General features: G+C 42.8%; 12 protein-coding genes, 2 long non-coding RNA genes and 1 other non-coding gene across 42 annotated transcripts in view; 5 read left to right on the top strand and 10 right to left on the bottom strand.

Annotated features, from left to right (window-relative positions):
• CTNNA1 (catenin alpha 1) overlaps positions 1 to 113727 on the top strand; it is a 182397-nt gene extending 68670 nt beyond the window's left edge. For both annotated transcript variants that reach the window (XM_046665466.1, XM_046665467.1), the window contains exons 6-18: positions 1473 to 1739; positions 4792 to 4995; positions 63336 to 63416; positions 65291 to 65443; positions 80614 to 80706; positions 91750 to 91906; positions 99667 to 99867; positions 100435 to 100586; positions 107946 to 108056; positions 109265 to 109446; positions 109611 to 109716; positions 111333 to 111467; positions 112538 to 113727. In XM_046665466.1, coding sequence (XP_046521422.1) covers positions 1473 to 1739; positions 4792 to 4995; positions 63336 to 63416; positions 65291 to 65443; positions 80614 to 80706; positions 91750 to 91906; positions 99667 to 99867; positions 100435 to 100586; positions 107946 to 108056; positions 109265 to 109446; positions 109611 to 109716; positions 111333 to 111467; positions 112538 to 112825 — 2130 coding nt within the window. In that variant the 3' untranslated portion in view covers positions 112826 to 113727. The remainder of the gene's footprint in view (positions 1 to 1472; positions 1740 to 4791; positions 4996 to 63335; positions 63417 to 65290; positions 65444 to 80613; positions 80707 to 91749; positions 91907 to 99666; positions 99868 to 100434; positions 100587 to 107945; positions 108057 to 109264; positions 109447 to 109610; positions 109717 to 111332; positions 111468 to 112537) is intronic.
• Positions 113728 to 126581: 12854 nt separating this feature from the next.
• On the bottom strand, positions 126582 to 379726 carry SIL1 (SIL1 nucleotide exchange factor). Of its 4 annotated transcripts, none has more exons than XM_046668572.1 (11): positions 379657 to 379726; positions 378364 to 378420; positions 281185 to 281299; positions 274582 to 274717; positions 209330 to 209450; positions 203699 to 203798; positions 195275 to 195466; positions 190563 to 190684; positions 131518 to 131614; positions 130881 to 131045; positions 126582 to 127109 (listed from the first exon to the last, which is right to left on the bottom strand). In XM_046668572.1, exons 2-11 carry the CDS (start codon positions 378366 to 378368, stop codon positions 126753 to 126755), a joined length of 1410 nt encoding a protein of 469 aa, XP_046524528.1. In that variant the 5' UTR covers positions 378369 to 378420; positions 379657 to 379726; the 3' UTR covers positions 126582 to 126752. The 4 variants fall into 4 exon arrangements, with proteins under 4 accessions (XP_046524528.1, XP_046524530.1, XP_046524529.1 ...); XM_046668574.1 differs by lacking the exons at positions 378364 to 378420; positions 379657 to 379726 and adding exons at positions 314895 to 314996; positions 328716 to 328899; XM_046668573.1 differs by lacking the exons at positions 378364 to 378420; positions 379657 to 379726 and adding an exon at positions 328716 to 328898.
• Positions 379727 to 379810: 84 nt separating this feature from the next.
• On the top strand, positions 379811 to 427002 carry MATR3 (matrin 3). 12 transcript variants are annotated; one of them, XM_046668149.1, is made up of 18 exons: positions 379811 to 379882; positions 381317 to 381354; positions 382649 to 382728; positions 383507 to 383587; positions 407801 to 408889; positions 413849 to 413910; positions 415079 to 415120; positions 415431 to 415543; positions 415791 to 415843; positions 416310 to 416435; positions 417286 to 417411; positions 417573 to 417740; positions 418967 to 419098; positions 420759 to 420802; positions 420894 to 421269; positions 423128 to 423350; positions 423844 to 423965; positions 425950 to 427002. In XM_046668149.1, exons 5-18 carry the CDS (start codon positions 407978 to 407980, stop codon positions 425998 to 426000), a joined length of 2550 nt encoding a protein of 849 aa, XP_046524105.1. In that variant the 5' UTR covers positions 379811 to 379882; positions 381317 to 381354; positions 382649 to 382728; positions 383507 to 383587; positions 407801 to 407977; the 3' UTR covers positions 426001 to 427002. The 12 variants fall into 12 exon arrangements, with proteins under 12 accessions (XP_046524105.1, XP_046524100.1, XP_046524109.1 ...); XM_046668144.1 differs by having other exon boundaries at positions 422984 to 423350; XM_046668153.1 differs by lacking the exon at positions 407801 to 408889 and having other exon boundaries at positions 422984 to 423350.
• Positions 383238 to 383439, top strand: LOC124243134 (small nucleolar RNA SNORA74). Its single transcript, XR_006889629.1, has one exon. It is a non-coding gene; the product is annotated as a small nucleolar RNA SNORA74 (small nucleolar RNA).
• A 6295-nt stretch (positions 427003 to 433297) lies between the features above and the next one.
• On the bottom strand, positions 433298 to 436614 carry LOC124242148 (uncharacterized). The gene is made up of 3 exons (XR_006889386.1): positions 434905 to 436614; positions 434356 to 434495; positions 433298 to 433384 (listed from the first exon to the last, which is right to left on the bottom strand). It is a non-coding gene; the product is annotated as an uncharacterized LOC124242148 (long non-coding RNA).
• On the top strand, positions 434612 to 454866 carry PAIP2 (poly(A) binding protein interacting protein 2). Of its 3 annotated transcripts, XM_046666800.1 has the most exons (5): positions 434648 to 434760; positions 445992 to 446058; positions 449498 to 449661; positions 451102 to 451281; positions 453849 to 454866. In XM_046666800.1, the coding sequence occupies exons 3-5, from the start codon at positions 449524 to 449526 to the stop codon at positions 453903 to 453905; spliced, it is 375 nt and encodes a 124-aa protein (XP_046522756.1). In that variant the 5' UTR covers positions 434648 to 434760; positions 445992 to 446058; positions 449498 to 449523; the 3' UTR covers positions 453906 to 454866. The 3 variants fall into 3 exon arrangements, with proteins under 3 accessions (XP_046522755.1, XP_046522756.1, XP_046522757.1); XM_046666799.1 differs by lacking the exon at positions 445992 to 446058 and having other exon boundaries at positions 434612 to 434760; XM_046666801.1 differs by lacking the exons at positions 434648 to 434760; positions 445992 to 446058 and adding an exon at positions 434777 to 434913.
• Positions 451288 to 468463, bottom strand: SLC23A1 (solute carrier family 23 member 1). Of its 5 annotated transcripts, none has more exons than XM_046666796.1 (16): positions 468396 to 468463; positions 465871 to 465932; positions 465102 to 465236; positions 464479 to 464636; positions 463650 to 463738; positions 463427 to 463494; positions 463075 to 463256; positions 462822 to 462942; positions 462391 to 462547; positions 461929 to 462076; positions 461272 to 461377; positions 460908 to 461037; positions 460667 to 460810; positions 460090 to 460185; positions 456970 to 457236; positions 451288 to 453352 (listed from the first exon to the last, which is right to left on the bottom strand). In XM_046666796.1, exons 1-15 carry the CDS (start codon positions 468415 to 468417, stop codon positions 456989 to 456991), a joined length of 1866 nt encoding a protein of 621 aa, XP_046522752.1. In that variant the 5' UTR covers positions 468418 to 468463; the 3' UTR covers positions 451288 to 453352; positions 456970 to 456988. The 5 variants fall into 5 exon arrangements, with proteins under 5 accessions (XP_046522752.1, XP_046522749.1, XP_046522753.1 ...); XM_046666793.1 differs by lacking the exon at positions 468396 to 468463 and adding an exon at positions 467047 to 467178; XM_046666794.1 differs by lacking the exons at positions 451288 to 453352; positions 468396 to 468463 and adding exons at positions 454980 to 456773; positions 467047 to 467178.
• Positions 468464 to 468504: 41 nt separating this feature from the next.
• On the bottom strand, positions 468505 to 471009 carry MZB1 (marginal zone B and B1 cell specific protein). Its single transcript, XM_046666792.1, has 4 exons — positions 470358 to 471009; positions 469421 to 469545; positions 468940 to 469050; positions 468505 to 468841 (listed from the first exon to the last, which is right to left on the bottom strand). Exons 1-4 carry the CDS (start codon positions 470697 to 470699, stop codon positions 468685 to 468687), a joined length of 735 nt encoding a protein of 244 aa, XP_046522748.1. The 5' UTR covers positions 470700 to 471009; the 3' UTR covers positions 468505 to 468684.
• Positions 471010 to 471249: 240 nt separating this feature from the next.
• PROB1 (proline rich basic protein 1) lies at positions 471250 to 477620 on the bottom strand. Its single transcript, XM_046668236.1, has one exon. It carries the CDS (start codon positions 475829 to 475831, stop codon positions 472772 to 472774), a length of 3060 nt encoding a protein of 1019 aa, XP_046524192.1. The 5' UTR covers positions 475832 to 477620; the 3' UTR covers positions 471250 to 472771.
• A 133-nt stretch (positions 477621 to 477753) lies between these two features.
• SPATA24 (spermatogenesis associated 24) lies at positions 477754 to 483110 on the bottom strand. Its single transcript, XM_046668237.1, has 6 exons — positions 482966 to 483110; positions 481724 to 481789; positions 481367 to 481497; positions 481209 to 481279; positions 478019 to 478121; positions 477754 to 477911 (listed from the first exon to the last, which is right to left on the bottom strand). Exons 1-6 carry the CDS (start codon positions 483080 to 483082, stop codon positions 477782 to 477784), a joined length of 618 nt encoding a protein of 205 aa, XP_046524193.1. The 5' UTR covers positions 483083 to 483110; the 3' UTR covers positions 477754 to 477781.
• Positions 483111 to 488286: 5176 nt separating this feature from the next.
• LOC124242193 (uncharacterized) lies at positions 488287 to 490677 on the bottom strand. The gene is made up of 2 exons (XR_006889390.1): positions 490195 to 490677; positions 488287 to 489252 (listed from the first exon to the last, which is right to left on the bottom strand). It is a non-coding gene; the product is annotated as an uncharacterized LOC124242193 (long non-coding RNA).
• Positions 490678 to 490796: 119 nt separating this feature from the next.
• Positions 490797 to 507691, bottom strand: DNAJC18 (DnaJ heat shock protein family (Hsp40) member C18). Its single transcript, XM_046668382.1, has 8 exons — positions 507555 to 507691; positions 505671 to 505857; positions 504491 to 504636; positions 501154 to 501339; positions 500308 to 500417; positions 499192 to 499301; positions 496862 to 497034; positions 490797 to 492037 (listed from the first exon to the last, which is right to left on the bottom strand). The coding sequence occupies exons 1-8, from the start codon at positions 507592 to 507594 to the stop codon at positions 491913 to 491915; spliced, it is 1077 nt and encodes a 358-aa protein (XP_046524338.1). The 5' UTR covers positions 507595 to 507691; the 3' UTR covers positions 490797 to 491912.
• Positions 507692 to 521465: 13774 nt separating this feature from the next.
• ECSCR (endothelial cell surface expressed chemotaxis and apoptosis regulator) lies at positions 521466 to 529590 on the bottom strand. Of its 2 annotated transcripts, XM_046667976.1 has the most exons (11): positions 529441 to 529589; positions 525924 to 525968; positions 525560 to 525601; positions 525349 to 525408; positions 524725 to 524862; positions 524259 to 524306; positions 523496 to 523609; positions 522998 to 523096; positions 522775 to 522811; positions 521998 to 522094; positions 521466 to 521828 (listed from the first exon to the last, which is right to left on the bottom strand). In XM_046667976.1, exons 1-11 carry the CDS (start codon positions 529499 to 529501, stop codon positions 521820 to 521822), a joined length of 750 nt encoding a protein of 249 aa, XP_046523932.1. In that variant the 5' UTR covers positions 529502 to 529589; the 3' UTR covers positions 521466 to 521819. The 2 variants fall into 2 exon arrangements, with proteins under 2 accessions (XP_046523932.1, XP_046523933.1); XM_046667977.1 differs by lacking the exon at positions 525560 to 525601 and having other exon boundaries at positions 529441 to 529590.
• Positions 529591 to 535572: 5982 nt separating this feature from the next.
• On the top strand, positions 535573 to 538360 carry SMIM33 (small integral membrane protein 33). The gene is made up of 2 exons (XM_046667978.1): positions 535573 to 535880; positions 537334 to 538360. The coding sequence occupies exons 1-2, from the start codon at positions 535872 to 535874 to the stop codon at positions 537721 to 537723; spliced, it is 399 nt and encodes a 132-aa protein (XP_046523934.1). The 5' UTR covers positions 535573 to 535871; the 3' UTR covers positions 537724 to 538360.
• Positions 538361 to 540088: 1728 nt separating this feature from the next.
• On the bottom strand, positions 540089 to 545571 carry STING1 (stimulator of interferon response cGAMP interactor 1). Of its 6 annotated transcripts, XM_046667975.1 has the most exons (8): positions 545480 to 545571; positions 545045 to 545145; positions 544353 to 544579; positions 544040 to 544223; positions 543674 to 543782; positions 542537 to 542775; positions 541599 to 541785; positions 540089 to 540999 (listed from the first exon to the last, which is right to left on the bottom strand). In XM_046667975.1, the coding sequence occupies exons 3-8, from the start codon at positions 544577 to 544579 to the stop codon at positions 540809 to 540811; spliced, it is 1137 nt and encodes a 378-aa protein (XP_046523931.1). In that variant the 5' UTR covers positions 545045 to 545145; positions 545480 to 545571; the 3' UTR covers positions 540089 to 540808. The 6 variants fall into 6 exon arrangements, with proteins under 6 accessions (XP_046523931.1, XP_046523926.1, XP_046523927.1 ...); XM_046667970.1 differs by having other exon boundaries at positions 544353 to 545145; positions 545465 to 545534; XM_046667971.1 differs by lacking the exon at positions 545480 to 545571 and having other exon boundaries at positions 544353 to 544732; positions 544988 to 545432.
• Positions 545572 to 576716: the final 31145 nt, after the last annotated feature.

Raw genomic sequence — 576716 nt, 5'->3', positions numbered from 1 at the left:
GGATTCAGTTGGTGACATTAACATTGAAATTCTGTGATTACATGTAAAATAGACTTGTAACAGTTAGGTCAGTTAGGGTTATCACATATTTTTCTTGTGTGGTGATGATCCATTTGTTTTACCTGAGGAAGATTCGCCCTGAGCTAACATCCGCTGCCAGTCTTCCTCTTTTTATATGTGAGCAGTTGCAGAACCAAACCCAGCCCGCAGGAAATGGAGTGTGCTGAACTTAAACCACTAGGCCACCGGGGCTGACCTTGTGGTGATCCATATTTACTAAAGGCTTAGTTTTTTTTCCTCTGAGTAATTTCAGTAACAAGGGGATAACGCAAGTTCTCCCTTTCCATCTTGCTCGTTGTTCGTATCACTTACTTGTCACTTAGCATATCTAGTCAGTCTACCAAATAGATGCCAGTAGTGGAAATCATGCCAAGAACCTCAAAAGATTTTAACTGTGGATTAGAATTATGGGGTAGAGGAAATTGTAAAAGGACAGTTTCACTTAAGACCACATGTATATAGAGTATTACAATGAAATACAAACCTTTTGGATTAAAGTCACGGAGCACATGAGTCTCAGCTTTATGCCTTAATGACCTCTGTCTTTTATTTATTTTTTTTTAAGATTTTACTTTTCCTCCCAAAGCCCCCTGGTACATAGTAGTGTAGTTTTAGTTGTGGGTCCTTCTAGTTGTGGCATGTGGGACGCCACCTCAGCATGGCCTGATGAGCGGCGCCATATCCACGCCCAGGATTTGAACCGATGAAACACTGGGCTGCCGAAGCAGTGCGCTCGAACTTAACCACTTGGCCACGGGGCCGGCCCCTGACCTCTGTCTTAAGGTGGTCTTTGGGAGAGTAGCCTGCCACATCCTCACCTGGTTGGTTTGCATAGTTCACGTGCACCTGTGGTATCCCATCTCAAATTTCACGGAACTCTTGTAATGAACTTTTATAACTTACTGAGAAAGAAATCCTTGTGATAAATCTTACTCTATTTAAATGTGTCTGTGAATGATTTTTCTGTTTTGGTTGGAATAGATATATACATCTTTATGTAGTTGTAATCAAGATGCTGGTCAGTTTTATGTTTTGCTTTTTATTTAATGCTGTGCTAGGTGCTTTACATGTATTATCCCATTAAATCCACAAGACAATTATAAGAGAGATGCTGTTACCTGCTCCTATTTTACAGGAGGTGAAACTGAACAGGCAGAGTTTAAATAAGATCACAATAGCCAAGAAAAAGTAGAGCTGGAAATTTAAATCCAGGACTGTGTGGTTGGGAAAAGTGTGAACTCCTACTTTCTCAGCCATACTGCCTCCTTTGTGATAAACTGTTAAGCCAGGCTGTTAATGAAAATATTGTGTCTAATTAGTAGAAATTCTAACTTTTCAGCATTTACTGGAAAATTTTAATATAAATAGAACCTATAGAAAGACTATTTCAATTTCTTGTTTTACTCTTGTAGGAACTGAAGGATGTGGGCCATCGTGATCAGATGGCTGCAGCCAGAGGAATCCTGCAGAAAAATGTTCCGATCCTCTATACTGCATCCCAGGCGTGCCTACAGCACCCTGATGTTGCAGCCTATAAAGCCAACAGAGACCTGATATACAAGCAGCTGCAGCAGGCAGTCACAGGCATTTCCAATGCAGCCCAGGCCACTGCGTCAGACGATGCCTCCCAGCACCAGGGTGGAGGAGGAGAATTGGCATATGCACTCAATAACTTTGATGTAAGTTATACTTGGGAGGTTAAGCTTTCAGACTCTTGACCATCCCCCGAAGTTAACAGATCCCTGGGGAGATGTGATCAAGGTTTCTCATGAAAGCTCAATTCTGCTTAGATTTGCACTCTCAGTTGAAATAAGTTTGGTGAATCATCTGTCTACTTGATCTTGACTTGGCCTAAAGCATTTATTTTTTTTCTTTCTTTCTTTTCTCTTTTCGTTTGAGTTAAACTTCTGAATTCTTTTATGCAACTTGTGTTTCCTATGAGGTCATTCTTTATTAAGGATATGAGTTTGGTTCATTTCAACCAAGATTTTAACCTTCTGGCAGATGTGAAGCCATGGGAGAACAGAGGCAAAGTGCACATAGTTCTGCCCTCCAGGGGCTCAATCTGGTGGGAGATACATACAAATCATAAGTGACTACAGCGGAAGTGCCATCATCTTAATCTTACTTGTCTGCCTAGATATACTTCTCAATGACTACATTGTAATAATAGACAAAATTTAATCAAGTGGAAGCAAATTTGGGATAAAAATATTTTCTTAGCACAATGCAATATAGTTACTTTTTATAGATGATGCCCCCGATCTGTTCTGTGTATACATTCTGTGTATACATTGCTATGTATATAAACTCTAATCATTAAGTTTTCCGGTGGATTTTGTTTTTCAGTTCCTATGCACAGTGCTTCAGGGTTTCCAGTAGATGGCAGCAGTTTAAGATTCTTTTTTATATATTTTTTTTTTAAAAAAACAATTGTTGGGTCAAAAAAAATTTTTTTTTTACTTAACATAAGGGAAAATTGCTTTCCAGGTGGCCAGCATCCTTTCATAAGTAGGAATGCTTTGAAGTACAGAATCAATATAATAGAGTGCATTTTGTTTTTAACAGGTTTTCATTGCCTTTACCTTTTCTTTTCTTTGTCTTACCCCTTTACTTTGGCTGGGGTAACTGATCCTTGCTGATATGCATGGCTGATTTACCACTTTTCATAAATGATAGAGAGAGTGTTAAGCCTCAAGACCATGGTGTTAGAACTGAATTTTTACCCTGGAGCCTTAAATATTAGATGACTTTATAGCAAACTCTTATGATGCATCTTACTGTTTACTGTCACTGTTGTTTTTTCCCCCCTCAAATTTGGCAGTATTAGATATTGGCCTGTTTCAAGGCAGTAAGGATTACATTTTGCCCCAAGTTAAGTAATTGTATATCAGAGACCTCTTAACCTCTTAGGGCTACAGTGAAACTTCATTCATAAGATGAGGGAGTTGGAGTAAGTGATGGCAGGCCCATTGCAGCTCTATGACTCTATTAAAATTCTATGACCATTTATTGCTTATTCCTGGTCAGAAGACCTTGTATATTCAGTTTTGACCAGAGAAATCCTGCAATAACTTAATCTGGTAAAAATAAATAAATAAATGATCCCGCTGAAGTGTAGGTTAATGATGAACTCAAGGTATTTTATGTTCAGTTTTGAAACAGGGTTCTTTGGAAGGCAAGAAAGAAGAAATACATATTTTTTGGAAAGGGCAAGCTTTTTTTTAAGAAAAAAACTTGGCATTCAAGTTGAAATCAATAAGAACATAGTCCCTATAAAGAAAAATTAAAGCAAATGTTTACACAGTCATTTCCCAATGTGAGGATAAATTGTAAAGTGAAGTTGGAGAGAGGCCAATAGCTGCTTTCTTGATATTTGATGGTGTTGATGTTTGACCTTGTATCTACAGCTTACTTGTGACCTGATCTCACTCGTCACTGGGAAAGCTGGATTAAAGTGGAGTCAGGGGAGTGAAGGAGAGACAGAGGAAGGGTTTATTGTTTTTTGGGCAGTTACGCTTCATGGAGTGACTTTGTTGGGGCAGATTGCTCTCATCTCTTACAGAATACCTGGAGGTCTCTGGGCAGAGAAGATCTCCAATTTAGACATAACAAGATAAATTTAAGAATGAATTGTTTATAAAATTTGGTGAGATGTGTAAGGTGAGGAAAATAGGTTGAAATTGCTTATAAATGCATTCCTTTCTGAAACTTTGAGAACAGAAGCCAGTGTTTTGTTTTTATTTTTATTAACTTTTTTTTTTTTTGAGGAAGGTTAGCCCTGAGCTAACTGCTGCCAATCCTCGTCTTTTTGCTGAGGAAGGCTGGCCCTGAGCTAACATCCGTGCCCATCTTCCTCTACTTTATATGTGGCACGCCTACCACAGCAGGGCTTGACAAGCGGTGCCATGTCCACACCTGTGATCTGAACCGGCGAACCTCGGGCCACCAAAGCGGAACGTGTGTGCTTAACCACTACACGACCAGGGTGGCCCCTGTTTTTATTAACTTTTTTGTGGTGAAACAGTTCTGCTAATGTTACATAGCAGTTTTATACTCTATATACAAAAGAAAAAGAGAGCTAACTTCTATTTTCCTGTAGTTCTCATCTGGTAACTTAGCTATATAGGCTTATATAGTTATATAACTTAACTCTATAGGCTGCCTTTTAGATGTTCAGGTTAGGTAGTGTGAACATGATTTTTATGCCAACATATTTGTGATTGCATTTGTGGTATCATACCTTACCCAGGCCACATTCAGCTGGATAGTATTTCTCCCAGTGCCTTCTTTGAGAAGTGATCTACCGTAGACCAACTTGTATGGGATGGTGTGTCATCTGCCAAGAAGTGTAACTCTTCAGGCATTGGAATTTTTGTGTGTGTGTGAGGAAGATTGGCTTTGAGCTAACGTCTGTTGCCAGTCTTCCTCTTTTTGCTTGAGGAAGATTGTTGCTGAGCTAAGATGTGTGCCCATCTTCCTCCATTTTATGTGGGATGCCGCCACAGCGTAGCCTGACAAGCAGTGCTAGGTCCACGCTCGGGACTAAACCTGTGAACCCCGGGCTGCCACAGCGGAACGTGAACTTACCCACTATGCCACCGGGCTGGCCCCCAGGTGTTGGAATTTTTGTGTTACATCTTGTTGTTCCTAATCAACGCTTTCCTCACTTTCTTGAATAATAGAGGGAACAGACATTAACACTAAGATTCAATAATACTTCGTCTGCAGAAACAAATCATTGTGGACCCCTTGAGCTTCAGTGAGGAGCGCTTTAGGCCTTCCCTGGAGGAGCGCCTGGAAAGCATTATCAGTGGTGCTGCCCTGATGGCTGACTCGTCCTGCACCCGTGATGACCGGCGTGAGAGAATTGTGGCAGAGTGTAATGCTGTCCGCCAGGCCCTGCAGGACCTGCTCTCAGAGTACATGGGCAATGTGAGTATCAGAACTTTCTTTGAAGTAAGAGGAATTTTCCATGATAGATTGAATCTGAGATGCTTTAACCATAAATATTAAATATGTTCTTGGCTCCTTGACTCTTTTGAGTGGGGCAAATTTTCAAGGAATGGATCCATAAATGGCTTTCTGTGTGCCACTTTTCTCCCCGAGTTTTTATTTTGAACAATTTTAAACTTATAAAAATCATACAGTGAGCACCCATCTACCCTTTATCTAGATGACCAGTTAACATGTAGATACATCTGCATGTTTGTGTGTATAATTTATGTGTGTATATCTACACATATACAACCTTTTTTTCTATGAAATATTTGAAAGTAAGTTGCCTACTTTATGTTGCTTCACTTCTAAATCTTTCAATTTATTTTTAAATATTTATTTATTTTTCCTTTTTCTCCCAAAGCCTGGTACATAGTTGTGTATTTTTAGTTGTGTGCCCTTCTAGTTGTGCATGTGGGACGCCGCCTCAGCATGGCTTGGCAAGTGGTGCCATGTCTGCACCCAGGATCCGAACCGGCGAAACCCTGGGCCGCCAAAGAGGAGCACACAAACTTAACCACTTGGCCATGGGGCCGGCACCTATTTTTAAATGTTTATATTTAATAAATATAAAATAAATTTAGAAATAAATTTAAATTTATTTCTAAATATTTCAAGTATTTTAAAATATTTCAGCATGCATATCCTAAGGATAATGACGTTCAATACCCCTAAAATTCCATTATCACATCTAGGTGGCCATCTAATTTTGGGCAAAAGGGAATGCTGAAAATATTTATAGTTGATGAGGTTCTTTTCATGAACCATAAAGAGTGTCCTAAGAGTAGGTAATTGCCAAGTAGAGCTGTATTAGGCAAACTGAGTAGTGTTTTTGAATTTTTAAGGTTTGTGTTTAAAAAGCAGTGCTGTGAAATTTGACACTTAACACTTTTTGCCATAGAAAATACTGTACTTGTTGATTCCCCCCTTCTATTGTCAGTGTCTTTGTCTTCCTTTTTCCTTCCCGAATACTTCGTCTTCATTGCAGTTGTTTAATGCTAACTTAAGCTTACTGAAGTTTAGACCTTGAACCCATTATTTTACTGTGGCAAAGAAGGAATAAATTGAATAAAATCGTTTTAAAGGGAAGAGGGACAATACAAATTAGTTCTCACTAGTGATTTTTGCCTATTTAATACTTTTCAGGAAAATATCTTGACACTTTCTCATTTGTTCATTTGCCATACATCTTGTTTGTTCACTTATGTGCTTATGTAAGTGAACATGTAACAGTGAGTCATGCTGGAATTCCTAGGGTGAAGATGAATGCCTTCTTGTGCCTATCTTGCTTCTACCATATTGTGAAATTAGTGAAGCATGTTGCATTTTTTTAAGCCATTGCCATGTTTTGATCGTATGCAGTCTCCCTCAGAAAAATGAGATTAGAGGCTTAGTTAAATCAAATGGAAAAGCAGTTGATAAGTCACAGTGAAAATGTGGGACACATTTAAAAATCCACATCTAAGCTTGAAAATCAGAAAATATGAAAAATGGATAATTTGAAGACTGGCTCACAATGTTGGAGTCTTAAACAGGGAGACAAAGGACTCATGATGTGTATGTGGACCAGTTATCTGCTATCATGTGTAGCGCTGAAGTCGTAGAACAGTGTTCAATGCATTTATGATTAGGAAACCACTTTGAAAATAGCCTTTGGTGGGAAAGAGTATGTGATAAAGCTGTTCTCAGTGCTCTATATTAGCGCTTCCTACCCAGTCTACAAGATACCCCTTGAATCTTTGGACTGGTCAGATCTTGGGTTAGTCATCCCTGGTCATGAGTTACCTTCTGGTTTTTCCCCAGACTGTCAGACAAATAGTATTTTCTGTTTGTGTCATGGATGTAAGTAAAGATGGTAAACATTTGTACTCAAGACATAGAGACCATAGCAGCACTCTTAGATAAAATTTTATTATCTAAGTGAAAACTAGAACAATGATTGCTGTTTGGTTGAAATTTATGGATTATGATGGGGGTTTTGAAAGAAATTATTCTTGAGATTCAGAAATATATTTTTAGAAGATGGTCTCTGAACATGTTTCTCCTAAAGAGGAAATATTTAGTTTCCTTGTATTGACTTGTGTAGTTGTGAGCAGGCTAGGTCCTGTCAAAAAGCAATGGAGTGAGAATAAAGGTAGAGGGCAATGAAGCATGCTTGAAGAAAGCTTAGAGCAGTAAAAGAGTGCAAGAAGCAGAAGCAACTGGGGGTGAATTTTTGCTAACTATGATGCGTTCAAAAACATTTAGAACCTCTAGTGACAGTCAGAACTTAACTGGCAGTGTCTGCCTGTCACTTAGTTCATATAGAGTGTGTGTCACACGCAAAGTAGTGTGCTGGGCACTATGTAAGAGGAGGAATTAGACACTGATCCCTCCCTTCTGAATCAGACAGGGTCTCTACAAGGCATTTATTGGGAGTGCCGTCATAGGTACCACTGAAATGCCATGGGGATTGCAAGGAGGATGAGATTATTTCTAGCTGGAAAACTCGAGAGGACTTTATGGAGAATTTATTCTTTAGGTTGAGCTCTACCTTGATATTTAAAAAATAGTTCCCTTTAAGTTTTGATTATTTCTGTTGAAAAATATTAAACAACCAATTATGGTATATGGAGAATTGAGACAATCTGGATTAATTAAAACTGGTTCACTATGTGGAACATTGTAGACAGAGTGGTAAAGTCCAGAAAGGCACATATTTTTACTTTTTTAATTTCCTGGCTTCTCTCACAATGTCATTATTTTTATAGATACATACTCTTAAAATCTTGCCAAAATCTCTTGAGTCTTTTCCTTCTTCATCTTGTGTTGCCACTTACCAAGTTACATTGGTTTTTCATCTAAGGCGATGATTCTTCACTTTGGATGCGTGTTAGAATCCTTAGGGAACTTTTAAAAGTCCTGATGTCTGGGTTGTACCCCAAGTAAGTCAGAATCACTGGATTGAGGTCCAGGCATCAGTATTTTTAAAAGTTCCCCAAGTGATTCCACTGTGCAGTGAAGGTGGAGAAACTGCTCGGATGGTTTATTGCATTTGTCCCTTTCTGTCTCCACTGCTGTTCCCTTATTCCAGACTCTACTCAGTTTCTCCAGTTTCCAATCTGTTCTGTCCACTCAGGCCAGTGTGAGCTCATGCGTTCAGGAGGATGTTGTTTATTATGTTTTTGAAATTTCCTTTCCACCTGTTTAAACCTAACCTGCTCTTCCTTCAAGGCCCACATTTTCCCCCCATCTCTTTGCTGAAGGCCATTTCAAACTGCACCATTCTACATTATTTCTTTGCTGCTTGAAGTTTTGCACCTAACTCTTTACTTCCTTGAATTGTTGCTTACTTATATTTCCTTTGTCCATGTAATTTTGGCAACTAGGTTTTAAGCTTTTGAAAGAAGGAGAGTATTTTATTTTATTTGCCTTTTCCCCCCTAGTTATTTTATTGAGATCATAATGGTTTATAACACTGTGGAATTTCAGGTGTACATTATTGTTTGCCAATTTCTGTATATACTGCATTGTGCCCACCACCAGTGGTCTAATTTTTATCTGTTGCTGTACATATGTGCCCTTTTACCCCTTTTGCCTGTCCCTCATCCCTCTTGCCCTCTGGTAACCACTAATCTGTTCTGTTTATTCATATGTTTGTTTATCTTGCATTTATGTGTGAAGTCATTCAGTGTTTGTCTTTCTCTGTCTGGCTTATTTCACTTAGCATCATACCCTCAAGGTCCATCCATGTTGCAAATGGGATGATTTTTCCTTTTTTTTTTTTTTTAATGTGAGGAAGATTGGCCCTGAGTGAACATCTGTTGCCAATCTTCCTCTTTTTGCTTGAGGAAGATTGTTGGTGAGCTAACATCTATGCCAGTCTTCCTCTACTTTATATGAGATGCCACCACAACGTGGCTTGATGGGCAGTGCTAGGTCTGTGCCTGGGATGTGAACCTGTGAACCCCAGGCTCCCAAAGTGGAGTGCGTGAACTTAACCACTATGCCACCAGGCCGGCCCCCAATTTTGTCTTTTTATGGCTAAGTAGTATTCCATTGTGTGTGTATATATATATATATATATATATATATACACACACACACACACACACACATACACACCCCACATCTTTTTTATCCATTCATCTGTAGAAGGGCACTTGGGTTGCTTCCACATCTTGGCTATTGTGAATAATGCTACAGTGAACATAGGGGTGCCTAAATCTCTTTGGGTAGTTGATTTCAAGTTCTTTGGATAAATACCCACTAGTGGGACAGCTTGATTGTATGGTATTTCTATTTTTAATTTTTTGAGAAATCTCCATAGTGTTTTCCATAGTGGCTGTACCAGTTTGCATTCCCACCAGCAGTGTATGAGAGTTCCCTTTTCTCCACATCCGCTCTAACATTTGTTATTTTTTGTTAGTAATTATAGCCATTCTGACCAGTGTAAGGTGATGTCTCATTGTAGTTTTGATTTGCATTTCCATAATAATTAGTGCGGTTGAACATCTTTTCATTTGTCTGTGGGCCATCTGTATATCTTCTTTGGAAAAATGTCTGTTCATTTCCTCTGCCTATTTTTTGCTCAGTTTTGTTTTTGTTGTTTAGTTCTGAGTTCTGTATACATTTTAGAAATTACCGCTTGTCGGACATATGATTTGCAAATATTTTCTCCCAGTTGGTGGGTTGTTTTTCATTTTGTTCATGGTTTCCTTTGCTGTGCAGAAGCTTTTTAGTCTGATGTAGTCCCATTTGTTAATTTTTTCTTTGGTTTCCCTTGCCTGCCTGAGTAGACATGGTATTTGAAAAGATGCTGCTAAGACCAATGTCAGAGAGTGTTCTGCCTATATTTTCTTGTAGGAGTTTTACATTTCAGGTCTTACATTCACGTTTTTAATCCCTTTTGAGTTAATTTTTGTGTATGGTGTAAGATAATGGTCTACTTCATTCTTTTGCATGTGGCTGTCCAGTTTTCCCAACACTGTGTATTCAAGAGACTTTCCTTTCTCCATTATATATTCTTGGCTACTTTGTCAAAGATTAGCTTTCCATAGATGCATGGTTTTATTTCTGGGGTCTCAATTCTGTTCCCTTGGTCTGTATGTCTGTTTTTGTGCCAGTACCGTGCTGTTTTGATTACTATAGCTTTATAGTATATTTTGAAATCAGGGAGTGTGATACATCCAGCTTTGTTCTTTTTTCTCAGGATTGCTTTAACTATTCAAGGTATTTTGTTGTTGAATATAAATTTTAGGATTCTTTGTTCTCTTTCCATGAAGAAGGTCCTTGGGATTCTGATTGAGATTGCATTGAATCTGTAGATTGCTTTAGGTAATATGGACATTTTAACTATGTTTATTCTTCCAATTGATGAGCATGGATATCTTTCCATTTCTTTATATCTTCTTCATTTTCTTTCAGTAATGTCTTATAGTTTTCAGTGTGTATAGGTCTTTCACCTCTTTGGTTAAATTTATTCCTAGATATTTTATTCTTTTCGTTGGGATTGTATTCTTGACCTCTCTTTCTGCTAGTTCCTTATTAGTGTATAGAAATGCAACTGGTTTTTGTAAGTTGATTTCATATCCTGCAACTTTGCTGTAGTTGTTGATTATTTCTAATAGTTTTTCAATGGATTCTTTAGGATTTTCTATGCATAGGATCATGTCATCTACAAGCAGCCAGAATTTCATTTCTTCCTTTCCAATTTGGATTCCTTCTCTTTCTTTTTCTTGCCTAATTGCTCTGGCCAAAACTTCCAGTAGTATGTTGAGTAAGAGTGGTGAGAGTGGGCACCCTTGTCTTGTTCCTGTTCTTAGAGGGATGACTTTTAGTTTTTCTCAGTTGAGTATGATGTCGGCTTTGGGTTTGTCATATATGGCACTAATTCTGTTGAGGTACTCTCCTTCTATACCCATTTTATTGAGAGTTTTTATCATAAATGCATGTTGGATCTTGTCAAATGCTTTCTCCACATCTATTGAGATGATCATGTGATTTATATTCCTCATTCTGTTAATGTGGTGTAGCACATTGATTTGCGGATGTTGAACCATTGCTGTGTCCCTAGTATAAATCCCACTTGATCATGGTGTGTGATCCTTGTAATATATTGCTGTATTTGGTTTGCAAATATTTTGTTGGGGACTTTTGTGTCTGTGTTCACCAGTGATATTGGCTGTAATTGTCCTTCTTTGTGTTGTCCTTGTCTGGTTTTGGTATCAGGGTAATGTTGGCCTCATAGAATGAATTAGGAAGTATTTCATCTTCTTCACTTTTTTGGAGTAGTTTGAAAAGGATATGTATTAAATCTTCCTTGAATTTTGGTAGAATTCTCCAGAGAAGCCACCTGGTCCTGGACTTTTGTTTTTTGGGAGTTTTTTTTTTCTTTTTGTGAGGAAGATTGACTCTGAGCTAACATCTCTTGCCAATCTTCGTCTTTTTGCTGGAGGAAAATTCTTTCTGAGCTAACATTTGTGCCAGTCTTCCTTCATTTTACGTGGGATGCTGCCGCAGTGTGGCTTGATGAGTGGTGCTGGGTCCACGCCTGGGATCTGAACCTGCGAACCCCAGGCTGTGAAGTGGAGCATACGAACTTAACCACCATGCCACCAGACTGGTCACTGGGAGGTTTTTGATTTTTTGTGATTGGTCTATTCCAATCCTCTAATTCTTCTTGATTCAGTTTTGGGAGGTTATATGAGTCTAAGAATTTATCCTTTTTTTCTAGGTTATCTCATTTGTAGGCATATAGTTTTTCATAGTATTCCCTTATAGTCCTTTGTATTTCTGCAGTATCCATTGTAATTTCTCCTCCTTCTAATTTTATTTATTTGAGTCTTTTCTTTTTTTCTTGGTGAGTCTGGCTAAGGGTTTGTCAATTGTATCTTCTCAAAGAACCAGCCCTTAGTTTCATTGATCCTTTCTACTTTTTTTTTTTTACTCTCTACTTTGTTTATTTATGCTCTGATTTTTATTATCTTCCTCCTTCTGCTGACTTTGGGCTTTGTTCGTTCCTCTTTTTCTAGCTCTTTTACTTGTAGTTTAAGATTACTTATTTGAGATTTTTCTTGTTTGTTGAAGTGGGCCTGTATTGCCATGAATTTCCCTCTTAGGACAGCTTTTGCTGCGTCCCATGAGAGCTGGTATGTGTATTTTCATTTTTATTTGTCTCCAGGTATTTTTTGATTTCTCCTTTGATTTCCTTATTGATCTAATGGTTGTTCAGTCTCCACATATTTGTTACTGTCCCAGCTTTTTTCTTGTAGTTGATTTCTAGTTTTATAGGATTGTGGTTGGAAAAGATACTTGATATGATTTCAGTCTTCTTAAATTTATTGAGGCTTGCCTTATTTCCCAACATATGATCTGTCTTTGAGAATGTTCCATGTGTATTTGAGAAGAATATGTATTCTCCTGTTTTTGGATGGAATGCTCTCTCTATATCTGTTAAGCCCATCTGAACAAGTGTTTCATTTAAATCCGCTACTTGTTGACTTTCTGTCTGGATGAATCTGTCCATTGATGTAAGTGGGGTGTTGAGGTTGCCTACTATTATTATATTGCTGTGAATTTCTTCCTTTAGGTCTGTTAATAGTTGTTTTATATACTTTGTTGCTCCTGTGTTAGGTGCCTATATATTCAGAAGTGTTATGTCCGCTTGGTGGAAAGTCCCTTTTATCACTATATACAGCCCCTGTTTGTCTCTCATTGTCTCTTTTATCTTGAAATCTGCTTGTATGATATAAGTGTAGCAACTACTGCTTTCTTTTGTTTGCCATTTGCTTGGAGTATCGTCTTCCATCCCTTCACTCTGAGTTTGTGTTTGTCTTTAGAGCTGAGATGTGTTTTCTAGAGGCTGCATATTGTTGGATCTTGTTTTTTAATCGATCCAGCTACTCTCTGTCTTTTGCAGTCTATTTACATTTAGAGTGATTATTGATATATGAGGATTGAATACTACCATTTTATCTCTTATTTCCTGGTTGTTCTATATTTCCATTGTTCTTCTTCCTTTATATTTCTGATTGCCATTTCATTTTGGTGGTTTTCTGTGTTGATTTTCTCTTTTTTTATGACTTGTGGCTTGACCTTGTTTTTTTTTGTTTAGTGGTTACTGTGAGGTTTGTATAAAAGACATCGTAGATGAGATAGTCCAGTTTCTGGTAGCCTCTTATCTCCATTAGCCTAAGCAGATCCCATCTCTTTCCTCTTCCCTTTCTGAGTTATTTGTTGTCACAAATTGTTTTGTATTGTGAGTTGTGACTCAGTTGAAGTGTTTATAATTACTTTTGATGCTTTCCTTTTCTTCATCGTTTAAGTTATAGTTAAGTATTTGCTACCTTGTTCTGAAAGAGAGCTGCAGTTTTCTGATTTTGCCTGCTTATCTTCTTGGTCAAAGCTTTGTAAAGCTTTGCCTTTTGTTTCAGGTATTAGGGCATCCTTGATCATTTCTTGTAGGGAAGGTTTAGTGGTGATGAGCTCCCTCAGCTTTTGTTTATCTGGGAAAACTTGTTTCGCCATTGTATCTGAAGGATAGTTTCACTGGATAGAGTATTCTTGGCTTAAAGTTTTTGTGTTTCAGTATTATGCATATATCATTCCATTCTCCCTAGCCTGTAAGATTTATGCTGAGAAATCTGCTTAAACCTTGATAGGCTTCCTTTGCAGGTTATTTTCTTCTGCCGTGTTCTCGTTAATAGTTTTTCTTTGTTGTTCCCTTTTGCCAGTTTTACTTTTTAAACAGTTTTAAACAGTTGTTACTATTAGATGTCTTGGAGAAGGTCTTTTAGCGTTGATGTAATTAGGAGTTTTATGGGCTTCATGTATTTTTCGGTCTACTTGCTTCCCCAGGTTTGGGAAGTTCTCAGGTATTATTTCTTTGAATAAGCTCTCTGCTCCTTACTCCCACTCTTCTACCTCTGGAATACCTGTAATCCTCATGTTGCTTTTCGTAATTGAGTTGGATATTTCTCGAAGAATTCTTTTATTTTTTAAAGATTTTAGTTTTCTTTTCTCCTCCATTTGAAGCATTTCTGTATTTCTATCCTTTTAATCACCAATTCTTTCCTCCATAACATCAGCTCTATTTTTTGAAGATTCTAGGTTATTTTTTGTCTCATTGATTGTGTTCTTCATATCCAGAATTTCTGCTTTTTTTTTTTTTTTTAATAGTTTCAGTCTCTTTGGTGAAATATTCCTTCTTATTAATTTTATTCCTGAGCTCATTGAACTGTCTTTCTGAGTTTTCTTGTAGCTCGTTGATTTTCTGTATGACAGCTATTTTGGATTCTCTGTCATTTAGATTTGTAAATTTCTGTGACTTCAGGATTGATCTCTCAATACTTGTCATTTTCCTTCTGCTCTGAATTGTTGATGTAGTTTCTCATGGTGTTTGATGGACTAACCCTTTGCTGACGCATTTGTGGTAGCATCAAATTGCAGATTCCACCTCCTACTGCTGGCGAAGAAGCAAGAGCTGTGTTTCTGATCCTACCCTATCTACTGGAGGTTGTGGGGGGCGTATGGTGGGTGGTCCCGCTGGCCGGGAAAGCAATCGTGCACGGGCTCAGGGCTGCTGCCACCTCTTCTTACACTTGGGCTGAGGTGTGTTGCCGTTTGTGGGGCTGTGGCAGTACTTTAGGTGCTCTTGCTGGCTGGGAAGGTGTTTGTGCATGCATATAGGTCTGCTACCGCCTGTTCTTAAGGTTGCACTGGCCACTGGGCTTGGTGGGTGGGGCTTCTTCGTGGAGTCCCAGCCTGGGCCACTCGTTGGGACCACAGCAGCTTGGTGGGCTCCCCTGCCAGCCAAGAAAGTGTTTGTGTGCGGGCTTGGGGCTGCTTCTGCCTCTTCTTACAGTCCTGTGGGGGTGCGTTCCCACTTGCAGGACCACAGCAGCACTTTGGGTGCTCCCGCCAGCCGAGAAAGTTTTCGTGCATGCATGTAGGGCTGCTAGGGAAGGGTAGGGGAATGCTCATCCATCTCTACTTACCTGGAGGCCCTGCCCATCACCTTCAGATGTACAGCTGCATGGGTCTCTCATGCATCCTGTTGTGCTGTGTGGGTATCCTCCATTGGTCAATGAATGTCCCTTTAGTTCTAGTTCAAAGGGGGAAAGATAAAGGGAACAGCCCTCTCAACCATGTTGCTGATGTCACCCATTGAGAGCTATTTTTAAAAATATTTTGTCTGAGTCTAGGATAATGCTAGAAGAGGTCCTCAGTAAGTGCTTGCTTAATGAACGCATGCTGGCTTGGGAGAAGGAATAAAATGATCAATTTTGAATATTCATGGTGCTAGGGATACATTAATGAAAAAACCGACAATTCTTGCCCTTATTGGCCTTATATTCTAGGCAGTTCTGGAGGCGGAAGCTGTGGGTGGTTTGCCTCTGCTTCCTGTGGGTCTTTCAGTGTACAGATGATGTTTATTGAAAAAATAAATCAAGTACTCTGAAATAAGCAGTGAGTGAAAGTGGTATCTTAGATCAGAGTGGAGTTAAATTTTAATTCATCAGCTGAGGGCTGAACTCCCTTTTAAAGGCTCCATGGGCCAGGAGGCCAGCAGCCTTAATGCTCCTGCTTGCATTGTGGTTTGAAGAGTTGGAGGGCATTCTTGGCTCTATTGCTAACTTACTGTATGATGGTCTAAGAGATATTGATGTTAAAGGTAATGCATTTGACCCCTACTTACTTAACATTATGAAAATGCCTCTGATGAATGACAGTAGAGGTTTTTTGATCATTCATTGGATCTCTCTAGTTCCACAAATGACTTCCAGGTTTCCTTGAAATGAAATGCGGTTGTTGTGGTTAAGTTTAATTTGTTCCTCCTCTATCAGCCTAAGGTTACTCTGCCTGTGAGGGTTCTAGAGAAAGAAAAACAGCTTGGATGGGTGTCATAATCTTAAAAGGTTTAAAAGTGAATGGATTGAAATTAAAATGAAGTGTAATTGAATTTGAAAAAAGTTATTGCCACTTTGTTTATTTTTTTGTAATTGAAAGTCATACATGTGCATTAAATTACTGAACCACCATTGCTGTTAACATTCAGGGATATGTATTTCCAATTTTTTTCCCTTTCTTATATGCAGAGCGTTTTTTTAATTTTAAAATAATTTTAACTCTCTTAATGTTCTCTGCTTATAAACAAAATATTCATATAACTAGGTTCAAACTGTTAGGTTAATGGGTTAAAACAAACTGCTAGGTTAATGGGTTAAAATTTCTGCTCCTTCAATATGTGGCTGACTTACGAGGCCAGTTGTGTGTTATAACGTTTTTTGAAGTTACTTCAGTGCCAGTGGAAAACTTCCTTCTGAAGAACCCTGTACTTTATACAGCTGAATTCTTTTTTTCATACTCTTCATTCTGCTGAGAGATGGGCTGATCCTTAATGTGTTCCTTTTCCCCTTTGTTAGGGCATGTGCTTCTAGTTATTTTTCCAACAGTAGAATTTATTCGAATTAAGCTTTTATTTGTCTCCATTACCACACCCATCTTCAACCCACTGATCCATCAAAAAACAAACAAAACTCCCCCCACCCCCCGAAAAACACTTGAACACGATATCTGAAACATAGAAGACCCCAATCCTTGAAATGAATTCCATTTGGTTTTGGCCTGAACAGTCTTGCCCAGCAGTTCATCCTTAATCATGTATGTTGACTGACTGAAGTTATTGCTTAGAATTGGTGAGAAGCACACGCCTTAGGCTTGAGTAGCTCTCGCTCACAGAGCGTCCAGCATGGTAGCCAGTAGCCATATGCGGCTGTTAAGTACTTGAGATGTGACTAGTCCAAGTTGAGATGTGCTGTAAGTATAAACTACACACCAGATTTCAAAGACTTAGTATACAGAAGAGGATGTAAAATATGTCATTGATAATATTTTGGATATATTGGGTTAAATAAAATCTGTTCTTAAACTTAATTTTTACATGTTTCTTTTTACTTATAACCCCTAGAAAATTTAAAATTATTTATGTAGTTTATGTTTCTTGCTTGCATTTTATTTCTCTTGGCTAGTTCTGACCGCTGTTACCAACCAGCTAAGGCTGAGTAGCTAAGAGTTTAGCAATAACTTCTTCACTGAATGTCCAGAATGGTACAGTAATCCATATATAGTACCTATTATACCTTGTATTTTTTATACCTAAAACTAGTTTTAGGCAGAAGAAAATTGGTACAGCTTAGAACCTGGTGAGGATGATGTTGCTCACGGATAAATTTTATCTGTGTTCTTGCCCCAAAACACTAGTTGCAGTGATTGTAGGATCCTGAAGGAGGGATGCAATAACTAGACATTTTTTTTGTATTGGACTAGTCATATATTTGAGGGGTTTGATTATGTTAATATATGAGGTGTAAAATTTTTATTTGATTTGGATAATAGTTTGATATGGAATGTATGAATAGGATGCAGTTACTGTTCACTTTCAGAGCTATATTGTTATTGTAGTGAAGGAAAGCACTTAATTTAGATGATAATCTCTTCTCAGTTTTGCAAATGCCTTCCTGGAATCACTTCAGCATAGCCAGAGCTTCCCAGCCTTTGAAGGCCTCTTAGGAGAGTTTGTTACTGCAGTATTTTGTGGCTGCATTTTCTTATTTTTAAAATTAGAATAGCTTTTTTTTCTGATTATAAGAGTTCTGTGTTCATTGTATATCACCTGTAATCCTACCACTTACTTTTTGTGTATAGCGTTCCAGACTTCATTCTGGATATGTCTTTATGTACACACATATCTGTTCTGTTCTTATTGTTTTTTCTTTTTTTAACAATGAAAATGATTATCTGTACTATTATACTGCTTACCATATGCTAGCCATTGTTTTAAGAGACATACCTTATTACCTATTTTGCCCCCATAATAACCTTTATTGAGTTATTTGCTCAAAAGCACATATACATACAGCTGACATTTGAACTCATCTCTTTGACCTGCAAATCTGCACTCTTAATACTTTTATGATTGTGCATCTTTGTAAGTCAGCAAATGCAATTTTGCCTCAGCCTCTTTAATGGCGATGGAGTGTTCCACTGTATAGCTTTATAAGTGACTGTTCTGAAACTAAATACTCCACTCTAAGTAAGATAGACCCATGTCTGGTATAGCATCTTGAAATGAGCAGAACAGAAAGCTTCTTAGAAAATCCTTCCATACTAGACTCTCTGGTGTTACTTGAGTGTTATAGATGTTTCACTTGGCTTTGTGATGTGCAGCTGCAGGGGCTGAGTTTTGTTGTAGAGTATGCTATGATTTCCGTCTTGCTTGAACACTTGGGCTTTGCACATTAGACTCTTCGCCTGTATTGCTCGTCCATAGTTCTGTAGCTGTACTTCCATATGTTTTACTGATTTGATAGTGTAAACTTTTCTGTGAGCTGCCTAGCATATTTGGGGAAATTTAGATATAAATAGATGTTGCATTGAATGCAAAATTTGAGCCTATGTGGAACTTGCTTCTCTTGACAGAGCAGCATTTATTTAATTTGGAAACCTGATTTGTCAAAAATTAATGTGTGATTTTCTTATGGTGTGAGATGAGAGATGTAAAAGACCTTCTTAACTCTGAGGAAGACCTCTCACCCCAGTTATATTTTGTATTGCTTTCTAAGAGGTTCGAGGTACTTCCTATATATGCTACTCTGGCATTATGAATTGAAATATTTAACAGGCAAGTTCTTAACCTTTTATATGCAGAAAGATGCATGTTTACGTGTTCGGTGACATGGTGCTGGCCTAATGGAGCAATAGTGGAGCGGTCTTTGAAATCGGGATGATGGAGCAGACATGGAAGCCTGCCCAGTATCAGGCTGCAGATGGATAGAGTTTGAGCCTCCATGAGATTGCTGTTAGACTGTCCTTCGTATTACTTTATGCTCTTTAGATGTCAGTCAGGCTTGAAAAGATGTCATATCTAAAAAATGTTTCTGGATTAAATGTAATAACTTCTAAATGTCAGAATATTAGTAATTGTTGCTGGGTGGTGGGATGATAGGCAGTATAAATTTTCTTCTGTCTTTTCGCCCATATTTTGGACAATATTTGTCATGGTCATAATGACGCAAAGTTTATTAAACTTAGACCTTAGTTTTATGTGTTGTGAGTTTTTAGGTTTGTTTATAATCGCATACAGTGTTTATTTCCAAACACTATTGATACGGGAAAATTGAGAATTTTTCACCTTAATAAGGTCTTGATTCATCTTTTTTGAGGTGATGATTCATTCAAGACTAGTTTGACTGAAGTGATGAGTTGTGTGGGTTTTTTTGTTTACTATATACATTTCTAGCAATTCTTAGTCAAAATGGAGTCAGTTATCTCTGTGTGATAGCATTTGCATCATCATTTTCTTGAACTATATATCAAAGTGATTTTTGACCAAAGAAGTATAGAATTGTAAAGTTTAGAATTTGGAAGTGACGTTAGTTGTCATCTAGCATAGGCATTGGCAAATTGTAGTTCTCAGGTTAAGTCTGGCCTGGCACCTGTTTTTGTAAATAAAGTTTTATTGAAACATAGCCATGCCCATTTGTTTACTTATCGTCTATGGTTGCTTTTCCTCTACAGCAGCATAGTTGATTAGTTGTGACAGAGACCAAATGTCCCCCAAAGCGTGAAATATTTGCTCTCTGGCCCTTTATAGAAATTTGCTGAGTCTTAATTTAGTTCAGTCAACTAATGTTTTTGAAGGTCTTCAGTTAGAAATGCAGTTTCTTCAATGGATATAAGACAATTTCGGTTATCTTCTTTCTTCTTGGATAAATTTTAGAAGTTTGTGGCTTTTAAGGAATTGGTCCATTTTATTCAATTAGTCAAATTTTATATGCAAATAGTTGTTTATAGCAGTCTTTTATTATCCTTTTAATGTTTATGGGGAATTTGTAGCTGTATTCTCTAATTCATTCCTAATGTTGTTTGTATTTGTATCTGCTCATTTTTCTTTGTTACCCTGGCTATAGGTTTATCAATTCTGTTATCTTTTGAAAGAATCAGCTTTTGGTTTTATTGATTTTTCTCTATTATTTTCAATTTCACTGATTTCTGCTCTTTATTATCTCCTTTTTTGTTTACTTTGGGTTTATTTTATTGTTCCTTTTATAGTTTCTTGAGTTGGGCACTTAGGTTATCGATTTGAGACCTTTCCTCTTTTTAAATGTAAAGATTTAGGACAGATTTCCGTATAAGCCCCACTTTGTCTGCATCCCATAAATTTTGATATATTATTTTTTCATTTTTGTTTAGTTGAAAATACTTTAAAATTTTCTTGAGTCTTCCTCTTTGACTAATCAATGATTTGGAGTTGTTGTTTAATTTCCAAGTATTTGAAGATTTTCTCCTTATGTTTCTGTTGTTGCTTTCTAGTTTAATTCAAATTCAATATGGTCAGAGCACATACTTTGCATGATTTCCGTTTTTTTTTTTTCTCTTATTAGGGAAGATTATCCCTGAGCTAATATCTGCTGCCGATCCTCTTCTTTTGCTGAGGAACATTGGCCCCGTGCTAACATCTATGCCCATCTTCCTCTACTTTATATGTGGGACATCAAGCCTGTCACAGCGTGGCTTGATGAGCAGTGCTAGGTCTGCACCTGGGATCCAAACCACCGAACCCCAGGCTGCCGAAGCAGAGCATGTGAACTTAACTGCTGCGCCACTGGGCCAGCTCCATGATTTCAATTCTTTAAATTATTTATTGAGATTTATTTTATGACCTGGTGCTTTCTTTGTGAATATTCTATCTGCACTTGAAAAGAATATGTATTCTGCTGTTGTTGGATGGAGTGTTCTATAAATGTCAATTAGATTCACTTGGTTGATGGCATTGGTTGATCCAATTGGTTCAGTCTTTCTATACCTTTCTTATTAATTAATTAATTAATTTAGAGTCTGCTTGTTCTAATGATTACTGAGAGAGGAATGTTGCAGTCTCCAACTATAATTGTGGATTTCGCTCTTTCTTGTTGCAGTTCTCAGATTGCTACTCTATGAATTCTTTCCAGAGTTTTAGTTGCAATCAGTGGGATAGGGTGGAATGTGTTTACTCCATATTAATCAGAACTAAAACCCAACCCCCTGTTTTCAAAACAGCCTGAAATTAGAGATAGAGATTAATTTGGCCATGATCATATCCAGTTAAGAACAGTTAAGACTAGAACTGAGGCTTCTGATTTTTAGTCCAGAGCTACTCCTGGTGGTACTCTTCACATATGATGCCATAGATGGTGGACAGTAAGCTGTTGCTTCCATAGAATAGGGCTCACTAAAGCTTGATCAAGTAACCTCCCCAGAGCTGCTTTCTCAACTGTAAAACGGGGTCATTAATAGCTGCCCCTCTACCTAACCTCGTTAAAAGGCACAGAGAAAGGCTTAAACAAGACCAAGTTAAATGGTGAAGATAGGATAATGGGTGGTGGTATTGCAAAAATATCAAAATGCCTTGAAACAAAAGAGCAATAAATGAAGCATAGTCAAGAACAAAGTGAACAGGGTTCTGGGTAGGTAGAAACAGGCTGCTCTCCCATTTCTTGTGGCAGGTCCATTCCATGCTTTCTGCCTATAGCAAAGAGCCAAAATGACAGTCCCCACCACCAGTCTGCATGATCTTATAGTAAAGTGTCTAATCATAGGTGACAAGAAGGGTCTTTTTCCCTCCTTATTTGGAGGTGGGGGGATACCATTTTTGTTGTGAACATAAAACTATAAAGTGCTTTACCTGTGCAAATTGGTATTGTTTTAGGAAATTATAATACAGTTCCTTCTTCCTTGTTTATTCTTTTTGGCCCAAGGAATAGGCTTTACTTTTGGCAAAATTGTCATGTGTTGATAATAAATCGATTCATTTAAAAATATTGTAATTGTTTAAATGTAGCAAACTAAGCTTTTGAAGAGGCTACCGGTTTATTTTATCTAAAATGCCCATATGTGACAAACATGTAAAACTAAAAGCTTATCGATCATAACTTTCTACCCCAATATTTTCTATTGATCTTAAATTTTTTTTTTAAATTAAGTTTTAGAGGACTTAAGGTAGTTAATAAAAACTCATTGAGTTTCCAAGCTATCCTTGCCAGAGACAGGTATAGCTCTGTCTGCCAGGAAATTTCCTCTTCTCTGATTTCAGGCCGGCTGTCTTTAAAATTACTTTGGTTTTCATATTTCTAAGTCATACTATAAAATTAGAAGGGTGAAAGTCTGGAATGCAGTGTTTTTCTTCTCTGAGTGAATGTCCTTATTTCTGTTTATTTTGGATTGAATCTTTGTTCACATCTGATGACTGCTAAGTACTTGACAGTCACTAAATAGCTTATTTTAAAGTGGAATATTGGCTATTTAGAACCAAAGACTGAGTTACTGATTTAGTTTGGTCTTTCCCTGAAAATGGCATTAGGACTTTTTCATAATGGCATGATTTGGAGACATACTATATGGAAGATACGTCCTTTGAGTTGCTTTATACTAAACATATCTGGGCAGTAAACTTTCTTACAAGTATTATTGTCAAATGTGCTGAAATGGTTGGCCTCCTATTTTAGTCTAGTTGCAGATATTCTTACATTTGGTTTTGTAATTTGCAGTTTTTAATAGTCTACCAAATAGAATGCAGTGTGACATCTTATTTCAAGGCTTCTTTGCTAATTTTCCTTTAAATTTAACTCCAGAGCATATTTGTCGTGAATTACTTCTCTGCTTTAAGGGAGAATTATTGGTTCTGTAGATTCAAATATGAAACTCATCTTCTCGAAATGAAAAGATTTATGTTTTAGATTGCTCTTGTTCTTGTGTCTATGTGAATATTGCTTATTATTCCCTGGTATAAAATTATCTGAAATATTTTATAAGAGAAATTGTAAGTGTTTGACCAGTGATACCCAACTATAATCTTTAAAGCTCATAATAATAAATATACTGGTTGCTGGGAAGCAGAACATATTCATTTATGTTGCTTTTAAGATTCTGTGTTATTGGTGAAAAAAAGATAAAGCCATTACATACAGGAAAATTGTTTTGTTTTTAAAAGTTATTCATTTATACCTTATTTAGTGATTTCTGTTGTGATAAAGGATCATCCCCCAACCTTTTCAAAGCTGATTTTTTCATAGACTGTTAAAATTTCTTAATTGAGGAAATAGACTCAAAGCATTAGGAAGACATTTGTTTGATTGTTCTTTTTTTTCCCCCAAAGATTTTATTTTTCCTTTTTCTCCCCAAAGCCCCCGGGTACATAGCTGTATATTTTAGTTGTGGGTCCTTTCAGCTGCGGCATGCGGGACACCGCCCCAGCGTGGCCCGACAAGTGGTGCTATGTCCACGCCCACGATCCGAACCAGAGAAACCCGGGACCGGGGAAACCCTGAGCCGCTGCAGCAGAGTACACGAACTCAACCACTCGACCACAGGGCGGGCCCCTGATTGTTCTTTTTCAAAGCAATACTAAATTTTATAGCATTCAGAAAAAAAATCCAATTTTAAAATTGGAAATTTCTAATCAGTGTTTTTTAAAACTGACACCATTGGCTAGCTCTTATTTGTTGTCTACAGCTCTTTCATTTTTGCAAATTCTAGAAGCTAGAATCGGTAACTGCATGTTTTTGATTTGAGTGGACTCAAAGCATTAGGAAGACATTTGTTTGATTGTTCTTTTTTTTCCCCCAAAGATTTTATTTTTCCTTTTTCTCCCCAAAGCCCCCGGGTACATAGCTGTATATTTTAGTTGTGGGTCCTTTCAGCTGCGGCATGCGGGACACCACCTCAGCGGTCAAGTGGCAATTCTTTTAACCCTCAAATTTACCAGATTTGACAATCCAGATATGAGTATAGGTTTATGGGGAATGGTACATAGAATCCCTTAGGAAATAATCCGACATTGTGGATTTGTTTCATAATATTCTGGCAAAAACTAAGAGAAAGGTGATAAATGAAACAAGAAAGCAGGAAGCTCATGGTTGTTAAAGCTTGGTGATGTTGCATAAGGAAGTTCGTTTACTGTTCTCAATCCTTTTGGATATGTTTGGAAAATCCCATTATAAAAAGTAAAAAAAAGCCCCATATCTCTTACGATCATTATGGTTATTTGAATAGGTGTCAGCTTATTAGATATTTAAGGGCACAGTCCTTGCCACGTTTGTAGCTCTTCTGAGGGCTTTTGTCTGTCTTGCAATCTCTGGAAGGCCTTGTTTTATCCCACCCAGCCCCCTTCTCAATCTCCAGTTCTTAGGCTGGCCTATGATATCTCTTAGACCAATTAGAGTCTCTTGGGAATTTGTATGGGAAAATAATGGGGAAATGATGCAGTTAGATAATGGGAACTGAAGCTGGAAATTATGCCATTAAGTAGAGTTGGGGTCACGAGGTTGTCATGGCAAAGTGAATTTGTGGGTGAACAGCAGCTAGGAATTAGATAGTCAGCATAGAGGGTAAGAATGGGTCAGGTATTTGAGATTGGAGAATGGTGCAACCAGCCAAGAGGAGGATCCTAGGCGTCCTGTATGGCTGCTCGTAAGGCCAGTTGCCCAGCTGTGCTCGAGTGGTTGTGCACTTGTGTCCTTGAAGTAAACCCTTTGTCCCTAGATTCGGTTTGAGTTCCTTGATTTTCCAAAAAGGAGTGTAACTAGTGTAGTCATTGAATGATACAGAGCTTTCTTGGCTAAATTCTTAGTAAGCACTTTTTTAGAAGGTCAGAAATGGTCATTGCGTAATCATCTGGGCGTTCCATAGTCCAATTCCTCAAGCATTACCAGAGCCATCACCCTCCCCCAAGTCGTATTTTTAAAGCTCTATCATGTATAGTAAGAAACTTTTTGTTTCTTATCTACTTGACTGTTATGTAATTTAGTAGTGATGTTTACATTATTGTTCACTAGACTTTGAATAATGGAATTTAATAAATTGTAGTAATCAGGGCTTTTTGGGGAGAGACACGACTTGTCTTTTGTAGGTTTCCTATTAATTGAGAAGTTGCCTCAACACAGTTTTAGGTGGCTTAAACACTATTTTCTTGGCCAGCATGATTTCAGATTCCTTGTTTTTGCTGTTGATTATGAAAAGACACGGCCTCTAGCTAGAGAAAGCCTTGTTTGAACATAAACATCCTGTCTACTATTTTTTTCTTTTTTTCCTTTTTTGGTGTTCTTTTTGTGGGCAAAAATAAGAATGAGGAGGTCTGGCTTAGAAAAGAAATGCTAGTATAATGAAAGTAAAAAGGCGCAAATGAAATTGCTTTGTTATTATCAAGTACTGGAGCAAGTATAAAACAGTTTATATTAAATAGGATATCCAAAGACAGAAAGACAGGGTTGGCATTGATTGGCATTGAGGTGTGGGTAAAAGGAGAAACTATAATAGATTTAGAATCAAGAATTAATTAGTGTGCAGGGGATGGGAAATCTCTTGCCTTGGTGGGAATGAAGAACCATTAAGGAACCATTTTATAAGCAAGACTGGCTAGAAGCAGTCCTCTTTTCCCCTGTTAGTGGGTGGCTCACTAACATTGTCAGAGGGCTTGGGAAATGTTTGCTTTTTCCCCTTTAATTTGCTCCTGTGTAGAGAGTTACTGCTTAGGCTCTAGTGATAAGGGGCTTGTGGAGAGAGGTGTTTGATCATATTATTTTTTACTTTATAACATCTTTGATTGACAGCTTTCTTGTAGGGTGGATTTAGCCTTTGATACGTTTCCTCAGGCCCCAGAAAACGATGTGCTAAAGTAGAAACAAATGAAACTATTCCATTTAGCCTCTAGACGGTGACACATTAAGGACTAATGACTGCCAAAAGGAAATGTCAAACACTAAGCTAGTCTACTTTCTTTGGCAGCTGAGAATCCGGTGAATCAACAGTTTTAGGGGGTGTATATTTAATGTGGGTGGAGGAAGAGAGAGTCTAACATTTTCTAAGGCCCTCTTAAGTTCGGCACAGTTGGACTTGGAGCCAGTTTCTACTTTTCTCAACCCAAAAAAGGCGCATACCATAGAATAAGGGTAGTTACTTGTCATGGAAGTAATAATTGGATAGAAACATTCAAAAATGTATTTATGGGCTTTGTTTTTATCTGTTTTCATTTAATTGTTGTTAGGTGCTAAAAAATGATGCGTTCGTCTGTGTGAGGGGGCGTACTTTAGAGTTTTGATTGCCTTGGTACTCTTTTTCACTAATAGGAATTATCTAAAGAGTCTTTGAAATTATCAAAGAGTCCTTTGAATAAATTTGTGATTCTTGAGGTTTAAGGAGCAAATGTTGATTGAATACTAAAAGTTATTTTTAAGAAAAGGGCAACAAATTTAGCTTTTAAGCTTATAACCAAGTGTTGGCACCATGTCCTGGATATTTAAAATACTTAATTATTCATATGCAAGGATGGGGAGAGTGATAGCTAAATGGTACAGGGTTTCTTTTTGAGGTGATGAAAGTGTTTTAATGGTAATGGTTGCACTATCTGTGAATATACTAAAAAAATTGAATTGTACATATTAGCTGGGTGAATTGTATATGAATTATATCTTAATATATGTATCTTACTAAAGCCATTTAAAAATATTCACATGCTTTTTCACAGGTATGTATGCTAATGATGTGATGAATATTTTAAATTATATTTTCTATAGGAATCAAGGCAATTTGTTTATTCTATGTGAAGTAAAGAATGTTTTCCCCATTTTAAAATGAGGCCTGTGTCTGTTATTGCTGTGGATGACATTGGCTACATTGAAAGCCTACATTGTGCACAAAGTTGGCCTCTTTAATCTCCTGGCTTTGTATTGAACAAGCTAATGACCTGCAATTTTCTGTCGCTATTTCATTTAAATTATGGGTATGTCAAGTTAAGGGTTGTTGAATCAAAAATACTTCAAAAACTCAGAAATCAGATTGAGCATGTATCATTTCAAGCCAACTGTTCTTCATTTTTATTTTGTCTGTGTGGAAAAGTGGTGGCTCTCTACAACATGACTTTTGTTGGCTCTTAAATTATCACATTTTGAATACTTTGGTTTTTTTTATTTGAAGATTCTGCACATAATCACCTAGAATTTGACTGCACAATTCTAAGAATTATGAAAAGGAATCAGCTTTTATATTAATTTTGTGATCTTTTTAGATTTTTTTTTGTGGTCGGAGGAATATAATGGATTTGGGGAGGGATTTTGGTTGAGATAATGGTGCTCATAAGTATATAGTACTATCTTATAGTTATATTCTAGGTCTACTTGAACTTGAAGGAATTGCAGAAATGATGTAGCAGAGGTTATAAGTAAAGTGGCTTGTTTTAAGCAACGTTAATTATTTTGTTTACCTACAATAGATTTCTGCTTTTTTTGCTTCTGTCGGGTAGTACTTGTAGCTCAACAGTATGGATTTCCAGTTCGCATCATGCAGCCCTTTCGAAGTCTTTGTGGTGCACCTACTATACCAGCATGGCTGATCCTGTAGGGTTTGCTGCTACCCAGTGGAACTAAGCTGCAAATCTAGCAACTTTGGTGAACCCAGGGTAGCTGGCCTTTTCTTTGGTGAAGTGTAGCACAATATTGGCAGCCTCCTTACAGCTTTCAGTGATCCTGAGGCTTTATCACAGAAGTTTGTTAAGTTCTGTCATAGAAGCCAGCAACAACTTTACAAGCAGAAAATGTCTCACTCTACTCTGTGTTACATTGTAATATAAAATTATAGCTGCTAACAAGGGGTCAAAGTAATGGTGGTAACTTCTCTCCAGGGTTTTTCCATTGTTAACTTGCTACGTAGTTAGTTCCTTTTATCCACTGGTGCTTGCTACCAGACCAAACTCTAACAGGCATCAAAAACAAATTCGTATGAGAGAAGAAATTTTTGAAAAATTTTCTTAAGCTTTTTCTTCAAGTAGGGGGAAAACTGAAAACATTCCTTTTTAATTGTCATAACCAGTTCAAAAAGTCAAATGTGATCCCTTTTCCCCACTTTTCACTGTTACTTTATTTGGGGATTTTTTTTTTTTTTAAAAGAAAATTCTCAAAGAGTATCCTCATGGTAGAATTTCAGGGACTATGATAGGAAGAAAGAAAGATGTGTTTTGGTAGAGACAGTCACCCTCAGATCAGTGTGGGCAGGTGCTTGTGAAGCCTGTTTTGGGGAGGGAATCTCTCTCTAAATCGGGATCCTGGGAGATGGAGCATAGCTTTGCTGCCCCAGGTAAATTTTCAATGAATTACAGAAAGGAAATATTTGAGTAGCTCTCAGTGCTGTTGCTGCTGCTTGGAGCTTGGTACTGATGAAGTTGGTGTTTCTTTATCTGGGACTGAGGAGTTGAAGGTGGAAGCTGAAAACAACAAAGATGGTATAGGCTAGTATATTTCTTGTTAGTTGTGCAGTCGTCAGGGATGCTTACTGTTACCTGTGTTTCTGGAGATAAATCAGGTGGCTCCTCTGTATCTTTGAAATTCTCTTCGCTTAGGTGGGATTTAGTGGTCCTGCTTCTGGGGTAGTAAAATCTACCCAATTTGAAGCTTTGTTTTCCCTCCAGAGACGTTTGAACTACATATTTACTAAAATATATGGGTTGCTGGCATTAAGATAAATTTCTTATTGAAGGGATTTTCTGTGGAGCGATGTCATTCTAGTTCTTGACAGCTGCACTGAGCATGAAGAGTTACCTAAACTCCTCCAAGTCTCAGTCGTCTCAGCACTGAGTTGGGGATGATGATAGTGCCTACACACACAGCATGGTTGGGAGGGTGTAAAACGGCCCCTGCTGTTAATACTACTGCTATATCACCACTACTGTTACTAATAAATTTTAGTATTTTGAATGGTTTAAAACTTCAGGTCCTCTATTTTTAATTTCTACCTGTTCTGCTTTCCCAGTGATTTCTTAGAGCAATTGCATTTCTCCTTCTGCTGAGTGAAAGATCTTATTTCTTCCCTCCGTCACCTTTCCTTCTGTCCCTTCGCCTTCAGCAGTGGTCACATACATTTGGAAAATTTTCTCTTTTATATGTGCATTCTGGTAATGTCTAAAGACTTATTAATTTTTAGCAAGTATGTCCCTATTGACTGTGTTGTAGAGATTATTTTATTGCTCTCCGTTTGTCTTAACTGTCTTGCCTGAAGTTGGTGGCCTTATTCCCAGGTTCATATGTTCTCTTTACTGTTAAAATGTACATTTCACTTGGGTCTGGCATATTTCTTTATGATTAATTCTGAGTTATCTGGCATGGGGAGGCGAGGCTCTGGTCATCAATGTTCATTCTCTGAATTGAGTTTCCTATAGGCATCTCTGCATAAAATCTTTCCCACCTATTTTGGATTTGTTTGGTGACTGCATTTGAAATAGTTACTGTATTCAAATAAAACATCTATCCGTATAGTTTCTTTTCTTGTTCATTTTCTACAAGTCGTATTTATATGTTTCCTCTCTAGTTTATTATGACATCTTTCTAGTACTAGAGGAAAATAGTGTTACAAATAAGACTTCTGGTCTTATTAATAAATCCATTAGTTCATCGTTTAAGAGAATTTACATATCCTAGAGCTGGTTAAATAATTAACCAAAAACAGTCAGTTTAGGCATTGCCTATATAGTATAAAAAGACACTGGAACAGGTAGTGTGAGGGCTAGAATGTTTCTTTCCGATTCATGTTATAATCTTTCTGTCTCTTTAGAGCTCTAAAATGGCTGAAGAGAAAAATTTCAGGAGGAAATAGTTAGTTAAGCTGGGCTGACTAGAAGTGAGGCATGTGGGTTGGCTGGCATCATCACTCTTCACTTAGAGAAGATATGAACAGTTGCCTTCAGATGTTATCTGTGAACTTGCTCTTTGGATTAATTGTTAGTTGCTTCAGAAATCATACTAAAAAAATGCTAAGAGTAATAGGAAAGCTTTTCATTTGCTGGCTGTCATAGGTTTGTTTTGGAAAAGGTAGGTCTCTTTGTTGAGCTGAGATCCTTAACGGCTGCATTATTTCTTTATACCTAGTAAAAAGTTAAAAAAAAAATCTTAAAATAGGTAATATATTTACATGATGCAGAATTAAAAGGGTATAAGAGAATATAGTAGGTATATGTAAAGTTCCCTTTCATTCCTGTTCTGTAGACATCCAGTTTCTCTCCTTACAGTTTCTTACATCTCCTTCCAGAAGTAGTTTATGTAGATACAGTAAAGCACACACACAAACATACAAACACACACACACTAGTTAAAGGGTACATGTGTTTCTGTATTGAGAGTTGCATTACTTGATTGTAAAATAGGCTTTGCTATGATAATTTGCTGACTTCTGCTTATTTTGTTTTTTCCCTTTTAAAATTGTTGTTTTTGCTCTTCCATCCACTGAATCTCATTCCACACCCGCCTCTTTTGGCCAAAACCTGCATTCTCTTTTTTTACTCCTGAGAAAGCTGCTTCCTATCTGTCTTTGCTTTCCTGCTTCTTTCTTAGATATTTAATCTCAGAGGCCTCTGTTCCTGTTCTCTCTACTGTGGCATCATCTTATAGTCCCTTATTGCAATGAAGTCTATAAACTCACATGTCTGGAATGTAATCATTGTGTCTTGTTTCACGTCTGAGTTGTTTTTCAGCCAAGTCAAACTGAATGGCCTTAGGCTTGGTGCTCTATTATTGATTGTTCTGTATAATATTGAGGTTAACAAAAATAATTACTATTAATGATAACACATCTTAGTGTATTATCTATATAGCCAATAGGCATTTACTCTCTTCTTTGAAATGTTTATTCCAGAGTGTCAGGTCTCTTTACAGCTTGTAATTTATTACCTTTTCTCATCACACGTGGTTTAAAGTATCTTCATTCACTATAATAACTTTGAAGGTTTTATCATTTCATTGTAGTCTCTTTCAATTTTGCATCTGACAATTCTTATGGTCTTTAACTCCTGACTCTGGCTCTTGTCCAGAAAACCTTCGTTTGTTCTATTTTAACTTTGAGTGATGCTTTCTGGTATTAGAACCCAAAAGGTGATACCTCTACAGATTTAAAATTTGCATATTACCACTAGAAAAATTAAATTAAAAAAAAAACCTATCTAATAAGGCTTTTTTGGTGACTGATATTACTTTCTGCTTTCTAATACTGGACCTTTAACTTTAGCCATGCACAAAGGGTTTTTACATTCAATTTAGGGGATATTGAGCATTAACTAAAGCCATGGTAAAATCTGGCATGCTATGCTCTAGGAGGAAAGACTGACTGACTGTTCAATAAATAAACAAACAAACAGAAAGTACTCTTTGCCTTGTACCAGTAGAAAATATGCAATCTAATGTTACCACTGATATATGCCTTGGAAGTTTAGGATAATTCCACAAGAGGTTCTGTCTGGAGCATATCATGGATAATTGGGAGAGGAGAACCCACATTGCCTTCTTTGTTTTCTTTATTGGGCTCCTATCTCACTGTGCCTTTCTTCCCATCCTGGTGGGCATTATTGTGCCTGATCTCTGACCCCAGGGCTTCTGGGGCCTTTGGCCTCACATCTTCTGGAGGTAGTCAGTTGATCATGGCAGCTGATCATCATGGGAAATGATGCTACATTGCCTGTGGGTAAAGGTGGACTATGATGGCATCATTGTGGGGATGGATGATTTCTCCCTCTAAGCAGGGGAGATATTCAGTATGTGTCCATCTGGTTCATATGAGTGCTATCCGGTCAGTAGTGCTATCATGCTAGAGTAGGATTCTGGAGACTTCTGCTGGGCTGGACATTGACCTTTTAAGCAATGGAGGGGGTATGTGTGTGTGTGATATCTCAATATTTTTAACAGTCTCTCAGTGCATTCCCACAACTGTGAGCCTTGCCTGTGAGGCTGTGGGCCAATAGCCAAATCCCCTCCACCCATATCAACATTTGCTTCTTCCAGGCTCAGCTCAGGGAGATACTTCCTTTTACCTCTTTCTTGGGCAGTATCCTAGGACAGTGATTCCAGCCTCTTCTCCACTGTATATCCTCTTTTCCACTGTCTTCATTCTTCTTCTGTTGTCTGCTTTTTTTCCCCTCTTTTTACGTGGTTTTCACTTCCTTTCCAAGATCCAGTGAATCTGATGACTACTGTAGTTCAATTGTAGTTCCTTCCTAGAGCCTGTTTGTCTTTTTAAATGCTATAATCCTAAGAAATTAGGCTTCACTTTTAACAAGTGCAACTATACAGTATAAAAATGTATAAAGCAAAGATAATCCTCTTTTTAAATTTATACACATACACAGATCTTCCATAAATGGGATCTGTATACCCATTCTGGGTTCTCTTATTTCCCCCTTTTCCCCTCTCCTCCCTCCTTCCACTCAGATCTCTCCCCATCTCACATCTTCCTCTTCCAAAGAACCAGTGTGAGCAGTCTAGCATGAATATCTCCATATTTTTCTCTGCTTATATAATAGATCTCCAATCTCCACTTCCCCACCGCCGATGTAGATTTTTTTTTTGCATAGGTGTTTGCTTGATCAAAATGGGATCATTGTTTATAAACCTGTGTCTTATTGTTCAGGAATACCTCATGGAAATCCTTTCAAGTCTTCTTGTTTACCTCTAATTCATTCCTTTAATTGCTGAATAATATTTCATGGTATGGATATACCATAAATTATTTAACGGCTCCCCTCTTCTTGCAAGCATTTACTATAAAGATTTTTTTAAGCACCGTCAACAGTGTTGCAGAACCTTGTGTTTGATGCTTTATTTCTGTGAGATGGATTCTTGATTTTATTTCTCTGAAATTACTGTGTTGAATGGTACATACATATTTTTATTTGAATGGATGTTGGTAGATTATTTTCCAAAAAAGGCTAAACTAGTTGCAGTTGTACCACCAATGTAAGAAAATAGCCTTTTCTTCACATCTTCTCTAACAGTACGTGTTACTTGCTTTATTTTTTCTAAACTGTTAAATATGAAGTAATAGCTCATTATTACTTTAATAATTTGCATTTCCCTGACCACTTTTGAATTTAAATAATCTTTTTATATACTTCTATGTCATTGGATTTGCTCTTCTGTGAACTGCCTATTTATATCCTGTACCCATTTTTCTAATGGCTTGTGTGTTTTTTTCTTTGCTGGAGCTCTTTGTATGTTATAGCCATTAATCTAATGTCTGCCGTCTGCATTATTTTTTCTAAATCTGTCATTTGTCTTTCGACATTGCATCTAGCTTTCTTTTTCTTTTTACCATATCAAAGTTTTATTTTTATTTTTGTGTATCTGTGCTTATCCTTTGTTTCATGGCTAGGGGATTTCCTATTTTGGATAAAAATGCCTTCCCCACCTTAGATTATTTACACACACATACGTCTTTGTGTCAATCAAGGTTCAATTACATAGGCAGAGCAACTATGAAAGATCTATAAGGGATTTATTATAGGGACTTGACATTAACCATGGGAGCAGACTAAGCAGTTTATATGAGGCTGTTGCTTTTGTGTCTGGTGCTGGAGCCAGAAGTTAGTAGGGCATGCAGTCAGTAAGAGAAGATGGCACATGTGAAGCAGGGTCACCCTGGAACATGAGCTGGACTCCATGAAGACAGTCTGCAACTCGTATGGGCCTCTCGCTATATCCAAGCCTCCAACTCCAATGAGAGAGGTTTCCTGAAGAAGATGCCACCCTTATCACAGATTTAAATATGTACCTGATTCAGAAGTCAGAAAAGCTGAAGGAGAAAATCCTGTAGGAGCTGTGGTCTTGGTTGCTGCCCCATGCTAACAAAGTGAACCAGCAGAAAAGTGACAACATGTGTGACCTGTAATAGCACCTTGTACCTGCACCGACCTTCCCAGTATAAGAAAGATGGTTGCTGCTTCATTTCCGCCTTCCAAATCTCGTATGAGGATGTCTCATGTGGTCCAGGCTAACCCTGGAACTATGCAGGGAAGGGAATTCTGGGAGATGTAGTTCCAGCTTAGCTAAACTGACACAAAATAAACTCATCACAGTCTTGCATCTGCCTGGTGTAAGATAAGTGCTGCATCTTCATATTTCTTCCAACTGGATAATGATGTGTATACTATTTTATTTTATTTTATTCATTTATTTTATTTCCTTCATTTATTTGTTTATTTTCGGATATACATCATAATATATTTCGAATTCTGTGTAGATATACTATTTATTAAATTATCTTTTTTCCCCTACTGAATTGAAATACCACTTTGTCACATATTAAGTTAAACTAGCAAATATTTATTTATTTATTTATTTATTTATTTATTTTAGATTTTATTTTACTTTTTTCCTTTTTCTCCCCAAAGCCCCCTGGTGCATAGTTGTATATTCTTTGTTGTGGGTCCTTCTAGTTGTGGCATGTGGGACGCTGCCTCAGTGTGGTTTGATGAGCAGTGCCATGTCCGTGCCCAGGATTTGAACCAATGAAACACTGGGCTGCCTGCAGCAGAGCACGCAAACTTAACCACTTGGCCACGGGGCCAGCCCCAAAAACTAGCAAATATTTAAATTGAGAAGTTGGTCTGAACTTAAGTTGTGTTTCAACACTAACAGATTTTATTTTTCTTTTTGGCCTTAGAAATGCTTATAGGTGAATGATAAAACATTTCCTGCATTTACTAACTGTGTGCTCAATTTGTTTTATTAAGTCAGGAATTACTAACAGTAATAGCTACTGCTTGAGTCTTAGAAGCTTTCGTTAGTGGTTACCCTTCAGAAGGGAAATCTTAATTCCTCCATGCCTGTTTAACACACTTCAACAACCAAAGCGTATTTTCTAGTTCTTATTTGAGAATTGAACAGAAGTATCCAAAAGGAATATGTTGTGGCTGTGTGTGTTTATGAAACAGGCAAAAGTAGTACAAAAAGAGAGAAAAATCTGTAAACCTAATGGTTCTAGGAAGGATTTTTCACATTTCAAATGAGAGTTTCATACAAATGGACATATTTCAAATACAGATCCCTTTGTAAAAATGTCATGGTTGAATACAGGGTAGTAATTAATTGCCTCACCTTGAGCTTTTAGGTTTTATAAGAATTCTTTTCACACGGCCATTTTAATAGTTTTGGATCAAAGTTCATTTGACCTGGATGCACGGATGAAGAAGCCCCATCGTGGAGCTGGCTTAGTGAAGGTTTTCAGAGCCTTTCCTTTGCAGCTTTCTGTGGTAGACCTCCCTTTCACAGCTCTCATTGACATCACATCTGGAGGATTTCTATACTCTTTTAAATAGTTTTAAGAATATTTATTTTGTTTTCATTTTTACCCACATCTGCAAAATTTGTGTGGATATCTGCAATTTATTTCTGGATATACAAGTTCCTGAATATAAGCATTGAATGTGACTCTACGTGTAATCAAGTGAGAGGTTCTTTTTTTAATCAAGTAAAAATGGGCAGTACAAGACTTGAAATGAGAGGGAAGAGCCAAAGTTAAAAAAAAAAAAATCTTCGACAAGAAATAAGCTAAATAATGGCTTTCTCTTTGAGATAGAGCCTATTTTGTCTTGATCAATGTCTTTTTGCTTCCATTTTCCCCCAACTGAACACATGAACTTGTGCCTATACACACACTCTCTTACATAGATTTAAGTGAAAAGTGTAAATGCTTGAGAGCTCCCAGGTAAGGAAAGACAGAACGAAAGGCTCAATGAGTGGGCCACCGGTTATCACTGAAGAGAGACTTAAGTGGGAAAAGAAGAGGAGGGAAGAACAGTTTGACAAACTCCTCTGACTGCAATAGTGTAAAATGTAGACATTTTGTGATACAGTGAAAATAAAATAAAGGATTTTAAGGGCAGAATTGATTTGATCCACTAGGTCTCTCTATTAGAAAAAAAATTCCCCCTAAACCTTTCTGTAGACTTTTTTTTTTTCAGTTTCTTTGTTCTTTTTTGGAGGGGCTAATTTATTGTGATGTCATCTTATTCTTCCTTATCCTATGTAGACACAATTTCTTAGAAGGGGTAATGATGGCTTATATAATAATGTCATCCTAAATGTAAAACTATTTCTTACTCCATCGGACGTAGACTCTGAGTGATTTCTCCCCAGAACTGGCAGTGCATTTTCACTGACCCCCTCACGATTTTGAGTACCAGCTGTAACCTTTGATAGATCTTTTTAGTTTCACAGAGAAAAAACATTGGGGTTTAGAATGTGAAGAGCAAAACAAAATTCAAACCCATGCCTGGACTTTTAGTTTTCATATTTTAACCAAGCAAGCTAGTTTGGTTATATAATATGTAGCCAGCTCTCTCTATAAGGATTGTTGTATACTGTGAGTGTGGGAAAGTAGATTCATCACTGGAAGCCCTTTAATAGCAATGACAGAAAATCCAATACGTACTGGGTAAGACGTTTTTTTCCTGCCTGTTTCCTAAAAATTTGTACCTTGTTGAGTTTTTCTTTCTTTCTTTTTTTTTTTTTAAGCTTAGAGTATTCTTTTCCCAGTGGTTCTTAGTTGCAGACACTTGCTTGGAGGTGTGCAGGGAACCCACACTTCCATAGGATAGTTTGATGAGTGAGACAAGGTCTCTACTCTATCTTAGCAGAGGGGAAAGCATGTCCCTTTTCTTCTTGTAAAAAGAGCTGGACAAAGCAGTAGGAGTTGGTTTCTGATAGGTTCTCCCATTTCACTTTTTCCTACTTTGGTTAAATCAGACTTAATGTAGACGTCTTAAGTCTGTGGAAAAGGTCTGGACATCTGAGAATTTTAGTAGTTTGCCTAAGTGGAGAAATTTTTTTTTTAAACTATCATTTTTTTTTTCTGCTTTATCTCCTCAAAGCCCCCCTGTACACAGTTGTATATCTTAGTTGCAGGTCCTTCTAGTTGTGGCATGTGGCATGCTGCCTCAACGTGGCCTGATGAGTGGTGCCATGTCTGCGCCCAGGATCTGAACCCTGGGCCACCGCAGTGGAGCGTGTGAACTTAACCACTCGGCCACGAAGCCGGCCCCAAAGTAGAGAAATTTATCAGCTAGTCTTGATTATGATGAAACTGTGGAAAGAAAAGAAATGTGTTCTTATTTGAGACATTTGATCATGGAGAGGGAACTAAAGACATGATAGAGTTAAATTTGGGTAGGGAATGAAATGATTCTGAAATTCTGAAACTTGTTGCTATTGTGAAGTGTAACCCTTAAGATGTCATTTTTCATTTTCACTTTCTGTTATTAAGATGGGAGGTAGAAAATGGTTTGGGGCTTTTATTAAAATTGTATTGGCAGCCATGCCACATACTTTTTAACAAAAATAGCAGTTCCAGTGAGGTTTCTAACAGTGAAGCCATTAATGAACGTCTTATATACGAAAGTAACAAATTAAACTTTATAAGAAGATTCTTTTGTAATATGTGAGGGAGTAAAATCAACAGATTGTCCCTACACTGTGGTCTTGCATTTCTGTTTAATATTTGCACTACATTAGGGAGTCAGAAATTTTTAAAAAGTTTAAAACTTTATCTTAAAAAATTTTAAGAGTACATGATTAAGACGGGAAAAGGGGGTAGATTATTTACTAGAGTGAATGGGACTCAAACAAATACTTGTTAAATTATTTAAAAATATTTATTATTAATAATAATAAAACAGCTCACACTTAAGTGGTTACAGTGTGCCAGGAATTGTTCTAAGTGCTTTACACACATTCTCATTTAATCTTCAGAGCATGAGTTTGGTACTGTTAAAACACACAGGTTAAATGATTTGTTCAAGGTCTCACAGGTAGTAAGTGCCTGGAGGTGCTACACTTCGCACCCAGGCTGGCTCCAGAGTCCAGGCTCTTAACCACCATGCAACACTGCGGGTCTAGTTGAGAGGAATAGTGTGTTAGATTGCCAGTACCACAAATTACAATTGTAATTATATTTTTTCCTCTTCTCTCAACATTTTATTATAAAAATTTTCATGCATACAGAGAAACTGAAAGTATTGTACAATGAACACCAATATGTATACACCTATTTCCTAGATTCTATGATTAACATTTTGTTGTGTTTGCTTTATCACGTATTTATCCATCCCTGTATCTATCTTATTGTTTTGGTGTATTTCAGTCAATTGCAGACACTTGTATACTTCACCTCTAAACAGTGTGCCATGCGTGTAATTAACTAGGGTTCAGTCTTTTTATGATTAATTTAAAACAATGAAATGTACAAACTTTACCTGTACTATTTGATGAGTTTTGATAAATCCACACACTTTGTAATCTAGACTTCTGTCAAGATAGAGAAAATTATATAGTTATCTTTTTATTGAATATGTGGCCATCTTGTCGTTCCAAGTATATGAACTATACATTTTCCCCCAAATTAAAACATGCTTTACTGACTTTTCATATTTCTCATTGGTTCATTAGTTTAATATACTGACCTCATTGAGGGCAGGGCTATCTTCAGCACCTACTGAGAACATACTCAGAAGTATGATGAATGACGGACTTCTTATGGTAGCCATCATTCTCACTTCCTAAAGTGGTGTGTGTACAGATCCTTAATTGATAACAATTTTTGATATGTAATGTTTCACTTTATTTTCATGAATTAAACTGACCTTATTCCCGTTAGGTTTCCAATAGAACATGCTTTGCTTAAGTGGCTTTGATGTTGAGGGGATGCTGCTCTTGAAACCCATCCTTTTTTTGTTGACTGCCATTTGATAGATATTGTTTAAAGATTCCTCAAACTGGTGTCGGAGAAAACTGTGGTTCTGTGAGTCTCTTCTCCATCTGCGCTCAGTCCCTTGGTGATCTCATTGTCTCGTGACTGTAAATACCTCTATTCATTGATGATGACTTCAAAGTTTATATTTTCAGCCTAAATCTTTAACCTGGACTTGTCATCTCTACGTTAATGCCTAATAAACATTTCAATTCTAACGTATCAAAAACTGAATCTTAATCTTTCCCATCCTTCCCCTTCCCAATCAGTGCCATCTCTTGTGTTCTTAATCTCAGTTGATATCAGGTCTTAGAATTCACTTTGTTAAAATGCTAGTTAATAACACCATGATAAAGCATCTAGCTTTTCATAGGTTTTATCTAATCCCTAGTGCGTGGCGCCCCAACCTCGACCCCCAGTTTGAACTGAGGAGTACGTATTTATTTATTTATGGGAGATTAGCCCTGAGCTAACATCTGCTGCCAGTCCTCCTCTTTTTGCTGAGGAAGACTGGCCCTGAGTTAACATCCGTGCCCATCTTCCTCTATTTTATAGGTGGGACGCCTGTCATAGCATGGCTTGCCAAGCGGTGCCATGTCCTCACCTGGGATCCAAACCGGCAAACTCTGGGCCGCCGAAGCGAAATGTGCGCACTTAACTGCTGCACCACTGGGCTGGCCTGGAGGAGTGCATATTTAAAATAGACCTAAAATATTTAGAAGGTTAGATCTTCAAAATATATTGATTATCTTTTTGGAAGGCCAGTAGATTTGTGTTGTAAACATAAATATATTTGTTTAATAATTTTTGTAATAATTTATGGCGATGTATTTCTTGGGAATGTCAACTAAACTTTAGATAAACTCTTTTACAGTTTGTCCAGTTCTTCACATTCTATTTGTAATTCATCTCACATCTAATTCTAAGCTAGCACAAATTGAGTGTCTGGATGATGATATTGCTTACGCACTGTAATGTCTTGACACTTCAGGAATGCTGCATCAAAAGGAAGAAAATTCCTGACCATCTGCTATTAGGTTTTCATATAGAGTCTTAGACGGGCAGTTTTAACACAATAATAAAATGGGCTCTAGTTGTTGGAAGTTGATAGTGAGTGTCAGAGAGGAGTTTTGCACACACTGGCCTGAAGGGATTGTCAGGAGAAAAGAGGAAAATGTGGTGACGTAGCATTGTCCCAGATGCCTACAGGAGTGTGCTGAGGGCAGTAGATTCTTTTTCCTTTCTTTCTCACTGCCATTTTTCCCCTGGTGAATTTCAAGGGGAACTTAGGGAGGTTGATCAGAGAAAAGTAGCACTGTCAGGGTCACTTCTGAACACAGTTCTTTGTGTATGCCACATGTGGCAGTGCTAGCTTGGAATAATTACCAGTGCCCGATGCTCATGTCTTTTTCTCTGTTTGGAGAAAACACTGTGGCAGAATATACTTTCACATGAAAAGTCAGTGTTTTTGTGACCAGTTCTATGGAATCCTGACAAAATTGGTATGAAATTTCAGGGCATAGCTGAGGAAAGGATTACTGCCTGTCATTACCCCAAGAATTCTACATTTCTGAAATTTTCACAACCATGTCCTCTACAACATTGTCCTCTACGCCCCAAGACACATTCCCTACCCCCAAATAAAACCAGCAAAATCGCTATTCATGTTAAAGATGTGAAGGGTGTTGATTATTTTATTTGGTCAGAGAGCTGTAGTGAGTGCTAATTATTAAAAGCAAAAAGGGTACTGTTCTTAAATGGCTGGTATTCCTGACCTTTGAAAGTAAAAGCAAAGTGAGTAAACATTATTTGATACTTGAATCTATACATAAAGGCGAGGGTAGACTGAGAAGACAATCAGATGAGTGATTGTGTTTTTAGTAATATTTCCCCAATTGTGTGGATCAGTTTGTAGCTGAGAGGCACTTAGTTTTGTGATGTTGAGGAGTATTTTTTAAATCATAGATATTCTTTAGAAGGTGGGTGCTCAGCAATGGAGATACTGCAACTGAATGGTTTCCCCTCAATAAGGTGGTTATCCTTGGAATTTTGGGAGCCATGAAGAGAAGGAGGTATGTGAAAAGCTTGTTTATGTGCTGGTAAATGAAGAAAGAGAGCAAGCCCAGGGTTAAGAGATAAGGGAAAGTGAAGAAAAGGTGAGGATAAAGGAGGAGATAAGGTGATTTCCTTGTTAGATAAATTGCATCATGATCTTAGAAAGATAATGTCAAGAAAGAAATTCTTGGCTTGAGAAATCCGGGTCGTAAGAACTGCAAGTTCTGGTGAGACCCAATGTGTGTATTCATTCAGACAGGTTAATTCTGATCAAGCTTTATATTTAATAGAGATTTTTGGTAATATGGAGGATCACTATCCAACAGTCACGAAACATTCCCTCCTGTGTGCACTGGACTGATGGGTTATCTTTGTGCTTTTAAATTCTTGTACCTTCCCTGCTCATTACCTCAGTAATTCTGGCAGATCTGCCTAGGAATCAAATCTGCCACAATTTGATGGGTTGCTTCCTAAATTAGATGTGGTAGACTTGAAGTACATTTTTTTCTAAGCAAAAAAATGAACATAATAGTGATCTGTAGTTTTCAGCCATATATTTTGTCCTAAAATAAAATTACCAGAAGCTGAGATGTCAATGAAATTATTTCTTATTTCTTTTGAAGAGTAGTATCCGTTTATGATAATGGATAGTATATGTTGTCCTATATGATTTTATTGAACAAGGAAAAGAGATATTACTTGATTTCAAGTGACCACCTTACCCGAAAGGAATTTTGGAATTAGGGATTCTAAATCTTGTGAAATTTAGCCTTGAGTCATAAAGCCAAACCAGAGTAATGTCATGTCTAATATTATAATACATTTTATAAAGCAGATTACTTGATTATGAGATAATATGGTCAGTTTTATATCAATATTAGAAATAAAAAGTGTATCCAAATTATTGGCTTATTAAAAGCTCTCACTAATTATCAATCTTCGTTTTGGGTACTATATATTAACTTACCGAGGAAAGTAAGATTAGAAAGTAGTTAGTTTCAGGGAGCAAAACAGAAGTCTGACATGTCTTTAATGTGGTTATGTTCTCTACTTGATGGATCTGTCACATCTAGTTCTCCACATATTGCTATTAAAAATAGCAAATATTTATTGACATTTGCTGTGTGCTATCCTGTTCTCAGTGGTTTACATGTATTAAATTCCCATATGATTGTTACTGCTATTAATTCCATGCTAGGGGTGAGTGGCCCAAGGCACAGTGAGATTGAAGGACTTGTCCGGTGTCACAGGCCCAAGTGTGGAGCAGGTCCCTAAATCACTGTGCTATTTGCTCTTGTTGCAGTCTAGGTGGTTTTTCTAATGGCATATAGAATGAGTTTTAAATTTTAAAGAGACGTTTAAATTTCTGACAGTTATTCAGACCAGTGAATGCTTTATCTTTTTAGAGTGTGTTCTTACTTAGGAAATGAGTTATCATCTTACAGACTCTTAGCCAAGGCGAAAGTTTATGGTTATCATCAGCACAACTCGAGATGATGCATGAAATGTGCTTCTCATCGTTTGTGACGTAATGGAAGATTTTTTAATATTAAATTGTACTCCTAGTCTAGAAGATTTGTAACGTAATGGAGTAGGTATTTACTGGGTCCCTTATGTGACGGGACACTATAGTTTGGGTCTCAGTGATGTGATAAAGAGGAAACATGAACTGCTCTTCCATGTAGGTGCACATCCATTCTTGGTGACTTTATAAGCTTCAGTCTTGGGTTACTAAAGTTTAAATCGCCAGAAAGCATGTATCATGCTTGTGTAGACTCCTTACTCTTAGCTTTTTCAAGGGTTGACATGAAGAACAAGTCTACTTGTTCTCTAAAACTTCCTTGGAGATACTGTCTGATGTGTTTCCTTATTGTTCCTACAGCTGCCTCTATTTTATAAATAATTCACACTTTTGCACTTAAGTGTCTCTTCCCTCAAATAAACTAGTATGCTTCCTTTATCAGATGAAAGAATTATCTTTCCCCCCAAACAAACCAATGTGCTTCCTTTATCAGATTAAAGTTGTTGATTTTGTTCTTTGCTTTGGCCACCAGGAAGATTAAGGTCAAATTGGTGTATGCTAGAAATAACTGTTTCATTGCTCTACTGAAGCCTTTTTGTGAGTTATCAAAACCGTTTAGGATCTGGTGAAATCAGAAGATTCACACACAATTTGCATTTTAATTTAAAGATGCCCTTGCATCCTATGAAGCATATCCTGGATCCTTAAAGTTAAGAATCCCTGCTTTCTACCTTTTTATATCCTTGTTTCAGCCATACTGTGCATATGAATACATATGCTGAGTTTCCTTGACTTTATAGAAGTAGATTATGTGAAAATGATAAATACATTGTTTTCAGAGGTTTTAGGTGCTGAGCAGTTGCCTTCTGTGTATTTGGCAGCTAGACCATGGGAAATGTTTTTGTTTATTACAAGAGGACGTTTTTTGTTCTCATGATGATGAAACAGGTAGACTAATATAAAAGGCTATAGAGTTTTTGTGTAATGATTTTTTTAGAAAAAGCAACCTGGAGATTGTGTGTGTGTGTGTGTGTGTGTTTATGAAATAAGGATATATACACACATATATAGTACATATAATATATATGTGAATGGATTTTCAGTAAAGTTATAACATTTGTACATCTCTTCACTATGGTTCTTGACCAAAGTCAATTGATGAAAGTTGTAAAAAGGCTTTGGGAATTGTCTCTGGGGCTCCAATTTTAAAATCTGGTTCCCAGGTGAAAGAAGAATCTTCCTTCTTTGGGTGGTAGTGGAGCCATTGGCTCCTGCCTTTGGAGTTGTCATTTACAGACACTCCTTCATGTTGGGTTTCTAGCGAGAGGTCCTGAGTTGGAGGCCATGGAGCCTTGTGTATAAAGGGATGGTATATTCAGTTTGTGGGCTTTGCAGGATAGGATGCCTCATTGCACTTGCCTTTGGAGATTTCTTACTCCTTAATGTCCCCTTCGGATAGGGGAAGGGGATGCTCAACATCTGTCTCTTAAGAGTGTTCCCAAAACATTGGTTAATGAGGAGGAACTCATGCTAAGGAGACATGTTTGGAATAGCTGTGATTTTCACCTCTTTTTGCCTTCTCTCTTTGTAAAAGACAATTTGTAGTACATTTTGTCTTTCTGAGGGAGACTTGAGTACCCAGCTGGTTAGATATATTTAAAGAAAGAAAAAAATCTCTTTAAACAAACCTTGAAGAAATCTATTATAAATTTGAGTGGGAACCTGAGAATGCTGTGGCATACAGGCGGCAAAACTAATTAAAATAACTGATAAAGAAATCAGATGTAGCTTTACATGGGATTTTCAAGATTAAAATATATGAGAATTATGTTAATAAGCTCTGCTTTTAACTCCATAAAGTATGGGAATTCGTTCCTTTATGCAATTTGAAACCAACCATCACCTATGCCCTCTAGTGCACACTGGGTGAGTTTGACAGTAAAATTTTGCGTTGTGCTCCTGCCTCTGCCCTAGTTACTACTGAGATTCCTGGTGTGAGAGCTCTCTAAGCCTCTCTGATTCCCCCGTTCTTGGGTGTTGGGGAAAGAGGTAGCCTTGTTTCTTCCTACCTTTCTGGTCCTGCTGCACTGCTCTGGGCAAGCAGTAAGTGCATCCTGGCGAGTATGGCAGACTCCTGGCAGTCAGTTCCTCGAGGCCAGGGCAGTTTCTGCCCCCAGTGCTGCCCAGGCTTAGCATCCTGTCCTGGGGATGTTTATGCCAAGTGAGGGACACTATTTAAAAATTTTCCCTTCCTTTCCCCCTATCTGTACTTACTGGCATCTGGAGTAGAGTAGGTCATGTAGGGATCCTAGAGATTTCAGCATGGTCAGCACCTGTGGACCCTCCCTCCCAGGAGTAAAGATTTACCCCAGTGGACCTTTGAGGTAGAGGCCAAGTTGCTGTTTGCTGGGTATAGGAAATCGAGTGCCTTTTTGAAGCTCCCCAGGCTGTGGTGGCAGTCTGCTGTCAGGGAGGGTGAAGGGACAGCAGCCAACCCCAGGCCCTGTGAGCCCCATGGACAGCTGCTTATCCGCTTGCTAAGGCTTGTGACAGAGCAGCTTCTTATTGCATGGTTGCTGTTAATTGGCATGGTGCCTTTTTAGCCAGCCCCTGCACTTTACCTCTACTTTCTTTTTAGCCTAGTTTTGCCTGTCTCTGAATGAAGACAGGTGATGATTAGCTGCCCTTGTTTCAACTGGCACATTTGGCATTGTAGAGAACATGGTACAAAACAACTGTTCATTTAAGGTTTCTATATCTGTCACAAATGGTTTTTCAAGTTTCACATGTCAAAATTGATAGGTTACCAGGGAAAAGCTAAAAAAAAAAGACATTCACTTTTTACAGTATACACAATTTTAATAACAAAACTTTCCTGTACACTGCACTTTGTTACCACCCCCCCAGACCCCCAGTATAATAGTATTTTCTTCCCACCCCCAACCCACTTGCCCACCTCCCACCCCCCCAAAAAAATGGCTCTTAAGGTGATTGACACAATGTGTTGGGACTGTACTTTTAGTTTCCAGTCTCAGTGTTGATAGGAAGGTTCACCAAACGTTCCATAGATCAGACTTTTTTTTAAATGACCAAGGAAGAATAGGTTAGTTGAAGGAGTAGCAGATGTTTCCAAATGTTTACAATAGCAGTATGAAAGCTTAAACAGTCATTTTCTATTTGTTTTTTGGCCTTAAATTATTCAAGTACTATGGGTTTGCCCTAGGTTAGGAATAGAAATATTTCATTATCTATGGATAGCCTTATCACCCTTATCTTTATCTTTTTCTGGTTGAAGCACTTTAACCATAAGATAGGAAAAGCATGTCCCTGAACAGACTTTTAAGATAGGTTTGTCACTGTATTGCTCTATTAGGAAAATGATCATGTAACTCAGCTTCTAAAAATATTCTTTAAAAATTTCATATTGATATCGACACTTTAGAGAGAGAACAGGACATTTATAGCTTTTTTCACTGATGGCTGTGTGGGAAGTATGCCTTAAGAAAACAACATGCCTGTTTTGAATGTTAGGATTCAGACCTAGTGCTACATAGGGCTCATTTTTATTAGAAAGATGGGGTCTAGCTCTTGGTGACTAGCATTAGAATAAGCAGATGGATTTTAATAATTAGTGGAGTTGGGAAGTTCAATCAATTCCATTCATTGAATTGGTACAGAAATTAACTTAGGCACATTAAGAAATTACATGTGTTAGTGCAGATTTTTGGCTTAAAAAACTAGTATCTTTGCTATTTGATGTTGGCAGTGGGTATTTTCTGAGTTGTGTTGGATTTGCAAATTTATCAGCCGGCTTTCATTTCAGAAAGGTGACTGAAATGCCTGGCAAGCTACGGAAATGAATATAAACAATTCCAAACTAGCTCTTGGTTTCTAGGTGGGTACAGTATTGTAGCGTTCTTTAGCTTTCCTTTTTTCAGAGAAATTTAATGTATTTTTTTGTTCTTGATTAAATGGTCATTTTCCTCTCACCTTGAAAATGGAAGAAAAAGGGTGGGGGGCAGTTTGAAGAGGATAAAACTACTCTGAAAAACAAAAGCCCTACCATTGTGCTACCAGGATCTGCAGTGTAGCTGTGATGCTCTTCCACCCTAGCCAGTTGGTAAAGAGAGCACATATGACTAATGGCCTCATCTTCAAACCTGTGCTGCTACTGAAACACAAATAGGCTAAAATTCAGTAGAAGCCTGCCTTCCCTTTCCATTTGAAAAGGGAAGTTTACACTTTAAATTAAAAAGGAAAATGCTATTTGGCACTGTTACTCGTTTTTCTCGGAGAGCATTACCAAAAAAATGGAGGCCAAAAACATCAGTTATTTTTCAACCGAAAAGTATGCCTTGGTGGCCTTGGCTATGCTGTTCCCCCAAATTACTAAATGACTTGTTTTTCCAATTTACTTTTCTACGTATATTAAGGATTTTACCAATTGATGGTCCATTTTACTAACTGTAATCTTTAGGGTTAATGTGGGGATTCCCGGCCAATATTTCTCGACCTTCTACTCACAGTTTCAGTTAATTTTCGTTGTGGTTGAAATGTTGGAAAATGCTCCTCTTTTATCCTTCAGGGCTAGAGGAATCTTGTGTATTTAGGACACAGTTGTGTTGTGACAAAGCTGTCCCCTGACAAATGGCCATGGTTACCCTGATAAATGGGTAAAGATTAGCTTGTGGAGCTCTGATTTGTGTTGGGGGCTTCTGATCATCCCTTCTGTAGGGAAGCAGTGAGCTGCACTCCATGCTGTAAAATCAGTTTCTGTACCAGGCAGGCCCAGGGTCTGTTTTAACACGAGATGAAAAGCTCACCACTCAAGATCAGCTGAACTCGACTGGGCTGAGACTTTGCCAAACTAACCCACCCACCTTAAAAAATGTAGAGAGGACATTTTTACCATAATTTCTGATCCTGTCTGCTTTCTGCTGAGACACATTTTCTTTGAAATGTAGGTGGACACCCCTCTCTTAGTATTAAAGAAGAAAAAATTACGATTGAATCTCATGGGTTAAACTGTAGTCTTAACATGTTTTCAGTTCAATCCTGGGAAGAAAATATGCCTTGAATGAAGGATATCATGTTAATGGTCATATTAAGGAAAGATAACTTTTTTTTATGGTAGTGGTTTTCTCTAAGGATTTATGCCTTTTTTCACATACAGTAAATGTCAGTTGTAAAAATGCTCCTTTTAAAATCAAGTCAGTAATCTAAATTCCTGGTTTTTGCTCCTACGTACATGGAACCTTGTTAATGGAAAAATTTTGTGTGAATAGGTAACTTGCATCTAAATCCCAAATATGTCATAGTTTCTCCGTAGAAATCATAATTGAAGAAACAAAATACTTGTGGCTCTTTTCTGCATGAAAAATGTGGCATGATTATCATTTTTTAATTATGGAATGTTTATATTAACACCAGGGAACTCCCACAGTCCCCTTTTCAGCTGCGGGTCCCAGGGCCTTGCCCTGTTTGATGCAGATTGTGTACAGTTACCAGTTTGCCTCACTCTTGGCTGCCTTTTAACTTCAGCTAACCTGTTTCTTTGAGAGTCAGATTTCAAAATGCTGCATTTCCCTTGCATCCCCTCACCTCCACACCACCTTCAAGTTACCACTGCGTGGCTGCATAGACATGTAGAGTGTTCTACCACGAGAAGGTTTGCCTCAGTAATATGTTGTTCCCTTTACTTATAAGGAACTGCTCTTATAGTGTGAATATGTATCTTTATTAAAAGGTAAAAATTGAACACATAATACTTAGAAAGTGATTTATTTTTGTGGTTCCTTTATAGTATATCCTAGCAACAGGCTAGCCAATTATTTTTAATTTGGCTTTTTGAGCTTTGAAGATCAGGAAAAGGCAGAAGAAAGAGGTTTAAACCTCTTGTCAAGGCATCTTTGATCATGACGGTAAAGAGAGAGGAAGAGTGAGGGTGGGGGGGGGAGAGAGAGTGTGTGTGTGGTGTGTGTGTGTGCTTGTGTGTGTGCTTTCAAACTAGAGAGAGCAGGTCATAGGATTGTTAAGTTGACTGAATCTCTCTTGTTCTCCAAAATAATTTCTAAATTTTTTTCACATATAAATGTAAATGTAGGATTTAGTAAACTAATTAGTAAAGTGGTAATTTAATACTAGTTTAAAATAATTGTCTAAATGCCACAAAAATCATGTCCATTATAAATCAAACTAGAGATAACATGATGTAAAGTCAGTGTAATTATTAGTATTGATTTCATTGTAGTGAGACCTTTTCACAATCATTTGGATTCATTGTTTGAATATATTAGAGTCACTCAGCTTATTAGAATTACATAAATGGTTCTGATTTCATGATGTGGACTTTGATGATATTTACTAATCCAGGCAAAAACTGTGGAAGAAGAGCGTTTAATATTTACCAGTCTTCAGCATACATGAAATTCTACTTCCCACACTGGCAGTAAATTGTAGATTTGGGTAAATACCAAATTATCATACAAGAGAACTTTGCTAAGTCTCCTTTTAAGCAGCAAGCCAGTTGTGGTACTTGGGATGGAGAGCAATGATCAAACAAGTATTGATCCGTATCTTTTTCTGCTCAGTAGCTTCTTTTCAAACTGTTTTCAGTAGGAAAAAATAGCATATGGAGACCTTAGTGTAAATGTTTACACACGATTAGTATATAATTACATACATGAAATGTCTTATTTTGAAGTAAGCATTTTTAGACTTTCCAACAAGAGTGCAAATTAACATGAGCATTGCTTCATTTAACACTTAAAATATGGTTTCATTAAAAAAATGAAAAATACTTCAACACTTCAAAAACTTAAGTCTCGACTTGGTTTGGAAAATTAGGCTTAATGTCACCATTGGTAAAAATTAGATATGTATTTAGCCCCTACTATGTAAAATAGGTTACTTATCTGATGTAATTTTTGATGACGAGTAGATATTATACTTCACATTCTTTGTATGGCAGCTGCTGACACTTGCACTGTCCATAACCATTAATGATGATGAAGGGTCCTTCATGGGTGGGTTCATATTCATTATATGGTCCTTGGTCTGACATGTTTGACATATGGAGTCGTGTTTGGGATCGGAGCTGCCTGTGGTTCTGAATCATTGAACACTGCCTAATTCTTCTTAAAGTGGGAGGGCAGCATTTCCTGGAGATGAACACTATAAAAATAATAAAAAAGAAAGAAAACAATAAAGCCATTGTTCCTGTAATTACCCGCTGAGTGAAGATGGCATTGTCTGGTTCGGGAAAGTGTTCCTCAGTAGTAACTGCCATGCCTGCAGTTGTTGGGATTTCTTTGTCTCCCACATGGTAACTTGATGAGCTTATTCTTTTTGTGTATTCAGTGGTTGGATCTTTATAAGTTGTAGTCATGGCAGTGACAGTGGTTGATAAATTCCAGCAGAGCTGAAATCCATGGACTGCATCTAGTATATCCTCTCCTTGGGTGTGGTCAGGGCTGTGGCATAGGATGGAATGCTCCCACCGACCTTGGAAACTGCCCAGCCAGGAGGCCAAAGCACATATTCGAGGGCTGCATTCCCACAGATTGCCGGAGAGGCCAACGGTTGTGAGGGATCTCAGGGAGTTCAAGATCTTGGAATCAAGGCTGTTTAACTTGTTGTTATCCATGAGGAGTATTTTAAGATTAGGCATTGTTTCAAACACTGTCAGGTCGATGGCTTTGATTTCATTTCCAGTCAGGTCTAGCTTTTCTAAAGTGCCCCAGGTCCACTCCATCCCACATGTCAAGTTGCTAATTTTGTTCCATTGTAAGAAGAGCGTGTGCAGACTGCTTAGCCGTAGGAAATGAGCAAAATTAATCTTCGTCAGCTGGTTGTGCTCTAGGTGAAGCTCTCTCAGTTTGATTAATCCCGCAAATCCATTGCGAGCCAAACTTCGCAAACGGTTTGTGCTCAAATCCAGAAACTCCAGACTACGACAGTCCCAGAACAGGCGTACTGGGATAGTCCGCAGGGAGTTGGACCGTAAATGCAAGGTCTGCAGCTTCCGAAGGCCATAGAAGAGTTCTGGGTGCAGAGAGGACAGCTGATTAAAAGACAGGTCCAAATTTTGCAGGTTAATCAGTTGGGTAAAGGTTGTGTTTGGCAAGTAAAATATTTTGTTGGAACTTAAGATTAATTCTTTAAGTTTATATAGTCCTTGAAAAGCATCTTCTTTTACTGTTGAAATTTGATTGTGGTCTAAGTGGAGCCAGGTAAGTTGACTGAAGCTGGCAAATTGGTCCCTTTCGAGCTCTGTGATGCGATTGTGCCTCAGGGACAGGCCCAGAGAGCCCTGGTCTGTGGCGTTCGGCACTGAGTGGAAGCCCTGAGAGTCGCAGTAGAAGAGCAGCTTCTCACAGCGGCATTTGGGTGGACACGCCATACCCAGGGCAGGCAGCATTTTTAAAACCATACTCATTGCATATATTGCTGCCAGCATAGGGGCCCCTAATGGCCACTTGAAATGTAAGCCTGCAGAATATAATTTTAAAAAAACAAGAAGATAGGATATTTTTCAGCAGAATGTATGGGCTATTAAAAGAAACAACGTAACATTATGGCACAAGATTTCACTGCATATAACTTATTTTTCATTTACTGCAGAAATACTAACCTTGTTAGTATGACTAGAACAAAACTTAAACCATTAAGAAAGAAGATAAAACATGTCCTGTCATCAGCAATATATGCTTTTACCTAAACCTCAAAATCCAAAAATGTAACAATGATTTCCCTCATAAAATATGAATTCAGTGGCTTATTTTAAAAGCATGATTCCCTGCTGACTGTACAAGACACATAAATGCGTGGACTTACCCATTCTTCTGAGCACATTGGAGGCTGCATTCAGTCGCGGTTGTTAGACTCAACGCAGTGAGTCTGTGAAAGGCTCTAACATGCAGGAGCCTTTGACCAGTTTCCTGTTTTCTGTGTCCCAGGCTTTCTGAGTAAAATTGAATCCACCAGGGTGAGTTGTTTTCTTCCTTAGGATATTCCTTTCGAGAGCATTGGTTTCATTTTCTGTGACCACTCTGATCCCTCAAATCAGTTTTGAATATAAGTTATTAATTTCATCCTCCTCTAACTGCTGAGCTGGTTAATCAAAGCTTCAGTCTCTCCTTTCCGCAGCCGTTAGTTCTCTCTGTCTTAACTTGTTGATGGCAGATGGGCGGCTTGTTGCAGAGAAGAGCTCCTGGAGCAGCATGAGTGCATTTACTGAAAAGCTTTTCCGAGAAACGGCACAAGAATGGATTTGCTTATGTGCTGCGACCACACAGAACTGTATATAGGCTGACGTCACCAGATGACGTGTCTTTTGTTTGGGTTTTCCAGAAGCTTTACTGTTATAAAGCACCGTGCTTTGTAACAGTATCATGGTTGTTGTAAGACCCCCTGATTACAATAAAACGAGAAAGAAGAACTCCTGACTTAAAAACGTGGTATTCCTTCAGTGTAGCAAGCAGCAGTGGGGTTGTAATAAAGGCTGCATTCAAGAAGACCCATCTGAACAGTGAGTTGGGTTAGCAGAGTGATGATTTTTAATGCTTGGGAGAGCCTGCATTAGAGTGCCGATTCTGCATAGAGAGATCATCTAAATGGGCAGGAGCCTGCATGATTTATGAAGTGCTGATCTAACGCCAGCCTATGCAAGGTAGTGCCTGCTGCTCTGGTAGTTTAGAAAGCTACTCAATCACCTCGTTGTCATGCTTCGTTAAAATAGAAGTATGACTATGATTTGCTTTAGATGTGTTGATAAACTAGCTAAGTGGGTTTGGCTTCTTTGTCATTAAGAGCTTGACATGTAAACCAAGAACAAAGGGCCAAAAAAAAAGCTTGCAAAACAAAGCATTTGGTTATTTTGCTCTTTGAGAATTTCAGGGGAACTCTAATTAAAAAGATTTCTCCTTCTCTGTCCTATTTTATAACAATATTTTATCACAATGCTGATTGAAAAATAATGCTGATTTGATCCAGGAGAAAAGGGTAGTTTGATACAGTCATTTACTACTGCATGCCCTAAGCAGTAACAGTGGATCAGAAATGATTTAGGAGAAGTGATACAGCATGTCTGGATTCTGACATGATCCCTTGTGTTTACCACAGAATCTCACCTGCTCCTTCAACTGAAAGCCTCACCTGATGCTGGGATTGGGGCATTGTGGCTCTCAAATGAAGCATTTGCACTCTTAATAGCTCCAACTGGCCACTTAACAAGTGACTTTGAGTCTCATACTAACTGTTGGAATCTCTCTAGTGAACACAAAAGGTCACTCATACTTTGAAATACGATTTTTGCTTTGGTTGTTTTTACTTGACCTGACTCTATCTTCTCCCTGTTGAATAGTGTCATCACTTTTCAGAACTTGGTTATGAATTTACAGCTTCACGTTTACTGTTCTATAAAGGTGAAAGATATTTCTAGCACGAGTCAGGGTCATTTTGAGGCCTAACAAAGGTAGGACCCTTTATACATCTTACCTTATTGGTTTGGCTTTCCTGCCATTTTCTCCCATACCAGTGGCTCTTATCCTTAGTGGGTCTTGCCTCAGACCTAAAGGCAGAAATCTCAGAACTACCCAAGATGTCTGTGAAACCAGAACATCATTGACCTTTGGCTTCCAGGGGCTTCAATCCATTGGGCAAGTCTAAGAAGTCACTGTCCTAAAGGGTATAGCTTCTGGGTTGGAGTGTGGTACTGGAGTGAGGACTGGAAGACTCCAAGGCCCCTTCCTCAGAGCTCTGTGTAAAGGTGCTGTGGAAATGGCAGCAGCTGCAGGTATATAGTTTGATTCCTAGAAGCAGACCCCAAGATGGGATTAGAAGTATAAGAGTTTTATTGGAGAAAATGCCTGGGAAGTATAAAGGAAGAGAGAGGACAACAACAGGAATACTCTGAGGGCCAGTAGAGTCTTCAGACCACAGGGGAGGTCTGATACCTCTGAAAGGAGAGAAGAAGGAAAGATTCGACAGGCAGAGTCTTGGACTGCAGTGCAGTTCTAAGACAGCTTCACCAGGCCAAAGAGAAGTCCCCAAGCCGAAGTTGCCCATGAGTGGAAGCCCGCATTCTCAGGAAAGAGCCTGCACTAGTACTGCTGCCTTTTTCCTGCTTGCTGGTTAAGGAAGGGAGGAAAAGTTCATTTTAGACCTCAAGGATGTCACCCTCCCACTCACCTTGATCTTTTCCATTGTTTCTATATAGGCTAGAAGTTCTTAACATGGATCCATTGACTAGCTTGTAGAATTTTGTTGCTTGTGCATTTTTCTGTGGATAAGGTTTAATCAGATTCTTACAGGGTCTGTGACCTTAGTTTCAGAGTTACTGTTCTACAGGAACTTACTCCCAGAATTTCCAAGGAGAAGAGTCTGATAAGGGTGGTCTCTTGTAATTTTTTTAAAGGAAAAGAAGCCCTTGGGGTACTGTAAATACCCTTATTTAAGTCAGCCACTCTCTGATGAAGAAACCTTTGCCAGGCAGGAGCAGCTGGATTAAATTCTTCCCTGAAGAAACCACTTTAGTTCCACGTGGAGACAAGCATTAAAGTCAATTGGATTAGAGCAACCACGATTAGGAATGAGTTGTATGTGAAAATTTAGGAGAATCGTCTCCTTTCCCTAGACTCTTGGTTCCTTTCTGCTCTCTAGTCTGCTTGGCTACTGGTTTCTGTACTAGCAAGTGCAAAAGGCTTAAATTACATTATCCCGGTACTATTATAACAGATTTGTGGGCAAGGAAGATTGCCCAGAGAAGCACCAATGCAATCAAGAGTAATTATTTTTTTGACATATCAGGAGAAGTGGGCAGTAATGCTTGCTGTATCACAGTATCCAGAGAACACAGCTCCTTCTAGGTCACCAACCATCTTGCTCACTTGCTCTCCTTTAGTTTCAAAAGGTTCAGGCTGTGGAGGGCCTGACCCGGTGGTGCAGTGCCAAGTTCACATGTTTTGCTTCGGCGGGCCAGGTTTCACAGGTCTGGATCCCAGGGGCGGTCCTACGCACTGCTTGTCAGGCCATGTTGTGGCAGGTGTCCCACATATAAAGTGGAGGAAGATGGGCACGGATGTTAGCTCAGGGCTAGTCTTCCTCAGCACAAGGAGGTATTGGCGGCAAATGTTAGCTCAGAGCTAATCTTCCTAAAAAAGGAGAAAAGGTTCAGGCTGTGGAACCAAAGAAGACATGGTATTTGTCTTAAAATTGGTGGAGTACACAGTTCCCATTGATGGAATTTTGTATCATTTGTTGATCTTTATCTTTCTTTAGGCAAAAAGGCTAAAAAGAAACCCATGTTCTTTCTGAATTAAACTTTTTCTTGGTTTCATTTTAGAGTAGCTTTATTCTGCATACATATGCCTTTGATTTAATTAAAGTAGCAGTACAACCTCTGGAAGGTACTATCTGTATCATCTGTTTCAATTTTCACTGCTTTAGTTGTTCGTGACAAGCCAAAGGAGAAGTAAAATCTAGCCCGTCTCTCCTCTCTGTAAATGGTTTTAAGCAAATTAAGTGAGTCAAGTGGCAGGGTTTAGGTGCTGTAGTTATCTGCGTTCCTCTACCTGAAAGTTTGCTTGTAATATATATTGCTGATTAGGGAGAATACTTTCCCCACTTAGAGAAGCAGATGTATTTAGATCAGTCTTGTTGCTGCCAGTCTTGATGGCTACTTGGAGGATCTTCTTGTGTTTATCACAAAGTGATAGCAGTTTTTAGGGCAGAGCCCCTAGATTTTGTGGGTCTGAGTGTATCCCCTGGTAAGAACCTTTTAGGGTTCTTAGTTGGCAACCACATATTTGGGCCTACTGGCTTTCTTTTGGAGGGAGGAGTGAAAGAGGGTGGGAGAAGATTATGGTAAATCCTAGAGTTGTTCATGCTTTCAAACATGCATGTATTTGGAGGCAAAGATGTGACTGTTCTTTTAAGTTTTTGATATGCTATTAAAAAAAAAAAAGAAAAACCACTGGGGTTTGGCATTAAATATTAGCTTGTTGTCCTCCCAAGAAAGAGAACATATCTGAGCGAGGCAGATAGAATATTTAAAGATTGATGGCTTTACCAATCTGTCATGTTGGAGATGGGCTAAAGAGTGGTTGACAGTCCCAGGTAGAGCCAGAAGATCTGAGAGCATTCAGAATTCTAGGCTCTTAGGGCCGGCCCTGTGGCTGAGTAGTTAAGTTTGTGCACTCCGCTTCTGGGGCCCAGGGTTTCACTGTTTCAGATCCTGGGCGCAGACATGGCGCTGCTCATCAAGCCATGCTGAGCGGTGTCCCACATGCCACAACTAGAAGGACCCACAACTAAAAACATACAACTATGTACTGGGGGGGCTTTGGGGAGAAAAAGGAAAAATAAAATCTTAAAAAAAAATTCTAGGCTCTTAGTCTTGGTGCAATCACAGGGAACCACTGTTGAGTGTAAATAAGTATCTGTGTTGCTGAGAATCTTTCCTTTCAAAGGCCTTTTAAAAAGTAGACTGTCTCCATTAGGCGTCTAGTATCCCCATTTTTGACTGAATCCTTGTCCCCATTCCTGCCCTTCATTGATTTTGGTTTTTAAAAGTCCTTTTGTTCTCTTGTTAGTAAACATGACTGAGAAAGCAGTAGGAAGGAGTGATGGTGACGCTAGTGTTGGTGAGCTGTGTTTCTTTTGATGCAACTTATAAAGGTTGGGATTTCTCCTAGTTTTGGAGGCATGTGCTTTTTGGCAGTTGTTGCTGTTGGGGGCTGGCCGGGCTAGGATCATGTGACAGCCTAATTCTGTTGTGCTAGCATTGTGTTCTGTGCCCAGGGCTAGGTAATTTAGCAATAAATCTGGGGGTGTTGCACCTGAGTCAGACATTAGGCGAGGGAAAATCTTGCATAGAAGTTTGGGCAGAGGTTCATTTAAACCATGAAGATCTTTTATTTCTCCTACTAGCGACATCACACTAAACAGAACTATCCTGGAGTCTTGCTTAATGCATAGACCGATTGAAATTTATATTGCCGAACCCTTTTCTTACTCTTGTTCTGCCAGTAGCTTCCTGGTGTTCATGTTTCCCCCTTCCTCTGCGTGGCAGGCTTTGTTTTTTATTCTGAAATATAGCCAAGTTTGGATTTGTCCTTCCTGCTTCTCCCTCTCTACATTTTGAATAACTTTCTATTTAGATGTGTTTCCTCCTGCCTACATAGATCGCCACAGGCTATTCAAAGCTATTTGCACAGGATAGAATTAAGAGCTAAAATACCCATTCATATTTATTTGAAGAATCCCTTTCAATTTTAGTGGGCTTTTTGACCCAATTGGCTAAATTTAAAGTGATGAATTTGCATGTATATTGGCTAGATGCTAGCAGTGTTGGTTGCTGAAGCTTGGAAATGTCATTCCCTCAGAACCCTCTAAATGTGCTTTAGTGTGGAGGGACAGCGACATGTGCTGAGGCAAGCGAAAAAAATTGAACGTGTGATGTCATCAATGCAAAGAAAATCAGTAACAGATATTTGGCCCAAAGAGAGCAAAGATCATTTCTTGTTAGGAATGGCTTATTGCAGCATGTCAACATTATACCTGCTGTTGAGTATTGACGTTGGTATTACTGAAACAGGGCCTGCTAAGGTTTGAGCTCCCGCAGGAGCTGATTCTATTCTGCTGCTTGTTGTGTGTGTGTGTGTGTGTGTGTGTATGTGTTTGGCTGTGGGAGGGCTGGTCTCTCTGTCTAATGGCTTCATAGTATTTCCCTATGTGTGTTTGCGGGTTTAAGTGTGTGTCTAATGGCTTCACAGCTTTTTCCCTTATATGGCTATGCTATAATTTATGGACATATAGTTTGTTTTGAGGCTTTTAGCTTTTGCAGACAGTATAAAATGAATATCCTTTTAATATCTCTTTGCATCCTTAGGTAAGTTTATATACAAGGTAAGTTCCTAGCAGTAAAATTGCTGGGTTACAGGGTGTGCATATTTAAAATTGATAGACATTGCTACATTTGCCTTCCAAAAGTTTTAAACCATTTTATACTTGCCCCAGTAGTCTGAAAGTGTGCTCTAACCCTCACTTACCACCATAGTGGAAGCTTACCAAACTTTAAAAATATATGTGAATCTGATAGGTGAAAAATGCTCTCTTTGATTTGTTCTTCTTTAATTATGAGTGAGATTGAGCATCATTTTGTATGTAGGTGTATTGTCCTTTTTAATGAATGGCAGAACTGGCGGGAATAAACACACACTTGCCATGCTATGCTAAAGATGGAGCACCAGTTGGTGAACAGGAGATGTTATAGAATCCTCAGTAAACAAAGATTTCCTGTTAACCCATTATTTTTAGTGGAGCAAAGAGAATCAGAGCCCTTTAGAAAGTTTTTTTTTTCTTTTGAATCAACATAGAAACCAAAAGGGTTCCTTGGTTTATCACAGATCTTAGCCTGACTTTACCAGTTAACTGAGTATTGAAAAATTCTTCTGAAATATCCCCACAGCTGAATCTTTCTATTCTTTTTTCTTCCTGGATTATTAGTAGCTTCAAAGTTAAGGTCTTATTCTATGACCTTTATATACTTGGTTTATATACTTATTTGCTTTATATACCTGTTTGTACTTCTGAGAACTTTCCAAATTATTATGCATAGCAGCTATTTAACGAGTAGATGATTACTTTCTGTTTTAAGAAGAAGAAATCTGGTGTCTCAAAAAGGGGTTAGAATATCTCAGCTACATGCTTCAACTTGTGCCAGAACCCTCTTAATATTGGCTTTCTAATTCTTCTTTATCATGGATTTTGTCATTGGTCACATGCTCATTGTGATCTACCAGAATTTGGTGGAAAGGTGCCACATATTCATTGTCCTTCACTTAATGCTAAGTTTTGTGCTGAGCAGCCATCTATGTGGACATAGTGTAGTTATGCCATGGTGGAATACCTCAAAAGCCATATTCTAGCATGTTGCTCTGGCCAGAGCTGAAAATACCTAAGCTTAATAGAACTGATAGGACATCTAGACAGATGCCTGGGCATATTTTCAGGTGTAAGGCAACATTGAGCCAAGAATAATGTAAAAGTGGTGAGCAAGCGTGGCTATCATCTGAGAAAATACCGAGACAAACCAGTAAAGGTCATTTCTAACTTTTGCTTTCTGTGACGGGAAAGAGAAGGAAAGTAGGGTAATAAGTATGTAACATTAGAGTTCCCAACCTAGTTTTTTAATTTTTAGGCTGTAATACGTAACATTAGGCAAACTAGAAATTTCTGTTCCTTGCAACTTTAAGGAGAGGGTACTCTTTCAGAGAATTTGGAAATGCAGGTCTATATAACCATTGTATTCTAATATTAAGCTACTTAGTCTTTGTCTAAGGCCACTGACCCTTGTCACATATTCAGCTCATGCAGAACCCATCAGCCATCTGTGGGCCAGGTAGAACAACCAGGTCAAATTGCTTCTCGTGTTATTCACTAAATGCATATTGCATGATGATATGTTGCCCAGCCCACAGCAAACCTTTTAGTCCTACTCCTGAAGACATGGGTTGACTCTTTAATAGATGCTAGTCTCACTTGGTTTTCAAACATTTTTTTGAGAATCTCTAATATTAGCTCCCGTATTCTTCTCTGAAGCCTTCCAGCTGCACTTAGATATCACTTTCTTTCTGAAGTTCCTCACCCCCTGCTTTACTTGAAGGCCTCTACTCTGTGGGTGACAGCCTCAGTTTTCCCCTTTTGTACCTGGAGGTGAAGGTGCTGCTCAGTGTCTTGGGTGTGGGAGTTGGGGGGCGGCCTTCAGATGCCCATTCTGACTTGGGTTTTGTGGAACGCCATGATTCTTAGTTTTTAAATTTTGTTTAATTTTCTGATGGCTGATAGAGGCATTGTGTCAAATTAGACCTTCCTGTTAAATTAATCAAACCTTCTTGTTTCCTTTTAAATAGTCCTTAAATGTTTCAAGGCCGAAACATTGGGTTTTACCTTTCTCTGTTACTTTCTCCATCGTTACTTTAGTTTAAAATGAAGATAGAAAGCAGTATTTGGGGTTCTTTGAAAAGCCTTATCTTTTCACTGTTAAAAAGAAAGCAGGAGACTGATAATTTGCCGCTTAGAGCACACATTAAGTCCTATGACTTTTAAACATGTCTGTAATTGGTCACTGGCTTTTCACTTTGTTCATGTCCAACGGGAGAAGACAGGTCAACAGGTATATTTATCCCAGGGTATGATTTGAGAATGGCTGTGAGGGGAAGCATGAGGTGTTGTGGGAGCACTTTAGAGGGACACCTAGCTGCAACTTAGGGTTGAGGGTGTCTAGAGTAAGCTGCTACAAGGAAGCATGATATCTCATCTAAAGAATGAATAAGAGTTAGAAGAGGGGAAGAGTATTCCAGGTAGGCACGAGAGACCATGGCGTGTCTGAAGAATTAAAATGTGTATAGATGGATCATAGCATGGACGATGGCAGAGTGACCATAGTCACTGAAGTAATAGGAATGGCTGGGCTCCAGCAGGGAGAGTGCAGAATAAAAAGAGAAGGAAGCCTCTGGCAGAAGAGCCCTGAAGACATCATGTAGATGCTTCAAATTAGAGCACGTTTTTCCCTGGAAGCATTGTGTTTATTTTGTGCTGTTACCTTTTAGGTTGAGTAGTCTTTTGTAGGCTCACCTGGGAACCTTTGTTACATTAATTCTAGGGACGAAACACGCCATGCTATGCCCCTAGCAATGCCAGGGACATATTTCATCCTTTCCGGGCTGTTGGATATTTCATCCCTTCCCAACTGAGAACGGGAGTTGAGAGCTGGTAGGGTATGGGTGAGAAATTGATGGATGTATATGCAGCAGGTGGAGCACTGAGACCTGCTGTCATTTGTGGCAAAGGTTGGAGTGGTTGGAGTAGTTGTGAACTGGTTATAGGAGAATGCTTACTCTTTGTGAAGCAGGAAGTGGTTCTTTGGAAGAAAAAAAATGCTTCTTTCAGAAGTCACCACCAAGTGAGTAAACTGCTCCAGGAAATTCTAGTTCTTAATACTTTTTAAAAAACCAGTGCCTAACTTAAATATAACCTTCTGTATAGTTTTTACTTACTACTCTGACCCACTGTAACATCATTCAGAACTCCTACCAGACCCAGCACGATACAGGGTATTGCTGAATTAGGTGTTGCTCTGAATCATTTTATCTCAGATTATAAACCCTTTCAGAGAAAGATAATGGCTAGTCCTGCCCATTCCAATGGATTCAGAGTAGGTGCTCAGTAAAGAGTGTGTCTAAATAAATAGAAGTCTGTCCACACAGGAGGAAGGTGGAGTGGCTTCTTCATGCTTCTGCTAAAGATGAGTTTTGAAAGCCCTTTCACTATCTTGGCTAGAACTGTGTTGCTAGAGGCCATCCCACCTGATAACCTTTGCTTCTCCTCAGCTCAGCTGATATTTACTTGCTGAGGAGAAGCTTTATGTTAAAATCCAAACATACCTTATCTTTTTTTAGAAAGCCCTTTGTCATTGCTTACCAGGAACATACATATCAAAATTGAGTGAACCTAGGTGGTCTCTCTCTGCTCTGGGGAATAGAGTCTTAGCTAGGTGGGAGCTGAGAGTCACTTATTTTAAAGATTCATTGAGCAGCTTTACTTTGGCCTAGATAAAACTAGACATAAAAAATCATAACAGCGTTAATTTCAAAGAGAAGTAAAATCACGTTTTATAGATCAGCAAGCTTTCTGCTTTCATCATGCTCATTGTTAAGGTTGTAAGTGTGTGTATTGTGTGTGTACTCATCCCTATTATATATATATATTTTTTATTAATGTTATGATAGATTACAACCTTGAGATTTCAGTTGTACATTTTTGTTAGTCATGTTGTGGGTACACCACTTCCCCCGCTGTACCCTCCCCCCATCCCCCCTTTTCCCTGGTAACCACCGATCAGATCTCCTTATCAATATACTAACTTCCACCTATGAGTGGAGTCATATAGAGTTCATCTTTCTCTGACTGGCTTATTTCGCTTAACATAATACCCTCGAGGTCCATCCACGTTGTTGTGAATGCATCCCTATTATATTTTAAATGATTGGAACCCTAAACTTGTTATTTGGATCTTTTTTTTTTTTTAAAGGAATGCTTTGATTTAAAAGATGGTCAGTCTAGTATAACCTACAAGCTTCAGTAAATAAACTTCTGAACTGTCCCCTTCTGATTAATGAGGCATAAACCTCTATTTCCCAAGTAACAAGAAAGACAAATTGATTTTTAGAGTAGTTTGACAAAGACAGAATTAACAGATTCATGGTGTGGGTTGGGTCTTAAAGTGAATTTTGCTGCACGACTCTAATTCCCTCAAAAGTCAAGTTTAAGAATTTGCTTTTATATAACTTTCAAAGTAAATTGAGGAAATTTCTGGGCATTTGAGGTTACAGGGGATTGGGCTCTCATGAGGTCATTGAGCCCAACCTTTGGGTTTCAGATAACAGATACTTTCTGGAATAAATAATCTGTTAGAAACATCCAAAATATGTGGCTAGGTACATTGACAAACTTTACTGGGTTTAGTTAGAGAAATTTTCTTGAAGTGAGTGTCCAAGGAATGTGCTGAGACCTTCCTGATTAAAGCATTAATTATGAGGTCAGTTTGATGTTTTAAAAAATCTCTTCAATTTTATCCGCCTTTGCCTTAGATCCTGGTATTTTGATCTCTGAGATAGATTGTCTTTTCTTTTGTTACTGATGGCCGTGAGTAAATCAGTTTATTCTTGCAGGTAGAAATTCTCATACCTGAATCAGTTTTTGTTGAGACTCTTTTTTACCCATTAACATTAGTCGACTGCTTAATTTTATTGGCAGTACCAAGAGTATTGTGGAGAAAGGTAAGGGATGCGACCTTGACCAGATTTGATAGTGACCATATCAATTTATCACTTATTTTCCACTCTTAATATTCATAATTCCCCTCTTGTCTCCTTTCTGTCCTCTGCTAAATAACCTGTATCCCCAATATTCCTTCTCTTTTCTCCTCTAATAGTCCATAGAGATGAGGGCAGAGGGACAAGTGTCATTGTTCCCTTTTAACAGATTGGGAGTAAGAAAGAAAGTGTGTAACAAATGTACATAAAAGGCCCTCAGAAAATGTATAACCACATTTCCCTCATCCCCAACCATTCATTTGCTGTGCTGGCTTATGTATTGATGGCATGTCCATAGCAGAATGTCATGAGAGCAGCCAAAGGTAGAACACTGGGTTAAATTTCTTTGTCCATTTGTATCTTTCCTGTGATTACTATGTTTTACAAAAAGAGCCACATTTATTGGCTGGGCATTTTATAAGGAAAAACTTTTAATATACTTCCTAGTTTAACCTAGCTGATGTCTTACTAGGTATTTCCAAGCACATGGCTAGCTCTACCTGGGATAACTACTTTTGTCCCTTTTCTTTCAACTATGATCTATTTTGAGTCTGCTTAGAATGTTCTCTGGGGCAAATTTCAACTTGACCCCTTGACCTCTGAAGAAATGCTGATTTATATACCTTTCTCAGGGTGGCTAATATGTTCTTTTCTGTGCAGTACAATTGCATTAAGCTCAGCTTAGAATTTAAAAAAATAGGGCTGAAGTAATCTTACAAAACATTCTTGTTCGAGCTGCATAATATACATCATTAACTCTGACCTATGATGGTTTATCTTAGTCTTAAAATTTGTTGTTTCACATTGTTTTAGTGCCAGATGCCATCTTTCCCATTTTGATGTCCTTCAAATCTCAGAGTTCATCAAAATCAGGTGTAACCTGTTCTTGCTTGCAGTTCAAGGAGGGCTGGTTCCTTAATGAAATTGGTGTATGCTGAACCTTGAATTAAAATATAAATTTAATTTTTTAAGGGAAACGTTAAACGAAAGTCTTATCTGTTGCCTTCTTTTATTTTGGAAAAACTCCCTCAATTCCCATCATGGGATAATGTGGAGGCTAAGAGTTGTAAGGTTAGTTTTTTATGAACAAAGCCACATGGTTCTTCACCCTCCCTCTCCCCTCCTTATTTTCCAGCTTTGGGCCAAAACAATTGATTGTTTTCTCAGTGTGGATTTGAGCACAGATAGCTGTCAGCTATCATTAAATTTCCCTGTGAATTGCTAAAATGTGCATCTCTTTCCTTTTTTTCCAGGCTGGACGTAAAGAAAGAAGTGATGCACTCAATTCTGCAATAGATAAAATGACCAAGAAGACGAGGGACTTGCGTAGACAGGTAAGCTGAAAGAAAGTGCTGATTGTTTCCCCAAGTTCTCAATTTTGTAGTTTTGGTTATAAAATCTCAATAAATATTGGACCTCTATCTTTTATTGGAGTAAAGGATGGATTTTCACAGGAAACAGACTATCTGTCTCTGTTTTGTTGCTAATAAACTTTTAAATGGCTACTAAAATCTCTTGGGGATCTAGAATAATACAGTCCCACTGGGATAGACTGAATAAATTAGCTCTCATGTGAAAAGGATGTACAGGTAAGAAAATCAATTTACCATGACTTGGGGACATGTGAAAGTACCCTGAAGGATCTTGTGATATTAGTTTACAAATAGTAGAGACAGAAATTGGAGTAATTTATTTGACTTGCCCTGTTCTGATAGCACACTCACAGTTCCCTTAGATCCTTGGTGGAGATGTGTTTCTAGTACAAATACGGTGGGTCTGGAGATATTTGGGGTACTCAATTTTCTGAGGTAGTAAATACAGAGGAGAGAATCTCTTCATTTAATGTTAAATAATCTCATTAATAGTTTGGAATCGAATTTAGTTTTAGTCTTTAAAAAATGTAGTTGAGGGGCCGGCCCCGTGGCCAAGTGGTTAAGTTCGTGTACTCTGCTTCGGCGGCCCAGGGTTTCACTGGTTCGAATCCTGAGTGTGGACATGGCACCGCTTGTCAAGCCATGCTGAGGTGGCGTCCCACATGCCACAACTGGAAGGACCCACAACTAGGATATGCAGCTAGTACTGGTGGGATTTGGGGAAAAGAAAAAAAATGTAGTTGAGGGGGCTGGCCCCATGGCCTAGTGGTTAAGATCAGCATGCTCTGCTTTGGTGGCCCAGGTTCACAGGTTCAGACCCTGGGTGTGGACCTACACCACTTGTCAGCCATGCTGTGGCAGCGACCCAAGTATAAAGTAGAGGAAGATTGGCACAGATGTTAGCTCGGGGCTAATCTTCCTCAGAGGAAAAGAAAAACCCAGTAGCATTGGATTTATAAAACAATGTATTAAGATTTTTAAAAAAATTGTAGGGGCTGGCCTGGTGGTGCAGTGGTTAAATGCGCACGTTCTGCTTCAGAGGCCCGGGATTCGCCGGTTCAGATCTTGGGTGCGGACATGGCACCGCTTGGCAAGCCATGCTGTGGTAGGCGTCCCACATATAAAGTAGAGGAAGATGGGCACGGATGTTAGCTCAGGGCCAGTCTTCCTCAGCAAAGAGAGGAGGATTGGCGGCAGGTGTTAGCTCAGGGCCAATTTTCCTCAAAAAAAAAAAAAAAGAAAAAGAAAAAGAAATTGTAGAAATAATTTCTACACTTAGTGAAGATATATTTTGTTATTCATGTCTTAATATAAAGCAAAATTAAAGGTGGAGTGTATCTTTATTCATTTTCCTTTTGGTGAATTAGTTATAAAGATAACCTTTCAGTTTTAAGGTTCATGGTGTGCTAACCCTGAACAGATAAACCAGAAAGTGCTGTTTTCCTCTCTTCTCATTTTTATTTAGCCAGTTAGGCTGATTACGTATATTCCAAGGCTATGTGCCAGTTCAACCCAGAGCTGCTGTCTATTCAGTTTTGAGTTATTCCTTTAAGATACAAGCTTTGGTTTTGTAATTCTCAAGAAAAAAGGATATTATCTTGAAAACTGAGATTCTGTTGCTGATATGCTGTAACTGTAGTGTAAATCGTTATCTCCATGATTGTGTTGCCTATGTTGCAGATTATATAACAGCATGGCTTCCATGAAGGGTCCTCATACAAGTACAGCCATGCTATTGTGAAGCCAAGCTTTCACTAGATTTAAAACTACAAGAGAAAAAAGCAATTTAGCTTCTTGGTAGAAATAAAATAAAATTTTTACAATTCAATTATTAGCTCCGCAAAGCTGTCATGGACCATGTTTCGGATTCATTCCTGGAAACCAACGTCCCACTTTTAGTATTGATTGAAGCTGCAAAGAATGGAAATGAGAAAGAAGTTAAGGAATATGCTCAAGTCTTCCGTGAACATGCCAACAAATTGATTGAGGTAAGCTTTATTAACTGTAGGTAATTTGGTGGAGAATGGTGATTTTTAATCACATTATTTAATCAGCTGAAAATTTTGGGGGCTCACCTGGTATACAATATGTATAAAATGAAAGTCTTTCATTATTGGTCAGTTTACATTAATTATGTACATGATTAAATATAGATAGTCCCTATCTTGGAAACTTAACATCTCCACTTAATGTTAATGCAGATAAAGATAGATCATGACATGCCTAAACTCAGAAGACACTGTAGGATGAAGTAGTGGCTAGAAGCTAGAGCTCAAGAATTGCACTGCCTGGGCTTGCATCCTGGCAAATTATTACTTAACCTTTCTGAATTCCCATTTCTAGTCTGTAAAATGAGGATACTAATGATACCTATCTCAGAATTATTTTGAGGTCTAAAAGAGATGGTGTGTGTCAAGTGCTTAACCTTGCCTGAGACATAGACTCAGCCTAATCATCTTGTTCTAAAATTGAAGAAACCGAGCTCTAACATGCTGCTAATTTGATATGTTTGAAGAGTAGAAATCTATAAGTGGTTGGTTTGTTAAGTGACAAGAAGGAGGAGGAGTGAATTGCTATTTAATTTCCAGGTAGGTTAGGCTTGCTCCTGCCTTTTGATAACTGAAATTATATAATCGTTTAATTTATTCATTATTACTTTATTTCAAAAATTTGACACATGGTAAGCATATACTCAAATTGTTTGATTTTGTAACCTTAAATGTAAAACATCCAGTATTTGGAAAAGATATTCCATAGACCATTTGGTAACTTGGTCATTATGTAAGAACAGAAAATGAACCGTTTATGTAAAATGTGTGTCTTGTGCATTTGGATTTATAGTGACATTAGGCCAGGTGAATAACATAAAAATATTCCAAGGAAAACGTAGTAATCATGTTAAATGAATTACTAATTTTACATCTAGTTTGCTTTGAACGTTAAGTGTTATTCTGACCTGAATTAATTATGTACAGAATACATAGGTCAGTCTGCTATTCAAGTTAATGATTTTGGCATTTGGAATTAAAATCAGATGACTTTCATTTTGTGTCTCCGTTAAGCGTAATCTTGTTCACAGTAGTCACATGACAGCATGAGGTGTAACCTCCACATGTACAAAGATTGTCTTCAGGAAGCCAACCTCCTGTAAGTAGCCTACATATTAAAAAGTGTGCCTGTGAGGCAGGAAGCAGGAACTCTACCAGCCCCCAGCCTTGGATAACAGGTTCCAGTAATGGCATGAGAAAGGGCTCAGTGTGGCAGCTGAACCTCAGAGGGCAACCCTTGTCTGTACTGCAGCTGGAGGGTCCTTTCTTAGGGGCTGCTGTGTCATCCTCAGCCTCTCTAGCTAACACAGCTGACACTTACTGAGCACCTACTGTGTACCAGGTGTATGCAAATACAATGACTTTCCATGGTAACATTGCTGAGGTAAGGGAACTTGACACTTAGAGAGGTTAGAAGACTTGCCTCAGATCACCTGGCTTGCGTCCCTCCAACAAAAAGGGCTGTACCACTCAAGTTCAGTGACTTAGTTGACAGCCTTATGCCCAGTGAGAAGCATTATATGGACCTGGTGGCTTTGGAGACCTTGCTCCTGGAGCTTTGTCCATGCTTATACTTTTTATTTAATTCTGAACATTACTCACCAAGGGCCCTTTAGAGCTTAGAATTTCGTGTTCCCTTTTACAACTCAGTTCTGACCCTTTTCTCACCTCTTTCCCCTCTCTGTGCCCTCCACACCCTTCACCCCCCATACATATTATACATGTATTAAATGACACATGGCTTTTCATTGCTTTTGAAGTATAACCAAAGGCTTTGTAGTGCCATTTTGCAAACAGTTAAATTACATTTATGGTAATGGAGATACTAGGATATATAATTGCATATGTGTGTGAAAAGGAAATGAGTTTTTAAAGTGTTATAAAAGCCTCAAATGCCTCACTCAAGGCAGAACTTTATTCTTCATTGACAAGGTTTCTCCTCCCCACACAATTTTGTGTTATAATGGAACACTGAACTAGTGAGAGAAGCGTTTTAAGCAAAGGTAAAATACTTCTTGTGGTTGTTTTGTTAATTTCCTAACTTCTTCCTTTCATTTCGTTAGTTCCTTCTTAAATGGAGTAAATGTCTGCAGGCCAACTTTGATTTTAGGGCCCGTTTGCCATTTTTCCTAGAGGTTTAGGGGGAAGTAAGAGTGCTAAGAGAAAGTTGAGTAGGGCTGGTGGTTGATAGTTCTCTGGCAGGAAAGGAAGGGCTCAGATTCTGTAGCCACTTAGAATTCTGCCAGATATGTTTGTCCTCCTAAAGTACTACAATACGGTTCTGCCGCTAACCACTTGGAGTTAGCACAGACCCCACAGGTAAAGTGCCTGGTCCCCAACAAGAGTGTCCTCACTGTAGATGCAAGCTGCAAGTTAGGGGGTCCCCAGCTCACCTGCACTTCTGACCCAACTGGCTATAAATTTAGGAGTTCCCATGAACGCCCTCACTATACTGCCCTCACATTAAATGCCAGCTGCAAGTTTGGGGGTCCCCAGGCCTCTTGTACTTCTGACCAACTGGCTACAAATTTGGGGGTTTCCCATGGCCCACTTCAGGTTATTTTGCTAGAACAACTCATAGTATTCAGCAGAGTGCTATACTTATTATATTTTATTGTAAAGGATACAAATCAGGACCTGCCAAATGAAGAGATACATAGGATGAAGCATGAGAAGGCCCCAAGTTAGTGTTTCCTGCCCTCTCCCTGTGGAATCAGGACATGTCACCCTCCTGGCACATAGATGGTTCACCAACCAGGAAGCTCCCTTGAGTTTCAGTGTCCAGAGTTATTATTGGAGTTTCATTATGTAGGCATGATTGATAGAATCATGATTTAATTGAACTCAGTCCAGTCCTTCTTCCTTTCCCCTGGAGTTTGGGCTCTCCTGAAAGTCCCAATCCTCTAATCACATGGTTGGCATGGTGCCCTACTCCATCCTCAGCAATCTCATTAGCATAACATCTAGTGGCTCAGCAGGAGTTACCTCATTAGCATAAACTATCAGGGCCAACGATGAATAACAAAGACACTACGAAATCTCAAGGATTTAGAAGTTCTCTCCCAGGGAATCCAGGACAAAGACTAGACATTCTTCATTATGTAACACCTCCCCATGTTGAACGTGTATGGGATGCATGGTTTTCAGGTAGCCTGCTACACAGCCATAAACGCCACATGGAAGAGGCAAGACAGGGCAGGTTTGTTTCCTGCAGATTTGTGTAGATCCTGTTTGTGGCCACTTACCCAGTGACTTACCACTTCTCTTATCTGGTGCTCCTTGCATTGTTTGAATTCTTCTTTTCCCTTAAGTTCTCCCCTTAGGAGCCAGGTTTTCTGTTTTCTCCAGGGAATTGGGTCCATCTCTTCACACCACAGTGAGTGGTTCTTTCTCATAGAATCCTTTTCACTCTGGTGTGTAAATCCCCTCTGTGTAACATCCCTGTATTGTCACTTTCCTTTCTTGGACTCTTTCTGTAGTGGGAAACTCCCCCTCTCCCGAGGCAGCCTGTTCCACTGGTGGATTCTCTGGTTGTTAGGAAAGAGGAGGCACAGTCTCCTTCTCTGGAACTACCCCTGTCCACCTTCTCACTGCTATGTACATGTGATTGAGAGGAGCTATAAGTGTAAAATACACACCTGATTTCGAAGATGTGGAATGGAAACAAAGAATGTAAAATATCTCGTTAATTTTTTATATTGATTATATGTTGAAGTGTAATACCTTGTGATTAAATTAACTATTTTTGCTGATTTCACCTTTTTTAATATGGCTATTGAGAAATTTAAAAATTTTTACGTGGCTCACATTATATTTCTCTTGAACAGCACTGGTCTAGATGATTTTCTCACGCCTTTCAGAGTCTCTCTTCATTGCGTCTGTTTACTGAATGCTCGCCGCTCAAGTGCCAGGCCTTACTGAACACCTGCTCCAGGGGCAGGGCGACCAAGATAGAGCAGCTGAGGCCTCCATCATTCTGGAAGGCGACTCTGACCAGTGTATCCCAGGATGGCTTTAGCCTTTTGGGCTGTGACCTTGCTCTGTGATTCCCACTGAGCTCACAGTCACTCCCCACCCAGGGTTTTCCCTCCTGAGGTGCTGCTGCTCTGTCCCGTCTTCTCCATTCTTGTCTGTGTGGGTGCAGTTGGTTATTTGGCTCTCTCTTTGGTTTTGTCACTCATCCATATGGGTAAATGATATCCATATGATGTAAACTTCGTAGATTCAGTCTACTGTTCTATCATGTCAGGATTGTTGTTGGCATTGCTCTTAAAGTTGTTGACTGCCCCTTCCAAACATACGTTCTTTCTTTCTTTTTTTTAAAATAAGCATATCTTTTATCCAATCTGATGTTTAAAAAATGTTGTCTAGGGTCCAGCCCCTGTGGCCTAGTGGTTAAGTTCAGTGCGCTCCACTTCAGCGGCCTGGGTTCAGTTCCTGGGTGCAGACCTACACCGCTGATCTGTCAGTGGCCATGCTGTGGTGACAGTTCACATATAAAAAAAATAGAGGAAGATTGGCAATGGATGTTAGCTCAGAGTGAATCTTCCTCAGTGGGGGGCGGGGCAGGAAATCTTATCCAAGAAGGCATAGGATAGAACCTTTCAGTTTGCTACTAGAAATCATTTCTCTTCATTGAACAATTTTTTGTATGTAGTTGGCCTTTCAGCAGTTAAGAATTTTTAAATTTTTATCTTGCTCTCTAAATTATCTAGATAAAACATGTCTACACTACTCCCCTCACGTCCTTTTCAATATCTTCCATGATCCCTCCATTAAAATTGGGGTAACTATAGGAAGCATAGTTTATATTCTGGCAGCTTTGTGGATTCCAGCTGCCTGTCTGCTTCCCAGAGAAGGTTCTGTTAATGTGCTACAGAGTAATCCCCGTCTCCCCAATTTTCCCCATAAACACTTGTCCCGCTATACATCGGATAGCACTCCTTGAGGTTAAATGGACTCATCTCACATCTGATCTCTAAAGTATGTAGTCTAAGTTATTGGGTATTAGAAGTGTGCTCTTCAACACTGAAGTAAAGCCAAGCGTCTTCCCAGAACCATTTGGGGATGCTCTGTAATTCCTGCAGTGGGGATCTAGACTCACGTGAAACTCTCACCAGCCAGAGTTTACCCAGGGCTCTGTGGCAGTACCACTTAGGCTCATTTGCCCAACTTCTTTATTAGAGAAATTACAAGAGCCTCTGAAAGCATCCCTTTGCAACAAGGTGCTTGGAGAGAAAAGATAAAGTGCCAGTTTAGATTAGGTGCAGTTTGGGGACACTGCCATTTTAAAATATAGCTTTACAAAAACACTATAAAAGAAATAAAAGTTCATTTTAGAAATTGGAAAATAAAGAAAAGCACAAAGAAAACCAAGTAACATTTGGGAGCAAATTAACTGTTATTTTATCTATATGTTTTTTAAATGTTGGTTTTTTAAAAAATACACAAAATTGATGGTATCATACTGGTTTGGTTTTTGATGCAAAATGATACCGTAATATATTATTACATAATTTGTTTTCTCCCTCCTTATCATGTCATGGCCATTTTTCTATGTTGTACTCATTTACAGCATTTATATTGATTGCTTACTAGTTCATTTAATTAACCAGTCCCCTACCATTAGGTATTTAGGTTATTTAGGTTGCTACATGTATGGTCTGATAAACATCCTTGTACTTTTTTTGTGTTTTTTTCCCTTTGGCCAGTGTCCCACTTAATTTCTCAAGCCAAAAATCTAGGAGTCGTCCTTAATTATTCTTTTCCCTCATGTTTTATATTTAATCTACAAGCCCCCAAATCATTCTACTCTTCTTTATTTCCATAATCACCTCCCTAGTCCAAGCCATCATCTCTTGCTAGACTTCTGCAGCAGTCTCCTAACTGATTCTTTTGCTTGCCCTTTTGTCCTGCTCTAGTCTCTTTTTTGCAAAGTGGCCAACATAATCCCTTTAAATCAGATCATGTCATTCCTTTGCTTCAGGGCCGATTGACTCCCCCTTGGCTTCCAGGCACACATAGGATAAAATCCAGATTCTTGATCATGGTCCGTAAGGTACTCTGCTGGCCTTTTGAACGGCCTCTAATCCTGTGTCTCCCTTGCCTTCCAGCCCCCCATACTTGACTACTTCTTCCTCTTTGACCACCCCCAAACGTGTTACTACCTTATGTCCTCTGTGCTCCTTGGGCCCTCTGCCTGGAATGCTCTGCCCACTTCTCATCCTACAGGTCTCTGCTCAAGTGTTACTTCTGTAGAGAGCCTTTCTCAGATCCCTCATTCCCTCCATCCATCCCTCCACCAGTAATTTTTCATCCTGTTACTTGTTTTATATCCTGCATGATACTTCTCACTATCTGAATATTGAGTTTGTTTCATTTTCTTACTTGTCTGCTCCCCACCCCATACTCCAGTAGACTGTCATTTCTTTGAGAACGTGGGCCTAGAACAGTGCCTGGAACATAGTAGGTGCTCAGTAACTATTAGATGAATGGATCTCCTGGTTCTCCAGGTGCTCAATATTCAGATTCCTGGGCCACTGTTCCCAGAGATTCTGACTGAGTGGTCTGAGGATTATACTTTGAGAAATGCAGAGCTCTACATTATGACTGAACCTCATTGTTAGTGAGATTTATCTTATTCTGAAGTATTATAATGTTTGTACCAAAGAGCATCGTAATGCATCATTCTGTGTAATGTGTACACCATAGGATGAATTGTGAAATCTTTTGGGATGAGGAGATAATGGGAAAAATTGGGAGACTTTCTTTAAGGTTAAGTAATGTTGATTTGAGCATTATTTTCTTGTGCTAGAACAAAGCTTTCAAAAACCTATAGCAAACTTGCAGTAGTTGAGGGAGAAAAAAAATTGTAATAGTTTCTTATAGCAAATATTTATAGAGTTCCTAATATGTCTCATTCACTGTTCTGGGCATTAGGGACGTAGTAGTGAATAAAATAAAAATCTCTACCCTCATGAAGATTACCTTCTACTAGAAAGAGAAACAATCAAAATAAATTTATATAGTGTGTATATTTTGCATAATGTGGTATAAATGGTGCTGAGATGATATGTGAAAAAATGTATCCATTTTATCAGTGTTTGAAATGGAAGCTGAGCAAAAGCTGTTATTTAAGCAGTATTTTAATACATGACCAAAATAAAATTGGAGCAGATGTGTTGGCTCTTGCTAAGTTGATTTTTGGAAGTCTTATTTACTGCTTTAATGGAAATACTTTCCCCCTCAAACAAACAAACAAAAAAGTATAAAAAGGTTATGCTTTAATTTGGGGTGTCGTGTAAAGTTGCTTCAAATGTGTTAATAGTTTCTGAGTAGTATTAGGGATACCACCCACTTAGAAATGGAAACCTTTTATGGTGCCTTCTTTGTGTATCACATTATGGAAATGCAAGATTAGTTTCAAGAATAAAAACCACATACTGACTCTTGAGTTTTATGAGCGGAAGTAAATTTCTCCAGTCCCTCTGTGTGCACACAGTTAGTGTCTGGAAGGCTGTGTGGTGCTGGCTGCCTCTTGGATCCTTAAAGTTATTAAATGACTTTTGTGATTTTCCTTGAAAGGCAAATTAAGTGTTTGCCATGAGGTTTCTCAGGGTCTGGCTAGGACCTCTGATGCCTCACACCACAATTGTCAGTGGAATCCAGTACCTCCCCACATGGTATTGAAGCCCCTTTTCTTATGTGAAGGATGTGTAGAGGCTGTGTGCCCCCAAGGCCCATGGGAAGAGCAGGAGCTGAGGGTCAGTATGGGTGAGCTGGGTGACCCTTCTCTTCACCGTTTTCTTCTGTTCTGGAGTATAGCACTAGAGCTTTTCTTTCATCTGTTTATAAAAGGGCATGGTTGTGCTTCAAGGTAACAATACTACCTTTTATGCCTGACTTTCTCTCATATCAAGTTAATGATTTCTTTATGTTGCTCTTTGATTTAGTGTATTGAAGTGAAAAATTTATTTTCTGTCAGAAATATTAACCTTTTTGTCAATAATGCAACACCCATGTGTCCTTTTTAATTGCTTCATTCTTTGCCCAACTCCTTTGACTGTGGGAGCTTAATAGCTAAAGAGCAATCAGTTTTCCCTTTTTAATTTTGTCCTCTTCTGAGTTCTTTTCAAATTTGTCAATCGAGAATGAAATAGGAAAAATGCCGTTCATGAAACCATGCCTATAAAAACCATATATCATTTAGTATCCCTTTTCCCTCAACCCCAGACATTGTATTAAAACGGGCCTCTTGTTATAATGAACTTGCTACAATAAGATAGTATCTTGTTCATTGCCTTATGAGTGAAGAACCAAAAAGTAAATGTAACTGGTATGCTTTTGAGCTGGATTATTATTGCTTGTCTCCTCCCCCTCCCCCTGCCAAGTATTTCCCATTATCCAGGACTTCATAGGGTATGGCTTTATTGGCTTGAAATGTGTATTTTAACTGCAAATTGAATGATCTGCATTATAACTTTTAGTCTGTGGTGTGCTGATAATGCGCAGTAAAGTGGCCTTGAAGAAGGTTCTGTAAGGAGCATTTGAATTAAACACTGACCTTATATGATCTACCTGTGACATCTCAGGTATTTTCTCAGTGCCTTTGCATAATATTGTAGGCTGAATTCTTGCAAATAGCAAATTAAATGAAGCTTCAATTTTTTAGGATGTTTGCATGAAAGCACTCAGGTGTTCTTGGGAAGAATGCTGACCTTGGATTCCAGAAGATTTTTCCAAGCATATTGAGATTGGTTATCTCACAGTTTCAAGGGTCTGTAAGTTTAGTTGGATTGAGTAGTGTGAGACAAAAGTGTCTTACATATGCTATTCTAACACCTTACCCTTAAACAAGCTTTTTTTTGGCTGAACTTAACCACCTAGTCAAATTTTGGGATGGTCAAGTGAAAGCAGTGGATGAACCTTGTTCTCAAGGACCATCTGGATTCTTTTCTCTTGGAGCGTCAGTAGGAATGAGTAAGGAAGCACTTTGCCCAACTCTGACTCTGCTCCAGAAAAGACTGTAGGCCCTCCTGTTTTCTCATGAGTAGAGCTGATGGACTAATGTTTAGACAGGCCTCCTTTCTAGCTTTACTGGTAGATTATCCATGCACTTAGATAGAAATAGGGAACTTTGTAAGTAGTCCATGTGATCCCACGTAAATGGAAATGATTACAATATCATCCAAGTGGTGATCTGCAAATGAAACCCTTTAAAAAATATCAAATAGCCAAGCTGTTTAAAATAGTTTATGATGTTTTAGTAAATTCACTATTTCTAATCCTGTTACTAGAGTAGAGATGCTTGTGTTTATATCCCGCCTCTTCCTAAAATTAGATTTGGCATGGCTTATTTTGAACAAAAACGTGTATGGTAAAATAAAGTAGATGTAGAAAATCAGGACTTAGAAAAAGAATAACACAATTATGAATTATAATTGCCGTGCTTGAGTTTGAGTTTGGCACTGTACTTTGGTAGCAAGGAGGAAAGGATGAAACACAATAGTTGTGTAGTTCTGGTCTTTAGAATGGAGGAAGTATGCCATTTTTTCATGGAAGATAAGCCTATCCTAAAAATAAGATGTAGAAAAAAAATCCTCACATGGGGCTTTAATATAAGGGACAGTGAATAATTAAATAGATAGCGTCCTCAACATTTTAATATTATGTTTAAATACAGTGACAGATTCCTCGTGATTTTTTTTTCCTTGTAAGTTCCCTCTAAAAAGGCATGGTCTTAACATTCAGTTACCACTGAGTTGAGATCCACACAGCTATGATCTGGTGAGAGGTCAAACCAGCATGTGGCCTTCAGCCTCCCAGTGACAATATTGGGAGGACGGAGGGCTGTGAGTCCAGTGCTTCCTCCTGGTCCTCGCAGTGTAGCTTTCATTTGTTTTAAAAATAATGTTCCACCTTTCTCTTTCTTTATGTTTTAAAAGTATCTATAAAGAGCATATTTTTAGTTATTGTTATTCAGTTTAGCAGAGTTTTTTCCCCCTGTTAGAGAGTTTAGTACATACACATTCATTATCGTTATGAGTTTTGGGTTCATTTTTACTATTGCATTTTCTTCTCTGTCTTTCTCTTTCTTAACCCTGTGCTGCTTCCATCTCTCCTTCTCTAGCTCTCCTTCTCTCTTTGGGATTGAGTCCTCCCACCTCCTCATATTGTTACCCCTCTTCTTGTTTGGAAATCGTACACTGTCTGTTTTATTAGTAGTAACTGGATATTTTTGCATACATATTTTACTCAGAGGTTAAGGTTAATCAGTATCTATTCCTCCTTCTGAAACAATGTAAGAATCTTAGAATGTTTTAACTTCAATCATTCTCTAATTTAAGTATTATTGCTCTTCAGTATTTTGGTTCTCTTAATTTTTAGTCCCGTGAGTTAGACACTGTTGGTATTGCTTTATTCACTTGTTCATCATATGCCGAAATTTTACCTGATACCATGTTTTCATTGCTTTCCATTTCTTCTTGCATATTAAAGCTTCCTTCTGGGATTACTTCCCTTCTTCCTGAAGCATCTTCGTTAGAAATTCCTCTAGTGGGGGCTGAGATCTGTCTGGAGTAGATGATCTCAGGTTGTTTTTGCTTTTGTTTTGTCTTAGTGTCTTTATTTGCCCTAATTCTTGAAAAAGTAATTTCTGTAGATATATTATCCTAGGATGATTTCCCCCCGTTTGAGTGATTTGAAGATATTTCCCTATCTCTGGCTTCTGTTGTTGCTGTTGAGAAATCAGAAATCTTAACTGAGCTTTCTTTGTAGACAATTTGTATTTACTTTCTGGCTTTTTAAAAAATCTTCTTGTCTTTGTTGTTGTAAAGCTTCTCTACAGTGTCTCAGGGTGTGGATTTCTTTTTATTTACCCTGCTTAGAATTTGTCTTCCTAAATCTGAGAATTATATTTTGTTCACTCTGAAAAATTTTGAGCCTTTATCTCTTTCAGTACTGCCTCTTCCCCATTCTCTCTCTTTCCTTCTGAAATTCCTTGTAGTTGAATAGAAGACCTTCTCAATCTATCTTAAAGTTTCTGTTAACATGAGAAATGCATGTTCCATTTTTAGTATTTCATATTCCATTTTTGATCATTTGAGTATCTGCAATCATTATGGATCTGATTATGCAGTTAGTTCTTTTGCTTACTTTTGCCCAAGATGGGCAAAAATACTTCCTGCACTTTTTATTGAGTTCACATTCCTGGCATTTTGCATTTGGGAATTCTTTGAGGCCTGGGCTTAAATTGCTTTCCATCAGAGAAAATTTCCATTTATATTTACTTCTGCTAATTGCTTAAGGATACTACTAACACATGACCTCCTAAACCTAAAAGTTTTTTGGGCCATATGAGTAACACAATTTGTATACTGAAATCCTTGTGGAGGGCTAGCTTTGGGTTAGAATTTGGGGAAGGCAGGCCTTTTATTTTTCTGCTTGAGTGAATGCTTAGAGCTTACTCTGGCAAGTATTCTGCTATTTTCCTCTTCATGGTGACTTTTTTCTGAATTCACTCTTTCACTAAGGATGTTGCCTTTTTGGCTGTCCCAGCTCTGTGCAGTCTCTGATCTAAGGCATCTACGTTATGAGACCCACGGCATTGACCCATTAAAAACCCAAGATCTGATCACAGAACACTACACCTTCCATCTCGCATAAACATTGTTTTCAGTGCTTGCTTACCTCTCTGAATTTCTGCTTTTCTCATTCTAGCCTTGGCTAATTTCCCTTACTCAGCTGCTTAGCCCTGCATTTCTTTTTAAAAACAGCATTATTGAGGTATAATTTATATACCATAAAATTCACCCATTTTAAGTATACAATTCAATGATTTTTACTAAATTTACAGAGCTATGCAACCGTCACCACAATCCATTCTGGAACTTTTCTATCACCCATGCAAGCTTCTTATTTTGGTAAGATATCTTGTTCCTGCTAATAAGATAGCCAACACCTTTCCCTGGAAATTCGAGAGATAGAAGCTTAACCTCTATTCCATCATCATTTCCTGTGTGGGTTTGGGAGTAATTGTTAGAAATTTCTTGAGTGGTTCTGAATTTATATGATGTGCAGTTGTGACTTCTCACTTTATATATGACAGATTTGGAAAAGTTGACTTACTGTTATTTTGGACTTTTTGAGAGTTCAGACTCAACCATTTTAAAGAAGAAAACTCGGGTAGTAGTTTGACCCAAAGCCGCATAGCAAGTGATGTCGGTTTTGGGTTTCATCCTTACAGCCTGCTACTTCAGTCGTGGTTTCACTATTTACACTTAAAAGCTCCCTATGCTACAGTTCTTCTCATTTGTTTCACTCCCATAGCGGGTATAAGCTGTTATGAGAGTAGGTCATTAATTTATTACCAAGAACAAAAAGAAATCTTTTCTTGTCTTCCTGCCAAGGTTCCAGGGTAAGGGACAAAGATAAAACCAGGAGCAGTTACCGCGGGCAATGGGAAACAGCTTGTGTTTCCTTCACAGCACAGATTGTTACTGGGCTACTCCTGAAACCAGCAAAAACCCAGGGCTGTTTTTTACCAGGGAGTTGCAAGTTTTCTGAAATGTTCTGCTCTTCTACAAGGTCCGAGGAAACATGACAGAAGTAGTGCAAAAGAGGCCCTCCTGATTTCAAAGCTAGTAGTCATAGTGTCAGTCTTAGCCTACTCCTTGGATTAGCAGGACTCAAAGATGTTTAAATTGTTCATACACAGGTTTCTGTGGTAACAAAGATTATAATAATTTATTCCCAGAGCAAATCTAGGGATATTGTTCATTGCCCTACAAAGTCTCAGCTCTGCCAGGTTCTCTTTGGAAGTTAGCTGCTCCGAGTGTTTTTAATTCAAACTTTAGAATCTTCTTCAGTCTTAGTATTAACTGCTATCCCAGATTTCTAGAGTCCCAGAAGGAGGCCTTTAGGAAGCCCCTTCCCTCATCCCCGCTTTCACTGTAGTTGAGCCTGGCACCAGTCCATGAGGTTAGCCTCTTAGAGGGCTGTGGTTGAGATGTTGCATTTGCACATTTGTCATTGTTAGAAGTGAGTAGCTCTGTCCCTGGAGGGTGAATTGAAGCTCATTCATCTGGAGAAGACTGTCAGTGACAGGCGCCCGCTTCCTCCTCCCAGCCCAGGCAGGGCGGCCTCCTGAAACGGGTAGTGTACTCTTGTAGGACATTACTGCTTCAACGGTACATCAGAAACATTCTTAACTAATGTTTTAAAATAAAGAACAAGTCTTCCATAACCTTAGTTTTGTTAGAATTTGTATCAGGAAACAGGAAAGATGGTTTACAAAAGTCAGCCTTTCAGCCTTAGCCACATACCGCTCTCGTGTGTCTGATCTGTAGTAGATAATATTTAGTATAGTTTTTTGCTTCTTAATTTAAGCATTTTTTCTGGGTTCTACAGAGTCACAAAATTGGAAGAATATAAATTGAAATAAAATTGTACTAGTAGTGACTCGAGAGTGGAAAGCAGAAACACAGTGACAGACTGGCCTCCTAAATGGTGGGCAGGGGTGCTGGGTATTAGTACACTCACTCACCTTACCAGGGATCTTTGTCACTTCCAAATTGCTAATTCAGCGATCAACCTCAAATTTTATATTTGTTTTTCAAAATGCCTTCTTTAGGCAGTGATGCAGTAGAAGGTGCAGATTCATGAACACATCTAATTTAAGCTTTCTCCTTCCGTGTAACATCGTAAAATGTACATTTGAGGGATAATATTTTTTAAAGTTTTATGTTCTACAAAATTCAGCTTAGGTCATATTTTACAGTAATTTTTAAACAAAGAGAAATCTAAAATCAGCTCTGTAGATTGTCATCATGAAGAAAAGAAGTGCCTCTTTGCTCAGGTCCAGTTGACACCGGAAAGTGGAATTGTAATCTTCAGGGAGTATAATTTTCAGTTTCCCTGCATTTTTATGTTTAGGCATTGCAGGATTCTGATAGTTAGCAGTCTTACAGAAAGCTGATAATCCCTAACTGTAACACTGCAAACAACAGCCTTAATAGTATATAATTTTTCTTATGCCTTTATGTACTTAAGTTGGGTGGAGGAGTGAAAATCAAAGGTTATTTCCATTGCCCTTGTTTACTCTGGCATTTAAATTCCCGGAAAGTGCCTCTGATATTCAACTACCTACGCCTCTATCATTCATAACTCAATTTGCAGCTGGGGAAGGATGTGTCTCCGCACCGTGTATTCAGTTGGTCCGTGGTATTGCTAATGGAATTGGCAAGCCTATTCATTTAGAAACATGGATAAGTGATCACAGCCCTAGTAGTCGCTACAGAGCAGCATTCTCAGCACAGTCAGAGCTGCAGCACAGGAAGTATGACACAACTTGAAAGATTGTTTCTGGCTACATGAGTAGTGTCAATGAGACAGTTGGATGGGAAGGTAAAGACTGTAGTTCAAATGAAGTAGCATCATTCAGGAAAGAGTCCAGCTGTCAGTGCTTTTGAGAACCCAGTTGAAGCACAGTTTTGCTCTTAACATATGGGACATCATCCTTGTTTCTTTTTCCGTGTCTGATGAGGATGGCCTTGGGTCCATCTTGATGTTTTAATGCTATTTTTTTTTATTTGAAAAATAGCCTTGTGTTCAAATAAACCTCATCTTTGCTTAAAGTAAGCATCCATTCACCTGTCAAATGAAAGTAGCACTTAGAATTTTTATTTCCTTCCTTGGAAAACAGCTGCAAAGTACATTTTTATTTGAAGATACCAGCAATTCTTTCCTGATGCCCTTGGTTCCTTAGCTTTTCTTGCATTATTGCCCACACCAGGAGACCCTCTTTGTGAAGTTACTGTTAAGGCAGGTTAGAGCGCTTGTAAAGCTTGTTAGTTACAGGCTCTGGGATTTTCAAGTTTCTGCCACCAACTTTCAGTGTGACCTGCATTATGACTCTGTATAATTTCCTTAGCATAGAGCTAAAAAGTTGGTCCTCATAAGCAGGTAATCAGTCTGTGAGAAATAAAACACCATTGGTGCTTTTGTCATTTGTTCTGTAAAGGTCAGGGATGGGGGTAGGTATACATTTGTTTTCCTTTGCAGTCAAGAGAGAAAAATTCTCAAAGATCTTTCTATGGTGTTCCTTCTTCTAGGTTGCCAACTTGGCCTGTTCCATCTCAAACAATGAGGAAGGCGTAAAGCTTGTTCGGATGTCTGCAAGCCAGCTAGAAGCCCTCTGTCCTCAGGTAAAGTACAAACAGCGATGTTTAAGGTACCACCAAATTGGATTTTGGTTAGAATGGAGATGAAGTTTATTTTGTTGGTTTTGTTTTTAAGATTTTAGATTGAAGCTTTGAGGACAAAACACTGATCCAGAGTCCATGTAGCTTGGAGAAATTTATGTTTAACTTCAAGTGACATTTCCTTGGGGCATCACATGTTACTACCCCTTGCCCTTCATTAAAAATGCATAATGTCCTCCACTCGCAAATGGAGGTGGGCAGTGGCCACACTGCTCAGCCTGCACCATCCTTGAGGGAGGGCTGTCTGCAACATCTGGCAGTCCTGGAAGCCTAAAAGTATAATAGCTGCCCACCTACACTCCATCTTAATGCCCGGTATTTGGATCTCTGTGTGGGAGGGAACAAGATTCAAGAGCTAGAACCCTGACTCTGTAATGTCTTAAAGAGGCTTTCTAATATAGATATTAATCACATGATTCAGCCAGTTACCGAAGGAACAGCTTGAGAACTTTTCTCCGTTGAATGGCATTTTGGAGCCTGGTGATGAGGCTGTGTTAAGTATCTGGGCCTCGAGAAAGACTGAAGCACACAGAATAAGGGTTGCTTTGTTAAGTGCCCGCTATGTTGCCTGCCTCCCGTGAGGGGTACTGATCCTGTTTGTATGGCCCGGTAGCCTCTGCCCCTCACAGGTGTTTCTAAGCAGTGTAGGTACTGTTTTAGTGGAAGGGGTTGCCTCTCTCATTTCCCAAATAAGGAATGCTCCTGGGCATACTCCGAGGATTTGCGTTAACTTCTCTCTGAATGTCCTGCCAGATAGCAGTAACCACGAATAAAGGGGAATAAAGCAAAGGAAGTGGAGTCATAGACTAGAGGTCACAGGAATGCAGTTTCTATGTTATGTCTGCCACCAACTTTAAAATATACTGTGACCAATACTTTGGCTCTTTCATATAAATAATTCCCAGCATTCAAGGTAGGCAACCGAAATAAGTAAAGCCTGGTTAGTAATCTGGGATGCTAACTGGAACACAGATTAGTTAGGGCATTTGTTCTCATTCTCAACTATATGTATAAGTTTGCCAGTGAGAGTTGCTTTGTCTAAATATTTGTGTGATGGGCCAGTTGTGAATCCACATTATCTGATGGACATTTCCTCAGCTTTAATCCAGTCATGAAATCTCCTGGTGATTGATGGCGGTACTGATAATAAACAACAGTGGATTCAGTCACCTGCAGAAAGTTCATGGATGACCAAGTTGTATAAGATAAATTTAGAGCAGATTTCTAAAGATTTGGCATTCTTTCCTCAAGTTTGCCTTTTTACCCTGTCAGCACTTTGTTTTTAATGTCTGGTTCTCCATTTGGTTTTGAAATGCTTGAAAAGCGACAATGCTTTCACATATAGCCTGAAACAGATGGTAACATACGCTGATCACACCTACCAAGAGTGTTTATATAAATGATCTTAGAGCCTTGAAAAGAATCAAAGAGGGAGTCTAGTAGACCCTGATGAAAATGATGGTGTGCAGAGAACATGTGGCTGGGCCATGTTGCATGGGTTTGAGCTTGCCAGCAGAAGGCATCGTTTCTCCCTCTTCATTGTAGTTTCATTTCTCCTTCTAGAAGAGACCTCAAGGAGAGTGGGCTTAGACAGAGTGCCCAGACCACACTTGATGTTGCATATCTGTCCTGGATAAAAAGGTGTTTCTCTGGGTGTGATTATTCTCCCAGATTCTCACCTAGGCTCACTCCTACTCTTGCTCGAAAACGGGGCTGGGCAGGTTCAGTAATGGCAAATACAGTAGGCATTGGCATGGTAATGACAAACTGGGTAGCATGTGCCATTTCTAAATGAGGCAGCTGTGACCCCACTCCAACCCATTATTGCTAGATCCTTTCATTATTTTTAAAGAGAAGTCAGCAATTCAGATTTTTCTGTCAAGTCTCAATTTTAGACAATCAGTAACTAATTTAAATTTCTTTAATTCTTTGAGGAGAGTAAACCAAACTTTTCTGGAAGCTGCATCTGGCCTACTCTGGCCTATGTGTTTTATGCTCAAAGGGCCTCTTCTTCATGGTAGCTGATGGATTAGAGTGGAGCCCTCTCCTTACTCTTCAGCCTGTTGGTGGGCAGTGATCTTAGGTGCCAGAGGGTCCTAACCCTGAGTTCTTCCCCTCCAGAGTCACTGGCTTGTTTGGTAAATAGACTCCAGGCAAGTTAATTAACTTAACTAGGCTAGTTAATTCACCAGGAGTTTAAGATAATGTTTAATATGCTGTAGCATGTAGACAGTTTTTTTTTGAACAAGATTCACTCTGAGCTAACATCCATTGCCAGTCTTCTGCTTTTTTTGCTTGAGGAAGAGCAGCCCTGAGCTAACATCTGTGCCAGTCTTCCTCTATTTTGTATGTGGTTCGCTGCAATAGTATGGCTGATGAGTTGTGTAGGTCTGCGCCTCAGATCCAAACCTGCAAACCCAGGCCACCAAAGCGGAGTGCACCAGACCTAACCACTATGCCACAGGCTGGCCCCAAACATTTTTTTTTTTTTCATTTTTTTTTTTATTGAGTTATTGATAGGTTACAATCTTGTGAAATTTCAGTTGTACATTAATGTTTGTCAGTCATGTTGTAGGTGCACCACTTCACCCTTTGTGCCCACCCCCCACCCCACCTTTCCCCTGGTATCCACTAAACTGTTCTTGGTCCATAGTTTTAAATTCCTCATATGAGTGGAGTCATACACAGATTATCTTTCTCTTGCTGGCTTATTTCACTTAACATCATTCTCTCAAGGTCCATCCATGTTATTGCAAATGGAATGATTTTGTTCTGTTTTGCAGCTGAGTAGTATTCCATTGTATATATGTACCACATCTTCTTTATCCATTCGTCTGCCAAACAGTTATTTTTTAAAGTGTATTTTTTGTTTTATTTTTAGGCTAGTGTCGACCTCCGTCCATAGTATGGAATACATGTTGCTTTTTTCCAGCTGCTTTTTGTGCCTCACGTCAGTGGCTACATGTAGGCAGACCTGGCCTCTCTGCTGGGGACACCCTCCTTGTGCAGCTTGCCTAGGGGCTGCTTTTCCCTGGTCCCACCTACACTTTGTTCTAAAGTGCTAACTTTTTTGGCAGTTAGGCAACTTTAACTCCAAATATTTAAGATATTAAAGTTGAGTTGAGGAGGATCCCAACTAGGGGGAAAAAAAGCACCTACAGTTTTTGGTGATTTTCCTCTTACCATGAGCAAGAAAGGAAGTAGGTCAGCTTTCTTCCCTGCATTGCCTTCTGCTTTGTGGCTGCGCTGTCTCACTCTGTCAGAAAGTGGACCCACCTCCAGCTGAGCAGAGAGCCCCTGCCCCACATGCTTTTACATGGAAACAGTCAAACTGTTTTGGGGAAGGACCTGAATCTGTACCCCACATATCTCTGACATCATCTTGCTTGTGGATGTGCCCAAGTCTTAGTCCACGGTAGCTGCTTAAAATATTTCAGTTCTTCAGTTCATTTGGTGCTGGCCAGTGGGGAGGGGAGAAAAACAAAACCCTGCCAACAGCAGGTTTCTGACAACTGAGTCTTTAAAATTGGAGGAGAGCATTTTGAACATGATCTCACTTATTATTTTATTTTTCTTAGTTCATTATGCAAGAATGAGCATTGTATGTTAATTTAATGCAAATTAAGTTAACACAAATTTAAATAACTGCAACTCTGGCACTTTAATTCATAAAACCAGGGCTGACAGGTGACACAGCTGTTAAGTTTGCAGGTTCCGCTTCAGCGGCCCAAGGTCCACCAGTTCGGATCCCGGGTGTGGACCTACGTACTGCCTGTCAAGCCATGCTGTGGTAGGCGTCCCACATATAAAGTAGAGGAAGATAGGTACGGATGTTAGCTCAGGACCAGTCTTCCTCAGCAAAAAGAGGAGGATTGGCAGCAGATGTTAGCTCAGGGCTAATCTTCCTCAAAAATAAAAATCATATAATCTGGTTTAATGCATGGCTTTTCTTGGAAATCTACACAAGGGTGAGTTAAGTATTTGAAGCTGCTGCTTATCTACATTTCTTTCTTTCTTTCTTTTTACTTCTCACTAGCTAAATTGAGAAATAACTTAGGAAATTGTCCATTCTTTCTTCTGCCTCCTTAGATTTATCTTCCGTATTGCTTCTTCTCCTATTGTGCTTGGGGGGACACTGATCATTTTCATGGCTGACAGGCTTGACAAGCATCAAATAAGCACAAACCCAGACAGACCTGGCCTATAGGTGGTAAGAGAATATGCCAGGGTAGCCTGCAGCCTTGGCTCTCACTCATCTATTATTTCACAATTATAGGACCATCTACCTTTGAATCACCTCACTTTTCCACTTCTGATAGTCTGTAATCTTTTCTTACAAAGTAATTTCACGGAAGAACTCAAAGGAGATGCTTCTGACCAAAAGTTTCTCTCAGCATTTTCTGTACCGCCCCCCCGCAAGGGAGGTCTGCAGCGAATAGGCCCCCAGAGACGTTGCTGCTCCTTGTAAGGCTTGCATTTTGATAATTCATCTGTTGTTTTCTTGTCTTGTAAAGTCTGATTTCCATATCATAAAAGTTGGAAAGTGTTTCCTTCTCTTCTGTTTTCTTGAAAAGTCTGTATAATTGGTATTAGTCATGCTTTATCTGTTTGGGAGAATTTACCAGTGAAGATGCCTTGCCTGGAGTTTTCTTCCTGGGAAAGTTTTTAACAATGAATTCAGTTGCTTTAATAGATACAACGATATTCAGATTAGCTGTTTCTTCTTGGATGACCTTTGGTAATTTGTATTTCATCTATTGCTACTCTGTTATTTTCTTCTGCTTGCTTTGGGTTTAATTTGCCCTTTTAGTAGTTTCTAAAGTTGGAAGCTTTTAGATCATTGATTTGAGACCTTTTCTAATGTAACACTTAAACATTTACTGCTGTAAATTTCTCTGAAAGCACTGCTTTAGCTGCATCCCACAAATGTTTTTGTGTTCGTTAAATTGTATGGTTGGGATAGTCAACAAAGACCTCACCGAGAAAGTGACGTAGAAGCCAAGACCTGAAGGAGATGACAGAGCAAGACTTGGAGGGTGTCAGGGGAGAGCGCTCCAGGTAGAGGGAACAGCAAATGCAGAGACTTTGAAGAAGGGAGTCACATATCTAACAGGAGTTTGGGTGCTGTAAGACCTTTTAGAGCCATGATCCAGGCCTTTTGCTTTTTACTCTGAAAGACATGGGAAGCCATTGAAGTGTTTTTCAGTAGAGGATTGACGTGATCTAACCCAGGTTTTAACAAGGTCTCTCTGACTTCTTTGAGGAAGGATGGGAGCAGAGAGACCCCTCAGGAAGCTGTGGTAAGCAGAATAATGCCCCCCAAAGATATCCGTTTCCTAATTTCTGAAGCCTGTGAATATGTTACCTTATATGGCAAAAGGGAGTTTGCAGAGGTAAATAAACTAAGGATCTTTAGATGATGAGATTATCCTAGATTATCCAGGTGGGTCCTCAGTGTACTCACAAGGGTCCTTATATGAGGGAGGCAAGGGTGTCAGAGTCAGAGAAGGAGATGTGATCATGAAAGGAAGAGTTGGAGTGATGTGGCCACAAGCCAAGAAATGTGGGCAGCCTCTAGAAGTTGGAAAAGGCAAGGACTAGATTCTCCCTTAGAGCCTCCAGAATGAACAGTGCTACTGGCACTTTGATTTTAGCTCTGTAAGACCCGTTTTAGACTTCTGACCTCCAGAACTATAAGGTAATACATTTGCGTTGTTTTAGACTCAGCTGTTTTTGTGGTAATACGTTATAGTGGCAATAGGAAACCAAAACAGAAGCTATGGTAATAAACCAGGCAAGAGGAGAGTGGAAGTGGGCACTGGTTAGAGTCTGGATATATAAAGGTAGAATTTATTGAAGGATTAGATGTGAGGTGGAGGGGAAAGAGAAGAGTCAGGGAAAACTCCAGGGTTTTGAGCCTAAGCAGCTGGAAGGATGGAGTTGTCATTTGTTTTGATAGGGAAAAGTGGTTTGGGAGAAGAGCTAAGGAGCTCGCTTTTGGATATGTTAATTTTCTGGTGCTTGTTAGATATGCCGGATGCAAAGTCAAGTTTAGGGGAGAGGTCTGGGCAGGATGTATATATATGTGATTCGTTAGCACATAAATGGTGCTTAAAGCCATGAGCCTGGATGAGATCACCAATGAAGTGAGTTACCTAGAATAAAAAGGTCTAGGAACTAAAATTGGGGTTCTCTCTGGAGCTAGAGGGGATGAGCAGTTTCCAGCAAAGCAGACTGAGGAAGAGTTATTAAAACCAGAACACCAGAAGCTGGTTCTGTCTCGGAAGACAAGTGAAAAAGGTGTTATTAGGAAGGGTGATTATTCATGTCAAATGGTTATAGACTGTGAACTGAGACTTGATCCTTGGATTCAGCAACATATATAGAGGTCACAAGTGACCTTGTACAAAAGAAGTTAGGGTAGAGTTTAGGGGAGATAAGCTTGACTGGAGTGGGTTCAAGAGAGAAGAGAAGAACTGAGTATAGCAAGTTGACAGCTCTTTCAAGTTTTATGTAAGGTTTATGGAGACATGGGGTGGTAGCATCAGGTGGATATGGAATTGAAAGTGTTTTTATGTTTAGCTGATGGAAATAATCCAGTAGAGGGGAAATATTGATAATATAGACTAGAGCAGGGAGAATTGCTAGAGCAATGTCCTGGAGCAGAGGAGAGGAAGAGATCCAGTGGCCAAGTGGAGAGGTTGGTCTGAGATAGGAGCATAGATAAGATCATCCATAATTAAAAATAGGTAAGACAGAGTATGTGGAACAGATGCCAGTAGGTGGGTAGATGTGGTGATAGGAATCTGTAGACATTCTCTTTTGATGGCATTCATCTTCTCATTTAAATAAGAAGCAGAATTATAATCTGAGAGTGATGATGCTGGCCAAGGGTTTATAGGTTTGAGGAGAAGGTATGAAACAATTACTCATTAGAGTCCAGACTTGAGAGGAAGAGATTGATTGCACTAAGGAAATGTAGTTCTTTTGCTCTCCCCAACATTGAGTCTACTTGAAGTTGAGTGGTCAAGAGTTTTAAAGCAAGATCCATTCAGCATGGTTGGGAGCAGGAAATCATGTTTTATTTTGGACATGTTTATTTTGAAATATCTGAGACATCTGAGTAGAGCTATTGGGTATGTATCCTGTGATATGAGTTGGGGGCTAGAATGACTGGTCTAGGTTGGAGATGTGGGAGTATTTGGCAGATAGATGGTATGTAAAATCATGAAACTAGATGAAATTGCTCTTGGGTGGGAAGAGCGTAGAAAGAGGAGAGAAGGCAGCATAGGTTGAGCCTTGAGGAACTCCAACATTAGTGGAAGACAAGACAGCAAAGGAGACTAAGAAGAAATAGCCAGAATGGTAGAAATAAAACAGAAAAAGTATTTGACAAAATCTAACTTCCAGGCCTGATAAGAATGTTTTGTAGACTAGGAATAGAAGAGAATTTCCTCAGCCTGATAACATCATACTTAGTGGTGAAAGGCTGAGTACTTTCCCCCTACAATCAGAAACAAAAATGTCCTATTCAACATTGTACTGGAGGTTTTAGCCGACAGCAGTATTTTAAAAGTTGCCATTCAATATGGTGGTAGAGCCCAAAGAGTTTTGGGCTTTTTGCAAATTTAATAGGCAAAAATAGTAGTCACATTAATTAGCATTTTTTTTTAAAGATTTTATTTTTTCCTTTTTCTCCCCAAAGCCCCCCAGTACATAGTTGTATATTCTTCGTTGTGGGTCCTTCTAGTTGTGGTACGTGGGACGCTGCCTCAGCGTGGCTTGATGAGCGGTGCCATGTCTGCGCCCAGGATTCGAACCAACGAAACACTGGGCCGCCGGCAGCGGAGCGCGCGAACTTAACCACTCGGCCTCGTGGCCAGCCCCTAATTAGCATTTCTTTGATTGTAAGTGAGAGTAAACTTTTCCCCTCAGCTGTTTCCTAGTCATTTACAGTTCACCTTAGGCAGGCTGTCCATGTCTTTCTCACATTTTTCTACTGGTATTTTGGTGTTATCTGTAATGACTTAGCTAATACTATGTACTTCACCTGTCATATATAGTTAAATACAGAAATAATATAGTCAGATTTATAAATTGACTTCTCCCATTGTTATTTGGAAATAGAGGAGAATTTTCTAAGACATAAGAATTTAAGTATTCAGTAAATGGATAAATAAATACATTCATCTAGCCGTGTTATTTTTAATTTAACTCTTATCTGTCTGGAAATAATCTTAACACATAAATATAAGTATGAAATGAGGCTATAAATTTATTTTTATCCAAATAGATTATCAATATAAAAATAATGTACCATACCCCACTGATTTGTGATGTCACTTTTATCATACATTGAATTCCACTCTATCATAGGATCTGTTTTTAGACTATTCTAAGTACTTTAGCTTTAACTTATATTTAAACTATCTTTCTTCATTACTCTTGCTCTCTATCCCCCAGATTTTTGGCTCTTCTCATCTATTTGTTGCTCTGGATTAATTTGTCAATAAGTAGGTCAGTCTTCCTACCCCTAAACATGGATGTGTTTCTGTTTATTCAACTTTTTAAAATGTACCTCAAACAAGTTTAGTCACTTCTTGTTACTTCAGTCCTGGTAGTTTCTTTACAGATTTAATCCCACATATTTCCTATTAATTACTTTTCATGAAGATTTGACACAACTCTCATTTTCTGTTCTAACTTTTTTCTGGTATATAGAAATATTGTCTTTAGCTACGTTAATGAACTCTTATTAATTGTTAAGAGTTTTTCTTTTCAGTTGGCTCACTTCAATTTCCTAGATAAACAAAGAGCATTTGCATTGAAAAGTAATTTTGTTGTCACCTTTGTAAACAGCTTTTTCTATTACTTCCATTTCCCATGTCATTTCATAGGCCAGAAAGACCATTATATTATTATGTAGCTAACGGTGATGGTAGGTATGTATACTGATCAAAAGCATCTTGATTTTTAAGGTAAATAATTGTAGAGTTTCACCACTAAGTATGATGTTGGATGATTATTTAAAGTAGTATTTTAAGTATCTTTCTATTCCTCATTTACTAAAAATCATCAGAAATGAGTATTTAATTTATGAAATGTCCTTTGTAAATAATTTTATAATCAAAATGAGAAAGTTAACCTGAGACAAGGTGCAAGTTAACTTAGGGTGCTTTTCCTCCATTATATTCTATGGGATTCGATATATTATAGAACAAAGAGAGCAATTTTCTCTTTGTCGTGAAAATATTAGTATTTAAAAACGTACAATTAATTCTTTGCCAGTGTTTACTTGGCTGTCTTAGGAAACATTTTCTTCAGCCATATATTCTTACAAGGTCTGGCTCCACTCTGATTCATTGATACATTAGTGAATTAATGAGTTAATTAGTGAAGAGAGTAGTCCACAGTTGTTAGCCACCTGGTGGGAAATGAATGACAAGGAGGAAAAGAACCAAAGAACAAGCCTTGAAATGATGAAAATGTAGGAGATCACAGCAGTAACATATAAGAAAGATAGGATACCTCTTCCTCCAAATAATTTATTGTCCAAACCTATACGCTTTTGAAAGTAGTGGGCTATTATAATTAATAACTGGCATGGCCCGGTCCCCTATGCCTGTGAATCTATAATTGATAGTCTGTCATTTCCAATTGTTTAGGAAGGACGAGGAACAGTTGCACCAGTCTGGGGGGTCTGATTCCTCTTCAGTTGGTTAACTCCAGTCCTGGGGGGCTAAGTTGATAACATCACTCTGGAACACCCCTCCAATATACTAAGCTAGTTATGGAAATCCACGTAGTAATATCATTCCATTTATATGAAATGTCTGGAATAGGCAAATCCATAGAGACAGAAAGTTAAGTTAGTGGTTGTTAGGAGATAGGGTTAAGGAATGTTGAGGGAAATGGGGAATGATACACTTAATGGAAATGGGTTTTTTGGAGTGATAAAAATGTTTTAAAAATGATTGTGGTGAGCCGGCATGGTGGCGTAGTGGTTGGGTTTGCGCACTCTGCTTCCGCAGCCCAGGGTTCGTGGGTTTGGATCCCAGGCGTGGACCTGCACACTGCTCATTGGGCCATGCTGTGGCAGTGTCCCATGTACAAGGTGGAGGAAGATTACCACGGATGTTGGCTCAGGGACAGTCTTCCGCAAGCAAAAAGAGGAAGATTCACAATGGATATTAGCTGAGGGCCAATCATCCTCACCAAAAAGCCCAAAATGATTGTGTTGATGGTTGCACAACTGTGAATATAATGAGAATCAGTGATTTGTACAGGTTAAATGGGTAAATTATTTGGTATGTGAAGTATATCTCGATAAAGCTTTTTTTAAGAAATAACTTTTTATGTCTCAGAAAAATGCCTGCACTTGGAATACAGTATATTTTTCATAAATCTACTTTGATAATGTATCAAGAACCTGAAATGCCAGATGTTCAACACATGATTATTAAGAATGGGGGGCAACTGGAACAAACCTAGCTATCCTACAATAGGAAAATAGCTACGTATTATCCATAAGAGTGGAATAATAAACAGTTAATGTTTTTACCATATATTTAATGATAAGGAGAAGTATTTAAAAGAAGAAACAGGATAGTCAATTTTATGTAGTATGTAATTCCAATTGTGTATTTTTTGTTGTGCATACATATATGTGTATATGAGGAGAAAAAAGCCTGGAACATAATGTCAAAATTATAAATAGTTGCTATCACAGAGTGGAGAGATTAGAGATATTTTTATATGTTTATAATTGTCCATAGTTTCAGTGTATGTATTACTTCTACTTTCACATATAAAACATTAATACTTCTCTACTTCATCTTTGTGAATGTTATGGTGAAACGTGGTATCATGTGTCCTCATGAAATGCATGTGAGACAAAGCCGTAGCCACTCTACTGGCCAAATTGTCCCACTTGTTTTATTTTCATGACTCTGAGAAAGTAAACCCTGAACTTTAATATCTTTGCAGGTTATCAATGCTGCATTGGCTTTAGCAGCAAAACCACAGAGTAAACTGGCCCAAGAGAACATGGATCTTTTTAAAGAACAGTGGGAAAAACAAGTCCGTGTTCTCACAGATGCTGTCGATGACATTACTTCCATTGATGACTTCTTGGCTGTCTCAGGTAATGAGCTGGTTCCCCAGAGAAGAATGTGATGATGTACATAATTACTTTTGCCTAAGTTACAGTAATGGACAATAAAACGCCCCCAAGTCTGGGCAGGTAAATTATTCTAGCAATAATATTGTGCTGGTTATTATTTTAATTAAAAAAAAAAGTACCACTGATTCCTGAGCAGTGAGAAGTGGGGTTGGAGTTATTTCCGTTGTGGTGGGCTTGGTCTTGATATAAGAAGCACTAAATGGAAAGTGGGCTGGCAGAGGTTTTTCTCTGTTTGTACAGAGTAAGATCTTGCAACTGTGACCTGTATAGCACCATAACCATCTACCCGTCTTGCTGCTGTTGTATTTAGAAAAACCTTGACCTATGTCCTGGTAGAGGCTGTGGTTATTTGTTATGAAGCTGTGAAACTTAGGAGAAAGGATTGCCAACATTATCACCTTTAGTTTCTTTTGTAAAATAATTTTGTCCACTTCCTGGAAACCTTCTCCTTCCCTCTTCCTCAGAAATGATCATAGTTTAACTGCCTACTTTTTGAAAGACTCTCTGTCTGCGTGATGCACAGATAGAAAACAGAGAGGAAATATTTAAGTGCCATTTAATTATGAACTTGCAAAAAATAAATCTGGGTAATTCACCTCACAAAAACAGTTGATTTCATTATATAAACATAAACTGGTAATGACATAGTAAATTGCATTCATATAGAAAATGTCTGTCAACTGCAATTCACTGTTTATCACACAGAGATAAATTTCAATCCATCTCCTTAGAGTTGAGCAAGTATAAATGCATTCTCTATTTGACAGAGCCTTCGCTGCCCTTGGCTGCACTGCTTGCTCTCTGGAGGTGCCAGGCTTCTTGAGGCCAGTGGCTGTGGGCAGTCAGTGGCTGGGTACTTGTAGGGCTGAAACTACCTGTCACCCCAGGGAACCACAGGCTGGAACGTGGGAGATGTGAGCGGCAATGGGGATTGAAACAGAAGTGGGGCTCAAGTACAGGCACAGCACAGTCCTCCAGCAGTGACCTATATAAGGTGACAGTGTGTTCCGCATACCAATCTTCCCTGTCTCTGCCCGCTCTCCTTGGGATTGGTAGCTTTGGCTCTTCTTGAGTGAGTGGGGAGCAGGTAATCTGTAAACTGCAAAAAAAAGAGAGGGTAAACCATGCTGCTGCAACACCGCCAAATTGCAGGTGTTGGTACTTTAAACCACAAAACCCATTTGCAAGCATATCTTTGCAGGTGCCAAAAATGCAGCAATGGCTTTTTTGGGAAATCTTGGCCTTCTGTTGTTTTTCCCAATGAAGTACTGAATTATTCTTTTTCAGAGGTTTAGAGAAAAACATTCCACCTTCACAGCACACTTTTAAGCAAACAACAAATTCTGAAATCTAAATGCAAAGCCCCCCTCGGAGATAGATATTCCATTCCTAAACTTACTTTCTTGTGATTAGGGTGAGTATATCTCAAGCTAGGTCTCAAGGGATTTTCAGTCCTTCTTACAGCAAAATAAAATGTAATAGAATCAAATGTCCCTTGTGCAACATTCTTCAAATCAGAGAACAAAAGGGATTCTGCAGTAGCATTTAGTGGGATCTGGGCAGTATCTTTAGGGTATAGGACATAAAACAGAAGAATGGTAGAGAGAAATCAAATTCTTTAACAGATACACTTTTGTCTAGTGAGGATGTTCAATTTTTATGCAAATAGGGAACGTATAAGAGTTGGTTTGATGGAAAGGAGGTTAGACAGTTTCTGTTTAGCAAATAAAAACACGGAACAATTCTTTTGGTCAGAAAGTGGTGGTGGTTTCAGAGTAGCTAAATTTTAAAGGTCTACCCTAGTGTGTTTCTCTAATGTTTTGTTGCAGGCTTGCTTAGCAATGTCAAGTAAATAAATAATTAACGGGGCAAGGTTGTTATTCACAATTCCCCTGATTTATGATGTGCTTTTTGGGGTCTTGGGATGAAGTGAAGGGATAGGCAGATCCCTGTGCAGAGTTCTACTGGATTGACCAGTTAATTTTTAGCATTCAGACTCCTGACGGCTTTATCACTTTTTATGTGGGGTGACTTGAGATGTCTCCTCATCTCACCTGATACACAGCCTTGGTGGGGAAGTGGCTGGCTAGCATTGAGAGGAACCCCACTTTTAAATGGGCAAGCCCCCATTTATCCCCAGTCCTTGGCCCTTGTGCATCTCTAGATGTGCACTGTGGATTGTAGAGCAGGTGTCATCTGGAGCAGTCATGGGCAATCTTTAGACAAGAAGCCATGTCTTGGCTTCACCCTGATCTGCCCCTATGCCCATTTCCCCTTGCCCTGAGGTACACTGGTGCTTCAGTGGTCCCATCAGTGAGGTGGGCATGTTTCTGGCCAGAGGGGCTGCCAGGAAAGTGCCCCAGCACAGCGTCTGGCTTAAGGTTGGTGGGTTTCATAAAATTTTGTGGAACAAAGGGTCAGGATGCCGCTTCTCCTTGGAGTGCTTATTCTCTACAGTATTCTGGGGCCTTGTGGCCCTTTGGCAGTGTGAGAGGTTTTGTGGAATATTTCCGCTAATGATTTTCCACCATCAGATGCCCTCTTGGAATCCATGGGCCTGTATGTTTGCTGTAGCCCTGCCCACTCACTGAGAACCCATCAAAGAGGAAATTATTTAGGGAATAGGGCTGAGAGACCCTTTGCTGCTTTATCTCTATTGTTCCTGGATATTCTGTCCCATTGGTTCTAGAAGTTCCCTCATACTTATCACATGGGATATTCTGAATTTGTGGCTCAAAAAGTAGTGTTCAATGGGGCTGGCCTGGTGGTGTAGTGGTTATGTTTGTGCACTCTGCTTTGGCGGCCTGGGGTTCGCTGGTTTGGATCCCAGGTGCAGACCTACGCACTGCTTATCAAGCTGTGCTGTGGCAGGCGTCTGACATATAAAATAGAGGAGGATGGGCACAGATGTTAGCTCAGGGCTAATCTTCCTCAAAAAAAAAAAAAAAGTAGTGGTCAATCTTGTGTATAACCTGGTGAAGCCACCAAGAGCCTGATACCATGAGGCTGCAGAGCAGGGGGAACTTGGGTCACTGTATATCAAATATGAGACAGTGGCACTTGAAAATAGAGAGGGACATGCATCCCACCCCCAGGGAAGAGCGTGTAGGGACTCCTTTTTCCCAAGCTGTTCTATTCAGAACGTTGCCTTGTAAATACTGGAGATGATTTAGGATGCTAGAGAGCATTCGGCAACCCATGAATATATTTATATTGACTGATCCCTTAAGGACAGTGGTTTGAAATATTTCATTTGAATTATATTTGATAAACATATGGAAATGCAGTTTACTTTCTGATTTGTTTACTCTGCTTACATGTGGAAGTTTTGGTTCTTTTTTTTTTTTAATGCAAGTGGTTGGTTAGAATGGTTCTAATTGGGTTCATTACATTTCTTTACCAGATGCTCTTGGAAACAAATAATATTGTATTACATACTTTGGGGCAACATCTAAGAGTGGTAATTTGTACTTTTTCTTCATTAAGTCTTGGTAGGCCCAAATAATTCGGTCTGATTGGGCGGTCATTAAATAAAAGGATTATTGTACCTAATTTTTGTTTTTGTGTTTCGTAGCAAAAATGCAAAACTGAAGATAGAGTTCTCTCTTTTGAGGAAATGGTATAGGTAGTGGTGACGGTAGGTTTGATTTCTGACTCGCATGCCCAGTAGCTGTGTGACTTTGGGCAAGTTACTCAATACTTCTGTGCCCCATTTTCCTTGTTAATTAATGGTGACTTTTAAAAAAATCGCTACCATATAGATGAGTTAAATGCCAAGCACTCAGAATATTTCTTGTTATAGATTAAAGTCCTCTATATAACTATTAATATTATCATCTCCCATGTGTGCATAAGGTTGCACCGATAAAGAGGTCCAGAACAAATGGTATACAGGACAGGCCCTGTTACACATTGTGGGCTGAAGTGTAAGTTCATGCAGCCTTTCTGGAGAATGCCACTTGGCTTGGTTCCTGGAGGGCAATTAGGTACCGTACATCTAGTTTAAACATATATGCCTTTTGACTTAGTAATCCCATTGCTAGAAATTTTCCCCAGGGATATATACACAACTGTTTGCCAAAATACCTATACAAGGATGTTCACATCAACCAAAATGTCTAAGAGAAGATGGGATAAGTGAATTATGATGCCTCCATCTATTTAACCAGGGTCCTGTGCAGCCATTAAAATTGATGAGGTAGCTCTGTAGAGGCAGACCCAGAAAGGTTTTCAAATGAAAAACAGATATAATAGTGTCCATAATATGATCCCTTGTAGATATGCTGTTTTGTGTGTGTGCATGATTTTTTTCCTGTTAGAAGCACCTACAAATAAAGACTATATTGAACAATCAGAGTCTTTAATGGGGTGAAGATTGGTGTGTCTATTCAGAATGGAACCATCCTGAGTTTCCTTGGAAATTCAATTAAAGTTAGAGTGGGTACCTCCTAACCTCCCATGCTTGCACATGTCCAGTGGAAACTTACCTCCTCCCTAGGGCTTAAGTGTAGAGAGCAGGATTGGTGTTGTGTCCTGGGTGTGTGGCGGCCCCAGCTGGCTGGGCCTTCCCTAGAGACAGCTGTTGAGTGAAGGTAGAGAACAGTACTTGAGTCAGCTTCCTGGAATAGATGGCTTCCTTTGTCACTAATGAATGGCAAACCCTTCTCTGGTTTGGGTTCTTCTGGAAGAAAGGCAGTATGAATTCAAGAAAGTCTAAATTGATTTTTTAAAACATAGGTGTCTAGACGAAGGTTAACAAATCCTTGGTGGAAGTTGGGCCACTTTCTTTAATGAACAAAAAAGAATGCTATGCTTCATTGATTCCAAGATATGCTTCCCCCCTAGGTATTAACAATCCTGAAACAGGGATGAGTCTTAAAATCAATGATATGAGAAAACATTGGTTCATAGTTTATTTAGCAACATCTTTTCTTTCCTTTTTATTCCTTTCCTTTTACTTTGCTTTCCTTAGTGATACAAGATACAAGTGTAAATGTTGTGTTAGAGTCAGTAGAAGTGGCCGTTTTTAACCCAAGGCCTAGGATGGTGGGCAGGCTCTGTAGCTGTCTGTTTAGTTCAAATTAACATGTAGAGAGTTTGTATGTGAAAGATGCCTCTGCAGGGCTCCAAATCCATTTATTCTTATAATTGGTTCAAATATCCCCCCTAAAATTTATGTAAAAAGTTTAACGTATTTTCTCTTTTAATAGTACAGTGGTGTAAATAAACCCTAGAAAGTCTCTTAATTTTTGAACTAGTAGATGCTAAATTATGATCATCTTAGCTATACCGTGGTAATTCATTTTCCCCTTCTACAACAGGAGTTCTTACTATATTCTGGTTTTCCCTGGAAAGATGTTTATTTTACGTATGTATGTATGTATGAATGAATGAATTTTAGAGCAATTTTATGTTCACAGCAAAATCAAGAGGAAGGGAAGGTACAGAGATTTCCCATCTCTCTGCTGACCCTACACTTGCGTAGCCTCCCTCATTATCAGCATCCCCCACCATAGTGGCATGTTTGTTAAAATTGATGAACCTACATTGACACATCATTATCACCCAGAGTCCATGATGTACATTACTCTTCACTCTTGGTGGTGTACATTCTATAAGTTTGGACAAATGTATCCATCATTATAGTATCATATAGTGTATTCACTGCCCTAAAGATACTCTGTGCTCCACCTGTTCATCCCTGCCCCCTTTAACCCCGGGCATCATCTCTATAGTTTTGCCTTTTCCGGAATGTCATATAGTTGGAATCATATAGTATGTAGGCTTTTGAGACTGGCTTCTTTCACTTAATATGCATTTAAATATGCATTTAAGGTTGCTCCATGTCTTTTCATGGCTTGAAGCATATTTAGCACTGCATAATATTCCATTGTCTGGATGTACCATAGTTTATCTGTTCAACGAAAGACATCTTGGTGGCTTCCAAGTTTTGGCAGTTCTGAATAAAGCTATTACAAACATCTCTGTGGCTATGAGTTTTCAACTCCTTTGGATAAATACGAAGGAGTGCAATTGTTGGATCATATGGTAAAAGTATGTATAGTTTTGTAGGAAAGCAGTTTTTACCGAGTCCCTTTTTAATTCTTTCACGTTATTATTTCTTTCTCATTGTGATTTTTTCATCTTATTCCATTATACCTGTGGTCTCAGAACAAAGAGACTCTTAGGGATCTACAAAGAGGAAGGCCTTGGTTCTCGAGGCCTAAGGGGATCCTGAAGCCCAAAGGCAGGGCATTGTGATGGCTTTATTCTTTGCTAGATCTGCTAAGTACCACTTTGCCTCTGGCTTCCCTTTGGACAAGAGGAACCAGCACCATGACCACTTTCTTGTTCTAGGTACCTTAAGAGGTCAAAGTTATTGTTATCTCCCTTCCAGACACTGTCATGTAAAACGCCTATGTTAGCGGACTATGAGAGAAGGGTAACGACTTTTGGAAATGGATTAAATCAGGAACCAGTCCTGGATAATGACATGTCAAAAGCATGACGTAGGGCTGGCAGAGAATTGGCCAGATGTGTTTCTTAAACACATTACATTTGCCCTGATTCTTCTGGCTCTTCCGGAAGAACTAGGACTACTATTCTGTCACCTGTTATTCCAGGTACTTTCTTGGTTTAAGGGAGTAAGCATGTCTTTACCAGACATTGCTTCTAAGAGTTCTTACATGTCTTGAAGAAAGCTCCTTGCCAAGCAGGAAGGAAACGGCCAGGTGATGGCCTGGGGACTTCCCTGTGTGCCCTCACCCACCCACCTTATGAAGTCTGGGCAGCCCTGTCATTTGGGCTGTTTGCTGGTGTCTGCAGTTCTGGATGAGTGAGAACATTCTCTTTCCCATTCTGGGTCTGCCCCTACAGACTGGCCTCATCCACGTTAAAGGCTTTGTAGTGCCCATAATTTATTACCGATTCTGATTTCTAACATTTTGGTTGCTTCCACTTTGCTATTATAGTTGAGGTTGAAGCAAACTCCTTACTCTGGGGTTCCTGAAATCCAGTGTCAAGCTTTTTGCTTTGAGGAAAAATAGGTTTGGTGGGTTCTCCAAATTCGGCTCTGTGACTGGTAGGAGCCACTTGTCAGTTTAATCGGATACACGGGTTTCTGCAAATGTCACAACAGGCCCACCTGCATCCTAACGGGGTCACTAAATGTTTTGCCTCAGGTGGGCCCCCTCGGCACCCTCCAGAAGATGCTTCAGCCTGCTTTCTGGCAACTCCTATCCCAAGGCTATGCTGGCTTCTTGGTAGACTGTCTGAATACCTTTGGCATCTACTGGAGGGAGGGCTCAGGGACTAGGAGGATAAAGCCTTACAGGGAACCTTTTCTTCTACTTCAGATTCTGGGACATAAGGTCAGTGAAATTATTTAAGGGAAAGAGAAGTTATTACGGTTTCCGTGATGTGAGTTTTCTGCCTGGCTTACAGAACAACTGTGCCTTAAAGATGGGCATCTCTCTCTCTCTCTCTTTTAAGCCTGGAATGAAGATTGTTATTCTTGGAGGTGATGACAGGTTGGTTGAGTTTCTGTGTGGACAGTTAATCCACCTGCTAATCTGGTTTCTTCAGTGAAATAATACATGTAAAACTTTTGGCAGTGTAGCTGGCACAAAGTAAGCCCTCAGTAAATGATAGATGCCAACTTAAAATTGTCCTCTTGTAGTGGAAGGCCTCTTTCCTCATTCAGCTTTTTGCTTGTTCCTCAGAGAATCACATTTTGGAAGATGTGAACAAATGTGTCATTGCTCTCCAAGAGAAAGATGTGGATGGACTGGACCGCACAGCTGGTGCAATCCGAGGCCGGGCAGCCCGAGTCATTCACGTAGTCACCTCAGAGATGGACAACTATGAGCCAGGGGTCTACACAGAGAAGGTGCTGGAAGCCACCAAGCTGCTCTCCAACACAGGTGTGGGAACTCCCTTCCTTATTGGTGCTACCCACACACAGATGGCCATCCTGTTAGTCCAGGCCCTGTGGTTAGGAAGTAGGAGATCAGAACTCCGCTCAGGTCTTAAGAGTTCTGGGTGGTATATCAAGACTTGTGAGAAGTTGGTCAGCCAAATTAAGGCCTCGCAAACCCATTTCCTTCATGTGTGCCCCACGATTAATGATGGGAATAATTCTGAACACTCTGTTTAAGATGAAATTCTTAGGTAAGGTTCATGTTGATGAATAAATACTAAATTAAGGAGAGTCCCATTCTTAAGCAAGGCCTCAAGTTAATCTCACTTCAAGTTCTTAACCATCCAAATCCTATATTGCAGAATCTGGTCAGAGACGAAGATTATTTGAGTTTTTATAAAATACGCCATTTAATTTATTTCAGCCATAAATACTTCTCACTTGGGTAGAAGCAGAGGCTCTTCATCATACACTTCGCCTCCTTCTGTCTGAGTGAGGGATTTAGGGAGGGCTGGTAGAATGATGGTGTCTGCTGGGCCAGCAGGATCTGCCATGCTTCTTTTCTCCACAGTCATGCCACGTTTTACTGAGCAAGTAGAAGCGGCGGTGGAAGCCCTCAGCTCAGACCCCGCCCAGCCCATGGATGAGAACGAGTTTATCGATGCCTCCCGCCTGGTGTACGATGGCATCCGGGACATCAGGAAAGCAGTGTTGATGATAAGGGTGAGTAACGGCATTTCAGATGTTTTAACACCTTCTTTCTTATCATTTGCTAAACTTGAGCAATGCATCATTCTGGAACTCAGCAGATGCAGTGGCAGTATATTAAAACCATGAATCTAAAAGCTGTTAGAATGAGATATATTTAATTATGTTGTCTAAAATGACTTTTAGTCGCAAGTTAGAGCCCAAACTTGGGCCGAGAACAGGAGCTAGTATGAGCTGGCCTTGACGATTTAATTAGGGCAAACAGTCACCACAAATAAGAAGCTTCCATTTGAGTTAAAGGGAAACTACAGAAAATAAAGGCTTTTCAGTTAATTTCAGAGAAGGGAGTATTTCCTTAATGCAAATGGAAGTTATTCTTCACATGGAACACCCTTCTCCTCGAAGGGGTGGCAGGCAGCCAGGATGCTAGAACCCATGTGCTCAAAGTGAGGGTGAGGGACTCGAAGGCCCTGGTGATGCTCCCTGGCTCAGGGCCAAGCATTGAGCCCCTTCACCATGGCTGAATGGAAGTGCCACCTGGTCTGGGCCCATTTGACCTACCTTCTCTGAGAGAGCAACAGTTCTCACTGGCTGAGAGAAAGTCCAGGGCCCACTCTGGGTTGGCATAAACAAAGGGGTTTTGAGAAACTACCAACCTCTCTGTAATGCATCCCCAGGGTGCCGGGCCTGGGTCTCACAGCTGCCTTTCCCATGGCAGTTGATTCCTCACATGCTGTTCTGAGTATAAGCATGTTGCTCTGGAAGCTGAGAGCAGGGCGTGTGCGTAACTCTCCCCACAGCCACCTGGCCACCCTCCACACCTGGGCCAGGCCCTGCCTTAGCCACAGAGCAGGAGTTGGAGTGCAGTGCCTGCTTGCTGCATTGATGGCTGCTTTGCTATGCTGTCGATCTAGTCGGGTCAGGGGAGTTCATTTATACCTTCATGGTTTGCTAGTCAAACCTCCCAAGGTAGGCAGGGATTCTGTCCCACTTCGTACCCTCTCAGCCTGACAGCCTGCAGAACCTAGCCAGCTTGTCAGGTGCAAACAGAGGCCGTTTCTAAGGCAGTTGCATCAGGTTGGACCAGTTTTGTATGCAGGGTAGAAACACTTGGGCAAGACTGCACTCCTCTTTGAAGTGGGGAGGAAAGAACTGTTCAAGGATCGCCTGCCTGGCTGCTGGCTGTTACTGCAGTCCCCAGGTCACCTGGACATCTTGGGAACTGGAGGCAGGGAGCTGGTTGAGCCTTTTGCTTTCTTCATCCCTGCTGCTGTACTAAAGAAGAACCCATGTTTGGTGGAGGCCTGGCTTCGTTGAATGCAAGGTTATACCCAGCGGCTACATCTCGGTGGTGTGAAGGGATCCCTGGGTCACATGTACTGGTGGTAATGAACACAGCCCTATTTCTCCAGAGTTCTTTCCATGCTGACAAACACCTAGAAGTAGAATAACAGAAACCTTAATGATAAAGAGGAGTTGTTGGGTGTCTGAGGTTAATGTCTTTGGGGATTTAAGTGGGCTGAAACTGCATTCCCTCCAGGGGATACCTGCAAATTCCAGAGCCGCATTGTGGTGAAGCAGGTAGGGTTGTGGGAACCCCTATCCTGGGAGCAGCCTGGAGGTCTATAAGACAGCCATGGTTTAGCTCCTCCCTTATCTTATGCTCTCTGACACTACTCCTGTTTTAATTCACGAATCATCCTTCCAACCCCTGGGCCTCTGTCTGATGTCTTGTCCTCCCTCCACCCAACCTCCCTTCTGTGGTCATAACCCTAGTCCTTGTCATTACCATCATCTACATCATCCCAGTGTCCAGTGTCCTTGTGTGTTGGCTTGCTCTCTCTAGTACTGTGACTCTCAACAATCCTTTGAGTCCACCAGGGTCTTCAGTCAGTTGGTCCTCCCCACTTGTCACCCTCACTCAGCCCCTTAGGTCCTTGCCTCACTTCTTTTCTAGCTTTGAGTCTGTGCTTCATCAATATAATCTCTCTTGCTCCCATTTACTTCCTTATATTTGCCTTGCAGAATACAATCCTAGTGAAATCCTGCCTTCTCCTGCTGAGCATGCTGTAGAAAAGCACAGCCACCCTGTCTGGGGTCACTGACCCCAGGTCTGTCACTGGGCCCTTAGTGCCGTGCAGTGTGGCCCTGGAGTCTAGGAACGTTTCAGACCTTCCTGCTCACCTCAACCTCCCACACCAGTGCCCCATCTTCCGTCTCTGGCCCTGGCGCCTATTTCACTGAGAATATTGAGTCAGTTGGGGCATCTGCCCCCTGCTGCCTCTGTGCCCATGTACCCTGCCTTCCTCCTCTCACTGTGGACCTCCCAGTGTCCCTGACTAAGGCCGTCCCCTGCACTGGATCCCATTCCCTCTTCCTCTAGCCCCTTTCTTCAAGCATACAAACATGCAGTTATTTCTCCCATCCTAAGAAAAAGAAAATCTCTGGGCCCCCCTCCTTCTCAGTCTCGTTTGCTGGTTTTTCCTTATCTTTTCAGCCTCTTACTGTGGGTTTACCCTGTAGAAGAATTCTTGACCTCTCCTCATTCCCTTGGCATGTAAAGACTTGAGAAAATCATCAAAAGGTTGACTCTCCTGAGTTCCACACTCACCTTGCCTACTCCCTCTTGCTACTTGATTGTCTAATGGGCACCTCAAGCTTATTATGCCCCAAAGTTTGAGCTCCTTATGTTTCTGCCCCCAGCGTACTCCACCCAGTCTTCATGTGTCATTTGATGGCAACTCTGTCTTTTACTTGCTCAGGTCTAAACCATGGATTCACCCTTGATTCCTCTTTTTGTCTCATAACCCACATCTGTCTATCAGCAAACCCTGTTGGATCTACCTTCACAATAAATAGAGAATCTAAACACTGTTCCCACCCTAGTCTGGGCCACCAGCATCTCTCACCTGGATTCATGCAGTTGCTTCTCAGCTCGTCTCCCTATTCCCATCCCTAGATGCCTGCAGTCTCTTTATCCACTGAGCAGCCAGAGTGATCCTTTTAAGCTTCAATTAGTACATGCATCCACTGCTCAACACTCTCTAAAGACTGCCCATGGCACTCAGTCCTTACTGGCCCACAAGGCCTTCTAGAACCTGAGCCTGTCACCTCTCTGACCTCATCTTTTACTACTCTCCCCTTTGCTCCCAAGGCTCCAGCTGACCCCGTGACATGAGGGTAGTGAGCTGAGTCCCTCTACCATGGCCTCCTTGGTATTCATCCAATTTCCCAGGCAACCTCCTGCCTTGAGGCCTTTGTTCTGGTGACTCCCTCCTGCTGGAGCACTCCTCCCTCAGGTACCTCTCCTGTTCCCACCTTCACTGCCTTGAGGTCTCTGCTCAAATGTCACCTTCTCATGAGACCTTTCCTGACCACCCATATAAAATTACAGTCCCCCTTCACTGCTTTATTTATTTATAGCACTCATCAGTTTCTAATATTTCATATAATTCATTTTTTGTTTGTTGTCATTTCTTCCATTAGAATACAGGCCTATTTCATTTTATTGCCCTTTGCTTTATTGCGCTTTGCAGGTATACTGTGCTTTTTACAAACTGAAGGTTTGTGGGAACTCTGCGCCAAGCAGGTCTGTTGGCGCCATTTTTACAACAGCATTTGCTCACTTCGTGTCTCTGTGTCACATTTTAGTAATTCTCACAATATTTCAAACTTTTTCGTTATTATTGTATTTTTTGTGGTGATCTGTGATCAGTGATCTTTGATGTTGCTATTTCATTGTTGTGGGGCGCCGTGAAGACAGTGAACTTAATTGATGAATGTTGTCTGTGTTCTAACTGCTCCACCAACTGGCCGTTCCCCTTCTCCCGTCTCTCCCCCTCTCCTCAAGACTCCCTGTTTCCTGATAACCATACTGAAATTAGGCCAATTAACAATCCACAATGACCTCAAGTATTCAAGGGGAAGGAAAAGTTGCATGTCTCTCACTTGAAATCAAAAGCTAGACATGATGTAGTGAGGAAGGCATTCAAAAGCTGAGATGGGCCAGTTAGCCAAATTGTGAACGCAAAGGAAAAGTTCTTGAAGAAAATTAAAAGTGCTACTCCAGTGAACATGTGAATGATAAGACAGCAAAACAGCCTTATTGCTGATATGGAGAAAAGTTTTAATGGTCTAGATAGAAGATCGAACCAACCACAGTGTTTCCTTAAAGCAAAGCCTAATCTAGAGCAAGGCCCCGTAACTCTCTTCAATTCTACGAGGTCTGTGAGGAAGCTGCAGAAGAAAAGTTTGACGCTAGCAGAGGTTGGTTCATGAGTTTAAGGAAAGAAGCCGTCTTTATAACATAAAAGTACAAGATGAATCAGCAAGTTATCCAGAAGATCTAGCTAAGATAACTAAAGAAGCCGGCTACACTAAAGAGCAGATTTTCAGTGCAGATGAAACAGCCTTATATTGGAAGAAGATGCCATCTAGGACTTTCACAGCTAGAGAGGAGAAGTCAATGCCTGGCTTCAGAGCTTCAAAAGGCAGGCTGACTCTCTTGTTAGGGGCTGATGCAGCTGGTGACTTTAAGTTGAAGCCAATGCTCATTTACCATTCTGAAAAATCCTAGGGCCCTTAAGAATTACGCTAAATCTACTCTGCCAGTGCTCTATAAATGGAACAACAGAGGCTGGAGGACAGCACATCCGTTTACAACATGGTTTACTGAATATTTCAAGCCTACTGTTGAGACCTACTACTCAGGAAAAAAGATTCCTTTTAAATGTTACTGCTCATTTACAAGGCACCTGGTCACCCAAGAGCTCTGATGGAGATGTACAACGAGATTAATGTTTTCATGCCTGTTAACACAACATCCATTCTGCAGCCCATGAATGAAGGAGTAATTTTGACTTTCAAGCCTTACTGTTTAAGAAATACATTTTTTAAAGTTATAGGTGCCAAATAAAGATAATGATTACTCTGATGGATCTGGGCAAAGTAAATTGAAAACCTTCTGGAAAGGATTCAGCATTCTAGATGTCATTAAGAACATTCGTGATTCATGGGAAGAGGTCAAAATATCAACATTAGCAGGAGTTGGGAAGAAGTTTATCCGAACCCTCATGGATGACTTCGAGGGGGTTCAAGAAGACTTTAGTGGAGGAAGTAACTGCAGGTGTGGTGGAAGTGGCGAGAGACCTGGAATTAGAAGTGGAGCCTGAAGACGTGACTGAATTGCTGCAGTTTCCTGATAAAACTTTAACAGATGAGGAATTGCTAGTTATGGATGAGCAAAGAAAGTGGTTTCTTGAGATGGAATTTGCGCCTGGTGAAGATGCTGTGAAGATGGTTGAAATGAAAACAAAGGATTTAGAATTTACATCAACCTAGTGGATAAAGCAGCGGCAGGGTTTGAGGGGATTCACTCTGATTTTGAAAGAAGTTCTACTGTGGGTAAAATGCTATCAAACAGCATCACATGCTACAGAGAAATCGTTCATGAAAGGAAGAATCAATCAATGCAGCAAACTTCATCGTTGTCTTATTTTAAGACATTGCCACAGCCGATCCAATTGTTAGCAGCCACCACCTCGATCAGTCAGCAGCCATCAACATCGAAGCACGACGCTCCAGAAGCCAAAAGATTATGACTCACTGAAGGTTCAGATGATGGTTAGCATTTTTTAGCAGTAAAGTATTTTTTAAGGTATGTACATATTTGTTAGACATAATGCTGTTGCACACTTAATAGACTATAGTGTAAACATAACTTTTACATGCACTGGGAAAGCAAAATATCCCTGTGACTTTATCGCGATATTCACTGTATTGTGGTCTGGGACTGAACCTGCAATATCTCCGAGGTGTGCCTATGTATATAGGAGCAGGGATTTTTGTCTGTGTTAGTGATTTTGTACCTCCAGGGCCCAGAACACTGCTTGGCACACACAAACTCAGCGAACAAAAGAATGAGTAACAGGTATTTGGTTTTTTTGACAAGAACAATTCTTGGGTCTGTGATGGGCTCTTGGGGGCAGTGCAGAAGTGGAGATCATGTTAGGAGGCCCACCTTTGAGAATGCACTTCCAGAGACTCAGCTCTCACCAAAACTCTAAAGGGATCTGTGACCCCAGGATTAAAATGGCCAATGGTGGTGTGGTATTTTGTGCTGCCAAGTCTGTGAGACTCTAGGATCTGGCATTGACAGGCTCTCTGTGGCTCACAAATGCCTCATGTGACCTCTGCTGTCCTCGCCTCATCTGATTGAGGGACAGGCCTGGACTGCACGTGTACAAACCCAAGATATTCTTGGCAGTTTCAGATGCTTTCTCACGCGTCCTCTCATTTGAGGTTCACAGCAGCCCTCGGGCCAGGCTCGGACTAGGTCCTGGTGCAGAGGAGGGACTCACCTCACTGCCCTCCTGTCATAGGCTGGTTGGCTGGGACAAGAGCCAACCCCAGCTGTTCTGCCTGCTGCCTTGGTACTGATAACTTCCAGAAGATGACATTATGTTTCTAGTCAGCAGCTAATCATGAGAGGCTGGAGGTTGTGCAAAATAAGAATTTTGTTTCATAATTAAAGCAAAGAGTTAGGACCAGTAATCAGTCCCTTTGGTATTTTCTCAGACCTTACCTGCCATTTTCTCTCTTTTTTCCTTTGATAAAAGTAAAAAAAAAAAAAGTAGCACATAAAAATACATTGCTTGGGGCCAGCCTGAGGGTGCAGCAGTTAAGTTTGCACCTTCCGCTTCGGCGGCCTGGGGTTCGCCAGTTTGGATCCCAGGTGCGGACATGGCACTGCTTGGCAAACCATGCTGTGGCAGGCGTCCCACATAGAAAGTAGAGGAAGATGGGCACGGATGTTAGCTCAGGGTCAGTCTTTCTCAGCAAAAAAAGGAGGATTGGCAGCAGTTAGCTCAGGGCTAATCTTCCTCAAAAAAAAAAAAACAACAAAAACCAAATAAACAAAAAATACATTGCCTATTTTTACGCCTCAGGGCAACCTTTGGTACAAAAAAAAGACCCAGGACAGTTCTCACCTTTGTCCTAAGATGCAGGTGTTGGAGAAGTACATTAAGAAGTGAAAACCTCATGTCAAACAGAGAGTCTTGACTCATTGGTAGAAGTTGAAGCCCTAACCCCCATTAAGGAACCCCTAGGCCCTTTGGGAAATGCTGGTGTGGTGCCCTCGCCTGCTCTTTGTTGGATGGGCCACCCGACATGTGCATCACCGAGGCAGGGTCTCAGACAAATAATGAGCGATTTTAAGTTTATCACCCATCACTGTTTGCAACACTGCACGTGAAAATCCAGAATTCTGAGTGTCATACATGGGCCCAGGGGCTGTGCGTCCAGAGGTTAGGGACAGCTGGAGGCCGGAGGTCCAGGGCTGTGTCTGACTCATGATCTCTATCTTGGTGGTAGACCCCTGAGGAGTTGGATGACTCCGACTTTGAGACAGAAGACTTCGATGTCAGAAGTAGGACAAGCGTCCAGACAGAAGATGATCAGCTGATAGCTGGCCAAAGCGCCCGGGTAAGGAACAAGTTTAACTTGTTCTGCAGATCTTCCCTTTTCCTCTCAGGTCTTGGCTTTTTCTTTTCTAGGAAAACACTCTCAGTATTAAGAGCATCATTTTTCCTCTTTTCTCTGGCAGTAGGACTGAAGTTAGCCTAAGCTGTGGCACCTGCTAGTCAATTGTAGTTTCCTCCAAAATGTCTCCTTTGCTGGGAGCAAGGCAGGAACTTGGGCCTCCTCAGCTGTGCTCTGGGGCTGTGGTTGACAGGGCCCTGCATCAGGAAAGCCCTAGGATCTAGTCAATGCAATGTTTGTTAAAAGGATTGTGAAATCCGAAAAAGATTGCTGTTTTCGCCCGTCTCAGTGATACCATGGGTATGAACTATTTAATTGTTGATGGGTTAAAAAAAAAATAACAGTGGTACATTCAAGAAAATCAGTCAGAGCCACTGCATTCATTTGAGTCATTAAATCTTCAGTCAATAGCATTTATGTTTTGGGGAGGATGCCAAGAAATATTTCTAAGGAGTCTTTTTCACTCCTTAGAAATCATTTTGAACAGCGAGTGCATCCCTGCTTTAGGCCTCACTTGGTCATGAGCATTTTGGGAATTTTAGTGGGAAGAACCCGAGGCCTGGAGTCTGTGGGGCTTGAGGTGGGCATCAGGCCTCCAGGTGTTGCTTTGATAAGGTTTAAATGCCATCTGAAGTAGCTAAAATGTATATTCCTTAGCACATTCTCTTCTCCTTTCCCTCTTCAAAATTTACACTCTAAAACCACGTCCAGTTCACCTTGAAAAGTTGGAGGTGTAGTGTAGCCACAGGAAGTGTCCATTTGGGGCCCTCCAGGGAAAGGGCTCCACACATCGGCCCCTTCTGTTATCTCCTCTCCTCACGGCAGGAGGCAGAGGATGAAACTTTTAAAGAATTAAGTTAAGCAGATTCTGTCCCTGTACAGGTGTGATCACGAAGCTTCCACATTAGCCTTCTGTCCCTTACCCTCTGTTTTCTCGACACTAAAACTTATTCTTGAAAGTGGGTCGGGAATTCAGGCTGCCGTAAACTTCTGCACAAAATGAGAAGAAATGGCCCTTCAGGCAAAATGAAACCTATTAAAGCATTATCCTACCTATGTCATAGATTGCTTGGTAGAAATGTTCTTGGCTAATGCACTGTGAGAACTTCGTATTCTCTTTATGTAAGAGCTTTCTGTGCTTCTGATTTTAGGCGATCATGGCTCAGCTTCCCCAGGAGCAAAAAGCAAAGATTGCGGAACAGGTGGCCAGCTTCCAGGAAGAAAAGAGCAAGCTGGATGCCGAAGTGTCCAAGTGGGACGACAGTGGTAACGACATCATTGTGCTGGCCAAGCAGATGTGCATGATTATGATGGAGATGACGGACTTTACCAGGTGAGCAGTGCCCAGCCCCCACCAGCCACACAGAGGGCAGCTTTCCTCCCGACAGGTCAATTCAGACAGGCAGGACCGTGCCGCTTTGTGGACATCTTCTCTGTTCCACTCCTCTCTAACTATGAAAGGCGTCATATACAATGATCCTTGTTCTCTTTTTTCAGAGGTAAAGGACCGCTCAAAAATACATCAGATGTGATCAGCGCTGCCAAGAAAATTGCTGAGGCAGGATCCAGGATGGATAAGCTTGGTCGTACCATCGCAGACCACGTAAGTGACAGAATTGCTTCATCCTGGCTCAGGCAGCCCAGCCTGGTGCATTCCAAGGTGGCAATAATGATTTTTCATGGGACACAGCACTCTTCTCATCTCAAAAATAGTTCTTAACTCACCAACTTGCTTTATTAATACCAGCATAGATTTTTAAGGATTTCGGAATTCTTGTTTCTTCTTTGACAAGTCTTAGGAGGTAGGCCCGGTTTGCATTAGAGCACATCTCTGGAGCAGGTGTGTATGTTCTGTAAACTTCCCGTGGTTGACAGCTAAAACCAGCCTCTGCTGTTGACTGTTGTGTATTTGTTACCTCTCACTTCTCTTCAGAACTTCAGCTCTGGGCAGGAGCTGCTTGTGCAAACCCTAACACACTGAAACCAGGTGTGTAAGATTTGTCTTCCTATAGATTTATTTCATATAAGAATCAGGAGCCTGTTTGGCTAGTGCTTTCAAAGGCTAATGTGCCCAGTTGGGAACAGACGTCTTTGTCCTCAGCACTGCGTGTTCTCGACCGCCCAGCCTTCATCCTTTTATTCCTGATACTGATATATCAAAAAATATGGTTCTTACTTCCTGGCAAGTTTGCATTTCCCTTGATGCTCCAAGACTTATTATCAAAGACAGTGTTTTTCAGTTACAGTTTTTCTCTGCAGTTACTAACTCTTCCTACCCCTTTCCCTGAAGTATCCCAGCTGCAGGCTGAGTGACAGTGATTCTCCATCACTCAAGCCACAGACTCAGAAGTCATCCTTGACTCCCCCTCTCTCATATAATCCAGTACTAAGCCCTACTGCTTCTCCTGGCCTCACAGATCTTGACACCAGCCAGTCTTTTCCTCTCTGCAACCACCAGCTCGGTCCAGACCTCGGCCGCATACCTGGACTCCCATGGCCTCTCCTCACTGACTTCCCACTCTTCCCTCCATCCTCCACACAGTTGCTAACACGGTCTTCTTATATGATCATCTTAAAATGCAAGTCAGATATGGCTCTGCCCTGCTTCAGTAGCTTCTTAAAACTCAAAGTCTCCAGCATGGTCTCAGACTTCATTTCATGCCACGCTCTCACTGCGCCCCGGCCTCACAGGTTCGAAGTGTTTGCTGTAGACACTTGAGAGGTACTCCATGTTTCCTTCTTCGGGAAAAGCCTCTTAAGCCGGCCCTGAGCTTCCCTGTGCCTGGTCAAGACCTCATGGTCCCCACGTGCTCTCTTCTTGCTTTGGTTTAACTCAGTTGTCCTCCATCTTTGCCTGAAGTGAACATCTCCTTTCATCAGGCCTTTACAGTGTGCATTGTAACTGAGCAGATAAAGTGCTTCTGAGCAGAAGAGCTATTTGGATGGTTATTAGCTAGCTCAAAGCACTCTGACTTTCCTCCAGAGCCAGGCTCTTACTTGCTGAGGCTTTTTCTCACCTTGAGGGGCATGGGCCCAAGCAGAGAGTAGCCTAGGTCTGTGACTGTCCCAGATAATTGGATAACTCATCTTTCTTGCCCTTTGCCCAGTAAGGAGAGAAGCCTGTTGGTGGCACACTGAGCCTTTCAGAAATAGCCCTGGGGGTGGGGTGTGTTTGGACCGGGCCCAGAGTGCTTGATGCTCAGCCTACTCTCCCCTCAGTGCCCAGACTCGGCCTGCAAGCAGGACCTGCTGGCCTACCTGCAGCGCATCGCCCTCTACTGTCACCAGCTCAACATCTGCAGCAAAGTCAAGGCCGAGGTGCAGAACCTTGGTGGGGAGCTCGTTGTCTCCGGGGTAAGTCTTATTCGTGAAAAGAAGTGGTTGGTAGGAATGTGCTTTTGAAACGAAAGTAGCCTCTTGTCCACATACACTCCTCACCTGCCCTGAACTGGGAAAGTGTGCTGTGAAAAACCTGAAGTTTCTCTTCAGTCCTTGGAGGCCAAGGACTGCATATCGCCGCTTCCTGCTGAACTGCAGTTCTGTTTAGCAGGGCGCAGTTCGTGACAGCTTGGAGCCATCACAGGGCTGGCCTCTTCCCTTTTGCTGGCCGCTCATTGGGAAAAATATTTTTATCTTCCTTGCTTTTCTTTCCCCAGAGAGGAATTGAGCCTGTTCAAAAATTGCGAAGATGATGTAGATAGGCTTTCTCAAACCTCCTCCACCCCTCACAGTGCCCGAGTAGTCTCTCTTCCATTGTCTGTTCACCATGTCACAGCCTGGTCCCCCTGTCACCTTGAACAGGGGAAAGAGGACGCCTCGCTCTGTGTGCTGGGCTCCACGGATTGCCTGTGGCTTCTGCTAACCCCATGGAATTTCCTTTCAGAGAACTATTTTGTATGTTGGACTCACTGACAGCATTTGCTCACCTGCTACAGCATAAATGCCTGTCTCTGGGGAGCAATTATCCCTCTTCTCTAAATGAGCGAGGAGACCCCCTGGGTCATGACTGAAAATGGTGCGTTTCTGTCTCAGAGGGCTGGCTCCGTGCCTGCTCCTCCGTGGCTGTTCACAGTGCTTGTGGTTATAACTCTGCGATCACTCAGGAAGGTGCAGAGCCTCCTCCAGCTTGTGTGAGTGAATAAAAACTTGCTGAGGGGTGGAGGCAGGCAAGGGGATGGTGCCTTATGTTTTTGTTACTACTCCCTTTTCTTCTTCAAAAGATCTGAAAAACACAGGTGTTTTCAGGGTATTTGGACAAGAGTAGGCAGCCGCGAGGAGAGCTAACCAGGAGCGGGGCTGCTGCTCAGCCCTGTCCTGGATGGGGAGAAGCGGGGACTCCCCCCTCAGGCACTGACAGTCCCCCAGTGCACATGGGGCTGGAGGTCAGGCCCGTGGTCCTCACTGCCCCCATCTGTGCCTCTTAGGTGGACAGCGCCATGTCCCTGATCCAGGCCGCCAAGAACTTGATGAACGCCGTGGTGCAGACAGTGAAGGCGTCCTACGTGGCCTCCACCAAATACCAGAAGTCTCAGGGCATGGCTTCCCTCAACCTCCCAGCTGTGTCGTGGAAGATGAAGGCACCTGAGAAGAAGCCCTTGGTGAAGAGAGAGAAACAGGATGAGACACAGACCAAGATTAAACGGGCATCTCAGAAGAAGCACGTGAACCCGGTTCAGGCCCTCAGTGAGTTCAAAGCCATGGACAGTATCTAAGGCTGCCCTAGCCAGCTGCCCCCACCCCTTGGGGCCCCTAAAGATCAGTCACTGTTCTTCACTCAAGTGTATTTGCTACATAGAACACTGCTGTTAGATTCCACAGGGAAATAGGCAGAGTTTAAACTTGGCCAGGTGGTGAATTTTTGAAGGCCATATTTGTCTTTAAGTTGGTCAAAAATACCTTTAGAATTCAGGAGCATATTTCCAGCTATATTTTTTTTATAAGATTAAAGAAAAATAAAAATTCCATAACCAAAGAGAATCTCACATTAACTTGTTATTAACACTCTTGACCGAGTTGTGAGGCCCATTCTGTTTGAGAGAAGGAGATCTACCAGCCCCGGGTTCCAGCGGTTTGGCTGGTTATTATGTGACCAAAGACGACCCAGAGTGAGCAACCTGGGTGTCTTAGGAAGCTATCCCTGGAGGAGGAACGTTCCCAGAAAGGTCTTGAAAGGGACGTAGCACACAAAACTCAGTAAGACATAATGTATCATGAAGAAAACGGATTACTCTCTTTATGACATGCAATGAGAATTTTAATGCATGGTTACAATTACTAATGTACTCTGCTGCAGGACATTAATAAAGTTGCTTTTTTCAGGCTAGAATGTTGTGATGCTGTAATCAGAACATGCTTTTTTCCCTTTCTTTGGCTTCAAATGCAAATTCATCATTGGGCTCACTTCTAATAATTGCAATGTTTCCTGCCTTGGGCTTGCAACAGAAGCCTGACAAAAATAGTGTTTACTTAGGCAATAATTTTGACTTTACCTTATTTGTGATTACTATAGCGATTACTATAGCTACAAGGTATAATTTTACTGTCTTATTTAAATTTTATGAATTTGAATGTTTTTTACACTAACTTTTCCCAATAAAGTCCACTATGAAACCAAGCCTGAGCGGCCAAAGTCATTTCCTTTGCCTTCCAGTAGCGCGGAGTCTTACATTAAATGTCACCTGCAGTGCTCGGGCCCTCCCGGTGTCCCTCCTCCCCTGGGACAGTGTTGCTCAGTGAGGAGACTATGCCCGTGGCTCCAGGCCAAGGGCTGCACGGCCTTGTAGCTTCCGTGCCAGTGTACCAGGGAGGGCTATGCCAACCTCAGGAATTCACGTGTTGTGCTTCAAGGTGCAGGTCAAAACCCTGGAGGCATTCTTGACATCTCCATGGATATCACTCCCTCTCTCTTCTGAATCATTCCCATCAGCTTAAACCATACGTTGATAATAGCTGCCTAAAAATAAAATCCCTCCTTAATTTAACCCCATGTCCCTTCCCAGCAAACATCCCCACCTTAAGCAGAACTGCCTAAAGGATGTGTGTGGTCCTTGTCTCCTCTTCCTCACGTCTGTTCTCTCTGCCATTCCACTCAGCTCTGGTCCCCACCACTCTACTATGGTCCTCCCTGTTAAGGGGGCCGTCCTCCACCCCATCACACAGACCAGCTCTGTCTCCTTACCAACCTCACAACTAGTGGCCCAGGTGAATGCTCCCTCCAGAAAGCTGCTCACTTGACTTCTGGAACACTGCGCTCTGGTTTTGTCTTCCTTACTGAGCGCTCCTGCTTTTCCTAGTTGTTCAAAGTTGCACTGTCCCAGGGCTCAGTCCCTGGGCCTCTTCTCTTCTCTGGCTCTACTCACTCTTCTGGTCTTAGCCAGACTTCTGGCTTTAAATACTGTCCAAATACCGACTTCTCCTGGGATTCAACTTTTATAATTGCCTGCCTCCTAAACTCTGCACTTGGATTTTTTTTTAGAGAACTTTTCTTTTTTTGAGGAAGACAGACTAGCCCTGAGCTAACATCCATGCCCATCAGCCTCTACTTTTTTTTTTCTGTGTGGGACGCCTGCCACAGCATGGCTTGACAAGCACTGTGTAGGTCCACCCACACCTGGGAGCCAAACTGGCAAACCCTGGGCTGTGCCACCAGGCTGGCCCCTGGATGTCTCACTAAATCTCTCAAACTGGACCTGCCCAAATTCTTATCTTTGAAATGTATGCCAGGTCCAACTACTTACCACTTCTGTTTACTGTCACCTGGTCTCAGCCCTCATCACTGTGTTAGTTATCTATTACCATGTGACAAATCGCCCCCAAACTTAACAGCTAAAACAGCAAACCTGTTTATTACCTCACAGTTCCTGAAGGTCAAGAATCCAGAGCCGCTTAGTGGGAGGTTCTGACTCGGGGTCTCTCATGAGGCCACAGTCTCTGAAGGCTTGATGGGCTGGAGGGTCTGCTTCCAAGCTCCTTCACATGACTGCTGGCAGAAGGCATGGCTCCATGCCATGCAGGCCTTCCCATAGGGCAGCTCACAGTGCAGTAGCGGACTTCCCCAGAGTGGGTGATCCAAGAGAACGGCAACCAGATGGAAGCCACAATGTTGTTAAAAACCTGATCTTGAAAGTGATAGACCATCACTTCCACTGTATTCTACTGGACACAGACCCCCCCCCCCCCACACTGTGGGAGGGGACAGTACAAGGGGGTAAAGGCTGGAAGGTGGACTCCCACAGCCATATGTACCCAGACCATTGCAGTAAACCCCCCTTCCACACACACACGCTTCCCTGAACATCCTCTTCCTTCACACGAGTCCCCACAGCAGTCACAACGATCCCCATAAAACAAGTCAGTGTCATTCTCTTAGCCCACACCTTCCAGTAGCTTCCATCTCAGTAAAAGCCAAAATCCTAGATGACCTTCTTTGTCATTCGCCCTTTGCACTTGTGGTTCCACTTCTCGAATGCACTTTTCCCAGATAACCCTATGCTTTCTTAAGGTTTCCTTTAGGTGTTTCATCAAGTCCATTTATCAGAAAGACCTTCTCTGATAAATCCTTAACTTGCCCTCTCTTTCTTATGGCTTTACATATCCGTTTGGGTGGGAATCTTTATTTTGTTCATTACTGACTCTCCAAGGCCCCTGGGGGATCTCTGGTGGGACTGGAAGGCGCTGGCCACCACCCTCCAACCCTTGTGAACTCAGGATTCAGGCTGACTCTTGGGACATTCTCATGGCTTTTTTTTTTTTTTAAGATTTTATTTTTTTCCTTTTTCTCCCCAAAGCTCCCCAGTACATAGTTAGTTATATATTCTTCGTTGTGGGTCCTTCTAGTTGTGGCATGTGGGACGCTGCCTCAGTGTGGTTTGATGAGCAGTGCCATGTCCGCGTCCAGGATTCGAACCAATGAAACACTGGGCCTCTTGCAGCGGAGCGCGCGAACTTAACCACTCGACCACGGGGCCAGCCCCACTCTCATGGCTTTTTTTGCCATCAGTTTGTCACAGTCCAAACTCTTCCAGACCTGAGCTCCAGCACATCTGTCCCCAGCTGCTTCACCTCATCTGCTGGATGTCCTCCAGCCCTGCACCCCAGCAGTCCCCATCCAGTCTTCCTCCTAACTCATCTACTTCTCGCCAGCAGAGGCCAAGACCCCACCCCACATCTGGATTGCTGCAAAGCCTCCTAAATGAGCCTCCTATCCAGCCCACAGGATCCATTCTCCATTCTCCATCTAGTAGCGAAGGAATCTTCTGAAAATACCTCCTAAAGAGTCAAGCCTCTGCATAAAGCCCTCTGCCTGGGGCTGCCCACTGCCCACCTGACATGCTGGCAGCCCTGTTCATGATCTCTGCAGTGTCTGGTACTGTGACCCTGCCCTCTGCACCCACGCTGACCCCTGGAGGCGGTTCCCGGGACACCCCTGTGGTCTCCCTGTGAGTCCATCACTTGCATGTCTGGGTTATCACCTTTGCCATATCGTCGTCCCAAGCAAAATACCATTATTTACTTGAAAAGACTAACTTTTGTTTAACTTTGCCTCCTTCTAAGCAGTATCTATGAAATCACGTGTGATGTGCTAGTTACAGTTTTTCTAACATACTTTAAAATAACATTTTAATAAGTGTTTCATTAATGTATCACCTAAAATCATCCCTTGTACAATGGGAAACACTGGCCCACAGCTGCCTCTTGCTCCCCCAGGCTGAGCCCTCTCAGCCATGGCACATGGTGTTAGAGTGCCAGCCCCCATGGGACTGACCCGCATTCCTTCAGGGAATAGACAGCGTTGGTCTTGTTGACCCCATTGTCCAGCAAAGGGCCTGGCACTTGCTTGAGAAATATTCTTGAACCATTTGAACCATTCATTGATTAAACCAATCAAAAGATAACAGAAGGCAAAAAGCGGACAACTGAGGAGGCACCAGAGGCCCTGCCCAGAAATACCGAAATCCTCCTCTGTCCTCCTCAGAGAGCACACTCTAAAGATGCTCAAGCCTGGGCTGAGCATGAGGGAGCTTTGCCTCACCCTGTCCTTAGGGGTATTCCCTCCTGCCCTTCTGCCACCCACTAAGAGAACTGTCTCTCCTTGGTATCTTGAGGCTTCTTACTTCTCAGCCAGGGTAGACACGACCCTCAGTGTCACCTCCCTCAGCGACACCTCCCTTTGGTGAGGCCTGGCCGGCTCCCTCCCCAGTGGCACCTCACCAGCCTGGCACTCTGAGCTTAGGGGCCCTCACACCTGCTCTGGCCACTACCTGCACCCAGGGCCTGCAGAGCCCAGCTCTCCTCTCCTGCTGGCAGCAGCTGCCCTCCCTGCCCTGCCAACCACTCTGCAGCGCCTCCCATGGTCCCTGGGCACATACTTCAAAGGCTCCACCTCACCTCTGCGGCCTTAATCCTCACAGCTTCCACCGTCTCCATCCAGGCCAGGGTCACCTCTCCATGAAGGCAGAAGGGAGCTGCCAAGTCCTGGGCACACCCAGAGCCCATGTCAGGCCTTTAGCCACATCCCCCCATCTCATCTTTACAACTTGTGAGGTGTTGGTGCTATTACTGCCCCTCAAACTTTAAAGCTGAGGGAACTGAGTCAGAGAGGTGAAGCCCCTCACCCAAGTCACACAGCTGGCAAGTGGCCAGCCCTGCATTGCAGCTTCAAGATCCAGTCCCTCTAAAGACCCCAGGTTCTGACCATCCCTTCCTGCAGCCACAGAGGGCAGGGCAGGGCAGGGTAGCCACCTGTGCCCCCTCAGCCTTACTCTCAGGAGGCTGACTGGAGGAGAGGTGGTCAGCTGGAAACTCCCTCATGCGCCCACCCAACACATCTGCCCCATCCCTGCACCTGGGCCTCTGGCCTCTGCCTGTCAGGATGCAGGAACTCTCCTTTGGCTTAGGCCATCCCTTGGCCAGTCACTGGATCCCGGCCTACTCAAGGATTCTGCCCCCACAATTCTATTTCCCACCTCGCCAAGTTTTCCTTCCTCCTGGATCTTTCTCATCAGCGTAGAAAATGTATTCTGATCCCACGGTTGAAAAAAAAAAGACAATACAAACATTTCCCTTGAGTCCATGTCTCCCCTCCCCTTACAGAGAACTCCTCAGGTGAGCCTTCAGACCATGTCTCCACTTCCCTCACTTCTCCCCAGCTCACACCATTCTGTCCAGTTCTCCTCTTAGTAGCATGTGATGCCAGCGGCCACTCCTTCCCTCTTTGTCACACCTTCTGCAGATTTTCACATTCCACACCCTTCACTGATCTCTGCTCCTCATCTCCTTTACCAGCTCGTGCTCCTCTTGACCTCTAATGTTGAGGTGGTCCAGGCTCAGCCTTGGTCCTCTTCTCTTGCCTGTCTCCGATGATTCCTAAGTGGTGGTATGCTGGTAAATGCTTGACAACCAGCTTTCCAGGGCAGGGCTGGGAGGCGATGCATATATATACATACATTTGTTTATTATACATTTTACTTCTATAAAAGAATTGTAGCACATAATTCACAAATAACAAAATATGCAATACTCTTTATTGTAAGTTCCATATAGCCAACTGATTCTCACAGAAGGCTTTCATTGATTTTTGCTGAAATCTTGCATCTATAGCCAACCTAAGGTTGTAACTAACTAACGAGTCTAGTTCTGACATGAATGGTGGTCGGTATTTTGTTTACCTTAAGTAAGATGAAAATGAAACAAAAACATATGTTGGAATTTCACTTGTTTTTCAGTGAGTGACTTCTTTGATGAATCAGATAATAGTTGTCAAATACTGTATGACAGTTTCCTCAATTTTCTGCACTACCTATGATGACGCACTTTTAAGTTTAATTAGCATATTCACATTTTTTCCATCACTTTAAGTCTAGACAATCACAAAATAATAAATTAAGCCTTGACTGTAACATTCCCAATTTCCATGGTATAAATATTCCCACCACATCAGATTTCCAGCCACCAACATGATGTCCTGAAGGTGGAGCTGGGAAGAGACACGCAGGCGCGCAACCGTTAGTGTTTCTGCCACCCAGATACTGCAGACGTAAGCAATCGCAAGAGCACAGAGGATGGCCAAATATGAACTAATTAGGAAAGGATGAGTTTTGAGTATTCACTACGTTAAAAATTTTTAGTTTAAAGTTTATATACATAAAAATTCCCTCTTTTTGGTGTACAGTTCTATGAGTTTTGACAAATGCTTAGAGTTGTGCAACCACCACCACAATCAAGAGACAGAACAGTTCCCTTGTGCCATCCCAATGTGGTGCAAACATCCCTCTATCCTAAGTCCTGATAAAACTCTTTCCCTATGGTTTTGCCTTTTCCAGAATGTCATATAAATGGAATCATACAGTGTGTAGTCTTTTGAGTCTGCCGTCTTTCGATGAGGATAATGCATTTGAGATGCATGCCTGTGGCTGTGTATCAACAGCGCATCCCTTTCCGCTGCAGAGCAGTACCGCATTGCACGGGTACACCACAGTTGGTCTATCCATTCCCCAGATGAGGGGCATTTGATGTTTCTAGTTGTTTCTTTTTTAATAAGAAACGTTGATATAAGCATTCGTGTACAAGTTTGTGTGAACATAGATTTTCGTTTATCTCAGGTAAATACTTAGGAGTGAGATTGGTATGTTGTGTGGTAAATGTATGTTGAACTTTATAAGAAACTTACCAACCTGTGTTCCACAGTGGCTGCATCACTTTGCATTCCCACCACAACGTATGACAGTTCCAGTTGCCCTGCATCCTCCTCAGCACATAGTATTGTCAAGGTTTTTTTTTTTTAGCCATTTTAGTAAGTATATAAAAGTGTCTTGTTCTACTTTGAATTTCCCTAACAACTAATGATGCTGAGCATCTTTTCACATGTTTATCTGTCATCTGTATATCTTCTTTGGTGAAATGTCTTTTCAAATCTTTTGCCTATTTTTTTTTATTGGGTTGACTATTGTCTTGTTGATGACTTTTAATAATTCTTCATATATTCTGGATGCAAGTCTTTTGACAGATAAGTGATTTGCAAATATTTTCTCCCTGTTTTTGGCTTGTCTTTTTTTATTAATTTCTTTCACAGAACAAGTTTTTATTTTTGATGTAGTCCTGTTTATCAATTTTTTACTTTATGAATTGCACATTTTGTGTTGAATCTAAGAACTCTTTGCCTAAGTCAAGGTCACAAAGATTTCTTTCCTGTTTTCTTCTAAAGGTTTGATCATTTTTCATTTAGGTCTGTGATTTATATTGAGTTAAATCGGGTGTAAGATGACAGGTGTAGGCCAAGGTTCATTTTTAAAATGCGGCTGTCCAGTTGTTGCAGCACCATTCATTGAAAAGACAATCCTTTCTCTACTGAAGCACCTTTGCACATTTTGTCAAAAATCAATTAACCATATTTGCATGGGTCTACTTCTGAACTCTGTTGTGATTCACTGATCTGTGTGTCTATTCTTTGACCAATGCCACACTCTCTTGAGTGCTATCGCTTTGTAGCAAGTCTTAAACTCAGCTGATGGGAGTCCTCCAACTTCGTCCCTCTCTTTCAAGATCATTTTAGCTATTTCAGTTCCTTTGCATTTCCATATACATTTCCAGATCAGACTCTTGATATCTAACAAATTCCTGGTAGGACTGCATTGAATCTATAGGCCAATTTTTGGGAGACTGATATCTTAACACTAGTTAGTCTTCCAACCCATAAACTCAGTCGGTCTCTCCATTTATTTAGATTTTTTCTTTTAACAGTGTTTTGTAGTTTTCACCATAAAAATCCTGTACAAATTTTGCCAGATTTATACATATTTCATTTGTTTCAATGCTATTGTATATGGTATTTTTAAAATTTCCTTTCCAGTTGTTCACTGCTAGCATATAGAAATACAATTGATTTTTGAACATTGACTTTCTATCTTGTGACCTTGCTGATAAACTCATTGCTAGTTCTAGGAGATTTTTATACATTCCATGGGATTTTCTACATCAACAATTGTGTCATCTGCAAAGAGAGAGAATTCTTTCTTTTTTTTCAATGTGTATGCCTTTTATTTCATTTTCATGCCTTACTGAGCTGCCCAGGACTTCTGGCACAATATTGAAAAGGAGAGGTGAGAGTGGCATTCTTGACTTGTTCCCAATCTTAGGAAAAAGTCCATCTTTGACCTGTTAAGTTTGATGTTTGTTGTAGGTTTTTATGTAGTTTCCCTTTATCAGGTTAAGGAAGCTCCCTTCTATTCCTAATTCGCTGAGAGTTTTTATTACAAATGGATATTGAAGTTTGTCAAATGTGTTTTCCACATCTATTGAGGTGATCATGTGGCTTTTTCTTTAGTCTGTTAATATGGTGAATTCAGTTGAACTAGCCTTGCATTCCCAGGATAGACCCCATTTGGTGGTGATGTAGTATCCTTTTATATGTATCCTTTTCTATATTGCTACATTTGATTTGCTAATATTCTGTTGAGGAGTTCTGCATTGAGGATTTTGGTAGGGACCTTAGAAAAATCTGAAGTCCTTACCACAGCCCCCAGGATCTCCCCTCCTCAATCTCCCAACCTCATCACTTATGAGGGATATTGGTCTGTAGAGTTTTTTCTTTTAATATATTTGTCTGGTGTTGGTATCAGAGTAATCTACCTATGAAATGAATTTGGAAGTGCTTTCTTCTATTTTCAGGAAGAGATTGTGTAGATTTGGTATTATTTGGTGCAATTTGGCAGTGAAACCATCTGGGCCTGGAGTTTTCTTTGTGGGAAGATTTTAAGCTAAGAATTCAATTTCTTTAATAGATATAGGACTACACAGGCTATCTATTTATTCTTGAGTGAGTTTTGGTAGTTTGTGTTTGTGGGAGCAGAATAATGGCTCCCCAAGGACATTACATACTCCTCCCTGGAACCTGTGACCATTTACCATAACCATAACCACATAACCATTGTTATGTTGTGTGGCAAAAAGAAATTAAGGTTGCAGATGGAATTAAGGTTGCTAATTGGCTGATTTTAAAATAGGGAGAATATCCTGGATTATCCAGGTGGGCCCAATGTAATCACAAGGGGCCTTACAGTGGAAAAGGGAGGTAGAAGAGTAAGTCAGAGTGAGGTCATTTGAGAACTTGACTTGGTTTTGTTAGCTTTGAAGATGGAGAAAGGGTCCACAAATCAAGGAATGCAGGCAACCTCTAGGAGCTGGAAAAGGCAAGGAAGTGGATCCTGCTCAGAGCCTATAGGAAGGAATGCAGCCCTGTGGATGACTTTGATTTTTGCCCTGTGAGAACTGCATCAGACTTCTGACCTACTGAACTGTAAGATCATAAATCCAGGTTGAAATAAGGCACTAAGTTCATGGTAATTTTTTATAGCAAGCAATAGAAAACTAATGCAGTGAAAGACAACTGTTTTCCAAAGAATTGATCTGTCATTTCTTCTAAGTTGTCAAATTTATGGACCTAGAGTCGTTCTTAGTATTCACTTATGATCCTGTTAGTGCTTGTAGACTCTATAGTGATATCCCCTCTTTAATTCCTGATATTGGTAATTCGTGTCTTCTTTTTTCAATGAATCATCTTTTCATTAATTTTCTCTAATTTTTCTGTCTTAAATTTTATTGATTTCTGCTCTTATCTTTATTATTTCCTTTTCTTTTGCTTTACTTGGGTGTAATTTGCTCTTGCTAGTTTTTAAAAATTACCTTTGCTTTTTTTTTTTTTAAAGATTAGCACCTGAGCTAAAATCTGTTGCCAATCTTTTTTTTTTCTTCCTCTTCTTCTCCCCAAAGCCCCCCAGTACATGGTTGTATATTCTAGTTATAAGCGCCTCTGGTTGTGCTATGTGTGACGCCACCTCAACATGACCTGATGAGCTGTGCCCTGTGCCCAGGATCCAAACCAGCGAAACCCTGGGCCGCCGAAGCAGAGTGTGCAAACTTTACCACTTTGCCACGGGGCTGGCCCCACCTTTGCTTTACTAACATATTATTTAACTGTAAGTTTATATAATTCGGTTTTTAATAATGGCTGTGTTTAACGGCTAGCTCGCAATGTTCCTGATACCCACACGGCTTACACACTATGAGCTGGCTCCCGCACACACTGCTTCCATGTTTCTCTCTTCACACGTGGCCTCTTCCTTAGGCTCCAGACTCTATCTCCATTGTCTACTCAACAACCCTACTTGATGGTCACTTGATATCTCAACATAAACATGTCCAAAAACAATGTCCACACAAAGTCTCAATCTTTTTTCCCTACTCTTCTCTCTGCCCACTTTTGTATACAGCACCTCCACACACCCATGTGCTCAAGCGGCCAAGTGAGACTTCATCCTTGACTCTTCTTTCCTTCTATGCCACATGCTGTTGGTCCACACGTCCTCTTAGCTCTATCTTTAAAACATATCTGGACTCTGAGGACTTCACACCACCTTCTCTATCATCACCCTGGTTCAAACTGCATCAGCTCTCACCTGGATTCTGCAATAGATCCACACTGGGCTCCTGCTTCCGCCCTTGCCCCTGTTGCCTGTTCTCACCACAGCAACAAGGCTCTGGGAAGCCTTCCCTGACCTCCTCAACTTGGTCAGGGGCCTCCTCGGCTCCAACTGACCAAGGCCTCCCCCCATCACAGTACATGTCACACTGCAACTGCTTCCCCTACCAGACTGTGAGCTCCCTGACAGCAGGGCCTATGACTCACCAATCTCAGAACCCTGGGGCCTAACAGAGTAAGTGCTCAATAAATACAATTTAAATAAAAGAATGAACAAATGAATTAATAAAAACCAGGCCTGCTGAGGAATGGGGTGAGAACCCAGGATCACCATCCCACACCCTGTCACTGTCATCCTCCCACATAGAGGACCTAATTCAGCCCAGTCAAGGAGCAGGGAACCAACAGTCATCCAGGGCTGACGGGGTGTCTGCCAGTCACAGCTCTCAGTCCAGTCCTTGCCAGAAGGCCAAGAGCCCTGTGGTCCCACCATGTGACGGGGTGGGAGAAAAGGAAAGCAGCCTCCAGGCCCTGGCTGGAAGCAGTCACATCACCCCGAATTCTGAGGGCTATGGCCCCCCATTACCATTTTCTGCCTAACTTTGAGCCCAGGTCACACTCCTTGGCCACAGTTCCCAGGATAGCACCCAAAGTGAAGGCAGAGAAGGCTCCTTCTAGACCTTCAGACAACAGTCATGATGAATTGGGTGATGGAATCAGAGCCCACATCCAAGCAGCCCAAGCCTGAGCCCTGGGTCACACTGCTGCCTGTCTCCTAGGAGGGTCTGCTTCAGGGCCCAGGACCAAGAAATCAGAGGCCCAGGACAAACCCGAATGGGATCAGCAAGAAGACAGACTGCAGACCAAAATTGAGCCTCCCTGACGCCTTGTCTAGGCGTATGTGGAGAGGAGAAGAGGGTAGCAGCAGTCCCACCACCTGGCCTGTGGTCTCAGCAGCCTGGCACTGGTCTGGCTCCCCTCATTTCAGCCCTAGGGACCACCCAAGAGCTTGTGGCCCACAGTCTCCTTTCTGCTTTACAGATATGCTGTTTTGTGCAGCATACCTGAGGGTAAAAGAGATCCCAGGGTCCTAAATCAGGCCTCCACTGGTGCACTCCTTCCATGGGGATCCCTTCCCATATCCCAGATCAGACCCTGGTGGTTACAGAGGCCTCAAGGGCTCTGGAGATCCCCAGCCCAGCCTGATACTGCCCAGGGCCTCCCTCACATTCTTGAAGCCCTTGCTCAAAGAGCACACCTGCGCCACAGCCTCAGTGCTCACCTCTGCCAGGAGGCGGCCCAGACCAGACTTGCCCCCAACCCCAAGCCCTCCTCTCTCCCACATGTGCCAGGGCAGCCCCATTCTCCCACGTCTCACCGTCCTTCTTTCTCAAATCCACCTGCAGAGTCTGCTGACACTATCTTTAAAGTGACTCTTGACCTGGGCCTTAGCCAGGCGCCAACACCTCCTTTCTGAACCCTGCCCTGCTCTGCCACAGAACAGTTGCTCTGCCATCTCTCCTGGTCCTCCCACCACTGCCTGTCAAATTAAACATTATGCCCTTCTGAGCTGCACATTGAAGGCTTCCACCACAGCATGATCAGCCCAGCAAATCCCAGCTCTGCCACTCAGAAGCTGTGTGACCTCAGGCTGATCATGTAGCCTCTCTGAGCCATGATTTCCTCATCTGTAAAGTGTACTTCGAAGGCTACTGAGAAGTTTTAAAGGCAGTGAGGCAGTAAGTACCCAACACTTGGTAGACTTCAGGTCTGATCCCAGCTATGCCCGAGCCCTGAGGCTTCCTACCCTGGCAAAACGGTTTCCTGCTTCCCTCCTGCTCTCCTGGGAGGGCTCTGTGTAGGCAACAGCTCTCTCTCTCAAGCTTCCTCGGTATTGTGGCGTGAGGTGGGCAGGAGAGGACCTGAGGCTGAGCAAAGGGACTGCAGGGAAAAATGCCACCTACTACTCCATGTTTCTTTGGGCCTCAGTTTCCCCTCAGCCCAGTGAGGCTTAAATTTCTATGTGCAAGGCCAGGAGGGGGAGATTTCTACATGGCGGCTGGGAGGGGTTGTCTGAGCAGCACTCTGGTGCATTGGGAAAGGCTGAAAAACAAACGCACCAGAATCCAAATCAGGAAAGCCCAGAGCTGAGGTTGCCGTGGCAACCCACAGCAGGCTCCCAGCCTGGCGCTCAGCCTCTCTGGGGTGGGGGCCAGGGCTTGCCAGGCTCGGCTGCCCCCGCCTCTGAGGCCTCCTCCTTAGGCTCGGCCCAGCTCAGCACAGACACAGGAGAGAGGCAAGGGCAGAGAGAGGCACTTCTGCCCCATCCAGTGGGCCTGGCAGGCCTGGGTTCCCACTACCAGCTTTAGCAAGATCACTCCTCTCCCAGAGCGAGGCCTGTACCCAAGGGCCTCCAGAGTGCGGCAAGCCAGCCCCGTGTCCTTCCATCACCCAGGCCCCAACCGCTCCAGCCCAGCATCAGCTGCCTGGGCTGACACAACATCCCTGCGAGTGGAGATGTCCTCAGGCTTCTGCCAGGGCCAGTGGCCTTGAAACTCTTACTTGGGCACAGGGTGGAAGGGGCAGTGAGAGGATCCCCTAGACCTCCCTTCATGGCCAGGTGGGGGAAGGAACAAGCACGGGTGCCAGGTACTGGTGTAGTGCTTTCTGCATGTTTTCTCTCATTTAATGGCATTCTCCTTTGACAGATGAGGAAAAAGGCTCAGGGAAGTTAAGTGACTTCCCAAAGTCACAGAGCTACTGGGTGGTAAAGAGCTGGGTTCCAGCCAGGGTTTTCCAACTCCTGAGCCCAGATCTTTCCCATGGAGTCTGTTACTGGATGCCCTCGGCTGACCATCCAGCATGTCACTAGGGGCCCTCAGGAGCCTATCACCCAATGATCCACCTATCTACCCTGGGGGGCTCTCACACACAGCCCCCCAACCACAGGGCTGTGCCCAGTGTGCACAGACATACAGTAGACGGACAGACAATGGCCTTCATGTCTCTATTTAATGGCCAAGCTAGCACCGCCCAGATGATACCCAGGCCTCAGCAGGGAAGTCCTCCCTCTTGTCTGGTGTCCCCTGAAGAGCCCACCAAAGCTGGTGCCCTTCAGCCTTGCTAGCAGCATCCCAGTCTAGTCTCAGTGTTGGGTGGGCGCCTCATCTCAGTTCCTTCAGCAAGCTGTTGATAGAGCCCAGCAGTTCCCGGAAGTAGCCCTCATCCTCGCCATCTTGGAGCTCCAGGGTAGCCAGTGCCTGGTACTCCGCCTGCAGGCTGGCCAGCATCCTGCTGAGCTGGGGGTCCTGACGGAAGCGGTCCCGGCAGGTGGCCAGGAGGGCGCCCAGTGTCTGCAGCACCTTTTCACGGGCATCATGCTCAGGCAGTGCCAGGAGGTGGGCAGTGATCTCACACCAGCCCTGTTCCCGCAGGCCTGGCAGGAGGTGCACCTGGCGATACTGCTGCAGCTTCTCTGGGGACATCTCTCGGGTCAGCTTGGCTTCCTCCTCAGCAAACATCTGCCATCCGCACAGCCAGGCACCAGGGACGGGGTGGGAGGGGGAGAGAACACACAGAGAGCAGTCAGCGCTGCCCTTCAGATACAAAGGCATGTGGCTGACCCGTGAGTTCACACCCTCTTCCTTCATCCCCTTGGGCCTCAAAGCCCTTCATGGGAGAAGGCCAGCTGGATTCATGGCTTCACACGTGCTTCCCCATCCACCCATCTGTCCTTCCAGACACTCATCAAAAACAACTGCACAATGTGCCAGGTGCTGGAGAAACCAAGATGGAGACACATCCCTGCCCTCAAGGAGCTCAGGGTCTAACAGGAGAATAAAAATTCACCAAAAAATTCCTAAAGAGCATGATAAATTTAGTTCAGCAGTGTAATGTGGAGGCAGACAGTCTGGGTTCAAATTCCTCCTCCCCCACTGATAGCTGAATAATCTTGGGCTGGCACTTAGCCTCCCTAAAACCCAATGTCATCATCTCTAGGTGGAGATGATATGACCCCTTCAGGATTGTTAGGAGGACTCAATGGGATAGTGAACATGCAGCCAGTGTCCAGAACAAAGAGCATACCCAACAATGTGAGATTTGATATCAAGTGTTATTACACCATCTACAACTCAACAAATGTTAGCTATATCAACAACATCGCCATCATTACCACTACAGATCCACTCCCTCAGAGGAGTCAGGGCATGGGGGATAGAAGAGGATGGCATTTCTCTGAGTCTTGAGGTGTGAGAGTTGTCCAAGTGGACAAGGGTGAAGGCTCCACACACAGGAGAGTTAAACAACAGGGCTGAGCCAATCTCATGGTTGAAGAATGGCAGGTTGTGCTGGTCTATGGGGTACAAGGGCCCGAGGGTTCGGCTGGGGCTCAGAACACACAGAACCCTGGGTGTCCCTCTAACGAGGGTGGCCTTTATTCCCAGGGCCTGGGGAGTTGAGGCAAGTCTGGGTAGGAAGTCATATGCTCGGCCCATGTCTATAAAGTGCAGAAACACAGCCCTATCAGCAGAATATGGTGGGAACTAATCCTGTCAGGCTGCCACAGGCAGGAAAGGAAACACCAGAAGCCTGACAAGTTATCAGCTTATTTCAAATGTCAGAGGAAGGCTACGTAGAGATGGAGGGTTGGCAGGGGGCAAAGATATCCCAAACTGGCTCTTCTAAATGTACCTGCAAGAAGAAAGAAGGAATCTCTGCCCTAACTCCAGGTGAGAATGAGGCATGCAGATGATAGGGAAGGCAAAAGGGAAGTCCAGGAAAAGATCAAGGGCCACAGCGGACCACCTGATGGCCTTGGGGCCCATCGGGGCTAGCAGAGGAAGTAGGGGAGAGGTGGGGGTCAGCATCCTGGGACAGAAAAGGCTGAGAAGCATCTGAAGTGCTCTCCTAATTACCCCCAAGTCCTGCCGGCTCAACCTCCAAAACACACCCCAATCCTCCCAGCTCTCTGTCTTTGCTCTGTGCACCCCGCTCCTCACTGCACTTTTGCAGTCCACTGCCTCCAGCTCACAACCTGCCTCCTCCAGTCCTCTGATGGCAGACAGTGCTGCCCAGCCCCAAACCCTTCACAACCTTCCATTTCTGATGATCAAGACTAAACCCCTTCCCTGGGACTTCTGCAGGATCTGCCCCTGCCAGCACTTGGCCTCGTCCCCACACATGCCCTCACTCTGGCACCTGTCACAGTAACTCTTCCCCAGGGCCTTTGGAAGTGCAGCTCCCACTTCAAGGCGCATTCTTACCCAACTCTGACTCCATAGTTAACTCGGCTCACCTCTCAGATCTCAGTGCCTCCCCAGACTCCCCAAAAGAGGTCAGGGCCCTGATCAGAGGTAGGCCTCCATGACCTATATGCTCTGGGTGATTCTCTGATAAACATCTGCCTGAAAGCACCAGGAGGGCAGAGACCATGGACTTGGCACAACATTGGAAGGACAGACACCCAGTCAACATTTGTGGAAGGAACTGGCAGGTGGGTCACCCCTGCAGCTCTTCAGCTCCACGGAGGTGTGAGAGGACACGGGCTCACAACCACAGGCTGGCCTCCCTTTGTGCAGAAGCAGCAATCTGAGAGGGAGGTCCACACTTCCATGGGAATTCTGTGGTTCAGCTGCCTCCTCCCCATCCCAACAGTGCCCTTGAGGTGCATGGTGCCCCAAACGGCAATAGCCACACCTCCGCCTTCAGGCAGCTATGGACCCATCCCCAGTTTAGCTAGTTCTTCACTCTTTCTGAGGAGCCACAAGAACAGAGAAGCGCTGACTGCCTCAAGCATAGAGTATGGCTGATGTCTGTTCTAAAGCTCTCTGGCTGGAACTCCTCCACTGTCCTCCTCCCTGCAGAAGGATGACTGTCTCTATACTGTTTGCAAGGAGATGACAGTCCCTTCCTGATCTTTGCAGCACCCTAAAGGCTCAAAGGCAGGCTCCCAGGGTCAGACTCAGGGCAGTCTTGGTGAGACTGCCCAGTGGCTGCTCTCTGGGGATGAGACAGTGTCACAGTGCCCACCAGACCAGGGTTGGGGCAGCAAAGAGACACTCAAGACACCAGAGGAAAGAGATCAGTTTCTCCTGGGAAATGCCAAGCCAATGTACATGTCCTTCTGCAGGCTCGCTGGCCCACACCCAGGATGTCAACTGTGCCCAGGCCTTATTAATTGGATGTGAACACCACATGGCTGCCCGCTGGTCTGAGAAACTGGGTTTCTGCAGCTTGGAGAGGCGGGAGGACAGAGAGAGAGAGAAACAGACTGAGAAACAAGACAGGCTAAGAGGGACAGAGGCAGAAAGACTGAGAGAGCAAGAGCAGGAGAGCAGGAGAGTGGGAGCACATACACAAAAGCAAACAGCTGACAGAGAGAAGCAGCGATAGACAACACTGACCCTCAGCCTGAGGCCTCGAGGAGGGGTTCACAGAGCAGGAAAGGGGGCAGGGAGAAAGGGTGGGCCCCTAGGCCGCCAACACTCAGCACCAGTTCCAGCAGCTGCCCAGCCCTGCTCCACCAATCGCAATTGGCTGTGTGGCCCGAGAGAGACAGCCGAGAAAGCCCTACCACTGCTCTCTGCAGCAGCTGAATTAAGAACCCAGGCCTGGCTGGTTTTACTCTCTCCTTAATTAAGACCTTTTCAGGCTCACAAAGAGCAAAGTGGGCCAGGCATCAAGTCTTCTCCCAGGCAGCAAGCACCTGGGGTCCCCAGGGCCCTTGAGGACAGCCACTCTGAGCCCCAGCCCAGAGCCAAAGCTCCCAGAGGAGGCACTCCAGTTTTCTAGAATCTTAAGATTCAGCATCATTCCAGCCCCTGACTCCTTGGTCTCCTGGCTGCTGTGATGGCTCTCAGGTGCAGCCGCTCCATCCACCTGCTCCTCATGACCCCACACTATTCTTCAGCCAAATGACCTTTCATTCTGTGAAGGGCTGATCCTGGCTACGTCTGGCCTTTGATCATGCTGACCCCTCTGCTTGCACACATAGCCCTGACCACTGCCAGCGCCCCCTCCTCCCTTCCCCCTCCTCACCAGGCCTCAGGTTTCAGCTTAGCAGTCATTTCCCACAGGATCCTTCCTGACGTCTCAGATCCTGAGTGTGGGGCTCTGAGGAAGCCCCACAGCATCCCCATCTGTCTAGCTCAGGCTGGCATGTCTGCTCAGGAGCTTTCCATCACGAGAATGGAGGGATGGATGGAAGAGATGTGGGACGGCGCAAGGGTCAAATGGTCAGAAGGAAACACAAAGTAAAGTGAAGGGGAGGCAGGACGGGCCTGGGCACTCACCTTCTCAGTGACCAGGTCATAGAGCAGGGTGACCACACGCACAGCCAGCACCTCTGTGCCCTTCTCCTGCACCAGGCTCCTCAGGACCTGCAGACCCCCTAGCTTCAGAAACTGCTGTTGGGCATAGGGGAAGTGTCGCAGTAAGGAGCACAGTGCAAACAGGACCTGGGGAGGCACAGATCCAGATGGGTGAGGGGTGAGGGGCCACACAGATCTGGCCTTGCCCCAAGGCACAGAAAAGGCAGTCAGAGGTGCCTCAACTACCCCAGCCCAGCCTCCATTCTTCCTGGCGCCACCCAAGACGCTCAGGTATAGCTACACCCAAGAATCCAGGTCTGAGAGAGCCAGGAGAGACGTCAGACATCTTCGATATCACCCCGTAGATAAACTGAAGCCCAGGGCAGGAAGGCAGGGGGTGGGACCCAAGACTACACTGTGTGAGCCAAACCCAGGCCTCCAGACCCCTTGGCATGCTGCCATGCTGCTTTAGATGACTGGGACCTCTCCCCCTACACCACGCAGCACATGACCACTCAGGCCCCAAGGGGTGACATGTACTGCCTGTAAAGGGACCCTTGCCGTCCAGGCTCCACAGGTGTGCTGGGAGCTGGGCAGGAGAAAGGGAAGAGAAACACACCTTCTTCTTTGCAGTGAGAGGTTGCTCCGTAGCCAGGATGACCAGCAGTTTCTGCAGGGCTCCCCCCTCGATGGCCTCCACCTGGACCTTTGGGTTGCTGTCGGGGCGAGAAGAACATGAAGGTGTGACTTTGCACTTACTCACCAACTCGGGGGCACACCACTGTGCCCAGCCCAGGGATCCTGGTGGTTAGGGAGCTGACGCCACAACAGCCATCCCTAGGGAGAAACAAGGTGCACAAGGTGGGGAGGGTTCCCACTCTGGACAAGCTAGAAGTTAGCTGGGGAAACAGAGACTAATTGGTGTGGATCCACCTGGGTAAAATGGCCTACGGCACAGAAGATGGGCCAAGAGCTCCCATACCAGTCTCCCATTACCCAGCAGCCAACCGGCTGGGGTGATTTGGGAAGGGAAATCACCTGTACCCATTTTAACATCCTTCTGATGCTAAAGGTGCTACTTCAGTGTCCCTCCTATGGAAATCCTCCCTGTACACCCCCCAAGCCAGTGTTGGGTGCTCCTCCTTCCATGACCACAGGCACATCACACACTCGAGGCTATTACTAATACATCTGTTCCCCTCTGGGTGTGGAGCTCCTCCAGGCCAGGGGCAGGGACCCTTTCCACTTCCCTCCTCTCCTGGGCAGAGAGCACACACAGCCTGTAGTAAACGCTTATGAGAGGAAGGCAAGAAGAACAAGATCCAGGAGGCCTCTGAATCCCTGAGTAAATCCTAAACATGACCAACTCAGCTGCCTCCCCACCAGACCCTGAATTCTATGAGAGCAGGTACTGTGATTTTCTCTCTCTCTTTATTCTCAGCGCTCAGCACAGTGCCTGCCATGTCATGGGGCCTTGGGGCCCTGGACAATAGGCAATGAATGAATAAATACATGTATACAACCACGATTGTACCAACCAACAAATGGCAACACTGAGACACTCAAAACCCATTCTGGGCTGGAGAAAGAGCGAGGTGATTCAAACAAACTCTTCAGGCACAGCCCTCCTGGATGAAAGGATGCAGGGCCTGCAGGGTGAGACCTCCATCAGGGCAAGGTGCCAGGCAGGGAACACGGCTGGGAACCCCAGCAGGATATCCTTTTGCAGGCTGCTTGCTTTCTAACATCAAATTAGTGATCAATTAAGGAGCAAGCGGCAAGAACAGGGACCTGTGTAGTTAGGCCCTTGAATAAGGTTAAGGCTCCCTCACTAGCCTTATGAGGCCTCAGAGAAGAAAGGCTACAGGCACATAAAAAGCCTGAGGACAGCTGCAAGGGGTGGAGCCAGGTCAGAGAGTCCACAAAGAGCATCAAGTCTCTACCTAGCTCTAGCTGCCTTACCTTAGCATGGCCACCAGCTCCCTGGAGACCCCAAAAGCACCTGTTCCTCCTAACCCCCAACCTTAGCAGGGGGCCCTCATGGCCTCCTGGAGAGTAAGGCAGGGTGTAGACAAATCAGAGGGAGCTGGCTCCTGGTCCAAACCCAAAGAAAAGGGGAGGCAGGTAACAAGAGAGTGTGCACACTGTTGCTTATAGGAGAGAGCCTGGCACACAGCAGGTGCTCCATAAAAGCTGGCTAGATGGCATGGTGATAAAGCCCAAGTGAGTCCTAGATGGCCCACCTCTCTATTCTTACCAGGCACCAGCTTTGAGGTTCAAAGTAGTCCTTGCATGGTGAGCTAGTTTTCCTGCTGCAAAAGGGGAAGCACCTTCTTCCCTCTGCATCCCTCTGCATCCTCTCAGCCAGAAAGGACGTGCAGGGTCGGTGCTGCTGGCCTGTCCCACTGCAACCCCACTCGTGTCTGAGGAGCAGCCTGGAGATGGCCTGGGTTCTCTGGGGAGGGGAGGCTGACAGCTCTTCACCAGATAGGCAGCTGGGTGCTGATGCAGGGGGGCCCAGGAGATGAGCCTCTCCCCTGCCCCTTGCTCCCCCAACTTGAGAAAGGCAGCTGCTTCATCAAAGCATGAGCTAATTAGGGCTGTCTCTGCCATCATGTGCCTGAGGAATGCTCACCCACGACAAGCAGGGTCTAGGAAAAGATGAAGACCACACTGAGAAATTCACACAAACATCAAATGCTGCCTCCCAAGGAAGGAGGGCTGTGAGGCCCGACATCACATCAGCCTCACGGAACACTACCAAGGAGCCCCATCCCTCATGGGCCCACAGATCGGCAGATACAAGGCTCTCCAAAGACAGCACACAAGGCTTCGTCCTTGTCTACAGATCTACTGAGAACAAGACCCGGAAACAAGATAATCACCAGGCCAGCCCCAAAGACAAGATCAGAGCTCAGGAACAGAGGGGACATCCAAGGAGATCCGGCCTGAGCACACTAGATCCAGGGACCTACCTGAGCACCTCCCAGAGTAGCAACCCTGTCACCAGCACAAGGTAGTGCTGGGGAAGGGGAGAGACAACATGCAGAAGACTTGGACTCTGTCCACCCAGGTCTCAGCTGGTAGAAGAGGAGAAAAGGCTCAAACTCCTACGGGAACCAAAGCATAAACAACAAGAAACAAACTATCAGGGGTAAAAGGGGAGGGCACGTCCTGTGTAGGCAAATCCCTGGGATCCTCCAGAGAAAGAATAAGCCGACTGAGAGTAAAGAAAAGATGCCAGAAGCCAATAAGAGGTATGGCTTCCCTGGTACTTCTTGTCACAGGAGCCCTGATGTGGGTTAGAGAGGGCCTGACAACACTCCGTCCCAGGAAAGATCTAGAGGCAAGCTACTGCCAGGAAGTTGCTCAGAGAAGGCCCGCATGCAGGACAGATCCTCGGGGAAGCTCAGCCTGCTCTCTGCCACTCAGCACTGATCAAGCCAGGATCCACACATGCAAGAGACCACACCACCAGCTTCTACTCACAGGTTTCAGAGTGAATGAATGAATGCCTACATAACTTTTGGCCAGACCAGGTAACCCTGGGGACAGGAGAAGAGCTAGGGGGACACTCTGAGCCAGGCACAGCCCACCATGCCCAGGTCAGGTTGGCTCTAGCTATGTGGTATGTGCCTGTTTCAGCCCAGCATCCCTTCTTCTCCACCTCCTGGTACTGACATCTTTTCCTCCCTTCCTCCCACTCCTGTGGTCCTGATGGGGCAGACCCCAACTCCACAGGCCACAGGGGATGGCTTGTGGCCCAGTGCTGGACCATCACAGTCACTCATCACCATGGCCTCAGTGGGTTTCCCAGGATGGAGCAATCAGAGCCCCTCAGTCTTCTACACTGGAGTCAGGACAGAAAGAAGTTCTCTTCTCCACCAGGCAGGTTGCTGTAAGCCAGGAGCACCTACAGCCATGCCAACAACAGCCAGGTCTTACCCTATCTTCATGGAGGGAAGCCCCGTCAGAGTAGGAGAGAAGAGAGCTCATACACAGGAGAAATGAAACCACAGAGAAAAAGAGAAAGCCTGATGCGTTTTGTCACTTGCTGAAATCACTTTCATAAGGCAATAAATCTACTTTTTCACCTGTAGCAGAGTCCTGAAGGACTTGGGTGAATAGAGCGGGACCAGGGGCCAAACACGGGCCTATGGCTGAGTGCCGCCTTGGCAGCCCTGGGCCCCTACCCTGCCTGGCCTTTTCTCCTGATCAGCTTAAAACAAGGGCTGCCCAGTCAAGGGGCTGAGGAAACACAGCAGAGGGAGGGTGGGAAAGACAAAGCCTGCATTTCAAGATGGCACTCGGTCCATCCAGGCAGGGACAGCAGAGCCGGGCATTTCTCGAGCAATCTGCCCCGGAGAGACAGACACCAACATGCTCTCAGAACCTCTCTCTCCCCAAGTAGCTCAGCTTTGGGTTCTGAATGCTTACTGCTTTGTGCTTTTGGGGAGGACATGCCCAAAATACCTCAGAGTAAGGTGTAGGGGATGTGCAAGGGTCAGGGCCCGGAGAACCTTTGGTAAGAATCCTGTGAACAACAGCTGATAACCTTGGGTAAGTCCCTTCACCTCAATTTCCTCACCTGGGAGGCAGAGCCAAAACTACCTTGTATTACAGATAGAATAGCTGGCCCAACCCAGTGATGTAGTGGTTAAGTTCATGCACTCCACTTTGGTGGTCCAGGGTTCATGGGTTCAGATCCTGGGTGTGGACCTACATACCACTCATCAAGTCATGCTGTGGCAGCGTCCCACATACAAAACAGAGAAAGATTGGCACAGATGTTAGCTCAGGAACAATCTTCCTCACCAAAAAAACAAACAAAAAACCCCCCAAATTTCATTGGGTTAAAAAAAAAGATACAGTAGCTAATGAACACCAAAATGCTAGCCAATATATCGTGACTTGAAAGATTATAATTATAGTGGGTTTGCTACACAGAGAGGCCAGACTATATATCCTTGAGAACACAGCTTTATTCAGCCCAGATGCCTCAGGAACATATATGCTGGCCTCATCCCCCTCCCAGCCTACAGATTCAAGACCAGAGCTGCAGCCCTTGCCTGGGGTCGGGCCAGGGAGGGGGGGGTGCTTGCTGGCTGGAAGGTGGGTGCCCTGACAGTTGGGGATATGAGTGAGTTAAAAGGGCAGGGGCCTGGCATGCCTCTCAGTGACATCAGTGGCGCTGGTGTGCTCAAAGTCAACAAAAGGATATTTAAGGACGTAGCTCGTCTCCGACGGGATAAATGAGAATAAACCTTGTTCAGAGCTAAGCCGGCTGGACTGAATAAATACCATTATCACTTGGATTACTGGGATGTTCACAATCAGCAAGCGAGTCAGCTGTCTGTGTGCAGAGGGACGGCAGCAGCTGCTACTCTGTAAATCTTGGATCGGGGGTGGGGGAGGAATTGCAGAAATGGAAGTGATTGCATTTGCAGAAACCAAACAGTTTGGGTCAGGATGACGAATGTGAGCAATCTGCCAAGGGTCAGAGGTCATGTTTTAGCTAACCAAAGCTGAGCAAGTGTCAGCGGGGGTGGGGAGTTATTGGGGGGCAAGTAGTAGAGCTGATCTCAGGGTATGCAGCCAAGCCCAGCCAGGGGGCCCATGAGAATGCTGGTCACTTCAGATCCAGAAGCTGCCTTTCTCCATCCCTGGCACTCAGGACTGGCTACATAATTTTCAGGTCCAATGCAAAATGGAAACGTGGGGGCCTTGTTCAAAAACTATTAGGAATTTCATGACGGTGAGGGCAGAGTATTAAACCAAGCATGGGCCCTTTTCAGTATGGAGTCCTGTGCAGCTATACAGGTCACACGGCCACAAAGTGGGCACTGCTGGCACAAGGGTTGTGTGCACAGAAACAGAAATCCTGCTCAGGGTGATTGGAACAACAAGGGCTGAAAAGAGAGTTTGAATCAGTGGAAAAAGAGAAAAACTGAAAAAGGCAGAGCTATTGGGAAATAAGAATTAGCTTGACTGGTTAGAGAGTGGCTGAGGAAGCACTAAGGTCAAACCCCTGAAGTAGAGCCTGAGTCATCTAGGTTCCCAGTCCAAACCTACACTTTAGGGTTCTCCACAGGACACTGGAGACACATCAGAGTATGTGCTCTCTCATGAGCTCTCACAATATTTCTAAGTAGGACAATTATTATTTCTTTTCACTCTCTTCATAACAGAGGAAAAAACTGCCATTGTTCTGAAATGCTCCTTGAGAAGATGCTGTACAGTGGGGAAAAGGGGCATATCTCAGGGGGATATGTGGTCAGGCTTAATCATTTGTGATCCTGCCTGATGAAGTTGTGTATGCTCACTTTCTTGCTCAGAGAAACACTCCTTCTCTGGTGGCCTCACCTTGTCTGTGACCTAGCACTTGATCATCTATGTAACACAAGGATTTGCAGGAGGTGTAATCCTGAAATAGGTAGGTTTGTTAGGGATCTTTACTTGCCTGCCATCTAGGGATCAATGGGGTTAAGCAATCAATTAATCAATCAAGATATGGACAATTACCAACCTGAATAAAAACAGAATAGGTTCACACCCCCCCCCCCCCAAAAAATGAATGTCACATACAACTCTTCCACATGAAAGTGAAGCATGAGGGGAAACCAAACATCTGGACTGTAGCAAGCCTCACAGCACCTAAGTGCGGTGGGAACTATATTGGGCTCCTCAGAAGTTCCATCCGAACGCTGTGGAAGGGAAGGAGCATCACCAGAGCCATTCATATATGGTCCCCAACCAGCAGCCTGTCATGTAAGCAAATGTGAGATGCCCACAATTCACCACAATGATAGCACTCATAAGAGTATCTCTAGGACCTCCTTCCAGCCACACACACACACACACACACACACACACACACAGATAATCTGCCCACCTCTGGAGAGATAAGGGGGCCTCAGAGGGAGGGGCACCAAAGAATCTTCCTGACAGACATCTGGTAGCTCTCAAACATAGCTCTGCATCACAATCACCTGGGGCACTTTTTCCCTCAAATCATTTCAGACTGGGCACTTAAAAAATTATAGAAAATTACACAGGAAAGCAACTTATGCAAAAGTTACAAAATAGTAAAAGAACTCCCATTGAGATTCACCAACTGTTATTTTATCACATTTGCCTTTTCATTTCTCTCTCTCTATATGTTTACACATATTTTTTTCTTTCTCTTTCATGACACTGACAGTTTTGAAGAGCACAGGCCAGCTGTAGAATGTCCCTCACTCTGGATCTGTCTGACTTTTTTTCATCATTAGATTGAGGTTATGCATGCTGGCAAAAATACCACAGAGGCAATGTTGCATCTTTCTCGGTGCATCCTATCAGGAGGCACGTGGTCAGTCAAGCCCACAGCTGGTCATGTCCACTTTGATTACTTGGTCATGGTAGTATCTGCCAGATTTCTCCACTGTAAAGATACTATCAGTCTCTTTGAAATTAACAAACATTTTTTGTGGGGAGACACTTTGAGAAACAAAGACAGCCTATTCCTCATCAAACGTTCACCCACTAGTTCTGACATTCATTGATAATTCTTGCTTAAAATAATTACTACTGTGATGCTTGTCTAACGGTGATATTCAAATTCCATTATTTCTTCAATCTGTATTTGTTGGTACTCTACCTGAAAGAAGAAGTTTTCCTTCTTCCTCATTTATTCATTCAGTTCATTCATTCATTTATGTCAGTATGGATTCATGGATTTAATCTATGGGTTATAATCCATTTCCATCATTATTTATTTCAATGCTCAAATTACCCCTAATTTAATCACCAGAGCCTTTTCATACTGGCTTTTGTGTCTTTTTGACATGTTTCCATAATTTTTTGAGCACTTTCTTACTTTCTGGCACAAGATGTTCTTGTACAAGATATTGTACTTTTCCTGCACCAGCCGTGGAATCAGCCATTTCTCCAAGGAGCACTTGGGGAACTTTTCGAAAATTCCAACAGATTCTAACCCTTACCCTGCACGTACTGAAACAGAAGCTCAGAAGATGGGGCTCAAAAACCTAATTTTTCATAAATGCCCCACATGCTTCTTATCAGCAGGCCTACCACTTGATCTGAGGACCAGCATTTGGGATAACTGGACCCAATGCCCAACCTTTTATCCACTACAGCATCTCTTATAACTAGCTGCTAGTACTTGAAGACTAGAGCAACAGGGAGCTGACCACTGAACAAGGCAGCCTTATGACAGTTTTAAACTCTTCCAATTGCTAGAAAAATATCTTCTAATACTGAGCTGAAATCTGCTTTCATGAAACTGGTCCCAAATCTACCCTCTCAAAATAGAAAGAGTTGTCTGATCCTGCCCTGACAGGTCAGCCCTTCTGAAACTGAGAAGCAGCCAATGGCCTAGAAAAACCTCCCATCACAATCTGGCATCATGGGATCTACAGGCATTCTCTGTGTGACTCTTGAAATCTTTTGCCTCCTTGACAACTCTCTATGGGATCCTGTTCCATGTACTGAGGAATCCCTTCAGAGGTCGTACCCAAACCTACCTGCAGGGCTCCAGCCTGGCCAAACCCTTGAGAGTCCAGTGGGCCCAGCTACCTCTGCCCTGAGGCTACTCTGTTCCTAATGCCTCAGACCACATCTAGTTTTTTGGTAGTAGTGTCACAGAACTGACTCACACAGGTCCTGCCTGGGTCAAACCCCTGGAAGCTATACTCCTCTGATGAGCCAAGAGTTCCCCAACATGGTCTTGAACACATGTCCAGCAGGCAAAAAGCAAGTTACAAACGGTGTGGGTGGTATGACACCATATGTTTGTTTCTGGGTGGTGAGATTTATTTTCTGAAACAACAAATATGGGTTATTTATAAAATTAAAAATTGGGGGCCAGCCCCGTGCATGGTGGTGAAGTTCGCACACTCTGCGTTGGCAGCACTGGTTTACAGGTTTGGATCCTGGGTGTGGATCTACACCACTTGTCCACCATGCTGTGGCGGCAAACCACATACAAAATAGGGGAATACTGGTACTGACGTTAGCTCAGGGTGAATCTTCCTCAAGCAAGAAAAAAAAATTTAGTAACAACAAAATTTAGAATATCACTTTGCTACCTGGGCCTCTCACCCTAGCCTGTCACTATTCTTTGGGATCCTCATTCTGTCATGTATTCATTCAACATGTTGGTTACCCCTTTGTGATCTGTGTCATCTGCTCCTATGTCCTCACATAAGAATCTGAATTCAGGTTGGACAGGAAAGAGTCTGACATGAGCTCTCTGGCACATCACTACAGTGAAGGCTCTGTTGACACTGAACCATTTTTTTTTTTCTTTCTTTCTTTTGTTTTTTTGAGGAAGATTAGTCCTGAGCTAACATCTACTGCCAATCCTCCTCTTTTTGCTGAGGAAGACTGGCTCTGAGCTAACATCGGTGCCCATCTTCTTCTACTTTCTATGTGGGATGCCTACTTCAGCATGGCTTGCCACGCAGTGCAATGTCCGCACCCGGGATCCAAACCGGCAACCCTGGGCCACTGAGAAGTGGAACGTGCACACTTAACCAGTGCGCCACTGGGCTGGCCCGAAACCATTTACAAATAAATGTTATAAGGTCTGATCACTCAAGGAGCTACAAATCCACATGTCTTTATCAACATTTCTCTACCTGACCCCATTCGATTATCATGAGATTCTGCCAAATGCTTTCATGAATTACAAACTCCCTCTGTGTCTATAACATTGGTTTAATCTCATAGGCTGGCAAATCTTTCTGAAAAAGGAAATTAGAATTGGGAGGGAGGATGAGACAGTCTTCGGAGGTGCCGATAAAGTTCTATTTCTTGATCGGGGTGGTGGTTATACGGGTTTGTTCAGTTTTAATAAGTCATCAAGTTGTATGTGTAAGATTGATGTACTTTTCTGTGGAAGGGAGGGAGGGAGGGAACAATCAAGCATTAAAGTAGTCTGGCAAGACCTGTTTTTACAGAACCCACACTAGCTCCAAGAGATCATCTCTTCTTTTTAGAAATCCTCATAAACCACGTCTCAAAAACTTGCCCTATTACTTTGAAAACCAAAACAGTTACCCATCCTGTCTCCCTGCCCCTCTCTCAACCCCCATGACGCCATAAAGATTCACATACACAGGTGTCAAGACAATGTCCATAAGTTTTCATTTGATTTTTCAGATCCAAACTAATTTAGAGAAGCCAGTAGCTCTTTTCCTCTTTACTCACACTCTTGGGCTCAAGTTCCTCTTAACCATGTTTGTTTTACCTTTCTGGCAGGAAGGTCATTGTCCTTAAAAGAGAAGTCAAAGGCAAAATAGAAGAGAGGATGGCGATGCCCTCTCTGTCATCTGCTGCGTTGAATCATCTGACTGAAGCAGGTGGCCAAACGCTTTCCTTGCCATTCCTCTCACTCTGAACACTAACTGCTCAGGCAGGTCCTTTTGTTCTCAGCATCCCAAGTCTCACCCACCTAGTGTCCCTGACAGTGTTCTCATAGGGTTACACCTTTCTTCTCTATTCATTCTTGGTTATAGGTCCCTTTTTCATCTCAGACAAAAGCAAGTCTAACTGCTCCCCATGTGGCCATGCTGGTCTCTTTAGGTGTCTCCTCTCTTGTTCCTTGAAGTAATCACTTGTGATTGTATTAAGCACATTTCATTTCTCAGAGGATAAGTCATCCTTCCTTTCAAAGCTCTTGCCCAGACATATCTACTTTTTCCTGGACATTCTAAAATCTGCTCTTCCCCAAACTCAGAGAGTTCTGCATTTCCCCTGACTTCTCCAAACATGGCCACTTTCTGCTAAGGTTCCCAACACTTTCACTTCACCAACCAGATCCTTCTCGTTGCTACAAATATAATTTCAGTGAAGTCCTTTTCTTTATGGCTTCCTTAGATTTCTGAGAGATAAAACTGTCAGAAAAGTGAGTTAAGAATTAAAGTAAGTCAAGAATTTATCAGTCTTGTTTTTTTGCCAAGGAGATTTCCAGCAGCTCAGATACATAAAGACCCACAGTATCACACCGACTTGCTTCTGCACCGGTTTTATAATCTCAATTCAGAAAGCCTCTTCTACACTGAGGGTAAATAGCTGACACCTTACCCCAAGGTTAGTTTGATTTTGGTGAGCTAAGAGCCAATGACCTGGACTTTTCTTTCACCAAAAAGCCCAAACTCAGTAAGCAAACTAGTGAATAAGAGCTGCTCCGAAATCACAACTGGCTTCAAGTCCTAGTTCCACTGTTTTTGAGCTATGTGACTGGGAGAAGTTACTAAACCTCTTTGGATCTCTGTTTCTTCAGATTTAAAATGGAGATTAATAACATTTATATCATGAGATTCTTACAGGGATGAAATGTGGTAACATATAAAGAGATTAGACAATTCCTGGCAAATACCAAGTATTCAAACAATAATTATTTTATCACAATATATAATACTCTTTAATGAAAATTATTATTTTTACTTTTCTGCCAAGAAAGACAAGAGTCCCTGAATTTCCAGGCTTCTCAGAAGTGGGAGGGGCTACCTGTGGTAGGGGACAAAAAGAACGTACCACCTCCCACTGAGTGGCCCTAGCTTCTCATTCTCAGCTCCTCTGGCTAGATAGACAAAGCCAGTACAGAAAGAATCCATGAGGGAGAAATGTAATTAACAATCTAGTGGGAGAGACTGGGAGGAAGGATCAAAAAAGCTAATTAGAACTGGCTAAAGGGAGACCACAGGGTGGGGAACATGGAAGAGAGAGGACTAAAGAGAAATTATCTGTGGCCTATAATTATTCAAAGAATGTCTCCCACTAATTGTCTCAGGCAGTCTGAGAGAGGCAAAGTAGGAGGACAGGGTTAAGCAAAAGAAAATTTAGGCTAAAACATGTGGGAGATTTTTCACACAGTGAGATTTATCAAGTTTATCAGAGAACACAGAGAGGATGTTACTTTAGGTCACCTATTTTAGCTGGTGGTATAACTATCCCCCCTAGGTGCTGGGGGCTGAGGGAGAGCAGGGAAGGCTGGATCTCACAGGGTAAGAGGGCTCCAGGGAAATCACCTGGCAAATCCTTGTTCCAAGCTGTAGGCAATACACCTTCTTAATAGGCCCTTTGTGGCTGGGAAAGAATTTCCTTACTCGCCCAGATCTTGCTCTCAAGAGTTCAAAGATGTGCGCTGGGAAATCCATCACCTTTCCCTCAACCTCCTCATCTCCTCAATCAGAGGCAGTGGAATCAAGCAGGGTCTTATGTTGTTGCTTTTGCCACATACCTGCAGAAATGTCTACGAATGAGCCATCTCTTAATAGTAAAAGAAAAGGCAATGATCGGGGGATAGTCTATAGCTGAAAATGACAACACTGAAATGCTTCGTTTACAGGATTTGGAAGTCGTATAGACTACAAATCTCTCTGCTGTGCAACATATATAACAAATCCCCAAAATATCCTTTGTTTGCTGAGGTTTTCCTCAGATATTTAAGGTTTTTGACAGATTAAATATGGTGAACAATTTGGTGAATCATCCAAATATTTTGCATCATTGGTATTTGGAAAGATCTTTATGAAGAATTAATTCTAGTTCTAAGAGGCAAGTGTGGCACCCAAGCTACTGGTTTTCCATGGGGGCAGATCAACATGGCCTCCTTGGCCAGCTCCATGTCATGTGGCCAGTCTCATGGCTCAAGCGAGCATGGGTTTCCTGCCCCTAGCCATTTCTCTCACATTACAAAAGAGGTGAAAACTGGGTGGAGTGAGTCTGCTGATTCCCTGGCTGGGCTCAGGGCTCACCAGGTTTCCTCCAGGTTAAGAAGGACACAGAGCTTCCCTTGATGCAGGAACACAACTGGGAGGGCCGAACTTGCCCAAAGCCCTTAGGCCTGACTCACCAGACTCTAGAATTGGGGGCCTAAAAGGAGAGTGAAGATTTCCCACTCTTTGGAGATCTTTAAGAACTGGAGAAAAGCCCAATTACTCACAGCTTTCAGAGACAGAATGAGGGATGGTTTCGTTTGTAAGCATGCTATTCGTCTGAGGCTCTTTGTCTAGTCAGCTGGTCAACAAATCCTGACTGGGCCCAGAGCACACAGGGTCCTCAGTTAAGCATCTTGGGGCCAGAGCAAAGAATGAAAATAGTTCCTGCCCCTATTAAACAAAATTAACAGCCAACAGAGACATGCAAGGGACTCTATTAGATAAGTCACTGTGCAAGAGGGGTGACTTCAATATTAGGCATGATCTGAAAAATGGGGGGCTTGACCAAGAAGATGTCCTGGAAGAATGACCTTGGCAAGATCAAAAGTCATTAAGATATGAGGATAAAGGCTAAATATCTGTATATATTACCCAACCGAAGTCAGTAAAAATCTATTTTTTTCCCGAAGAAAATATTAAGAATAACCTCCACAGACCCTTTTAACTCTTTTTCCTAATAAATCACTAAAAGGCCTTCTGCTGGAATCATTCTAATGTCAACAAAAAAGTTACACTCATAAAATAGTTAATGTCAAAATGTAAATGGTTTGTTTAAGATTCAGCAATTGTTGCTGAATCAAATACAAAATCTCTATGGCTTGAATAGCAAGGGAAACAAAAGGCTTGACGATTTAGTGCTCGTTAAAGCCTGTCTGGCTGAATTTTAGATTGCAACTTAAAAGAAAAACATTAAACCAGTTCAAGTGTGAACTGACATATGCACAGCAGTTTTCAGCTGCCTGCAAATGGGACAAGGACATAGCCTGGAATGTGACTTGCACACACCAAGGCTGAGAGTGAATATGGTCCTATGTCCAAGGTATAGGGGTAGAGTCTGAAGTGAGCAGAAACCTAGACAAGAAAGCACTTGGAAGGCGAACCAAGGGTCCCAACAGGGCTTGAGTTCAGTACTGTGGAGAGGGCCAACCCCAGTTAGCTCTTTCCTGCAGGAAGGTTAGGGGCTTGAGGACAGTCAAATGCTAGGCAGGGGCTCGCTTCTGCCTGGGAAAGGTGGGAAAGCAAAAGCTTTTTGCATTCCCTCCCCTTTTCTGGCCTTGCTTGTCAGACACTTCCGTGAAGTCAGAGTGGGACTCTTGTCCCACTGAATCTGAGACAGGCCTACAGACCCTCAAAGGCCTCAAGTCTGGTCTTGGAAACAGTCCTTCATGATAGGTTTGTGGGGTGCTGAGCAGAAGCTTTGTCTAAATCTTCTTGCTCACTGGGCTATAAAACTGCTTAAAATTTCACTATCTGGGATTTATTTCTTTGAGTCTTAAAGGTAATTCTGTCTTTCAGGGTCCCCAATGAAAATGTCACTGCCCCTGGGTTGAGAGAACCAGTCATGTCTAAGTATGGTGACCACATAATTTATTGTCCAAACTGGGACACTTTTAAGAGTGAAAGGAGGCACTGGGACAAGAGACATTAATTACTGCACTGGGACAAGAGGCATAAATGAAACATATGGTCACCCTCTGCAGAAGGCTTTGCTTTGTGTTAGGTTCTATGGAAAACACAAAGGTGAAAAAACACTTTCACAGTCCTGGACCCTGGACACTGAGCTGAGGGGCAAAGGATCCTGGGAACAGGCCAAGGCTAGGTACCCATGGGAGGGGGAAAACGGCAACCCAGAGGGAAACATTATGGTAGAGTCCAAGGAGGCAGCTTCCCAGTGGTAAAGACCATGGGCTCTGGAGCCAGACAGACCGGAGTTTGAATCTTGGACCTCCTTTCTGTACAGCTTAACCTGTCTTTGCCCAAACTTCCTCATCTGTAAAATGAGGGTTATTTCATAACGTTGTCGAGAGGATTAAATGAGATATTGAATGTAACAGTGCCTGGCACATAATGTTCAACAGGTTCAATGTTAATAGCATTATCAGGACCAGCCTTCTACTTAAAACCTCAGCTATTTCTATCAATGCCTGAGTCAGAAGGTAGAGGAGAGGCAAGAAGAGAAAACAACAAAAGGGCAGACTTAGCTTCTCTCTCCAAACTAACCACCGAAGGGCCACTCCAGGGCTGGAGGGACTAGACTGCACCAGCTCCCAAGGAGTGCATCAGATGACCTGGGCTCCCTACTCTCTTGGTGCTCTCCTCCTGGTCTTAGACTTCATACACTGACCCAGCCCACCAGCTACAGCCCCATCTTCAACTCCTGGAGACAAATGCCATCCACCTGGCTTCCTCTGTGCCAGTTCCTTCAGGGCAGACACAGATAGAAGCGCTTTCCAAAGTGACTGAGCCCTGTCCTGATGGCCCCAGATAATGCTGTCTGGTGAGTAGTGGTACATTCTCCTGGGCCTCTTGTGATAAAATAAATGCAAAAATAAGGGCAGCCTCTCATAGTCATTAGGAGAACGGATTCTGGAGTGCCCCCATTTAATAGCTCTTAAGTCCTTTTCAAATGTTAAGTCATGTAATTCTCATGACAAAACTCTATAAGAAGATACTATTATTATCCCCATTTTACTAATCAATAAACTGAGTCACAGAAAGTTAAGTAATTTTTCCCAAGGTCAAATAGCTAATAAGTGGCAGAGTTCTGAAAGCTCTAGAATAGGAGCCCAAGAGACCTGAATTCCACTGGCAATTACACCACAAACTACTAGCTGAATGGCCAGGAAAGAGTCCTTAACTTATCTAAACTTTACTTCTATTACCTGTCAAGAAGCTGTGCTACTTAACCAAAGGATTACTCACATTAGTGTGAGTATGAAATGATAGAGGGCAAGTGAAATCATTGTAAAAGTACTTAAATATTATGATGCCATTGCCAACATCTGCCATCATTTAGTTTTGGAGAGCTGGACCCAGTATGAAGAAGAGGGAACCTAGCAGTCCTCTGCTATTCTGCCCTGCCTAGGGCCCTGGACACTCTGGCTCAAGGTAAAGGAGGAACCACACTAAAACAGTGGTTTTTAAAGTGTGGTCCCTGGACCAGTAGTACCAGCACCACCTGGAAACTAGTGTAAAAGAAAAATTCTCGGGCCCCAACTCAGACTCACGAAATCAGAAACTTCATGGGAGGGGCCTGGCAATCTGCCCTTTAACAAGCCTTCCAGGTGCTTCTGATGCGTGCTTAAGTTTTAGAACTACCAGGCTACAGCGTCCCTGGACAGAGGACAGGCTAGGCTCTCTCTAGCCCTGGCCAGGAAAGGTCTGCTTCAGGGGCCAGAGGCAGAGCCCAGCTTCTGCGAGAAGACCAGACCCTGAGGGCCACTGCCAAGAAGATGAAAAGCTCCCAATAAAACCCAGACCTACATGGCCACACTGATCAAAATACAATAAAGAAGAAAGTGAGAAATTTGACAAAAGGAAAACGCAGCTTTGGTGGGGGACAAAATACAACAATCTTCTGTGGGAGATGAGAAGCATAAAAGGGATGATAGATGTTCAAAGAACCAAATGTCAAAATGACAAAAAAAACACAAGAATAAAGACAAAGTGTGGACATCAATGCCACACAGGCCCCAGTCTAATGATGGCAGTAGCAGGAAACATCAGCCCCCCAAGACTAAAGCCTGCTCTCCCCCACCCCCAACATGACAGTCTATATAAATAGAGTCTTGAGGAAAAAAATACCAGCAATTAGTCACTGAATCCTGTTTGTTAGAATGAGGAAAAGCTTGTGAAAAGTCACCAGAGGCTCCGGTGAAAAAAGCTCAGCTAAGGAGGCCATGCAGACTGAGGGCGGGAGTGAGATCATTAAGGGAGAAGGCCTGTGGTGTGTTCCTGGCAGTCTTTGATGCCTACCAAGTCTTAACCTGGAAGGGAAAATGGAGGGCCTGGCCACAGGGCTATAATGAGCTCCAGCCTGGGCCCACATCCAAGTCAGAAAGGCCTTTAATGTGGGTTTGGGCCAGAGGCAGAGCGGAGAAGGGGAGAGGGAAGAGGAGTCTCAGCTCAGTGTAGCAGACCCTGCCCTGGGCTGTGGGCACCTTGAAGGCTGAGGCGGCAGAACACAGAGCCTCTGACCAAAGTGCCTCCACCACAGAAAGCCTATCGGCTACATACAAGTCCTCCGCTGGCCCCCAGGGGTACATGCTTTGGAAGCAGTAACAGTAGCAGCCACAGTGCTTTCATTCAGGAATTTGCTGAAAATGTCCCTTTGTCAGAACCCAAAGTAGACCTCCCCTTCTCCAATGAATTTCTCAACTCAAAAGTGCTGTGCTCTCTCCTGCCTCTACCTGGAGTGCCCTTCCTCACCCCTCCCCATCCCTGTCCCATCTGCATCTGGTTGGTTCCTATTCCTCCAAGTCTCACTTCAAACATTACCTGAGAGAAAACTTCACTGACCACCTGACCCTCACAGGGCCCCTGCTATGCACTCCTGGGATCCCCTTTCTCCTTCATTACGCTCAACAGACTTGGTCAATGTCTGTTTCCCCTGCTAAACCGTCAAGACCTCCAGGACAGGGACTATACCTTGTTGCCTGATCACCTGTAACCTCACTCTCTAGACGATCTAGCCCAATGCCTGATACTCACAGAGCAGGAGCTGTCTCAAGGGACAAGGCTGGCTTTGTGCTGTTCCCCTGCTGGGACAGTGAGGTCTGGATTGTCCAGCCCCATAACCTGATGTGCGGATGGGTTGGACACATGACCTCCCTCCCTTTCTGAGTACCTTACCCACTCAAAGAGCTCACATAGGGTAGACCCCAGCCAATGCTCTAAATTTTGCCTTCTCTTCCCCTCCCCCTCTAGTTTGATTCCCTTAACCAACGCCCTCATGTGTCCCCATCGCTATACATTCCCCACCTGCAGGAAAACAGGGATACTGCAGAGGTGTTCAATGACCCCTGGGGTATTCCTCTTGGGAGTATCTTCATTTGCCCACATTAAAAACAGAAGTTTAAATAAACAAGAAATTAATTCCCAATGGTATTAATAGAATTTTTGGCAAAAGCAGGAGAAAAAAAAATATTTGAGGGCCAGGATCCTCCACATGGCTCCTGAAGTCAACCTCCAGCAGGCAACTTCTACCTCTGCTGTGTCTAAGATCAGCCCTGACTCAATCCTAATGTTAGGCATCACTTGCTAGCTATGGCGGGGCAGGCATAGATATGTCCACAGGTGGCCATCATCATCTCTTTTCAGTCTCACCTCACCTGGCTGCCCTCCTTGACAACAGCCCTCTGGCTAAAGACCAGAAACCCTAGGCTAGAATTTCTGTACTGGCACTCTAATACCAATCCAATTTTCCATACCTACATCAGGTCAGCATGGCATCAGAGATGGCTCCTTGGCCACTCTCCTCCTTCTGCGATACTCCAAGCTTCACCAACCTCTGCTCCATCTAAGAGCCACTCACAGTCAGCGCTGCCTAGGGGCCCTAATAGACTGACATGCTTGGGATCCACTGAGGAGGTGGCACAGAGCCATGCAGGGGAGCATGAACACTGAAAGAGGGCAAGGTCAAGTTGACAAATATCATACAACGAGAAAAACTGCATGAACTGCAGTGGCATAATGTAGCATAACAGATGGATAATTAGATTTATTCTAAGAGCTGTAAAAGTAAGTAATTAAATAAAAATATGGAACAATGAATCTGCCACAGAGAGACACCTAACAACCTCAAGAGGGCCCTGCAGCTGGCACAAGCAGCCTGGGAAAGAAGCAGTGGGCAAGGAACCTCTAACACTGACCTGATGTTTTAAGCACAATAAATTCAGTACCAGCTCAAGCTGGGAACCAGCGGACAGCCCTGTTTCAGCAGGAGATAATTAGACCTGTGGCTGCAAACAGTGTTATGCCATGGGAATATGGTCCCCTGTCTACATCTGGATGACAGCAGCCTGAGGTAGACCAATAAACTCCCCACAACTGGCATGTTTGGCAAGACCCCTGCAAAGCGAGACTGACAGATTGTATTTATCTCTGCAGAAGCAGAGAAAGGAGATGAAAAATGCATGCACAGATAACAAGATTCACCAATATCAAGAGGCAGGCTGGGAGACCCAGGCTCAGGCCTCCACTCTCCTCTCAAAGGTTGGTGGCAGATGGTGAGGGTGCAGTTACCCACATACGAAACATGAAGTGAGCACCCAATGTGTGTGAAGCACAGTGTTGGGCACAGAATTCCATCAAAAAAGCACCTTCCCTGGACATGACATTAGCTATAAAAGCAAATAGTTAGATCAGCTGGAAGCTGTCTTGTATTAGGACTCTTTTTAAGAGACAAAAACTGAGGCCAGCCTGGTGGCGCAGCGGTTAAGCTTGCATGCTCTGCTTCTCAGCAGCCCGGGGTTCGCCGGTTCAGATCCCAGGTGCGGACATGGCACTGCTTGGCAAGCCATGCTGTGGTAGGCATCCCACATATAAAGTAGAGGAAGATGGGCACAGATATTAGCCTAGGGCCAGGCTTCCTCAGCAAAAAAGAGGAGGACTGGCAGTAGTTAGCTCAGGGCTAATCTTCCTCAAAAAAAAAAAAACAAGAGAGAGAGACAAAAACTGAATTCAGACTCACTTAGGGAAAAAGAAAGTTTATTGGGCCCCATCATGGAGAAGGATGACAAAAGTAAAAGCTGAGCTGGGTCCAGAGGCTCAAGCAATGTTCTAGGGTCTATCAGGCTGCATCTCTTGGCTTTGCTTCCCTCTCTAGATGAGGCTGCTTTCTCCAGGAAGGGATGTCTGACGGCCACCAGCAGCTCCTAAACATATCAATCCCAGGATAAAGAGTTCTCCCTCTCAAATGGTATACATTTCCAGGGCAGACTTCGATTGGCCCTGCTTGTGTCACATGCCCACCCCTGGACCAATCACTGTACAGATGGAAGAGGCACTATGAATGGTTAGTCTAGGTCATATGACCAGCCCTAACTCAGAAGGGAAGAAGTGGGGCACAAAGATTAACAGCCTTACAAACCACGTGGTACTGGTGAAGAGATTCTCTAAGGAAAAGAAGTGTTTTCCAAGAGGAGGATAGAAGAATGAGTTGAGAGACCAAAAACAAAATAAATCAAGAGCCTTCACAGCTCACCACACTGTTTTACACCACCTCAAGGCATGACACTGGATAATAATTGGCTAGATTGAGAGTCAGACCAGGTATGTGACAGTCTGTCTGGGGCTCTGCTTGCAAAGATCCAGTTTGACCCTACCAACTTTGAATGATCAAAAGGCCCTGCTGCTTGTCCCTTTAGCAGTAGTCCCTCCTTGTAGATCTGTCCCCAAGGCCCAAGCACAGGACAATGTGGACACCAAACAGCTCCATACTTAGGAAACCCACACAATACTAAAGCATAATGCCCCCAGGCAGCCAACTCCTTGGAGGCTTTCCATACCCACTAACTTGAATCTTCTTCCCATAGCACCAACCATGGAGAATGAACACCCCCCAACCTGGAAACCTCAGCTTAGCACCTTTGATAAGGAGCCAAAGATGGAGATGAAGCTCAGCCCAGAATCACTCCCATTCACACCACTGGTTCCACAGGGTGGCTCTCTCTTCCGAGATACTCATACCTCCTGGAGAGGGGAAGCAGGATTTTAGGTACAGAAATAGAAAATCTACCACATCCTCACTGCCACAAAAGCCACCATGTTCTCAACACCTGGCACAAAGGGCTCACAGTGGGGCCTCCCCATAATCTGGCTCGAAGGAAGAGAGGTCCTTGGCCTTCCTCACTTCCAGGACCTACTGCACACTCCTCTAACTCCCTCATCAGGATCCAGCCAACAGCCTCAGTCATCTCTCTGGCTACTTATCAAAGCAGCTTCCCTTTTAAAGGACTGTGAGAACTCCAACCTCCTTCAGGCCACACAAATCACACCCTCCCTCCAAAAGCCCAGAATGAGTTCTGTCAGAGTCCCTGGGAGGAGCTGTGACATATTCAGGACATATCCAAGTCTAGCTGGGGACAGGAGATCACGAGGACTCTTGGGGGTGAGACCCAGCAGAGGCTCTAGGTTTCAGCTCCTAAGCTCTGCACGTTCTTAAGTTAGTCAGTCAACTTTACCATTGACCTGGGGCCTGCCCTAAGCAATGACGCTGGCCAACACATGGCTACCAAATTCTTTCTGCCACTGAGGCCTTCTTTAGCAATGCAGGAAATTAAAGCTCAGTTCCCATGCGGAGCAGCTAAATGCTCTGGCTATGCCTGGTACTCCAGAGTCACATTTAAAGGTCTGGTTCAGCACAGCCATGCTGGGTGCAGATGTAAGAACCTCCAGCCAGGCTGAAAAGCAGCTTACCCATGGATGGGCCCTCTGGCCCAGATCTCTTTGAGCTGGCTTTGCTCCTGCTCCACACACACCACAATTTATTGCTGCTGTTAAGAGCCCTAGAGACAAGAAAGCTGCTGCCTCCCACTTTGCCCCTGCCCTTCCTAAGCGCACGCTGGCAGCAATCACCAGCCAAAACCTGGAGTGAACCTCAGTTAACTATGAATCCCAAAATGAGCTCAAACAACCTTTTTTGAACCACAAACTAAATGAAAGTATTTTTTTAAACCCAGAGAAACAGTTCAAACAGCAACTAACCTTTTCCCCCTTCAAAACTACTGAACTTACGGGGTCAACCCTATGGCCAAGTGGTTAAGTTCACATGCTCTGTTTCAGTGGCCCAGGGTTTCGCCGGTTTGGTTCCTGGGCGCGGACATGGCACCGCTCATCAGGCCATGCTGAGGTGGTGTCCCACATAGCACAACCAGAGGCACTCACAAATAGAATATACAACTATGTACTGGGGGCCTTTGGGGAGAAGAAGAAGAAGAAAAGAAGACTGGCAACAGATGTTAGCTCAGGTGCCAATTGTTAAAAAAAAACACTGAACTGGGACAAACCACATACATCAAAATAGTACCTGAATCAAAGTTTAATTCTCCTTCCCAGAGGCAAAGAGGGGACTATGCTGATAACTTCAGGGTAACCCCAGGTCCAAGAGATCCAGGGCAAATGGTTCCTGGGTCCTCAGGAAGGAGAAGAGAGAGAGAGAATACGAGCAGGAAGGAGGACAGCAATGTTGGGGCCAAGGCACTGGTGACCGGGGCCGGGCTGGGGGGAGGGGGTAACAAGTGCTCGTTAGTAGCCTGGGCCATGGTACTCATGAATATTCATTAGCAATGCCTCACTGGCCACCTGGCTGAAGGATCTGAACAAAATGTTGTGTCTACCCCAAAACTCAAGCTAATTAAAGGTTATGTACCTTGAGGATTCAAAGGGCTGATGCTGGAAAATCCAATAGCAACTTCTCTTATATGTCTTAATTTTATTATATCTTTTAATTAGAAAATAATATAAGCTTATGGTAAAAAAAAAAAATTCAAATAGTACAGAAGGTGCAAAGCAGAAAGGAAAAGTCCCTCTTTCTCATAACCTCATTCCTCATACACTCAGAGATAAGAGCTGATTTTTATATTATATAATTAAAATATATATGCACTATAATTTATACATAAATCTTCACTCATTTACTTCTTATATGAATGGATCATTACCACACATGCTATTTTCAGTGCAGAGACCCCACTTTACAGAAAGGAGAGGCTCCTTGGGTCTCCTAGTTCAGTCCCCTGATGCCACATAGAGCAGCAAATAGAAGGAAAGATGGCTAGGGCCGGCCTGGTGGCTCAGCGGCTAAGTGCGCACATTCTGCTTCGGCAGCCTGGGGTTCGCCGGTTTGGATCCCGGGTGTGGACAAGGCACTCTTTGGCACGCCATGCTGTGGAAGGCGTCCCACACATAAAAGTAGAGGAAGATAGGCACAGATGTTAGCTCACGGCCAGCCTTCCTCAGCAAAAAGAGGAGGACTGGCAGATGTTAGCTCAGGGCTAATCTTCCTCAAAAAAAAGGAAGGAAAGATGGAGGTCAATCAAATTTTAAGATTCCAGGAAGATCTAACACTCCAGAGTCAAATTTAAGTCCCAAGAGTTCCTCAGGGAAGCATGACCCTTAGCTCCAATAGAGCCTCTCCCTCTGGCCCCGGGGACAGAGAGGGTAGCCTTCGTACACTGTTCCTCCCTGGCTCTCCTGCTCTGCAGTTGGCAGGCTTACCTCCCCCAGGGTATCATTCCAGGGCTCTCATCCTTCACCCTCATGCCTGTCACCACCTCTGTCCTCTCCCCTTGGGCTCTGCTCTACAGCCTCCAGCCTCCTCTGAAACATCACTGCTGGCAGGGCTGAGCAACTGAGAACAGGAGATGGCCTCATGGCCTTCACATTCTAAAGCCAGCTTCCAATTACTTGTACTGTGAATAACTGAAAGAGGAGAATAATCTGCTCGGCTGATTTGGGAAGCTAGCCAGGCACAGATTATCTCAGAGTGAATTATTCACACTAAGGATAACTGGGAGTTGCCCAAACTTCTATTTGTGGTTCAGGCACCACATGGAAGAACATCCAAGATGAAAAGTATGATTGCTAGGAGAGGAAAGGAGCCTGGCTCTCAGGTGCAGATTCCCTTTGTGTTGCTTGCTAAATTACTGCCCCTCTCTCAGTCTCATTTAGGGTCAATGAGCATATTAATGACAATGAGGAGGAGGAACAGTATGAAACTGACATTAATAATATTATTAGTGACAGCTCGTACTGTATTTCTTTACCATGTGCCATGCTCTGTGCTAGGAGCTTTATTTATACTATAAATACATTATCTCATTTAATCCTCACAGTGAGTCTGTGAAGCACCACTGTCTTCTCCATCTCTCAGTAAGGAAGCTAAGGCTTAGACAGGTTAAGTAACTTAACCAGAACACATAGTGTCAAGCTATCTGTCTATCCAGAGCCCAGGCTCTTACCCAAGAAGATCTTTTGCCACCCTGCTCTTACCTCTCCCACTTTGTAAGGGAGAGTCTTCCTTACAGAACACATGAAACCATAGGAATGAAAATAGCCCCTTTTTAATATGATACCATTCATTCTCATCTTGAAATGACTGAATTTCAAAGTACCAAAAATGCCCCCTTCCTCTGAAAGCAAGGAGCCTGGAGGAAGAGGCTAGTCAGTAGGTCAGTCCACTTTAAGAAATTCAGAGTCCAGGGGCTGGCCTGGTGGCGCAGCGGTTAGGTGAGCACGTTCTGCTTCAGTGGCCTGGGGTTCGCGGGTTTGGATCTCGGGCGTAGACATGGCACCTCTTGGCATGCCATGCTGTGGTAGGTGTCCCACATAGAAAGTAGAGGAAGATGGGCACAGATGTTAGCTCAGGGCCAGTCTTCCTCAGCAAAAAGAGGGGGATTGGCAGCAGATATTAACTCAGGGCTAATCTTCCTCAAAAAAAAAGAAGAAAGCCAGAGTCTGAATGCACAAGCCACTGGCAGACTTTCAAGACAGCACAGTCTTCTATCACTCAGTTGATCTATCATCATGATCAAAAACTCAAAAATGAAACCACTGTCCTCCCTATGACATGCCAACACTTCAGCCAAGAGGCAGTTACTGAATTGGGCAGCTCAGCACCACGAGGTGAGAGAATGGGGGAGGGACATAGGCGCTGCAAGCCGCAATGAGCACTGCCCACCTCACAGACGAGTATCTACAAGGTGACTGGTTAGGCCATGGATACCTGGGGTCCCCTCCCACAGTGCCTAGGACAGGGTCCTTGGATACGAGGTGTGGTAGTCAGCCTCGCAAATGGCCACCAATGATCCTTTCCTTCTGGTATTTATATCTTTGCATAGTTCCTTTCCACACAGAATCATGGCTGATTTGTGTGACCAAAAGAATACAGAGGAGGTGAAGGTGTTCACTTCTCAGGCTAAGTTGTAAGAGGCGTTGATGCTTCTGCCTTGTTCTCTTACATTGCCATGGGGATATCCGAATGGCCCTATGGAAAGGTTCACATGGAGAGGAACTGAGGCCACTCATCAACAGCCAGCACCAACTTGTCAGGCATATGAGCTGGAGGCAGATCCTGCAGGCCCAGTCCCAGCCCACCATCTTGACTACACTTTAAAATTCCTGACCCACAGAAACCGTGAGAAATAATAAATGATTACTATTGTTTCAACCCACTAAGTTTGGAAGTAATTTGGTATGCAGTAATAAAAAGCTAACAAACAACGAGAAGGAAAGAGATATTTCGTGGTGTTCTGTTTCCTGCAAGTGATATATCAATGGAAGAACTGGGTCTGGTGTTAGGGCCACAGGCCATCAAAATTCATGACTAAGCCCATAAGTTCCAGAACACTATATAAGAGAGGACAATGACCTTCATGGCCCAGACATCCCAGCTCTCCAGTCAAGAAAAAGCTTGCAGAAAATACTCACAATGCCCACACCTCTGCCTCCAGCCAGGATGAACTATAACAACAATAGAAGCTACCATTACTGAGTGCCTACTGGGTGCCTGGCATGTGCTAGGTACTCTTCTTATATTACTTCCCTTACTCTTCACAATAATCCTCAGAGGACGCACATAATAGGCACTCAATAAATATTTGTCACATGAGTGAATAAACTACCATTAGGTGGTTCTTCTCTGCAACTGATCTACATCCTTTTGATATAATTTCAATTTTCCACATCACATATTACTTTGATGTTTGAAAAGCTTACACTGAGTATTACTTTTAGAGTCAGAGGAAACAATATATATGAAATTTTAAAAAAAAATTTGCAGAGCAAGTAAAGCTCTAATGACTATGTGCCATCCACCTCCGTCCCCAGAGAAGTACACCTCCATCCTGAGCTGACTCTCTGGGTGAACAAAGAGAAGATAATAACAGCTGTTAACACTCTCTGAGCACTGCTTGCCAGGCACTCTTCTAAATGCTTTACACGTATTAACACATTTAGTCCTCTATAACAACCATGCCTAGGTAGGTGCTATTATTATCCTCATTTTACAGATGAGGAAACTGCTTGAGAGATTAAGTAACTTGCCCAAGGTTAGAGAGCTAATGAGTAGGGGAGTTCAGATTCAAATCCAGGCCATATAGCTCCTGTCTTATGTTCTAATTCACCATATCACACAGCCTCCCAAGAGGTAACTGAAGCTGTAATAAAGTTCATTCCAATTCTGCTGCTGCATTTTGGGACTTCAACACAGCACCCCGCATTGCTCACCCTTCTCCAGATTGCCCTCAACCTAAGGGGAAGGAAATGGCTATGCTGCTGTCTGGGGGAGGTGGTAGGATTGCCCTACTCAACTTGGGGCTGGGGTACCAGGGTCAGAACCAGCCCCAGCACTGGGAAACTAAGTAGACATCACAGTCCTGAGACTGGAAAGCCACAATCTCCTGATGAAAGTAGCCATATGGATGGAAAGACATAGGGGCTTTCTGACTCCATATCCTAATCTGGAGAACAACAATCTTTCCAGTTATGAAGGGCGATCATGGTCATCAGATCTACCACCTGGAATCCTGATCAGAAGGGATGACTGGAACAAGACACCAGGAAGAACTTCCTACCATAAGGGTTGTAAGATAATAAGGTAGGACTACATTCTGAAAACATGAAGAGTTCCTTCCCACAAAGCAACCAGAGGGACCATTCAAAAAATGTAAATCAGATCTTGTTACTCCCCTGATTAAAAGCCATCAATGGCTTCCCATTACCCTTAGAATAAAATCCAAATATATTTTACCTTGGTCTCTAGGTATGCTGCCAACTTCCCTAAACTCATTTCTCAGTCTCCCTCTGGCTCACCTCACTCCAGTGACACTGGCCTTCTGACTGCTTCACTGACTAGTCAAGCTTATCCCTGCCTCAGGGCCCTTGCACTAGCTATACCCTCTGCCTGGAATATGCAGCCTAATGTGTGCATGGATGACTCCATCTTGACATTTAATTTGAGGCCAGAATGACATCTCCTCATGAATGGCCTTCCTAACTAACCCATGCAAAAAATCCCTACATAATGCTATCTTATTTTCTTTATAACACATGACTTTTTAAAACAGCTTTATTGAGATACAATTCACATACCATAAAATTTACCCATCTAAAGTACATAATCCAATAGCTTTTAGTATATTCACAGTTGTACAACTATCACGAAAATCAATTTTAAAACATTTTCATCATTCACCCTCTCCTTAAAACTCATACCTATTAGCAGTCACTTCCCATTTTTCAACCTCCTCCCTCCCAGGATTAGCCAACCATGAATCTACCTTCTGGCTCTATAAATTTGCCTACTCTGAACATTTCACGTAAATGGAATCACACTATATGTGGTCCTCTGTGACTGACTTCTTTTGCTTATCATGTTTTACAGTTTCATCTGTGTAGCACGTATCAGTACTTCATTTATTTTTTATTGTTGAATAATATTCCATTGTATGAAAAACCACATTGTATTTATCCATTTATCAGTTGATGGATATTTGGGTTGTTTCCACTTATTGACTGTTATGAACAATGCTGCTATGCACATTCATGTCTAAGTTTTTGTGTGGACATATGTTTTCATTTGTCTTGGGTATACACCTAGGAGTGGAATTGCTGGGTCACGTGGTAACTCTATGTTTAACCATTTGAGGAACTGAGACTGCTTTCCAAAGTGGATGGATCATTTTACATTCCCACAAGCAGTGTATAAGGGTTCCAACTTCTCCACATTCTCACTAACACTTGATATTATCTGTCTTTTTGATAATAGCCATTCTAGTGAGTGTAAAGTGTTATCTCATTGTAGTTTTGATTTGCATTTCCCTGACGGAAAATGATGTTGAACATCTTTTTATGTGTTAACTGGCCATTGTATATCTTCTCTGGACAGCTATTTATTCAGATCCTTTGCCTATTTTTTAATTGGGTTATTTTTCTTTTTTTTATCATTGAATTGTAAGAGTTCTTTACATATTCTAGATACAGGCATACCTCAGATATATTGAGGGTTCCGTTCCAGATTACCACAACAAAGCAAATAACACAATAAAGTGAGTTATACGAATTTTTTGGTTTCCCAGTGCACACTAAAGTTACGTTTATACTACGTTGGAGTCTATGAAGTGTACAATAGCATTATGTCTAAAAAAACAATGTACATACCTTAATTAAAAATACCTTGTTGCTAAAAAATGCTACCCATCATCTAAGCCTTTAGCAAGCTTTAAGCTTTTTGCTGGTGGAGGGTCTTGTAAAAAACACTATATCTGCGAAGTGCAATAAAATGAGGTATGCTTGTACAAGTCCCTTAACAGATACATGATTTGTTAAATTTTTCTCCCATTCTGTGGTTTGCCTTTTCACTTTCTTGATGGTATTGAGGCACAAAGGTTATTAATTTTGATGATAAATTAACTGACTTTTAAAAATTAATTTCTGACTAAAAGGTAAACTATTTAAGAAGTGAGACCTATCTATCTTGTTCACCACTATATCCCCAATACAGCAGAGTGCATAGCACATAGTAGGTACTCATGTATTTTTTAAAATGTATGAATGAATTTTTAAGACCAGAAAAGCTAAGTGTTGAGATGGGCTATGAGAGGAGCTTCCTTGATAGAAGACAGAGGTGAGGGGGCCAGCCTGGGGGCGCAGCAGTTAAGTTCACACGTTCAGCTTCTCGGGGGCCCAGGGTTCGCCGGTTCAGATCCCGGGTGCGGACATGGCACCACTTGGCAAATGTCATGCTGTGGTTGGCGTCCCACGTATAAAGTAGAGGAAGATGGGCATGGATGTTAGCTCGGGGCCAGTCTTCCTCAGCAAAAAGAGGAGGATTGGCAGCAGTTAGCTCAGGGCTAATCTTCCTCAAAAAAAAAAAAGAAGAAGAAGAAGACAGGGGTGAATAAATGACATCTGGAATCATTTCTCATCTTGAGAAGACATTAAGAGGGAAAGAATTAGGCTTCCACAGGAGCGTGGGGAAAGAGCTAGATGCAACAGACCTGAGAAGTATACATCACCAATAATAAACTCCCTCATTTAAATGCCCAGGCAGTCATCTTGTCTTTTCTGCCACTCTAGGGAGCCAAGAGGGGCCCAGCCACAAGGGGGAGATTCTCTCCAGAGACCTCAGCTCAGTGCAACATCCCTGAGGCAGGCTCCAGGCTCCTCAGTTGTTCATAAGTATTAGGGTTCTGTGTCAGTGTGGCTGATAAGCAAAGGTTTTCCTGGGAAAAAAGCAGGTGAAAGCTGGCTCCCTACTCCTCTCACCCAACCTTTCCAAGAACAACAATAACAAAAATCTGAAGAGCTGAATGACCAAGCCAGGGTACCTCAGGGATCTTGAACTTGACTGCCAAGGGGAGGCATTTCACCAGCCAGGCAAAGAGGGTGGAAGTATGATATGGGAGGCTCAAAGTTGGCTGAGTTCTGAAAAAGGTAGACGTCGGACAACCAAGGCAGGGAGAAAGGGAACCTCACAGACAAGCAGGAATGTGGGACAAAGGTATGGGAACTCGTTACTTGCAGCATCAAAGAAAGGAGTTCAAAGACAAGGGCCTCTGCTTTCCATTCCCTGCCTTCCACTATGTCACCTTTTATGATAGGAAAGAAAGGAGGGGTAGAATGAGTGAGAGACACGCACACGAGCACACACACAAGTATATGGAGTTGCCTCTGGGAGGGTGAATAAATATTCATGAACAATCCAGTGTGTGAAAAGCAAGGATAGAGGATGACAAGTGGTGACAATTAGAGAGAAAGGGTGGTATCTATTTTTAAAATGGCTGAATAAACAATAAAGGATTGCTTAGTAAAAATACTGTGCTTGACCCTCTCCCCAATGGCAGGGTCCCTCTCCTGTGCTTGATGACTACAGACAAACTCTCTTCCCAGGGTGGTAGGTCCAATGCTGCCATGGCAGCCTCACATTTGCATCAGAGGTTCACCCTGGATGCCTGTCTGCAGCAATAAGGAGATGAGTTCTTCTGGGAAGCATTCTAGGCCCAGGACCACAAGCTGAAATGGGCATTCATGCGCTCAATGATTGCAAAAGGAAGCTTTGGTGAGGAGGGGCAAGTGAGTGAAGGATCCCACTGAAGAATTCAACTAGAGGCACCAGAACTCAATTTATAAAAAAAGTAGGGAAGATACCCCAAACTACCTTCCCCTGGGAACAATCAGAGTCCATCTCATGACAGGCGTGTTTGATGAGGCTCATTTTATGGGACTGGTGAGCCACCAAAATCAAGTTTCTTATCTACTACCCACTCTTGATACACATTCTGATTTTCCTCCTGGGGTTGGATCTGACCTGTGGTACATGAAAACAAAGGCAAAGAATAAGGCTTATTACCACTCATAGGCAGAAAAAACAATAGGAACCTGGATATCTAGCTAGCTGTCTTTCTCAACCTTTCTCTCTCTCCTCCCGCTTCATCTTTTTTCCTATCTCTTTTCTCCCCTCCTCCTTCTCGCTCTCTCACTCTGTCTGTCTCTGTCCCTCTCTCAGTGTCTCTATCTGTCTCTCAGCATTTATCATCACTCGGCAGGGCACAGTGTTAAGAACTTGGCCTTTGTGTGAACTCCCTAGGTTCATGTCTTAGCTCTAAAAGTCTAGTCAAGTGACCCTAAGGAGTACTTGACTGCCCCTAGGCCTCAGTTTCCTCATATGTAAAGTGGAAATGATAATTGTTATTCATAATTGTTATTCATAACAGTACTTACTTGGACAGATTCAATGAGAAAACGTAGCTTAGTTCAGTGTCTGGAATATTGTAAGTACTCTAGTTATTTCTAAGCATTCTTCATGCCTTGGTCTAGACTCTAAACATTTTGAGGGCAGTAAATATGCCAAATGTATCTTTCCATCCCCTTAGAACATAACAGAGTTGAAATTCAGTAAACATTTGTCAAATGAGCTGGCCTCTCTGGGCCTGTTTGCCATAGGCAACAAGCACAGCTGCCAAACGCCTTCGCCCAGTTCACGTTCAGCCTGTGCTCATTACCTCCAGGTTACTCCTCCCACTCATCAGTGAGATATGGAGGGCAGGCAGCATCCAGCCCTCCCTTCATTAGGAAAAGTTGAGAATAAATTGGAAAACAAACAGGCGTGGGTATTATTTGCAGCTCCTCAGAGTGATGCCCTATCGATTTTCAAGTGTCACTATTTATAACAACAACTGGCAGAGATACAGCATGTTTCTTCCAAGACAATCAGAGCCTTTTATAGGGATAATCTTCTCTCTCTCAATGGCCCCAGGAGGTGTAGGAGAATATTCTCTACTTCAAGGTAAGAGCACAGAGAGGCCAATGGTTTTGGCCAGAGACACTGTTCAAGTCAGTGGGATGCTGGTGCTCCTGGCCTTGGCTCCCTCTGCATCTCTAGAAGGCATCTCTGCTTCCTGTAGGGCTTCCCCAGCATGGTTCTTTTTGGATGTTTAGCAAAGTTACCCCTTAACAACACACCCATGTGGGGAGGTGGCATTGAGCACTGTTCCAAAAAACATCCCTCCTGGTGGGAAGAACTTCAGCCATAACTGCTATCTAGCTTAGTTCTCCCTTCCAGCTTTTCATCAAGAATCATTTGCCTAGCTGTCCTGAGGTTGGGGTACCACACAGAGAGGTGAGTGGGGCAAGTGGGGGGTCCCATCATACTGCATGAGACATACAGGAGACATGTGTGCAAGTGGATGTCTATCCTACCACCACTCATCCCACCCTAATGAGTCTTCCATGTTCCAGCCCTCCCCAGTAGAGCTCGTCCATCCACCCAGTCACAATAGAGACACTGCACCCAAGAGAAGAAGAGGGACAGGAAGGCCTGGCAGAAACTGTGAATGTGAATGACGTTGATGCACAACCAGAAAGAGACAAGTCTGTGAGACACAAGCCTAGTTGGCATCCCTTCTCCCAGAGATGGATCCTAACCACGCTGGGACAAGAGCTTCCTCTGCTGGGAACAGCTCATTCAGTCATCTCTCTGATACATATCCTGCTCATGCACTGGGCATTCGACAGATAGGTGGGACATAATAGCCACAAGTAGTGTTTATCATCTTAGAAGCTAAAATAAGAGCTTCCTGTCACATTGGGCTTCACTGGGGGATTATAAAGGTGGCTAGAATTTTCCCCTGCCCCAGAGGACAGGTTCCAATCAAAGACTAGAGAATTGAAGTCTAAGGAAGATACTGTTAAGTTCCTTTTCCACCTTATATAACCAGCAAGGTTAAGTATCTAGCCTGTCCTCTTGTCACTGAATAGAGCAACTGCATTTCCAGGACTCCAGGAGAAGTATTGCTCTAGGCAGATGGGAAGTAAGATCCAGGCTAAAGCGCAAAAAAAGGAATGAGTTCCTTAGACCCTGAATGGCAAAGATTACTTAGTCCCAGGCAAGACTGACACTGTAGCGCCAATTCCTCCTTTTTCCATATATGCTTGAGGCCTCTGAGGTCCAGGGAATCAGGCATGGTCCCCTAAGCAGGACTGCCAATCACCCTCCCATCCCCACACAAAAGCAAGAAGGAAAACGTGCTGAGCACTGCTTGCTCTTGGGGTCCAGGCAAAGGATCAAGCTGAGGCTGAGCTGGAAAGTGAGGAGATGCCTCTCACAAAAACAAAGGCTGTATCAGACACAGGGGGATTAGAGACTTCTCAGGCCCTATTCTTCACAAAAGGGACTTCAACAAAATAGGCAAATTGAAACTCCTTTGTGCCTGACACAATGGCAACAGCAAAAGCTACAGCTGGAGCATCTAGTGGGGCCAAGGTAACGGCAGTGGGAAAATGGGGAGAAGAGAAGCAGGGCTCAGTTCTTAGCTCAACAGTGACCCGAGGGTGTGGCATGAGCCTTGGTTTCACCTTCTTTGTTGTGGGACCAAGAAACCTTACCTAATTCCCTTGGGGGTAGTGCCTTTTAGGTATGTTCAATTTGGAGAAAACCAGAGTTGAGAAATGTCATCAAGGAAAATTTTTTTTCACTCCCTTCTGAGGTGCTTTGCTGTACTCATTTCCATCTAGGGATGAGTGAGATCCCTTATGATTCCCTCTGACCTGCCTGGTTAGCAATTCAACAGGAAAACACCTCCCACGGCAAAATTAAAGTAGACTTCAAGCCGCTTTCGTTCTGGCTGACTCCCATGTAAATGAGCTGCCTGCAGCCTGACTCACAGGAGCTCAAAATGGAAAAATGAAAAAGAAAAAAAAGCACAGTTTGAAGGTAAGGGTGAGCCGTGCCTATCAGATGGGGCTTCTACAGGCCTAAACCCAGCATGCGGCCAGGGATTTGGCACAGGCACCAGCACCTGAAAGAGATTTCAAGAAGGTATAGTGGCACATTTCTCCAGCCAGAAAGAACCTCGGATATCTAGTCCTCTTGTTTCTATAAGTAAAACGACTACTCAAATGTCAGTTAGCTGGCTGTAGACCTGAGACTGTGACCCATGTGTACAGATTCCTGTGTTCAGGACTAGATCAGAGCCACCCTCAGGATCAGGAGTCCCTGCCCCACATCCCACCCCATGCTCATGGCTAGAGCAGTAGTAGCAGAGGGTTGGAAGGGAACTTGGGTTTCCTCCCTTCAGCTTCTGGCCCGGGAAGTACAGCCCATCCATGAAGGCAAACTCAAGCTCTCTAGCTCCACGGATAATGTTCTGCACAAAGAGGTTCCCTGCAAGGCACCAGGGCACCCATCATCCTAATGGATGTGGTGGTTAACACAGCTGCAGTTCTGCACAGCACCAGGCCTTCTGCCTTCCCATTCCCTGGATTACAAGGTCCCCACAGGCAGCAGCTGCCCTAGGTGACCGTTTGATGCAAACATTAAAAAAGAACACATCCATCTATTCACCGTAGAGAAGAGGCAGTTATTTCAAATCTATGCATTATGTATCCCTGGTGGAAAGAAAAAAGAGCAAAATTAAATTAAAATCCTCTCTGGAAGACTTTTGCCCAAAAAGACAGAAAAGCACTCTATAGTTGTACCTAGTTTCCAACCCCAAGCAGCAATCTGCTCCCCTTCCTCCTCCTTCCCCTTCTGGCTGGACAGCTCCAGATGTGTTGCTGAGTTTCAGTGATTCACTCTAATGATAACGTACCCTCAGAACAAATCATGGTCTCTGATTGATTTAGAAGGCGACTTGCACAAATACCTGTAATCTAGTTCTAATCTTGTTTGTTTCCATTCCAATTATCCTGCATCAATCGTTTAAAAATGGGAACCGTCTGGTGCATACATCCAATCCATTTTAATAGAGGATAAATCTGGGCTATTGTGACCCTTTCCTCTCTCAGGCTTGAGACAGCACTAGCCGTCTCAAGGTGCTGATTGGGCCGAATCAGCTCTAACTCTATTCAACTCTTCAAGGATTCAATTAATCATAAAGCCAATTCCATTCTGAGCTCCATCTGTCTTGCCTCCTTCAGGGACTAATAATCACTCACTGTGTGTTTTTACACACTAGTTGAACTGAAATTAAGACTGATTTCATCATGGAGCACTCAAGAATAAAATGCATTTCTTGGAGGAAAATTTCAGAGCTATTTTAATTTTCAGTTTGGGTAAAGATATTATTAAATAAACAAAATAACATTTTTTTAAAAACTTCAAAATTCTTGACATTGTTAAATAATTCCTGCTACCCAAATCCTAGGAAGAGGGCAGCTCCTCAGGAGAACTAGAAAGTTTCAGTGTTGGATCATATAACAGAGACACTCAATTTGTCCTTGAGCATCTGCAAAGCATGGGTATCCAAAAAATGTGAGAGAAAAAAATTGAGTCAATTTGATATTTGATATATTAATTTTTTTTTTTTTGAGGAACATTAGCCCTGAGCTAACATATGCCACCAAGCCTCCTTTTTTGTTGAAGATTGGCCCTGAGCTGACATCTGTGCCCATCTTCTTCTACTTCATATGTGGGATGCCTACCACAGCATGGCTTGATGAGTGGTGCTAGGTCTGTGCCTAGGATCTGAACTGGCGAACTCCCTGCTGCCAAAGCAGAGCACGTGAACTTAACCACTATGACACCGGGCCGGCCCCTTGATACATTATTTTAAAAAATCTAACTAGACATCCATCCTGGGGCTAATGGACTTAATTGAAAATTTGAAATTTTTTAATTTTGAATTACCTATTTCTGGGGAGAAAGTGATGGGCAACATATTCTTTTTAGTGTTCAGGACCTCTGGACCTCTTAAGCTAGCCCTGAGGATTCTAAGTCCCTCTAAAGGGCAAGAAATGTGGCTTTTGTCTTCTGTAAATAGCCTGGCTCTTCCAGAAGCATTAAAGTGGCTGCCCTGGAAAACACTCAAGATGGAGCCGTCTTATGCACCCCAATTCACCCCCCCATCCCTCTGAGGATCATCTCTTTACCAAGAACGTGACCATGAAAGGGCCACAGCCCAACCAGTTGGCCACCTGGGTCTGGAAGCGTTCTCAACTTGTCAGCAGGTTTCACTTGGAAAAAATGCAAATAGCTAAGCTTCTTATTTTCACTTTTCACAGTTGCAAAGACAAAGTATCTGAGCATCCCTAGAGTCCAGAGTGCCTAGTGCCCATGGTGCACCCAGCACAGCCCTCTATCTGTTACAACACAGTCCCAACACAGTGATGGGGGGACACTGCAGCCAAAGACACCCAGCACGTGGCTGCTTTATTGCTTTAACGGTTTTGAACTAAAATTCTGAAGTGCATAAACTCCCAATCAGAACTAATGACACAGTCATTCCAAACTTATCATCAAAAATGCTTTGTGAGTCATACTGGCTCTAAAAAAACCATCAGTAATCACTTCTTAGACACAACAATCAAATACATCCTTCATTTAAACAATAAATTTTGCCTCATAATAAGTCTAATTAATTGGAGCACTGTCATTTTTAAACATGGGTCAGTTCACACATTTTCCCAAAAGCTTGCACTAAGTCATTCTATATTTGTTAAAAGCAAAAGCTACCTCCTAAAAAGCTCTTTATGTATTGATAAAGACTGGTATCTAAGCTATACTGTTAAATGGAAAAAGCAAATTGTAGAATTACATATATATATAGTAACCTACCTTTTGTGTAAAAACAGGGCAAAAAACACTATATGGGTGCATTTGCTTGAAAATGCACATATATCTCTAGAAGAAACTGGCGACACTGGTTTCCTTGAGGAAGGGAAGCTGGACGGCACGTGGGCAGGGTGGGAGGAAGTGTTTTCACCACAGCCTTTTGTGCCCTTTGAATTCTGAACTATGTGAACATATTATCAAACCAGAGTTGAAAACACAAAATTTAAATTTAAGTAAGTCAACTCATAGACAGTAATCTGGACATTTACCAAAATACTACAGAGAAGTCTGATCACATTCCAGGGGGAAAACAAGGGTCTTACACATCTCTTAGCCATGCAGTTTTAGTGAACCTTCAGGTACAGACTTGAAGAACACAGGGCCAAGATTAGCCATAGCAAGAGAGATGTGGGGACCCAAGTGGTCACTATGAATATCTGAAGACAGGCTATAGCAATAAAGGAGGGAGGGAGAGGGAAAAGTAGACGGAGGGAAGGCAAGCAGGCTGGACAACGTTGTATGACACCATTGCCCCATCAGGCACCATCTAGCTTGATAAGCCCCCAGTAGTTTCTCACCTTTGCAAAAAGGGAAACAGCAGCTCATTTAAGGCAAAGTTCATTGTGAGTTACAGGGCTAAAGAGGAAGGCTTTATCTGAATCTTGCAGAAATACATTGTTCCAGATCCCAAGAGTTCTTTGGGCAGGAAATGCTACCTGAAGGCCATATCTTAGGCTGAAAAATCAGAGCTTATGACTCATCTTCTCATTTTGGCATGCCAGCTGGCTCTGTGGTCTTCAACAAATCACTTCAAGACAGGCACTGAGGGGGATTTGAGGCTCCTCCATTTAGCCAGTAATCGTTGTCCATAGCTCTTTGGCAAGAGCATCTGTGCAACAAGGCTTTCCTGTTAAATGCCACAGGTATGCGCACCAGGGCTTACCTATTCCTGTCCTCTCTTCCTGGCTGAAAATGTCAAGCAAGTTTACTCCTGGGCCCACTTTCTGCTCGGTCTTTGCTTCTTTTTGAACCTTAGTCCCCGATCCCAATGTGGGCATACACTTACCCAAAAGAGTTTTCCATCAAGACAATGAGGATTGTGAAAAGACACTTACTCAGAGTGAAAGTAACAGAGTGACCACTATAAGGGAAAGTCCTCAAGATGCCCCCAGAACTTTCAGTCTAATGCTAAACAGAAATCCTACTGGGGCAGCCTGTACCCTCAACTCTGCCATAAGAATCTAAATGACCTAACCACAAAAAGTAACTTGGAAAGGACTCCTGGGAATTGAGCAGGTGGCTTGCATTTTATTTTTCATACCCTTCCCAGCTGGCTTTTAAAAAGAGCCTTCACTCTCTTTTATCTTTCCCTTTTTCTGGGTGCTCTGCAAGGGAAGGCTCCCTGATAGCCTAAACTACCCTGCACTTCCCAGTCAAAGAGCCGGAAGCCTCTAAGACATTCTGTGTTCTGACACGTTGGCCAGATGCTCTGGATGAGGCTGGGGCACCAGGGCCCAGCTATAATCCTTTCCCGGCAAGCCTGGCTGAAGTGGCAGTGGGACCAAAGAAACTGATTAAATGCAGTATAAAAGCTGAGAGAAAAATGAGACAGAAATACATTAGCTTTAAACCTCAAGGTTGCGTATGCAAATGAAATGCAGTGGGGGCTGGGAGGCAGCCTAGGAAGTCAGTCTCAGAGATTTCTCTGAAACAAAGGGATTATGGATTGTCCAATATGAGGAAATCTTTCTGTTCCATAGCCACATGACAGCCTTTTACCCAGTGCTGTTCATTAAACACTTTGCACACGTTCCGAGATAATGGGATGCAGCCAACTTCCTGAAAAAGCCCTGAGACTCCCCCACTACTCTTCTACTCAGGCAGCACAGGCTGCAAAAAGCATGGCTGTCATCAGCAGAGGACAGAGTCGATATTTCCTGCCATCTTTCAATTATTTGCCTCCCCCTACTCTTATGGATTCTCCTTTTTACGTAATGGACTACTGTTACCAGTAGAAGAAAGGCCAGCAGAAAAAACTTCTAACTGAGCAGAATTCAATAAACAAAACACTCAGAAGCACTTGACAAGAGGGAGAGAAGAAAGTATAACAGGAAAAGATTTCCCATCTATAACTTTGCAACTTAAATCTCATAGAGAAACCACTTAGAACGGGCTTGAGTATTCTGAGAAGTCAGCAAGAGCAGCAGAGTTTGAAACATGCTTGCCCAGTCTGACCAGGACTATTTCTGGAAAGGCTGGTCAGAGCTGTTTTCAGGATTCATTGCCAATGGGCTGAAAGTTGTGGGCATGAAATTCTTAATGAGGCTCAATCCTGTGAGTGCCCATTGGACGCCTCCTAATGCATAAGCAGACCATGCCAGAAAAGGAAGGTACAGAACAGACTCTTATTAGATTACATCCTCACCATCACTCAGACTGTTGGCTATGGGAGCTAGCCTGAATAGGAGATCTTTCCTTAAATCCCAACCGTTCCCTCCCCAATTCATTCTCTGCAACCTCAAAATATCAAAGTCAAGAGCTTGTATGATTGATGAAGAAAAAAACTAGGGTCCCCATTCAAGGCGCTTAGAGGGATGGCCCTTTCTGTGGGAGTCTGTCAACTCTTCAAACTATAGAAAGAACAGGAGCTTTGGCATCAAAGTTCTAGATTTAAAGTATAGCCCTCCTATAAATTACCTGAGTGGCCTTGGGCAATACCCTCTTCTGTCAAGCCAGAATACTATTCCCCAAGAGTTGTTGCAAGGATTAAATGAAACAATATACGTAAAGGCCCAGACCCTAGCTGGCTTCTGCTCCACAACCAGCCTGTCTCCCCACACTATACTTGGTCTAGATTAGTCCAGTCTTCTCTGGTATACTGTGTTCTTCAAGTCCTGTCCATTCTAAAGAAAAGAAACTGAGGTATTGGTATTTTCTCAGATAATCTTTTCAAATCTCAAAAAATTAGATAATTTTATGCTAAACTATTCCAGAGCAAAGAGAAAAGAGAACTTATTTATTTATTTTAGCCTAAAGCTAGCTATGGCAGAAACCACTAGTTTCTCATGATCTATTCTCCCATTCTTCCACAGTAGCAAAATTTTTGCTAAGCAAATAAAGTATAAGTACAAAGATTACATTTTGGCCAATGGGGTATAAACAGAAGCATCATTTGACATCTTTTAAGATGTTCCTTGAAAGACTTTTAAGTGTCATTGGCCTCTTATTCTACGTTCCTTCTACTCTGCTCTCTGGAATGTAGATCTGGCCATCTAGGATGATTATGAAAGGGTTACTCCTTAGGGATGGCATCACAGCGTGACTGGAGGGAACTCAAGACCCCTGTGTCTACCTGGAGTACAGATGCCACATCAGCCCTAGGCTGCTGACCTGAAGATGATGTTTAGACTAGAGAGAAATAACATCTATCTTACGTATACCATTTTCTGTCACTTGTAGCCAATTCAGAAAGTCTACCAGACACATCCTTGTGTAATCCCCTCCCCTTAATATGAAAGTATGACTTCCTTCTAACCAATACAGCAAAGGCAGCAGGATGTGTGTGATTATGTGTATGTCATCACACTACCTAACACTGTAACATCTGTTTTATGGAGAACTGTCTCCCTTGCTGGCTTTGAAAAAGGAAGCTGCCATGTTGTGAGTTGTTTATGAAGATGGCCACGTGGCAAGGAACTGAGAGCAGGCTCCAGCCAGCAAGAAACTGAGGCCTCAAATCTGACAACTGCAAAAAACTGAATTCTGCCACATGAGTTTAGAAAGAGATCCCTCCCCAGTCAAGCTTCAGATTAGACCCCAGCTACTACAGTGATGCAGAACACCCCATTAAGTCATGCCTGGACTCCTGACCCATTAGAAACTGATATATTAAATGTGCATTGCTTTAAGCAGCTAAGTTTGCAGTAATTTGTTATGCAGCAATAGATAACTAATACAATAGCCAAAAAATTCATTACAGATATGAAAGGATGATTCACTATTAGGTAATATATAAATATAATTCACAAAAAGAGAGATCAAAGAAGTATATCATATGGTCATTTTGGTAGATGGTAAAAGGCATGCAGTTCACCATAAATTCCTCTTAGACTCCCCTCGGTGAAAATGAAATTTTGTATACATACTTAACATTAATGTAACATACTTACTTAACATAAACATATATAACAAACAAATACACAAATCAATAGACAAAACACAAACACACACACATCAAATGCCAGCATCATGCATAACCGTGAAATACCAAAAGGATTCCTGTCAAAAACAGACACAAATAATAGCACTTATTATCACTACTATTACTAAAAAAATACATGTATCATTTTTTGCTGGTATTATGTCTGTATAAATAAAAGAATAAACTGAAAAGCTGTTAGAAACAATAAGATGGTTTAGTAAGGTAACTTGCAATATTTTTTAAAAAAATCAACAGCCAACTCTCATTTCCAATAATGGGGTAGTTATATTATTCAGAACAACTCACTCTTTGAAAACAAACAAAAAAACTGAATATAAAAAGTGTCTTCGAAAAAGCCTCAAAAAAACAACACAATAATCAGGAACTACCAGAACAAAAGCTAAGAGAGGGAACCCAAAAAAGTAACCAGAGTACTGAAGCCACTCAGGTCTAGAGAATTCACTGATTCAGTCAAACTTGGGTTTTGATTTGGCAGCCTTGTGAGGAGAGTGGGACATGTCAAGGTCTAGAGCCACCCAAAGTGGAAGCCCTCCCCACGTTTATCCTGAGAGTGTAGTCTTTTGGAGTCCTAGCTTAAAGGTGAATCAGAAGGATTGCTGGCAATAAAAGCAGAACAATGGGAAAAAAGAGGAAAACATGAAAAAGAAAAAACTAACCCCAAAAAGTTGAAGCCACAATTCAGGCTTCATATGGTTTACAATCTAGGTTCACATCCCTTAGGCAAACTGGAACTTGATGTGAGATGGTCCCAGATTCTTAACTACCTCCAGACACCTAGCAGAAGAAAATTCAAATCCTCTCTGAAAGAAGATACCTTCTTTGTAGGCTCCAAATAATTTTTAAAAATCAATGAGTAGTACAGTGAAAAATAACCAAGTATGTAAGGAAACAAGGCATCATTGATGCAAATTAGCAGAACCAGACCTGGAATTATAAAATATGGATTATAAAATAACTATGTTTACAATGTTTGAATAAATAAAAGACATCCCCAAGATTCTTTTCAAAGGAGTGACCAACTGACAGACAATTTCTCAATAGTAACAACAGAACGCAGAATGGAGGGGCCGGCCCAGTGGTGCAGCGGTTAAGTTCGCACGTTCCGCTTCGGCGGCCCAGGATTCGCCAGTTCGGATCCTGGGTGCGGACATGGCAGCGCTTGGCATGCCACGCTGTGGTAGGCATCCCACATATAAAAAAAAAAGTAGAGGAAGATGGGCACGGATTTTAGCTCAGGGCCAGGCTTCCTCAGCAAAAAAGAGGAGGACTGGCAGTAGTTAGCTCAGAGCTAATCTTCCTCAAAAAAATAAAGAAAGAAAGAAAAGAAAACAAATATCATAGAATTCTATATCCAGATGAGAGAGAGAGAGAGGAGAGGAGTAGGGAGAAAGAGAAAGGCAGGCAGACTATCTCATGCTTATAGTGCAGAATACACATTCTTTTCAGGCACATGTGGAACATTTATAAAAACTAATCATATACTAACCAAAGTATCAACTATTTTCAAATGACTGAAATAATAAAAGTATTTTTCTGACCACAAGCTAGATGGCAATAACAAAAACATAACTAGAAACTTTCTATTATATTTGGAAATTAAGAAATATACTTAAATATAAACCATAAATCAAAGAAGTAATAATTGAAATTTTAAAATATTTTCTGTTTTTTCTCCCCAAATCCCCCCAGCACATAGTTGTGTATTTTTCGTTGTAGATCCTTCTAGATCTGGCACATGGGATGCCACCTCAATGTGGCCTGACAAGTGGTGCCATGTCTGCGCCCAGGATCCGAACCAGTGAAACCCTGGGCCACGGGAAGCGGAGCACGTGAACTTAACCACTCGGCCACGGGGCCGGCCCCTTAAAATATTTTGAATAAACAATACTTAAAATATCATATATCAAACTTTTGGATGCTGTTGAAGCAATAATTAGAAGGAAACTCCTGGGGCCGGCCTGGTGGCGCAGTGGTTAAGTTCACACGTTTTGCTTCAGCAGCCCGGGGTTTGCAGGTTTGGACCCCGGGTGTGGACATGGCACTGCTTGGCAAGCCATGCTGTGGTAGGCGTCCCACATATAAAGTAGAGGAAAATGGGCACAGATGTTAGCTCAGGGCCAGTCTTCCTCAGCAAAAAGAGGAGGATTGGCAGCAGATGTTAGCTCAGGGCTAATCTTCCTCAAAAAAAAAAAAAAGAAAAGGTGATAATTTGACTTTATAAAAATACTTTAAAATATCTATAACAAAAGGCAACATATGTGATGTTAAATGACCAGCCACATACTAGAGGATATATGTTATGCATATAACTGACAAAAGATTATATCCAGACTATATTTAACATACATTAAAAAAATATACACTATATGTAAGTATCCAGATTATATATATTAAAAAATGCCAACTAAGCAATAAACAAAAGATTCAACAGAAAAGTGAGCAAAACACATGAAAAAAGTAATTCAAAAAAGTGGCAGCCCTGATGGCACAAAAACATACAAAAAATGTACTCAACCAAAAAAAAGAAAGGAAGGAAGGGAAGAAATTTCTGAGCAGTATGTACAGTATAATTCCAATTATTGGGGGTGGGAATACTCAACCTCTCTAGTAGTCAAGGAAGACAGAATTAAAAAGGATGAGATACCATTTCACACCCATCAGATTGCCAAAAACTAAAATAAATAAATACACATATACTTACTATTGAAACCAGCAAAGAGTTAGCCATTTAAGTAACTAGGAATGAAAGGTTTTTTTCCCTTTTGTAATTACTGATTATAGATCTAGCTGTTTAATCCACCCATTGTTAACTGTGCTGTTTAGGCAATATGCCATCTGACTCCCACTAGGTTCCTATAGATAACATCTCCTTGGAGCCTGGGTCACCATGGCAATGGGTGTTTGAGCTGTTTCTCAGGAATTAGAACCCCTTCGTCCACTCCAGGCCAGTTGAGACCACCAACTCATCAACTAGACCCATGCAGATGTCCTTTTGATATCAAGAGGCTAAAAATTCCCCATTAGATCATGCTCACACGACCATTTTGTGAGCATGTTATCCTATGAAGAGGCATGGAGTCTGACTACACTTGAGCAGATCATCAACTACCTCACTTCTCCTCACCTCCAATTTCCTATCTCCACATTTCAGACCACTTTGCCCCCGATCCCATAAATATCCCTGAGTCCCTATATTCAGGGAAGTTGATGTGAGACTCATGCTCTCGCTTCCTCACATGGTTGCCTTGTGATTAAGCTCCCTCTCTGCTGCAATCTCGTCATCTTAGTGTTTGGCTTTCCAGGCAGTGGGCAAAAACGAACACTATGAAGACAAATATATAAGATCTATATATTTTATATATATATAAATTTATAAATAAATATATAAATATAAATAAAAATATAGAAATAAATATATAAATATATATTATATATATAAATATGATACACATAAAATTCAGAACAGTAGTTATCTCTGGGGAAGAAGAAAGGGAAGTAGAATAAGAAAGATTATGAAAGAGTCTTCAGCTGTATCTAATATTTTATTTCTGAAAAAAATCTGAAGCAAATATAACAAGTTTTAGTTTATTAAATTTAGGTAGTGAGTACAAGATTTTCTAAACTCCTCTTTATCTTTGAAATATTTCATATTCTTGAAATAATATGAAGAAAATATTTATATACTCTTAGGATAGAAAAGGCTCTACTAAGTATGTCATAAAAAACAGAAACCATGAAATAATAGATTAACAGCTTTGTCTAAATGAAGATTTTTAACTTACATATAGAAAAGTACCATAAGTAAGGTTGAAAGAGAAACAACATTTTTGAAAAAATATTTGCAACACAAAAGGTTAATCCTTAAAATATAAAGAGCTGTACTGTTTCAACAATGCCTTGGGCCATAAATTGTTCTATAAACTAATCCAATCAATTTATGGCTCCTTTGAAGAAACAGTTTCTGAGGTCCCTGTTTGATGTTTGTTCTGACCCATAAGGACTCCTCCTTGGTTCCCTCCTGCAAACTATCTGGCCTACAGTCTAGGCTGTATATTTGTTAAATCCATCAATCTCCTCCCAGTTGCCTTTCACCACAACCTCCAATGCTCTTGAGAGTGTCCTCAGGTTTGAATTTCTGCATATTCTATTGCAAATCAAGTCAGTTCCATTGGGAAGAGATTAGGAGCTATCTGTTTCACAGTCTTGCTTCTCCCCCAAGCAAAATCTCTGAGCACAGGGCTCTGGAGTTGGGAGAGGGGACAATGCCAAGCTTCTAAGTAACCTCTCATCCTAGGAGTTGAGTGCTCAGTACGTTAGGGGACAGCAGCCTGAGGTCCTCTCAGCTTGCCTCTCCCAGCTTGGAATCACTGCCTCATGAGCCAGGGCAAGGGTGATTAGGGCCCCAGTATTCTCAGTGCTCCACACCCAAGGTGGAGCCTCCATTCCACAAGTGGGAGATAGGCGGAAGAAGGGAGTTCCCACTCTGGAATGCACTCACCCACAATTTAGCTTCCACAACTGGTAGCACAGGGCAGGATGAGAAATGCTAAATTTCTGCTCCTCCTAGAAAGAAAGCCCTCCAACTAGGAGCAGGGAGCAGAGGAAGTCTTGTGTTCTAGGCTGCAGCAGTTTGGAGTGGAGTCTCTACCTAACTGAGCTGGAATTGGGGAGGGAGGGAGCTGTCGTGGCTCAAATAACACACTCTTGCCTTGTTCAAAATTCTTTTTTTTTTTTTTTTTTTTGGAGGAAGATCAGCCCTGAGCTAACTACTGCCAGTCCTCCTCTTTTTGCTGAGGAAGCCTGGCCCTGAGCTAACATCCGTGCCCATCTTCCTCTACTTTTTTTTTTTTTATATGTGGGACGCCTACCACAGCATGGCTTGCCAAGCAGTGCCATGTCCACATCCGGGGTCCGAACTGGCGAACCCTGGGCCCCCGAAGCACAATGTGTGAACTTAACCGCTGCGCCACCAGGCTGGCCCCAACGCAATTATTTTTTTCTACTTCTATAAGTCCTATTTGGATCTTTTTCAAATCTTATTGGACGCTGTCATTTTTGATAGTCTATATTCTTTGCTCATACTTTTGATAAAATCTTTTATTTCTTGAAAGACAATAAAAGAATTATTTTATATTCTGCACCCTCAGAATTTTACTATCTGTAGTTTTGCAAGTCTGATTGTTTCTGCTGTCTTTCACTCGTGATACCTTATTTTCGTATGTGTACTTTGTGTTATTTTGATTGTGAGCTCATTATCACTGGAATTTCTTTCTTTGTGGAGATGGTTTCAAGCCTGGATTTAAGATGTGTTTCTCTAAAGAGGATTCATATATGTTTCTACCAGTAACCTGGAAATTCTGCCAATTTGGAACTACATTAAAATAAAAACCAACTTTTTCTTACAGAAATTTTCATCTATAGTCTAAAGTAGAGAGAACGTATAATAATCCTCCACAGATCCATCATTCACTTTTAAAAATTATAAAGTCGTGGTCAGTCCTCTTTCATCTTATACCTGCTCCCCACTCACTTACCCATTTCCTCCAGATAAGTACAAAGCAAAACTCAGACATCCCGTCACTTTACCCATAACTTATTCAGTATGTTTCTCTAAAAGGACTCTCTTTTTAAAAAAATAAGCACGATACCATTTCATACTAAAAACTTTTTACGATAATTCCTTAATATTATCAAACACCAAGTAATTGTTTAAATGGCCTAAATTATCTCATAATTTTATTTTTAACAGATTGCTGATTTGGTCAGGATCTAAATATAGTATAATCAGTTGATAGTTATCTTAAGTATCTTTGAATTTATATGTTTCATTCCCTCTATTTTTTTCTTGCAATTTATTTGGTGAAAAATCCAGTAGTTCTACAGTTTCCAACAGTCTAGACTTTGCTGATTACATGTCCATTATATAGTTTAACACATCCCCTGTCCCCAGTATTTCCTTTAAATTGGAAGTTGGATCTTGATCAGACTCAGATTTCATTTTCTATCAAGACAACTTCATGAGTGGTGGTGTGTACTTCATTAGGAGGCAGACAGGAAACAGACTCTAAATTTGTGGGCAGGAGGTTTACTGAGGAGTACTCTTGGGAAAACTACCTGTGAGGAATGAGGCAAGCAGGATTAGGCAATAGGAGAAGTTAAACTGTAATACAGTTGCAACAGAGGTTTCAACTGATCCCACAAGGAGCTCTGGAGCTAGGATGGTCTTTCAGAGTTGTCTCCTTTAAGATAAGAGTGGAAGCCCTTTGAACCTCTGCACTGTGTCATTGGAAGCAGGCTGTCCCCCAGGTAAGGACCATAACCTTGGGCAAGGCAGCTTCTTTCTGGATTAATTCTTGCAGGAACTGAATCATGAGCCTTGAGTAGCTAATACTCCTAGACCTGGAGAAATAAATGCCTTAGCCCTGAAGAGATGCCTGGATGTGCACCACATCATCCACTACAAGGCACATAAAGTTTGACTGCCTTTCTTTCTGTGATGTCAGCAGCCACTGATGATCATTGCCAAGATCTATTAATTCACTAAAGTTTACAAAATGGTGATATTCTAATTGCATCGCTCTTCCTTTTTCAGCTGGAATTTCTCTATAAACTTTCCCTCAACAACTATTTGAGTACACTAAGGTTCAGTTCATATTGGAAAGGCAGGATAAATGCTGTATTGCTTCTATTTATTTGCTACTTTTGATTATGAATTGGTTCCATACCTAGTACCCATCAAAGACGACCAATGAAGTAAGTTTAATTTGTTCTTTTAAGTATCATGACGAACTTGGGGATTTCAACATATTTGATTTGTTTCAATTCACTGCAGTCATTATCCTTCTTGAAGCTCAGTGTCCCATCTATGGCCAATGGAAATCTTTTCAGGTTGAATCCTAAGTCCTTTACAAAAGATCCTAACAGTCTTTGACAGCTTCCTTGCTTTCTATTATGACAAGATATCTGGATCATTTTACACATATCTTACTCCAGACTTGAAATCAGCCATTTTGCCAAGAAATTACAGTTCCTTTTAGTGGAAAATGCTATTTTAGAGGGAAATGGTAGTTAGAAAATAAAACGTGGGAGTCAGAGTTGATCACTGTCATCGGGGTTATCTTTTTTTCTAGATCCTTTCAGTGTATAGAGCTAAAAAATACATTTTTTAAAAGAAAAAATTCACCATTAGTATATACTTTGAATTCAAAATCACGACTAAAGGGGATTTTATCCAATCTCCAACTTTACATCTGTATGTCCCTTCTGCCATGCTGAAAATCCAGGTTCTCAGAGAAATCAGCATAATTGTTCACCTGCTTACAGCAGTCTCAGAAAAACACCAAGACTTCCAACAACAATAAGATTTCTGAAAAGTTTTGCGGGGTTTTTTCTTTAAGAGATATCTAAATAGGGATGTATAGTCAAATTACTGGGTTGTAAAGTCACATGAAACAGTTCCTCCCTGTGTGATTATGTCACTAATTCTATAGACAGATTTAACTGTTTCATTTTGCTCTCGATTTTACATTTTAATTGAGTTTTTGAATTATATAAAATATTGGCATGACTGTGAAGTCCCTCTCCCTATGGTAATCTTTATCTTTCATTTTTAAAAATATAAGCACATATACACGCTTAATAGCAGTTATTCATACTTTTCTCTACCTTTTTTTTCATTTAACAATATATCCTGGGATATATTACAATAGAAATATTTTATATTATACAGAAATATTCTTCAATCTTTTCTACAACTGTATAGTATTCAATGGAATAAATCATACAACTCATTCAATCTGTTCCCTATTTTTCCCTACAGAAAAGGATTCCTGTCTTATGCTATTACAAACAGTGCTATAATGAATAACCTTGAGTATACATACGTCTTTTCATATTTCTATCCATGTATTTTAAAAGATTTTTTTTCCCCCAAAGGCTCCCAGTACACAGTTGTATATTCTTCATTGTGGGTCCTTCTAGTTGTGGCATGTGGGATGCCGCCTCAGCGTGGTTTGATGAGCAGTGCCATGTCTGCACCCAGGATTCGAACCAACAAAACACTGGGCCGCCTGCAGCGGAGCATGTGAACTTAACCACTCGGCCACGGGGCCGGCCCCTTATCAATGTATTTTAGAGGTAGAATTCTGGAAGTAGAAATAATATTTCAAAGGGTAAATACATGTGCAATTTTGCTAGATATTGCCAAATTTCATTCTGTAAGTGTTGTACCATTTCATAGTTCCACTAGCAATATATGAGAGCCTATTTCCCCACAGCTTCACAAATAGAATATGCTATCAAGTTTTGGATGTCTGTCAATCTGATAGGAGAAAAACTCAGTACAGTTTTTTTTTTAATAGACTTGATTTTCTAGAGCAGTTTTAGGTTCATAGAAAATTTGAGCAGAAAAGACAGTTTCCACATGCTTCCTGCACATAGGCATAGCCACCTCCACTATCAACATGGCACCAAAGCAATACATTTGTTATAACTGATGAACCTACATTGGCATGTCATCATCGCCCAAAGTCCACCTTAGGGTTCACTCTTGGTATGGTACTTTCAATGGGTTTGGACAAATGTATAATGATATAGAGCTATCATCACAGTATCATACAGTAGTTTCACTCCCCTATCTCAGTATAGTCTTAATCGATCTTTATCTTCTTATGAGTGAGACTGAGCATTTTTCATATGATTAAGCCATTTATATTTTCTTTATCCTGCGAACTGTGTGTGTCTAGCCCATTTTTCTACAAGGTTATTATTGTATTTATTCTCTATTTTTAGGTACTTATTATATACATTAGGAATAGTAATGCTACATCTGTGATATAAGTTGCAAACATTTTTTCCAGTTTATTACTTAAGACCATTTTAGACTAAATTCTCAGGTTGCAGATTTTTAAGCCACAAAAAGAATATGACTTCCAGGCCAAATATACTCTAGGGCTGGCTTGAGTGAAGAATTTTCTGGAGAATTTTTCTCCCTTCCAATCAAAACAAAATTGCCTTAACATCTTCTTTTGAGTGGAAGATCATTTTTCTAGTTCTCCCTTTCATGGCTGTAGGCTTTGTCTCCTGTCCCCCAACTTACAAAGTCTTTTGAAACCTACAGCTCTTGGCCACCAGGGAACGGCAAATGTCCCCAAAACAGCTATAAGTTTCAGTGTTCCACATCTCTTAGGATTTGTACTTTCCACTGTATTTCTCTTTAGGACTTCTCGCACTTTCTTGCACGGCCACCACATAAGAAAAATGATATTATTAATTTCTCCTTTAGTCATGCAAAGCAGTGGCCCTACAGTTTGTCAGCTGAATTGAGCATTTAAGGAAATGTTTAAATATTTAATCCAGTATCTTCATGTATACTGAACCAAGAATGCTTCTTGGGAAATGTAAACCACCATTTGCTAAATACAGAAGTCTCCCAGTTCTGTTTTGTTACTTATTGTTTAAATTTTACTTACAAATGTAACACATATTCATTGGAATAAAAATCAAATAAAATAGAAGAGAAAATAAAACGATCCTCTGCTCTTATTGGTTTCATTCTTCCCACTAGTTTTTGGTGATTTCAGCTTTTGTGTTAGACCATTTAGTTTGCACCATGAAATGCTCTAAGCAGCTACATGAAACTTATCCTCTATAAGGTGCTGTGGGTACTACAGACTTGGGTACCAGAGTTTACTCTCAAGAAACTTTCAATTTTATTGGGGAAACAGAGGAAAGAACTGGCATACGCAGAGAATAAGATGTATCAAAAAGTCAACTTAAGAGTCCAGACAATAAATGCTAATAGAGTTAAAAGGAAAGTACTTTGTGGGCTGGAGTTATGCAGGGAAGAAATTAAGAAGGAGGTAGTCAACAATGAAAAAAATCTGAAGGCAGCCACACAGAGATGTGGAGGAGGCAGGGGTATATCACAGAGACAGATTAATTAAGCAAAGTAGTATGCTCCTCCCCAGAATGCAGTCTTGGTTTCTGCAGTACTTAGGGTGACTGGTCAGGCTTAGAGCTTATTTTCCATTTATCATTAATTGCCATTTGAAAAAAGAAATTAGACTTTGAATGCAGCTTTAAGACCTATGGCTATTCAATTGCCTGGGCCAATCTTGGTTAATATGCTAATCAATTTATCAAATACAAAATGGTTTGAGCACTCCCCTGTAACTGGAGGAGTGTGAAAAATTAGCTCCTGGAGTCAAGAACTCGGAACCAGTCCTAGGCGTCACATTTAAACTTTTATTCAAATGCTGGCATCTCTAATATCTGACCTCATTCCAATCTCTAACCTTCTTATTTTCTGGGCCTTCAGCCAGGGGGCTACATACTCATTTCCATGGCCTCAGATTTTAAAGGGTCAAGGAGTGGTATCTGAATCATCCACTATTACGTCAATAATAATAAAGACAGCACTCTCCACTCAGCCTCCATATGCTATCTGGAAAATATTTCATTTCCTAGGTATCTGTTTACTCTTTTGTTTCCTCATTTATTCATTTAATAATTATTTTCTAGCACTCAATGCTGGGTCCAGCGCTATATACTAGGGAGACAGCAAGATTAAGATAGAAAACAAGAGGCTGCCCCAAACTCAGCAGAAGGAGGGAAAAATTAAAATTAGAGTAGAAATAAATGAAATTGAAACAAAAAAGACTGTAAAAAGGATCAATGAAACAAGGAGCTGGTTCTTTGAGAAGATACAGAAAATTGACAAACTCTTAGCTAGACTCACCAAGAAAAAAAGAGAGAAGGCTCAAACAAATAAAATTAGAAATGAAAGAGGAGAAATTACAATGGATACCACAGAAATACAAAAGATTATAAGAGAATATTATGAAAAACTATATGCCAACAAACTGGACAATCTAGAAGAAATGGATAAATTCTTCAACTCTTACAACCTCCCAAGACTGAATCAAGAAGAAATAGAGAATCTGAATAAACCAATCACAAGTAAAGAGGTTGAAACTGTTATCAAAAACCTCACCAAAAATAAAAGTCCAGGACCAGATGGCTTCTCAGGAGAATTCTAGCAAACATTCAAAGATTTATTACTCTTCTTCTCAAACTGTTCCAAAAAATTGAGGAAGACGGAAATATTCCTAACACATTCTATGAGGCCACCATCACTCTGATGCCAAAGCCAGATAAGGACAACACAAACAAGGAAAATTACAAGGCAATATCACTGATGAACATAGATGCAAAAATTCTGAACAAAATATTGGCAAATCAAATATAGCAATACATTAAAAAGATCATACACCACAATCAAGTGGGATTCATACCAAGGTCACAGGGATGATTCAACATCTGCAAATGAATCAATGTGATACACTACATTAACAAAATGAGGAATAAAAACCACATGATAATCTCCATAGATGTAGAGAAAGTATTTGACAAGATCCAACATCCATTCATGATAAAAAACACTCAATAAAATGGGTATAGAAGGAAAGTACCTCAACATGATAAAGGCCTTATATGACAAACCCAGCCAACATCATACTCACTGGGCAAAAACTGAAAGCCATCCCTCCGAGAAGAGGAACAAGACAAGGGTGTCCACTCTCACCACTCTTATTCAACATAGTACTAGAGGTTTGGCCAGAGCAATTAGGCAAGAAAAAGAAATAAAAGGAATCCAAACAGGCACAGAAGAAGTGAAACTCTTGCTGTTTGCAGACAACATGGTTTTATATATAGAAAACCCTAAAGAATCCATTGGAAAACTATTAGAAATAATCAACAACCATGGCAAAGTTGCAGGGTACAAAGTCAATTTACAAGAATCAGTAGCATTTCTATACTCACATAACGAACTAACAGACAAGAACTCAAGAACACAATCCCATTTACAGTCACAACAAAAAGAATAAAATATCTAGGAATAAATTTAACCGAGGAGGTGAAAGACCTATACAAAGAAAATTATAAAACATTACTGAAAGAAATCAGTAATGACAACAAAATGAGAAGATATTCCATGCACATGGATTGGAAGAATAAACAGTTAAAACATCCATACTACCTAAGGCAATCTACAGATTCAATGCAATCCCAATTAGAATCCCAATGACCTTCTTCATAGAAATAGAACAAAGAATCTTAAAATTCAAATGGGGCAACAAAGGACCCTGAATAGCCAAAGCAATCCTGAAAAACAAGAACAAAGTTAGAGGTATCGCAATCCCTGACTTCAAAATATATTACAAAGCTATAGTAATCAAAACAGCATGGTACTGGTGCAAGAACAGACACATAGATCAATGGAACAGAACTGAAAGCCAAGAAAGAAAACCACACACCAACGGACAGCTAATCTTTGACAAAGGAGCCAAGAACATGCAATAAAGGAAAGCCTCTTCAATAAATGGTGCTGGGAAAACTGGACAGCCACATGCAAAAGAATGAAAGTAGACCATCATCTTTCCCCATGCACAAAAATAGACTCAAAATGGACCAAACACTTGAAGGTAAGACCTTAAACCATGAAACTTCTGGAAGAAAATATAGGCAGTACACTCTTTAACATCATACTTAAAAGGATCTTTTCAAATACTATGTCTACTCAGACAAGGGAAACAAAAGAAAAAATAAACAAATGGGACTTCCTCAGACTAAAGAGTTTCTGGAAGGCAAAAGAAATCAAGATCAAAATGAAAAAACAACCCACCAATTGGGAGAAAATATTTGCAAATCATATATCCAATAAGGGGTTAATCTCCATAACATATAAAGAACTCACACAAGTGAACTACAAAAAAAACAAACAATCCAATCAAAAAGTGGGCAGAAGATATGAACAGACATTTTTCCAAAGAAGATATACAGATGGCCAATAGGCACATGAAAAGATGCTCAACATCACTAATCATCAGGGAAATGCAAATCAAAACTAGACTTAGATATCATCTTATACCCGTTAGAACGGCTATAATCACCAAGACAAAAAAATAACAAATGTTGGAGATGTTGTGGAGAAAAGGGAACCCTCATCCACTGCTGGTGAGAATGCAAACTGGTGCAGTCACTAGGGAAACCAGTATGGAGATTTCTCAAAAAATTAAAAAAATACCATATGACCCAGCTATCTCACTACTGGGTATTCACCCAAAGAACTTGAAATCAATAATTCAAAAAGACTTATGCACCCCTATGTTCACTGCAACATTATTCACAATAGCCAAGATGTGTAAGCAATCCAAGTGGCCATCGACGGATGATTGCATAAAGATGTGGTATATATATACAATGGAATACTACTCAGCCATAAAAGAAGACAAAATTGTCCCATTCACAACCACATGGATAAACCTTGAGGGCATCATGTTAAGCAAAATAAGCCAGAGAGGGAAAGACAAACACCATATGATTTCACTCTTATATGGAATATAAACAAACTTATGGACAAAGAGAACAAATTAGTGGTTACTGGGGGCAGGGGAGGTGGAAGGTGGCCATAAGGGGTGAAGGGGCATACTTAAATGCTATATGACAAATAATAATGTACAACTGAAATCTCACTATGTTAAAAGCTATTATGACCACAATAAAAAACAAAACAAAACAAAACAAGGGCCTCCCCCATGGACTAGTGGTTAAGTTCAGAGTGTTATGCTTTGGCAGCCCAGGTTCAGTTCCCGGGCAGGGCCCTACACCACTCATCCGCGGCCATGCTGTAGTGGCAACCCACATACCAAATAGAGGAAGACTGGTATAGATGTTAGCTCATGGCAAATCTTCCTCAAGCAAAAAGAGGAAAAGTAGCACAGACGTTAGCTCGGGGCTAATCTTCCTCAGGAAAAAAAGAAAAGAAAAGAAAATGAATCCAATCCTCCTCATAGTGTCTAATAGGGGTTATCAAAAGTAAACAAGTAATCAAACAAATATATAATTGCAAATTGAGATGAATGCTATGAAGTAGCCAAGGGAATTTAAAAGACCCCAGAGATATTTTAGAAATTTTATTAATATGAGTATGTTTAGTTGCAAGTAAAAGAATAACGACTAACATTGGTTTTTAAAAAACAAAGACATTTAATCATCTCTCACAACAAAAGTCTGGAAGTAGATGATTTCAAAATCAGTACAGTAGCTAAACTATATCATAAAGGACCTAGCCTCCTTCTGCCTTTCTCCTGTTTTATGCTCCTCAGCATGTTGGCTTTTGTCCTTGTGCTTCTCACCTCACTGGTCTAAGCCAGCTGCTGTAGCTCCAAGACAACGGCAATCAAGGCAGGAAGAGGTAGGCAGGGTCTCCTTGCTATCTTTCTTTTTATAAGAGAGCAAAATCCTCCCAGAAGCCTTCCCAGCAAACATCTCTTTATGTCTCATTGGTCAGAACTGGGTCATATGCCCATCTCTAAATCAATCTACATCCAAGAATGGGATTACTAAGCTTGGTTTAGACTACTCATGTTTTATTTCCTAGCAGTTCTCACAATATCAATATTCCTTAAAATAGATTTAAAAAAGGGAAATAGTTGTTTAGTAGACAGTAACAGTGGAAATAAAAATCCATAGGATTCAGTCACCAACTAACTAACTAAATAGGGAGAAAGAAGACTCAAATATCACTCAAAAGTTTCAAGCTTGGGTAACTATGACAATCATACTGCCAAGAATAGATAAAAAGACAATGTGGGAAGAAAAATTTAGTTTGTGAGAGAGACAAAAATGAATTCCACTTTCTTCTTGAGACTGAGGTGCAATTAGACAGTCTGGTGGAAATGGAGGATGGGACCTGAGGAGAAAGGTTGGACTTCACAGACATTGGAGTCGTCCACAATGAGGCAGAATTTGAAACCATGGGAACAGACAGGATCACTGGCAGAGAAAATGAAGAGAGAAAAGGGAAAAGGTCAGAAAAATCTTGGTGAATAACTATAATTAGGAGATAGTAAGAAGATGATGTTGCCATTAAAGGAAAAAGAGAGGGAGTAATTAATTACAGGCATACAAGAAACAAGGGATAATCACAGGGCAGCAGAGAAGTAAAGTTTCCAAAGGAAAGTAGTGGTCAACATTGTTAACTGCTAAAGAAATGTCAATGATTCCAAAATACTCTTGAAAAATTTCAGTGATAGTAGGAACATAATGCTCACATGCACTTATCTGGATCCCTTTGTGTATACTCTTTAAGAAGTGTGGAAGAGAAGGAAAATATAGGTTGGCAGGTTGGAGGTGATGGATAAGTTAGTGCTGGGACAGGAGTCAGTGGATAGGTAGTTGAGAACATTTGTGAACTAAGAGGAAGGAACCTAGAGAGAGAGAAGAGAATGAGGAGCACTGATGGTGAAGGGGAAAACAGGAAGAAGTGCAGAGGCTGGAGGTCACAATAAGGATAAAAACCGTGTTCAACAGGAGAGATGAAAATGGGAAGAGATAATGAAGATGGTCAGAGAACATGAGATGTTGGAAGAAATGAGGTTCAAGACATCTAGTGGACAACAGAAGTAAAGATAAAGATACATGGAGTTGAGAACATTGATCCCCAGCAAGCTCACAAAAGCCATTAGGAAAGACAGAGGAGAGAAGATGCAGATGATCACTGAAATTCACTGAGGATGGCAGCAAAGAAGTCTGGAAATCAGAGACCAACAGATGGAGATGGGACACAGTGATACGGCACTGGCCAAATGGTTAAAAATGAACTGGTAAAACTTTAGCAGGAAGAGTACAACTGAGGAAACTAGAGAGCCAATAAAGCATGGGATGAGGGGATGTAGGGTTGGGATTAAGGGAGATATTCATTTTATAAAGAGATATATGTAAGCTAAAATCTGCTAAGGAAGTACCAAGGAAGAGGCAAGGAGAGAGAGGATAGGACAGAATCCTGTTCCAGGGATCCACCACAACAGAACACAATCACACTGCGACAGATGACACATGTACATCCCTTTTTCATACTGGGCACATGTCCATGATACCCCGCAAACTGTGGACAGTTCAAACAAAAGTGCAGCATACAAGGAGCACTTACAAGCCCATGTAACTGCACAGTAATTCATACATTTGCAGATCAGAATGTGAGTTATTAAAGATGGATATAGGACACCAAAAGTGACTGAGGTGGGGGCATGAGAACAGGAAAAGCCAGTGTTCCCTAAGGTAAGCACACCAGTTTCTTGATAATTTAGTTCCTGACAGTTAAAAGTTAAAGGAAACATATAGGGAGATAAGAGGAAAACAAAAGGAAACAGCCAGTTTGCTGCTAAGTAAAACCAAACCAGATTATAGAAGGCCACATGGCCTCTGAAATTCACAAGGCCTTTCTGAGACTTCCTTTACACAGAAACACAAATGGCTTGTCTGAGATTCCAGAGACTCCTGGTCGGTCAGACTAAAGACAGGTTATAGAAAGCCCATTGAAAACAACTGACTTGAAGAAGAAGAAAGGAGGTTTAAAAAAAAAAAAAAAAAAAAAAGAGGGGCTGGCCCTGTGGCTGAGTGGTTAAGTTCGTGCGCTCCGCTGCAGGCGGCCCAGTGTTTCGTTGGTTCGAATCCTGGGCGCGGACATGGCACTGCTCATCAAACCACGCTGAGGCAGCGTCCCACATGCCACAACTAGAAGGACCCACAGCGAAGAATATACAACTATGTACTGGGGGGCTTTGGGGAGAAAAAGGAAAAATAAAATCTTTAAAAAAAAATAAAAAAAAAAAAAGAAAGAAAGAAACCATGAAAAGATGAAGTTATCAAAAGCATCAGTCTCCTATCTCCGCATATCTTATCCAAGAGCTTAACCTGCCTTACCCATGGGCAACAAACAGCAGAAAATAAGTGTGTGTGACCCATCAATAAGTGTGAATAATATTTAAATAAGGGAACAAACTATTTCAGTGGTCATGTAACATTCAGTGGCCACATCAATTACATTTATGTCAACTCTTTCTTCTTGATCTTGGAATAATTGCTTTACATTTAACACCAGGCAAGAGATCTCTTCATCCACAGAAATGGGTGTGGATGCCTTACTCAGCAATTAACCCAGGGAAATAAACACCTTCATGAAGCAGCAAGATTAGCACCAAGAAATATAGGTGGTAAAATATAAGCATCTTAGAAGAGAAAATGAGGACAATAAAGGGTTGTACTGTAAAAAAAAAAAAAAAAAAAAAAAAAAGAGTAAGAGTGAAAACTCAGTAAAAAGGACACATGATGAATATGATGATGTTATATCCCTATCATGGATAGGTGCTTTATAAGCACTTTCACAGGACCTATTGTATATTATGTTATTTCACATTCACTTAATCTTATGAAATTCAGAGGACATCTATTATTGTTTCTAGTTAACAAATGAAAAAGGTGAGGCTTAGAAAGGTGAAACCACTTGTCCATGGGCAAACAGCCAGTAAATGATAGAGATTGGACTTGAACCTAGATTTTCTGATTCCAGGTACAGTGGCCTGCCTAGTCCTCTAAAATACCCAAATATCTGGACTGACTGAGCAATTTCTTGCCTATCAGCAGAAAACTAGAAGGAATGACTTCTAAATAATACCCCCAAATCCTGGGACTCCATGATTCCATTGTGTTCACTATCCCACAAATGCCCTCTTGACAAAGAGCAAGCTCATCCAATCACTCTGTGTGTGTGTGTGTGTGTGTGTGTGTGTGTGGGCGCACGCACGCACGTGTGTTTGTATACCTGTATGCCAGGGGCAGGTAGGGAGCTTCAGAACCAATACTTAGGGCATCAAGAGTAAAGAATGAATATCAGACTAGAGCACTGAAACCTGCCTCTCTGCATAGAACTATTCTTACCTTCTATCAAATTCCTCTTTGAATAAAATATTGACAATTTCATGATGTTCAGGAGCCTGCTGCTGACTTCCAAAAGCTCTGGCGCCATACCACGCTGTGACTGTAACTGCCCTCCAGTGAGCCATCAAAAGCCCGGCTAGAACATTTTGAATACAGCAGTTTGCTTCCCATCAAAACACTAAATTGCAATATTTTATATTTATCTCTATTTAAATTTTAGTGATGCTGCATAAATGTTAACATGGCCTAATGCTAATACAATCATAGAAAAGTCTTAATAACATCACATATTGGCACAGCCCCTGGGTGAGTTATGGCCTCCTAAGCAGGCCGAATGCATGCTTCTTGTCACTTAGTTAGTCCCCTTTAACTAACATGTGACATCAAGAATGCTACACAGTTTCCCGCAAGAAATGCCTTTCCATAAGCAAGGGACATCTAGGATCATTTGTTCATATTGAAAGTGGAAAGAAAGTGCTTGGGATTGCAGAAAAGATTTCCAAAAACGGTTTGGGGAGAGAGGTTAATAATGTTTGATTTAGTTCTTTTATGGCTTGAAAAACAAAAAGTGAGCCTCAGTAAGTTTTCAAGCCCCTAAAGCCTTATTAGGATAAGACCTTGAACTTCTTCAGGGCTGAAATCATAGCTACCAATGACAAACTCACAGATTCTCCACCTTTCCAGTGGATGCATAGGCAGAGATTTCCCTGGGCTTCCAGGGAGAGGCTCTGGTAGGTGAGACCAGCGGAGGTAGAGTGCCTTGGAGGCCACAGCCTTGACTGTCAACAACACAACCACATGACAACCAGGGCTTAAAGATCAAGGCAGGTTAATGATAAAGGAAACAAAGGCCTGCAGTGCTCTCAGCCTCTCCTCATGGAACAATTATGGCCTTCCCAGCTTAGCCCCTCAATTTGCTAAGAAAAGATACTGAAGCCTTTCAGAAAGAGAGGGCATTAGACTGAAATTCTAATTAAATAAAGATAAGCACAGATGAAAGGCAAAGGGAATCTTTTCAAAACAAAACCTCCAACGGTAAAAATGTTCAGAATAGACTTTCTCCTACAACATCACAATCCCTGCATCCAAGCAAGACAACCCCTAATAGCCACCACCCATGCCCTTGCAGCAAGAATCAGAACATCGGTTCCTGTTTTAGAGGCATAAATGGTCCTAGGAGCAGATTTTCAAAAGCAGAAGGAACTACAGCTCCATTGAACCAACTGCAGTTTGAAGACATCTGGACTTTCTTAGGATGAGTATAATGATGTAGTGCCTACATATCTTTCTGCATCAACTCTTTGGAGACGCTGTCTCCCCATTCCTCTTGCCTGATCAGTCTTCTAGCACAAGTCAGACTAACTGAAATTTAAATAACTCCCAATCCAGAAAGCATGATAACATGACTGCATGTTGATTGGTTCCAGGCAACTAATGGAAGACACATTCCCCTCAAAAGGCCCTCCTTGGTCAGTTTCATCATTTATTCATCAATAGATGTATCTTTACTGCCCAACGGATCAACTCTTGGAATTCATTCACCTCCTTCTCAATTATCTATGGTTAGTCTAACTTTTTATTTGCTTTGAATAAAACAGAGAATATGACCTAAAATATGCTGTCAAATGTCCATACATATAAGATGGGAGGAACAAAGAATCACAGATAATGACAACACAAGTCAAAATTCTTATCTACCTGGAGTAAGGGCAGAATCAAATTCTTACTCTAGTTTCATTGGGATTACATTGAAATGTGGATAGGGATGTGCATGAACTCAAGTGTAACCTTCTACCAAGTCAATCAGGTCAAGAGCAAAGCTAGACTTTACCTGAAGGGCCCAAACGATTCTGGCCAATGGGTTGTCCATCCACGCTGCTTACCTGGAAAAGGCAGCCCCCAGCACAAATGCTGCATACTCCTTTACCAGGGGCTCTGTGCTGTTCAGCCCATTGATCACGACTTGAAGGCCACCGAAGGAAAACAGGTCCTGTGCATTATCCATCTGCAACAAAGGTACCGCTTAGTAAATATAGTACAGCCATCAAGGAAAGAAGAGTTCTTCTTATGGCTTTTCTTTTGGTGACTATTCAAAACCAAACTAAAACGTCAAGTAAAAAGCAACAGTGGCTTTTCTGACTAGCTAGGAAAGGATTTGTAAAAACTAAGTTTTTAAGTAATCTTAAATTGGAGAATTCCTAATTCATCTAACATGATTTATGAGTACCTGCATGGGAACCGGCAGAAATGGCACCTAGCTATTGCTTATGCCAAACATGTCCTGGAAAATTCTAATACCATAATGAGTCACAAAGCTTACTCCTAATGTACAAGCTGTTAACATAAAGATGTGGCGTCATCAGCATTACTAAATACTGCCATGCTTCCTGTTGATGTCCTGCCCCACTGGGGGCAGTGGAGGCAGCAGACATTTAAAGAAAAACCTTATTTTTAATTAGAAGTCAGGAATACAAAAGGAACCTGTTACGGGTTGGGGGGCTAGAAGAGTGCTAGGAGAGGAATAACAATAGTACCCTTCTCTTCCCTCTTCCTCGCTACATACAGAATAAGGTTGACTGAATCTTAGAACATTCATGATAAAATCTGCAGAGAAGTCTCTCTCAAACGGTTTAGTCTAGGCTTGTGCTATTGGCTAGTGGCTATTATTGGACAGTGCAGAACATTTCCATCATCACATAAAGTTCTATCAGACGGCACTGGTGTAGCCTATCATTTAAAGTCCATAGCTCCAAGTCCGGACTCTCTCTTTTATTCTATAGGGGATCTCATCCCCCAAGTTTCATTAGTATCCTGGAACAAGAAAACTCAACTTCCTCAGAAAGGTCACTGGATCCTGTTATCCCTATGCAGTAGCTACAGTCTCCCTTGAAAATATCTTTGTTGCAACAAAGGCTGCCTCTTGCCTACCTGCTGATCCCCCTCTACAAATCATCAGGAAGCTAGAGCCCAACAACAAGGTGACTGCTACCCATCCTTTTTTCTCCAGACACCACCGAGCCCTTTCCTACCTGACTGTGTCCTTCCAAACTGGAAGAGGGCTCTAACAGAAAAACTGAGTTTGAAGAACTATATTTGACTCTACCTATGTTTTTGGGTTGGCCTAGCCTGTTTATGTCACTTAGAAGGTCATTCTTATACATTCTGATATAATCTCCTCAAGAGGAGAGGTTTTTGTCCATCTGTCTGTCTGTCTGTTGTCTGTCTGTCCACTGTTGTAGGTCCAGTGACTAGAATAGTGCTAAGCATATAATCAGACGCTCAATAAATAATCATCAAATCAGTGAATGAATTTGATCACATAAAAATGTTACTGAAATAAACTCCACTGTAAGTAAAAAAGGCAATCTGGGGTATCTGTGCCAACAAAATGGATGGGTCCCTGATACCACAGACCTGAAGGGATGGCCAATCCAGGGTCGTGAAATAAGAATGGAGTCTGTTCTGCCATCAGGGCCCCAAACCAGGGCTGGGGTTTTTCTGCCCTAATCTGTCCTTATGAAAAGGGATGATTATTAGGCTATAGCCCAGCTAACTAGGGAGACTCAGGGAGGGGTGCTTTGCTGACACAAGCACAAATAGTACTTCCTCACATACTCTGATTTTAAAATCTAAGAATTCACTACCTCTCCTTTGTCCCTCCTTCCTCTAGGTTTTCTGGATACAAAACCATGGCTCAGAGTCCTGTCATTCCATGCTTGGGACAGTTATTTACCAAAGCTGGTATGAGTTCCTAGCAGAGCAGCTGCCACTCTGACAGGCCCAGAGCAAAGCAGCCCAGAGTCACAGAGGTTCTGTTCTAGATTCACTTTATCTTTATTACTATAAAGATAATTCATGGTGCTATAAATGCTGACATTTACATAAGCACTTCAGTCTTTTCAAGATGTTTTCTCATTTATTATTTCACTGGAGATGAGGAAGAAAAGAGTCATTCTTCCCACTGCATACACAGAAGATCAAGCTCCAAAATCTGGGCCCTGCCCAGTGTCACACATGAGAAAGCATGAGCAGGGCCCTGGTCAGCAGCTTCCTATCTGGGTCTGTAGCCAGAACTTTTCTCAGGCTGCCTCTAGGATAGGGTGGGACATGTGGAGAAGAGCTCAAGGTAGAAGGCGGGAGTGCACAAGGAAGGGGGCAGCAGGGAACTGTGCCAACACTCAAGAAAAAAGAGAACCAGAGCACTGACAAGACAATGAGAGAACAAGAAACAGAGAAAGGGAGACATGATGGTAAATAATTGAGGAGTCATATGAGAGAAGGCAAACACACTGCCCTAGGGTGGATGGGGCGGACAGAGGCCACTCCTCATAAATAACTCTCAAACTGTTTTCCACAAACACGGTTTTGCTTTTCACAAATCCTGTTTAATAATTCAAATATGGCTGTGAGAAATCCTTGGGCAGATCCAGTTTGGGTCCTTGAAGCCCATGGATCCTCAAAACTTCTAATCAGTGAGTCTAGAACACAAGTGGACTGGTGAAGTTTCTGGCAAAAAAAGTGCTATCTTCCTCAAAGGTAACACCACATCACCCCAATTCCCCATCACAACTGGGACTCGAGGTCAAACTGCATCTTCTTTAATCTCCCTGTGAAATCACAACCGTGTGGAAGCCTGAGATACCAACCTAAACCAAGGACTTTATATTTCCAATCAAAGGGTAAAAAACCCACAAAATTTATGACTCTTCTGCCAACAGAGCAAGTTTGGCCTCCACCAGGGGACTGTTTCTTGGGCTAACCTCAGGCTGAGTTTGGTCATGTCCAAGAAACTCTTTACCAGGCCCAGCAAAAAGTCATGAAAGCAGAATGGGATGTCACCCTAAAGATGACACTGCCAGGCGACTAGCACGCTTGACGAGAAAAAAAAATTTGTTGAGGCCCTGCTAGCCTCCTGTGTATTCACTCTCTCTAGTCATTTTGGCCTTTTATGCTGCAACTAAAGGAAGAGCCTATAGAAATCTGATACCTAAAGATCCATCCAAGCATGTTAAGATGAGAAAAAATAAAAGCTGTCAACATCAGAGGAACTGGCCAATAACCCCTAAGATCCTTAATCCTTTAAATATCTATAACGGAAAAGCTGTTGGAATTTTTGTTTTTCGCCTTGGAGAGAAAGACTGGAAAGAGGAAAGACAACCCAGGTCTGTTTTTTCTCTAAGAGGATCACAGACCTGCTATTTGAGGCCTGAGAAAGAGTTATGAGCAGAGAGAGAAGATGAAGAGGCCGCCCCATAATTCCTGCAGATACAGTACACATTCTCTCTCACCACCACAAAGGCTGGCAAAATCCTAAAGAAAGAATGTCTTTTAGCCTCGTTTACAGAGAACAAGGACGCTGTTGTACATGGGAGGACGCTGAAGATCTATGTCTTGATGAGGATCTCAAACAAGCCTTTGATTTTGATTACACAGCCTTCCTGGACCACCATCGTCCTAGTCTGGATTATTGCAATAACCTCCTATCTGGTTTCCCTGCTTCTACCCATGCCTCCCACCTCCAGTCGAATTCTCAACGCAGCAGCCAGAGGGATCCTTTAAAAGTAAGTCAGATCATGCTGTTGTTCTGCTCAGCATCCTCCGATAATGTCCAATTTCATTTTTTTCCATGGCCTACAAGATGCTCCATGATCTTCCTTCAGTTATCTCTCTGAGCTTCATCTACTCTCTCTTCTCTGACCTCCAGCTACACTCACGTCCCTGTGGTTCCTCAAACACACTAGACATGCTCCCACCTTAGGGCTTTGGTACTTACTGTTTCTCCTGCCTGAGATGTTCATTCACAACACTGCCAATCCTTACCCTGCTCTACTTTTTATTTTCTACAGTATTTATCACCTTCAAATATATTGTTTATAATTTACTCAGTAGTTATGTTTATTGTCTATCTGCCTCTGCTATTTTGTTCACAGATGTATCTTAAGTACCCAGAACAGTACCTGGGACTTAACAGGCATGCAATAAATTAATTTATTAATAAACAAATGGCTTCTCTTGGCTCTTTATCTTTAGATCCCCCTATTCCTTTTTGAGCTTCATTCAAATAGCACCAGTATCCTGTGAGAGGCAGAGTGGCCAAAAGGTTAAGAGCAAAGAGTTTAGTACAGGAGGCAACACTCCAAATGAAAAAGAGGTTGGCTCTGGCCTCTAAGAATGTATTTTACAGGGGCTGGCCACATGGCACAGTGGTTAAGTTTGGGCACTCTGCTCTAGTGGCCTGGATTTGCGGGTTTGGATCCCAGGCACAGACCTACACCACTCATCAGTCATGCTGTGGCAGCGACCCACATATAAAGTGGAGGAAGACTGGCACAGATGTTAGCTTAGGGCTAGTCTTCCTCAAGCAAAAAAAGAGGAAGATTGGCAACAGATGTTAGCTCAGGGCTAATCTTCCTCAGCAAAAAAAAAAAAAAAATGCATTTTTACTACAATAGATCTGGGCCTAGATTAAAAATACTGAATGCCCTGGGAGAGAAGTAAAGATGTTGATGCTATTTTCTTAGAGCTTGGGGCAGTGGGGTTTACTTTTGGAGCTGTTAGTTAAAAAGTCAGAGTTATGGACCAGGAAATACAATACCTGATGAACATAATATTCAAGATCAAAGAGTGCAGCAATCTTCTCTTCCAGACTGGAGCTGGAACTATTGAACTTGTTGATCAGCCGTACCATGATCTGCATGTCACTCTCAATGACAACATTCAGCTCCTCAAAGTCCTTCTTCAGCTCCTCAATAGGGCGAAAGAGCCGTTTAACCTCGGCCTGCCTTGCCTAAGGAGAGCAGCAAAGAGGTGATTAATCAAATTGATTGGCAACATCTCCCCAAGACTCCTGTTGTCTACCATGGATGCCCATCCTCAGAGAACTGCTGCTCTAGGACTCAAAATCTTCTTTAATCTATATTAAAAATTCTGAATCTTTCTAGGATGCCTAGAGAAGCAAGCCCTCAGAGTCTACCCCGATAGCCCTCTGGCCCAAAAAGACACTCAAGATTTACCAAGGTTTGTTTACCCCAGTCCAACTTTCAATGTTCAGGAAGAAGCGAAAGTCTTCTTGTTGCAACCACTGAGGTCAGGAGACACAATGTAAGCTCATCTTCAATCCCTACCCTCACATGAAAAGGCTGAGATCTAAGGAGAGGTAATCTACAGCCTGGTTCTCTATCTCCTACAGTCATAGAATATCTTGGCATTGCCCTGTCCAATCCAATAGCATTGTAGGGAAACCCAGATGTAGGAAACTGTGGGTAAAGAGCTGTCAGAGTGGGAGCAATTTGCTGATGAAAATTAAATCACTGTCATTACTGTCAATCTAACTACAGGTGCACAATTTGTTCAACTGTTTGAAGTGGCTAAATTACTGTATGTACTATACTCAAGGCTCAAATAATTTTCTCTCAATCCCTCCCCACCCCACACACATATAAAGATTTTTAAAATGAAGATATGTTGGAGGTGAATAAAAGACTTTAATTAGCTATTTTATACATGACACTCCCTGTTTTCTTCCCAATTTTAGAGGATAGTGCTTATAAAGAGAGTCTGAAAGGTCACAGTGGTTCGTGTCTCTACCTTCCAAGAAAAATTAAAAGGCAGGAATATTTATAAAAAGCAGGATGATGAACAGCTGTCAGCTCCAAATTGCTCATCTATTACCTATGGGTTTTCGCCCCAGTTACAAGCACTCCCTAGAAACACCAACCAAAGAAATGAATCAGACTCTTTCAAAAAAGACCAAGCTCCTAGCAGAGCAATCACATTTATGGGATGCCATATCCTGCTTCTTTGGGCTAAAACAACAGCGAAATGCTCTCCGTCCACCCAGCTAAAGGACTCTGCATGGCTGCCAAAGGCCAGGCAAAGAGGTCTGAGAAAGGTGAGTCATGGCCTAGAGCTGTGGGATGAGAGGTAAGTGAACAGGATAAGAAAATAGTCATCCTTGCCTCACAAAAATGCTATGTGCCTGGCCCTCAGGAAGGGCTTTTTTTTAAAAAAAGAAAAAAAAATTAAAAAAACAAAAAACCACACACTTTATTTTGCAATAATTATAAACTCACAGGAAATTACAAAAGTAGTACGGAGAGTATCATGTACCCTTCATTCAGTTTCCCCCAATGGTAACACCTTGCATAAGGATAGTACAATATCAAAACCAAGAAAATGACCTAGATACAATACTGCTAACTAGACCACAGACCTTATTCAGATTTCACCACCTTTTACATGTACACATTTGCATGTTTGTGTGTATCATTCTATACAATTTTATCTCATGTATTGATTCATGCAATCACCAGAACACTCAAGCTACAGAACTGTTCCATCACCACCAAACAATTCCACTGTGCTCCTTTATAGCTGTACCTCATGCTCCCACTCTCTCCCTCCCATCTCCATGCCTGGCAAACACTAATTTGTTCTCTATCTCTGTAGTTCTGGCATTTGGAGAATGTTATATAGATGGAATCACACAGTCTGTAACCTTTTGAGATAGGCTTTTTTTGCTAAACATAATGCACTTGAGATCTACCCAAGTTACTGCACATATCAATGGTTCATTTGTTTTTGTTTTTTTTTAAAGATTGGCACCTGAGCTAACATCTGTTGCCAATCTTGTTTTTTTTTTTTCTTCTTCTCCCCAAAACCCACAGTACATAGTTGTATATTCTAGTTGTAGGTCCTTCTGGTTGTGCTATGTGGGATGCTGTCTCAGCATGGCTTGAGGAGCGGTGCCATGTCCATGCCCAGGATCAGAACCAGTGAAACCCTGGACTGCCGAAGCAGAGCGTGCGAACTTAATCACTTGGCCACAGGGCCAGCCCCTGGTTCATTTGTTTTTAATGCTGAATAGTATTCCATTGTATAGATGCACAGTTGGTTTAACCATTCACCTGTTGAAGAACATTTGAATTGCTTCCACGTTTTGACTATTACGAATAAAACTGCATGAACATTTGTATAAACATTTTGTATAAACTTAGGTTCTTATTTCTCTAGGAGAAATGCTCTAGAGTGCAATTGCTGGGTCGTACGATAAGCATATGTTTGGTTTTATAAGACACTGCCAAATTATTTTTCAGCATGGCTGTACCACTTTACATTCCCACCAACAACGTATGAAGGATTCAGTTTCTCCACATCCTCAGTAGTATTTAATACTATCACCATTTTTATTTTAGGTACTCTACAGATGTATAGTGATATCTCATTGTGGATTTAATTTGCATTTCTCTAACAGCTAATGACATTAAACATCTTTTCATATGCTTATTTGCCATCTACCTATCCTCTTTGGTGAAATGTCTGTTAGTATCCTTTGCCCATTTTATAAATAGGTTGTTGGTCTTTACTGTTGAGTTTTGAGAGATTTTTATATGTTGTAGATACAAGTCTTTTATCAGATATAGACAGTTCTTGCTTTGCACAGATCTGATATGCACCAATTTCAATCCCACAGTTTAAGCAACACCAGTCTCCCAACACGATTCAAACTCTAGTTGTCACAGTATGTTAACTGTAATTACAAAAAGTACCAACTTTGCTTCTAGCTCTTCAGTGCACAAATCACTACATAAATAACACAAAAGCCCATCATGCTCAGTGGCTGATCACATCACTTCTTTCAAAGTCTGTCAGTGACTGGTCATTATGCATCCATTATTCAGTTCATACACAGATGTCAAGTGTGTGGTTGTATGGCTTACCTCATCCCCCAATGACAAACCCTTGTAACATTTCATAAAAATGGATCATCAAAAGAGAGAATTGGCCAACAAGGATGAAAGTGCAACAAAGAAATAAAAAGTGGTAACTCTGGCAGTGAAATTCATATTGAACATATATGGAGTTACAAATGATGTCATAATTTTTGCTTCAACTATCAAACACAATTTTAAAAATTCAAGAGAAGGATACTCAATATATTATGTTTTCCCCTACTTTTATTCATTTCTTGTTCTTTTTTCCTGATGTCCCAGGTTTCCTTCTGTTATTATTTCCTTTCTATCTGGAGAATATTCTTTAATCATTCATTTAGGTAGGTCTGCTGGTGACAAATCTTAATTTCCCTTTGTGTGAGAATGTCTTGATTTCCCTTTCACTCCAGAAGGATACTTTCATTGGCTATAGAATTCTGAATGAATGGTTTGGTTTTTTTCAGCATTTGAAAAATGTTATGCCACAGCCTTCTGGACTCTGTGGTTGCAGATGAAAAATCCACTGTTATTCATTGTTCCCTATAGATATTGTGTTGTGTCTTTCTAGCTGCTTTCAAGATTTTTTTCCGTCTTTAGTTTTCAGAAGGCTGACTGTTATGTGTCATGGTGTTGATGTCTTTGGGTTTATTCTATTTAAAAGTCATTCAGCTTTATGGATCTATGGGTTTATGCCTTTCAGCATATTTGGGAATTTTCCCATCTTTATTTCTTTGATTATTTTTTTCAGCCCCATATTCTTTCTCCTCTCCTTCTGAGACTCCGATGACATAAACGTTAGATCTTTTGTTATAGTCCCACAGGTCCCTAAGTCTCTGTTCAATTGTTTTCAATCTATTTTCTGTTACTCAGGTTAAGGAATTTTTATCTGTCTCCAAGTTCACTGGTTCTTTTCTCTCTCATCTTTATTCTGCTTTGAGCCTATCCATTGACTTTTTAAAAATTTTAGCTGTAGGGGCTGGCCCCGTGGCCGAGTGGTTAAGTTCGCGTGCTCCGCTGCAGGCGGCCCAGTGTTTCATTGGTTCGAATCCTGGGCGCGGACATGGCACTGCTCATCAGACCACGCTGAGGCAGCATCCCACATGCCACAACTAGAAGAACCCACAACGAAGAATACACAACTATGTACCGGGGGGCATTGGGGAGAAAAAGGAAAAAATAAAATCTTTAAAAAAAAAAAAAAAAAAATTTTAGCTGTATTTTTCAGTTCTGAAATTCCATTTGGTTCTTTTTTATATTTTCTTTTTCTTTGCTGAGGTTGTCACTTGTTTCAAGAGTGTTCACAATTGCTTGTTGAAGCATTTTTATGATAGCTGCTTTAAAATCCTTGTGAGATAATTCCAACTTCTGAGTTATCTCACTGCTGGCATCTGTTGTCTTTCCCAATCCAAGTTTTGATTTTCCTGGTTCTTGGTATGATGAGTGATTTTTTTTTATTATATCCTGGACATTTTGGGTATAAGTCATAAGATTGAATTCTATCAAATCTTCCTTTTCAGTAGGTAGTCGCACTATTTAGGTTTAATGTCCTGGTTCTGGCCTTCTTGAGTGGTTGTGACTTCAAGACAATTTAGTTTTCACAGCCTTTGCAGTGTTATTTTGGTCTGCTTCCTTTGTGTGCTACCAGAGGCTAATCCAAATCTTGAGCAGTATTCCACACTGTAGTTCAGTTCTCAGATCTTCTGCTGTGTTACTAGTCACTTTCTCATGTGGGTCACTAGGAGTATGCCCAGGACTTCATTTACAAAAACCCTTTTTCCAGCTCCCTTCTCTCCAAATTCCTACCACCACTCTCCAGTTAGGAGGAGGAAGAGCAACACCTGCCACTGCTGGATGCTGGACACTGGGAGTGGAAGTCCTTCTTTGGCCTCTACTAAGATCACCCTTGTGGGGGAATTGAAGCACTGCCTCATTGCTGCTAGTCTGGGAGTGGAAGTTCAGGCTTCTCACTTACTCCCACAGACACGGCCCCAGAGTGGGGAGCAGAATGCTGCCTCATACCGCCTCGCTGCCACCAGGTAGAGAGAGGGTGGAAGTACAGTCTCTCCATTCACCCTCCACCCCCCACCTCACCTAGAAGAAGTGAAAAACCACCTTGATGCTGCCAGGCAAGGAACAGACATTCAGGTTCTCTTCTCGGCCTCTGCTGACACCACCCCAACAAGAGAAGCAGCCTGCTACTCCCATGTGGAGGGTGGAAAACCAGTCTCCACATCTGTTCTCTGCTGATGTCACACCAGTGGATGAAGTAGAGAAGTCTCCTACCACTGCACAGAGTATAGAAATTCAGGCTCTGCTCAGCTCTCACTGACATCACCTTGGTCAAAGTAGTAGAGCACTGCCTCATACCACTTCATTGCCATGGGGGAGGCGGGGGTGGTGTAAGTTTAGGCTCCCAACTAGGCTTAGGCTGATAACCACTCTGGTAGATAAGTGAGAGTGCAACTTAGTACCACCAAGTGGGAGGTGGAAATCCAAGTTTCCCATGCAACTCCTACTGGCACTAAGGGTGAGGGTGGGGAGATTTCCCTAGTCTTCCCCTAAAGCAGGACAGGTATTGTCAAAGAGCTTTTTGTCCTCTTAGGCTGCCCTTTTCCCAGTCCTTTCTCTAAAAAGAGCAGGCCTTTTTTAGGGCTTTTTTCTATCTGTACCTATTGGCATTTTCAAGATGTAGGCTTCTCCAGTGCCCACTCTGGGACATATAGAGGACAAAAAGAAAGCCCAGGGAACTCCCTGCCATGTCACTCCTCAAGTTCCAAGTCCCTAGCCAGTCTATCTTCTTCTTCCCACCTTTTACAGTCTTCTTATATTTGCTTTCAGTATTATGTCCAGGGCTTTTAGCTGTCCTTAGCAGAAAGAATAGGGAGAAATCAGTCTACTTTATTTTGTCCAGAATCAAAAGTTTAAGGTAGTATTTTAAAATGGAACAATTTATAGGATACAGGTGAACAACAGCAGACATGATAAAACATAAAACCTCAAGCAATTAGTATGGTAATAGAGAGATAAAGGGTCAATTCAACAATAACAGCCCAAATCGGTTCGGCAAGACAGAGCTTTTCCACAAAGCCAGGAACTCTGGGAAGGGTTGATTCTCTAAAATCCAAGATACCAACGAATGCAATGGCGTTGACACCCTTCTCCAGAAAAAAATCAGGTCCCAAAAAACATTCACTTAATTGACAGAATATGACACAATATCTGACAGTATTGTCCTTATAAATAGAAAAGAACCATCCTGTACTTGCAAGCCACCACACGACCTGGGTTTAAAGATTGATAAACAAAAAGTATGAGGGCATCTGCAGCCAGGAGCTTGAGACATGTAAGCAACTCCCCAACCCTCTGCAAGTCCATTTATTTGCCAGTCCAAGTGCATGGGTGGTGAGCCAAATCAGTCCAGACAGGCTCCAATAAAAGTGGGAGAAAGACCTCAGGACTCAGCACCTCAGTGAAGGAGCTGACAACCTAAGCTCCACAGAAGTAAAGAAATAGTGTGGTAGCCATATCACAGAAGTGGTAGCTGACTCAAATCAGCTGGTAAAGGAATCTTGTATTTGGGTACTGGTAATGGGACCTCCCCTTAAAAGGGGAGACTTGTTTTTTTCGTGAGGAAGATTCACCCCGAGCTAACATCTGTGCCAATCTTCCTCTATTTTGTATGTGGGATGCCTCCACAGCATGGCTGACAAGTGGAGCAGGTCTGCACCTGGGATCCAAACCTGCCAACCCAGGCCACTGAAGCAGAGTGGGCAGAACTTTAACCACTTGGCCATCGGGCTGGCCAAGAGGATTATTTTTAATTACAAAAGAAAGCAGCAACTGAAAACTTAATCTCTTGCTTTTATACTTAAAAAATATTTTCATAATATTCATACTTTTCTACACTAACTGAATTATGGGAGAAGAATACCATTAAAGAGAACAAAGAGAAGAGTCGTGGGTGCAGTGGGTCTTCTATCCACAGAGAAGAACACGGAACAGGGACTGAATTTTATGTTTCTTCAGCCCCACATGGTGGTGGGTGATGAGCCCATGCTGAGGGGATGATGTGTAGGAAGGAGCCCACCAATCTCTGCTCCAGACACCTAGGCATGCACTGCTCTCCTCTGCCAGCACCACTTTCCCTAGGTTAGTGCTTTTGCTTTTCCTCATCCCCCTCAGTTAACACACCTGTGGTGAGATGGAATTTTATTCATCACCTTCCTTCACCCTCTGCTGCTGCCACGGCCATCCTGCTATTCACCTACTCATACCACACATACTCTCCATGCCAGGAGATGTGACTTTGCTAAGATGAGCAAAGACATAGAGACTTGGCCTCATATTAACACATCCTAATTAGGTTCTCCCCACACACACAAAAAAAGGTTCATTTGTCTCAGAAATACTTAACTCTGAAGGATCTAAGGGACCTAAGGCTTCGTCCACTAGCATACAAGCTGTCAAGAACCTGATGCTGCCCCTCCAAGATACTACTAGAATTCCGGGGCAAGGTCAGAGTGGTAGACAAAGCAAAGGGGACTGTGAGGAGGAGAGGAGGGAGGGAGAACTTAGAAAGGTTTCAAAGGTGGCCATCAGAGGAGGATCTTGATTTCAAGGATAGGATTCACTAGAAATGTAAAAAGTGATTTGTGACATTCTCTGGCTATCACAAGAGTTCATGATCCATCTAAGAGTAAGATTGCTTTTTGGTATAGGTCTGTATCTACGAGCCCTCCCAAACATTAGGGTTATAGCTAAGGGGTTGCCATTCTGCCTCTTTTTCCTTCTCATTCCCTTATCTTGTAGACAAATTTAGAGCTGGAGGAAACTTCAGTCATCCTCTTGTCCCACCCTAAGTTATACATTTAAGGAACCTGAGCCTGGGAAAAGAGAATATATTTGCTACATATTCAAAGGACAAGGACAAGGATCCAGGCTTCTTCCTTCCCAGCCCAGTCCCTCTGTCCTTTAAGCTTGTGTCTAATCCAAGTGTAAGTGAGGAGACCTGGGTTTTAATCTCTATTATCCTCACTCATGGCTGTCTCTACTTTGTGTCTTAATTTCTGTAAACATGTAATGGGAAATTGGATCTTAACCTAAATGATGAGAGAAATGCTCCCAGAATTGGTTTTTTTTTAAATAATCTATAAAGGGTTACTTATTTGGCATTAACAGCTCTTTAAATTATTTTACAACGTTATTGTTATTATTATCCCACATGAATTGCAAAAGCTTCAGGAAAAAGTGATTCCCTTCAAGGCTGTCCTGCAGTTTTATACTAACTCCTTGGAAAGAACATCACACACCTTGTCTTCCTTTGAAGTCTCCGTCTCTACCCCTTCCTTGAATTTTGCCAGTGCACTCTTGAGGTCCTGAGACGTGTAGGTGTTGGTATTGATATTCAGCCTGTCCAAAGAGAAGTTGAGAGTTAGGAGGGAGGCACCATCTTTCCCAAGAAAGAATACTCTCTGGGTGGCTGGCACTCCAAGGCAAACTAAACCAGGCCAGCTCTAACTCAGAGCACACTATCCTACCTTTGTCTTCGGTCAGCCAGAAGTCCAACAGGGTGATCCCTTGAAACTAGAGGAGGAAAGACACAGCTGAAGATGAAGTCATTTCATGAAACAGGAGGAAATGGCATGGGGCAGACAGAGGCCCACCACAAACAGAGAGCTCTCAGCTAGAAACAAGTAAGGAATGTCTGTGCAATGCTGCTCTCTCAACATGTGCCAGGGCAAGACCTCCTGGAAGGCAGTGGGCATGGATAGAGAGACCTGAGCCCCTAAGCATGTGCCTGATTTGATTTGACAAGGCAGCTTGTCTTCACAAAAACAGATTGCTCCAGGTGAGATGAAAGTATCAGTCTTATAGTTCAAGATCCTAGCAGGCCTCAACTCTCATGAAAGTGACGTGCTCTCAGGGCTTTGCTCATTCAGTCTTTTATTCATCCTAGAGACCCCTTAGGACCCTAAGAAAAAACACCTGTCTTCTCTAAACCTCACTCCTCCTAAACTAATTAATAATAGCTAATCACTCCCATTTATTGAGTACTTAACCATGTATCAAGCACTGTGTTAATCCTTTAGAAGTAATATTTCATTCAAATAATTACCACAATCCTACAACATAAGGGAGAGAATCCCTCTCCCAGCAGAGCATCATCCGCTGCCAGGTGCACCAGGATGCCACTGCCCTGCCCCTTACCCCTAAGAGGGAGCTAAGTATTTAGAGTCATAGCTTGAACAGATTATTTCCTTCCTCTAAGACTTGGTCAGGACTAATCCTATCATGTCTCATATATCCCTGTTGACTGCCTTAAGTCCCACTCTCCCAGGCCATCCATCATCACCCACTCTCAGCTCCAACTACACATACACAAGTATGTACATGTGTGCCTGAAAGCACGCACATGCACACACACACATAACAATCTTCAGCTGGTATTCTCACTTCATTCTTCACTGAGAAAAACATATGTTATCCTCAAGAACTCCCTCATCTTCCTATCATCAGCTCTATACACCAACCTGCACCTAAATCTATACTCTCCGCTTTCCCTTCTATTATAATGGATGACAGTGTCCCTGCTCCTATCAAACTTATGCTCCAGATTCCACTTGCCTTTTCAAAAGCTTTAACTCCCATAATTATACCACTCCCTCCTGCCTGCATTATCAGTTTCTCCCCTTGATTGGATTCCATCAGCATATCAACACTCCTTTGACCCCATGGTCTCTAATTATCATGTCATTTCCCTATTTCCATTCAGAGTAAAACTTTATGAACACATTGTCTTCACTCTCTATCCACCTTCTTAACTGCTATTTACATTGCCATTTGCTCTAATCTTGATTCTGTTCCCACAACTCTACCAAAACTGCTCATTGAAATTACCAATAATTGATGGCCAAATCCAATGGACTCTTTACTAATGTCATGTTGCTCAACCACTCAGCAGCATTTACACAGTTCACCCACCCCTCCTTGAAACACTCTCCTTTCCTGGCTTCTTGTTAGCACACTCTTTTAGTTCTTCCCCTTCCTCACTCCTCTAATTCTTTTGTTGGTTCTTCATCTGCTATCTGAACTCTATATGTTGGAATGCCTCAGAGTTCAATCCTGGACAATCTTCTCTATCTCTACACTCTCCCCTAGTTCTTTTTAAATATCTATAAAGCAATGATGCCCAAATTTACATCTTTGGCCCAAACCTCTCCCATGTACCAGCAAGACTCTTACACAACTACCTAACTGATATATCTTAGATCTTGAATGTTTACCAGTCACCTGAAACTTATTACATAGGGTTGATGGTTCTTCCCATAAATGTGTCCCTCTCCCAATCTTTTCTATGGTACAAAAAATGGTACCTCCAAGCACCTAGATGCACAAATCCCAAAATGAAGCTTTGTCCTGAATCCCTCCCCCTAACCACCTTCCTTCAACCTCTACATCTAAATCATAAGCAAGGCCTGTTGGCACAACCTCCAGATTCAATCTCCAAATTCATCCACTCCCCATTATGTCTTGTCTAACTACTGAAATGACATCCTAACTGTCTCTGTGCTGCTTCTTTTGTCCACCTTCAATCTATTCTCCATACACACAGCAACTAGAGTGATCTTGCTAAACTACATTACATTAAATCACTCTCCCACCCAGAATCCTCCAATGGCTTTCCATCATAATTCTAGTTAAATGAATAACACTCAACATGCTTCTCAAAACTCCACATGATCTGGCCCCTCATACCTCTCCAATCTCATTTCTATTAGTCTTCTTCCTTCTCTTACTCTCTAGTCATCCTGATCATTTTTCTGTTTCTTGAACTTGACAAAGCCTTTCCTTGACAAAGGGACTCTTCTTGTTCCCTCTCCGTGGAATGCTCTAACTCTAAACCTATAAAACTAACCCTTTGCTTGACTAAATCCCTCTCATTCTTCAGGTCTCAGTTCAAATATCATCTCGATGAGGCCTTCCCAAACCATCCTGTCTAAAGTGGCCTCCCCCAGAGACTTATCACATTGTTTATTTCCTCCTTAGTATTTATTACAGTCTCTAATTACCTTACTTCTATGTTTATTTACCTGTTTTCCTGCCTGCCAGGTTCCATAAGGCCGTCAACTTGTCTGTTTTGTTTACTACTGTAACCCCAATGCCTGGAATATAGCCACTCAATAGGTCTTTTGTGAAATGAATGAATGGAGCAAGTAAAAAGTCCTATCCTTGGCCTACTCCCTTAACTACTATAGCATATTGTACCATGGTCAGTGCTCAACCCAAGATGGGACAACTTGGATGTAGACTGTCCTTCATCCCTCCAAAAAAAAAAGGATGATTCAAAGATGCTTGGTTGTTCCAAGGCAAAAAGAGAGATGTACTGTAGAGATGCAGACAAGGATATGGACTAAAATCAGTGGAGATGGCAGGGCCTAATCCATAAATAAGCAAGAGGAAAACCTGCTGCTGGAAGCCAAGTGTATACTAAAGTCAGGCAGTGCCAGGAGAACCCTCTGGGACAAGACAGAGTCAGGGGCCTTGTCCCAGGCTTTAGAGATCACAGGCGTCGTGGCTCTAGGTAGCAGTGTGGCCAGTCACACATCCAGCAGGACTAGTGGAATGGTTGCCATGGATTAGGCTGAATGGACTATCCTCATCTCTCTAGCTAGCCAGTGACTCTTAACTCTGTGAGATCACCAAGTTCTGTGACAATCTGATGGAAAGCTATGGGTCTTTTCCCCCAAAATAAATAGTAGATAAGCAACACACTGTAACAATTCTGGAAATTAGCCTGCCCTTTGGCCTCTGTTCACATTCTAATGCTAAAGAGCCAGGAAGACACTGTGAAGTAGAATTAGAGAAGCACAGGATAAGGTCCACTCCAGGAAGAGGAAGTCACCAGCAAAGGCAGCCAGAAACTCACCGAGCTCCAGGCAGTGAACACCTGCAACAACTTGTCAATGTCTTTGGGCTTCTGTTCAGACAGGTTTGCCACTGGCTATAAATGCTGAGAAGGAAGAGGACATGTCCAGCATATCCTGGAGGCCACTCCAGGGCAGAGTCCTCTAAACATTCCAAAGGAGAAAAGTAAAGAGGCAAGAGTGGGGACGTATATTTCTCTGTTATGATGTGTCTGCTACAGACCACATGGATGACTCTGCTTTCTATTCTAAAAAGATATGAGCAACAGACAAAGCAATAAGTGTTCCTCCTGATGATTTATGGTCAGGTATTGGAGAAATAACTTCCCACAGTATTAAAACTAACAAATAAAAACTCAAAATTAATCAAGTTCTTAACTCAATATTCTTAAACCAAGAAAAAAACAGACTTTTTATTTAGAAAATAAGGCAGGGCTTAGATGTGAGAAAAGACTTCCTGAAGTACTTTGAGATACTGAAATATGTGTGTATATGTGTGCTGCAGATGGAGAGAGGTTGGCAGGAGCTACAACAATAAGACTTGATTTTTTCTTAGATGCTTGTGAGGAAGGAATCATCATACGACCTGGGTCACTCCAGATAAAGGCCTATCTGGAGAGATGGGGGAAGATAAAGATCCTTCTCAGCTTTGGGTGACTGTAAGGAGGACAAATATCTCCTTATCTTATCTATCACAATATAAAGTCAAATTTTCCAACAGTGAAAACTGCCCAAATATGAAAAGGCTGCTTTGTGGGGTTGTGAGTGCCACATGACTGAAGGTGCACATGGACAGGCTGAATGACCTCTTGCCTAGTGTTTTAAGAAAAAGACTTAGGCAAGAAATGGGTCTCTAAAGTCACTTTCTGCTTCATATCTAACTGCAAAATATTGTTAAAATAATAAAAATCCAAGGACTGAGTAACACTAACTGCACTCAATCCATGATTGATTCCCAATACTTATACGTATTAGAACAGGGGCAAGAAACTATCTGTAATGACCAGATAATACTTTAGGCTTTGTGAGCCTATAGTTATTATCCCAACTACTCAACTCTGCCAATGTAGCAAGAAAGCAGCCATAGAAAATACATAAATGAATCAGCATAGCTGTGTTCCAATAAAATTTTATTTATGGATACTGAAATCTGAATTTCACGTAATTCTCATAAGTCACGAAATATTATTCCTTTTTTGTTTTTTTCCAACCATTAAAAAATGTTAAAAGCAACTCAGCTTGTGTGCCATACAAAAACAGACAGTAGTCCCAGTATGGCCACAGGCCATAATTTGCTGGTCCCTGCATATGAAACTTCATGGCTGGTATTTATATTGACCTTCCAGACTGCACAGTTCCAGCAGCCCCTGCAATCCTGTTCCTCAACCTCCCTCTCCCTCATGCAGGAAACAGCAAGCAAAAGAAACTTGGAAATTCAAGACAAAGAACAGCAAACAGAGACTAGGAATTGTCCAAAATCAAATAATCTAAACTGGTTATTAAAAAATAAGGCAATCTCTTACCACTGGAAAACTTTTATACTACAAGAAACCCTGTTTTAATAAGGACTAACAAGAGGAAAAGTTAGTCTGAATTAAAGACTTTAAAATGCAATTTTATTGTTCACCAAGGAAGTATTACTGCAAAGCAGAAGGCCTAACAGGGCTGTTTTAATGAATAGATGACTCATCTGTAATCAGCACATTAATTGTTGGGATTCAAAGGGGTGCTCTTAAAGTACCAGGAAAAATAGCTTCATTTTTAAAGCAGGTTAAGCATTCCCCCCACAGCCTTTTTTAAAGTATCAATTTGCTCTGCAAACTATTTCTTTCCAAATACTGTAGAAGTAAACTTCCATAAAACCCTGACAGATTTATCACAAATTCTAGGCTATTAAATTTCAAACTTTTTTAAAAAGCCACATGAGTTTGAGTAAGAAACATTATATTGTCATTACATTCAGTACTACAAAAATCAATGTTGTCAGCTTCCCAGTCCCTAGGGTTAACACTGTACCTTTTGCCCTTTTTTGACCCTTTCAAATTATTTCGGAACTTGTCTTCATCTTGGAGTTTCACTTCTCTTGCCCCAGTCTGGAGATTCAGCCGCACATGGGATCCTGCAGGGACAGCCTGACCTAAAGCCAAGAAGAGACAAGGTTCATGAGGTATACAGTCCTTGGAGAGACACAGTGATGGAATGGTTGGCTAATAAGCCAACAAGACTTAATTAGTTCATGAAGACCAGACTCTGCTGTGTTCAGTTACCTGCATCCATCCATCTCTCTCTCTCTAACACCCACACACCATTCACATATTCTCCTTTTGATAATCCATATTGAATAAGGGAATGAGGCAAGGTGAGAAAGGGTATCTGCAATCCAGAGACCAGTGTCTCCCAGTTAGAACCTACATATTTAAGCTATTCTGTTTTCTTTAAATTGAACTATAATAAGCCTTTTTATTATGTGCAGTAGGTGAATGGCAAATACCTACTCACCCTTCAGGACATGGCCATGTTACTGCCTCCTCCATGACACCCTTCCTGCCTCTCCTCTGACACTCCCATAGAACTCCAAACAGCTTGCCATTCCAGCAAGCTTACACTTCACCACTCTTATCTATTTAATCAGGCTCCTTCTATGATGCTCTCTCCTCCCTGAGCAAAGGGACTTTATCTCCTCTTTTTTTATTTCCCCAGCTCCTAGGCCAGAGCTTGACACACAAAATTCGTGGCATTTAAAAATGTTTTGAGACAGGAGAAGGAAGGACAAGATTGGAAGGCAGGAGGATATAGCAAGCCAAGGAGGCAGAGACTGGAACCAAGAGAAACTAAAAACCTACACCCACCTATCTCAGAAAGCTAATCCACTAGCTGGGAAAATAAGTGTTGCAAATGGATGGGCTATCCATGCACATTGTATAAAATTACCCACAGGTAGTTAAAAAGCAACTGTGCAAGATCACATATTACAAATGGAATGTTGTACTTATTTGTTCGTGCAACTGATATTTACCAAGCAACTTCTATACACCAGGCCACTGTGGTAGGTTCTAGGAATACAGAGGAATGTTAATGGCCACAGGGATAGAGAATTTCAGGGAAAGGGCTCCTCAGGAGACTGGAAGTCTAGAAGCAGAGATGCTGCTTTGACACTTGACTTTGACTCCACTTTCTCCTGTCAGGCGATAGCACCGCCTTGCTGATGCTTCCTGGCTGAATGCTAAGCAGGTCACCCTTGATTTTCCCTCTATTTTACCACCCCTCATATCCAATCTATTCTAAAACATGGAGATTCTTTCTGCTATATATCTCCTGAATTCATATCATTCTCTCTGTTCTCCCCACTGCTGCTCTTGTTCAAACCATCATCATTTCTTTTCTGGACACTGCCATAGCCTTCCAACTGGCCTCCCCTATCTACTCCTACCTCCCAATCCAATTGTTCTTTACAATGAATGATTTATTTTTCCCCCAAAATACAAACCTGACTATGTCATTCCCCTGGTTTGCTTTTAATGGCTTCCTACTGTTCTTAGAATAAAGATGAAAGTCCTCACACTGGTCAATGAGGCCTGTTAGTATCTAGTCCCTGTCTACCTCTTCAAACTTGTCTACTCCTCGTTCCCCATGCTCTAGGCCACACTGGTCTTTTCCCATTCCATGAAAGAACCATGCTCCCTCCTACCATGGAGTCATTCCACCTGCAGTTCCCTTTGCCCAGAATCCTCTTTCTAACCCCAGCCTCCGTCTCCTCATCCTTCCAATCCCAGCTAAGAGTCACTTCCTCTAAGAAGCATCCTCTCTTTCCCAGACCAGATCCAGCTGTCCCCTAAAGGCTTTCACAGTACCATGAACCTTTTCTTTATAGCACTCACCACAATCTGCAGTTATATTTTAGTTTTTTTATTTATCTGGTTAATATAAATTCTCACCATTTTATCTTCAGGGCCTATCACATGGCCTCAATAATCATTTGTTGAGTGAAAAATCAGAAACGAAAGAGAGAAAATCCTAGCTGATCTAGAGGTGTATGGAAAGGCCAACAAGGATTTCCACTAGGGCAAGTAGATTCATAATAAATAGTAATCATGTTAGTAGTTATTTTTAGTAGTAACAGCACTAATACTAGTAATAATAAAAATAGCATTTTGAATTTTCAGACTTTTGATCAAAATTAGGAACAGAAAAGAAAAAAGTACATGATTTTATAAGTTTCAAAACATCACAGGTTATATCGTGCTAAGCTGGCCAAGGAAGAGACCAGGATGTTAATGTGAATCAATTTATTTTATTTGGGGAAAATTCCAAAATTACTCCCTTCACACAAGCCACCACAGGGGGCAAGAGCAACTACAATAGCATTAACTTAAAATGCAGGTTACACTCATTTAAAATACACAAAACCAGCCATGGCAGCAGCAGTGGCAGAGGCAGCAGAAACTATAGTATTTCAAATGTTTCCACCCCACTGGGAAAAAGGCCAAGTTAGAGAGAGTGATCTGACCTGCATCCTTCTAGGGCCTCTGTGAAGGGATCAGAACACTTGAGAGGAGCAGAGCAGAGGCAAAGAGTCACAAGATACATGCAGGTAAAGAGTTCTGGATTAGGGGGTGGAGGGCAAAGGGACAGGCAGAAAATAAGACAGGGATCCAGAAAGGCAAAGAGGCCTGCAGCCTACAGTGTCTGTTTGCCTACCACTGGCTTAGACTCAAGACTGGGGTCAGACCCATGCATGAGGAATCTCTGTCTATATTAAGTACAAGTTCTGTCCAAATTACACAAGGCCACATCGTATGAATTTTGACTCCTCTTGGGACTCTCTGTCACTGACTTCAATCACAGGCCAAGATACAGGTAACAACTCCTATATTTCCAAGGTGGGTGCGGGGAATCTGTGGTAGACTGCATTGTTGTCACCAATTTTCTTCCCCTTGCCTGTATCCACACCCTTTGCCATCTGATCTTGCAGTCCCTCTTACTAGTGATGGAGCATACTTTCCCACCCCTTGACTTTGGACCTGTCTTGTGACATACTTTGGCCAGTGGGATGTTAGCAAATTTGCCACAGAGGTTTGAAATGTACTTGTGTGTTGGCCTGTCTTTTGGAATTCTGCCATCACTCTGAGAAGACCATGCTCTGCTGGCATTCTGGTCCAAGGAGGATGAGAGACCCATGGAGCAGACCTGAACCCAAACTGTAGATTGGAACCAAGCCCAGGTGAGTCCAGCCATGGTCAGCCAGGTCTAGCTGATCTGCAGACACGTGAGTAAGAATAAAAGACTGGATTTCTTTTTTAACTTTTTACTTTGAACTACCTTTAAACTTACACAACAGTTGCAAAAATAGTGCAGAGAATTTCCATGTATCACATACACAGGCTTTCCCAATGTTAATATCTTACAGAGCCACAGACAATTATCAGAACCGGGAAATTAACAATACTATTAACCCAACTAAAAATCCTTTTCGGACCCTACCAGTGCTTCCACTAATGTCCTTTTCTCGTTCCAGGATACCACATGGCCTTTGGTTGTTATTTCTCCCTAGTCTCTGTAGTCTGCAGTAATTTCTCAGTCTTCCCTTGTGTTTCACGACTCTAACAGCTTTGAGGAATACTGAGCAGTTTTTCAGGACCGTCTGGCATCTTCTCATGGTTAAACTGAGGTCATACATCCTTGACAGAAGCACCACAGAAATGATATAGTGTTCTTCTCAGCACATCATATTACAAAGTTCATGATGTCAATATGTTACTGGTGGTACTGGCCTTGATCAACTAATAAAAGTAGTCTCTACTGAGCTGTTCTACTGTAGTAAACAAAAATCACAGCAACTACCAAGCTAAGGAAAATGGTTTGGCAGTTTCTCAAAAAACTAAACATGGAGTTGCCACATGAACCTAGTGATTCCACACCTAGGTATATACCCAAGAAAATCAAAAACATATATTTACACAAAAACTTGTACTTGAATGCTCATTGCAGCATTGTTTATAATAGCCAAAATGTGAAAACAACCCAGATGTCCATCAACTGATGCATGAACAAACAAAATGTGGTATATCCATACTGTGGAATACTACACGGATGAACTTTGAATATATTACGCTAAGTGAAAGAAGATGGCTACAAAAAGCTACATATCATGATTCCTCTACTATGAAATGTCCAGAATAGGCAAATCAACAGACATAGATTAGTGGTTGCCAGAGGCTAGGGGAAGGGAGGAATGGGGAGTGATTGCTAGTGGGTATTGGATTTCTTCTTGGGGTGATGAAAATGTTCTGGAATTAAATAGGGTGATGGTTGTACAATATTCTGCATATACTAAAAAACACTGAATTGTTAAAAGAAAATGGGAGAAATACTTTGAGATTATACATATCATCCCTCTTCTCCTCAAACGAAACCATTAGAGGAATCCGTCTACAACAATAACCACTGTGGTGAGGGTCGAATGGCAATTTTCTGCTTCCTTCCTTCCTTACACATTAACTGAAATTTCACTGCAAGCAAAACTGTCACTCCTCCACCTATTTAATTATTCATACCAGTATGGACTTGTGGATATTTTATTCTATGACTTATAATCCAATACTATCATTATTTACTTTGTTACTCAAATTGTTTCAGCTTTGGCAATTAAGAATTCCTTCAGGTTGGCTCTTGTGTTCCTTTAACAAGTCCCTTCCCCCCATCATTTTCTTTTTTCAAGTATTTCCTTACTTTCTGGTTCCATAAGATGTTCCAAGTTCATCTTGTATTTTCCTTCCCCAGTTCTGGAATCAACTACTTCTCAAGAAGCCCTAGTTTCTCTTATTAAAGAATCGTATTTAGAAACCAAGATCTGGGTGCTAGGTGTGCTCATTACTACTAGGGTATCCTTGCTTCTAGACCCTGTCAATGGATAGAGCTCAGAAATTTATTTATGTGTTTACATATATGCATATATACACATCTATATTTCTGTATCTATTTGTCTGTATGTCTATTAAAAACTAGCAGTTTAGGGGCCAGCCAGGTGGCACAGTGGTTAAGTTCACACGTTCCACTTCTTGGTGGTCTGGGGTTCGCCGGTTTGGATCCCGGGTGCAGACATGGCACCACTTGGCAAAAGCCATACTGTGGTAGGCGTCCCGCATATAAAGTAGAGGAAGATGGGCACAGATGTTAGCTCAGAGCTAGTCTTCCTCAGCAAAAAGAGGAGGATTGGCAGTAGTTACCTCAGGGCTAATCTTCCTCAAAAAAAAAAAAAAAAGCTAGAAGTTTATACTGATATTTCCAATTCCAATCTAATGTCACAGAGTTATTTGTAACTTTCCCACTTTATTTGTAACTTCTTTCTCCAACAGTGAGTAACCTGGCTCTTGTTATCTGCCATATACATACATATTTACTGTTCAATTCTACTATACATATAAAGTAGTTTCAAAATTGCTAGCCCATACCCCTATGAGAAATACATTTACCAAACTAGATTACAGTATTTATACACAGTACTTTTGTCTTTAGTTTTACAGTACTATCTGTCTTTAGTTTATAGTATCTACTCAAGATATCATTGCACAAAGTCACTTAGGTTAGTTCTTTTCTTTCCAGCCCCTGATAATATGATTATGTTATTAATTTGTAATACTTGGTTAATTTGTTAGTGTCTGTATTTCATTTTGTGGTTCCCACTCCTGTACATCCTGGTTGATTTAATTGTTTATTTGGCGGGCATCTGAAGGGTATGTGAACTATTACTATAGCTCTAAAACAGAGCTATACAAAAAGAAATTACTGCTGTTTTAAACTGAGTTTTAAGGTAGTTTGTTTATTGTGGCAATTCACTCCAATGGTCCTGAAACAAGGAAGTTAAGTGTTCAGTATAAAGAATAGCTCTTTTTTCTGAAATTACATAGTTTCCATCTTTTTAGTGTTAAAATGTCCTTTTATAAAATGATATAACAATGATGATGGATGATGGTGGGCTGTTTCCATGTTAAGGCTCTTAACTCAACAAAGTAAAAAAGTTGGCCTTTGGTCCCCCAAATTTTCTTTTAAAGTTTTTCTGCTCCATGAAACACCATAGTCTGGAAACCACCCATCTACTCTACCAACATTTTAAAATTATTCCCATTGTAGCTTTAAATGAGAGAATTTTAGGGAATATAAATTTTATCTCAATAAAGTTGTTTAAAAAATTCATTTCTTTGGATAAAGCAGTACCCTCTCCCTTTGAATCCCAGAACAGCAGTTAGTTTATCAGATACAGTCCAAGATGACAGCAAGTATTTCTAGGGGCCAGGAAAGAGAGCTAAGCTCAGAGCTCAAACACAGCCCCAGAAGGACAGTTCTGGGCCGGGTGGAAAGAAGAAAATGGCCAAGAAAGCCTGAGGCCATGAAGCACCTGGGCAAGAAGAACCTCTGTGAAGGGCAGGTAAGAAATAATACCAAGAGGTAGAAGTCAACTCCAGCACCCATGGGAGGCAGGCAAATATGAGAGATGAGTAAGGAGGGCCATCTATAAGACAACAGGGAGTGGTGAGGGCTGAGAAAAATGCCCCTTCTAAAAGCACTCAAACTTTAAAATATAAAAGCCAAACAAAACACATCTATAAATGGAATTCAGCCCACAGCCAATTTGTGACTATTGGAAAAGATGTTTCACCTATCGACAAATTTTGCCTGACTCATGTCTTTGTCCCAATTCATCCCAATGCTCAGTGATTAGAAACTTGCCCCTCCTAGACTCACAGTGACAGGGTGCTCCTCGGGTAGTGCCCATAGTGCGGCTTCTGTGCAGCCTGACTGCCCTGCTTCAGAGGAGACAGGGCCAGCTGAGATGGATGCTGCAGTGCTCTCGTTTTTGCCTTGGGATCAGATGCCTTGGTAGTTACACAGCTTTGGGAGGGGTAAGAGGTATTGGGTGTCGTCTGTAGGCCCCTGCCAGAAACCTCACCCTCCAGGGACTTCTAGGCTCTTTCAAGTCATACCTGGATGCAATGGCAGAAAATCAAGTGCTGCCCTGGCATGGCCTGTTCACACGAGAGCTGGCCATGCGACCATGATCCCTGGAACTCTGCTACCGACTCAGCTCTGTCTTTGAGGGCTGGGTGAATTTAGCCAAATTCCTTTTTGTTTCTGAATCTTCATGCCCTTATGTGTCAAATGAAAACTATCATGTCTGCTTTTCCTAATGTGTTAGATTGTTATGAAGAACAAATGAGAAAACACTGTGTCAGTGCTCAGAAGAAAAAAGTGCTTCAGGAAACACAGCCCCAAAAAGGTAAATGTCAACCAGGATGAAACAAAGACATTTTATTTATCAAGTCCTGTAGGCATGTTTAACGAGTAAAAATCCCTGATTATGCTGCATTTCTGAAGGGCAGGGACCAATCACTTGAGCCCACAGCTCAGGCTCAGCTCCAGGCACACAGTAGGCCTCCAGAAAGGTCAGCTTGAATGCCAGCCCCTGGCCCCCATTCCCCAGACCAGAGGGAATAGGAGAAATGTGGAACAGGAAGCAAAGCCACTCACCTCACTGGGGCCCCCAAGCTCCTAACCAGGGCTGGTCAGAGCTGAGACTTTACAGGCCCGGTTGCCATGACTACCACAGCCCTCTCCTCCAGCTTTTTTATTCAAAACCCCCAGACAAGTTCTGGCAAGATCCCTGACTCACACAGATGAGCATCTATCCTGTCTCCAAAGCAGGACTTGAACTGAACCAGTAACAAAAAAAATGTGCACAAACCTCCCTAGGGTGCTGACCCAATGCTTAATGTTATTATTTTTGGCAGGGAAACACAAATGGAGACTGTTTTATAAACAGCAAAGCATATAGTGAACCAGTCTGGACTGCAGTTATATTTATGCATTTTCTAAAAGGACAAAACAATGAGGAAATGAGAAAAAATAAAAATATTCTCCAAACTGATTTTTCACTTTGAGTCACAGAATCTAGAATCTGGGAAGGGCCTGAGAAGTGTTCTCTGGCATGGCTTCCAAGCATGGGCCGATGTCCCTCACCTGCATTAAAGCCCCTCAGAACAAGAGACTCCACAGTTTCCCTAATGAAACAGCTACCCTGACAGCTCCCACCACCCTCCAGAGCCACCCTTCAAAATCTCATCTGCTGTGATCTAACCAAAGTCTCCTTCCCAGCCCTCAAGGAGGACAGATGACAGCTGGTCACCAACCTCTAGATAAAAAATTCACAAGAGCAGTCCTCTTCAAGGACAAGGACTAGCAATGCTACTTAGAAGATTTCCTGTATTACAGAGAGGTACTCTGAATAGCCATCAGGACAAAGGCTCAAAGGAACTATATCTAGGACACAGTAATCCTCTTTCCATAACTGGCTGGACAGCATGCATTCATTGAGGATTGGGCAAGAGTCTGCTCTCTTCTAGGCATTCTTTCTACCACGCTTACTGCACACCTACTGAGGGCCACTTGCTGTATTTGGTACTGGGAAGGGTACCACGTGAACAAGATCAATCACTGCCACTGAGGAGTATGAAGTAAATGAGGAAGAAAAGTAACAACATTTAGAGTTCCAAGTCCAGAGAACAGCCTTCAGAGAACAAGCAAAGAAGTGGGCTTATTTAGGGGGCAATGAGTAACCCCCTTTGAAATATTTGGAGCTCAGTATATAAAACAGGGAGAAAAGAAGCAAGGAGGCCAGTTGGAAAGCTATTATACTTGACCTAATCAGTGATAATAAAGCATGAACCAGGGGAATGGGTAGGGAATAGGAGGAATGAGACAGTAGAATGGGATGATAGTATTTTAACCAGAAAAACTAGGAATCTTATCATGGCCCTATCAGTCCTCCTTCCCTCAAAAGGGCAACTTTTAAGCACATGCAGTGATTCCTCCCACCAGCCCAGGGTTGCTGGCAGACCCCAAAATTTAATAAAGCCAGGGACAGAATAAAGAAGAACAGAACAGAAGGGGCAGAGGGGCTACTTTCACCCAGGACCCACAAGGGGCATCCTGGACCTGTCTTAGCCTTTGTGCCCCTTCTATCTCTACTCAAAATGTGTCCCATGTTCCTCTCTAGTTTAGAAGAAGACCCAGTAAGTGAGACTAATAGGTATAAGACAGCCCATTAATCAGAACATTCAGGTTTTTACACCCATGCTGGGAATCCAGTTTTTAATAACCCTTTTGACTACTATGGTCTACTAGTTCCTGCCATTTCTCTTTTTTTAAGATATACTCCCCACCCCACCCCTACTCTCTCAACCCTACAAAATCTTGCATATATTCAGACTTCAATCTATTTGCAGTTGTGCACATGTGTATGCCTATGTGTTGGGGGTGAGGAGACTGAGAAAAGGCTCTGGAAAATTAGGAGAGGAAAGGAATCACCAAGAGACCAAAGTCCAGGCAGCTGAAATAAACTGCAGCACAGCTACACTCCTTCCAGCTTTCTAAACCCACTTGGGAATTACTGAGTCAAATAAAATCACATTTTTAAAAGTCTCACTATAATTGAAGTTAACCATGAAATACTGGTGATGAGCTTCACTTAATAATGAGGAGGGGAAAGGATCTAATTTCCTTCAGCTCAGCTTCCTGAGTCTTTCTTGCTGCTCCTGACTTCTGGGATACACTGCTGGTCTTGATTCTTCAGTGAGGACAAGATCTGTCAGTAGAAACAGGTTGGAACTTTAAAACAATGAGAAGGGAAAAAATGGCAAATTGGACTTGAAGGAGTTAAATGTGCCGGTTTCCGAGGGGACAGGGGCTTAGCTTCACTACTGCTCATTTTCTGGAGAAGACTCTTGGGGATTCCAGAGAGCCTGCATTTCCCACCCAGGCACAATTTCATTAGCAGCTTATTAGCAAGAGTGGCAACCATTTCTGACTCTTGTTTTTCATAATATTTATTGGTTAATTGACACTTTGAAGACAGGTTGACTGAGAACCAAATCAAAGTGCTAAAACCACTCATTAGTCAAATTTAAAACACAAAGATTATATTCTAAACATACCCTTTGTTCTCATTTATTTTCCTCAAACAGAAGTCATAATTTAATAAGGAGGTTAAAACGGCAAAGTGCCAGGATATTGCACTTTAATTTTTAATCTTTATTTCGCCCCACCCCATTAGTCCCCAAGGATCCTGACATCATAATTGGCTCTATTTGTTCTCTTTTACAGCACTTGTTACCTCCACGGCCAAACAGGGTTCTACGAATTATTTCAAAACAGTATCAGCTACTCCTGACCTCTATAATTTCCCCAGTGCCTGCTGCAAAAGTCCCTTGGTGTGGAGGCTCCCTGCAGTAGAAAGAGAGGAAATCCATAAGTGTGAATGGAGTAAAATTCCTAGGGCAGAATTTCTCTGCAGATTAGCTCTAAAAGATAGGACTCCTAAATCTCTATTTTTTTGAGGGAGGAGGGGACAGAATGCAAATCAGAACAGGAAAAGAGGCAGATGGAGCCAGAGATACAGTGTAGAGAAGCCAGTCAAGGAAACAACTAGTCCCAAGTCCTTGCCCTCCCATTTCAGGAAGGCCTCCCTTAAACACAGGTGACTTGAACAACAAAGTGAGGTCACCTGAGCCTTCTTTCACCTATCAAAGTGTAATGACGACCTCAATTCATTGCCTCTTAGCTGAAAGTTTTGGATCATCATTATTAAGAGACCTACTAACTAGTGCTGTGCTTTGCTTTCTTCACCTGCATTGCTAGTTTCGGCAGAAGGAGCTACAGCCTCTAGCATTTGGGTGACCTGGGCAGCTGTCCAGGCCAGTGGTAGAGGGCACATACTAAGGAAGACCCAGATTCCAGGTCCAGTTCCACTACTTAATAGCTCTGAGACATTGGGAAAATAACCTCTGTGGCCCACATACAGAATGGGGCTCAGAGTACCAACTTCATAGAGTTCATTGTAAGGAGTAGGAGATAATACATGCAGGATGCATAGGGTTGACTCCAGAGAGCTTTTAATAATGGTGTTTGCCTGGCTCTTGCCTCCCTGTGACTTGTTCAGTTTTCTCAGCTATGAGACAGGGACCAGTGCCATGGTAGATGGTCAGACTTACTGTTAATAGTTCTCAGCATATACCTGATCAAGTTCTGTAGAGGAGAGTACACGATTTTTGTAGAATTTTCATGTCAGACTGCCTTATTAAGGCTGCAAACAGTTCAATAACAATGAAGCCTTCAGGGCATCCAAATTGAGAGGATAGCAAATGAGCCACATTGAAAAAACCCAGCACAGCCTTCCCTGGCTGAGGCCACCAGCAGACAAACCAAATCTTTTTAAGATTGGGCAGTCTCTGTTCCATTCCCCAAGACATCAGAACAGAAATCAAAGAGGCTATATCCAGCAGCATAACTTAGGCAAACGTGGGGAGGACTTAAATGAGAACAATGCCAGCCAGCAAAAAGGGAGAAGGGTTTCAGGCTTCCTGACAAACTTAACTCAATCACAGGCTTAAGCCAGTTTTGCAACAATGCACCATAAAGCTTATACAGGCAGCCACCCTGCTCTGGCTTCCTGCTCCTCAGGGGACTATGCTGGCAGGTGCCCACCTAAGCATGGGCAAGGAAGCCTAAATGTTCCAGGCCACTGAGCACAAAGTGGGCACTCCAGCAAACCTGCTGATGTGTATACTTCCGACAAGTAGCCTGTTCCATAACTCCACCCCGTTGTCACAACAGCTGATGCTGCCCCTAGCTGTGCCACCCCCTAATGCTCCCAATCCTGAGCACCTAATGTGAACTTTGCAACTGTCACTTGATTATATACACTCTACTCGCTACACACTTTCAACTGCCCTACAGGGACCCAGGTAGTGCTTGAAGTTCTGGCCTTGATGTTCCCTCCCACTCACGAGTGGATTCACTCCCAACTGAGTACTTCTTGTCTGGATCCCCTTTGATAGAAATCAGCTCCCAAAAAGCCATCTCCAAGACATCCTTCTTTACACCTCCCATTTCAAATTTATAAAAGAGAAGGCAAATCCCTCACAACTCCAGAGACACCAGCATCCTGAGCTAGAAGGAACATTAGGAGATCGTGAGATCTAATCTCCAAGAAAAAGGTACATGATCCCTCCTTGTGCCATGCCTCCTGCCCTTGCAGCCAGGCAAAGCACCCCTAAAGGACAACTCTGTCGGCACTTCCTTTCTTAAAACCCTTCAGTGGTTCTTTGCTATTGCTTTATTGTGATTTATAAGAAATATATCTTTGGTCATTCAGATGACCAAAGATATATTTCTCAATATACTTGGTCTTAGTCTACAGTTCCTGGCTCACAGCTCCCAAAAACCTCGGAATTTCCTAAGTGATGAGAGTGATAAAGATGTGTTCTGTTACATGAATGAAGTGATTTTTGGACCCCACCCAAAAGTGAGGGCTAGTTGTCAGGAGAACCAGCCCTGTGATAGGAGGATTGGAACCTTCAGTCCCACCTCATGATTTCCAGGGAGGGGAGGGTGGGGGTTGAGGTTTAATCAATTGCCAATGGCCAAGAACTTAGTCAATCACGACTACGTAACAAAGCCTCCAAAAAACCCAAAAAGGACAGCTCCTCAGACTCTTTACAGAGAGCTTCCACACTGGGGAACCAGAATGCTTCTACCATGTGCCATCTTGCTGGACCCCAAGTTCCACGAGATCAGAAGCTCCTTTGTTCGGAAACTCACCCTATGTATCTCTTCATCTGGCTGTTGATTCATATCCTTTAGGATTCTTTATAATAAATCAGTAATCTAGTGAATAAACAGGGTTTCTTGAGTTCTGTGAGCATTCTAGCAAATTAATGGAACCTGAGGAGGGGTCGTGGGAATCTTTGATTGATAGCCAGTCGGTCAGAAGTACGGGTAACAACCTGTACTTGCAGCTGGTGTCTGAAGTGGAGGGCAGTCTTGTGGGACTGAGCCTTGTGGAATCTGATTCTATCTCCAGAGCGATAGTATCAGAATTCAGCTGCATTATTGGGTCCCTGCTGGCATCTGAGAACTGCTTGTGGATGTGGGGAAGCCTACACACACACACGCATACAGATTGGAATTGGGTCCAGGAACCCTCTGCAGCTATCCTCCAAAGTACCAATACCCCTGCTAGTGTTCCAGGCCCACCTAATCCAATAAGGTCCCTGCCTGATATTCTCTGCTTTATCTCCCCTCATCCACAGGTACCCCATGCTCTGACCAAACTTTCACCCCATGCTTTCCTTGGTCCTTGATACTGCCTCTTTCCTTGCTTTTAGCCTGTCAAATTCAAATCCATTTTTTAATGGCCTACCTCAAACAACTCCATCCAGTTTTATATATTGTCCTCCTTCCTTTCAATCTCCAGAGTGTCCTGCTTCTTCTTCTCTAATGGTACTTCCTCTATTCATTTTCTCTTACTTGTTTGGGTTCTTATTACTCATTAAACAGGCATTTACTGACCACCTATGATATGCCAGGTTTTAGGGAAATCAAGAATGAGACATGGAGGAAATCACTGGTCTAGTGAGGGAAGCAAGCCTATAAAAATATATTTGTCAAATTTTCCCTATTAGGTTATATTCCCCTTGAAGTCAGGACATCTTTATATTCCTTACATTGCTCAACAGAATGCCTGATATATAGTAAATGTCCATTGTGTATATGTTACAAAACAAAGACAAGTGAGATTTATGGGAAGAAATGCAAACACTTTCCTCTTTCTGAAATGTGGGGCAGAGGGAAGCACTGGTGCAAAGACAGTCTTTAACTTGGGGCCAGGGTAAAATAAAACTTAATTTACTAATTACAACACGTATTTTTAAAAGTGCTTTAATTCCACAGTATCACTCCTCAACCTATAAGGAAAATGAGAGAGAGGTAGATAAAGACTAAGAACTGCACAAACAGAAACAGAGCAAGAGATCAAAATAGAATGAGAGAGAAGCATGGTTTAACTCTTAACTGTTAGTAAACCACACACATCAAACTTCATTGTGAACTTCAGAGTATTAACACCTCTGACACATGCTTTGGTGGATGAACTATTGGTCATAGCTCTACAACTGCTCTTTATCCTTAAACTTTCAAGTGCTTCCAAGTCCACAAAGCAGAAGCAAGAGAGAGCTGGTAGTTAGGAAGGCAACAATAAGAACTATGTCACCTGAGATCAGTTGGTGAAGACTTTGAAATTGTATGTGAAATATTTAAGTATACAATTACATTTTTCTGAGAAGGTCCATAGCTTTCACCAGTTTGTTACAGTGGTTTATAAATCACTCTCCAAAAACACGTATAAATATGCATACCTCGGAGAGCCTGCAGGCCAATATTGGTAAGGCCACACAGCAACAGGCATTCTAATACACTGTAGGTAAGGATATAAATTAGTGCAATGCTTTTGGGCATTTGGCAAGATTTATTAAAATTGTAACTGTTCATTACATTTGACCCAGCAGATTCCATTTCTAGGAATTTATCCAATAGGGTCATTCATAGAAGTGCATAATGATGTATGGACAGAATGCTCATTACAGCATTTCAATAATTATTAAAAATGAGAAACAACACAAATATCCATCAGTAGGGCATCTGTTACATAATATAGGATATCCCTTCAATGGAATACAATAGTTCAACAAGGAGGTTAAACTTGTACTGACATAAAAAGATGATTAAAACTAAGCAAAAAGAACATGTTGCAAATGATTGCTTTTTAAAGAACATTTATGTTAATGCGGCAGCAGCATAGCTTTTAGTCTATCCAAATCCCTACATAAAAACAGACTCAGCACTGGTGACATCAGCATCATGGCGGAGTGAGTTCTTCTCTTTGTCTCTCCCCTCTAAGTTATGACTTATCAGACATCCATTAACCAACAGAAGATTCCCTCACAGCACAACAGGACGTCTGAGAGATCTATGCAGCTATACATCTGAAAGTGGGTGGACTGGACCCCTGGGAAGCAGCGGAACTTGGAGAGCAGCCCCCTTGGTGTCCTGGGCAGCAGTGAACCAGGATGTGGATCCTCATGCAGTGACCAGCACAACTTTGAGTGGAGGCGGGGGCAGCCAGGCCACACCCAAACACTTGCAAAGCGGTGTTAGGCCAGCCCACAAGAGAGCCCACCAAGCTACAGTGGCCCTGCCCATACAAGCACTCTCTGCTAAGTGGCAGCCCTGCCCATGTGAGCATGACCCACTGAGTGGCTGCAGCCTGACCTGCAGAAATGCAGAGTGGCCTGACCAGCATGACTATGAGCAGATGGGGCAGGAAAAGAAAATCAGTCCCTGCCCCCCACCAGCAGTGGCAGGTGGAATCTGCAACCAGAAGCATCAGGAATCACATCATAATCAGTGATCCAGCCCCCAGTGGTGGCAACCCTGACACCAGCTCCACCAGCAGTGGGGGCTGCATACAAGCCCCCGAGACCTCAGGCCCCCACCAGCAACAGTGACATCTATGAACCCAGCACTCCAGGCAGCAGCACAACCAGGACCCAAGACAACCAGGGAACAGCAGCACAGGTGGTACACAGGACAGCAGCATCCAACCCTGTGGAGAGCCAGTGGAGGAACATGAGACCCAGGTGACTAGAACCAAAGTAACCAAAGCTGTACCCAAATAAGAAAAAGTGATTACCACAAATGCTCTGGTAGAGGATCAATTCATCAAACACCATGAAGAACTACAGTAACAGTGCACAACAGAAGGAGAATGACAACTCTCCAAAAGCAAACCTGAAGTCACAGAAGATTACAATCTAACAGAGAATTCAAAATAGCTATAATAAAGAAACTCAATGAGTTACAAGAAAACTCAAAAACAGTTCAATGAGCTCAGGAATAAAATGAATGAACAGAAGGAATACTTCAACAAAGAGACTGAAGCTCTAAAAAATACCAAACAAATTCTGATATGAAGAACAGAATGAGATAAGAAATAATGTAGAAACCATAAAAAATAGAGTAGACCTTATAGAGCAGAGAATTAGTAACCTCGAAGATAGAAACCTAGAAATGCTTCAGGAGGAGGAGGAGAGAGAACTAAGATTCAAAAAAAATTAAGAAATTCTTCAAGAAATATCAGACTCAATTAGGAAAAGTAACATGAGGATTAGAGGTATCCCTGAGGGAGACGTAAGGGAGAAAGGAGCAGAGAGCTTGTTCAAAACAAATAGCTGAGAACTTCCCAAATGTGGGGAAAGAACTGGACATACAAGTACATGAAGCCAATAGGACTCCTAATTACATCAGTGCAAAAAGACCTTCTCCAAGGCATATAAAACTAAAACTGGTAAAAGTTGATGACAAAGAAAATATGTTAAGGGCAGAAAGACAGAAGAAAATAACCTACAAAGGAACCCCCATCAGGGTTTCAGCGAATTTCTCAGCAGAAACCTTACGGGCTAGGAAAGAATGGAATGATATATTCAAAATACTGAAAGACAACAACAACTATCAGCCAAGAATAATCTACTCAATGAAATTATCCTTCAATATGACAGAGAAACAAAGGCTTTCCCAGATAAACAAAACCTGAGGGAATTCACTGCCACTAGACGTGCCTTACAAGAAATGATGAAGTTTCCTACCTGAGACAAAAAGGCAAAGGTTTACAAAGCTTTGAGCAAGGAGAAAAATACACAAAATCAGAAAATTGCAGCTCTCTATCAAAATAGGTTAGCAAATACCTAATTATAACACAAAAGATAAAGGGAAAGATAGAATCAAAAACAATTATAAACACTGCAATTTAGTCACAAACTCACAACACAAAAAAGAGTAATTTGTGACACCAAAAACATAGAAGGGAAGGAAAGGAAAGGGATGGAACCTGCGTAGGCTATTTGAGATATGAAGCTATCAGAAAATGGACTATCTCATTTATGAGATCGTTTATACAAACCTCATGGTAAACACAAAATAAAAAATCAGACTAGAGCCACAAACCATAAATAAAGAGAAAACCATCACAGAAAACCACCAAACTGAATGGCAGTCAGAAATACAAGGGAAAAGAAACAATGGAAACATAGGACAACAGGAAAACAAGAGATAAAAATGGCAGTATTAAGCCCTCATATATCAATAATCACTCTAAATGTAAAGGACTGAATTCACCAATTAAAAGACACAGAGTGGCTGGCTGGATTAAAAAACAAGACCCAATAATATGCTACCTCCAGGAACCACATCTCAGGTCTAAAGACAAACATAGGCTCAAAGTGAAGAGATGGAAGATGATACTCCAAGCAAAAGGCAAGCAAAAGAAAGTGGGAGTAGCCATACTTTTATTGGACAAAGCAGACTTCAACATAAAAAGATAATAAGAGACAAAGATGGGAATTACATAATGATAAAAGAGACATTCCACCAAAAAGATATAATACTTATTAATATATGCACCTAACACAGGAACACCAAAGTACATAAAGCAACTCTTAACAGACCTAAAGGGAGAAACTGACAGCAACACAATAATAGTAGGGGACCTCAACACCCCACTTACATCAATGGATAGATCATTCAGACAGAAAGTCAACAAGGAAAGAGAGGCCTTAAATGAAACACTAGACCAGATGGACTTAATAGATATAATAGAACATTCCATGCCAAAACAGCAGAATACACATTCTTCTCAAGTGCACATGGAATATTCTCAAAGATAGACCCTATGTTGGGAAATAAGGCAGCAAGAAAAATCTCAAATAAACTTACCCTATACCTAAAAGAAGTAGAAAAAGAAGAACAAACAAAGCAAAAAGTCAGTAGGAGGAAGGACATAATAAAAATCAGAGCAAAAATAAATGAAATGGAGACTAAAAAAACAACAGAAAGGATCACCGAAAATAAGAGCTGGATCTTTAAGAAGATAAACAAAACTGACAAACTGTTAGCCAGACTAACTAAGAAAAAAAGAGAGTACTCAAATAAGTAAAATCAGAAATAAAAAGGAGAAATTACAACAGACACCACAGAAATACAAACAATTATAAGAGAATATTATGAAAAGCTATATGCCAACAAATTGGATAATCTAGAATAAATGGATAAATTCTGAGAATCATACAACCTCCCAAAACTGAACAAGAAGAAATAGAGAATCTGAATAGACCAATCACAAGAGATTGAAACAGTAATCAAAAACCACCCAAAAACCAAAAGTCTAGGACCAGATGGCTTCTCTGGTGAATTCTACCAAACATTGAAAGAATATTTAATACCTATCCTTCTCAAACTATTCCAAAATATTGAAGAGGACAGGATGCTTCCTAAATCATTCTACGAGGCCAACATTATCCTGATACCAAAACCAGACAAGGAGAATGCAAAAAAAGAAAATTACAAGTGAATATTGCTGATGAATACACATGCAAAAATCCTCAATAAAATATTAGCAAATCGAATATAGCAATACATTGAAAGGATCACACACCACAATCAAGTGGGATTTACTCCAAGGATGCAGGGATGGTTCAACATCTGCAAATCAATCAATGTGATACATCACATTAACAGAAGAGGAATAAAAATCACATTATCATCTCAATAGACGCAGAGAAAGCATTTGACAAGATCTAACATTCATTTACGATAAAAACTCTCAATAAAATGGGTATAGAAGGAAAGTACCTCAACATAATAAAGGGCATATTTGATAAACCCACAGCCAACATAATACTAAACAGTGAAAAACTGAAAGCCCTTCCTCTGAGAACAGGATCAAGACAAGGGTGCCCACTCTCACCACTCCTATTCAACATACTACTGGAAGTTTTGGCCAGAGCAATCAGGCAAGAAAAAGAAATAAAAGGAATTCAAACTGGAAAAGAAGGAGCAAAACTCTCACTGTTTGAGGATGACATGATTCTATATACAGAAAACCCTAAAGAACCCACCAGAAAACTATTAGAAATAACCAAGAACTACAGCAAAGGTGCAGGGTAGAAAATCAACTTACAAAAATCAGTTGCATTTCTATACACTAATAATGAAATAGCAGAAAGAGAAGTCAAGAATACAATCCCATTTACAATCACAACAAAAAGAATAAAATACCTAGGGATAAATTTTTTTTCCTTTTTCTCCCAAAGCCCCCCAGTACATAGTTGTGTATTTTTAGTTGTAGGTCCTTCTAGTTGTGGCATGTGGGATGCCGCCTCAGCATGGTCTGATGAGCAGTGCCATGTCTGCACCCAAGATTTGAACCAGCGAAACCCTGGGCCACTGAAGCAGAGCATGTGAACTTAACCACTGGGCCACGGGGCTGGCCCCATTTTTTTTGTTTGTTTGGTTTTTTGGGTTTTTTTTTAAAGAAGATTAGCCCTGAGCTAACTACTGCCAATCCTCCTCTTTTTGCTGAGGAAGACTGGCCCTGAGCTAACATCCATGTCCATCTTCCTCTGCTTTATATGTGGGATGCCTACCACAGCATGGCTTGCCAAGCAGCGCCATGGTCTGCACTAGGGATCCGAACTGGCAAACCCTGGGCCACCAAAGTGGAACATGAGCACTTAACCACTGCGCCATAGGTGGGCCCCCCTAGGAATAAATTTAACCAAGGAGGTGAAAGACCTATACACTGAAAACTGTAAGACATTATTTAAAAAAATCAAAGATGACATAAAGAAATGGAAAGATATTCCATGCTCATGGATTGGAAGAATAAACATTGTTAAAACTCCATATTACCTAAAGCAATCTACAGATTCAATCCAACCCCAATCAGAATCCCAATGACATTCTTCATGGAAATAGAAAAAAGAATCCTAAAATTTATATGGAACAATAAAAGACTCCAAATGGCAAAACAATCCTGAGATAAAAAAAAAGAACAAAGTTGGAGGGATCACATACTCTGAATTCAAATTATATCACAAAGCTACAGTAATCAAAACAGTACGATAACTGGCACAAAAACAGACACACAGATCAATGGAACAGAACTGAGACCCCAGAAATGAAACCACACATCTATAGACAGCTAATCTCTGACAAAGGAGCCAAGAACACACAATGGAGAAAGAAGAGTCCTTTCAATAAGCGGTGCTGGGAAAACTGGACAGCCACACGCAAAAGAAAGTAGACCATTATCTTACACCATACACAAAAATTAACTCAAAATGGATTAAAGACTTGAATGTAAGACCTGAAACCGTAAATCTCTTAGAAGAAAATATAGGCAATACACTCCTTGACATCACTTTTAGCATATCTTTTTGAATACCATGTCTGCTCAGGCAAGGGAAACAAAAGAAAAAATTAACAAATGGGACTACGTCAGATTAAAAAGCTTCTGCACAGCAAAGGAAATCATGAACAAAACGAAAAGACAATCCACCAACTGGGAGAAAATATTTACAAATCACATATCCGATAGGGGGTTAAGTTACAAAATATATAAAGAACTCATTCAACTCAACAACAACAAAAATGAACAACTTGATCAAAAAATGGGCAGAGGATATGAACAGACATTTCTCCAAAGATATATAGATGGCTAACAGGCATATGAAAAGATGTCACCACTATGGAAAACAATATGGAGATTCCTCAAAAATTTAAAATAGAAATACCATATGATCCAGCTATCCTACTACTATTTATCCAAAGAATATGAAATCAACAATTCAAAGAGATTTATGTATTCTTATGTTCATCACAGCATTATTCACAATAGCCAATATGTGGAAGCAACCCAAGCACCGTCAATGGATGAACAGATAAAGAAGATGTATATACACACATACATACACAATGGAATACTACTCAGCCATAACAAAAAGACAAAATCGTGCCATTTGCAACAACATGGATGGACCTTCAGGGTATCATGCTAAATGAAATGTCAGACAGAGAAAGACAAATATTATATGATTTCACTCACATGTGGAAGAAAACAAACACAAATAAAGAGAACAGATTAGCGGTTACTAGAGGAGGAGGGGGTAGGGGACAGGTGAAAGGGATAAATAGGCACACATGTATGGTGACGGATAAAAACTAGACTATTGGTAGTAAACACAATGCAGTCTATACAGAAACTGAGATATAATGTACACCTGAAATTTACACAATGTTATAAACCAATATGACCTCAATTATAAAAAAAACAGACTCAACAACCAGATAGCAAAACCAACCCCATAAGCAACATTTATATAAAAACTAAGTAGAAAGATATTTACAAATCCCAAAACAGAAGAAGGTGAAGACAAATCATCAAATGACATCAGATCTGCATGGTATCAGTCTCCATACGAGAGGACACAGGAAGCAATAGGATGTTTGACAGACTTGAAAAAGGAAAATACCAAAGTCAATAGGCATTCACTAAAAAACACAATGGGCTAATCGGAGAACAGCGGTTGAATCTAGGAGGAATTTTTCACAGCCCAAGAGTGGTGAAGTGCGAGAAACCTGTGGTAAGTTCTCTCAAAGGGCTACAGCATTCTAGCCACACTGAACTCTCAAATTTAATCAATCAATGCTCCCTATCATCAGGACAGGGTTCCACACCGAGAAGACACTTTTAGAAGTGAAATCAAAATTGAGCAGAACTGGAACAATAGAAATAAAGGAAAGAGAAAGTCCAGATAAAAGTGGGGGAAGAAAACAGAGCCAGGAAATCTCATAGGGCAAGCTGTTATGTTGTTGAACACTACATGAAAACAACAGAAGAGGGAGCACTATGAATTTAGAAAAGGTAACTAAAGTCATGCTTCTGAAAATTCAAAAAACCTAATTTCACAAAAAAATGGTCAACAAAAAAGCACTGAGGTCAAATCCTACACAATAAAGTTATTATAAAAAAGAATAAGGAGAACAACATCCCTATAGATAATGAAAGCAAGCCAGAAAGACATGGCCATGAAGAGATCAAAACTCTAACTTCTTATTTCAAAATGAGCTAAATACATTTTTTAAATGATACAAGACATTCAAGAACAAACATAAGAAATGAGGTGCCAGAACTCAAGGAAGGATTTGGAGAAAAAGAAATAATCACAACAGAAAATGTGTTAAGATAAATGGAAGGTGAAAGGAGGAAAATTTGAAAAACCAAGAAGAAATGAAGAAAAAAAGGTAAAATTTGTCAAAAACTGACAAACAATAAAGACAGACAAAGAAGATCCAACATTAGATGAAGAAGAAAGCCCAAACAAGGGGAGAGAACAAATACCAAACACCATAATTCAAGGAATTGCCCTAAAATAAAAAAATTTTTAAACTATGTATTGAAAGAGCACACTGTGTATCTGAGAATATTGAATACCAATGTCTGCCATCAAGACGTATCCTAGTAAAATTATTGGATTTTAAAGAAAAAGAACAGATCATTTGGGCATCTGCAAAACAACAAATGACTTATAAAATAGAAAACTGGTTTATCATCAGTGTTCTTGACAGCAAAACCTACTGCCAGCAGAAGATGAAGTAACATATTTCAGACACTCAAAGAAAGAAAATGTGAGCCAAAGATTTTATATCCACCAAAGTGACTTTTGAATATAAAGACCACAAACAAACTTATCAACACACAAGAACTCAGAGAATATTGTTTCAATGAGCCCTTCCTGAAGAATCTACTAGAAAACACCTTTCAGACAACCAAAAACTAGAAAGACATAGTCATAAAGACTAGTGGTAAGTATCAAATATATAGTTATCTGTAGAAATAAGACTAAATGAGGGTTAAAAGGAAGAAAGTATATAATGGCTATGTGCTCTGACAATGTAGATATATAGCACAGTTATTTAAGAACGATGAGAACACACACACAAAATGTTTTAAATTGTTCTCAGCAATCATATCAGGGGTGGTAGTACTGTCCTTCTGAAACTGTCATGCGTATAATATGACACAGAACAAATGAATTAATTATTAGATATTCTAATTGTATACTCCCCTGTATCCCAGAACCAGGATTCTCAGTGTGAAAGAAAAGAGATATGGGGCCGGCCCCCTGGACGAGTGGTTAAGTTTGTGCGTTCCGCTTCGGCGGCCCAGGGTTTCACCGGTTCAGATCCTGGGCGCAGACATGGCACCACTCATCAGGCCACAGTGAGGTGGCATCCTACATGCCACAACCAGAAGGACCCACAATTAAAATATACAACTAGGTACTGGAGGGATTTGGGGAGAAAAAAAAAAAGATTGGCAACAGTTGTTAGCTCAGGTGCCAATCTTTAAAAAAAAACAAGAGAGAGAGAGGTGTAATCTCAAAGAAGTTAAATAAAAATCCTGTACTCCTGAATATGACTATCCATTTGAATGTATGAGGTATATACTGCCATATATATTTCCTAGCTCTTGTCAACAGAAAAGCCTAGAAACAATCACTACAGTAGTAATGAGTAAACCTAATGACCAGAATGTAGTCTTAAGATATCATTTCCTATTGAAAGAAAACAGGACTTCCTAGGCCAATGGCTGATTCTAGTCCCAAGCAGGAATTAAACAAGATGAGCCTAGAATATCTTCTTATACCAGATAGCAAGAAAGCTATCAATAACCACTAACGTAAGATCAAAAGAGCCTACTTAAAAAACTTCAACTGACCCAAGATGGGACAATTTCTGTTTCAGTAAAAGTAGTAATTTCAATGGATTAAAACCTATTAAATATGTTTAAATGCATGAGTTCATAAAGAAAAAAATGTTAATTCATCACCTTCAGAGGATGACTGGGAACCAACTCATTATCTTAAAAACTGATAAGGAAAAAGAACCAAGCATTTATCCTGTCTTTCCTTTATGAACTGTACCAATGGGGTAACCAAATAGTATACGAGGGGAAGTATCTCTTTATAGAAGTAATGCAGTTAAAGATAAAAAGGAAATGGTAGATTTGAATATCAGCATCTTGTAACCCCAGAAAAAGAGAGGCAATCAGACATTATGTAATTCTTGATACAAGAACCCAAAACCATTTATAGCCTTGCCATAGGGATAGAACCTAAGTCTGACTGAGCCTCTGGATCCAGTTGACAATTTGTAAAAAATATTGAGGTCTGAGGAACATGCTGAACTGCATCATGAGTATGAAATCAGTAAAATTTAATCTGGGAAATGGCCTGAGTTCTTCAACAGACAAATTATAGGGAAAAGAAAGGGATGGAGGAGTATCCTGTAGATTTAGAGAAACTTAATGGATATAACAATTTTTTTTAATCGGAAACACTATGGAGTCTAAGTTGTACACTTGGGTAATGTACTATTTTAGAATGCAAAGAAGTAATTACTATGAAAATCAGAATAACAGTTACATTTGGTGGGAGGGATTGTTGTAGTTGGGATGGCAAAGGAGGGGCTTCTGAGGAATTTGGTTAATTCTATTTCTTAACTTGGGTAGGATTTCAAGAATGCTCAACTTATAAAAATTCATTAAGCTATACATTTTTGCTTAACTTTCTATATTTAATTTTACAATAAAAAAGGTTTTTAAAAAGAGCATTCAGTAATATACGTTATCTCTGGTGAAGAAATTTGGCTTAGAAGGCCTTTTACTTCCTATGTTACACATTTCTGTAATTACGAATTTTTTAATAGTGAGCATGTATTACTTATAGCATTAGAAAATTAAATAAAAATATATTTTAAAACAGTAATCAAAAACCTCCCCAAAAATAAAAGTCCAGGACCAGATGGCTTCTCTGCAGAATTCTACCAAACACTCAAAGAGGATTTAATACCTATCCTTCTCAAACTATCCAGAAAATTGAGGAAGATGGAGCACTTCCTAACGCATTCTACAAAGCCAACATCACCCTGATCCCCAAACCAGACAAGGACCACACAAAGAAGGAAAACTACAGGTCAATATCACTGATGAACATAGATGCAAAAATCCTCAACAAAATTCTGGCAAACCAAATACAGCAATACATCAAAAAGATTATACACCAGGATTATACCAGGGATACAGGGATGGTTCAACATCTGCAAGTCAATCAACGTGATACACCACATTAACAAAATGAGAAACAAAAACCACATGATCATCTCAATAGATGCAGAGAAAGCATTCGACAAGATTATCATTTATCATAAAAACTCTCAATAAAATGGGCATAGAGGGAAAGCAGCTCAACATAATAAAGGCCATATATGACAAACCCACAGCCAACATCATAATCAATGGGCAAAAACTGAAAGCCATCCCTCTGAGAACAGGAACAAGACAAGGGTGTCCACTCTCACCACTCTTATTCCACATAGTACTGGAGGTTTTGGCCAGAGCAATTAGGCAGGAAAAAGAAATAAAAGAAATCCAAATAGGCAATGAAGAAGTGAAACTCTCACTGTTTGCAGATGACATGATCTTATGTATAGAAAACCCCAAAGAATCCATTGGGAAACTATTAGAAATAATCAACTACAGCAAAGTTGCAGGGTATAAAATCAACTTACATAAATCAGTAGCATTTCTATACTCTAATAACGAACTAACAGAAAAAGAACTCAAGAATACAATCCCATTCACAATTGCATCATAAAGAATAAAATACCTTGGGGTAAATTTAACCAAGGAATGAAAGACCTATACAATGAAAACCACAAGACTTTCCTGAAAGAAACTGATGACGACATAAAGAAATGGAAAGACATTCCATGTACATGGATTGGAAGAATAAACATAGTTAAAATGTCCATACTACCTAAAGCAATCTACAGAGTCAACGCAATCCTAATCAGAACCCCAATGACATTCTTTACAGAATTAGAACAAAGAATCCTAAAATTCACATGGGGCAACAAAAGACCCCGAATTTCTAAAGCAATCCTGAGAAAAAAGAACAAAACGGGAGGCATCACAATCCCTGACTTCAAAACATACTACAAAGCTACAGTAATCAAAACAGCATGGTACTGGTACAAAAACAGGTGCACAGATCAATGGAACATAATTGAATGCACAGAAATAAAACCACACATCTGGGGCTGGCCCTGTGGCTGAGTAGTTAAGTTTACACGCTCTGCTTCGGCAGCCCAGGGTTTCACTGGTTCGAATCCTGGGCGCAGACACGGCACCGCTCATCAGGCCATGCTGAGGCAGCGTCCCACATGCCACAACTAGAAGGACCCACAACTAAAAATACAAAACTATGTACCAGGGGGCTTTGGGAGAAAAAGGAAAAATAAAATCTTTAAAAAAAAGAAAACCCCACACATCTATGGACAGCTAATCTTCGACAAAGGAGCTGAGGGCATACAATGGAGAAAAGAAAGTCTCTTCAACAAATGGTGCTGGGAAAACTGGACAGCCACATGTAAAAAAATGAAAATTGACCATTCTTTTTCACCATTCACAAAAATAAACTCAAAATGGATCAAAGACCTAAAGGTAAGACCTGAAACCATAAGGCTTCTAGAAGAAAATGTAGGCAGTATACTCTTTGACATCGGTGTTAAAAGGATCTTTTCGGACACCATGTCTTCCCAGACAAGGGAAACAATAGAAAGAATAAACAAATGGGACTTCATCAAACTAAAGAGCTTCTTCAAGGCAAGGGAAAACAGGATTGAAACAAAAAAAACAACCCACCAAGTGGGAAAAAATATTTGCAAATCATATATCCGACAAAGGATTAATCTCCATACTATATAAAGAACTCACACACTCAACAACAAAAAATCCAACAACTGGATCAAAAAATGGGCAGGGGACATGAACAGACATTTCTCCAAAGAAGATATACGGATGGCCAATAGGCACATGAAAAGATGCTCATCATCACTGATCATCTTGGAAACGCAAATCAAAACTACACTGAGATATCACCTTACACCCGTTACAATGGCAAAAATAACCAAAACAAAAAGTAACAAATGTTGGAGAGGTCGTGGAGAAAAAGGAACCCTCATACACTGCTGGTGGGAAAGCAAATTGGTACAGCCACCATGGAAAACAGTTTGGAGATTTCTCAAAAAATTAAAAATAGAAATACCATATGACCCAGACATCCCACTACTGGGTATCTGTTCAAAGAACTTGAAATCAACAATTTCAAAAGTCCCATGCACCCCTATGTTCATTGCAGCATTATTTACAATAGCCAAGACGTGGAAGCAACCTAAGTGCCCATCAACTGATGATTGGATAAAGAAGATATGGTGTATATATATATACAATGGAAGACTACTCAGCCATAAAAAAGGATAAAATTGCCTCACTCACAACAACATGGATGGACCTTGAGGGTATTATGTTAAGTGAAATAAGCCAGATAGAGAAAGACAATCTCTGTATGACTCCACACATATGTGGAAGTTAAACATGTAGACAACAAGAACAGATTAGTGATTACCAGGGGAAAGGGGGTGTGGGGGGTGGGCACAAAGGGTGAAGTGGTGCACCTACAACACGACTGACAATAATGTACAAGTGAAATTCACAAGGTTGTAAACTATCATAATCTCAATAAGAAGTTAAAAATATATATATATATATTTTAAAAAGGAAAAAGGGAGGGAGCTGGAAAGAACAAACCAACCGTGTTACATCTCTTACAACAGGATGGGTTCATTTGGGCTCCCTTAAAAAAAAGTGTTCTAACTGGGATCTATCTATAAACAACATACACACACATTCTAAATGAAAAATAATGACTCAGAACACCATCTAGTCATAATCAACATATACTCCTCAGACACATTCTAACACATCCTGCTAAGTAGAGATGAATGTAACCAATCAAATGTAAATTGCATATTTACAATGAAGTATCTGACAGGTATATAGCTAGGGTTACGGCTTTACCAGGAAGTGGTCCAGAAGGCTGGGGACAGGGGCTTTGCTCAAACATAAACCAAGAAGATGCTGGGTTCAAGCTCAGTGCCTTTATCCCCAAATGACTGAGAAGAGCTCTCACCCAAATGACCTTGAACAGAGTCCTCACTCACCCAGCCAATTTGCCCCTTAGGGCTTAAGCAGGGAAGCCAAAGAGTGAAAGAGGATGGACACTTCAGGAGGGTTTGTACCCACACTGGCAGTGGTGAGTGAGGTGTGAGTGAAGAGAATTAAAGAGTTCTTAAAATAGAAATTGTTTCCCTTCATCCCCTTCTTGCCTTCAGAGGTAAGCATCTCTGGATTATATTTAATGCTTGCTATGGACTGAATGTTTGGGTCCCCCCAAAATTCATATGTTGAAACCTAATCCCCACTATGATGATATTTGGAGGTGAGGCCTTTAGGAGGTGATTAAGTCATGAAGGTGGAGCCCTCACAAGTGGGATTAGTGCTCTTATAAAAGAGACCTCAGAGAGCCCCCTTGTCCCTTCCACCAAGCGAGGCCACAGAGAGAAGACAGCCATCTACAAACGAGACAACGAATCTGCTGGTGCCTTGATCTTGGACTTCACAGACTCCAGAACTGTGAGAAATAACTTTCTGTTGTTTGTAAGCCACCCAGTCTATGGTATTTTGTTACAGATTCCCAAACAGTCTAAGACAATGTTAAATGCCCATAATGACTGAAGAGCATAAATCAGCATCCACAATTTTCGAGCATTATTCACAGAAACCGCTGAAAGGAGGGTGCCCTGACCAACCTAGACAGGGTTCAGTGCAGTTCTGCCTTGAAGCAGATGGATGGAAGCACGACTTTTTAAAAATTTCCATCCCTGGAACTTTATTTTTCCTCTGCAGCATGAGATATCTCAAAACAAGGACATCAGTTTAAACTGCTCTATGGAGTAAAAGCAATACTCCAAGGACTTTTCTGAGTGTAGCAACCACTGAGAGGCATGAAAATGATGGGTGTGCTTAGTTTTTATGTCCACTCCTACTAACTATACAAAACTGACTAGTTCCCTAAAAACTAGCTACTCTTGGATGCCCTAGCAGTCTCCACCACTTGCCCCGGCTCTGCAGACATTAATAACAGAGCACGTCACAGGGAATAAAACACGATCATAAGATAATGCTACATAAACGCTAGTGCATTTATGGGGAATAAATGTCAAGGTAAAGCAGGAATATTTATTTTCCACGAGGGAGATGATGATCTCGTGTGTCAATGCCCCATTATGCTGAACTGATTTTAGTTTTATAAATCACTAAAATATTTCACAATCATCATTTTGGATGGCTATGGCTGCAGTGACAGAACCTATAATGACCTGCCACAAGGTCTAGTTTTCAGATATCTGGACTTCACAATCTCCTCTATTCTAAGGTCCCATTTTCCCAGAACAGAGACATAGTAGGGCATGGAGAACTGACAAGCTGTGATTCCCAATAGGACTTGCCACAAGCAGGCCTATCCATTCTCTTGGCCTCTTGGCATTCCAGAGAAGCTGGATCCCCGGTCTTTCCACGGACCCCAATATCCTGTCATTTAGACCCTTCTGAAAGTTGCTTAAAAGTGACATAAAGGAAGCAGCTAATTTACAGCCCTATTCTTCTAATCTTGGTCAGCCAGATTTTCACAGACCTCAGTTTATTTCACCTTATAATATATTAGACAAAACAACAGTACCGGAGTCAGCTCCAAGGCAGCAACTCACTCTCAGGGGTTCTGCTGACATTTATAAACTGATCCTATTTCTCTCTTGTGTTTTATGTTATCAGCTAAACCTATCAACTTAAATTATTGCCTTGTAACCAAATCAGAGTTATCTATTACTCTGGTATGTGTATATTTCTGAAGCTTTGTACCTATATCAAGTTTTGCAAGAGTAGAAAACAAGACCATAAATAAACAAATGGAAAAGAGAATATGTTACCATTACTTTAGCAACAGAAGCTAAAAGTCAAATGCATTACATGGAATGCCACTAAAATGGCTGAATATATAGACCTTGGGAACAGCAAAAGCTTGATACTGATACAGTCATTTGTACATTGCCCCATCCTGCGATCAATCTCTGGGCTGTGGTAGCTCAGAGAATCTCCATTTAGAAGAGTAAATGATTATGGATCTATGACAGGTGGGTGGACTTTGAAAACTGGGGACATGATGTCAGAAAGGTCAGATTCATAGCCATCCGTTTATTTTACCAGCACAGTGACTAAGAAACCAATTTCTCTTCAATTGGTGTGGCTAATGGTCACTCTTATTCAAAGACCCCTGTGACCCAAAGTGAGGAATAAAAGAGCCTCCAGAAAGAAATAAAAAAGCTATTCCCCTCTCAGGGCTAATTCTGATTCTTTAACCATCCCTTCCTTCACAACCTAAAAAGAAGTTTTTCCCAAATTTTTCCAGGATTTCATGTTGCTAAATACATGATACCTTTATGAACAAAACATATCATTCCTTGTTTCCAAAATAAATAAATTAAAAACTACAAAAAGTATAAAACTGAGACATATATTTTAATTTCCCCCAAAATTTCTATTATCTAACACCCATAACTTCCTCATTATTTCACATTTTTAGATACTTTACATATCTGGTCATAGGCATCAGTTAAATGTTCTCCATGACTTTCAATTATGAGCTCACAGTGGCCAGGGGCAGTGATTTTTTAACTTGAATTCCTGTACAGTTTCCAGCATGGCAGCACGTCCCGAGAAAGGACAGTGGCTGACCACAGGTTCAGTGGAATGGAGGGGGCATTCTATGATCTACAGAATGATGCTAAGACTTGGAAGAAAAATGATCACCTGAGACACCACCCATCAAATGGGAATGGTGTTTTTCTGAGCTTCACCAGCTTTCATAACTAAAATTCTAATAGATGCAAATCCAGGAAAAGGAGGCCAGAGTTTCAACCTGAAACAAAACTCCACCTCCCCAAACTGTTCTTGTGTGGATTGTGATTCCAATATAACAATCTTTTTCATCCTCTCTTGGAATGTACTGTTTAACCTCTCTTAGCTTTTCCTAACAGCTACCACTATACCTCTCGAGCCCAGAAACTGAGGCCTCATCACACATCAAGAGGAACTTCCCCAAAAGCCTCTTTTTTTTTTTGCTGAGGAACATCTGCCCTGAGCTAACATCCATTTGCCAATATTCCTCTTTTTTTTTTTTTAATGTGAGCTGCCACCACAGTATGGCCACTAACAGATGAGTGGTGTAGGTCTGTGCCCAGGAACCAAACCCAGGACACTGAAGTGGAGTGTGCCGAACTTAACCACTAGACCACAGGGGCTGGCCCTAAAAGCCTCTTCTCTAAATAAACCTGCACTCAGACTAAAAGGGCAGAGCAGTGGGCATAATTCTATGCAGAGGCACCCAAAGAGTCACTGATGTGTGGGGATTTGAGAGCTATCAGGGAGACATTGCAATCCTAACACCACCCATCAAAGTCCTACTAATCAAATCCTATTGTTCAAGAGTCAACTCTTTGGATCAAATCTTCAGCTTATCCTAGGACAAATCACATGCTTTAGTGTACTTTAGAAAGAGGGGATGGAAGGATGAGAGGAGGGGTGTATACAAGTGTGCCTTCCCATTGTCTTCATTTCCTTTAACATACCCCAGACAAACTAACGCACAGAGCAAGGAGGTACATATCTACATCTGGGATTTGGAAAGATTTTGTATGGGCCCAGGAATCCCCAGTGCAGGAAACGTGTCCCTCCAGGGCCACTTGTGCAATGTGGCTACATTTTTCCATGTAAAATCTCACATTCACATTTCCAGGTACACAGTATTTGCTTAATACATAATCTTGCGTCTCTAATATTTGGCTAACCTCACCTTGCCTGAAAAAAAATTACAAAGAATTATAGTGGAGAAAATTACAACTGACAAAAAAGCTTCTCAATCTCTCATGGAGGTTTTTAGGGAATAAAAAATCTTCATTTCTGGAATCATTTTAAGTCTTCTAGAACCCTTTGGACTTGATTTTCACAGTATAGGTGCTAAAAGCCAAGCATCTTCCCACCTGAGCCTCCAGATTTCACCAAACCTACTTTCTCCACACCTTCCTACTAGGGAGAGTCACAGCAGCAGGTGAAGGCAAGACCTAGCCTACAGAGGCCACCCACATCATCAGGTATAGCTTCTCTGCTGAGAAGCTTAGCCTCACAACCTGCATGTCAACTTTTCACCATTGCCAGTGGACGGAGAACCACTACCACACGGCAATGCCAGGCAACAAGATGCAGGGAAACTGGCACTGCTGCCAATGGCTTGAGCCAGCAATATCTAGCACTTTTCACTTGATGACTTTAAATTAATAAAGCAGCAAAATAATAATAATGATCTTCAAGCAGCTATTTGATAGTGTAGGAGAGGAGGTTGTGTTTCCACATTAGCAGACAATTAAGGCAGACTAGCATCAGTCATCCACATTCTAGACTGGCACTACCCAACAGAACTTTCTGTGATGACAGAAATGTTCTATATCTGTGCTGTCCATTATGGTAGCCCCGGTCATATGCGGCTATTGAATACTTGAAATGTGATTAATAAAACTAAGGAAATGAATTTTAAATTTTATTTAATTTTAATTTAAATTGTCGCAAATGGCTTATGACCACCATATTAAACAGCACCGATGTAGATCTTCATTTCACAAATCGCACATTCCTGAAAAACTGTGAGGGCCCAGTCAAACATCAGATGGAAAAGGGCTTTAAAAGGCATGATGGGCAGCACAAACGTAAGCTGGAATCCTGGGGTCTTGCAGCAGAGGCCCCTCCAGGGGACTCAAATCTGGTTTAAACATTGAGTACCTCCTGCCAGTTCTAATTCAGGCAACTCTGAGCCAAAGAGTAAACAAGAGCAGTGGCTCTCCAGAGGAGTCAGATAGGAGGCCAGGGATCCATTAGTACTCCATGTCTTCTGAGGACAAGAATTATGGGTAATTCCCCTCTCTCCAGAGCTAATTGTTATAACAGATACCTACTCCTTGAAACAAAAATGCTCAAGGGCCATCTCCATAATTGAAAGGAAGGCTGAGTATAATTGAATGCAAACATAAATAATGGATAAAAACAAGTACAGAATACCTTGCCCTCCCAAACAATTCAGATAACCCTTTCAGAGATGGAGGGGGATGGGATGGAAAATAACTTACTAACGAGGGGCAAAGGGATAATGAACTGCCTTGGATTTCTTTAGTTCAGGTAGTGGCAAAAAGCACTAAATGGAAAATTAAACTCTACTGAATAGCTCCTTATGAGACTAATTGAAACCAACAAAGACAGAAAATCACTTCATAATCACTTTATTCATATAACGCCCTGTGTGGTTTTCCTCCATTTCTGAGGTCTGAAGGAATCGTCTCCATTAGTAAATGTGCCCTGGCTACACCAACATTTTCCAGTGACTTTTTTCTTCCTCATGCCAACTTCAAAGTCCCAAGAAGAGAAAAACCAAAGGGAACAGACAGGAAAACCTTGGATTTCTATTTTATTTTCTCTCAAGTAGCCACAACTTATCTCTCTCAGCAAGTCCCCTAGGCCTATATTTACATTTCTGATCTCAAACAAAAGAATTTCTTACGTAACTGAAGGCTACCATCTTCACTGGGGGGTTGATGCATGTTATTGCACTTGGCAATAGATTGTGAAAGATGTATTTTTCTCCAAACAAAGCTATACATAAACAAGAACTTGCTGGATACTGATTTTACCACCAATTGGACACACTAATGAAAACGGTTAAACAATACCTTAGGATTTTTTATTAAAAAGACAACATGCGTCCATTCACTTTCACAATTCCACAATGCATACAGTATGAACACAAACCAATCATTCCAGATAAAGAGGTGTGGCCTAAGGTTGTCTTGAAAGATGAAACACTGACTCCGATTGTGCCAAGTCCTGGCCAGACTTTTCGATCTTAATCTGGCCCTGCCAAAAACCAACCTGAAGAGCAGGTATTTGAGGCATGAAATCTAAAGGACAGGCTCTTTCTCCATTCTGCTAAGGGGATTCTATATAGTATCCTAGTTAAAACAGAAGAATGCTCACTGGATTTGTCCCCTACCAAACAAACTCATTGAACCCTGATTTCTTGTATGCCCTCAGATTTTCTTCAAGGTCTATATAAGGAACAGATTGAAACAAATGTTCTGTATTTTCTGGAAACGTCTTGTTAAAGACATTCTCCAGCATGTGGTTTAATGTCTATTATAAAAATGCTTTCAGATCAGTTCTACTAGTAGCAGGAAGAAGTTTCTTTCTCAGCAGACAACCAATATAATTATTGGCTATTTTATTAGAAAAATTATATGATTCATCATATTTCCCTTTTTCTCTTGCCTGTCAGGACATTCAGAATTACATTTAATGTTTAGGTCCTATAACCAAAGTAGCCAAGGTGGTTATTATATTTGTTTTCCCTGACCTCACACCACAGAGTTTAAATTAATTTCAACTTATACTTAAGCAGTCTTTTATATATATGTCTTTTACTAAAAGCTACTTAAAGTTCTTTTAATTAGCAAGCAGCCTCATAAAAGAGTTGTACACCATAGTATGAGCACAGCATTAACTACTGTTACCATAATATGGTGTCGATAGTTTACTTGATAAATTCTTATCCTAAGACAAATATTCAAGAGAAGTGAAGTGAGTACAGGAAGGGCAATGGGAAGAGAGACATGCAACAGGACACAGCATCCCTCGGGCACAGTGGGAGTTAGGGGAATACCCTCTCAGAAAGAAGTAGATTTGGACTGCAATATAAATTTTAGACAGGATAAATATTACTTTTTTACAGATAAGAAAACAGATGACAAAGAGCTCAAGTAACTTGCCCTAGTCCTTGGCTCTCTCCACTGTACCACACTGCTGTGCCATCAGCCACTGCTATGAAGTGAGCCTTCATAGACCATGTGGATGGCTACAAGGAGCACCCTGGCTGGGGAGAGAGTCCACATCTGCTAAAAAATGAGATCAGCTCAAGCTATTCTCACTGCAGCATAGTAAATATGTACATAGTAAGTCATAAGATTCCTAAACTTGAGGGTGTAAGGGGGAAGTGGGGAGGCAGGAGGAAACTAGCAATTACCTCTTGGTGCTAGGCACTAGAATAGCAGCTATACATATCTTATTTCATTTTCATAACAGTCCTATGGGCTAGGTATTCCCATTTTAAAGATGAGGACACTTTGGTTATACAACTAGTCCAACTCCACAAATACTAACCAAACATCAAATTACCAGGCATTTTAGATCCTACAACTCACAATGATTCCTGCCTAAAGTAGCCTTCAGGCTGGTGATAAAACTGGGTCTCCAACCCAGGTGTGTCTGACTTGAGAAATAGTTCTTCTTCTACCACCTGAAACTGTCTCCTTCTGTCTCCGAGCCAGGCTGAGGACATGCTGAGCCTGACAGCACTTCAGGAACAACCAAATCCTAACTGTCAACTCCTCTCCTGCATACGCCCAAGAAAGCAGATTGAGACCAAATAGAAAAGTCCCACTGTGTGCTGCAAGTCCTTTGATGCAAAAAATAGAATCTATGCTGATCTAGGGCCTAAAAGTACCTTCAAAGCAAACACGGTTAAAGCTCAATAGAGGGCTTAGTGGGCTGGTAGAGTAACGGATTTCCTAGGGGTTGGACAGCTCAGTCCCTTTGGCCAAAAACCTTTCCATCATTTCCTTCCACCATTCTTGGCAGGCACTAATCCACACTTCAATTACTTTGTGTCTTGATGGATTGCTGAATTGAATTTATCTAATGCTAGGTTAGGTGAGAATGGATCCCTCTAGGGATCAGTAAGAACACAGATGAGATTTCCAATCACATCCCTATCAATCATAATCATTGGGATCCTACTCAGGAAGCTGGTAATGAATTAAAGGTCAATCAATCATCCCCATCAGACACACAGCTCCTGTTGTGGAAAAGGCAAAGCCCTCAGTCCCTCCTGAATCACAGGAGCACTAAGGCCCCAGCACACCCAGAGATGCCTGGGGCATGACAGCCCAGCTGAGCAAACACCAATGGAGCGGCCACTGAGCACAGGCACCCAGCCAGGCCCTATGGGGGCTCAAGGATTCAAATTACACAAACTGTTTCTCATTCAGGAGCAAAAAAGGGGGAATAAGGCAAATCTATAAATTACTGTAATATGAGGCTTGATGTGAGCTTCATGCGAGAGGGTGTGGCGGGGAGGGCGGATATGAATCAGAGCACCCGCTACCGAGAGAAACTAGGGAGGAGAAAATTCAGATAAACCTTGAAGGTTGGGAACAACTTTTTTCCCCACTTTTTTTCCTGCTTTATGCTTTCTGATTACTACAGAAATATGCAACCATCATATTTTTAAAATCAAACATTATAGGAATATATAATTATCCTATAATCCCTATAATCATCACTTTTCTTCAAGAATAATAACACGACTTGGTTTTCCAATTTTTTCCTCTATATACATTTATTACTAATTTTTTCAAGAATGGAATCATACAATATATATTGTCATACCACATGTTTTTTATCATCCAGTAGTATGCCTTCAATATCATTCCTTATCAGTACATGGGCATCTACCTCATTTCTCCACAGCGTCATAGTATTCCACTGCAATGGATATAAACCAATATGATTTTAACAGAGAGAAATTATATAGGCTAGGGGGCAAGGGAGTGGAGAAACAGAGAAGTGGAAAAGGAGCTTCAGGACGCAAAATAATATGAACAAAGCCAGGAAGAAGGAAAGTCCAGGAAACAATCAGGGAAATGGAAGCAGTTCCATTAGAAAATAAGGTTAAGTGTGTATAGGATCATAGTAGGAGACAAGGATGAAAGAAAGAAGTTGTGGGGCCTCACAATTGAGGTTGAGAAATTGGACTTTAACCCTATAGGCAATAGGGAAACATTTCAGTTTCTTCAGGGAAAAGTCATGTTACAATAAAAGCAATGGTTTAGACAGACTAACACAGAGGCTCATATATATACAATGCACCTGGAGGCAGACACACTTGGAGTTGGGGAAACTGGGCAAGGAGCCATAACTCAGCAAGAAGTCATGGGGTAGGAACAAGAAGGAGCAGTGGGAATGGAAACAAGGGATGGGACGTGGCAAAGCAAGGTGGCTGATGAGACTGTGCAGTGGAGGAAAGGAGGGAGGGAGATGCCAAAATTTCAAGGTCAGGTAACTTGGAGAATGATGATGCCATGGTTAAGTAGGAAGAAGAATGGATTTTGGAGGAAATTATCATGAGTTTGGTTTAAAAGAGTGTGTAGCACCAATGAGACAGGTGGATATATATCAGACAGTTGAAAATATGGGATGGGGGCTCAGGGGGCAAGGCTGAGTATGGAAACACAGGCTTGGGAGTCATCTGCATGGCAATGAGGACCAAAGCCAGAAATCTCTGAGGTAGAAAGCAAAGAGAGAAGAAACAGTATTTACAACAGCCTTGATAAATGTCTACATCTGAAAAGTAGGAGGAGAAAAGGAGTCAGGAAAGGGGTAAGAATGGACTCCATTGAAATAACAGATGTAGAAGCAATTTGCCAAATTTAACTTCTACATAAATGAGTTATTAAAAATAATAATAAATTATTATATTTATAGGCTTTCTTCCTTCCTCTCTCTCCCAGATCCAACTCCACTCCTAGGGCTGATTATCAGACATCAAACCAGCCCAGACCCCAGGACTTTAACTTCTGCACCACAGCCATTTCTTCATTCCTAATCCAATAGCCTGCTACAGTTCTCCCTCTTTCCCCATATGACAACAGTGTGAGGGAATCAAGGGGGCTGGCCATAAAGAGTGTCTTGGAAATAACAGGCACCATGAGGTCCATGCAGTGTGGGGGAAAGTGAGGTCACAAGGACACCAAGAGACTCTAAGAACCAAGATGGGGCTGATGGACCACAGGCCTGGCTCCCTGAGGTGAAACAACAGCTTATGGGAAATGGCAATGGACCAGAATAGGGGGCAGTCATATTGTTTTAAGTTCTGGGGGAGGAGGTGATAGAGTAGGTGGGGCTGTGAGGCTATGGGAGGGAGCTGCCAGAAATAGGTGAAGGCTACATAGTTTTCAAATAGTGGGGACGGAAAAGTCTCCTCAGGGAAAAGGTCATCAGACCACCCCTTCCATGTCTCAAATGGCTACATGTGGCAAGTATCTAGCTACCCATTCACTTCCAGGCACCTACTCTCTCTTCCTGCAAGCCAGCTGAGGCATTTGGCACCCAGGTCTACCATAACTTGGGATCCTTCCTACCCTACCGTGGACCACTGTGCCCCATCCTTTATCCTCCCCTTCCATTAAACCTGTCGAGCTGCTGCCTCTGAAGCACACACTTCTCTGAAAAGATGACAGAATTCTGACCCTCTGTTTCCTGTCACTGCTCTGCCCACAATGGTTCTTTCATTTACTCGTTCAGCAAACATTCGCTGACTGCTGACTAGGTGCCCTTTCATTTTTGTAATTTCTCTGACAAAGAATACTGAAGTCAAAAACATCATGAAACATTTTCAAAATCCAAACCATTTCTGGTCAGTTGATTGGCTGAGAATAAAGCCTTTCTAACAAGCATGATTTCATTCCCCATGGGAACACATGCCCATGTCCTCAAATGGCAGGGCTCAGCTCATTCTATCTGAGAAGCAGAGTGTAACTTCTGGTGCCAGCTCCACCAGCCTACCCAGCTCTTGTCCATCAGCTCAGTTTCTAAGAACAATTTCCAGGGCAATGATGAGAAGAGTTGTCCTGAAGAAGTCTGCTTCCCACATGCCTCGGCTCCAAGCTGTTCCAGCTGGGTTCCCAGCTAGACTGCCTATACTGTGGCAGATATGCCTAGCCCAGATGCCCCCTTCAAGGAAAGAACTGCTTCAGTCAGCAGGCAACCTACAGTGTCAGCTCATTCAGGGTCTGTCTCACCTGCAGAAAGCTACTTTGGTCAAGGTCATGACCTTCTGGGGCAGCCAATAATTGGTGACTGAGCCAGGAACAGGTATAAAAACCTAACCATTTTGGCCTAACATAGGACAATCTGAAGGAAAATACTCACTCCAGAACACCCCTCTGGATTGCCGTGGCTTCACTGGGCTTGCATCGCAGTTTGAACTTCTTCCTCTGTCCAATCCTGCTTCCTCTTCCTTCCTTTTACAGGTGTTAATCCCTAATAAACAGACTGCACTCCAGCCTCTATTTCAGTATCTGCTTCAGGAGAGCCCAACCAAAAACTTTTCACACTTGTGAAGCTGCTACACCCTGTGGGTCCTGTTCGTGGCAGGACCCCAAGTTCTGGTATAGCTAGAATGTTGTCTTGGAAGAAGGAAGCAGAAACAAGTAAATATTCCCTCTATGACTATGCAACATTTGGAGGACTCCCCTAAAAAACCTTTTGTGAACTGGGCAAAGATTAAAACTATCTAGTACCACCTGTCAATCATAACCATGTTTCTCTAGTTAGCACACTCTACCCCCTCTACTCAATCACTAGTTCAGATCATCTACCCTCCCTGGAACCTCTGACTCCCTACTCTTAGAGCACACAGAAGCTATCAGGAGACATCTCCCAAACTTTCCACTTCCAAATGGATGAAGTCCACCTTTTCAAGAACCTTACCTCTTACCTGTTGTCTCCTGAATCTTCCACCTGTCCCTGTGTAATAGATTCTTTCCATCAGCATTTATACACAGTCTCCCATTTCTTCAACATAGATGAACTCTGAAAACATGATGCTAATTGAAAGAAGCTAAAGACAGAAAGTCGCATATTGTAGGTGCTAGCCCAGTGGCATAGTGGTTAAGTTGGCACGCTCCACATCGGCAGCCTGGAGTTCGCAGGTTTGGATCCTGGTCGTGGACCTAGCACCACTCATCAAGCCATGCTGTAGTGGCATCCCACATAAAATAGAGGAAGATTGGCACAGATGTTAGCTCAGTGACAAGCTTCCTCAAGCAAAAAGAAGATTGGCAACAGGTGTTAGCTCAGGGCCAAGCTTCCCCACAAAAAAGCCACATATTGCATTACTCCATTTACATGAAATATTCAGAATAGGTAAATCCATAAAGACAGAAAGGAGTTTGGTGGTTGCCAAGAGCCAGGGAAAAGGGGTAATAAGGAGTAACTCCTTAATGGGTATGGGGTTTCCCTTTGGGGTGATAAAACATTTTGGAACTAGACAGAGGTAGCAATTGTGAAGGTACTAAATGCCACTGAATTGCTCACTTTAAAATGGTTAACTTTGTATTATGTGAATTTCATCTCCAATTTTTTTAAAAAGACAAAGAAAAGAAAAACTTCCCTATACTCCTTCTGGGTACCACCTTTTCCCAATTCCTTTGCTTTCTCTCATAGTGAGAAACTTCTCAAGGGTTGTCTACACTTGAATGTTCCTCCTCACCTCTCATTCACTTCATAGCCCATTCCACTCTATTCCCACCCAGGGACAATCACTGATGCTTCCTACTCCTCATCTCATGAGATTTCATGGCAGCAGCTGACACAAGAGACCAGTATCTCAGTCCTAAAGTACTCTGCCTTGACTTCCTTGAGACTGTACACCCCTGATTACCTCCTACCTCTAGTCTCTCCTTCCCCAGGTTCCTTTGGCAGCTTACTCTCTTCTACCTACCTTTATGAGTTGAAATTTCTTAGGAGTCATTCCTTGGCTCTATTCAGGGGCTCATCAAACACATAAACACAAATGCACAGAAATAAAACTAGAAGGATTTATTAGATAACAAAATAAAATAGACTGCAAAGTCCACATAATTAAAATGGTCTGGTAACTGGCGCATGAATACACAAAATTAGCAATGGAACAGGAAAGAAATTTAAAAAATAGACCCAGTTGCATATGGAAATTTGTATACAATAAGGGTAGCATCTCAAATCTGTGAAGAAAGATCAGATATTTTTTAATAAGCATTGCTGGGATAAGTTGACATATGGAAAAAGATAAAATTAACTTGATTATGCCTATATATCAGGATAAATTCCAAATAAATCATATTTAAATTTAAAAAATAAAACCATAGAAGTACCAAAAGAAAACACAGGTGAATTCCTCTATAACCTGAAAGTAGTGAATAACTTTCCTAATTATGATTCCATATCCAGAAGCAATAACTAAAATATTAATAAATTTTATTACACAAAAATAAAAGTACATTTATAAAAATTTTAAATGCATGAAAAATATCATAAGCAAAGAAAAAAGACAAATGACAAACTAGTAAAAATTTCTAACAATATTATAGACAAAGTGTTAATATCCCTAATACATAAAGAGCTTTTAAAAATAAAGAAGAAAAAGATCAACAACCCTACAGAAAAAAAGACTGGAGATATGAACAGGCAGTTCACAGAAAAACAAATACAATGCCCCCTAACCATATAAAAGGATGCTCAACTTTGTTCAGAACATGTGAAAGGTAAAACAAAACTACAGTAGGAAAGCATATCTCACCTATCAGATTGGCAAATATATAAACCTGCAGGTGAGATTATAGGGAAATGGGCATTTACATACAATGCTGACGGAAATACAAAATGTTACCACCCCTATGGAAGGGAATTTGACAACCTCTAATAAAATTATAACTGCATTTACCCTTTGACCTAGAAATCTGACTTCTAGGAATTGATTCTAAAAACATATGAGCAATAACCCGAATGATCTTGGAAGCAGGTTCTTCCTAGAGCCTCCAGAAATCAACACAGCCTGGCTGATGCCCTGATTTCAGCCTATGAGACCCTCAGCAGAAAACCCAGCTAACCAGTATCTGGACTTCTGACCTACATATACTGTGACATAAGCCACTAAGTTTGTGGTAATTTGTTACATGGTTACAACTTGTAATATGGTCTGCAGATGGGATAAAGAGTTCACACCAAGACCCAGAGACGAGACTAAGTCAGTTGTGTGAGTTCTTAGGCCATCTAGTTTGGCTGGAGCAGCAGGTAAGCAGAGCTAGGGACTTAGAATAGCTAAGGTTCTTGAGGCCAGCTTTCCTTGCCTGACCCCATCCAATGAGGGTGGGGGAGCGAAAGGTGAGGAAGAAGGTCAAGCAGAGGAAGCTCCTGGCAGGCTGCATTGCTAGTGATCATAGTATATGATCACTCAGACTTCAGATTTACAATCGAAAATCTGTTAAGTACTTTGGTTTCTTTTCCTTTCCTTCCTTCTTTCCCTGCCCCCACTTCTTTCCTAGATGCACAGATTTTAAACAGTATGGCCTTGAAAAAGAAAAAATTTAAAAATGTAGCCCATTATTTGGTGCAAATTTCTCCTTTGTAAATTTTCTTTTTATATAGGTCTATTTCTGCAGATAATTGAACCCAACTGAGAGATCTGAATAGTTTTAAGAAAATATATTCTGCCCTACTTGCAAAGGGAGGGGACCCCTGGCCTCTTCCTTAAGACAGGCAAAATGGAAGGGGATGCAAGATGCCCTGCTTATTTGTCTCTGAAAGGAATCTAGCCCCAGTCCCAGGCCCAATTCCTGTGCCCAGCAGTGAGCAGGGCTTTGTTCAGAGAGCACCACAGATGTGACAGGCACAGTACCAAAAGCAGAAAGCAAAACCACAGCATGTTTGGGCTCAAGACAAGGGAAATCTGAGAACAACAGGAGGTAGAAAGTGTGGGACATAAGGGACATATCTTTTATCTTACAGTTTTGTTGTTCCTGATGACTGTTTAGGCGTCAAATTAGTGTGGCTATATTCTTTGGGCAGCATGTTCTATGGAGGCTTTAAAATATATTATAAGATGAATTAAGTTCCAATGTAGGAAAAAAACAGGTGCTATAGAACAGGCGCTGCTCACAATCCTCCAGAGCTCAGTCAGACCATCTCTCTTCCAACATTCCCCCCATTTCTTGCATCTGAAAAGGCACTGACAATACAATTCTCCAGCCAAAACCACCTCCATAAAAGTATCAGAGGAACCCATGGGACACTGAGTGTGGAAGAGATTGGTCCTTCTCCATGATGTCAACAGAAGTCCTCAAAATTCTTTCCATCCCTTGCCCATTACACTGCCATCATCCACACATTTTTCTAAGGTATTTTTGAATCCATACTTTTAATTATGTATTTACTACTCCTTGTGTGAACTATGCTTTCTTTAGTTTGTCCTAAATTTAGTGCCCTCGAGGTCAAGCATTGTTGTCAGGTTCTACCGACCAGGATTTGTTGAACCAGTCCACATTCCCACTATCTTCACCCTTCAACTTTTCAGTGTTTGGCACAGAAAAGCTCAATACATGTTCATGATTAAATGAATTTTCCCTCCCTGGATTTACTTTTCCAGATCAAAGAGTCCCATGCTTCCCCCCACCCATATACACTGCACATCTGTCATGCTGAACCAGCCAGTTCTGGATCACAGATTTAAACATGGGTAGAGGGGATGAAGGGAGGAGGGTGTCTCTCATAGAACCAGCCCTCACTTTCAGGAGGAACAATTTCTGCCAGGTAACTAGCAAATAATGCCATTTACTTGCCCTTCCTGCTGTGAGTGAACATACTGGAAGCATACAACCCACCTGTGACATGACTCTCATTTCCATGTGAGCTAAAGCAGAAAAGAAACAATAGGTGCCATTCCGCCCATTGGAATGGGAAATCACTAGAAATCTCAAAAGAGAAAGAAAGGTCCAAACATAAAGTCCTCAAGCTGCTTAAGAAAAAGAAGGGTGATACAGAGGAATTCATTCTTTAATTCATTAAAAAATATTTATTGAACATGTGCTATGAGCTAAGCACACTTCTGGGCCTTGAAGAGCCAGATGTGAGCAAGAAAGGTGCAAATTCCTGTTAGAATTTACATTATAATGTGGAAACAGACGATAAACAATATTAGTAAAATATATAGCATTAAGGAGCAAAAGATTGCAGGGAAAGAGATATGAAATGTCAAGGAGGAAAACTTTCTTCAGGTGGTGGCCAAGAGGGTCTTGCTTGAGCAGGTCACTTTTTTCTTTTTTTGGAACAATTACAGATTTACAGAAAACTTACAATGACTGTACAGAAAGCTCCAAGAATTCCTGTACACCTCTCACTCAGTTTCAGCCTCCCTAATGTTATCCTCTTACATTACTGTGGTACATTTGTTAATATTAAGAAACCAACATTGGTACATTACTAGTAACTAAACTCCAGACTCTTCATGTTTCACCAGTTTTTCCATTAATGTCATCTTTCTGTTCCAGCATACAATTTAGAATATCACACTGCATTTAAATGTCTTGTCTTCTCTGGTCTATGACAGTTTCTTGGTCTTTCCTTGTTTATCACAATTATGACAGTTTGAGGAGAACTGGTCAGGTATTTTGAAGAACGTCTCTCAATTTGGATTTGTCTGATGTTTTTCACATGATTAGATTGGGGTTATTGTTTTGAGGATAAATACCACACAGGTGAAAAGCCCTTCTTCTCACGTCATATCAGGAGGTCCATCATGTCCACACGATATCACTGGTTATGCTTGATCACAAGTAATGCTTACCAGGTTTCTACAGTAAAGTTACTACACATGATGATAAATAGTGTTTATTAAGAGGCTGTTGAGTCAGTATGGTCCTCTGAGACACAGACACCAAGATGAGATTAAGCATGCAAGAGACTAGTAGGGAAATATGTGTGAAGGATGAAGGGAGAGGGAGCTGGCGAAGGTGGTGAGTCTCCTGACTGCAGCGCAGGTTTTGACAATAGGGAAAAGGAGGTGGGCAATAAGAGAGGATTGGGTAGGAAAAGCTTCAGACTGACATGCAGTTCTGAAAAAATCTCAGAGCAAAGGCTGCCCATTAGATGGATGGTAAACAAAATGTGGTGTATATGTACCATGCAATATTATTCAGCCTTCAGAGGAAGGGAATTCTGACACATGCTACAATGTAAGTGAAACTTGAATCCACTATTCTAAGCAAATAAGCCAGTCATAAGAGGACAAACACTGTAGGATTCCACTTATATGAGGTACCTACAGTAGTCAAAATCATAGATAAAAGTAGAATGGTAGTTACCAGGGGGAGGGGGACATGGGGAGTTAATGTTTAATGGGCATGGAATTTCAGTTTGGGAAGATGAAAAAGTTCTGAAGATGAATGGTGGTGATAGTGGCACAACAATGTATGTACTTAATGCCACTGAACTGTACACTTGAAAATAGTTAAAATGGTAAATTTTACACTATGCATCTTTTACCACACACAAAAAAGTTGCCCATCAGAAGAGTCCCATGTTGGGCAGGAATAGCCCCACTCTGGTACCCCTACTGTGCTCAGTCATAGGCTGAGAGCAGCCCAGAGGAAGCATGGCCTTGGTGTGGATGCTGTGATGGATCTCAAGGTCAGTCAGCTCTGCTCACTACAACAGTTCTCTCAAAGGGAAATCTGAGCAGCACATCTCCACAGCCGCCTTAGCTGTGTAATGCCTCTGGACTCAGACTGCCTTGGTTCAACACCCAGCTTTGGCATTTTCTGGTTTGTGATTATGGACAAATTATTCAACTTCCCTGTGGGTGCCTTGGTTTCTTTATCTAGAAAACAGGGATGATGATGTTAGAATCTACCTTTTAGGGTGTTACGTAAATGAGCTAATATATGTAAAGTGCTTAGAACATCATCTGTCATAGACTATGCTCTTTATAAGAATTTGCTAGTATCATCATGAGATATTTACTGTGATATAGGCTCTGTGATAATGAGCCTATTTTATTAATCCGAAAGAGCCTCGAAACAACCCAAAGAGTCAGGTAAAATAATCTCTCGAATTAGTGATGGGGAAACTGAGGCTTGGTGAGGACACACAGCCAATTAGAAGTGGAGCCCTGAGATCACAGGTGACCCAACTCGAGAGTCCAGATCAACTCCTAGGCAATGCTACATCCTGATCAGCCCTTTGCCTGTGGCGATGGTTCTAGCTCCACTCTAACATAAGGGTTCCCTCCTGGTCCTTGTCTTCAAGGATAGCATCTTCATCATGATCATTATCAAAACTGCTGTCATCTTCAGCATCATTACCATCAGCATCAGCCAAAAGGATTTTATTAAAAGCATCCAATTACCCATTCTGCTGTTCTGTATTTTAGACAACAGTAATTACACAGACTTCTAGGAACTTAGCAACCAAAGCTTGGATAAACATGCTAAGGGCTCCCAAATAGCAGAATAAAGGCACAGCTAAAGAGCAACTCACTCCTGGTGGTGTCTCCTTAGGCAGGCTGCTGGACTTCTCTGAGTTTCACTGATTGGATGAAATCTACTTTCCTTCCACCCAGACCCTTGTGAGATAAAGTTTGAGAATGTGCTGGAGGGCTGGGAAGCACTGTGCAAACTTTAGCTAGCACTTCTCCAGAGCCTCTTTGATTGATCCTGCCAGAGTTTATAGTGAGAACGCTCCTATACTTCTCACCCATGAAGTCAGCACTGAGTCAGTAAGTTCAGACTACACTTAAAAGATTTAAGCTCCAACTCCTGGAGGAAGGAGCATCTATATACAATGTTCTTCTTCTGTAAGAGAGACTTATCTTTTCTCTCCTATTTATTTATTCATTCATTCAATCATTTGTTTATATGAGTTCAGATTCACAAACATATTTATTTTATACTTCAGTTCATAATCCAATACTACAATACTTATTTTGTTGCTAAGTCATTCCAGCTTTGGCTATTGGAAGAGAAGGTCATTTCAGAGTACAGACCTAAGAGAAGTGAGGGAGCTAGCCGCAAACCTATCTAGGAAAAGAGCATTCTAAGTCCCAAAGTGTGATGGGCCTGGTGTGTTCAGGGAACATGAGGGAGGTGAAGGTGGCTAGAGGAGAGGGAATGTGAGGGAGAACAGTAGGAGATGGAATGATAGAGGTAATGGTGAGCTACATCATAGTTCTCTGTATGCCATGGAAGTGACTTTGACTCTTACTTTATATGAGAAGGAAAGCCAAAGGATATTTTTGAGCGTAGGAAGATATGACAAAGGGTTCACTCTGGCTACTACGTTGGAAACTGACTGCAGGCAATAAGGGCAGAAGGAGGGAGGCCAGTTAGAAGCCTACTACAATAATCTAGATGAGAGATAATGGTGGTTGTAGGGGTACTGAGAAGTGGTCAGATTCTGGATATATTTTGAAGATAGAGCTGTTAGGATTTGCTGTCAAATACTATGTGGGTGTGAGAGAAAGAAAAGAGTCAAGAATGGCTACAAGGATTTTGGCCTGAGTAACTGAAAGAACAGAGTTGCCATTATCTGAGGTGGGGAAGGTTACAGGAGCTCAGTTATTAGACATGTGAAGTTTGAGGTGCCTATTAAACACCCACATAGAGGTGTCCAGTAGTCAGATGAATAGATGGGTCAGTTCAGACCCAAGTTCACAAAAGTATGGGCTGGAGATTAAAAAAAAAACCTGGGAGTCATCAGCATACACATGAAATGTTAAGACCTTTAGGCTAGATGAGATCACCAAGGGCCTAAGTGTAGATAGAGAAGAGTGGAGGTCCAAAGACTTAGCCTGAGGGCACTCTGGCACTGAAAGAAATCAAGACTTCTTACCTGCCCTTTAATCAGAGACCAGTTTAGCAAGTTTTCTTTCCCATTCACTGTGCACCTAGTACTGCCCTGGAGCCCATAACCCTCAGGTCTTTCAGCATGCAACCCTAACTCTCACTCGCCTCTCTGCAATTCCTCACACCCAATCTGCTCCTGTGCTGCTGTGCAACTGGTCTCCATCACAAGACAGTCATTATTGCCACCATCCCTTTGCAAGCTGTTCCTTCAACCCGGAAAACCCTTTCCACTCCAACTCATCAAACACCAGCCTTTTTGCAAGTCCTAACTAGTGTCTTAACCTTTCCCTGAGCTTCATCTAAATACTCTGACTCAGAATGAATGACCTTCTCTCCAAAGTAGCGAATTTCTGAATCTCTGTAACACCTGTTGTCTGTATGACAAGGATTTATCACTTATTGACCTGTGTGGCTAGCTACTGTTACCTATAAGTAGCTCTTATTTACATGTGCTGCAGCTTCCTTTAAGAAACAGAACAGCATCTCAGCCTTTTCTGTTCCCTCAATAGTAGCCTAGCACAAGTACCTACCACATAGCAAGTGCTGGATAAGTGTGTAGCAATTGTTTCATGTCAATTCTATTATCCAGTCAGTCAGTAAGCTCCTTGAGTGTTGGGACCTGTTTTGTATCTCTCCCTCATCTGACACTGGGCTGAACACAGGTGGGCAGGCACTCAATATCTGCTTGACATCAAAGAGGTTGATGACAATGTCCCTGTCCTTGGGGATCCTACAATCTTGACACAAAACAATGAGTGTGTTCCGTGCTTGCTTCCCTGAAGTCAGCTATTTTCTGGTCAAGGAAGAAGTAACTAGGGACCACAAAGAGAAAATCCCAAGGCATCTGATGTGTGATGCAGAACAGGAGTGAGAGTCAAAACCATGTGTTATCTTAACAGCCCAGACAAGAGGTTTTCCCAGCTAAGATACTGGGGAAAAGAATCAGAAAAGATGAGCATTTCGACTTTGATGAAGTTCTTCTAGGAACATAGTCAGAGAGCGCATAAAAACATATACAAGGATGTTCACTGTAGAACTATTTATAACAATGAAAAACTGGAAAAGCCACCTAAATATACAACAATAATAATCAATTAAGCATAATTTGGTATAGTCATACAATTGATAAAGACCAGCACCTAGAAAATGTTCACTGTGTCCCTAATTACATGCTCTAGCTTTCAAAACTGCAAAATTTAGTTCCAAATTTCTAAAGGCAAAGTATCAGCTTCAAAATACTATGTACAGAATGACAGCATTTTTGTAAAAACAACTGGAAGAACATAAGCCATAATGTTATCCTTACATCTGGGTAGTGGAATATGGGTGGTTTTGTTGTTGTTTCCCTTTGTGCTTTTCTGTGTTTTCCAAGTTCTGTGCTTTGAAAACATATTACTTTGTCGGTAGGCAAAAAAAGCCATTTTAAAAACAAACACACAGAGCCAAATTCTCAACTCTCTCAGCATCTGACTGCTAGAAAACTGCAAGAATTATAAACTTGAACCCTCCCATAATTCCCCTCACCCCCAACCCACACACCCAAGATAGAGAGAAAATCAGTGAAACTATGAGACTAAGAGCTTCTTGAAGGAAGATCCTGTTTTGTTGATCTTTGGTTTCCTACCCTGGAGTTCTCGGCACCCTGTAAAGCATATATTTAGGTACTCAGTAAACACTAAAAGGAAAGAGGAAGTGTGGTGAATTTAGACGGCACAGATGCCACTAATGCAATGACATCACTCTACCCCCATACTACCCCCTCTAACCCATCCCAAGTCTGGTCCCTTCCTCTCCTATCTCCAGGCATTGCACAGGCCAGAAAGTAGCTCTTAAAACAGACAAACTGCTGACTCTTTGCACCACAGCATTCATTTTCTGCTTTTTTTTTTCCTTTCCTTTTTCTCTCTTCTTAAAAGGTGATCGTGCCTTTCAGCTAGTACAATGCGCCGCACTGAGCCAGCCTGCCAGTCAGTCTGCAGAGAATCATTGAGAGAATGAATTTGAATAATAAAAGCCAGAACAAGGCAATACCTTGGAGAGAGACTTGGTGTAGTACCTTCAATTTAGAACCTCATTTCAGTGGCTAATGCAGTCGTTGGAGACATTAGCCTAATTTTTGCCAGGAGAGTCCAGCAACACAGCAGTACTAAACATGGGCACAGAAGACCCTACTCATCTCAAAGATAGAGTGCAGAGAATGAAATTAGCAGCACTGCACTTATGGTGCAGAGGAAAGCAAATCCCCACTCCCTTCCCCCAATTCACCACCAACCATGTTTAAAATGAAAAAACACAGGAATGCGTGTGGGAATCAGCACCAGCCTGAAGTTCAAGGGAAGCCAAGACCCCTGAAGGGGCCCCCATGGGGCACTTAAGGACCACAGGAAAGTTAATCTCAAAGGACATCCAATAAATGCAGTTCTACAATAGATCTTGTCCTTGGTAAGCCCCATATGCTGCAACCCTAGAAAGGCTCCAGAACCCCCCAGCAGGTCAGTTCACTGTGGCTAGAAAAGGGAGAAAAGCCCACAAAGGTCAGACTGGAAGTGAGAGGCTCAGCTCCAGACATGTCTACACATACTCAGGGGACAGGGAGGTTGTTCCTAAAACAAGAGCTTCCCACTGGCTAGGCGAAAAAGAAGCCATATCTGGTCTGGTCTGGACTTGCCCTAAGTCTCTCCCCGTGTGATCAGTCTCTTGCTGTAGGAGCCAAGCAGCTCAGGATCTCTGCTTTCCTGTGGCTGTGTGGCTATGCACAGAGAGAAGCAGGAACCTCAGAAGCAGCAACAATATCCCTAGGGAGGGGCCGGCCCAGTGGCACAGCGGTTAAGTGCGCATGTTCCGCTTTGGCAGCCTGAGGTTCGCTGGTTCGGATCCCACGTGCGGACATGGCACCACTTCGCAAGCCATGCTATGGCAGGCGTCCCACATATAAAGTAGAGGAAGATGGGCACGGATGTTAGCTCAGGGCCAGTCCTCCTCAGAAAAAAGAGGAGGATTGGCAGCAGTTAGCTCAGGGCTAATCTTCCTCAAAAAAAAAAAATCCCTAGGGAGCAGTCTCTGAAGAGCTCCCCCCTCCCTCCTAGACTGTGCCCACAGTGGTACCAGCATGGGTCTCCCTGACTGGTCAGGCTGAGGAAAGCACTCCTCTCTCTTATTCTAACAGGTTGGTGGGCCAGCAGCTCTCTCTCTGCCCCTACAGATTTCTCATCGTCTCTGGTCCCCTAATGTCTCACATCTCAATCTGTCCTCCGCTCTGTTATCTTAGGTTCTTTTGACTTATCTAGGGATGGGTGAGAAGACAAAGTTTAACCAAGGCAAGGGTTGTTCACAGGCAAGGATTTTCTAAAACCCAATGCTACTTTTCCTCTGTACTCCCCCAGCAGAGGGCAAAGGAGAGTTCAATGTCACTAGTAACTCACTCTCAACAGCATCACGGCCTCACCAGCACTAGCCTGGAGGCCTCAATGACTTTAAGAGGTCAACACTGTAATGCCAGACACAAAGACACCTGAACATCCAGACCTGTGAGTGGAGGGGTGAGACTGCCAACCTTCTTGTTCAACTGGATTCCCAAGTAGGCTGTGATGCTTAAGGCCAAGGCACTCTGCTATGCTCTTACTGTACTTAACACAGTAGTAAGCACGTAGCAAGCACTCAAACACCTCAGGACTTGAACTCTTCCCATAGGTCTCTCCATTAAGTCCCTAGGATGTGAGAGACTGTCCTCTGTACCTCATAGATAGTAAAGGACAGCCCTATAGGAGAAGCATGGGTTGCGTGGAAGGAAAATCAAAAGAGACGAGAAGCTGGACACCCCAGACTCCACCCAAGAGGCATATGCAATGAGGGGAGCAGTACAGGGATAGGAAGGCAGGACTTGCTCTCCATTTATACTGCCTGCCTGCCAAAATTTATAGGATGGCAGAAATCTTAGATCTGTGGGCAAGGATTGAGTCATATTATGAATCTCCTTTTTCTAAGCATCAAGTGCATCCATCTCAGGAAGCAAAGATGGGGAGGTGCAGGGCAATATGCAGGGAAGGTGGTGGTCTGCAATTGGAAGCACAGATTTCATTCTAATACTAGAGCAGCCTCCTCAAATTACAAAGAGTCTATTCTGGAAGCTAGGAGGGCTGGAGCATGGCTTTGGATAGAATCAAAATACCGTACCATGAAACTATATAATCGCAGTGTTGATAATTTGCCTGTAAGAAGCAAATCTTCCTATAACTATAAATCAATTCCTCACTGCAATTTTAGAAATCTATCCAAAAAAAAATCAGCTATTACCAGAAACTCTAAATACTAGACACTAGAAGCTGAGCTCCAGCATAATTAGGGGAGATTCTGAACGGTGCCCTGAGGCAGACCATACAAGAACAGGGTAGAAAGGAGTTATATACACTTAGAAAGCTCATTTAGGGAATAGGCTGTGCATAATGCATGCAGGCACGGGAGTGCAGACACTCTCTCCCAGAGGCCAGCTTAGAGGCAGGCTGTGAGCCGAGACACTGGCAGATGGCTGCCCCGGTGGCAATTGTGCACACTCCAACGACCACCTCCTCCCATCCACCCTTAAGCACAGACTGATGCTCCCATGAGGGGTGGGGAGCACTGGCAAACATTACCCCCAAAGAATAGTGCCTTTCCCAAGGGAAGGTAAACATTTCCATTAGAAGGCAGAAGCAATTTCTCTCTGTGCAGGGAAAAGGAGCTGCAAACATAAAGTTGCTCATTCAAAAGAGACAGATGATCTCTGCAAACTGAGCAGTGCCAACATGTCTGTAAAGGGTTTGCACATCCATCAGCGCAAGTCGCTACGTGGGGGAAGGGAGCAGGAGCATAGAAGGCCCACTCAGGGTGCAAGACTCTGGCCTCAGGTCACTTGTCATTTAATTAAACAGAAGCCCCAGGAGAGTGGAAGCCAGTCTTCTTTCCACTGGGGTTCTAGCCTGAGCAAAGGTGCAGCAAAGGTTTGATTTGCAGTAGAGTTTCTCCTCCAGCCCAGATGCTCCCAGTCCTCCCAATCCATATCCAACGTCTGTCCACTTCAAGTCTCTGCATTCACGAGCCTTCAGGGGTAGTTTACTGTTCAGTCTTGAGCCAGACACTTCTCCCTCCTACCACCATCCCCCACCTTTTATTTTTCAGTCACATGTGACTAAAAGAGAAATGACAGTTCACTAGCCTTATGCCTAAAATAACCTATAGAGAAATATGGTTTATGAACTCCCCCATAATACAACACATAATTCAGAGCTCAGTCATTTGTCACACTATTGAGTAATCCACACACATCCCAAGGGTCTGACAATAAAATTTGTAAATCAATAGAAAAAGCAGTACACCTTAGCCACTGAGTTAAAATACAAAAAACATTTTTTAGCATTGATTCTTTTTTTTTTACCTTAGAAAATACAGGCTTCTGAGGGTAAATACTTGTGAGTTGTGTGCTGGAATGGAAGACTTTATACTTTCCAGAGCCCCTGACAGCTAACTTCAATGCAAAAATAAAAACTCCAAGATTCACATTCTCCCAATGATAATAATGGCTTTCTTCTACAAACCCTGCTATTAACATGACAGAGATGGCCACATCATTCATAAGAAAAGCACAGGTACCTTCTGCACCCAAGAAGAGCAAGTAAAACACCTGCTTTGTGCAAGAGCAAGGTACTTAAAACAGGAAAGAAAATAATAATAAATTATTGCAGAGCTGAGTTTGAACTCATTTTTCTTTCTTCTAGATGATCAAACAGTAAGTGTAGGGGTAGGCATCACAATTCACAAACATATTGCCATAGTGATTGGTGCTTAGAGGGATAAAAGAGGCAGAATTTCATTTATATTCCAAGGAACAGAAACAAGTGCCCTGATCATTTAGCCCTGCAGAGAGTCTTAATGCCAAATGAGTGGCCTCCTCCCCAGTTGCTGTTTGGGACCACTGCAGCATCAGAACTGAGGTGTGTGTCTGCATTGTTATCTGACCAATTATCTGCCTAGAACAGTCCTCTCCTCAGGATGCAGTGGGTGTGCAGGGGCTAAGGAGGCAGGCATTAGGGTCCCTTAGTAAGAGCTCTCCCTCTGACACAAGAGGTGAGACCAAGTCAGGCCTACTGTGCATGGCTCCATCTTGGTCAGTTCCTTCTTTGCCTAAAGGTCACTTGAACATTCACTTATTTTAACTTTTTATTTTGAAATAATATTAGACTTAGAGAAAAGTTACACAAAAAAAAGTACAGAGTTCCCATATACCCTTCACCCAGCTTCCCCTCACATTAACATCTTAACACAACCATAGAACAATTATTAAAACTAAGAAATTAACATTGGAACAATAATAGTAACTAAACCACAGACTTTATTCGGATTTCACCAGTTTTTCCTCTAATGTCTTTTTTTCTGTTCTAGAATCTAATCTAGGATACCATACCGCATTTAGTTATATCTCCTCAGTCTCCTCCAATCTATGACAGCTCCTGAGTCCTTCTTTGTCTTTCTTGACCTGAACATATTTGAAGAGTGCAGTTATTTTTTAGACCATATCTCAATTTGGGTTTGTCTGATGTCCACTCATTTTTAGTACAAGAGAAACAGTAGTAGCTAACATTTATTGAGCAATTACTATGCACCTGGCATTTCATATGCTTATCTTATTTACTATTTAAAACAACCCCCTGAAGCAGGTATCACTATCCCTATTTTTAAAATGATATTTCATTATAGGATATTTCATTAAACCTTAGTGGAATTAAGCATCTTGCCCATGGCTACCCAGCTGTAAAAGGCAGAGCTGAGGTGTGAACCCAGGGAAGAATGACTCTACAACACTATTGTCTGCTATATTCAAGGCACCCTCACAATAACCAAATGCCAAAATACAGCCTGGACTCTGCCCTCCAGTCATTCCTTCTCTGAAGGAATCTCTTCGAAGAAAGAGTGTTCTAGGCTCTTGTCTTTCTTCCAAAGGAGGCAAACTATTCCACTTTAATTTCTAAGTTCTGCCCATACAACCAGAAATTTCTTTCTCTTGACAAGAAGCACTGTCCTGGCCTAAGGATAAAGAAGAGGTCATTGTTCTCCTGAGACCTCCCTTGGGACCAGTACCAGGCAAAGGGGAAGTATATGAGCATGTAGGTGTGCTCATCTCAAGAGAACTCTCTTCCAAGGGCCTTTGCAAGTATACGGAGATACTGCAGTCACAGGATAAAAAAGAAAAAAAGGAACCTTCTGAGACTGCTTCTTTCCATGTCATGCCCAGAAATACCCAATGATGGGCAACACAAGCTGGCCTCTCCTTCTTTAGCATTAAGCTCTTTGGGAAAGTTGAGGCACAACCCATTCATGCAGCACAAGGAGTGTGTATCAAGGGACAGGGCTACAGAAGACAGACTGGGAAGGACTCCAACTGCACTCCAGGATTTGTTTTTAATGCTTATGACTATAGATCACTCAGTTCCACAGACTTGATTTTTCCCAAATCCTCTTTCTGGCAATGCTAATGTGTTTTTCCTCTCTTTCTGACTGATCAGCGAAATACGTGGCTGAAAGGATTGGCTTGGAAATCATTTCTTTGATGCTGGCAGAATTGAGAAAATATTCCCCCAGCTACACACCCTCACATCTATCCATCCCTGCCACCTGCCACTCAGCTGCAGGTAGAGGCCATTACAGCAAGGTAGGAAAGGAGGCAGAGAGTAGGCAACGAGGGAAGGAAAAAGGGAGAAGGGCCCATAGCGTAAAAACAAAGAAAACAGATACATAAAAAGAGAACATTTTGCTCAAACTGAGTCCCTATAGAACCAAGACTTTCACTGACACGCATAAGCAGGGTTAGATGATACCAGCAAATAGGTGAAAAGACTCAACCTTCCTTTGACTTGTCTTTCTCTTATTTCTCACCACTTCCTTTTACCGCCCCCGAAAAGTGCACCCCCAACTCCATCACTAAGATGGACCCCTGTAAATCAAACACTTTATCTGGCTGCCCCTATTACTGCCAGTTTTGTACAGGAAAGAGCTTCTCCCCTTTGAAATCCACCATTCTACACCTAACTCCAAGATATCCTCAGCTAGCTATTTTGATCAAATACTGGAGGGTGAAATGCTAATGGTCTTTAGGGAACAATTCCTCAGCCTCTCCATCTGCAATCTAAACCAGTGGGAATCTAAAGTCAACTAATAGCCCTCAAATCATACCGCACATAGGGCTACTTACCTCACTGTGTTTAGGGACATCTGGATTACCCCTAAATCTAACCTAGGAAACAAAAATGGGGCAGTTTGAATAGTTTTGTATCCTCTTGAGTAATTCGCCCCCCCCAATGTCAACAGCCTCCAAAATTCACATTTTGTTCCCACGTAGACCTTAAATAGCACTGCTTTCGAGCAATGATCTTGCAGTTTCTATCTTCAGAAGAAAGAAAGGAAATCCTGGGAAAAGCAATGGGATCTGACACCCCTTCACTAGCCAATCACTGCTCCAAAAGAGACCAAGAGAAGATATAACCACTCCCTCATGGAGCACCTTGAGGCTTTCCTTAAACAATGTACAGAAAGCACTGAGCACAAGGAGGTTTCTCCAAAAATGTTAGTTTTCCTCCCTTCCCCAACAGCTAGACTAGAATTCCTGGGTCCTATTCCGCCTTAGTCATTCTTCCCCATGAGATACCAGACAACCTCCTCACTCTATGTCCAAAAATCTGACTTGGCGAAACCAGAATGACAGAATGCAGATTAACAAGATGATATTCATGCAACATTTAGAGGACTACTCGAGTAGGGGACAGGGTAGTTTTTTTTCCCCCTAGGCAAAAAAAACCTTTATAAATACACCATATTACTATTCCATAAAAACTCACCTCTGCCCAGATAAACTAATTATGGCCACAAGTAATCAAATCTGAAAACTTTTTAACCCAAAGAAATGGTTCTCTCCTTCCAAACAACTGCATTATACAAACAAGAAACAGACTATCCTGGATTTAAAGAAATTAAAATACAACTCAATCTTTGTTTGTCCAAATCAACATATGATGAGAAATAAGGCAAGACCAACAACCTACTAGACAAACAATAAAAAAACAAAACCCCAACATGAACAGAAATACAATCAGCCTGATTAGAGCACAAGCAAGAGAAGAGTTACAGAGCCCCCAGCACAGGCCTTTACCTCATTCAGGTTCTTTTCAGGCTGCCTAGAAAACCAGTGGCCAGAGGGGAACCACCCCCACTCTGATCTTGGGCATTGCAAGGGGCTTCAAAGAGTCTTGATGTTCCCTGTTTCAGAAGAGGGAAGATTAGAGCAGCGTCAGCAGAGCTTCCAGTAAAGCTTTCCTGCTTGCCCCATAGGCCAGGTAGACAAAGGTCTCCCTCACCAACCCCAAAGACAAACCAACAGTCCCCTTAATGATAATGATCTTTCCTCACACTCTAGCTATTTACTGTCCAGGGCTCAGATTACTCTAGAAATTCACCAAACCCACTGGTCCTGGCCCACCATAAAGTCAGGCTGTCAGGTGTCAGTTGGGCCCTTTCTGATATTGGGCAATGCTTAGTTCTGACCTCTTGATTGTCTAAGCATCCTCCTCATAATGGTTCTTCCTAACTACTCCATCCTCAAGCAACAAATTGAATCCTTCTCTTTTCATCATCCAAGGTAGAAGCCTCATCCTCAGCTTGCCTCAGAAAACCGAAGACAGGGGCCGGCTCCGTGGCCGAGTGGTTAAGTTCACGCGCTCCGCTGTGGTGGCCCAGGGTTCGGATCCTGGGCGCGGACATGGCACCGCTCATCAGGCCACGTTGAGGCGGCGTCCCACATTCCACAACTAGAAGGACCTGCAACTAAGATATACAACTATGTACAGTGGGGGTTGGGGAGATAAAGCAGAAAAAAAAAAAGATTGGCAACAGTTGTTAGCCTAGGTGCCAAAAAACAAAGAAAACCGAAGACATCTAATGGAAGCTTCTCAATTTTCCTCCACGTCTGTCCCACTTTTCCTTGTTTTCTTCTAGCCTCTGCTTCTAAATTCCAAGGCTCATCATATTCACAAGGCCAACAGTTTCCAGCTGCCACCTAAACACTTTGCCTCATCAATGATCTTCTCTCTGGGATTTTAAATCTCTCTGTTAACACTGGCTCCTTTCTCCTCTGCCTTCCAACATACACAAAAGCTCTCTCCACTCAGCTTCGATGACCTTGCCTCTGGGAAGTCTTTCCTTCAGGGCCCCTCCTCTGTGTTCTCACAAAGCTACATTCCTGTCTGGGGTCCTCCTATACCATTAGCCCAGGCAGACGAGCCTCTGTCAATGCCTGCCATGGGGTCTCCAGCATCCAAGCACTATACCTGGAACATTACAGGAGTTCAACAAATGTAACATGAAATAAACAAGCTTTTTGATGTGGCCATCTCTAAAATTACTGTTTTAGTTCTCTTCTTCCACTTATTCTCAAACTCCTCAAACCCAGGAGTTTATATCACCTTTCTTCATTTCTTCAGCTTCTATTCATCACACCCCCTGAATGGACTCAACTACACACTCATAGCTTACCTTACTTTCACATCCTCAGATATACTGCCTTTTCATTTCTCCTCATCTCCCCTCCCTCCTTCTCACTGTCTCCCACCTCTGACAGAGGGGATACTGTCCACCACCACCATCCCATTATTGCCCTACACATCCCTGCCTCTCCAGCCAGGTAGATATACTCTCACTATTAGGTCTGGGTTCATAGCATCCCCCACCTCCACTCATGCTTCCTACCTGTCCTCTTCTCTACCTAGTCAAATATTATCTCTTAAGTTACTGATCAATTCCTACCTCCAGTGCTGTGACAAAACTAAGAATGCAACAGGTTCTAAAAAAGAGACTCTTATTCCAGCTCCAGGCCAGCCCTTGAGAGCTACTCCAGAGCTGGTTAGTCTCAACCTTGTAGATGGCCTGGACAATCTTAGCCAGCAAGGTGAGGCCAATATGAGAGAGAAGGGAAGTCAAGGCTACAAAGATTCTCTGAACTAAACCAAGCCCTGGGTGTGAGAGGTGGGACTAGTTTTGGCAGCTAGTTTTCCATTATCCCTACTCCAGTCTACATTTTTCATTTCAGCCACTTTGGGGGTCTCGATCTTCAAGAGCTGAGGCTGTGCCACTCTGGTAAATACTCGTTATTAAACCTTCAAGAGAACAGGCAGATGGAAGCAGAGGAAGGGGAGGATAAGGGACTAGGGTGAGCATTAAGCATACAAATACTTGTTAGAAAGCAGACAGCCAACAGCTGCTCTCCATCACCACCAAAGTCCACAGATTGCAAACTGGACCCTGGCCTGCCGCATTCGGGTAATGAAGGCCAAAGCCCAGGCAGAGATGCTCTGGTGCCAGCACTGAGCTCAGCCAGCCAATCAAAATGGCCTCAGCCTTGGCAGTGGCTGCCATGGAGGTCACAGGCCTTCCTGTCCTGGCCTCCTCCTGCTCCCCTAGAGGGGTGTAGGATTTGACTGCTGAGGGGCAGTGGTCAGCCATCCTTGGAGAACTCCAAATATGGGAAATGAAGTCTCTCTGAAAGAGATCTAAATCATCTTCATGGAGCCTTCTGTGGCCTTCATGTATTCCAACCCAACATCCTTTTCTCTCTCAGTACAGGGTAATTTGGAGCTTCAGAAATTTTTCCTACAAGCCTCAAGAGATCTGGCATCCTGCTATGCCCCAAGGAGTTTCCCTGACAAACTCGAATTACCAAGGAGCAAAGGAGATGCTCAGAGTGGAGAACTCTTAACAAAGACTGAGGAGGTGGCAGTAACAGGGGAGATTGGCCAGAAGTTTAGGTAGGAGAGGAAGAGATAAAGTTCTTGGGGAACCCCCAAAAAACTTGAAAAGCTGGGGAGGATGGCACTGTGCAGGAGTGGCACAAAGATAAGCACTGTTGAACACCTCATCCTATAAAGTTGCTGGAGATAGCAACTTGTGTTCAAAAGATGAGAAAGACTACCCCAACACAAAAACCATGCTGTTTCCTCTATCCAGCCCCTGTTCCACCTTTCCAGCACTGCACTTGAGCCAGGGTGAAAGATCATCCAATAGACGCCCCGTGCTATACCGCTCCCTCTGGCCATCACTTCCTGGTAGCAGCCAACAGGTCCCACTGCCTTACTCTGATAAGCCACAGGAGCTTAGGTATGAACTGCCCTTAACCAACACACCCACTGCTCGTGGCACAGAGGTACAGGTGAGTGTGCCTGCATGTGGGCGATGGGACAGAAGCAGGTCATACTCTTTGTGGGCCATCCTGGGGCATAACATGACCTGGAAGGAAGACCACTCCAGGCTAGTAGAGGAAGGTAGGGTCACCTCCCTCCCAACCACAGAGCTGAGGATGTGGCAGAAGGCAGTGGGAGCTTTGTCCCACCTCCATTGCAGCTTGTGGTATAATAAAAAAATATATCTGGTCTTTACCCCCAGTTCCTGGCACAGAGTTCCTAAAACCCTTTGAACTTCCTAAGTGATAGCAGTAGCTTTTGTTATTCTTGAGTTTATGCTAACGAGATGACTCTTGGTGGGAGGCCTTTAGATAACTTCAGGATGGGGCTGGTTACCAGAAAGATCAAGCCACTATTAGAAGATTGAATTTTTAGCCCCATCCCCTGACCTTCAGGGAGGGGAGGAGGCCTGGAGATTGAGTTCAATCACCAATGGCCAACGATTTAATCAATCATGTCTATGTAACGAAACCTCCATAAAAGCCCCTAAACAACAGGGTTTGGAGAGCTTCTGGGTTGGCATACATATTGAAGAGCTGGGAGGATGGTGTGCCTAGAGAGGGCATGGAAGCTCTGTGCCCTTCTCCGGATATCTTGTCCTATGCATCTCTTCCATTTGGCCGTTCTTGAGTTGTATCCTTTACAATAAATCAGTAAATGTAAGTAAAGTGTTTCCTGAGTTCTGTGAGCTGGTTTAGCAAATTACTGAACCTGAGGAGGGGGTCATAGGAATCCCCAATTTACAGCTGGTCAGTCCAGAATACAGGTGGCCTGGGACTTGCAACTGCCATCTGAAGCAGAGGAAGTGTTACTGAATCCTTTAACTTGTGGAATCTGACACTAACCCCAGGTAGTGTCAGAATTGAACTTTGTTGGACACCCAGTTATTGTCAGAGGACTGGAGAATCATACAGTCCCTTCCAAGCTGCAAGAGGCCAAAGGCCTCACAGAGACAATCCCACACTCACCCAAGACCAGAGTCAGGTGCTCCTTCAGACAGATGTCCAGGGCCTGCAGGAAATCAGACTCCTCTCTTAAATACTTGAAACAGAGTAGTTGGTCTACTATAAACGAGGTTTTTAAAATTCAATTCCCTCCTATTGCTCATGCAGATCTGAAATGATCTGACCAGATGGCTGGTGCTCTATAATTCTTGGATTGCTCTCATCAGTTGTTAATGATTTGGATTTTTTTCTCTTTTCCTTTTTTTTTTTTAACCCCCTCACATGAACGTGTTCCTGCACAGGCTTCCTGTGTGCTCCCATCAAGTGAGCTCTTTGTAACTAATGCCAATATTTCAGAGGTTCTCACAGCCACCTGTAAGTCAGCTTAGGTCAATAAGGAGGCCCAGGTTTGAGCTTCCTTGAGTCCACATGGGGCCAACATGCAGCAATAGCTAACAGACAGGACAAGGGGCCCTTTTCTCATGCTGCCTTCTCACCTCCACTTCTCCTTCAGGTCCCCAAGGAAAGGGAGGCAGCAAAGGCATATTTTTCTAAACGAAAACTACAGCCACTTATTGAATATTTCCTATGTGCCAGGCCCCACATGAAACATTTCACATATGTTAATCTTGTTTCAGTTTCACACCATCTCTGTGAAGTAGATATTTTCAGATGAGGAAACTAAGGTTCAGAGATTTTAATCAACCTGACGAAGGCCACATAGCTCAAAAAGAGAACTGAAGGTGGGGTTGAAGATTTAGTATCATAAAATTTGACTTGCTGCTCCACTGAGATCTCAAGGGTAGAGAGAGAAGGCTCTGGCCACCCCATCATCCTTTGTGCCCTCAATGAGCACAAGACACTTCCATGAGGACATCCAAAACACTTTGGTGGCTTTTTCTGTTTCTATACCCTCTGTGAGACTATAAGCTGCTGGAAGGCAGGAGTCATGTCCCATTTGCCACCCAGAAAGGTAGTGTGTACAGTGGTTAGGAGCTCAGGCTTAGGGCCAGACAAAGCTAGGTTTGAATTTTGACTCTACCACTTATTGATCATTTGGCTAAGTCACTTTCCCTCTCTGAGACTCAGTTTTATCTATAAAAATGAGGGTAGTTATAGCACCAGACCTCAAAGGATGCCTGGCACAGTCAATGCTCAATAAATGTGAGCTATTATCTTTATCTCTATCAGTACAGTGCCTGGCACAAAGCAGGATTTCAGAAAATACCCAGGGAGCATAAGGCCCACCATATTTTCTGTGACTGGCTTTCTGTAATAACAAGTACACAGGCACAAAGTCCTGGAGTTCAGGAGTCCTCAGCCCCAGGACAAATTCCTGAGTTCCCTGCCAAGAACCCACAGGACCTGCCAGCAAACAGCTTTCCTCTGCTTGCTTGTGAACAGCTGATGCTGAATCCACACTCAAATGCTTGCTGTGCCTCCGTAAGGTGAGACAGATCCCAAAATAAACTAGAAGAGAAAGAGAGACAGGAAAATCACTTCCAGGAACAAGCAGCTCGCAGTGAGGATGCTGACAGTAATAACAGAGGCAGGCAGACTTCAGGAGAGTGACCTGCAGCTGCTCCAGGGCTGACCAGCTGGGGCCCAATTCCCACCTGGCCTGGTGGGAAGGCCCTTTAAGTCATAGGTTGGTCCCCTGGTGTTCCAGGCCACAGCAGGCAGTCTAGAAATCTGCCTTCAAATGAGCCCAGACTATGTACCCCAATATCCCCCTCTTGGAGGCCTGAGAACAACAGAGCTGAGGCCCTCCCTTCAGAAAGCTCAGGGATCAAAAGGTACCAAACCAGGTCTATGTTAACGTAAACTAGCCATTTTGCCATCTTCTTAAAAGTATCCAAAAGCGACTCCACCATCTTCCTGTGCCATGCGCTGACTCTCAGGCAGGAAATGCTATGCCAACCAATTCTGCTCCTTCATCAAAAATCTCTGTGGAGGGGCCAGCCCGGTGGCACAGTGGTTAAGTGCACATGTTCCGCTTCGGCGGCCTGGGGTTGGCCAGTTTGGATCCCAGGTGTGGACATGGCACCACGTGGCAAGCCATGCTGTGGTAGGCATCCCACATATAAAGTAGAGGAAGATGGGCACGGATGTTAGCTCAGAGCCAGTCTTCCTCAGAAAAAAGAGGATTGGCAGATGTTAGCTCAGGGCTAATCTTCCTCAGGGGGGAAAAAAAATTCTGTGGAGCAAGAGGGGGAGAGCATTTCATGACCACAGAAGTCTCTCCATCTCACCGTAAGTTCTTTTCCCCATCTAACGCCAGAGAGGACAGGAAGCCTCCATGCTCATGCATCCTCACTGGCATCCAATTCCACAAGTGAGTTGAAGGGGTGGCACAAATGGAGAATTTATCATTTAAAATCAGAATGCTGGGTACTGAGTGATGTCTTCACGTCAAGAATCTTCACAACTGTCTCTGCAGCAGGTAGGGCAGGACATTTCCCCCACATCACCAGTGGGGAAACTGAAGAGCAGAAGGATTCAGCGACTTGCCCAATATCCCCTAAGCAAAGCTAAGATTTGAACCAGGGCTGGCTGAGTCTACATCTGCCCTCTGTACCATTACTTATACTACCTCCACATTTATCTACCCATCAAACAAGTTCCCAGGACTAGCTACATTCCTTTTAACCTTTAGGTAGCTGTGTTGAAAGCTCTCAGGCAGTATTCAGAGTGGTGAATTAAATATACTGTGACTGAAGGCAAGTGCCAGCTATCCACACACACCACTGAGAGGTCAATTTCCTACCAACAGACATACATACAAAACCGTCTCAATATATACACAGAATGCCTTAATACTGTACTGGGGCCTAAGAGAGTCTTGTCTGTCTCTACCAGTTTGACTTGACAGCATCCGACTCTGAATCACCCCACATCAGACACTGAGGCCAGTCTTGTGACTAAAGACTCTCTCATAGAAGCCTCTCACCTAACCTCCCCTCACCAGTTCTGCTTTGGGGGTGAGCACAGGCAAAAATATTCTTGGGATGGGGCAGATATGACTATAACAAAAGCTGTTTTGCCCCCTGAGCTGTGGGGCCTCAGTGTCTGTGCTCAACTGCAATACACCAGCCTTTGGGGCAGCTTCAAGGGAATCTGGGGCAGAAGAATTTATGAGGGGCTCTCGAGAAACTAGAAGGCAGAGGGTCATGTCAATGGGGCATCAAGTAAAATGTAAAAATCAGTGTTCCGTTCTAACTCTCCAAGAGGCACTCAGAGCCCTCAGCCCGCCCTTGTCACATACACTCTGGCTCTCCCTCCCCAAAGCTACAGAGGGGGCCTCTTTTGCTTAGCCATTAACAGCAGCCCCACTGCCCAGAGATCTGGGCAAAGGCTTCACGTCAGATCTTTCAGGTTTGTTCTGCAATTGGACCAGGACTTTGAAGGGGGTCACAGGAACAATGAGTAGGAATGGGAACCACAAGACATTGACCTCCATCTGCTCCACACACTTGCCTGGTTAAAAGTGGTACAAGCACTTTTAACCACATAAAACCAGCAGATACAGCTCACATCTTCCACTCTTCACCCATGAAGGCCCCTCTTAGTTTTAGTCCTCAAGGACCAAGGGGCTTAGCTCTCACTGAAGCTGCAGGAGGACAGCCAATGTTTGAATCTGCTGAACCCACTACCTCTGTTCCTAAAACCTCCCTCTACCCAAAGCCATTAGCTCCTACTTGGCTTCCTTGCTGCTTCATCACTCTTCTGTGGCAGCAACGACTGGTATGCAAGCCCAGCAGGAACAATACTGCTACCAGAAAGTTGGCTGGCACAGCAAACACTACCCTGCCAGCACAGCAGCAATAGGGGCAGTGAGGACATGGTGATGAATACCAGTAAGGAGCTGATGAAAAATACACTGCCAGGGTTTGCCATCCACCTTGTGCAGAACACAGTCTACTCCTGAAAACAGGCCAAAGTGTCACCATAGTGGGACTGCAGCCAAGGATAGCTAAAACTAGAAGGAAAAGTGGGAGGAAGGCGGGTTCAGGCTCTGGGGTTAAGGACAGAAGACAAGTTAGCTGAATGACGTAGGTCAAGTTATCTAATCTTTCTGAGCTTCGATGTTTTCGTCCGAAAAAGATAATCGTTCCTATTATTGTGAAGACAGAACAAAATCATGCACATGAAGCACTTAGCATAGTACCTGAATATGGTAAACTCTCTACAATTGCTGGCTATTTGCATTATTATTTTAAGCCCTGGGCCCAGCTCATAAAAGGGTTAGAAAGTTGTTCCTTCTGACGACACCCCATTTAAAACCCAGGCCAGGACCAGCCTGTTTCTTGGCAGAGGTTCCTTTAGCAACAGAACACTCCTGCCCCACACCAGTGCTCAGGACTCTCCCGTGAACAATGTCAGCAGTGTTGAGACGAGCAACAGAGCCCAAAATAGCATTTGCAGAGCGAGGCACATGTCACTGCCTCTCCTGTGCTTCAGAAGTGCAAGGAAAGAAAGTTTTCAATCACTTGCTCAGAAAGCTTGGCCACCCACCACCTTCCTTCCTTCCAGTGCATTCAGACGCCGCAATTTCTATTCTGTTGGAAAATGAATGTCCCTGAGCCCTGCAGCAGCAGCCACCACTCTGATGGACCACAATGTTCCCCTCCAGTGGGCCAGAGAGTGGCCGCTCCTACAAAGCAGCCCTGTGGAGACAAAGGACATATACAGTTTGAGTTCAGAGTGTGTTTCCTGGGGAGAGGGCTGGGCTTGGTACCTGGCCGAAGGGGCTCCCACTCATGGGTTGGGTGAAACACCTCCAGGACCTCTGGGTCCAGCTCCTCCTCTGCTGTGGTTTCCTTTCTCTCCGTTTCTTTGGTGCTGCTCTTCTCTGTGTTGGTCAGTGCAAACTCCTTCAGAGAAAAGAAAACACAGCGCATGACCCACCACAGCTAAGCACCAGGCAAGCAGAAAGAAAATGGCCTGGGGTGGTCCATTCTTCTCCTCCAGGTCCCTCCTCCCCTTCCCAGCCATGTTTGGACCTTTCACAAGGTTAGCCCCAGAACCAATATGAGTGAGGCAATACAATTAAATGAACACAGCATTTGTTGTATGTATGTGGTACTTCTGTGTATGCATTTTTAAAAAGTCCAGAAGGGGGCTGGCCCCATGGCCAAGTGGTTAAAGGTCCACGCACTCCACTTTGGTAGTCCAGGGTTCACAGGTTTGGATCCCAGGCATGGACATACTCCACTCATCAGCCATGCTGTGGAGGCATCCCACATACAAAGTAAAGGAAGACTGGCATAGACGTTAGCTCAGGACTAATCTTCCTCAAAAAAGAGGAGGACTGGCAACAGATGTTAGCTCAGGGTGAGTCTTCCTCACAAAAAAAAAAAAAGTCCAGAAGGTTCCATACTATCTCGAGGAGGTTAAAGGAACATACTAGGGAGAGGGGTTGACCAAAGTAGACAATAAGAACCTTTACTTTTTACTTGATATGCTATTATACTGTTTGACGTTTTAAACTCATACCTATTACTCCTACAATTAAAAAAACAGATATTTATAAAAGAAAAAACACACATATGAATGTGAGAGTAAGGCCTCAAATGGCCAACACAGATGTACAAAAGCTGGCAGCTGAGGCCCAACTGATTCCTAAGCAGCCCAGCAGGGCACCGCAAGAGCCTGGCACTTCCCCGGAGTTCCTATGGGGCATAAACGACCTCTTGGGACATTCCAATCCATGGAGGAAGGGGTACAAGTGAAAAGGTAGGAGTGCAGCTAGGCTGAAGGAGGAAGATGCCCAGGTTGGAAACCTCTTCCTAAAACCTGTTTCCTTCCACCGCATAGAGAGCATGGAGGATTAATGAGATGGTGTCTGTGGAGCACTTTGAGCTCAGAAGATAGAGATGCAAGGTAAATACAAAGTATTATTCATTTTGCTCCTTCCCAGACTCCCATCCTTCCTATCCCATTTTTAAACCTGTTCTTGGATAAAAGCAGTAAGGCCTCAGGAAATTGGAACCTGAGGGTTCCAGAGATCTGGGAAATTAGATTTGGGAGGGCAAGGAAGAACCCACACTAGCAAACTAGGAGGTTATTTCAGCTCTCTCACCTCCTCTGCCATCACTTTTCCTCCACTTCCCAATTCTTCCCCTAATAATAGCAAGCATATTTAGCAGATTGCTCCCATGAACCCAAACCTGTGCAGGGTACTTTACATAGATCTCATTTTGGTCTCCCAATAATTCTAACCCAGCATGAGAGGTAACAATGCATCTCTTTCAAGCAAGACCCCAGCTCCACATAGGTACTCCCACTTGCCTGGGTCCCTCAGGTTCCAATTTTTAATTAGCTGTCAGAAGAAAGGTTAAGGTGTTAAAATGTTGGTGCAACAATGTAAAGCCCCTCCAAGGATTTTTACACGTTAACAAGAAATAAAGGCATAAAATTCAGACGGCAGAATTGCAGATCTTATTAAGAACTTGTAAGAAAAATATCTTGGACAAGAAGAGGTCCTCAAATCATGTCAAAAGTAATGAGAGGCACTGACTACAGCATAGTGGTTAAGAATTCTAACTCTGCATCAGATAACCCAAAGTTCAAATCCCAGTTTCTTGTGACTCCAGGAAAGTTACTTAACTTTCTAAGCCTCAGTTTCTACATTTGTAAAGTAGAGGTAATAACAATATCTCATTCATACATCAGATGAGGTATTACCTTGTAAACCACCAGCTGGGTACATGGTAGCCATTACTCTTATTACTTGTAAAGGCAGTCATAGATTCCAGGTTGGATGAGTCTGTGCTGTGACATCCAACAGTGACTACACAATATGGCATCGTTAAGGCAGGTCAGGTTTGGCTTGTGATCACCTGTGCAACCTAGCCTCTCAAACCCCTCCTACCCCTTTCAACTTGAAGTCTGTAAAATCTGAGCTCAAAAGAAAACTAGGAACAGAAGAGTAGAGGTGTTTGTGAGACTAAAGAGAAAACAGACTGGCAGAAGGCACCCTACATTCTGAGGGCACGGATGTCAAACTTTCAAAAGCCAAGTTTCCTGAGGGCAGGCACTGTGTCAGTCTCTTTCACCACTGTCTCCCCCATGGCTAGCACAGGGCTTACTTTGTAATCACAAAACAAAGCAATGAAGGAATGCCCCACTCCCATAGGTAAGTATGTCTTCTGGATGCCTTGGATGAGGCAAACCCAAAGTAGCTGAGTCTGCTGCAAGCCAGGCACAAGCCCCACATTCCAGAACAAAGGCCACCTTGGCCACTACGTACCCAGAGCCTGTGTACTCCAGGCCCAGCCATGTTGGTCAGCCTCTGCCAGAAGCACCATACGCTAAACCATGGAATTAGGAGATCATTGATAAAATTTACTTCAAAGTATGTGGGTCGAATGCCTCCAGGGGCCAGGCAGGGATGGATATTAAGGAGTGCAGTGGGCCAAGCATAAAACAAGACGGAGCGTTGCAACTGTGAAAACTACAGCCCTACTGCCTTGACTAAGGAATGCAGCTGTTACTCAGCTAGTCCACGCTGCCACAAAGGCCTTCAACTCGAAGAGAAAACAGAAATCCAGATTTTTATGTGAAATTTTCTTATTTTTAGAACACTAAGAGAGCCAAACTAACTATCTCTAAGCTTTAAATTACAACTCTTGCTTTAGTATATCTATTAGTCAAGTAACTCCTGGCAGGTGTGGCTGTAAATAAGCAACAAAATTGTCATCATCAAGAGAAGCAGAAAGAGGCAAAGGGGAATGGCAATGCTAAGAATATGGCAGAAAGCCCTTCAAAATTTAGGCAGGGCTAGTGTTCATTCTGATGACTAGGAGTTGGGAAAGCTTTTTTTTTCCTAGATTTCTTCAACAAAGTTAACAGAGTAGGTTCAAGAAGAAGGATTAGAACGAGACTGATGAACCACTGAGCCACATGCTTCAAGCCGTAGGAAGGCCAAACATTTTTGCAACAATTCCACCCTGCTCAAAATGTTTTTTGAGCTTCCTTTTGGTATCATCTTTGAATCAGACTTTAAGCTACACTCATACACACATGCACATACCTGCACGCACGCACACACACACAATCGGCTATTATTTTATAGTACACCTTAGTTTTTAGTGGAGGTAGTACAAAATTGGTGCTCCCTTGTCTGATCAGCATACGCTGTTCACCAAATCTGGCTGTGAGTGACTTTGGACTCTTTGCCCAAATCACATCTGGCAAGTACAGAGGGAGGTTCAGTCATATGAACATACCACAAACTACACAGTCAGTTCAAAAGGGGAATTCCAGGAAAGATTTCAAGGAAAAGCAGCATCACAGGGATGAGGTTGTAATAATAACAGCAGCTACCATTTATTAAGCCCTAACCATATGCTTAGCACTGGGCTAAAGTGCCTTCCATGCCTCACAACTCAGCCAAGTTTCATCTGGAAGCACACATTTTTATTTCCATTTTACAGATGAGGATGGATACAGGGCCTGTGCAAAATCATACCGCTGAGAAAAGCAGAGCAGAGATCTAAGTCCAGGCCTGCTGGCTCCAAACCCTATGCATGAATTCTGACTCACTTCTGTGTTTCTGTTTAGTCATGTGTCCTAATGGTTGTGCCCTGGATGCTGAGGGGATGAAGCAAGGGCAATGAGATCACCTAAGCCCATATATCGGCACATCCCCCTTCCCAAGGGAAGGCTTTCATGGATGAGGTGTGAGAAACTACAGTCCCAGGGAAAGGACAAACAAGACCAGCCTCTCTCTGCACAGGCAGCGTCCTAAACAGGAGAGAAAGAATAAGAGGTGAGAGAGGCCAACCAGCCCTTGGTCAGTTCTGAAGTAAATCCCATGCTCTTGTGCAACTCTCAACTGGCTTCTCAGGGCTCCCTTCCATGCTGAATCCTGAGCACTCTCTTCTCCCTGCCACCATCACTCCAAATACCAATTTCCTCTCAACTGACTGGGAAGAAATCCCAGCTAAGGTGTTAGCTGACAACAGCTTACCATGTCACACTTCCTTGAGCTTGTTTCTGAATAAGAGACTCTTAAAGACCAAAGTCTTCAACATCCAAGAGAATGAATGAATCTCTAATGGTAGGTTGATAGACATTGTGACAGAGACAGATTGCCAGGGCAACATTTTGGGACAGGAGCTTGCCTGACAGAGCTCTAAATTAAACCACAGAAGCAGCCACCCCTTACTAAAAATAAAAGCTAACATATATTGACCATATTGTGCCAGTCCCAATGCTAGGTGCTTTATATATATAATCACATTAATCTATGCTAAAATCTTAAGAAGGAGGTACCAACTCTGTATTACAGATGAGGAAACAAAGCTCAGAAATGGTCAAACTGCCAAAGTAGGTGGCAAAAGGGAGTGTACCAAGGGTCTGTGCTCCTTCCACTGGGTTCCACTACCTCCCTCCTCACTCACCACCTTTTTGAAGGCCAGTATACCACACAACCACACTCCTTCAGTATCCACATCGCTAAGGTGTGACATCCCAGAAAGGTGCCACAGCAGGAGCCAGGCAGGGAGGCTGGCTCCAGAACATACTCTGATACACACAGCCAACCTTTCCTGGGTGGCCATTAACCTGCACAAATGCCCTTGGGGAGGACAATTCCAGGTCATCAGGAGCACTTGCCTGGACTCTAGGCTCTGAAGAAAGAATCATAACCACCCCCACCACCACCTACTGCCCATTTTCACGGTTGTAAAGGTGGCTGGCCACATTATTTGGATTTTAAATGCCATCAGGACAGCAATTTCTATGGTGTGAGAAAAAAGATGCTTCAACTCCTACTTGTGCTTAGCACATGATGAAAGATTATGACAAATGGATACAGCTTAGGAACAGACATAAGGATAAAAGCAGCTTCTGTTGATGAAAGTCAGTATTAACATTTTTCTGAGACTAGACTCAATAGAGCTAATATAAATGGGCCAGAATAATTATGGCTCTGAAAGCTCATCTATTTGGTTGGACTATTATCCAAAAGGGACTTACTAACATACAGTCCTTAAGTAAATTCATCGGCATGTTTTTGTTAATTGTGCATCTGCTAAAGCTCATGATGGGGAGCACCCAGATCCTCATGAGCTGCAGGTTGCAGGGGACACAGCACTAATCCCTCGAGATACTTGGTGCTTTTCTGAGCTAGCCTATGCTAGAAACAGCCCCAACCTCTTGCTTGGCCAGTCCCACCCTCAGGGGCTAATAGGATCTCATTCTCATTGTCCTTGAAGAAGAGGCCAAAAAAAAGGGCACCAACAAGATCTCAGTCAGAGACATTAAAAGCTCAAAAGGATTCGTGACTCCTAACTGTATATTCTCTCCTGCTCCACAAAGTGGGGAGAAAGGCAGAGAGAAAACAAATGACTTCAGAGAGAAAGTGGAAGCTTGCCATGAGCCAGAGGTGAACCTCAGCTGAGCTGGATTGTTATTAAATTCATCACAACTGTCATTTGCACTTCAAGGTCTTCCCACTCCAAAGCCTCTAGTACTTTACTCAAAATTTAGTGGGAGCCCCTGAGGTTGGGGAAGGTGGCCAGGGGAGGGTGAAACTGTCAGAGATCTTACAGTTAGGGCTTCTCAAGGGAGGGGAAAGAGGGCACTGGGAGCTGGTCAAGGGCAGGCTATTGCTGGGGCAGCTGGGGGAAATAGGGCCAGGAGCCTTAGTATGCTGCAGCCAGGCCAAGCTCAGAGCCTTCTTGGGCATTCTGCTCCTGCCTGTGGCAATGAACAAACCCTGAGCAATGAGGTGTAGGTTAATGAAGAGAGGCCTGGAAAGAACAGGAGAAAAGGACAGAGGGAAAGAGAATACAGAGATACTGACAGACCGAGAAAACACAAGGAAGAGGGGAGTACAGGAGGAAGCAGAGTCTTACTTGGTGCTCACCACACAGGCACTCAGCTCTTGGAGAGAATCCTGAACTTCCCAGCTCTGCTACAAACTGCTGTATGATTTTGGCCAAGTTACTTAATGTCTCTGAGCCTTAGTCTCCTCCTTCTCAAAATAAGGATAATAATTGTAGTTGTCTACTTCATAGGGTTGTTGGGGGATTAAATGAGAATACATAAAAAGCACTTAATACAATGCTTGGTACATGGTAAGATGATGATGATGATTATATCATCATCATCATCATCATCATATTTTCCCCAAAGGGAAACTGTGCCATGAGCTTTAAACAGAGGCCAGAGAACTCTCTGCGGGGGAAGAAGTACACATACTTCATGACCCAGTGCTAGCCACATCCCTGTAAGAAAAATAAAAGCTCATCTGATTCCCAAGGCAGCCCTGCTGGCATGGAGGCTTTCTTGGACCCAATAGGGACCTCTCTACTTGTGATAAGATACTTACCGGGTTCTGACGACTGAGGCAGAAGGTGAAGCAGGAGGCAATCAGCAGCCCAAGCAGCATGCCCAGAGGAGCCATCCTAGATAGGGGCAGACCCTGGGGAGGCATAGCCAGAGACCTGAGGAATGTAAATAAAGAAAACAATGTCAACAGGAAGCTAGTGCCCGATCCCCCAACATCGTGATTCCTATGATCCCACTTGTTCAATGTATGGCAGATGTTTCCTGCATAGAGGTAGCACAGGTCTTCTACCACAGGGGTAGATCAATCTGAAGTAACCTTCCATATCCCATAAGGAGTCCAGCCACACAAAGGGAGATATGCCTTGACTGGAACTGTACAGCCAACTAAGACTTCTGCATGAGCTATAACAGCCCTGGTTCTTTTCTTCTTCATTATCAACTTACAGGGTGGTATTGGCTATGGTGATGAAAGAAGGCAACTAACCAATTGATTTGTGTGTGAATAGACATGGGTCCAAATCTGCATAAGCCTTTATAACCATTCACTTCTAAACCAGACCTAGTGTTACACCTGAAGACAGACGCCATCAGCATCCCCTAAACCAGCAAAGTTCAATATTCCCAAGCCACAAAGCCTTTCACATGACTTTTCAAACAGCCACACAAACCAAAGTGCAGGTCCTAGTAGCTGTTAAAACTAAAATGATACAAGGATGGGGCTGGCCCCGTGGCCGAGTGGTTAAGTTCGCGCGCTCCGCTGCAGGCGGCCCAGTGTTTCGTTGGTTCGAATCTTGGGTGCGGACATGGCACTGCTCATCAAACCACGCTGAGGCAGCGTCCCACATGCCACAACTAGAAGGACCCACAATGAAGAATACACAACTATGTACGGGGGGCTTTGGGGAGAAAAAGGAAAAAATAAAATCTTTAAAAAAAAAAAAAAATGATACAAGGATGAAAGACTATCCACGTTCAAGGATTGGAGACAATATTTTTAAGAGGACAAAACTACCCAAAGCAACCTGCAGATTCAATGCAAACACTACCAAAATCCCAATGGGGTTTTTTTACAGAAATGGAGAAACCCATCCTCAAATATATGTGGAATTTCAAGGAACCAATAACAGCCAAAAAAACTTGAAAAAGAAGAACAAAGTTGGAGGACTCACATTTCCCAATATCAAAACTAACTATAAAGCTACAATAGTCATAAGGACAGACACATAGACCAATGGAATCTGAGAGCCCAGAAATAATCACATATATGGTCAACTAATTTTCAACAAGGGAGCCAAGAACATTCAATGGGGAAAGGACAGTTTCTTCAACAAACTGTTCTGGGACAACTGGATATCCACATACAAAAGAATGAAGAGGACCCTTCCCTTACACCATATACAAAAATTAACTCAAAATGGATCAAAGACCTAAGTTTAAGAACTAAAACTCTTAGAAGAAAATACAGGAGAAATCTTCATAACCTTGGATTTGACAATAGTTTCTTAAATATGACACCAAAAGCACAGGTGATAAAGGGAAAAATAGATAAATTGAACTCCATCAAAATCAAAAAACTTTTGTGCCTCAAAGGACATTATTAAGAGAATGAAAAGACAACCCACAAAAATGGGAGAAAATATTTGCCAATCACATATCTGATAAAGGTTTAACATCCCGAATATATAAACAACTGCTACAACTCAACAACAAAAAGACAAGCAACTCAAACTAATAATGGGCAAAGGACTTGAATAGACATTTCTCCAAAGAAGATATATAAATGACAACACGGACATGAAAAGATTCTCGACATCATTAATCATTAAGGAAATGCAAATCAAAGCCACAGTGAGATATCACTTTATGTCCACTACAATGGCTATACTTAAAAAAAAAAAAAAAAAAAGAAAATAACAAATGTTAACAGGCATGTGGAAAAACTGGAACCCTCATACATTGCTGGTAGGAATGTAAAATGGTACAGCTGCTGTGGGACATCGTTTGGCAGTTCTTCAACCAGCTAAACATAGAATTACCATATGATCCAGCAATTCCACTCCTAGGTATATATTCCACCCAAAAGATTGAAAACAGTGACTCAAATAGATACTTCCATGTGAATGTTCATAGCAGCATTATTCACAATAGCCAAATGGTGGAAACAACCCAAGTATCCAGCAACAGATGAATGGATTTTTTTTTAAATGTGATATAGACACACAACGGAATATTATTTAGACATAAAAAGAATGAAATTCTTCTACATGCTTCAACATAAATGAACCTTGAAAACATCATGCCAAGTGAAATAAGCTAGACACAAAAGGACAAATATAGTATGATTCTACTTAAATGAAATATCTAGAATAGGCAAATTCAGAGAGACAGCAAGAAGATTATAGGTTACAGAGGAGTTATTTATTAGCAGGTATAAAGTTTCCGTTTGGAGTGGTGAAAAAATTTTGGTCAGTAAACTAGAGTGGAAGTCAAGAGAACTTAATCCAAACTGGCAAATGATCTAGAAAAGAAAAGGAGAAAGAAAAACAAAATAAAACAAGCAAAAAAAATGCCTTAGAAAAACTCAAAACGTGTATTAACTCAGACCCTTATAAAAAGTTTGCCTGTTGATCACTCAGCCCCAAAACACCTCATTAGGCAGTTTACTCAATAAAGGCTTAACTGAATTAATTATGGGGGAACATCTCTGAAGAGTATGTTGTTTACCTTTTTTCTGTCCCTACTGCTGCCTCACTCCTCCGTGTTCTACCTCAAGAAATTGGTCCTGTGACACGACTGCAGTGGGACCAAAACCCTGCCTAAATTCACTCTCAGAATTTATTACCCCTTTGCCCAGCCCACATCTCCTGAGGGGCAGACAGAAACTTTCCCTAAGGACATCTGGAGCCATGAAGGAAAACAGCCCTGCTGGACCGGCACTGTGCTAAAAAAGCACAGCCAAATGGAAAAGCAAAGGCTTCGACGCTAAAAATAGCTGCTACACTCACCCAGCAGCAAAAGCCTTTGCTTTCTGCCAGTTTCTCCCCTCTTTTTTTTGTCGACAAAATGGAACGGTTGAGTACCGCATGAGCTTCCCCCAGCAACCTGGCTCCCTGGGGCACCAATCACACTGAAAGACAGTGAGTGAGTTCACAGTACAGCACTAGGTTCTGGACAGGTGCCTGGCAATGCCTGAGTGAGAGAAGAAGGGGGGCAGGCTGGGTGAGGATGAACAAGGGGTAGAGGCTGCCACATCAGGAGTGAGAAGGCAGAAAAGGCCCAGGAAGATGGGTCCCAAGAGGCCCCATACCATTCTTAACCCTGCAGCCTTGGCTGTGGGGAAAAGAGGAATAAAAAATGGAAGTGATGGGGCCAACCTAGTGATGCAAGGGTTAAGTTTGCACATTCCACTTCGGCAGCCCGGGCTCCACCGGTTCGGATCCCAGGTGCGTGCATGGCATGGCTCATCAAGCCATGCTGCAGCAGGCGTCCCACATATTAAAAAAAAAAAAAAAAAAGTGGAGGAAGATGGGCATGGATGTTAGCTCAGGGCCAATCTTCCTCAGCAAAAAGAGGAGGATTGGCAACAGATGTTAGCTCAGGGCTGATCTTTCTCAAAAAAAAAAAAAAAAGGAAGTGAGAAGCAAAGCTAGAAGGACCTGCAACTAGAATATACAACTACACACCGGGGTGGGGCTTTGGGGAGGAGAAGAAGAAGAAGAAGAAAAAAAAAGATTGGCAACAGATGTTAGCTCAGGTGCCAATCTTTTTTAAAGATTTTATTTTTTACTTTTTCCCCCCAAAGCCCTCCGGTACATAGTTGTGTATTTTTTAGTTGTGTGTGCCTCTGGTTGTGCTATGTGGGATGCTACCTCAGCATGGTTTGATGAGTGGTGCTATGTCCACGCCCAGGATCTGAACCAGTGAAACCCTGGGCCACCGAAGCGGAGCGCGCAAACTTAGCTACTCAGCCATGGGGCTGGCCCACTCAGGTGTCAGTCTTTAAAAAAAAAAACAAAAGGAAGTAGGGGATTCACAGATTTTCAGGACAACACACAATAAGAGAGAACAAAGATTATCCCAAAAGCCACAGATTTCCCTCCCCCTCTCCTACATGACAGCCTTCATGTGTATACGCATGTACACACACACACTAAGTTAGATGCTCCCTTCTTACAGCCAGGGATAATCACTGGAACTGGTGCTGGGGAAAAAGATGAGGAGGAAGAGAGAAATGAGAATGAAGAAGCCAAGGGCAAAGAAGACAAATGAGCAGGAGGAGGAGGCCCAGAAGGGACTGAGGAAGAAGAGGTCGGGGGCAGCTGAGGCACACAGTAGCTTCCCCACCTCCTGGAGTGGGAAGGCGAGTGGGGAGTGAGAAATGGCAGCTCCCACAGGGCTCCCAGCCACCTCCATCTCCTCTACACACACTAACGCCTTCAGAAGCATTTTCTCCCAATTCTAAAAATGAGATATCAATTCGTAAATGGATCCTCCATCTCCCACCAATAATTCCACATGGACTGCACACCTGACCTATTTATTGCCTCCACATATTTTTCCATGAAACAGGGAGAAAGACAGAACATGTAGCGGGAGGGAGGGTTGCTGGGGAGAGACCTAGGAGAAGTGAGGCTGGGACAAAGGTGTGAGACAGTTTTCCAGGCTTTGCTGGGGCACCCAGAGAGCAAGTGCAAACTCTGTAGCTCACAGGCATAGGTAATGATGACCTCTGTCCTCTTAAGTCCTGGCCTGCAGTCATGTTACCTGGCCTTGGTCCTTATTCAAGAAGCAGCTGGTGAAGAGCAAGCAAGCAAGCATAGTTTTCCCTGGATTTTATGCTGAAGGTGGGGGAGAAGGGGAAAGGGGGAAATGGCACACAGCTACGTTATGCCAGGATGGCCCACCAAAACAAGTAGGGACCTGGGCAGCAGGAGCAGCAAAAGAAAACCTCAGACCCTGACATAAGCAATGCCAAAGTCACGGCATCCCATTGAGGTATAGTTTGGCACACTTGGCCTGAGGATAATACCATCCCCAAATCACTTGCCACCCACTAATCCTGGGTTCGCCTGATCACCTGCCCCTGCACACACGGCAGAACAAACTTTCCCATGATCCTTGGCTCTCTATGGAGGACAGACCTACATCTTTACATTCATGGCCTTCTTCTGACTTAAAATACCATCACTCAGTCCAGGAAAGGGGAACGTACTTCAATGTTTCACCAGCAATTCTTTCCTTAAGTATCTTTGGGCTTCGGGACAAAAGAAATAATAAGGTACTTGAGCTGCCCATTTTTCTATCTAAACTGGCCATTTGTAGGCCGTACTTCTACTTAAATAGAAGTTGGATGCTTTCAGCAATCTGTATTGCCAGCTTACTGCAGCCTGTAGCAGATGCTTAGGGCATGGGTAGGAGAAGGCTCTTGGACTCGCTAGCCCTTGCCTCCCTTGGCACCTGATGTCTTCCACTCAGCTCCAACAGGGCTGCAGGAGAGGACTGGGCCCTGTGTAAACAAGACATCCTCCCATAACTTTTGTCTTCTCTCAAGGCAGGAAAACAAAAGAATGAAATGAGCATGGCAAAAAGCCAACAGAGGAAGGAGAAGCGGGACTGCTGAATCTCTGGAAGCTTCTGACATGGCTGGCAGCCCTCATGGACAGTGGCTGCTCTCCAGTCTCAGGGCCAGAGCACAGGAACAATGGAAAAGGTAGCAAGTGTTCTGGGCAAGCAGAGCCACCTCAGCAGCCTGCCTGGGAGCACGTAGAGCTCCATCTTATAAAATGCTCACATTCTTAACCTACAGTGTATGTCCATGTATTTGTTGCCCCAAATGTTCTGGAAAAAGCAAAGGGCAAGAATTCCTATTTCCATCTTATAAGGAAGAAACTGAAGTGAAGAGATAAAACCATTGGGTAGAAAGTGTTGTACTTGAATTTAGACTCAGACCAAAGGCCAATCCCTAGCTATGCGATCTTGGACACAACTTCACTAGGCCTCAGTCTCTTCATCTGTAAAACAGCCATAATAAGAGCTTCTACTTCAAAGAGTGTTAGGTTGGATTAAAGAAAACAATGCATGGAAAGTGCCTGGTACAGCACCTAGCACCTAGTTATTACACCATCATTGGAGTGGGGATGATGACTTGCCCCTGGACCCACAAGAAGTCAGGGCCAGGCCAGGCACCCTGGAACCACTCTCATGAGCTCCTGCCTCCTACAGGATATACATGGCCTCTAGCTGACCCACACCTCAAACTTTAGGGACAAAGCCTTTTGTTGGGTATCTACCCCCAGGAGGCGAAGGAAACAGATGTTAAAGGAGGATCCCTATAGCTGAAAATGGAAAGACTCAAGCCAGTTTTCAGCTGAGCCCCGAGGCAGACCCAACCCACTGAGTGCTTTTCTCAGCATAGTAGTGTCCAGAGAGCCAGGCCACCATCATATAGAACTGTCAGCTGCAGAAACAACTGTAAAACAATCTTCGGCTTTATAAACTGAAGATTAGAGAATGAGCTCTTCCCACAGGCGCACATTCATTACTATTTATGGGCTGCACAAACTAATACACACACACACACACATACACACAGTCACTTACCTCTACACAAACAGAAGCTCACCACCTAATTTGAGCAGACAAACATGAAGCTGAAGAAACAATGCAAAGAGGACACTGAAAGGACAGCCCTGACAAGGGAAAACAATGTGCAAAGGCTTAGGAAAAGAAATGAATTTTTAAAGAATAATTTGAAGGACAAGAGAAATAAGTTTGGAGTAGTCAAGCAAACAGGCATTTTCCCCCTAAGACATAAACTAAACAGAAAGTCAGGAGGTAGACAGCAATTAAAAGGAAAGAGCTTTTGAACAGCAAAAGAAATGTGGCTTTAACCCCAGTCCAGACCCTAACTAGCTGGGAAGCTGGACTTGCAACATCCTTAAGCCACTTAGCATTTGTGTAATGGGGACAGTATCTGCCCCAAATACTGAAGTCATACCTAGGGCCAAGCAAATGGGGACTGTTCTCAACAAACCCAAGGTAAACAAGAAGGCAAGTGACTAGAGGAGGCTGTTGGAGGGTAGAAGATTCACAACAGGCCAAAGCCTCCACCTGACCAGAGAGCTACAAAGCCAAAATGTGCTCACGTAGCCTGCAAAAGAGAGCCCAAAAGAGGCTTTTCCAGTAGCGATACAGGGATAGGTGTTGGCCCCACCAGAGAGCACAGGGAGTCAAGAAGGGCTCCACAAGCCCAGCTGGGACTGGAGCCCTGGAGGGAAGGAAACATGGGATGGGATGAAATAGGAAGGGGCACTCCTGACCCCTTCTCAATATTCTGTATTCTAAAAGGTGGAGGACATGACCAATCCCATCCCTACTCCAGTAGGGAAGAGAACAGATCTTCAAGAAGGTAGTTAAGCAGATTAGTAAAAAACTGCAATCTCAGAGATAAAGACAGTGGCTCCTTCTAAAAGAAATCAAATAACAAGCACGGTAATTGAATAAAAGAGAGCCAATCTTGCCCTCTCCAGACCTATCCTACTCAGCCACAGCCTTCAAAGAATCTGAATGCTGGAAGGGAGCTTAAGACTCAGTCTTCATTTGAACTGCTAAAGGATTAAGACACAGCAGATGTTCAATATCTACATATAGGATAACCACAGTTCAATGTCTTTAGGCACGGAGCTTATCAGTAGATCCAGGAAGGTTTTGGCAACTTCATACCTGTTGAAGACAAAGAGGTATAGAGGGCTAGGGCAGGGCAAGAATTTTTGTGGCATAAGCACCAAGGCGGTAACCAAAGCAACAAGAATAGAGTCCTCATCTTAGGGAGAAACCTTAGAGGAAAAGGCCAAGAACAGTCTTCAAGTCATGGCTAGAGGTTAGGGAAAGAAAGAGGAGCAAACAAGGGAACCAGATGAGGAACAACAAGAATAGTGCAGAATTATGCAGGTCAAGAGAAGAGAGAACAGAGAAAATCAAGTTGTGGGCCACAATGTCAAGACATCAGTCAGAATGAGAATGAGAAAATCCACTGGATTTGGCACTGAGGCAGCCAGAGTGCCCTTCAAAAGAGGGCACTAGTGTGAAGAAATAGAGGCATGAGGGTAGAACATTTTGAAAGGTTGAGTGGGTTGAATGAAGTTTGGAGGTTTGGGGCCACTTCCCTAAATCCAATTTTTTCAACATTTTCACTAGAGTCTTAACGATAAGAGAGAAAAAACTGAATCCAGTGGTCCTATAGAGGGATTCTCCAATGCCATACAATAGGTTCCTATAATGGTGCAGAGCCAACCCCAAACACACATACCCTCGGGATAGTGATGGATATAGTCACACTAGCAGAAGGAAGGGGCAGGGAGGCAAACTCTCCAACAACAAACTCCCATCAGACACAACTCCGCCTTCTCTGAGCTCTCAGCCATGCCTCAGACTGCTCAGAAGCTTTAGTCCTTACACTTTGTAGAGCTGTAACAATCATAATTGTAGCACTTGGAGTGAGAAATGGAGAGAAATACCCCAGCGACACTCAATCTCCCAGTATTAAAACGCAATATCTGGGAAGCCCAAAGGAAAATAAATTCTGTCAAATAATAAATATAGTCAACATTTATAGAGCACTTTCCATGTTCCAAGCAAGTACTAAGACAACCACCCTCTGATGGGCTTCTCATATGCTGCTCATTTTGCCCACGAGGGGACTGAAAGTCAGAGAGGTAAAGTAACTTGCTGAAGTTAACGCAGCCAGACAGCAGTAGCATCAGGATTCAAAGCCAAGCTGGCCCCAGAACCCATGCTCTTTCCACAGACCATGCTGCCTTTCCAGTAGTCTATGAAATCAGCCACAGAAACTGGACTCATTCTATTTGTTCTGCAACATATTTTTTGTCAGGAGAGAAATTTTTAAATGAGCCTACTGGGGCCCTCTTGTGGAGAGATCCACCTCTACTGCATTCAAGTTTCTGTACATTACACACCACACACACACACATGCCACACATTTTGATTAATGAATGCCTTCAGCACAGCCCAGCTCATAAGAGAGGCACAGACATTCAAGAGGAAGAACTTCCTTGACTCAGATTGCAGCCAGGTCACTGGCACCCGGTGTGGCTTGACCTCGTAACTTCCCATCATTCAGGCTTCTCAGCTGAACAAAAAGCAAAAGCATCCTTGCTTCCCCTCACAGAGGCCAACACTAAGCGCTCCCCTCATATATACCCAACTGTCTGGCAAGAACTCAGCAGAGGGGAAGGGAGAACTATATTGGGTAAAAGTTGGCCTAGATGATATCCAAGCTCATTTCCAACTAGTCTATGATCCTGACATCCCATTCCTCATCCAGGAAACATAAAGAACAGGATTATTTTTACACGGCAAATGAAGAAAATGGAGCCTAAAAGGGTGAATGAGGCTTGCCTAAGCACACCAGCAAGCAATCAGGTGAATTAGAGAAACACCCCGGACCTGGTCAGTGTACTTTCCCCAGACTGCAAGCTCCTAGCAGGAACTGGACAAGGACACCTACTCCTTATACTTGCTCCCTGACCCCGCCTGAGGTCCTGAGAGTGATTAGCCTGTGTCTGATGAAAACAGCCAAAGTTACCAGAAGCTCCACTTTATGCCATCTCCACTCCAATGTAATGAAAAGAACATGGGCCTGGATTTCAACCTGGGTCTCTCCAAATAGTTGTGGGACTTTGGGCTAGCTGCTTAACCTCTTCAAGTTTCAATTCCTTCATCTGAAAAGGGACTTAATAGCAACTATTTTGTAGGATGGTTATCAGTAATAAATGAGATAATATGAAGCATACAGCACAGTGCCTGACACAAAGTGAGGGCTCAGGAAGCTTGTAGCTCTCACTAACAACTATTGTTAGAGAAAACTCTGAGCAAAGGACGGGATAAACAAAAGCGTTGAGGGCTTCTGCCCCATACAGAATTGTCTTCTGTTCTGACAACCAAGTCTCTTTGGAACCCAGCTTCTCTAAGCTTCAGGTCTGCCCACCCATCTATATTACACTTGAGATGGCTATAGAGGCATTTCCACTGATACCTGTAAGTGATAGTGGCTGGCTCTATATCAGTGCCCACTGAAGAGGTGACTGAGAACAGCCACTTCAGAGTCCAGCTTCCTAGTGACTCAGGCCTATCTACAAATTCCTGCTGGTGCTCTCCTACCTCTAAGGGGAAACAGGGAGGGGAGGAGCAGGCGGGCTAAATTCGGCAATCTAGACTGCTTGGACTACCCTAGATAGGGTCAGCTGGCATACAGAGAATAAGGGCCCCCAGCCTCCTTTTTCCCTCTCCTTTTAAAATAATAACTGGCTGGGACCGACCCCATGGCTGAGTGGTTAAGTTCACGCACTCTGCTTCAGCAGTCCAGGGTTTCACCGGTTCGGATCCTGGGCACGGACATGGCACTGCTCATCAAGCCACGCTGAGGCAGCATCCCACATGCCACAACTAGAAGGACCCACAAATAAAAATATACAACTATGTACCGGGGGTCCTTTGGGGAGAAAAAGGAAAAATAAAATCTTTAAAATAATAACTGGATCTCCTGACAGTAGGCATGATGGGCTCTCTTTATAGCTTGCTCCCAAAGAATACCAGGGACTTTCAAACACTCAACCACACACTACAATCTGGAGCTGGGGAGGGATCAGAGTTCATCTTTCCTTTCCCCTGCTGTCTCCAAGCTTCCAGAGAAGGTCAGAGCATCTTAGTGGGACTACGATAGGGAGAAAAGTACGAATTCTAGTCTAGAGCTCCAAATGAACTATCTGCAAATAAGTAAGCACCAACCCTTATTCTGTGCCTGCCACTCTGGTACTTTGGATTATAAGCATTCACATTCTAGAAACAGATGCTGCACAAAGATATTTTAGCATTAGCCTCAGTCCCCTGAGCACACTGGATATCATACTATGGAACAGAACATACAGAACACACAAGAAATATGATAATTGCCCTCAGGTGGTTGATGTCCTGTTCACAATCAGTGGATAGCATGGCTTTCCATATCTGAGACTCAGACAGCACAATTACCAAAAAGAAAGCCCTTTTAAGAAATATGCCATGAGAAAAACAGACACTGTTCTGGGCAATTTGAGACACAAATTATGCCTTTGAAATGATGAAATGGGCAACAATTAGGGTGCTCCTTAACTAACTGAGGAACCCCAAGAAAACAGCATTTACTTACAGAAACACTTAGTGGCAGCAGGAAGACGGGTCAACAAGCACAGAACTCGCTACTACCACGTTGGCATTGACTATGTCTTCCAGGTAAGACAGAAACTGAAACATCATATTTTATTTTTAACACGCCTGAGAGTCCAAGACTATTTATAATCCCAGATCCTTAAAAACTTGAAAGGAGGAAGAATTTTTAAATGTACACATTTACATATGTGGGCAGAAACACAAAAATCAGATGCCTCTCAACACAGCTCAGGGAGCCATAACTCATGGCTTTCACAATCCCACCTAACACCCAAGAAAATCTGCATGCCTTCTCTGAGAGATGGTGGGAGGCTGGGTAGGTAGCCAAAAAACAAAGAAACCTAAACTCAGCACTTGGCAGGACAATTAAGGAGCAGAGGATTTTAAATGCATTGTTTCTGACTCTAAATATGTCTACATTTATTACCAATTTGGGATCAGAAACCACATTTAGCTATGCCATGACCACGCACTAAAAATATTAAGCAGAGTATTGCCTAGGAAACAGCAGTCCTCCCTGCTGCGGCAGCCCCGCTTCGGAGCTGACTCTGACATGGTCCCAGGGCTCCCCATCCTGGGCTTTGCTGAGAGCCCAGTCATGAGCAGAACTGCCACTGTCCTGCCAAGGTCTCACTTGCTTTTTAGAAGGCAGCGATGGGAGCCAGGCTAGGCACTACATAACCCCCTCAATCCTCTCCAAGGCTGTGTTAGTGGTCAGTGAAATTCCATCTCACAGGCCTATAACAACTAGAATCTACCTGAAGAGAAGCTCCACAAGGGTAGGGACAATTGTCCACCTAACCCAATGCTGTATCCTTACTGCCCAGCACTATGCCCAGTACTTAAAAAATATCTGTTGATTGAATAAAATCAACAATCTAAAAAGGAATACACAACGGAAAATAATGTCATCAAAATAGGTGAAAATACGGACTGTGGTGATACCTGAAAACAGGTACACAAAATATTGCTGAGCGGAAACAGACATAATAGCACACGTATATACATTACTTCTTTGAAAAAAAGTGTGTGTGGCCACCTCTTTGATCAGATATGAAGTTAGAAGTATGGAAAACTGCTCAATGGAGTCTCTCTTCCTGAAATGTTAGGTATATGAAAAAAAAACCTTAAAATAACTATTATTTTCAACATAGAACCTGCTCCCTTGTCCGCTAACTTGACTCATTCCCTGGGATGGCTCAGAGGCCTTGTTCTTGTTTGGCAAGCCCAAGAACAGATCGTCCATTCATTAGCCCAAGAAAAGAGAGAGCACAAGGGAAAAGCTGCAGTCTTAAAGGTCAACTTATCGGCTTGAACCTCTTTGCCAGGGCAGCTTCCAATCTGCACCATGAGTATGACTGGCTCCCTAGACAGGTGGCCAAGATGGAGGTATAGAGACAAAAATGTATGGAAAAGTTGACCTGGCCTAGCTTCAAGGTCAGAGCTCCAAACAGGGGTCAGAGCTCTATGCCCCACAGCCCAGGGCCTACCAGCCAGCAAAGTCCCTGTTAAGAAGGGTAGCAGTATACCAATCCTTCTAAAACTTCCAAAAAATAGAAGAAAAAAGAACATTTCCTAATTCATTCTGCAGGGCCAGAATTACCCTGATACCAAAACTTTTGTGCCTCAAAGGATGCTAGTAAGAGAGTGAAAAGACAACCCATAGAATGGGAGAAAATATTGCAAATCACATATCTGATAAGGGTTTAATACCCAGAATATACAAACAACTCCTACAACTCAATAACAAAAGGACAATTTAACAATGGGCAACCCAATTTAAAAATGGGCAAAGGACTTGATTAGACACTTCTCCAAAGAAGATATACAAATGGCTAATAAGCACATGAAATGATGCTCAATATCATTAGTCATTATGGAAATGCAAATCAAAGCCATCATGAGATAACATTTGTCAGCTATTTGGATGACTATAAATTTTGTTTTAAAGAAAAGACAACAAATGTTGGCAAAGATGTGGAAAATTGGTACATCGTCAGTGGGAATGTAAAATGGTGCAGTTACTGTGGAAAAGTTTGGCAGTTCTTCAAAAAGCTAAACATAGAATTATCATATGACCCAGCAATTCCACTCATAGGTACATACCCAAATATCTGAAGACAGTGACTCAAACAGATACTTGCATGTGATTGTTCACAGCAGCCAAAAGGTAGAAACAACCTAAGTATCCATCAATAGATGAATAAATTTTTTTAAACAGATTTATTTTAATGTGATACATACATACAATGGAATATCATTCAGTGATAAAAAGGAATGAAATTCTGATGCATGCTACAACATTGATGAACCTTGAAAACATTGTGCTAAGTGAAATAAGCCAGACACACACAAAAAAAATATTGCATAATTCCACTTACATGAAATATCTAGAACAGATAAATCCATAGAGACGAAAGTAGATTAGAGGCCACCAGGGGCTGGGAGGAGAGGGTAGGTAATGGGAAGTTATTGCTTAATGGGCTCCGAGTTTCTTTTGGGGTGATGAAAAAGTTTTAGAAGTAGATAGTGGTAATGGTTAAACAATACTGTGAATGTAATTAATGCCACTGAACTGTACACTTAAAAATGGTTAAAATGGCAAGTTTTATGCTATATATATTTTACCACACAAAAAAAGAATATAAGACTGCCCATGAGTTGGTAATTGCTGAAATTAGATAATGGGCACATGGATACATTAATTATATTGTTCTCTCTTCTAAAAGTTTAAGAAACAAAAAATGATGTTTTCTATAGTTATTTTTGGTAGATATTCTTTGTCAAGGTAAAGAAGTTCCCTTCTATTTCTAAATAGCTAAGAGGTGGTATGATAAATGGGTGTTAAATTTTACCACATGTGTCTTCTATATCTACTAAGATGATCACATAGTTTTCCCTATAACTTATTAATATGGCAAATTTTATGTGTAGATTTTCTAAGGTGAAACCACTCTTGCATTTCTGGGCTACTCTAACTTGGTCAGATGTTCATTTTTATATCCTGCTGGGTTTGATTTGCCATATTTTGTTGGTGCTCCATGCACTCCCATAATTCTCTGTGCAGCTATCATAAGACCCACCAAACTGTACTGTAAATATAAACTCCATGAAGGCAAAGACTCCTTCCTCATCTACTGTTTCATCCCTAGCTAGCGCAAGAACTAGGACACAGCAGGCACTCAATAAAAGAATCACTGATAAAATAAGTGAATGAATGGGTGGGTGGAGAGATCAACAGGTGAGCAGAAGAGCACCTTAATCCAGAATAGTGACACACACCCTGGAAGGTGTGCATAGCAGATTTTTCAGGCAGGGAGACCTTCCAAGAGCTTGCCAACCACCCCACAGAGGGGTCTGTCTATGAGCAACTCAGTTTGTCTGCAGCTCTATAAGCTGAACCCCAGCCCTAGACCCTCATCTCCCCACTTTCCCTCGTTACCCAATTAACAACATTCCACAGTTTAGTGCCTGCTTTCACCCAACAGGATGCAGCCTTCGTATCAAAGCACACCCCAAAGCTTAGAGCCTGTGCTGGGATTGAGGTGGAATGTGGCTTCAGTTTCAAACTTAAAAGTGTTCCCCCTAATCTCAGAGTATGTTCCCAACAATCAAAATGGCTTCATCCCACCCTGATTGGCACAGCAAGAGCCCATCCCATTAACAATTCACTGCATCAGCAGTACAGAGGAGGAGAGCAATCAGCAAGGGAAACAGCTGAATTATTTCAGCAGCTGTAAATTATGTTCTCTCTTCCCCTCCTCCTCCAAGTCCATGTTCAACTGTGCCCCATGCCTCCACATTGAACTTGGGTTTGTCAAGTATCTTTGTCAACTGCAGTAACCAAACCTGAGTTCAAGAAGCAATATTAAAAAGCACTAATTAACTGATATTTAAATAATTGTGTTTAATGTTAACAAAATCACACTTTAACTTTTAAAATCCCCTAATCTATTAGTTGCTTAATTAAATTCCTTAAGATACTTGGACACTGGCACCAAGCACATTGCCCTGTGGAGCTGTTCCCAGGCCCTGGCCTTGGCAGGTTATGGAAGGGGAGGGGCCCATATTCCTGGGGAAGCGCCAGGAGAGCCCCATTTTCTTCTAGAGTCTCCTAATGAGGTAGTTTCCCTTCACAGCTCTGCTGGTATCCATAGGGCAGCAAGAACATGAAAAACACATTCTAAGCATGGAAAATTGCCAAATCAGGCTACAGTTTATTTTTTTAAGTACATTAAAAAAAAGGCACACACAAACTCTAGAGAGACACTTTTCCCATCTCGTATCTGTTCTTCTTAAGAGTGGCACATCACGAGACATTCAAGCATGTGTACAAGGGGGCTACAACAGGATTCATGACAGCTGGTAGGGTCAGGGGGCTCTGCAAGATGCCGCCAACCAAATCCCAGCCTGCTAGGAGTCACCAGCCCACAACTGACAGGGGTAAGCCTAGCCAACAGCAGCATCCTAGACTGTAGCCTGCAAAGGGACTCTGGGTTCCAGTGAGTGAGCTTGTGATGGGGATGCCAACAAGACCCCAGGAAGACTCTCCTGCCACAGTAGGCTCCACGGGGACAACTTGACAGCTAGACTTCTCACAGCATCAGATTTGCTAAAAGGGGATGACATGCCAGCTACCTGCCCAAGTAAATATATCCCCGAAACAATTGGTCTCACGATTGGCCTCCAGACAGAGCGTGTTCAGCCAAGGATCAGTAAGCATTCGGAATCCACATTTTTGGCAGCAGACACTCTGAACCCAATCCTACTGGGTCATGAGTAAGACAATATCATTTTTAAAGTATCAAGGGTGTGAGAGATGCCAAGTGGCCCTCCCTTGCCTTACCCTTACAGCTCCAGTTATTTCTAGTTTCCTTACAAAGCTACCATTTTACCTCATTGTTGGCCGTACTTTTTTGTCTCTGTCACTCAGTACCTTCCCTACACAATCTTCTATTTTGCCTAAAGGGCCTGCCCAGCCACAAAGTAGGAGGCAATTCTTTCCAATTATTCCATCCTGTCTCTCACTGCTCAGGGATTCCTCTTGTGGCAGCTTTCCTTAAAGCATCCACTGCAGCCCCTGGTAATGCCAACAGAAAACACTGTAGAAGAAGCTTGGTTAATACTACAGACTCTCAACCTGAAAGGCAACCAATCCCATAAACAACTAGGCACAAGCCCTGGCTTCAGAGAAGCCAGATGTTTGGGGTTTAGCTCACGAAAATGTGGAGAGCAACCAAAAAAACTGAAGAGCACTATTCACATGCAGCCCAGATATGCTGCTCACTTACTACCTGCGGTTTCACACCCACGCCAAAGCCATTTCAACCCCGATGAGGAGTTAACAGTCACGCCAATCCAGAAAAATATTTTTGCAAAGACATTCTTCACTCTCCCATATAGGAAAGCTACCAAAAGAGCAACAATTTGTGCATTATGAAAAGATGAAGAAATCCTTACTGCCTATTAGGGAACATATATCCAGTTGCCACCGACTCCAACACATTCAACTGGCAGGTTATTCATCCTTCAACACATTTACTGAGATCTGCTTCATCCCAGATATGTGCCAGGTACTACGGATACAAAGACTAAGGAGTCCTGTCCTCCAGGAGCTTCCAGATGGGCAATGGAGATGGGTGAATAAATCAGTAGTTATAGTAAGCACTGGGTTGAAAGAGCCCTGACAGAGATCACTAGAGGGCTCTGAGGCATGAGAGAACAGATATCTCCATCAGGAGACAGGGTAAGGGAGGGCTTCCTGGAAGAGACGAGCTTTAAAGATTAAAAAAGGAAAAGGAATTAGCCAAAGAGACTGAGAAAGGCATCCCAAGCAAAGGCAAGAGTGCTTTTTGAAGGCCTGGAGGCATAAAACTAGGAACATGCATTTATTTCAACAATGCTGGAGCAAAGGGCTTATGTGGAATGACATCATAATATACAAGAACCCTCTTTGCCAGATGGGTCAGATGGGTTTCAAACACATAGCTCATTGCATTGTCTTAGCAAATCTCTGGAATCTCCTTTTCAGAACTGCCCCATGGAAAAAGGGAGATTAGAAAGGGGAAAAAAGAAGCCTGCTAAGAGGGTCACCACTGTCTGCTTATGAACTCATTCCTTTGCCTTGCAGTTCAGTGGTTTGCTAGCTCTTGCAAATTCTCAACAGCTATTAACAGAAGAAGCCAGTAAACAGAATTTGGAGTTGGACTATATTACACCCCCACACACACGTGCACACACACAGTGGCCTTAAACCTCTGTAGATAATTTGAACAGGAAAGCAGCCTGGGATTCTAGGTACACTCTCCCTAAAGGATATGCCTGCTCTATTCTCCTCTGTTTCACACTCAACAAGTCCAAAGCTAAGCTCATGATCTTCCCCTCATACTCCTGATCCTCCTCTAGAGTTGCCTAGCTCTTCTGTGTGCAAGCCAGAAACTCAGTTGCCTAGCTCTTCTGTGTGCAAGCCAGAAACTCAGGGGCTCTCCTCAACACCTCCCTCTCCTTTCCCCAATTCCCTTCTGCTCCCTGCCCATCCATCATCAACTACTGTCAATTTTATCTATTATCTCCTTTCCTGCTCACTTACCCAAACTGTTATAGCCACCCCCCACCTCTCAGGGGAGGGCAACCCAAGCCAAGCAGCACAATGAGGAAGCAGAAGGCACACACCTCTAAAGAATCTCTTCCTTGCTCAGCCCAGGGTTTCTGGAATAACCCAAATCCAGTCTTCTTGAGCCCCTTTGAAAGTCTCTCAATAAAAGTCACTTTCTTCCTCAGACGAAGAGCAACAGTTAGGGAGCCCATTCAATCACAGTAGCAAGCTGGAGCATGGGCTACAGGGAGGGTTTGGTGACTTGCATGAATCCTCTGGAGATGCCAATGTCTTGGGAGCCCGGAGCTTAAAACCAGACCTATGATTAAGGCAATCAAACTGCAGGCAAGGCAAGCTTGGCTCCCCACAGCCCCATCTCTTACAGCCCATAGAGACACACTACGGGGATAGCCACTGAGCAGAAGAGTCTTCATCCCTATTCCCTCTGCCACCCTCCCTTACCATAAGGGAAGCCATTTCCTTCCACCAAAGCAGGTAGAAAGAAGGTAATTTTCAGGAGGAGGATGTTTGTGTGATAGTAGCTTAGAAAACGATTTCCAAAAATAAAGGATAAAAATAGGTATTGAAGAGGAAGGAGAGATCTGGCTATGCCTCTCAGGCTCAACTCAATGGAAACTCCCTTCATCCCATTCTCTACCATTAGCCCTCACAAAAGCCCAGAAGGAATAAATGTATGTTGAATGAATGAAAAAATGGATGAAGAAATGAACAAATAGCAGGCTGAAGAGCTAAAGGGAGAGAGCAACAGGGGAGAAAGAAGGCCCTGCTCAGACCACCTTTCATTCAGATGTCTCCAGGCACCTACTATGTACTACGTACTTGTGCAAGGTGTTGGGAACACACAGGCATGAACAAACTATGAAAGAGAAGGAGGGCAGAGAGAAAAGCAATCTCCTTCATCTCCCTGGGATGGCATATTTCCAAATACTACTTTAATAGCACCTCCTGTTTTCCTGACATTAAAGTCATGCCTAATGACACAGATGCAAATAAAATTTTCATTTTATTGTATCCAGTACTTTGGGGCCTTGCAGTTTCTTTTCTAAGGAAAAACCCGTCATTCATCTCCTTGATTAAAAATTGATTTAATTTGGCTTTCATCTGGTAGGTACAAGGCGAAAACATACAGATTCACAAAGATAACTCGCCCAGCAATAGGACTGTGATGAGCTCTGGTGATTGCACAGTTGGGTCCCAACCCAACACCAACGAAAGAAAATTAAAAAGCTCACAACATGGAACTTAAGCTCCAGCCAAAAGGAATTATCTTACCGCAAGTGTCTCTGTAGGGTTTTTGGTTAATGTAAAAAACTTTCAAAAGGAAAGGAAAGGAAACCCCAAGGATATTTAACATATAACTTAGAATTTCTATATTTTTCAAATTCCCTTGCAGGGAGAAAAGGCAAAGTGGTCTTTATTTCTCAATCCTACGTTTCAAAACTTTTCTATTGATTTGACATTATCATAAAAATTTTCAATTTGTAGAGAGCGCAGAGCAGAGGAAGGTTCAGTGGCTGAGGAATTTTAAGCTGCTGTGAAGGGACTCTGAGGCGAGAGCGGCAAGAGCTACAGAAGAGGTGGGAGCTAACAGTCCTGAACACCACATGCTCAGCAGCACAGACTTGGGCTCTGAGTCTGAGATCAAACACCACAGACTCAGGCCTGCAGCATGCCAAGCTCTCTACCACACTTCAGGCTCCTGCACTCAGTGACACTCAGACTTTGCTGCAGTGTCACAGTATCTTGGGGTAAAAGATCAGCAAATTACAAGTACACACCTTGATTAAATGTTAGAGAGATTATTCTATAGCCAGAGCGTGAATTTAATCCTATCCTCTCCTGCTTGAAACCATTCAACGGTTTTCCAGGGCCCTTAGGAAAAAGTCCAAATTCCATACCCAGGTCCTCCACCATCCAGCCTGGATCGGCGGCCCCAGCTTTGTCTCTTTCCTCTTCCCTTCTACAGCTGGCCTTATGGTACTTTTTTTCCAGTGCTCTAAGACATCTTGTCCCCAGCCTCCAGGCCCTTGCACATGTCTGCTTGGAGCAATGTTTCCCTTCCTCTTTATCTGGCAAATTCCTACTCATCCTAAAGGTTTCCTACTTGTCCTAAAAAACACTTCCTCAAGGAGGCCTTCGCCGACCCTCCCCACTAGAAGATTAGGTGTTGCCACAACACCCACACTTCCTTATCACAGCACTTTCAGTGTTCCCTTTCCCCCACTATCCCAGGCTAACGGCTTTCTGTCCTTCCTCATTCTTACAGAAATCCCTCTAGTGCTCTCTCCCTGCGTATCTAGCATAGATCAGACTTCTCTAAGCCAGGCTCCCACTCGGTTCTAGATTAATTCAAATCCTCTCTGGCTTCTGCTTTCTCACCTTCTTTATTTCTTTTCCCAGGCATCTCACTCACATATATCCCTGCCTCAGCCCTATCCTGAGCCAACTTGTCTAAACTATTTTTCCATCTCCTCCCTCAACTGTCTTAGTTGATCACTTGACATTTATGAAACATCTGCAGTTACACGGAACATACATAACAGTTCCTGTCTACAATGAAAAGAGGGGACTCAGGCAAAAACACCAGAAAAAATTAAATGAAACTAAACCATGGTTAACACAGTCTTTCTCCTCTACTATTTCCTCTTGCAGATCCAAGTGCTAGGACATCATGGCCCTCAAGAGGATACTCCCAATTCTGTTACATTTCCAGGGATATTACAGCACCTTTCACCTATTAGCCCCCAGGCACTGAACCCAAGGTCTGCCCCTTCAGTCTCTCTGAATGCTAAGGCCACTCTATCGAGCCACACAGTCACTTAATCAACATATACTGAGTACCCCCATGAGCCAAGAACCATGTTCCCCAGAGGGCTGCATACAATGTCCTGTACATAACACAGGCTCAATTAACGTCTATGACTGAATCTCCGACAAGAAGAAAACCAGGTAAGCCTCCTCTGCCCCTTCCCCAGGAATACTTCAGTGCAAAAAATATTCTGTAATGCAGTATGAGGCTAGAGGTCCCCCAAAGCCTCTTACTCATCTGAGCCCAGACCAGGGAGACCTTCACTCCAGCTAAGAAGACGCCAACACAGCCCTCCCACCAGTGTGCCAATGGAGCCAGAGAAACTAGTGTTGTAAAACACCCTTTTAATCAAGTGACTTGTCTTCCAGTTAGTGTAGATTTAGGGGAAAATTTTCTCAAGAAACCAGTAATAAATAGAGGGGGAAAAAGAACAGAAATTAATGCACATAGTAATTATCCCCCAAAGTTGCAAATCAGAACAATTCCTCACTTGAAGACAAGTATGAAAAACAAGATTAAAATGCTTCAGGGATGTGTTCGTGAAACAGCAGGTAATAGAACACATAAAATGTATTTACAGTACCTCACTGGGGACACTTACCTTTTGGCTAATAGCTATCAGATACTAAATACCACTGTAAAAATAATATTCTTCCATGCTTCGTTATGGAGTTACAATTATCCATAGGAAAGCAGCAACACAGCAAATTGTCTTGAATAGTAATTGGGAATAATTCCAGAGTCCAAGCTTCTCCCTAGGTGTCTGGGCACAAGTGGGTATGAGCCAGGTTATCACCCTCGTATTAGTCTGCTAGAGCTATCATAACAAAATACCATAGACTGGGTGGCTTAAACAACAGAAATTTATTTTCTCATAGTTGTGGAGGCTAGAAGTCCAAGAACAAGATTCTGGCCCATTTGGCTTAGTGAGAGCTCTCCTTCTGACTTGTACACAGCAGCCTTCTCCCTATGTCCTCACATGGCCCTTCCTCAGTGCCTGGGAGAAGAAAAAAAGAGAGAGCTCTCTGGTGTTTCTTCTAAGGATATTAACCCTATAATCAGGGCCCCACCCTTATGACCTTGTTTAACTTTAATTCTTCCTTACTCCAAACACTGCCACACTGGGGGTTGGGGCTTCAACATATGAATTCTGAGGGGACACAAACATTCAGTCCATAACACCCTCACACCTGAAGGGTGAGGCCTGTTACCAAAGATAGTCCATGCACTGAGAAAGGAGACTGGAGGACTGGGTAAGAGGCTGGCCTTGGGGACATAACTGGGGACTGCAGGAGGTGATAGCCAAAGATTCTAGGGCTACGGGGGCCATGATGGGTGGGTGGGGGGACTGTCCCAAGTCAAACTCTTAGGGAACTATTCCTCTCCCTTTCACAGAAGATGGCTAAATAACAATAGTAGTAATGTGCAATATATGTATAAGTAATAATACTAGGCATTAGGTACGCCTACATACTTGACATTGTGCCAAGTATTTGGCATGCAAGATTTCATTTAAGCTTCATGGAAATGAGGTGCAGGAGATATGATTACCATTTTTATTTTACAGATAAGGAAACAAACTTATATTGGTGAAGGTCACTTGCGAAGGTCATACAGTGCGGTAGGCAGAATAATAGCCTTCCAAAGATATCAAGTCCTAATACCTGGTACCTGTAAATGTTACCTCATAAGGAAAAAAGGTCTTTGCAAATGCAATTAAGTTAAGGATCTTAAAATGATTATCCTGGATTATCCAGATAAGCCCTAAATACAATCACAGTGTCCTTATGAGAAAGAGGCAGAGAGAGATTTGACACAGGCACAGAAGAGAAGGTGATGTGAAGATGGAGCAGCGAGATTTGAAGATTCCAAAATTGAAGATTGGAATGATGCTGCCACAAGCTAAGGAATGTTAGCAGCCACCAAAGCTGGAAGATTCTGCTATAGAGCCTCTGGAGGCAGTGGGGCCCTGCCAACACCTTGATTTCAGCCCAGTGATATTGACTTCAGACTTTTGGCTTCCAGAAGCAGGAGAGAATAAATCTCTGTTGGTTTAAGTCACCAAGCTTGCATTAATTTGTTACAGCAGCCACAGGAAACTAATACACCCAACTAGTAGTGGCAAAGCCAGGCTTTAAACCTGAGTCCTTGTGACTCCAGGTCTGTACACTTGAGCCCTGTACCCTGCTCCTTTTCTGCACGCAGACTCCCCAAGCCAGACCTGTGCACTGTCTGATGGGAGACTCTGCCAAGACTTGAAGCAACCGGCACTAACAGTTTCTCTATTCAGCGGCCCCAGACAAGCCTCTCTCCTTTCTTCCCCCATGTCACAGCAAAAGTTTACCAGAGACCAAACCAACAACTTAGTGTTTTAATTATCAGCTGTGAAAAGAAACAGCCCAGAGTCCAACTTCTTGATGAGAAAGCAAACCAAACTGTCTAACAAAGGTTTTTATCTAATTTATTTGTTTGTATTTGACTGTTTTCCAAAACATCAAGAAGCCCCTAACCTCTATTGCTCTCCTCCATCCAGCTCACGATTTATTCTTTCCCACACAGACACATTTGAGGAGAACTATCAGCCACAAGTAGTTCAGTCTCCCCTCCCTGCCCCGTGTTCACCACTTGATGACTTTCCAGGGACACAGAGAGGAGAGAGCCATACTGAGCCCCTCTCTCGAAGCCTTCAGGATGAGTGTTGGTGTGAGCAGGCTGGCACAGAGGTGCCTCAAGTTAACCAATCCTGGAATTAACAAGTAAGCTAATAAACACATTGTCAGGGCAAAGATATAGCATCCCAAAATGCACTTTTTGAACCTATTCTGACAAGTACGTTTCAGCTTTAATTATCTATAACACTTCAAAGTGCAGGTTGCAAAACACAGCAGAATGTTTTGTAAAACTAATAATATCTTGGTAATGGAGAACATTGTGGCTGCTGTGGCTATTAAAACTTTGCTGAGGAGCCAGTAACCTGCTTACAGTTTCTGGAAGAACAATCAGCTTGGTGGATTAGCAAAGGGGAACACCTGGGAGTTATTAATGTAGTAAAATAATAGGTAACTCACTAGAGTACCCAGAGTTCTCCTACTTTTCTTTTTGCTAGGTACTTCTTTCTCTCCCTCAACACCATATCCTCCTTCATGGTTCTTCTAGCAACTTCCTACCTTCTTTTCTCTTGCCAAAAAGGTTCAATCTGATTTTCCATCAGTATTCCAAAGTAACAATTACAGCTAACATTTAGAAAGTATTTACTCACCAGACATTGTGCTGACAACAACCCTACATCATAGGTACCATCATTATTCCCCTATTACAGAAGAGAAAGCTAAGACTCAGAGAGGTTAAGTCATTTTTCTAAGGTCACCAAGCCCAACCTCCAAATTACTGTATCAAACTGCCCGACTCCCAAATAAATTGAGGACCTTCCTACTGGCACCTAGAGAAGAACTTAAAGAGACATATCCAGGGGGCTGGCCCCATGGCCAACTGGTTATGTTCGCGCACTCAGCTTCGGCGGCCCGGGGTTTCACTGATTCCGATCCTAGGCATGGACATGGCACCACTCGTCAGGCCATGCTGAGGCAGCGTCCTGCACAACCAGAAGCACTCACAGTTAGAATCTACAACTATGTACTGGGGGGCTTTGGGGAGAAGAAAAAAAAAGAAGATTGGCAACAGTTGTTAGCTCAGGTGCCAATCTTTAAAATAAAAAAAGAGAGAGAGACATATCCATATATCTTTAGCTTGAGGCTCTGACTGCTCAGAAAGACTGGAAAAATGCTCTTAGAACCATCCAGAAAATATCTTTCATTCCTCATTTCTCAGAGAGAATCATCTGGAAAATACAGTCAGTCCCAAAGAATCCTTGGGAAAAATGCAAATGAATCTACAAATGAAAGCAAGTTTACCCCTTCTCCTGGATGAACCAAAACCCCTGGATTGAGCAGTAGCTCAAGGCAGACACCTCTGCTCCCTCTACATGCCTGAATCTCAGCAGGCTGTCACCAACAAGCTCCTTATTCCACCACCAGGGGAATAATGGAGAGTCCCCAAGTCTTGGGAAGAAAACCAAAATAAATAAATAAATAATGCAAAAAGGGAAGGAATAAGTAAGAAGAGAACAAAGCTCAAACTCCTATTTATTATGTATCAGCAGGTTCTGAATTTTTAAGCTTCTTATTAAAATATTCTGGCCCCAAATTAGTTTTCTTTGCCTGGTCCTAATTATTGCTTTAGCTCTCTTCAAATGGGCCCCCAAAGATGCTGAAAAAATGTAAACTGGACTTGTTCCATGGGAGCCACAGGGAGACTCCCTGACATCTTGCTCTGAAACGCTATTTTGTAACTTCATAGGATAATGCCCCAGAACTAATCATGGTAAAGATCTCCATTTCCCCTAGAAACAGGGCTCACTGGGGCTAGGCAGGCAAGGGGAAAGATGGTACTGAAAGAAAGAAGAAGGGAAAAAAAAGCCCCCATTTCCTCATCTAGCAGCACAAACACAAAACTGGCTCCCAAATTCTCCCCAAATCACTAGGGTAGTACTGATGACATCAAATTCCAAAGCTACATGTCACTTGAGGTGACACTTTCCATTCTGATGGGGGAAGGGTCAACAGGATGCTGGGAGATGAGGAACTGGAGCAGTAAAGAGAGAGAATGGAGAAGAAACGTAAACCATAAATTAGAGCTGGAAGCCCTGCTGCTTCTCCTGCTAAGAGCCGGCAAGGAAGGACTGAACTAACTTTCTAGAAAGGTAAGACCATGAAACGTGATGTTAAAATAAATTGAGAGAGAAAAAGGAAGAAGATCAGAGGAGAGAAGGAGACTCTTACTGTACCAGGTTTGTAATTTGTCTACTTTCAGAGCTGAAGCTCTTGAGTAGCAGGTTTTTTAAGGTTTATTTTAAGAGCTTTGAGGCCCTTGGGAGTGGGGATCTCACCAATTCTACATTTTTCAAAGTCTCCTGAATTTTGTTGTAATGGAAAGCATCTGCATGAAATAAGATGAATTCCTCTTAGAGAAGTGTCCATTCCTTAGAAAATGAATGTGTTCGTGTGTGTGTGCATATGTAAGAAAAGAGAGATATCTGAGAGCTGTTTCCATAGTAGTCTACTATTCTATCAGATGCACAGGTAAAGATACAGGAGCAGGGATGGGAGACCTGATCTTCCAAATCCTTATGAACACGAAGATTGGCAACTGGTTTTGAAGTAGTTCTCACTCAGGATTTAAGGAAAGAAGAAAATATCAATGCAAATCAAAATGAAAAGAGTGCAAGTTTATTTACTTCTTAACCAAAAGAAAAACAAAAAACTTCAATCTAAAAAAAAATCGGTAGCCTGATTAGGCATCACAGAAACTTACGCCATCACTAACCCTGAAAATTAGGATCTCCCATTTGGAGACTCCCTGGCTGATCCACCTTTAAATGACACAGAATTATGGATGACAGTCAAATGGTGCGAGAAAGTACAACAGTACATTTTACCCATCCCAACCACATTTCTTTTTTCTTGTTTTTTTTTTTGAGGAAGATTAGCCCTCGGCTAACTACTGCCAGTCCTCCTCTTTTTGCTGAGGAAGCCTGGCTCTGAGCTAACATCCGTGCCCATCTTCCTCTAGTTTATACGTGGGACGCCTACCACAGCATGGCTGCCAAGCAGTGCCATGTCCGCACCCAGGATCCGAACCAGCGAAACCCGGGCCGCCGAGAAGCGGAACGTGCGAACTTAACCACTGCGCCACCGGGCCGGCCCCCTCAACCACATTTCTAAAATCACGAAAAAAAACACCTTCACAGCCTGGAAGGTGGAGGAGATTAAGCCTAACATGTTACCTACAACCCCGGCCAGAAGAAAGCTGTGAAAAATTCTCAAAGAAAACACTCCTTTGAACAAGAATTGCAAAAACAACACGAGGGCCAGGAAATAGAGCAAGTGAGAAAAGATTAAAGGAACAGAGATCATCGTTTAGTTCTTAAGAGGAGAGGTGAAAGAAGTGAGAAGAGGCTTAATAATGATTTTTGAGCCCAGAGAAAGTTGCCTGAGAGAGCCACTCACTGTTCTACCAAAGAGCCACCTCTAGTACCAGAATCTTCTTAGAGCTGAAATTCTCGCATAAAAAAAGGGAAGCGGGGGGCCCAGCCCAGTGGTGCAGCAGTTAAGTTCTTAAGTTTGCACGTTCTGCTTTGGTGGCCTGGGGTTCACCAGTTCGGATCCCGGGTGTGGACCTACACACCGCTTGGCAAGCCATGCTGTGGCAGGCATCCCACATATAAAGTAGAGACGGATGGGCACGGATGTTAGCTCAGGGCCAGTCTTCCTCAGCAAAAAGAGGAGGATTGGCAGCAGATGTTAGCTCAGGGCTAATTTTCCTTAAAAAAAAAAGGGAAGGGGGACCTCACTAAAAGTGAACTTCTAAGTTTAAACATAAATTAAAGATTACCCCAGATGGATAGAGGATGGTCAGTAACTACAGAAAGTTAAGACACTGACTTAGTCATAGTAGGAAGAGTGACCAAATACCCTGAATTAGCCACAAGGCTAAGTCCTTCAAAAAACGAAAATAAGCAAAGGAGAGAGCTGACAAGGAAGCTGTCCAATGTCCTTCCTTTGGCAACTTTATAAATAACGAAGAGTCACCAATATCTAAGGCAGGTTAAGATAACCATGTGCTTAGAGAAAGGAGAAGGCAGCTTTCGGTGGGAGAAAGGGAGCCTTAGGATGAGTGGAGACAACTACCTCTTGGACTAAGGTTCTCAATAAACACAGAACCTTTTCAGGAATATAAGCCCATGTCTGCTGGCTCACCCTGCTTCAGAAACCCTCTCCTCCTCATATCCATGCCTAGAACTTTATCCTCTAAATCCAGGACCAGGTCTTTGAGCACTAATAACATTTAGGACCCAAACATTTACAAAGGTGGCTGGAGTCCCACTTCCTCCTTACTCCAGGAGCTTGGAGTGCTTCCCTGGCAAAGCAAAGATAAAGGTTTGCCTAGGCCTTACCAGATGCACACACCAGCACTGAGCAGACCACATACAGTCCCTGCAGCTCCTTAGGGTACAGGCCCTCTGCAATAGGAACAATTAACTGGTCCAGAGTCTCACTCATACTGCTGATAGTTGCCATGAAAAAAACAGACCACTGCCAGAAAGAGAAGCACTACCCCCTCTGACCTCTCCATGTCTCACCCTACTACTCACTCACATTCTGTGAATTTGTCTCTATCTGGCCATTGTCAATTTGTCAATTCTTGTCTAACGCCCTTGTCTAGAACTTAGGTAGTATTGCAAAAGGCATTGGTAGAAAATCAGAGTGAGATAAATTTGCCATGTCCTGGTGAGCTTTTGTGTTTGTTTTATTCCAAGCAAAGGCACTAAAACTTGCTTCTTTATAACAGAAAACCTAAAAATCAATGACCAAAGCCCAGCAAACACAAACTCCCCTTTCTAATAACAACATGCCAGGAAGAAAGAGAGCCACATAAAATGAAGCCAGGGAAAAATAGGCTTTCCCTAGAAGGTTCCAATTAATAGTGAGGGGGAGGGGGGAGGACACTTAATAAGTAATGAATAAGAAAGATAATCATCTTGATCACATTTATTTAGGAAACAAAGCAGTATGAGTATGAACATCTGTGTACCCAGGTTCTGAATAATAACAATCCATTCTCATTCACAAGCTCATTCATTCAACAAATGTTGTTTGATCATCTACTATATGCCAGGCACTGTTCCTAGTACTGAGATACAGCTACGAACATGACAGACATGGTCTCTGTGCTTAAGGAACTTATATTCTTGGGGAGGGAAAACTGATTCAACAAGAACCAAACAAGAAAAAGATCACATGGCTATGTCACAGTGACATAAGTAGTTACTTTACACCAGAGGAAAGGAAGAGCCTTTCTCTTAAGTAACAGCAGAGCTGAGATCTGAATGACAAGGAGCCAATCAAGTGAAGGTGAGGGAAGAGCATTCCAGGCAGAGGGTAGAGTTGGAGCAAAGGCTTTCTGTACCAGAGCAGAAAGAAGGTCACTGTGGCCAGAACATAGAAGGCGAGGGAAAGAGAGTAAAGAATGTGGCTGCCAAGGCAAGCAGGCAGGCAGGCAGGGGTCTGCTCATGAAAGGCCTGTAACCAGAGTAGGGAGTTTGGACTTTATTCTAAGTATGATGGTAAGCCAGCAGAGAGTGAGCGGCTAGAGAGTGATGTGCTCTTTAAGAACTTATTGAGGGAAGCTGATAAGTGATTCCAAGATGTAGACTGACTTTTCAAAACATTTATCTGGCCACAGAAGTTTAGAAGAGTTTTATTTCCCGAGAGAAATGCTTAACTGTTTTTTAATCTACCAGTTATTGAATATGTACAGTACTATATGAAGGGCACTGTGCTAAGTGTTTTATATACATTTTTTTTTTTGAGGAAGATTAGCCCTGAGCGAACTGCTGCCAATCCTCCTCTTTTTGCTGGGAAGACTGGCCCTGAGCTAACATCCATGCCCATCTTCCTCTACTTTATACGTGGGATGCCTACCACAGCATGGCTTTTGCCAAGCGGTGCCATGTCCGCACCCGGGATCCAAACCGGCAAACCCCGGGCCACCGAGAAGCAGAATGTGCGCACTTAACCGCTGTGCCACCGGGCCGGCCCCCATTATTTTATTTAATCTTCACCCAACACTATGAATAGATATTATCATTTCCCTTTTACAAATGAGAACACCAAACTCAGAGAGGAGGGGAAGTGACTTGTCCAAGGCCACCCAGCATATACGTGGCAGAGCCAGGGCTGGAACTCAGGTCAGTCTCCCTCGAAAGAGTTCGGATTCCCAAACACTTTGCTCTAATGACTGTACCCCCTTTCCCTACAGAGAAAAGAGACAACAGTTGTTTTGGGTTACCACTCAAGCCTTCTGCCTATTGCCTTCCCTATAATCAAAGCAGTCACTCACCTTCCCCAATGAGGGACATAGATTAGGCCTGACTCCAAATACCTTTCCCAGGAACCTTCCCTAACAACCCAAATCCAACCTCACTGTTCCAGGCCCTTGGCCAGCCTTTCTCAGCACCTACTGTCCCATCCATGGCTTCTCTCCCAATAGGGTTTGAATTCTTTGAAGGTATTATACTCTTCACCATTCACTAAGCACCTACCATGTGCAAGGCACATGATGTGCATTATCTCATTTCATCAGTACACCCTTATTCAGATGAGGAAACTGACTCACAGAAGTACCAGAACAAGGCCAAAAAGCTAACCATTACCAGATGTGGAATTCTATTTCTTCCTACAGAATACAGTGCATGAAGCTTACTAAATGGCGAGTGAATGAAGGGACATATAAACTCATCATGGCAACCCCGAGTCCCGTGAATGAGGAACAAAGCAGGGGTACAGGTCAGGGCCTGCACACTCAGCTCCAGACACTCTAGACAAATACATCCTCTCATCTTCTCAGCCAATATAGGCTCCAATTCAGAGAAAGGCTCTGTCCTTTCTCCCCTGCCTTTCCAATCCCCAAGGAATCAAATTAACCTTCCCCAACACCCTCACCAAATGTAGTCTCCTTAGAAAGGTCATCCCCCCACCTCTATCCCAGAGACCACTGGTGAGTATTTTCTTTCAATAACTTGGTACTGAACAAACCTTTACAGAAAATACAACCCAGCTTATTTCTCACGGTCTCTTTTATGTCACCTTTCTTACACAGTATTTTACAAAGGAAAAGTAGCAGCAACAATAGAGTTTTAAGGAATAAATAAGAGGAGCCAGGGATGTTCACTATCAGAAATGGAGACTCATGAGGCAGCAAAAAGAGAAGGCTGCTCCAGATGGTGCAGTCCTAGCAGGAAGCAGGGCTACCTCACCGAGAACCCCCCACCCCCAAGCTGGGAGGAAACAAGAATGAGGGTCTTCTAGAGGCTGGGGGCAGCAAAAGAGGAGGCCTGAAGAAGGAGAAAGTGTCACCAAGGGGACATCTGAGCTGGATCCCCTCTAGGAGACTCCTTGTTTTGCTGATGCATGACCAAACAGAATGAGACAAATAGCAGAAAAAGTGACCACAAGACTGAGCACCTCAAGGCCAAGACCATATCTTTATACCATCCCCAACATGGAGTCCAGCACACAGCTGACATGTAAATCAAACAACAAAAGTTATCCAAATAAATCATAACAACAATCATTATCACCTTTTATTCAACATTTACCCTGTGAAGGACCCGAAGCACCTTTCATCTATTCTCATTGATACTTCACAATAACTACCCTGTGAGGTAGGTACTACTATTATTCCCCAGTTAGAAAATTACGGGTCAGGGAAGTGAAGTAACTTGTCCAAAGTCACACAGCTTGTAGGTGGTAAAGTTGAGATTCTAACTAAGGTCTATCCAAGTCCAAAGGTCACATACTTCCAACCACTGTGCAACACAGCCTTCCAGCTGAGTATGTGAAAGGAGTGGTGGACAAGGGCACAGTATTGCTGAGGAAGGGCTCTGGTCTAGAGTCTGGAACCACCTACTACACATTTTACACTTGGTTTGACAGTGTGTGACTCTGGCCCAGGCTTCTTTATACCATAGGTCCCTTCCATACCTGAGTCTTCCTGGATATACAATGGGAGAATATCCACAGCCCATTTCCGGCCCTCCAGACATTGGCTGCTGCCAAGAGAGAACATGTACACACTACATCAACCAGAACTGAATGTTACACAAACCACACGTGCTGGCTTTGCTAACTCAGCACACCACATCTCAGGGAGTTACCCACATCAGTGACTGAAGTGGTCCAAGGTGAAAGGGTAGCCCTCACCCAGTAGTGACAGCCAACAGAGGGATGGTGAGACAACAGGTTACAAAGGGCTTTGTTGCTGTCAGATATTAACCAGTGACAGGCCTAAAACATCCAGGCCTTTTTCTGGGAAGGTGGAAAAATGCCAAATACCAGCACTCTGAGCCACTATGTCTGCTGAGTGGCCAGGTGGCCCCAACACACTGGCCATGGGCACTGAGAGAGGACTTGACTCAGGAGGAACATGGCAACACTTCAGGAGGTCAGTCTCAAGATCATCATTTAGCTGACTGAAGGAAAGCAAGCAACTAACTACAGTAATGTTCTTTTTCTGATCCTCATTCTCACTCCCTTGTCAAAACACATCCAATGTACCGTCTGACAGAGTGATCTGCTCATACTGAAAATCCAATCATCTCACCACCACAACCACGACTAACAACCCTCCAAAGGATTCTCTGCTCTCCAGGTCAGCACAAAATGCCTTGCCATGTCTGACCAGGCCTGCCCTTGCCAGTCCCGCCAGCCTCATCTCGTAACCATCTCCTCTCACTCTCTGTGCTCCGGCCACATTTTCTATCAGTTCCACATAGAAGTCATGCTTCTTTGCCCTCTGCCACCACCCTGGAGCCTTTGTAAAAGCTGGGCCCTCAGTCTGAAACGCTCTTCAACCTCATGTTGCTTTGCTTAGTAAACAACTGCTTGTTCTTCACAATTTAACTCAAACATCACTTCCTCAAGAAAACCTTCCCTACAAGCCAAATCCCTATCAAATGTTCTCATGGTACCACATTCCTTTCTTTCAACACATTTATTACAATTATAATTTTACATTTATGGTGTAATTATAATTTGACTAATGTCTATATTCATCAACACACTCTGAGCAGGAACCGTATATGACTTGGTCATGACTGTATCTCAGGGCTTACCAAAGTGTCTAGAATGTAACAGATACTATATATATGTTTGTTGACTAAAAGAAGAAAAATTTCAGAGAGAAGGGAAGTGAAGCTCTGCCCAAATCAAATGGTTCTGCTTAGAGAAGCAGTTCTCCCCTTCTGACCTTAAGCCAAACTATTCTTTCCCTTCCCCCTTTCTCTTCCCAAATTTCTTATAGAAGTTACTGTCTATGTCCTGCCTTTCTCTAAGCAGTGGTAGCCATAGTGATAAGCTGGCCTACAGCCAAAAATAGTCTAAAAAGATATCACCTTGTCTGAGTGCTCTGGCTTCCAAAATAAAAGTCCACAGCAAAGACCCAGGCAGAAAGAAACACAAAAACCTTTACCCAGTAAAGAGACTGAGCCAAACAACTAGCAGCCTCTGCAAGAAACAAGTACTCCCCAGAGCAGGCAGCGCCCCCAAATGACCCACCCAGAGGAAAAAGGGGAGGGGAAGCAAGGCTGCTGAGGGCTGAGGCAGAAGCAGGTATACAGGTAGTTCCCTGAAGGGATTTTAAACCTTGTCTTTTACTCTTTGGATAAAGCAGAGATGTGCCCAAACATTAAATATCAAAGTCTCCCCTGATGAGGCAGCTTCAGAGGAGGTCTAGAGATGGTGGTTCAAAGAAGCAATCCCAGCACCTGAAGAAGCCCACTTAAAACTCTAAAAATTCCCTACAGAAGCAGGAGGGTCTTGTCCTTGCCCTTCTACTCTTTCGGGTAGGCCGGGGCGGGGGGCGGCAGACCAGAAGCATTTACTAAGCTCTACTTAGTGGCAAGCACAGTGATAGGTACTTCAGAGACAGGGCTGTTAGTGAAAAACAAAGGAGAAATAGAGGAGCACATACACAGACAGGGAGCTGACGCTCAGGGAGGTTAAAACAACTTGTCCAACAGCCAGTGAATGGCAAGGTCAGGAGCAAACCCAGGTCTGCCTGAATCCAAAGACTCTTTCTCCTACCCCAGTGCTGCCTTTGCGGGTCATCTATGAGTCCAGCTCTGCTCCTCAACCCTGCATCACCACCTTTCTAACCAGAACAGGAATGTAGCTCCAGCAAGCTCTCTAGATAAGGAAAAGCCATCTTTCACAAGCACAGCTTGCCACCATTAGTATGACATAATTAGGGTACTTCACCACTCCTTAGGTATGGAGCGTAGTTTGCTGTAGAAAGCGCAGTTTGCTGTAGCTATGGGTATGAAGCTGGATTTTCTGAAAATCCCAAAAAGATCCACACAGACGAAGTCTCTGCCTTTCCCAGAACCCACTGCTGCTGGGTGCTGGGATGGTAATCCTGCAACCCAGAGTACCTTAAACCATGGGATGGTGGGTGCTCCATCACACCATGAGAAAGACAGTACCTGCAGAGCAGACAACCCCAGCTGAAGTCTCCACAGCTCCTCTAGCTATGTAGAGAGGATAGCAACTCCATACCTGAATCATCTGCATCCACATAGCATCTCCTGCAAGGTTAAGCACGCATTCATTGTGCTGTAGTTCAAGGTTAACCCTTCCCCCTGCACTCATTTCAGGATCTTCCTCTTATCAAAAGCTATGCCAGATTATTATTATAATGATAACTATTATGCCATTATAATAACATTATTGCACTTTTTTCCTGCACTTGACATCTGTTGGCTGATAGGTTTAACTGGTACATAAGCAATAATTACACAGTACTTTCTCCTTTCCAGCCAAGCCTCTAGTGTGACTCTTAAAGCTAAATCCAACCATAGCAAATGCCCAGCCCCAACAGCAATAGGAAACATGGCTCATCTGGGCTCAACCACCATAGTGTCAGTGGTCACAGTGCCAGAAACAGAGGCTCCACTACGTTCCTAATTGTTGACACACTCCCTCGCTCCTGGGAAGGTGATGGAATTTGTGGGATACACCAACCAGCAAGCAATTTATTGTTGAAAATCCCACGAGGGCTGGAGGAGTCACACACAGACCTCAGTATTGCAGAAGGACAAGCAGTACCAAATCACAATGCTGCACATCACAGCAAGAGAAGGAGGAGAGGAAAATGCACTTCTCTGGGAGTTCTCAAATAAATGGCTCCCAGCGAGCCATTCTACCTATGCCTCACACACACTTCTTGACAACTGCTGGTAAAATTGGCAACAGGGAGAAAAGGAGGGAGCAGAGGGCAATCTTCAGGCCCCTACTTTGTAGCTGAGAAATTCATCAGCCTGGCTGCTGGGCCTTCTTTATGCAGGGCCCACTAGGGGTCAAGATGCAGTCTGGAGTCCAAAGTGGAGAAGCAAGTCTCACTGTTGGCCAAAGCTCCTGAATCTACCTGTCACACTATTTAACGTAAAGATATGAGATTCTATGACTGCAGAATATCAAAATGCCTAAATTACACATTAGCCTTATTAAAGTAAAAGCAACCCATAGCAAAGCTACATAAAAAACACACATGATAAAACAAACGCCAGCAAGAGTCCGGGGCTGGCCTTTGTTCTCTACCTTTAATACACAGGGCTTTTTTTCTTTTTTTTTTTTTTTTAAGGTGGAGAGGGGGTGGAAGGTTATTTGAATTTAAATTAGCAGTGAACACTAAAATCTGTGTGCAAGGAGAAAAGGAACATTCAAGAGTACCAAGCACAGGCTTTTGAGACATGTGTGGCCAAGGTAGTAGTAGCCCGCAGGGCTTTCTCCTTCAGCCTCAGCACGCTGCTTTCATCACTTGGGAGCAGGCAAGCCAACTGACAAGGCCCAGGCAGCAAAAAGGGGCACTTCCCATAGGTCTACAGAGACGATTGCCCTCTCAGAAGGAAATTAGTATGAAGCAACAAAGAATGAATAAGACCAGTCAGCCACAGAGGGGGTTCGGAGAGGTGTTACTGAGGACGGGGACCATATCTGTCTCACTGACCACTATGTTCTCATGGCCAAGCAGGACCTGACACATAGTGAGTGCTCAGCAAAGAACTGTAGATTGAATGGTAACCAGAAAGATTCCTCAAGTTGGAATGGATTGAGGAGAGGTAGAATCTAGTTGTTCCTACTATAACCTGTGGTAAAAGAAGGGCTGTGGTCTGCAAAAGATAGATAAAAGGGAACCTAAAGAATGAAAATGAGCCTCTCTCCAATACATTCCTGGTGCCCTAACAGACTAACAAGCCTGTTGTGGTCAGACCACAGATATAGCCCTAGAAGGACAATGCTGGGAGGAGAGAAGAGGATAGGGAAGAAGAGAGGGGAATAAACAGGATGAAACATTTACTGAGTGCTTACTACGTACATATCTGAAAACCCCAGGAAGTTTTACAGATGAAGAAGTAGGAGCAGAGAGGTTAAATAACTCACCTGAAGTCTCAGAGCTAGTTCATGGTTTAATCTGGGTATATCTGATCCTATAGCCAAGACCTTTCCTCCATACTTCACCTGGATTCCCTGTAGGGCTGAGCTGGCTTCCCAGCTAACCTTTCCTATAGAGGAGACACTCCTACCCGTCCACACAAATCAACTTGGCAGTCATGTTTCTTAGAGTTAATTAGTTAACTGGAACTGTGGCTGGATGGTCTCATGAATTTCATGTGCTTGAGACAGCCTACTGGAACTTAAACCTGAGTGAATTAGCTGAGCTTCTGGACCTATAAAACTGCCAACCAGAGAGGCCCTGACTAAGCCATCAGCTGGTACGTATCTCTGGGACAACTCTCTTTGGCATAGCACAAGTCAGGGCTAGGTGAGGAAAAGACAACCCAAGCATGATCTCTACATGCCCCCAACAAGTTCTCTTCAAAGATTGCAAAGGAGGTACCAGGAGCCTCTCCCACTCTGAGTGTGTCAGTAATGCAGAGAATTCTCTTCGAAGGCAACCTAATCCTAATTTAAGAAGGAATAGAAGAGGTACAGAGTCAAAGACTTCCGCTTGGTCCTTAGAAGCAACCGAGCCTTGGTGCTCCCTGCCTCTCTGGAGCTTTCAGAGACCTTCCACACCCATGATGTCAGGGGCAGCCGAGTAGAAAGGGCAAGATGATTTTCAATGCTGTATTCTTAAGAGACCAGTGGTGAGGCTCAGCCAGTGTTTCTAATGGAAGTGAATACCCTGGCCAAACTCAGGGGAAGCTAAGTAGTACTAAAACATACTGTCTCTCAGGGTTGTCTGTCTATTTTGCCTCCTGTATGAGGGCTTTCATCAGTTAAAATTGTTCTTTTTCAACTCTTAGGGAAGCTGATGATTCACCCAGGTGCACAACAGCTGCTGGGAAGACCTGTGGGAAGGGGCCACCCGGCAAAGGCAGGCTGTGTGTGGTGAGACAGGTCTCCCAGGAGTGCCCTACATGCCAAGCCATATGTTGTCAGGATATTAATCCAAGCCCATCTTGCACACTTTACAATGTTTACTCTCTCTGGGATGTGGAGCATTAATTATATCCAAGGACTACACAAGTCCTTCCAATTCTATTCCACACTTACTTCTTTGCTAAAAAGATTTATAACCTGGAAACAAAGCCCTCTGCCTAATAGCAGCAATAATACTCAACAAAGAATAGGAAAGCAGAGTGTCAATTCAAACTTCCCTAAAAGGTATCACCCCAATGGAGACTTAGTTTACCTTATCTAGAAAATGGAGAAAGCTACTACAGACCCCTTTTTTCCAGTGAAGACAGACCTACATAACTGAGAGTCTTAAAGAGGGGAAGGATAGAACCAAAAGAGAAAAGAGAGAACACCACAGCTCCACTCCTGCCACAACTGAAATAGCTTTGAAAACCCATAAGAAAATTCCAAAAAGAGAAGATGACCTCATTGCCACAAGAAATAAGAGCAAAGGGCATGAATGTGAAACAAAGCTATCTGGATTAGTCACGGCTCTACCCTAACCAGCTGGTATCACCCTGAGTAAGTCATTTAGATTCTCTGAACCTCAATTTCTCACCTCTATAAAATGGGGATGATGTAAGGATCAGATAAAATAATATATTTGAAAGCCCTTTAAAAACAGTAAAATACTGAACATACTTTAGGCCTGATTGTTATTCCAAAGACCCCTGGGTGAGAAACCCTAAGACACTTCTCGGGAGCAGAGAGGCAAGGCTGTCACCTCCAAGAGGCAGTCTACAGTGACTGTGTCCAGGTGTTGGCAGAGAAACCCACACTTCAGGAAAAAAGTGACAAGAGTGAAATTTGAAGAGGAGACCACACTTGGGTCTGCTCAGCTACATTAAAAAAATAATAACAATACATGCACATGGTTCAAATTTGAAAAAGCACACAAAAGTATACAGTGAAAAGTAAGTCTCCCACCTCCCCATTCTCCAGCTACCTAGGGCACCTCATCAGAGACAACCACTCTTTTCAGTTTCTCATGTATTCTTTCAGAGGTATTTCAATCAGCTAGTTTCTGCCTCCAATGTAGAAGGTAATGCCAATCAAGTAAGCAGTGCCAGGGGCACTTAGGGACTATGAAAAGAATGGGACAGGCAGAGGATAAGATATTGCCCTGTGAAAGCTTCCACGGAGGTGCAGATTTCCTTCTGGCTATTACACTGCTTTGCCCCTTGGCTGACCACATTTAGGCAATGATTTTGTACAATCTATTTCCCTTTCAGTTGTGCTTGTTTACCCAGAACTCTGTCTCAGAGAAGCCATTAACAGGAATGGTCTCTGGGACCTCACACTGTACCAGCCTGACCACCAGGCCCCTAGAAGTAGACAGAAGGAAGAACAACTGTCAAACCTGCCTCAGTGAAGGCTGGGCAAAAAGGGCAAAAACCACTGAAGTCCCTAGGTCACCATCTTTCCAGGGACAGAATTACAAAGATGGATGAAACTCAGACCACAGATGGTCTCTGCAGGACTCGGCCCAAGAGACTAAGACAACACCCATAGAAAATTATCAGGATACTCTCAACCAAAGATAGACTTTCACCAAACCTCTCTCAAAAGCTTTCAGGTTATGCCCACCCCTCCCTTTCTTCTTCCACAAGTAACTTAAACGTATGAAATTCCAGCCTCTACCCAAAAGTCACAAATGGGTAGCCTATAAGTTAAATCTGGCCCCATAGGTGCACTTTAGTAGTTCCTGGGGATTTCACATAAAAGTCTGGATTTCTGGCTTCTCTTGTAATATGAGACGAGGAGGCCGCTAGAGCCACACTCACCCATGACAACAATAGGCTGAGTAGCAGCTGTCCCCCATGGAGCACATGAGCACTCCAGTTTGACACAGCCCCACCATTCCCTGTTGCCTCACACTGACTGTTCCCTACCCAGCCCTAAAAACATCTTTGAGGGCCGGCCCTGCGGCCAAGTGGTTAAGTTCGTGCGCTCCGCTTCCACCGCCCAGGGTTTTGCCGGTTTGAATCCTGGGCGTGGACGTGGCACCGCTCGTCAAGCCACGCTGAGGCAGCATCCCACACGCCACAACTAGAAGGACCCACAACCAAAAAGTATATATATACAACTATGTACCAGGGAGCTTTGGGGAGAAAAAGGAAAAATTAAATCTTTAAAAAAAAAAAATCTTTGCGTCAGAGACCCCTGGCCAGTGAGTAACAGAGGAGGCTGATGAACTAGTAGGCACATCAGTTGCCCAAACAACAGGACTCCCGCATTCACAAGCATTTATTAAACACCCTCTATGTGCCAAGAACTGTGCTGGGGGCTGGCTACACAAAGAGGAAAGAGGGATACAGTTTCTGCCCTCCAGGAATTTATAATACAGTTGGGAAGATAAGACACTCTGAAGAATCAGACTGCTTCAGACACAGAGGGTTCCAGGATTTGAACATGCCAGATTCCCTGTGACTAGGAATCAAGGAATGCTTCAGGGAGGAACTGGGATTTTGAACACGACTGTTATCATTTCTCAGGCTTTCACGTATTCATTCATTCAACAAGCATTTATGACGTGCATGTTACACTCAGCATTATGCTGGAGACACAAAATAAAGCACAGCCCGTCACCTTGAGAAGCTCATATAATAAGAGACAAAACAACTAACCAGGATAAAGTACGCTGAATCATAATCAAAGTGTTGCTATGGGGATATAGATGAGAAGGCATCAGGCAAGGCTTGCTGAAGAAGGCAGCTCTGCAGCATAAAGTAGGAAACTAAGGAGAGGGTACTCTGGGCAAAAGAATTGGCAGAGACAAACATGAGGCATGCTTAGAGGACCACATGTGGACCAGTTTATCAGAAGCAAAGGGTACACGTGAGTAAAGGTAGAGAATATAATTAAAGTGGTAGGACAGGGATACACCATGATAGGCATGGAACAACAGGACGACTGATACTTTGAAGTTTATTCAGCAGCCAGTGGGTGCCTTCAGTGGTGAAGGCTTCTAAACTTGAATGTCCCCCCATCAGCACTGTATTTAGGAAGACCCCAAGGGGCAATGGTACACAACGTCCTGGAGGAAGCTAAGGCAGAAGATAGGAGGAGGCTCCTGTAATAACTCAGGAGCAGTTACAGGAAACAGGGGAAGCAGTAAGACTAGGTGAAAAAGATACTGCAGAGGCTCGCCAAAAAATTTAAGACAATGGCATTTCTTTGAAAATACTCTTTAACTTTTTTTTTACCAGTTCAGACTGGTCTTTCCCCAAAATAATGAGGTTTTATCCTATTTGTTTCATTTGGAATAAGTCACAAGCTATCAATATGGTGCTCAGGTTTTGGTTTTTTGTTTTTTTGGGTTTTTTTTAAAGATTTTATTTTACTTTTTACTTTTTCTCCCCAAAGCCTCCCGGTACATAGTTGTATATTCTTCGTTGTGGGTCCTTCTAGTTGTGGCATGTGGGACGCTGCCTCAGCGTGGTTTGATGAGCAGTGCCATGTCCGCACCCAGGATTCAAACCAACAAAACACTGAGCCGCCTGCTGCGGAGCGCGTGAACTTAACCACTCGGCCACGGGGCCAGCCCCGGGGCTCAGGATTTTAAAACTCAGCTTGAGATCAATATAATGGGGGGGGGGTAGTAGCTTCAGGGGCTTTTTCTCCACTCCTACCCCCACTGATACACTGAACCAACTGTAAATCTCAAAGGGAAAGAGAGTCAACTTGAGCACAAAATCAGGGTCAGTGTATTATACTGTGCCTCCCTGGCCTTGCACAAGGACCAGAAATGGACATACAAATCAGAAGAAAGTTGTGACAGAAGTCAAAGTTCCCTTAATGAGCTAATTGCTTCATGTCTGGCTAAAGAGCAGAAGGCAAGAGACAAGGAGAACACACTGTCAGAAGGCCCCAGGCAGGCTCTTGACCAGCCAGCCCTGCTCCGTGAGTGTCCTCATGTCAGACACTGCCCAGGAAACAGGGCCCACTGGCTGGGACTCAGAAAAGTGAGAACTAAGCCAAGTAATGGAGAAGACAGCAGAGAAACTGTGAAGTTCCTTGCTATTCACAACTTTTAGTTATTCAGCACAAGGTAACTATGACTATTGATATGAATAATAAACCAACCAACCAAGACAGACAATGATGAGATGCATAAGATGACACTTCCTTGGTCAGCATAACTTATCCTCTAACCCAGCCTTGGGTCAGGAACTGGAAACTACTGCTGTTGTCATTATTGATGATAATACGAGGCACTTACATTGTGCCAGAGGAAGCACTTTCCATATACATTCTCTCAATTAATTCTCAAGACAGCTACAAAAGTAGCTATTATTATTCCCATTCTACAGATCATGAAAGTAAGGCTTAGGGAAAATAAGTAATTTGTTCACCATCTGACAGCTAGTAAGTAAATAACAGAATACGAAACCAAGTAAGCTGACTCCATAGTGTTTTTAAACCACTCTGACATACCATTCATTCCCTCACTGTCTTTCTCTTTTAGAGATGTATCAAAGGTTTGCTTGGGTCAACAGATAAGGTCCACTAGTGCAATGGCCCCATTCTTTACAGAACACACTCACAGAAGTCTGGCCTGAGCACTATTTCTGTGTTTTTAAAGCAGGGGAAAACTTCAAATCTATTTCCTCCGGGGTAAGAGCAAAAGGAAACACACAAACATGAACAGGAGAAAAATCAGCATGACAGCCAAAAACCTCACCAGTGAGAGTAATAAGATAATGAACAACCCAGTCAGTGGAGGTGGGGCCTTCTCCCTCACTGGAGATTTTTGACTGCAACTGCATCTTGCATCTTTACAAGGCCTTAAATAACTCTAACAACTTCTATGGCCACCTTCTGTGAACGCTCTGGCTTGAATCTCAGCTCTGCCACTAAATACAACGGTGGTCCTAAAAAAGGTATGTGACCCATTTCACCTTTCTGGGGCTCAGTTTTGTCATCAGTAAAGTAAGAACCCATCGAATGCAAAACTGAAGCACTGGGTGGCAACACACCTAGAAGGGTATCTCCTGACTCTTTATGCATCCAAGAAACCATGAACAGCCATCTCCTGGATCTGAACCAGACCCAGCCCTGATGTTTGCAATGAAATTGATATAGACTTGTAGGACAACCTCTTCCAGCCCAGAAACACCATGATTTCAGACTTCAGCAACAGGGTCCAAGGAGGGAGAATTTGATTCATGAATACAATCAAACCCAACTCTCCATGAGTATGAGATGCTGAGGGTCACAAAATCGACTTTAAATACCTTGTTTAGGAACTGGTCCCTTAAGTGTCCAATGTCTACTACCAACTGGATTCAAAGCGTGACTGATCAATGTTCTCTGTATCGACTGTCCTACTTTATGTTACTTGCACTGAACTGAAGCCTGCTGGTTTTCTAGAGTTTGGTCAGACTCCTCCCTTGGGAGTCTCACAGAAATAAGAAGCACAAGCATGAAACTATTCTCAGACATAAAGAAATGTCCATTTAAAAGTCCACTGGCATCAGCCTTCACCAGACCTTTGTGATGCATCTCTGATTCTTCTTCCAGTTTCTAAAACTCCTCCCCCTCACAAGACAAAGGGGACAGACTACTCGCAGAAAGGGAAGTGGCTAGAAATGGATCAGTTCGCTGACTACTGTGATGCCCCTCTGCCCGTGATGATAAGTGGTAATCAAGAGGCATAATCAAGAAGATCCTCAGTCAAGACATAGCCAGCAAGCAGACCTCAGAAACATACCCCTTCTCATTTCTCTGTGGATATGACATGTGACAATGGGCTAAATATCAGACACTACCCAAAATCTCCAAGTTCTAGTCCAAGAACACCTGGGCCAACACAGCAGGCTCAGCTACGAAAAAGGAAGACCAAGGAGGCACCAGAGAATGAGATGGTAAATGGAACACCTCAAAAGTCCAAGATCTGGAAGAAAATAAAAAGTATAAAGAACAAACTCAGGGGGCCAGCCCAGTGGCGTAGTGGTTAAGTTGGCATGCTCCACTTTGGCGGCCCAGGGTTCACTGGTTCGGATCCTGGGTGCAGACCTATAGACCACTCATCAAGCCATGCTGTGGCAGCATCCCACATAGAAGAACTAGAAGGACTTACAACTAGGATATATAACTATGCACTGGGGCTTTGGGGAGAAAAAAAAAAGAGGAAGATTGGCAACAGATGGTAGCTCAGGGCCCATCTTCCTCATCAAAAAAAAAAAAAGAAGAAACTCAATTCTAGCTTCTTTGGAGAAGTCCAGATAAAAATTACCCCTCCCACCTCCACCTCCACCCACTTTCCATTTCTTCTCCAACTTTCTTAAAAGTATTAGGTTTTGAGGCAGACAATATGGAATAACTTCAGAAAGGGATAAACAACTTCTCCTCTGAATTATCAAGAATATCAATAAGCAAAGCAGAAATGTGATTCTTACCAATTCTCATGCTCATAAATATCTAATGGCCAAGGAGCTTATTGGGCCTGCTACACCATTTTTTTTTTTTTTTTAAGGAAGATTAGCCCTGAGCTAACATCTGCTGCCAATACTCCACTTTTTGCTGAGGAAGACTGGCCCTGAGCTAACACCTGTGCCCATCTTCCTCTACTTTATATGTGGGACGCCTACCACACTGGCACGCCAAGCGGTGCCGTGTCCGCACCTGGGATCCAAACCAGTGAACCCTGGGCAGCCGAAGAGGAACGTGTGCACTTAACCGCTGCACCACCAGGCCAGCCCCCCTGCTACACCTTTTTGGTTATATCATGTACACAACATGCTCAGCAATTAGAAACAGCTCAGCTGGTTGGAAAATGGAACTAGTAAGGACAAATTCACAGCTTTGAACCTCCTAAAGGCCAACTAACTCAACTCTTTCCATGATAGCCCTTAGCTACAGTCAGACATCTCACAAGAGGCCCAAACAGGAAAGGGTAACAAGGGCACTAGCCCTAAGGCATCTCAATCCTGGAAAAACTCAGTAAGCTCTTCCACAGCAGGAACTCTTTTTCACTTTAATGACCCCAACATCTTCCACTGGGTCTGGCACCTATTACGACCTGGAGAAAATAAGATGAATGGTCAAATGTCCTGCTGATGACTGTCGACTCATGTGCGGGTGGGCAGGGGGAACAGCACAGTTCAATAGAAATAGCTTTGGAGTCAGAACTGGGTTTAAAGCCTGGCTGCACCAAACTTTTTGACCTAGGTCAAATCACTTACCCTCACTGAGCCTCAGTTTCTTCGTCTGTAAAACAGGGTAATACCAACTATCTTACAAGATTGATGCGAGGATTGGATGAGATAACATTCTCCTGCTTTTACCAGTTTGGTGTTTGAGGCATTGAAAAAGCTTGTGGTAAGAGCTGGGTCTTCTGGATAGAAAACAAGCCTTGTTAACTATATTAGAAAGAGAATATAGGATAAGACCATGAATTCTCAATGAGGGCAATATTGCTCACAAGAAGGTGAAAATTGATTCTTGGGGAAGAGAAATCTTAGATATTACAACAATTTGTGGCCCTCCAAAGGGCTACAGTACATAAACAGATACATAGTATATCTGTGGTATTAAAATTCCATTGGGGGAGGGGACAATTAGGAAAAAAAAGTCTCAAAAGGTGATAATGAACAAAATGTTGAGAAATACTTGATTAGATGTCTAAAGGGCTGACCCAGTTTGCATAAGAACCTGAGCATACTGGCACTCTCATCTCACATTTCCAGCCTCAGAACTGTGAAAAATAAATGTTTGTTACTTAAGCTACCCAGGCTACAGCAGTCTGTTATAACAGCCCATAACTTACTAAGACACTTCTCAATGGCTCAAACACTGAAGCCAAGGGTACTATTGGGAGAATGAGGGCAGACACGGCCAGCCAACACAACCATACCCTTGTCTGTGAGATCCCTGGTGAAATCTGAAGGAACAAGAACTACAAATCTGTGCTGAACATAGTTCTGTTGCTTCTGAATTCTCAGTCTCCGAGACAGAATACTGCAAAAGTGAGGATGCCAGGTGTAAACTCTTCACAAGTCAGGGAAATTCCAAGAGGTTCTTCACATGTGTCTTGAGCAGCTTGAATCTTTTACAAGCTTTTTGTCCCAAAGACAAACTCAGTTACTGAAGCTAGGAATCAAGGGTTACCCAAAGCCCCACCTGAATGGCAACAGTCTATCCCTCCTCCCCTACTCAGCAGTGAAACCCTTGGTGGAAGTAAATGGAGAAAAGAAAAGGGCAGGATATTCTCTCTTTAGACAACATATAATGAAAATAAGAAGCTCTATGTTGTGGAAGACTAAGGTTTGCAGCTTACAGCTGACTCAGAAAAGGATAAGGTATTCATCCTTGCTCAGAAAGAGAAAAGATTAGCTCCACAAGGACAGGTCTCCAAATTGACACCAAATCCAGGAGTCAGAGATGCCTGTGCTACCAAGCATGATCTAAGCACCAGCTGAGGCCCCAGAGAAAAATCCCCACGAATACACGACCAATGAGCTGGCACTGTAAGAATGTTCAGATTAGCTCTCCTGAAAAGAGGCTTACTCCAAGAGGCAGAGAGCATCTGCAGCACAGCTTCGCTTAGGAAAGGACAGAAAATGAATGAAGAAAAAGACAGGAGGCAGAATGAGAAAGTCAGAGCATGAATCCACAAACATAACGAAAAGAGAATTAGAAGGCATCCACCTATTTGGAAAAAGGTACAACTTGCCTTTAGAAACTGTCATTTTTTTTTTAATATTCTCATTAAGAACAAATCTTCATTCTTTGAGGGTAAAACAGTTACTGCATTCCTATGTCCTGAGCTTTAATATGTATTACCTCATTTAACCACTCTTCAAAATAAATACTATTCCCATTTTTATGCAGTGGAAAACCAAGCCTAAGAGGTGAAATAACTTGTCTAAGGTCATGTGGCTAATAAGTGATAGACTCAGAATCCAAACTCACATTCACCACACTCCAAAAATCCATTAGTCCACTTCAAAAGAACCATTAACTCATCTGAAGACAAGTCAGCTGATAAGGATACTTAACCATGCCATTTGAGGTAAAAAAAATAAATTTAAAAAAAACGCAGTATGGTATCATGCGTTAATGAGACTGATCTCTCACATGGTTCAAAAACATCACTGAAGACAATTTCAGAAGTGGATTTTCAAGATTGGTTTGGACAATGGCCGTATCACTTAAATGATGCCACCCTCAACCCCCACCACCCACACCTACAAATACCACTCTAAAGGAGAGCAACACTCATTGAAGGATTAAATTCTAGCACGTTTATTTTAAAACCCCTTTTGTTACTCTTCAGTTTCATTTCATTAGCCTTTTTTCCTGTCAAGGAAGCACACCAACAAGTAAATAGCTGGCCTTCAAAGACAGCAGGGAAGGGAAAGAAAGGAATCAGAGTACAAGGCAACTTTTCATTCCTGGTCCAGCACATCCCTGCTAACATATTCCTCATTCCCACCATCTGTAAAATGGAGGCAAGTAAGTCTTTTCTGTGGCCAATTTCATCAGAACAGCACAAATATTAATTAGCAGGTTAAATTCACTAAACACCGAAAAGAAAGGTTAAAATAAATCTCGTGTGGCAATGCCTTCTTAAAAACCTAAGGGCCATCGTCTCAACTGAAACCACAGACAAAGTCCTGATCTATGTTATATAAACATCAATCCTAATACTCTCATGCCCTGGCTTCCAACAAAATTGTATCCAATCCCCAAATCCAGCTATACTTTTATAAGAAAACAACTTGGGTGAGATGAGAGCTAAAAAGACACACAGATACAAAACACCTTTCACAGTGTCAAAACAAACACTGTTAGTGTTTATAAACACATCAGTTTCTTCTCTTAGAAAACATGGAGGATTCGTTCTCCAGCCTACCTAGTCTGGGTTAATCTAACTCCCTCAATCCCCCAAAGCAGTTTGCAGTTTGGTTTTGTTTTATTGAAGCAGGAACACCAGCCAGGCCTGAATCAAAGCCAGGCATTTTAAAACATTTTTTAGAAAACTGATCTTACATATGGGTCATTAATATATATATATATATTTTTAAGGCATCAAACGGCTGGTCCTCTACCTCTTATAGTGCAAAGGAAGCTCCCACTGGCCTTTCAGGTGTTGGGCATTTCCTGACTCCTGGTCTTCCCCACCAGGAGCGCCATTCCGGGGATCATATGTCAACAGCATTCTGAAGCAGAGAATCTCAAAGCGAGGATTTCAGGACCACCCAAATCAGAACCACCTGGGGAGGATTGCAGGCACCCACTCTCCGCTTTATCCGGTATCCCTGTGGGGAGAGCCCAGGGATATACACAACCTCCTAGTTGATTTGAGACACCCCCAAGTCTGTAACCCCTACTTCAAAGGGAAGTCTTCCAACTACCAGGACAAAGGAAAACACAAGATAGATACGGAGATATGAGATATGGGGGTAGGGCGCAATTCCATATGGTGAAGAGACACAGGTCTGGGCCAAGAACCAGAATGTCAGGACTGAAGCCATTGGACAGATACAGAAACTGAGGCCGGGAAAAGGGAACAAGGAAAGAAACTACAACAGATACAGAGCCAAAAGCCAGTCTCAAACCCCACTGCCTCATCTCCCGGCTTTTAAGAAGGGTTCCCAGAGACGTTTTGAGGACGAAAGTTAGGGAAGGCGGTCCTTGGGCTGAGAGGCCAGGTCTGCAGAACTAGTGAGGAGCCCGGAGCCCACTTGGACGTCCCGGTTTGGGGACACTAGGGGGGATGTGTGGGGACCCCGGAACAGTGGTGGGAAGGCGCCGGGGCCGCTGGCGGGAGGAGGCCGGGGCAGCGCCCTGAGCCCCCCACCCAGCTCCTCGGCCGGGCGGCCCTCACTTGCCCCTACCTTCGGCTTCCCGCCCGGCAGCCGAGGGGCAGACACAACCCCCACAATGCCAGGCGGCCGCAGCAGCCACCAGATCCCGGTGCGCAGACGCGGCGGCGACCGTCTGAACCGGTGAGCGCGCGGCTATTACGTCGCTCGCCGCCTCGCCCAATTGCCACCTTTCAGAACGGCTAGCGGCCGCCTCACTACCTTTTCCGGTACTCGGAGTGGCGAGCCCTGCCTCGCCCTGTCTTCTGTTAAGTCCCGCCCCCTAGCGTCTCTCTGCGCAGACCTCCTGGAGCATTTTCCTCGCTGGGGCGTTTTTTCTCCCTGTATCCCTCCGCCGGAGAGAGAGACACGCTTAGAAGGGCCTGGGTTTGCTTCTCAGCTGGACCGAAATGGAACTTCGAAGTTTCTTCACTGATTTCCCAACAGCCTAGTTTCTTTCTAGCGGAAAGATCCTCAGACACAAACCAGAAGGGGTGGGTTCGAGTAAAAATAAATCAAGCGTTTGTGACTCAGATTGGAATAAAGCCGAGAGTCTCAAGCAATAAATAGTCCTTTGAAAATTCATGCAGAGCAGGCCACCTGCAAGTCATCTACTTTATATACTTGTGTATTGTATGAATTTTTGACAACGACCAGTTATTTTAGAAATGAAAGTCATCGGCAGCTCTAATTCCGCTGTACAACTAAATTACCTATTATTTTATGTATGTCAGGTGCTGTACATATACATATTTACTTCTGATAACTTCCTAAGATCAGAACTGTCATCCCCTTTTTATACATGGGGAAGCTAAGGCTCAGAGAGGTTAAAGGATTTATACAAGGTCATACAGTCAGGGAGTGGTAGAACTGGGAATTTAAGCCAGATTTGGGTGCCTCTGAAAGTTCTGTTCTCTTTCCACCATACCACTCTGTTAAACCTTCCTCTTGCCTAGAGGTGCCGAACCTGACCAGTAAAATGGGCTGCTCCCTCAGGTGTCATAGTCCAGACACAGTGATTCCTGGTCATTCAAGAGTGGAGAAAAGGATAATCCATACAAGCATGACCTCCCCCAAACAGCAAGTATTCCCCAAGAACAAACAATCGACCTATCTCTGCAGTTCCTTTCCCTGTTCAATGTACTATGTGAGCTTCTAGCAGTTAATCTACTTTTTGATTATGTTTACTTCAAGCAGGTGGGAAATTGACCTTGCAGCCAGGAGCAACCTTTGGTTAGTAGCCTGGGGAGGTAGAACAAGCCTATGGGCAGTAGTTGAGTGGGTAGTGCCAGTTTATTAGAAAGGTCTACATAGGATACTTCCCTGGAACTGGGTGGGAAAAGACAGGGAACAGCTCACTTTTCCTATGGAACACCCTGGAGACCAGCAAGAGTAGCTGGGCCCGAGAATAATTCTAGTTTGTGTCACTGCCTAGTACTTTGAGGACAGATAATAAATGTTCAACGAATATCTGTTGCATCAGTGATAAATTACAGAATGAACATATAAATTACAATCGAGCCTGACACAAGCTATAAAAAAGATATTAATAAATTGTGACAAGAGTAACATGCTTAAAAATAGAATAAGCTCAAATCTTATAATAGAATGAATAAATAAATGCAGGGGCCAAGAGAAGAGTCCAGCTGGACACAGAGCTGCCAGCACTCCCTGGAGCCTGGCTTCCGCCTTGGAACAGATCTAACCAGCTCAGGTGTGTGTGGAAGGGTAATCTGTGTCCCCTAGTCCCCTTGAAAGGCACTGACTGAGAACCACGGTCCCAGGGGAACTAGTGTGAGCTTGAGCCTCCTAAACTGCTAAAACCAGTGTGCAGGGCCAGGTCTCCGCAGACAGCCTCTACTTTCTTGGCCCCCAAACAAGAAGGACCACTGTAAAGATGGGAAGTTTGAAGTCCAGGGGTCAGAGTGGGTAGTGGGATCATGGTAGTCTCTTCTCTTTGTTTCCCTGTTACTCTTGGATTTGAGCAGAAATAAGTTTTAAATTTTCTTTTAAATACGTAAACAACAACCAAAAAGCCATCTCTCCCTTGCAGCTCTGTTGGAGAGTTTCCCAGTTCCCTCTTCCACTCCCCAGAAAAGCAAAAACTTGGAAGGGTAGAGAGCCTGAGGAATCACCTTCAACCTGGCCACCATCAATCAAAAGAAACCACAGCACCCACCCCCAGAGCCCTGGCTAGGCAGAGATTTATATGATCAGTCTGGCCTTCCTCAACAAGCAAAATGTGTTGAGTACATCATTTCTCCTCTGATCAGCCTTTCTCAATTAATCTCCCACAAGCCTGATACCCAGTTGTGTGAAAGCATTCCCAGCATCAGGAATTGGCTCCCTGCTCTCTCTGGATGGGCCTAGAATGTTGAGTGTGGGGAGCAGGAGCCATACCTCTCTGTCTCACCACGGTATTGTCCTGCCTCCCCATCTCTGCCCCTTCCTCTCTGCTCCCCAGCTTTCACCATACACATTAAATTCTGCTTCCAAGAATCCCTTCTGGATGCCAGACATTTTATTCACTTGAACATGAGTACCAAGCTACATGCCAGCCATTGGCTGTGGGGATACAACTGTGAAACAGCCCCACCAGGTTCTTACCCCAAAGAGCTCAGGGTCAGATGAGAGACATAGAAATATAAACAGATCAAATCAAAACAGTCCAGCAAGGGCCTTAAAACAGAAATAGTAACAAAAAGCTGTAAGAATAAGCCCACTCAGTTCACACTGCTCTCTGTCTTTCCAGATCCCTTATGTGAGTAAAACTCTCTCACATTCATCATCTTGTTTGCTCCAGACAGCACTGTGAGGCAGATGGGGCAGATTTTATCCCCTTTTTACCAATAAAGCAAAAACTCTTCTCTCTGAACTCGTCAGAGCTGTGCTGTCCAATGCAGTAGCCAACAGCCACATGTAGCATTTATATTTAAATCAATTAAAGTTAAATAAAATTTAAAACTCAGTTCCTTAGTCACAGTAGCCACATTTCAAGTGCTCAAGAGTCACATGTGGCTAATGTCTACCATATTAGACGACGCAGATTAGAGAACATTTCCGTCATCGCAGAAAGCTCTATTGGACAACAGTGCTTTAGAGGTCCTGAGAGGCAGAGGAAGAGCAGGACTGTGAAGCCAGAGCTCTCAGTGTTTCCAGAAAAGCTTAGTGGAGCTGCCAACATGGAAGGAGCAAGAAGCTGAGGGGCAGTGCCACAGAGACCAAGAAGAACTAGCCATCTGAACCACAGTCCTCCGCTTTCCTGGGATGCACTCAGATGGAGTGGGTGGAAGCAGCCAAGGCAGGGTGGAGACCAGATGATCTCAACCCCGGGACCTGGGCACACCTGAGCAGACAGAGGCAGCTTCCTTGGTGGCAGTCAAGAATCCTAGGTCTCTCCATCCCAGGAGACCCCAGGGATCCTAGTGACTATGCTTTGCTCTGTCTCTGATTCATTTCTAAAGGCCTCAGTAGGAGAAAAGGAAAAATAAAAAATCAGCATTTTCAGTCCTTGTGAAAGAGATTGAGGCCTCTGGATGGCAGCCTCCCACCTGCCAGAAGGCCTTGGCAGCTCCAGGGGGCTTTGGCCAGAAAAGGGTCAGTAAATTTAAGCTGCATTTGTTCTCAGCTAAATAGGCCTCTCTGGTTCAAAGGAAAAACATTCAAAAGAAAAGACCTAGAAGACAGACAAGATTTCAAAGGGTTCTCACCAAACAGCTCCTACTGAGGCCAAAGCAAAACCCCAAGAACCATGATTTTGTCTTCAGAAACACCTTCAACCACACACCCACTTACGTACACAGACATCTGACACAAATGCACTGCCTGCAGGCACCCACAAAAACACTGAATTACAAAAACATGCACACAGTGAGGGTGAGGGAAGACACAGCTACAGCTCTGTTCCTGTTATCCACTGCCACATAACAAAGCATCCCCAAACATCAATTATTTATTTAGCAGTTTGTGCAGGGCTTGGCAGAGAGGACTCAACTCTGCTTCATGCACTGTAAGCTGGGCTGGCACAACTAAGGCAAGATGCTCACTCACATGGCTAGCATTTGATGCTGGCTATCAGTTGGGATCTCAGCTGGTGCTGTCAGCCAGGACACTGACAAGTGGCCTTTCCCAGTAGCTTTGATACTGTGGCTAATGTCTACCATATTGTCCCAGAAACAGCATGATAGCTAGTTTCCAAGAATGAGCATCCCAAGAGAGCAAAGCATGAAAGTGCATGGTATTTTTATGATCTAGCCTCATTAGTCACATGGCATCATTTCTGCCATACTCTATTGGTTGAGGGAATCACAAAGGTCTGTCCACATTTAAGGAGAAGGAAAGAGAGCCCACCTCTCAATGGGAGGAGTGTCAGTGTCATATTGTAAAGAGAACATGTGGGATGGGATATATCATGGTAGCCACCTCTGGAAAATACAGTTGGCCACAAGCCCCACACCCTGGCACAAACACCCACACTCATGCACACAGCTTACAGGTCCAAACTCATAGACACAGCACACAGACATGTTGACATGTATAGATAAATTAAAACATCCTGTATTCACATACAGGAACACTGTCACACAATGATATGCACATTGCCACAGATACATTACTTACATAGTTACAGAACTAGACATGTCTAGTGAAACATGCAAACATACACATATAGAGTAGCCTTGAAAACCAATCAGAGACCCTAAGGAAACCCAGACTGGGGACAGATGAGGTATAACCTAGACGCCAGCTGTCCCCTTGCCCTGCTCATTTCCTCACCAAGAACCCATACCTGCAAAAGCATCAGTGTGAAATGCAGAATTTACTGAAGGTATTGAAGGGGTGATGGAGGAGAACATTTATATCATACATGCCACAGCAGACAACTTGAAAGCCTACTTGAGCAGTTCTTTCCTCCAAACTCCCCGTCTCACCTGTATTGCCTCCAGGGATCATTTTTTTGTTTTGTTTTGTTTTTTGGTGAGGAAGATTCACCCTGAGCTAACATCCATTGCCAATCTTCCTCTTTTTTTTGGCTTGAGGAGGATTAGCCCTAAGCTAACCTCATTTTTTATCTTTTCTTTCCCTTGCACAGCACCCAGTCAGCCAGTTCACATCTCATTCTCCTGGATTTTTCCTCAAGCTTACAAATGCCTCACCCCTTTATCATATAGAGCAGTTCAGGTTTGCTCTGACCCATGATAAATGGTTGATGTAAAGAGAGACAGGCAGGGACCGGAGCTGGAAACAAGGTGGTCTGAAGATAGGCTACTCTTTCATCTCTCCTTCTCACAGACCACTTGTTCTCTCCTGTCGTCTGCATCACACCAAGATGTCTGACTGGCTGAGACAGTATAACTCTACATTCCAAATTTGGGGTGAGCCAAGTTGACTGCAACAGTTCTTTGCAATCTCCACCCCCAGCACTTGGAAGAGCCAGGCCACTGTAAGGCTGTTGTAGAGCAGCCTATATGGGCCCTCTCCCTGGTCTAATCAGTGCCTACCCCTCCACAAGGGCCAGGGCTGCCTCTCTAAGCAGGAAGCTACAAAAGGGATGGTGTCTGCTACAAGGAAATCCTGGGCCTAGTGGGTACAGTGACTGACCACTCCTCTGACACTGTCCCTAATAAAAGTTCCCAAGCACCAAATCTTTGCGACATCACATGTGGAGAATAAAGCTTGCCATGTGGCAAGACTCAGAACATTAGATTATTGAATCCAAGATCACTGTCAGCAGACAGCCTGGATTTGGGATTGTGGACCAGTTTAAGAAAAGTCTTTGGAATCAGACACATGTAGGTTCAAGTTCTGACTGCCCCTCACTAGCTAAGCAAGTTGCTTAACCCTAACCAAGCTTAGAGGGGTATTTCCTCATCTGTAAAATGGAGATAATATCAGTACTCACCTCAACAATTGTTATGGAGATTAAACAAGATAATATAAAGTATTCAGCCCAGTGCCTGGCATGGTCAGTGCTGAATAGTTCTTAGCTATTAGTATTATTCTTTTCCATGCCAACTGGCTACACAGACATTGTGCTAGAGGCTGGGCAAAGTTAAATCACACAGAAATACACGCGTGTGTACTTACAAACTCACACAGGGGATCCCTTTTTATATCCCTACTTAAAATTCTAAGTAATTACTCCACTCCAGACCTACACACGCCACACACACATTATACATCATGCCCAGGCTGTACAGAAGCTTTTGTGGAAAAGTTGGAAGAAGAGGTATTACTCAGGCAGACAAACCCTCCCTCCCGTCAAAAATGAGATACACAGGAAATGAAAGGTATGGGAGTGTCTCTGGGGCAGAGGGTTTCAGGCGCTCTTCTGGGGAAAAGAATACTGCATTATCTGAGCTGGGTGTGGATGACAAGATGAATGTGGTTTTTCTCAGCAGTGTCTTTATTACTCCATACATTGAAGCAACAATAGGCCAGCTCAGGCAACAAGGGGCTGGTCACATGCAACTAATCATTCTTATTTGTTTAGCTAGTGTGGCTTCCCATTTCCCCAAAGCCTCTGCAGAGACGCCCACAGTGGAAGGCATTGGTACCAAGATCGCTACGGAATTATGAGACCCATCGAACCATCATTAGAGCCACTGTGGGGAAATAAATCTTCCCTGGCTAGAACTAGATCACATAGTCATAGGAGCCCTACTTCATTCTCCTAAAACCTGTTCCTCAGGAGCTGGCAGGGGTAAGAGCTGGAGAGTGAAGTAAGGTTGAGGGGTCCTTCCCCAGGCTTGGGCATCTAGGGGCTCTGGCCTTGTCCGCTCCCCACCCTGAGGAACAATGACAATAATAACAACAGAACTTTACAGTTTAAAATGCTGTCTCTCATTCATTATACCATTTAATTCTCACAGGAATCCTGTGAGATGCAGGTTTTATTGTCCCTCATTAACCAAAAAGAAACTGAAGTTCAAGTACTCTGAGAGATGCAGCATAGTGCTGGGCTCATGGTAGCCCCAAAATGGAACATGTGAAATGGAGCACTTTTAAGGGTCCAAGTAGACCTTAGCTTTGATCTAGTTCCAAATCTAATATTTTCATATTACACATAGGTCAGATTCCACCTACCAGAGTGTGTCCATTAGTTAACAAATTTATCAAGTCTGCTAGGTGCTGGGCTAAGAGCTGGGGATATAATGGTGAGGGAGCCAACTTAGTCCTCAAACAGACTCAAGATAGCCTCAAATTCTTTGCACTCCTATTACTGAGAGGTGGGGTATATTTCCCCTCCCTTTATCTAGCCTGGCCCATGACTGCTTTGACCAATAGAGTACAGAACAAGTGACACTATCCAGTTATAAGCTTAGTCTTCAAGAGTTTCCATGTTGGTCTCTTAGTACCGAGAAGCCATTCTGTAATAAGTCCAGCCACCCAGAGGGAGAGACAGCATAGAAAGGGAGAGGGACCCAGCCGAGCCTAGTCTTCCAGACATCTTGCCAAGGTACCAGACAAGTGAGCAAAGCCTTCTTGGACCCTCCAGACCAGACCCGCCTCCAGCTGAGTGCCACTGTGAGGTACTAGACAATATTACACAGAACAGAAGGATCATCCAGCCAAACTCTTCCTGAATTCCTGATCCACAAAATCATGAGATGCAACAAAATGGTTGTTGTTTTAATCCATGGTTGGCAAACTTTTCCTATAAAGGGCCAGAGAGTAAATATTTTAGGTTTTGTGGGCCATGTACTATCTCTGTCACATATTGTTCTTGTTTTGGGGAGGTGGTTTGGAAGCCCTTAAAAATGTGGGGAAAAAAATCTTAGTTTTCTAGTTATACAAAAACAAGCTGTGGGCTGGATCTGGCACATGGGCCCTACTTTGCCAACCTCTGGTTTTGGTTTTTGTTTTGTTTTTTGAGGAAGATTAGCCTTGAGCTAACATCTGCGACCAATCCTCCTCTTTTTTGCTGAGGAAGACTAGCCCTGAGCTAACATCCATGCCCATCTTCCTCTACTTTATATGTGGGATGCCTACCACAGCATGGCTTGACAAGCAGTGCGTAGGTCCGCACCCAGGATCCGAACCGGCAAACCCGGAGCCACCAAAGCGGAACATGTGAACTTAACTGCTGTGCCACTGGGCTGGCACCCCAACCTCTGGTTTAAGTTACTAAGGTTTAGGGTAATTTGTTACCTGACAAGAGCTAACCAGAACAGTCCTTTCCTTCATGAAGCTAAAAGACTGTAAGGCAGACAGACATAAAGCAAAAAATAATTATTTATCAAATTGCTATACATTCCCTGGGATTTAACATCACTGAGGGCTTCAGGAAAGGACTCCCCAAAAAGGCAACATTTAGGCTGAGACTTGAAGGATGATTAAAAATTTGCAGGTGAGGGGGCCGGCTCCGTGGCCGAGTGGTTAAGTTCACACGCTCCGCTGCAGTGGCACAGGGTTCAGGTCCTGGGCGCAGACATGGCACCGCACATCAGGCCACGTTGAGGCGGCGTCCCACATCCCACAACTAGAAGGGCATGCAACCAAGATATACAACGGTGTATGGGGGAGGGGGTTTGGGGAGATACAGCAGAAAAAAAACAGGAAGATTGGCAACAGTTGTTAGCCCAGGTGCCAATCTTTGGGAAAAAAAGAAGATTGGCAACAGTTGTTAGCCCAGGTGCCAATCTTAAAAAAAAAAAAAAGTATTGCAGGTGAAAAGAAGCAGGGAGCAGAACAATGGCTCAGCCATTTTGGTTCAATTTGGGGAGGCTTCAACCTTGTGAAGGGTAACACTAGTTCCAGAGCTCTCTGATGGATTGTCCAAGGGCCTACATCACATTCTGACTTCTTCCTCTGCCCAATCTTCTGCTTCCACCTCCTTCCTTTTACAGGTGTTGTTCCCTAATAAACATCAACTCTGGACTCTGTCTCAGTGCCTGCCTCTGGAAAACCCAACCCATGACACTTGCTAAAACAAAAAGGGAATTTATTGACTCATATAATTAGGAAGTCCACAGGTAAAGTCCTGAGTTTTAAGCAGAGGTAGATTCAGAGCTCTAACTATGGTGACCAAAATGGGACACAGGACTTTCAGTACTAAAACCAGGAAAGCCCTAGGCGAACTGGGATGATTAGTCACTCTTGCTCCAGTGTGTAACCAGGTCTTCATAGCTCTCCATTCCTTGGCTCTGATTTCAGCTGGGTTGGATGATTCAATCTCAGGCTCTACACATAGCGAGACAGGTCAGCAGTTTCAAGACCTTATATTCTCCCAAGTTGGAGTCCTGCAAGAAGGCAACTAATTTGCTCTCCTCATGGCTCCAAAGGATTGGAGGGTCTTATTGGTTCTCATTGGCCTGCTTGAGTCATGTGCCCATTGTTTTTTTTTTTTAGTTTAGTTTTTTTTTAATTGAGACATAATTCACATAGTATAAAATTCATCCTTTTAAAGTATGCAATTCAGTGGGTTTTAGTATATTCACAATGTTGTATAATTATCACCACTATCTAATCCCAAAACATTTTCATCGCCTCAAAGAGAAACCCCATACCCATCAGCAGTCATTCCCCATCCCCCCTCCCTCTAATCCCTGGAGACCACTAATGTCCTTTCTGTCTCTACAGATTTGCCTATTCTGGATATTTCATATAAATGGAATCATACAACATGTAGCCTTTTGTGTCTGGCTTCTTTCACTTAGCATAGTATTTTCAAATTTCATCCATGTTGTAGCATCAATCGGTACTTCATTCCTTTTTATAGCTGAATAATAGTCCCATTGAATGGATATACCACCATTTTTATCCACTCAGATGATGGACATTGGGTTGTTTTCATTTTTTTTTAATTGGCACCTAAGTTAACAACTATTGCCAATCTTCCTTTTGTTTTTTTTCCTGCTTTTTCTCCCCAAATCCCCCCAGTACACAGTTGTATATTTTTAGTTGTGGGTCCTTCTAGTTGTGGCATGTGGGACACTGCCTCAGTGTTGCCTGACAAGTGGTGCCACGTCCACGCCTAGGATCTGAACCAGCAAAACCCTGGGCCGCCGAAGCAGAGTGTATAAAATTAACCACTCAGCCACGGGGCCAGCCCCTGGGTTGTTTCCATTTTGACAATGCTGCTATGAACATTCATGTACAAGCTTTTATTTGAACATCTTTTTTCAATTCCCTTAGGGATATAGCTAGGAGTGGAATTGCTGGGTCATATGGTAACTCTATGTATGTCCCCACTTTTGAGTCAATCACTGTGGCCTGGAAGACAGAATGGTCTGATTGGTTTAAACCGAAGTCACATGCTCTACTCCTGGTGCTGAAGGTAGAATCAGTTTCACTAGAACCACATGAACTGAGGGTGAGAATGATGGTTCACGACAAGGAAATGGGGTACAGTTATCAGATGGAGGGTGAATGGACTCTAGGCAGCAAATCTACGGATAACCACTGCAAATATCTACATTTATTGCATGCTTACTATGAGCCAGGCACTGTGCTAATTGCATGCATTAGCTCATTTAATCCTCACAGCAACCTCATGAGGATTCTACTATTATTCCTACTTTCCTCAGATAAGGAAACTGAGCCTCAGCAAAGCTGAGTAAGTTGTCTGAGTTTGTGTAACTGGGAAATGGGAATTTGAACCCAGGTCTGATTGCAAACCAAAGTGTCAGAGAAAAAACAGATTTCGAGCTATGTTAAAAATATCTGCTAGAGGCTCTTTTATTTCATTTGCCAAATATTTTCATAATCATTGGAGAAGAGTCTGTGTAACCAAAAATTTCCTTTCACATCAAGAACAGGGTACAACAGGTTTTTATAATGAAAAAAATCAGAGTTGACATTTTTTTCCTTTAGATTTCCAAGTAAGCTTCCAATTTTGTCAGATACTGTATCATTGGCATTCAAATTAAGCAGCTCTATTTCTCAGAAAGCCCCATGCTTCTTGTAACAAACCATCTTTTTCTAATAGGTCTAGCAGAAATTCAGCTAAATTCTTCTTGTCATGAGATTAGGAAATGCAGAACTCCATATCATGCTCTTAACCTCCTTCAGATATGATTTCTAGGAGCTCTTATCACAGGCTCTTCCGTGGTCCTTATGGTGAGGACCTGGGGCCAAGGATCTCTGACTCCCTACTCTCTATGACAGTAGACCAGAGCTTGGATGGTGAGAGATGTGTGGGACAGAAGATGTGAGGTAGCCAAAGACTCGCCCCACCCTCTGCCAATTCCAATAGGCCAGCCTGCGGAACATCACGGCAGAATAACTTCATATTAAGGTGCATACTGTATTAGGCTTCCTACTAAGCTGCAAGCTTACAGCACCACTCTGACTCCTCCTTGAGAGACCTCTTCCTATCACCTCTTTCTCCCCAACATACAGACATCCTCACCAAAGCAACTTGCATCCTAAGCCCTTGAAAGATTTACTGCCAGTATCACAGACAAAGTAGTGAATACCCTTGCAGTTGAATCCAAAGACAGGATGCTCATTTGCATGAGGAGTTGCATGCCATTTGCATTATATTTGCAAGTCATTTGCATATCATGTCTCCCCTGTCAAAATACACATAAATCCTTTATACTTTCACTTTTTTATCTTCTAAAAAAGACTACGCCTCCACATCCTGCCCAGACTGTCTGGTAAAATTACTAGTTGGCTATTCCTAACCTGACTGTGAAGAGCCTCACATGCCATGCTGAGGAGATCTCAAACTGTAGAGAATACCCAAGGATATCAGAACCCAGTTTGGGATACTTCATTCATTCATTTATTCAACAAATCTTTATTGAACATCTACAATGTGCCAGGCCCTGTCCTATGTGTTGAAGCTATATCTATGAGCACTGAGATAAAAATAATTACAGCATTAAAAGTTAAATGCTGTCATTCAGAAGATCACTTGTCACCAACTCAATCAATAAATACAAGTGGAAAACAACACTAAAATCTCCTCCAGGTGCTTGGTTATAAGGTGGTCATCCAGGTATTACAGACTACACTTACATTTTCTTTAATTAAACCTGAAATTAAATAATAAATTTCTTAATGGGCGCTGAAGACCCCTGAGAATGTGTTCCCAGTGGTGAATGAGCCCCAGGTTTGAGAAACACTGATGGAGGAGCCATTAAAGGATTTAAGCAGGGAAATGATCTAGCTTTGTGCCTTAGAAAGATCACTCTGGCGGCTACTGAGGGTAAGCTAGAAGCAGCTTGAGGCCAGAGGCTGAGAGATCAGAGAGAGGCTTTGATAGTCTGGGTGTGACTCAGACGTAGGCTGTCCACACTACCAGCCTCATAACCCTGTGGCCCCCTCACTGGTGTCTGTCTGAAATTCAGTCACATCACATACATGGTGGCTTCAGGAGTATGCAAAAAAAATTTGTGCAGTCACAGGGAGGGGTCACAACACACATTGCTTCAGCTGAAAAGTCACCTTTAGACATGTCATCCAAATTCTTTTATGTGGCCATAAGTGGTAGGTCCCTCTCAACTCTTCTATCACCCAGCTTTCAACTAACTCTAGTCTTTCTCTTCTCAATCTTTTAAACTCTGGGACTCCAAATTCACCATCTCTTTATTTTGTGGAGCAATTCATCTTCTATCCCATAATCCCAAGGAGTGTGAGAAAACAAAGGAACCTTCAGTTCCAGGACCAACCCTATAGGAGGTTATAAATAAGTTTTAAAAAAAATTATTTCCTGGGCCGGCCCGGTGGGGCAGCAGTTAAGTTCGCACGTTCTGCTTCAGCAGCCCACAGTTCGCCGGTTCAGATCCCAGGTGCAGACTTACGCACCGTTTGTCAAGCCATGGTGTGGCAGGCATCCAACGTATAAAGTGGAGAAAGATGGGTATAGATGTTAGCTCAGGGCCAGTCTTCCTCAGCAAAAACAGGAGGATTGGCAGCAGATGTGAGCTCAGGGCTAATCTTCCTCAAATTTAAAAAAAAAAAACAAAAAAAAAACAGCTTTCCAGGCTTTATTCCTGGAACATTCTGATTTAGCAAGTCCAGCACGGAGCCCAAGGATCCCTTTTTAATAAGGGCCCCAACTGGTACACCACTTTGGAAAATTGTCAGCCCTTTCTCTTTAAGTTAAAAAATACACCTACCCTGTAACCTATAATTCTACTCTTAGATATTTACCTAAGAGAAAGAAAAACATATGTCCACAAAAAGATGTGTATGAGAATATCCATAGCAACTTTATTCATAATAACTGAAACTGGAAATAAGCCCATAACAGGAGAATGAAAGAGATTGAGGACAGGGATGATTATAAAGATTACCAAGGGGCATTGAAGGCCTGGTCATGGCTGGAAGTCAGACATGGGAGCCAATGAGTATAGTTCTGTGGTTTTCTCTAGTAGCCTGGAGGAAGAAGCAGAAAAAATGAACCTTATCTGATGTATGTGTGGGAATTAGAGCGGGAGGGACAAAATGACAGGAGGCAGAAGAACTAGAAGTAGTGGTAAGAATGGAGGCAAAGTGACTATCTTTTGTCTGAGAATGCTTTTGAAACGTCCCTGTCCAGAGCTTCCCTTATTCTGGCCCCTCTAGCTCTGCCCTCTATGTGTTTCATGCCTCCTGTTCCTCAGATTCAAAGGTAGAAAAACCAGCCAACCCATTCTGCTCACTGGGACTGAGGCTTAAAGGAGAGAAGGTAGGAGAGTTCAAAGCCAATGTTGAGCGAAGCTCAGCATTAGCTAGAGGGCAAGGCAGAGGTGCACCTGAAATGTCCAGCCCCACTGAGGACCCCAGAAAGAGCAGAGGCAAATCTTGAATTTGTGTGGCCACCAAGAAGGATGACCCTGTTCTCACTGAGGGTCTGAGGAGCTGTCATCTATGGGATACACTAACTGATGGCCTGAAAAATTAATCAGGCTGCTCCAGATAGGACATAAAAGGAAAATTCTGTCGAGGCAGGTGTCACACTAATTTGACAGGAGGCTGGGTACTGATTTGCATATGTCAACATCCTCTTCCTTTCCCTCTCCCCACTCCCTCAGTCATGCCTGGTTTCAAGCTGCTCCCTGGGGAGGAGCATTAGAGAAGTGCAGCCTGGCAGGGATGAGGAGGAGGCTTTCTAAGAAGAGAAGTCCAGGAAAGGAGAGTGGAGATGGCTGCCACATTACAGCTCCAACCTGTCTTCCTCTCTGTCCTGCAGGCTCAGAGGAAGGAAAGAACAATAAACCAACACTATCAAAGGCCTACTTTGTGTCCAGCCCCATGCTGGAGGCTTTTACATTAATTCTCCCAATGCTCCTGCAAGTCCAAGATCATACCCAGATAAGGAAAGTGGAATTTGGGAAAGGGGATGTGTCACACAGCTAGTGAGGGCCCCACTGTAGGTCAGTCTGACAGGAACTCTGAACTATTTCCACTATAACAAGCTGAGTGGTGCTTTCTGTGTGTGTCAAAGATTAATCTACCCCGTGGCCAGTGTAGACACTGAACTGTAGAGCAATGACTTGCAGGAGAGGGCTCAATTTCCCTAATTCCCAGGTCACTTAGTGACAAAGAGCAATGATTGAGAGTATCACCCACCAACAATAATAGCAAAACAACAACGAGAGCCACCACTTCCTGAGATCTCACTAAGTGCTAAGTATTGTTTTAGGTGCTTATATTACAGGTATTACCTAATATTTATCTTCACAATAACCCTATGAGGCAGCCAACAATCATCCTTTCAAGCACACATGGAACATCTAAAACACTGACCAGGGGCTGGCCCCATGGCCGAGTGGTTAAGTTTGCACGCTCCACTTCAGCGGCCCAGGGTTTCACCGGTTCAAATCCTGGGTGCAGACATGGCACAGCTCATCAAGCCATGCTGAGGCAGCGTCCCTCATGCCACAACTAGAAGAAACCACAACTAAAAATACGCAACTATGTACTGGGGTGCTCTGGGGAGAAAAAGGAAAAATAAAATCTTTAAAGAAGTAAAAAATAAAAATAAATAAATAAATAAAACACTGACCACATACTAGACCAGAGAGCACATCTCATCAGATATGAAAAAAATTAAATAGACCACTTTCCCTTATGAAAATAGAACTTAATGATAGAAAGATAACAAGGGCCATTTGGAAATACTTCTAGACTCATGGGACAAAAAAGAAATTAAAATGGGGATATTTAGAAATGAAAGTTAGCTGTGGAAGGCAGATAAAGTGGTACCAGCAATGTACGGATTTAAATGCTTATATAAGAAAAGGAAAAGCTGAAAAAAAGCATCTAACTCAAGAAACTAAAAAAGAACAGACTAATCCAAAAGAGAGTAGGAGGAAAAAAATCATAAGACAAAGGCAAAAATTAATGAATTAGAAATTAGAGATACCATAGATGATCAAGAAGACTTTTTGATAAGCTCAATTAAGAAAAAGAGAAGGCATAAACAAAAAATATCAAAAAAGTTTAAAGAGGGCCTGGCCCCATTGCCTAGTGGTTAAGTCTGGTATGCTCCACTTTGGTAGCCCAGGTTTATGTACTTGGATCCCGGGCACTGACCTATACCCCTCGTCAGCCATGCTGTGGTGGCAACCCACATATAAAATAGAGGAAGATTAGCACAGATGTTAGCTAGGGCTAATCTTCCTCAGCAGAAAAAAAAAATTAAACAATACATGATGTAGACCTCTAATTCATCCTTTCTCCCTCCTTCCTACACTTAATGAGCATTTGCTAGACCCCAGTCATTGTGCTAGGCCTTATAGGAATAAAAGACAAAGGTTTTGCCCTCTGGAAGCTCCCAATCTAGAAGAAGAGACTAGCACTGGGACTAGGGTGAGTCAAGTGAGGTACCTAGGGCACAAAATTTAAAGATGTATTCACTCTCACTTGCACAACTCTTAAATTTTGCATGCTAGTCCTGGCCCTGCTAATAAGCATAATCACAACTGCAAAGTTACGTGCTTTCAACAACTTGAAACAGGTAAGAATTCTGAGCTATGGATGTGAGGAAAGGGCATTCCAGACAGGGGGACTAGTCTGAGCAAAGGACAGAGCAGGGAAGCAGCAGGATTCCTCATGGGAACTAACAGCAGTTTGGTATTTTTGAGGCATACAATCAGTGCAAGGTAGAGAATGGCAGAGGAGAGGTTAGAGAGGTGGCCAAGGCCCAGGTTATTATAGGTGCTTTATATCATGCTAAGGAGTTTAGACTTTACCCTTAGGGTTTAAGAGAGGAGTGACACAGGCATAGTTGCATTTTAGAATGATCCCTCTGGCAGGAATGTGGATGGTGATGGCGGGGAACAAGGCTGAAGTCAGAGAGTTGAGTTAGGGGGCTGTAGCAGCATCCAGGAAAGAGATGAAGAGAGCCTGCACTAGGGCAATAGCAGTTGAAATGAAGAACAGGAAATAGATTTAAGAAATAATAGAGATGTAAAATTGGCAGGACTTAGCAGTTGATTGAATGTGAGAGAAGAAAGTGTGGAAGGAATCAAGAATGAGGCCCCTCACCACCCAGTTTCTATTATGAACAACTGGAGTGCATACTGGTAATATCAACTTCCACCTGTTTCTCAATTCATTCATACATCCAGTAATCTACCCATCTGTACAGTCATTCACTCATTCATTTTTTGATTCATACATCCATTCATCTATATACTTATCCTTTGATCAAATTCTCACGAGTGTCAAAGCATCATGAAGAACGCCTATATAAAACGGCATAATACTTGGCCTTATTCATTTATTCATTCATTCCCTAAACTTTTATTTTTATCTTCCTGTGCGCCAGATACTATTCTAGGTAATGGAGATACAGCAGTGAAACAAGCAGAAAAGGTCCTATTTAAGGACCTAATGTTCTAGTGGGAGATATAATAAAACGCAAAGAAATAATATAATTTCATGTAGTAAAACTTCTTTGTAATAAAAGAAATCAGAGCTCCTTGGAGAAATGGCTGATTCTAGGGCTGGGGCAGGAAACATATAAGATGAGCCGGGAGCATCTTTCAGCGCCAGAAAGAAAGGAAGGGCTCAAACAAAAACACAATGATGGAAGTATATCAAAGGGACATAGGAGCCAACTGAAAGAGCTTCCAGTAAATAAAAGTGGAACAATTTGAGCAACAAAATTAAATATTATTGGATTATAACCCAAAGCATAAAATAAGTATTCATGAGTCCCAAGTGGTATAAATGAATTGACAGAATAAGCAAATAAATGGGGGAGAAGAGACAAATCTCCCTTGCAGAATTCCAAGTAATTTACGTAGATATTCTGCCTTCAAGGAGGTGAAGCACAACGTCCTTCTCCTTAAGTCTGGGCTGTACAGAGTGACCTCATTCCAAAGAGCACAGTATGGGGAGAGGGGTAACTTTACAATGGAGAAACCTGGCAAACTTAGACTCAGCCAAGTGATCCAAACAGATATTAGAGGAAAGAGTTTACCAGGGAGAGTGATCAGCAAATGCAAAGATCTTGAGATAAGGGCACATTTGATACGTTCAAGCTCAATGAGCCTGGAGCAAAGTGAATGATAAAGCTAGTTGGAAAGTTAGACAGGGGTGAGATCATGTAGAGTGTTTTTTATTTTATTTTAGCTTATCTTATTTTACCTTACTTATTTTTTAACTGTGGTAAAATACAACATAACATACAATTTACCATCTTAACCATTTTTTTTCCCATTGTAAACATTTTTAAGTGTATAATTCCAATGTTAAGTACACTCATATTGCTGTTCAACCAATCTCCAGGACTTTTCATCTTGTAAACCTGAAATTCTATACCATCATGTGGAGCCTTTTAATTAATTAATTAATTAATTAATTATTTATTTATATTAAGATTATGATAGATTACAACCTTGTGAGATTTCAGTTGCACATTATTTTTAGTAATGTTGTGGGTACACCACTTCACCCTTTGTGCCCTCCCCCAACCACCCCTTTTCCCTGGTAACCACCGATCAGTTCTCCATGTCTATATGTTAACTTCCACCTATAAGTGGGGTCATATAGAGTTCATCTTTCTCTGTCTGGCTTATTTCGCTTAACATAATACCCTCAAGGTTCATCCATGTTGATGCGAGTGGAACAATTTGGTCCTTTTTTATGGCTGAGTAGTATTCCATTGTGTATATATACCATATCTTCTTTATCCAGTCATCAATTTCTGGGCATTTAGGTTGGTTCCATGTCTTGGCTATTGTAAATAATGCTGCGATGAACATAGGGGTGCATGGGATTCTTGAGATTGCTGATTTCAGGTTCTTAGGATAGATATCCAGTAGTGGGATAGCTGGGTCATAGGGTATTTCTATTTTTAACTTTTTGAGAAATCTCCATACTGTTTTCCACAGTGGCTGCACTAGTTTGCATTCCCACCAACAGTGTATGAGGGTTCCTTTTTCTCCACAACCTCTCCAACATTTGTCACTTTTGGTTTTGGATATTTTTGCCAATCTAACGGGTGTAAAGTGATATCTTAGTGTAGTTTTGATTTGCATTTCCCTGATGATTAGTGATGATGAACATCTTTTCATGTGTCTATTGGCCATACTTATATCTTCTTTGGAGAAATGTCTGTTCATGTCCTCTGCCCATTTTTTGATCGGGTTGTTGGTTTTTTTGTTGTTAAGCTGTGTGAGTTCTTTGTATATTATGGAGATTAATCCTTTGTCAGATAAGTAGCTTGTAAATATTTTTTCCCAATTAGTGGGCTGTTTTTTTGTTTCAATCCTGTTTTCCCTTGCCTTGAAGAAACTCTTTAGTCTGATGAAGTCCCATTTGTTTATTCTTTCTATTGTTTCCCTCATCTGAGGAGTTATAGTGTCCGAAAAGATTCTTTTGAAACTGATGTCAAAGAGTGTACTGCCTATATTCTCTTCTAGAAGACTTATTGTTTCAGGCCTAATCTTTAGGTCTTTGATCCATTTTGAGTTTATTTTTGTGAATGGTGAAAAAGAATGGTCGATTTTCACTCTTTTACATGTGGCTGTCCAGTTTCCCCAGCACCATTTGTTGAAGAGACTTTCTTTTCTCCATTGTAGGCCCTCAGCTCCTCTGTCAAAGATTAGCTGTCCATAGATGTGGGGTTTTATCTCTGGGCTTTCAATTCTGTTCCATTGATCTGTGCACCTGTTCTTGTACCAGTACCATGCTGTTTTGATCACTGTAGCTTTGTAGTATGTTTTGAAATCGGGGATTGTGATGCCTCCGGCTTTGTTTTTCTTACTCAGGATTGCTTTAGCAATTCGTGGTCTTTTGCTGCCCCATATGAATTTTAGGATTCTTTGTTCAATTTCTGTAAAGAATGTCCTCGGGATTCTGATTGGGATAGCGTTGAATCTGTAGATTGCTTTAAGTAGTATGGACATTTTAACTATGTTTATTCTTCCAATCCATGTGCATGGAATGTCTTTCCATCTCTTTATGTCGTCGTCAATTTCTTTCAAGAAAGTCTTGTAGTTTTCATTGTATAAATCTTTCACTTCCTTGGTTAAATTTATCCCAAGGTATTTTATTCTTTTCGTTGTGATTGTGAATGGGATTGAGTTCTTGAGTTCTTTTTCTGTTGGTTCATTGTTAGTGTATAGAAATGCTACTGATTTATGTATGTTGATTTTATACCCTGCAACTTTGCTGTAGCTGTTAATTGTTTCCAATAGTTTTCCTATGGATTCTTTGCGGGTTTCTATATATAAGATCATGTCGTCTACAAACAGCAAGAGTTTTACTTCTTCATTGCCTATTTGGATTCCTTTTATTTCTTTTTCCTGCCTAATTACTCTGGCCAACACCTCCAGTACTATGTTGAATAGGATTGGTGAAAGTGGGCACCCTTGTCTTGTTCCTGTCCTCAGAGGGATGGCTTTCAGTTTTTGTCCGTTGAGTATGGTGTTGGCTCTGGGTTTGTCATATATGGCCTTTATTATGTTAAGGTACTTGCCTTCTATACCCATTTTATTGAGGGTTTTTATCATAAATGGATGTTGGATCTTGTCGAATGTTTTCTCTGCATCTATTGAGATGATCACGTGGTTTTTGTTTCTCATTTTGTTAATGTAGTGTATCACGTTGACTTACTTGCGGATGTTGAACCATCCCTGTGTCCCTGGTATAAATCCCACTTGATCATGGTGTATAATCTTTTTGATGTATTGCTGTATTCGGTTTGCCAGAATTTTGTTGAGGATTTTTGCATCTATGTTCATCAGTGATATTGGCCTGTAGTTCTCCTTCTTTGTGTTGTCCTTGTCAGGTTTGGGGATCAGAGTGATGTTGGCTTCATGGAATGTGTTAGGGAGTACTCCATCTTCCTCAATTTTCTGGAATAGTTTGAGAAGGATAGGTATTAAATCTTCTTTGAATGTTTGGTAGAATTCTCCAGAGAAGCCGTCTGGTCCTGGACTCTTATTTTTGGGGAGGTTTTTGATTACTGTTTCTATTTCTTTACTTGTGATTGGCCTATTCAGATTCTCCATTTCTGCCTGGTTCAGTTTGGGGAGGTTGTAAGAGTCCAGGAATTTGTCCATTTCTTCTAGGTTGTTCAATTTGTTGGCATATAGTTTTTCATAGTATTCTCTTATGATCCCTTGTATTTCTTTGGTATTTGTTGTGATTTCTCCTCTCTCATTCCTAATTTTATTTATTTGAGATTTCTCTCTTCTTTTCTTGGTGAGTCTGGCCAAGGGTTTGTCGATTTTGTTAGTTTTTTCGAAGAACCAATTCTTTGTTTCATTGATCCTTTCTACTGTCTTTTTAGTTTCAATATCGTTTATTTCTGCTCTTATTTTTATTATTTCCCTCCTTCTACTGACTCTGGGCTTTGTTTGTTCTTCTTTTTCTAATTCTGTTAGGTGTCGTTTGAGGTTGCTTATGTGAGCTTATGTTTGTTTAGTGAGGTGAGCCTGTATTGCAATGAATTTCCCTCTTAGGACTGCTTTTGCTGCATCCCAAATGATTTGGTAGGACGTGTTCTCATTTTCATTTGTCTCCAGATAATATTTGATTTCTTCTTTAATTTCTTCAATAATCCATTGTTTGTTCAGTAGTGTGTTGTTTAGTCTCCACATTTTTGCACCTTTCTCTGCTTTATTCTTGTAGTTGATTTCTAGTTTCATAGCATTGTGATCAGAAAAGATGCTTGATATTATTTCAACTCTCTTGTATTTATTGATGCTTGCTTTGTTTCCCAAAATATGATCTATCCTTGAGAATGTTCCATGTGCACTTGAGAAGAATGTGTAGCCTGCTGTTTTTGGATGAAGTGTTCTATATATATCTATTAAGTCCATCTGGTCTAATTTTTCATTTAATTCTACCATTTCCTTGTTGATTTTCTGTCTGGATGTTCTATCCATTGGTGTTAATGGGGTGTTGAGGTCCCCTACTATTATAGTATTGTTGTTGATGTCTTCTTTTAGTTCTGTTAAGAGTTGCTTTACAAATTTTGGTGCTCCTGTGTTGGGTGCGTATATATTTACAAGTGTTACGTCTTCTTGGTGGAGAGTCCCTTTTATCATTATATACTGTCCCTCTTTGTCTCTCTTTACCTGTTTTGCTTTGAAGTCTACTTTGTCTGATATTAGTATAGCGACACCTGCTTTCTTTTGTTCATTATTAGCTTGGAGTATTGTCTTCCATCCCTTCACTCTGAGTCTGTGTTTGTCTTTGGGGTTGAGGTGTGTTTCCTGGAGGCAGCATATTGTTGGGTCTTGTTCTTTGATCCATCCTGCCACTCTGTGTCTTTTGATTGGAGAGTTCAATCCATTTACATTTAGAGTGATTATTGAAATGTGGGGGCCTACCGCTGCCATTTTATGTCTTGTTTTCTGGTTCTCTTCAATTTCCTTTGTTTCTCATCCCATGGTTTAGTCTGTTCTGATGGAGAGCTGCTACTCTCTGCTGTTGTCCTTCTACTTATCTCCTTTGCTTTTGGTTTTGTAGTCCCTTTCCTTTTTTCGATTTTTAAGGAATGAGGGTTTTCCTGAGCATTTCTTGAAGAGGAGGTTTGGTGGCAATGAACTCCCTTAATTTTTGTTTATCTGGGAAAGTTTTTATTTCTCCATCGTATTTGAAGGATATTTTCGCTGGGTACAGAATTCTCAGCTGCAGGTTTTTGTCCTTCAGATTTTTGAATATATATCATTCCATTCTCTTCTAGCCTGTAAAGTTTCTGCTGAGAAATCTGCTGATAGCCTGATGGGGGTTCCTTTGTAGGTTAATTTCTTCTGCCCGGCTGCCCTTAGTATTCTCTCCTTGTCATTGACTTTTGCTAGCTTCACTACTATATGTCTTGGGGTTGGTCTACTTGCATTGATAAAGTTTGGAGATCTATTGGCTTCTGTCCATGAAGTTCCATCTCTCTCCCCAGGTTTGGGAAGTTCTCAGCCATTTGACTAGGCTTTCTTTGACTAAGTTCTTTGACTAGGCTTTCTGCCCCCTTCTCCCTCTCTTCTCCCTTCTGGTATACCTATAATCCTTAGGTTGCATCTCCTAATTGTGTCAGATAATTCTCGGAGAGTTTCTTCATTTCTTTTTAGTCTTAGCTCTCTCTCCTCCTCTGCCTGCAGCATTTCTATATTCCTATCTTCCAAATTGCTAATTCTTTCCACCATATTATCGGCCCTACTTTTCAGTGCATCTAGATTTTTCTTAATCTCCTCTATTGTGTTCTTCATTTCCAGTATTTCTGTTTGGTTCTTCTTTATAGTATCAAACTCTTTTGTGACATAGCTCCTGAACTCGTTGAGTTGTCTATCTGAATTCTCTTTTAACTCATTGAGTTTTTTAATGATGGCTGTTTTGAAGTCATCATCATTTAGGTTGTATATTTCATTGTCTTTGGGATTGTTTTCTGTGTGGTTGTCATTTTCCTTCTGTTCTGGAGATTTAATATATTTTTTTCATATTGCTTGATGGTGTAGATTTGTGCCTCTGCATAGAGATAGAGTTTAGTTACTGCTTCCACTTGTTTCTACTGGTGTGGTGGGGGGACAGCTGTTTATACTTCTCCAACCAGGAACCCTATCAGCTGTTGCTAACTGGGCCTGGGCCCCTCCTCACAGTCACAGTGATCCTGTGGGTTCCCTCTTCAGCTGTGGGGGCCGTCACAGGGGGGCTTCAGACTGCTGGTGCCTACTGTTGCAGACCACCTAGATGTGCTCCCTCCTTAGGTTCTACAGTGGTGTTATGGGCTTTCCCAGCGGCCAGGGGCAGGATCACTTATATTTGCAGCTCTGTCACTGTCGGCGCCCACAAAATCTCACTTGTCCACTATGGGTCACAGCAGAGCTATGGGCATTTTCTACAGTCTGTGGTTAGCTCGCCTAGCTATGCTACTTTTGTCCCGGGGTCTTCCAGCCTTGTGGTTGCCGGATGGGTGCTCTCTAATAGTGCTGTGCAGAGGCTATCCCTGAGGCTGCCGTGAGACTGTAGAGTTTCCCCCTGGGCCACAGAGCCGGGTCGCTGGAACTCCACCCAGCCCCAGTCCTCTCCCCTAGGATCTCGGGGAGCCCATTGCCCTGTCTGGGGGATAGCCGGATACCTTGAGTTCAGTGGCAGCTGGTCGGCTGCTGCCCTGCCTGGGATTCTCCTCTTTGGGACCCTCCCGGCGTTGTGGATGCTGGGTGGGGCCTCTCCGATAATGGCCGGTAAAGACTCTGCCTGCTGCCGGGACTGAACTCTAGAGTTTCTCCCCCAGGCCGCGTAGCCAGCCGCTGGAGCTCCACCCAGCCCCGGACCTCTCCCAGGAGATCTCCAGTAGTCCCAAGCCTCTCCCAGGCGAAAGCCCGGTCAGTGGAGCCTGCTGCGGCAGCTGGCGGGCCGGCGCGCCATTTGGGAGAGCCCCCAGGTGTTGTGGAGGCTGGGCGGGGCCTCTATGTGGAGCCTTTTAAACCATAATAACCTTTTAAAAATATTAAGTAATTTTTAAAATTTATTTATTTATTTTCAGATGTAATCATAATATATTTCAAATTCTGCATAGATTACATCATGTTCACCACCCAAAAACTAATTATAGTCCATCCCCTCACACATGAGCCTAATCACTCCCTTTGCCTCCCCCCTCCCCCTTTCCCCTATGGTAACCACCAATCCAAGTAATCTTTTATAAATATGAAGTCAAATCATGTCTCCCTTTTGCTCAAAGTTGTCCAATCAAAAGATTGGTTTCCTACAGCTGCCATAACAAATTACCACACCTTGGTGACTTAGAAATTTGTTCTCTTACAGCTTGGGAGGTCAGAAGTTCAACATCAGTTTATATATATTCAGAGTTTTTCATTGCTGTGTAGTGTTCCATTGAATGAATATACCACAATTTATTTAGCTATTCTCCTGTTGTACATTTGGGTTGTTTCAAGTTTGGGGCTATAATGAATAAGGTTGCTATGAACATTCTTGTACATGTCTTTTTTGGACACATACACTTATTCATCTTGGGTATATACCTAGAAGTGGAATTGTTGGATAATAGTGAAGATATATGTTTAACTTTAGGAGAAACTAACAGTTTACCTAAGTGCATTTACCAGTTTACACTCCCACCAGCAGTGAATAAGAGTTCCAGTTGCTCCACATCCTTGTCTACACTTGGTGTTTTCAGAATTTTAGAACTCTGGTGGGTATATAATTGTATTTCAATGTGGTCTTAATTTGCATTTTCCTGATGAATAACAATGTTGAGCATCTTTTGTTTGGACAACTTTGAGCAAAATGGAGACATGATTTGACTTAATATTTTTAAAAGATTACTCTGAGCTGGCCCTGATGGTGTAGTGTTTAAAGTTCAGCCCTCTCACTGCTTTGGTGGCCCAGGTTTGTTTCCCAGTCATGGAACCACACCATCTGTCTGTCAGCTGCCATGATGTGGCAGTGGCTCACATAGAAGAACTTACTACTAGGATATACAACCATGCACTGGGGCTTTGGGGAGGAAAAAAGAAGAAGATTGGCAACAGATGTTAGCTCAGAGCAAATCTTTCCCTGAAAAAATAAAGTCTTTTTCTGTTTAAAAAAAGGGGAGGGGGGGCCAGTCCCAGCCTACACCACTCATCGGTGGCCAGGCTGTGGCAGCAACCCACTTAGAAAATAGAGGAAGATTGGCACAGATGTTAGCCCAGGGAGAATTTTCCTCAAGCAAAAAGAGGAAGATTGGCAACAGATATTAGCTCAGGGTGAACCTTACTCAGCAAAAAAAAAGATTACTCTGACTCCTGAGTTGAAGATAGACTATGAGGTCAGCAGCAAGGGTGGAAGTAAAGAGACCGGTGAGGAAGTTATTACAGTGATCTAGGTGAAAAGGATGATGGCTTGGAGCAGGATGGTAATGATAAAGTTGGCGTAAGGTGGTCAGATGCAGAATATATTTTGGAGACATAGTTTACAGAGCTAACTAGTAGATTGAATGTGGTGACTATGGGAAAAGGAGGAGTCAAGAGTGGCCCCTAGGTATCTGACTTGAGCAACCAGGTAAATGGAGATGCCACTTGGAGAGAACTAGGTCCTAGGATTGTGCAGGGAATGGTGGGCAAGGAGGGTCAAGGAATCAAGAATACTTTTTGGATATACCAAGTTTGAGATTCCTAGTAGAGAAATAAGTGGAGATATCAGGTAGGCACTAGATATCTGAGTCTGGAGCTCAGAAGAGAGGACTGAACCAGAGATATAAATTAGGGATCATCAGTATAGAAAGTATTTAAGCTGATGCTAGAGAAGATCACTTAGAAACGAAGGTGGATAGAAAATGGATCCCTGGGGCCTTGAACAGGTAGAGGGCATGAAGATAGAGGAAGGAGCTGCCAGGAAAGCAGGAGGAAAACCATGAGAGTGCTAGTACTCAGGAAACCAAGTAAAGAAAGTGTTTCCAAAGGAAGGGTGTTAGCAACTAGGTCAAAAACTGCTGAGACACAGAATAAATGACAATGATTTTTTGATTTTGACAAATGGATTTGGCAAGTGGTTTCAAGGTGCTGCTCCTCCAAGGGAGGAGCTAAGAAATGTGAGGAAGAAAAGGAACTACCTGTGTTGCTCTGGAAAAAACCAGACTATAATCCTTAACCAGGCTGTCTGGGGTTGTGGGTGGGGATGTTTAGAGAGAAAGAGGAAACCCTCCAGCTTGTCAACATCGAATACTTGTGTCTCAGGCCACCAGCCCAAATGGGGCAATTACCAAATCTTCAGGTTAGAAAGACCATCACTAAACACAAAAATCTCTCCCTGGGGCCAGCCCGATGGCAGAGCAGTTAAGTCCACAAGTTCCACTTCTTGGCAGCCCGGGGTTCGCCGGTTCGGATCCCGGGTGCGGACATGGCACTGCTTGGCAAAAGCCATACTGTCGCAGGCATCCCACGTATAAAGCAGAGGAAGATGGGCATGGATGTTAGCTCAGAGCCAGTCTTCCTCAGCAAAAAGAGGAGGATTGGCAGTAGTTAGCTCAGAACTAATCTTCCTCAAAGAAAAATACAAAACAAAACATCTCTCCCTGTCTTCCAGGTTAGTATACCTAAACTTGCAAAGAGAAGGGCTTCCTGGCTGAAAGGACCACCCAAGGATTCTACTCCTTCATTCATCAAGTATTTATGGAACCCCTGCTATGTGCCAGGTAGTCTATAAGCTCTATGGAAACAGCAGAGAACAAACAGACAAAACTCCCTGCCCTCAGGAGCAGACAGTCTGGGCAGATATACCCATCACCCTCTGAGCAGGACAGATAAAACTCGCCCTTTCAGAACAAAGTACAGAAATCAGCCCCCTTGGCAGAGGGTGAGTTTTCCCCAGGGCCAAACCCACACTGGGAGTAGAAGCCCCACATCTGGAGTGCCATGAGTTTGGATGTCACTCCAATTATCATGTTGGCTCCAGACAAAGGTGAGTCACAATTGAGGACAGGATTTTAAATCAGGACTTTCCAGAGTCTCATTAGGTAATTGATACTGATCACATCACTTAATGGGGACCCATAAAATGCTTGCTATTTATATTACAATGGGCAGAGAAAAGGCTCAATTAACTAGATAATTGACGGATGATCTGAGGGACTAGGGTGAAAGGGTGGGAAGAGGCAGGGAAACCTGGTGAAGTTTTCCAAGAAGGTTTCCCTGCCTCTGGCTTTTAGCTTCTTATTGGTGATGATTGTTTGACTGGATTGAGAAAAGACTGAGCCCTGGTCTTCACAAAGAGGTGCTCTTCCCAGGAGTCAGAGAATGAGATAAGAATTGTCATTTAATAGGATTTTCTACAGCAGGCTAAATCGTTTGCTAAATGAGCAATTTCAATCATCCCTTCTCCATCCACTAGGAGGGAGTTAAGCTCACTTCTCCTCCAGCCTATACACCAACCTCCCATATCCTCTCTCTCTCACCAGCTCTTAGCAAAACAGATAGTCTGGTTGAGGAACAGAGGCACAGATTGTAACAAGACACTTAGGGCCCAGCTGAGTTCACCAGATGATGAGGCTGTAAGAGAGTAGCAGCCCCATTCTCCACCCTGCACACCCCAGAGCACCCTATGGAGACCCACGCACACCCACCATATGCCAGTCTCTCCAGGACAGAGGCCGCAGAGCAGGCCAAATTTCCTGGTACTCACCAAGAAGGGGCTATAACATTTCCTATTGCAGAAAAGAGGGTGGGGATGAGATTCATTTCTCTCCATTACTGAGACCTGGGGCTTTTCAACAGGGAGCTTTCATTAAATCCCACAAATCAAGGTATATACGGCATCCTCATAACCTCCAGGTATTTGGAAAAGATCCTAGGGAAAAGAAAGGAATGATCTTGGGAAGGAAGAAGCCATACCATCTGCTAACATATGAACTTCCACTGGGTTAATGGAAGATATATCTGGTGAGGAAGAAATTCAGTGTTCTCAAGATTCTGCCTCTTGATTGGCCTGGGACCTCCCTACATCTGGATTCATTTCTCCTTGTTCCACATGGATGATCTTCTTCCTTTATTCTTCTTCTCCTCCTCCTCTTTTTTGCTTCTCTCTCTTTCTCTCTCTGTCCTCTTGTATGTGCCTCCTGTCTCTTTTTGCATTGGGATTGATAGACGGTATGGTATCCAGGTTAAGAGTAGAGTCTTTCTCTCCAAATTGAGCTACAGATTCAACACAATACCTAACAAAATCCCAGCTGGCTTCTTTGCAGAAATCAACAAACTGATCCTAAAAATCATATGGAAATGCACAGATCCAGAATACCACAACAATCTTCAAAAAGAAGAACAAAGTTGGAGAACTCACACTTTCTGAATTCAAAACTTGCTACAAATCTATAATAATCAGTGTGGTGCCAGCATAAGGGTGGACATGTAGATCAACAGAATAGACATGAGACTCCAGAGTAAACCCTCACATTTATAGTCAGTTGATTTTTCAACAAGGATGTCAAGACACTTCAATGGTGAAAGAATAGTCTTTTCAACAAATGATGCTAGAACAATCGGATATCCATATACAAAAGAATGAACTTGGATCTCTTCCTCATACCATATACAAAAATTAACTCAAAATGGATCATAGACTTAAATGTAAGAGCTAAAATTATGAAACTCCCAGAAGAAATTATGAATAAATCTTCATAAATTTAGGTTATGTAAAGCCTTCTTAGATATGACAACAAAAGCACAAGCAACAAACAAAAAGCTAAGGTGGACTTCATCAAAATTAAAAATTTTGTGCTTCAAAAGATACCATCAAGAAAGTGAAGAGACAACTCACAGAATGGGAGGGAATATTTGCTAACCATACACTATCTGATAACAGACTTGAATCTAGAATATATAAGGAACTCTCACAACTCAATTATAAGATGACCCAGTTTTAAAATAGGCAAAGGATCTGAGTAGACATTTCACAAAAGAAGACATTGGCAAAATGGTCAATAAGCACATAAAAAGATGTTCAACATCATTAGTCATCAGAGAAATGAAAAACAAAACCCCAATGAGATACATCATACCACCAGGATGGCTATAATAAAAAAGATAGATAATCACAAGTGTTAGATGGATGTGGAAAAATTGGAGCCCTCGTACACCTCTGGTGGAACTGTAAAATGGTGCAGCTGCTTTGGAAGAGTCTGTCATTTCCTCAAAAGGTTGAACATAGAATTATCATACAGCCCAGCAATTCCAACGCTAGGTATATACCCAAGGGAACCAAAACAAGTGTTCATACAAAAATCTATACATGGGGGCCAGCCTGGGGGCACAGCGGTTAAATTTGCATGTTCCGCTTTGGTGGTCTGGGTGCGGATCTAGGCACCACTTGTCAAGCCATGCTGTGGTAGGCATCCCACAGATAAAATAGAGGAAAATGGGCACGGATGTTAGCTCAGGGCTAATCTTCCTCAAAACAAAAAGAATCTAGAGCCAGCCCCAAGGCCAAGTGGTTAAAGTTGTCGCACTCAGCCTCGGCGGCCTAGGGTTTCACCAGTTCGGATCCTGGGCGAGGACGTGGCACCACTCATCAGACCACACTGAGGTGGCGTCCCACATGCCACAACTAGAAGGACCCACAACTAAAAATACACAACTGCATACCAGGGGGCTTTGGGAAGAAAAATGAAAAATAAAATCTTTAAAAAAAAATCTATACACAAATGTTCACAGTAACATTATTCAAAATAGCCATAAAGTGGAAGCAATCCAAATTCCCATCAACTAATAAATAGATAAATACAACACGATATTGATGGTATATCCCTATAATATCCACACAATGGAATACTATTATTCCATTCCATTAATATTAATATTAATAAAAATGTTCTGGGATTGATTGTGATGATGGTTGCACAACTCTGTAAATATACTAGAAACCACTGAATTGAGTACTTTAATTGAGTGAATTGTACAGTATATAAATTACATCTCAATAAAGATATATATATATATATATTCACATATATATGAAGAAAAGCAACAGGCAACTCAAAAATTAACTAAAAATCTGTATGAAATTGTTACAACTAAGAGTTCTGATTGTTGTATTAAAAAAAATAAAAATAGAGGTCTGCCCCATGGCCGAGCAGTTGAGTTTGTGCACTCTGCGTCAGTGGCCCGGGGTTTACCGGTTCAGATCCTGGGCACGGACATGGCACCACCCGTCAGGCCACACTGGGGCAGCATCCCACATGCCACAACTAGAAGGACCCAAACTGAAAAAATATACAACTATGTACTGGGGGGCTTTGAGGAGAAGAAGCAGAATAAATAAATAAATAAATAAAATAAAAATAAAGATTCTTAAGAGCCAACCCTGATGGCCTAGTGGTCAAAGTTTGGCATGCTCCTCTTTGGCAGCCCAAATTCGGTTCCTGGGTATGGAACCACACCACTCGTCTGTCAGTAGCCATGCTATGGCAGTGGCTCACTTAGAACTAGAAGGACTTACAACCATGTACTGGGGTTTTGGGGAGGAAAAAAAAGGAAAGGAAGATTGGCAACAGGTGTTAGCTCAGGGCAAATCTTTCCCAGCGAAAAAAAAAGGTTCTTAAAACAAAAAGACCTGAGGGGTCAGCCCCAGTGGCCTAGTTGTTAAGTCCGGCATGTTCTACTTTGGCAGCCTGGATTTGGTTCCCAGACACAGACGTACACCACTCATCAGTGGCCATGCTGTGGTGGTGGTCCACATACATAAAGAGGAAGATTGGTAACAGATGTTAGCTCAGGGTGAATCTTCCTCAGAAAAAGAAGAAGACTGGCAAAAGAGATTAGATAAGGGCAAATCTTCCTCAGCAAAAAAAAAAAAAAAAAAAAAAAAAGGACTTCACTGGCAAATCTCAGTTCTGGCACCTGCTGACTCTGTGACCTTGGACAAGTTACTTAACGTCACTGAGCTCAGTTTTATCATCTGTAAAACGGGCATTAGGTCATTATGAGGATTAAATGGATTAACATGTAAAGACCCCTGGCACAAAGTAGGTGCTCAATAAGTGGAAACTATAAAGAAGAGCCAGGGAATAGCAGTAACTAGAGAAAGAGAGAAGGAAAAGCAGTATTTGTGGGCCAAGGCCACACCCATATATTTATGCCTAGCCTTTCGTTGGGCTCTAGGGACATAAAGAAGTCCCTGACTTTGAGGAACTGGAAGCCTGAGGGATGAGGGACTCCTGAAAAAAAAAATCCCAGCAAAATGAGCCAAATACTGTAATAGAGTTATGGATAGGTTGGTCAGGGGCAGAGAGAAAGGCTTTTAAAGGGGAGAAGACTTTCAGAGTTGGCCAGGTGGAAAAGGGACAAGTGGACCCGTGTCCCCTCCCTCGCTATGGGTGACCAAAAAGATGTGAAGCACCTTCCTTTGAAGAAAACTGGGTAGACCCAACCCACCACAGGAAGAGGCAGAAGTCAAAGAGCAATTGTGGATTGATTATTTCTGCCTAGGATGGGCGGTGAAGCCAGCACAAGAAGTGGAGGATGGGGCCTGCTACCCTGGCCTTGTAATAGGTGAGCCGAGCCTTAGAAGCTCCTCCTCTCTCCACTTGTTCCTAGCTTCTCTCAGCCCCTAAGCCTCTGGATCTCCTTGTCTCTCCCACTAGCCCTCTTTTGGGGAACAGCCCGATGCTCTGTGGGTAGAGCATGACGCCTCCATCACTCCTCCCGCTAGTGACTCATTCCTAAGACTGGGGGTGGCAGGAAGTGCCAGGGCACCAGAGCTGCAGCCCCATCAGGATTCTGGCAGCTTAGAAACATCCTATCTTCTTCCCTCCTCCCTCCACCCCTGCCACCTCCCCGACTTCCCGCTCTGTCTCTTGACATTTCTATGTACGAGACACCCACCTCCCCCAAAACTCTTCTTGCCTTTCCATTGCCTCCCCTTGTCCCTCAGCTCTGACTCCCAGGGGCTGCTGGGTTGAAATACCTTGATCCCAAAGGAAGCAGGCACAACCCAGACCTAGGGACCCTTTCTCGGGGAGGCAGTCAGACAAGGTCTGTATCCCCACAGCCAGGACTTTGAGGAGCAGGGCCCATGATGTAGAAAGCATTCTGAGCAACACTTAAAACAACAACAAAATTATTTTACTATGTGCTAAGTGCTTCACAAGCTTTATCTCATTTATTACTCACAACAACTCTATGAGGCAGATACTATTATCACTGCATTTTGCAAATGACAAAAGTGATGGGGAATAATCTGGAAAGAAGCAGACTCAGGGTCAAACCCAGGACTCAGCTCTTGGGCTCTTAACCACCAGGCTTTTCTGCCTGTTTTGGGAACAGAGGGCAGTGGGGGCCTCCTTGAGCAGGCCTTCTGTGTAATCTAGGGCAGCATACGCAATCCTGAGGCCCACAGTACAGCTGCCCTGAGGTCTGGCTGGGGCTAAGGGCTTGGTCCTCGCCTCCCTCCTATTCCCCTTGGCTCTTGCGGACCTGCCCCACTCTCCACTCCTGAGGGATGGAGTGTGGAGGCCTACTCAGAGGATTCTCATCCACTTCAAGAACTTATCTTCCTACTAAAGTTCTAGGACAAATAAACATCAGTGTGATTCTGGGTGCCCAGGGGCTACCTAGAAAGAGGGAAAGGAAGGAGCATTGCTCAGAGGTGCGGGCCAGCAGAAGGAGGTTACAGACACCAACCATGGGGTTACCTTGCAGACAGAACAGACATCTGTCACACCAAAGAGGCACAGAGATGGCCCACATGACAACAGAAATAATAATACTCTTGAATTATGTAGCACTTTGTAATTTCTAAGTCACTTTACAAACACTTGATCCTCCAGATGCCCTCCTAGGACCCAAGGAGGCAGAAAACATCTTTTATAAGCTGTCACCACCTGTCAAGTTTTCCTCCCAGAGGGGGAAAGGCAGGAGGCAGGCAAAGCAGTGAGTGAGTTAATCAAACCCAAGCCCCGATGGGTAACTGATAGTTTTTATGGTGACTTTATCCACAGACTCCTCAGATATCATATTCCCACTGGATTACCACATTTATATAACAGTGCAGGGTGAGAGACCCTGATAAATCGTCTCTGCATGGACATGAATACAGTGGAAATGTACTTTGTTGACAGCGATTTGTTTTACTACACTACTGCCCTTCAATTTAGGGAGGAATGAGCAAGGCTATTGCTGGAAGGGAGGGGAGGAAAGGAGGGAAAGAGGAAGAAAGGGAGGGAGGAAGATCAGAGATCTGGAAAGAGAGGAATGAATGAAAGAGGAAGAGACAGGGAGAAAGGGAGAGCTTTAGGCAAGTTGAAAGAGGAAGGAAGGAGGGGAGGAAAGACAAAGGAAGGAAAGTTGCTTCAGCGGTCAAGTGTTCCGTAGTGAAAGGAATGGAATGATTCTGCACCAAGTGTGGCTGGCTGCTGGGGAGCAGCCCACAGTTGTGGGGGTGAAAAAGACTCAGAGGTCTTTGGGGCAGGTGCTAGGCTCTCACCTTCATAGCTGGTCGGGAGAGGGTGAGAGAGTAAAGAGAGTCACAGGGCACAGGACTCCTCTTAAATCCACCTGAGGTGTTATCAGAGGCCTCTCTGGGCCTCTTCCCATCACATCCTACCACTCTCCATCCATCTATATCCAGAGAACATGTGGGCTCTAGGGGCATAAGGACCGGGCTCTAAGAATCCCTGAGCCTGAAGTCTTTCTGATCCAGAGGCCTGGACTGCAGTCCCTGTTCTGCCACTAACTTAGCTGGATAATTTAATCCCCTAAACTCTCAGCCTTGGTTTCTCTATTGGTAAAATGGGAATGTATTCATTCATCCAACGATACTTACTGATTGTATGCCAGGCAGTGTCCTGTGGTGTTGTCTATACAACAGAAAACAAGATAGAAAATAGTCCTTTCCTTCAAAGTGAGCACAATCCAATGAAGGTAACAAAACTTCCTCCGAGAAGCAGGCCCTGCCCACACTAGGATAACAGCAATGAGAGCTCATTGTGTGCCAGGCACTGTGCGAAGCACTTCCACGTAACCACAACTATAATCCTCACAGCAACCCAGTGAGGATGGTCCTGTTATGATCCCCCTTGCACAGATGACAACAGCCTAGCTGGGCCAGCCTCCCCGACACACCCCATCCTGTTACCCTGTTTTATTTTCTTCATAGCATTTACTGCTCTCTACTTTGGGCTTATTAACTCAGTTATGTGCTTATTGCCTTGTTCACAGCTTTAGCCCCAGCACCTTGAGCAGTTTCTGACCCAGAGTAGGTTCTTCACAACTATTTGTTGAAGGAATGAAGGCATAAGAAGTTCCTGGGGAGTGAACGCCACACTGCCTCCCACGCAGAGGGACAGAGAGGGTGAACTAGGGGCAGGTGCTAGGGGTGCTCTATCATCCTACAGGCGCGGAGGGGACTGGTATCAGCTGACGTTTGTTTAGTGAGAAGACGTGTGTTTTCTCCCTTCTCTTCAGCTGTTTTCTTTTTTTTACCTTCCCTCAGATGTTCTGTCCCTCCCTGTCCCATGATTAATTCTGCATCCTTTACTTGTATCCTCCTCAATTTCTCTGTCTCACTCTCATTCTTGATTTTTTTGCCTCCCTGCTTGTTTCTCTTTTCCATGCCTCTCAAGAGAGAAAGCTCATCCAACTGAATTGCAATTGGTTATTTCAGAGACCAAGTGGAAGTTCAGTCTTGTGCCAAAGCTTTCTCCCTGCAGAAGGCACTTTTCTCCATCTATAAAATGGGCAGAGTTTTTTGCAGGATTTTTTGATTCAGTGCTGGTGAGCCTATGGTGGAGGGGGTCTTAGGACCACAGCATTGACCTTCCCACAACCTCACCCAGAGAAGCCTCACCAAAGCCTTGATCATAGGAGTCCCGTACCCAAACAACAGTTATTTCCTCTCCCACTGTATGTGCTATGAAATGTTCCTTGCTGTAAATATAAATCAGAAGATAATGAACCTGACTTTCCCTCTCTCGTTAGAGTTTTGAAAAGTTCTCAATCCATTGCCTAGCAGGGTCGGCTGAGGGTATAACTGGCAAGGCCATGGGTTACACGTAGGAGGACCATGTACCACAGGGCCGGCAGTATATCAGAGTGGTTGGGAATGTGGGCCTCAAGATTCAGACAGCCCTGAGTTTGAAGCCTGGCTTCTGTGTGAATAGACTACAGGTGTCAAGGGCAGAAGTTGTGTGTCAGATGAGTCCTTTGCCAAGTCAGGCATTCTTCCCAGGATGGCCAGAGCCCCCTGTGCCAAATCAGTTGTAGTACTTGGCCAATCGAGTTCGGATTATTTCTTGCAGGAACGTCCAGCTCACCAGACTCTGAGCTCCTCAAAGTCAGGAACTCAGTCAGTTTTTCTTTGTATCCATAGAGCCAGGTCACATTCTGGGGATAAAAGAAGGACATTATCCAGACTCACAGATACTCGTTTTCTTCCTCTAGCCACTGCTGCTCCGTGAGACTTTGTTATGCTTAGCACCTACTGTGTGCCAGGCACCCTAAATATGTTATCTTCTTTAATCCTCATAATGGCCCTTGAGTTAGGGATTAAATGAGACAATAAGCATTATCTCTCACTGGACTATGGAAACAGCCTCCTTCTGAAAGAACACTGAGTTGTTCCTCCTCTGATAGTCAACTTCTGCCCTTGCCATCTACAGTCTACTCACACAGTAGCCAGAGTGATCCTTTTAAAATCATGTCACTCCTCCACTCAAAATCCTTCAGTGGCTCCCCATTTCACTCAGCATAAAGTCCAAAATCCTCACTATGTCCTACAAGGCCCCACACAACCTCCCTAACCCCCAGTCCAAAAGCTTTATGACCTCATGCCCTATCCTTCTCCCCCTTGCTCTCTCTGGTAACGCACACGGGCTTCCTGACTTTCCTCAGACATTGCTGCATGCACTCCTGCCTCAGGCACTTCACACTGGCTGTGCCCTGTGCCTACAAAGCTTTATCCTGATATCTCCATGGCTTGCTCCCTTGCTTATTTCAAGTGTCACTTATCAGGGAGGCCTTCCTTGACTCCTGCGTGGTGATTTTAAAATATGCCCGCAGATTCTTTGACAATCCTCCCTTCAAGAGGTAGAACCCAATTCCCCTCCTCTTGAATGTTGGCCCAACTTATGGACTGCTTTCTAAAGAATAGAATGTAGTGGAAGTACCAGTGTGTGACTTCTAAGACAAGGTCATAAAAGGCATTGTGATCACCCTAGTCTGATCATGAGAAAACACAGACAAACCCAAATTGAGGGACATTCTACAAAATACCTAATCAGTACTCTTCAAAATTGTCAAGGTTTTGAAAAACAAAGAAAGACTGAGAAACTGTCACTGATTGAAGGAGACTAAGGAAACATGATGACTAAACACAACGTGATCTCCTGGATTGGATCCTGGAATAGAAAAAGGACATTAATGGGAAAACTGGTGAAATCTGAATAAAGTCTGTAGTTTAGTTAATAGTAGTGTACCAATGTTAATTTCTTAGTTTTGACAAATGTAGCATGGTTCTATAAGATATTAACATTAGAGGAAGCTAAGTGAAGCGTATATGGGAACTCTCTGTACTATCTTTGCAACTCATCTATAAATCTAAAATTATTCCTAAATAAAAAGTTTTGGAAAAAAAGGCTTTGTGTCTTCCTCCTTGCTCTCTTTTTGCATCACATGGTGTTAGCATACTCAAATAGTCCTATGGGGAGGGCCACATGGTGAGCAACTGAGGCCTCCAGCAAACAGCCATGTGAGTGAACCATCTTGGAAGCAGATCCTTCAGCCCTATTCAAGGCTTCAGATGACTGCAGCCCTGGCTGACACCTTGACTGCAATGTCAAGGGAGACCCTGAGCAAGAACCACCCAGCTAAGCCCCTCCTGAATTCCTCACCCTCAGAAATTGTGAGAGACAATAAATGTTTATTGTTGTTTTAAGCCTCTAAGTTTTAGAGTAATTTGTTATGCAGCAATAAATAACTAATACATCCCTCTCTCTAAAATAGCCTCCTTATAATCATGCTCAGCCCCTCTTTATGATCTTAATTTTCTGATAATTAAGATGAAAATAGCTGACGTGTTACAAGTTGGTTTATTTAACTTCTGTTCCCACACTAGAATGTGAGCTATGAGTGAGTGGACACTTTGTTTTATTTATGTCCCCATCTCCTAGAACTGTGCCTGACACAGAGTAAATGTTTAATAAAGGATAGCTGTTGTAGTTATTATTATTGGATAACAGGAGGTTAGGTAAAAATTCCTTCCCTGTCCTCACCTGCAAAAAAACCCAGTCCCTGGGGTTGGGGTGGAAGATGGGGCAATGTGACACTGGGAAATATGAACAGAGATGAGTCTGAAACCTTGAGTTCCGAGTCTAAGTTCCTCACTCACAAAGAGCCTTTAGACAAGTCTCTTCCTCCCTCTGGGTCTCTGTTTCCCCAACTAAAAAATTCAGTACTGGGATGACCCACAAGATCATCAATATTTCTTTCAGCTCTGATAGTCAAGGATTCTAAGAGTGGGTTGGGAGAAGGAGGTACAAGAGCTCAATTCAGTAGGTGGAAGAAAGGAGAAGTGAAGAACATGTTCTATCTTGACAGGAACCAGGCAGAACTTGCCTCCCTTCATGCTGTGCTCACTGCTTGGAAACCCTTTCCCATTTGATAATCTGCTCCTTTGCTAAGGCCCAGCTCCCCTCCTCTGCGAAGCCCTCCCAGGCTCCTTTGGGATGACTACATGCACCTCCAGGATCCCAGAGCCCTTTGCACTAGCCTTTAGAAGTCCCACAGTAATGGGACCTTTTTGTCCTTGGGCCTTAGCTCCTAATAGGAACAAGTAAGTCTCTGGGCAACACTCCCAGGCTTACAATTCCCTCCCAGGGAACTTGGACCCTAAAGGGAGGAATGGGAAAGAAAACAAGGGAGGGGTTGGAACACCAGGTATACGCTGAGACTCCCCTAAACCTTTCCCCTTTCCCTCCTCTCCCCTAGTCATAGCCTCATCACCAAGCATGCCCATCAGCCTGCCTGCCCCTCTGCCTCACCTAAATACTAAGTCAAATGCCATTTATTTGAGCCATATTCTCTTTCCCCTGCTCCTCTCTCCCTTAGTCCCTCATGCCCCTCCCACAATACACACACCCTGGGTCCCTTCTCAACATCTGCTCCAGGTCTCTGAAAGCTTCCCAATATTTGGTATAAGACAGGTTTGAGGGGCCATTTTCTTTCCAAAAGAACAGCTCATGTAACGGCTTGAAGAACCTGGTATGTTCAGAAAATCACAGGTGGTAGTGTCACTTTTAGTCTGTCAAGGGAGATTGGGAACAGTGGGAGATGAGGCAGGACAGGTAGGCCTCATCTACCAGCCTTGGTGGAGGATTCTGTCCCATTGGCTATGGAAGCCATTGAAGAATTCTGCACAGGTTGGAACTGATTGCTCACTCAGCCCTCCTCACTTACATCCCTTTCTATCTCTTTCTGTCCCTCGCTCTCCCTCCCATTTAGCTCATACCAAAATCTTAATAACACCACATATTTATTGAGAACCTTTACCGTGTAAGCTTTTTGTTCACATTACCTCATTTCAACCTTTTGGCGGCAAAGAGGTAGGCATTTTACTGTACCCACTTCACAGGTGAGGAAAATGGCTCTGAAAAGTGATTTGCCCTAAGTTACAAGTCAAGGAAGAAGCAGGGTCCAATTTCTTAACTATTACATTAGTTGGTCCATGCTCTCTACCCTTTTCCAAATCTCTTCTTTGGGAGAAACATTAAAGATCTCTGCAGGAGGCCTTTGAGGTCTGGAGACAGAACAGGGAAGAGTGAGTACAAGTACAGGACAATTTTGGAAGAGAGATTTCCAGGTTCTGATGGGGTCTATCTCATCCAGCCTTGCTCACCTCTCTGTGCTTGGCAGGCAGTCTCTTCCCATTCTCCCCACTCCCCGTCTTGGTCCACTTGCTCCCTCCAGTTCTCACAACCTCCTTCACCTCCTTGGAGACTGTTTGCTCTTGTCCTTTCAGGTTCTGGGTGATACAATTGTTCTGAAAATGCCTGGATGGATCAGGACCCTGTGGAAGCCCTCTAGACACTCTGGGTATCTGGAGAAGATGGCCTCCACGTTCCTCTCCAACTCTAACAAGAGGGGTCTCTCAACAACAAAAGAATGAACAACTCAAAAAATAGGCAGAGAATATGAACAGACATTTTTCCAAAAAAGATATACAGATGGCCAAGAAGCATATGAAAAGATATTCAATATCATTAATTATTAGGGAAATGAAAATCAAAACTACAATAAGATATCACCTCATGCCCATTAGAATGGCTATAATTAACAAAACAAAAAATAACAAATGTTGGGGAGGATGTGAAGAAAAGGAAACTCTCACACACTGCCGATGGGAATGGAAACTGGCGCAGCCACTATGGAAAACAGTATGGAGATTTCTCAAAAAATTAAAAATAGAAATACCATATGATCTAGCTATTCCTCTACTGGGTGTTTATCTAAAGAACATGAAATCAACAATTCAAAATTATTTATGCACCCCTATGCTCATTGTGGCATTATTCACAATAGCCAAGATGTGGAAACAACCCAAGTGCCCATCAATGGATGAATAAAGAAGATGTGCTATATATATATATATATATACACACACACAATGGAATACTACTTTGTCATAAAAAAGACAAAATCGTGTCATTTGCATGGCACGATGGGTGGACCCTGAAGGTATTATGCTAAGTGAAATAAGTCAGACAGAGAAAGACAAATACCGTATGATTTCACTCATATGTGGAAGATAAACAAACACATAGATAAGGAGAACAGAGTAGTGGTTACCAGAGGGGAAGGGGGTGGGGGAAGGACAAATGGGGTATAGGGGCACATGTGTATGGTGATAGATAAAAACTAGACTATGGGTGCTGAACGTGATGCAGTATATACAAAAACTGAAACATAATAATGTACACCTGAAATTTACACAATGTTATAAGCCAATATGACCTCAACAAAGTAAAAAAAAATTTTTAATTTTTTTAAAAAGGAGTCTGGCCTCACCCTGGGCTTCTAAGACTCTTAGCAAAGGTTAGCTCCTCCCTACACCATCTCACAAAGTAAAAATATATAACCACATGTGCGTCCCAGAGCATGCCAAATTCTTGAAACCTTTGCAGGTGCATTTTCTCTCTCTTGAGCAGCATCGCCTCTACCCCAAGTTTTTTACCAGGAAAACTAATTATCCTCAATCTTGACTCAAACACAACCCTCACCAATGTCATCATCATTCAGGCCATCAGTTCCTGCCTACACTACTCCCTCATTGGCTTCTAGGATGCCATTCTGGTCCTACATGGTCCATTTCCCACACTGCACCCAGAGTAATCTTTCTAAAATACAAACTTGATCTTATCATTTCCCTTCTTAAAACTTTTAAATGTTTTACAATGCCCTCAAGGTAAAGTCTTAACTCCATAATGGGGTTTTGGTGGCCTCTGCACTCCAATCCCACCCACTTCTCTTGCTGCATGTCCTCCAGCCCTGCCTGTCACCCTACGGACTCCAGCCAGATTTCTTGACACTTTTACTCAATTCCTTGAAATTTGCCTGCTCTCTCTTAACCCTACATGATGTTTCCTTGGCCTATAACTCTCTTTCCCTCCTCTTTCTCCAGCTGACTTCTACTAACCCTTCAGGCAGGTCTCAGCCTGGACTTACTTTACCACAGAGCCTTCCAGAAGCCCCCAGACTAGGTGAACTGTCTGCTTTCTGCCCCTACTGCCCATGATTTCCCCTAGGACCGCATTTATCTTGTTTGTTGCTGCCTATTTATTTACTCCCACACCCAGCTGGGAGCCCACCTTACTCTCTGCTATAACCCAGAGCCTGGTATTGGGAGGCTCTCCATGAACACTTCCTGGAGTGGTGAGCGAACAAAGCCTCTCTGTCTTCATGGTGCAGACTCAGGCACCCACTGCAGCTTCTACCACCACCATCCTCATAGCTACTATTCTAGATTATAGGCGACTGCTTCTCCGGGTGTTTCTCTCTCTTTATGGACTGGGATGGCACCTTTAAAATTTGTACTCCAGTGCCTAATACAGCATTCATCCTTCCACCCATCCTCTCATTATTTTTAACAAATATTTATTGAGTATCTACTATGTACTACTATACTGTGCACGCAGCAGTCATCAAGGTAGGCCCTGCGCTCAAGCTCACATTCTAGTGGCATATATGAGTGCCTAACAAGCAGGAAGTTCAGAGGATCTCAGTCCTACTGGGAAGCCCGCGACAGCTTTCCTATCCAGAGCTACAAAGCAAGGAACGGAGGCTCTGGGAGAGGAGTGTATATTCTCTTGGTCACTTCTGGACCTCCCTTTGTGTAGGTCTCCTTGGCACCAGCCATCAAGCAGCAGCAGTGGGGAGGAAAGGAATGAGGGAGGGAGGGTGAGAGGGTGGGCTGAGTGGATATGATCCCATCTGAGTCCCTAAAGACAGACATCAGTGTTGCAGCCCAGTGCCCACAAGCACTTTGCCAAGGCAGTTTGGTAACTTGCTTTCTTCTCTACCCTGGAGCAGAGAAAGAAGGAGATCCACAGAGGGAAAGACATAAATGGACAGAGACAACAGAGGAAAAAGGAAGGAGAGAAAAAGTAGAACAGAGAGGAGAAGTCAGAAATACAAGGAGAGGGAAGAAGACTGAGGAACAAACAGAAGGCCTGCAGGAGGACTGAGCCCTGCCTATGCTGCTGGGAGGGAGTTTGGGTCACTGGGAGTTTGGGTCACTGGGGGGGAAAAAAGGGTTCAATTTTGAGTCCTTGGGATTCGCTAGATGCTTTCCAGAGCCCTCTGGTCCCTCAAATTATCTCTGGCCCCATCTGGCCAACCCAGGAGGCTTCTGCCAGGGACCTGCCAGCCCCCAAGCCAGGATATGCTCCATGGGGACCTTCATGAGCAAGGGACAGGGAGAGATGGAAAAATACAGTCACTCTGGGAACAGCAGCCCCTGATTTTCATCTTTCTCAGTTAAGATCATAGAAAAGACCCTGTGTTTACCATCTATTTCCTAACTGGGGGCTCCAGACTTTGCTTTCTGAGACACCAGCCCGACAATATCCCAATCTTGCAGTCATAGCACAGAAACTTCGGTGAGCTGGGAGCTGGAGGGGCAGCACCCCCACCAGGAGCCCCCAGATGCAAAGCACGAGCCTGAGTTCCTAATAGTGCCTCTGCTCTTGCCAGCAGCCTCAGCTGCTCGCTCCTGAGGCTGCAATGCCATCTGCTGCTCAACTTAGAAAACTGGCCGACTCTGGCTGCATGGTCAAGGCCGAGCCTGACAGGACTTGGGCAGGAGGCCTGCCTGGGTCTCAGGAGAGCCTTGTCTGTGTCTCTGGATAGACCTAGTACTGGGGCTCAGGCATGGAGCAAATGCTCTGTTCCCCTTCTTAAACTAGGCAGGGTGCTTCTTTTTCACAAGAAGGTACCTCTGGGTTCTGGAGGGATGGATAGGTTGGTTCTGCCCCTCATAAAAGTCCAGTGTCATCTCAAGATTAAATTGTTCAGAGGGGTCCCAGCCTGGCTTTAAAGTTCTAAAGCTTTTTTTCAAAGCATTTTTTTTCTTTGCAGGTTTAAGTAAGATTATTTCAAGTTATATTAATTGGGTGAATGAAATAATGAGGCCAGGCCTAGAGGAAGTGGTGCTTTGAAGAAAGAAGCATGCTCATGCAGAATTGAAATAAGACCCTCAGACTTTCAGTGAGGTTTCTGAAGCTCCTGCTCTCTGTGTTGTCCCTGTTCAGGCCTCAATCCAGATAGGGTTGTGAGTTCCATTGTTTTAGCGGCCATACTCTAATGCCTGGCACATAGTTGTTGATATCTATTGAAATAATGATTAGTTTCAGGAAAGTGCCTACAAACCAGTTGTGGTAGCCAGCCTCCCAGGTAATCCCCAATGATCCTCATCTCCTGGTATTCACACTTTTGTAGTCCCTTCCCACATAGTACCAGGGTTTCTCTGTGTGACCAGTAGAATATGAGAGAAGGGGGCTGGCCCCATGGCTGAGTGGTTAAGTTCACATGCTCTGCTTCAGCAGCCTGGGGTTTCGCTGGTTAGGATCCTGGGCAGGGGCATGGCACTGCTCATCAAGCCATGCTGAAGTGACATCCCACATGCCACAATTAGAAGGACCCACAACTAAAATATACAACTATGTACTGGGGGGATTTGGGGAGAAAAAGCAGGGGAAAAAAAAGAATATGAGAGAAGAATGGTATGCAATTTCCAAGATTAGATTATAAAAGATACTGTTTTCCTTCTTAGTATCTCTCTCTCTCATCACTGGCTCTGGGGGAAGCCAGTTGCCATGTCATGAACAGCCCTGTGGAGAAACTCATGTGGAGGCCTTCTGTCAATAGCCACTTGAGTGAGCTTGGAAACAGATCCTCCAGCCTCAGGCAAGCCTTCAAATGACTGAAGCCCTAGCAGACAGCCTGACTGCAACCTTGTGAGTGACTCTGAGCCAGCTCAGCTGAGCTGCTCCCATTTCCTGACCCTCAGAAACTGTGTGAGATGAACATTTAAAGTTTAGGAGTAATTTGTTAGGCAGCAACATAATAAAACTGTCATATGGTATTATTATTATATTGTGGCATACAATCTGCATTATATCACTTTATTTCCTTGTAAGACCTGACATCTGGATCCCACTCCCTCAATCTCTCTAAGCTCATCTCCTACCACCCCACCTTCTCCCCAGCTCAGCCTTACCCTAGGCTCGCTCCTGCCTCAGGCCCTTTGAATTTGCTTTTCTCTCTGCTGGAGCCCCCTCCCAACTATCCCCAAATTGCTACATGGTCACTGTCATATCTCCTTCAGGTCTTTATTCACATGTAGCCTTTCAGCATAGCCTTCTTTGACCCCTTGTACTCCTAAACTGCAACTCCCACATCTGCCTACCCAATTCCCTACTTCATGTTTATCCTTAATCCTTATGATTATACAACAAGGATAATAAAATATATTTTATATTTATCTTGTAATTTCTATCTCCCCCACTAGAATGTAAGCTCCATGAAGGCAAGAAGTTGTGTTTTTGTCTATTTTGATCACTGCTCTATTCCCAGCACATGGAATAGTGATAAGCAAGTAATAGATGTACAATACACATTTAGTTGAATGGAAAAAAATGAATGTCATAATTCACCAGTTATAGGATATACATCTTCTAGATCCCATATCATATATCACATGTCATGTTATGATGTCACTTATCTATTATATTTAAATGCAGTACAAGGCAGTGCAGAGAGACTAGGGCCATAAATAAGAAGACCTGGCTTTGTTGCTTGCTGACTATGAGCCAGGCATGTAACGTCTCTGAGCCTCAGTTTTACTCATCTGTAAAGTGAGGTTATTTCAACTTCCCTGTCATAGTATAGGGTAATTGTAGAAATCAAATATGATGAATGTTACAGCATTAAAAAAAACCTAACACACGATGTGTTTCTGAAATGCATTCCAAAGACCACATGCCCCAGGATATGCTCTGTGGGAAGAAAGAAAAAGATCAAAGAGGTTTGGGAAACGTGGGTTCTAATATTCTAACCCCTTGTGGACACTCACAATTCATTAGCATATGAAAGGCTCTGAAAATTCTGCATGAAAGGTCTTCTCCCAACCCACCTGACTACACTTGGGGAAACCTTGCTCTCTACAAATACAGAGCATTCCCTTGTTATCAGGAGAGTATTGTTACTTTAGATCAAGAAGGAATTCTGAAGTTTTTGGAACAGAAATTCCAGTGAGTGGGCAATGAGATGCATCAGCTGAAATGGAGATTGGGATGAGGGAGAGGAAGGAGAAAATGAAAAGGAGGAGGCACCAGAGAGAAGGGAAGGAAAGTGAGAAGAAGGAAAGGAGAAGCAAGAAGAAAGAAAAATAGTGGTGAAGGGAGAAAAGGACAACTAACCTCACCCCCTTTGAAAAGAACTCTGCAGAATAAAGGCAACCTGAAATTTCCCATGGGTGGGAGCCGGGGAGGGAATCCAGGAATCCTGGTGCTGCCTGCTGAGCCTGGCTTATTCCTTTGAGCGTTGCCTCTGCCAATTTCCACAGTTGGAGCTCAGGCTTTCTTTCCAGCTTCAAGGAACCTCTGATTGACGAGACTTCTTCTTTATCAGGAGGAGGGATCAGGTAAACCAAATCAGCAGCTTCTCAATTTAGTGTACTTATTAAGTGCCCGAAATGGCAGCTGCCATTTTCCTTTCTTTGTGAGTAATAAGCCTTCTTGGCATCATTCCTCTCCCCAGAGCATGCCTGGCTTGGAAAAGGAAGAGAAACAGCAATTCCTCCCACAAAGATTCCTTAGGATAAATGGGACATGAAGGCATTGGCAGGTTTAGTCTTACCTCCAGGTAGGCCTGCCTCGGCCCCGTCCAAACATACAGTTAAAAAAGCAGATTCTGTAGCTTTCTCTGGCATTCACTAGTAAAAATGAAACAACTTGGGGCTGGCCCAGTGGTGCAGCGGTTAAGCGCACACGTTCTGCTTTGGAGGCCTGGGGTTCACTGGTTCGGATCCTGGGTGCAGACATGGCACCGCTTGGCATGCCATGCTGTGGTAGGCGTCTCGAGTATAAAGTAGAAGAAGATGGGCATGGATGTTAGCTCAGAGCCAGTCTTCCTTAGCAAAAAGAGGAGGATTGCCAGCAGTTAGCTCAGGGCTAATCTTCCTCAAAAAAAAAAAAAAGAAAAGAAAGAAACAACAGGCCTAAAATGGAGTTGCTTGTGCTAAGCCCCACATCAGCAAACCAAGACTTAATACCTAACCTAATTGCAGTTTCAGGCTCTCCCAGGAATGTGACCTTTAACCAGCCAATCTGGAATTACCTGGTCAGCACTAGTGAGGTAATCTGCCTGAGACACCCTCACCTTCCCCCAAAGGAAGGCGACCTTGCCTGAAACAATCCACTCTTTTCTAGAAACTTCCTTTTTCTGTCCCCTTTTGTCTATAAAAGCCTTCCATTTTGTACAACTCCTTTGGAGTTCCTTTCTATTTTCTAGGTGGGATGCTTACCTATTCATGAATCATTGAATAAAGCCAGTTAGATCTTCAAATTTACTAAGTCGAATTTTGTTTTTTAACACCACTCACATTTCTAGTCTTCACAGTGAGGAAGTCCTTTGTTATATCTCTTTCATTTTCCTATAATTTCATTTTTTTACTGCCTTTCCCTTACCCCAGAAGAAGGGAGTGATCTGACTGTCATAACTTGCATGAATAGCACAATATAGTAACCCATATAGTTACAACGCATCTTTCTGGGCATATGATTGGTGAATACCATTTGATGAATGTCATTTCCCATCAATTGGGAGACTCGGCTTTTTTTTTTTTGTTTTTTGGAATGGTAAGATTCAAAGATGGGATAGGGAGGTAATGGGAAAGGAAGTGACATAGGTTGGGCACCTGCCTGGTCCCTTATATATGATATCTCATTTAATCTCCACAACAACTTACAATGTAGAAATTACAATTCCCATTTTACAGATGAGGGAACTGAGGTCCAGAGGTCACTTAAAGTCAAACAGCTAATATGTAAGTGGTGGAGTCAGAATCAAATTCACATCTGACTGCCAAATCCATGTTCTCTCTTCCCAGGCTGCTTGTCTATATCACACAGAAACCTGGGTCTTTGGTTTCCTTACATTCCTTGTGATATATTTGGTTTATTCCCTAATCCCACAAGCATTCTGAGATTCTGGCTATTTTCACATGCCCATTTACTGCAGTGTAAATTTAGCATCAGAAAAGTACAAGTAACTTCCTCAAGGCTTTCCTGTGACCAAATCTGAACTCACTCTACCTGATGTCCACCTGCCTCATCAGACTGTAATCTCCATGATGATAAGGACCATATCTGTCTTACTCATCACTCCATCCCTCCTAGTGCCTAGAACAGGGCCTGCTACATGGTAGATACTCAATATTTGTCGAATGAATGAATGATGACGACAGAGAAGATTCTATAAAGCAAGAAAAGAGAACATGAGTCAAAGATTTAAGAAGCCGGGGCTGGCCCCGTGGCTGAGTGGCTAAGTTTGTGTGCTCTGCTGCAGGGGGCCAGTGTTTTGTCGGTTCGAATCCTGGACACGGACATGGCGCCACTCATTGAGCTACGCTGAGGCGGTGTCCCACATGCCACAACTAGAAGGACCCACAACTAAGAATACACAACCATGTACTGGGGGGCTTTGGGGAGAAAAAGGAAAAAAACAAAACAAAACTACCTGTTTAAAAGATTTAAAAAGCCAATGTTTAAAGAAGCAAGGAAGAAGAGAGGTGGCCAGGAGGAGAATGAGAGACAGCAAGATAAGAAAACTCAGTACAAACAAGCAAGATAAAAATAGCCTCTCGCCACTGTCCTTTTAAAATTACTTTCTATATTTGAGCCTAAGTGACAAGTGAAATCTCCTCTGTAATTTCCCATGTGTTTAGCTTAATGAATTTCCGGCAAATGGTCTCAGTATTGGTGGGCCAATTTGGGCATTGTGGGGGTGGGGGTGGCAAGAAAATGAGGGGTATGAAAATAGACTAAGTAATTGAGTCTAGAAACCAAATGAAGGGGTGATTGGAGGCATGTGAGGAGGGAGCCAAGTCTTGGAACTTGCTCAACATCAAGAAGGATGAAAACTGGTCTTGCTTTAGCTGATGTCACTATGACATTTCCCTGCATGCTACAGAGGGAGCCCAGAATCCCAGAATGCCTTGCAACTGTTCTTTGTATCACACTGCCTATCTTCTAAAGAACTATATTTGTTTATGCAGTGGGCATTATATTAATAATTTAATTTCAACCATTGGAAGGAATAAAGTGACTCTATCTCTTTCAGGTCCATATAACTTCTACACAGTAGGTACACCAGAAATGTTGAACTGAATCATTATGAGGGAGTCAAGTTAGAGAGAGGAAGTATGAGAATGCATTGTCTACCCCTTTGCATTTGTTTGCCTGCCCAAATGGATTGTTTCTCTGTATACTGAAGAAGGATTCTGAGAGGCCACAGGATCCATAATAAAAAGTCCTTTCTAGCCCTTAAAATTGTCAATGACAACACAGACCATATTTTAATCAGAATTGCAGATCTTTCAGGTCCCCACGTACGCTTTTCACTGTTGTTGTTTTAACAGCTTTATTGAGATATGTCACATACCATACAATTCTCCCAAAGTATACAATTCAGTGGTTTATATTATATTCACAGATATGTGCAACCATCACCACAATTTTAGAACATTTTCATCACCTCAAAAAGAAACCCTATAGCCTTTAGCTATCACTTCATCCCTACCTCAGACCCAAGCAACCCCGAATCTACTTTATGTTTCAACAGAGTTTCCTATTCTGGACTTTGATATGAATGGAATCAAACAATATGTGGCCTGGCTTCTTTAACTTAATGTAATGTTTTCAAGATTAATTCATGTTGTAATCTAAATTAGTACTTCATTCCTTTTTATGGCCAAGTAGTCCACTGTGTGGATATATGACATTTTGTTTATCCATTTGTCAGTTAATGGACACTTGGGTTGTTTCAACCTTTTAGCTATTACGAATGCTGCTATGAACATTTGTGTACAAGTTTTTGTGTGGACATATATTTTCATTTTCATGGGTATATACCTAGGAGTAGAGCTGCTGAGTCATAAGGTAACTCTATGCTCAATAATTTGAGGAACTGCCAAACTGTTTCCCAAAGTGGCAGCACCATTTTACATTCCTACCAGTAGCGTGTGAGGGTTCCAATTTCCCTCTAACTTTGCCAATCCTACTATGCTTTTGAGAAATAATAAGGACAACTGCAGGCCTCTACTCTAAGTTGGGAAACTACTCAGAGCAGCAGCAAGAGTAGTACAGGAATGGAGGAAGGATCTCTCTAACTGCCATCTCTAGTACTCTCCCTTACCTCCCAGGCTGGGTTAGCTGCCCCCTGACATATGTACAAGTATACCTATAGTACTTGTCTTTTTCCTCCACTAGATTATAAACCTTAGGCAGGCAAGGGATCTCTATTGCTCTGACTTTATCTGCAGTGCCTGAACAGGGTCTGGCAAATGGTAGATGCTTAGTAAATGTTGATTGACTGATTGAACAAATGATTAAATATTTCTCCACTGGTGGTTCCTGTCTAGGGAGGAGAGGAAAAGAGCAGTCTCCGGGGGGAAGCAAGGAGGTAAGGAGAGATGGACGAGAAATGGAAAGGCAGGCAAGAAATTTGGGGACCTAGTGTTCCTTGGGGCCAGCCTTTCAATTATGAGGTCAAACTCAGAGCCAATGGACCCACTCTAATCCTTTACCTTTCATTTGGCTGCATTTTTTTCTAGAAATTTTCCTTTTTCATTATTATTCCTAACAATTTTTGTCTTTGCAAGAATAAGAAACAAACAAAAAGTTAGAAAAGCAGTTGATATCATAGGTGAAAGACCACATAAATCAACTCCACAAAATGAATTCAGAATTTAAAAGGATAGAGGTTAAGTAAGTTGATTATAAAGGAGTTTTATCTAGGAAACGAGGAAATCATAATCTAGGTTTTCCTCCAAAGGATACCGAATGGGCTATACCTAAAAAAGGTGGCCACATTTTCACAATGGCAGGAGAATATGGCCCACCTCTCAGCCTTACTCCTAAAGGCCAACCTTCCCTCCACACAAATCCTGCGTTCTCCCTGGACTAACCTGTGAATCCAGTTGTCACCAGGTCATTGGTTGCTCTCTCCCCAAAGGCCCTAGTATCTCCCTGGCCTCAATTACTTCCTGTTTCTTCTCTGAAAGCACATATGCACATGTTCACACAAACCTCATCTTTCCTTTTCATGAATCCTCAGGGTAGCTCTGCCTTCTCCATTTTGTGTGTCTGGAAGGAAAGAAAGCAAAATATATGAGATGGCAATGCCGTTTCTCCTTGAGCAGAACTCTGCAGGACAATTACCCACCCAATCTGCCCGGCTTTATAGCTCTCATAACCCTCCTTTATGAACACAGTGTGACAGCCGGATGCAGGCATTGATTATGACAGCAGCCTTCAGCCACATGCCTATTTAACTGCAAAGCAGAGCTTCTGCCTACCAGCACAGCACTGCTCATGTGACTTTTTAAATTACTGTATTTATGTAAGTATTTTCCCAACCTGAGCCTGTGTCCCACTCCATCAAAACTGGGAGGATTTGTGCTTGCCACTTCTCCAGTGGCTCCCTGGCCTAAGAGCCTAGGGTTGCTTGCTGGAATCAATTTAGGGCTCTGGGCTTTCTCAGCAGATATCTGCGAGGGTTGGGGTGCACAGGAAGCACATTTTTTCCATTATGAAATAGCTAAGGAAATAGATAATAAAACATGTTGGCAGGTGCCAACGGCAGTGGCTGATTCCTAGGCGTTTGCCTGGCAAAGGTGCCAGATGCAATAGATTAGTAGAGCCGGTAAGATGCTAGGAAGGGAGGGGCTCTAGAATTTGGGGAATTATGGAACAGATTTGGGAATTACTGCTGCTGGGCCTTGCCCCTCTGGGCCCCAACTTTACCAACTGTGCAGCAGGACAGAATCATATTGACTCCAGCTAGTGGTGGAAGGAAGTTTTAATGTTCAAAAGAAATGCTGGTAATCTAGTGGACAACCTGTCCAGATCAAGGATGTGGCCTCTTTAGCTGATTGTGCCACGGTGCAAAGCAAGTCTGAAAGAAAGCCAGTATTCTTTAGCTGCTGCAGCTCAGCTAAAGATCCCATTACAGGGCACCAGGGATGTGGTCTCTCGGGATTAGACTGTAAGAGTGACTGGGCATAATCTACCCAAAAACCTCCTGGAGAGACCCCGAAAACCAAGGTGACCTGTGTGGGTGAGGATCCATTAGTCAAGTGACAGCGCTGCTGGAGAAAGCCATAAAGAGGATCTGCGTGGGAGGTGGAAAAAGCGTGGGCTGAGCCTGCAGGAACCGAAAGGTGCCACACGTGTGAGAGGAACCGGCATTTAGGGGGCGCTCGGTGTGAGCAGGCAGGAAGCATGGCCCCACTAGGACACAGCAGATTTTCTCTTTAGCAGCTTCAAACCTCAGCGCCCCTTCCATCCGTAACAAACGGGATGCGAGTCGAATAAACGTACCCCTCCTTCTGATTCCTGCCCTTCCTCTTCTGAGGTCTTCCTCACCTCTGCCACCGCACTCGTATTTTTCTAACGCAGCCTTTCCTGGGCGGGGCTTCCGGGCCCCGCCCCCGAGGCCCCGCCCAACAGCGTCCCGGGGCGGGGCTCCCCTCGACTCCCAGCTGCCCTTTCCCCCGCAGCCTCTGTTCGGGCTGGAGTGCACCGGCCGAGCTCCGGACACGTGCGGGTGAGTAAGGGCCAAGTCGGGGGAGGCCTTGGAGATTTAGCAAGCCGGGGCGAGAGGCAGCTGTGAGGAGGCTGCTTCTAAGGTACAGGGCGAAACTGGGGTTCGCTCCCTCGTGACCCGGGGTTTGGAGGGCATCTTGAAGAGACACTGGGAGATCGTAGCCCTAGAGTCGCCCCTTGTTTTCTACACTCTCTCTCTTCCCTGGAGAGTCACCTACAGCTTGTCTCGGAGAGCGTCGCTTCCCAGGTGCAAGGGCCAGGGACTTGGGAAGGTTTGTGAAGAACACGTGTCCCGGTGGAGCTCCGTCAGTGCCTTCAACCCAAGCCCCTGGAAGGGGCAGGCTATTTTTAGATTTGTTTCTAGACCTGGACAATGAACCCCGTCTATTTTCCTTTTCCTCTAAATTGTTTGGAGGGGGTTAGGAGTGAAATTGGAGGATGGCTGTAAAAAGGTATGGTTTTAGATACCCTAACCTTACATAAATTATAAGGGTGAGTGAGTAGGAATGTTTATTAACCTTCTTGCAAACATTTTGGTTATTTCAGCCAGTAGTTCAGGTCGTTGGCAGGAGCGGCAATCTGTCTCCAGTTCCTTGCTCATCCATTATTGCATCCAATTTATTTTCCAAAGTGCTGCTTTTATTCTTTTTCAAGAGGTCCCATAATCGAGGCCCTCCTCAATCTAGTTTTAACCAGCCTTTCAAATTTTCACTGCCCATTGCTCTCCCAGGGTAACTTTCCCCCTTCTAATCTCTATTCATTATCTCCGTGCCTAGAATGTAGCTCCTGATAACAGCAAGTGTTTACTGAGTGCCCACTCTATACCAGATACTATCCTTTGGACTTAATTTATATGCCATTTAAGCTTCTCCACCATCCTGTGTACAGAGTACTATTAATAACATTCCCAGGGCAGCCTCCTGGCCTAGTGGTTAAGTTTGGGCCCCTCCAGTTTGGTTCCGAGCCCTGAACCTATACCACTTGTCGCTGGCCATGCTGTGGTGGCAACCCACATGCAAAAAAGAGGAGGATTGGCACAGATGTTGGCTCAGGGCAAATCTTCCTCAGCAAAAAAAAAAAATCCCATTTTACAAATGAGAAGACTGGAGGTACAGAGAGGTTAAGTTACTTGTCCACTGTGATTTGGCTGTTAAGTGATAGAGCCAAGCTTCCTGATACTTGTTGGTTAAGTGATAGAGCCAAGCTTCCTGGTACTTGTTGGCTAGACCATTAACTTGTTTCTGTTGAACTGCTGTGTTACATAAGTAAATAACATGTGAAAATAAAGTTAACCAAGGGAAAGCTATTTGTGTTATTGTTTGCTGTTTCTGTGGCTCAGGCTTCACTAAGTTAAGGAGTCTTGAGGGCAGGGGTGTTGAACTCCACAGGTGTTCACTAACTGTTGGCTGACTAACCTGGAGTACTTTGATTGCAGAGGGGCCAGCTGTGGACTTTGGGCAAATGCAACCCCAGGTGAGTGCAACTCCATTAGCCTACCTTTGGCCCCAGCTGTAGGCAGCTGCCTAGGTTGCCTTGTACCTAGGCAAGTGTTACACTGCTGGGAGAACAGCAGCCGATAGCTGGTTGGTATTCTGGGCCTGGTTCATGCCAACTCTGTTGTTAACTATACCAGGATGCCAGCATAGTTGTTTGTCCAGTGGGGTTAAATCTGCATGAGCATGACTTTGCAGGGAGAAACCTAAAAATCCAGACGTTTCTGAGTGTTTCTGGTGCAACAGGTTTGACTAGTCCGAAGTTGCCTAAATCACACCCAGGAAACAGAACAAAGGTAATCAAGCCATGGAGGGATGTAAGTAGACAGGGAAAGTCAGCCTTTTATTTTTTGAGTCCCTACCAAGTACTCAAAAAGGGACTTACACAGGGAACGAAGTAAATGGGATTTTTGCTGTTTTCACTGAAATCAAAGTGCATGGCTCCCACTCTCCTTCTATACAAAGCTAGTCATGATGCTTCCTTTGTAGGGGGATTTCATAGCTGTAGATATCTACAGGAATGCCTTATCAGGGAAATATTGATTTGAATTTGCTTTAAAATCATGGGCATTCTTCTCTAGCTCTTTAATAGAATATAAAAATACCAATTGATTGAGAGGCTCTAGACAGTAGGCCTAGCTACAGCCGTACTAATTTCTGCTTAGGCCGACAGCATATTTGTGCTGGTTTCTTACTCATTTTCAGGAGTGAGGAGTTGTTGCCCCTTTGGAGCAGTAAATATTGAGTCCCCTTTGTAGTGATTTTGTTTTGGAATGCTAATTTTCTGAGAAGAGATGCTTCTCAGTTCTAGGGAAACAGCACTCGGGGTGATGCTGGAGATTGTCCAATAGGGCTGACTTAGTTGCTGCTTCTGTGAAAAGTGACATCCTCATTTCCTTGGGGAACTGGTGAGGATGTTAGAAGGCGGGGGAGTTATTTATCAAAGCTAGTTTTGTTCTATCAATTGGCTTTCCCTTGAAAGGATTCTCTTAGCTAAACGTTGAGTGCTTTGTGTAGAATACCTCACATGTTCATTGTGACTAGCCTTTTATGAGTGGGATCTTAAGACTAGTGATATCTAGGGGCCTTGGGAGGTGGTTAGTATTAATGGTAACCATAGGCAGGAAAAAGGCAAACAATGGGAATAAAATAATTCCTGAGGATATAAAAAATATGGTAAATCATAAATGGCAGACAGCATTCTGTTTCCATCTCTGCAGAAAAGCAGCTGTTTTAGTTTGGGGTGTTGAACATTGAAATCTCTTTCTTTTTAGAATGACTTGAAAGTAGGGCATCTTTGGCCCTCCTGAAGAGAGGAAATTAAAGGCGGACAGTCTGTGTATGGAGTTTTCAGGTAAATGTCCCCATTCCAACATTGACTACCTCCTGTGTGCCAGGCCTGTTTGCTAGTTGGTGTCCGTCAGGAAACAATTGGAAGGCAAAATCATGTATGTTTTCCCCCAACAAATTCAGCCTCTAGTCAGTGAAAGTGGGATTTTGGTGGTAATGGTCTGAAGGCCTGTAGAATCTTTGAGGTTATCTGTGTCGATTCACTTGAGGAATTTATGGGGAGATTGTAAATTTCATGAGGGAAAGGGGAGTGTACCTTGCCTTGTTTATTGCTAGATCCCAAGCACAGTGCCCAGTACATGGCAGGAGCTCCCTGAATGTTGGACAAAATGACTGAAGGCATGGGGAAGGGGTTCTTGTTTACTATTTGTTTAAAGGATTTGGCAGCAGAGTCTGCAATCAGTGCTTCTAGGCCCCTATTTTGCAGTCAACCTTCAATTCATGGGTATGCCTATATCCACATCTTCTACGTGGGGTGCCTGGGTATCTGAAACAAAGCTGTTTCAGGAATCATCCAGCGGTTGTCAGCTATCCAGGCTAGTGCGATGCCTTGGATGGTGTTACACTGGTGGAAGAGTAAACGCTGCCTTATACTGAGGTATGGCTCCAAGCACTGTTTTGGTGTTGTGGCTGAGTACCTTTGGGCAGTGTTTTGCACCTCTGAGAGTGGAGTAACTCCTCCTGTGGAGTTGGTCCTAGTCTGGGTGCAAACAATTTATTTCTGTTAGAAAAGGACCCTGTCTTAAGGACAGCCTATCATTCTTTTCTTCTTTGGATCCTAGATACCTTCACCTAAGTGAGAAACCTGCCTTCATCAGGACCTCAGATGTCTGACAGCCCTGTGTGACACCAAGAGAAGTAGTGTATGTAGTTCTTTTGTCATGTAGGTTGTAATTAACTTGCATCAGATGGGTGGTGTGAAATAATAGAAAATATCTGTTGGTCTTTGCTCCCATTCCTGGCACAGAGCTCCTAAAAACCCTTGTGATTTCCTAAGTGATAATAGCAGTAGGAGCATCTTTTGTTCTAAGATTTGGTCTTTGGCTCTGGTTCCTGACACTGAGCTCCTAAATCCCTTGGAATTTCCTGGGTGATAGGAATGTCTTTTGTTCTAATGAGTTTGCTCACCAGAAAGACCAAGCAATGATTAATTAGAAGGTTGAATTTTCAGTTTCACTCTCCATTCTTAAGAAAGGAGAGGGGGCTGGAAATGGAGTTACTAATTTCTCGTGTCTATGTGCTGAAGCCTCCATAAAGATCCCAGTAGCATGGGGTTCAGAGAGCTTCTGGGTTGGTGAACGTTTGGTGGCACTGGAAGAGTGGTGCACCCAGAGAGGGCATGGAAGCTTGGCACCCCTTCCCACATTCCTTGCCCCATCCATCTCTTCTATCTGGATATTCATCTGTATCCTTTATGGTATTCTTTTACAATAAACTGGTAAACAGTAAGTAAACTGTTTTCCTGAATTCCGTGAGCCACTGTAACAAATTAATTGAACTCGAGAAGGGCATTGTGGGAATGTCAGATTTATATAGCTGATTGGTCAGAAGCACAGGTAACAACCTGGACTTATGATTGGCATCTGAAGTGGGGGAGGGGAAGTCTTGTGGGACTATGCCCTTAGCCTGTGGTATCTCCAGGTGTAGGTAGTGTCAGAATTGAGTTAAATTGTAGGACACCCACCTGGTGACACACATTTGCTTGATGTGGGAAAAACCCCTACACATCTGGGTCAGAAGAAGTGTTGAGAGTGTAGTAGTAGTGTGAGAGTAAAGGAAAAACATAGGAGAAGTGAGGTTTTCTTTACAGGTAGAAAAACTTAAAATACTGAAAAAATAATGGAGAGTATCAGAATTTTAGAGAAGAATGCTTAATCCAGAGTCCAAGACTTAAACTAAGCCCTCATTTTCTAGAGCTCTGCTGTGCAATACATGTGGCTATTTAAATTGACAAAAATTAAAATCAGTTTCTCCATCTCAGTATGTAACGTGCCACATAACGATATTTTGGGCAGCGGTGGACTGTATATATGATGGTGATCTCATAAGAGTAATACCATATAACCTAGGTGTGTGGTAGGCTACACTGATGATCTAGGTTTGTGTAACTACACAATGAAAAAATCGGCTAACGACACATTTCTCAGGACATACTCCATCATTAAGCAACAAATGACTGTATCTAGTGACTACCATAATGGAAAGCTTGGAGAACATTTCCAGTAATGCAGAAAATTTTAGTACACACTGCTTTTCTAGAGCAGGGGTTGGCAAACATTGTAAAAGGACAGATAATATTTTAGGCTTGCATACCATATAGTCTCTGCAACCACTCAGCTCTGCAATTGCAGTGTGAAAGCAGGTGTAGACAGTATGTCAACAAATGAGCATTACTGTGTTCCGATAAAACTTTACTGGGGCCAGCCCAGGGTTCGCTGGTTCGGATCCTGGGTGCGGACATGGCACCACTTGGCACACCATGCTGTGGTAGGCATCCCACATATAAAGTAGAGGAAGATGGGCATGGATGTTAGCTCAGGGCCAGGCTTCCTCAGCAAAAAAGAGGAGGATTGGCAGTAGTTAGCTCAGGGCTAATCTTCCTCAAAAAAAAAAAAACCACAAAAACAACTTATGGACACTGAAATAGGAATTTCATAAAATTTTCAGTGTTACAACAAAATCCACCCCCCCACACCCCACCAAACCATTCTACAGGGGTTGGCTATAGTTTACCAAACCCCCTTCTAGAGAATGAAATTCAAGCCTTGAGAGTTGACAGCTCATTAGTGACAGACTCAGGGCCAGTACCAACATGCCTCCCTGAAAAATTCCATGTTGTCAATATCTTTGCCTTATAGCAAATCTTTACCATACAGGCTTATTCTTCATCTTTAAGAGGACTAAGGTGACATTAGTAAATTATCCAGTAGTAGAATAGTCCTTATTTCTTATGTTTGGAGTTTATGTATGCCCTTTGCATGGGTTACTTTTATCATAGTAGTTCTCTCCACTTGTAGTATATACCTAAGAAAGAGGTCCCAAGAAAGAACAGCAGTCTTCAGTTTCCAGCAGAGCCTGACCCTCAGTCCCAAGTAGGGAAATAGAAATGGCCCCTATGGGGCCAGCCCCGTGGCACAGCGGTTAAGTTCACATGTTCCACTTCGGCAGCCTGCGGTCCGCCAGTTCAGATCCTGGGTGTGGACATGGCACCACTTGGCAAGCCATGCTGTGGCAGGTGTCCCACATATAAAGTAGAGGAAGATAGGCATGGTTGTTAGCTCAGGGCCAGTCTTCTTCAGCAAAAAGAGGAGGATTGGCAGAAGATGTTGGCTCAGGGCTAATCTTCCTCAAAAAAAAAAAAAAAGAAATGGCCCCTAAGGAAAGAGGAAAGAGGAAAATTTTATATATCATGAATTGCCAGGGTTTAAAATCTGGGATCTCAAGTTCCTCTAAGAACATAGATTGCCTTTCTGACTATGGTAGGCTACCCAGGTGCAGAGACGGGCCCCTGTGTTCCTACTTGAAAAGGGATAATTCATTTGGTGTTTGTGCCTATATTCAATATCCCAAGAGGTTTCAATGGCTTGATAGCGCATATTAAAATAATTTAATGGTTTTTTGTACTTGATAAGTGAAGTTAATTAGTCACCGACTACTCCCTGTTGACTTGATTTTTTTTAATTTCCTGGCGAGTCTAAGAGGATGATATAAAACATTTCAAAATAGCTTTTTATTCATTCCTTCCCTTTATCATCCTTTTCCCATGCTGCAATGGAAATTGAAACTGGACTGGCAGGGTTTCTGGTCTGTAAATATGCAAGCTGCTACCTCCTGCCATAGGTAGCAGTTAAGAAACACAAGTGCCCCTCTATTTTGCTCTGCTCAAGTTTCAGGCCCCGGTCCTATACCATATTAAGAGGAAAAACTAAAGCAAGGTGAGTAGGGGGTCCCACGTATTGAGTGATATCCCTGGCATTGTAAATAATTTACCTCCCTTCTTTCAGGGTTGAAACTACTGTTAATGGACTGTTGCATTGAAATTTTGGATCATGTCTCACATTTTAATCAGGAAAATAGGACCCCAGAGGAATAAATTCTGCAGGTCCCAAAGGCACATAAAAAAGTGGCTCAGTGCCTAGGAATTCACATAAAGGAAAACAACCTGGTAAGAGCAACTAATTGGGAACTTAAAAGAGTGACAATGACTCCAGTGAATCTTGTTGCTTAATTAGGGCTTTATGAACAGCTCCAGGTAATATTCTCTTGGAAAACAATTTCACTGAATTAAAAAATCAGCTGTAATACTTAGAATTGTCTGCTTAGCAACATTCTTCCTCTTTAGTGATATTTAGGAACACTTTTAATGAGCCAACTTGTTGAGTCATGTATTTGTCAGTTTAGTATTCTAAGGCCTAGTTCAAAGGAGTGGAGCCCGTTACTCTGTTCCTTCCTGTTCTCCAGTAAAGGCCTTTGGGGTGTGGGAATATTCTGTACTGCTTGTTAAGGGGACTTAACTACCATCTGGAAAATGGACCTTGAAATTTATTATTTTTTTTTAGAATAGTTGTAGATTTACAGAAAAGTTGGGAGGATAGTACAAAAAATTCCCATGTACCCCACATCCGGTTTCCACTAATATTAGCATAGTACGTTTGTCACAATGGGCTAACATCGATACATTATTAAAGTCCATACTTATCCAGATTTCTTTAGTTTTCACTTAATGTTCTTTCTTCCAGGATCCCATTGAGGATATTACATTTAGTCATCACGTCTCCTTAGACTCCTCTTGGCTGTGACAGCTTCTTAGACTTTCTTTGTTTTTGATGAGCTTGAGTTTTGGGTCAGGTGTTTTGTAAAAAGTCCCTTCAATTAGGATTGAGTTTTTCTCAGGATTAGGCTAGGCATTAAGGAATTTTGAGAGAACACAGAAGTAAAGTGCCATTCTCATCATGTATCAAGAGTGTATACTATCAATATGATTTTCTCCTATTGATGTTAATCTTGATCACCTGGCTGAGGTCTTATTTGCCAGTTTTCTCCACTGTAAAGTTACTCCCCCTCACCCAACACTGTACTCTTTGGGAATAAAGTCACTATGTGAAGCCCATAATTAAGGAGAGGGGAGTTGTGTTCTCCTTGAGGGTAGAAGGTCTACATAAGTTATTTGGAATTCTTCAGAAAGAAATTGGTCTCTTCTCCCTCATTTATTCAATTTATACTTTAGGAAAAAAATCCAATAATACTTAATTTTGTTAAAGTGTTCCAGATTTGGCCTTTGGGAGCTCTTTCAGGTGGCTCCTGTGTCCCTTCAATATGCCCCCATCATTGTGAGGTTGTTTTAAGCACTTCTCACTATGGCCCTATACGATGGTTCAGGCTCATCTTGTATTTTTCCTGTCCCAGTCCCAGAGTCAACCATTTGGTTGTAAGTTTTATCCTGGTACTCACAAGGAGCCCTGCTTCCTTTATTGGAGAATAATACTAAGGAACCAAGATCTGGGCACTAGATGTGCTCTTGGTACTGAGGTTTTGTTGCTTCTAGGCCCTATCAGCTGATAGAACACTGAAGTATATATGTATGCATATATAAGGATCCTAACCAGGATCCTTAGTTTATAGCCCCCTATATTCTATAAATGTTCCACTTTTAATAATGACATTTTATTCTATGGTCTTTGTTTATTCTCTTTCATCTAGAATAGTGGTTGAGCTGTTGTCTTTTATAGCAGATGCTGTAGTTCCCAGATGACTGATTATTTTTACCCTATGAGCTCACAGTAGAGGATGGGAATTTTGTGTCAGCTGCCGGTAGAAAGGAGGAGCCAAGCCCAGGCCCTGGTGTCCTAAGGAGTTGAAGGAGAAGAGAGAGAGCCTTAAGGCACAGAACCTCTGAGTTAGAATCAGGGCTTCACCAGAGCGGCAGATGGTCAAACTGCTTCTCCTTCCCCTCAGTTGCAATTCTCTCAAGAACTCCAGGGGCTAGTAAGTAAGGTTGCATTATGCTGGCCACTCCAGCAAGTGATGAGTTGAACATGAGGCAATGAATAGGATAGGGGAAAAGAACAGAAGTTTCGTCACCACCAAGATTACCCCTACTCCCATGGCACTCTACCCTTTTCTACACTGGACTTCCATTTCTTGCCCTTGTATAGTGGGACCCAATCATGATCTGTTTCTCCAAGGGACTCTTCATATTTAATTTCTCAGATCTCTAACTTCCCTCTTATTTGTGTAATACCTCCAGGGCTGAGTTAGAGGAAGAGGCAATAGCCTATGGTAATTACTCATCTTGTCAAACTGGTCATTTAATAGATACCCTTTATCGGTTTATTAGTTTTATTAACTGAATTCTGTTAGACATTGGGGATAAGTGATGAACAAACACATTCTCTGCTCACCTTAATATGTACAGTCTAGCCTTTATCTCTCTCGCCTCATCTTTGCCACCTTGGTTTCTTTCAGTCCTTGATAAGCCTTTTACTACGAGGTCTCTGCGCATGCTGTTTCTCTGTCTGGGTCCATCTTCTCTACTTTGTCTAATTTGAGATCTCGGCTCAGACAGCACTTCTGCAGAGAAGCCACCTTTCCTGACTGAGCACCCATTATATGTGTAATTGCACTGTTTTACCACAGAGCTAGAAAGTCAGCTGCCATGTAAGAGTCCTTTGAAAAGCTGGTATTCACCAGCTTCTAAAGATTTACCTCATTCCCCTATGGCCAAGCAGGTTCAATTCTACTGACAACTGATTAAAGAGCCTCAGCTGGTAAATATTAATGTCTGTGTGTCATAATGTACCCAAAATAGAGTAAGGCCATAGGCATATCCTGTTTTTTAATAATACCCCAGTAAATGAGGATAAAGAGATTGCTGGTTTTGTTCTTTTTAAAAAATTTTGAAACAGAAAAATCATAGAAACAAGTGTCAGATTTCCTAATCATTTGCTAGTGGACCCTAAAGATATAATATAGTGCACAAATATTTGACACTAAATTTAGCTTGAAAAAGTATTAAATGAAAATAGTGGATTTGCAGAGAATTTGTTCAAATTTGAGACATCTGTTAACTAAAATAATGTGGGATTTTCTTACTTTTTTTGGTAATCTATAAATGTCTTTATAGTTAAGAAAATTAGTAAAACATCTTTGTGTATAAATTATAGCTTGCATAGCCTCTCTTACTAGCAGTCATTGCGCTGACGAATAGGTACCAGGATAAAACTTATAACCAGATTTAAGTGAGTAATTTTAACATGTTTACTCTGGGGCTCTATAAAAATGAATAATCTTTGAATCTATGGTTTTGTCATTTTAGGATATTCATGTAAATATGCTGCAGGTCCTGTGGCACCATAGAATATTGACAATATTTAGTGCATGTTGACCATGTGCCAGAACTATTAAATTCATTCTACACATCTCTTTATGCTCTCAACAACTCTACAAGGTACATGCTGTTATTTGCCCAAGGTCACATGGTTAGTGGATCCAGGAACTACTGTGGTGTTCAATAAATCTGACTCAAAAGCTAGTGGTTGGTTTGGAGCTTTCATACATAGTGCCGCCAAGTCTTTCCAACTAACAGGCACAAATATCTACTTGTCTTTTTCAGTCATCAACCTCAATCACAGTAACATCTTTCAGGGCCTGCTGAAATGCCTGTCTTTTTCTGGTCTCATACACGTATCACAAATGCCAAATACCTTGTTTCAGGCCATCAGCATCTTTGCCACTCTTGCTGTAGCTTGAGGAAGCTTCCTTGTGCTCTTAAAACATACAGAGACCATCTACAGACATTCCTTTTGGCCTTGCTTTAAAAGGAGTCCCATCTACATCATTCTTCCTCATATCACCCATGAGTCTCTTAGGTTTTTTAAAATGTCCCTGCTGGAAGGCCTTAGAGAGTCACATCCCCACCCCTAGTCTTGCCCTATCATAGGGTTTATCACATTTTATTAAAATTCTTCAGTCTTTGTCCTACTAAACTATGGGTTCAATGAGGGTCAGAAGATTTAAAGACATTTAAAAATTCCTCAAGAATTTAGGACGTAAGTAAAGTTGGGTTCCTTGTTAGTTTTGTATATATAGTAGTAAACACCTGCTAAATTAGGGGCATAAAGACTTTAGTAGATATATATTATAGGCAAACAATTATATAATAATACAACACAGAAAAGTCATTCCTAGACTATTTTAAGAATACACCAAGAATATTTGCAGTTGATCTCAATAAGATATATAATCTCCCTCCATGCTAAAACATTTGCTAAAATTACAGAGTCGAGATTCCTAACCTGATCAAATTTATCTTATTCCAAAAGCCTGTGTGATGCTTAATAGGGAAATCCCAAAGCCTGTGTGATGCTTAATAGGGAAATCCTAGAAATGTTCTTATTAAAAAAGAGAAAGCTGTGTTCAAAGTTACTAGCAAAGGCAGTTAGGCAAGAGAAGAAAAATGTTTAAGTGGGAAAAGAGGTAAAAATCACTTGCAGATTAAGTTTACTTGAAAAATGCTGAGTGGCAGCTGAAAATAGTGTATTCGAGTAGGTACTAATCAATTTGAAGATAAACTAGGAGGAAAATAAGGCTAGGAATAATTAGAGACACGTATAAGTTACATATGAAGAAAACATTAAAACACAAATAAGACCTTAAATGCTAAGTCATGCCATGTCCAAGAAATTTCAACATAAAGATAATTCTCCTAAAGACAACTAAGTTTATGGGAGCTGGCCCCGTGGCTGAGTGGTTAAGTTTGCGCGCTCTGCTGCAGGCGGCCCAGTGTTTCATTGGCTCGAATCCTGGGCCTGGACATGGTACTGCTCATCAAGCCACGCTGAGGCAGTGTCCCACATGCCACAACTAGAAGGACCCACAACGAAGAATATACAGCTATGTACTGGGGGGCTTTGGGGAGAAAAAGGAAAAATAAAACCTTAAAAAAAGAACTAAATTTATAAAAATCGATAAATATAACAGGATTATTTTTGGAATGAGACAAGTTGATTTGAACATTCATGTGGAAAAATAAGAATAGCTTTAATGTGCAAAATTAGAGTCATAAAGGAAAACTAGCCTTACCAGATGTTAAAACATTACAAAAGGAATAAAACAGGGTGGTACTGGCACCTGAATAGGTTACTCGATGAATGCGACAGATAAGGAAATCCAGAAATGTGCCCTAAAACAGATGAAATTTTAAAACTGCAAGAAGAAAACGGGCAGTTTTTTAAGTTAAAATGAATACTTGAATGAATGATGTGACTAGATTAAAAAGTCATGTATGGGAAAACACCATGAACAAACAAAATGGGTAAAAGATGTTTGCCAAGGGTTAATTTTTCTTTAATACGGTTCCTATAAATCAAAAAGGAAAAGCTCAACAACTGAATAGATAAATGGGCAAAAGATATGAACAGTTAAATGATGCTTAACTCCAGTTAACGCAAATAAAATCCATAGATGGAATTCCACTTTCTAACAGTCAGATTTTCAAATAGATTTTGACAACAGTTATCAAAGGAATGGGGGAACAGGTATTCAATTTTTCACAGTAAATTGATATGATCTTTAAGGAGGGCAATCTAGGTTTTTGGGGTTTTTTTTTTTTAAGATTTTATTTTTCCTTTTTCTCCCCAAAGCCCCCTGGTACATGGGGTCCTTCTAGTTGTGGCATGTGGGATGCTGCCTCAGCATGGCTTGATGAGTGGTGCCATGTCCATGCCCAGGATCTGAACCAGCAAAACCCTGGGCCACCAAAGCAGAGTGTGCAAACTTAACCAGTCAGCTACAGGACTGGTCCTGCAATCTAGTTTTTAAGTTTAAAAATGCATATACACTGACTAAGCCATTCCAATGCAATCAAAAGAATATTTTGTGATGTGGCAATTTAAAATTCCAATTTTCATGTTTATTAAACAAGTCATTTACTGAGCGATTGTCTGGCTGCTTTTGCACTACAACTGCAGCGTATTTCTGACTTATATGGCCCACAAGCCTAAAATATTTGGCACCTTTATGGAAGTTTTGCCTAATCCCTGCTCTAGAACAGTACTTTATAATCAAAATTTCTACAATGACAGAAATGTTCTCCAAGCTGTCCACTAGCTAAATGTAGATGGTAAGATTGAGACAATGAGTATAGCTTAAGGCTCTTGGACAGCAGACAGTGTAGCTCTAGGAAATGAGTTTATTTTGAACTGCATGCATACTTTTACATGTATGGAGTAATGTGCACATGAGTTTTTTTAAGTCACTGCTTTGAATAGTGGAAAATAGGGCTGACCTGGTGGCTCAGCAGTTAAGTGTGCACATTCCACTTTGGCGGCCCAGGGTTTGATGGTTAGATCCCAGGTGCGGACATGGCACTGCTTGGCAAGCCATGCTGTGGCAGGCGTCCCACATACTAAGTAGAGGAAGGTGGGAAAGGATGTTAGCTCAGAGCCAGTCTTCAGCAAAAAGGATTGGCCACAGATGTTAGCTCAGGGCTAATCTTCCTCAAGAAAAGAAAAAATAGGAAAATGCCTACGTTGTCCATTGGGAGAACATTAGTTAAATAAATTTTGTATCATCCATATAATGGAATACTAGGCAGCCTTATTGGAAGATATCTAAGAAATTTAAAATAGAAACAATGTATAATCTTTAAAATAAAGCTTTGTTTAGTGTATCACTGCATAACAAACCACTGTACAACTTAGTAGTTGAAACAACTATTAAAATTTTGTACATTGATTGGGCTCAGCTAGGTGGTTGTGTTCCACAGGGACTTGGCGAGGCTACAGCTATCTATCTGGAGGCTTCACTTTGGCTGGAAATTGGCACTGGCTGTCACCTGAGAGCTCAGCTGGGGCTGTTGACTGAAGCTCCTTGGTTCTGTTTTGTTTTTTTTTTTAATTGAGGAAGATTGGCCCTGAGCTAACATCTGCTGCCAATCCTCTTTTTGCTGAGGAAGACTGGCCCTGAGCTAACATCCGTGCCCATCTTCCTCTATTTTATATGTGGGAGACCTACTACAGCATGGCTTGACACATCTGGGATCCGGGTCGCCAAAGCGGAACATGTGAACTTACTTAACCTGCTGCCCCACTGGCCTGGCCCTCCTTGGTTCTCTTAATGTGGCCTTTTCATATTGGTTGGGATTCTCGCAGCATGGCAACTTGGTTCCAAGCGGATGAAAGGAAATCTTATAATTAACTTCTGCAGTCTCTTGATCTAAGCCAGTTACAGGGCCCTTCCGGATGCAGGTAGAGGGGAACTTGATTCCACTATTCCATAAGAAGAGTGGCAAAGAATTTGTGACCATCTTTAATTCACAAGCATGTGTATATACATGTATGTATGTATATACACACTAAATGTTTATAGAATCCATAGACTACACAAGAAATGGTTGATAGTGGGTGGCCTTTATGTAAGGGAGTAGGGGTTTGGGGAAATCTTATTTGTGTTCTTTGAATTTTATTGTGTGTATTACCTATTCAAAAAGTCCTTTTTAAGCCCTCCTTCCCCATGCCACTGTTAAAAGAGCCACTGGTTGACAGTCTAAAGTATAGGAATGCCCTGGCTTCATGTTTTCTTCTCTGCTCAAAACTGTAAAAGGTCTTCATTATCAGCTCAAATTTCAGACTCTATCCTGGTGTTAGATAATATAGCTGTACCAAACTTGCCACTTAGACCTTTCAAAGTCTCAGGAGAAATTCTTGCTTTGTAGCCTCATTCTTTACCATCCCTGGTGTACACCACACCAACTCCCAAATAACCCAAATGTGAATAAAGCTCTTGATCCATCTCTGCTCACAGCCAGGCTCATCTTGAGGCCAGACTCCTTGTCCAGTCTCCTAAATCAGACCAGGATCCTCAGGACCTAGTGATTTGTCTTATCCATCATTGAGTCCCTACACTTGTACAGTGTTCTTCATGAAATAGGCTTTTGATGACTGAAGTGTTGTATTAACTTTGGTTTTCAGTGTGTCTTTTTGTTGATGAGCCACTAAGCACATCTTTAATAAATAATTACTCAATTGAAAAAGTTTGCCTTTTCTTCTCCGTACAATCACCAGATGGCATTACAGCCTTATACAAAAACATGGGTAAGTGCATATCTGAACTAAGATGCGTTCATGTTTCAAAGGCTCACAGAGGAGAAAGCAGATCTGGATTCCAGTGGAAGGAAGACCCAAGATTCACTGAAGAATCCCAAATTTCATTCCAAAGCTAACTATATAGTGGGCTTAAACATCACTTATTTAGGGGAGCCCCAGTCCTTGACGAATTCTACTAAATGCCTTCTGAAAGTCTGTAGAAAATCACACAACATACATGGAGATGTGGGATTGCAATCACAATGGCTATTTACAAATTTTCCCTTGTGCAACTCTAGCCCTCAACAGATGACTTAGTCACAGAAAACAGAAGTCACCAGACTAATTCCTTTCTCTTCAGTCCTCTCCTTATCCTGTTACAGTAAAGGCATGTCTCCGGATCTATTCTTTTGGGAGCATCCCTTATTAATTATCCCTTTTCTTTCCTGTTTTTTCAACTAATGCTTTCCTAAAATACTCTGACTGCCAACATTTTAATTGTGCTCAAAATTCTCCCATAGTAAAACAAAAGCTTCCTCAATCTTGCTTATTCCTGTCTCTTCATAGCCAAACTTTCTGCATTCGGTAGTTTCCATCTTCCTGTTTTCCATGCACTCAGCACCTCCAGTCTGACTTCCTCTCCCACTTGACTGGAAGCAGCTCAATGTTAACAATGATGTCCGTGTTACATAATACTTTGCAGATATTTTTAGTCCTAGTCTTGACCTCTTCATAGCATTTGACCTTGTTGACATTTCATCCTTTAAGTGTTGTGGTTGTCAAGGCAGCACAATTCCTGTCTTCCCCTACCAATTGTACTTGTTTGATCTTTGTCATTCAGCTCTACCTGATTAATTTCTAAAGGCTTGGTCCTAAAGTCTCTCCTTTCATGGTATTATCTCCACCTCATCTTTCTACTCCCATTGTTTCATTTATGTCATTAACAAATTTATCACTAACCTACACTCCTTTAAAACTGACACCAAACAATTTGCCTTATTGTTTCCCCAGCTGATCCTCTTCCAGTGCCCAGTAGCACTGCTAACCGTAGGGTTGTCATTCTTCCATGACAGTACTCTCCCTCATCTTCCATATCCAATCCAATTAACAAGACCTGCTTCTTTTTGTCCTAAAAGATCTGAGGTTTTGTACTGGTCACTGGTCTCCATCTTTGCCCCCACCACTGTCTTTAACAGAGGACCCAGAATGCGTTTTCAAAGGTGCGAATCTGAGCACACTCGAGATTTTAAAAGCTTGAGGGCTATCAATCAGTACTTGTATGCACTAATTTACCTCAGGCTTCAGGTGACTGCCTTTCACTCTGTGTTTAAATTCGAAATCCCAAGGAAATGGCTCTTTCCCCGGTATTATCTATGCAGTTTGTCCAAGTCTACCTCAGGGTTTTCACACGTGCTATTCTTTAGCTTATCCGGATACATTCAGTCAAATTCACCAAATGGCGGCGGCAGTCTTTTTCTATGGGGTGGGTTCGCTATCTTCCGCCTCAGTGACCCTCCTGTACGGAATTCCTAGCGCTTCCTACCACTCTTAGACAAGTAAACATAGAATAACCAAAGTATAGAAATGGAGTCTAAACCAGGGGCCCCCGTGACTCGCTTCTAACGCATACTCTATTTAAATTTTGCATCATGCAATTTAGGGTGTGGGGAAAAAAGGCTGCTTGGGGAATGGGACTCGAACTCGTAAGCTGTCTCCCTCTCCATTTCCCGCCACCAGCGGGCTCCAGGATTAGTGAACAACGACCACGGCGGAGGGCGCGAGTGGCGTGCTCGCGATGAGTAGGGGGAGGGGCCCGGCGCGCGCAGAAACGGGACCCAAGGAGGGGTGGGGGCGAGCTCTCTCGCGAGAGTGGGTTTGTTCTTGGGCTGAAGCCGCTGCTGCCACCTCTTACCAGCGCCGTTGCTGCGGGGGATTGTGGGAGCCTCCGCGTCCCGCTCGCTAGGAGAGAGGTCTCTCTCCTTTTCCCTCTTCCTTTTCTTAAGGTAGGCGTGAAGCGGGTAAGAATCGGGGTGGGGTGGCCGGGGGCTCTTCGCGGCCGCCGGGAGGAGGCAGCGACGGCGACAGGGGCTGCAGGGAGCCGGCGGCGCGCCTTTCTTGCTCGCTCCCGCTCTCCCGCTCTGCCTCCCTCCGCGCTGCGTATGTGAGCCGCCTGATCGGCGGCCGCCATGTTAGGAGCGCAGTGGCGGCGCAACCAGCCTCCTCGGGCGGCGGAGGTGAGCGGTCCCGCAGGGAGACCTGCGGCTAGCTAAGGGCCCAGGGTGCGGCGGGAGAGTCTGGGGGCGCCGCGGGCAGCCGATCGCCCAAGCTTCCCGCGTCCCAGGTTTGCTGTGGGCGGAGGCGGTACGACGAGCCCGTTACACGCGGGCTGCAGCGCTGAGGAGAAGGGAGGAGCGCTCGAGGCCTGAGGGACCGACTGGCCATAGGGGGCCTGCCGTTTGGGGAGGCTAGTTAAGATAGCGAAGTTCTCGGATAGCGCTAGCCCCAGATACGTGTTTGCTTTTTTTCTGTTTCGCGCCTGAAAATGTGCCCCAAAATGGAGGATTTCGCAGACTCCGAAAAGCTTAGTCGTTTGAGCAGCGTTTCTTGGTGTGGCGGCCTTCGCTCTGCTCCTCGCCCATCGCTTCATAGCGCCCCCTAAGACGCCCCTGTCCCGCGCCCACACACATGCGCGCGCGATTGTAGCCGGACCTCGGAAACAATCCTCCCCGCCCCCCATCGCGTAAAAATGGCCGAAAACCGAAACGTTAACGCTTGTTTTTCGTGTTGGCGTCGTGGATAAAGCTTTCTGCAGTACGCTGTGAGGCAGGAGATTTGTTCTTGTTTAGAAAGTCACCTCACATTTTTTTTTCTTTATTAAAATATTGTGTAGTTTCCTCTCGAGAGGATAGTGTGGTGTGGGACCTTCCGGTTTCCAGACAAAGGGTTTGGAGTACTGTGGTGTAGTCGCCGCATCGTTGTTCTTTTCATTGCCAGGCCTTTGCCACGTTCTCTGTTCTACAGGGACTTTTCCTCTTTACCGTGGAGGAATGTCTCAAGTTCATCCTGCTCTGAGGCCCTATTCTGTGGAATATTCCTATTGGATCAGTTACAGTTTTCCAGCCAGATATTTCTAGAACGGTTATGGCGATTCCGAAATTTCTCGTCTATCAAGCGCGCTGGCATAATGTGAGAGGCGTTGATTTCCCAGGTCATGGTCGTGAGATTTTTGTATTGATGCTGCGTTCTGCGTCCTGAACAGAGCTTGATATTTAAGATTTTTAAATAGTCGATGAAACAGTTTTCTCCCAGGTAAATTTAGACAGTTGTACTCTGCGGGCAAAAATCGTATTTGGTGCTATTTTCATAAATGCTCAAAATAAGATTTTCTTTTAAAAACTAAGTGGCTCAGTCATCCGTCGAAATAATTTTCAACATTAGCAGTGTTTTAGAAATCAAGAAGGCGGGGAAGAGAGACTTTTGTCGCAAAAACGCACCGTGTGTGCCTTTTCCACTTAACTAGAATGTTTTTGCAAACTTGAAATTAAACAGTTGGAGTACTACGGGAAGATTCTTCTGGTTGGTTATGTAAGATTTGGGCAAGAGATCTTTAGCCAGAAGATGTTGCTGTTGAAGTGCTTTAAACTTAACATTTCTTCCTTTACACTTAACATTATATGCTTATAGCATTAGTATACTTTATCCAGAGAGGTAGTTTTCACTTTATCTTCTTTACATATCTCGCTTTTCAGCTGTGTGTACGAAGAGTTATTTTTCTGTAGCATTTTGAAGTGATTGGGAAGGATTTAACCACCCTTGATGTGAACATTGTTTATGTTAAAGGAGTCCCTAACTGTACTAATTTTACTGAATGCTCTTAGCGAGGTGTAAATGCTAAATACTATTAGAAGTCAGTTAATGATAACTATACAGATTTTAACAGCTGAGGAATGCAAGGAAAAGGTCTTAAGATAATTTTAGAAATAAAATGTAGGGGAAATCCCTAATTTTATACTAGAGAAAGTTAAAGCCCATGGAGATGGTTGTTATATAGTTAACCAGTGGCAGTGCTGCTGGTGTGTTCTAGAATGCTTACATCTTCATTGGATACTTGATTCAGACTCTTCATGTTATAATAAATAGGCTTAAAAATGGAAGGACTATACTTACAGGATAGGCTTCCTAAGGGACTAGTGTGTCAGATATTTGTGTACTACATAGATGTTAATCTTGGTTATTAAGCATTAAAAATCTAAAAGATTAAACATTTAGAGATTTGCTAATTATAGTGTGGCTATCAAATGGAAACCTATACAGCTACTTAGAATAATGTTTCAAGAGGGGAGTAATGGGAAAATGATAATGAAATATAGTATTAATTGGAAAGAAAATGTAATTAAACTACTGATGCCAAATTGGATCATTTTTTGTTTTTTAAAGGAATGTGTAAATAAGCATAAAAATAGAGATACACCCAAAAAGTTAGCTCTGGATGTTGGCATTATGGGTGATTTGTATTTTCTTCTTCTCTTTTTCTGAAATTTCCACAAGAAACTACATTTACTTCTATAATGAGGGGGGTAAATGAAACATTTTTTGTAAATGCCGGGACTGCTTAAAAGACCAGAATCTCTTGTTTTGTTTTTTAGGATCTCTCACGTATTTTTGAGGGAAATTGAGATAGAAGTGAGCCAGCTTCTTAAAATATGAAGTCGCAGAGCATTCAAAAGTAACAAAAAGTAGTGCTTGTTCTGTAAGATAACCCCGGTTATTATATGTAGACAAACAGGAATCTGAAGACAATCCTATGTAAAGATATTAAATTCGTCATTGGGACTAATGCTAATTAGGTTACAGTATGAACTGCAGCCATTAACTATTTTAAGAATGATCAAAACCAAACAATTGGGTAATAGTTTGTTAGATGATGATCTTTGCACATCTTTTAGTTAAAAGTACTTTTTTTCCTCTATATGTCTTTTGGTTAGAATTACATTAAAACTGTCCTGCACTTGTGGCAACAAGTTCTAAGTTTACTACTTTAGTGACTTAACGTTTGGGAAGGACTAGACTAAGTTCCTTGGGGATGAGGTGGAGGGTTGGAGACAATGTAGTGTTGCAGTTTTTTTCTATCCATGGTTATTCCAAGGTTAACACTGTCCAGGAAGTAAAGTGCTGCAGTTTATCCTTGTTAGCTGTGTAGTGGACCTTCTCATTGCATCATTAGGATCAAGAGTTCTGAAATTTTTGATGAAAAGCTTTATATGTAGAAAGGTGTAGTGGATAAAAGTAGAGCAGAGAGAAAAGGCAATGGATTGAGAGAATTGTAGATATGTAGCCTTTAAGAGATTTTTATAAGTGATTTTTTAAAATTCTGTACTTTAGCTTTTGACTTATTGAAGTTCATATCTATTATAATCTTAAATATAAACTTATAATTCAGTAGAAGTTATGTGATATAGTGCTATGCTATCTTTCCTGACCTGAATATAATTTATTACCGTGGCAAGTCTGAGTAGATGAAGTGCCTTTGATGTGATCTGGCTTGTGTATGATTTTCCAGTTGTATATCAAGTCCTAATGTTCTCTGTATAAATAAGCCTCGAGACTCTTTGAAGTTTAAACGTAAACTTTCATGTATATTTTTTTTTAGAAGTTTTTAAATTTTAATTTTAAAATTTTTTAATTAAAAAATTTAATTAAAAAAAGGTAAACTTAAAAAGCCATTCCAAAGCTTAAAGGCTGATTGATATAAAATATTTGCTTTTTTTCTGGAAAGTTTTAAAAATGACTTATCTCCAACATTCTCTTTGATCTGTAGTCCCAATAGCCTGTGGTTGTTGGTATCTATCTTAAGGCAGAAACAGGTTAGTAGGAAAAAACAGTGCGGGGGCGGGGGAGTTAGTTCTTCCTTGGTTCTTCCCAGGTGCTACTGTTGGATATGCTGCTGGATAAAAAGAGCAGGGGGGGGGGGTGGTGTCTGTGGTAGATGTCCTAGTGGGCAGGTTGTAAATGCAGCATGTATGGAAAGTAACCAGTTATCTTAGGGTCTAAATGGGACCTTTATTTGCAGTATCACAGGTTGCTATGAAGATACAGAATTTTCTGATCTTTCAAGATGATTTGCATGGTTTTTTCTCCCTTTGAGGGGATTACTTAGATGTTAAACATCTCCCTTTGGTGTAGTAACTCTTATGAGAAGAACCTATACCATATGTGACAATTTAAAGTCAAGTGTTGGAGCCCCTGACTCACAGTAGATGGGAAAGGAACAGTAATATTGAAGAAAGACAGACATTTGTACTTAAAAAATTCTTGCCATGAGAAGATGTGAAACAGAACAATTTCAATGCTTAACTGTGTGTCCTTGTGTGGGCTATGGTATTCTGGGAAAGCACCATGGAGGAGAGAGTTTTACTCTCATGCATCAGGAGACACCAAGAAAATACTCATAGCAGCATTCTTGGTAATGGCAAGAAATTGGAAACAGCCTAAATGTTTATCATCTGCAGAATAGATAAGTCTGTGTGCTTAATTGTATCCATATTGCAGTGAAAATGTAGGTTTAACTCATTTATAAAGCCTGTTTATATACAGTTCAGAAATGCTAAGTTAAAGTTTTTAAGTAAAGCTATATATATATATATATATGTTAAGTAGTAAAACTTAAAAACAGGGGACTGCAGAAGGAGGAGGAGTGCATTGGAAATTGGTTGGTGGAAGATGTCTAAGGTCTCGTTAATGTTCTGTTTCTGAACTTGGGTGTTTGTATACGCTGTGGTGGTTTTTTGTTTTTTGGGTTTTTTTGAGGAAGATTAGCCCTGAGCTAACATCTGTGGCCAATCCTCTTCTTTTTACTGAGGAAGACTGGCCCTGAGCTAACACCTGTGCCCATCTTCCTCTACTTTATATGTGGGATGTCTACCACAGCATGGCTTGCCAAGCTGTGCCATGTCTGCATCCAGGATCCGAACCAGCAAACGGAACGTGTGCACTTAACTGCTGCGCCACCGGCCTGCTCCCTGCACTGTTTTTTATAGTGCACAATCTGGGGAGGATGCTGGGCCTTAAGAGAATTGCTAGTATTAAATGAACAGAAGAGAGACACATTCCAGCTAATAATTATGTTTGCACAAATACTACGCAGTCTCTAAGTGCTCGTAAGATGACCTTTCCCATAAGGTGTTGGCATCTGGGGGAAAATAGGTTTAGAGAAAGAGTATGCAACTGATACGTGAAAGGCATTGGAAAAAACCGTAGCGTGGACCTCATGTGGTAAGTAGTAGAGAGTAGTTTGTTTCTGAGCAGGAGAGGGTAAAATGAGTGATGTTTTAGGAGCTTTGCGTTGGAAGCTGTGAGCCTGGATGCAAGGAGGCCAGCTGAAAGGCAGGAGGACTAAGGATCTCCAGTAAGGTTATATGGCAGAGGAAATGGAGAGGTAAGGACTGTGTTCTGAAGGATGAGAAGGTAATTTAAAGGTAGATTGACAATAGAAAATGAAGAAAGATGTAGTTTAATTTGTCCACTTTCACTAGAATCCCCTTCTCTTTTTCAATCTTGTTTGTCTAGGTTACTACCAGTCTTTAAATTTGGTCTTCTAAATTAAAACTGACTTCTGGTTCGTTAACAAAGTTCAAATTTGAATGCAGCTTTGAATAGAAATGGACGGGACATTAAAGTTGATAGGCAAAATAGGAAGTATAGTACAAGTGAAAGGTTTAGAAGCTGTTTATTGGTATGTTTCTGGGTCAGTCCTTTTTTCTTTAAAGTTTATTTTCTCGTTGGTTGAGAGGATCAGATCACATAAAAGTAGATAACTACTATGGTGCTTACCATGTGCCAGACAGCATTCTAAGTGTTTTATGTGGATTAGTTTTTAAAATCTTTACAGCCTTGTGAAATAGGTATTATTTTTATTAGCTTTTTACATATGAGGAAACAAAAAGATGTTAAATAATTTGTCTGTCACACAGCTGTTTTGTAGTAGAACCAGGATTCAAATCAAGGCATTTGGGCTCCAAAAATCTCACTAGGTATACACCAAGTCAAAGATTTGTACAAATGTTTGTGGAAGCCAAGAGAATAGACCATAAAGTGAGTGGAGGGGAGAATCTTAAGGGTGCAGAATGGCACCTTGAGGAAAACCACTAATTTTGCTTTTAACTAGAGAAGAGAGTTTGCCAAGTTAGTATCCTAGGTCAAATCAAGAGTCAAAATTGTCAGGTAAATAGAATAACTTTCCATCCCATAGTATGGGTTTACTTAATAAGTTTCTTGTATTGCTTTAATCTGAAGATATTAAATGTCTGCTTGCAAGTCACTAGGAAAAATTTCTAAATCTAGAAAGAAGAAAAAATATTCCAAGTTTGAATAGGAATCCTCTCTACTGTTTAACATGAAGTTTTCTACTTTAGCAGCTGAAGGCACTCTACAACACTCTCTCCATTATCCTGAGGTTCAAGAAGTGGGCTAGATGTTGAATCCAGGTCTGTAAAATGGATTAAGAGCAAGTTTTAAGGCAGTTAAAAATGTTAATATTTGGGTTTTTGCCTTCCTGGCACTACATTTTATAAATGTTTTTATCTTTCCTGTTGTGTGATGAGGAGCATATTGTTTTATACAAAACTGAAATTAATAGAGCTGGGACTTTTAAGGGGTTTACTATTTAATTAGTATATTTTATTTAAAAAACCTTAAGTCACTCAAAAGTATACCATATTGAGATGAGATTATGGTAGTGAAGAGCACAGATTAAAATATAAGGTTTTAAAGCTCTATATGAAAAATTGAATAGTTTCTCGGACATTATAGTCATTTTCAAAAATCAAACCTTTAAGTGAGATACAAGTTATAAAATACAATGAGAAAAGATATAGTGATGTAAACTAACATTGAAATGAAAATTTACTAATACTTTAAAATGGAAACTTGATATTTAAAACCATTATAAAATTAATAAGTGAGAAAATTTAAAATAAGGAATAGTTAACCTAATGCTGTTCTTTAACTGGAAATGAGTCAAATAGTTGATTTTAAAAGTTCTGACCACAGGAATTAGTGCTTTTGTGTGATTGATGACAAAAATTAAGCAGCTACCTTTCCAAATGGTGCTTCTTTGAAATTACTAATACCGAACTATCCCTCCTACCTATTGATGAAATTGTTAGGACGTTTTTACTGTATTGATATTGTTGGTTGCTACCTTGTAAACGTATTTGGCATATTTTCACATGAATAATTTAACAGATCACAAGGGTGTTTGGCCTTGATATAGGACATTTGGAAAATCTGAGAATTTCTTGTACCCTTTTATTTTTTCAATTCAGAAGGGGAAAATATTATAAGAAACTGTTGTTTTCTAGCTGTCGCTTTTAAGTTTTTACGTGAGATTAAAGGGTTAAAATAATGTCAACGTGAAGATATTTTCTCTTGTATCTTTACAAGCTTTTGGGATTATACCATCTTAAAATTAGCTGTTTTTAAGAAGTGATTGTTTCACACAGGAGAGAACAGAACTAAAGATTCATATGGTTGTAGTAAATACCTTTAACACAGCATTTTGGGGGGCCGGCCCCGTGGCCAAGTGGTTAAGCTCACGTGCTCCACTTTGGGGGCCCAGGGTTTCGCCTGTTTAGATCCTGGGCACAGACATGCACTGCTCATCAGGCCACACTGAGGCAGCGTCCCACATAGCACAACCAGAAGGACCTACAACTAGAATATACAACTACGTACTGGGAGCCTTTGGGAAGAAAGAAAAGAAAAAAGAAAGAAAGAAGAAGATTGACAACAGATGTTAGCTCAGGTGCCAATCTTTAAAACAAAAAACAGCATTTTAAAATTTTGGATTGAGAAGCTGAAGATTTTTTTCTCGATAATATCTTTTAAAGAACTAATTTAGTCCACTTATACTCATTTTAGTAATCCTGCTAAATAATCCTCTGAAAGAGTGAATAATAGGACTAAGAGATAATCTTTATTTTACATGGGAAATCTAGATATGGAAAAGTTTGCTTCTGTTCTCCGTGAACTTTCTGGATGTATTAAACGTGAGTTATTACCTCAAATATTTTAGTATTCCACTTCTTTAATTGGAGAAGAAAATCGAAAAAAAATATTAGGTAGCTATTCATGGAATGAAGGGATTGAATATTATTATCTGAAACTTGTTTCTTAACCATATCTACAGATCATATTTGTTCAGATATTGAATGTGTAACTAACATTTCTTAGTAACGTTAACAGTTTTGTCATGAACTAGGTTTATGTTCCAGGTTATTAGAATTGTCTATAAAAATGAGTTTAACATTTCCTGATTTGGGGGTGGAGGTACTTTTCTTTTTTGGAAGTGAGAGGTTCTTCATTGATAGGCATTTAGAATTTATTGTATGAAGATTTTAAATGGGTAAATTGGATTTTTATATTACATTCTAGATTAGTTACCTCAAAGGAACTATTTTCAAACATTATTAATCTCTAGTATAAGGGAAAGGCAGTTTTACAATTTTGGGGAGAACATACAATAAAAGAAGCTAATCTTTAAAAATCTTCGGTAATTTTGTAAACATCTCAGTATTGTATTAACTTGGGCAGTAGGTCTCACTTAAATGAGCCTTTTAAAATGACTTGTTCGTCTTAAGTTCACCATTGGCCAAAGATACTAAAGGAACTGTTTTCATAAATGCTTTCAACCGTGCTGTCATGTCTGATTTCTCTTAATTTCTTTGTTCTAATAAAATTTTAAGAATTTTATTTGTTTCAATCAAAAGTCTGGCTTAAGTTCCCTTTCAGTAATTTTACTCTCATGTCTTTGTGTGGGGCTGCATTTTTTAAGTTGAAACTCTGAGTCTCAGAAATGTTAAGGTTTTTCTTACGAAATTACAAGTTGTCATGGGATTTGCATTGTTTGTCCTGCCCTTTTTCTGAGTTTTTCTGACATCCATTTTCTGTTGTCTTAAGGTTATCATCTTTTACTTCTCTTAACCTTTCATTTTTGCAGATCCACTGTTTTCATATACACTACAAAGAAAAACAGTTCAGATTCTGTAATCCAAGAATCATTTTCTTAAAATATGATCAATTAAAAAGTTTTACATATGATCATAATACCGTTTGTGTAATTTCCCTGAGGGAAAAGAATAGTTCTTTCAAAAGACTGGCTTTTCGGTGATAGAGTGTTTTGGCTATAACATGAAGGGCAAGGCTGCAATTAATAATAATCTTGATACTTTGAAATTTTGATTTTGAAAAACCCTCTAAAGCTTTTGATATTTTAAAATAAAGTATACATGAATATTTAGAGGGTCCAACCAATGTTTACACAGTATTTCAACTGCCATTTTTTATGGCATTTATAAGACATGTTAAAGTTTCATCCAGTGAAGTCCACTTAACTCTTGTCTCTGTTTTATTAACATTATCTTAAAGCCTGAGTAGTTTACATAGTGGATCTCATCTAGAACTAGTTTCTTTGGTGTCTTTTCTCAAATTCATCTTTCTTGGTGTGCAAAAACATCTTCTGTAATCTCAGTCACCTCTGATAGCATTTCTGTGTCTTTTTAACTTTGTTACATCTTTTTGTGAAATCTAACTAAGTCTTGCCTGTAACTTTTTTTTATACTTCCTCTACCACTGTATTCGTCCAGTGTTTCCTTGCTTTAATCTATCATTGACGGAATTGGTCCCATAATAGACTTGTAACTATTGACTATTGCCTGGTTTTTACTGTAATAAAGTTTAATGTGTAAAACTACCAGTGCTTAGGTGTGTGGGTGATCAAACGTATAAAACTTAACGAAGCAATGCCTCCTTATAGAATTCCGTAGCAAACAATTTAAGACTTAACCTCTGTATGTGATTGTGATTATAAAATTGTTTCATCAAGGACGTTTGTTATGTACATCATTTAACTAATATTTTATGAGAATCACATGTAAATGCTTTGCAAATTCTTATGTAACAATTTCTGAGTTAAAATAATGACTTAAGAAAGAAAATGAAAATAATTTCATCCAGAAACGCATCTTGTGGGATCGTATTCAGAATTTAAATTTCCCAGGTGATTGGGCTATTCTTGTGAAAAGTACAGAAATCTGTGTAAACAAGATCTTGTTTTCATTTTTACCTGTTTCGAGCTCTATGGATGCTGTAGCCCTGAGCATTAAATGAGCGTTGATGGATACTAACTTGGGGAATTTCACTTCTTTAAATCACCTGTACTTCCTGTACCTGGGTTTATTCTTGGGAGGTCGCCTGTTTCTGTACTGACCATGCTTAGTTCTCCTTAGACCTTTTAAGATTAGAAATGAAATACGCACTGCCTGATAAAGGATGGACAGTAAGAAGGCAGTTAGTTATATGGCTTAAATTTGTGCAGAAATCCTTAAACTGTAGGAAGGCACTTATTTTTCTTCACATCTGTCTTCACCTCAAATTGATTTTGCTGCATAAAGGTCTCAACCACTATGTTTGGTCTTAGATCTTATACTAGGTACTTGACACCTAACCTTCATTTACTTGTGATTTTACTTGGTTCTTTCTGATAGTGATAATAGGTCTCATTTTTCTAAAGCAGAATGCAACTGATTCATCTTTGACTTGTTGACCTTGATTTTTTTGCTTGTTTTTAGTCTTCTCCTGAAACTTAAGCATCATACTATAGGGTGTATTTTTATTCTTCTAAAAGAAGAGACCCATCTATATTTTTATTGAAATTTTGATGTACTCAGACATCTAACCTTTCAATTGAAATGTTTTTAAATTCAATATGAAATTCCCTTTAATAAAACTTTAGCATGAAAGACTACTTTTTATATATCTATATGCAGGCTCTGCATACATCTGGAATCTGTTTAAGATATGTGATAAATTTCTTGTAAGTTTGAGATCTTAAATGGTTTTTTTTTTTAATCAACATGATGCATAAGGTTTTTTTTCTTTAAAAAAACGGCATCTACTTAAAGGGATTTATGACTAAAATTGCTTATTTTTCTACAGAGTTGTCTGCTGTTTCTCAGCTTGAAGAAGATTCTACAGTCCTTATTGATCCTTTTTCTTGGCGTTACCATTTTTTGAAGCAAAGTTAACCTAGTTTTCTAGTTTGAGCTTGCTTTTTGGCCATCTTTAAAAAAAATTTTTTTTTAATCTATAAACTAGACAAGAGATAGTTCTACAATGTCCAAGTCATTCCAGCAGTCATCTCTCGGTAGGGACTCGCAGGGTCATGGGCGTGACCTGTCTGCAGCAGGAATAGGCCTTCTTGCTGCTGCTACCCAGTCTTTAAGTATGCCAGCATCTCTTGGAAGGATGAACCAGGGTACTGCACGCCTTGCTAGTTTAATGAATCTTGGAATGAGTTCTTCATTGAATCAACAAGGAGCTCATAGTGCACTGTCTTCTGCTAGTACTTCTTCCCATAATTTGCAGTCTATATTTAACATTGGAAGTAGAGGTCCACTCCCTTTGTCTTCTCAACACCGTGGAGATGCAGACCAGGCCAGTAACATTTTGGCCAGCTTTGGTCTGTCTGCTAGAGACTTAGATGAACTGAGTCGTTATCCAGAGGACAAGATTACTCCTGAGAATTTGCCCCAAATCCTTCTACAGCTTAAAAGGAGGAGAACTGAAGAAGGCCCTACATTGAGTTATGGTAGAGATGGCAGATCTGCTACACGGGAGCCACCATACAGAGTACCTAGGGATGATTGGGAAGAAAAAAGGCACTTTAGAAGAGATAGTTTTGATGATCGTGGTCCTAGTCTCAACCCAGTGCTTGATTATGACCATGGAAGTCGTTCTCAAGAATCTGGTTATTATGACAGAATGGATTATGAAGATGACAGATTAAGAGATGGAGAAAGGTGTAGGGATGATTCTTTTTTTGGTGAGACCTCGCATAACTATCATAAATTTGACAGTGAGTATGAGAGAATGGGACGTGGTCCTGGCCCCTTACAAGAGAGATCTCTCTTTGAGAAAAAGAGGGGCGCTCCTCCAAGTAGCAATATTGAAGACTTCCATGGACTCTTACCGAAGGGTTATCCCCATCTGTGCTCTATATGTGATTTGCCAGTTCATTCTAATAAGGTGAGTTAATGCAACAGATACTTCTAATTTCTTTTACATTGTAGTGCCTATTCTGTATTTACCTATATCTTTTACTCTAATTCTGTAGTCTGATGACACTGAGTTGATCGAGAATTTTTATACTTTTGAGAACACTTACTTTATTTGGAAGGTAATTGTTTTTGAGCATTTTAAACCAGGGCTTTACATTAATACAATCTGCCTAGATTACTTCTGGCCACAAAGCTGTCATCCACTGAGATTATCTTGTTGGTTTTTGGCATCAGTATGTTCTTCTTAATCATATATTTAAGCAGGTTTTTTTGTCTGCTTTGTTGAATTAAGTATATATATATATATATATATTTTGCAGTCAATGTGCTCTGCCATTCAGGATGCTAGATTTCAGCTCTCCATCTGTCTTGATTGCTGATTTGTATGTAGTAAAGATTATTCTTGAACAATTCTCTTTTTTTCCTTATCTGTGGCTACAGGGAAAGAGTTAATGTAGAGCCCTGGTGTTTGTTTCAGTATGTTTCATATTTTAGATTAGTTCATTCTTCCTTTTTTAATTTCCCTTTAACACGAACTCTCATACTATGACTGAAATTTTTCATCATTTTTTTTCTCCTTTTCCACAACTTTCTTCAACATACTTCAGAACTCACTTTTTATTATCCCATATTGCATCTATGCCTTTAGAGACTTGAAAAATCAACTACTGCAGTATCCTGCTCTGTGTTCCTTGTAAGCATATTCTTTTTCTGACTTAGGCTTAGACTTCTGGTATAGTCACTTGAGGAAAAAAAATCTAATTCTCCTTTGCTTTAATTATCACATCTGGCAAAATGGGGACTTTTTCAAAATGCCTTTTTAAATACATTGTCCTTTCTCTTTCAACGTTTTCAGTGTTACTCATTCTCACTGATTTTTTTTTTCAATATATAGTGCAGTTGACTTAAAGTCAACATTATAGCACTCCACTAGCTTGATCTATTATCTGTGACTGTCCATTTTTCCTGATGTGCTGTATAGCTATTCTACTTAACTGGAACATGTTGCTGCCATGAAATTGATTTGATGGTTACTGTTATAGGGTTTTTTCTTTACAGTAACATCTAGAAAGGTCATTTTCTTTTCATATCTAGCCCTTTTAAATGCAGTTTTTTAGTGAGTATTGATTTTTGAGTACACATTAGAGATTTTGTTTTTAATATTTTATTTAAAAGTATTACCATTCAATCCTTTATCTGTGTTTGGAGCTCAGTATTTTTGTCTCAGATAGTTAAGAGAAGAAACTTTGTTTGAATTTACAGAGTACTTTGAAAAAATATCTTTAAAAAGTAATTCTTAGCTAAATATATTTGTATTTCTTAAATCTTTTGAATTAATATGTAAATAGTTAAGTACACAGACAAGGAATATTTTAATTTAATCCATACCAAAGTAAATTAACATCAAATGATAAGTTCATAGATTAATTTTCATTTAAGACACAAACTCATAAAAATTAGAAATTTTTTTTTGATAGCTGTTTTTGGTGTTGTCTTCTTTCAAATTTGTCGGATATACTAAGTATATCATGGAATTTAGTTTTTGTTCAGTGTTGAACTTTAAGTTTTAGGTCCGGTGTGAGTTGTTTTAATGAAAAGGTCAGTTAAATTTTGGTAACTCAAATTTTTTTCCGTTACTTCTTGTCTGTTTGCAGAAATGGCAATATGGCCAGTGTTCTCAGAGAGGATCTCTGAATTCCAAAGAAAATAGCTAGTTACAGTGTCTGAAATGAAAGTGATTCTAAGGGACTTAAAATCTTTGCTACTGGAGTCATCAGAAATCAAAAGCTGTTGAAAGTCTCCTTATCCTGACTTTGAGCAGTAATTTAATCTTGCTACTTGCACATAGAAAAACAGTTCAAATAACAGAAGGAAACCACAAGAGGACTTTAATCAGAGAAAAGTTTCCATTTTTATGTATGATTATTCTTTTCTCTCCACATTTTGCTTACCTTCTAATTCTTGAACAATAAAATTAATAACAATAGCGAATGGATCTAAGTTAACAAAAGAATAGTTTAAAAATACTTGAAACTTTAGATTCAAGAGTAAGTTACCCTACCTAGAACAAGAGGTACTTTTAACCTGTAAAAATGCGTAGGCCCTAGCTAGTTTTGGTAGTGTGTCACAATATAGGAACATTTAAGAATTACCTTACAGACCATTTGTTTTGATTGTTTGATTTACAAAATTTATGGTATTTGTAAATTGGACCAATTTTAAGAAGTTTAAGCACCTGGAATCTCTTAAATGTATTCTAGTTTCCTTAACATAACATGTTCTCTGGGTGTCTGCATTATTGAAAAAATAATTAAATATTCACTTTCAGCAGTGGTCCTTTTTCATTTTATAACTGATATAGAATCAGTGACTTTAGACAAAAATTCCTGTGGTGAAAGAGATAATGGAAATTTTTTAAACGTTTAATCCTGCTCTCTGGTATTGCTGCATAACTTGGAAAATCTGTTCTTTTCATTTAGTGGTAATATTAAATAGCCTACACGATCAAAACTTCTTCTTAATATGAAATAAGAAACTTTTAGGTGAAAAACATCTAATTAGTCATCATCATTTTTGATATTTTAAGTGACTTTCAGTGATGGTGTTGCTTTTAATTCTTTCTAGGTCATTTTAGAACATCAAGTTGCTTTTCTAAACAACCTTAAACTTCCCTCAAATTCCTTTCACTTAAAGCAAACTGCCCACTGCAGCCGTTTTGCTGTCTTATCGCTTGGGTTCGTGTTTTTCCTTTTAGTATTATTCTAGAAGCCCTTAAGTTGTTCTTTTATTCTGCCATTCCAGAAGTGCTTCTCCAAATTATCCTTTCTTTATATAATTTAGGTATCTCAAAGCCATCAAAGTGAATGTAGTTTTCCTAAAGAACTTCTGAATTCAAACAGCAAATTCTTAATCTTTATTCCTCTGTTGTGAGAGTTACCTCAGTGTAGAATCCAAAGATAGAGGTTTTTTTAAAAACCCTTTTGACTCTTATCCTCACCTTAAACCGAACAGTAAAAGATCAAGTGTAGTAGGGCAGATTAGTAATGGGTGGACTTGGGAGGTACATAACTGATTCTTTGATCTTAGCCTTACTTCTACTACTTTGAGAAAGACCAGGCACACGTTAACCATAAGTTTGAACCTTTAAAGAGCATGGGGGATTGGATATAAACAATTTCTGTTCAACTAGATACCCTTTCCATCTCCTATGTATTAGAAGCATGCCTGATAAGGTAACTTTTACTCTTCTCAACACACTATTTCTCAAGGGTATTTTAAATAAAAATTGAATGTTTTTTAGTTCAGAAAATTCCAAGTTAAGGTATTTGTTTAATCCCTCTTCTGAATTTTGTGAACTTTACATATGGCGCCTCTTGCTTACAGCCATTTTAAAAGTGACTTCAACAAGCCAGTGGTCTGTTGCTTTACAAGTACAAACTTTTTATCTCCCAGATATCTGGTTGTAGAGCCAGCTGGAGAGATCTCTTTGAGTTCCTTAGCTGTTAGCCATTATTTTTAAAAGACAGTCTAGCCTTAAGAGATAGTGCCCCAAGTTCTGAGAAGTACCAGTCTGTTTGGATGTGTTCCATCTTAGTTCTTTCACAAGATGTTAGTTAATCCTGTTAGGGTGTAGGAATGTATATAAACTGTTGTAATATAAATCAGTTTTTTAAATTAGGTTCCCATTTATAAAATAGCATTCAGAAGCTTTTCAAAAAGGTATCTCTTGTAATTTGTTTCCTTATTTTAGTTCAGCTCTAAGTGAGACCCCTTTTGAAAACATTGCCTGAACATGTTTTATATTCCAAATATAACTGTATTAGGTAGTGTGGGTATTAGAAAAGTTGCCTCATTTTGTGGGAATTAGTGAAACAATGATACTTGTAAAGCAGGAATTGTAAAACAAGATAGCCTTATAAGCAGTGTAATAATAGTTTACTTTTTTTGAGCACTTTCTGTGTGCCTAGCAGTGTTCTGATAAGCAGGTTACCTTTATTAATTCATTTTCTTTTCACAAAACCCTAGGAGAATATTGAATCACAGTGAATTTAAATAACTCATACCAAGGATTCACGTCTAGTAAGTGGCACCTTGGGAGTGGAACGCAGGCAATCTGGCAGCAGAGCCTACTTTTCCTAATTCCTCTTTCGTATATTGCCTAAAACATTAATCATTTATATGTGAGTTCTTAACTAAAGAAAGGAAAATTGGAAAAAAATAGGAAGAAAGTTAATCCCTTCAAATTTAAAATAACCACAAAGGAGCAAATACTGACAGAATGTAATGTTTCCCTCCCTAAAATTTGGAAACACGCATTCCTGAAATTTGCTTATTTTTGGGAATTATAATGGGAGCTTAGTTTTTTTGATAAATGGGGAGCATTTTTCAGAAAAGCCATTCCTGTTGAATCATCATAGCTTTTTATGGCTGTAGTACACTTGGAACATTCCTCAAAGCCTGGATGAAATTAAAGATTTTTAACTAATTGTTCACATTTGCAGCATATATTTTCTAGAAAAGTAGATATAAGCATGGATATTTTATCATATTTGTATTTCTATAAAAGAGCAGTATGACATGAATAATTCCATTTGGTCCACAGCAGAAATTATCATGTCTAGCTGATCTCAAGGTCAGTTACTATTCTTGATCTTTATTAACTCTATATCTTTTCCCTGTCAGGTCTGTTAGTATGTTAACCAAGTTATCCAGTTTTTCCAAGAATGTGCATGGCGTATTTGAGGGCAGGATCAAGCCACAAGGATTCAGAGAAACGGTTTTAAATTAATGCAGTGCGATTAGTGAATGGGCAAGTGTTTGTACAGCCTATGATATTGCTTCTAGGTTAATATGCTAGAATTTGAATGGATCAAATGAAAATATTTTAGCTTTATTTTGTTAATTCTACTAATTTACTTTGCTGCAGGAGTGGAGTCAACATATCAATGGAGCAAGTCACAGTCGTCGATGCCAGCTTCTTCTTGAAATGTAGGAGTTTGAAATACCTTTAAAGCATCCTTATCGTGAATCAGAAACAGCCATTGATTGGTTTTTGGGAGTCCATCATTTACTTGTAATATCTACATTGTTGTTACTGCATAGTGATACTGTCGTGGCGATACTAATTACAAACAAAATGTTTATATGGAATATTACATGCACTGATAGTGGTACTTTATTTCATACTAATTCTAGGATAAATAAACATTGACTCTATATAAATTGGAAGAATTTTTAATAGACTTAGTTAAAGATAGCCTGTAATACGTAGAATAGATTCTTAAGAGCATTTTCAATAACAGTAATACATGCTCTAAAAACATGGAAGATACAGAAAAGAGGGAGGAGTCATTAGAAGTTAGTTGTGGAACAGAGTCCTTGAGGATGTGCTTTTTTGCTTTTGAGCAAAAAGGTATTTAGTTCTGAGTTTAAGCTGCTAGAATGAAATTGAATTCCTAAAGAATCTCCCTGCCTAAGCAGCACACAATACCCATTGTTCATTGGAGTGGCAATTTTCACATATGCCTAGTTTATGTTGGGGCTGTTCTTTCTAGTGCTGCAACTCCACTCTGCTTTTGGTATTTAATACTGGAGAAGGAAAATTTGTGGTCAGTTCTTGTTTCCCTATATATCCCACATTTCCAGTTCCTCATGCAGCATTTTTCCTCCTTATGACTTAACAAATATAGAAAAGAATTAATTTCAACAAAAAATCATGTGCTGCAAAACAACGGTTTGGTCTACGGACCGCATATATAACTTGGGCTCATAAGATTAGTACTATATAGCCTAGGTATGTGGCAGGCTATACTATCTAGGTTTGTGTAAGTACACTCTATGATGCTGGCACAGCGACAAAATTGCCTAACGACACATTTCTTAGAATGTATCCCTGTCGTTAAGCAATGCATGATTGTACATTCGCCTTCATTTTCAAGCAATACAGAACAAGTTTATTCAATACATTTGGATTAATTTGAAGTTCTCAAATTTTCCTTTAGAAATATCTATATGACATGTTTTAAACTGTAATATTTCTAACACTTACTCTCATATAACTTTACTAATAAATAATCTCTATTTTAAAGGCCAAAACAAGGCTACTCTCTGAAAAGGACAGTTTTATTTTAAAGTTAATTTTCTGGTCTTTTTAAAGCTACCCAGAATGGAATCCTGACAATGATACAGGACACACAATGTAAGTTAAAATTTTTAAGCTATTGTTTGTAAAGGAGATCAATCTAAGGAATTCAGGTTAAACTTTCAACATTTGATAAACAAAATTTTTTCTGAATTTCTTTATTGACTATAAAAGAATTTTTAGAAACTATTTTATATAGCAATTTTTATTTTATTGATATTACAGATTTTCCCTAGTTACTTCACACATAATTGTCCCCAAAGATTGGAATCATAGCCATACAAGGGGTGTTTTAACAATAAATCTTAATTATTTCTGATGGACCTGTTTATCAGATGTTTTATATTTCATGTCTTCACATTACTAGGGGTGATCCATTCATGTTGCAGCAATCTACAAACCCAGCACCAGGAATTTTGGGACCTCCACCTCCATCCTTTCATCTTGGGGGACCAGCAGTTGGACCAAGAGGCAATCTGGGTGATTATAAACTTCATGTTACCTTTCCCTAAGAGCTTTTACCATAAAAATTAAATGCGATGATTATAGGCAAAAGAAGGCTCATTGAAATGTTCAAAAATAACATTGCATGAAAAGACATGGTACTCATGATATTTTTAATAGCATTTCATTTGTGTTTGAAAAATGTCCATTTTTCAATTAAAATAGCCTATTATAGCAAGTGTATTTATTACAAGACTGAAAAAAACACTTTTTCCCCATAAAGGTGCTGGAAATGGGAACCTGCAAGGACCAAGACACATGCAGAAAGGCAGAGTGGTCAGTAATACAACTCTTGCTTTTACTATATTTGCTGTTTTGAGGAATGTGATTTGACTTAAATCGTTGCTAATTGAATCTGTCTCACAACTCCTTACTATAGGAGGACTGCTACTGTTTGAAAACCATCAGCTCTTTTACGTGACAGTGATAAGAGCTATAACTTTTTCATATGCCCATAGGCTGGAGGTCTCGCCTTGATTCAGAGTCTTAGGAACTTTGCTATCCGATTATGTACACAGTATTCAAGTTACAAATCAGTGCAGAGACTGGTTTCTGAAACTGAGGTTTACCCCAATGATGTTTGATTTCCTGTGTGGCATTTAAATTCTCTAGAATGTTATGGGTTGCTATTTTAAATGCTTCATCTGTTCTGGTTAACTATAGAGTATAAAAGTTCTAATGCGTAACCTGTTTCATATCGCTTTTAAAGAGATTTTTGACTTGATTTTTTCCTAATGGATAGGAAACTAGCCGAGTTGTTCACATCATGGATTTTCAGCGAGGGAAAAACTTGAGATATCAACTATTACAGCTGGTAGAACCATTTGGAGTCATATCGAATCATCTGATTCTAAATAAAATTAATGAGGTATGAGTTGAAATAAGTTTACTATTCATTCATTACTAAAAAATATCCTAAAGGAATTCATGATTTTGTATTAGAACTCAATCTTAAACCATCAATATGGAATGTAATAGAGGAAAAAGCCCATATTTAAAGTACATCAACAATAAATTCTAGGGGCCGCCCTGTGGCCGAGTGGTTAAGTTTGCGCGCTCCGCTTTGGCGGCTGAGGGTTTCGCTGGTTTGAATCCTGGGCGCGGACATGGTGCCGCTCATCAGGCCACGCTGAGGCGGCATCCCGCATGCCACAACTAGAAGGACCCACAACTAAAAATACACAACTGTGTACTGGGGGGGGTTTGGGGGAAAAATTTTAAAAGATAATAAATTCTAGTGCAGTTGTCCCTGCATATCTGTGGAATATGGAGGGGCTGGCTGTAGTCATCATACTATGCTGTTTTATGTAAGGGACTTGAGCATCCTTGGATTTTGGTATCTGAGGGGAGTTCCTGGAACCAGTCCCCCTTTGGACTAGTGGATTATTAGTAACTTTATAAATCGTGATCCATAAGCAGTAAAATTGTCATTATTACTAAACTATGTTAAGGGCTGTAAAAGGATAATTCTTTGGAAAACCATTTCAGACTTCTACCAAATCGTTATTTCAGATCTAGTAGGCATAATAAATGATATTTTTAGTAGCATGAAGATGATAAAATCTGAGATGACCTTTAACAAACTAGCAAATTAACAATGTTGGTTTTTCTGCTTTTAGATTCTCAAAAATGCTTTCTATTTAATGGTTAAATATATAAATATATGTAGAAAGACTTTGAGCCTTTTTTTTTTAACTAATTTTTTTGTACACTTTCAGGCATTTATTGAAATGGCAACCACAGAAGATGCTCAGGCTGCAGTGGATTATTATACAACCACACCAGCATTAGTATTTGGCAAACCAGTGAGAGTTCATTTATCGCAGAAGTATAAAAGAATAAAGGTAAATCTGTTTTTTCCAGATTGGTATCACCAACCATTTAATACATCTTTTTAATTTGTTTAGCTGTTTAAAATTGTTGCTAATAACTAGAGTAATATTAACTAATAATTATAGCATACCTACCAACATTTGACTTGAACTTTTTTTTCTATTTATTAAAGAAACCTGAAGGGAAACCAGACCAGAAGTTCGATCAAAAGCAAGAGCTTGGACGTGTGATACATCTCAGCAATTTACCTCATTCTGGCTATTCCGACAGTGCTGTCCTCAAGCTTGCTGAGCCTTATGGGAAAATAAAGAATTATATACTGATGAGGATGAAAAGTCAGGTAATATACATGTAGAGGTTTTGAAAAAAAATTATTTCGTAAAGTGCTTTGAGATTTTTGTGCGTCTCTTCATTTTTAGTTAAGAAGGCGAAGGGAATCATTTTATCTTCTCATAGATAAGTTTTCTTAGCCAGTGATAAATGGTGTATTTTTTTAAGTCATAGCAGGTGCTCAAGGTGTGAAGGATTAAATACTGAAAAGTATAAAGTGGAAAGTAAAGAACTCTTCTCTTGCCCAGGCTAGTAATGCTATTTATTTCCAGGATTTGCTTTGGAAGTTCTAACTGAATACGAGTATACTTTTTTCTTACTTCAACTGGGATAATATTGTACTGTTGCTTTCCAGTTTATACATGGTTCCATTGGGTAAACTAATGAATTTAACTTCCTAAGTTGCTGGCTATTTAGAGTTGCTGGGTTTTTTGGCTTATACTGTTGGTGCTGCTATGGACTTTGCGACCTGTGAAATGTTGTGCTGTTTTTTTTGTTTTGTTTTGAGGAAGATGAGCGCTGAGCTAACATTTGCTGCCAATTGTTCTCTTTTTGCTGAGGAAGACTGGCCCTGAGTTAACATCCGTGCCCATCTTCCTCTACTTTATATGTGGGACGCCTGCCAAAGCATGGCTTGCTGAGCAGTGCCATGTCCGTACCCGGGATCCGAACTGGCAAACCCCGGGCCACCGAAGCTGAACGTGCACACTTAACGGCTGGGCCACCGGGCTGGCCCCAATGTTGCATATTTGTATGCATATAATTGAAGGATAAAATTTCAGGATGAAATTTTGGATCTTGATAATTGCTTTCTTCACTTTGATATTGCCAAATTGCTCTTCAAAAAATAGTGCCACCTTATAATCACACCAGCATTATCTTGGAGTGCTTTATTTTTATCTTAAGGCTTTTGTAACAGCATTCTGAGATGATATTCTTCCAGACTTTCATTTTTTCCTTAATTTTAGTTCTTACAGTATTTTGAGTGGTATCTTCTAAGCTTATTACTTTAGTTTTTTGTGGAAAGACTGCATATAGGTGATTTAATATTTGGTGCTACTTTGTAAAGCTGACAAAGTAAAATAATGTTGTCCTTATTTTATTGGGTGACTTAACTCTTACCAGTGTCTCTGTGCTAAAGATTAAATTTTCCTAACAAGTGGATAGAAAAAACAATGGGCACTAGAGTTCTAAACAATTCTCTGAAAAATAATGTTCTTTCTAATTTTTTTTAAGGCCTTTATTGAGATGGAGACCAGAGAAGATGCAATGGCAATGGTTGACCACTGTTTGAAAAAGGCCCTTTGGTTTCAGGGGAGATGTGTGAAAGTTGACCTCTCTGAAAAATATAAAAAACTGGTACTGAGGGTATGTAGTACTTGGTTCATCCTCATTATAAAGTTTGTTTTCATGAATTTCAAGCCAAAATATTCTTTTATATATTTTTTAATTAATTTTTTTTGCTGAGGAAGATTTGCCCTAAGCTAAAATTTGTACCAATCTTCCTCTATTTTGTATGTGGGTTGCTGCCACAGCATGGATGCCAACGAGTGGTATAGGTCCACACCCAGGAACTGAACCTGGGCTGACAAAACAGTGTGCCCTAAACTTAACCACTAGTCCATGGGGCCAAGCCCTCTTAGCAATATTTTGATGTGCTAAGAATATAGGGTTTGGTTATTGAAAGAGAGCAACCTTTTCTCTCTTTCTGGTCATCTTCAGTAGCAGTAGTCTTTTTGTTTGTTTGTTTGTTTGTTTTGAGGAAGATTAGCCCTGCGCTAACGTCTGCTGCCAATCCTCCTCTTTTTGCTGAGGAAGACTGGCCCTGAGCTAACATCTGTGCCCATCTTCCTCTACTTTATATGTGGGACGCCTGCCACAGCATGGCTTATCAAGTGATGCCATGTCCACACCCAGGATTTGAACCAGTGAACCGCGGGCCACTGAAGCAGAACATGCAAACTTAACTGCTGTGCCGCTCGGCTGGCCCCAGAAATAGTTTTTTAACTGATGTTCTGTAAAATTTGAACAGAGTTCTGCTACCAAAATGTTTACTATCATGCATCGCTTTACAGTGGGGTTACATTCTTGAGAAATGCCTTGTTAGCCGATTTCATTTTTGTTCAAACATCATATAGAGTGTACTGATGAAGGGGAACAAAATTTGCTGCCCCAAAATGTGTCTCTTTAACATGGGGATTATTTTAGGCTGATTGTTTTTAAGAAACAAAAGACTGAGCAAGTTTTTCTTGTTACCTCCCCCTTAACTGCCAAAAGAATTCAGATTAAAAAACTTGTCTCAGGAAGCCAGCTGTTACCTTAGCATAACGTGAACTAGGTGGTAGACAGGAATCTAGAAAAACCTGTTTGTTGGTCTCAGTTCTTCGTTCTTCTGTTTCTGTGTGGCCAAACACTTGTTTTCCAAACGTTTGCTCTTTTTCACCTACCTGTGAATCGCCTGCCTTCCCTTTGAAGTCCCTGAGTCTCCCCACCCCCAACATCATCTTTTGTCTTTAGCTGAGGGTGGTATTTAAGGTAAGAGCTTCTGCCAAATTACTTGGTTTTCCTGGATTTCTCCCACGTATATATGTTTTTAAACTTTTGTTTTTCTCCTGTTAATCTGTCTCCTGTCAGTTTAATTTAGACCAACCAGAAGAACCTAGAAACCTAAAGGAAAATTTCTTCCTCCTTGCAGTACTTAAGCAAACCTAGATGGTATAGTCTACTACACACCTAGGCTATGTGGTCCTAATCTTAGGGGCCCACCATCATGTATGTGATTCATCATTGACGGAAACGTTGTCATGTGGCACATTACTGTATTATCCACTGCTCTATTGAAATGTTGATTGTAATGAGCTGCTGGCTATGGGCAGCTTAAATTCGTAGGTATGGTTACAGGGATTGAATAAGCGTAGTTGATTATATAAACGATGGTCATCAATTATTAGTTAATTGGGTAATTACATTCTGCAAACGAATATATTCTAATGCATTTCTGTAACTTCTGCAAAATTTTGTCTTTTAGATTCCTAACAGAGGCATTGACTTACTGAAAAAAGATAAATCTCGGTAATTTCATTTTTGTGTATATTAACTAGTATATTAAAGTTTTGTTTTTCAACTCAGGAGACTTAATTGAGCTGTATCTTTTTGATTTCAGAAAAAGATCTTATTCTCCAGATGGCAAAGAATCTCCAAGTGATAAGAAATCCAAAACTGATGGCTCCCAGAAGACTGAAAGTACAACTGAAGGTAAAGAACAAGAAGAGAAGTCGGGTGAAGATGGTGAAAAAGATACAAAGGATGACCAGGCGGAACAAGAACCTAATATGCTTCTTGAATCTGAAGATGAGCTACTCGTAGATGAAGAAGAAGCGGCAGCACTGTTAGAAAGTGGCAGTTCAGTGGGAGATGAGACAGATCTTGCTAATTTAGGTGATGTGGCTTCTGATGGGAAAAAGGAACCTTCAGACAAAGCTGTGAAAAAAGATGCAAATACAAGTGCTTCAGCAGCTGCAAAGAAAAAGCTTAAAAAGGTAAAGGAAGATTTTTATGTTGGCCTGTTTTAATAGGAAACTAGATCAAATAAATGTTTCAAATTATGTACCCTAGCAGGGTCAGATTAAAGAGAACTGGTTGTTTAGGAAAAAAATCAGATATGAACCATAATACTTTAAACTCTGCAATAAATAGATTGAATACGATTTTTTATTATAGTTGGGAAAAAATATGAATACGATTTTTTATTATAGTTGGGAAAAAATATCAAATCACAAAGGGAGCTTCTTAGTAATGAAGGAGAAAGACTTAAAACTATATATGATTCTGTATTGTAGTTGTAGTGTGTAAGTACAGGTAGGCAGCCTTATAGTTCAGCTTGTTTTTAAAAAGATGGGGTATGAGTTTACAGTAAGTTAACTGATCTAAAATACTTCTTAAAACATTTTGCCACTCATTCAGAAATTGTTGAATTTGAAGAATTTTCCTATTTAAGAAAAATGTAAGCTTAATCAGATACTCTAATAGCTTTTAAAACATGTTTCATAGAACACATCACATGTAAGCACATTTAAGGTGAATATGAATATAAAAATACACTCACGGGGACCAGCCCGGTGGCTCAGCAGTTAAGTGTACACATTCTGCTTCGGTGCCCCGGGGTTCACCAGTTCGGATCCCAGGTGCAGATATGGCACCGCTTGGTAAGCCATGCTGTGGTAGGTGTCCCACATATAAGGTAGAGGAAGATGGGCACAGATGTTAGCTCAGGACCAGTCTTCCTCAGCAAAAAGAGGACTATTGGCAGCAAATGTTAGCTCAGGGCTAATCTTCCTCAAAAAAAAAAAAAAACACACACACACACACACACAAAAAAACCATGGTGTACTGGCTACCTTCATTAAGGATTAGAGCATTAAAATGTCTTTGAAGCCCATTATGTTAAATGGCTCTTAATAGGCGATTTTTGTAATCTTAGTCCATTGGCCCCTTCTAAGCAACACTCAGCTGTTAGAAAACTAATACTTATCTCCAGATTTTGATGGCTTAGTCAAAGAACATAGTCTTAAGGTTATTTTTCTGGCTGAAGTAGATGGTTGTTATGTAATGTGTTTGCACTCTTAAGAGCTGATAATTATTGAACATTTATTACATGCTATAAATTTTTGTAAGCTCTATGTGTGTGCTAATAAGTTCTCATAATAACCATATGTGGTAGATAGCTTTGTCATCCCTGTTGCATGAATGAGGCAATTAAGGCATGGAAAAGTTCAATAAATTGTCTCTAGTCATACTGCTTATAAGAGGCAGAGCCAAAATTTAAACCTTAAGCAGTCATGCTCCCCAGTTTGATTTTTTTTTTTTTTTTTAACCACAACCCTATTAGACTGTGTTCCCTTAAACAAGAGTTATATCGTAGGATACTGTCTTCCAAAGGATCTCATTCAACTACTTTTATCAAATCAGTTCTTTGGTACATTCCCTAAAAGCATAGTAGTCTGAGAAAGTGTAGAATATCAGTGTCTTTATATCATTTATTTTCTGCTCTTTCTGTGAGGCAAGACTAAAGTTTTAAAAGAAGCTGTCAGTTTTTTTTTTTAAAAAGTCAGTCATCTTGAAGAAGAAAGGAAAAAGTCAATATTTTGAGAGCATGAATAAAGACAAAGACGCTATCCCTTTCCCTTCAAGTAAAGCAAATGGAAGGGATGCTGCAGGATAATTGTTGCAGAGTAAATTTGTCTTTCTTAACAGCGTCGTTTCCCAGGGAGTATGGAAGGTTTTGTCACTCTAGATGAGGTTGGTGATGAGGAAGATTCGGAACTTCAGAAACTTCGTAAATCGGGCATGGCATTTAAATCTGGTGACAAAAATGATGATGGTTTGGTTGAAATTAAGGTGGACAAGATCGAGGAACTTGATCAAGAAAACGAAGCAGCGTTGGAAAATGGAATTAAAAATGAGGAAAATACAGAACCTGGCGCTGAATCTGCTGAGAATGCTGATGATCCCAACAAGGATACAAGTGAAAATGCAGATGGCCAAAGCGATGAAAACAAGGAGGACTATACAATCCCAGATGAGTATAGAATTGGACCGTATCAGCCCAATGTTCCTGTTGGTGAGATTTAAGGCTTTGTTCTTCCCTTCTCACCCTCCCCAAACTCTTAGTAAATAAGATTCCTAAATTGGTCTTACATAAGTTCTGATGGCATATTAAATTTATGTCTATGCAGAATAATTTGTAAATTTTAATTGATATATTCTCTTTTCTTCTTATCCATGTCTTCTGATTTTGTATTCTTTTATCATCATTCCACGATATGTTCTCTTTTCTCCTCATAAAGGTTTCTCAGAATTTCACATTGCTTTCTGTTTTGTTTATCTGTTCTATTTCTGCTTTTTAAAGAGTATAACTAGGTGGGACCTCAGGCGTCAATTAAGTACAAAGTATTAACTAATAATGTCATGGTTTTTTTGTTTTGTTTTAGCTTAGGCCATATTGGACTTGTCACAGGTGTTATTCAAATTATATTGACAGAAAAAAAGATTTGAGAACACTAATTAAAATCTTCAGTTTACTGAATTTGTAAGAATGTATGTTTGTGTTCTAGGTATAGACTATGTGATACCTAAAACAGGGTTTTACTGTAAGCTGTGTTCACTCTTTTATACAAATGAAGAAGTTGCAAAGAATGCTCATTGCAGCAGCCTTCCTCATTATCAGAAATTAAAGGTAAGGCTGAATCTAAAAGAGGAGAGTTCTTTTGTCACAACTAACACATCATGTAAACCCATGGAAAGTAAAATGTGTTCAGTACTTTCTATGAACCCAGCTCAATGCTTTATCCTGGAGACAACAGTTTTCTTCCTTTATTGATGGGCCTTAAACAGTTTAATGAATTCTAGAAGCATCTGTTGAGCCTCTTTCTATAGAATAGAATGTTGAGCCTCTTTCTATAGAATTCTATAGAATGCTCAAATGATGATAATTTAGTAATTTCTAGCCATGTTATAAATTCTGTGATATAAAATTATGTAAGTATTCTCAAATGGATGTTCGAGTAATTTCTCTAATTTGGAAGATACTGGAGGCCTGAAAGTCAAGTGGAATAATGTAAAGCTTTTCCAACTTTATAAAGTGCCATGTCCCTTCATACTTAATGATTTTATGTTGACTTTAAGTTATTATTGACACTTCAGTAAGTTTTATGACCAGTAGAATATGAAGGCAGAAGGATGAATGAATAAAGCATAACATAAAGAATAACAAATTCCTATTTGATTATCTTGAAATTTGATATTTCAGTTAGTGGCTTCTTTGAGGACTAAGTATTTAAATAGGAGGAGTTACTCAATTGTAAATAACTTGGTTTTTTTACACTGCTTTATAATGTAAAGCTGTTAGAGTATTCAGTCATCAAACATGTTCTGTGTGTTGGCTAGATGGATAGAGACAGCCTTGAATTTAGGAGATAATTCTAGTTCTTGGCTGAATCATTTGTTCTAAATGTAAGTGTTCTTTGCTGCCTATATATCTCTCTCTGTATCTTACCGTCATGGATATGAAAGAAGAATGGTGGTGATTTTCAACAGTAGCAGCAATTTAATATAAATATTTTATCTGCCTTGATGTTAAGCTGTTTGGGGGCAGAAACTATACATACTACTAAAAGAGTACTTATATAATAGAGAAGTGGTTTGTGGGTAGTTGATTCTTGTATAAACAGTATCATTCCATCTGATATTTTCTACCTATTCTAACTTTCTAGATATTTGTTCTATTGGAGGTGGCTCTCTTTATTATTTCCTTCTATTTTAATGGAACTTTATCAACTTCATTAAATTATTGTGCAATACAATATCTCCCTAATGATAAACGACTTGATACTTTCCTAATTGGGTTTTCCCCCCCTTTTTAAATGTGTAATGGCTTTTAACCCTTTTCATCGATTTGCAATAACTATAGAGTTGATAAATTCCAGTGAAAAAGAAACTTTTGATTTTTAGATTAGATTTTTAATTTTTTTATTATTTTCTTTCTTCCTTTTTTTTTTTTTTGTGTGTGTGTGTGTGTGTGTGTGTGTGTGTGTGTGTGTGTGTGTCTACTTCCATTAATGTCTTAACAGATCTCTGGTGTCCAGGAACCCTAGAAGTTACAGGTCTAATACAGGGGTCAGCCAGCTACACTTGTGGCCACCCTGCTTTTGTAAATAAAGTTTTATTGGAACCCAGACATGATCATTCATTTTAGTATTGTCTACAGCTGCTTTTATTGCTATAACAGCAGAATTGAGTAGTTGGAACAAAGACTGAATGGCCCACAAACCTAAAAATATTTATTACTGACCCTTTAAGATAACGATTGCCTGCTGGGTTTAGTGGAAGGGGCATTGAATAAATGCACATCATTTTAACTAATCTATGTTCTTGGAGTAGCAGGAGTTCTTCTATGTAACTCTGGTCTTTGTTTTCTCATCTCGCAATGTTAGTTGCACATTGAAATAACCGTTTTTCACATTTTATCATTTTTTCCCCATGCTTTATTGTGGTGTCCTGTGAACCAGTTTAGTTTTGTACGCTAACTAATAAAAATAGCTGAATCTTAAAAATATTGATAAGGTTTTGGTTAATAAACTTGGATAGAATATTTTGGAGTTAATCCATTTGTTATGTTTCTTAAGTGACTTAATCCCTGTAATTTTATTTTTTCTTTTCAGAAATTTCTGAATAAATTGGCAGAAGAACGCAGGCAGAAGAAGGAAGCTTAAGACGTGCAAGAAGCTTGATTTCAAAGAAAATAATGGTTCTTTGTTTTTAATGTTAACCTTTTTTTAAATATACTGATAGTTAGAAGAAAACTATTGTACTCTTTTGTTTTAGTGGAAAAATAATAGATGTCTGTTCATGTGTTGTGTTATAGCAAAAATACATACACGGTTAAGTTAATGAAAAATTGTTTTTGTTTTATCAGAATGGTAACAGACAGTACTTTGTAGAGACTGACTTTGTAAGCTACTTAAGACAACTTGCACCACTAAGAAAAAGATGCATAGAACCATTCAGAGAAATGAAATTTAGTAGTTCCAAGCTTCAAAGAAATGTCAACTTTGATTCCATTCAATAAAGAACAAAACCAATTGTATTTTTATTACTTTCATCTGAAACATTCCACATTTTAATCTGAGCCTTGCAGACTTTTTATTTGGATTTTGAAGCTTTTTTTGGTTGCGTTTCATTTTTGGAGAACTTCATTAATGTCAGATTGGCAATTAAGATACAGGTGCAGTTTTCTTTTAATGTCATGCTGTTGTTTAGGTAATAAGATATATTAAGTAACTGGCTTTAGATTTTGTAATTTTTTCCCTAAGTTCCTGCTAGATTTTGTATTCTAGTAGTCAATGTATTTTCAGTGAAATGTAAAAATATTCCCGTTCTCTTTCACCAGTATTAATTTCTTGAGATCTTATTGCTTGTCACTTGAATCCTGTAGCTGTCATACATCTGGTATAAGCAACATTTGATTTTTGAAGTGTGTAGACCATCTCTTAATATTTCCAAGATGTAATTTTACATTTCTGCATTTTAAAAACAGTTTGGCCATAATCTAGACGCACGCTTCTAATTCATATACCTGCACATGTGACCTTTGTGAACAGAAATTTGCATGTATGATCTGTGTTTACTTGTAACTTTCTGGTTATATACTGCTTATATCTGTGGATTCAAGTTTCTGAAGTGAATATCAATAAAAAAAAAACTTAGGCCATGTTCATTGGTTATACATGTTTGGAATGTTAACCAATATATTTGTCAGTTGTGATTATTATTCACTGTTACACTTTTTTGCATGCTTTAACAAATTACTACATTTTTAATCTGAAGTATTCTAAAGACTGCTACTAAAGATCTGAGTTTTAAAGTTTTTGGTGCTGGTGGATTTCTTGTTCCTGTTACATAACTAAAAATGGGGCTATTCATGGTTTTTTAAAACCTTGGGAGTTTTAACATGCTAAGGGTAAAGAAATAGCAAAAGCTTGTGTTTAGACATTTCTAAGTACTTAACAATAAAATTGGAAATAACATGGAATAGTGAGAATTAATTCTACCAGCCTTTCAAAACATGTTGGGATTCTTAAGGGATTTTCTGTTGCCAAAAAGCAATTTTTTAAAAAATTTAATAAAGAACTTAGATTCTCTTTGAAACTCATAGGTCCAAGGATATTAAAGGATATGTCAAATAGTTGGATGAAATGTTAAAGTCTACCTTTGAAGGGTGGGTGATGTGTTTTTAATGTAACATGCACAAAAAATCCTTGCCAGTTTACTTCTGCAGTTTAATTTTGGCCTTTACTAATTATCCACTTTTGCTTAATTCCAACTTTTAAAACTAACAGCAACTACACAAAACATTACGTGTACAATGGAATCCCTAATTATTTCCTGTCAATGATAGTTTTTTTCCATAGGTCCTACTTTCTTGGATGTACCAAATTGTAGAAAAGAATATTTTCATTTGATAGCATTTTGAAATAAGAAATTCTTTTGAATAAGCTGCTAGTGATCAATAAATCAGTAACAGCTATTTCCCAGAATATGGCAAACTTTTATTTAAAAGGAATATTTCCACTTACACCTACTGTAAAATTTAAGAACCTTTTTCCCCACCACCATTTTAGCATTTTGTTTAATCTTCTGTTAATCTGCTGTCTGAGGGAAACTTTTTGAAACGTGTTTGTTTTCCAGTTATTTTTTTTTTTAACCCATTCTTGATAAATTAGGGCTCTGAGAATGACCCTGGTAAGGCTTGAGTTGGCTAGCTGTAGCGTTGATTTGAGTATCCTAAAAAGAATTTTATTTAAAATAAATTTTGTTAATGAGGAAGGTGAATTTCTGGCCACAGAGTACCACCATCATCTCCTCTAGAGATTTTAAATGGTATGACTCTAAAGAACTTTTAAGGTTGTATCCATTCTCTGAATTCTTTCTGAGAGAGAGAAGTTCCCTCACCCCCTCTTTTTAGAGTGACGGGGATGAGAAAAGGAAGTATACACTATTAAGTGTTATGGCAAGTATTAAGGTTATAAAACGGGAAGAGTACACACAGTTTTTGCCTAGCATTCACAATGGATTTGTGGTGGCTTTGAACACTAAAATACAACATTACCATGAGTAAAAATTTTGACAAAAGATGCTCATGCTATGTTGTAGAAATCTGCAGGAATACTGCAGAACATTTTTTTTTTAAGATTTTATTTTTCCTTTTGCTCCCCAAAGCCCCCCAGTACATGGTTGTGTTTTTTTTGTTTTGTTTTGTTTTGTTTTTAAGATTTTATTTTTTTTCCTTTTTCTCCCCAAAGCCCCCCGGTACATAGTTGTATATTCTTCGTTGTGGGTCCTTCTAGTTGTGGCATGTGGGATGCTGCCTCAGCGTGGCTTGATGAGCAATGCTATGTCCATGCGCAGCATCTTAACTGGCGAAACCTTGGGCTGCCGCAGTGCGCGAACTTAACCACTTGGCCACAGGGCTGGCCCCCTGCAGAACTTCTTTTAAAGATCACTTTAGTAATAAAAATGCTTCGTAGAGTCTGGATTATTTTAGATAATTTTCACTAGGATTAGGAGCAGATCTTGTGTACTTTTTCCTCTTGGTCTCATCATAGAGTATGGCTTGGTATAGCTGAAAGCTCAAGTATTGAATGGTAATAAGTTTGAGATTGTATTCCCTGGCAAGGACTGGGAGCTGCTTGTTGAGCTGGGGTTAAAGTGCCTGCCACTCTGTTGCAAATCCTATGACTGTCAGGGATTAGGCCAAAATTCTTAGAATCACTAGTCTACAAACAAAATGGTTGTGTGAATTTCTTTAGAGTAATGGTTCTCAAACATCAGCATGCATCAAAATTACCTGAAGCCTTCATGAAAGCGTTGCTGTGTCCCACTCCTAGGATTTCTGATTTGCTACGTTTAGGGTGAGTCTGGATAATTTGCACTTTTAACAGATTACTAGGTAATGGTGATGTCAAGGTTAGAGGCCACACTTTAAGAATGATTGCTTTACCTATAGCTGAAGAAATGTCTGCTAAGCAGTTGTAATCAGATGCCTGGTTTAGATACTATTGAAGTACTGTTCTTGCTACTGTCCCAAATCTAAAACTAAGGGAAACACTGGAAAATAATCACTATTTGGGGCCCTGTGCAAAGCATCTCTTAAAAGAATCATCAGGGCCAGCCAGGTGGTGCAGCGGTTTAAGTTGGCGCACCCTGCTTTGGCAGCCTGGGGTTCACAGGTTTGGATCCCACGCATGGACCTACCCACCACTTATCAAGCCATGCTGTGGCCGACGTCCTACATAGAAAAGAGAGGAAGATGGCCAAAGATGTTAGCTCAGGGCCAGTCTTCCTCAGCAAAAAGATGATGATTGGCGACAGATGTTAGCTCAGGGCTAATCCTCAAAGAGAAAATCGTCAATGGAAGACACCCTATTTCAATGAGCCGTAGACACTGCTTTCCCAAGTCTATCCTTTATCTTTTGCCCAGAGCATTAAAAAATGTTTTCTGGGCACCTGGTACAGTCAGACGTTTCAAGGAAGAGGGTAGTGGGCCAGAAACAAAGTCTTGGGAATTCTCTATTTTGCCTGGCCAGATGTTTCTTTTCCATTTTGTTTTCCTACTTTGTGCCACTCTTAGCCACAACATAGGAACCAATGAAAAGGCTCGAGAACAGTTAAAGTTTGAATGGCAAAATGGAAATAGCTAACTCTCCTCACTCAGGTACATCTAACTTGCTGGTTGATACATTTTATAGTTGATACTGGGTAGAGCTCAATTAAAGTACTAATTAGGTGGAAGTCTGAAGCTATAAAGAGATAAAGTATGGGGATTAGATTGGAAAAATTCTGGGTGAGAGGACTGTCAGAACATAATAGACAATTTTTTAAAGGACTATATTAACATACTTAGTACTATTACCTTAAGATTTTTAGCCTTGGCCTTTCCTTGAACCTAGTTCTAGCTTTAGAAAGTTTTATAATTTTCACACAATTTAGGAACCCTGTAAAGCTAGATGTACAGTAGGGAATATGAAAATGAGGCAACAATCTATGAGGTGTAGACAAAAGTCAATGAACATAATGCCCACCCAGTACGCCCCAGTAGCATATGTAAATTTGGGATGAAAACTACTAGCATTAAATACAGGGTAAATAATCTTTCAACTATGATGTCATTGTGCTTCATACATGGTAGCATTGATGAGGTATTGGTTCTATGGACCTGATCCAAATAGGATATACCAAGAGCAGCAGGAAATGTCTTACCTTTGATTAGAGCAAAAAACTCAAGTTTTGGGCATTGCACATACCTATCAAAAGCAGAACCAATTCCTATTTGCTCAACTTTGTCAGAGTTGTTTAATCAGATGTAGTGGCTTCTCATTGGCTATTTGACTCTTGAGATACAAATGAAAGTGTTTTTTTTCCTTCACTGTAAGTGTTGGCTACAGACGTCAAAAGGCTTCAGCAATTGAATTCCACCTACTTTCTGGGCAGCTACCAAGTCTACCCTTGCTATATGGACTTCCTTTTTTTTGCTCCACTTGTATCAGGATAAGTCCCAGTTTATGCTCACTCTGTGCATTCTTATTTTGTGACGTTATGAGAGCCTGTGGAAAGGGACTGCAATTTAAATGATTATTGGTGTAATGGATAGTGAAACCTTAACGATACCGCCTAATTCATTTTCCTGATTGTGGCTACTTATGCTCACAAGCTGCAAGTGTCTCTCTGACCCATCTCATTTTAACCAGAAGTTGAGCTGCATAAAGCCAGCAGGGAAGGACTTGGCTCAGGCTGGAGAACAGGAATGGCCTTTGCCTTTCAGTATTCCACATGTACATGGGCACACATCACCCTTCTGTAAAAATCTTCACCTATTCCATATCTACACCTTATTTTTTAAATCCTGCTCATCCTGCCTATTCAACCTATACAAATTTGGCCCTCCTTTTAAATCAGACTAGTTTTTGAAGAATAAAATAGACCCAAGATTTACCATCTTAACCATTTTTAAGTGTACGGTTTAGTGGCATTAAATACATTAGTAATGTACTGCCATCACCACCATCCATCTCCAGGACTCTTCATCTTGCAACACTTCATCTTGAACCTATCAAACAATAACTCCCTTTCTGCCCTCACTCTACCTCCTCACAACCATCATTACAATTTCTTTGATTTTGACTACCTCATATAAATGGAGTCATACAATGTTTGTCTTTTTGTGACTGACTTCACTTAATGTACTCGTTTCATCTGTTTTGTAGCATATTGCAGAATTTCCTCTTAAAGGCTCAGTACTACTCTGTTGTACATGCTCTAATGTAAATAACACATTTTGCTTTATCCATTCATCCACTGATGGACACTTGGGTTGCTTCTATGTTTTAACTATTGTCAATAATGCTGCTGTAAACAGGGGTGTACAAATATCTCTTTGAGACCCTGCTTTCAATTTTTGGGTATTTATCCAGAAGTGGCATTGCTGAATCATATGGTAATTCTATTTTACATTTCCACCAACAATGCACAAGGGTTCCAATTTATCCACGTCTCACCAACACTTATTTTTTGTTTGATAGTAGCCATCCTAATGGGTGTGAGGTAGTATCTCATTAAGCTTCACTAAAACAACTTTTTTAGGAAAAGATCATGTGAGTTACTGTCTTGTGTATCCTCAGTGTCTAGAATAGTGCAGCCACATAGTAGGCATTCAGAGTTTGTTGGATGCTGCTTAGTCTCCTCACCTGAAGTGTAAACATTTAGAGCAGGGACCATTGCTTATGCCCACAACGTTAGGCCTTTACTCAAGACAGTAATGCTGGGGCACATATTCTGCCCAGCTTCCACATGATAGAAATGAGCATAGGGACAAGGCCATTACCAAAAAACTATAGGGATATAGGTTAGATTTTATTTGAGGTGTAACTTTTTTTCCTGTTTACAAATTCAATTCAAGCTTTCATAGAGAGTTCAGACAATATAAAAATCTGTACAGAAGACAGTAAATCATTCAAAATCTGACCACCTAGAGACACTGCTGTTACAGATACTGCTATTCTATCAGATATTTGCATTTATACCCCCACATGCCTGTGTCTATATATATAATTTTAGAAGCTTATATGTACTGTTTTGCAGCCTGTTTTAAAAAAAGTATCATTCCATAACAATGTACATCTTTTTAATAATGTTTCATTCTGTTACAGTGTAATTCATTTAACTAATTCCCTCCTGATAGGCTTTTAGATTTTTTTTGATTGTTTATAATATAGCTATGAATCTCCTTACATGTTTTTACATATGTCCAATTTCTTTGGGCGGATTCCTATACGTGAAGCGTTTGAATCAGAAGATCGACATTTTACTTTTTGATAAACCTCACGTCTGTAGGAAGATGGTAGTTTAGTGTGGAAGCCTAGTCACAGTCATCTTGGGCCTTCACTACCATCCTCTCTCTTCTGATTCCTACTTCAACCTCCATCTCAAGTTAGGATTGTTACTATCTGAACCAAACAGATGAATTTCTGCAGTATTTTTAAACTGTGGACCTCTAATAGTCCCATTACAGTGGTTGTCCTCCTCATTGGCAAACTGTTGTTAGCCTTTGCTCTTCTGACAGTGTATTCCATTCATACACCATCGCCACTACCATCCAGGCATAGGATGAACATCATGAACCCCGTTTTGCAAGTGAGCAGAGGGTCCTTGGAAGGAAGGATATCCAGAGGATACCAGGGAAGTACTCTGGGTCCATTAAGCTTTCTCAACTAAATGGTGAACTCACACTGTGAGCTGGGAATTGAAATCTTTGGGTGGGAAAAACAACAAAAACCTTTGAATAGTTCAGACTAAAATAAACCAGGATTTATCAAAGATGATCTTTCAATATTACCAATATACTCAATTAAGTGATTTGTGTTACTAAGTAACAAGTTCAATTCATCTCATGATTAACTTCTAGAATGTCAGGGTCAACCACATTTTATCTAAACTCCACCTATTTTTATTTTGTCCTCCTCCTGTCCTGTTCATGCCTCTTCCAGCCTCAGGTTGATAGCTTATCTTCCAGGTTCCTTGGATGAATCATACTCCACAGACCTGTAAAACAGCACCATCTCCTTCCAGAGCTGTTTGCTTAGCAGGCAACATAGCCAAACTTTCTCCCAGTTTAGGATCTGTTTCTGCAAATGTGGCGAAAGTTGTTGACCCAGGGCCTATGGCAGAACAACTGTGTTCTTTATTTCTTTGGGGCTTTGGACTGACCCAAAGCAGACCTAAAGAGGAGTAGCCCTTTTATGGATTCAAGCCTTCCCACGGAGGGAACTTTTTTTAATGTAGTTTTAGTAGATATTAAAAGCATGTGGTTTTTTAAAGATTCAAATTTTACAAGAGTTAAAAGGTAAATCTCAGTCCCTCATTTTCCTTCTCCAGAGGGAAGAAATTACTAGTTTCTGTGTCCCCTTTCAAATACAGTGCATATATAGTCAAACATCCAAATTTTTTTAAACATACTAAACACTGTACCTTGATTAGTATCACTAAAAATACGTCTTGGGGCTTGCCTATGATGATAGTAAGGAAGCATGGATAAGAGTAATGTATGGGTGACAGTGCATCCAGGATCATGGACTGGGAAATTCTTGGACAATGAGGTCTCACCCTTCTATCTCTGGACAGGGTATTCCTCTCTTAGCCACAAAAAAGGTTCCATAGGCTGCCTGGGAACCACATATTCATAACTTGCGTCTGTGTGTAAAGGTCTAGCTTCAAAAAGTGTGTGCCTGAACGTGTCTGGGTGCAGGTGCTTGTAGATCAGTTAATATGCTTCTGTTAATTTGTCTTAGTTTATTGTTTCTGTTTATTATGTTTCTGCGTCAGGATCTCTGGATGTGACCCGGTGCATGTCACTGTTAGTGTGCAATGTGTATCACGTTTGCTGTATGTTTCTGGGCGTGTGAGTGCGCTGTCATTATGTAGATGTTTCTGTTCGGTGTCAGTGCGTTTGAAGTAATGGTAGCAGTCCGTAAGAGTCCACGTCCGTGTATCTTGTCAGGGTCTTTTTCACTCACCAGTTCCCCTACTTATGCTTCCCATCATTCTTGAAGGATGGGGGGGTGTGGGGACACTGGCCGGACCCGACTCAGGACTCCCAGCATAGTGTACCGTCCCGGCCAGGGTACGCAGGAAAGCCCGTTGCGCACGCACATTCCTGCAGGGTGGGAGACGAAGAGAAATTTGGGCTGGCGCGTTCTCTCGCGCGCTCTCTCGTGGCCTCAGAGGGCAGCGCTGACAGAACGTGAGGGCGGGGCCAACGGCGGCGGAAGTGAAGTCACTTCCGGGCTAGGGTGTTTGTTTGGACTGGAGAAGGGAGGCGGCGGGCGAAGCGCGCGTCGAGCGGGGGAGCGGCGCTGCCTGTGGAGATCCGCGGAGGCCGACCGGATTCGTTGGCTGCCGTCCCCGCTGCCGTGCACTGGGTGAGGGCTTCCCTCGGGCGGAGCGACGAGAAGGGTGCGGCGGCCCTGGCGGTCGAGGGACAGCACCTCGGCGACGACTGAGGGCCCTAGCGGGTCCCCCGGTTGTTGGCCACCAAGCCCCGTATGGCCTCCGGTGTTCCTTACCCCTTTCAGGCGAGTCTGAAGGATGAGCTTGGACCGACTTCGTCTTTTTCTTCTCTGAGAAATGGCCGTCGCTCCTTTTTCTCATTGTCATTATTATTTATGATTTGGATCTCGCAGCTCTCTATCCGGGTCCTCGGTGGCGCGCGAGGGTTGCCGGGAAAGCACTTTCTCGCGTCTCCCCCCTCCCTCCAGTCCCTTCAACCCCCGCTCTGGTACCCTTTTTCCCCTGCCCCCCACGGCCACCTCGGCAACAAAGCTCATTGTTTCTCCCCACTTTACGCCTGCGCGTCGCCACGCGCAGCCCCTACTTGCTGCGCGTGCGCGCTCCTCCCGAAGCTGGGGTGGGGGAAGAGAAAGGGGCGGAGGGACTGGCGGGCTGGCGAGCGTCCGAGGGGAGCGTTCTGCAACCGTCCACGGGCCTGTATCTTTCTGATCCCCTTTCTCCCTTTTCTTGGCCCTCACCTACCCCTTATTTTTAGTTGTGTTGTATCCCATGTTCTGGATAGGAGGGCCTTGAGGGTACTGGGAACCCCTGCTCCAGGAGGGTTTTGAGCCAGATGAATTTTAAGGGCCCATCCAGTTCACATTCTTTGATTCTAGGCCTCCTAATCTCTCTCTGCTTACTCCCCACCATCCCCAAAAGTATATGGCTTGTGGTGAAGTTTGTTTTTTCAAAACATTTGTTGAAGCAGCCAGCAGTGGTGTTTTCTAGTGACTCCAAAAAGGCCTTTTCTGCTTCCTTTTGTTGTCTTGTTTCCCCTAATTCCGCAGCCCCATCGCCCCACAGAATCCGCACACTCTGGAAAGAATTTGGCTTCCAATCTGCCGTGGGAGAAGGTCTAACAGCTGACAGCTTTTGACATTTGTTTCAACAGAGGACACATTTCCATTTTGCATGTGCTGGCTGATAACTGTCTTGTACTCTGGGGGCATGATTTCTCACAAACTGCATTCAAGCAGTTAACCAGGTTTTGGTTTGCACTTTCATTAAATTGCCTTTGGAATTTCATCTGCTGCAGGTTATGTTTGCAAATAAGAGAAGGGTTTCCATAAGGAATTTTAATGAGATTCCCAGTGTGTGCTGTTTTTTGCTTCTGTTTCCGTTTTGAGAGAGAGGATATTTGGCACGAATTAGCCTTTTTATGCCACTTGTTAATTGTGAACTTGAACAAAAGTTAGTTTTTTCTCACAAATAAGTGTCTGTGACAAAGATAGGTAACTTTCCAAAAATTACACCTTTTTCTCTGTTTCCTGAAGGGAAGGGGGTTAGGCACTGTAAACTCTCTGTAATGGTTAAAGGCTTGGGAGCTTGGATGATTTTATTATAGTATATATTACATATTGCTCCTTGAGAGCTCAAATTGAGGTAGGTAATCCCTGCCCTCTTTGGGACAAACTTTATAGTAGGCTTTTCCTTCAGTAAGAACTCTGCATCTTCTTCAGGTTTATCCCTTTACAACTCTAGAGAGGGAGGCTCCAGTTTTAATGAAAACATAAACATTTATAAAATGTCCACTGTTAGCACAGGAATTCATGGATATTGTGGGAGACGGAAAAAGGTGGAAAATAAGACCTCTGCTCCCCCCCTTTTGTGGTTTTACATATTCTTGTAATTTACAAACTTTTTTCTTTCTTTCTTTCTTTTTTGGTGAGTAAGATTGGCCCTGAGCTAACATCTCTTGCTAGTCTTCCTCTTTTTGCTTGAGGAGAATTGTCCCTAAGCTCTTTGCCACTCTTCCTCTATTTTGTATGTGGGACACTGCCACAGCATAGCTTCATGAGTGGTGTGTAGGTCCACACCCAGATCCAAACCTGCAAACCCTGGGCTGCCGAAGCGGAGCATGCACACTTAACCACTACGCCACTAGGCTGGCCCCAACAAACTATTTTCATATTCATTATAATAACCTGTGAAATAGGCACCGCAAGTTTTATATCGCCCATTTTGAAATTGAGGAAATAAAAGCTTGAGAGATTTATTAGGCACATACTTCTGTAGCACTTAGTAATTCCAGGCATTGTTCTAAATGCTTTTACAAGTATTTAATCTTCACCATCTCTAGGTGGTACTACTGTAAAATGAAGATAACAAATGGCAGATGTGAAGTAACTTGCCCAGTGTTACACAGCTAGTAAGAGCTGGAGTTCAAATCCCAAGTAGTCCAGAGATTATGCGCTCTTAACCATTATCTTATGCTGCCTGTGATTTAATGATGAATTCAAGGTCTTGTAGGTGGTTTGTGGTATATCTGGGATTCGAACCCAGTCCAGGATTAGAATTGTCCAAGTTATTGCCTTTGTGATCAGCAGCACCCTGCCACACAGGTGCATTAATAGTTTGCATTTGATACATCTAAAGTTGAATTCCAATAACTCAATCTTTTCCTTAATTTGCTCATTGTTTAGAGAGGTGCTGTCCAGTAAGGAAGCTACTAAGCACATGTGTCTATCGAGCGCTTGAAATGTGGCAAGTGCAACTGAAGAACTAAATTTTTAATTGTATTGAATTTTAAATTTACATAACCACATGTAGGTCGTCGCTACCACATGGGGTGGTGTGGGTTTAAAGGTTAGAATTGCCTCTTCTAATTTTTTTTTATCCGTTTTTATACATAAGGATGGTATTTCTGTATGCTTTAAGCTTTTATCGGTAGAGATGATAGACAGGGCTGAGCCATCCTTACTCCCACCTAATCACCCTTGTTATACGACAGTTGAGATTAGGGTTATAGTCTGATTGGGGGTTTTCTGTGACATTGTTTCACTCCCACAGGTTTTTGGACCTGTGATTTTTACCTTAGACCTTGCTCTATCAACCTTTAATTGCTCTGTTTAATAAGCACCAAGATAGACAGTACTATTGTGTGCCAGGCTGTCTGCCTAGGTACTGTTATTATTATCCATTTTACAGATGGGGGACCTGAGACACAGAGAGGTTAAATAACTTGCTGATGGTCACACAGCTGGAAAAGCCATCTAGTTCCAGAGCCCGTACTTTTAATCATTACTTTATACTGCCAGTTATTAAAGCAAAAAATTGAATGCTGCTTGGAAACTTCTGGGTGGATAACAGAGGCTGATGCAAAAATTTTTTTTCCTCTCACTGCTGAAGAGACAACTAGTGGGTTAAAATTATATACATATGAATAAGGAAAGGTGGTGTCTAGGAGTCAGAAGAGAACTCTGAATTTTGATGAGAATTCTTAAGAGATGAAACTAGGGGGGAGTTTCTAAAACTTAAATGATATCCGTATTTTAAAATTTCATAGAGAATAGAAACAAATGGACACTGCTGGAAACCAGTGTGTGTAAGAGACGTTTCAGGAGGGAAGAAACAACTGAAGATGTGAGTTTGTAGATTGAAAATGCGAGGCATCATTAGTTGGAAAAAACTGCTCTCACCTAACCAGAATCTGGTGAAATTTCTGAATTTAGGTGTTAGGCGCTCATATTAGGCTCTCAGCTAAACAGGATGTTTACAAAAGAAAGAAAATTAGTTTTCTACAACAGTGAAAGCTGGAATATTTGTAGATTATTGACGGAACAGAAGTCTAAATCTGTCCCACTTAATATTGTTCAAATATGAGGGCAAAAGACGTTTTCAGACATCCAGTGACTTAGAAATATATATCCTCAGGTAACTTTTTGAAGAGTAAACCAAAACAAAGATGTCAAGTTAGGGGAATATGATGAATAAAAGACACAATGATAAGCAGTGAATCTAGCAAAATAGAAATAATAATGTGAATTTTAAGGGTTCAATTAAAAATTCTTTAAAAAGATATATACTGTAAGAGAAAAAGTTTTTTTAAAATGATTTTTAAAAATTTTTTAAATTAAAAAGATTTTTAAAAATCATTAAAAATGATTTTAAAGTGAATTTTTTTAGAAGTACTTTTTAAAAATCTGTTTAAAATAGGAAAATAAACATTACAGGAATAGAATGTGAAAAGTAAATATGATGGAAGACATAAAACCAAACATCAGTCATCAAAAATGTTGATTTCCTATCAGACAGAGTCTCACACTGGGTCAAATAATGTTATAGTAGAGGATTTGAATTCACGACTTTCAGAATTTAACAGATCAAGTAAAAAAAATCAACCATATATGTGTGTGTATATATATGTGTGCCTTAGAAATCACACGTTTTTCTCTTTAGGCCCAAGGAGCAGTGTGCAAAAATCATAGTTGTCTGCAAACAAAAATGTAATAAATCCCCAAAAGTGAAGGTTTTTCCGGCTGCATTTTATAACATAATAAAATAAAACTAGAAATCAGGGCGTCAGAACATACCCAAAAGAACCTTAACCACTTGAAAATTAAGAAAATTATTCTTCTGAATAATCTCTGGCTCCTTGTAAATTAAATAATTTGTAATTACCTAAAATTGATAAGAACTATATTCTGTATAAAAACTTCTAGGGAAAATTTATAGATATAAAATTTTTATTAAGTAAAAAGTTGAAAATAAACACGTTTGTCAACTTGAAAAACAAAGCAACAGATTGGCTGAAATTAAGTAGAAAGGAAGGGAAAATAAAGTGAGAAAACTGAAATTAATAAAAATAAGGAGAAAAGATGGATGAAAGCAAAAGCAAGGGTTTTGTTTATTAAAGTTGAAATTTTTAATAGATAATTCATTCACAACTCAAAAGATGCTACAAAAATATCTCTAGCCACCTAGTTCTTCTCTCTGTAGGCAACCAGCATTCTCAGTTGTTTTTTAGCAGCTCTTATTGAACTGTAATTCACATACCATGCAATTCACCCATTTAAAGTGTACAGTAGAGTGGTTTTTAGTATATTCACAGAGTTGTGCATCCATCACCACAATTTTAGAAAGTTTTCGTTACTCCAAAAAGAAACCTTGTACCCCTTAGCTGTCATACAATGTATGGTCCTTTGTGACTGACTTCTTTGACTTAGCATAATGTTTTCAGTGTTCATCCATGATACAGCATATATTAAGTATTTCATTTCTTTTTATTGTTGAATAATATTCTATTATATGGACATACCACATTGTATTTATCCATTTATCAGCTGGTAGACCTTTGCATTTTACTCACTTTTTGGCTATTAATAATACTGCTATGAACTTTTGCGTAGACACTTATTTTCTTTTTCTTTTTTCTAAAGATTTTATTTGTCCTTTTTCTCCCCAAAGTCCCCTGGTACATAGTTGTATATTTTTAGTTGTGGGTCCTTCTAGTTGTGGCATGTGGGATGCCACCTCAGCATGGCCTGATGAGCAGTGCCATGTCCGCACCCAGGATCCACACTGGCGAAACCCTGGGCCGCCGAAGCAGAGTGCACGAACTTAACCACTCAGCCTCGGGGCCGGCCCTAGACATGTATTTTCATTTCTCTTGGGTATATACCTAGGAGTAGAATTGCTGGGTTATATGGTGATGTTTAATCTTCTGAGGAGCTGCCAGACTGTTTTCCAAAGCAGCTGCACCCTGTTAACATTCCCACCAGCAGTGAATGAGGGCTCCCAATTTCTCCACATTTTCACGGATACTTATTATCTGTCTTTTTTTTTATAGCCATTCTAGTATAAAGTGATATCTTATTGTGGTTTTGATTTGCATTTCTCTGGTGGTTAATGACGTTGAGTGGCTTTTCGATGTGTTTATTGGCCATTTGTATGTTCTTTAGAGAACTGTCTATTCACGTCCCTTGCCCATTTTTATTTTGTTTTTTGGGGGGTTTTTTGAGGAAGATTAGCCCTGAGCTAACATCTACTGCCGATCCTGCTTTTTTTGCTGGGGAAGACTGGCCCTGAGCTAACATCCATGCCTATCTTTCTCTACCTTATATGTGGGATGCCTGCCACAGCATGGTTAGGTCTGCACCCAGGATCTGAACCAGTGAACCCCGAGCAGCTGAAGCAGAACATGTGAACTTTGCGCCACTGGCCCAGCCCAGCCCTTTTTTTTTTTTTTTGAGATTGGCACCTGGGCTAACAACTGTTGCCAATCTTTTTTTTTTTTTTTCTGCTTTATCTCCCCAAACCCCCTCTGTACACAGTTGTATATCTTAGTTGCCAGTCCTGCTAGTTGTGGGATGTGGGACGCCGCCTCAAGGTGGCCTGACGAGCAGTGCCATGTCCGCACCCAGCATCCGAACCCTGGGCCACCACAGCGGAATGCGCGAACTTAACCACTCAGCCACGGAGCCGGCACCCCCAGCCCATTTTTTAATTGAGTGGTTTGTCTTTTTATTATTAAGTTATAATAGTTCTTTACATATTCTAGATACAAGTCCCTTATCAGATATGATTTGCTTCTCAGTTTCTTTATATCTTTCCAGAGATTCTATGCATTTGGAAACGGTGAACACACAGACACAGATCTTCCTCTTTTACATATGTGAAGAGTTTATTACACTGACCTGCAAATTGCAGAGCCGGATTTTTTTTCCCTAGGATAAATCCCTGGTAGGTCTAAGCGAGGAAAAGAGGAACATATAATCAAATTAAGTATGAAACAGAAGAAATTAGAACAGTTACAGTCTGAAATTTTATAACAAAATTGAAATTTTGGAGAAAATTAAATTTTAGTGAAATATAGATTACCATAATTAACCAAAGAGATAGAAAACCTGAATAGACTAATCATAATAAGAAAAACAAAATTAAAGGTTGTTAAAGATGTACTAGTTTAAAAACTGGTAGTAATTTTAGATTCATTTACCTTCAGGGATCTCATACTTTTTGTTACTCTAATTATTACTGAACATAAGGATGGAAAATTTCTAGTTCATTTATGTTTGAAAACTCTTTTCTGCAGGGGTCAAGTGTTCTGGGTTTGCAGTTATTTTCTTTCACTGTAGTCTTTTGCTTTTCATTAATGTTGAGAAGCAGCTGATTTTTTCTTGTGACTTTTTTGAAAATAATGTCCTTTTTTTTGTTTTTGCTTTTGAGAATTCTCTTTGATATTCTGCAGTTTGACTATAATGTATCTTGGTTTGTATTTATCTGTCTTTCTTTGAGATTCCTGGGCTTCCTAAACATGTTGGTTGATGTCTTTCACCAGATCTCGAATATTCAGATCCTGCCTCTGCCCCACTCTTTTCTTTTCTTCAGGAATTTGGTAGTTCTCATTCTACCCTCTACATTGTTTGAATCCTCTTTTGTATTTTCTGTGTTCTTGTCTTTTTGCTTTTTTTTCTGGATAACTTCTTTTTATCTTCTAGTTCTTCTGTTGTGTCTAATCTGCTGCCAAACCTATTATGCGTTTATTTGCGTTGTGATTTCTGTATATCTAGAAGTTTCATTTGGCTCTTATCCAAATCTACTACGTACTTTTTATACTTTGCTGTTCTCTGAAGATGTTTCAAGCTTGATCTGTATTAATCATTTGTTTTGTCATCTGTGCCACATAATCCCAATATTTGAAGTCTGGTATGGATCTGATTATGCTTTCTGTAAATTGCACTGCTTCTTGCTCATTGTGGCTTTTTTTTCCTTCTGGATTTGGTTATCTTTCATTGTGTACTGTTCATTGCCCTTGAAAAATTTTTCATGGAGGTCCCCAAGGCCTAGAATAAAGATGAGCTTCCCCCAAGAAGTTTTACATTTGCTTTTACCAGGCACTTGGGAACACTACCAATTCAGGACCGCTTCATACTCAGTTAATGTCTTTGGGTGTTGTGGACCTCCCAGGTGATGAGAATTTATTCCTCCTACCCACAGGAGGACATAGTCATAGTGTCTGTGTTCCCTCCCACCTTTTCCTCTTGATTTGTTTGGTGGGGAGTGGGGTTACTTTTGGTTTACCCTCACCCTAAATGTATAGCCCTTTAGGGTCCCAGCTTAGAGTGGGGAGGATCTCCTATTCATTTTCCCACCTTGACTTCTGTGCCTCTTGCCCCATGAAGCATCCAAGGATTCAACCCAAAGAAGCCTAATGGGCAAAAGCCCTCAGCACAAAGGCAGCTTCAGTGTTTAGGAGTTCCTCGTTTCTCTCTGAATTCCAACTTTACTTTCTTGTCAATACTTTAGTGCTTTTATGGATTTCTCTAAAGATATGTCATCCAACACTTAGTTTTCAGTGGTAGGACTGGTCCAAATAATCTAGCCCACCATTACTGGTAAAAAGAAGTCCAGATTAATTTATGTTTTAAGTAATTAAAACAATTTTGAGTAAATAGATGTACCATCTTCCTGGCCTTCTAGAAGGCTTAATATAAAAATGTCGATCCTGATCAAATTTCAAAATTTAATAAAATTCCAGTCAGACTATTATGAACAAAATGATTCTGAAGTTCATATGAAGAATAGGTGTGCAAGATTTACCCCCTAAAGAAAGAGAGGGAAGGGAGTTATGTTACTAGACATTAAAATTTACTGAAAGGCTCCTGTGATCAAAACAGTAAGATATTGTACTGAAATATTTGAGGATGAAAAGTTGTGATGTCTCCGTAATGTCTGCACTTATCAGATGGTTAAGCAAAGAAAATTATATAGAGAAAACAACTGTGGCAAAATGTTAACAGTTGATCAATCTAGATGAAAGGTAAGAGTGTTCATTGTACTATTACAGCTTTTCTGTAGGTTTACAATTCTTCAAAATAAAAAGTTGAAAAAATGGTATACAATACGCAATTACAGAACAAAGAATCCAGAAAGACAGTATAAGTGGAATTTATGATGAACATGGAATAAAATTTCATTAAATAATGATGGGTGATATATTCATATGGAAAAATACAACTCCACATCATACTCAGAGAATTACACGAATTAAAGCCTTAAATGTAAAAGAAGTGAAACTATAAAAATATTGAGAGAAAATATAAGAAACAATAACCTTAAGGTAGGAAAAGACTTCCTAATTCCTAAGCAAGATAAGCACATCCCAGAAGCTGTAAAGGAAAACAATGAGATTGCATTTTTAGCCCAGCTGATTGCAAAAATAAAATATATTGGGTATATCCAGGACTATTGAGGATACAGAGAAATGGGAGCACTCAATGTATTGTAGAAATGTACGTTATCACAACATTTTTGACAGTCTGTCTTGAAGTTAGAAATGCACATGGCCTTTGACCTAGTTATTCCCACTTACGAGAGTATATCCTACAAAAAACACAAATAGAAAAGGATAGATGTATAAGGGTGATCAAAGCAGTATTGTTAGTAATGCAAAAACTGGGAACGTAAGTGCGCATCTGAGGGGAGTGGCTGAATAATTGGTGCTGCATCCATTAAAAAGTGAAGTATACCTGTACATGTTGACTAGTAAAGAAATTTCATGTAATATGTTTAGCATGAGTCTATTAAAATATATAAATCCTTTATGTTTGTTTTTGTATGCAAAGAAAAATGAAAGAATACATACTAAGCTAGTAACATTGATTATTTCTGGGTAGGATTGGAGATGGAGAGGAAAAAGTTACATGTACTTTACACCTGTTTTGTACATCTAAGTTGTATTTTCTTTTTTTTTAAAGTAGTGTGTACTTTTACATACATTTCTTTAACTTTAATGCTTCCTTTTCCAACAAAATATCCTATGTACAAAGACCTGCTATCCAAAATTTTTCAAATGATTACTGAAAACACTGTGAGGTGATACATTACTGTTTTATTTTGTCATTTTCATTTAGAGAAATCTAATTACTTTTATTCTAACGACTGCTAATATATTAAACCACTTGTTCTGAGTATTATGATGATATTTTAAAAATCCTTTGCATGAGATTGAGGCTGAAAAATTATAATCTTTAAATTATATTTTCTGATAATTTTAGGATTTTAAAGTATAATAAACATGGTTTGAAGCAAATAGTGAACATTAAAAAATTGAGGGTAAATTATTGCCTTTTTCAGTTCATTTTCTGCCACTTTTAAAGTGGGTCAGCTTGAATCCTGAGCAAAGATAAGATAGCAACAGAATGGTATGGTTTAATTCCCAGATTGTTTTTTTTGTGCCCTCAAACATCACTCAAGCTAATTAGGTGCTTTTGTTGTATTTCCAGCGTTTCCTCTTAAGTTTTTGTTTTTAGTCTAGAGAAAAGCTTTTTCCCCAGCCAAAGGAGACTAACATATATGGATTTGAACTCATTGATTCTTGGAGTCTTTAAGCTGCTTGTTTCTGGCTGCCTCCAAATGGGATGGTAATACACCCCAGCTGTACACCTTTTACTATATACTTTTTAGTTTATTTTCCTAGTGGTTACCCTGGGGAATACAGCTAACATCTTAGTTTGTGACAATCAAGTTTGAACTAATACCTTGAACTAATTCAAGGGTATACGGAAACTTAGTTCCTCTGTAGCTCTTTCCTTCCTCGTGTTATTATCACAAAATACATCTTTATACGTTGTGTGCCCATTAACGTAGACTTAATATTATTATTTTATGCATTTGTCTTTTAAATCGTATAGAGAAAAAGAGGAGTTAAAAGCCAAAAATACATTATTACTGACTTTTGTATTTACTTGTGTAGTTACCTTTACCAGTGTTCTTTATTTCTTTGGATGGGTTCAGGTTAACGTCTAGTGTTCTTTTGTTTCAGCCTGAAGGACTCACTTCAGCCTGAAGACTTTCACATGTCTACTGGTGATGAACTCTCACTTTTTCTTTATCTGGGGATGCCTTAATTTTTCCTTCGTTTTTGAAAGATGATTTTGCTGGATATAGAATTCTTGGTTCAAAGTTGTTTTCTTTCAACGCTTTGAACATGTTGCCCTGCTGCCTTCTGGCCTCTGTGGTTTCTGATGTGACATCTGCTGTTAATCTTATTGACAATTCCTTATATGTGACAAGTCATTTCTCATAGTTTTAAAGCTATTCTTAGTATTTGTCCTTGAATAATTTGATTAAAGTGTGTTTATACATGGATCGCTTTGAGTTTATCCTACTTGAAGTTTGTTGAGCTTCTTGGATGTGTAGACTAACAAAAATTTCACCAAGTTTGAGGAATTTGGAACCATTGCTTCTTCAGATATTTTTTGTGACCCCTTCTCCTCTTCTGGGATTCCCATTATACATATGTTGGTACATTTGCTGGTGTCCCACTGGTCTCTGAGGTTCTGTTCATTTTTCTTGATTATTTTCTCTTTCTGCTCCTCAGAGTGAATAATCTCAATTGTTTTACCTTCAAGTTTGCTGATTCTTTATTCTCCCTTCTCAAATCTGCTGTAAGTGCTCTAGTAAATTTTTCATTTCAGTTTTTGTACTTTCCAACTCCAGAATTTGTTTGATTTCTTTTTATAATTTCTCTCTATTGATAATCTCTATTTGATGAGACATCATTCTTATGATTGCCTTTAGTTCTTTGTACATGGTTTCCTTTAGCTCTTTGAATGTATTTTAAATGCTCAATTTAAAGTCTTTCTGTAGTAAGTCCAATGTCTGGGTTTCCTCAGGACAGTTTCTATTAATTTCTTTTTTTCCTGTGTATACCCTATACCTTATTCTTTGCATGCCTTGTAATTTTAGTCGAAAACTGGACATGTTGAAGATTATACTGTGGCAACTCTGGAAGTCAGATTCTCCTCTCTCCCAGGGTTGTTCTGCTTGTTGTAGTTGTTTGTTCATTAACTTTTCTAAACTAATTTTGTAAAATTTTGTATTTGTGTGTGTGTGCTATTGAAGTCTCTATTCCATTAGCTTAGTGGTCAGCTAATTTTTAAAAGAGATTTTCTTCAATACTTGTAAGCAAAAAACAAAACTCTCCCAGTCTTTGCAGATGGGCTCTTGTGTATTTTGAGGCACACCTTCAATACTCAGGCAGTTTACAACTCCATCTTAGCCTTCATTTTATGTGCAGAGCCTGAAGGTCAGCCAGAGGTGAGAGTGTAAGGCCTTCTCAGGTCTTCCCTGATCTGGGAAGGCCATGCCCATGGCCTTCCAGGTTCCCCAGAATATGCAGGAGCTTTTCAAAGCCCTTACTCCCAAAGCATCTCCTTCACCAGCCTTTCCTCCCAGGTTTTTTTTGCTTTGGCTTATTTGCCCCAGCTGTTGTTTCTTGCCCTAAGCCACATTGGCTGCTGCATTTGCGTTTAACTGTTTTCAACAGATGCCAATCAGATACTTTAAAAAAGTAAATTTTTTGGTATTTGAACTGTATAGTCAGTTTTCAAAAATAGCAAAACAAAGGATGCACTTTGGTCCAAGAAGGGTCAAGAACAGGTCATAGAAGAAAATTAAAAATCTTATACATTACCTTATAACACCTTGCATCAATAATTGTAGGTCTGTGAGCGTTCTGAAAGTACGTGATCCTTACTCCTCTGGCTTTCACTTGGTTGGCTGTAGCTAGAATTCTGGTCAGCAGTTGTTCCTTCCCTCAGCTATTAAGGTATAAGATTAATGCCCAGGCTCCAGTTCATTTTTATTGGTTTTAATTACGATTTGTTTGTGAAATATTGCTTGACAAAGTAATTTCATATACTGTCCTTCATAGACTCTTTCACTGGGATCTATACCAAAGCCACACGTTGTTTGATGAGGTGATAATGGGCAAAAAGCTGACCTAGGGCCTTGTCAAATGCAGGGATTGGGCCCTTTTTGCTAAGCACTGTTTAGATTTTGTTACTGGTTGGCATCAAACAAGGAGGAAGGGAATCCCTTGAGATTCCCAGACTATAAAAGTTGCTGAGGCAGATTTTTCATTGTTTATACAAGCTTATGCTCGTAAAATGTGTGGGAAACACTTTTTTCTTAAAAAAGGAAAAAAAAGTTTGCGTTTGTATATAGATATACTTTTGTCACCTGAAGCATATTTAAAAACAAGTTAGAAGTATTTCTAGATGGACATGTCTCACACATACAGTTACTACTAAGCGATTCAATTCCATTTGAATATTGAATATCCTATACTCTGTGCTAAACTTTTTTTTTTGCTGTTTTTAACTAAAGATAAGTTACTTGTTAATATTGTAGTCTTCTGAAAGGTAGGATTTAATGGGTACAAGTTGGGGTGGGCTACATGTTGGGAAAATAATAATAAAAAGCTGTTAAAAATTGGTATCTTTGAACATAGTTTAATGATCAGTTCATTCACTGAGTAAATGAAGTTCCTCCCAGTTGCAAAACAGAATTGACCCATGCTATTCATAATATTTGAGGCTAATCTAAAATGTAATTCATTTAAAGATAAGCATATAAATGTTTGGTCGCCTGTCATAAAAGAATGAGTAATTTTCTTTAGAGGAATTGATCGTTAGTGAAAACTTGTTATCAAAATAAAGGGTTTTATTTCATCCAAGATTAATGATAAATAAAAGTATCCAAGATATCCATTGCCTGTTTTCTGTCTTGTCTGCTTTCACAGTGCCTCAATTTCTAACCCAAATTATGTTTTCGTTCTACCCACACCCTGGCACATAAATCTCAGGCTGTCTCTGCCTCTTTTTCATATACATACAACGATAATTAGGGCAGAAGTTCTCAGTAACTTTTAGTTGAAACTAACAACTAAAAATGTCACCACTGTGATGCTATTGTCATTAGTATTCAGTATTTGAGAAAATACATATGTGTGTTGGAATAGGACCCCCTACCACAACTTAGAGAGTAAATTTGTATTATATGAACAGCTCTGAATTTTTATTATGCTTATGTCTTCTTAAGGATAAGTCCATCAAAGGAATTTAAAGGTCCAGGCAACACAGAGCAAATTTTCCCCTGAACCTTAACCCAAGGAAAAAAACTCTCTCTAATAGGAGGTTTTAGTTTTAGTGTTTTATTTGATTATGATAACTTTGGAGTAACAAGGCCTGAAGAGGTTTTGTTTTTTGTTTTTTGTTTTTTTAAACTCTGTCCTCAGGTATGCCGTTTCCTTCCTTTGGCGCAAATCACACTACTGTTTGAATTTATGTACAAGTGACTCTTTTATGTAAACCCATTTTTAGCAATTTTAGACTTAATAAATTGGTAGAATATTGTAGAATCTGAAACTATGCTTTTAGCCTGCAGTATGTCAATTAGGTTAGATCATGTTATCATTTATTGAGCAGAGTGTAAGAAACCAGACCTACTGTATTAGATACTACGTTTATTCACATAATAGGTGCCTGAAACTCATTGTACAGTGGGGAAATCCAGGCATGGAGGAACTTGACACAGACCTAGAGATAAAGCAAATCGAGAATGGACTATAAAGTCGAGAGATTCAGAGCTATAACCTGGGACTGAGGAACTAAGAGATTATTAGAAGTTTGTTAGTTTTCACTTTTGGTCTCTGGGCTTTTTAATATCAGTTTTAAAAAGTAGAATTTGCTTTTCATTGTCACTTGGTGACTTAATTCTTCCAGATCATGCTTGTTTTATAAAGCAAGAGATAACCAATACGAAAAATTTGGCTGGTTTAGGGATTCCATTTAAGGAATTGGTTACCTTCATCAACTGTTATCAGAAAACTTTACATGAATCTAGGCTGTTCTCAGCTGTTTCTTAAACATTAAAATTATTTGGGGAAAAAAATGAAGCTTTCCAATTGTTCAGTTTATCATGTGCATTAATATATTGTGTGCATCTAACACCTAACCATGATGCCTGGTAATAATAGATGCTCACTAAAACTGTGAAAGGATTATTAACTGACTAAATTAACTGTGTTGTTTTTCTTTTAAGGTTAAAAACGACAACTAACGTCAACCATGAAAGATCCAAGTCGCAGCAGTACTAGCCCAAGCATCATCAATGAAGATGTGATAATTAACGGTCATTCTCATGAAGATGACAATCCATTTGCAGAGTACATGTGGATGGAAAATGAAGAGGAATTCAACAGACAAGTTAGTTTTGTGTAAAACATGCTCTTTTTCGTAGCCCATGACAGTCATCAAATAATATAATTGTACTTGTCCCTGAAGCCAGGCAGCCCTCGTGGTCTAGTGGTTAAGATTCGGTGCCCTTACCACCATGGCCGGGGTTTGTTTCCCCATCAGGGAACCACACCACTTGTCTGCTGGTTGTCGTACTGTGGCAGCTGTGTGTTGCTGTGATGCTGAAAGCTATGCCACCTGTATTTCAAATACCAGCAGGGTCAACCATGGTGGACAGGTTTCAGTGGAGCATCCATGCTAAGACAGACTAGGAAGAAGGACCTGGTCACCCACTTCCAAAAACATTGGCCATGAATAGCAGCGGAACATTGTCTAATACAGCGCCAGAAGGTGAGAGGATGGCGCAAAAAAAAAAAAAAGATCAGGCAGGGTTCAGCTCTGCTGTACACAGGGTTGCCAGGAATTGGAATCACCTTGACTCAAGGGCACTAACAACAAAAAACTTGTCCCTGAAATGTTTTTTATCTGGTGCCTTACATATGAAATATATGGACTTATGTGCCACCACTCCTGTTTTATTTGGATGGTGATTACTATCAGGTTTAACTGCTGATTAAAACAACTCAGGGAGCTTTTTTCAAGGTCCCACCCCACCCCAGAGATTTCTGATTCAGGAGGACTAGGGTGGAGCCTGGGAAACTTGTTTTTTAAAAGCTTCCAGATGGTTTCAGTGAGCAGTTCATTTTGCAAACCACTGCCTTACACCAATCAGTTCTGTTTCAGTGAAAGTGAAGAGAATTCAGGAATCACGAGCAGACAGGCACAGGTACTAGGGTGCAGAATTGTGCTGTTCTCATTTGATCTAAAAGTTCTCAATATGATCAGCCTGAAAATCTGACACCACTGTTCTCTTTAGAGAACTCTCATACATTGATAAATGTTATCTTTTATTTCCATATTTCTGGCACCTATTCCCATCTTTCATCTAGTTCCTTCCCGATCGTCACTTTGGTATCAGTAGTCAGCTTGATTTTGCCATATCCAATGATGGATGTTCAAGAGAATCAATTGGGGATTTAAAAAAAGGTTTTTTTACCCATGCCCTGACCCTACCCTCTAAAGGTTTTTCGTTGGTCATTGTTAGGTGAGTTTAGGGTTTGTATAAAGTATCACAGGTAATTCTGATGTGCATTCCTCAATGAGAGCACTCCTTTATTTGTTACTTCTTCCCTGACACCCTCAATGGAAAAAAATATTCTGCTAAGACAAGTTAAAGATGTAGCAAAACCCTAAACAGGTCTTATAGTAAACATTTTTATTTCCTTAGTACAGAAGCAGAGGAGGAAGTACGACATTGTGTTTTTAAATGGTTTGGTTCAAGGTATTTTAAGCTGTTCCTAGTGATGTCTTACCAAGTGTGCTATAAATTATCCTTTATTATAAATCCAGATAGAAGAGGAGTTATGGGAAGAAGAATTTATTGAACGCTGTTTCCAAGAAATGCTGGAAGAGGAAGAAGAACATGAATGGTTTATTCCAGCTCGAGATCTCCCACAAACTATGGACCAAATCCAAGACCAATTTAATGACCTTGTTATCAGTGATGGCTCTTCTCTGGAAGATCTTGTGGTAAAAAGTTATTTTTCATCTTTTTAAAACCTAGCTCATCTTTCCCATAAGTGGAAAAGCCAGCAACCATCTGTTTAAGAAGAGTTCCACATCTCTTCCCCTTCAGAAATTATACTGCTTCTTACTATGGAAGCAGAGGCCTCCCAGTCTCACTTGTGACATGGAGTGACTTCCGGCAACACTCTGGAGCTAGTCTGAGACCACCAACAGACTTCTTGCCACTGCTTTTGGTTTTGATAACTATGTTGCCCTAGGATACTTAAATATCTTAAAGCATTAATCCAAAAGGAGTACACAGTGTGTCCACGTGACTGACCTATACAAAAGTATCTTGATAGGTTTTGCTCTTTAATTTTGTCTTAAACTTTTTGTGAAATTTGCAAATTTTTGTCTGAAAGGTAAAATTTTGGAGATTTTTTTCCTGACCTAGGAATTTTCATTGAGTTACCCTAACTTCATTGAGAACTGCGATTTAATAAGGACTTTTACAAGCTCTTGGCAGAAAAGGAACACAAACCTATTTGCATTTTTAGTCCTTCTCAGTGTCTCATTGCTAGTGTCTCATTTGTAGTAAAAAGTTTTTTCGGAACTTGTGGTAACTAAATGTTAGTACTAGAGTAGAACCTGAGGAGTCCTTCACTAAAATTAAGATAAAGTCAGAATGTTAACCTTTCTGTCCATACTGACAGTCTCTAGTTGCTTCTACAAGATAGTTCTCTGCAATTTACCCACTACACTCTGAAGTATTTCTTGCAGTTGTCTTCTGTTCATTGTGTAGTGATTTCCTAACCTGGCTATACATCATAATTACTTTGAAGCATTAAAAACAAAAATAAGTTCTTCACCTATATCCGAGACCTGCAGAATCAATCGCCTAGGCATGTTAACTTTTAAAAAACACTCTAGAGGATTTATTATTCAGCCGGTGTGCGCTGTCAGGCATTTGGAAACCATTCTTTTAAAGGGCTGCATAGAGAACGCTGAATTTTACATTGTGGTATAGCCTTTGTTGCTGTAAATGACAGTAACCCAGTTGAGCAGATGTGTAATCTGAATAGTCTGTTGGGATATGCTTGCTTATGGCTACATTAATCACTCCACAAATGATCCTGGTTTCCCTGATGAGTAAAGCCCTTTGCAGGGCATAATGTGTAACTTTAATCTGGACCCCGAGGGCCGGCCAGGTGGGGCAGTGGTTAAGTTCGCACATTCCACTTCGGCGGCCCGGTGTTCTCCGGTTTGGATCCTGGGTGCGGACATGGCACCACTTGTCAAGCCATTCTGTGGTAGGCATCCCACAGGTAAAGTAGAGGAAGATGGGCATGGATGTTAGCTCAGGGCCAGTCTTCCTCAGCAAAAAGAGGATTGGTGGCAGATGTTAGCTCAGGGCTAGTCTTCCTCAAAAATAAGAATCTGGACCCAGTATAATTCCATTGTATAGAAACTGGTTTGTTCAACTCAGTCTGTTTGAGATTACTTGAATTCCTTCTCTTTCTTTTGTAGCTGCCAAAAGATTGCACATTCAGGAACAGTGCATTTTTATTTAAACCTGACACTTTTAAAGTTTAGATATATTTCCCTTGAGAGAGGGGAGAATATGTCCTGTCCAAGGAAATGATTGTGTATAAATTATGAAGCTAAAATTAAATTATTGCTCCAACATGTTTAATATGCTTTGGTCTTGAAGTATGTGACATAGAAGGGTCAGATTCAATCTGAAAGCCTGCCAGCATGCCTACATTTCAGGCCCTGGAGTCTGTCCTGGTTTCTTTTCATTTTTACAAAGTTGCATTCCAGGATGTGGTAGAGGAAAATTTCTAGCTATTCACTATTGCTGACACGTCTGCTTAGGAAAGTAAAGATTTAGAGACAGAGAATAATGGTGGCACAAGTCTTTGAGGGTCTTAGAGATTTTGGCCCATTCTTCCCTTTTTTTGAAAAACTGATGCAAAAACGTAGTCCCAGAGAGAGTGACTTATCCAGGCTTACATAGGAAGTTAGGGGCTGGGTTTCCGACTTAGGTCTTCTGACTCCCCATGTAGTTTTCTTTTCCTGTTATATACCATGCTTCCTGTAGGAATTAGAATACAGAAACTGTCGAAGGACAACTCCATATTTTCAATGAGTATCATAAAGTAAAATTAATTCGTAAATAGTTCCCCAGTCACTTTAATCATTTCCACACTTGTTTAAAATTTTTGCATAGTATGAAACTGTTTAAAGAAAGTCAAATATCATAATTAAATGAACAGAATCCTCTGTTCTGTGATACTCCTTTAGTTTATGTGAAGTTAGTGGATTTCTAGTTACACTTAAGCAAATTTAATTTCAATTTCTACTTTCTCTTAAGAAAGTTGATAAAATTTGACACATATATATAGCTTACATCTGGTTCCTCCTCTCCCTGCCATATATTTTTTGGGTTAAGTTTAACCTTACAATCTGAGTTCCTGTGTTTGTCTTATATTTTTTGGAAGATGTTTTTGCATGTGGATCTGAGTTGAATGCTTCTGAGTATCTGAAGCCATCTGTTAATGAACTTGCTTTTTTATGTGCTTATTTTCCAGGTCAAGAGCAATCTGAACCCAAATGCAAAGGAGTTTGTTCCTGGGGTGAAGTACTAAAATATTTGAGTAGACAGGGCCCTCTTTTGGTGGATGTAGCACAATTTCCACACTGTGAAGGCAGTATTAGAAGACTTAATTGTAAAAGCTCTCTCTTGTCACTGTGTTACACTTATGCATTGCCAAAGTTTTGTTAGTCTTGCATGCTTAATAAAAGTGCTGAGACTGTTATTAAGTAAAAAGCTGTCAAACATTTACTGAAAATAGAATTGGCCCCATGACTTGATGTGAAGACAGCGAGGAAAGAAGCACCAGTCAAGTTGTGATAAAGCACCACATTAAATGACCTCTAAATCTTAGTGAATTGTCTTTTTTAGACTAAACTGGTCCCTTATGGTTAACTAACACTTGTTAATGTCTAAACTTTTTTTAAATGAGTAAATTAAGTTTTAGTTGCTAAGCGGACTTCTCAGTTAAGACTTAAATTTGCATTTGTCCCATCAAAAAGAATCTCCTTTTTCTGAAGAAGGCTTGTTAGTTAATTTGAAATAATTCATTACAGACAAGTATGTCTTTGGTTACTGAGGTTACAAGGTAGTGATCAGATGAGAACTAGTTCTGGCTTTTATGGTATGTTATCATGTAAGAAATCTGAATTCTCCTAATGTTACATCTGAGGAAGTATGTGATTTGTGAATTGCATCTTCTTCGAAGGAGTCACTATTGTAGCTATGCCTGAGTGAAGTCTAACATTTGACCAACCCATAATCCAGTTGAACAAAGAAATTGTGACATATGATTTGAGTGGTGCTTTTCCTTGCTTTGTTAACCATCACTACAATAGTCTACAGCACAACTTTTCTTTTAACAAAGCTAGAACAGTTTTGGCTTCTTAAACTTCATATTTGGGTAGGTTAAGCTGCCATACGTGTTCAGTGTGAATAGTGTTTAAGTTGAAAATATTGTAAAAAAATTATATTTTTTCAAAAATATTTAAAAAAATAAATAATAGTAGAACTGAGCTGATGGTTGTGTTTATTGGTGCTGGATTACAGACTCTCCAGTGGGGATACTCACTTTAGTATGGGCTCAGTACCTTACTACAACCCTGCTGGCAAGATATGCTGAGAGGGCAGGCTTTATTAGATTCCATGGTGTCAAGTATGTTATGCAAGTATCTGTCCAAAATACACTAGTAAAATAAACCCCAAAGCCCCTTCCATAACCCACCTTGAGTGCCTCTGGCTGCATTGTCAGGGCAGTTGTGGATATCCATGTTAAGAAACTTTTTCTCTGACCAATATAATGATAACCTTACTCTAGTATAACCTCCATTGGCTTCTGCCATTAACAAGCCATTGCTGGTCTTAATTGGGCTGGTTTGCTGTTTTGATTCACCTTGACCTCTTTTCCCTCTCACAAACTTATTTATAATGTGTTTGTGACTAGTCTTTATTTGGTATAGGCTGTCAACCAACTAGCCAGTTCCTGGTTCCACATACAGTTCTGCCTCATGGCCCTCACTTAGTTGTTGATAATGTCTTCTGTACTTTTCTTGAGCTTGTTAGTCTCAAGAAGATTAAGAAAGCCATGTAGTCAGTTCTGGCTGACATTGTCCCTAGGTCCTTTGATGTAAGCACCTGTGTCCCAGTGTTTTTTAAAAGCCACCTTAACAAACTAATAAACAGGTAGATTTATTAAGAAACTCTGAGGCTGAGATGACCCTGCTTGGCTCTCTTTCTTTTTGGAGCTGTGATATAACCAGTTCCCTCTGTTCTCTAACAACTCAGTACCACAAGTGGCACAGCAGACTGCCACATATCTGAAGCTCACAGATCCTTTCTCTCTGAGCTCACACAGGGGCAAATGAATGAGTTCATTTCCACATACTGTCAAATTATCAGTGCAGTATAATCGGAGATTATAAACTTGAATTAGGCATTGTAACCTAATGATTAAGAGCAAGACTAGCCAGACTTCTGGATGTGGATCCAGTCATCGTGGGCAAGTCACTTAACCTTTCTGTGCCTTAGTTTCCACCTCTTTAAAATGGTAATATTAACAGTATCCATCTCAGGATTGTGTAATTAGTTCATATACATCAAGCACTTAAGACAGTCCCTGGCACATAGGAAGTTCTAAGTGACTGTTGTTATTACTATTAAGGAGTCATCTAGGCTGAGTTCTCATTTTGTTGGAAATTGTCTGTCTGAGGGAACATGCACCCACATTAAAACTACGTTGGTGTTTAACTAGAGAGCCAGGCATCTGCCTTACAAGTAGAGATGGAAAGGTGCAGAGCATCAGCTACTCTTTTTGAAGCCCTTGGGATGGATAGATGACCCTATCAGGACCTATATGGCATAGTTTTAGGGTAACTGAAGTTGTTCTATTTTCATGGGAATTTTATTTTATTACCACTATTGAAACAAGGCAGCTTACATGAGGAGATTTTTCCTGTTCTTGTGTCAATATTTGTCAACCTTTTCCATGTCATAAAGTGATATTTGTTTAGTATACTTGAGTGCAAGGATGGGGCTGCCTGTGGCTAGAGTTTATGGCTCATGAGCTCCAGCTGACCCAGTTTCTGCTCAGATACCCAGAAGGCTGAAGCGATCAATATTTCAGCACACTTGGAACCTCTTAATGGCCCGCACCAGTTGGGAAGTTCCACTCTCACTAAAATGGCTAAGGAATTCCACCTGAAATCCATATATTGACTTTTCACCCAGTCTACCTTCCCTTTAGGACAGTCAAATAGGTCACAAAAGTGGAAACTGAGTAGTTTAGTTTTTCTTTGGTAAAAGCATAAAGATGATGGGGCTGGCCCGGTGGCGCAGCAGTTAAGTTCGCACATTCCGCTTCGGCTGCCCAGGGTTCGCTGATTCGGATCCCGGGTGCGGACATAGCACCTCTTGGCAAGCCATGCTGTGGCAGGCGTCCCACATATAAAATAGAGGAAGGTGGGCACGGATGTTAGCTCAGGGCCAGTCTTCCTCAGCAAAAAGAGGAGGATTGGCAGCAGATGTTAGCTCAGGGCTAATCTTCCTCAAAACAAAAAGCATAAAGATGTTGTGATTTTTCAACCCCCCCACAAAAGTCATAGACTAAACACACATCCTACCTTTCCTAGGAGTAATTTTTCAGACCTTGGTGCACACAGACCCAGTTTCTGTATTTTCTGGAGTGTCTTCTGGAACTGGAAGCTGGCCTTTTGACCTTGAAGAAAATCCTTTGAAGACTGGGCAGATAGGAATGTATTTCAGAAAGGCAATCCTTTTTACCATGCTCATTCCAAAGGGGAAGTCATAGCTCTTGAGGCTGGTAGATGTTTCACTGTTCGCATGGGCCCCAGCTTTCCACTGTATCAGACCTCGTTCCTCTGGGCTCCCTGGAAAAGGGTGGTAGGGTCACTTACCAGGGCTGGCAACCCTCTACTACCTCCCCATAAGCTAGCCCTGAGGCAAACTTCTGGAATCAAGTGTCTTGATTCTGAAATATCTTCTGGTCTAAAAAGCTGTTGAATCCATGATTTCTCAGCTCGTAAACTGGCCTGAGATCTAGGGAACCTTAAAGGATACTGGTTATAATTAGCATTTATTGCATATCTACAGTGTGCCAGGCTCTGTGCTAAGTGCTTTAATTTCATTTTCTCCTTCACAACACCTGTGAGAGGTCTATAGGCACTATTCTATAAAATTTTATGATGAAACAGAAATTTTGAGTAATTAACCTACATCTTGAGTGTGGAGCTAATGTGTGCTGGGCCCATGGGGACCAAATAGTGCCCAGACTTTGCTGTGGGGGCAGAGAAGTATATTTAGAAACACTATATTAATATTCAATATTATGATTCCAAGTTTGGAAAATAAACTCATTTTTATAATACCTGAGGAATTCAAACTAAGAAAATCTTTGGTGGTGGTAGTGATAGACACGAGATTTATTTTTACAACTAGGGAAATTCTCCCTTAGGAGGTTGGGGAGGGGGGCATGAGATCTCTGAGGTTTTCACAAGAGGGTTGGGGTTGACGAAGACTGACATACCGTAAATCTAGTAGAAAGAGTGAGATTTCCACGTGTTGGCAGCCCAGGCTGACAACCCCATGAGTAATGCAAACAAAATGTATCCCAAAATCTCAAGAGTAGAGGGCCCTGAGAGAGGGCTGGGGTCCTCAGGGAAGACTACCTGGAGGAGGCACTATCTGAGCTGGGCGGGCTGCACAAAGAGCACAGGTGAGCAGAGGAGGGGGAAGAGCTGTAGGTGTGGCACAGGACTGTGGTGTCTGATCACCCTGCCCCCCTCACACAACAGCCAGCCCAGAGCTCCCTCGCCTACCCTCCACATCCCTACCTGCAGACCCTCTCTGGTGCTTCTCCAAGTCCCTTCCATTCTCCTAGGCCCCATCTAGTCTCATCCAGGAAGCCCCCTAGGTGACTCCAGCCCGGGCTAATTGACCTTATTGCTCTAAATTGCTTTAAACCCTGTTTTACTTCCTATCTCCTGCTAGGAGCTCCTCAAAACAAACTGTAACTTAGACTCTTTTTTGCACATCCCCTTCAGTGTCTATCCCAAGGCCAAGCTGGTAAGCCCCACCAGAAATTGCTGAACTAAATTGCCTGCCCCTCTAAAGTTGGGCTGTGGATGGACAGAGAGAAAGAGGCAGTGCAAAGTGGCTCATCAGCAAAGTGTGCCTATCACAGAGAAGCGAGCTATGTGATTCCATGGTTAAGGACAGGGTTCTGAACCAGCCAGACCTGCATTTGAACCCAGGTTGTATGACCTTAAGCAAGTGATTTAACCACTCTGAGCTTCAGGTTCGCCATTGGTACACATTGAAGGACCATTGAATATTACGTAGCGTAACACGTACAATGATCCCTGGCAGCGTTGGTTACTAATGAGCCGTTGTTCTGGTTGAAGGATGGGGATGTGAGGAACTCAGGCAGTCTGAGGCTGTTGTTAACATCTGAGTAGCTTAATCCAGCTACCAGAATCACACGCTCCTCAGTGTACAGCTGCCCACCTAGATGCCCTCCTTCTCCCTGGATTCCCTAGGCATTGAGGCTGCCACTTCCCTGTCTCAGGTCCACAGGATGGGCTGCTCCAGCCCCCAGTCCAGCTTCCTCTAAATGGGGAGGGGTGGGTACCATGATCAGGTACCACCCATCCATCCAAGGGGTAGCTGATACCAAGAGCTCCCTCATCTGATGCTGTCTAAAATTCTTAAAAGTGCCAGGGATCCCTAGCCCTTCCCTGCCCAAACTCCATCCCACCAGCTGTGCACAGCCAGCTTCTGACTGCTGTGCTCAGAATAGACACTTGTATCCTTGGAGAGAGGGAAGCAAGTGCGGCCTGCTGCTATGTTCAGGCTGGTAAGTGGTGGGGGATGGAGGGCCATCATCCTGCTACTCCCATCCCTCATATCCCTGGATTAATGCAGTCTTTAACCCCTTGTCTCTACGGAGATTTCCCTGATCTTCCAGTTGCCCTAAAACCCTCCAGCAGAGGCAGTGTGGTACAGTTGTTGGGACATAGGCCATGGACTGACTGCATCAGATGGACTTTGTTAAAATCCCAGATTTTCAACGTGTCACTTAACCTCTCCAATTCTGTTTCCTCAGATAAAATGGTGTTGATGGTCTCTGCCCCACAGGATAGTTTTTGAGGATGAAATGAGACACTTAGCTCCATGCCTCACCCACAGATGTTTGGTAAATGTTAACTAGTTAGAGAAACCAGTGACATTTAGATTTTATATATTTACTGGGCACATAAACATGGGCCAGGAGGGTTCTCAGGGACCCCACAAAATATCCTCCATGATCCCTGCAAAAAGCCCTGATACTATTCTAGTAGCCATCATGACAGGTTGCTGGCATATTTGGAGTGGCTGTTGCCAACATACTGATGCTACATTTGTGTCTGTCCTACTCTAAGAAAGCAAAGGCACCCCTCAACCTGGTGGCTGTCAAGAAATGGAGAGGAAACAACTCACAAGGCCCTGAAATAACTCTCCTAGCCCCACCCTCTTCAAGACCTATGAGGCATGTCTGTGCCTCAGTCTAGCCAGTGGTCTCTCCCTCCAGCCAGTAGGCACTCCACCAGCCCAGCTGTTCCTGCGTCTCCCTGCAGGACCTGCATTGCATTGGACCTGGCCACAGCCCCAGCTAAGAGGACATCTGTTGGAGTGCATATGAATCCAGCCTAGTTCTGTGTTCCCCTCCCAGGGCTGACCCATACCTGGCACTGTGTTGTCCAGTATGAAAGCGAGGCACCCACCCACAAACATCTCCGTGGTCAGCAGCACAGTCAGAATCTGGTCCACTTCAGAAATGCCTGTGGAATAGGCCGAGGGCCAATGGGTATCATGGCTCCATGGAGAGAACAGAGCTCAGGAACTTTCCCCACTTGTGCAGCCTGCTGACATCCTTGAGCAGGTGTGGAGATGGGACAGTACAAAACTCTGACTTTCAAGCCTCTCTGCACATCCTCTTCCATCCTTGGATTCAAATCCCAGTTTTGCCTTTTGCTACTTCTTGTCTTGGGACAAATCATTTAACCTCTCTGAGCCTCACTTTCCTCATCTGTAACATGGAGATAATATCTGTCTCGTGGAGCTGTTGCGAAAATTAAATGAGCACCTGTCCATAGAAAGTGTCTTAGTAAAGGACAGCTGTTAATTATCCTCTCAGTTGCTAATTAACATCCAGAGGTTGTGCAGGGTTTGTGGCTCTAGCTGTGTGGAGCCTTTGAGAGAAAGGGTTGTGCTCAGAGTCGGGCCTGTCACACCTCCCGCACCCCTAGGGAGTGGAGGCACCTGTGTTGATGGCGCCGGGGTTGGAAGTCAGGTAATTGGGCAGCGTGAGCCCGAAGAACATGGAAAATCCGAGCACGAAGAGGTTGCGGGAGGAGTTCATGTCCACGAACTGCAGGTTGGACAGCCCCACAGCGGTAATCATGCCTGAGGGCGCAGAGAGGTCAGCCCTGGGAGGGGAACACAGAGAGGCTCCACCACTCCGCCACCGCGCTGCGTCCCCGGACACGCGCGGGGCACTCACCGAAAAGGGTGCAGAACATCCCCCCCAGGATGGGGTCCGGGAGCGAGGCGAACAGAGCTGTGAACTTGCCAATGGTGCCCAGGACCAGCATGATACCCGCACCGTACTGCACCACGCGCCGGCTGCCTACCTGCCAGCGAGCCAGGGGGCGGGGCTAGACCCAGGGGGCGAGGCTGGGGCGGGGTTAGTCCCGGGGGCGGGGCCTGTTATAGGAGGGAGGCACAAATGGGCCAGGGCTTGACGCAGGGCGGGGCCTCTCAAAGACAGGGTGGGGCTAGACCAAAGCGGAGACCCCGCTTGGGGCGGGGCCTGCGGCACACGGAATGGGGGTGGGGCTTCGTGCTGCTCTGGCTTGTGGTGGCACCTTGGTAATCCCCAGGACGCCAATGTTGGGGCTGGATGAGGTGGACCCATTGCCAGTGCCCAACAGCCCTGCGATAATGCAGCAGATGCCCTCGGTGAAGATCCCTCTGTAAGGAAAGGGAGTGGGGGGCTTAGTCCAGCCTCTGCCCTGGCTTATGTTCTCCCATCACCCCATCATCCTGACTGGGCTGCTTGCCTTCTCTGGGTCTGTGCTAGCTGCAACTACCTGTCCGTAGTAATTCCCACTCCAGGCCAGAAGTAGGTCTGGGAGCCAGGAGCCTAGGTTCGAGCGCTAGTCCAGTGCCCTGGCACTTACTCCCTTAGGCGATTCTGGGCTTCAGTTTCCTCATCTGTAAAATGGGGATAATAAGGGTACCCGTCTTACAGAGTCGTCAGCAGACTGCGTAAGAGAATGCACATCCATGGCTAGGCACATGGACCATCGTTAATGACTGTAGTTTCCTTCGGACTTCATTATCTCCTCAGCTACTCGAAACACTCTGATGAGAGCATCCCCATTTCATAAGTAAGGAGAACAAGGTCTGGAGAGTTAGTGACTTGCCCAAGTCCACACCTCTGGGACTCAACTCTGTTTCTACCTTTGCTTCCTGTGTAGCCCCTGAGGGGATCAGATATTGGGGAGGGCAGGTAGGCATACCTGTTGATAGCATGTACTGGAGGGGGTGGCGCACCAGCCAGACGGGCACAAGCATAGTAATCTCCGATGGACTCAATGATGCCTGCTAGTGTGGCACTAAACATTCCCAGGACAGCAGCTGCAGTCACTGTGGGCAGGCCCCACTGACCTGGGTCATGAGGAGACAGGAGGTTGGATGCAGTGCTTCTAGGTGGGTCAGGGAGTGGACTAGGCAGGACTTGGGCAGGGGGCAGAGGAAGGGATGTCAAGCTGGGGTGGGAGCTGTACAAATAAGCTAGGGGAGCTTATTTGGGATCACTCAGAGCCATGAAGCTAGAGTGAGACTTTGAGCAAAACACCACTCTGCCTGGCACACTATATATGTGCAGCTGATGCTAGTTATGTCATCAGCTGAACTGGGGTCACTAGTGGCCTCACAGATGGTCTTAGTTGGAGGCAGAGGGCCAAGGTGGGGTCACTCACAGGGGTAGGGGATGCGGATCCAGGGCGCAATAGACATGATGTCCCCTCGGGCGTCCGTTCGTGCCTGGAAGCCATAGGCTGTGGAGTCTGCGGGCAGCACATCTGTCAGGGTCATGATGTAGCAGAGCAGCCACACAGTCATGATGGCCAGCACAATCTGAAATGGGGTGGGGTGAGGGGTGCACTGAGCTGCCTTGGAGAGCTCAGTCCAGGCTAACCAGCCCCTACCTCCACCCTAGCTCCAGCCCTAGCAGTTGCCCCAGCCCTAGCTCAGACTCTACCCCAACACCTGCTCCAGCCCCGGGCTGGGACCTCATCTCTGCTCTGCCTCTAGCTCCCCCTCTGTCCCAGCCCTTGCCCCCGACTTTAGCCCTGGACACAGGTCCAGGCCCTGCCCTAGTCCCAGACCCAGCTGCCTGTCAGCTCCTTACGGGAAACATCTTGAAGATCTGGATGCGGAAGACAGTGAGTCCCTTTCCCCAGCAGTAGACAGGCAGCAGGAAGGTGAGGTTGCGCAGGTACTGGGAGAAGAGGATGATCAGGAGAATGGAGCTGGGGGCAGAGGCACAAGGAAGAGATGGCTGGCAGGCCGGGCTAGGGGCAGGAGCCAGGACTAAGGGGGTGAGACATCAAGTGGGTGAGGAGGCTGGGACTGGGCTAGGATCAATCCTGGTGCCTGCTCACCAAGCTGAGATACCCCAGTGGGAGCCTGCTCGGTCTCCAGCATCTTGGAAGACGGAAAGGCCAATGAGGGAGACAGTGGGGGTGACTGTGAGAGGCCCAATGTAACTGAGCAGGGCCCCAGGAAGCCCCATCAGCCCGATCACCACCTCCACAATGCTGGACACTATGATTGCACCCTGGACCTGGAAGCACAAAGATCAGCTATAAGTCACTATGTAGAGGCCATGACCTCCACATAAAAAAAAAAAAGCTTCAGACCACCTCCTCGCATCCCCCAACTCATCAGTAGCTCTCTTTCCCATCTAGCCCCCTCCTCAGGTCTAAGTCTCTTCTGCCCCACATGCAAACGCACCTCTCGCATCCGTGGGTGCCAGATATGAGAGGTGTTCAGGGGCAGACTCCAGTTACCGTAGATCTCCTCTAGGGGCAGAGAGAGAGGGACACACACACACACATGGACAGGGAACAGAGAAGAGAGGGAGGGAATGCACACCGGTGTCTGGACTCGGGACAATCACCCAGACCTCCAAGCTCCTGGGCCTCCCCTTTCCAGCAGACCCCAGAAGTGTGCCCACCTTCCGGCGGGCATTTCCATCTCTCCAGGGCCAGGATGGCTTTGGCTGGGACCAGAAATGCAAAGGCGCTGGCCTGGAACAGCGGCAGTCTGGAAAGACAGGCACAGAGGAATGGGGGGGGGGGGGGGGGGGGGGGGGCAGAGACACAAAGACAGGGAGACCCAGAGTGAGGGGCACAGAGGGAGGGATAGAAAGAATCACACACAGGGACAGAGCCACAGAGGGACAGAGCAGGGGCAGAGCAGAGGGAAGTCACTAAGGCCCCAGGCAGGACTCTAACATTTTCGGGGCCCAAGGAAGAAAACAAATGGAGCCCTTGGCCCACAACCTACCCCCTTTTCCTGCTCAACACCAGCTCCTACACTGTGAGGGGCCACATGCACAAAAGTAGACAGCTCAGTTCTTGTATCGAGGCTCCACTCACAACCTTCCTCCATCCTCCCACCACACTAACAGCCATCTTTTGGCCACCCAGGTCCAGGGCTGTGCAGACAGGAGCAGGACGCTCCCAGGAGGATGGGCCATTGAAGAGCCCCACACAGGCCCTGGAAGCAAGGAAGCAGGTGGTCCTGATTACCCAGCTTGGGGCTTGATGGGAGAGCCCAGCTAGGACACATTCCCTTAAACCCACAGACTCTTCGTCCTTGAGGATTGCCAAGGGCCCAGGGTAGGACCCCAGCTGCCTGGCTCTAAGGCTGGCCTGGGATTGGAGGCAGATTCACAGCTTTTTTGTCCCATAAGAGTCCTCTGAGAGAGACCACCTGCTCCTGTTGTGTGGATTACTGTGTGTGTTGGGGGGTGGGGGTGGGGGCAGCGTGGGGCAGCTCACCGGATGCCCAGTGTGGTCTGGATGAGGGTGGTGATGCCCACACAGGTGAAGATGGTGCCGATGAGCTGGCTGACCACATGCTGGTCACGGCCCACACACATTGCCTCAGCCAAGAGGAAGGGCACAGCGATGGTGCCACTGAAGCAAGTCAGGTAATGCTAGGGGCAGGGGGGAGAGTGCATGAGGCAGGGCGCAAGGAGCTCACAGGGAAATAGGGGCACCCTAACAGTTCTCATGTCTGTCTCAGTGGGCCTGAACCCATGCCTCCCTTGGCAATGTGCCCACCCAGGACTGACCCTCCCACAAGGGATTCCCAGAGAGCTACTGCTCACCTCTCTGGGGGTTACTAATCTGACCCCAAGTTATTCCTATGGCTTCTGTGGAGTGGGCCCTCTTCCCTGTCACTGACACTCAGCCTGCCTGGCAGGTGACGCATGCTCCCAGGGGTTAATCCTCTCTCAGGCACCATCGAGCCTTTTCCCCACCCCTGCTTGGTGACAGTCATTGTTGCTGACCTTAGTTTTCTCTTTCTGTTACCCCAGATAACCTTGTTGTCCAGAAAGGGGGCCGGGATCCTGGGGAACATGCAGAGTTGGGGTGGGAGACCCTGCAGGGAAACCCACCTGGAAGCCCAGCAGGATGCACAGGTACCAGGGCGGCACGTCCTCAATCTTGTACAACATGTCAAACTTGGACTCTGTGGGCAGGAACAGTGGAGGGTCCCCGATAGAGGTCCCGGCTGAGCCCAGGGACTCATGCTGGAGGCAGCAGAGAGAAGTAACTCAGGGTGGGGACTGGCAAAGTCCATTCTGCCCTATAATCAATCAGGTTGCCTGAGTGGCCTGTAAGAATGAGGTCCAAGCCTGGACCAAGCCCCACCCTCCCTCATGGTTCACCCACCCACCAATCCTTGGCCTGGCTATACCCGGTTCCCACCTCACATTGCCTTGTATAGGGCTGAGTCCACTGTGATGGCTCCTGGAGCCCTCGAAACCCAGGGATTCTAGCCAAGAGAATGGGCCCCTAAATCAGGAGGTCTGAGGGGCACCAGGAGAGGGGATCAAGAGGCTTCGAGACAATGGACAGGCCCTCTTGAGCCTACTCTGGTCCCACCTCTACCCCTAGGAGGGCCTTGGGGTATCACTGAGGGGAGGATAGGTTGGGCCCCTGCTGGCCCTCAACCTGGAGTCATACAGTCACAAAGCTGAAGGCTTCTTCACCCCTACTACCATCCCCACCCCAACCCCCAATTGCCACAGTCAGCCGGGGACACTCACTCTTGATCAAGTTCATCAGAACCTTTGTCTCTGCCCTCCCAGGGAGAAGGCTGGCGGAGGCCCTCCAGCTCCCACCCTGCCCTGCACCCACCAACTCCCACTCATCCCCCAGCACCTGTGTCCGGCCCTCGGGGTCCTCTTGGGCTCTCATCTTTGGGGCACAAGTGTGTGCAGTTCCTGAAGAGAAGAAGGGATGGCTTTATGAAGGCCACGGAGGACTTTACTCCACATATCAGACATTGTTCAAAGTAAATCTGTAACCAGATCCCCAGCTCTGATTACGAAAGGAGGATCCGGGCGGAGGTCATTATTAACTCTGGCCATAGTGGTAAAGGCTGCCCAAGCCTCCACACAGTTATCTCCTGAGTCCCTTCCCTGTCGCCACCTGAGCCTGGGCACGAGACCTGTTCTTGTTTTCCAAGAGGGCCAAGTGGACAGTGAGGAGTGGACAGTCTTGGCAGTTTACCAAACCCTGGGTGACGTGAGAGGAAAGGAAGCGGAAATGGGCACTTACTCCATCACACTCTGCATGAAGCCCTTTCCCGCTTATTAATAACGAGTTAATCATTATCATCATCATAACCACTCTCGTTATTGAGGAATGACTACGAATGACTACGTGCCAAGCAACATCTATGTCTTGTCGTGTTTAACCCCAGACTTTGGGTGGTATTTACAGCTGAGGAAACAGATTTAGGAGATATGATCTGACCAAGGCTACATAGGTAGCAAGATTTTAGAAGACCATTCCTAAAATTTAGGTTGGCCTGAGCTCCGACTGTAAATCACACATTAAATGTGTTAAGGGACTGCCCTCCCCTCCACCACTGCTCACCCCTCAAGGTCCCTGAGGCACACAACAGATGGACCTCTAGAGAAGGAGCTGCTGAGGCTGGTCTGGCCTTGCTTGGCCCCTATGTCCCCTCCCCGCCAGGACCGGCTACATAATTTGTGGGACCTGGTGCAAAATGGAAATGCGGGGCCCCTATTCCAAAAGCGTTAAAAACTGTTAAGACAGCAACAGCAGAGCATTAAACAGAATGTGGGGCCTTTCTAAGCACTGGGCCCTGTGTGACTGCATGTCACACAGCCCCTGAAGCCAGCCCTGGGCCCAGCCTGTCTCCTTCTGGGAGGCCTGGTCCAGCCAGGCCATGGGGCCTGGAGCTGGCTGAGGGGACTTGGGAAGGGCCCCAGGCACTGAGGCTACTCAACTCGTGGAGGCTGGGCTTAAGGTCCCTGGTTCTGCTTCCTGCTTGCTGCCCCAGCCCCGGCTCCCATAGGGCCCACTTACTTCTGGGTTGCTGTACCCATGGCCAGGCCCTGTCCTCAGGGCCCAAGGGCAACACTGCTCTCCAGCTGGGCAGCAGCTTCATGCCACAGCCCTGAATCTGTCGGCCTGTCCAGCCTTCCGCCTGTTCCTCTGTCCGCCTGTCCTCCCCTCTCCCTTCTTGGCTCCAGCTCCTGGATTCCCAAAGTCGTCTGACCAGTTTGAAGCCTCTAAGCTGTTCCTTAGCACTTTCCTCCCCACCTTTTCCTCCCCACCACTCTCCAGGGGGCTATGGAGACAGGGCCCCACCTCTTCCAGCAGCACAGTCCAGTAGACACTCAATTCAACCCAAACCACATACACCCCCATAGAGAGACAAGGCTGGGAAGTTGCCCATGGTCTCAGATATAGTTGCACAAATGGACCCACAATACCCGGGTTCTGATTGAGAGTCTCTCCAAATCACTCCACATAAACCCAGGGCCACACAGGGCCACATCACAGGTTCCAGCTCCACGCTGGACACTACTGATGGCTCCGCCAGTTCCTGGGCCCTGGCTCTCCTCCTGGTGCCTAGGGGTTCTCTCCTGGGCAGAATGCCAGGGAGGAGGGGCCTCGGGCAGATCAGGAACAAATGACAGACGATGGAATGTAGGGGGCTGGGCTGCAGTGCCGCTCAGAGAAGCTGCAGTGGTCAGGGCCTGCCTGGGGTACCCCCATTCCTATAGCAACGACTTTCCCCCAACCCAAAATCTGAATCTCCTCCTAGCCCTGCCGCTGCTCAGCCTGAGACTTGGCCTGAGCCTCTGTGCTGTCTAAGCCTGGGTTTCTGTGTCTGTCAACTGGGGATTAGAGCGTCTGTTCTGTCCACCTCCCACGGCTTCAGCAGATCAGAGACACACTCACAAAGGAAACTGCGAGTTGTAGCGCCATGTGACCCTAGGCTCCCAGGCCCAGGTGGGACCCAGGTGGGGCCCTTTTTTCTGTTGCTATGGAAAGGGCCCTAGGTCAGAATAATTTCTGGGGAGAGCAGGACTTAGAGCCAAGATGCTGAATCCAGCCCGTTCTGGGAACCCTGCCCTGTCCTGTCCTGTCCTAGGCAGGCATCTAGGCTCCAACCATGCCAGCTGAGGACAGAGGCAGAGTTTAGGAAGTGAGCAGCCGCTGGGCATAGGCCCAGTGAGACGAGTCTTCTGGGAGGGACACAGCATGGAGCGGTTGCAGTAGGTGTGTCCACAGGGTGGTCTGCCTGTGGAGTTTTTCTTGGTTTTTCTTTTCTCTCCTGATGGATCTGGGGTTTCACTGTTCATATAACTGGTTCTCTATGCCTTTGACAGCACACTCAAATTCCAACCATGACAGATCTCACTTACCCCTGGGAAAGTGTGGGGACATGTATTTGCCCTCTCTAGGAGCGACATCAGCAGAAACACCAATGTCTGTCCTCCCAGCTGCCCAAGCACCTTTTGCAGAGAGAACGAATCCAGGTCACTGGGTTTTATTTGAGTCCAGAGGGGAAGGCCTTGGCCCCCGCCCAGGCCTCAGTGCCCTGAAGCTGGTGGAGGGAGGGAGAGTGGTAGCCTGCAGAAAGACATGGGGTAGATCCAGAGGAAGCCCCAGCTCTCTTCAGGGGCTGAGCAGGTCGAGGAAGAAGGAGCTGGACTAGAGCTCTGTCCTTGTGCCTGGTGCCTCCTTTGAGCATGCCCCCCGGGGGCCTCCACACAGCAACACCTCCAGAGCCGCTCTGCCTTGTCGGTGGGCTTCATAGATCTGGTCTTCTCCAAACTCCCCCAGGTAGTGAAAACATGTCACGGAGAGCCTAGGGGAGTCCAGCAGCAGCCTCAGACTCTGCCCAGCCCACAGTGGGGCAGACCAAGGCTCCAAGGGCTCCATCCCACCCCGTCCTCCTGTCATTACCTGGTGGGCCAGGGGCCCCCTGTGATCATCACACTGATGCCTGGCTCTGGCCCCTTGCTTAGCCCTGGGCCCGTGAGACGTTTCACCTGGTTCACTTCTTGTACCCCGTAGCTAGAGGCAGTGGGGAAGGGGCAGATATAGCATTAGTGGGAGCCTGGCCAGTGAGGGACCCATCTCCACATGAAGCTGGGAACACTGGGCATTTGCTGAGTTCAGTGCCCAGATTCTGATCCTCCTTGATGTAAAACTGAGGACCAGAGAGCGGAAGCTCCCAGTCCAAGGTCACACAGTGACCTTGTCCCCTGGCCACCTACCCTCCCACTTGCTTCCAGCTCCAGAGCTCAGACTTTGTCCCAGAGAGTCCCCTACCTTGGTCCAGAGCCCTAGTGGAGTGTGTGTGCAGTGTGAGTGGGAGAGTGAGACCCTCCACCCACCAGCACTGCCCCTGGAGGAGGAAGATAGGGCTAGATTTTCAACTCACTCCTTCCAGGTCTGGGAGCAGCTCCGGTCCAGGACGTCTGTGTATACCAACTCGCTCAGCACCTGCTGCCCCCTGGAGTCCGGGGTGTGAAGCTTGGCCTCCGCCTTTGCCAGATGTTGCCACATCTGGAACAAAGAGGGGCTGAGAGCCAGGGCTTCAAGACTCCTCAGTAAGGGGGAGGGGAGGACAGGAGCCTGGGTCTCTGGGGGTGAATGAGGTGGCAAGGGAGGCTTTTGAGCAGGAAGCACCTGGGAGGCTGACTTCATGGCCCACCCCTAGGTGCCGAAAGCTGGGACTGGGCAAGCTGAGGCAGAATCCACTTTCCTGGGATGAGGTGGGTGGGTGGGAAATGCTGAGGTGGAAGGTTAGGCCTTGGTACTGGGGCCTCTCCCCTAGGGCACACCTGCCCATCAGCACATGCTATTTTAAACCACAAGAAGGAGAAACCCAGCCCAGTCTTTAATGACACGTGTGCTGATAGGCCTCCCTCCCCACACAGAGGTCCTCAGGCATGCTTGGAGGTTTGTGTGTGAACTCAGACACACACATAGTCACACATTCACGCACTCAACATACATGCACACAGCACACATACACCAATGCTCCCCAGTCATGATCTGGGAAGAGTCCAGACCTGAGGATATGCCTGGAAAGGGAACAGTCTGAGAGGACAAGCTGGTGACTCCCTGGGGTCTCAAGGTACTGGGGGGTGTCTCAGACTCTCTGCTCTCTGTTGGGCAGACAAATGGGTAAACTGAGGCATGGAGGTTCAGATGAGGTGAAGATGGCAATATCATGGAAGGCTGAGTCTAGTTCAATGCCTGGGGATAGGGATTTGAGGATGGAAGTCCAGTGGTGGGATCTGAGGTAGATGGAGAGGTCTGGCTTGAGGAGGGGCCTGGGCAGGGGCAGAGGAACTGCTGGGGGAGGGACTCACCTGGTAGGCCACCACCATGCAGGCATCACAGCGCAGGTGAACAGGCATGTGAGCTGAGTACTTCTCCTCCTCATCGAGCTGTGGGGCAGTGGCTGAGAGTGGGGCCCTCTCCCCAAGGTCCCCTGGGACAGCCCAGGCCCGCAGCAGCAGCAGCAGCAGTGGCAGTAACAGCCTCATGGTCCGTGGAGCCGGCTCAGTGAGTATGGGCTGTGGTTGGGGCGCAGGTGTGCATGTGCGTGTGTGCAGTGGGGGCTGCCCCGGAAGAACTAGCCCAGACCAATGGGGAACCGACACCTCACCTCTCCCATTCTCTCCCTTCCCCCAGGGCCCTGGAGACACCATGTGCGCACCTCCTCTAGTGGACCCGGCTCCAGCCAACTCAGCTCCATTTCACAGATAGGAAACAACCAGGCAAGGAGAGGGGCTGGGCCTGGGCAAGGACACCTGGGGGCTGATACCTCCCACGTCCTGGGATCTGGCCACATGGTGAGCACTATGCTGAGTAGCTTGGGGAAGGAGGTGGTTGGTCACTGTTACCTTTATTCTACCCTTGAGGACACGAAGGCTCAGAGAGAAGTGACAAAGCCAAGGTCACACAATTAGAGGGGCCATGCTGAGACTGGAACCCAAGCCCCATTGACCCCAAAGCCCACTGGCCACTCAGCCACCAGGAGGAATGAGGCCATAGGCATGGTTGCCAGCCTAAAACTCCCTGCCTGCTTAGGCTCCCTCCCAGCCTAAGGTAGGGACCCCACAGTGTTTAAAAGACACACATGGTCTCCTTCCCTGTGCCCTAGGATCCTCTCCACCCAGGCCCATACCCAGGCATGGAAGGGCATTGTAGGGAGTATCAAGGGGCCATGGCAGGAAATCAGACACCTTACACCAGTTGTTCCAGCCATCATGGCTCATTGGGTCAGTGATTTATTGAACACCAGGATGAGGTAAGGGGCCCAGGAGTGGCCCGGGGCCCTCCAAGCCATCAGAACCAGCATCTCCGGCCACAACAAGACATCTGGGTTATTCTGACTCACAGTTCTCCCAGTCAACTTCCAGTCAAGGCAAGGGGGCAGGGACTCCAAGGGACCCAGGCCCTTCAGAGGCCTGGAACTTAAGGAAGGCATCGATCTCCATCCCTAACACTGCTTCTAATGGGAACTGTTCTCCCCCAAACTCATCCCATCACATACCAGTCCAGCAAGTCCCAGCCGCTTCAAGCTCAGGACTACACACAGACCCCCACACAGAGCACCTCCCACCCCACGCATCTCCCTCTGCTCTCCTCAGCGGCTCCTAGAATCTCCAGGCAATTGGAACACAGGCTCTGGGTCCCATCCCTTTGTATGCTGAGACCAACCTGAAGAGACAGCCCCTCTCTGGGCACGGTTGCCACATCTGTTACTGGGGGAGTAGAAGCAGCTAAAGGCTCCAGGTCTCTCTGGCCTGCCCTACAAAGGGCATCCCTTCTACTGCCAGCCCTAACCCACCCTCACCCCACGCAGAGGGGTCAAGAGGCTCCTCTGGGGCAACAGCTCAACCATCCTCCCTGCTTGTGAATCCTTCCTGATGATTCACTTCATCTGCCCCCTACCCTGGGTGAGAATGGCTGAAGCCCTCACTTCTGGCCTCAGGATGAGCCAGCTCAGCTCTGAGGGCTTAGAGGAGCCAAGTCAGAGGCTGAGGTTGAGGAGAGAATGACAGATGGGGCTCCCAGCTCGAGGCTACAGCCCCCTCCCCACCCCCAACTCCCATTATCCCCACTCCAGATCCCAGGCCCACCCTCCATAGCCCCTCACATATTACTTTCCTGCTCCGTCTCCACCTGCTGTCCCCACAGATCCCTTTCTCAGACCTAGCCTGGCCTGGGGGCTACACTAGCTACTTTCCCCAGAGCCTCCCAGGCCAAGGCTCAGATCTTCTTCCAAAGAATAACAGATTTGATAGCCAGAGTCCTTCTCCTTCCATCTCACCAGTGCTCACTAGCCTGCACATCGCTGGGCCCACCTTCAGGGAGGGACAGACTGCTCACTACCTCTGGGGACAGTCCTGTCCCTTGCTGCTCCCATTTCCTGCTGCCCCTCCAGAACCCCAATATCCCTTCAGGTTGGCTCCTGGGGACATGTCCTGGGACTCCTCACTTTTACACACACACACAAACACAGCACTCTGGGAATGCTTGGGAAAGGGGTACACAATTTTGTTGGGAGAGGAAGTAGGCAGCCACTTCCTGAGCTCCAGCTCCATCAGCCCCGGGTGTCTCAGATACATTGTCTGAAGGTAACTTCTGGGCTGAAGATGGCATGGGATGGGTAAAAGAAAGAGGTGATAGAAGGAGAGGAGGGCAGGGGACAGGATGCCAGAAACTCCAAGGGTGTCAACAGGCCCCAACACCATGGGGGTCAGGCCCTGGGGCCTCACCCAGGGAACAAGGAGCCCTTGCCGGGCTGAGCAGGACCGAAGCTGGAGGGTGGAGCACAGAGGAGCAGAGGAGGCGCGGGGCTGGGGGTCCCACTCACTGGCAGGTAGTACATCCCTTCCAGGGGGCTTGCCTCAGAGGCCCAGGGTAGCTGGGGGCCGCTGAAGGCCGGCGGGCCCGGGGATGGAGGCAGTGAGAGGCCAGGGATAGGCCCATAGGCGGGCGGGTAGAGATTGGGGCCCAGGGCCAGCGGGGTGTAGACTCTGCGTGGTGGCCCCTGGGGCGAGGGCGGCAGCAGGACCTCCACGTACTGCCCGCTTTCGGGGTCAAAGAGCAGCCGCAGTCGAGGCTGCCGCGGCGCCTCCACAAAGTAGTAGCGGCCGCTCTCGGGGTCCACCAGGACCTTCCCCGGGCGCGCGGCTCCAGGCAGCCTGCGCGCCCTGTGGGAGGGGCCTTCCGAGTACCTGTCCATCGGAGGCGCGGAGGCAGCGCGGGCCTGGGGCGGGGCAGTTCTGCCCGCCGACGCCTGGGGCTCCCGCGGGAGGGGCGACTGGACCGCAGTCGCGGGCTCGGGGGCCGAAGGGGTTGTCTCCAGTTTGGGTGCTATCCCAGGGCTCGAGGTAGGGTGCGCCTGCGGGGAGCTGGGGCGGGGTGGTCGGGGAGGTGGGGCCCCTGCTGGCCCTATGGGCGACTGCTGGGGTGAGAGGCGAGCGCTGCCCAGAGGGCTGGTCCGACCCTCGCCGTCCGGAACGAGGCGCTGGGCCTCAGCCTCCCGGTTCTCTCCACCAGGACCGCGGACCAGGACTCCCCGGGTTCCCTCCGGCCGGCGGCCCAAGGCCAGGGCACCAGGTAGGCGGATCTCAGTGCGCGCGAAGGGTTTCGCCGTGCTGTTCTCTGCTCTCCGCCGCAGAACTCCGTTGGGCTGCGAAGCGTCCCGGGAGACTGTGTCGGGGGACAGCTCTGGGGGCTCATAGGGGTGCGACACGACCGGCAGAAAGTCCTTGAGCAAAACGGAAGTGTAGTGTGCTGGGGCGGGGGACCCCAGCTCCCGGAGCTCTTGCGTCTTGGACGCACTGCCCTCCTCCCCGCGGGGGTCCGCAGGAGGCGCAGGCAGCCCTGAGCCTGGGGTTCCTGCCGGGAAGCTTGGCGCGTATGTGGTCTTCACCATCTTGCGCACGTCGCGGGGCCGCGGAATGGCCACGCGCGGCCGTCCCGAGGCCGCGTCTCCAGGGCCCAAGGCTTCCCGGCGCGCATTGGCATCCATGGTCCCCATGAGACAACTGAGAGGCAGCTCGGGTGCAGCCACCTGTGGTGATGGCTGACTGCCGCGGATGGCAATAGCCGGCATCTCCCGCGTGGACGGACTCTGCGCCTCCGTGAGCTCTAGAGTCCCGGGTGCGGAAGGCGTGGGCGGCGCCAGTTCCTCCTGGGCTAAGCCATTCACAGTTTCCCGCGTAGATACTACCGATGAGCCCTGCACCGTGGGATCCCAGGTCTCTTGGGGCGACGGGCTCCACGTCCCAATAGGGCGGTCTGGAGCCTCCCATGAGGACAAAGCCGGCGGGGATGGGCTCCTACTCCCCTCTACGGTAGCCTTGACTGCCGGATGCGGAACCTCCCACTGGGAAGGAGCTTCGGGGGATGGGCTTCTTGCCCTGTCAACATCCTGAGTCCACTGGGAAGGGGTCGGAGGAGAAGGGCTCCTTCTGCTGACAGTTTCCTTGACGGCAGGATCCTGATTTTCCCATGCGGAGGATGCCTTGGGGAACGAAGGGCTATTCGCCCTCCGAATAGCCCGATTCCACGGGGACAGGTTCTGGGGAGACGGACAGTGAGGACCCTGCACGGTCCCATTTGGAGCCTGCCACAGCGGGGACGGGCTCCTCGGCCTCACAGCCTTACTTGGAACCTCCCAGGGGGTCCTAGACTCTAAAGGCGGGCTCTCTGCCCTCAGGACGGTTCGATCCAGAGTCACTCGCGGGAACTGAGTCTTAGGTTCTTGGTTGTGCGCCTCCTGGGTCTTCTCCCCTGACTGCAGGAAGATGCTGGAACTAACCGGACCCAGCGGCTCTGTCCCGGGCGCCGGCTTGTCGCGCCGAATTGCACGCTCGCGGAGGCTGGGCCACGGCCGTGGGGTCCTGGCGGAGGTTGAACTATAATGCACGCGAGGTGGCCGAGACTTGGCCTCCTCCGGGGCCACTCGAGTACTGCGGGCCGTTTCTTGGGTCGCAGGCTCTGGCCGTCCCGTGGGTCTGAAGGTGGCGCTGTTCGGGGCAGCGGTAGTGGTGGGGCTCAGTTTTCTGGCCAGCACCGTCTGCACGAGGCCCGCGGCGGCCTGCAGGCGGCCCAGAGACTCGTCCAGGGAGCCGGTGCGCAGAAGCAGTCGGGGGCGCGGCGCGTCGGCCTCCCTCGGGGGACTCCGGGGCCGGGGGCGCAGCTCGATCTGACGCTTGGGCACCGTCCGGGGCCTGGCGGGAGCGGCACGCTCCTCCAGCGCCACCTCCACACACTCGAACTGCGCTGGGGTGGCAGGACTCGGCCGCAGCTCCAGGTAGGTGGCCCAGCGGGAGCCACTGTCGGGGGCCTGGGGCTGAGGTGCGGCGGGGGTGGGAGACGCGGCCCCAGGCAGAGAGAGGCTGCCGAAGGCCCGCGCCGTGAGCTGTTCCACCTCGCTATCCGCTGTGTCGGAGCGGCTGAACAGGGGCCCGGCGCCGAAGATGACTTCCATCTCCCCCGACGGCAGCATGCGCAGCTGGGGCTGGGGCGGCCGCGGGCCCGAGCGCGGGCCTCGCGGGAAATCCGAGCCGGGCCCGAGCTGCTGGCGGCTATTCTGGGCGCTGACGGACAGGCGAGGCTGCGCGCCCGCCCCCAGCGCAGGGGCCACTCCGGGCCAATTCGCCCGGCCCTCCGCGTCCGGCCCAACGTCTGGGGGCTCTGGAGAACCCGGAGCCGTGTAGTAGGAGCCTGACGAGCCGGAGGAGTCCTGGCGCCGCGCAGGGGCAGCAGGCAGCCGCCCTGGGAGCCCCGGCAGGGCTGGCGGGGCGAGCGCGGTCAGCATGGTGGGGCCGGACGCGGCGCACTCCCTCCCTCGCACTCGCCTCCGCTGCTGCTGCGGACGCCCGCACTGTCCCCGCCCCGCCCGCGGATGCCGTGGGGGTCACCCCGCCTTAAAGTGGCCGCATCCACTCCCGAGCCAGCGGCGTCGGCAGCCAGAGGAACCTGGGCCCTGGGCCTTACCCTCCCACCCCCTTCTCCTCTGGCGCCGGCTGGAGTGCCTGGGGTGGCGCTTCAGGCTTTGGCTGACAGAAAGGTGAGGGGAAGGCAGGCCTCCAGCTTGGAACCAGAACTAGGCCCAACTCCACTCATCACAGGTGAGGAAACTGAGGTTGAGTGGGGACCTGCCTGAGGTCAAGCACTATGGCAGGTGGATCAGAGTGTGAGCCAGGGGCCAGACCTGAAGGCCAGGCAACTCAGGTCTTACTAGCAATTTCATCTTCCCCCTGGCCCCCAGCATCTTCCCATCATCACTGTGCACCCTCCTCTCGGGACCTCTCATCACCTCTCCCAGCTAGAGCTCAGAAGGGTGCACCCACCACCTTCCTTGACCTGTCACCCCATAATCTTTGATAGATGAGCATTGCTTGGAGGGCTCCCCGACTCCAAAATTTGTACTGGGGCCTCAGGAAGGTGCTATCCCTGGCTGGACCCATTGCCTTTAGTGGGAACCTATCGGAAGGAGCTGGAGAGGACAGCTCTAGCTTTTACAGGCTGCCTTGGCAACTAGAACAAGCCATGGAAACTGATGTGGGGTCTCTTAGGAATCTTTAGGGTAGCTGTGGTCCCCTCTTTAAAGCTCTGAGGCAGGAATAGCCCTGTGCTCCCCCAGGCACTCACAGGCTCTCACTCTAGGCCCCACAACCTCAGGACTTGCCCTGGGAACAAGCGCTGGTGGGGAAGCAGCCACCACCTGTCACTGTCCTGGGACAATGACAATGGGCACCACTTGCCCTTAAACTTCTGGCTTCAAGGTCCTGCTATGACTCAGGGACCAGCTGGCCTTGGAGCAAGAGCACTGGCCCCTCCTGCATTCATCCTCATGCTGACCCAGGAAAGACTAGACTCGACAAATCTGACTCAGCCTTCTCTGAGTGGGGCCCCTGCCTGGGTGTGTCCCCACGATCACCTAGCCATCAGTGATGGCTTCTGAGAGGATCAAGCCTGTCCATCACATCCAGCCCTGCATGCAAGTCATAGTCCCTTCATAGACTGTTTTCCTACCTTAAAAATAGTGTTGTCCTTTTCCCTTCCTCCCATTTGTGAAGCCTGATAAACTTGTGTTTGGGGGAAATGTAAGAAGGTACAAATGTGATTCACAGGTATAACATTCCTGTTATGTGATTTTCCAAATTCATTGTGGTCCTGGAACCCACTGTCTTTGAAGTCTGCTCAGGGCTTCACACACACACACACACACACACACACACACACACACACCTCTTCCTGCTCTATAGCCAAGTTGGGAGAGTTAAATTTATCAAGACACTGGGAGTGGGGTGAGGTGTTACTGGGGTAACCAGGGCTGTTTATACAGGGAGGGATTAAATACAGAGAGTAAAAAGGGACACTGCCTACTAGACAACAATGTAGTCCTGCCCTAGGCTACAACCCCATAGCCCCACGACTACCCAAGGGAGAAAGGGAAGTAGCAGGGGCTGAGGGCTTGAGCAGTATCCTCTTCTGAGCCTAAGAGTGGCCTAGAAGGTGGTGGTCCAAGGCCTGTTCCCCACCCAGTCCCTGATAACTTGATTCTCGCTTAGGTCATGGAGGCTCAGGAGGCAGGCAGGAAGGAAGGAGAGTACCTTCTGCCTCTTCCCTGAGGGCCAGGCCACTCATGAGGCCTGGGTTGTGGGGGGACCCACATGATAGGAAGGTTTGGGATGGGGACCCCGACAGCAGAGAAGGCAGAGGTCGGGCATTACAGCCAGAGAACAGGAAGGCGACGACCATTTTATTTTTCCCTGGGACGCCGCTGGCTCCGGGCCTGACGTGTCCCCGAGGTTTTCTTATGCTTCTGGTCCAACACCTGGGTCATGTAGTTCTCCTGCTGCTTCTGGATCCGGAAGTCAGACATGTGATTCCTGCAACGGAGCTGGCTGGGCGTGGGCTGGGGACAGCGCAGGGTAGGGGCCAGAGGTCTGGCTTCCTGCTTCCATCAACAACCCCCAGCCTGGCCCAGACCCCTCACCTGAAGATCTGTTTCTGCTGGCTGATAACTTGCTGCAACTCCTTAATCTCATTCTCTTTGCCATTAAGTATATCTTCTTGCTTTATAATGTGAGACTCAATTTCTGTGGGGGAGAGAGGCAGGGAGGAGGAGTGGTTCCCATCCCACGGGCTCCTTCCTGAGATAAAGCATTCTCTCATGAGTCTTTTCAGAACCTGGCTCCCCCTACCCAGGGGTTCTCCATGAGTAGTTGCTAATACTTTAGTAAGAATGAGTTTATTATGGAGTCTTGACAGGTTGGTGGTGGGGGCACAATGTCTGATGACTGTGTTAGTGACTTCACAATTCTATTCTGGACCAGGTGACTCACATGAGGACAGCCTCGCCCAAAAGCAGGAGGATGAACAGCTCCTGCCCTCAACTGCAGATCTTTACAGATGTCACCTCCTTGGCAAGAACCTTCCTAGTCTAAAATTACAATCCTTCCCAATAGTTCTATCCTTTTTTCCTGCTTTATTTTTCTTCTTAGCACTTGTATCTAACATACCATATATTTTACTCATTTTGCTTCTTCCCTACTAGGATGCAAGGTCCACAAGGACAAGGATTTTTGTTTTCTTCATTGCTTTAACCCTAAGGCCTAAAACAGTCTCTGGCACACAGTAGGTGCACAATAAATTTATGTGCAGAATGAATGAACAGGAGGTCCCTGGGGGGTTAGGACTTAGAAACATCACCTAGTTCAGTTATCTCAATCCACCCAGACCTACTGAAGGCCAGCTGGATGCCCAGCCCTGTGCTAGGGCTGCAGGGGAGAAGACAGGGTCCTGGCCTTCAAGGAGGCAGCTCCTAAAAGGAGAGTTAAGACGCAGGAACTGATCAGAGAACAGAACAAGGCGACATTTCAATAAAGTTAATATTGATGAGACAGTATTATCACTTTGGGCAAGTTGCCTCCTTTTTCAGACCCATTTCCTCCTCTGTAAGATGGAAACAGAGACAGCCCCTATTCCACAGCTGGTGGGAGGACCCAGGGAGATGGTGGCAACCCTTACCCCCAAATTAAGTGCTCATTAGATGCAAGGATAATTTTTGTGTCTTGAGTCAAAATCCAATGAAGCTGTAGGGATCTGGGGGGGCTTTATTTACATAACTGTCCCCCAGGAAGCCCTGGAAAATTCTGATCCTCACAGGAAGAAAATTCTACTGCCTTTAAAGATGGGACAAAGATTAACTAGAACACAAGCTCTGAAAATGCAGAAATAGTGAAGCATGTTTCAGAAGAGATGGTAAAAAGTTAAGGTACAGCATGGAAAAGAGGAAAGAAACAGAGACACGGCTGAAGGAAGAGAATGAAGAGCTGAGCTCACTGGGTCAGAGGACCAGGCTGACTGAACCTCCTTCCCCAGGTCATCCAGCTAATCTGGACTGATTGCTTGTGAAGTTCTTTTGGGAAAAGGCATCAGAAATTTGTGTGAATCTTTAAAAATAAATGAGACAGGGGGCCGGCCTCATGGCCAAGTAGTTAAAGTTCCGTGTGCTCCGCTCTGGTGGCCTGGGTTCGCAGGTTCAGATCCCAGGTGTGGACGTACTCCACTCATCAGCCATGCTGTGGAAGCATCCCACATACAAAATAGAGGAGGACTGGCAAGGGATGTTAGCTCAGGGTGAATCTTCCTCACAAAAAATATAATCATAAAAAAATTAAATAAATAAATAAATGAGAGAAAAATTTAAAATAAATAAATGGCACCCAATGAAAGAATGGTTAGAAAATCCCTCTGAGAGGCGAAAGGAACTATGTAAGTGCAACAGCAAACTGAAACACACAAAGGGAGGTTCGGGGGACATGAGCCAGGGGGAGGCTCAGGTCACCAGATTTGCTCAGGGGAGTGCTTGTACCCCACTGGAGGGGTTCAGGATATTCTGGGGGGAGGCAGCCAGGCTCTGTCCCCATGACTCACACACACCTTCCACAAGCAGACACAGAGCCCTGTGGCCTTGGCTGATCTCTAGGAAATGCCCTAAAGGAAGGATGTCTCTAGCACCAACAGGAAAGAACCCCAGGTTCCTTTTAGGGAAGTAGGGGGATGCCCAAGGAGGAAGGAAGGACTGGGGTCCAGTGGCCTTGGGTATGGAGGCACTGACTGCCTGCTGGGGCCCAGGAGGCCCTAATGGGAGCCCTTGATCAAACAACCATGAGGCCTGTCCACCCACCTTGATCTGGCCAGGTGGGCTAGCATCTTACCAGTGAGAGTACTCACCAAGGGAGGGAGAGGACTCGATTGGTGGGTAGGGATGCCCAAGGCTTCAGGTGGGGACCCATCAGGAGAGACCTTGAACCTCTTTTGGGCTTGGACTCTGGTCTCTGGCCTACTCAAAATCTGCTGCAGTGCAGGAAGCGTATGTTGCATATGGAATTCATATCCACTTCTTAAACTAGGTAAGGGGAATTTAGCATTCTGGGAAGATGAAAGGGGTTCCTGAGGTCTAGGGACACTGGGTGGCTGACTGAAAGTGCCCCACAACTCACAGTACCAACTGAGCCAACAAGTAGCTACAGGCATCTGCATACAGCAGAGCTGAAAACTAATGGCCCACAGACATTTTTTTCTTGGTCCATACAATATGTTTAAAATTTCTAAATCAGTTGCCAACACTAAAAAGTCAGAAAAGCTTCCATTAAAACCTGGCTTCCAGTTTCTTTTTTAAAGATCTGACAATACCGGGCCCCCAATCCCACAGCAGAGGTGCTAAGCCCTTGAGAGGGGGCATGGCTCTCCACATTACCCCAGTTCCCACCCCTCCCTATTGGTCCCCAACCCTGAGACTAAGGGTCAGCTCCCAAATAGGACTTTGCTTGCCCTGTTGTTCCTCTTGTAACAGTTATGAGTAAAGTACACTATTTCTAATACCCATCAAAAGTGGGAAAACAAAAGGTGGACTAAGAAGGTTGTACGTTTCAAGAAAAATGGGAGCGAGCCCGTTCCTTTATGGCCGTGAAGAATATTGTACACCAACCGCTTCCCTCATTTCCGTGGCCTGCCTGGTCCCTGAAGGCCTTTGCGAAGGTGTGGCCCGCCTGGGCCTGCCTGTATCCTCAGCCGGGGACAGAAGTTGGGGTGAAACCCTGCCCTGGACACGGGCACCGGGCTGTTAGGGAAAAGCCCATGCATGTAAGCATGGTGGGGAGCGCGGGCCTCCCGCCTACCATTGCACTTGGTGATGAGCTGGTCCTTCTTGCTGGATTCCTGCAGGGCTCTGCTCTTGACAGTGGAGAGTCTGGGTGGAGAAGATAAGAAAGGATGGGAAGGCTGACAGGCAGACAGGACCCCCACCCCTTCCCCACCTCTACCAATGCCCACTCACGCCTTTTCAAAGGCCAACTTCTCTTTCTCCAGCTGTTTAGACAGCACTTCTACCTCTCCGAGGGCAAACTGCAACTTCTCCTCTTCCTTGACCAGGAGGAGCTTGGTCTTCGCATGGGCAGCTTTCTCTTCCTGCAGGGGCAGCATTGTGACCTCCTTACCCCAAGCCACCCTGGATTACGTAGGCTCCCTTAACCAGCCCCCTTTCTCTCAGGGGCACATAGAAGCCATACAGGAAGATTCTGTCCTCACTACTGGGGCTGGAGGCTCTCAGAGGCCAATACTCAATGACTCTGCCCAATAACAGGCATCCTGGGAAATGGGGGAAAATTAGGAGCCTGCAGAGGCCATAACTTACCACCAGCTTCTTCTCCACTGCCTGGAACTCTTCTTTACTGACAAAATTTTCGTCCTGGAGAACCATCTGCAACAGAGCCTGGCTCAGGGAGGGCTTGGGGTTGGGGCAGGAGGGGTGCCCTGTAGGGACCAGGACCAAGAACAGATAATGGGATGATGCCCAGGGCACCTAGGATGAGACTCAGGCCCTGGGAAGGGAGAAGTTCCACAAGATTCACAGAGGCTCAGCTCTACATCCTGCCCTCAAGGAGCAAACAGGCTCATGGAGGAGATAGCCCTGGCCAGCACTTCTAACGTGGTGTGTACTATGATGGAGAAGCACAAAGGACTGTGGTGTCCAGAGGAGGCCCCTGACCTGGCCTGGGGAAGTGTCAGAAGTGCTTCCGAAGAAGGGGATGTCAGACCTGAGATCTGACTGCTAAACAGGGGTGGGCCAGAAGAAGAGCGGTGGAAGAGAAACATATTCCAGACAGTGAGAACACACATGCAAAGGCCAGCTGCCAAGAGAAAGACTTGGTACCTTCAGGGAACTGAATGTAATTCAGTGCCTAGAGCTGCATACAGCCATTAGAATGAGAAACAGATGTGAAGTCAATTTTATTTCAGAGATGGAGATATCTCCCGACCTTCTTATCAAGATAGAAGACAAAAATAGAAAAATCATGAACTCCAGGTGACCAGGATTTTACCATGACTGTCCAGGGAATCTGTGGCTCCAAGGTTTTGCACCCAGGAACTGGGGTTTGATTGAAAAGGCAAAAGCAAAGGAACACAACGGGGTTGGAAGCCCTTAAGTTCACATGTGCAAGGGCAAACCTGTGCTTACTGCACTCAGCATGGCACTGCGTTAGACACTGGGGAGGGGATGTCTATAATAGATATTATAGATTCTCAGCCTGCACACGAGGGCCTTGGGAAGTGAGTGAAATCATCTCCAGTTTGGAATGGGGAAACTGAGGCTCAGTGAATAGACGGGAACGTATCTACTGGGCCCTGCACTATGAGGCAAAGAGTAGAGACCAGCTTGATTTTGAGTGAAATTCTCTGGAAAATATTCATGAAGACCCTGACCCTTTTTGGCTCCACCTCTACCAGCCAGGACAGATCTGGGCCCCGCCTCCTCCTGGTGACGCCATTGGGAACGAGCTCTCGGCACGCCCCTGGCATCTGGACAGGGTCTGGCCCCGCCCCCGCCATTGCGGCGTCCAGTCTGGCCTCTCCCCCAGCTCTTCTGGCTGCGTACCACGTTCCTCAGCTGGTGGATCAGTTCCTCCTGAGACTCAATCACGTCCCGCAGTTGATCGAAGGCGAGACACACCGACCCTGACGCCCCCTGCGACCACCCGACGGGCGTCGCCATCTTTCCGCCCCCGCCAGCTCGTTGGAAATGGCTGCCGCTGGGTGCCGCACAGCCAACGCCCACCAATCAGAATGCGACGCCACAGAGCACCCTGGCAACCGGGGGCGGGTACTTCCTCTGTTAGCTGGGATGGGGCCCGCCTCTTAAAGGAGCCGCCCGGGTCAGGGGAAACTGATAACCCTTAGGTATTTAGGTTTATAGGAAATTTGCACATCTGTTTTATCTTGTGTTTCTCACGCAGTCCTGCAAAGCAGGCAGGGCCTGGCTTATACTTTTTGTAAGGTCTAGGAAACAAGCAACACTCAGACACCAGCTGCTCAGCCTTCTCCCAGGGCCTGTTAAACTGCAAGACCGTGAAGCAACCTCTGCATCTTTAGCTTCACATTCCTCTTTCTCCCACCCTAATCTCTAAATTTCCCCCAGAGTATGAGAATCCAGCTTCCTGTGATCTCTCTTCCTCCTAGAGACACACTTAGTACTGAGGGAACCTGAGCCGAGCAATGAAGGGCAGCTCAAGAATAGAAAAGGAAGTGGCCTCACCCAAGAAAAGAGTCCTCATACTCTGGTACCAGGCTCTGAGCATCCATACTGGAGCCATGTGCCGCCACGTCAAGGTGCTGGGAAGGGCCCTGCAGAACCTGAGGACATTAGGGGAACTGAAATGGGGCGTGAAGGAGACTTCTAAAACGGAGGTAGGGTAGGGTAAGGTGGTCACACATCTTCACCAAATCCCCATCGAGAGCTTTTTCTGAAACTCAAGTAAGATTAAACTTGGGGAAAATCAGAGGTAATATTTATCGAGTATTCACTCTTTTGTGGCACCGTTATGCCTTGTTAGTATTATTTCATATGATCCTCATAATAATCTTGGGAAGTAGGTTCTGATATCCCCATTTTACCGATGAGGAAATGCGGGTTCTATGAGAATGAATAACTTGCCCAAGGTCACCCAAACCAGTAAGCCTTGCAACAGGGTTTTGATGTGGGCACTTGGATTCCAGAGTCCATGTTCTTAACCATGATGCTGTGCCGCATCTATGCTGAACACACAGATCCTAAAGTTATGATATTTGATACTCCCAAGCAGGAAATGACTATATTAAGAAGGAATTTGAAAAAAGTTTTATCAGTGACAGGGAAGGGAAGCTGAAAGTACAGGTAAGCCACTTAGACTGCTCCCCAAAGCTCCCCTAGGGATGGATGTTGTGAGCTGACAAACATGGCTATTCCTGTGAGTCTCCCGGTGGTAGCCCTTGTTTTGTCTTTCCTTGTTTCTTGTGTCTGTTCTCAAGCCGTTGAGGGCAAGCCCATTTCTGTTGACTAATTTTAAAGGACCTAGAGCAGTACAGTCAAATAGAACTTCCGTGACAGAAATGTTCCACATCTGCACTGTCTAATACGGCAGCTACTAGCCACATGTGGCTATTCCGCACTTGAAATATGGCTGTGACTGAGGAATTGCTTTTTAAATTTTTTAAATTTTTAATTAGTTAAAATTTAAATTTAAATAGCTGTATGTGGCTAGTGGCTACTCTCTTGGATAGCGTGGGCCTGGAGGGTGTTGTGTAGGTTGTGTGCCTCAGCACAAAGCCTTCTGGGAACTTTGTCTTATCAAATGTGAATGTTCACCTGAATCACCCTGGACAAAGGTACACATTCCTCTGGGGCAGTGATCCCTGAATCTTCCCCTTGAACTTTGTCTTTCTCAAGGTTCTTTCATGAGGTGGGGCTTGATCTCATATATATAATTATATATCCCTTGCCACTCAAAGTTCACCTCCACCAGCTGGAACAGGATTCCCTCCACATTTAGGGCAAAACCCTGGAGTGCAGTGGGCTCTGGTAGCCAGTTCCCTGGGGATGGGAGGTTATGAGCAAGAGAGAACCCTGGATCCAGGTTTGTACCCTGCACACCAGCATGAACATGAGGGATGGTGACTCTGGTTGAGGACTGCCGCAGACTCCCACTCTATATGTCAACAAACAGTATGGGCTCCTGGCCAGCCAGGGCCCATTGAGGCTCAGAATGACATGACATCACCAACAGCTCTGTGATTCTGCCCCAGGAGGGCTGCTTTTCTGCTCAGGGGTGTCATCCTGGTTGATATTGTGGTTATCTATTGCTGTATAACAAACGATCCAAAATTTACAGCTTAAAAAAAATCATTTTTGCTCAGGAATCTTCACTATAGGCAGGGTTCAATAGTGAAAGCTCATCCCTGCTCCACGAAGTATCAGCTGGGACGGCTGAGGAATGGGCTGGAAGGGGAGACTAGAAATTTCACTTCCAAGATGGCTCACTCACATAACTGGCAAGTTGGCGGTGTCAGCTGGGAGCTCATCTGAGGCTGAGGATCAAGGGTCTTGTTCCTCTCCATGGGCTCCTTGGGCTTTGGCATAGCATGGTGATTGGGTTCAAAAGAAAGCATCCAAAGTGATGGGAAATGGAAGATGCCAGTTTCTTAAGACCTAGGCCTAAAAGCTGGCATATTGTCATTGCTGCTGTACTCCATTTGTCAAGGAGCCAGAGTCCAGATTCAAGGCGAGGGGACACATCCCACCTTTTGATGGGAGTAGTTTCAACGAATTTGGGCTGCACTTCCAGAGGAAGTCCTGACAGATGACATGTCATTCCCCTTGAGGTTCGGCTCAGATAAAACCAGACTGGAACTCAGTCTAGTAGGGGAGACAGACAATAATCAAATAAACACTCAAATAAATCCCAAATTAAGTTACTATTAAAATAAATAGCATTATAGTTATGACAGGTGCTAGGAAAAAGTGGGATGAGAATAAAGGGAGATTTAACCCCGTCTGGGGTGTCAGGGAAGGCTTCTGTGAGGAAGTGATGTCTGAGCTGAAACCTATTAAGGTAACCAGGAGGCACTTAGCAAAGAGGGCAGGGGCAGATGAGTGGGAAAGGGTTCCAGAAAGAGGGAACAGTATACACAAAGTCCCTAGGGCAAAAGGGGTTAGCAGAGTCTAGCAATTAAAAGGCTAGTATGGCAGAAAAGAAAAAGATGTATAGGGGCCGCCCTGGTGGCGTAGCGGTTAAGTGCACATGTTCCACTTTGGTGGCCTGGGGTTCACCGGTTCAGATCCTGGGTGCAGACATGGCACCACTTGGCAAGCCATGCTGTGGCAGCCCACATATAAAGTAGAGGAAGATGGGCACGGATGTTAGCTCAGGGCCAGTCTTCCTCAGCAAAAACAGGAGGGTTGGCAGCAGTTAGCTCAGGGCTTATCTTCCTCAAAAAAAAAAAAAAAACAAAAACAAAACCCAAACCAAAAAAACCCCAAAAAACAAACAAAAATGTAAAAAAAAAAAAGAAAAAGATGTACAGGGCAAGACAGGGTAGATGCCAGAAATCTGGTAGAGTCTTGCTAAGCATTAGGCCATGCTAAAGACTTTGATGATTTTTATTCTGGGGGCAAAAGAAAGCCACTGAAATATTTTAAGCAAGAGGGTGACATGAAGGGCCGACCCCATGGCCGAGTGGTTAAGTTCCCACGCTCAGCTTCAGTGGCCCAGGGTTTCACTGGTTTGGATCCTGGGTGCCAATCTAGCACCACTCATCAAGCCATGCTGAGGCGGCATCCCACATAGCAGAGCCAGAAGGATCTACAACTAGAATCTACAACTATGTACTGGGGGGCTTTGAGGAGAAGAAGGAAAAAAAAGAAGATTGGCAACAGATGTTAGCTCAGGTGCCAATCTTTAAAAAAAAAAAAAAAGAGGGTGACATGATATAATTTATGCTTTGAAAAAGATCTCTCTAGTTGCAGCAAAGGTTACAAATTGGAGGGGGCCCTGAAGAGATGCAGAGACTACTTACACTTAGGAGGCTTCTGCAGTAGTTTTTATCAGAGAAAGTGGATGGTAATTTGGGAGTCAGATGGTGTCAGAGGAGATGAAGAGTAGATGGATTTAGGATAGTCTGGAGGTAAAACTGATAGGACTTAATGGTGGAGGGGATATGAGAAAAAGGGAGTCAAGGTGCTTTGGTTGTTTACTGCTGCAAACAAACTACCACAAAATGTAATGGCTTAAAACAGGAACCATTTTATTTGCTGACGATTCTGCAGTTTGAATAGGGCTGGGGGTTGGGGGAGCAGCTCATTGCTCACTTCTGCTCTGACCATCAGCTGGGGTGGCACAAACATCTTGGCTTGGATTGTCTGAGTTCTCCGTTCTTGCTGCCAGCTCAGTTGTTTGGTTCTCCATGTGGTTAGCTTAGTGGTCTCAGGGTGCTTGGACTACCATGGCAGCTGTCCTCCCAGAAGTGCAAAAATGGGAGCTGCTAGTTTTGCCACATTCTATTGGTTAAAGATCAAGGGCCAGCCCAGATCAGAAAGGGGACTACACAAGGGCATGAATATTAGGTGTAGTCCATCGGAGGACACCAAATTAAGTCTACCACACAAAGTTCCCTGGGTTTCTGACTTTTGTGCTTGGATGGATGGTGGTGCTACTCACAGAAACGGGAGCACTCACAGCGTTGCTTCCATCTCCATTAAAAATCCCTGCACTCTGTATGAAGGGTGGTTATGTTTCAATTCTCTCTTTCTCAGGATTGCTTTCACTGATACTTCATACTGGATTAATCCCTTTGTTATAGATTCCCAAGGTTCCCTTGGTCGCCCCCTTTGACATTCATCCTCCTGGGAAACATTATCTAAAATTAGCCTCCCTATTAGCTGTGAGCTCCAGGAACCTTGGACTGGGTCTCACTTGTCCCCTGACCTTCATCCCAAAAGCTCAGCCCACCTGGCACATAGTAAGTTCTCCATCTTTCCTGAATTGAATCTCATCTCAATCTTTCTTCAAATGAAGGGTATTATTATGCCCATGTACTATATTTTTAAACTAAGACTTTCCTAAATATGAGCCATTAGGAACAAAGACAGCAAGGAACTTGGGATAACACCTGATTTTCAGATGCTAAGTAGATTTGATCTGTGCATTAGCTGTGATATGCTGCAGCTGCTGTTATTTGATAGACAACAAATATGGAAGTAGTGATGCCACCAGTGCTATCTATTGTTCTAAACACCAATAATTCCACTGATGGATGAGGGAAGGCTGGCGCAGAGGTCAACAGCTTCTCTAGTCCTAAGTGGCTCCAAGGGAGTTGGGCAATATGCAGTGCCCAAGGGTGCCATGAGCAAAGGTAAAAGAACAAAGGAAAAATATAAAGCCATTCTTTTTATATAAAATTGTTTAATTTCCTTCTCGGTTAAAATACACTCAATCCAGATGCAGTGGATCAGGTGACCAGATTTTCAGGATTCTTATTCCATGAGGAGTTGATTCCATTTGTGTCAAACCTGGCTCTGGTCACAGAAGATTCACATCTTTAATTCCAAATACTGAGTGTGATGCAAATGATGTAATCAGTATCTAACACATGGGCATATAGTTACTTGGTGGTCACTGCACGAGGTATCAAGAAGGCAGGCTCAAAAAATAAGATGTCTAGTAACTTGGCCCCTTCCAAAAATAAATATATTAGGATTCTAAGCTTACGTCTTAAATGAATCCAAAATAAATACTAATTAAGTGCTAGCTCCTGTGAGGAAAATTGCATGCAGAGACAATGAACTTGCATGTGTGGCCAGTTGTAACAGGAAGCTTCTGGAATCCCAACAGTACCTCCTCACAAAGCCAGTCCTGAGTATGAGGATGAAAACGAGAATAACACATAGTTTGGCCAGGCTGCTGGATTCCACATTCCAGTGGAATTTGGAGTTCAGTGTAATTTCTAATAGTTTCCAACAGAAAGCATAGCAATGACATCTTCTTACTGGTCACTTCTCCCAAGCTGTGAGGCCTGGAGCTGATCAAGGAAGTTCACAAGTTTTCTGGTTTGAGCAGGTGGACCCCAGGGTTGCTAATGTGGGGACACAGATTCCTTCAAGCCGCAGTGTCCTTTGTGGTGAAAAGGATTTTCATCTTCCCCTCCTCACTGCTGATCGTGCAGTGCAGAGAGCACTTTGCTTCTAATGGACGCGAGCTTCCGTTTCTGCTTGAGCCTCAAGCCCTATTTTTTAACCCCACTCCTATCACACGTCTCCAACCTGCATTAATGCTCAGATACAGTCTAGAGCTGCACGCCAAGTTCTGACAGCAAGAATACGCCTTACCTAAAGTTTATATATGATCAGGAAGCCTGCCAAAGAATGTAGGCAAGAGGAAAACGCTTATGTTACCAACATGCAGACAACCCATCTAAAATATAACCCAGGAAATTATAGTTTAACAATATTCTGGACTGTACCAAATAGATTAAACTATCCTTCAACCAAAAGCAAATACCAATCCCTTGAGGAAAACCCGATGTGAATGTTGTAGTCTATTAGCTAATAAATAAAACAGTACCATCAGTGCTATAAACACAGACAATAGACCTGACATTTAATGTAGTTAGCATTGCCTCTATTTAGTGTCATCACAGATAACTCGTCTCTGCCATGAAATCCATAAAGTGTATGACTACACTATTCATAGGCTTCTAGAGCAGCATCTTTTAAGCTGTCAAGTCAGTTTAATTATGGCCCATTTTCTAGCAGAGGTTGGGTTTGGGAAGAGGAGAGCTTTGATTTTTTGTGTATAAGAAAACTTTCCATAAGCCTGCTTGGCTCACAGGCACATTTTACAGTGTAAATGCCCTTAGTCACTCAGAGGGGATCAAGGAAGCCCCCCCAAACCAGGAGGATAGACTTACATGGGAAGCAAAATCTGGCTATCTCTGGAGCTTCCCCCACTCCCCACAGCTAAGCAGTTGTTCCCTACAGCCACCAAAGCTCCACTCTTTGCCTCTGGACCCATCTCCTGACCCTATGGAATGCCCACATGTTGAACCATGCTAGATGTGTCTGCCAAAATCACAGCTATGCATCTCAAAGGAGACACTCTGCTTTGGAAATCACTTTTAATGTAGACTCTCCTTCCAAAAGGAACTTTTCTTCCATCCTGAAGAAAATATAGAGTGTAGACTATAGTCACCTACTGATCCTTCCAGGTTCAGATTCACGATAATCAAGACAGCTCAATCCTGGCCACTCGCTTTTGCATGAAGGCTCAGAACCATGTAGCACAGGCAACAACTTACCTCTTCCTTGTCACTGGTGGGAAGGGCTGCTTGCCTTTGAGGGACCTCTTGTTTTGTATACAGAATTGGTGTACAGAGGGTCTTCCTTCCTAAAGACTTGGGGGAAGGTATCCTGAGTGGATGCACGACTGCCATAGAAAGGATACAGGGTCACAAAGTCAGGGGGACAGGGGCATCCTTGGGAAAGATTCTGCTTTACCAATTTGGCTAGAATCACCTGAGAAATGGGATGACATCACATCTTCTACTCAATAATCAGCCTACTATCTAGCTCTGCCACTACCAATTGTGTGACCCAGGTCAACCATTCATCCTCTCTAGGCCAAAGTTTTCATTCATAAAAACAGGGATAACATGTCGACTTCACAGAGTTGTGAGGAGGCTAAAGTAAGAAAATATATGTGAGGGGCCGGCTCCTTGGCCGAGTGGTTAAGTTCGCGCGCTCCGCTGCAGCGGCCCAGGGTTTGGATCCTGGGTGCGGACATGGCACCACTTGTCAAGCCACGTTGAGGCAGCGTCCCACATCCCACAAATAGAGGGGCCTGCAACTAAGATATACAACTATATACGGGGATTTTGGGGAGATAAAGCAGAAAAAAAAAGATTGGCAACAGTTGTTAGCTCAGGTGCCAATCTTTAAAAAAAAAAAAGAAAAGAAAATATATGTGAGAATCCCTGCTTCATACTAGGCACTCAATAAATGTTGACTATGTGAAAAAGCATCTCATATCACAAACTACAGGGCACTGGGTTAGACAAAGTGACTGCTGGGGCCAACGCCAGACCCCCATAGCCATGTAAAGAGTCTTTCCCTTCTATCCCTAGGCTTGAGCAAACAGCCTGGTTGGCTGGCAATGCCTCCTTGTAGGTCTGACCACTGTACCTCTGTGGGGTGTAGGGACTCAGCTTAAGTGTGATGCGGCAAGGGGAAATGACAAAAAGGACATTCTCTGGTATCTATGATGGACAGGGGAACCTGTACTGAGGTTCAGTCTTGCATTTCATCTTCACCCCTGGCCCCTGCTTCCTGCTGTTGAGTTGTCCATTGAACTGTTTCACTCAATAGCTTTTAATTTCTGGACCTTTTATAAGAGAGAGGGTTAAGGAAGTAAAAGAAACTCAAAACAGGCTGTGTGCTAGTGCTAGTAACTCTGAATAGAGATTAGGCAAATAGAAAACTACTGACTACAACAGTTTACATTTCTCCATCTTCCCCTTAGAAAATGGAAAGCTGCGTAGGAGCAGGTTTCAAAGGCTGGATTCTAGGGGAGATGAGGACTCTAATAAGGGAGAGGTATAATTCTTGCTGCACATTGTAAACAACTAATATTAAGCTGCTTTGGCTATGCCTAGGAATGACTGGGTATTGAAACATTCCTGAAGAAGGGAAGAAGGAAGAAAACATGAATCTGCTCTGGGATGCCCTGAACTACATTCCTAGAGGCAGGGTGGGCAAGGAACAGGGGGCGCTGAATCAAATGCTTTGCCATTAATTCAATTTAGATGAACTGTTCCTGGCCCTTGGAGCCAATCCCTAGGAAGGATTCTCTGATGACAAGTCTGGCTCCATGCTCTAGCGCCTACAACTCTGCCCACCAAACAACATTAGCAAATTGTAAAATGTTAATAATTTCCTAATTTTGTATTATAAAATGGAATTAGGAACATAAATAGTAACAAGTAGCAAAACCCCAACCCTGCGCCGGACTATCATCCTCTCAGCCACCTCTGCGCAGGCCAATAAGTTTGGAAAGTTTTTCACAGTTTTCAAGTTTCAGCGACTCTGCTTTCTGTCTCAATCGTTCATCTCTGTATAATCCTGCCAAATTTGTCAACTCCGACTCTGAAAGATAAAACAGGTAACCAATTCATCAAGAGAGTTGAGCTTCTTTGTTTCATTTCAATATTTCTGGAATCAAAGCTCCTCTTAACTTATTTAATGCTTTTTCTTTCAATTAAATTAAGAAACACTCATTTATTCAAGAGTATCAGGCAGCTACACTACACCAGGTGCTGAGGATTAAAAGACACCTGTGATCCCGGAGTCCTGCAGTATCTGTGCTCTATTATAAAAGCACTGCACTTAGCTCTTATCAATAGAACATTTGGCACCAGACTTAGGAAACCTGCACGTGTGCAGTAAGAGGAGACTGACTGTTTCACGGTCTTCCTGCGAATGGGATTCAGATGGCAGTTGGGAGAGAATGGAGTCCAATCGCCTGTCCCTGTCATCTGAAACAAAGACAGCTGCTTCATGCTTTCCCCTGCGTGGCGGGATCATAACTCATACATGCTAACTGACACAGAGCCTCCTCCGTTGCGTATGCCTTCTATAGAAGGCCAGGTTGCTGGTGGCTTTCTTCATTCCCTCACCACATGTGGGGTCCCTAACTCAAAGGCCAAAGGCAGCTGGGCTCTTTTAAAAGTGAAATCATCTCGATCCGGTGACCTTTGTCTCCTTGACTAAATGAATTTCATTTTCTCTTCATGGTGGAGAAGGTCATTCTATTTTTAACCAGAATATAATCTCTGCTGTCTTCTCTGACTCAACAGTGGTTTGGCTGCCTTTATTTTTTATTCTTTTGTAAATTTTCAGAGACATTCTCAGGAGGGAATGCCTGAAAAGCACCTCCAGAGATGTGTTGTGTATTAACAGGGTGGCATGCTTGGATGGGCTGAATGGCTTCTGAAATCTTCCAACAACAGGCAGCTACTCAATGTTTAAAGGACCTTTCTTGTGAAAATGCTATTTTAATCATTTTGAAATATGTCTTTCCATTCTTAATCATCTTGCTGACAGATTTTGTTTTTCTTGGTGGAACGAGAGGCCCCTGTCTGATTAATCAGCAAACTGCCTGGGAACAGGAATTATACTTAGCCCAGGGGAAGAGTGGGCACTGGTTTCTGAATAAGTTTCTATCAACACAAAACACTGTCTGGCATTTCTGCTCACAACAATTCTATTTACCAAGTAAGGCCCAAAGTGAAGATGAAGTGTAGGACTCCAGGGCGAGCAGTGGGTATGCACGAAAACCTTCCCTCTACAATGGGGCTCAGAGCCGGGGCCCTAGCTCAGCAGTTGCTTGGCAAGCAACGGGTCTCCCAGGCTCCAGAACAATGTGCTCTCACCCTGTGGCGCGGGTCCCTGCAGGGCCTGCTAGCCAGAGCTTGCCTTGGCACAGTCACCCTTGCAGGTGACAAAGCTTCATGGAGGATCATGTGCTGCACCCAAATGAAAGCCCTGTGCTCCTGGGTCCTGCCCAGAACTCAGCACTAACTCCATTTCTCTGGCATGTGGGAAACCCGTTCAGGGGGCCTCTACAAAATCAGTTTATGCCTTTGGTCCTCTGGAGTCACAGTTATACCCACAGTTATATGGAACAGATTCTGTGGCTTTGCTTTTCCTTAGGTTTTTTGTTTAATGGGCTTACCTAAATGACTCATTGCCTGAAATCTCATTCCAGAAAACATTAAGGGCTAATGATTCTTACTATCTTCTACACTGAAGACCACTGGAATAAGCTGATGAAAGATAAATGCACATATATGAATGCTTTTCTCAAAACATCACATTGCTTTTCATAAAGTTCACTGAAACCAGGTATTAGTGCTCCAGAGATTGAGACTCCTGCTCCAGAGCAATGACTTTGCACAAGGTCAGTGTTTCAAGGAACCATGTCCCGCATCCCCACTACCATGCTTAGACAAACTTCTCTCCAAATTGCCAGTGAATCCTTTCGCCCTACAGTGAGCAAAAGGTCATCTCAATGAGTATGTTACTTTTGATAAGTTCTGTTAATATTCAATAACTTCTAAGTTAAAAAAAAATAATGTTTGGGAAGGGCAGGATCAAGAGACCATCTTTTCTTCTTTGTAAAATGTTTCCCTACCTCTGAATGCCAGTGTAGTAGATGGACAGAGCATTGGGCCGGCAAGGTAAACTGACTCAGGCAAGTTGCCAAGAGAAGCAAGTCCCAGACTTTCTCCCAAGAACACTCTGCACAAGATCTCAGATTGGAGTCTTGACAGCTGGAAGACCCCTATAGATCCTGACAACCCTCATGATTCAGCCCCATGAGACAGTACTGCATCCAGTTTAGCAAGGCCAAGTAAGGCCTGGACTCCATCAAGAACCAGGCACTTACTATGTGCCAGACACCATGCTAAGCATTATACCCATACCATCTTCTATAATCCATACAACCTCTCTAAGAGGAAGTTCATTTTATCCCCATTTCAAAGCTTAAGCTTCTACCCACTCTGCTACCCTGCTCCAGGACATGGAAAAAAGTGCTCCCCTGCCTGGCAGGGTCAGGATCTCAGCTCAGCTCAGCCAGGCCAGGAGGCAGTTCCTGCCTGTTACTTTTGTCCATCCCAGCCCAGTGGCCTGGCCACTTCCCCTGGCATCACGTTTATTATCTAGATGTAGCTGTGAAGGAGTAAACAGGGCAGTTAGTGTTCATAGTTTAGGATTACAGAAGTTCATTTGGATTAAGCATTCTAAGGTAGAGTAGAGAAAAGAAATGAACAAAAGATTTTAAAAGACAATGGCTAACTTTGCTAAAAACAGTTTCCATTTGGTATTTTGCCAAGAGTGAACTTTGTTCTCAAGTGGGTTTATTTTTACAACCTCCAACTGCTAAATTTAACCTTGTTGGCTGCACTTGCTGCTGGATCCGGAGGGCAGATGCTGCTTGTTCTCAAATGGCACTTGGGTTGTGTGGAGGCTCCGGACAGCCACCCTCCTTAAACGCCAGAAATAGATTTTTAAGGGGTGTATGCTGATAACCCCCCAGTTGGAACTGGTGGGTACACGTATCATGCTTACCCACTGGATTTTAATTTATACCTGGAGAGTGCCAAAGCCCTGAAACTAGGCCTCATGGGGATGGGGACGAAAGCCTAGAAGCCAATTTAGGTGTAATCCTTACCATGAACTCTTTGGATAGTTCCAGCTGGGTGTGTGTGTGTGTGTGTGTGTGTGTGTGTTTGAAGAAGGTGAAATGCAGATTTTCATCCAGTTCTTGCAAAAAGCAACAAATTAAAATCCCTCTCAGAGCCCAAAACAGTGGGGACTTTCAGGGTACACACTGTGGCCTTCACCTGATTTGGACCCACATATATACTGCTTTTTATTCTAAGGCCTTTATCTTGCTCCAAAATTCTTTCCTGATTTTTTGAAACTTGGAAAACTTAGTTTAAAATGATATAGGGTACTTCCTGACTCCTCAGTTTTTCCGATAAAAAAGGAACTTCTTCCTCCTACTTAATTCCCCCTTATATCCCAGAGGCATTATCCACCAAGTTGTGATGCACCTGAGAGTTCAGCTGGGCTTTGCCCTATAAAAGTAGAGGGCAGAGACAAGGTTCCTAAGGGCTAGGGTTAGGACACTAACCCTGCTCTGGGATTCTTAATCCTCAGCATTTTCATTGTTTTCCAGTCCTGAGAATCCTCTCTTCAAAAGACATTTGTTGAGCACCTGTTCTGAAGCAAAGACTGTGCCAGGGGCCTTGGACACAAAATTAATAAGACATGATCCTTGTCCTCAGAAAGCCCACAGTCCAGCAGGGAGACTGACATCTACCTACAGAACACTAACACTGTGAGAGCAGTACTGTGTTAGCAGGATGAACCAAGTGCTCTAAGGACACAGAGGAAGGAGAGATTACCTTGGGGGTGGAGTTGGGATGCGTGATGGGTCAGCAAGGGCTTAGCAGCACTGTGACTGAAGAGCTAATTTTACCAGACACTGTTAAATGTTTAATAGTACCCAGTAATAAGGTTTAAAAAATGAGTTAGCGTTTGCTCTTTAAAAATTAACCAAAGCCATGTTTTATAAGATAGTTGCTAATGGTGGTGTGCATGTGTGTGGAATTCAAGTAGGATCAAAAGAGAACTTGTTGGCTGAGAGACAGGGCCACCCTTGCTACCACATTCCCCATTAACACGCACTGGAGTTGTAAGCCAAGTGGCAGACACTGTCACCTGCCTTGTCTCCAGAGAGGGAAATAGAGTGAAAGGCCTGCTCACATCCACCCTTAGCGAAGGCACAGACCTAGGGAGGGTCACTTTTGTTCTGTGTGGCCACACGCGACTGGAGATGAGGAAAGGGGGCACCTAACTGAATACCAACAATCTATGAACCTTCGGTCTGGCTCAAAAAGTTAGGCTGGATCAATCAGATTTCCCTCTAGGGAATGTGGAGTTAAGAAACTGTAGACCAAACAAGCTACAACTTAAAGAGGAGGCTTGTGATGTACAAAGGGGCCAATGGCTCATGGAGTGGGGAAGTTGGGAGAGCAACTAGGAGAGTAGAAATCAAAATAAACCATAGCAAAACAAAGTTATGAAGGAGAGCTTGAAGAAGCAAAGGAAGGCAGTTGGCAGAGAGGAGAGAGGCAGATAGGCAGAGAGAGATAGAGGCTCAGAGACAGACAGACAAATGGGCAACTAGTGCTGCCTAAGTTCCTAAGATTTCTAAGTCTTGGCTACGTGTATCCTGTCAATAAACTTCCCCTTTTTTGTAGTATCCTGAAGGGCCTCTGTCCTGTCTCTGTTCACATGAACATGTGCGACTCAAACAAGGAGAGAGGAGGGATCAGGAAGCGGGGATGCCTTAGGTTGGAAGGATGGCTACCAGCTAAAGCCCCTTTTAGAGCATCTTACTTTGTTGTTTCTCCTTCCAACAACTCGTCTGGATGTAATCAATGTAATCCTTCTCTATCGTCTTCTCCAGGTCACGCAGAGATGCTCCCCTGTAGGCCTTGTCAAAGTTTTTATCCACAAAGTAAGGCACCTGCAGGTTCTGGGTTTCTCTAGAAATGGTATAGCCCAAGGTCCTAAAACAAGGAGAGAGAGAGAGAGGCTCTGGTACGCTTTTTATATTCGGCAATATCACTCTTAGCACTGGCTTCACAGACATCATTATCACAATCACCTCTCCAGAGGGCAGGTGCAGATATCAGCTTCTAATACACGCAACATTTATTATTTCCCTAGCAAAGTATAAGTGTAATGTCATCATTATCACTATTACGTGAGCATGTAAATACTGTGGATTCAGCTTCAATATATTTACTTTATTCTCTTAAAGGAGTCACGTCTTTTATATTTCTTTCTATGCTAAAAGTAGAATGCTGAATGCTTAAAAAAACAATTTGTATATTGTGTAGGACCTAGCATGGTACCTGGCACAGAGTAGGCTATTGGCAGATGTTGGTTGGATGAAGTGATTGTTATAGTAAACTACTTACAAATAACCAGATAGCTTACACCAATTTAGCACCAATTTTAGGACATGACAAAAAGTACTTCACACATAGCTGCTAAGTGAGAAGTGCAAAAAACTCAGCCAAAAGATTTCCATGATACTTCTTGGGCTCTCTGTGAGTCTAGGATATCCAATGGTATCTGGTGCTCAGAAACATTAACAGGTCTGGGTTAACTAAATTCTAACCATAAGGAAGTATAGAAAGGAGTACAAATTCAAGTTAAAACAATGTGACAATAATGTGCAAAATCCAAGCTGATTTTGTTCAAACTGGACAAATTCCATTTAAATGAGTTATATTTGAGTCTTCTCAGCCTTTTCCTTTGATCTCTTAACTTAGGAATCTTGCTGAATGTCTAAGAGCTCAGGCCATGACTGCTCCCATCTGCCTTTGGGAAGGTGTTAGCAGGGCAGGTTCCTGCCAGCCCCACTGGCCTGACAAGAAAGGAGGTAGCTGTAGCATATGGAGAATACAGGAAGTCAGGAAATAGAGGGAATCAGGTCAGTGTGATCCGAGAGTAATAACCTCCCTTTGAGTCTCAACTTTCCTCTCTGTAAAATGAAGATATTGATCCAGAATGATAGTCTTCACTCCACATGATCACCAACAAAAACTTCCTGTTATGTATTGCGTCATGGATTCCACATTTTGTAAGGTTTTTGTAGACTAAACTAGAGCAATGAGTAATGACTTATTTCTCATTATTAATTAAAAAAATAATTAATCTAGTGATTCTCAAACTTTAATATGGACCAGAGTTATCTGGAGGGCTTGTGAAAACTCAGATTGCAGATTCTCACCCTGAATTTCTGATTCAGTAGAGGCCTAAGAGTTTGCATTTCTTTTTCTTTTCTTTCTTTCTTTCTTTCTTTTTATTTTTTGGTGAGGAAGATTGGCCCTGAGCTAACATCTGTGCCAATCTTCCTCTATTTTGTATGTGGGATGCTGCCACAGCATGGCTTGATGAGTGGTGTCTATGTCCACATCCAGGATTTGAACCTGAGAACCCCAGGCCGCCAAAGCAGAGAGTGTGAACTTAACCACTAAGTCACCGGCTGGCCCCAAGAGTTTGCATTTCTAACATCTTGCCAGTTGATGCTGATGATGCTGGTCTGGAGACCAAACTTTGAGAACTGAATTAATTGAAATAATTAATTGAAGAAATAAAAAAATTCTTATCAGAGCTCATAATTTGCATGTAATACAAACATTATAATGAATGTCTACATTTTCAGTAAAAGCAAAGAAATGTGAGACTATGGTTTGACTATGTAGCCTTACCATGAATAAAATGTCCTATTCTTGCAATTTCTTAAATTGAAAATAATCACCAGATCTCAGGTACTATGTTCTCAGAAGCACAGGGTCCAGGGATCCTATCACAAGATCAATAGGGTCCTTTCTAACTCTAACATGGTGTGATAAGGATATAATCTGAACCTGGAGTTATTCTATTAATCCTTCAGAAACCAGTTGTTGCTGTTCTGCGGCTGACCCGGATGATGTCGCTGTAGAACAAAACAATCCATCTCCTGAGAGCACTGGAAACTGCCTACAGTATTTTTGAGTCTCTGCACTGTTACTATCCAGCTGTTCCTTAAAACACCAAATCAGTGTTTTCTACAATGAAATGTGAAATGAAATGTTGGTTATGTACCAGCAAAACCTTCAAGTCTTTCACCTTCCAGACTATTGTTAAGAAAGATTTATAAATATTTGACTTACGATTTATAGAATAGACTATATGGGGGATTAGAAGCTAGCAGCTGAGTAATGACAGATATAATCACAATCACCAGAACTGGAAGTAACTGAATGAATGCAGAATACGTAGTCTGAAAAAGAAAAAAATATTTAGTGTAGGTGTTCTTCATCAGTATAAAACTTATTGAAAATAGGATAGTTTCCCCAAAGAAAATACGAATTACCAATTCATTGCACAAAGCCCAAGGTTTTTCTGGGAAGGCTGTACTTTCCGGTGAGAGGTACCAAACAATTCTTGTTCTCTCTGCTGTGAAGGCTGAAGGAGGCCCACCCACAACCTGGGCTGACACCCAGTAATTCTCCTGCAGCCTCCTTTTCTAAGACCAGTGAAGCAGACATCTGTGGGTGAGTCTGCCCAGACTGTGGCTCTTACTGGGCCAGGTTAATATTATGCAACTCTGTTTCCTTGGCCACAGCTGAATGGACCAGGGGACATCTAACCCTAGCAGGGATAATCACATGCTCCCTCTTAGGAATTTGGGATTGAGATTCATCACCGTTCACTGCTAGGCAGTCACTTGAAGAAAGGATACATACTCTTAGGCACTAAGGACTTGCCATTTGCAAGGGGAAGTAGGACAAGCCAGGCTGCTTAGAACGAATGAAGCAGACGCAGAGAGGCAGGAAAATTGGAGACAATCTGGCCCCAAGGAGTCATGGAGAGCACAACTGCATGGGTACCTGACAGCACCCCAGTTCCTGGTTCCCATCTGTCATGAGACCCAGTTGTGCTTCCTGCCCTTAAGCTTCGTGAGACTCCCTTGATCCCTTAAACCCCTGTTAGTTCTGAATATTTTCAAAGGAGTTCCTATTTTCTGCAGTCAAGAAAACCTTGGTCAAGACAGCCCCACAAAGGAACTGGAAGCCCCTGAGAGCAACGAAAGAATGGGTGGGGAAGGGGGTACCATTCTGGCCTATTTGGGTCAATTATCCAGCTCTTCTTACCAGCCTCTGTTTTCCTAAAGCACATTTTAGCAACATATCTCAAGTTGAACTTCTAAAACCTGATCATACGCCACATAGGTCAGCTCAGTACGAGTGTTTATGAGCAGCAGTTCTCCTGTCCTCCCTGGGTACCTGAGGTTTATCTTCCTCCTCTTCCTTCTGTGTCTGCATCCTCTCGTGTCGGTGCCGCCGGTGGTAATAGTGGGTGTCATCTGTCACGTTTGAAAACATATGAATATTTCCTGGAAAAGAAAGAAAAGCAAATACTTAGTATGAGATAGCAAACACTCCTTCCTTGCCTTTTCCAAGGTCCTTGCTCCCGAATAGATTCTCTGAGGGTAGAGAATTATCCCATTTTACCAAGTAGGAAAATAAGACAGTAGGTAAGCCAAGTGAACCAGATGGAAATGCAATGTGCTTAGCTCTCCTGCCTTTATTTAAATAGTCTTTTGTAACTAGTGAGTGAGAGAACCCTAAAAGGCCGGTAAAGGAGCATTTGAGCCATGAATTCTGTCTGACAGGCTCATGCTGCTTCCTTGCCCAATATCCGATTACGTCACTAGTATCTTTATTAGTAACTCATAAAATTCAGTTTACTTCCTGGGAATTTAATTATCCCAACTTCCAACTCTCTGGGGATACTTTCCTAACTTTTATCTTTATAAAACTGCTATTTTGCAATAATGATAATAATAGGCATTCTGCTATTTATTTATAAAGTACTTAAAAATATCCAATCCTCATAGCAGCCCTGTGAGGTAGGTATTATCAGCCCCATTCTTCGGGTGAGGAAACGGGATCAGAAATACTAAGTGATTTGGTCAAAATCATGCCCAGCTGGAGGCTGAAGACTTGCCTCAAACCTCAGCTCATCTGATTCCAAATTCTTGCTGTTTCCACCATACCATGGTCCCTCTATTCAGATCCTCAAACAGGATCTTGTTAAAAATTTTTAAACAATAATTTTGGGATACTAACCTGTAGGAAAATGTCCTCCAAAGAAGACGTTGAATAGCTCTTCTGGAGTGATGTCAGCTTCGAAGTCTCTGTAATAACTATGAGGTCTGGCTCGAGGGGCAGTGAAAGTCACCTGTTCATCTCCATATTCATCATAGCGGAGTCTCTTATCAGGATTGCTCAGGACTGCAAAGGCATTTCCTATTGCTGCAACCCAAACCAAAAAGCACCTGAGTACACAGTCTTTGCTGTAGCTGAGGGTGATCAGAGTAGCAGCAATGAAGAGCCCTCAGTTCATCAATGCTGGGTAACTTCACAGGGGCCCAAGGAGAGGTGCTTGGGCCTAGAAAGTTTACCCAACCACCTGCCCTTGAAATTTTCCATGATCTAGTTTGACAAGCCAGAAACACCACTGGATTCAAGATGAACTAAGAACACCTGTGCTCATTCATCAACAATGTGTTCTTGGGGCTGGCCCCATGGCTTAGTGGTTAAGTTCAGTGTGCTCTGCTTTGGTGGCCTGGGTTCAGTTCCCAGGCATGGACCTACACTACTTCTCCATGGTCATGCTGTGGCAGCGACCCACATACAAAATAGAGGAAGACTGCCACAGGTGTTAGCTCAAGGCAAATCTTCCTCAAGCAAAAAGAGGAAGATAATGGGCTGGCCCGGTGGCACAGCAGTTAAGTTCGCACATTCCGCTTCTCGGCGGCCCGGGGTTCGCCGGTTTGGATCCCGGGTGCAGACATGGCACTGCTTAGCAAAAGCCATGCTGTGGTAGGCGTCCCATGTATAAAGTAGAAGAAGATGGGCATGGATGTTAGCTCAGGGCCAGTCTTCCTCAGCAAAAAGAGGAGGATTGGCAGTAGTTGGCTCAGGGCTAATCTTCCCCCCCCCCCAAAAAAAGAGGGAAGATTGGCAACAGATGTTAGCTGAAGGCAAATCTTCCCCAGCAAAAAAAAAAAAAAAAAAAGAAAGAAAGAAAGAAAAGAAAAAAAAGTGTTCTTATTTCACTTGAGAGCAATAGTTTATGGTTGGAAATGGTTCATACATAAGTAGTGGTTTTAACTTGAAGTCAGAAACAATCTCCTGAATAGAATAATCAGTAAAAAATCCTTCTGCTTGGCTAAAAGCAAAGTCCTTACTTATCACAGTCTTGTTTCAGCTTCCTTTAGAAAATGGTCTTCATAAATTTCGAAATCTATCTCCAATGTCTCAGTGAGGGATCAAAGACGGAATAGATTACATATGCTTACCATCACCTTTCTTCCCTAGGCACAAATGTGCAAACTTTGTCCAATTTCATTTAAACATACAATTAGTACCACCAATCAAAGAAACCTTGAAAAAAATATTTTAAGACATCCCTACTCCCTACTTCTAATTCAGTCAGCACTATCAGAAACACAGTTGGCAAGAGCATTTTCTTATGATTCTTCTAGCTGGTGAATTGTATTAAATGTTTACAGCAATAAAACTGCTAAGCAGAAAAACCTAAACAGAGTTGCTTAGACATTCACATTCCTTGAAATTTGGCATATTTCTCAAAGAAATGGCATTAGTCTGTAAAAACTGTACAGGAAGGTGTAAAGAGAACGTGGGTTATCTGTTTCCTTGTAGAAGTTGTGGGGAGAACTAGATTCTCCATGCCACATCAACAAGGGTAGACTGTCCTCTGAGGTAAATGTTCACTTTTAAAAATTTCTCAGATCTATTGGTTTTTACTTTTTTTTTTGAAAAATTTCAAATCTACAGAAAAGTTGAAAAAAATAGTATAATAAACACATGTATACCCTTTACCTTGATTTATCAATTGTTAGCATTTTGCCACATTGCTTCCCTCAACTCTCTATACATACATAAGTACATATAATATGTACACATTTCTTTTGCTGAACATTTGAAAGTAAGCCCCGGGTATTATAACACTTTGCCCCTAAATATTTCAGCATATATATCCTAAGAAGACGGACATTCTCCTACATGATCATAATACCATTATTACAGCTAAGAAACTTAACATCAATTCACCATCACTCAGTGAATCCATGCAAAGGTCACATATTGCATTTGGGTTTACATCTCTTTAGTTTCTTTTAATCTAGAACAGTCTCCCTCACCTTTTTTTGTTTTTCATTACATTGAATTTTTTGAAGAGTGGGCCATATTTTGATTGTTTCCTCATTGGGCCATATTTGAATGTTTGACCTCACAAAGGTCAAACATTGTGGTAAGAATATCACTTAGGTGCTACACCATATAATGTTGGGTTGTTCCAGTATTGGTGATGATAAGTTGGATCATTTGGTTAAAGGGGTGACAGCTAGATATCTCCATTATAAAAGAATGGTTCCCCTTTGTAATCAGTGAGTGTTCTGTGGGGTGATACTTTGACATCATGTGAACATCCTGGTCAACAACAACCTACCGTCCAGTGGTTTTAGCATCCATTGATAATCCTTACCCAAATCAATGACTTCAGGAGGTAAAGCTCGTAAGTAAGTTTTTACTTGTGTGTTGGGTCCAAAATATATTTTTTTAAAAATACAAGGGCCAGCCCGGTGGCACAGCAGTTAAGTTCACACGTTCTGCTTCAGCGGCCCAGGGTTCACTGGGTCGGATCCAGGGTGCGGACATAGGCAACACTTGGCAAGCCATGCTGTGGTAGGCGTCCCACATATAAAGTAGAGGAAGATTGGCACAGATGTTAGCTAAGCAACAATCTTCCTCAAGCACAAAGAAAAAGATTGACAACCAATGTTAGCTCAGGGCCAGTCTTCCTCACACACACAAAAAGAAAACATTTCTGAAAGTATGATGGAAACCAATGGAAAAAAAAGAATTGATCTATAACTATAATTTATGCTCTTTATACACAGCTTTTTCATACAAACATAGGTTTCATGAACAAAGAGTATCATGGTCAAAGAAGTTTGGGAATGCTGTCTAGTCCCCTATTTGCAAGCAGCCACCAGCCTATAAGTTCCACAAGAGGAAACATGTCTGTTTTATTCACCATGGCACTTGGCACATGGATCTTCAATAAATATTTGCTGAATCAATGAATGAATCATTCCAAAAGGTATTATAGAGAAACCAAACATTTTTTCCAAAAGAAATTAAGGTACGTGAATGAAGATAGGAGGGAGCTATGCTGGTAATCACTATTCAAGAGATGTGGCAGGAAAAAAATCGATGCGTGTAGCCCTACAAAACAATTACATAGGCTGCCCTCTTGACGCAGTTGGCAGCATGTCAGTCTCATAATCTGAAAACAGTTACAGGGGAGACTGAAAACAACTTGCTGTGACCAAACATCACAAGAAGGGCAGAATGAAGCATTAGTTCAGCATCAGACCTTTGAAGGCATCTGTTGCTCCAGGAGCACAGTTCTTGTCGGGGTGAAATTTCAGGGCAAGTTTTCGGTAAGCTTTCTTAAGCTCCTCATCACTGGCATTTCGCGAAACTCCCAGAATTTCATAGTAATTTCTGCATTTCTTGATCCTAAAAACACACATTAGAAACATGTATGTCTACAAAGGCCCCTTTTGTACAATTAACTGCAAAGTAGTACACCAATCCTCCCTCCAATCTGTGAGCCCCAAAACAAACCTAAAAGAAAATTGGTGAACACATTAATGAAACATTCGATTCATTAACAATGTCCTCCTCCCACTGAGAACTTAATGCCTTTCAAAGTATTTTTACATCTAATATTTTATTTTTTCTATATTCCTGCAAGTAGGCAATGATTTCTTGATATGTCCATTTTGTTGATATTTTCAAGAAACCAACTTCTGGTTTTGTTGATTTTCTCTATTGTTTTTCTAGCCGCTATTTCATTTATTTCTATGCTGTATTATTTCCTTGATTCTGCTTGCTTGGATTTAGTTTGCTCTTCTTTTCCTAGAAGATTAGGTTATTGATTTGAGATTTCTTTTTTTAATATAAACATTTATAGCTACATATTTCTTTCTATGTATTGCTTTAGCTGTTTCTCATATGCTTTGGTATGTTGTGTTTTCATTTTCATTCATCTGAAAGTAGTGTCTAATTTTCCTTCTGATTTCTTCTGTGACTTGTTATTTAGAAACATGTTGTTTAGTTTTAACATATTTGTGAATTTCCCAAATTTTCTTCTGTTGTTGATTTAAGAAAACATACACTGTATGATTTTAATCCTTTTAAATTTATTGAGGTTTATTTTATGACCTAATATATAGTCTTATTCTGGAGAATGTTCCATGTATACTTGAGAAAAATGTGTATTCTGCTGCTGTTGGCTAGAATGTTGTAAAGTTCTCGGTTATGTCTAGCTGGTTTTCTCTGCCTCTCTTACAGTGGAAGCATAGCAGTTACCTTAGATTACCCCTTATACTCCACTTCCACCTAGTCTTGCCTCTGAGGCCAAGAAGCTATTATGCTTCAATAATAATAATAATAATAATGATAATAATAGCAGTCAATACTTACATAGCACATTGTCTGTGCCAGGCACTCCACATCAAATCGCTCATTTAATCCCACCACAGGCTCACCTTTGTACTCCAAGCAGCTGCTCCTCAGTATAAGTGGTGCTCCCCTCACCCTGCCGGGTCTGATTCCACTCATTCTCAGACTTCTTTTCCTTTTGTGCCTTCATGCAGTTACAGCAACCACAAGGATGATGACTTTCAGGAGGTCTGTCTTCTGGGTACTTGTTTCTTCTAATTGCATCAATGTAAGCTGCAAGGCAATAGCTCTTCCATTAGGCCTCAGTCTGACCTGCAAATCAACTTTGCTACCTGCCTTAGCTATCTGGGCGGCTGCATGGAGGCATGAGTAGGTCAGTATGCGGGCCAGCTAACAATGTAACACTGACTTTTAAGCATCCATACAAAGCTGAACAAACATCTTCCTTGAGAAAACGATACATAAAATAGAGAGGCAACCTTGAAAAACTTATAATGCCAGAAACGTGAAGCATAATAATGTCCACTGTACCTACAGTGGTCAGTCAGCAAATAGAAAGTCACCCAGAGCCACTGAAGGGGCTCCAGAGATATCTGCCCAATACCTTGCCTTTAGTGCAGCACAAGGGGAAGCCTATTTCTCTATGGTCCATGGTCAGAAGTGACAATGCTCATGAAATAATATTTTTGCTTGCAATGCCTCCTGCCACTAAGATTTAAAGTAGAGATGAGTTGAATTCTTTTAAACTAACAGTTATGGAAGTAATATATACAAGATACTTGGATAGATAAATCAAGGAGATTTAAAGGTAAGACCTATTCCTGACTATAAAGAGGTTATAGTTTAAAGGGAGAGGATTTAATTAATGATAATGCCTGCAGAATGTAAAGTGGGCCATAGCAATCCAGTCAAAGAAGGCAGAGTACTCACGTCCTGTCTGGAGGATCTGGGAAAGGCTTTAAAAACATCCTTCTCCTGATTAACATCTCTTACTGACTATCCACTCCTCCTTGTCCAGATTTCTTATCATGGGCTCAACCTGCCTCTCCAGCCTCATCTCTCGCCACATGCACCTTTGTAGTCAATGCTCTAGCCACACCAAACTCCTTTTAGATCAGCAATGCCTTCTCTTTTCTCTGTGCCTTTGCATATGCTGTTCCCTCTGCCTGCAACACTCTTCCTCTAAGTCCACCTGGCTAACTCCAACACATCCTGCATGTCAACATATGTAACACTTTCTCCATGGGGCCTCCTCTGACAAGCAGGCTGTGTTGGGTGCCTTTGTCAATATGCTCCCCAAATCTATGATCTTGCTGTGCAGCCCAGGATTATTGGCCCTGTTTTGTAATTTGCTGTTTACCTGTCAAACTCCCTCACTGGACTGAATTCTGCGAGCTCAGGGGCCCACCTCTGTCAAATCCTCGCTGCAGGACCAGCATAACGCAGGGTAAGTAAGAGATATTGGATCAATACTGTTTGCCTGACTGTAGAATGGAAAAGGCCGGCTTATAGGTCCTGATGCGGGCTTCAGGGACAAGACCAAACCGAGACCGAGGGTCACGCCGCCCATTTTGGCGATGAGGATAAAGGCCAGGTAAGCAAGGTGTGAGAGACCGCATCACCCCGCTAACCCCTGGGCCACCCTGGCGCGGGTGGAGCCTGACCGCCCCAGGCCCCGGGCGGGGCACGGGCGGGGCGGGATGGGGGGCCGGAGGCAGCAAGTCGTCACCAGTGACTCTGGGCTCCAGGCCGGTCCTCAGCTTGAGCCCGCGCTCCTGGTTTCCGGATCCTGGCTCCTGCCCTGGGCAGTCCCTACCTCATCCGGAACCCTACTCAGGCTCAGCATCTTCTCACAGGCCTCTATCCTTCACCTCAGGTCCAGGATCTCAGCCCTTAGGCGCTTTCAGGAGCCCCATCCCTGATCTCTCCCAGACCCTGCCCTGTCCCACCCTCCGGCCAGGACCTGGTACCTTCTGTCCAGCGCTCCCCGCTGCCCAGAGTCGCTGCCATATCGGTTCCCAATCAGCTGGTCTGCAGAGCCTCCCGAACGATGGAGGCTGAAAGGGAAGGGGGCAAGAAACGCAGGGCATGCTGGTCACTGTAGTCCAACCCGTAGGAGCCGCAAGACATTGGACTACAACTCCCGGCAGGCTTCGCGCGAGGGGCCTTCGGAGATACAGCGGTGCAGAGGGGGAAGACCTGTGGAAGCGAGGCCTGTGGGACTCGGCTGCTACTTGACCGCTGCGCGGGTAGTGGCTCACAGCAAGAAACTGGCAAATATGTGCCGCGCTTTTTCTCATTTGTAGAATGGGGATAGTGACTTCGGCCCCGCCTAACACTGGGGACATTCCAGGAGGCGTGATGAGATCCTTCCTGGGAAAGGCTTTGCAAACTATGGGCTAGAGAGTGACAGTGTGACTATTGTCTCCTCAGGGATGTTCTTTTTAAATATACGCCAATGCCTGTCCTGTGCAAAGTGTATGCTAGGTCCCGGAGATTCAGAGACAGATTTTGGGGATGCAGAACCCAATCCTGGGAACTTAAGAGCTAAGAAAATAGAAAAGTGAGGTGGATTTATGTAGTTAGGGGGCAATCTGGGTATGCCCCTTCTCCCCCAGCTCCTTTGGCACACTGTCATTAGAGGGACTGCTGGGGGAGGGGAGTAGAGAAAGAAGACAAGGGCAGGTAATGGAGCTGGCATTAGGGCCCCTGTCTTTGCTGTTACTTATCCTTCATCCATTCCATCCTACTACAGGACCCTCTGAGACTTTTCCCTCCCTCCCCACTCGTTGCCTTGGCCCCTTCCCTTCTTTTCTGAGATACCTGGCCCTAGGAGATTAGTAAAAAGGAAATGAAGAAATATTCTTGCTTTTCCCCACTTGGGTATGCATGGAGCTTAGCAAAGAATAAAAGCACTTCTTCATAGATGGGTCGGTATACAGTGTCTTTACTGACTCGTGCCTGCAGGTGAGTTGGGATGGCTGAAGGTCAGATCTGCAAAAGTGAAAAATGATCATCCCCAAGTGAAAATTACCAGGAATTCGGTCATGTCTTATCCAGGAAGTCCAAATCAGTTATGTCCATTATTATATCAACCAGCAGCTACTTAGGCAGTTGGGGTAGGATGGGGAGATGTACAGCCCTGAACATAAACTGAAAGGGTAAAAGCCTCCAGTGGCATGCAGTTCCATCCTTTCCCTGCAGTCATGGCCCTAAGATATATGAGCATCAGTGTGCTCACAGAAGGCTGGGTCCTGAAGAAGCCACTTGTGCTCTGCAGACAAGGAACCTGACAAGGGACATCCAACAGATGGTTGAATATAAGAAGTTTATTTGGTTTGGGGAGGCTAGACAGACTGCTTTCAAAGATGGACAGGGAAAGTTGGGTGTGCCCTGGAGACTAGGGGCATACAGCTAAGGTCTGGAGGTACTCAGAGATGTCAGAGTACCAGGAAGTTAGAGGTATCTGGTTGAGAGTGGGGGTGCTAGAACATTGTAGGGCATAATTGGATTGAGAAGGGGTACTATGAATTATGGGACTGCTTAGGAGTAGAGTCCAGGTTCAAGAATGCTGGGCAAGATTTGGGAAGCTGGGGCCTCTTGGAAATGTCTGGTACCTTGCTGCCAAGACCAGCTAGGCAGCCAGCTAAAAGGGTGGACGGAATGAATAGACAGAACACAGTCTATAAAGCCTAGCTTAAAGCCTAGCAAGAATGTTGCTATGATCTCCTGCAACATCTCCCCCTTTTTGTTTTTGTAAAAGGAGGTAGGTGGTCTGGGCAGCTTCTCTCTTACTCAGTTTTCGGAAGATTTCTCTTGTGCATCTGAGGACTAAGCAGAAAACAATGAGAAATATGCACCCTGATATAATAGTTCTAATAAGGCTGCTGTCAATGGTTTTTATCCAATCAGTAGGAAATATTTTTGATAAGCTGGTATGTATACCATCAAATAATTCAGATTCAGGTAATAATGATAATTTAGCATCTTGCATATGTTCTACTTTAGCTTGCAATAAATATGTATCCAATGTATGATTGTCTTTGAGGTGGCCCTTTAAATGCCAGCTTATAGTACTCCAGGCATCCTCACTACTATCATAAGGATGTGGTGTAATACAGAATTCAGGATTATTCCAATCACATTGCAGTCTGACTAGCTTTTTTAAGTTATGCATTTCATCTCCTAATATTAATGCAGCATTTTCCAGATCCACTAATTGTTCATTAATTCCCTGGTCAATTCGTGTCTGACTGGTCCATGCTTCACAGGCATTTTTATGCCATTGTTGAACAAAGGTAGTGTTTGAATTGTTTGATGTAGTGCTACCCCAGTAATGGCAGCAGTAGATGCTATTGCTATATTACCTAATATAGCAGCAATTAATAATCCAATGACTCTTTTTGATCTTTTTAAGATATTCTGAATTATTTGTAATAAGGCGTGTGTATCAGGAGAAGCTTCCCATGGCCTATTTTGTTTTACTGGAAGCCTAATGCCCAAACATCGCCTCAATAACATATATGAATGAGAATCATTAAATAAGGAGCTATTGAGACAAGTGTGTAATTTATAATCCTAACAATTCACAGTTTTAGCTGTTTCATTAATAGATATCGTACCTATGGCCAAAACACGGATCTCGGACACAGGCTTTAATATAAAAAGTCCCGTCAGTGGATGTGTTGAAAGATAATTTTGTGTTCTCATAGCTTCCATCCCAAATTCTGGATTGCCTTAAGCTGAAGGCTGATTTCCATAAGTCAGTCTGTGGTTTATCCATATTAAATTGAGGTTGTGGAGGAGAAAGTCCTTCTGCGTGCCATAAAATAGGATATTCACTATGTGTAGTATTAGTAGTGTGCTTATATCTTGAAATTTGCCATCTTAACTTTTTGTAGGGTTTGTAGGCGGAGTCTATATGGGAGCAATTTGAGACTGCATACCCCTTGGGGGACCAGTCCCATACTGTTCCATAGGAACCATTAATCAAAACTACCCCCTCCATCCCGCTACAAACATCCCAATGTATTCGATCAATTTTATCCACCCATAGTCTTCGACTAGCACACAGCGGACGATTTGGAGCTGTAAGATTGTTTTGGGAGGTAATAGAATAATGGAAACTATAGCCTGATAACATATATAATTGCACTTGGCTATGATTTCTATTGAGCATGTAAGTAGATAGCCAAGCCTGTGTAGTAAAATTTAAACAGCCTATTCCCCTTCCTACACAAGTAGGCCAAGGGTCCAAACCAAAATCACTTATGTCATATGGGGTACCTTCTTCCTTTTCAAATATAGGTAGACGGACATCCTCGGGCCCCAAGACCCAGGATGAGTCATTAATATATACAGGGATAGAATTTTCTCCCCAGTTCACTACTCTGATCAATGGTGGGTTAGGAATATATATAAGCCCAATATGTATAAGTACTGTTATTCGGCTGAGCTATGGCCCCGGGTATACTTACGGCCACCCACACTGGGGCAAACATTGTCAGAGCTAAATTATTTGGAGTGACAGGTTTCTTCTCCTGTTCTAACACCTTCTCTGCTTGTTGAGTTAGTTTCTTTATTTGTCCCCAGGTTGGGATCGATGCACGATGCGTCTGTGGCAGTGGGAATGTGATTTTGGTAGTCTTCAAGCTTAGACCCTGAAAACTCATCACCGGTGGTTCGACGTCCCACGCGAATTGGCGTTTTCTTGGCGGGGTGTTTATGATATGGCTTAAGATGTCTAGAAGGAATCCAGGTTGGTTTTTCTAAATCTCCTGGAGAAACACAAGCAAAACCTCGTCCCCATGTTATTAGTGACCCCCTATTCCATGTATTACTCCCAGGATCGAACCACCAAATAGGTGGTTTATTTTTCTGCTCTTGTGCATAATGCTTTTCTGCTGGGGTCCCTTCCTCATATGGTTGTAAAAAATTCAAAGTGAATAATGCTTTATAAATTTTTTGTGGAGGGGAGATAGTGGCATCTCCCCCTTTTTGTTTTTGTAACATGGCCTTCAGAGTCCAATTTGCTCACTCAATAATGGCCTGTCCCTGAGGATTGTGTGGGATGCCGGTAGAATGGCGGATTCTCCAATCTGTGAAGAATTTAGCAAGAGAGATGTTGGTATAGGCTGGATCGTTGTCTGTCTTTATGGTTTTAGGTCTGCCCATTACTGTCATGCAGCTACGAACGTGCATAATCACATGTCTCGCAGTTTCTCCTGTAGTGGCAGTTGCCCAAATATAATGAGAAAAAGTATCAATACAAACGTGTACAAATGACATCTTCCCAAAGGAGGAAATATGAGTAATATCCATTTGCCAGAGGTCATTAGGTTTTAAACCTCTAGGATTAACTCCTGTATGAGTTTCAGGGATTATGTTTACTTCTTGACAAGTGGCATAAATTCAGATAATTTGATTAGCTTGAGCCCATGTCAAATCATATTGCAGCTTCAAGCCTTTAACATTATAATGAGTCAGAGCATGAAAATGTTGAGCGTCAGAAAAAATTTGGGATAGTACTGTATCTGTTCGGGCATTTCCCTCTGCAAGAGGCCCTGGAAGAGAAGCATGGGCTCTGGTAGGGGTTATATAAAAAATGTGGTGTCGGTTACAAATGGTGGTTTGTAGATCATTGAAAAGAGTATATAAAGAATCAGAAAGAGTTTGCTGATAAGTGTCATCTTAATTAAACGTGTTATTTGAATAGCATATTGGGAATCAGAGAAAATATTAATAGGTACTTGGATATTCTGTAAAGTATGAGTGATTGCTTTTAATTCAGCCTGCTGAGCTGATAATCTAGGAGTGTCTATTACATAGGCATATGCTCCAGTGTAACCGGCCTTATGATTACTAGAGCCATCTGTAAATATAATGGTGGCCTCGGATATAGGAGTTAATTTAGTGATTTTTGGAATGACCCATTGAGTCCTTTGTAAAAATTGTAATATAGATATTTTGGGAAAATGATTATCCATCTTTCCCACATAATCAGCAAAATCCAATTGCTATTTTATATGATTTTGAAAATATTGTGATATTTCTTTGTGAGATAGCATCAAGCAAATAGTATCCAAGTCATTTCCAGAAAGTTGTTTAGTTCTTTCTCGTCCTCAACTTATTTCAGCAGGAAGATCTAAATAAGGGGTAATAGATTTAGACATATTATTAGGTAAAAATAGCCATTCTATTAAATCATTTCGTTGCATTAGAATTCCCATTGGTGAATGGGGTGTAGAAATAATATACAATGAAACTGGAATATGAAGATTGATTCTATGCGTTTGAGCAGTTTGAATACATCGTTCAAATAGTTTCAGTTCTTGATTTGTTTCTTTGGTCAAGCTTCTAGGGCTATTTAAATCAGAATTTCCTCTCAGAAGAGAGAATAAATGTGATAAAGCATATGTAGGTATTCCTCATTTTGGCCTTAGCAAGTTAATGTCACCAAGCAATGTTTGTAAATCATTTAAAGTAGTGATTGAGTCCCTTTGAATTTGAAGCTTTTGTGGTTTGATAGTGGTTTTTTTTATTATTATGCCTACATAGAGATAAGGTTCAGTGAATTGAATCTTTTCTGGGGCTTTTAGGCCCGCATGTTTCAAATGAAGTTGTAATTTTTGGAAGACAGTAGATAATAAATTAGTATCTGGGGCTGTATAAAGGATGTCATCCATATAATGAATGATATATGTATGTGGATATTTTGCCCTTATGGGGTCTATAGCTTTAGCAACATAAGTGTGATATAATATATAATGTGTATTTAATAAGTATTTGTTGAATTAATAAATAAGTTGGTGAACCAATTATTCATAGTCTTTGAGTATTATTATTTTTGTTATAATAAACAGGGAAAGTGATAATCATCATGATAAAGAATACTCCAGTCAAAAATAAAAATTTAGAAAAAGTTCTTTGATTATTTTGTTAAATATCTTAAGAAAAACTGGAATAATAAAAATGGTAATCGCTAACATAGTCCAGGTATTTTATATGTTACCGTTTTATTTAGTTCTGAAAATCAAAAGAATAAAATTAAAAATTAATGTTAGAAAGATATTATCATTTATATCTTGTAGATGAGAAAAGTAAGGTCCCCAAAAGGATCATAACTTGTTCAAAGATATAGGGCCAGTAATTGGTGGACCCAGTCCTTAAACCCAGGGGGTCCAATATTAGAACCTCCACTTGAGTTTTTTACAAAAATGAATGCCTTAATTTTGATTATATTGGCACTTCTTTTATGAATTATAATTTTAGTGAAGTCCTCTTGATTATTTAATAGTCAATGATGATCACCAATATATGTGGATATATTTTATTTCTCAAAATAAATGAATTCTTTACATTTGCTGTTTATATTTCTGTGTAATCAACTTCTTTATTTATTAACAGTCTAAATGAAAGAATAGAGCCTATTTTCTATTTTTTTTATTGAGTTAATGATAGGTTACAATCTTGTGAAATTTCAGTTGTACATTAATGTTTGTCAGTCGTGTTGTAGGTGCACCACTTCACCCTTTGTGCCCACCCCCCACCCCACCTTTCCCCTGGTATCCACTAAACTGTTCTTAGTCCATACTTTTAAATTCCTCATATGAGTGGAGTCATACACAGATTATCCTTCTCTCGCTGGCTTATTTCACTTAACATAATTCCCTCAAGGTCCATCCATATTATTGCAAATGGAATGATTTTGTTCTGTTTTACAGCTGAGTAGTATTCCATTGTATATATGTACCACATCTTCTCTATCCATTCATCTGTTGCTGGGCACTTAGGTTGCTTCCACGTCTTGGCTATTGTAAATAATGCTGCAATAAACATTGGGGTGCATAGGACTTTTGGGATTGCTGACTTCAGGCTCTTTGGATAAATACCCAGTAGTGGGATGGCTGGATCATATGGTCGTTCTATTTTTAATTTTTTGAGGAATCTCCATACTGTTTTCCATAGTGGCTGCACCAATTTGCATTCCCACCAGCAGTGTATGAGGGTTCCTTTTTCTCCTCAACCTCTCCAACATTTGTTACTATTAGTTTTAGATATTTTTGTCATTCTAACAGGTGTAAGGTGATATCTTAGTGTAGTTTTGATTTGCATTTCCCTGATGATCAGTGATGATGAGCATCTTTTCATGTGCCTATTGGCCATCAGTATATCTTCTTTGGAGAAATGTCTGTTCATGTCGAATAGAGCCTATTTTCTAACAAAATATTAAATATCTTGCCTGATAGATACTCATCTTGGATCTTAAATTATGAGTTTTAAAATAATTTCTGTTGACTGTAATACTCTGTAAATATTCATGTCACATTAATAATTCTAAAATTGTAAGTAAAGAGATATCTGCATTTCATTGCAAAACTTTGTTTTGCAGCAATTTTATACATCATGAATATTGAAAATATGTTTACAGGATTAATTTTAATAAATCTTATAAAAGTAAAAGCACTGCTTTTTAAAAACTTATCTTTATAAATAAGTGTAATATATATTTATGTGCATGGTATATCTTAATAGAATTGTTTTTCTATAAACTGTACTTCCCAAATAATAACAGGAGGATATTTTTCTATGGTATATATATTTACTTCATAGTAAAGAAAAGTCTTTGGGGAAATTTATTGGCAGCTTGCCTATGAAAGACTCTTCTGGGCTGTTTTATTCTGGGCAATAAAGTAAATTAAGATACTAATTAGATGTGCAAATCTCAGGTGGTGATGCGACTATACAGAGGACAACAGACTACAGCCTCTTGGAATATGTTTATAGTTTTTAAATGCAATAAAATAAATAATCATGTCCTTTCGTTAATTATATCTCCAAATTATCTCAAAAGTTTGTTCTTTTTTTTTTTTTTTAAATTCAAACTTATTTTTTTTTTTTTTAAGATTTTATTTTTTCCTTTTTCTCCCCAAAGCCCCCCCGGTACATAGTTGTGTATTCTTCGTTGTGGGTTCCTCTAGTTGTGGCATGTGGGACGCTGCCTCAGCGTGGTCTGACGAGCAGTGCCATGTCCGCGCCCAGGATTCAAACCGACGAAACACTGGGCCGCCTGCAGCGGAGCGCACGAACTTAACCACTCGGCCACGGGGCCAGCCCCAGTTTGTTCATTTTTATGAGTTCAATTTTAGATTAGGAATTTTGGGGGAGTTGAATCGAAGCTCAGTTTGCTGGGAAGCTCAGTAAGAGAGTAGACAAAAGCAGCAGATTTGGATTTGGCTTTGGTTGTTGGCATGTTTAATTAGTTATTTTCTTTTAAAGAGGCAGTAAAGCATTTCTAATTTTATTTAGAAGCCTCAAAAGATTAAAACAGGCTCCCCGTTGTTGCAGCTGGCTTTTCCAATTACATACATCAGTTTGCGTGAATTGAAATTGGCCCGTTTAAGTGTATCAATTTTTATAAAACTTTATCTTAATTTTACGAGTCCCCGTGCTTCCCCAAGGCCAATAACTGAAATCAGGGGAGGAATGGTAGGCCAATGATAAGGCCAATGTTTAGAGCTGATGATAGAGACATCTGCCCTGGTATCAACTAATCTATCAAATGCTTTACCATTGATGTTTATTTTGCAGGTTGGCCAAGATTCTAAAATTTTTTCAGTAAGGAAAACCCCTGCTTGTCCCGTACTGCCAAATCCTCGCTGTCCTCTAATTTGTTGTGAGTTTCCCATGGTAATATAGGGTAAGATTAAAAGTTGGGCAATGCGATCTCCCTTTTATTCTAAGGTTTCTCTGGGTTTCGATTCAGGGTTTTAGACATTTGGATATTTTGAGTTATTTCTTTTTTGTTCCCACGGACGAGATGTTTCTAAAGTCCTGTCAGTTGCCAGTCAGGGTGGCCAGCCCAGACAAGGAACATGATGCAGGACATATTTTTTGTAATTCGTGCCTTAGAGTCAAGGCCAAAGTGGCCATCTTTGGCCCTGAGCCCAGACACATTCCTTTGTGTGGGGCCCAGGCCCAGTGTCCCTGGAAGGTGGGGGGTAAATGATATGTTATGGGCCCCGACATTTCCACCAATCCATAGGACACTAGGTGAATTGAAAGCCCTTGTTTTAAACATATACGCAACCAACATCCAAGGAACAGAAGACAAACTATTATAATGAGTAAAAGGGCATCCTTAAAATAATTGTTTTACCCTGTAGGGAGTCATGAGAATAGATCAGGGGAATAATTAATATTATGCATTTGATCTTGTAAATCCTTAATAATATCATCCAAATATAAAGTATGATTGGTAATATTAAAACAACATATGCCAAAAATTTTGATATAAGATTGGAGGGGCTCTAGTACGGAACGAATTAATGACTAATGTTCCATATAGTCACAGGCATCGGAATGCCCTTCTGATATTTTTTCTTTAATTCAATTCCCACCTTTTCCCATGGTTGTAAATCTAATGTACCTAGAGTAGGAAACCAAGTACGATGCTTCTCTATAGTCTGTAATAATTCAAATAATTTAACCTTAGCCCCACCTGCCTTCAGCAATTTCCTGAGTAAACAGATGTATGGGCGATATTGTTCTGTATTTTCAAAATTACCCATTTACCCTGTTAAAACTTCTGGAAGCACTTACCCGACTCGGGTAATCTTTTTGAGGCCTCACCCTGCTTCCAGGTTCCGTACCGCTGAAACTCCACTTTTTTCTTTTTTCTTTTTCTTCGCTCTTTGGCGATTCTTCCTTCAGGTCCCTGGTTGAGCTTTTGAACAGCCCCACGTTGGGCGCCACTTGCTGCCCAGACCAGCTAGGCAGCCAGCTAAGGGGGCGGACGGAATGAATAGACAGAACACAGTCTATATAATAGACACAACACAATCTATGTTATTTAATGGGACAAGGGACCATTAGCCTCAAGGACTGAGGTGAGGTCTCTCTGATCGCCACGTATTTATTTGCAGGCAAAGAAGCACAAGCATAGCAGGAACTCATGCCAGCAGGGATATGTAGGTCAAAGCTCGGCAGTTCTAGTCTTCCTCCCTTCAACGTAGCCCGGCCCTACCCAAGGCCATTCTCTTAGGGAGTAAGTATCCTAGGAACAATCAGCAAGTTATGCAGACGGCGTTCCATTCCTGCAAGGGCCCAGGGTTCTTAAGCCCCTTGCCTTCATGCTTGATAAGATACTCCCTTCCAGCCTTTGATTCCAAAGCACAATCTAGTATAGTAATTTATGAGAATCAGCAGATCACATATTTCTCAGCCACCCGTTTTGTAACTTGTTCTTGCTAAGCCTAAAGCCCAGCAAGAATGTTGCTATGATCTCCTGCAATAGTACCTCAACATCCTTTCCCATCATCTTCTGGAACCTCACTTCCCCCTTCTTTTCTAGACAACTCATTTACTCCTACATAAGTAAAAAACCGTTCAGCATTGCAGCCTTCTCAGGTATTGCCATTCAAATGTACCCTTCAGCTCATTTACACCTCAACACTTCTGGATGAATTTTTCTATGGCTGTATCACCAGGATTAACACTCCAAACCTCAACACTTAGAACACATCTGTGCTAGTTTTTGCTTGAGCACACAGCCACTCCACAAAAATAATTCCCACTGTCAAATTCAATCTCTGTGTTTGGTAAAAGAGGAAGCTGTGGGCTCAAAGGGTTCAGGATGGAGGTACCAGGGAAAAGTAACTAGTATGAAGACTGAGAGAGCAACTGGGAAGGAAATAGGGGAAGAGAAATTGGGATCTCCAAGGCAGTTCTCAAAGAGAAGGTGGTAGGTGTAGAAAGAAATTCAAACAGGCAAGAAAGGACATCCACACATCCAGGGGGAGGCTGCTGAGCAGAGCCACATGATGTTTTCTAGCAGATTCAAATAGAATTGAGTAGTACTAGCCTGGCTTTGGGAAATTGTGTGCAAGAATTAGGCCAAGGGGCCTGCAGAGATTCTTCATCTGCTAAATCATTTTACCTAGAGCCAGCCTCAGGTTCCTATCAGTCTTCTCTACTTACTTTTAGAAATACTTGTTGAACTGTAGTGGATTTTTGCTGGTGATGGTGAGTTTTGCCAAGTGCCCTATATGATTGAGAGGCTGCCCCATCCAGCCCTGGAAGAAAGATACTGCGGAAATGATCCATCTGTCTGACTAGGCCTAAGCGCCTGAGCTGGTTTGTTTGCCCTCCCGTAGGATGGGGGAAGAAGTGAGAGAAAGACACTCTACAGCAACCCCAAACACACATCTGTTCCTGCTTGGGGCCATGTAGTCCTGTGTTAGAATAAGGAGGAAGCTGCCTTGTAAATGGCCACCATCCTGTTGTCTAGACACGGAGGAAGAGATATGGTCTCAGGGAAGCTGCAGGGGCTGCAGAAGGCTGCACTCGGATTTCCTGTCAGAGGTGGGGTCTTGTAGTTGCATAAATAGTGGGATCCTCCAACAGAACCTTCTCTAATACAGTTTGCAAGAGAGCAGAATTCAGCATTAAGTGAATTCATCCTCAACCCCTTCCCAAAGGATAGTTATTTAGCAATAGGAAAATCAACATGGCTAATGTGGTACTGCAGTGTCATTTTCAGGGTAAAAAGCTTTCAATCTCCTACTAATACCAATTCACCCTATCTCCCCCACAAATAAATACACTATGACAATAGCTCATATTTGCTGGACTTTGTCCAGAGTCAGGAGGAAGTTTGTGGCCTTATAATGGAGAAGTCAACTGAGTTACCTGGAGTGAAACCATGTCCTTGACCTAATTATGATATGTCCAGTATGATAAGCAGCTGAACTAAGTGCCCATGGCAGTCAGAATAACAATAACAATTCAAACAGAATCCAGTCCTTCTGCATTGTTATGTCACCTGGAGAATTCTGTCCCAGCGATGGATTTTTGTACTGGAACTGGCTAGGAAGTCATGTGCTTTTTGCAGCAAGGCTTAAATAAAATGTATCTGATTTTTTTTTTAAACACTGTGTGTAGTATTGCTGTTGTAGGTTGGGTACTCCAGGAAATAGACTCTGAGACTCTGAGATGTGCATGCTGAAGGTTTATTGGCGAGTGTTCCTGGGAACAACAGCTGTGAGGAGTAAGGGACGCAGGATGGAGCAGAGGGAGAAATTGAGGCAACAGGTTCAGGTCTTCATCTTCACCCCCACCTCCATCAACCAGTCATCGACTAGCTATGAGCCCTCAGCAGCCAACACTCCCAGCAGCTGAAGGAACAAGTGTCTTGATCCTGAAGTGAGACTTGGGCGGGGCGTGGCGGGGGGCTCCACGTTGTCTGCTGCAGTTGCCCACTAGTACTTTTCCTTCCCAAGTATCTCCACATTGACTATTCCATTTTACCTACCAAGTAGCCTGTGAGGTTGACAGGGCTAGGTAGGGATCATCCTTCCCTTAATACACATGAATACACTGGGAAATCCAAGTCCAGAGAATGTCAGACTTGCCCAAAGTCACCTACACTAGCCACAGGACTTGTCTCTCGCCCCCACCCAGAGTGATCTCTACTCAAAAGATTGTGTTCATTTTTCCCTACATCTAGAGTTTATAGAAGTGTGGAATATAAGAGCCAGAAAGGATAGTGAAGGTCACGTAGTCCAGCCACTTCACTTTAAAAGTAAGAAAATAGGCACGGAGATGGGGGCTGATTTCGCTAGAGTCGAGCTGCAAGTCTGCGGCAGCGCCCAGCCTTCTGGCTAGATTTCCTGCACTTGAGAGCCGGCTTTTATGACCTCTGATATGCTGGGCACAGTGTACCACATAGGAGCTACAGACATGAGCAGGTTACAGGTCCTGCCCTAGAGCATTTCAGAAAATCTGTAGGTTTCTTCAGTCCACTTGAATAGTTTCAATGAGACGGAGAGTGAAACTTTTTGTTCTAGGCTTTCCCTCTCAAATCACTTTGCAGAGTCTAAATCCGGAAGAAAATAGCATGTTGTTGCTTCAGAATGGGTAATTGTGTTCTCCCTGTGTTCTAAATTGCTGACTTAACTTTATAAAGTTAAACACTGTGCAGACGTACACAGATGACTCTCCCATTGACTCTCCCCAACCAAGATTCATATCCAAACCAGTGTCATGGTAGAGATTACTAAGAAAACAGACAACTGCTTTCTTTTCCTCCTTCTCTTTAAATGACTTTGTAGTATTTGTGATTTCAATTTCTAGGACACAAAGATAATAGCTGTATGGGATAAAGTGAGTGGGTTTTCAGTTTATTAAGTCACAGACCTATCCTTGCTCCTAAGCTTCCCAGAGTTATCCCCATAGCTAGGACCAAAAGGAGACATGTCTACTCTGGGACGAGCAGATCACATTTGCCCTCATATAATCCAGCTCTCACCACTGGAGTTTCCAAGTCAGAATGCGTTGTGCCTCCCGTGTTCTCATGCTCCAGATTTAAAACTTCTTTACTGGTGGTGATTGGTCACTATTTACAGCTCCTTTTCTCTCCCCTCTATTGGAGTGGTTAGTCAGTCACCTTATCCCACTTAAAAAACCAGGCGACGAACAGGAGGCAGACCTGACAAAAGGTTCTCTCCACCTCCCAGGTTTCTCAGAGAGCTCCCCACAGGGGCAGAAACTTGCATACGTGCCTTGCCTAGGAAAGGAGGCCCTAAAGCTGCTGTTAAGAAATGCACATGGGAGAGCACCTTCCCAGTGGCATAGTGGTCAAGTTCGAATGCCCTGCTTGCAGGAGGCCTGGGGTTTGCAAGTTCAGATCACAACGAGGACATAGCCACACTGTGGTGGCATCCCACATAGAGTAGAGGAGGATTGCCACTGATGTTAGCTCAGTGGCAATCATCCTCAAACAAAAGAGGAAGATTGGCAACAGATGTTAGCACAGGGCCAATCTTCCTCACCAAAAAACCCCACAAAAAACCCACAACAAAAAAGCACATGAGAGCACAGACTTTAAAAGAAATTAGACTGCAGGCCAGAAAATAATTTTAATGCAAAGTAGAAAAGACCAGTCCATTTTGTCGTTTTCCTTGCCATTGTTCTGTAGACTCTCCTTCCTGTGATTTTGAGAATGTGGGAGGAGCAGGCCATGTTTCTAGAATGGTTGTCCATATGGGAAAGAGTCTCTCATACTGGTAGCTTGCTCCCAGATCTGGAGGGATGAGTGTCGTTTAGATCTGAGAGTAGATGTAAAACAATAAAATAATTTATATGTAGTTTATCGCTTCTGCCAATCCTATCACATTCCTCCTTACAGTCATGGCAGCTGCATCATCCTCGGCCCCATGGGAACCCCAAGGTTGCTTTTAAAGAACCTGCAAAATAAATACACAATAAGGAAGGGTAAACTTCTTGGGAGTGGTGGGGTAGGGAAGAGCAGAGAAGAGCCTGAGTCTTTGAAAGCATCTTCTTTCTGGTTAAGGAACTAGAGCCTAAAGGGAGAAGGAGGTGGGAGAGGGGAGGAAGGAACCAGGAAAACTGCACCTTCTCTGCTGAGGGGCATCCTTTGCTGTTATTCATGTTGATATTCTTCATGGAGATGAGGGTGATGCTGTCTTTCTCTCCATTGGCTGTGGAGCAGCTAGGGGTAGAAGGGAACATGGGTCATGGAGAGGAGGAGCAGGAGGGCGATGCGAGGGTCAAGGAACCATGATGGGGGTTCAAACTTAGACCCTGGTTTTGATAACCCTACATTTTAGTGGTGGACTGTGATGAAATGAGAGTGTGCTCTGAAGCCCAAAAGACTTGTATTTAACTTAGTTTTACTACCTACTACTTGTGTGATCTTGATCAAGTTACAACCTCTTTAAGTCTCAATTTTTTAAATGTATAAAATGCAGTAATATCTGCCTTGAAGAACTGCTGTAAGGATTTGAGGTAATATTACAAAATATCTACCACAGTGCTTGGTACATACAAGGTATTCAATAAGTGATTCCTTAAATAAGTGTCCTTTTATTTAAGGGGTATATTAGAATCTGAATTCCTATACTTTTCATGAAGGGGTTATAGAGGCTTAGTCCTGGGGCTGAAGAGTCCCGGTCCATTTTCCATCACCTGATTGTTTCCTTTCAGGTCCACCCCTGTCCCACCCACCCCTCTCCCTGGCCTCAGTGGAGGCTGTCAGGATTCTGCGTGTGCGCGCGCGTGTGTGTGGGTGTGTGGGTGTGTGCGTGTGTGGAGAAGGTGGGAAGTCTCCGTTCCCTTTTGGAGTGGGAGGTCAGATAGATGATCCTTCCCTTACGCCTCTGACAGTCTTACCTTTCAGAAAGCCCTGAAGTCCCAGGTTTCTGGGGATCTGTAAAAATCCAAATGGGGGGACACATGCTGTAACAGAAGCCCACCCTATCCCTCAAAGCCCACCTAAGTGGACTTTCATCTAGTTCCTTCCCTCAACTCTGGGCTGAGTGTCAGTTCCAGAATCTAGCTCTGGGTTCCCCAGCAAAGAGGGGCAATGGGGGGCCCTGAGGGTCAGGGCATGTACCTTCAGACTCCTTGTTCTTCCGACACTTAAACCTTAGACTGACCACACTGACTAGGACGATCACCACAACCACCAGGATGACAATGAAGCTGATAACACCTGAACAGGGAAAAGGATGGGGTGAAGGGGAGGCTGAGGAGGGGACAACAGCAGGCAACAGGATTTCACATTCCCTTCTCAGCTAAGTGCTGTGTAGACAGACTCTGGGAGCAAAGTGAATTCCCCTTCTCTGCTGAATCTGTGAGCTCTCAGCCTGCTGCCCCTGGCCAGAGTGAGCTCTGCAGCCCTGTCCCATCCTCCCATAAGAAAATGGAACCCGGCAGAGCAGAAGAGCTGACTGGAGGACCAGTGGAGGCTCCTTCCCACCAGGGCCTTCTTCGTCAGCCAAACTCTCCTAGAACAAATGGATGAGATTTGAACTTGTGTTTCCAGATCCAGAGTCTAAGTCAGTTCAAGGGTGGGGTCCCCTGCCACACCCCACCTTCTCCTCCCTCTCACCAAATGCAGCCACAGTAAGTACTGTCTCTGACGTGGGGCTGGGCAGGATTGTCGAGTCTTCTCCTGTCCTCAGGCTCGTGTTGTCTGATTTGGGGGTAATATTTTGAGACATGTCTAAAATGGAGTGGAGATGGATGTGTCAGTGAAGGGACCAACAGCCTACCAGAGAGACCTTGCTCCTTTCCTGCTTCCCCCAGGTGAAAGGCTGAAGAGAGAGCTCATGCCCTACAAAAAAGACTTCCTCCCTGGCACTCCGACCAGATCCCATGAGGATGGAGCTCAGAATTGGGTGATGTGGGGTCACGTAAATAGTATTGCCGGTTGTTTAAGTTACTAGTTCCAGAGGACTCCAGAGAATTTGAGATGCTTCCTTCATTATGCTCTTCTCACCACCCCTTAGGGCCCAGAGGAAAGGGATTATGTTGCAAACATAGGGAGCCAGACTGGCCAAGGCAGAGTCATCCTTGCTTTGCCAAGAGTTGAAGTGGGAAGAAAGAAGGACACCAGATGTTTGTCCCCAGGCACTGATCTAACAGGCCAGCCTACTAGTTAAGGGGCACAAGTTTCTGGCCCTCTTAAAAGTGGTATGGTTACCCATCTCTTCCCCTCTTTAACTCATTGTACTGCAGGCCTAATTGCTGTTCCATTTCCTTATCCTCAGTCTCCTCCCAAATAAGTCTGGGAGTGTAAAAAATCCCAGAGCTAAGGGGTAGGATGAGGGAAAGCGTCAGGGTGCTCTTCGTTGTGAGCAGACATGACATACCTCCAGTCGTGCTGCCACTGCTGCTGCCACTGCTTGGGACACTTGTACCTGCGCCATGAAACAGCAGGGTGAAATGGAGGGTATCCCCCCGACCCCCAGTTCTCTCCTGTGCTGTTGGGGGAAGGCCAACTTGCCCTGAGTAGCCCTTTCCATCATTTGGGGTCCTCCGCCCCCGCCTCCGCCCTCCCCACCCTCACCCCCACCCCCCACCTCCACCCCTACCCCATCTAGTCCTTTATCAGTCCTGAGTCCAGGCTCCTTTCACCTTCATTGTGACCAGGCCCAAATTCTTGTCTCTACTCCCCACGGAACCTCTCTCATTCTCTCCCAAACCAGGGGACCACTGATGTGGATCCTGGCCTTGAGACCCCTCATTGTGGGGCAGGACATGGGCCTCCTGAAGAGGGGAAGAAGGAACCCAGCCAGACACACCCCAGCATTCACGCCTCCAGCCCCAGGTACTCACCAGGTACTGATGTGTGCTTCTGTGGCTGGGACGAGGTCAGGCCCACCAAGGACGGCGAGTGACCATTGACGGGGCTTGACTTTGGCGTCACTGGTTTACTGGTTACCTTGGAGACTTGTGAGGCCTTCTCTGTGGCTGCTGTGGATTAGGAAGTATGCATGGGCTTGCTTAGAGCCTCAGTCAGCATGTATGCAGGGAAGGCTCTTCTTCCAAAATCCTCCTTTTCTTTACTGCTTTCAATTCTAGAAGGAGCCATCCTTTCTTTCACCTCTGGGCCTTTGCCTGTGCAGTTCCCTCTGCCTGAAATATGCAGTTCCCACCACCCTCCACCCACAGTTTTTGTCTGGTTAACTGCTTATTAGGCCTCAGCTTCACAGGTCACTCCCTTTGGCACGTCTTCCTTGACCCTCAAGTCTGAAGTGGCTGACATCGGTCTGGGATCCCACAGCACCTTCTGCTCATGCGCATCACAGTTCTTCTCACTCTGCTTTGTAATTGTTAATGTGAGGTCCTGTTCACTTGTCTGTTCCCCTACTAGTATGTAGTCTCCTTTGGAGCAGAAACTGTGTCTGCTTCCTGATTGGGCCCTCCCTGGACAGTACTGTGGTCTGAGTGGCCGAGTACCTGGGGTGCTAGTGCTGGATGGAGGGCTTGGACTGCTGGCCTCTGAGGAAGGGCTGTCTCCTGCAAGGACAGAGGCAGAAGGGGAGTTGGAGGGGGGGTAGGTTTGGTGACACCACCCTCTCTTGCCCATCTGAGAACCTTCAGCTCCAAGCAGGTGTGCAGGGCTGGGCAGGGGACAGGGATTGGCCCCTCAGCAACCACACTCACTCACCTGTTTTGGGAGAAGTTGGCTCTGTGGTCAGATTTAGATTTCCTGAAACAGACCGTCTGAAGCTGAGGATCTGCTGCCTCCTATTGCTCTGTCTCCCTCTCTTTTTCCCTATAGCTGGTCTTTTCTGGTCTTTCTCCCTACCCAATCCCCATCCCCAACCATTTGTCTCTCTCCTCTTTCAAGGCATGTTAGACTGGGCCAAGCTGAAAAAAGTCCCTAGAGGAGCTTAGCCTTGGATGTTCTGAGAGCTCTGGCCCCAGCCCTAATCACCTGAGATCAGTGCAAAACGGGCCTAGAGCTGCTCTCACCCTTTCTAAGCTCCCAGGCCTAAAGGCTGGAGTAGGCCCTGTGTGTTTGGTCTTACCCCGCAGACTAGAGTCCTGTGTTGTGGTGGACTGTGCGTTGTGGCCTGCAAGAGAAAGCAAAACACGTAGACTAGCTTGGTGAGTCTCCTGCCCAGCACAGGGCCCATAGAAGAACCCAGGCCTTTAGGTTTTCCAAGTCTCCCATACTGGAAGGCAGACACACTTGGCAGAGGGCTAAAGGATGTGGCTCCAGCTCCTGGTGCGTGCTTCCTCTGACACGGTGACTCAATAGCACTGTCACCACGACCTCATGGTTCCATGTCCCAGAGTCCTTTCCTGTCTCTTCAATCCTGCATGGGTTTCATACCAACCTGACACAAGGTCAGGGGAAGTTTATTTCAAACTAGGGATATGCCTAAGGACAGAGGGCCAGTGACCTGTCACATCTAGACAAGGACCCAAGATTGCAGGTCTCTAGCCTATATGGGTTTTTTGGGGTTTTTTTTAAAGATTTTATTTTTCCTTCTTCTCCCCAAAGCCCCCCAGTACATAGTTGTAGGTCCTGCTAGTTGTGGCATGTGGGGCGCCGCCTCAGCATGGCTTGATGAGCGGTGCCATGTCTGCGCCCAGGATCCGAACCAGCGAAACCCTGGGCCGCTGAAGCAGAGCATGCGAACTTAACCACTTGGCTATGGGGCTGGCCCCTAGCCTAATGTTCTTGCTACACTACCATGGAGCCATCCACTTTTCCCTGTGAATATGGCCATCCTGCTCCTGCCCCAAGGGAAGGGGGTGGGAAGATGTGGTGAGTGAGATGGTGTTAAGGACTAGAGTTGGCATCTGTGCTCTCCCTCTGCCCTCCTCCTGCTGGAGATAGAGGCCTGCACAGGACATAAGTTCTGAGGTATATACAGGAGGCAGGGAAGCTGTAGAAGGAGCCACCAATTTACTCTCACAGCCAGAGGCTATTTCAGAAATGGTCGTTGTTGGCCAAAGAGAGGAGTCAGTTACCAGGAGGCCCCAGTCAGAAGCCCTCATTAGTTTTGTGTGTACCTGTGTATGCCTGCAGACTATGCAGATGAGTGCATGCTTGTGTGCCCATATATGTGTCCCTTGTGTGTGTGGGACCTGAAAGGTCAGGTTGTGTTTGCTCATTTTCCACAATGAAATCATTCTTGAAACCTGTGAACAATGTGAAAGGAAAACAACATAGGGAAGTGGAGCCGCCCAGCTGGGTTCCCTTCATTCCACTCAGGCTGGGACTGCAGCCCCTGGCCTGGCCCTCCTGCTCTCCTAGCCCCTCTCATCAGGGAAGCACCAAGCCCTGGGCTGGGTGAACAGAGGTGGCTGGAGGCCAGGGGCCTGCCCAGCCTGTGGCAGCCTGCTGGTCTGTTTATTTTCCTTAGCCACTGCCTTCCTCCATGCGGCTATTGCTTGGATAGTGTGGAATTAATTGTTTCCAAGCCCAAGCTTGCCCAAACTCTGGGAGGTGTTTTTCCAGGTCACCATCTCTGATAGCCCCATTCCCCCGTTGAATCAGGGTCAAGAGAGGAGTTAAAACGTGTAGGTGCCCAAAGCTAGAGAGAACTCTTCCCAGCTGGGGATGACCCTGGGAGAACCCCTTCGACCCAAGGCGCATCCTGAAATACTGATAGATAGGCGTATCTATCAATTATTGATCCAGCACATCTAAGGTACCATCTAAGCTCTATAAGGTTATAACTTTAGTTCTTAGTGAGAGGGCCCAGTGCACTGCCTTCCCACATTTATCTAGAAACAAAACTAATGTCTTGGAAGGAGTTCCAAAGTCAGAAGCTTCAAGTCCTCGTAGCTGCTCTCTCTTTGTCTCCCACCCCTTCCTCCTACAGGAACATTTTGTCAGCAGTAGATTCCTTTGATGGTAGAGGAGAGACTTAGGGAGCATCTGTTTGTACAGGCCAGGGTGCCTCTGACCAGGGGGCATGCAGATACCTGAAGAACACTGGCCACAGGTGTCTCTCGTTTTCCTGGTCTGCCCTCCTTAATCCCTACCTGCTTCCTTCCCTTTCATCCTCTCTCTCCTCCCCCTCCACCTCTTTTCCTCAGCAGCATAGTTTAGTTAGAATAATGGATTTTGGAGTCTGACAGGCTTGAGTTCAAGTCCTGACTTCTATCACTTACTCCCTGACCTGGGCCTCAGTTTTCTCTTCTTTAAAATGCAAGTGATTTTAGTACCATGTGTGATGTAAGGATATTGCATATAAAGCACTAACACAGTGCCTGACAAATAGTCCATGCTCAGTAAATGCTAGACATCTTTATTTTTGCCCCATTCTCTTAAATCCTCCAAGTCTCAAGTCTGCCCTGACTCTGTGTATCCACAGTCAAGTCCCTTTGTGAGCCCGAATGTCCTCACTGCACTAAAATGAAGGAGACAGTGAGGGCTCTGAGCTCTCGGGAGGAGAGGCTAGGAAACTCAAGGGGTGAGCGTGGCTTAGGAAGAGTTTACACAGGGTATTCCTAGCCCTGGCACTTGCCTGGGACCGGACAGTGGGTAGGGAACCTGGGAGAAGCCTAGGCCTGGGAAAAGGCCACCTCATGAGTCTCACTTTTTAATTTCCCCCTCTGCCACCTCTGCAGTTTCCACAACAGCATGTTCCCCCAGCCCCAGATCAAATGTATGACTCTGTCCTCCCCGGAGGGCGTGGGGGGATGGCGGCGATCAGAGTTTTCACCCCCAGCCCATGAGCTTTTAGAGAAATGTCTGGCCTCTCCAGGAGGCAGAGTGTCTGGCGTTCCGGCCTTCTCACCCACACCATCCTCCCTCCTCATCCAAGCACTCTTGGACTCTCTTCTGCTGCTTTGAGCACAGGCTCATGAATCTTCCGCGGAGGACTGTGGAAGGTGAAGTGGGGGTGGGGAAGGGATGACCAAAGGGAAGTTGCTGCCTTGTGAGTCAGAATCTCCTGGATTTCTCACAATTCCCAGCAACTGCTCCCTAATTAGAGGATCCCTTATGAGCTGCTTCACGACTCATCAGCTGGCAGAGCCCTGTCTGAGAAGTGTTGTTTCCAAGTCATCTCCTTGAAGGTCATCTCATCTAGCCCCCGGGTGAGGATATTGTGTATATCCTCTTTGGCAAATAGTTCTTTGTATCTAATCTGAGTCCCTTTTGCTGTGATTTGAGCTTAAAATAAATATTTGGAATTCCCAGGTGGTTGTTCGTCACATGGAGGAGGAAAAAAGATCACCTGTAAAGCCCAAGGTACAGACAGTTTTGTGCTAGAACACCCTGGAAGGAGCTTTCAGGCCTCAATCTCACACCAAAGGAGTCACTTCCCACACTTCAGGTGGCCACCCTCTATGGGGGCCCCAGTTCACCCTGGACATTTCCCCACAAAAGGATTTAACCATACCTCTGTTTTACTCGTGCCTCCCAATCCAACTGATGCTCTTCACAAAAGGCTCTGGAATTTCCCTTGGGCGCTGGCCCGAGGGAGAGCGTGTGTGGTGTGTGACCTGAAGGAGGGCCAGCATACCCAGGACTGCCAACTGTGGGAGAGGAACTCCTGAAGGAGAGTGGCAAGTGCCTCTTACCTTGGAGTAGGAGGACGCCAAGGATCACCCAGCACAGCTGTGTAGCTCCGACAGTCCTCATGTCAGCTGGGTCTGTGGTGGGCAGGCAGCCGTTCTCTCCGTGGAGGCTCTGTCCATAGTAGAGAAGAGAGAGGGAGCACTGGGGCGGGGCGGGGGTGGGGACTGGCTCTCCAGGAGTTTCCTGTCAAAGAATAGAAGGAAACAGATTGGGACTGGCTCCAGGGGCCCTGCTTAGCCCAGCAGCCCAGATGAGGATGTAAGGCTGAAATAACAGCAACTGTGCCCGGGCTCGGCATGGCCTGGGCTAGAGCTTCTGTGGTCTCCTCCAGGGCCTGTGTACAAAGACCACTGAGGGCAACCTGGATCCCTGCCCCCTCTCTTCCTCTCTGAGGGCTCCATCAGGTCCCTCCACACACCACCTGGAGGTTTTCCTGGAGTCTAACTCCAACCCCTCCCCATACTGTTTCAGATCATGTCCTCCCCTCCCATGACTGAGCTTTAAAGCTCAGCCTACCAGCCACCCATGTTCTGTAGACTCTGAATTCTCCACATTCCTCTCCCTCCTCAGGGCTCCCAGTGCAGATGGGACTCCCAACATCTTTGGGGGAGGCTTTGGAAACATTATTTTAATTCTTATAGAAAAAGAAGAGAACCGCATTCCTGGCATTTCTTCCTCAGCCCTCCCCTCACATTGGGGTCAGGTGTTCCCTGTGCTCTAGCAGCACCCTGTTTTAGCATCCATCCAGCACATATCCCCGTGATACTCTCTCCTGCAGACACAGGCCAGCATTGTCACTTTTTTCAGTATGCCTAGGACCTGGCACAATGCCTGACATATAGCACATCCTCAACACATACTTATTGAACTAATCTCAAAAGATTTAAGAGCAATGTCACACGCAATCCTACCTCTTTAATATAATTATTATCATTGTTGTGGATTTCCCGCCAGTCTATGTATTCCAGTCTGTCACTATATATATATGTATATATATGTGCAACCATTTGTGTGATTGGTATGCTCTTCTCTCATTTTTTGATAGATATTTTATTTTGAAGCAAGTACAAATGTACAGAGAAGTTGGAAGTACATTACATAGAACCATTTGCGAGTAAATTGCCAACAGAATGCCCCATCACCCCCGATACTGTAGTGTATATTTCCTACAAACAAGGACAGTCTCCCACATAATCACAATACAGCCATCGAAATTAGGAAGTTAGTATTGATATATTAATACCGTCTAATCCTCAGATCCCATTCAGATTTTGATAATTGTTCCAATAGCATCCTTTATAGCAAAAGGGTCCAGTCCAGAATTACTCACTGTATGTCTCTTTAGTCTCCTTCAATCTGGAACAGTTCCTTGATCTTTCCTTAACTCTCATGACCTTGACTTTTTTTTTTAATTTTTTTAAACATTGGCACCTGAGCTAACAACTATTGCCAATCTTTTTTTTTTTCCTGCTTTTCCTCCCCAAGTCCCCCCAGCACATAGATGTTTTTTTTTTTTTAAGTTGTGGGTCCTTCTAGTTGTGGCACGTGGGACACCACCTCAGCATGGCCTGATGAGCGGTGCCATGTCTGCACCCGGGATCCAAACAGGTGAAACCCTGGGCCACCGAAGCAGCGCAAGCTTAACTCCTCGGCCCAGTTATTTTGTGGAGTGTCCCTCATTTAGGTTTGTCTGACATTCCCTCGTATTTAGATTTAGGTTATGCCTCTTTGGCAGGGATGTCACAGAACCAATGCTGTGTCCCTCTCTGCATCCAATCAACGGGTGCATAATTTTGATTTGTGCCATTACTGAGGATGTTCGCTTGATCGCTCGCTTCAGGTGGTGTCTGCTAGTGTGTTGGTTTCCTGTGCTACATAACAAATTACCATAAACCGGTGGCTTAAAACAACAGAGATTTATTCTCCCACAGTTCTGGAGGCCAGAAGTCAACGCCAAGGTGTTGGCAGGGCCACACTCCCTCTGAGGGGTTTAGGGGAGGATGTGTTCCTTGCCTCTTCCAGCTTCTGGTGGCTGTTGAGCATTCCGCGGCTTGCAGCCACATTCCTTCAGTCTCTGCCTCCATATTCACATCGCCTTCTCTGTGTCTTCTCCTCTGTGTGTCTCTTCCAAGAACACTTGGCATTGAATCTGGCGCCCATCTGACTGATCCAGGATGACCTCCTCATCCCAAGATCCTTAACACAGTTACATCAGCAAAGACTCTCTTTCCAAGCAAGGTCGCATTCACATGTTCTGGGATTAAGATATGGACATATCTTTTGGGGGCCACCATTCAGCCGCTACAGCCAGCTTTCTTCACTTTAAAGTTATTCTTTTCCCCTTTATAGTTAGTAAGTATTTTGTGGGGAGATATTTTGAAACTATGTGGATATCACACATTACAATCATTTATTTCGATGCTCAAATTGTCCCCATTTTGGCCACTGGGAGCCCCTTCAAGCTGGTTTCTTTGCCCTTTCGACATGTCTCCATCATTCTGTGAGCACTTCCTTACTTTCTGACATGATGAGATGTTCCAGGTTTATCTCATGCCCCAGTCCTGGAATCAGCTATTTCTCCAAGGAGCCCTAGTTTGTTTTAGTGGCGAATAGTATTTAGAAACTGAGATCCAGGTGGAGGGTGTGCTCATTGCTACTAGAGGGTATCTTCTCCAAGGCCCTTCCCTGAAATCTGGCTCCCATTATCCCTATTTGATCACTCCTCTTGTCACCAAGCTCCCATTGCGGCTGCCACCGTCCCCTCACGGATGCCTTCCACACTCCACTCAGCCTCTGACCCTCCATGCTGGGCTCTTCCCTCACCATATAGACGCCTTCCTCATGCTTCGTGGGCTCTGACACCCTGTTCTGGGCCACTATGACTCCCCCCACGCTATGGGCACATCACTGACCTCGTTCTGCCTCATCTTTAGGATTGAGTTATTCCAGAAGAGAAAAGAAGAGGAAAAGGAAGCTTTTCTCTTATTTTCAAATTACAAGCGTTTTCTCCTGGCTCATAGTCTTCATAGGAATCATTTTTAATGGCAACATATTTACTATTCTGTGGTCTATTTAACCATCTTTCTGTTTGAATATTTAAGCTGCTTCCAGTTTTTCCTTTTAAGACTGATACTGCCGTGAACAGCTACAGGACTATTACATTGTTGTTGTAGTTATTGTTGTTGTTTTATCCATTCTAATAAGTGTGTAGTTTTTCACTGTGGGTTTTTTAACAGCTTTATTGAGATACAATTCACATACGGCTATAGGTTGAAGGCTTATGTCCCCTCAAAGTTCGTAAGTTGAAATCTTAACTCCCAAGGTGATGGTTTTAGGAGGTGAGGTCTTTGGGAGGTGATTAGATCAGGAGGGTAGAGCCTTCATGATTGGGATTAGTGGCCTTATAAGAGAGACCCCAGAGAGCTAGCTTGCTCCTTCTGCCATGTGAGGATACAGCAAGAAGGCACTATCTCTGAACCAGGAAGTGGGCTCTCACAGATACCAAATCTGCTCGTGTCTTGATCTTGGACTTCTCAGCCTTCAGAACTGTGAGAAAGAAATTTCTGTAGTTTATAAGACACCTCATTTATGGTATTTTGGTATAGCAGCCTGAACAGACTAAGACACATACTACAAAATTTACCCATTTAAAGGGTATAATTCAGGGGCCAGCCTGGTGATATAGTGGTTAAGTTCACATGCTCTGCTTCAGCAGCCCAGGGTTTGCGGGTTCAGATCCTGGGCTCAGACCTACACACCACTCATCAAGCCATGCTGTGGTGGCATCCTGCATACAAAATAGAGAAAGATTGGCACCAATGTTAGCTCAGGGCCAATCTTCCTCACCAAAATAAAATAAAATAAAACAAAGGGTATAATTCAGTAGTTTTTAGTATATTCAGAGATGTGTGCAACCATCAGCATGATCAATTTTAAAACATTTTCGTTACCCTACAAAGAAATCCCACACCCATTATAGACCTATAGCTTCTAATAAGAAGGCTGGAAGTGGGGTGTGGTTGAGATGGGTACCCTTGCTCTTGGCTCACCTCCAGTGACCCTGAGCTGAAGATGAGCCCTGAAAGTCAGCCAGCTCTCAGACCTCTCATATCATGGCAACTTCCTGCTGGCCTGCTCAGAGTGTCCCCAGAGTCCCTCTCCTTCAGCTCCCTCTGCAGACTCTAACCCTGGCTTCCTTCAGTGGGGACAGAGAGAGGGAAGAAGGGCTGCTCCTTGCTTGCCTTAGTCTGACAGGGTCTCTTCCACCTCCCTGGGGAGTTAGAAAAGACAAGTGAGCCCAGTATACAGAACCGAGTCAGGGGCCTCCAGCCCGGAGGAGTGATGGTGGGGAGGACCCCAGAGTCTTTTCGTCTTTGGTTTCTGTGCTCAAACCTCAAAAGCCAGGGATTTTCTTCTCTGTGAAATAAGAGCAGATTCTTGATCATTTTAGCCCCCGAAACCCATCTGAGAGGCTCCATGACAACAAAAAGCTAAAAAAAGACAGGGGGAGTGAGTCAGTGAACACTTGTAGTGACTCACAAGTGCCTTCCCCACAGGTAAAGGGTGCCTGCTTACAAGCCTCCAGGACTAAAGACAGGATGGAGGTGGGGAGATTCTTCCAGGTTCCAGTTCTATTCAGCAAACTTTTGTCCAGCACCTGTTGTATAGTACCAGGCACTGTGATAGACTCTGAGACACAGATGGGAATGCCCTGATGAGGTTTACAGGCTAGGAAGAAAAATGGGCGGTGTGTAGGTCTGTGCCCAGGATCCACCCCCAGACACCTGTAACATAAGACAAAGTGTGACAAATGTCAGGAATGAGGTAAGAAACATACTGCTATAGGATTTAAGGAAAAGCAAGAAAGCTACTTCCGTACAGTGGGCTGAAGAATAAATTTCTGGAGGAGGTGACATTTGAACTAAGCCATAAAAGATGATTAAGGTTTAGATGATGGGAAGGGCAGCTCACAACAGTGAGCAAGGAGGTGGGAAAGTGAGATAAGGCTAGGACAATAGTCTGGTCCCAGAAGTTCCACCCCCTTATCCTTTCTGAAGCCTTTTAGGAGATAGATCCAGGATTGGTGAGGGAGGGAAAGGGAAGAATTTGCCATCAGAAGGATCAGAAATTGGGCTTTTGGACTCAGGGACTGGAGCCCCAGTGGTGGTGCCTGTGAGAGCAATGGGACATGTGTCTTGAGGAGGCCGGAGGCAAACAGCAGTGGCTAAAGCTCTGGACTGTGGCAGAATTCAGATTTCCTCTGGCTGAAGTGTAAGCGGACCAAGGAGGGAGGTAGAGGATGACCAGAGCCTTTGATCACATTGGGAGGGGGTCAGCCAGTAACTGCTCTTACTCACTCTGCAGGTCAGCTCAGCAGCCTAGTGACCTGGGCTTGAGGTAAGCTGGGAGGTCTGAGTGAGGTCCCTGAATGTCAGGGTGTGGAGCAGCTTAGCTGAGAGACAAGGACTCAGGAGGCTACATCTTGCCTCCAGGGACCAAGCCACTGGGCGGGGGGAATTCTGGGTGGTCTCCAAGTCTCCAGACTGGAATGGAGGGTAGTATGTGCACAGCAAGGCATAGAATCAGGGATGGCTGGTCCCATGGAGTTAGTTAGGACCAAAAATTATCCTTTATAAACTCTCCAGAGAGAGGAGAAACTGGTGGGCACTTTTTGACTTGACACATTAAAGCGCACACATTGTCAAATAAAGTTACTTTCAGACAAATGCAGAGATATATGGAATTAATATTTGTAACAACCAAAGAAGAAAAAACCCAAAGAGAAAAGAATTTCTTGCATGGGAATGATAAACATCAAATTCAACAAGGTCGTTCTCCCTGGGATGAGAAGGAGGGGAGAGGTCAGGGAGTGGGATGTTTATTTTATCTCTAATATTTTAGTTCTAAAATTTTTTTGAAATAAATGTGACAAACCATTGAGATGGACAGAGCTGGTGGTTGGGCCAGAGAGATTTAGTGTATAATAGTCTACACTTTCCAGTGTGTTTGAGATACTGCATTGAAAAAAAAATCCTAGGACTGTAACTTGAGAGATCAGTTGAGGGGGGGGGTGGCGGTTGATAGGTCCTGGTAGGGGCGGGGCGTGGTGGGGGTGCTGGCCAAGTGTCTGGAATCTGGTGGAGGAGGGATGGGCAGGTAGACCCAGGCTCCTAAAGCTGGCAGGGAGCATGAAAGGAGGGGCCCAAGAATAAGATCAAGTTTCTATCAGAGTTAAGGGCCGGCCAGGATAGTCCCGATGATGTTCACGGAAGTGAAAGCACGGGAGAGAGCGATGAGGCTGTGTGTGCAGAGGGTGTGTGCCCCGTGAGCCCCACAGACGTGGCAGCTCCGGGTAGGGGCTGGGCTGGGGCGGCAGGCTCTCCTTTGCCCGGCTGACCGCCAGTCCTGAGGGAGCCTTGCGCCGGCCCAGACAATGCACCAGGTAGACTCTCTTGACTCACCCCCTCCTGCCAGGCTGGTCTGACTCCCGGCAGGGGCCCCAAGCCTTTCATCAGCCTGCACTTCCCTTTTAGCCCCTGTACTTCCAGAGCTGCTTCCCCACCCGCTGCCCTGGGAGCTGTGTGACCTGGGCCCCAGACAGCCTCAGACTTTCAAGTGGGGGTGGGTATTGGACTTTCCAAATGTGAAGGGACACGTGTTGGGGATGGGACAGGGTGGACATTGTGACTGAGGAACTAAAGGGAGTGAGTTTGTCCTGAATGCCTTTCTTGGACCCCAGTTGCCTACCCATGGGGAGGGCCAGGCTGAGGACTCAGGATCAGGGGAGAGGCTCCTCCCCAGAGGGTCTGCTCCTGATGGTCTGGCTGAGGAAGAGGAGGCTAGGGAGAAAAAGTTTCTTGAGCCTGTGGTGACCTTGCCAGCTCTGGGATTTACAGTTTGGAGGTTTGCTACCTTCATGGCAATCCCTGCTCAACACTTAGCAGGGTGAAGACAGACAGAGGTAAGGATCATGACCTCCAGCTTTTGGCAGAAGAACGCTGGGACCGTGAAAGAGGCTGGCGTGAGGTCTCTAGTCCATCCTGGACAGAACCAGGAATCAACTGGGCAGCCCCTCCTCTCCAGGCCCCTGAACTTGATCCTGATACCTGGCGGGGGGGGGGGGGAGGGGGGGGCGGAGGGGATTATGGGATGAGGTATCCCTCTTTCCTCACCCCAAGGTTCTCGGGTTCATGTCTCTTCTTCCTCTCTCCCTCCGCCCAGGGTACCGCCCTCTGCTTTCCATGTGAGTTGAGAGTAGGGAGCACCTAAGAGGCAGGACACAATGACTCCCTTTTCCCAGGACTTTAAGAAGCAGCTGTTCCCTGCCCTCTGCCCAGGATGTGGGACAGCAGCCTGTAGTGTGCTAAGATTCCTGACCCAGGACATGGGATCTATTTAGGAATTTTGCTGGAGACCTGGAAAGAAAGAGTAGTGGGAGGACTTGGGGAGCCAAACTCTGTATTCCAGACCGTAACGAAGCCTCCTCTTTGTCCCTTTCTGAATGACTTTGTCTCCCTATCTCTGTTTCGTTTTTCTCTGTCTCTGTCTCTCCATATCTATTTCACTTCTTTCTTTTTCTTCCTCTTTCTCTCTCTTTTTCTTTCTCTTTTTCTCTTTGTATTCTTTCTCTCTGTATCTCCCATCTGTCTTTTTTCTTTTATTCTCTCTATTGCTTTGTGTGTGTTTATCTCTATGTTTCTCTGTCTTTCTATTCTCTCTCTCTCTCCATGTCTTAACTCTGTCTCTCTTTCTTTGTCTCTGTTCCTCTCTCTCTCTCTGAGGCTCCCTGTGTGTGTCTCTCTCAGTTCTCTTTGGATGTCTGTCTCTCTCTATTTTGGTATTTTTCTATGTATACATGCTCACGTCACCTTCTCTCTCTGCCACTCCCGTCCCAGGCTGGCCACTATCCCTGGCTTTCTCCAGCTGTGAACAGCTCAGCAGAGCAGGAACCCCAGAAGCAACTCCCAAAGGTGCTCAGCGGGGCCTGGGAACCACCTCGAGGGGACGGGCTGCCCCTGCTCTCTGTCATCGTCGCTGTCTTTGTCCTGCTGGCAGTCTGTATCGTGGTGGTAGTCCACTTTGGGCCAAGGCTACACCACGGCCATGCCACTCTCTCCAGAGAACCATCAGTCCCAAAGCCAGAGGGTGGCATCTACCTCATCCACTGGCGAGTGCTGGACCCTCCAGACAGTCACGAAGATGCCTGGCCAGGACCTCCTGTCTCTGGCTTCTGCCTTGTGCCAGATGGGCCTAGGCTCAGCACTGATGAAGTCACATACCTGTAGGAAGGAGACTTTGGAAAGTTGGCCTGACTTGGCTCAGAACAAGAAACTGCACAGAGAATTAGGTCAAAAGCATATTGGGGCCTGGGCTTCAGAGCTTTGGAAGTGGACACGTGGACTCGGCAGGAGCTGCCCTCTCAGCAGAATATTTCTAGAGGAAGCCCTGTATGCACAGGAGAAATAAAAGAAACTTGGGGGCCCTGCCCAGAAACATGCTGCTGTGAGCATTCCCAGTGCCCAAGGCCACCCCTGCAAAGCTACTGCCCTCTTTTCAGGGACCACCAGACCCCTGTACCTCCCTCTCCGAGTCCCTCCTCCCTCCTCCCACTCCTAATCGCCTCCTCTTTGGGTGTCAAAGTGAGTCCACCTTGGAAGATTTCACCACCAAGCCCACCCTCCTGCAGGGATGTCAGAGGCTCCCCGCAGAGGCCCTGCCTACACAGTTGCCAGGTCCTAGGAGAGCCAGGCAGGAGAACCAAGGTGAAGAACACAGGGGTCTGCCTTCTTGGGACTCAGGAAAGGAAGGGAAATCTGTTGCCCTTCCCTGGTTGGGGCACATCCCTTTGGCTGTCAAGGCCCAGGCCTTGTCAACACTTCCAAGGCCCTTGCAAAGCCCCGAGTACCAATTATAGTTCCCCAAATTGCTTTTAAATGGCTCCCACTATCTTGGGGCATGACTCTGCCCTGCCTTCCCAGGATGGGGTGGGGGAAATTTGGAGGTTTTCATTACCTCCCATCTTCTGTGTATGGGAGCCTGTTGGAACTAGTCTAGAATTTATCCTAGGAGATTTCCCAGATCCAGAACCTTCTGGCTGGTGGGAGATGAGGAAAGGAAAAGGAGCTCCATGGAACTTGTCTGGGGGCAGGAAGGAGTGGGGAGAGGACCTGCAGGAAGAGGGATATGAAGGGTGGGAAGATGCAGGAGGCCAGGAAGGCAGAGCTGAGCCTCACAGTAGCTCTCTGGAACGGCACCTCTTTCCCTGACACCTCTGAATGTCACTTACGTGAATCAAGAACATGCAGACAGGCATTTATGGAGGGAGGGACCTCTGGGTGCTTTACCCTGGGGAACACCCGAGGGCAGCACATCAACCCTGGGGCCTGCCCTCAGTGAGACCCCAGCACAGTCAGGGAGGCTGGGAAATAACGGAAGATGAAGAGGAACAGAGGTGGAGATTGTAATGTGTGCAGAGGACTGGCTTGCCTCCTTTGGGACTGGTGAGAGGCAGCTATAATGTTAATAGCTGCTCCTTCTTGTGGGCCAGCTATGCTCTGGGCACCAGGCTCATCTGTGGACCTACAGATATTGTACCATTCACTCCTCATAACAACGTTGGGAAGAGAAGCCACTGTTATCCCCATTTCACCGTTGGGGAGATCAAGACACCTAGGTGGGCACAGCTACTAAGTGGTGGAGTCAGGATTTGAACCTGGGGCCATCAGACTCCACACCTGAGCACCATGTTAGGGGCTGGATGTGTGGGGAAAGGTCACGTTGGGCAGGCCCTTGATCTGGGGCTGGTTTCTAGATGTAAGAGTGACTGGTGTGATGTTGGAGGATCCTCAGGCCTTGGGGGCAGAATAGCTAGACAGCTGGGGAGAGGAAATGACTGTTTTCCCCCTCAGTCGCTTGGTTCTGTCATCCATGGGGGCAGTCAGTTCCTTCTGGCAAATGTGTGTCTGTGTGTGGAGCCTTTCTCACAGTGATACTGTACTCAGAAATTCATATCGAGCATTTGTGATAAAAACAAAGGGAGAAGGGAGGGAACAAGTCCTGGGTGGGATGGATGGAACTGGTAGAAATGGGTCACCTGCCCTCCCAGATGGGGGCAATTTTGCCACTAGAGTGTTGTTGGAGCAGCTCAGCTCCTAACAGTAATGGCATAAGATATGGCAGGTGGCTGGCTGTGTTGTTCAAGGTCCCTCAGGGTATGTCCATCTCCTCACACAAACCTTCTTCCCATCTTATCCCTTTGCAGGCTCTCTTGTCTGAGGGCATTTATTCAATGGTCCCTGCTCCTTTGGGCCGCCGCTTGCCAAGGACACAGCTGTGTACCCCTCATGGCATCTGCATGCTGGATCAGGCCCCTCCCTGTTCCCCAAGCCTCCCACTGGTGACAAGGGCATCAAAAGGGCAGGTGGAGTGGGGAATGCTGCCCAAGTCTATGCCCACAGCCTGATCAGTGGGCTCTGTCCACATTGAAACAATACCCACGACCCCACTGCCCTGTACTAGGATAAGGAGGGGTGCAAGGAAGTATGTCTGTGCAAGCAGATTTGGACAATGTGGATAATAAATGCCATTTGCTGGCATCAATCAGAGTCCGGCGAGAAAAAGATGGCACACTGAAATGGATAATCAGAGGCGTGTTTAAAAAGGGGTCTATTTAGAAAGAGCAGGTATAAGGAAACCGCAAGTGAGAGTGAGAGCTCCATGATGAGCATCAGGGGAGCCAGTACCCCTGCTAGGCCTGAAGGGGCAGGGGGAGGAAGCAGTTACCAGAACCTGGAGATACACAGAGTTATGGAGAGGGTCTCCAAGCTGTGACTTTAGGTGGACAGATGCCCAAAGCCCACAGTGACCTTGATACCACAGGGAGGGAGCTGGGGGAATAAACGGCCCAAACTCACCCTCCTCCTTCCCTCCACTAGGGTTCTCTGTTGACAGAACATGATCCAGAAGCCAGAGGGCAATGGAGCCTGTTGATGTGATCCCAGGGCAGAGGAGGAGAAGGGTGGAGAGTAGGTCCAGAAGGCCCAATGGAAGACACTTGGCACATCCCTTAAGTTTACTTGGCATTTAGAGTTTACAAAAAACTTCCATGCCGTCATAATCCTCACAACAACCCTGTGAGGTATGTAGGCCGTGATTATAATCCCATTTCATAGATGAGGACACTGAGGCTCAGAGAGGTGAAACAACTTGCCCAAGGTCATAGGGCTCTTCTTGAGATGTCAAGTCCAGGGACCTTCTCTGAGAGGCCTCCTGTGAGAGGAAACGATTCTGCTGGGAATCCAGTTGTTGAAGAAAGCCCCCAATCTAGAGTCTTGGGACTCGCTGGGGGCTCAGGCAAGGTGACCCTGGGCCTCAGAAGACATCCGAGCGGAGTGGGAGAGGCTGTTCCATGCCACTGATGAGGAGCTGGGGGTCTTGGGACAGAGTGGAGGAAGTGGCCACCACCGAGGTCTCCGTGCTGCCCACAGTAACCTCCCTTTCCTCCTGCCGCAGGTGCTGGAGAATCTCCTGTGACAGGGAGAAGCTGCTTCCATCTGCAGGTTCTAGAATGGGGGTGAGGAAAGTGGGGGAGTGGGATGAGGCCCTCGCACATTCCCACTCCAACACACCCAGAGGACTTGCTGGGCAGATCCTCCAACCTTCCCTCTCCCCGACCTCCCTGTACTGCCTCCCCGCTCCTAGCCATTGGGATTAGAGTTTCATGGAATCCTAGAACTAGAAGTGGTTTTAGAGTTAACAGAATTCCACTCTCACTTTTAGGGATGATGCTCAGAGAGGGGCAGAGAGCTGCCCAAGATCACACAGCAAGGGAGTGGCAGAGCTGAGGCTGCAACCTGGGTCTCTTGGTTCCTGGCCTGGGGCTCTTCTGCTTCCTCTAGCATCCCTAGTTGAAGTGAGGGGCCCCTAGAGCCCACTTCTTCACGCTCCACCCAGGACCCATAGCCAAAGACCCCAGAAAGCAATCAGGTGTCCCAAGGTGGGGAGGTGGGACCTCTCCCAGGGGAGGAAGGGACAGGGCTTGAATGACCACTTGAATGACCACCAATGCCCAGGGTATGGTACTGCCATATCTCCTTCTGACCCTCTGGGAGACCCCTGGGATCCCTGACTTCTCCTGCTCCCCATCTTGTCAACCCCTCACCCTGGTAGACAATGAGGCGACAGTTGTTCTGACACTCAGGGGCATCTGCCAGGATGTCTTGAAGTGTCCGGCAGAAGAGTTTGGCCTGCGCAAGCCGATCTTCCCGGCTAAAGCCAGCTCGGCCATCCTGTGACATGGCAAACAGGGTCTGCAAGGGGGTGGCATACTCCAGAACACAGGCGCCTGCCTGGAGGAGGTTAAGAGGAAGACCAGATTCAACCAAGGGCCAAGCAGACAGACTCTGGACCCCAGTGCCACTGCTGGGGCCCCACTCTTTCAGTCTGTAGACATGGTGTCCTGGGAGAAATTCATCCTGATGGGGTCTATGCTATCTGATTGGCCTTTGCCTCTGATGCCCCATTCCTAAAATCAGGGCCAGGGTTGTGTTAAATTTACCCTTCACAGATCCTCCTCCTAAGATCCCAGGGCAAGGCCCATGGAGTTAGGCTATCAACTGCTCCAGCTGGAAACTGAGTCTGGGGGCTGGGCTCTGGGGTTCAACCCTGGTCTGGGTTTCCTTCCAGCCACATGAAATCCTTCAAACATTCTCACAGCTTTCATCTAGGGCAGCTTTATGGTCCTGAGCCTGGTAAACTCAGGTGGAAATCATCTACTTTCTTGATAGTTCTCTGAGTCTCAGTTTCCTAATCTGTAAAGTAAGGGGCATAACAGACCCTACCCCACAGGATAGTGGTGAGGATTCGGTGAGGTGTCAGATGAAGCTCCTAGAATAACGTCTGGCATACAATAAGTGTTCAATAAGTGTTACATATCATTATTATCATTCGGAGCTGAATCTTGCCCAGCCCTGGGACCAATTGGGGAAACTGAGGCTCAGAGAAGGGCAATGAAATTTTTTCAGTGCTTGGCCAGGGGTTGAAGTTCTGGGGCTCTGGGTCTGACCCTCCCCACCAGCACCCACCTCCCTGAACACTCACCGGCTGCCCGTTCTCCAGAAGCCGATAGACACTGTTGGTGTAAACCCGACCCTTGATGCCAGCACGGTCAGCACTTTGCTGGGGCAGCTCATGCAGGAAGCAAATGTTGGGGTCAGCCACACTCAGGTCGTCAGGCACCCCACAATCCAATGGGAAGAGGATGTGCAGCCGATGGCTCCCTGCACCGCATAGTACGTTGTTGTGGAGCTGATTGTAAACTTGGATCCGGGCCCGGAGCCCTGGGTGGAGAGGCCCAGGAAATCATTCTCATTAACCTTGTCTTCCACCGCACCCAGGACAGAGACCCAGATCATTGGTCCCCTCGATGTGCGGGTGCAAGGGAATGGTCTAGTCCACTCGCATTATCCAGAAGCCGGCAGGGGCAGAGCATCCGGAATCCTCCCCACCTCTTCACCTACTCCCACCACCCCGCTCTCCCCTCACTTGGCCTTTGTCCAGATTTCTGTGTCAGTCCCATTCCTTCCTACCACACCTTTCAGGACTCTGAGCGACAGGCAGAGCCCTGGAAGGTGACATTCCCAGCGCTCCCAGGTGCACTGAGCTAGGCCTCTAGCTCCAGACCCATTTCCCAGCAGAAGCCCTGGTGTCAAGGGAAGACAGCAAAAGGCTATGGGAGAACCAGGGCCTTGGCCAGCAAGTCAGAAGAATGAGACATGACACTTGGGCTCAAAGTGGAGTGGTCAGGGGTCCAGGATATGAGCAGACCCGGGTTCAAATCTTGTCTCTTCCTCTTACTAAGCTGTGTGACTTTGGACAAGTCACTTTATCTCTCGGAACCACAATTTTTTGTCTCTAAAACAGAGATGACGATTATCCCTTCTTCACAGGGTGTGAATTAAAAGAGAAAATGCACATGAAGGGCCTATAGCATGCAGTAAACATTTATTGAAAGAATTCTTGGTCAAGTCACTTAATGGCTCTAAGCCCCATATTCCTTCCTGTAAACCAGGCATAATAATAACATCCTTCATGCCTACAGGATTGCTTTGGGAATCAAATGATTTGTTAGACATGAAAATTCTTTGAAAAATATAGCTAGTTCTGGAAACACAAGAGGCTATGAGTCTTATTATCTGTCTTGTAGATCTGGAAATAGGGGCATAGAGGATGGCCCACCTGGCAGGATCAGCCGCAGGTACCCAGTATAATATGACCATGCCAGCCCATGGGCGACGTTGAAGTTGTTTTCCTCACAGATTGCAGAGACCTCAGCTGGGGCCAGGCCCTATGGACAGCAGGGTGGGGCTGGGGGACCTCCATGAAGGACAACCAGAACCCTCCTCCTCCAAAAAGATTTCCCAACCTGCTGCCTAATTTCTCCCTTTTCTGCCATTGCTGAACCCACTGTTCCAGGACATCACAGACTCCAATCTAAGGACCAACCTCTAAACTAGTCCCACTCCCAGTACTGAGCTCAGAGCAGGTCACACTAGCCACAACCTCCACTTGGCCACACCCTCCACACCTCCCTCTGTTTCATACCTGGAAGCCCAGGAGGATGTTCAGTGCCTGTGAGAGGCCCAGGAGGGCAAGCATCCAAATGAAGGACAGGCCATTTTTGTTTGGGAGGGAGTAGTAGAAATAGCAGGACAGTAACAGCAGGGTCCCACAGCGGATGGGGCAGCCCAGGCAGGCCTGCACAGCCCTCCGGTAGCTGCTCTGGTACCTGAAGGTGACAGCCAAGCCACAGACTCCAACCTAGTTCAGCCAGAGAGATCCAAGGGGGGGCAGGGCTGGGGTGAAGGGAGTGAGACATATTGGGTGGCCAATTGCCATGGGTACTACAGGGAGTCACCTGGAGTGGATGTGGCACAGCTCTTCCGCCAGACTGCAGGCCCGCTTCAACAGCAGCCCCAGCTGCAGTGAGGCCAGGTGGAGTACCAGCCAGTGGAGAATGTGGTCTGGCGGCTCCCCTAGCCCCCAGAGGGCTGCCAGGCAGGCACTCAGCAGGACCAAGGCTGCCTTCTGGGCCCTGTGACCCCTGGGCTGTGGGATGGACGGGTGCAGGCTGGAGTGAGGCATCTGTGGGTACCAAGAAATCCACGGCTGTGCTCCCCTCACTCTCCTGCTCCAGAACTGAGGCCCTGGCTGGGCACCTCCCCCAGCTCTCTACCCAGAGGCTGCTCTTGGAGACACCCCTAGGGGACAGCCTGGGCATACAGCATCCCAGAGCTCCTGTCCAGGAGAGATTTGTTGAAAATAGAGCAGGTGGAGAAGTGCACGCGCCCACATATATATACCCCACCCAACCCCAGCGAGACCACGGATGTGGTGAAGAAAGAAGGCAGCAGCTGTCCCACCCACCTAGGGACCCTTGGGGACCTAGGCTTCCCTCTCCCCAGAATCCACCCCAGGGAGGACCTTAGTCAGCAAAGCTGAAAACCACAGTTCAGGGGTTGGGGGCAGGGCAGTCAGAAGGCTGCCACTCACCTCTGGGTTCCGGGGGCCTCAGCCTTAGAGCTCTGGCTGGGCTCCTCCTGATCTTACCTTCTACCTCCCAGATCACAGGCTGTTTCTGGAAGACAACAGGAACAGAAGTTCCAGTGCAAAGGCTCCCAGCAACCAAAGGCAGCCTCTCTGGGTGCAGCCTGAAAAATAAAAGGTCAAAAGCAATTGAAGTTTTCTCTACCACATTCCAGCCCTGGCAGCTCACCGGACCTGCAGCTTAGAGTGCTCTGGGGAGGAAGAGATTTCTTGCACCGCAGGGAGGCAGGAGGAGCCCTCCCAACAAGGCCCTGATGCGCCACGCCCAAGTCTTAGGGTGGCTGGGGGTGAAAGCTTGAGAAGGTCCCCATTCCACTGCCCTTTGCTACGCCAAAGCAAGGGTGCTCAGAAACTCCCTAACACTCCCTGCAGCCCCAACCCGGAACACCAGCTTCCCCTCAAGCCCCCGTGGTGAAAACACACTCCACCAAAACCCACGCAGGACTCAGCACACTCAGCCAAAGGCAGCACACGCACTACAGCATGCTGCCCTGCCTGATTATTTTATTCTGATTTCCAGAGGCAGATCCTCTTTTTCTGAAGACTGCGGAGTTATGAGGGAGGCGGGGAAAGTGGGCAGTCATTTCCTGTAACAACAGCCTTTCGAGTAAAGGGCTTGGTAGGAGCGGAAAGGCTGCAGGGGATTGGGGTTTCAGCTCTCACAGGAAGTGGCCCTGCCTGTGACTTCTCAGAGAGAACCCAGTGGTTTCAGCCAAAAAGGCAGTCATGTTGATGATGATAATAATAATAATAATAATAATAATAAAGTGTTTACCATGCTCCAGACATTATGCCAGGTGTTTCACTTAATTCACTCAGCCACCCTGTCAGACAGAAATAATAGTATCCCCAATTTACAGATGGGTAATCTGAGGCTCAGTGAGGTGAATTAACTTGCCCCAGGTCCCACAGGCTAGTAAATGAGGGAGAGGGGATGTGAAGCCAGGTGAGTGGGTTGGTCCAAAGCCCTGCTTCCTCTGTGTCTTGATTTCCCAGAAAGGGGTGGAAAACTAGAGGAGCAAGTTTCATGCTGAAACTTTCATGCTTCAAGCAAACTGATAAGCTGATTAGATTCCAGGATGGGGCAGATCTGGAGAGTGGGATTGGGGTGGCCCCCAAAGAGCAGCAATCATTCATTCCTGCCCAGGTCAGAGGGCCCTTGCCTAAACCCTCCCCCACATCACAACCACATACGAGAAGACACACCACATGCGTAGATGCCACTGGCCTCTCAGGAGCAAGGAGGCTTTCTGAAAATACTCTCATTTTTAAAAATAATTTCCTTGGGGCCGACCCGGTGGCTCAGCAGTTAAGTTCCCACGTTCTGCTTCAGCGGCCTGAGGTTCGCCGGTTCGGATCCCAGGTGTGGACATTGCACCGCTTGGCAAGCCATGCTGTGGTAGGCATCCCACATATACAGTAGAGGAAGATGGGCATGGATGTTAGCTCAGGGCCAGTCTTCCTCAGCAAAAAGAGGAGGATTGGCGGCAGTTAGCTCAGGGCTAATCTTCCTCAAAAAAATAAAATAATAATAATAATAATAATAATTTCCTAAGAATGGAGGAAATTCCCTACAATTTCTCTCCCCTACAATTGGCTCACGAAGGGGCCCCCTGAGGTGAGCAAAGGCTCAGCTGCTTCAAAACCAAAGTCAAAAAGCTGCAAGTCAAGTTTGCCCAAGAGAAGGCCTGAGCAGAGTCCTCCCAGAGTGGGCAACTTCATACCTGCCTCAAGGTCCAGCTGTGCCAAGCAGCCTTGGGCCTCCAGGATCCTGCCCACCTGCCCAGCACTAACTCCCCTGCTGCCAGCTCCACTGCTCCACACTGGTCTCATTTTCTCCAACTCGTTCTTCACCCCTGCCCCCTTCTCCTGCAGGAAGATCCTCTGTTTTATAGGCCAGGTTAGCACTATGCATCAGAAGCCTTAAAAACGCACAAAGTCATCGACCTAGCAATCCACTTCTAGGAACTTTTCATCAAGAAATAATCAGACAAGATCACAAAGATGCCCATTTTTCAGATGTTTGTGGCAGTGTTATTTACATTTAGAAAAACTAAAAATTATCTAAATGCCCAACAATAGGGCACTGGTTAACTAAATTGTGGTTCATCTTACAATGGAATGTTGGGCAGCCACTAAAAATGATGATGTAATTTTGTATTTGTTGACTCTTAAATATGCTCATTGTATGTTTCTTACAGGAAAAAAGCAGCCCCTGGTGCTCCTTGGCTTGCAGCCGCAGTACTTCAGTCTCTGCCTCCATCGTCACAGAGTTTTTTATCTGTGTGTCTCTGTTTTCACACAACATTTCCCCTTCTTATAAGGACACCAGTCATATTGGACTAAGGCCCACTCTAATGACCTCATCTTAACTCAATTGCATCTGCAAAGGCACTGTCTCCAGATGAGGTCACATTCCCAGGTACTAAGGGTTTAGAGCATCAACATATCTTTTTGTGGGCCACAATTCAACCTATGACAGGGTCCGTGGTGTAAGAAGGGGACTGGAGAGTGGGTAGGAGCTTTGTGGGCTGAGGCTAGGGCCTCAGGGTCTGGGGAGCATCACAACAGCTGCGTGGATGGGATTGTCCTCAACACCCACACAGACCGGCTGTGCTGATGGGCTCTTGAAGCTCTTCCAGACTGACCATCTGGCATCTAAGGAGGAAGGTGAAGACCACAGAGGGAAGTTAGGCCCAAGTTCCAGGCTGCCTGGCTCCCAGGCTGCTGCCCTCAGGCCAGTGTCACTGAGTGCCAGCGCACTGCTCCACAGCCTGCTTGCTCCTGGGGCCTCCTCCTCACTTCCTGATAGTCGCTTCTTCCCTCCAGACAGCCTGGAAATTGGTCTCGAATGGTTCTTGTTTCTATGTCTAGCCCAGTTACAGCTCCTATGGGTCTTCCCTGAAGCTTGTCATCAGTGTTCCTGGGAGAGAAATAAACCCCTAAGCACTAGTTCAGTGGACACTGGGCCTGGGACAGAGCATGAGTGGGGTAGGGAGGCCTCTGGCCTCTAAGGAGAGGAGTCACCCTTTTGCCCACACAATGCCTTTCATGCTTAAGAGTCCCTGATAGTCATGTGTAAAAGTCCCTGAATCCTGCTAGGACAGGGACGTCAGAGAGATTTAATATCAGTTGACTGTGGTGTACCTGGTATCCACTCTGGCCTCTGCCTCTCTTAGCTGTGTGATATTGGCCCAGTTATTTAACTTCTTTGAGCATTAGTTTCCTCATGCTTAAAATGAGGATAATAATACCTTTTATCTCATATGATTGTCATGAGGATGAAGAAATAATGTACTTACAGAACTGACTCGTTATAAATGCTCAGTAACTGCTAACTCTAATCACCACCACCACCATCACCATCACACCATTGACAATCACACTCTTCGAGTTGCCAGGCTCTGTCTTCTTGGCCTCTACCATGAGCTCAAGTCACCTCGCCAGCAGACACAGAGATTTGATGTCCCATCCGTGGGTGGTTCTGAGTCTGACTCCAGCCGTCTCATTGTTACAATTCCATTGCTCCATTATGGAGCTAACTGGTGTGCCATGGTCTTTCCTGGATAGGACAATATCCTGGTAGATGTGATAGTGAAAGAGGGGCTGAATGATGCACGATTGGGGGTGGGGAAGCACAGCTGGCTGAGCTGCTATAGCTTCAGGGAGCGAGTGACAGACCCGCATCCTCCTTGAAAGAGGTATCCAGCAGGGTGGAGAGAGCTACAGTTTTTTTCGTTTGTTAGTTTTTGGTAACAGCTTTATTAGATATAATTCATATACCATACTACTCACCGATTTAAAATTCACAATTCAATATATTCACATAGTAGTGCAGCCATTACAACAATTAAATTTAGAAATTTTCATCACCCCAAAAAGAAATTCTGTTACCATCACCTGCCAACCACCCTCACCCCAACTCCACCCCCAGGTAACCACTAATGTATTTTGTGTCTCTGTAGATTTACCTACTTTGGACATTTAGCATAAATAGAATCATTCAATATGTGATTGTATCTGTCTTCTTACGGTGTTTTAAAGGTTCATCCATGTTGTAGCATATATCAGAATTTCATTCCTTTTTATCGCTGAATAACATTCTATTGTATAGATATACTGCATTTATTTACTCATTCATTAATTGAGGACATTTTAGTAGTTTCCACTTTTTGACTATTATGAATAATGCTGCTATGAACATTCACGTATAAGGTTTTGTGTGGACATATATTGCCATTTCTCTTGGAGTGGTGTTGTTGGGTCATTTGGTAACTCTATAGTTAACCTTTTGAAGAACCACCAGACTGTTTTCCAAAGTGGCTGCACTATTTTACATTCCCACCAGCAACGTATGAGGGTTCTACTTTCTCTACATCCTAGAAAATACTTATTTATTATCTGTCTTTTTTAGATTATAACCATCCTAATGAGTGTGAAGTGGTATCTTATTGTGGTTTTTATTTGCATTTCCCTGATGACTAATGATGTTGAGCATCTTTTACATGCTTATTGTCATTGTATATCTTTTCTGAGAAATGTCTATTATATCCTTTGCCCATTTTTTTTTTTTGAGGAAGATTAGCCCTGAGCTAACATCTGCTGCCAACTGCTGCCAATCCTCCTCTTTTTGCTGAGGAAGACTGGCCCTGAGCTAACATCCGTGCCCATCTTCCTCTACTTCATATGTGGGACGCCAACCACAGCATGGCTTGCCAAGCGGTGCCATGTCCGCACCCAGGATCCGAACCTGCGAACTCCGGGCTGTCGAAGAGGAATGTGCGAGCTTAACTGCTGCGCCGCTGGGCCGGCCCCCTTTGCCCATTTTTTAATTGGATTATTTGTCTTTTTACTATTATTATTATTATTTAGTATTGTAGTTATTGTAAGAGTTCTTTATATATTCTAGATATAAGTCCCTTATCCGATATATGCTTTGCAAAATTTTTCGCCTATTTTATGGGTTTTCATTTTATTCATGGTCCTTTCAAACACAAAAATTATTAATTTTGATTAAATCTAATGTATCTATCTTTTCTTTTGTTGCTTGTCCTTTTGGTGCTATATCTAAGAAACTATTGCCTAATCAAAGTCGCAAAGATTCATGCCTATGTTTTCTTCTAAGAGTGTAATAGTTTTGGCTCTTACATTTAGGTCTTGGGTCCATTTTGAGTTTTTTGTATGTAGTGTGAGTTAGGAGTTCACATTAATTCTTTTGCATATAGATATCCAGTTGTCCTAGCACCATTTGTTGAAAAGACTATCCTTTCTCCACTGAATTGTTTTGGCACCCTTATCAAGAATCAACTGACTGTAAATGTGAGAGTTCATTTAGGAATTCTCAATTCTTTTCCATTGATCTATATGTTTATCCTTATACAAGTCCACACCATCTTAATTACTTTGTAGTATGTAGCTTTGTAGTATGTTTTAAAATCAAGAAGTGTGAGTCCTCCAACTTTGCTTTTCTTTTTCAAGATTCTTTTGGCTGTTCTGGGTCCCTTAAATTTTCACATAAATTTTAGGATCAACTTGTCACTTTCTGCAAGGAAGTCATCTGGGATTTTGATAGAGACTGCCTTGAATCTATAGGTCAGTTTGGGGAGTGTCACCATCCTAACAATATTGGTCCATGAACATGAAATGTCTTTCCATTTATTCAGATCTTTTAAAATTCTTTTAGCAATGTCTTACAGTATATAAAGTATACATTTTGCACTTGTTTTGTTAAATTTATTCCCAAGTATTTTATACTTTTTTTGGAATTTTTTATTATAGTAAAATACATATAACATAAAATTTGCTATTTTAACCATTTGAAGTGTACAGTTTAGGGGCATTAATTGCCTTCACAATCTTCTACAATCATAACCATGACCTATTTCTAAAATTTCTCGTTATCCCAAACAGAAGCTCTGTACTCATTAACAAATAACTCCCTATTTTTCCCTCCCCTCAGCCCCTGGTAACCACTAATCTACTTTTTTGTTTTATAAGTTTTCCTATCCTAGATATTTTATATGAGTGAAATCATACAATATTGGTCCTTTGTGTCTGGCTTATTCCACTTAGCATAATGTTTTCAAGGTTCACCCATGTAGTAGCATGTATCAGAACTTTGTTCCTTTTTATGACAATGGAATTATATTCCATTTTATGTATATATATCGCATTTTGTTTATTCATTCATTTGTTGGTGCACAGTTAGGTTGTTTCCACCTCTTGCCTATGGTGAATAATGCTGCTATGGGGCATTCACATGCAAGTTTCTATTTGAGTCCCTGTTTTCGATTCTTTGGGGCCTATACCTAGAAGTAAAATTGTTGGGTCAAATAGTAATTCTATGTCTATCTTTTTAAGGAACCACCAAACAGTTTTCTATTTTATTCTTTTTAATGATATTGTAAAGGGAATTGTTTTCTTAATTTTATTATATCTATGTTTTTGTAACCTGCTTTTTTTTAAAACTAAGGAACATCCCATAGGTGTATTTGTGGTCAATAAAAATAAAATTACTTACTAATTTTAGGTGTATACCCAGCATTCCATGGTGTAAAATTATGAATTATGATTTAATTAGTCGCCTGTTATTGGGCATTTAGGTTCTTGTACGTTTTTCTCTACTATAAGCAACTTTGCAACAAACATAAGGAGGTACATCTTCATGCACTTCCTTTTCTGATTATTAGGAGAGATTCTTAGAAGTGGGACTTCTGGGTCAAAGATTATGCATATTTTTCAAGCTTCTGATGGATAGTACCAGGAGGCTCACTAGATGTATGCTTTTTGCCTGAAAAGCCACCATGAGAAAATAGGAAGCAACCCAAACTTTCAACACCAGGGGATCAGTTGAAATGATGACAGTACATGATGAGCAACCATAACAAACGATACTGCAGCACTAGATCTACTGACGCTGAAAGACATTTATAGTATTTTTTTTAAGTCACAGAACTAGTTACAAAATGGGCCATATTAAATAAACTCTGGCACCTCCATGCAATGAAATGCTGTGCAGCTCTTTAAAAAATGAGGCAGTTTCCTATGTGCTGACATGGAAATACCTGAGAGATACATAGTGAGGTAAAAAAGCAAGTCGCAGGACAGTGAGTGTGGAAACAAAAGTAGACATGCATATTTGTTTGTAATATGCAAGATGCTGGTGATGGTGGTGAACTTCCGCGAGGGGAATTGAGTGGCTAAGAGGAAGGGAGAGAGGGAGACTCACTTTTAACAGCATATCCTTTAGTGCTTTTGTACTTTTAAGCACTATTTGTATGCATTATTACCTATTCAAACGTTAGATAAAATAGTAATAAGTCACAGGATGTATATTATACCATTTTTATTTTTTAAAGTAGATGTAAATATTTGCATGAGAAAAATCGTGATTGTGAATACAACAAAATGTTTATAATGGTTATTTTGGAAAGGGATTTGGAGTATCTGGAGGTTTAAAAAGATATCCCCACATTCTTTGATACTCTTTCCTTCAAGAGGTGAGCCTAATTCCCCTCCCAAGTATAGGACTAACTAGATCATAAAAGGCATTGTGGCTTTTTCCTCGTCCTCTTTCTTGGATCACTTGCTCTGGAGACAGTCAGCTGCTATGTCATAAGACACTCATGCAGCTATGGAGAGGTCTAAGTGATGAGTACAAAGCCTCCTACCAACAACCAGCAACATCTTGCCAGGAGTACAAATCAGCATCCTTGGAAGTAAAACCCCCAGCCCCAGTCAAGCTTTCAGATGATTGCAGCTCTGGCTGACATCCTGATTGCAATTTTATGAGAAACCTGTTAAGCCATTCCAAAATTCCCAAATCTGAGAAACTACAAGAGAATAAATGTCTGTTGTTTGAAGCCACTAAGTTTTGGGGTAATCTGTTACACAACAATAAATACAACAATACAAGTTCATTTTATTTTATTTTTTTCTTCTCCCCAAAGCCCCCACTATTCTAGTTGTAGGTCCTTCTAGCTGAGCTATGTGGGACACCACCTCAGCATGGTTTGATGAGCCATACTAGGTCCACGCCCAGGATCTGAACTGGTGAAACCCTGGGCCATGGAAGCAGATCAGGCAAACTTAACCATTCGGTCACCAGGCCAGCCCCAATACAAGGTAATTTTAGATTTTCATTTTGTTTATTGTATTTGTAAATTTTTATTAAAATTAATGCATACTGTTTGTGTAATCAAAAGTGAAAGGGGCCAGCCCCAGTGGCCTAGTGGTTAAGTTTGGTACGCTCCACTTTGGCATCCAGTGTTCAGTTCCCAGGTGCAGACCTACACTGCTCTGTTAGCAGCCATGCTGTGCTGGCAGCCCACATACTAAAAAATAGAGGAAGATTGGCATGGATGTTAGCTCAGGGCAAATCTTCCCCGGCAAAAAACAAAAAACCCAAAAAACTGCCGAAAAAGGAAATGAGCAAGAGAACAACAGAAATACAGCTTAGTGTGAAGTTCATTAATTCAGCATGTGATCCCTTGATGGGGACACCCTGTCCTCTTAGCAGTTCGAGAATCTTTGAGGGCTTTAGAAGACCACATGCACACTACAAGTTACCATCAGAAGGCTGCCGCCTTCCGGGACTGTGTTTGTGGGAATATAGTATCTGCATCAAGGGAGGTGACCTCACGGTTCCCCCAGACCTCGTGTCAGACCAGATCTGGGCACTGGACACTCGTGTCCATTGAAGGGCCTGAAGGTGGTTCTTCCTCCTTTTTGGGCCTCTTGCCTCACAGCTCCTCCCTCAGTTGTGCACTCTAACGAGACTGGGCCTTATCAGTGCTCCAGGCACTCCACACTTTCTCTCCCTGCCTGGATAGCTCTTTCTGTCGCCTACGCTGTCCCCCAAACACTCCTCCTCTCCCCATGATGCTGCATTTCACAAGGAGCAGATGAAGCTCAGGGCGCCAGCAAAATACTTCCATTTTTTTCGTAAAAACTTTGATACTTGAACAGCATTGAAGTTGCTCACCCTTTGCCTGACTACAGGGAGATCTCCCCAGGAAGTTTTCCTAGGCTGAGTGAGAGCCTCTCCCCTTGCTCTGAGTCAGCCGGTATCTCTCCTATTTGGCCTTGTGCATGGTTGTTGGTTTCCTGTGCAGACTATAAGCCTTGGGAGGACAGGAATCAACTTTGCTTGCTCTCTGCTGTGGCCCTGAGGCCTGAGACACAGTAAATGTTCTATGTATAGTCATGAATGATGAACAAACAAAGAAACTCAGGAGAGCTGAGCAATCTCTTCAACTCTCTAAAGGGCTGTATGGGGCAGAAGTGCCTTCTGACCACAGAAGACAAAAGTAGGACAAATCAAAGTGAGTGTCAAATTTTGGTTCTAAATCAGGAAGAATCTTCTAATAACATAGGCTGCCTGTGAGGTAGTGAGCTGTGGTCCCTAAAAGCGTTTACAAGAAGGCTGGTGGACTCTCTGTGAGGGGTAGGCTGCAGAGAGAATTCCAGACTGGACAGAGGTAGTGAGTTCCCAAGGTCCCAGGCAAGCTGGCTTGTTGAGGAAGTCATGAGGGTATCTTTTTAGTAGGGTAGGGGTGAAGAGGTGGATTTTTTTCCCGCTTGAGGAACTTTCTTCTGATTCAGGCTGGCGGAGCAGAGCTGGTCAGATTCACCAGTCCATACTTCCCCATCTCAGCCCATCTTTTCTCAGACCTGCAAGAGGCTGGATAGCTGTCACTGGTGACACCTGGTGGCCAGTTGGACTAGGACAGAGGCAGCCTCACCACCTGCCTGTCCATCTGGTCCTAAAACAATGCTTGCCACAGAGAAGGATCCCTCACTTTGAGGAATGAATGAATGAATGAACGAATGAATAAAGACTGCAAAGACGGAGAGGAAGAAGAGATGCTGTCTCTGGATCTGGAGACCCAACCACGAGCCTAGCCAAAACTGCAAGAGGGGGCTGGAAAATTCATCCACTCAAGAATGTACAGACAGGGGCCGGCCTGTGGCCAAGTGGTTAAGTTCGTATGCTCTGCTTCAGCGGACTGGGGTTTCACTGGGCACGGACATGGCACGGCACATCAGGTCATGTAGAGGTGGCATCCCACATGCCACAACTAGAAGGACCCACAACGAAGAAATATATTTTTCCTTTTTCTCCCCAAAGCCCCCGGGTACATAGTTGTATATTCTTCATTGTGGGTCCTTCTAGTTGTGGCATGTGGGACGCTGCCTCAGCGTGGTTTGATGAGCAGTGCCATGTCTGCGCCCAGGATTCAAACCAATGAAACACTGGGCCGCCTGCAGCAGAGCGCGCGAACTTAACCACTCGGCCACGGGACCAGGCCCAAATAAAATCTTTAAAAAAAAAAAAAGAATGTACAGACAAAAAGGCCTCTGCTCTCTCTCCTGTCCCCCTCCTCTGTGCCTGTCCTGTGTCCAAGGGGCTATTTTGGGAAAAGGCTAAAGTTAATTAAAAGCTGCTCCTACATTTGAGCTTAATTGTGCTCTGGAGCTATGAATAGAGACCCATGGGCTGTGTTGGAAGTGACTGAGTAAGGCTCCTTTCAGAGATGACACTGTGGTTCAGAGAGGGCAGGAATCTGCCCAAGATCCCACAGCCAGACTGTAGCAGGGCCAGGACTCCCAGCTCCAGTTCTTTAGGTCAAATCATAGCATTTGGTCACCTAAGAGAAAGACACAGAGGAAAGGAACAGTTGGTGTGGAGCTTAGAGGAGTAAGTACAAGCACATTAGCCTGACAAGCAGGGCTTACCCATCACCGGTGACACCCTCTAGCACGTGTCTTTCCTTCCAACTGAAGAGCTGTGACACTGTCTGCCCCAATCTGAGTATGCATCCCCTCCCAACTTATCCAGAGCCCTCCTTTCAACCTCTCTGCTATATATCCATTCCTTAAACTGTATGGATGGGCTTAACCTCCCTGAGCCTCAGTTCCTAATCTGCAAAGGGATTGCTTGAGGTGTAAGAGAAGATGCATGTCAAGTGCTTCGAACAGTGTTTGGCACATGGCAAGCACTCAATAAGAATCAAAGCTGCTGTTACTGTTGCTATTGTAATTAAGACCCAATTCAAGCCCTTCCCACAACCTCCAACTAGATGGAGACATCCTTGAGGGCAGAGGGCAGAGTACCTTGATTCTGCAGCCAGAGAAGATCCAGGACACAGCGGTGGTCTCTGTTGGTTCTAGAGGGCACCTGCTGGCTGGTTTCCCTTAGCACCTTCCCTGTTATGTGGGCAGGGGCTTGCCCTGCTGTCTGAACCTGGTTTTCTGGCTTTCATTCCTTGAGGCTGTAACGAGTCATTTGTCTGGACTAGGCTTGAGATTTCTCTGATGGGTCAAAAAATAGAGACAAGGTGCTGCTGGAGTATGAAGGTGCCATCCCCAGCTGCCCTGGATGGCACAGGGGGGACTCAAAACCCTCAGCCAAGGAGCAGAGATAGGTCCATGAGGCCACAGAGAAGAAAGCTGATATATAGGCGCACGTTCTCCTTGGCATCCTTGGGAGGTGGTATGCCCCTAAACCAGATGCCTGTGGGTGGTAGCTTGAGAGGAACTGGAAGGACCCACTACCCCTAGTCACTCCCTCTCCTCCATCCTCAGGGCTGTCTTATTCTGGGTTGCTCCTCTCTCTCACCCCACCATGTCAGGTCTTAGAGTTGTGTTGAGCTTGGAGTATGCCCACATATTCATCAATATTCAACAAGTATTTATTGAGCCCCATCTCTGTCCCAGGCACCTTGTCACTGAAGCTTACATTCTGCTTGGGCGGACAGTCAAAGAAGACAGGCAAAACTCCACTCAATAAGTGCTGTTTTAAGAGTACGCCTGAGGTTTGGGGAGAGCAGGAGAGAGGTGACCTTTAAACTCCATCTGAAAGATGTAAAGGAGGTATTGTCTCTAGGCAGGGGGAACCCATGTAGAGGCCATGAGGGAAGAGAGCCTCGGTATTTTTGAGGAACTGCAAGAAGTGGGTCTCAATCCTAGGAGCCTTGCTAAACACAGGTACCACTCCCAAAGATTCTAATTTGGTGGGCCTGGGGTGGGGACCCAGAATCTGCACATTTAACAAGTTTCATGAGTTATTTTGATGCAGGTGGGACTGTGGCTCAACATGTGAGGGAAAGGTTGTGAAAGATGGGCTGGAGGTCATAGAGGCAGGCTGTGAAAGGCTGGTTGGTCAGATGGAGGAGCTTGATCTTTATTCCGAAGGAATAGGAAGGCCACTGAAGAGCATTGTCCTGGGAACAAGAAGAATCCTTACAAAGATCCCTCCTCTGGCTGGACTGTAGAAAACGGGTTGAAGAGGGCCGGACTGCTGACCGATGTGGCCTTCTAGCCTGGAGTAGATGTCGGCCTGAATTAGGAAAGAGCCAGTGGGGTCAGAGAAGTGGCCGGGGGGGGGGGGGGGGGGGGGGAGCATCCACAGGACCCGGTAACGCGGGCTGTAAGATAAAGGAAGGGAGGCAGCCAGAGGGCAGGGGAATGGCTGGCAAGGAGGCAAAACCCGGTAAGGAAAGTAGAGGAGTGTGAGGAGGGGAGGAAGGGATCCAGTGTGGAATCTGCGGGGTCTGAGAGGGAGAGACCATGGTGGCAGTGGCCACTGCCTGAGGACAGAGGCTGGGGGTGGGGAAGATACGACATTTCGGGGACCCCAGAGTCAGGAGGCCCCACACTCCGTTGCGCGCTGAGTCCACAGCTGGACAGAGACCAGAGAGGCCCCGTGCTCCGCTGGGTCCACATGCTTCCTCCCTCCCTTTGGAGGTCCGCCCCCGTAGCGGCCACTCCCGGCATGCCTCCGGGCGGTGACCTCATGGGGCTCGTGTGCCGAGGCTCCGGCCTCCGCTAGATGGCGCTGCTCCCAGCAGTCCACCTCGGCCCCGCCTGCCGCGCTTGGTTCGCGCCCGGCGAGGACCAGGAAGACGTGCCGGCCTGCCAGCCCCTGTTCCAGCACCACTTGGGCTGCAAGTCCGGACCTGCCCTGCCGGAGCGGTCAGCGCCTCGGAGCTGGTGCCACTGGCTGGGTGGCTCTGGCTCCCACCTCTGCGTTTTTGCCCAGAGAGTCTGTGTTTTGCAAGTCAGAAACCTGAGCACCATCCTTGAGCGCGCTCTCATGCTCACACCCACATCCAGAAGGTGGTGAAATCTGGCTGTCCAGTCTGTCTCCGAAGCGTCTCCAGAGCCCTTCCCTGACCCCTGCCCTCTCTCAGACCCGCCGCATGATGATTAAAGGAATAGACTCCAGGATCAACTTCTAGCTTCGACCTTGAAGAAACAGTTATCCCATGCTCTAGTTTCCCTCAAAATTAGATACCACTTCATAAGATTGTCGGGAGGACTAAATGAAATAATCTTTTTCGTTACAAAGCAAGTGGTCAATAAATGTCTATTTTAACACTTCTCTCTCTCTGTTGCTGGAATATACTCACTGTCCCAAACTCTTCGATGGCTTCTGACTGCCCTCAAGATCCGGTCCAAACCTTTAACTTGGCCTGCAGGGCCCTTTCAGTCTCATTCCTGTCACTTCCCATCACTTCCTCCCCCACACCCTTTGTTGGCTTTGTCATAGACTCCTTCCTGCCTTGGCCTGAACACCCTTTTCCCATTTTCTCTACCTGCCAAAACTCTCCTCACCATGTGAGTCCTACTTCAAAAGGCTCCCTGTCACATACCCCCAAGTGATCCCAGAGTTTTAAGATGACTAGAACTGGCATTATCAGAAACAAAATGGAAAGACTAAGGAACAATATGTCACAATTATAAATATGCTTGAGCACACTGTGCTTCATTTTAGGGATAAAAATAGTCCTATTTCTGGGTAGGATGGGTTTGCAGTAGATGGCTGGGAGGTGGCTGAGCTGGAATATTAGAAGAGAAGAGAATGAGGGAGGAGAAAAGAAAGCATTCTCCCACTCATTACCCCGCCAGGTGCCCAAGCCCTGAGGAGGCCATCTCCCCTGAAACCAGATGAATTCTCCAGACAGAACTGGTTTATAGGGTCTTTGAGGCAGCTGCTGCACACCCATATGAGCAGTTTTTCCAGCTGTGGGAATGGTGCTTCTGAGATACCTGCCCATTAGCATCTGGTACCCTGAAAACCAGAGGCAAGCACGGGTGAGGAGGTCAGCCAGATCTGGGGCAATGCAAACTGATGGAGGGTTTGAGCTATGTGAGTAATCTAGACCCCAGCAGACCCCTGTAAGTAACCTGATATGCCTATGCCTATGCCCAATGTCCTTCAGCTGCCCAACCAGGTGATCCAAAGCCTCCACTCGACTGGGCCAACCTCACAGAGGTGAGGGGCACAGAACGTAAAACCCCTTCCCAACCATCTCAATCCTTTCCCAGTACTTACCAATATGTGTGCCAGACCTTGGGCTGGGTAATGCTGGATAGATGGGGCAGACAGAATAATGTCATTCTTGCCCTCGTGGGACACATAGTCTAGTGGGGGAGATGGGTAAACCAGGAGGACAAGATGTAACAAGTGCTGTGAGAGGATTAAGTGAACTCGGGGCAGGCAATGTAGTGCAGTGGTCCGAGGCCTAGATTGACATCAGATGATGCTGTAAGACTACCTAGTGCCATATCTGACATATAGGGGGTGATCAAAAGATATTTGCCTGGTGCTATTTACCCAAGAGGCTATTGAAGATGCAAACATCTGGTGTCCCACTCATCCTCTAAGCCTTCTTCAGGCTCCCCAACAAATGTGAACTACTGCCCTCAGTCTCTGTAGGTATCATTCACAGTTCCCCTGAACCTAGATGAACACCCTTCCCCACTCACAGATGACCTCGGCTCTTCACCTGAACAGAGGACAATAGAGGCAGGAGGGCAGGGGAAAAGGAGGAATGGACAATAGGAGAATGACTGGGAGAGGGGCTGCTACCTCTAGAGGAGGTAGCTCAGGTCCTTGGGGTAGCAGGGAACATCAAGGGGCCCATTTTGTGGAAGGGGACCCTGGGGGACTTGTTTTGGAGGTCCATTTGCATGAGAGTAAGAAAGCATCAATTATCCATGTTAAAGAAGGAGAAGGGGCTCCCAGCCCCCTTGGCACTGCCAGGGTCATGTCCTGGCTTTCCAGATCATCAAAGATACAACTGCTGATGAAAGACTATCAAAAAGAAGACCACTGAAGTGCTTGGGTCTTCTTTCTTGCTAATGTCTTTCTTCCTTCCTTCCTTTCTTTCTTTCTTTTCTTTTCTTTTCTTTTTTTTTTTTTTGCTGAAGAAGATTCACCCTGAGCTAACATCTGTTGCCAGTCTTCCTCTATTTTGTATGTGGGTCACTGCCACAGCATGGCTGCTAATGAGTGGTGTAGGTCCATGCCCAGGACTTGAACCCACACCACTGAAGCTGAGAGTGCCAAACTTAACCACTAGGTCACAGGGCCGGCCCCACTATGGCTTTTCTTTTGACCCAAACTTTTAGATCTGCTGGGACTTCTTACTCTGGAGCTCCTTGGGCCACAGGGAGACAGGAATCCATTCAGAGACTAAATAGAAAGCCAGTCAAAGGCCATCAAATCCCATCTCTACCAAATTTCGCCAAGTATGGGCTTTCCCCCCTTCATTACAGGATTAATACATGCTCATTTGCAAATAAATTAGAAACCACAGATAAGCATGAAGAAGAGATGTTTGATATGTTTTATCACTTTCCTCAAAAATATTAAAAGTTAAATAAAATACATTCTGAACATTTCCTCTTGTCACTAAAACTTTCTTCTGCTGCACAATTTGTAATAGCTGTAGACTGTTGTGTTAGAGAGATGTATGTGTGTGTGTGTGTGACCAGTCTCTGATCACTAGACATGGAGCTTCTCTCTGTTTATAAATAACACTGAGAGGACCATCCTTATAACAAAATCCTTACAAGACTCCTTAGTTATTTCAAGATAGCTTTCTAGATGTGGACTTGTTGGGTCAAAGGGAGCGCACTTTTGACTATATTGCCAAAATACAGATGGGTCTATATAGCATTAGATTTTAGGAGTCGTGTTAGGAGATAATGCTGCTGGGAGGTAAAGAAGGGTGGGCAGGAGAAGAAGCCAGCCTGCGTTTGCAACTATTCCTAGGGAGCCCTGGGAGATAAAACTAGAAAATAACTATGGGACCAGTTAGCCAGCGCACTCCAGCTTCCCTGCATGCTCCCCCAGTTCCCCACCACCCAGGGTTTCCCAAGGGATTCTTTAGCAGGGGAGGATCCAGACTTGATTACCCTGGTAAGGTCTAGGCCACCTCCCAATCTTTAGGGGCTGACCCTGGGAGGAAGGACACTTCCATAGCACCCCTTCTGGACTCTGGTGACCTTTGATCTTTGGATGGGTTGGCTAGCCCCAGAAAGGATGGAGGAGTGGCTGGACTGGGAGGGATTGGGGATCTAATCCTTTCGTGACCCCAGGAGGGTCTTGAATAATTGGAGGGACCAATGAATGATTGATAATGGAGGGTATTCAAAATCTCAGTGGGTGGGCTGGAGGGGAGAGAAGGGCCCAGAAAAAAAACTCCTGATCAGGGGAAGTCAGGGGAAGCTGAGGTACCAGCAGGAGGGAGGGGAGGGACAGGTTTGGAAGTGCAGCCAACCTAGAGGTAGAGAGCACTAGTTTTGGAGTCCCAGCAGGACTTTAGGTGCCAGCCTGGCCTTTTTCTTTCCTTGTTGCCTTGGGCAGTTAAGGACCCTCAAGCTCTTTTCCTTGTCTGTAACAGTATCTTCCTCCCAGTAGTGAGGGGTTTGATACCTAATAAGCACTCAATAAATGCTAGCTATTATTATTACCAAGTGCTGAAGATACAGTCCTGTGTGTGGTAAGTTCTCAGTGACAAGAGGCCATTGTTATGCATTACTAGGACACCTCTGGAAACCTGGGCTAGACACCCCCTCAGGGTGAGATGAGGGATCAAAGGAGGCTTGAGGATCCTGAATGTGAAAGCCCCTTAGGAGGCTCCAAGTCTCCCTAGCCGGGGAGGCCTTTATGATGATTATTAAGCCCTATGCAGGGACCCAATCCCAAACTTGGCCCAATCACCCCACACCCTCCTTCTCTGGAAGGGGTCAATAGAACCCCTGGGGTCCTGGCAGGAGAAGTATAAAGATCCAGGTGGAAATAGGCTAAAGCCACAGAAGCTGAGCCAGGTGAGAATGTTCCCCCCTCCTTCTCATGCAAGCTGATAGCATCTGGGTCTCCAGAGATAGATTCAGGCAAAGAAAGAGTGGGAGGAGGGGCTGGCCCCGTGGCCAAGTGGTTAAGTTTGCACGCTCTGCTGCAGGCGGCCCAGTGTTTCGTTGGTTCATAATCCTGGGCGCGGACACGGCACTGCTCATCAAACCACGCTGAGGCAGCGTCCTACATGCCACAACTAGAAGGACCCACAATGAAGAATATATACAACTATGTACTGGGGGGCTTTGGGGAGAAAAAGGAAAAAAATAAAATCTTAAAAAAAAATTAAAAAATAAAGAGTGGGAGGAGCCACCACAAGCACCCCTCTCCAGCATATCCTGCCTTGACAGACTGTGTCTGATCAGGGGAAAAAAGAAAAAGCTACAAGAGGGTCCTAAAAATGACCTTCCCTCACTAGAGAACTCAAGTGAATGAGCTGAACCAGCAGTAGGAGGTATTGAGATTAGATTGCAAGAGAGATTTTATTTACCTACTGACAGGAATGTTAAGTGAGCTATTAATAGAGAGGTTAGAAACCTTGTTAGAGATCTGTAAGAGTAATAATAACTACCTGGTTAGGTGCCTGGTGCTCTTCATATGTTAGCTCACCAAATCCTACAACCATTCCTTTGTGTCAGTGCTGTTATTATCTGCATTTTACAGATGAAGAAACTGAGCTCAGAGTTGGAGAAACCACTTGCCCAATATTACTCAGCAAAGTAAATGACAATGCCAGAATCTCCATCCAGTGGGCAACTCTGTTTCTGGGACACCAACCTTCAGGGAGGGGATGGGTGGGCCCAATTTAGAGCCTCCCATGATGCTTCTCAAGGATTCTTGTGTTTAGTTTAGAGAGTCTCTGGCCACTGCCATAAAGCCGTTACCTGGGATTACAAGTGGATGTAGCTGCTGTTTATCACCGGCTACCATAGGCTGGCGGCTTCCAATGAGTTACAAAAAGGGCTCAAAAGCCGCTCAGAGAAGAAATCCCTAGTGTCCTCCCTTCAGGGCCAGAGGCCTTCTTCAATCAAAGAGCCATCATGTGTGGGGTTCTCACCCATGGTAGTAGGGGTGAGGGAGGCAGGAGTTGCACAAGCGTTGCCATTCATTCTTGATCCTATAGTTCTCATGCTTGGGATTCCCAGGAATCTACATCCCGATTTCCACAAATGAAGAAACCAAACTTCAGAAAGATATGGGCATGCAAATCTCTGAGCAAGAAATGTAAGTTGCCAAAAAGCATATGGAAAGGTGTGCCTGACCTCACGTGTGATGAGGGATGTCTTTGGGTATGGGGAAACAGGTGATCTTATACACTGTTGGTGGAGAGTGTAAATCTTATAACCTCCTTAGCAAACAATCTGGCAATTTCTATTGAATATTTAAATTTGCCTATCCTTTCACCCAGCATTAATGTATCTAGGAATTTATCCTACAAATGTGCTAAAAAATTAACCTCAACTTAAATATCCTTCAATAAGGGATTAGTTAAATAAAGTATGATACAATTATTATTATAAAATATTCTACAGTCTTTAAAAAGAAAAATGTAGTCCATGATATATTGATGCGTAAGAGAGCAAGTTGCAGAAAAAAGTAGTGTGATTCCGTTTATGTAAAAATAAACCACAGTTTTATATAGAGAGACAAAAATGCAAAGAAAAGGATCTTGAAGGATACACACCACACTGGTAACAATGAAACTCCCAGGCAGCGGGATTCAGGAGATATTTGCAAAGGGCTGGAATTCTTACTTTTTATTTTATACATCACGCAGATGCACACACGCACACACACACACATTTTTTAAGAGAGAGAAAGTTGTCCATGTTCAAATGATTTGTAGAGTCACAATTCCACTCAGTCCTGTCTGGCTTTCCCCTCTACCCTTGATACTCGTTTTTCATCCAGTCTCCTGGGTTACGTGGGATAATGTTTTCCTTATGTCTGGCACATGGAAGGCACTTAATAAACATGAGCTGTTATTATAGTGCCACAGCCCTTCGGAGAGTCTCATCCTCAGGGCAGTCTTCTTTTCTTCACATTTAGGTATTCCAGCCTACACCCAGCATCAACCACTACGTGTGGGTGAGCGAACCTTCAGATGATTCCAGAGCCTGGCCTTTGAGTTTTCCAGCTGATGCCCTAGACGTGGTACAACAGAGATAAGCCATCTTCACTGTGCCCTGCCTGAACTTCTGACCCACAGAATCCATGAGCATAATAAATTATTGTTTTACAACACTGGATTTTTGGGTAATTGGTTACATAGGCGTAGTAGCTGGAATACCTCCTCTATGAATGTGAGCTCTATGAGGGCTGCAACTTTGTCCTTTTACACCCTGGAAAAGGCATAGGGGCTTGCACAAAGTAGCCGTTCAATGAATATTTGTTGAGTGAGAGAATGTATCTCTCCTCATTCCCTATTAAATAACTGATACAATTGGTCCTAAAGTGTTAAGGGTCAAAGATGCCCATTTGAGGGGGCCATTTACATTTTAGAAGGAAAATTTTGATCCCCAGGAGTAAGACTCAAAGTGGAGATTCAGGGCTTGGGGAAGCATGTGGCTCACCAAGGGGACCCCACACGCATACACACTTGCTTGACTTCCTGTCTGCCTTTAGTGTCAGCAGTGGCCACCTGATCTTGCTCTGGCCACCCTGTGAGTGTGACAGGCCTCAGTTCAGCCACCCATTCCTAGGAGCCTGGCAGTATTTGGAATGAACTGGTAAACCTAAAAGGCAATTTGGTTGCAGGCTCTGGTCTACAAGATGACAAAGAGGTGTTTGGGGGAAAACAGGAAGAGCCGGTACAGAACGGATGCTTGCTCTCAGACTTTTGAAACACGGACGCTAGTGCAGGGGAAAGGGAGGCCACAAATGCTTCCTCTGACTGGCAGGCTTTTGTACATGCTTTTCCTCTGCCTGGAAAGGCAGTCCCTCTTCCCGCAGGCCTGGTTACCTCCTACTTGTAATTCAGGTTTCAAATGAGGTGTCGTCCCCTCCAAGACTCTTTCCCTGAAGCTCACAATCTGGATTAGGACCCCTCTTTTGTGCTACACAGCCCCCTATGCCTATCCCTACCAAAGCCTTAGTTTCTTCATCTGGAAACTGTTTACTCATCTGTAAAATAAAAATCATATCCACTTCATAGGGTGGTTGGGATAATTTAAATGAGGCAATATTTCGAGTCAGGGTTCAGTAAAAATGATGATTGTCATCTTTGCTGCTGCTATAGGGTTTATCCTGTAAGATTGCAATTCCCTATATATTTGTCTCAGACTTATAATTTCCTATATATCATTGTCCCATTTGACCATGGGCACCTTTATGCATTGTATCCCTAAATACAGGCAGGATGCTTGGAACACAGTAAATGCCCATTCATTCATTTACTCAATCATTTATTCATTATTGAGCAAATAATTATTGACTCATCACTCACTATATGCCAGGCATAACGCAGATGTTGGTAAGTGCTCAGGAATTATTTGTCTAAAGAATGACAGCAGACAGAGATCACCCTCCACTTCAGGGGGATGGTAGGGTTCAGAGTCTCCACTCTATTTTCCAATGGTAAATATTCATTGGATGGATATTCCCCAGACTTTGCACTTCGGCCTCCCTAGTCAAGCACACCTGAAGCCAGGAGAAAGCCCTGGCTACAGAAATGGAGAAATGTAGCTCAGCGGGCAAGAGCATGGTCTCTGGAGTCAGATAAACGCAGGTCCAATCCCAGCCACACAACTCCCTAGCTCTGTGGCCTTGGGTGTGTTAGTAAACCTCCCTCAGCCTTGTTTCCTCATCTGTGACATGAGGAACATAGCACTACAGAGATAATGATCTGCATAAGGTGCCAAAGCAGAGTGTCTGACATGCTTGGTAAGTGTTCAATAAATGAGATTATTGACGTTCTTGTTGTTAGAAGAGAAGGAGGGTGTGAAATGAGAATAAAAGCTTTATTATCTTTGTGTCTCTCTGCAGGGGATTATTCAGAAGCAGGCTTGAGACACCATAATCAAGGGATAGTTGCTCCATTGGTTGCTTCAGCATGGCCAGAGGATAGAGAATGGTGAAGGTTATGGGGAGATCATCGAATACTATGTGCTCTTGGACAGGATCAAGTACTCTGTCTCAACCTAATTAGCCTGAGCTATTTGGGTTATTTGTATGAAGAGGGTATATATATATATATAGTTATATATATATATATATATATATATAGTTACCGTGGTCAAAATGGAAAGTTTGGGAGATATTTTTAACATATATGAAAAAGGATTAATTTTCTTCATATAAGAAGAGCTCTTACAAATACTGGAAATTCACAAAACAAAAAATACAATTGGCCAATAAGTATGTGAAAAATTGTCCAGGTCATTGGTAATTAAATAAAAACAAACAAAAACAATTTTTCACCTCACAGACTGGCAAAAAATAAAAGGATTAAAGACAAATAATATAATTAAAAAATGAGTGAAAGACTGGAATAGATATTTCTCCAAAGAATATATACAAATAGCCAAAAAGCACATGAAAAGATGTTCAACATTATTAGCCATCAGGGAAATGCAAATCAAAACCACAATGAGATACTACTTCACACCTACTAGGATGGCTATAATAAAAAAAACAGATAATAATAAGTGTTGGTGAGAATGTGGAGAACTTGGAGTCCTCAGACACTGCTGATGGGAATGCAAAATGGTGCAGCTGCTTTGGAAAACAGTTTGTCAGTCTCTCAAAATGTTAAACATCAAATTGTCATATGACACAGAAGTTCTACTCCTAGATATCTACCCAGGAGAAATGAAAATGTAAGTCCACACAAAGACTTGCATGAGAACGTACATAGCAACATTATTCACATTAGCCAAAAAGTGGAAACAGCATTCGGGTTGTTTATCAATCAACTGATGAATGCATAACAAAATGTGGTATATGCACATAGTGGAATACTATTTAGCAATAAAAAGGAACAAAGTACTGATTCATAGTACAACATGGATGAACTTCAAAAACATTATGCTCATTAAGAGAAGCCAGACATGAAAGAACACATATTGTATGATTCCATTTATATGAGATATCAAGAAAAGGCAAATCTACAGAGACAGGAAGTACATTAGTGGTTACCAAGGACTGAGGTGGGACTGAGGAGTGACTGTAAATGGGAACAAAGTTTCTATATGGGGTGATAATAATATTCTAAAATAGTTTGTGATGATTGTTGCATACCTTTACAAATATACTAAAAATCATTGACTTGTACACTTGAAATGAGTAAATTTGATGATATACAAGTTATATTGCAGTAAAGCTTTTTTTAAAAAAAAGAAGAAAAGGATTGCTAATGACCAATACATTATTGGAAGTGTTAGGAAATGGGTAACCTCAAGGATGTTTCTAGAGAACAATCTTTCCATATGTACAAAAATCTAAAACATGCACATCCTTTGATCTAGCACTTTCACTTCTGTGAATTTATTCTAAAGAAATAGTTAATTGGGCAGAGACATTTGTACAAGGTTATTTCCTGAGGTATTGTTTAGAATATTGAATATTTGGAAACAATCCAAATGTCCTTTAATAGGGAACTGGTAAAATAAATGTGGAAGGCTATGCAATCCTTAAAGAGCATGAAGTAGGTCTCCACGCATTGATATGGAAATATGTTCACCAATATTCATTTTTATTATGGAAAATTTTCAACGTATATGAAGGTAGACAGAATAGATTATAATGAACTCTCACGCATCCATTACCCAGCATCAACAGTTACTACATCACAGGAAATCTTGTTTCATTTGTACTTCCACCTGTTTATTTCTTGTATTATTATTTTTTTATTTTTTAATTTTTGTGAGGAAGATTGACTCCAAGCTAACATCTGTGCCAATCTTCCTCTATTTTATGTGGGATGCTGCCAGAGCGTGGCTTGATGAGCAGTGCTAAGTCTGCACCCGGGATCCAAATCTGCAAACCCTGGGCTGCCAAAGCAGAGCACGTGAACTTAACCACTACACCACCGGGCCAGCCCCTATTTCTTGCACTATTTTGAAGCAAATTTCAGACATCTTTTCATCTGTAAATATTTCAGTATGTATCTCTGAAAGAAAAAGACTCTATAAAAAAATAACCACAGTATTATCACATTTAAAAAATAGTAATAAATCTTTAATATCTTCAAATATCTAGTTGGTATTCAAATTTCCAATTATATCATAAATTTCATTTTTACTAGTTTGCTTGAATCAGAATATAGAGTCCACACATTGTGATTGATTGATATGCTTCTTAAATATTTTTAACAGTTTTATTAATTTATAATCATATATCATACAATTCACCCATTTAAAGAGTACAAGTTAACAGATTTTAGTATATTCACAGAGTTGTACATCCACCACCACAATCAGTTTTAGAACACTTTCATTCCCCCCAAAAGTAACCCCCTTCCGTTAGCCATCATCCCCCAAATCTCCTTTCTGTCTCTCTGGATTTGCCAATTCTGGACATTTCATATAAATAGAATCACACAGTATGCAGTCCTTTGTGACTGGGTTCTTTCACTGAACATGTTTTCAAGGTTCATCCATATTGCCGCATGTGTCAATACTTCATTTCTTTTTATTGCCAAATAATATTCCATTGTATAGACATACCAGATTTTGTTTACCCATTCATCAGTCATTTCCACATTTTTACTATTAGGAATAATGCTGTTATGAACGTACAAATTTTTGGTGTGGGTTCTTAAATATCTTTTGATTTATGTTTCCTCCATCTCTCTGTGTGTGTACGTATGTGTACGAGTGTGCTTACTTGCAACTTATTAGCTGAAGAAACTATGTTATTTGTCATGAAGTTTCTCACAATCTGGATTTTGCTGGTTGCATTTCCAAGGTGTAGTTTTGATATGCTTTTCTGTCCTTTCTGTTTCCTGTTACTTCACAGTTGTTGCAGAGATTTGATGGCAAGATTTCTTCATCGTTGCTGTGGTGTACTTCTACCAGAAGGCACATAGTGTCTAGTTGTCTCTTTCTAAAAAGTTAGCAGCCATTTATGCTCCATGCCTCGACCAATTAATTCATTAGAGGTTGAAAAATGCTGATATTCTATCGTTCTTTCTTAAAATATTGGCTGGAATACTTCTACAAAGAGAAACTTTTCATCTACTGTTTTGTTAACCAGTGGCATGATATAGTTTTGACAAACAAAAGTACATCATAGAACATCCATGTTCATAGCAGCATTATCCACAATAGACCAAAGATAGAAGCAACCCAAGTATCCATCGGCAGAAGAATGGATATACACACAATGGAATATTATTCAGTCTTAAAAAGGAAGGGAAATCGGACAAGCTACAACATGGCTGAAGCTTGAGGACTTAAAGTGAAATAAGCCAATTACAAAAGGACAAATACTGCATGATTCCACTTATTTGAGCTATCTAGAGTAGTCAAATTCGTAGAGACAGAAGGTAGAATGGTGCTTGCCAGGGACTGGGGGAAGGGGAATTGAGTTATTGTTTAATGGGTACAGAGTTTCAGTTTTGCAAGATAAAAAAATTTCTGTGGATGGATAGTGGTAATGGTTGCACAACAATGTGAATATACTTAATGCTACTGAACTATACACTTGAAAATGGTTAAAATGGCAAATTTTTGGTCAGGTATATTTTACCACAATTAAAAAAAATTTTTTAATACATTACAGAATGGAATACTACACAGCAATAAAAAGGAAAAAATGTTGATACACAATTTGAATGGGTCTCAAGGGTGTTACGCTGACTGAGAAAAGCCAATTTCAAAAGGTCACATACTGTCTATTTATATAACATCCTCAAAATGACACAATTATAGAGATGGAAAATAAATTAGTAATTGCCAGGGGTTAGAGATGTTTGGGTAGGGGGGGTGGTGAATGTGACCATAAAGAGGTACCAGGGAGATCTCTGTGGTGATGGAAAAGTTCCGCATCTTGATCGTGGTGGTGGTTACAGGAATCTGCACATGTGATAAAATGATGTTAAATTATATATGCATATTGTACATAATTTTCCTGGTTTTGATATTGTACCCTTATGATGTCAGATGTAACCACTGAAGGCAACTGGATGAAAGGCACTGGAACTTTCTACATTATTTTTGCTACTTCCTGTGAATCTATAAATATTTCAAAAATAAAGTTTAACAGTACCTGTGTAGAATCTTATATGTAGTATGTCTACTTATGTAAAAAAATTAAAATAGCAGTTACTATTTATTACTACCCTCATTTTATATTTGAGAAACCTGATGTCCAGGTTAAGGATTGATTGTCAAAGTCAGCCTGTGCTATGTCATACAGTATGTATATTTATATATACAATATTTACATTAGAATGTTTGGACAGACACACATCATTTGTTACGGTGGTTATTCCTGGGAAGGTAGAATTAGAGAAGCGGGCTTTATTTTCAGCTCTGTGGGTTTCTGTATTGTTTGACTAATTTACAACAAACATGTTACTTCTATACTAATTTACAACAAACATGTTACTTCTATAATCAGACAAAAAAATTAAAGATATTTTCATTTTGGGGGAAAAAAGGTAAAGCTAGTGAGGCACCCCCTCCTCCATACCCTAATGATGGATCTGGGTTATTCTACATTAGTCACAACATTATTCTGAAAGATAAAGTTTGGCAAGGGGTCCCCATCCTTGGCGCTCTTTCTCCTCCCTATTTTGTGTACATCTCTTTGGTCATTCTGCTTCCTTTGGGCCCAACCATTCCTCTAAATCCGTGTGAACCCTGGATGCACGTGGGTCTGGCTACAGAGGAAGGACGGTGTTCCGGGTTGGTCCCCAGCCCCATCCGCAGAGGCGGCAGCTGCCCCAGAGGTGACACCGGGGACCGGACGGAGCCGAAGGCTGTAGGGAGGGGCCTGGCTGTGGACGCAGCTTTCTCACTCTCTACTGACGTTTCTCTAAACCAGCCCCGCCTTGTCAGGTCCCCTGTGCCTGTTTCCCATTGGCTAATTTTATTGGAACGTTTCCAAAGGAATGCTTCTGGGGCCTTAGTAAAAATAGACATTTAAAAAGTGGTAATATTCACCCGGAGCTTCGCCGCCAAATCTCAATTCTTTTCCGAGAGCAGTGTTAATGTTACAAGGCCGTGACACCATAGCTTTAAAGTTCGTCTGCTTTCTCGTGTGAACAAGATCGACTTCAACAAAAAGTTCAATTTTCTTAATGTAAATTAGAGGAAAATCAGCAATACCATGATCTGAACTGGACACAATTTGCCTGAAGCCTCTGGAATATTCTCACTTCATTTTCTTTATCCACTGAGAGGGAGGGAAGCCAGCAGAAATGCCCCTGAAATCAGTGGAGTGATTTAGGGAACCACACAGAAGACAAAGAATTTTTTTTCTCTTTAGTTTTTATTGTTTTAATAACAAAAACAACTCATCCTTATTATTTAAAAATGTGGGGGCCGGCCCCATGGCGGGGTGGTTAAGTTCGCGCGGTCTGCTTCAGTGGCCCAGGGTTTCGCCAGTTCGAATCCTGGGTGAGGACATGGCACCGCTCATCAGGCCACGCTGAGGCGGCATCCCACATGCCACAACTAGAAGGATCCACAACTAAAAAAGACACAACTATGTACAGGAGGGCTTTGGGAGAAAAGAGGAAAAAAATAAAATCTTTAAAATATATATATATATATATAAAAGGTTTAAAAAGAAAAATTGTGAATAATCTAGGATTATGTAAAGCAAAAAGTAAAAGAAGCTTCCCTCACTTTCCCCATGCAATTCTCAAGGGATAACTAAGTAGCTACTGTTAAAAATTTGGTCTTCATGTGTCTACATATTTTTCTATGCACATTCTGATACATATACACCCAGACACACACATACAACCAGAATTTCACAAAGATTAAAAAAAAATGTATTGGGGCCTGCCCTGTGGCCGAGTGGTTAAGTTCGTGCTCTCCGCTTCGGTGGCCCAGGTTTCGCCAGTTGGGATCCTGGGTGCAGACATGGCACCCCTCATTAGGCCATGTTGAGGCAGCGTCCCACATACCATAACTAGAAGGACCAGAACTAAAATATACAACTATGTACTTGGGGGAGAGGGGGAGAAAAAGCAGAAAAAAAAAGAAGATTGGCAACAGTTAGCTCAGGTGCCAATCTTTAAAAAAAAATGTATTGAGGTATAACAGAATAAATTGTGCAAATCTCAAGTGTACATACAGCTCCATGAATTTTTATATATGTATGCATCATCAAGACTTTTTTAACCCACAATAATGGAATTATATCAACCGCATTTCACTGCAGTTGCTTTTTTTTAAACCTCAACAGTACTGTGATAATTCTTCCAGAGAAGGATATGTGCATCTCATTCTTTCCATGGTGGCATAGTATTCCGTAATACAAATTACAGTACTCTAACCTTTCCCAATTGATAAAGAGTTAGACTGTGTCCAATTTTTTGCTATAACATTATTAGATTTTAAAACTCTTTTTTTAATATAAGAATAAAACATGCTCAGTATAAAACATTCAACATTTCAGAAATGTATGGCCTAGAAATCAAAAGTTCTTCATAATCCCCTCTCAGATAACCACCAGATACAGATGTTATCCTATGCATATACCACATAGATTATCTATATTGTGTAGTCTCTATACACTATTGGAAACACAAATAGGGTTATACCATACATCTTGTTTGTTGCTAAAGCTATTTGAATTCTGGCTTCTGATCTCCTTCCCAGCAGTGAAGAGGCTGTATAGACTGTGAGAACCACCAAGTCCTCAGAAATAGGGACTTTACTCAGCAGTCTACACTGCTCTGCCACCCAATCTGCTTCACTGTCCTTAGACCTCGCCCCCCCGAGGGTAGCCCCCCTGTCCTTCTCTCCAAGGGTCCAAGACTTCTCTGGAACTCCAGGTCCTTTTCTGTTATCTTTACAAATTCCCTTCCCCTACCCAAACACATAATAAATACATGACTTGTCCACATCCTTTGCTATGTAAGCCACTTTTACAGATAGGTAAATCCTTTATTTAAGCAGCAGATTTAATAACTAACAGAATCACATTTTAAAATTGTTCAACCTTTCCCTTTGAATAATACCACATAATAATGACTAACAGATTTGGTTGACGACTTGTATATGCACAGCCTTCCATTCGAGTCCTCTCACCTCCTCTCCAGGATACAGTGGGAGGTTGGGGGACTGTCTTTAGATTCAACGGCCAGGCCGTTTGTTTTCCAGGCTGAAAGCCCTCCAAGGTTGCCACCACGTGGAGTGTGGGCCAGGCCTGCAGAAAGGGATCCACCCTTTGCTGATGCATTCTCTTCTGGGCCACAAGCTCCGTGGGAAAGAACAGTGGTTGAGGGCTCTGGGACTCCGAAACAGGACACCAATCCCAGCTTCACAGAGACTGAGCTTGTAGACTTGTCTCGAGGGCAGAAGATTGGCTGGGACCAGTCTTTTATAACACTTCTTTTCGCAGAAAAATTATCATATTATCATAACTAATATTTGATGAGCACTTCCTTCAGGCCAGGACCTTTATACATACTTTTTGTTATTTAATCTCACAATCCTGTGAAGATACTAATACTATCCCTGTTTTACTGATGATGAAAAAAACCGAGTTTCAAGAGGTCAAGTAACTTGCACAAACTTCACACGATGAGTAAACAGTAGAGTAGGGTTCAAATCCACTGACTACGAAGCGTTGGTTCTAAACTGCTGTGTCACTGTACCACACTACCTCTTAGCACGACTGACCTCAGTAAGGGAGGAAGCACAAATATGCACAACCATCTCCTTCTCCTTTTGGACTATTTCAGCAGGAGGAAGTCCACATTTGCACAATTATATTTTCTCTAAGGACAGAGTAGGGACAGTATTTCTCCTTCCTACTAGATTTTGAACCCTTCTACACTGGGTTTAGACTGTAGTTTTGTGACATAAAGTCTTGGAATACCATGGACTATTTTTGTTTGTTTCTTTCTTTCTTTAAGGGAGCTGCTGTCTTACCCAACAACGTGTGAGTATAAAGGAGGTTTTCTTGAGCTGCTCATTATTCAGTCAGTCATTCATGAATTCATTCAACAAGTGTCTTTGATATTCCGGGCACTGGGGATTAGAAGAGGAACAAAAGAGACAACAGCTCTGCTCTCCAGAAACTGACAGTCTATTGAATGAGACAGTTGTCCAACAATTACAATGAAGTGTGATCAATCTCTGATGACAGGACTCTAATCTAAGGGCATCTAGTTTGGGGTGACTTGTCAGGAAAGCTTCTTGAAAGATGACTTTTAGGCTAAAACCAGGCTGCCAAAAAAACATAAGAAAGTGTTATCGGAGTCAGATGGCAAAACTAGTGTCATTTCTTTACTTAGCAATTCCTATGAGGTAGGGCATGGATATGGGGCCATAGCCTAACAACAGAATAAATGCTGGTCGGCAGAACACACCCTAAATCATATATAACAGGAGAGAGTGGCTGTACAAAAAGAATGTAAAATCGAGTACAATTCCACTGGTAAACCACTGTTCTGATTTTTTACTATGAAAAAATGAGCCACTTCAAACTCACAAAGCCTAGCTTTCCAAGGAAATAGATTGGCCTCTAATGATGGCACTATCTTAAAGAGTCTGGAATGTTTGGGGATATTCTTATGTTTTAAACTACATCTTAGAAAATATCACAAAAAGGGATCATACTGATGCAGCTAGAAAATCAATTCCTGGTTTACCTAATACTCCTTAGTCAGTCATTCTTTTTTTTTTTTTAAAGATTTTATTTTTTCTTTTTCTCCCAAAGCCCCCCGGTACATAGTTGTGTATTTTTAGTTGTGGGTCCTTCTAGTTGTGGCATGTGGGATGCCGCCTCAGCATGGCCTGGCGAGCGGTGCCACGTCTGCGCCCAGGATTCAAACTGGTGAAACCCTGGGCTGCAGAAGCAGAGTGCGTGAACTTAACCACTCGGCAACGGGGCCAGCCCCCAGTTATTCTCATAAGACAAAATGAACTCTCCTATAGGGTTGCTGAGATCCAAAAATAGGGAGTTCCCAAATTGCTTGGGCTGTGCTTTTTGCTCAGCCCACAGCAATCACTTGTCTATTTATATTGATCAAAATGTCCTCCGTATCATTTAATACAGCTATTAGCCCTGGGAACACCTTTGCCAAAGGAAAACGTTTAAATACTATAATGCTTGCAGAATTGGGTTAACAACCAAGAGGGAATATCAAAGTCCAAGTATATGCAGTGTGCTCACAATCTCAGTAGGATAATGGAAGGTAAACTGAGGGCTCTAAAGATCCATGTAGGGTGAGTGGGAGGAAAACTCACCCCAAGGAGAAATATATTATATAAGAAGACCTAAAAATTCTGCATACTCTTTAAAAAAATTTGTATTGTTTTATTATATATATATATACAATTTACATATAATATAATGCACAGATCTTTAGTGTTCCGTTCCATGAGTTATGACAATTGTGTGCATATATATATACACACAACTGTGTAACTTCCACCCAAAACAATATATAGAACACCTCAATTATCCCAGAAAATTTCCTAGAACCCTTTCTTGACAAATCACCTCCCAACAATGGCAACCACTTTTTTTTTTTTTTTTTAAAGATTTTATTTTTTCCTTTTTCTCCCCAAAGCCCCCGGGTACATAGTTGTATATTCTTCGTTGTGGGTCCTTCTAGTTGTGGTATGTGGGACGCTGCCTCAACGTGGTTTGATGAGCAGTGTCATGTCCGCGCCCAGGATTCGAACCAACGAAACACTGGGCCGCCTGCAGCGGAGCGCGCGAACTTAACCACTCGGCCACGGGGCCAGCCCCTGGCAACCACTTTTTTTACTTCAAACACCACAAATTAGTTTTGTCTGTCTCTGGACTTCATACAAATGGAATTGTACAGTTGATATTCTTTTGTGTCTGTCTTCTTTTGCTTAAATAATTGCTTAAATAATAATCAGAAAGTTCTAATAATTCATTCGTGTTGTTGAGTGTGTCAATAGCTCATCCTTTTTTTGTTCATGTATAATTCCATTGTATGAATGTCATAATTTGTTATCCCATTCTCCTGTTGATGGACGTTGGGGCTGTCTCTGCTTTTAGGCTATATATGAATAAGGCTGCTATAAACATTTGTGTACAAGTCTTTTTGTGGACATATGTTTTCATTTTTCTTGAATAAATACCTAAGAGAAGAATTGCTGAGTCATATGGTATATATATATATATATGTTTAATTTTATAAGAAATTACCAAACAGTTCCCCAAACTGGTTGTATCATTTTATACTCTCACCTGCAATGTATGAGAGTTCCAATTGCTGTACTTCCTTGTCATCACTTATTGTTGTCAATGCTTGATTTTAGCCATTCCAGTGGGTGTAAAATGGCATCTCATTATCAATTTAATTTGCATTTCCCTGATGACCAATACATTCCAAAGTATCTGAAAATAAGCCTTGGTCAAAGA

The sequence above is a fragment of the Equus quagga genome, chromosome 7 (assembly GCF_021613505.1).
Source record: "Equus quagga isolate Etosha38 chromosome 7, UCLA_HA_Equagga_1.0, whole genome shotgun sequence".
Classification (NCBI taxonomy): domain Eukaryota; kingdom Metazoa; phylum Chordata; class Mammalia; order Perissodactyla; family Equidae; genus Equus; species Equus quagga.
This window is presented reverse-complemented; position numbering and strand designations above follow the sequence as displayed.

Coding starts and splice junctions, on each gene's coding strand:
- SIL1 (XM_046668571.1), bottom strand. CDS start 312,440: ATGGGCTGTGGATATTCTCCCATTGTATATCCAGGAAGACTCAG. Junction 274,718..281,184: donor GCCTCAGTCGTCAGAACCCG/GTAAGTATCTTA, acceptor TTTTCTCTGAAG/GAGTTTGCACTGACCAACAC. Junction 131,046..131,517: donor CTCTCACTGCAAAGAAGAAG/GTGTGTTTCTCT, acceptor GTGCCTCCCCAG/GTCCTGTTTGCACTGTGCTC.
- MATR3 (XM_046668144.1), top strand. CDS start 407,978: ATGTCCAAGTCATTCCAGCAGTCATCTCTCGGTAGGGACTCGCAGGGT. Junction 415,544..415,790: donor TGGACCAAGAGGCAATCTGG/GTGATTATAAAC, acceptor TTCCCCATAAAG/GTGCTGGAAATGGGAACCTG. Junction 420,803..420,893: donor CTGAAAAAAGATAAATCTCG/GTAATTTCATTT, acceptor TTTTGATTTCAG/AAAAAGATCTTATTCTCCAG.
- PAIP2 (XM_046666799.1), top strand. CDS start 449,524: ATGAAAGATCCAAGTCGCAGCAGTACTAGCCCAAGCATCATCAATGAA. Junction 449,662..451,101: donor AAGAGGAATTCAACAGACAA/GTTAGTTTTGTG, acceptor TTATAAATCCAG/ATAGAAGAGGAGTTATGGGA. Junction 451,282..453,848: donor CTTCTCTGGAAGATCTTGTG/GTAAAAAGTTAT, acceptor CTTATTTTCCAG/GTCAAGAGCAATCTGAACCC.
- SLC23A1 (XM_046666793.1), bottom strand. CDS start 467,128: ATGAAGCTGCTGCCCAGCTGGAGAGCAGTGTTGCCCTTGGGCCCTGAG. Junction 465,237..465,870: donor ACCCCGAGGGCCGGACACAG/GTGCTGGGGGAT, acceptor TGCTGCCTCCAG/CATGAGTCCCTGGGCTCAGC. Junction 463,495..463,649: donor ATGGAAATGCCCGCCGGAAG/GTGGGCACACTT, acceptor CTCTGCCCCTAG/AGGAGATCTACGGTAACTGG.
- MZB1 (XM_046666792.1), bottom strand. CDS start 470,699: ATGGTGTCTCCAGGGCCCTGGGGGAAGGGAGAGAATGGGAGAGGTGAG. Junction 469,051..469,420: donor TGCTCCCAGACCTGGAAGGA/GTGAGTTGAAAA, acceptor CACTGCCTCTAG/CTACGGGGTACAAGAAGTGA. Junction 468,842..468,939: donor GGGGGCCCCTGGCCCACCAG/GTAATGACAGGA, acceptor GGACTCCCCTAG/GCTCTCCGTGACATGTTTTC.
- PROB1 (XM_046668236.1), bottom strand. CDS start 475,831: ATGCTGACCGCGCTCGCCCCGCCAGCCCTGCCGGGGCTCCCAGGGCGG.
- SPATA24 (XM_046668237.1), bottom strand. CDS start 483,082: ATGGCGACGCCCGTCGGGTGGTCGCAGGGGGCGTCAGGGTCGGTGTGT. Junction 478,122..481,208: donor GCTCATCACCAAGTGCAATG/GTAGGCGGGAGG, acceptor TCTCCCCCACAG/AAATTGAGTCTCACATTATA. Junction 477,912..478,018: donor CAGCAGAAACAGATCTTCAG/GTGAGGGGTCTG, acceptor GCTCCGTTGCAG/GAATCACATGTCTGACTTCC.
- DNAJC18 (XM_046668382.1), bottom strand. CDS start 507,594: ATGGCAGCGACTCTGGGCAGCGGGGAGCGCTGGACAGAAG. Junction 499,302..500,307: donor AGGAGGAAGATAAACCTCAG/GTACCCAGGGAG, acceptor TTTCTTTTTCAG/ACTACGTATTCTGCATTCAT. Junction 497,035..499,191: donor TATAGTCTATTCTATAAATC/GTAAGTCAAATA, acceptor TCCTTGTTTTAG/GACCTTGGGCTATACCATTT.
- ECSCR (XM_046667976.1), bottom strand. CDS start 529,501: ATGAGGACTGTCGGAGCTACACAGCTGTGCTGGGTGATCCTTGGCGTC. Junction 524,863..525,348: donor ATCCAGCACTAGCACCCCAG/GTACTCGGCCAC, acceptor CCTAATCCACAG/CAGCCACAGAGAAGGCCTCA. Junction 523,097..523,495: donor ACTTACTGTGGCTGCATTTG/GTGAGAGGGAGG, acceptor TTCCCTGTTCAG/GTGTTATCAGCTTCATTGTC.
- STING1 (XM_046667975.1), bottom strand. CDS start 544,579: ATGCCTCACTCCAGCCTGCACCCGTCCATCCCACAGCCCAGGGGTCAC. Junction 543,783..544,039: donor ACATCCTCCTGGGCTTCCAG/GTATGAAACAGA, acceptor TGCTGTCCATAG/GGCCTGGCCCCAGCTGAGGT. Junction 541,000..541,598: donor TCGCCTCATTGTCTACCAGG/GTGAGGGGTTGA, acceptor CCCCCATTCTAG/AACCTGCAGATGGAAGCAGC.